This window comes from Pagrus pagrus (genome assembly GCF_965226575.1).
Source record: "Pagrus pagrus genome assembly, chromosome: 4".
Lineage (NCBI taxonomy): Eukaryota > Metazoa > Chordata > Actinopteri > Spariformes > Sparidae > Pagrus > Pagrus pagrus.
The window spans coordinates 24,363,602-24,940,317 of record NC_140188.1 but is presented as its reverse complement, the minus strand read 5'-3'; the positions used below and the strand labels follow the sequence as shown (position 1 = coordinate 24,940,317).

At 42.4% G+C, this 576,716-nt stretch overlaps 11 protein-coding genes and 3 long non-coding RNA genes across 21 annotated transcripts; 8 read left to right on the top strand and 6 right to left on the bottom strand.

Moving 5' to 3' along the window:
- Positions 1 to 26,316: 26,316 nt before the first annotated feature.
- On the bottom strand, positions 26,317 to 35,536 carry LOC311256204 (uncharacterized protein; the record flags this gene model as incomplete). Its single annotated transcript, XM_084351053.1, has 4 exons — positions 26,317 to 26,351; positions 26,602 to 27,057; positions 35,227 to 35,288; positions 35,525 to 35,536. 4 exons carry the CDS (start codon positions 35,534 to 35,536, stop codon positions 26,348 to 26,350), a joined length of 534 nt encoding a protein of 177 aa, XP_084207179.1. The 3' UTR covers positions 26,317 to 26,347.
- A 3,235-nt stretch (positions 35,537 to 38,771) lies between these two features.
- On the top strand, positions 38,772 to 56,764 carry LOC311256203 (protein NLRC3-like; the record flags this gene model as incomplete). Its single annotated transcript, XM_084351052.1, has 7 exons — positions 38,772 to 39,045; positions 47,017 to 47,142; positions 47,274 to 47,327; positions 50,963 to 52,718; positions 52,827 to 53,000; positions 53,685 to 53,776; positions 56,736 to 56,764. The coding sequence occupies 7 exons, from the start codon at positions 38,772 to 38,774 to the stop codon at positions 56,762 to 56,764; spliced, it is 2,505 nt and encodes an 834-aa protein (XP_084207178.1).
- A 133,954-nt stretch (positions 56,765 to 190,718) lies between these two features.
- LOC311256384 lies at positions 190,719 to 194,369 on the top strand. Its single transcript, XR_014622491.1, has 4 exons — positions 190,719 to 190,960; positions 192,565 to 192,661; positions 193,196 to 193,393; positions 193,813 to 194,369. It is a non-coding gene; the product is annotated as an uncharacterized lncRNA (long non-coding RNA).
- A 56,714-nt stretch (positions 194,370 to 251,083) lies between these two features.
- Positions 251,084 to 251,727, top strand: LOC311255678. The gene is made up of 3 exons (XR_014622399.1): positions 251,084 to 251,142; positions 251,322 to 251,425; positions 251,517 to 251,727. It is a non-coding gene; the product is annotated as an uncharacterized lncRNA (long non-coding RNA).
- A 465-nt stretch (positions 251,728 to 252,192) lies between these two features.
- Positions 252,193 to 253,001, top strand: LOC311256202 (uncharacterized protein; the record flags this gene model as incomplete). The annotated part of the gene is made up of 4 exons (XM_084351051.1): positions 252,193 to 252,248; positions 252,375 to 252,442; positions 252,578 to 252,799; positions 252,927 to 253,001. The coding sequence occupies exons 1-4, from the start codon at positions 252,245 to 252,247 to the stop codon at positions 252,999 to 253,001; spliced, it is 369 nt and encodes a 122-aa protein (XP_084207177.1). The 5' UTR covers positions 252,193 to 252,244.
- Positions 253,002 to 253,071: 70 nt separating this feature from the next.
- LOC311255954 (uncharacterized protein) lies at positions 253,072 to 261,866 on the top strand. 2 transcript variants are annotated; one of them, XM_084350663.1, is made up of 7 exons: positions 253,072 to 253,197; positions 253,291 to 253,368; positions 253,452 to 253,574; positions 253,666 to 253,743; positions 253,827 to 253,910; positions 254,128 to 254,208; positions 261,187 to 261,866. In XM_084350663.1, exons 1-7 carry the CDS (start codon positions 253,099 to 253,101, stop codon positions 261,217 to 261,219), a joined length of 576 nt encoding a protein of 191 aa, XP_084206789.1. In that variant the 5' UTR covers positions 253,072 to 253,098; the 3' UTR covers positions 261,220 to 261,866. The 2 variants fall into 2 exon arrangements, with proteins under 2 accessions (XP_084206789.1, XP_084206788.1); XM_084350662.1 differs by lacking the exon at positions 261,187 to 261,866 and having other exon boundaries at positions 254,128 to 254,293.
- Positions 261,867 to 289,120: 27,254 nt separating this feature from the next.
- On the top strand, positions 289,121 to 292,857 carry LOC311256045. The gene is made up of 6 exons (XR_014622435.1): positions 289,121 to 289,870; positions 290,026 to 290,219; positions 290,480 to 290,518; positions 290,686 to 290,779; positions 291,447 to 291,528; positions 292,665 to 292,857. It is a non-coding gene; the product is annotated as an uncharacterized lncRNA (long non-coding RNA).
- Positions 292,858 to 332,429: 39,572 nt separating this feature from the next.
- On the bottom strand, positions 332,430 to 439,823 carry igsf11 (immunoglobulin superfamily member 11). Of its 2 annotated transcripts, XM_084351677.1 has the most exons (8): positions 439,274 to 439,823; positions 405,899 to 405,928; positions 350,678 to 350,841; positions 341,744 to 341,951; positions 340,405 to 340,560; positions 338,595 to 338,717; positions 337,272 to 337,419; positions 332,430 to 336,221 (listed from the first exon to the last, which is right to left on the bottom strand). In XM_084351677.1, exons 1-8 carry the CDS (start codon positions 439,332 to 439,334, stop codon positions 335,666 to 335,668), a joined length of 1,446 nt encoding a protein of 481 aa, XP_084207803.1. In that variant the 5' UTR covers positions 439,335 to 439,823; the 3' UTR covers positions 332,430 to 335,665. The 2 variants fall into 2 exon arrangements, with proteins under 2 accessions (XP_084207803.1, XP_084207804.1); XM_084351678.1 differs by lacking the exons at positions 405,899 to 405,928; positions 439,274 to 439,823 and adding an exon at positions 394,941 to 395,087.
- Positions 439,824 to 445,867: 6,044 nt separating this feature from the next.
- LOC311256550 (uncharacterized protein) lies at positions 445,868 to 448,034 on the bottom strand. Its single transcript, XM_084351679.1, has 4 exons — positions 447,950 to 448,034; positions 447,547 to 447,632; positions 446,834 to 447,124; positions 445,868 to 446,063 (listed from the first exon to the last, which is right to left on the bottom strand). Exons 1-4 carry the CDS (start codon positions 447,969 to 447,971, stop codon positions 446,058 to 446,060), a joined length of 405 nt encoding a protein of 134 aa, XP_084207805.1. The 5' UTR covers positions 447,972 to 448,034; the 3' UTR covers positions 445,868 to 446,057.
- A 463-nt stretch (positions 448,035 to 448,497) lies between these two features.
- LOC311256546 (uncharacterized protein) lies at positions 448,498 to 457,875 on the bottom strand. 3 transcript variants are annotated; one of them, XM_084351672.1, is made up of 23 exons: positions 457,778 to 457,875; positions 457,046 to 457,179; positions 456,708 to 456,827; positions 456,055 to 456,159; positions 453,225 to 453,318; positions 452,860 to 452,912; positions 452,681 to 452,761; positions 452,394 to 452,489; positions 452,121 to 452,255; positions 451,623 to 451,671; positions 451,424 to 451,479; positions 451,280 to 451,334; positions 451,088 to 451,206; positions 450,878 to 450,949; positions 450,542 to 450,655; positions 450,359 to 450,451; positions 450,207 to 450,278; positions 450,061 to 450,108; positions 449,794 to 449,904; positions 449,573 to 449,662; positions 449,387 to 449,467; positions 449,251 to 449,295; positions 448,498 to 449,159 (listed from the first exon to the last, which is right to left on the bottom strand). In XM_084351672.1, the coding sequence occupies exons 1-23, from the start codon at positions 457,797 to 457,799 to the stop codon at positions 448,764 to 448,766; spliced, it is 2,241 nt and encodes a 746-aa protein (XP_084207798.1). In that variant the 5' UTR covers positions 457,800 to 457,875; the 3' UTR covers positions 448,498 to 448,763. The 3 variants fall into 3 exon arrangements, with proteins under 3 accessions (XP_084207798.1, XP_084207799.1, XP_084207800.1); XM_084351673.1 differs by having other exon boundaries at positions 450,207 to 450,275; XM_084351674.1 differs by having other exon boundaries at positions 450,207 to 450,280; positions 450,370 to 450,451.
- Positions 457,876 to 459,465: 1,590 nt separating this feature from the next.
- tp53i13 (tumor protein p53 inducible protein 13) lies at positions 459,466 to 465,965 on the top strand. The gene is made up of 9 exons (XM_084351676.1): positions 459,466 to 459,945; positions 460,053 to 460,130; positions 460,380 to 460,415; positions 460,799 to 460,857; positions 461,136 to 461,214; positions 461,933 to 462,061; positions 462,895 to 463,083; positions 463,238 to 464,204; positions 464,623 to 465,965. The coding sequence occupies exons 1-9, from the start codon at positions 459,829 to 459,831 to the stop codon at positions 464,727 to 464,729; spliced, it is 1,761 nt and encodes a 586-aa protein (XP_084207802.1). The 5' UTR covers positions 459,466 to 459,828; the 3' UTR covers positions 464,730 to 465,965.
- A 981-nt stretch (positions 465,966 to 466,946) lies between these two features.
- Positions 466,947 to 491,417, bottom strand: git1 (G protein-coupled receptor kinase interacting ArfGAP 1). Of its 3 annotated transcripts, XM_084351669.1 has the most exons (21): positions 490,992 to 491,417; positions 486,283 to 486,416; positions 485,824 to 485,936; positions 484,621 to 484,726; positions 484,171 to 484,257; positions 483,925 to 484,055; positions 483,668 to 483,762; positions 483,002 to 483,044; positions 482,245 to 482,271; positions 481,531 to 481,579; positions 480,985 to 481,057; positions 480,233 to 480,330; positions 479,220 to 479,331; positions 478,363 to 478,487; positions 476,295 to 476,447; positions 474,782 to 475,132; positions 473,409 to 473,489; positions 472,809 to 472,885; positions 471,994 to 472,170; positions 471,063 to 471,126; positions 466,947 to 470,916 (listed from the first exon to the last, which is right to left on the bottom strand). In XM_084351669.1, the coding sequence occupies exons 1-21, from the start codon at positions 491,041 to 491,043 to the stop codon at positions 470,701 to 470,703; spliced, it is 2,364 nt and encodes a 787-aa protein (XP_084207795.1). In that variant the 5' UTR covers positions 491,044 to 491,417; the 3' UTR covers positions 466,947 to 470,700. The 3 variants fall into 3 exon arrangements, with proteins under 3 accessions (XP_084207795.1, XP_084207796.1, XP_084207797.1); XM_084351670.1 differs by lacking the exon at positions 482,245 to 482,271; XM_084351671.1 differs by lacking the exon at positions 474,782 to 475,132 and having other exon boundaries at positions 490,992 to 491,413.
- Positions 491,418 to 492,748: 1,331 nt separating this feature from the next.
- ankrd13b (ankyrin repeat domain 13B) lies at positions 492,749 to 540,252 on the top strand. Its single transcript, XM_084351675.1, has 15 exons — positions 492,749 to 493,196; positions 513,183 to 513,318; positions 515,127 to 515,251; positions 517,118 to 517,163; positions 517,519 to 517,662; positions 519,151 to 519,391; positions 523,867 to 523,933; positions 525,113 to 525,194; positions 527,978 to 528,042; positions 530,117 to 530,253; positions 532,077 to 532,234; positions 532,499 to 532,687; positions 533,308 to 533,471; positions 536,388 to 536,464; positions 538,260 to 540,252. The coding sequence occupies exons 1-15, from the start codon at positions 493,089 to 493,091 to the stop codon at positions 538,459 to 538,461; spliced, it is 1,941 nt and encodes a 646-aa protein (XP_084207801.1). The 5' UTR covers positions 492,749 to 493,088; the 3' UTR covers positions 538,462 to 540,252.
- A 1,499-nt stretch (positions 540,253 to 541,751) lies between these two features.
- ssh2a (slingshot protein phosphatase 2a) lies at positions 541,752 to 572,161 on the bottom strand. 2 transcript variants are annotated; one of them, XM_084352164.1, is made up of 15 exons: positions 571,961 to 572,161; positions 569,342 to 569,385; positions 552,924 to 553,036; positions 552,233 to 552,297; positions 551,626 to 551,747; positions 551,039 to 551,104; positions 550,797 to 550,862; positions 549,910 to 550,104; positions 547,334 to 547,427; positions 546,919 to 547,047; positions 546,574 to 546,620; positions 545,984 to 546,130; positions 545,690 to 545,890; positions 544,660 to 545,593; positions 541,752 to 543,938 (listed from the first exon to the last, which is right to left on the bottom strand). In XM_084352164.1, the coding sequence occupies exons 1-15, from the start codon at positions 572,021 to 572,023 to the stop codon at positions 542,313 to 542,315; spliced, it is 3,912 nt and encodes a 1,303-aa protein (XP_084208290.1). In that variant the 5' UTR covers positions 572,024 to 572,161; the 3' UTR covers positions 541,752 to 542,312. The 2 variants fall into 2 exon arrangements, with proteins under 2 accessions (XP_084208290.1, XP_084208289.1); XM_084352163.1 differs by lacking the exons at positions 569,342 to 569,385; positions 571,961 to 572,161 and adding an exon at positions 560,040 to 560,558.
- Positions 572,162 to 576,716: the final 4,555 nt, after the last annotated feature.

The following is a 576,716-nucleotide window of genomic DNA, read 5'->3' as shown; positions in this document are numbered from 1 at the left end:
TAAATGTGATGCTGCTGGAGGAGACACAAATCTCTGGACTGTGTTTTGTGCATTATGAATATTAAAGTGCATTTTAAACGATGAGAAAACCTTCAGATTGAACTTTCAGAACCATTCAATGACCTCCGGTTGGGATCCTTTATATGATGACCAGCAGATAACGACCAACAGAGACTAATGTGACATCTAAACAGCAGAACTCAGAAACTCTGCAGAATTAACAGATCCTATTAGAAAGAGCAGGATGCTTGACATTGAGAGGACAAAGGTCTGACATTTTACCCAAAGGAATAAATAAAGCCTCACGCTACAAGAGCTTGTCATCCAGCAGTGTGTGTGTGCCTGTGGTTTATGTGCCAGAGGCCTCATCTCAGGATGTTATGACAGTCTGTCAGCCAGTTATAAGCTAATTATTGTCAGATTAAAGTGTGAATGCTCAGTGATCTTATTACAGCTGCCGGGTGAAGAAATTAAAGCTGCTTCACGTGTGGAATTAGAAAATGGATCATTGAGTTTTTTGGTAAAGAAAGAGCTGAAATCAGTAAAATACTTCAGAACAACTGCAGATTAATGACTGAACACTGAAATAAAAAGACATGAAATCACAGTGATTCACTTTGAATCAGAGAAAACCTCCTCAAAGAACCACAGTTTCCATCCTTGATATGCAGCATCAGTGTCTTCTCCTCAGTAAAAAAGAAAGTTTGTTGAAACTCGCTGACCAAAAGGCCAATGTCAGTGTCTTCTGTGGGATTGGTGTTTGCTGAGCCCTCTGGTAACAGACAGTGTGTTTCTACCATCAGCAGCATTCACAGAGGCAGAAACTACAGCACAGCAGGCTCACAGGGACAGCTGCACATGAAGCTATAATACACTCAGGCAAATCTGCTTTGTAGCAAGAGGCAGCCATTGGCCTGTATTTCTTATTTGTGTGAGATGACACAAGAACACGTACATTTTGTGGCTCAGTCCTCCCTAATCAATAGTCAGGAGGCTGATTGGACAGGGAACAAACCCACTGCCATGTCGGCAGAACTGACAGTTGAGATGAGCGGCGGCCTCAGAGGAAACATGCAGCCCTGCTTCCCAAAGACAGACAAGACATCCAGCACATGCTGCAGCACAGGGCCTCAGCTGGAGGACACCCTGAACAAGCTGCACACTACATCTGATTGGGCAGTGAACGTCTCAGAGGGTAACCAATGGAGAGGCCTGTTAGAGAGCAGAGCACGTACAAATAAAAGGAGCAATGACAGCTTTAATCATCCAGTTGGTGACGGAAATATTCTTCAGCTCACACATCACCTGATCCAGCTGAATGAGCTCCAGACTGTCCTTCATTTATCTGCTCTGACCTGCTGCACATGTTGGTAAAACTGTGTATTTGTGTTAATCCAGCGCAGATCTGTGAAGATCCAAGACACCAGCCTGTGTTCGATAACGTCAACATTTAGATTGAAGACGTCAAAAGAGAGACAGCGAGATGGAGGGTCAGCGAAGAGGACAGAATGACAAGATGTCCTGAGAGACGAAGACTCACAAGAGGACAGAGAGACACAGCATGTTGTCAAGATTCAACAACTGAGGTCACTGAATACAAACTGATCACTGATCTGATTCAGTTCACTGACAATCTGCAGATATGATCAGGCAGTGACACATGTTAAATACATGACACCAAGAACTACTGCTCTTCTTCTTCTTCTTCTTCTTCTTCTTCTTCTTCTTCTTCTTCTTCTTCTTCTTCTTCTTCTCCTTATATTAAATCTGGCAGAGCCTCCCTGAGCTCCTCTGCTGCATTTCAGGATGCTGTCTGGAGGAAATAATGTCTGCATGACAAACAGCTGACCGTGACATTTACACAGCCACAAACACCACTTTGTGTCAACATCCCCTCATCTCTCTCCCACCTGCCTCCTTCTATCCATCCTTTCCTGCTCCCTGCTTTGGGAGTTCATGTCTCTGGTTCCTGAACGCAAGCATTTGTAGTAAACAGCCAATTCAACTCTCGATCTACTCTGGCAGAGTGATGGCAGCAAAGAAGACGAGCGAGATGTCAATAAACGACCCATGAGAGAATAACTGGCAGTGTGTGGATCGCACACACACACACACACACACACACATACAGAGTGAAACAGACAGCTGCTTTGACCCTGCAGGATGCTCTCCACCAGAGTTTAGTCTGATCTGACTGTCAGGAGGCAGCAGAGGACACGAAGACAGTGAATGTCCAGCCAGGTCCGAGTACTACTGAGTACTACTGAGCACTACTGAGTACTACTGAGCACTACTGACTACTACTGAGTACTACTGAGTACTACTGAATACTACTGAGTACAGAAAAGATAAACATGAGTAAAGGTTTCTGAATGTGCCTCCATTTCTACTTATTAAACTACTGGATGAGGTTTAGAAATGAAATGAGACAACAAGCAGCTAAATGATGTAAAAATCCTTCATTTCACTGAGAACTTTGAATCCTCAAGCAAAGCACTCAACCTAATAGCTTTGGTAAACATCCAGCTGAGGAGACATTTAATTGAGATTTAACCAGAGCTGTGCAGAGCAGCCTCAGGTAAGGACGTCTGTGTGGGGAACACATGGATCATTAGAGGGAGGCTGGAAAAGGTCCGCAGCTAAATGACCAGAAAACATATAAGAACATTTTCAAGGATGAATCTGGCACGCTGATGACTGGAGACTGTGTTGGGGCCTCATGAAATATTAATGAAAATAAATAAATGAAATAAATAAAGAAGCTTTACCTTTCAGTTTGTTCTTGTCGATGTGTTTTGGAGGTAATTAAAAATCAGAGGGAAGAATAAAGAGATTATAAAATGCTTCCTGAAGACAACAAGCCTCTCGCGTGTTTGTATTTGTCTGTGTGTAGTTTGACAGTTACGATCATTTGTTTTCCCCGAGGACATTTTAAACTGCTCTCAATAAAAGAAAGTCTCCAGTGATCGATACAGTCAGCAGAGCTTTGTGTGGCTGTAATCCAACCAGGTCTATATTCAGAGTCTCACAGTGTCACTGAGCCTGAGAGCCACCGACACTGACAACTTTAAAAGTCCTCATGATCCAGGAGCACAACACTCAGGCAACATGTTTCTGTCTATGTACAGCACAAAGAGGCTAATGAGTCCAGTGATCTGATGAAATTGTGTGTTTGTGTGTTTGTGCGACAGCTAATCTGTGTGTTTCTCAGCATGAAGGCTGCTGCCAGTGAGACAAACGAGGCATCATTTAACAGCTTGGCAGCCTCCATCTGGGATGATGAAAGAGCAGGACTGAGACAGATTTAAAAATAATTCTGTTTGCTTTTTTCATCATTTATTTATTATTTTACTCTCATCAGCCTCCGCTGAGTCCTTGACCCTGCTCTCACTTTTCCCCCAGTGGCTCTGGTGACAGATAAACTGAAGGTTAGCTCTGTCCTCCAGAGAAACAGGGCTAATAGTTGGCTTTGTGTCTCTGAGGAGGCCCAATAACCCTAAAACTCACAAACCTGCTGGTCCTGGAGGAGAAAACTGAGCTCAGTGAGAACCTCTTACTGTCTGCTGGTCTCTGGTGATCACACAGAAGGAGGGTGGATGCATCAGGACCAGGTAACATGTATACAGCTTGCACAGGTGCAGAAACTGGACCATCTGCAGTATAAACACGTCTGCTGCTCTCACAGATATTAACAGAATCAGTGAAGCAGCACAAATCACCTCTGATGTTTATGTCGAGCCAGACGGGAGAGAAGAGAGCAGAGCATCAAGGCCGACTTCACTACCAACAACTCCAACCAACAAGTGACCTCTGGGTGTAGACTGCGTACATTCAGCTCCAACAAGACACTGAGCATCTGGAGCAAAACTTATGATCTGTAGACACTGATGTTCCAGGCTCGGAGACACTTTGAGTTACTGTGGGAGATCATGAAAACCACAACAGAGAAATGAAGCCACAGAGGGTTGGATGTTGAGGTTTGATGGTCCGATGGAGAGAACTGATATTTCAGACTAATGATGTTATAGAAATGTGATGTGTTGCATCTACAGCCAGTGTAATTAAAGACATCAGCATTATACTGTACAGCTCTGTCTTTTATGTATTATGTGTGAGGTTGTAGTGAGTAAATAAATAAAGTGAGATGATCAACAGGGTGTAAAATAAATACATGTCCACACTGACAGGAGGTTGTGGTAAAGCTGAGCTACACTGCAACACATAATTTCATCATAACTTACAGAACAGAGACCAACAGCAGCTCAAAGAAAGAAAAACACATTCAGTAAAAATGACTCAGTTTGTTGAACTCCTCATCCACTAAACGTGGATAAATGGAGCAGTTAGTAATTCTCTGGGCTCAAAACAAAACACAGCTTTGTGTTCAAAGCAGGAAAATATTTCTGTGGAGACGTCGAGATGAGTTTTGTGGGGAAAATAATAACAACAAAATAGCAGCACATTAAAATCAGTGTTTGGTGAACGGTGGATGGGGAATACAGAGCCTGTTAATGATACAGCCAGTCTGGCTCTCGTGGTGTGATCGAGGTCAGAACAATAAAATGATACAGCTGTCGCAGTGAGAACTCTTCCTGGATCCTTCATCCCAACGAGACGACCTCATCAGCTCTGTGAACACCTCAAAGAGCTCCGACACTAACCAGCAGGGAGGATAGTAGATTGTAGACTTTATTTCTGTGTGTGTGTGTGTGTGTGGACATCTTAATATATGAGTGTTAGATGATGGATGAGACCCTAATGTGTCTTCTATCATCTATCTGCACAAACACACTTCTTGTGTGTTCTGTTCATCCAGTCAGCTAAAAATACCCACACACAGTTTCACAGTAAACAGCCATAAACATAATGTATCATACGAGCTGCTCCACACAGACCTGCAGCCATTTGAAGCACGCACATAATTACATTCATCAAAGGCCAAATGCTCTTTCTGCTTGTCTCATTCTTCAGAGCGGCTGAGAGCTCTGCAACATCTAAACAAGAAATGTGTCCCACTTTACTCCAACGCAGCAGTCCAACCATCCCATCAGTGCTTCACCACTGCGATTTTACAGTTAAATCTAACAGGATACAGCTTTGAAGGAAGCAGAGAGCTTCCCTGAAATGATTCCTCCCTGAAACTTTTCTCTCTCTCAGTGTGGAGCAGCTCAGGAGTTCAATCTCAGGAGGTCAGACAGAGTAAGAGAGTCTGAAACAGAGAGCACATTCGTCACTCCAACAGCCAAACAAGGACATTTACAGGACTGACCCTCAAACCTGCAGCTAACAGTCATAATGGACGGGACGCCGCTTCAATTTGTTTGCACAAAAGCATGTTTCACACCTTTGTGTTCTTCCTGTCAGACGGACTGAGGCTGAATCCTCGACAGCGACAAGAATTCAGACTCACTGAAGCAAAACTTTAACATCACTGAATGTGTTTAGAGCTGCAGTCAGGGGAACAAGACAGAAACATGTCAACACTCTGTGTTATGATGAAAAACTAAACTATGTGACATCTGATATTTTCTTGCATGGATTTCCCACCAGTGAAACACATCACACACAGCACAGTTGACTGACTGAGGCTGCTGCTTGTTATTGAGCTGCAGTCAGCTGTTGTTCACAGGACGAGATGACTGTGGTGATCAGACGGGATGCTGGGAGACATTTATATGAATCATGTGATGTGACGCTTCATTAAATCCTACAATACATCAAAAACCTTTGACTGGTTTACAGTTTAATTTCTGTGCTTATATATTATAGTTAAGGAGAAAAATCTCTTGGACCTTTCCCATGGGATTTAATGTGATTTATCGTGAGGCGTACTGTGTGATATAATACCTGATAATATTTCTAAATGTGCTGTGTTGGCCAGCACGATGATTCATCCATCATATAAATCTCCAGAGACTGAGACTGACTCAGGAACACTTCCTTTGTGTCTCGTACACATAGTAGAAGAGGTCTGAGGATGATCATGTTAAAGATGAAGTACTATTGTCTGTGAGAGAAAGAGACGTTCATGAATCACTGACAACAGTATCATGAATCTGAAGTGAATGGAGGTCAGTGAACATCATCTTCTGACAAGACAAACGCAACAAAGACCAACTGAATCAATGAATCGTTTGTTCATGGAGACACCAGTTCAGACACACAGTGGTCAGAAGTTAAGTTGGAGTTTGTTGAACAGCTACAACTACATGTAGATGAGACACATGGAGCAGAGAGAAGAACAATCCTGTGTTGGGATCCAGAGATGGGGACTCGAGTTTGCAACTTGGACTGGAGTCATTCCCTCATGTGTAACCTTTCACATCTGGTGCACACTGTGCACGGCCACAGATAACAGCAACACTATGTCGACGACCACAACAACTGCTGCTGCTCTCCTGTTTGTCATAAGCTTTGCCTACAGGAACTACACACAAGGTGCAAACTAAAGAATCACCAGATGCAACGTTTGCAGAATGAATATAAAGGATGCTGGATCGACCACATCAAACTTTATTAAACAACTAATCAGTGCTGATAATCCTCTCTGCTAATAGATAAAGGAGTGATGATAACACAGTACATGCTTTGAATTCCTCAGATATAACTATGCAGTGTTCTCAGCAGACCGGATGGCATGAAGCAGATGATAGAAGGCTCATTACAGCCAGAAGACTCAAGACTGGACTTGGACTTGTGAGCATCTCTGTTGGGATCATCCATCAGAAGCTTTAAACATGGTGTTCAGTAGAAGACACGAGTGCATTTCTTAAAAATAAACAGCAGAAGTTTGATTCCTTTGGACTAAAGACTTCTCTTGTTTCTAACATCTTCAGTCTTTGGATCCAAATCCTCTATTTATATTATTTATACATGAGAGCAAGGAGGAAGAACAAGGGAAATCAATAAAGGAGAATAGTGGGTCTCAGTGTTCAGCTGTCTGGAACAAAAACAACAGATCAGCACCACAGAGGAGCTGGTTCTGAGGTGGTTCTGAATGTGAAGATGTGTCGATGTTTTCTTCTCATGACAATGTATTAATATGCTGGAGAGATCAACCGAGGAGGGTGAACAGCTGTCCAGCTTTCTACAGGAGAATCTAGAGGGGACATGGACAGATATGAGAGGACGTGAGCGAGGACTGGACACTGAGGGGACACACATCATCCCTCTGTCTGACCAAGAGAACAAACACTGACTTCACGTCACGTGAGGAGGTTTAAAGTGAAGACTGCAGGGTGCTGGCTCACATATGATACAGTTTCATGAGGCTGCTCTGCTGTAACCTACTTGAGGGAAATCCTTCCATCATTAAAGTTAATGCTGACTTCCTTCACTGACACTTGCAGTCAGGTTGAATAACGTCCTGCTGCCTGATTTCTTGCTGCTCTGTGGTTCACTTGTTTGTAATGTGGGGCATCAGGAACAGGTTCCAGTGTTTGAACAAGTGCAGCGGAGCGTTTTCAACAACTTACATGCCTGAAAGTGTTCGAGCCCAGACACACCGAAGCAACATCAAACTACTGGTGATGATGAAAGCCCACTGTTGCTTCGCCTCACATCGCCCAAGAAGCTGTACTTTAGAAACACTGCAGAGACGACAGCCGACGACCAACCAGCTGGAACAAGTCTCGCTCATATAGCCACTTGTAGTTGAGAACACATCTGATAAAAAGTTGGATAAGTAAGGAGAAACTCACTAAATGGGTGAAATCGTGGAGGCTATTGCGACAAAAAGGGTCTTTTTTTTTCTCGTGCACTGATGCACTTAGCCGAACAAGCGATCAGAGAGGTGATGGACGATAACTATGGACTCAGACGATCACCTACGGCCCGACATTGGTTGTTGGCTTCCCTACGTACATACATACACATGCAGTACATGTACATGTGTGTCTCATTCAACATTCAGATTCTTCTCCTACATCATTATTTCCTGTTCACTGGTCAGAGAGACAGCTGATGTTTTCAGTAAATTAGAGACACTGAGAGTAGAAACAACTGTCAGCCACTATCTGTGGTTTCACACTGTGATTTTCAATACAACTTCATACTGGGTACACAGTCACAAACAGTGGTATCTGGACAGAGGGTGAAATAGCTGTTGAGGAATATTATATTTCCTCACCACATCACAGCTCTCTCATGGACCATTGATCCTTTGTAATAAGCAGCACTGGAGTTCTCAGATCATCATTGTGGTCAGCCATAAAGGGCTGATGCTGACATTACACTATCTAATATATTTCTCCATGAGAGACCACAGCACTGCAGGAGGCTCAGCAATGAGTTGTGAAACCTGCAGCCTCTATTTTCAGCATGAATCAGGTCCCAAAACCAGGACAGCAACAGTCTGCGGTGGCAGCAGCAGAGCTTCATTAGTAGAAGATCAATGAATCTTAGAACAGAACAGAAAAAATAACTTTATTGTCATTGTACAGGTTTATACAACAAAATGATGTTGCACTGCCTGAGTGGACAGACAAGGTTAAAGGTCATGTGACTAAATAATGTTTAGAGAGGAGAGAAACTATAAAGTAAATCTGGGTTAAAGACAGGATTATATTGTATTTAACAGCAGATTCTTCTTTATTTGCATATATTTGCATAATCTAATCAATGATTGACATGAATATTATCTGACGGCTGCTGTCAATAACCAGCCAACTGTGTGGAGTCTAGATGAGTATTAAGATTCACTGCTGATGGCGGCTGCTCATCATCATTTATCAGATAAACAACATGCAAATAAAACAGAGACTAAATGTCAGCGTGAATAAAGTCAGAGGAAAACAAGACGGAGAAACTTTGTGAATGCTTTCATCCCTCAGTCTCCATTTACTGCTGTCACAGATTGAAATGTTCCCATTTGGTCAAAACATTAAATGTCATTTAAAAGTCAGTATTCAAAATAATACTCATTGTTGATTTGTATATTAGGACCTGAGGAACATATTAGAAAATATGACATTTTAATTTAAAATGAGGATGTAATCAACTCAAATCATCAGACAGTCTGAAGGAACGTCAGTCAATACTTGACACATGAATTAAAAACTCAAGTGAGCAAAAACTCATCATGTTTTCTGACTTCATGCTTCTGTTGTCAGATCCCAGCCAAAGAAAAGCATCAGAGCTTCTCCAGCTCTCCTTCAGCTGCATCCAGCTGCTGTCTGGGTGGAGCACAAAGTGTTGTTGGTGCGTTCAGCTGTGCAGGAGACTGGTGCTGTTGATGGAGTCACAGATGTCACGGTACCAAACCAGCTGTAAATTGGATCTCTGTGCAGATGTGTGTGTGTGTGTGTGTGTGTGTGTGTGTGTGTGTGTGTGTGTGTGTGTGTGTGTGTGTGTGTGTGTGTCAGTTTTAGTTTGTCCAGACAATGTCAAAGTTCATCTCTCCAGACAGCTCATTCAATTCCTTCAGAACAACAGAGACGGACAGAGAGAGAGCTGCTTATTATTATTTTCTATCTGTGTTCAAATCAAAAAGAGAAGTTTGACTGGAATAAATGGTAGAAAGGCACAGAGTGATGTGTTGAATCAGATATTGAGTCAGACAAAGTGAGTGTGGGTGTGTGAGGTCTGCAGGTCCTGAAGATGGTGGTTTAAAACATGACATTGACATTATATGTGATCTATGAGCCAAACTTCAGAGTGATCTTCAGTCTATTTTACAGCAAAACACATGTGAAGTGTGTTTACTGCAGGAACTTGAATGGAGGCTGAACACTCGGCCACATCTGATTTAATAGCCTGATAACTCCAGAGCCAAACATCCTCTTGACTATCGTCTCCATCAGAACTTCATTTATTTCATTATTCTGTTGGTCTCTCTCAGGAAACATCGATCCAAGATAATGGCTTTTTATTGGATGTTGTTTGTATATGTGTGTCTTGTCTGGGCTGAGATCTGATCCCCTGTCAGTATCAGTCAACACAGGACAGCTTCTCTAGTGATGACTGAGCCAATGAAAGAGTGAGATGTGTGATTGACGGGCAGAGTAACACCAGAGCTGTCAATCATTGATTTCAGGTTTTATCCGCCATTCGAGTCATCCAGCAGCACTGATCTGACTTCAGCTCATTGTGCTTTACAGATACAACTGAAGTGAGCCAGAGGACAGTGGAGCTGTGTTTCTCACACCGTCTGTACTGATGTAGTGTCTGCTGAGAAAATAAGATGAGACCATCACTGTGGCAGGATCCTGAATGTCTGAGCAGACAGCAGAGGAAAGTCAGAGCTCCATCAGCAGTGTGGCAAACCACCCACAGCCTCTATTTACTGTGTGGAGCTCTCACTGACATAATAATACTGTAACAGAGCCTTTTCAAAGCAGACATGTTGACATGTCACAGCAGGAGAAGAACAGGTGGATGTAATTACATTAATGGTGACTGTGTTCCACTTAGAGGAGATCCTGGAATCGTCTGTTCAGGTTCACTGGAAAGCTCATGGTACGTGTCCACAGGTCGTCATTTCAACGCTTCCCAGCTTTGCAACAGGCTACACCCTCCGACAACCACGCAAACACTAACTGGCTGCACCTGATTGGATGAATGCCACTATTAGACTTCCAACCAGCCCAACATGGCGGCTCGTTGGGAAACTTTCTCTCATATTACAAAAATATATCCACAAAACGTGTTTCTGAAGACGATCTGGGGGAGAAATAAGCCGTGCAGTTACAGAACCTGTTTTCATTTTAACTCAACAATAGTTTTTATAGTTTTTCAGAAGTTTCCAGAGGCAGCGCCCTGAGTAGCCACAATTTAACTGAATGCGAATGAGGAGCAGGCAACTCCACTCCCAGAATGCATTGCTCAGCTTCATACATAGACAATGAATGGGAGGCGTGAAAACGACAGATCCTGTGGACACGTCCCATTACTGGAGCACTGAGCCATCGTTAATGTAACTAAGCTCACCTGTGCTGTCTGACTGAACTGAACTGAACTGAACTGAGGGGTCATTGCCAGCATCAGTTTATTTAATAACACCACCTTCAGTTCCAGGTCCTGGTATAGATCTTTTTCACGGCAGCCATTTTGACATGAGATAGTAGGACAAATACAGGTGTTACCAATGATACTAATTAAGTTTCCATTCCATTCAGGCCAAACAGAGTCAGGGTGCTGCTATTGCGCATTGTTGGCTCATTAGAAAAGCTCTGCTACACTAAACGGAACAGAACCTTAATTAGTATCATTGATAACACCTGTAGCCTATTTGTCCTACTATCTCAAGTCAAAATGGCTGCCGTGAAAAAGGTCTGTTGTGCACGCTGGCTCACTCAGTCAAGTCATCGTTAGTGTTATTACGCTCACCTGTGCTTTTCCTGCGATGCCGTGTCCAAGTGTCTGCTGTGAGAAAGACTTTATTCTGTGTAGTGCGTCATAGTAGAAGATAAGTGACTGTCTGACTGACAGACAGCACAGCAGGAGGTTTTTTTATTTAATTCCTCCTGCGCAGATCCTCAATGTGCTCAAACAACATGGTTCCTGATAATCTGAATCCAGAAGTTTGAGGTCACAGCTAGAGCTGAAATGAGAGATCAGTTCTCCATTAGACACTAAATAGAAAATGTTACATTAACTATTTTGAAAAACACAGTCATTGTTAATGTTATCAGTAGCTCCTGTGCTTTTACTACAAGTCCTCATGTGCTGTGAGAAAGGTTTGTGCAGAGCCAGAGCATGGAGACTTGTCACAGCTGTCACTGATAACACTGACGAGGACTCTGCTCCATTGAAGTGAGCCATTACAGAGAGCCAGCAGACTCAATACCTGCAGCTGAGACACACACATGAACGTTACTGTCATAGTGCTGTTAAATACACCTCACTTTGTTTCTGTCTGCTTGTTTTTTAATGTTGTGACGTGTCAAAGTGTCTGCTGCTCTGTTGGTTAATGGCTCAACACTGTAAATGTAAACAGGTTTTAAAACGTTCAGAAAAGGTTTTTCACTTTGACTTTACTTCACCTTGTTAAAACAAAGCATGACACACATTCACCATGTTTGAATTAGAAACATGTAAACTATAATACAGAGACACTGACAGGCTCTTTCTGCAGTTAGCAGGTCGACAGTGTCAGGAGGCTCGTTAACACTTCATTAGTTTCACCTGTTGATTTAATTCAGAGTCAACACTCTCACCTTATTAATCTTCTTTCTGCTCTCTGTCTGTTGTGTTTTCACTTGTTTTGTACATTTGTTGTTTTTGAACTTCTCTTTCCTTTTCATTCTGTCACTGATCTCTCCAGAAAGCTGTGAACATTTGTAATTCCTCCAGCAAAATAAAAGTTGCCTTCATTACAGTCTGCCTTCATCTGCTGAGTGAAATGAGAGATGTGTCTCAGTGTTTAAACTCTCGGTTTGTTCGAGTGATCCAAGAGAACAAACCAAGAGTTTCAAACAGAAGGCGATCCTTTGGGTGGAGAAAAGGTCTGCAGCTGATCTGCAGTCAGCCACGGTGCTTTCTATCCCACTGTACACACACACACACACACACACACACACACACACACACACACACACACACACACACACACACACACACACACACACACACACACACACACACACACACACACACACACACACACCCACACCCACACACACACACACACCAAGAGAAAGGTTCCCCTCTGTGTAATGTTGCCACTGGCTCTGAACAAACACATGTATCTCTCTCCAAAGTCCATCCTGCTCCAGTGTTTCAGCCTGAGGGTCTCTGTATAAAATATGACCATCCAGTATCTACTGCAGTCTGACAACACAAAGCCTCACCTGTCAGCTCCGACACAAGGCAACACTCTGGTGGTAACAAGGCGAACAGGTATCTGCTGCTAACAAGCTAATCCAGACAACAAAGGATGAACAACAAGGTCATCACACTCTACACAGGCTTTCTGCACGTTCTCACTGTAGTTTCTTTTTCTGCATCTCCCACAAAAAAATCAGCAATTACGATGAAGCGGAGCTGTTTTCTTCCTCTTTGGATTCTCTTTGGGTGTTTGTGTGGAACAAACAGAGGAAAAGTATCAGTAAAGGAAGCCTGTGTCCCACCATCATCATGTGAGGATACAGAGCAGCCCTCTGGATACACTTCTCTCCTCTTTATACAAACAAAGAATAACAAAGCCACTGAGATATGGATGGTGCTGCAGATAGTAGAGGCTCTTTGTTAAATCTCTGAAGGAGGTCATTGGCAGCACTTACCTGTCAGAACAGAGGAAACCAGACAGCAGAGGTTCAGTTTATATGTGGATGATTCAAATACTTCAGCTGTCATATAATCCTCACAGAATCTAAAACATCTTAATATTTCATGAGTGAGTTATTCACCACATTAACATGAAGAGGAAGTCTTCATCTGCTGCACTTCAACATTCAGATGAAATCATTTCATTAGACCCTGAAAACTTTCCAACCCAGTTTAAAATGTTCATATGAGCCACAGAGCAGAGAAACGACCTCGACAGCAGCTTGAGCCAAAACAGTTATTAGTGAGTATTAGTGAGGCATTAATGCTGAAGTCTTTCAAAGAAAAGAAACGCGCCCCTGACAATAACTAATCACCTTGTAGTCTAACAGCCATGGAGGACGTTTGAATCAGACTGACCTTCCTTTAACATAAAGAAAGAACAAAAACGTCTCTGAGAAGAAGATCTGATCAGGTCTGGAAGACATCATTTATTTTCAATCGTGTTTCTAAAATGACCGCCACGGAAAGAAAATGGTTGACTCTCAGTGATGTGAACTCTGTGAGGCTGCTGGTTGAGTCATTACAGACAATGTTTCAGCTCAGTGCACAGAGAAAATGACACACACTGTATTCAGTTCACAGCTCACACTCCAAATATCCTTTGTTCCTCTTTGAGGCAGAGGACACAGTCAGACACACAGAGACATCAGACACACACTGAGCCATTAGACTGATAGAGGCATGCTCATCAGAAAAGTGTTAGAGCCACACAAAACCTTCCTCTGCTGTGTGTGCAGGTTGTTACAGCTATGTAGCCGTCAGACCTGAAGAGAGGCATCCCGGAGCAGCTGATGGTGCTGATGGTGCTCATCCAGACTCGTTTAACCTTCTGCTCTGTTGGACTGGAGGGTGTTACAGGTGTCGAGCTGAAGGCAACTCAATAAGGACAAATCAGCTTTAAACTCACACACACTTCAAGATACACACACAACCCAAAGCAGGAGGCTTCAAACAACAACAACTACCAATTTAAATTACAAACCTGTCCTTTCCCCATGATGACACGACCAGTCAGATGTTCTCTGTCGTGCACACGTTTTAGTATTTGTTGACTAAATGTGTCAGGCTGAGAACAAAAGGCAGCCGGACCTCCAGCGATCAATATGAGCATAAAAATATAAAAGTACAGTCGATTTGCTGAACGTGTTTAGAGGATATCTCATCGCAGAGTGAGTTGGCAGTCTTCCAAAGTGAAAGATGAAGAGTGAAGCAGAGGAGTAACAAGACCTTTAATGTGGCCGGAGGAGAGACAATAACCTGGAGCTGCATCACTCTGCACCTCTTTAATGCAGAACCTCTTTAATCTTTAATTTCAATTTAATGTCAAAGTAGACAAGCTAACAGCGGCTCAGTGGTAATGATGTACAACTGACCTGACAAAGGACACACAGCAATAACCAGCAGTAACCCCCCACTGATGAAACGTCTCAGGTAGAAGACAGAGAAACTTTTTCAATCATCCCATTTATATTTCATATAGTTTTATTTATTTTCTCTCTCAGAGTTCTCAGAGTGTAAAATTCAATCTAAACTCGACTGTGCTCAGCTACCAGGGACAGTAAGTGAGAAACTTCAGCTGGTTTTAGGTCGACCGAAGGGATTTCTCTTCATTCAGTCCACCAAGAAACAGTCACTGAGATGATCCTGTAACAATGATGATAACGAGTGGTGATCCTCGAATGCAGCAAAACAAGACGTCTAACAAAACACTGTAAACACTGGACAGTGCTGAAAATGCTAAGGACTGTCAGACAACAGTTGGATGAATGGAGGTCAATGAGGAAGTTGGCAGTGTTTCAAAATCTCAACATTAATAATCAAAACACATCAAAGACTGAACAAGATATTTTTAATTCCTTATTCAGGACTCACACAGCTAAACTGAACAAACTGACACAGAAAGAGTCTTTGTGTACATTTTCTCATGACATGGTCCAGAGTTCAGCTCAGTGGAGGATGATCAGTGGTTAATATTGATTACTTAGAAATCAGAACAGACACTTTTACACTGTGAGAAACAAAGACAGGTCCACATTTAGGATGTCGGAGGAACTGGAGGAAGAGAAATGACTGCGACAGGAAGAAAAAGTGTGGGACAATTATTCCAGCTGGAAGATTGTGTTTCTTCTTCCTGGACCCTGAGCTGCGTCTCCCTCTGGGAGACACTGAGACCTGTCACCCACAAACTACAGAGTAGACTCGTATCATGTGGCAGAGACAGCAGACTACACACCTCTCTCACATCTCCCCTCTTTCAGCTGCTCTCACCTCCCTCAGGGCCTCTTTGTCTTCATCATGTCTTCTCCCCCTGAGAGGAGAAACACTCATCTGACCACCATCACCTCATCTCATTTTCTCTGTTCTCTCCTCCTGTGGCCACTCGTTTCTAACTTTCTTCTCATTTTCTACTCTCTCTCTGTCTACGATACAACTTCCACTATGAAGAAACTGCTTTCAGTTTACAGATCTCAGTTCATCACCTCTGCTGTGACGAAGGTTTTGAAGCACCACAGTTCAGATCTGTGTTCAGGTCTCGGAGCAGATGCCACTGAGGAGATCATCGATTCCTTCGACAGCTGACTGGTTTATGTGTGTTCGACCCTGAGGCAGGACACCAGAATGATATCAGGGCGACACAGCAGAATGATGAGAGTGATGGCAGCACAGCCAGGGGTGATCTGTAAGAGCAGTGCAAAGAGCTTGATACAACACATCACCTGCACATCTGTCCCACCAGCTTCTTCTTCCTGTGTCTCTCCCTCGTCCAGCCAGCCTGTCTCCTCTGGGACTGAGTCACATCCACAGTGCCAGGTTGTCATTTTAAACCTCCATCTCTGCCTGTGTCAGTCTTGTATCTCACCTTTGGGACAGATTATGGCTCTTTGCTCCCTCACTGTTCCCACCCTGTCCTCTCCTGCTGTCACCTTGTCCTTTTTCATGGCTACAGGCTGTTAATGCAGGCGGTCGGTCCAATGGTCGGGATTTTTCTGCCAGACAGTTTACTAACCTCTGGCAACCAGCTGTGTGGGTGTGTAATGGTGTCTATCTCCTGGCCTCCTGCCTGCTGTGTCTCTCTTAACCTGTTTGTGGGTCACATGCTGCACACAGTGTCTCCACTTGCTGGACAGAAGAGAGGAAATACACTCCGGCCACATAAAACACAGTCAGTCATCAGACACACGTTTGTTCCTTCATGTCAGGGAGCGACACCATTTAAAGACGAACTGTTGAACAAGACGGATGAGAACGTGCTTCTAAATCTGACTTGACAGAGATGAAATGTGGCATTTCAAACCCACAGGTCCCTACAGAATGTGAATACAGCTGAAATAACTGAGCTTTATGACTCTTCAGTTTCCTGTAAAGTGACAGACTGAAGATCTGAGTCCTTTATTCTTCACAGTGTTCAGTTTCTGTCAGGGTTTGTTTGTATCACACTTGTTTCCATCTACTCCGTCTCTTCTCCCTCTGTTGGACTACACCTCTCTCTCCCACAGTCCTTCTCCACCCACAGTCACTCTCTTGTGGAGCTGGCAGCTCTGATCAGCTCTTGTTGTATTTTACTGGAGGCTGATGTCTTTATTGTGGTTTGGGGACGAGCTCAGAGTCTCTGCCTTTCTCTCTCCACAGTGACCTGTGTCTATGTCAGAGCAACTGAACTGGGTTTTTCTTGTCTATATTTTATTTCTCGTTGCTCTTGGTAATTTTAGAAAATCACAAATGGAAGATGTTTATATTTATGACTGGATTCTGTGTGTTATAGCTTGACCTGAGCAGCAGTGCTGTGCTGTTGCAGTATTGGGACATTATTGTGAAAATGCTGCTGGGTCATACTGTTTCTACAGTCTGGGCTTTTGTGCACGAAACAAAAGGCTGTAATTACAAATCCTGAAATGATGTTTTGGTTAATCGGAAAGAGTAAATTGGAAAAAACTCCCCAAGCATGAAAAATGATTGAGGCACATGCATTAAGTTGGTTTCTGATGATAGTGAACAGGCAGCTGAGTTTGGCCTGTGGGCCAGTTTATAAAATCTATACATCTGTGTCTGTTTATCTGTCTGTCTCTCTACCCATTTTATATTCAATAAAAAAAAAAAAAAATCCTTCCATGGCATACAGCACTAATTCCACTGAACAATTATTTGTTTACCCAAATAAGACTTCTGTATAACCCTCAATCAACCAGACATGAACATCTGTATCGGACAAGTCTGGAACAGCCAAAGTATGTTAACATTTATTTTTGTCCAGTGTATAAATTGTATAAAAAAGTATCTGTGAGGATTCGGTTTATTGTCGTCGACCTTGATGCACATTATATTCTATATAGATAAACATCTGCACGTTCTCATAATGTTATCTATTCATTTCAAAAGTCCTGTTGATGCTTTCCATCAGACAACTGGGAGGAAACAGGAAACACTGTCTGTCTGTCTGTCGAACAAGTCCAACTTTACCAGAAGCTTCACCAGAATATGAATACACAGTAAACTGATCAAACACACCTACACAGTGTGTGTGTTCTGTCTGAAGTCAGTGATGTTGTGTTTTTCTCTGTCTCTCTTAACCTCTGCGTGCATCACATCCACTCCTGAAGTCCGTCCTGACACTGAGGCCAAACCCACAACACAGCCAGCACAACAAGAGCATCACAACAGCAGAGCCTGTCCACATGTCGGCACGTCACCAGCACATGATGGTTTGGTTTTAAAAGTCCCTTTATTGAGCCACTTCAGGGAGCAAACAAAATCACTTTCACTTGCTTCAGGACACCACAAACAACAACACAAAGAGAGTTTCAGAAATGTATATCCAACTCCCCGTCCTCCCCCACAGAGCACAAAACCTCCCCAACAGCCCATACACGTGTGGAGGCCTGCAAAGTGTCCATCATTCTATAATAAGCATGCTCCACCCGCAGTCAAGCCATCAGCAGTCCATTCAGAACCGACACCGGCTCCACACTGCCCACAGTTTGAACTTGATTTCTGTGGGTCAGCCAGATGGCCAACTTTGCAGAACCAGATATAAAGTCCAACAGTGTGTGGACAGACTTCTTCTTGGCTCAGCATTTTGGGCCAAAAATAAACAAATCGAAAGAAAAAAACCTCCCCAAGACCCTGAAACCAGGTTTTTAACAACTCAAACAAAATCTCCAGACGGGGACACTGAACAAATAAATGTGCCAAGGTCTCAGTCTGAGAACAGAAGATACATTCCTCCCCCAGCTCAGCTCTCTATCTGAGACAGCTTCATCACAAGGATTCCTGCATCCACCTCCAAAAGAAGCCGTCACCCTGTCAGAGTGACACACTGACTAATTGTTTAATGCACACTGAGAGGACCAGGATACAGCACCTCCACCGGCCTCCTCCTTCCTCTACATCAGTGATGCTGAAGGCCACACTGTCAGAGCTGCTGACACAATTACAACCAAGACTTACAACATCCTGAAGAAATGTTACAGTCTGATGTGGAAAATAACGTCATGGACAGCTGCACCAACCTGCATCCAACCAATCCACTGTGAAGCTTTTTGTTCCCAGCTGACATCACCGTCAGTCACAGCCAATCACATCAGCTCCTTTCATCCCCTCCCTCCAGCAAACACCTCAGTCCTTTGACACATCATCAGTCTGGTGACAGAGCACACAAGTGTATGTCCGCTGCTATAAACTGTAGATGTACAAGAACACAAATAATCAATAACACAATGTCAATGTTAACTGTCAATGCTCAGACCACAGAGAGAACTCATTAATCTGTCTCCATGTCTCAGTTACACACCGTCCTGTCTTTGCTTTCTACAGGATCTCAGGAGGGTCATCAAATGGACCTGCCTGTATCTGAGAGGTGGGGGTGGCTCGCAGTATATAAGTCCTGCTCCTGAGGGTCCAGTCACCCCAGAAACCAGCAGAGAGGAAGTCCTTCACATGTTGAAGCAGCTAATGTTGACTGTGAGTCATGAGAGGAAGCTGGAGAGGAAAACCTGCCGTCTCCTCTCTGGCAGATAGAAAAGTAAAGAGGCTGAAATGAAAAATTCATTTGCAGCTCTTTTAGCTCACTGTTAGATTTAAAGGCCCACAGATGAACTGTATGGTTCAGTCTCACTGCTCTCATTAACCTCGTTTCCAGCAGCAGCAAGCAACTGTTTTATAGCTGTCAGTGACTTGGTGCTGAAGACGGCAGATTTCTGAGTCCAGTCATTGACTCCTGAAATCAAACAAAGGACACGTCTGTCTGTCCCTGAGTACGTCTCCTCATGGGAAACACTGGACGAGATTCAAAGAGCCAAATGTAAAACTGAGGTGAGTGTTGTCAGTGTGGCTTCTTTTAAAATGTGACAACAGTCAGGAGAAGGAGCTGGTGACTCATTATTCTGACTTACTGACCAAATGTTACTATTGAGACTCCTGCTGTTGTGCCCTCAAGCAAAGCACTCAACCTCATCTTCAGTCAACATCCAGCTGAGCAGATTAATAACTTGATTCAAATTCAAACTGTGCTGAGCAGCCTCAGGTAAGAGCACCTGTGGTGGGAACACTGGAGTCATTCAGGGCGAGCAGGAAAAAACAACAGCTTCCTGCAAATGACCATAAAACTGTCAACAATAATACAAACTGTGTCTGTTTAACTGTTCAAAGTCAAACACAAGCTCTTCTGTTAAAGGGACAGTGCAGAAAATGAAGACATTATGTAACTGAAGTCGTCTCAGTCATGTAACAACAATGTGAGGAACCTCCTCAGCACTGGTCCGTCATCATGTCCTCATCTGTCAGGAGATGTGGCAGCAAAGTGCTTTTATTCTACAGTGCTAGTAGCTCGGCATGGACGGGATTCTCAAGAGAAAGAGAGAAAACATTTTGTAGCGAACTTTGAAAGACACAAACACACACCTGGCAGAGAGCAGCCGAGCCACTCCATCATATTGATCAATACACCACTTCAGCACAGAAACACTGTGACTCCCACATACTTCACTCTGAGCACGTTATTCACATGTTACATCACTGAAAATAAAACACCGATGTCTCGTCAGATGAGAGGGAGAGAGAACTGGATCATGTTGGTACTGAAGTCGTCACATTCACATGCTCTGTAAGTGGCATCACTTCAAACAACAACAACAACAGAGGTTAAACTCTGTTTATTACTGTTTAATGTAACCAGAGTTTAAATTAGCGTCTCCTTTTGATTTCCAGTGCAGAGCTCCCACTGGGATAAAGAGTCTGTAGAGCTGCAGGGATGAACAAATAACTACAACATTTTATTTCCTCTGTTTGTTTTTTAATGACCTGAAGTGACGAGGCTTTGTTTGTTTATTTTCTGTTTGTTAACCTCTCACCTGACAGTTGGTGAAACTGTAAAATTATCTGATTAATGTGTCACAAACTTCTTTAAGCTCCTATAAACATGATAAACAACAACAACTCTTGTTAAACATGTATATAAATATACTGCGTTTGAAGTCCTGTGTTTGTTATATTTAATTATTTGACTTAGTTTACTCTCATTAAAGCTTCCCTGCCAAACAACAACAGTGAAGACAAATTAGCAAACAAACCTTTTACAGAAAGAGTCTGTGGTTAAACAGTTTGTTACCGTGGTGATAATGACACTGTGAATCACAGTGATTATCACTAATTCAGCGCAGCAGAAACACCAAATGACGTGTTGATGAATGAAATGATGAAGTTGCTGTCACATTTAAAAAAACAGCATGATTTCCCTATTTAGTCATTTTTTTGATGTTAATGAGAACATGAATTAAGCAAAAATTAAACATGGTGCAAACGTCAGTTAACTGTTTCCTTCATTGTTTTACAAGTTTACTAACAAGGGGATGAGGTGCAGGTGGAGAGAGACTGGAAACCAGGCAGTGCTGACGAGCTGATGTGAGACAGGTGTGGAGGATCAATCAGTGTGGGGAGGAGTGAAGCAGCACAGCAGAGACACATTAGTTAGTTCCTGCATTTTTGTGACAAACAAACCTTCAGCAAAACATTTAGGTACAAAGAGAAGCTTCCAGCAGGCAACAGGGCAAACTAGCTGCAGCTAACAAGAAACTACAGGAAGTGAGACAGTGCACCTTTTATTCAGAGGCCAATTATTTTGTTCCCAATCAGACAGTCAGGCTTCACCTGGGGGGTATTCCAGAAAGGAGGTTCAACAAAGTCTGAGTCTATCCCTGAACTCTGAGTTGGGCTCCTTCTCCAGAACAGCTGATCTGAATTAGTTCAATCAACTCTGAGTATGTTCACCTCGAGTTACGCGCATGCACAACCTGGAGCTGGAGGTCCTAATGCAGGCTTACGTAGAATATGAGCATAGATATTTCACAGAAAATCTAATACCGCTGCAGCGGCGAAGGAGAGACAAACAGCATGGGAGGAAACTGCTGCCCGAGTCAACGCGTAAGTTTGAACTATTCCATTGACTTAACATTTAACTGTAAGATCGTAGCATATAGGCCTAGCTATGAATGTAAATAGGAATAAAATCTGATTTCCATTTAGGTGCAATCCAACAGGAAAAAAGGACTTGGAAGCAGCTAAAACTGAAATATAAAAACATTATTCAAAAAGGTAAGCCATGTTTTGCTTGGCGATTGCACCTCACTTTGATTATATACTGAAACAATTGAACGCCCTGCAGCTGTAAGTATTCCATACTCAGATCTTGCTCAGATGGTAGTTCAAAGTAATCTGAAACAGTTTCTTTTCCTGCATCACAGGAGGAGGAGGATGGTGATGATGATGATGAAGAAACGCTGTCTGCTGCCACAGGGAGAGATCCAGAGAGGCCTACTGAAGTGTGTCTTAATATTATAGCTACTGGCAGTGGTCTACCCATTCACATTCCTTTACATTGTCGAGTGGAATATAGTTTGACATGTAGCCTACACTGAAGTGATGTGCATAGATAATGGACAAACAACTCGCACATTCTTGTCCTTCAACAGAACATGGCTGGGCATCACGAGGAGGGTCCATCAACTTCCACAGCACAGCTTGATACAGTGAGATTTTCTGTCAATACCATGTTAAATCTGTATGTAGAACTGTAGCAATTAAATGTTGTCCATATGTTTCCCAGTTACCAGTTAAGGAGTTGTACAGAGTGCACCTCTTGAGGACTATTGAAACAACAGAAAAGGAAATGGTCGACCTGGATCGCAAGATAAGAAAAACAGACCTTGAAATTCTATTACTGGAGCACCAGCTGAGGTGGGTGCATTGGTGAAATAGGTGAATAAGTTGGAACTATATTACAAATCCTAACTGTTGCTTTTGTACTTATAGGGAATCAAGAAGAACCAAATCACATGTGAATTGTCTTTATTTGACTGTTTTAATCAAAATTCCTGCTAATTAGATCCCTTACAGCCCTTCCATCCCGGACATCTGCAGGGTGGATGGGGTGGTCTTCCTCGGGGTCATTTATTTGTAGGGCAGGGTGTTGCTCTCCTCTAATAGTTGCAATATTATGGAGAACAACACAGGCCACAATGATGTCACATGCCCTCTCTGGGGTGACCCTGAGCTTACGCAGGCACTGGAACCGGGATTTGAGTATGCCAACGGTCATCTCAACCCGGGCTCTAGTCCTGCAGTGGGCCACATTAAAACGTTGTTGGGGCCCGGCTCAGGGTCAGGGTAAGGGGTCAACAGAGAGGGCTGGCATGGATAGCCTCGATCCCCCAGTAGGTAGCCATCAAACTCTCCTGAAATTATAGAGGACACATTTGAGTGCATTAAAAAGGGAGACAAAGAACATTTGTACAAAGCTTCAGCTTCCTTACCACGTGCAAATCTGTTGCTCAGACTACACTCCCGGTAGATCCGGGAATCATGCACAGAGCCGGGCCACTTGGCTTCTACACACGTAATGATGCAGGCTGCATCACATATGATCTTCACAGTGCAGAGGATGACATGAGTTAGTTGAATTGTACTGTATACATTTTCATGTACATGTTTTTTAAGATGGTAGGTCATATACCTGGACATTGATGCTGTGAAAGGATTTTCTATTCACATAGTCCCCTTCATTTTCTTTAGGCGCAGCAATAGGAATTTGTGTCCTCTATCTATGCATCCTATCACATTTGGGTAACTTTCCTCACCGCTCTACACACTGTTGCCTTTCCGAAGTGCTCTGCGTCCCCAATGTTGTAAAGAAAACTACCGTTTGCAAAAAAACGTAGCGCTATGCATAAAATTTGCAGTGATGTGAGTGCACATCCGAGGTTGTGAGGTTGGTGATGTGTGGCCGGAGAACGTTCTCAAGATAGATTATACTGTGTGATGACAAGCGGTAGCGTTCAAACAGATAGGCTATTCCTCTGGAAATGACAGGACATCTAATCTGGGTCGGAAGATTCTCTCGCGACGTAAAGCGTTAAGAATAAGTTGAGCTTCAATATCAATCGGATTGGGAATGAATGGACAATCCATGTCAAACAGCTTTCTTCATGTGGGAGGAGACGGGTAGAAACTCAGGGTTTCTTCAAGTAAACCTGCCAGCAAGCAGGCTATGTTCACAGAGTCTGTTACCATGGTGACTGACCCGACCAGAGTTTCCCTCATCTCAGGGTTAACTTACTCTGAGTTTTCACATAACCCGCTTTCTGGAACACCCCCCAGTTCATCACAGGGCTGACAGTTAGGGTGAAACAACCACACACGCTCACATTCACACCTACGGGCGATTTAGAGTGAACGATTAACCTCACAACTTAACTGCAAAACAAAAACAGAGAGCAAACCATGAATCCAAGGGGAACAAACGCAGAACACGGGGAGCACACGAGGACCGGGAAAAGACACAGGAATACAAGATGACAACAGGAGTGACGTGAGGACGAGATGTGAACAGACGAACCAACAAAGAGTGAGAGAACAACACAGACTCAAACACAAAGTAAACTAACGAGGGGATGAGGTGCAGGTGGAGAGACACTGGAAACCAGGCAGTGCTGACGAGCTGATGTGAGACAGGTGTGGAGGATCAATCAGTGTGGGGAGGAGTGAAGCAGCACAGCAGAGACACATTAGTTAGTTCCTGCATTTTTGTAACAAACAAACCTTCAGCAAAACATTTAGGTACAAAGAGAAGCTTCCAGCAGGCAACAGGGCAAACTAGCTGCAGCTAACAAGAAACTACAGGAAGTGAGACAGTGCACGTTTTATTCAGAGGCCAATTATTTTGTTCCCGATCAGACAGTCAGGCTTCACCTGCTCATATCCTGAATAACAATAGAAAAGCCTCACACAGTGGAGTCTTACAGCTCAGGAGGTGGCTGCTGTGGAGACAACACGCTGAAACTCATGACCTTTTGATGACTTCAGAATCAGAATCAGAATCAGAATCAGAATTCCTTTATTTGTCCCGCAAATGGGGAAATTTCTTTGTCACAACAGCCAAAGGACAGTATCACACTTAAACAGTAATAAAAGTAAAAAATAAACAATATAATAAGACATAAGAAATAGAATTTAACTGGTATATACATAATATCTACAATATGAAATTGGTATTTACAATATGACATAGTATTTATTATTTATAATATGGACAGTGTAAGTTTAAACAGTTGGTATTTTTATTTACAAACAATAAATAATAAATATGGATATTAAAAATTGTCCAATTTGTGCAAACCAGAAAGTGTGTGGATATGTGCAGAGTTTTTTTTATTGCACAGTGCACAGTGAGGTCTACTGGGAGCAGTGCTGGTTGTAGACTCTGACAGCAGCAGGAAGGAAGGACCTGCGATACCTCTCCTTCACACACTTGGGGTGTATCAGCCTGTCACTGAAGGAGCTGACCAGTGCTGTGATAGTGGCCTGTAGGGGGTGGGACTCCTTCACCAGCAGCGATGATAGCTTGGCCATCATCCTGCTGTCTCCCACCACCTGCACTGGGTCAAGAGGGCATCCCAGGATGGAGCTGGCCTTCTTGATAAGTTTATCAAGTCTCTTCCTATCTGCTGCCGAAATGCTGCTGCTCCAGCAGACTATACCATAGAAAATGGCTGATGCCACCACAGAGTCATAGAAAGAAGTCAGGAGTGCCCCCTGCACTCCAAAGGACCTGAGCTTCCTCAGCAGATGGAGTCTGCTCTGACCTTTCTTGTATATTGCTGCAGTGTGATGAGTCCAGTCCAGTTTGTTGTTCAGGTGAACTCCCAGGTACTTGTAAGACGTCACCATCTCAATGTCCGTTCCCAGGATGTTCACCTGAATGCAGGGTTGTTTGCGCCTGCGGAAATCCACCACCAGCTCTTTGGTCTTCCCGGCGTTGAGCTGGAGGTGGTTCCGCTGGCACCAGTCCACAAAGTCCTGAATAAGTTCTCTGTAGGCTCCGTCATCCCCGTCCCTGATGAGGCCGACGATAGCAGAGTCGTCAGAGAACTTTTGTAGATGGCTGTGGGGTGTTTGGTGGGAGAAATCAGCAGTGTACAGGGTGAACAGGAAAGGGGCCAGGACTGTTCCCTGTGGGGCCCCTGTACTGCAGACAACCGTGTCCGACACGCAGTCCCGAGTCCTCACATACTGTGGCCGGTTGGTGAGGTAATCGAGGATCCAGGACGTGAGGTGTTGGTCCACCCCCGTGAGCTCCAGCTTGTCCCCCAACAGTGCAGGCTGTATGGTGTTGAAAGCACTGGAGAAATCAAAGAACATGATCCTCACAGTGCTTCCAGGCTGCTCCAGGTGGGACAGTGATCTGTCCAGGAGGAAGATGATGGCGTCGTCCACTCCGATGCCAGGCTGGTAGGCAAACTGGAGTGGGTCCATAAAAGGACCCACCAGAGGGCGGAGATGGACAAGGACCAGCCGCTCCAGGGTCTTCATCAGGTGTGAAGTGAGAGCAACTGGTCTGTAGCTGTTGAAGTCCTTTGGGTGAGGGATCTTTGGTACTGGTACCACACAGGAGGTTTTCCACAGCAGTGGCACTTTTCCCAGCTTCAGGCTCATGTTAAAGATGTACTCCACAATCCTGCACAGCTGGTCTGCACAGGACTTGAGGAGCCTGGAGCCGTGGACTTCTTCACCTTCATCTTCCTCAGTTGATTCCTCACCTGGATAGTGGAGAGGGACAGATTGGAGCAGGGGGGCTGAGTGTCGGGTGGGGGAGGTGGGTGAATGTCAGGGGGGGCAGTGGAGGGTGTCTGCGACATGAAAGCAGTGGAGAGGGAGGTAGAGGTGAGAATGGGGCAGGAAACAGGTGGGGGGGAAGAGGTGGTGGGGGGCAGCAGAGATGAATGGGCCGGGGGAGGGGTGGGTGTCTGGTCAAACCTATTGAAAAATAGGTTCAGGTCGTTCACCCACGTCTGATCCCCGGCAGCCTGGGAGTCTGGTTTCCTCAGTCCTGAGATGGTTTTAAGGCTTTTCCAGACTCCACTGATGTTACTCTGCTGCAGCTGGGCCTCCATCTTCCTCCTGTAGCTGTTCTTCCCCTCTCGGATCTTCTTCCTCAGCTCCTTCTGCACAGCCTTCAGCTCCTCCTTGTTTCCTGACCTAAAGGCCCTCTTTTTCTCCTTAAGGAGAGCCTTAATGTCAGGATTAATCCAGGGTTTGCTGTTTGAAAAACACCGTACAGTCCTGGTGGGTACAGTGTTTTCAACACAGAAGTTGATGTAGTCCGTTATGCATCCTGTTAAGCTGTCGATGTCCTCCCCATGAGCAACACACAGTTCTTCCCACACAGTAGAGTCAAAGCAGTCCCTCAGAGCCTCTTCAGACTCCTCAGTCCATGCTTTAACTGTGCGGGTTTCCACTGGTTGCCTGTTTACAAGGGGCTTGTACACAGGCAGGCTTTCCCCTGAGTATCATTAAACTTTGGTCTGTTTGACCACACTGAGAAGACAGAGCAGGGGGTCAAAATATGAAGGCCGAAATCTGGTAAATCTCTAAACTCTGACATTTGGCAAAAATAGTGAGGACCCAAAAGCAAAACACACAGGAGGCAGGATAAGGAACAATAAACAAGCTTTCAATAACAAGACGAAATCCAAAAAAAGAAAAAGTGCAAAATAACCAAAAACACAAAGATCAAAAACAGTGACGACATGAGGAGAACAGGAAACTTACAGCCAGGAACATACAGGAGGAGACACAGGAAGACAGAGGAACATACCACGAAGAGACACAGGAAGACAGAGGAAGACACCACGAGGAGACACGGGAAGACAGAGGAAGATACAGGAGGAGACACAGGAAGACAGGGGAACATACCACGAGGAGACACAGGAAGACCGAGGAACATACCACGAGGAGACACAGGAAGACGGGGGAACATACCACGAGGAGACACAGGAAGACAGAGGAACATACCACGAGGAGACACAGGAAGACGGGGGAACATACCACGAGGAGACACAGGAAGACAGGAACATACCACGAGGAGACACAGGAAGACAGAGGAACAACACAGACAAACTGACAAAGACAGCAGGGAGCACGCAGACTATATACACAAGGGCTGATTGACAAACAAGACACAGGTGAACACAGAAAAAGGCGGGAAATCACACAAAAGGAGGAAAAGGAAAAAAACACACGAGGGCAGAACTTCAAAATAAAACAGGAATAAGAGAACAACAGAGTGAAACATGACAAACTGCTATTAGTCATTTCCTGTAGCATTCAGAGTTTATGCATCATCTCAGTATCCAGCTGACAAAGTGTAACAGTGAAGCTGCTCTGTTTGTGATTACAGGTGAAACTTCATTTAGCTTCAGTTCACAGCAGCTGAGGCTCCCAGAGGCCAGTCAGCGCCGTGTTGTTCTATCAGCTTTAATGCTGAATAAAGGTCATCTCTTAACCTTTCACACACACATGCACACACTCTCACAGAGAACAAGTCAAACTCAACCTCTGAAGTGTGAAGAGGCACCAGTAACCTAACTCCACTCTGTGACTCCTCTGAAGAGCCAGTATCACTATTCATACTCTCTAATACTCCTCTAATATCAGAGCAGACCGGCAGGGCAGAAGCTCTGGCTGCTATAAAGCACCGCTAACGTTAGCAGCCAGTAAAGTTGTGAATGAATTACAACAACACATAGTCGTCAGACCTGAGGATGACAGGAACATTTCTTCTTCTCGGTGTGTCTGTGAATGTGAACATCCAGTCTGTCTGCTGGCTCACTGGAAGTCCAACATTTCTTGTGTCAATGTTTCACTGAAGCAGAACAAAATCAACACAATGTTGCTCCAGTTTATTGAGTTTATTTCTCACCGAAGATGATTTCACAAGACACATCCATCGTTTTATTCTCCTCACTCTCTGGCAAACACACTGACTTCATTATTTGTGTTCCATTATGGACGACAGAGGAGGAAACCGAGCTTTCACTGAGAATAATCTCCACTGAAGACACGACTCCTTCATTATGATACAGGATCTGTCTTTCTGTGCCTCCCTCTCAGGGATTGTCCCCATTTTACTATCATGACGCTGACTCCTCCACTTGTCGCTTCATATTACATCTGATCTCCATCCTCTTCATTTATCCTGCTGCTGGCTGGTGTAGCACCGTTAATCTGCCTTGTAACCTCACAGATCTCCCAGCAGGAGGTTATGATGCAGCATACTGGGCTCTGATCACAGTCACACCAGCAGATCAGCCTGCTGACAGCAACCAGAGCCAGAAGCTAAAAATGATCAATGTGGAGCAAGTTACTTCTAAAATGTAATGTATTAAATATAACTAGTTACTTTAATTTGAAAGTAATAAAGTTTCTTCTACACTGGGAGCGCTTGCAGTACTCCAGGGGCTGTCCTGGGGTGAAACCTGGACAGAAACAGCTGGGGACACTTTCATGTTGTAGGCAGCAACATAAAGAAAACAAACATACCCAACAACACCGGGCAGGAGGAATAGAAAGAAGTGCAGCTGGGCAGCCCTACAAATGTGTTTGTTCATGAATGAGTGAGCGAGCTTCACTGTTGGTCTAGAGTAAAAGTAAAAGAAAACACAGGACAGTTTCAATTTTATTTTGACTGAAGTCCATTTCAGTGTGAGTTAATCCTTCTTCTTCACATACAGCAATCAACCCTTGAGCCTAAAACACAATATTATAATCTCAGGATCGTTCAATTAATCACAACTTGATAGAACAGACACAATTCTGTGTGTTAACTACAAATCTTTACTGCCGGACAATGTAACGATCACTGTCGGCCTAAAACAGTTCTTCATTTCCATGAAAGCCACAGGAGCCGATGCAGAGGGGCAGAAGAGCTGCAAGTTGCCTCTGGTCCAGACAACTGAGTCTGAGCGTTTTCTCATTGACAGCTGCCCATTCAAAATGTATCTGTGCAAATGGTTTTCACATTACCAAGGGGCAAACCCATCAACACACGGCTGCAGGCACAGCTTGATGGTTAATGTCTAAAGCAGATACCACACACAACATACTGCAGCCCTACAATGACAGCATGTCAGCAAACGTTAAGAGGTGGTGCAGACCTTTCATATGAACCACTGTTTATCAGGGCAATAACGCACACACATGATAACAGTCCTTTCTATCCTCCTCCTCTCTCTCAGCTTGGCTCTCCTTCACTGGTTCTCATCATGTGGCTCACAGCCCGGCTCGTATCAGAGGAGCTGCTGATTATAAAGGACGGTCAGACCTGAAGAGATGGAGCCGAGTGGAGCAGCATTTCACACTGCAGTGGGTCCACAAGAGGCTGATGGGCAGACCTCTCCCTCTGTTTGCTGCTGCTCCTCCTGCAGAGCGACAGGCAAACTGTGGCTGCCCTGACTGACAGCTTGAAATGGAAATGTTAAATCTGTGACATGATTGCTGCTTGAGAGCAACAGTTTAGCATTTACTGCAGCACACCTGGAGTCCTCAGAGCTTTCTTTAAAACATGTCTGAGTGAAATAACCAACCAGCTTCCCTCTGACAAGCAGAACTGCTTTTTTCCCCTCATTTTTCTCAGTTTCAATGAGTGGATGTAACAGATGACAGTGTCTGAGTGTCATCCAGTCATATAATAATAATTCAATTATTATTCAGTATCAGTACTTCTCCCATGATAACACTTTCTACCAAACTGCTCTCTTTGTTAGAGAAATGATGCGCACTGTATTTGTCTACAGAAAGTGCAGCGCTTGCAGAACAGGAACAACCGGCAGCCGGGGACCTCCAAGAAGAAAATTATTCACAATGTCCAATAAACCAAAACCCCGAGCAAACACTCTGCTCTGAATTTGAATTGGTTTCTGCCACTGTGGCACAATCAGAGTTTACTCAGACCCATAACCAAAAGTGACAAACTCAATGCACAAGACTAGTGGAAAGGTAACAGGGAAGTTTATCCAAGAGAAAGTTACAGAGATGCTCTTTCATGCTTTTATGAAGCGTGACATATATTACTGTGTTAGATAAGAACAGACTGTGTTTTTCAGTGTGGGTTATTTTATGTTCCTGGTACAAACTGTGAGATGACAGGATGAGTATCTGACATGAGGCATGTTGCTGATGTACCTGCTGATCTGCCTCATGATGGTGAACAAAATGCTTCGACACAGCAGACTGTAAATCTCTACTCACATCAGATTTAACAACATATGTCTGATGGCCTGAGCTCATAAGAGATGGAGAGTGAGCACTTATTGTTTACTGACTGAATGCTGCACTAAACTATTTATCCTGTTTATGTCTTTATATAACTGTAGTTTAACTGTACTGTTCATCCCAACAAGGACTTTATTAAGAGTGAGCCAAAACAAGAGTGTGACGTCCAAACAGTCCCAAGAAAAGTCCATCTCTTCTGCAGCTACTAACTCTCAACTGTTCTATTCTCCAAATAATATTTAGTCAAAACAAAATCTGATTATTTAAATGTCCTCATAAATATTTATTGGTGAGGTGTGAGGGAGGCCGGTGCAGTTCTACTCCTACCTTCCTGCTTGTGAAATTATACAAAACAACACCTGAATAACAAATGTTTGCAGAAATGAAGGTGACAGTGAATTCTCGTGGGACGAACCACAACATCCAGACAGGACGAGGCGCATCTGAAGCTACGTGTCAATCTTTCTACAGTTCACAGAACTAGTGCTGTGTGATGATGGAGGCAGAAAAGCAGCCAGAATGAAAACAATGTTGGGACTGAACATTTCATGAGTCCTACAGTTGGTGCTCAGCACAGAGCTTTGGCTCGCCTCTCTGTCAGATCTCATAACAACTGATACTCAAATAAAATCACAATATAAGAGTGGACACATGTTCCTGCACATGAGCTTTTGTTCTCAGGCCTCTGTTGATTAACCTTTAATGTGCTGGTTTACATGTGTCTCTCAATCTTGGTGACACAACAAATCATAAGTCAACATACTTACATGTTGATGCCAAATGTGCAAACAACAACACTTACAAGTATAGCTTCACAGAATCAACACATGGACTCCTGTTCTTCGTCTTTTTACGAAATATGTTGATTTTTCCCTAAAAAATGCAGCATGACATCATGTCTTTATTAAAGTGGAATCAGGCCGTTTGGCAGCGTTACCTCCCTGAAGGCTCAGAGAGGGACATGACTTGTGTAAATAAACAAAACCTGCTTCAGAGGAACGTGCCTCAGTAGATATGAATCTGTGTTACTGTCTGTGTGTCTCAGTTGGACAGAAGAAACTAAAAGAGAAACAACGTGCCAATGTAGCAGAAACCTGCAGGAGGTTTGGTTTGTCTTCATTCCGTTTTTGTTTGTACGTGTTTTATTTGTTTTTTCTTTCCTCTTTTTTAAAAATTGATATAGCATAAAATCTCTAAGAATTTAACTATAATTTAGCTCCAATCAGAGGAGGAGGATCCTGGTAATATACACAAGTTAGTGTGTTTCTGGAATCACACTTTTTCACACACTGCTTGACTACGGGCTCATTTTTGCTTAATTGTTTCACACATTTAACCTTGAAGATAAAAATAATAATAATAATAATACAATTAAGAGAAATTTGTGTTTGTATTCTTATACTAAAATCAGTCCAGACACTGAAAAACTACTTCTGACACAATGCACGATCACCTTAATGTGCTGTCTCAAGTTATACTTGAAATCCAGTGTACACTGATTGAGTCATTGTTGTGTGTCAGGAGCTGAACCCTGAGTAAAGATTCACACTGAAACAAATCCTGGACCTGTTGTTTATGAGCTTCATTCTAGTGTTTTTCACATGAAGAAATCAGGAGGAGATTTATTTTCATGTCTCGCCCTCCTGTGTCAGTGTCTCTGTCTCTAACTTTCACTGAGAAAAGAGCTTGAGCACTGGTGCAAGGTCTTTTCACAAGTCCAACAGCATTCATAATAGGACACAGCAAGATCCATGAAATATGACGATAAGAAGACAAAGGCCGGGGCTGCAGGCAGGGAGGCAAATCAGGAAGGACAACAAGGCCCTTCATTCAACAGTCTGAGCCTTTCATTGTTCTGGGAATTTGACATGTTTTCTCTATTAATCTGAAGTGTTGTGCAGCCTGACATATCAGTCTCTTAGTCCACCAACAACAGTTGTTTAATGTAATTATGAAAAGGTGTGACGGCTCAGAGAGAGACTGACGTGGTCTCTGTCATTCAGAGAGAATATGGAGCGTAGTTCCTCTGGAAACATGTTTCTGTTCACCTCTTTATACCATTAATGTAAAGAATACGAGTGAACTTTGATTTTCCATGACAAAAAAAAAGTTTCACACATGAAAAACTTTTTTTTTTCTCCTCAATGTTTTTACAGAAAAATTCAGGAACTTAGTAAGTTTGTGAAGACAGAACTTGTGTTTACTTTAGCAAAACGCCCTGACAGTAAACCAGCTTCTCATCTCCGTCTCTAACTTTCTGTCTCGGTGTGATTCACAAGTTCTGCCTTCAGACAAAGAGGTAAATGTGTGATATGTGTCTTTTCTCCTGTAACTCGTGACTCGTGTTATCAGACTGTTTGTGTCTTCATTAGTTAAACAAATAGCCGAGACATTTTAAATCTACAGCACTGCAGCTTCATCTCAGTCTGACCTGTTGGAGCTTCTGAGTTACACTGAAGTTAAATCAGAAGGGATTTCAGATCCTCCAGCTGTGTGTCAGCAGCTTGTTTCTGTCTCTGTTCTGTTTCTGTTTCTTTTGATTGGTAATATCTGCTTAAAGGAGCAAATAAATCCAATAAATAATTTCTTCTCAGTATTTTACAGACTGATCTCAGTACAGTTTGTTAATAACAGCTGTAGTCCAGGTAAATTTATTTGTGCAGTCAGAAGTATTTGAACAGATTTTCATCCTGAGCCGAGAGTCTGCTCAGCTTTAATGTGACAAAAAGAAATCAACTTCCAGTCCAAACACTGTGATTCTTTCTTTAATAATAAGAATATGATAAACTTTACTTATATATCACCTTTACAAAGTGCTTTGACAAACAAGCTCAGGAAGACGACATTGCAGACCACGACCACTGCAGAAATAAAACTGCCTCCTGACGTGACACCACGAAAACAACCTGGTGAAGCTCAGAGATCATTCTGGGTTTTGGGTTCACATGACTGTTAAGTTTAGAAGAGCTTTATTGTCATGGTAACAATAAGGTTAGTGAACGATGGTGGTCATGTTATATATGTATATGAGGTTGACTGTTGACAGGAAACAGGTGAACAAGTGAGCAGCTGCCTCTGGTGTTAAACTGTGGTGGCTCCACGCTGACCTCCTCCGTCACATGACTTCCTCTGCTCATGAGCAGGGGCGTGCAGAGGAAGTGTAAAGAGGCCAGAGTTTATAAAAAGGGGTTTTTGGAAATACTTCAATAAATATTTGTTAAAGGGGTATCAGGGACGCAGACAGACAGGTGCATCCTGACAGACAGACTGTTTGGTTTTATCCTTTGTCCTCAGTGATCTGATCATTAGTGAACAGCTTCAAGCCTGTCAGTTCACACCTGACCTTAAACGTGTCTTGACATTCGTCTTGTGACCACACACACACACACACACACACACACACACACACACAGCTTCACCGCTCTCTCCATCTCTAACTTAAACTTCCTGTCTCGGTGTGACGCACATAATTTCTGCCTCCAGACAAAAAAGGTAATTGTGTGTTTTTAATGTCACTTTTTCATGTGTGATTTGTGTCTTTTCTCTTGTAAAGACTTGTGTTATCAGACTGTTTGTGTCTTCATTAGTTTGACACAATCATCGCAGTAAAAACTGTTGAAATGTGTGAGAGGTGTCAAGCTTGTTGGTCGACAGGATCAACTGGTGCAAATAAGGAAGGACAACAAGGCCCTTCATTCTTTTCACATTTTAATGTGAATTGTAAAATGTTCAGTCAGACTCAAACGTACCGTGTATCTCCTCAGGAAAGAGTTAGTTGTGAGGAAACAGTGAATTCATTTAGACACAACCTCTGTAGTTGAGACGCAGGGACGAGATTCTCTGTTCCATTCAAACAAGGAATCACATGAAGAATTGAAGCTCTAATGTTTCTATTATCATCCAGACGCTCTGCTGAAAAGCACAAAGCAGCCACAGCAGTATGAGACAAACTGACAGTGTGAGTGAGCGGCCATGGGAGGTTAATACTACTCAGCAGGGTTCTGGTCCAGAAGAATTACATCAAAAACAACTGCTTATTCTTTCATTGTTCTGGGAATTTGACATGTTTTCTCCAATAATCTGAAGAGTTGTGCAGCCTGACATTCCAGTCTCTTAGTCCACCAACAAAAATTATATTATTTTTGAAGCAGGTTTTAAAAATAAAGATGTATTTTTGTAGAGAACGACCTCATTATTCTAAATGTAATATGTTTGTGGAGAGAAGTTTAGTTTCAACAAAAGAGACCAAGCCAAAATCATGTGCTTATCAAAGTTTGATCAGTTGATTTTGATTTTATTAATATTATAATGTCACAATGAAAGAAAGTCAAGTTTAGCAGAACACATTGTGACAGCCCACACCTCCTAGTTTCCTGTGTTGCTATGTAGGAGTCATGGTGGGTCGTCAGACAAACGGCTTGCACCTGAGGAAGGGAGGAGCCAAACACATAAAAGAGCAACTCACCCAGATTGTGCTCTCTTGCTGGGCAGCCTCTACCTCATACCATGGCTTACACTCACACATACACTAACCTTCAGACATGCCTACACTACTATTTGCATTCCCATCTTCACTCTTTTGCTTAAATATATTATAAGTTAAATAAATCACTTTGATTTTGAACCCAACCTTGGACCATTCTAATCCCTGCACTCTCACCCAATCTTCCATGTCCAAATCGATTTCGGATTATATGCTCCAGAATGGGTTTGTGGACCCTTGGAGATTTTATAATCCCCAAGCTAGGGTATATTCTTTTTATTCTCATGTGCACCAATCTTACTCCTGCATTGATTTTTTTGTCGATGGTTCCCTGGTCCCCAAATTGACATCCTCCGAATATCATTCAATTATTATTTGTGATCGTGTTCCTCTTAGCCTTAATATTAGACTCTCCAGCCAACCTTATTATTTCTCACCCTGGAGGTTTAATACTCTGCTACTGTCTGATGATGCATTCAATGCCTTTATTGAGTCCTCAATTGATGAGTTTATAACTACTAGCAAAAACTATTCTGTCTTACTCACTATTATGGGAATCGCTTAAAGCGTATCTGCGTAGTCAGATTATTTCTTATTCTGCTCATCGCAACAACAATGTGACTCGCACCTTACCTTCTCTTTATTCTGCCAATTTTCCTCCACTACTTGCCCAGGTTGGGGTAGATTTCAAGAGGTGGAAATCTCTCCCTCTGACATTGATTGGTAGAATTAATGTGGTGAAAACGAATGTCTTGCCTAGATTTATTTTTCTGTTTCAGTGCATTCCTTTATTTTTGCCCAAACATTTTTTTAAAATCTTTAGATCAGACTATTACCTCCTTCTTGTTGGGCGGTAAAGCCCCCAGAGTGAAGAAGTCCTTATTGCAAAAATGTACTTCTGATGGCGGTCTTGCCTTACCAAACTTTCTTCTATATTATTGGTCAGCACACGTACATCAATTGACTTACTGGCTTCAATCTCCACAGCTGTTATGGTTTAAGCTTGAGTCTCAGTCATGTGTATCCTCTTCACCTGCTGCCTTACTCACGTCTTCATTGCCTATCAATCCTTCTAGTTTCACAAAGAATCCTTTGGTACTTTCTACCCTAAAGAATTGGTTAGGCGCCACTTCAAGTTTCTGTCTGCATCTACTCTGATGCCTTTAGTGGATAATCACCTATTCACCCCATCTTTTACGAATTCCTCCTACAAGTTATGCCAAATTGAGGCATTAAGGTTTTCAGAGACCTCTTTAAAGACGGCACTTTTGCTACTTTTTCAGGCCTTTGTGAGAAATTAAATAGTTATCCATTCAGTAAGCAATGTACTGTAAAGACCATATCAGGATGTGAGACCAAAAGGGGAGAATCCCCTTTTGGTGTGGGGGTCATAAAGTCAGATGAGAGGCAATTGTCTCTGCCTGAGGTGTTACAGGAAGATAGATGGTAGATGACATTTACATTCTAATAAAGCATCAAAGGGTCTGTGTCCTGGGAAAGATACAATCAACCAAATATCAGATTTCAATTTACCTACATCCCATCTATTTCTCTACTTTCGAATTAGACATTGTGCGTCTTCTCTTTTTCCATGTTATCCTTCCCTACCTATTAATCAACCACGGGATGACCTCCTGACCTTGAAACCCCTCCAGAATTCGCTGATATCGAAAATTTATGACAAGCTCATGGCTCTTGACACTCATTCAGCTGTCAAAACTAAAAACGCTTGGGAGCGTGAGCTTAGTACTAATCTGACAGATCAATTTTGGGATAAGGCTATACATTGTATACGCTCAACTACTCCTTGTGCCAGGCTGCAGCTTATACAGTTCAAAGTATTGCACAGAGTCCATTTCAGCAAATCTAGATTATCTGAAATATCCTAATGTTCGAGACCAGTGCGATAGATGCCATGCCTCTGCCTGTAATTTAAGTCATATGTTCTTCTTTTGTCCCACACTACACAAATTTTGGACTGACTTTTTTATGATTTTGAAAAAGGCTCTAGGGGCCCAAATAATTGCATTAACTCTTTACAATCAGAAGTTTTAGCCTTTACTTCCCCTTCTGGTGAGACGTCACATTTTAATCCTCTGGAAGTCTCCTTAACCCCCATCTACATCTCTCTGGCATAAGGATGTTATGTTCTTTCTTAAATTGGAGAAGAAACATTTAGCAGTGAAAGGCTGTTCCAATAAATTTTCTCGGAAATGGAATTCTTTCATAAACTATTTCAATTCCTTACCAATTTTGCCCCTGGACTAACCCCCCCTTACCCTCGTTTATTCATCTTTATTTTATTACGCCACTAATTCATTTATCTCATTTGATTAGATTTGTATTTATTTTTGTTACTCTTGTTTATTTTATTTATCTTTTCCCTTTCTTTAGCAGAGTGTACTTTAATTCTTTAATTGCAACCACATGACATTTTTTTTGTCTTATTTTGGAAAATATTTAACATGTTTATTTGGACATGTTATTTACTTCTATTTTTTTTAATGCAGAGACAATGTTCATTGTTCCTGATATGTTAAAAGAAGGGGGAAAAAACAAAAACAATACGATAACATTTGTATTTCTTCATTGGCTGTGTACTTTTTGTCCTTAACAACATTTTTTTTTTTTTAATTTAAAAAGAGAGCGATGTTGTAAACATTAGTAGACTATACATTTGTTCAGGCTGCAAACTCACGATTATGTTCAGTCTTGGTGTCCACAGGGGCGTCATTTGACACAAGAGCACAGGGCGCTTTCCAGCTTTGCACACTTGACCAAAACAGGCTACACCTTCTGACAACTACACAAACACTCACTGGCTGCACCTGATTGGACGAATGCCACTCGTGATCCATGTATATTTAAAACCAGACCAACATGGTGTCTCGTTTGGAAACTTTCTCTTATATTAGGAAAATAGCTCAGTGAAATTTCTGAAGAATTGTCTGAAGACATTTTAGGCAAGAAGTAAGCCATGCATGTTACTGTCCTGTTGACATCTGGCACACTGATCTGTTACTAAAAGGTGGAGTTAACACTGCAGACCACTGATTGGTCAGTCCGTACAACCAGGGTCGTTTCGTTGTCTGATCTCCGATGTAGAATATTTTTTTATCAGCAGTCTTTTCTCAAACAAAGCTCGTTTCTGTGTTGTAATTATCAACATGTGCTCGCTGTGCGTAGGCAGTGTGGTCATAAAAGAGAGAGAGTGTCAGAAAAGAGACGATGACTGTGAGCAGAGCAGAGAATAAAAAGGTTAGCAGTTTGTGTATGTTGTCAGTACAGGTTGCAGTGTGTCAGATAATAAATGCAGCAGCTGCTCAAGAGTTAAGACCGGTCTTCCCTGATGTTTCCCAACTGCTGGAAGCCTGGCTGGTTTCCTTCAGGTAATAACACTGCCTGTCTTTAGCAGGGAGCCACGATGACTCCAGAGGACATTTTCAACACTCTGGAGGATCTAAAAGTTGACGAATTCAAGGATTTCAAATGGTATCTGAAGCAGCCTGACATCCTGGAAGGCTACCAACCCATCAAACAATCCAAGCTGGAGAGTGCAGAAAGACGGGACACAGTGGATCTGATGGTGAACACCTTTACACTTGATGGAGCTCTGAAGGTGACCAAGAAGATTTTAGAGAAGATAAAGAGGAATGACCTGGTGCAGAGTCTGTCAGCCAACAGCTCAGGACCAGAAGGTCAGTCACATTTTTTAATCTTAATATCATTTTCAGAAGAAGAGAGTGAGTTGACGACACAATACTTGTAAAGGGACAGGGCTCTCAGTACAGAAGCTCATTGTTTTCAGCAAAGAAAAACAAAGAGGTCTAATTTCATAATTAGGAGAAAGGGTTGAAGCTGTCAGTAATTGTTATTGGAGAGGATGGAGGTTTGATTGTTTACATAAATAAACATTGTTTAACTGAGCAGAGATTCATTTTAATAGTGCAACAGAGCTCTGCCTAATTTAAAATCTGGATTAACTCATTTTAAACCTAGTTTTACTAAACTCAGATTAGAGCTAATCTTAGATTAAATGAATCCTTGTTGGTGCAACCCAGCCATAATCTCTCTCTTCACCTCTCTCTCAGTGTCAGTGAATGTTGGTGATGTTGGAGAGACTTCAGAGGACAGAAGACCTTCCTCTCAGAGTGAAGGTAAAGCTGCTGTATTCTCTGGTATGTATGGAAGCCCTGAAAGACAAAGTTTAGTTTTTGGAACCAACCAACAGGAACCAACAGACTAACTTGTGTCTGTCCGTCTAACAAGTGTTGCTCTGATGAACCAAACGACCAACAGACTAACTTGGAACCAACCAACAGACTAACTTGTGGAACCAACCAACAGACTAACTTGGAACCAACCAACAGACTAACTTGTGGAACCAACCAACAGACTAACTTGTGGAACCAACCAACCAACAGACTAACTTGTGGAACCAACCAACAGACTAACTTGGAACCAACCAACAGACTAACTTGTGGAACCAACCAACAGACTAACTTGTGGAACCAACCAACAGACTAACTTGGAACCAACCAACAGACTAACTTGTGGAACCAACCAACAGACTAACTTGGAACCAACCAACAGACTAACTTGTGGAACCAACCAACAGACTAACCTGTGGAACCAACCAACAGACTAACTTGTGGAACCAACCAACAGACTAACTTGGAACCAACCAACAGACTAACTTGTGGAACCAACCAACAGACTAACTTGTGGAACCAACCAACAGACTAACTTGGAACCAACCAACAGACTAACTTGTGGAACCAACCAACAGACTAACTTGGAACCAACCAACAGACTAACTTGTGGAACCAACCAACAGACTAACTTGGAACCAACCAACAGACTAACTTGTGGAACCAACCAACTGACTAACTTGTGGAACCAACCAACAGACTAACTTGGAACCAACCAACAGACTAACTTGTGGAACCAACCAACAGATTAACTTGTGGAACCAACCAACAGACTAACTTGGAACCAACCAACAGACTAACTTGTGAAACCAACCAACAGACTAACTTGGAACCAACCAACAGACTAACTTGTGGAACCAACCAACAGACTAAATGGAACCAACCAACAGACTAACTTGTGGAACCAACCAACAGATTAACTTGTGGAACCAACCAACAGACTAACTTGGAACCAACCAACAGACTAACTTGTGGAACCAACCAACAGACTAACTTGGAACCAACCAACAGACTAACTTGTGGAACCAACCAACCAACAGACTAACTTGTGGAACCAACCAACAGACTAACTTGGAACCAACCAACAGACTAACTTGTGGAACCAACTAACCAACAGACTAACTTGTGGAACCAACCAACAGACTAACTTGTGGAACCAACCAACAGACTAACTTGTGGAACCAACCAACATATTAACTTGTGGAACCAACCAACAGACTAACTTGGAACCAACCAACAGACTAACTTGTGGAACCAACCAACAGACTAACTTGTGGAACCAACCAACAGACTAACTTGTGGAACCAACCAACAGACTAACTTGGAACCAACCAACAGACTAACTTGTGGAACCAACCAACAGACTAACTTGGAACCAACCAACAGACTAACTTGTGGAACCAACCAACAGACTAACTTGTGGAACCAACCAACAGACTAACTTGTGGAACCAACCAACAGACTAACTTGGAACCAACCAACAGACTAACTTGTGGAACCAACCAACAGACTAACTTGTGGAACCAACCAACAGACTAACTTGTGGAACCAACCAACAGACTAACTTGGAACCAACCAACAGACTAACTTGTGGAACCAACCAACAGACTAACTTGGAACCAACCAACAGACTAACTTGTGGAACCAACCAACTGACTAACTTGTGGAACCAACCAACAGACTAACTTGGAACCAACCAACAGACTAACTTGTGGAACCAACCAACAGATTAACTTGTGGAACCAACCAACAGACTAACTTGGAACCAACCAACAGACTAACTTGTGAAACCAACCAACAGACTAACTTGGAACCAACCAACAGACTAACTTGTGGAACCAACCAACAGACTAAATGGAACCAACCAACAGACTAACTTGTGGAACCAACCAACAGACTAACTTGGAACCAACCAACAGATTAACTTGTGGAACCAACCAACAGACTAACTTGGAACCAACCAACAGACTAACTTGTGGAACCAACCAACCAACAGACTAACTTGTGGAACCAACCAACAGACTAACTTGGAACCAACCAACAGACTAACTTGTGGAACCAACTAACCAACAGACTAACTTGTGGAACCAACCAACAGACTAACTTGTGGAACCAACCAACAGACTAACTTGTGGAACCAACCAACATATTAACTTGTGGAACCAACCAACAGACTAACTTGGAACCAACCAACAGACTAACTTGTGGAACCAACCAACAGACTAACTTGTGGAACCAACCAACCAACAGACTAACTTGTGGAACCAACCAACCAACAGACTAACTTGTGGAACCAACCAACCAACAGACTAACTTGGAACCAACCAACAGACTAACTTGGAACCAACCAACAGACTAACTTGTGGAACCAACCAACCAACAGACTAACTTGTGGAACCAACCAACCAACAGACTAACTTGTGGAACCAACCAACAGACTAACTTGGAACCAACCAACAGACTAACTTGTGGAACCAACCAACAGATTAACTTGTGGAACCAACCAACAGACTAACTTGGAACCAACCAACAGACTAACTTGTGGAACCAACCAACCAACAAACTAACTTGTGGAACCAACCAACAGACTAACTTGGAACCAACCAACAGACTAACTTGTGGAACCAACCAACAGACTAACTTGTGGAACCAACCAACAGACTAACTTGGAACCAACCAACAGACTAACTTGTGGAACCAACCAACAGACTAACTTGTGGAACCAACCAACAGACTAACTTGGAACCAACCAACAGACTAACTTGTGGAACCAACTAACCAACAGACTAACTTGTGGAACCAACCAACAGACTAACTTGTGGAACCAACCAACAGACTAACTTGTGGAACCAACCAACAGACTAACTTGTGGAACCAACCAACAGACTAACTTGGAACCAACCAACAGACTAACTTGTGGAACCAACCAACCAACAGACTAACTTGGAACCAACCAACAGACTAACTTGGAACCAACCAACAGACTAACTTGTGGAACCAACCAACCAACAGACTAACTTGTGGAACCAACCAACCAACAGACTAACTTGTGGAACCAACCAACAGACTAACTTGGAACCAACCAACAGACTAACTTGTGGAACCAACTAACCAACAGACTAACTTGGAACCAACCAACAGACTAACTTGTGGAACCAACCAACAGATTAACTTGTGGAACCAACCAACAGACTAACTTGGAACCAACCAACAGACTAACTTGGAACCAACCAACAGACTAACTTGGAACCAACCAACAGACTAACTTGTGGAACCAACCAACAGACTAACTTGTGGAACCAACCAACAGACTAACTTGGAACCAACCAACAGACTAACTTGTGGAACCAACCAACAGACTAACTTGTGGAACCAACCAACAGACTAACTTGGAACCAACCAACAGACTAACTTGTGGAACCAACTAACCAACAGACTAACTTGGAACCAACCAACAGACTAACTTGTGGAACCAACCAACAGACTAACTTGGAACCAACCAACAGACTAACTTGTGGAACCAACCAACAGACTAACTTGGAACCAACCAACAGACTAACTTGTGGAACCAACCAACAGACTAACTTGTGGAACCAACCAACAGACTAACTTGGAACCAACCAACAGACTAACTTGTGGAACCAACCAACAGACTAACTTGTGGAACCAACCAACAGACTAACTTGGAACCAACCAACAGACTAACTTGTGGAACCAACCAACAGATTAACTTGTGGAACCAACCAACAGACTAACTTGGAACCAACCAACAGACTAACTTGTGGAACCAACCGACAGACTAACTTGGAACCAACCAACAGACTAACTTGTGGAACCAACCAACAGACTAACTTGTGGAACCAACCAACAGACTAACTTGGAACCAACCAACAGACTAACTTGTGGAACCAACCAACAGACTAACTTGTGGAACCAACCAACAGACTAACTTGGAACCAACCAACAGACTAACTTGTGGAACCAACCAACAGATTAACTTGTGGAACCAACCAACAGACTAACTTGGAACCAACCAACAGACTAACTTGTGGAACCAACCAACAGACTAACTTGGAACCAACCAACAGACTAACTTGTGGAACCAACTAACCAACAGACTAACTTGGAACCAACCAACAGACTAACTTGTGGAACCAACCAACAGACTAACTTGGAACCAACCAACAGACTAACTTGTGGAACCAACCAACAGACTAACTTGGAACCAACCAACAGACTAACTTGTGGAACCAACCAACAGATTAACTTGTGGAACCAACCAACAGACTAACTTGGAACCAACCAACAGACTAACTTGTGGAACCAACCAACAGACTAACTTGGAACCAACCAACAGACTAACTTGTGGAACCAACCAACAGACTAACTTGTGGAACCAACCAACAGACTAAATGGAACCAACCAACAGACTAACTTGTGGAACCAACCAACAGATTAACTTGTGGAACCAACCAACAGACTAACTTGGAACCAACCAACAGACTAACTTGTGGAACCAACCAACAGACTAACTTGGAACCAACCAACAGACTAACTTGTGGAACCAACCAACAGACTAACTTGGAACCAACCAACAGACTAACTTGTGGAACCAACCAACAGATTAACTTGTGGAACCAACCAACAGACTAACTTGGAACCAACCAACAGACTAACTTGTGGAACCAACCAACAGACTAACTTGGAACCAACCAACAGACTAACTTGTGGAACCAACCAACAGACTAACTTGGAACCAACCAACAGACTAACTTGTGGAACCAACCAACCAGCAGACTAACTTGGAACCAACCAACAGACTAACTTGGAACCAACCAACAGACTAACTTGGAACCAACCAACAGACTAACTTGTGGAACCAACCAACAGACTAACTTGGAACCAACCAACAGACTAACTTGTGGAACCAACCAACAGACTAACTTGGAACCAACCAACAGACTAACTTGTGGAACCAACCAACCAGCAGACTAACTTGGAACCAACCAACAGACTAACTTGGAACCAACCAACAGACTAACTTGGAACCAACCAACAGACTAACTTGTGGAACCAACCAACAGACTAACTTGGAACCAACCAACAGACTAACTTGTGGAACCAACCAACCAACAGATTAACTTGTGGAACCAACCAACAGACTAACTTGGAACCAACCAACAGACTAACTTGTGGAACCAACCAACAGACTAACTTGGAACCAACCAACAGACTAACTTGTGGAACCAACCAACATACTAACTTGGAACCAACCAACAGATTAACTTGTGGAACCAACCAACAGACTAACTTGGAACCAACCAACAGACTAACTTGTGGAACCAACCAACAGACTAACTTGGAACCAACCAACAGACTAACTTGGAACCAACCAACAGACTAACTTGTGGAACCAACCAACCAACAGACTAACTTGTGGAACCAACCAACAGACTAACTTGGAACCAACCAACAGACTAACTTGTGGAACAAACCAACCAACAGACTAACTTGGAACCAACCAACAGACTAACTTGTGGAACCAACCAACCAACAGACTAACTTGGAACCAACCAACAGACTAACTTGTGGAACCAACCAACAGACTAACTTGGAACCAACCAACAGACTAACTTGGAACCAACCAACAGACTAACTTGTGGAACCAACCAACAGACTAACTTGGAACCAACCAACAGACTAACTTGGAACCAACCAACAGACTAACTTGTGGAACCAACCAACCAACAGACTAACTTGTGGAACCAACCAACAGACTAACTTGGAACCAACCAACAGACTAACTTGTGGAACCAACCAACAGACTAACTTGGAACCAACCAACAGACTAACTTGTGGAACAAACCAACCAACAGACTAACTTGGAACCAACCAACAGACTAACTTGTGGAACCAACCAACCAACAGACTAACTTGGAACCAACCAACAGACTAACTTGTGGAACCAACCAACAGACTAACTTGGAACCAACCAACAGACTAACTTGTGGAACCAACCAACCGACAGACTAACTTGTGGAACCAACCAACTATCAGACTAACTTGGAACCAACCAACAGACTACTTGTGTCTGTCCGTCTAACAAGTGTTGCTCTGATGAAAGTGTGACAAAAAAACGCTCTGAAACAAACAGTTTGTGGAAAGATGTTCAGAAATGATTCTGTGTGTGTCTGTATCCCCTAATATGAGCTTGTGAAAAAAAATGCATGAATCCAAATACATGGATAAACAAGTAAATAATGTGACATATAAAAACTCCTAGAAACTTCTCCCTTAGTTCTAAGGTTCAGGTCCTGGTAGTCATACTGCTAACTTCATGGTCAGCTCTCCTTTGAATGATAAGCTTTCATGTCAAAGGTTTAACATGTCGACATAAGATGTCTCTTTTAAAAATGGAAGATACCCCATGCACAGCAGTGCTTCCCTTCTGGGTGCAGCCAGTACAGGGCAAATCATAGCAGATCACAAAATCAATATTCCAGATCTAATCAGATTCATGGTCTGATTGGAGCAAATCTGATGAAGCTACATGCGAAACACGTAGTTTGCTTCTTCTTGTTTTTAATGTAACTGTTAATAAAATAGTGTCAAACTTATCCTGGTGTGTGCAGGAATATTGATTCTTTTGATAAGATGTCTCTTCATCTGTTCGGCCCAGTCTCTTTACTCGCCCTCTCAGGGCATGAGGGCGTGATGCATATATTTTTCAGGACTGGGTTCACTGGCCAATCACAACCAAGCGAGTCTTGTACGTTTTCAGAATTGAAAGAAGACATACTTCCTCTCTGTGGTTTGAGTTTTCCCTTTTCAACTGGACAAACATGTACCTCCTCTGCAGGTCTGAACCCAGCAGACACACTTCACAGTCCAATATACGTCACATAGTACAAACTTCCTTCTAGTGTTCAGGTTGTTTTTAATAAGGTGGAATTTCCTCACCATTTTTATGTCTTAGTATTGGATTGCATCATATTGGAAGGCATCATGTAGTTTTTCATCATCATCTTAAGATGAATTACAGTCAGTGTGAGCAACCAAGCTACTAGCATAGCTATTTATTTATGATTTTCAAAATAATGTAGGGTGTCCATTAGCCTGCTTTTTCCACGAAGTAGCCTGAAGCAGGACCGAATCTACAGTACTGTTTTATTCTCTCATGAAGGAGAAAAGCTGAAAAATTTCTGTTGCTTCAACACAAGCTCAGATTCATGTACCATATAATGTCCACTGTGACATGACCAGAATGGAATCTGCATCATTCTGCCTGAATCTGAGGTTCAACAACAGGCCTTACCCAGCGGCTTTACCAGACTTTATTTGTTCTTAATCTTTCAGGTCGATCTGCTCAAACAAAGTAGAATCTCTGGACCCCCTTAACATAGTTCAGACATCGATAAAAGGAAAGTGAGTTGAATTATTTTGTCTATTTTCTAACAGCTGAAACTCAAGTTGGCAGCACAACAGTCACAGCACAGCCTGGAAGTGTCATCAACACACCTCATTTGACTGGTGTCAACACTGGAAGAGACATTATCACCAATATCACCAATAATTCCACAGCAGGTAAATGTTCCCCCTGAATTAATAAGTCAAGTTAATGCCTTTAATACTTGTTCTTGTGCTTGAAATGTAACCACCAAAATGCCTTTAAATATTTAGCATTTTTCAAAAGATGTTGTATGTTTCTGTTTCAGTCCAACCTCCCAACAGAACAGATGAGACCACTGATGTTTCTACCAAAACCAAAGGTATTCGACTGTTTAAACACAAAAAAACATACAACATACCTGTATATTAAACAGGTTTTTCAAAGCCAAATGATAAAAAAGTTCACTATACTTCTACTATTAAAACATGACTAGATTCAGAAATAATGAACACACAGTATATTATGGAGACAACACACTTAAAGCTGCAAATGTGACTTTACCATCCTGCCGTTATTGGCCATCAGCTTTTCTTCCCTGTCATCTGCCCGTTTTGCCCTTTATGCAATTTTTTGGTTCCTGAATAGATGCTAAACTGAGTCTTGCTAGTCCGCCAGCCTTAGAGCATGATGTCCTGTAGTGTTATGTATCCATCAAGAATGTTTTGGTGTGAAATGCTGATTATTGGAGATATAGAGATGTCTGCCCTCTGGAATATAAGGGAACTAGGCTGTATTATGGCTCATGGTGCTCATCACGCAGAAGCTTGTCTCTGCTCTTGGACGATAGGCTCATGTTCGTGACAGTAAACAATAATAGCATTGACCACGCTGAGATTTAATGATAGCTAGCTAAGTTAGCTTACTTAGCTAAAACCATGAGTAGATGCACAGATGCACATAGTTCTTACATGAAACTGCTCACAACAAGGTTTGTGGATTATTTTGAGTATCTGGGTCATGATTTCTGGAAAGACAGCAGTCATATAAGGTCAATATCTCGGCAACACACACCAAAACAATCTAGACATATAACAAACATGACAGGTCAGAGGAATAAATATTATTTTTGATTTGGGGTTAACTGTCCCTTTAAGTCTTGAATCTGTTTGAGTTTGTCCGAAAGTTTAGCACACATCTGCACATATATATATACAGATGTTTCTCCTTTCATACAACCTGTTTGCTGCTGCGTATTAACCGCGGTGAAGCCGCAGCTCTTGATAACTGTAGCCACTAGATGGCAGCAGAGTGTCTGAATCCTGACGACAGTGTTGGGATCAATTGTAGGGCAGGTGTGGTTGTTAGAAATGAATAATTATTGATAGTAATTGTTGAAATTAAATTGATCAAAATTAAATAAAAAGTAATAATCAAATCGTTAAAACAGGGCACAGCCCTGGAATCAGGGACCAATAACCAGACCAAAAACAGTCTCAAAGAAGGGTTCACTTTAAATGTAAATATTTGTAAAATATTAAGAATTAAAGGGACGGTACATGTGGGTTAGTTAAGAGAGAGAGAGAGAGAAATACAAAGAGCTATCGCTCGAAGCAGCAGCTAAGCTAACACTTTAGCTCCACAGAGTGGAGAGGCTCGAATCAGCTCTTCATGAGCGCAAAGAAAACATGCAACAAACTGTGTTTTACAGCGTAAAACTAACAGCAAATAGGACTTCCGGTGACGTCATGCAGAAGGCAGCAGCCTAAAAGTTGAGCTCCGTCCGTCTGAATGTTTAATATCCTAACAAACTACTTAACACTTAGTAGTTTGTTTGAAACAACGTTAATTTACAATGGCAACTTCCTCCAGAGGCAAGGGTTCAAGTAAACAGGAGAGCTCAAAAGAGAAGAACGAAAATTTAAAACAAAACCAATCTCCGGCTGGTGACATGGCTAGTGCTGCTAGCATCCACCACGCAGAATCCAAAATACTAGCCGAGCTGGAGAAGCTAAGGGCAGAAAATCGAGAGGGACATAACCAGACCAAAGTATCGCTATTGAAGTTGGAATCATCAATGGCTGAGCTAAAATCTGAAATGACAAAACTAGAGAAAGGAACCACAGAGGCAGAGGACCGTATCAGTGCCACAGAAGACAACGGGAGGAGATGTGAAAGAGCGATATGCTATCTGTTGCACCGAAAGATGGACCTAACGGCCAGAGGTGAAGATTTGCAGAACAGGTCAAGACGTAACAATTTGAGAATATATCGTGTACCGGAAGACAGCGTGGGAAAAGACTTTAAGAGGTTCATGAAGGAGCTGATTCAATCAGCTCTTGAACCAATGCCTGAACTGAACCGAGCGCACCGAGCTCTAACAGCTAAACCAAAAAACCCAGCTGCTGCTCCAAGGTCCCTGATTGTCAGATCTGTGGATTACTCGGTCAAAGAGGCGATTCTTAGACAGGCTTCGAGTCAAAAACGAAATGTTTACAAAGAAGAACAGATATATTTCAACCATGACTACTCCCCAGAGTTACAAAAGAAAAGAAGGCAGGTGCGAGAGGTCGTCAAAAAGTTAAAGCAGAAAAACATCAGAGCCAAATGCACCTATCCGGCACAGCTAAAAATCTTAGAGGATACCCGACACTCAAGGATGCTCTCCCGACACTTCAGGAGCTTAATATCCCGCTACAAGTGGACAAGCGGGGGGAGAGACGAGGGAATAATCCAGCTGTACTTGGAAACGTGGATGTCAGAGCCTTCTTCACTGAATCTGAGTGACCCCAGCATGCGCCGAGTTTTGTTTCTATTTTTAATTGTTTAAAACCACAAGCAGGCTATACCTGCAAACTGAGCTGCAAACCTCTCCACAAGCTGGACGACAGCGGCACAGACACTGTGTGTGACTCCCACGGAGGAACAGTCACCATCCTTCTCCCCTTCGGGAACTGGTTTATTTATCTACCTAAAAAACTAAATAGCTTAATATAGCTGTAGGGAAAACCAGTTGGGTATGTGGAAGTTCACTATCTACCTGCATCTCTCTGCATTATGTTCCTTATGTAGGAATTGTTCTATTTTATGCTTGTTGTGTTCTCTTTACCTGAGACTAGTTATGGGCTGTTGTCATTTATCAACAATATATTATCACTCAGTTGTATCTATGTTGTGAAAGAAACTAAGATGGACATATATGGCTGCTATTAGGTTCAAACAATACACAGAACATGGATAGTTTAAGTTGTATTAGCTATAATGTAAAGGGTCTGGGTAGTCCGGTTAAAAGAAAAAAAGTACTTAGCCAGCTTAAAAAACTACACTGTGCTATAGCAATGATCCAAGAGACTCATCTATCAGAAAAAAATAACATTTAAAATTAAAAAGAGAATGGGTGGAGCAGGTATATAGTGATTAAATCAGTTTACTTTAATCTTAAACAGACAATTAGTGATAAGGAGGGTAGATGTCATGGTTTTGGGGAATGTTGGGGGTACTACAATAACACTCCTTAATCTATATGCCCAAAGTCAAGATTGTATAGATTTTTTTCAAAAACATAGCAACTTTACTAGTAGATAAAGCAGAGGGAATTATTTTGATAGGAGGGGACTTCAACTGTATTCTGAGACAAAGTATGGATAGGCTCCCAGCAGAAGTAGGTCCGCTGTCAAAAAATCTACTACTCTTCAGGCAATGATGTGCGAATTGGGTTTGGTAGATGTCTGGCGCCACTTACATCCCAGGGAGAAGGATTTTACTTTTATGTCACAGGTGCATGGCAGTAACTCTAGACTGGATATGTTCCTGATATCAGGAACGGATCTCTATAGACTAATGCAAAATCATCTACACAAAATAGAAGTCCCCCTCCTTTACTGCCTTGTCGTGGCACCTTGAAAGCCATGGCAATGGCATCCTCTGAAAGGAGAAACATCTGTGGTATTTGCTAACATGGAAGAGTATGAGAAAATAAATGTTATTCATCTAACTATGATCTCATTTATCTTTCAGGAAACATCCAAAAGTGCCAAGCTGATCTAAAATCTTACCTTGAATCTCAAACTGAGAATCTGTTTCAAGGAACAAAGGAAGATGGATCATCAACTCTGTTACATAAGATCTATACAGAGCTTTACATCACAGAGGGAGGCAGTGGGGAAGTTAAACACGAAGTTGTTGAATTAGAATGTAAAAGGAGTTCAAGTGAGCAGAAGAAAATTGACCTCACTGACATTTTTAAACCATTATCAAATGAAGAAAATCCTCCACAGAGAGTTCTGACCAAGGGAAACGCTGGGATTGGAAAAACTGTCGCTGTGCAGAAATTAACTCACGACTGGGCTACTGGAAAAGCCAACCAGACTACTCAGTTCATATTTCCATTCACATTCAGAGAGTTGAATTTAATAAAAGATAAGTGTTGGAGTCTTAAAGAGTTAATAGGTCACTATTTTAAAGAAGTGGAGGATTTAGAAATGTCAGACTACAACAATTCAAATATTCTGTTCATTTTTGATGGTCTGGATGAAAGCAGATTGCCTCTGGACTTTGAGAAAAATGAGACGTGCCGCAGTGTTACACACACTACAACATTAGACTGCCTACTAACCAACTTAATCCAAGGGAAACTGCTCCACAAAGCCTCAGTCTGGATCACAAGTAGACCAGCCGCAGCCACTAAGATTCCCTCCAAGTTTATCAACAGGGTGACCGAGGTTCAAGGCTTTAATGATGAGCAAAAGGAGGAGTACTTTCAGAAGAAAGTCGATGACAAGGGTATGGCTCAGAAGATCCTCAATCATCTTCAGTCAAAACCTTTAAGAAGTCTGTACATCATGTGCCACATTCCACTCTTCTGTTGGATTTCAGCCACTGTGCTCCTGAGTCTCCTCATAGAAACTCCCAAAGGTGAGTTTCCGAAGACTCTGAGTGAAATGTACACACACTTCCTGATCATCCAGACAAAATGGAAACATGAGAAGGATTATCAGAAGGATGAAACAGACAAAGATGTGATCATGAAATTGGGAAAGCTGGCGTTTGAACAGCTGCAGAAGGGCAACATAGTATTCTATGAAGACGACTTGAAAAGTCAGATTGATCTGACAGAAGCTGCTGTTTATTCAGGAGTTTGTACACAGCTCATAAGAAAAGAAGCTGGTCTTCACAAACAAGTGATGTATTCTTTCATACATTTAACTGTTCAGGAGTTTCTTGCAGCTCTATATGTATTAGAAACCTTCATAGATTGCAGAAATAATCTGCTTCACACCAAGAAAAGTTGGTGGAGATTGTTTTCAGAGAAAAGTAACCTTTCGTTCCTCCATAAAAGCGCAGTGGACATGGCTTTGGTCGACGATTATGGACAATGGGACTTGTTCCTGCGCTTCCTGCTTGGTCTTTCAGAGGAAAAGAATCAGGAGCTTCTTCAGAGAGAATTTAAATTTAAAAGAAGACGTCCAGGGAGAAACCGGAAGACAATTAGCTACATCCACCAGGAGATCAAGAATCTGTCCCACGATAACAAAGTTATCAATCTGTTCTACTGTTTAAATGAATTGGGTGATCAGTCTCTGCTAGAGCAAGTCCAACAGTACCAGAACTCAGGAGATGTTGATGAAATCTCACCTGCACATTGGTCAGCTATGGCATTTCTGCTGCTCGGTTCCAATGAAGACCTGGATGTCTTCGACCTGAAAAAATACTCCAGATCAGATGAAGTTCTGGAGAGGCTGCTGCCTGTGCTCAAAGTATCAAAGACAGCTTTGTAAGTGTTCGACCTCAAGATACCCAACTGCTCTAAAACTCCCTAGTTGTTTAGGTATAGGAGAGAATGTTTGCATAATGTTGACTGTCATTTTGTTTTTCACTTTAGGCTAAGAAACTGTAACCTCACAGACAGATGTGGGAAGCATATTTCATCAGTTCTCAGCTTGAAGTCTTCTGGTCTGGAGGAGTTAGACCTGAGCATGAATAGACTGCAGGACTCTGGAGTGAAGCTGATCTCTGATGGTCTTAGAAGTGCTAACTGCAAACTTCAGAGACTTCGGTAAGAACATTATGATGCAAGTAATAAACATAGTGGGAGTGATTCTCTTTTCTTTCATGTAGTAAATGTTACAGTGAACATTTCCCTTTCAATGTCTCATCATCATCCAGGGGCGATCATGCCCATTTCCCATCAAATTTCCAACAAACCCAACATTTGCATGAAACATACACATTTGTTTTTATGAAATTTTTCACATGCTATGCTATGGTACAGTGTGCTAAAGAACAACCTAAGCACATCCCCTTCACAAATTCAAAATAGGTATTCTAATCTCTGAACACACATCACCCCTGTCTGATCATTGTGTGTAAACTGATGTATTTCAGCCATTTTAATGAAGAAAAATCTAATGGCCACAGAGAATTCATAGAACTGTAGCTACCTATTGCAGTTAACTGTTGTTTTACATCTACACCGGCCAGTAACCTCTCACATTTGAGCAGTGTAAGCTGAAGCATCTTTTTTACCATGTGTATTTGTAAGCAAACCAAACTTTTATGGGTTAAATGTAAAGCACTACTGTAACTATTAATTAAAAAAGTGGATTCAAGGTCAAGTTAATTTTTGGGGATTATTATAGTGTTTTAAAGTTGATTTGGATAGAAAATCTGTCCTGCTCACTGACACTAAACAATTTGCTAAACTGAAACTGAAAATATTTTTGTTTTCTCTTTTCATAAGGTTAAATGACACCGGCCTCACAGAGGAATGCTGTCAGGAGTTTTCATCAGTTCTCAGCTCCCAGTCCTCTCATCTGACAGAGCTGGACCTGAGTAACAACGACCTGCAGGATTCAGGAGTGAAGGAGCTGTCTGTTGGACTGAAGAGTCCACACTGTAAACTGGAGACTCTCAGGTCAGGGTTTAGCTTCTGTTTAATAGATGAGCATTTAAATGTTGATTGACATACAAGTCAATGATTTCAAGTCACAGTCCATCAGGAATATGATTTCTGGATTTTCCAACCGAGAAAACAACCCAAGAACCCAAACTATGTTTGTCACAAAAGATGAGAGTCATGTCACATTTTTGTATATTCAGTAAACAGAACAGAGGCGAGAAGATGAGATCAATCACAGAGGTTTTACAGGAAAATACATTAGCATTTTTTAAAATATCTGAAAGTGATATTTTTTTTTACTTGTTGCACATAATAATGATCTGGGGACAATGGATTTGATTCATGCCATTTGTATTAGGATGTTTCCTGATGATTAAAGTCTGTTTTCTGTTTGTTTTTTTTCCCGGCACATTTTAATTAATTGTAAATAAACAATAATATTATTGGCCAGATGTAAATCTACCTCTGTTGTCCATCAGCCATGTGACTGTGGCTCACCTGCTCACCTTTACTCAGCTCACAGCAACAGTGAAAACTGTTCCTGATTTGAATATGCTCAGCAAGGCCAGCTGATGGTAAATAAGGTGAGCAGGTGAGCCACAGGCTGATGGAGGACATTTGGCCAAACATATTTCCAAAATGATTAAGAATTACTTTGAATGTAAAAACTGTACCAGAGTGCTTGTAAAAAAGCTTCAAAATAGAGCTTGTTTTTTATTATTATTATTATTATTTTCTGCCTGACGTGGACCAGGTCATTACATGCAATGCATTTTGTTCTTGTGTAGTAGGCTTAGAAACAGAGAGCTGTATTGAATTAGCAGTCTGATAGATCTGGGTATGTGGATCCTGTCTTTAAAGTCAGTTGTGTTAATATGTCAGTGTTGTGTTTTACATTTTGTTGTGCTGCTCCTGAGTGGTCAAGAATAGATCACTGCAGATTTAGCTCAAAGTTCACACAGACAATGACAAAAAGATCAAAACAAATCATTGTGTGTGTATGTATGTGTGTGTCCAGGCTGTCAGGCTGTCTGATCACAGAGGAAGGCTGTACTTCTCTGGCCTCAGCTCTGAGATCCAACCCCTCCCATCTGAGAGAGCTGGACCTGACCTACAATCATCCAGGAGACTTAGGGGTGAAGCTGCTGTCGGCTGGACTCGAGGATCCAGACTGGAGACTGGACACTCTGAGGTATGAACAGACAACAAGAGCTCACACGCTGTTTCTCTGTCACACTGACAAGCTAAGGACTGTTGGTTCACAGTCCGATCCGGCAGCACTGCTGATAACATTTAAGACAGGACCAGGCCGGGCACACTGGCTGTGTGAGCTGTGTGTGCAGCATAATTGCGTGAGAGTCCCTGTCCACCCTGAGACATAGACCCGGACAATAACTTCTTCAACTCCATCAGTAATAACTGGCTATGAATTTATGCATGTAGATCGAAAAAACAAAGGTGGGGGAGGAGTAGCTTTCTATGTGGACAACAATTTGAACTTCAGGGTGTTGGAATACATGTCTATGACTGTTAATAATGTACTGGAGTGCATAACTATAGAAATATATAAGGACAAAAACAATAGTGCACTTATTAGCTGTATATATAGGACACCAGGGTCCAATATTGAATTGTTCAAAGACTGGATGGAGGAAATGTTTATAAAGAAAAGTCATAAAAAGAGTTTCATCTGTGAGGAACATTGATCTCCTTAACCCTAATAATCACAAAATGACAAACAATTTTATCACTACAATATACAGCATGAAGTTATATCCAACAATCACCAGACCCACCAGAATAACTTCCCACTGTGCCACTCTTATTGCTAATATTTTTTTACAAATGATATTTCAAATAAAACAATTAGTGGAATATTACTTGTTGATTAATTGTATATAATGATGGCGATGTGAATAGGGCATATGATTCATTTTTTAAAACATTTAAAGAGAGATCATCCATGGATTACAAAGGGAATACAAAATGCCGATGATGATGATGACGACGACAATGATGATTAACATGATTGCTATTATTATAATAAAATGAAATTATTGTATTATTGCTTTGTTGTTGTTGTTGTTGTCATTATCATCATGGCCATTACATGCCATTATATGTATCATGACTACTATAATTTTCTGGTTTGTTGACTCTGTCTGCTGTATTTAAAGCAGCTGAGAGGAGCTCACCTGCTGACTCTGTTTCTCATCTCATCTCATTTCCATGTCCGCTTATTCCTTATTCGGGTCGCAGGGTGTTGCCGCTTTATCCCCCCTTTCGGGGGGGTTGCAGGGCTACTGGGGCCTAATCCAGTTATCAATGTGTTTGTCGTGTTCTTTTCTTCAGCCTCTCGTCACATCATGTTTTTTTGTTTTTTAAAGACCATTATTTTTTTTTTTATCATTTTCTGAAACTTAACCCATTAGTGCTTGCTTCTGAATTTTTTATTTCCTTTGGAAGTGTTCTCTGGACTCAAATCTGAAGAATCTTTTAAATCGGTCTCACTTCTTGGCTGAAAAGTGAGTTTTTCTGATCATAGGATAACAAGTCATTATCAGTCATACAGCAGGTGAACACATTCACTTGAGGAGACACTCTTTATCATTTATAATGACTTAACATTCAGAAATTAACATTCTCACCTACTGATCTACAATGTACATGAGGTAATGAGAAGATGTGGATTTGACTGAAACTTTCATCGAACTGCTCGACAGTGAAAAAGGAGACAGTGCAATAGTAATGATGAGAAATTCTGGAAAACTGACAATTTATGAGGGAAGACAGCTGGATAATGTTGCTGAACTGACAATAGTGAAACATGGAATCAAAGAGATAATGTCTTTAGTCGAAGAAGGTTCATTCTGACTTTGTTTCTTCCTCCAGGGTGGAACATGGTGGAGAGCAGAGGCTGAAACCTGGTCTGAGGAAGTGTAAGTTTGTGTTTACTTTGATTGACGAAAACAAGGCAGCACATGTTAAAGTAGTTTAAATCTAAAGCTTGTGTATCTGCATTCAACTGTCAGTTTGAAAGAAGATCCAAAAAGATGAGTCATTGTGAACAGTCAGTCTGTTAATAAAGCAACAAATAAACCATTAGCTGTGTTAGATGATAAACTGCTGCTGTATTGTGTCTTGTTCTCTCCATCAGATGTCTGTGAACTCACAGTGGACACAAACACAGTAAACAGACGCCTCAAACTGTCTGACAACAACAGGAAGGTGATATATGTGTCAGAGGAGCAGCCATATCCTGATCATCCAGAGAGGTTTGACTACTATCAGCTGCTGTGTAGAAATGATCTGACTGGTCGCTGTTACTGGGAGGTCGAGTGGAGAGGAAATGTTTTTATATCAGTGAGTTACAGAGGAATCGGCAGGAAAGGACACAGTGTTGACTGTTTGTTTGGATGGAATAATCAGTCCTGGAGTCTGAACTGCTCTGTTAATGGTCGTTACTGTGTCTGTCACAATAAGAGAGAAACAGACCTCTGCTCCTCCTCCTCCTCCTCCTCCGTCTCTAACAGAGTAGCAGTGTATGTGGACTGTCCTGCTGGCACTCTGTCCTTCTACAGAGTCTCCCCTGACACACTGATCCACCTCCACACCTTCAACACCACATTCACTCAACCTCTTTATCCTGGGTTTAGATTCAGGTTTCATGACTCCTCAGTGTCTCTGTAGGAGGGACACACACACACACACACACACACTTTGTAAATCACACTAACCAGAAATGGTTTAGTTGTTTTGTCTCTTCTTGGTCAATGTGCTGCACATCAGTGGTTTTAAATATCTAAATATGTTTTGAACGTTCAGATTTCAGTTTTCTGAACATTGTGATCTGATTGTTTTCTCAGAACAATCAGCCTGTATATACAATAAAATCAGGCTCCACACACAGATAATCATAATTATGATCTTTGTTCAGACAGGTTTTATTTAGTTGATTTGTCATTCATCATTGAAGTTTCTCATTTATCTTATTTGAGTTATCTGTAAATATGTGTATATGAGTGGATAGAGCTGCTGCTACGTGCAGACAGATCTCCATTTCAAAATCTCCCTGTAGAGTCGAAGAGCCAAAGACTTTCTGTCAACACTTTATTATCTCACATCATCTGTCATAATAAACATTTGACTTTCTCATTCACGTGTCTCTCCTGATTGAAATAACGTCTTTTCACATCACTTTACATTACTGTACATACATTACAGCAGACGAGCTGTATGGAGACATCTGATGTTTTAAATCAAGTCTCCAGCTACTTCAGTTGTTTAGCAGAATGCTGCAACTCTGTTTTACTGTGAAGCTCCAGAAATGTTTTGTGGACTACGACACTTCACCTGACTTTATATCGTTTCTCCTTTTAGATTAAAACACCGTTAAAAGCAAAAAGACGAGGGCAGCTGTCACCACGCAAAACTCGGCAAACATTTTGTCATTGAAAGGTGAATATTTGTGTCTATTTGCAGCTTTATATTGAATTTGTTTTTAAATCTCGATGTGTGAAAAATGTATTTTGCTCTCTGTGGAAACAAAACATGGTTACATTAAACCGTACGTTTATTTTCATGCCTCTGAGCTGGAGATAGTCGTGGCCAGAGGCATCATGTTTGAGGGTTTTCCGTCTGTCTGTTCCGTTCTTGTGAACACAATATCTCAAAAACACCTCGAGGGAATTTCTACAGATTTGGCAGAAGCGTCCACTTGGACTCAAAGATGAACTGATCAGAATATGGTCCTCAAAGGTCACTGTGAACTCACGTTTATTTATATGATAATTAGGAGAATAAAGAAAAAATGATGAAGTTATAACATTTTATATCCAAAAGGTCAAAGGTCAACTTCACTGTGACATCATAATATTCTGCAGTTCAGGACCAGCAACCTGATTGCCAGAGGTGGGAATTGCGGAGTCTTCAAGTCATCTCCATGCCATGTATTTGTTCTGTTCATGCACTAAACCAGCTGAGTCCAATCAGCACAGCTCTTCAGCCAGGAAGGTGAGCTAATTAGTTAATGCACCTGGTTCAGTGACTGAGCAGAACAAATACATGGCATGGATATGACTCCACAATTCCCACCTCTGCTGATTGGTGCTCGGAGTCAAACAACAGCGAGATGGTGTTTGTTCGTTTTGATCTTCTGTTTGCATGATTCACATATTTTGTACCATATTTGAGTTGTAAACTATAACTAACGAACTACTTTGACTTAAAGATAGAACATCGAAGAATTCTGCATTAAAATGTCTAAAACAACTCGACAACAGCACACACTGCAGGTTTGTCTGTGTGTTTGAATTCAGGTCAGCCTTTGACTGAATACATCAATATTCGTGTCTGAGTCACTTCAGATAGTTTTCATCTGCAATGGTGGTGAAGACAACAACTCCCATGATCCTATGCTACTTCCACTCCTTTCCTCTTCATTGTTTTGATCGACAGACCACTAGAGGCAGAATTTACATACTTAAATTACTTGATCTGAACACCAATAGTTTTTCTCAGATGAACAGATCATTAAGTCATGATCTCAAGATAATGGGCATTGAATAATTATGAGTAACAACAGACAGTTTCTGAGTCAAATATCCACCAAATGATCCCTGAGATGATCCTAATATTTAAAGGAAAAGTTCAACATTTTGGTGAATTCGGTATGAGAAGTATCAAACTGAAGATCTGGCTCTCAGACAGAAAGAAAATAAATGTATTTCGCAACATGTCAAACTATTCCTTCAAAGTTATAACATGTAGATTTTGTTTTTCAGAGAAAAACAATTTAATCACAGTGAGAAGTTATCGATCTGTGTGGTTGTCTACCACAGTGTCCTTCCTGAAATGACCACCAAAGTAAATTTAAAAAAAATCGAATCCACGTTTTAAAAGACAAAATCTTACAGCTGCTCTAAACCTGTCCTGTCCACCTTCACTCTGACAAACAGTGTGTCATCGTTGACATGCGCAGCATTCTGGGGAGCTTTCAGCTTGTTGAAAGGAGTGAAGCATGAAAATCCAACAGCCACGTTGCACACAGACTCGGCGGCGGGTTGTTGGAAGCTTTCGGACGTCGGGTCGGGTCTAAAGCTGAGAGTGCTGTCATTACCGGCACCGCTCTGATCCAGAACAGACAGAGACACGGTCTGTCTGAAAGGCCATGGCAACAGAGCATCAAGTCTCCTGGCATCAGGACAACATAAAGGAACAGGTGAGTCCCTCTTCCCTCCCCATCCCCATTCAGATAGACCTCGGCAGCCATTTCGTTGCCACAGAGCCCGGTGTGGAATGGCACACTGCTCAGGCAAGGCATCTGACCTCTGGCCTCAGCCTCATTCTTGTTCCTGTAGTCCTCGATCTTCCAGATCAGTCATAGGACGTGGCCTTGAACCCACATGATCAAATAAGGTGGTGAACATGAATCTTTCTACAGTTCAAAGGACTAAGTTGCTGTGTGATGATGGAGGCAGAAAAGTAGCCAGAATGAAAACATTGTTGGGACTGAACATTTCATGAGTCCTACAGTTGGTGCTCAGCACAGAGCTTTGGCTCGCCTCTCTGTCAGATCTCATAACAACTGATACTCAAATGTCACAATATAAGAGAATTCAGGGATTTCCAGCACCCGAACCCTGTACAAAAAATATTCGTAGGCTAGTAAATGTTTACCATTATCCGGCTCAGACTCAGGTGGTGCGTCTGTGTCTCCTCCGCCACTTATGCCTGAAATTGAAGCAGACCCGATCAGCGCGGCCACCCACTCCTCTGTCTGGGTCAATGCGAGGCTGGGGTCCAGCTGGCCTCCTCCAGTCAGTGTGGTACTGCGCCTGAGGGCTGCAACACGCTCTTTGGTGGCGAGTTTGAGGTCTGACCATTTTTTCTTGTCCTAAATATAAATTGCAATATAATCGATTGTATATATACATATACACATACAGTATATGACTATACATATCGTGGATGTATAAATTAAATATTCAAACCTCAGCTGGAGTTCGATTGACGACGGCAACGCTGTTGACCGCAGCAGTGATTTCTTTCCATATGGCATTCTTCCGACTTCCCTGATAATATTTCAGGGCGTCATATTTAAATGACGATTGTTTTCAGCCGCCACATTTATCAACACCCGATCATTCTTACGCTGTGATCGGCGAGATACGAACGTTTCATGAATCACAAGTGAACCCTGTCGTAAGATGATTTCTGCGCTCGGATCTGCGCTGGTTTCTACGTTAGATTGGTAAATGAGGGCCACTCAAAGACGACTCTTGTGTACATAAACAAAACCTGCTTGATGTCCTGATTCAGAGGAATCTGTGTTACTGTCTGTGTGTCTCAGTTGGACAGAAGGAACTTAAAGAGAAAACAACGTGCCAATGTAACAGAAACCTGCTGGAGGTTTGTTTGTTTGTTTTTGTTTGTATGTGTTATATTTGTTTTTTCTTTCTTCTTTGTTAAAAATGTATAAAGCTTAAAATCTCTAAGAATTTGGTTCTAATTTTGCTCCAATCAGAGGAGGAGGATCCTGGTAATATACACAAGTTATTGGTTTCTAGTTGTTGTAATGCAAAAAACACTTTTTCACACACTGCTTGACTACGGGCTCATGCTGAATTGTTTCACACATTTAACCTTGAATAAAAAATAATAATAATACAATTAAGAGAAATTATGACAGTGTTTGTATTTTTATACCAAAATCAGTCCAGACACTGAAAAACTACTTCTGACAAAATGCACGATCACCTGAATGTGCTGTCTCAAGTTATACTTGAGATCCTGTCAGTGAGCGCTCCTCAGTGTACTGAGTATCACAGTCTTATACCCAAACCCAAAGTCATAAGCAAGGTTGAACAAATCTAAAGTGCTTCAACAGTTTTAAAAACAGCAAGCTTCAGAGCTCAATCGGAGGCGACGCCACTGAGAAGATCAGTATTTCTCTCAGAGCTGTCCGTCATACTTCCAGGCAGGATGCCAGAGGGCTATCAGAGCATGTAGACAGAATGGATGACAGTGATCACAGCACAGTAAAGGCTCATCTGTAAGACCTCTGCACAGTGCTGAATAAAACACACTGTATCACCGTTTGGCTCTCTCTCTCTCTCTCTCTCTCTCTCTCTCTCTCTCTCTCTCTCTCTCTCTCTCTCCCTCGTCCAGCCAGTCTGTCTCCTCTGGGACTGAGTCAGATCCAAGTACCAGGTTGTCATATTAAACCTCCATCTCTGCCTGTGTCAGTCTTGTATCTCACCTTTGGGACAGATTATGTCTCTTTGCTCCCTCACTGTTCCCATCCTGGCCTCTCCTGCTGTGACCGGCTGCTCCTTGTCCTCTGCCATGTCTTCAGCCTGTTAATGCCAGTCGGTTGCTTCAACAGTAGAAATCTTTCTTCCGGCCAGCTGAGTAACCTGTGGCAGTGTGGCAGTGTGTGTCTCTGGCAGTGGGTTGTATGTGTTGCTCTCTCTCTCTCCTGGCCTCCTGCCTGCTGTGTCTCTCTTCACCTCTTTGTGGGTTACGTCCACTGACGATGTCAGCGTGACACATGACATTACAACTACAGAGCCTGATGCCAAACCACCTGTGGTGAGTGAAGCTTGAGTCGGTGTGTCTGCAGCCCTGTCACTGTGTCACAACATAGAAACATCTGTAATGTGATGTGTCACCATGTGAAAACAAAGTCCTGTAGAACATAAACTTCAGTCTCTGCTCTCTGTGTAGTGACATACAGTCCTTCTGTTTCACAGCCAAACGTTTCACTCATTGCTTTGACAGAAACACATCAGACACAGGCTGCAGTGATCTATAACTGACCCAGGAACAGTGTTTGGTTTGTCAGCTGTTTGTATTTCACATGAAGACGTCTCCTCTCCTCTCACCTTCAGTTCCTCTGTTGTAAATGTTGTAAACAAACTGCTACAGGTGATCAAACGGCTGGAAGCTGATGTCATTTGTGGTCTTATGGGTGGGCCACAGTGCACTGCCTTAGATAATCATCACACAGTAAAGATAAGTGAGCACGGCCGCCCCTCTGACATTATCTCTGTTGGGACGCTCCAGTTGACGGCATCCTAACAGAGATAATGTCCAACACCGTTGACAAATGTGTGTTTGGATTCACACTCATGTTACAACGCTGCCAGAACACTTAACTGGACTGAAACTGAGTTTTGAGGCCAGTTCTCCTCCACTTTTAAACTACCAGTTCATCACAGCTGTTCACTTCAGCTGTGATGACCTGAAGTCCGCATTGATTAATGCAGGAAGCCAGTGATAATCATACATGTAGATCAGCAAAGTGGAGCAGCCTGCAGCCCTTTAGCTGCTGTGGGACGTCAAAGAAGTAAGTGACTGCAGTCAATAAGGAGGTCACGGTCTGAAGTCGCCTGTTGATGGTGAATTGCTCAAATGTTGTTTTGTTATTTGGTGATGAGACTATGTGGAGGGAGGGAGTGACAGGATGTGAGGCGCTGTCAAAATAAGACAGTTGAGTGAAGCCTGAAGTGAAAACGTTCTGCAGTAAAGAGATAAAGACGATGAAAATACTGAGGTCCAGCACCACGGACAGCTCCTCACATGAGAGGGGGAACAAGAGCACACAGCTGTGAGGCCGGAGCCAGACACTGTTCGGATGTGGACGGTTCATTGATGAACACTTGTCTTGTAGGTTAATGACGTGTTGATGATTGATCGATTAAGCAAGTAATTATTTCCCCTCTACTCATACATGAGCATGTATGGGTGCTGAGACAGTGCAGAACTAAAGGCTGGAGGACAGGGGACACAAACAAACAGCAAAGTCATCCTCATTCAACTGAAGCTCAGGTAATGTGTGATGTGTTTCTTTAGTGAATTACCATATAAATAACTTCCACTGAGTATCAGACTTTGTTTAAAGAGCCTGAGGTCAGAACAGGAAACTCCCCTCAATAAACGTTTACTGTAATCAGACATCGGGTCTATAAGACACCAGGAAGCAGCCGAGACACAGAACAATACGATCAGCGCAGTAAAATTCACTGAGACGCAACAATGGTGCAGTACATGATAACACAACAGACAAGCAGTGTAACCACACAAATGTGAGCAGCCTCTCAAGTCACACAGCCACTAAAGAAATCTAGCAGCATGTTCCCTTCTTGTGTGTGTGGGTGCCCACCCACAGTCCAGAGACATGTGGGTTAGCTGCAGCCAGGAGTGATCTGGGAGGACATCTTTGTAAGTTTATTAACGGTCGTGTGTCTTATGAATGGTGACACATCATCAGGAGGGAATCAAAGGTAGCAGCTTATTATTGTGCAGCTGTTGCATTTCACTCACATGTGACGTGTCAAGTGATGCAGCTGCTCCTCCTCTGACTGTCTCCTCTGGATCATAAAAGGATTTTGCTCAATATTTTTAAGTTAAGTCTTGAGGAGTCCCTGGTTGAGCAAAAAGGTAATATGCTAATATCCTGGTAATGTGGTCCTTACCGTGTGGCAGGTGGACTGAAAGTATCTTGAGTCTTGCCCAGAAAGAGTCAGCTTTAAACTAAATGTCTAATACGCTGCTGAGAGCCAAAAACCTGACTGCTCATGAGAGATGTGCCACTTTCAGTGTGTCTGACAGCAGAGACACAAGAGCAGGAGAGAAGAGAAATGTTTCAGTTGAGCAGCTCATATCCTGCCTTAACGTTACACAAGGTCAATGTGAAACAGCCACACACAGATATACACACACAGACACACAGTATCTCATTTGTGTTCTACTAAACTGTGGCTACTCTGATGTGTGATGTGTTTCTTTGGTGAATTACCATATAAATAACTGCCACTGCTTATCAAGGTTCATTTTAAAAAGCCCGTGGTGAGAACGAGAGAGAGAGTACGTGGCTCCTGTTAGAGGGAGGCATTCAAATCCATTTCCCTCCATCACATGAGACAGTCTCTCTTTCTTTATCTGTCGTTGTGTCTCTGTCCTTCTCTCACAGGTTCCTCTCCACTCTAAAGGCAACAAATCAGTGCAGGAGTTTGTCACCTCAGTAAGTCATTAACAAACACAGACTGGATAACCTTGATGAGCCTGTGAGTACGAGACAGAGGACAACAAAGGACGGGTGGGACACGGCAGGATGACAAACAGGAATGAAGTTGACCAAAGTGTCCTCACTTTATCTGATTGGTCAGTCAAGTCATGAATCTGCTCCATCACAGTGTTTCTTTAATTCACGACACTTCCTCACACACTTTGATTATTTCTGACAGAACAAATCATCCTCAATATTCCTCTCTGGCTGTCCTCATCTGCTGTAATAAAGTTTGTCACTGGACTTAATTCATTGATTGACAAAATGACTGATGGTGAACAGAAAGTGATCGTCTCAAACTACTGAATTACCTCCATGAATCATAATGTTATTGTATAAAAGTTAGTGGACTTTTAATAAGCTGCAGATACTTTAGTATAAAATTCAAATGTGCTGCAAGAGCACATTTCAGTTTCTTCAACAGATAAGAAATAAATTATTCATGCAGTCGGAGCTGATTGGTCTCTACCGTCTTTTTGTTCTGCTCAGCTCAGCTCTCAAGCCTCATAGGTTAGAATCACAACAGGCTGGACTCACAAACACACACTGTGCTGAAGGAAACGTCTCACTGGATCGTCTCAAACACACAAACACTGTGAAGAACACAAACCCTCCTGTTGGGAACATGTTGGTCCACACTCACAGCACAGCAGTGTAACCTCATCAGAGTCCAAGCCACGTCAACTATTAGTCCTTTAGTCACTGCTGATCATGTGAGTCTGATTCACATCAACATGTAAGTTTAATTCATCTATGATTGATGAAATGTGTTGTAAACAAAGAGTTGAGGAGAGGAGAGAGGATGAAGAGAGAAGTTTCCATCATGGCAGCAGATGATGTGACTCACCTGAAGCACATTGAGTCTCATCTGTCTCAGTGATCCTTTCACATGACTGTATTCTGCAGTGTACAAACATATTGGAGAGACAACGTCACATTTTCTAAATCATTAACTGATCAAGGCAGCCATGTTTAATAGAGTCAGCAGAGTTACATGTGGGAGTTTGCTTTGACCGGACACCTTCAGGTGTGAAACTGTGCAGACAGTACAGACAGACTTCAGAGGGACAGAGTTTGAACTGTTCAAGTAAACAGAGTTTATATTTACTGAACCTTTAGATAAAAAGGAGACGGAGGTTTACTGGTGTCAGTATGGTGCATCAGAGAGGAGCTGATGGAAGATGCCCCAGCATCCACCTGCAGGGGGTTCAACATGTTTTGCTCGTTACTCCCCAACATCTCCATGAAAAACATATCTGTGGGGAGTGATGAGGTCGGAGCCAAACTAAGACCATGTTTTGCTTCTAAAACATTTCAAATGAGAGAAATCCCTGTTGTGTTAATGCTACCAGGAGTATTTTCAGCTGCTTCCCTCCGGCAGGCAGGACAATATGGAGGCACAGCACCGCTCCTTAATTACAGAGCTAAAGGGAATTTTTATTAGCGTTCACTGTCTGTCATCTTCTGAATCCTCACAACCAAAATGAAACAGATGTTACAGATGTTTGTCCCTTCCAGACCACACAGCTGACGTAGGCTTTGATTCGCCTCCTCTCTCTGCAGCTTCACTGCACATCTCTGGAGAGCCTGGTGCTTAAACACCTGCCTGCTTCCCCTGAAATGTAATCCAATCTGTAACCGTGAAGCAGCTGCCTGCACAGTAGTTTAGGGGGATTCTCCAGATTTAAACCACTCAGAGAGCTCGTTCTCAGCTCAGTCTGCTCTGTGGGTCAAATAGGAGAACAGTCTGCGGTGGACAGTTTTTTAAAATATGTAAAGTTATATCAACTCAGAACTGAAAACAGACGAATCCTTTGTGTCAAACAGGACTTAAATCTTCCAGTCAGTGAGAATCTCAGGATCAAATCTTTCTTTTTGCACCGTGGAGCTCTGATCCCACAGGAATCAAGCTTATCTCAGCTCCTGACATCTGTAAGTCCTTCTTTCCACTTCCCTTTCTCTGCTGCACCTTCCTTCTATGTGCAGGGAGCAAAGCAGCATTTTCCATCATCTATCATTTATAAAGACTTTACCAAGAAAGAAAATACTTTGTACTTTGGGATTCTGTATTGGACTTTGGATTACAGCTTTATTTTTTATAAAACTCACTTTTTGTTTCACCTGTCTGCCTTTGTGTGTCTTTCTTACGGGTCCCATTTGTGTAACCATAACAACCAGTGAAACCTCAGGACAGATAAACTGTACTGAAACGCAGCAGGAGGTTATAATGAGACTGTTCTCACAGACAACACATGCTGTAAATACAGGAAACACTCACGACGTGCACACAGCTGACCTGATTGTATCAGAGAGTAAAATGGTGGTAAGTAGCATCACATACAGCTCATACAGTGTGAGTGATGGAGCTGCTTCTATCAAAGACTCTCACTGTGACCTGTGAGCAGACCGTGATCTACGAGCTCATGTTTCAAGGTGGAACCTGAATGCAAGCTGCTTTCTTTATGGTGTAAATCCTCTCAGCAGAAAGGAGTGATAACTGTCCTCAGACCCAGTTCAAAGTGTCACATCAACAGTTTTACAGTGTTGAGGCCGAACACTTCTCACCATAATACAGAGAGGAAGACCCTCTTTACTTCCTGATGATGTTCAAGTGGTTGTGTAAATTCAAGATGCTGCAACTGAAGGAAAATGTTGCTCCTCCAGTCTGAACTTCTGACTGTCACTGAAGAGTTTCTCCTGTCATTAGTTCAGCATCTCTCTAGTGTGAATGTTCCTCTTCTGGTTTATTTTTCAGGGATTTCTCCAAATAATTGGCTCAGCTTGCAAATCTTAGTCCAAAAGAGTTTTCTTCAACTTCCTTTGTCCTTTTCTCTCAATGTCTCATTGTCTCGTCTGTTTTCCTTTCCAGTGTGACTCTCGAGTATTTTTGACTTTGCTTTGAATTTCTCTATTTTGACGGCTCTCTGTCATCTGAACATATAAATATATATACACTGCTCATCTGATGGCTGTTCCTGTATTTGACGTCTTTCACTTCGTCTGTTGAGGTAAAGTCCCTCCATTTCAATTGTTGGACTGACACATTGGGTCCCTTACTCAACAACAACATCTATAACCATCTCTTACAACAACAAACACAAAGGAGACAGTGTGTAGGTGTATTTTGGGGCCTTAAGAGAAATGTTTCTATCTTGTTTCATGGTAATAACACGACTCTGAGGCTGTGACTCATAAAACTGTACAGTCAGTGTATCTGATCAGTGTTTTGTGGTCGATTCCACATTGTGCTGCCTCTCTCCTTCAGGCAGCGACTTCACAAAGTTTAAACATTATTCACCACTTTCCATTTTGGTTTCTCCTTTGATTTCCAGGACAGAGCTCCCACTGGGATGATGGTTTGTGTTCCACTACAAGAAAGAAGAAATAAGTGACGGCAGACTGCTGCTTGATTGTTTCTCTTCAGGTCTGGCAGTGGGAAGTCTTCACTGTTCAGATGATGACGTCACATCCAGAACAAGCGTTTATAAGCACTGTTTTTCTGTCACTGCTGTTGTACACTGACCTTCTGTTGCTTTTGTGTTGCTGTCCTACACTCTACTACTGCTGTGAACTCGTATAAAGGGAAATGTAGATACCAATGTAAAACTGAGCCATTCTCAGCCTCATCATACAGCAAACTACCTGCTGCTTCATGCTGATCTCGGCCTGTGGATCTAAATGATGTTCTGCTGTTAATAACGTCATTAAAGATGATCTCAGCTGAAGCTTTTTAAGATCTCACTTTAAAGGACGGTCATTAAAGCTAGATCAGCAACAATAAAGATGGTGAGTGAGATGAGAGTATTGTTGTTGTTGTTGTTATTAAACAAAACACAGATTCATATGGACAGCAGGAAAACCTGCCTGCAGGAACTTCAACATGAGTTTTGTTGATCAGACAAAATGTAGCTGACCGAGCAGATTTGGATCTCTAATGATCAAAATCACAGCAGCAGTTTGTTTCTATTCCTTCCCTTGTTTCTGCAAACCAGCCAATTAGAAATGACATTGTGCAATTTGTCCTAATGAAGCAAATGTAGCCATCATGAGAGGGAGCTTCTGGTCCCTGAAGAACCGGCCCGTATGGATACAACCTGCTGCATTAAAGCAGCTCTTTAGAGAAAAACTCCAGTTCAGAAATCAGCCTCCCTCGCTGACGTCTTTATATTGTCAAAGGCTCTCAGAGGTTGAGGTTGAATCCCTGACAGCTGAAACATGTCAGACTCACTGAAGCACAGCCTGTACAGCACTTCACCTGTTTAAAGCTGCAGCCGGAGAAAGGAAGACGAGGACACTCTGATCCTCCACGCTGGGATGTAAAAACTACAACCAGTCATTAAATATCACTTCACTCCTCACCTCAGAGGACCTGAGAGGTTCAAATACATGTTGAATCTGATCTCTGACACACTCTGATGCTGCTTTACTGTCTCTGTACGTGGCTGGTTTGTGCAGGTTTAGGTGCAGATTTACAGTAATTAATGTGAAACAATTCAGTGTTACAAGTTAAAAAGCACATTTCTCCTCAGTCTCTGCTCTGAGAAGAAATATGTCAGCAGCACCTTAAAATTCAGGAGAGGAAATAAACTCTTCATGTGCTGAATAAAAAGAAGACGTGAGTGAGTGAAGAAGAGAGAAGAGAATAAAGAAGCGCTCAGTAACAGTGAAGAGACACAGAGGATCTTACAGAACAACAGAACAGAGCTGAGAGCTTCACTTACTGCTCATATCTGATTACAAATGTAAAACAAACTATTCACTTGATGTCTTCTTCCTCTTCTCTTTGTCCACTCTGCTCCGTCTCTCAGTCCGTCTCCCCCTCACACTGTCTCCCACACTCTGCCCCTCTCCCCCTCTCTCTCCCCCTCCCCCGCCTGGCGCTTCACACCATCCAGGCTGCCTGCCAGCATCAGAGCGGTGTTAAAGTGAATCCAATATGCTTGGTCAGGGTGCACGCTGTTCTAGGTAGTGTGTTCCTGTGGGAGGCAGGAGCAGCTAATTGATTCAACTCTCAGCTCCCTGAGACGGGCCAGATCATCTCTATTAGCGCAGCCATGGTCGGACTGTAAAGACGTCTGACGGGCCAGAACATGTAAATGAAAGCAGAAGAGATTCAGTCTAGACTCAATAAGACTGTCGGCTACAGTGTTGCAGCGTGGAGCATTTTAATGAAGGCTAACGTGTTGCTGGATGCTGTTACAGCAGTCTCAAAAGGCAATGACATTAATGAAGTTTGCATCTCCAGCTCACTGAGCGCTGGCAGTCACAATCTCACAATCAACACTGCCTCCAACAATCTCATCACACTCCCAACATGTCTCTAATAAACCACATTACTACACTTAGAAATGCTTAAAAGAGGAAAGTGACACAGAGGATCCAAACAGTTATATCCAGAAACAGTGCCCGACGGTCTTTAATCAGAAGAGGTCTCTGAACGAAGGTCACTGTCCACATGCAGTTCATCATGTTGAAGGTAAAGAGCTCTCCTCTGGAAACAACGTCAAGCTGCTGTTTGCTCACATTTATTATTTACACTCACCTCAGAACTGTGAGGAAATTAAAGCATTCATCTTGGTAACACATGTCAAGCCCAGTCAAACATTTTGAAACAGCTGACATAATCAAATATTCATTAATAAACACCAAATGATTTGTAGCCCATAAATAATTAAAGTGGGCCTGTGTTGTCGAGCGCTGTTTACCGTTGTGTGAGAGAGTTTGGGGGCTGTCGGGCTCCAGAACAGTTCCTCTGCTTCTTGTCGATGATCTCTGGATGGATGAGTTTGTGTCAGCAGATGTGAAGGTGCCAGCAGAGACACTCAGAGGTAAAAGAAAAGAAACGACAGACTCAACTGAAACTGAAACTGAAACTGAGCACAGACCTTTTTCACAGCGCGTTCTGACTCGTCACAGGTGGAACTAATAACACTAACGAGTGAGCTCATCAGTGCCAGTGAGCCAGCATGCACAGCTGCAGGGCTGTAGAGTGCACACCTCAGTGTCTGTGATTAATGTGATTAATTACACCTGTGCTGTCCAGATGAAGAGGGTCTCCATCTGATGATGGTGATGATGATGATGATGATGATGATGATGATGATGATGAGTCAAACAAAAGAAATCAAAATGACACAACTTTGTTCAAAATCAATGTGAACTTTTAATTTTCAGTTTTCAGATTAAAGAACAGTTTCACTTATTTACATCACATAAAGCTTTACAGAGCTGTTTCCCATTATAATTTGTATATTTCCATCTTTATGTCCATTGAAACAATAGTGAGGACTGCTGTGTGAGCTCACTGTGTGCAGTCTGCTGTCTGTGTGAATACAACACTGACTATGTTTCAAGCCTTCAGATATTCTTCTCCTCTGTCTTGGTTTGACTTTCCAACACTCTCCTCCTCCTCCTCCTCCTCCTCCTCCTGTCTGCCTCGTACCGCTCTGATAGATGTGTGACCATGAAAGCTTAAAGTGTAGATCTGAGGCTCCACAGCAGAAACCTTTTCACTTTATTAAACTGTCACACCACCGTTCTTCATGCAGCTCACAGACATCGAGGGTTTGAAGATGGCGGCTGGAGGACTAAATCTCTCCCTCTCTTGGTTCACCGTCCCTTTCTGCGTCATGTGATCTCTCTCACGTGGCCTGTTCAACTTTATTGCATGTATTAAACACCATGAGGACATTACATACCATCTTCAACATACTTTAAGAATCAGTGATTTAAACTAACATCCTCAGGCTCATCATCGTTGGTCAGCAGGAGTTAATGATTCAGCAAGTATGAAGTCAGTTTATTGGATAACTGCTGATGTGATTACCGTTTGTCTCACCACTAAATACTTGTGAACAGAAACATCTGATACCCTGACAGTGCTGCTCTACATCTCACTGACTTTCAACAGAGAGGAAGTTTCTTCTGAAGGCAGCATGAAAAGAGGATCCAGCATCATTTATTCACAGAAAGTCAAACGTCTGTTTCTGACACTAAATGTTTCTGACAGACTCAGGACGCTTTAGATTGTCTCCTCATGTTTAACTTGGCAGTGAAGCTGTGATGGTGTTTCCTCATGTTGTGGTGTGTCAGAAGGGAGAAAGACACAGTGAATCACTAGAAACAGAAGGAAAGAGGAGTGGTGTGAGAGGGGCTGTGTAGAGGTGTGTGTGTGTGTGTTTGCCTCCAACATGGACACAGACCTTTGATGAGGCTGTTTTTAAGGCCACAGACAGTGTAACATCTCTGGCTGCCCAACATGAAAGGCTGCTGGTTCTCTGAGGCAGAAAACACACACAGGTACCTGAGTCTCTGAATAACTTCTGACACTGGATTTAAATCAAACTGCCAACTTCTCCTGAGCAGATGTGACATCTGACACATTTGTTTTGTTAGTGACTGAATGTATCTGTCAGTGAGCTGCACAGGGTCACTGCTATGTCCTGTGTGCTGTGAATGTGGATCTCTGGTCACTGAAGCGTCGACACAAAAGAAGATGTGTAACCTTCCTGTTAGAGAGCAAACTGACAACCTGATGATCTCTCATTCTGTTCTTCAGCTGTTCCTTTCACATGTTTCTGAACACCAGTCATAGTTGGACCTTTTCTAATGTTTCCCTCCACCTACACACCGAGTCAGTCTCGTCTCTCTCTCTCCTGCGTCCAGCTGCTGGATTCAGCTGAACAGAAAGGACAGACCTCAGCTGTCCTCCTGACGATTCTCCTGCTGAGTCTCTGCAGACTTGTTAGCTCGTGCACGTCCACATTTCCTGTCAGAACAATTCCTTCCTCCAGATTAAGACCACCGACCGTGTCGGCCATGTCTAACTGTGTTTCTGATGCTTTATCTGGTTAACATACTGCATCATCTCAACTCTTATTTTTTCTAAATATTATTTTACTCCATCATTGGTAATATTCCTGGAGTCTATGTGGACAGATGGCACATGAGGGATAACAAGATCCCACTGGTGTGTCGCAGGATTTTGACACAACCACAGATTATTATTGCATCATACAACTATACAACAAGTGATGGATGAGTTTTTGATTTATTCTGTCAGTCCTTTGTTCACATTCATTTCCTAATACAGAGGCAAATTTATCATTTAAAACCTTCCAGGGAACCAAAAATAAACGTGTGCAGAGCGATTAGAAAACATGTGAAAGAGGATATTTTGCAAAACTAACAATAAGGGTGTGCTTTGAGATCTTGGCTCGCCCTTTAGTATGACTTAGGCACACACAGTTTGAAACCCCTCTGGATTAAAGGATTAAAGTCTAATCCATAAAAACACATGAGGAGTGCATGGACTTTGCCACAATACAGATGCTGAGTGTGAAAATGTTGTCAGACCACCTGCCTGTTCACTCTCTCAGCCGGCTACTGTGACCTCAGATTGGTCCACATTTCAGCCATGTCAATAAATATGATACGATAATTTCCAGTAGACCTAAAAAGCTACGCTTGTTTTACATCTGAGGATGAGATGATGCAGAAAATACACTGTCAACCCTCAGACAGAGACAAACAATGAACGTCCAGTCATCATACAGCAGAGTTTCAGAGCGAGGCACAAACACACATCAGTGTTTCTCTATGAGAAAACTCTCCCACTGCAGACTGCTCTGCATTCATACAGCAGCTTGTTATACATGAGCCACACTGTGGTGAACAATTAAAGAGGCTTCCTGACCAACATTCAAAAAGTCAGTGAGGCCAAATCTGACCTCCTCTAATGAATAAAGACAAGCTGCTGCAGAGCTGCTGCTGCATCTCCTTTGACTTCAGACCACCTGCAGCAGGAAACACAGGACCCTGCACACACACCTTCCAGCATCCTGAAGATGAGCTCTGCTCTGCAGCCGTTATTATGTATAATCTCTGGGTTTCTGCTGTGAGCGGTTCTGCCACCAAAGCAGCTGAACCTGACGAATGCAATTCTTCACACAAACACAAACTAACCATACGGCTGTCACAACATGGGGTGAAAGAACACAAACAAGCAGCAACTGGTCAAAGTCCACACAGTCCAGTGAGGAAGCTGGGAGGACTGGGAGGACTCAGCAACAGGAAACAACCTTTTTAATTCAGAACGGCACCAAGAAAAGACTCTGACACCGACTCTGCCTTCAGCAGGTAGAGGCTCTGGTCAGTTACACACAGCTCGCACACACACACAAACTAACATCAGAGCATTGAACACACATGCAGCCTCTCATGTCATTTACATAAGGACCAGCTGTGTTTTACCTGCATTTGAGATCCACAGATGGAGGTTCAGGATGGAGCAGATCAGGAGACAGCATCCCGAAAAAAAACAGAGAAAAAGACAAATAATTAGCAAACAAACACCAAACATGAACAGACTCTTCTCAGACAATCATGAGACAAAACCCTGACTGAGTCCGTCTTCCTCTCGTCTCCTCTCTTTTCTCTCTCTGTCCTCCTTTGTTCTCTGCAGCTCTACAATCAGTGGACTGAGGTCGTTACCTGGAGGAACTGTACATGTGTCAGTTCAAGAAGGGAAACACTTTCCCGCCTTCAGCTACAGAGAAGACACAATGCAAATGATGCTCTCAAACAGCTGCACCAACACAGAGCAAACAGCATCATGAGCGTAATTCATCTCATCAGTGTGTCGTCTGATGTGTTTCACTGTTTGAAGGAGGAGAGTGAAGTTTGTGGAGGATTAGAAAACAACCTCAACTCAATGGTGACAAATGAAGCTCTCAGAAAAGCCAAAGCTGATAATGAAACAAGTTTCTCATCCCGGTACTGAAGTTGTGTGGGTGTTTATTGCCTTGAGATGCTGAAAAACACTTTTTCTAAGTGATGATCTGATCATCTTTGGGCCGTTTGCTTCAGTAAATCCACATCATGCACAAAAACAATCTGAATAAAATGGATGCCATCAAGGAAAAAACAAATATATAATACTTAATATGGACGCTGTTATAAACTGAACCATACAGCAGACGTTTTCTTAATCTCTGAATAAACGCAGAAAGAATCCAGGACAAACTTTAAAGTTGCAGATTTCTCTGTTTTGTTTTGTTCATTGTGTCTTGAAAGTAGTTCTGCCAACAAACTGAGCTGCTACTTGGCTTCATGTTGAATGTAAATCTAATTCAGTTCTCAGAGCCGAACATGTTCAACAGCAGCTCAGGAGGAAATCTTTATTTGAAATGTTCACTTCAAACTTCATATCAGTTCAACTCATTTACATACACATGCAAGTGCACAACTTTTGTGATTAAATGCTGCCAACATCCATCTGAATGAGGCACTGTGTTCATGAAAGTATACAGTCTTCACAGTCTGAGATCTGCTGTCAGTGAAGCAGTGCCAGCCACTTCGTTCCAACAATGCTGTTCACTACAACAGTCGTCCTCGGCACAGACTGAGACAATCCACAAACAGTCATATTTGGAGGGAGGGTGAAAGAGCTCAGGATGAATATTGTGGAGAAAAGACAATTTCCTTTCCATTCTCTCACTACATTACAGTCTCATGGGCCATTGAGCCACAGTAACATCATAATCAAACATAATCATGGTCAGCAGCTATAAAAAGATCAGGGTGAACATAAAGCTTCTCTTTTTTCTGTCTCTGCTTCTATAATGCATCTTTTTTTCTTCCTTTCTGATCCAAGAAACTGACATTCAGACACTCTTACAGATGTGCACTAATCCTACAATCATTTGATCTAATCTGGCATCATGTCTTTATGGTGCGACAGTGTCAGAGCCTACATATGATTATCATGTGATTTAAATGTCACGTATACGCCTCCTATCTACAGTACAGGGTCTGCTGTCTTAATACATCTTGTGATCTGATTCCATTTATCTGAAGAAATAATCAAACCCATGATGTCTCACAGATAATGTGTGTGTATTAATATTAATGTACTGTAGTAGCTGTTAGAGTCGATACTAAAGCATTCAGCGCTCGCTAAGAAACTCTCATCAGTGGAAATCACACTTTTTATATCCAGCCTGATGTATTTTTAATGACATCTATAAAACTTAATTAAATGTGTGTTAACTGCATCAGTGTGTAGTTCTGTGGACACCACTTCACTACAGAGCTACTTCCTGGTTCGAGGTTTAAAGGAACCGTACGTATCATTTTCATATGCACACAGGATTATGTTCACAGTGGACTGAAGCTAAATACACGTGAGCTACTGTGTGAAGTCAAACTTTGTTTAAAGGCTAAATCTGAACCTGGTGGTTGTAAAGATGTACATGTAGCCTGTGTAGTGTGACACCACCATCATCCTGACTCACCTGCTTAACTCTGTCTGCGTGCTGTCTGTCTGTCTGAGGAGACTCAGATCAAGTTTGCAGATGATGTTTGTATAATTTCCTCTGCTCAGAGTTTTGATCTGATCTCCTGTCAGTATCCATCAACACAGAACAGGTTTTCTCTCAGTAGGACTGAACCAATGAAGGAGTGAGATGAGAGGATAAACAGTGTGTGACTGACTCTCAGTGTAATACCACTGCTGTCACTCTTATTTCAAAGCTCTTCCTCCAACATTCAAATCATCCAGCAGCACTGATCTGAGTTCAGTTGATTCAGACAATAACTGAACTCAACTCATGTCTCCTGGACCTGACACTGTCTCTGCATTTACTTGTCTGCTTCTGTCTGTATTTTCCTCACCTGTCTGTCTCTGTGTTTCTCAGTTATTTCTATGTAGCAGGTAATCCTGCTTGCTGACATGTTTCCTTCTTATTCACTCTTCTGATTTTCCTCTCACTATATTCTTACAATTAAGAGAGGAGGTATGAGTAAAAAGAAGAAACGACAGGACAGGAGGGCAGACCAGAGCCAGGAGAGGAGAGTCAGACCTCCATCAGCTGTGAAGGATAAGCAGCTCCTATGGGAGCTTTCAACAGCACCCAGCTCCCATTCACTTTAATGTTTCACTGACTCCAAGGCTACAACACAGCACACAGAGGACACTGATTGGACAGTATTGGACTGGAGCTCCAGAGAGTAAAATAGAAGATGGTCAGCTGGTTACTCAAAGATGTCAAAGCAGAGAAATCACAGAGAAATGGAGGCTGAGGCAACATTATTGTGTTACACTTCATACAGATACATCTGGCTTCTCCTCACCTTCATGTCCACACACATATTAATTCCTCTGCAGTTCTCAATGATGACGTTTGTAATGTGAACATTTAATGGCTCATAGTAATGAGTCTTTACTGAGTGGATCAAGTGAATGAAAGAAGAGTTCAGAGAGGACACAAAGGAAGTGAGAGCTCAGGGTGGACAAGGAGACATGCAGCAGGCTTTCAATGAGACACTGGAGACAAAATTACTGACTTAAAAAACACAAAATAGTTGCTGTATTTCCACTCATACACCCTGACCAGCCCCTGCAGCTCCTTCCTCCTCTTCACTCATCTTGTGTGTTAAACTAACACTGGCAACTTCCCAGAGCTCCCAGCAGGATGTCATTATGCAACATACTGGGTCCAGTTCACAGTCAGAGCTGGCAGATCTGCCCTGCTGACAACAAACCAGAGGCAAGAGCTCAAAATAATCACCACTAACAGTCGGAGGGAAACAGTTTGACTATAAAGGAAAGCTGACAGTAATCAGCACAGATATTCACCAGCATGACAACTGATTACACATGAAGGGTACTGCACCCAGAGGTGGGGAAATAAACAGCCAGTTAAACCAGTAAGTGCCTTTGACAGACAGGAAGTTAACCATCCAGCTGCTCTGTGTCAAGTAATTCATCATCAGCTGCACATAAATCTATCAGTAACAGAGACTGTATGTAGAACAAAGACAATGTTTCAACACTTACAATCTTGATGTGCACTCACATGTTGAGAAAATGGACTTATTGTATTTTAAAATATAAACTCGAATCATGGAATTCAAGAGTAAAATAAAGTTGAATGGAGTTTGGAGTCAAATCTGCAAAGTAGTTTATGAATGGATGAATGGATGAATGTGCTGTTTGAAGCCATCTGCTCTTACTTTCCTCCACATTTCATCTGAATCTGTTTGGGGATGTCATTATCCTGGGAGTTAAACCAAGAGAGGAGGAAAAAATCTCACTCAATGAGAAGAAGAAAAAGAGGAAGACACTGCGGGGAGAAAGCTCAGACGCTGGAGAGCAGAGAGAAGAAGAACAGAGCGAGTGTTTAAGACAGAAGATGAACAGGATCCTCTGAAGTGGAGAGAAGACCAGCAGCTGATCTGTGTTAGTCAGCCATGAAGCTTTATCTACCACACACACACACACACACACACACACACACACACACACACACACACACACAAACAAACACACACAGACACCATAAAACACACCTGGAGAGCACTTGTGTATTATATAGCCAGCAGCTCTCATTAAGCACATATATCTCTCTCCAAAGTCCAACCTGCTCCAGAGTTCAGTCGGAGGGTTTCTGTGTAAAATATGAACCTCCAGCATCGACTGCAGCCTGAAAACAAACGTACGAAACAAGGTTCCTCTTGACCACCTCAACAGTGAGACAATGTGCTCGTCATTTCCTGCTCTTCAATGCTCTGAAACAGTTGCATCATGCAGTGAAATGTTTTGACTTCATTTACTTGACTAAACTTCCAGCATCAGCTGTGGAGCAGATTGTCAGTTCTGCAAAGCTATTACCAGTTTGTGCCATAAACAGTTGGTGATTCAGGAGAGTTGGAGGAAGTTAAAAAGCCTCCTGGTGTGACGCCATGTGTGTGTTTATAAATGTGTTCGACAATCATCCTGCAAACAAAGAAGGAGAAAAAGAAGGAAAAAAGTGTGAATGTTCAACAGAAGCTGATCTGGACAACTATTGATGACACTCGCCAATAATTAAAGGCTGCAGTTAATTATTATTTTTTAATTTTTACTCTTTCCAACAAAGCTGTTCTTATAGCAGTGAAGTGCTTTTGAATTTTCTGTTATTTGCACAAAGCTTGTGTTGGGTTTTTGCTGATGTAGGTCCAATGACACATTGTGCAGTATGACAGTATACTGTAGCCCTGCAGCTGCAGAGGTCCAATACCAGTCACTGTATCAGCAGAAATGATCCCACACGTTTGTTGTTTATTTACTGTTGTTTACAGCTGCCAAGGACTCAGATGTTCATCTATGATCCATCGTTATTGACCGCTCGTCATAGATGACCTTCTTACTCTGAACACATTTCTCTCCAGAAGAAAACCAGATTATAATTTTATTTGTACAGAATCAAATTATTCAAATGGAAATAATTTACTGAGAATAAGAGTGGGTGTGTGTAAATGTGAGGATTTGCATTCCTCATTGTTGCATTTGCTTTTACTAACAAGCCAACATGAGTCCCTTTCTTCTCTTAAAGCCCCGTCAGAAATCAAGAAAATAAAGATTTACTCATCATATTTAACCAATAAACCACAGAAGTCTGCAACTCCATTCAGGATATGTAAACTATATGAAATATGTCATGAGGAGGTGTCAGAGGTTAGCAGACAGGAGTGTGTAGCTGCAGTCTGTTCTCCACAGTCAGGATGTCATATTAAACCTCCATCTCTGCCTGTGTCAGTCTTGTGTCTCACCTTTGGGACAGATTATGGCTCTTTGCTCCCTCACTGTTCCCATCCTGGCCTCTCCTGCTGTGACAGGCTGCTCCTCTTCCTTTGCCATGGCTACAGGCTCCTAATGCCATTCAGCTGCTTTAATGGTGGGAGTCTTTATGCCAGCCAGCTGAGTAACCTCTGGCGGTGTGTGTAGCTGTGTAGGTGTGTGAGCTTGGCAGTGGATTGTGTTGTGTTTCTCTCTCCTGGCCTCCTGCCTGCTGTGTCTCTCTTCACCTCTTTGTGGGTCACATCCACTCCTGGAGCCTCTCCTGACTCTGCCAGCATGACACACAACATTAAAACAACAGAGTCTGATGCCAAACAACCTGTGGAGAGTGAACCTTGGGTGGTGCACATAGTGTGTCCTGACCTGTCACTGTGTCTGGACACATTTTTGCTCTCAGCAACTCACTGCAGGGACAGCTACAGATTCAATTCCCCAACCCAAAAACACAGTCAGTAACATGATATACACCTTTTTTCTTTCAGGCTCAGGAGCAACATCATGTGGAGACGTGACGGTGAGATGATTATCATCTAAATCTGACGATAAAGGGAAGTTATGTGACATTTCAAACAGTAGAAGCAGAAACTACAAACTACAGCAGAAATAAATGAGGTTTATGAATGTTCAGCCCTTCATAGAGACAGCAGATATAAAATCTGAAGCCTTTATGTTTAAACATATTCCCTCCTCATCAACAATAGCAGCAACATGTGAAGCCCTCAGGCTGCTGGAAGCTGCCAATGAGTCAGGAACAATAGGCTGCTGGATGTTTTCTCACTGTGTGTGTTTGTATTTCACATTAAGCTGTTTCATCTCCTCCCGCCTCTCATCCCTCCATTGTTCATGTGAACTCCTACCTCCCACAATGCCTCTGTGCAGCCCTGCTCTCTCTCTCCATTAGGGAGCTGGCAGCTCTGATCGGGTGATGCTGAACTTGACTCATTTCCTGTGGGAATCGATGGCCACATTTAATCAAATGGCTGGAAGCTAATGGCTTTAGTGGGGCTCGGGGGCGGGGCCAGAGTGCGCTGACTCAGGTCAACACCGGCAGAAATGATAAGTGAGCGTGGACGTCCCTCCTGGTGGAAACACTCGGGGAAGGACAGAGAAACATGGACAATGTCCACGTCTGGTAACAAGACCTGTTCTGGATTCACATGATGATGTCACAATGTTCCTGGACTCAGCGGAACAAACTAGAAGCCAAAGTAGGAAGTTTGAAAATGATTATATACAGGGATGATCAGAGGGGCAGAAATGCAGGATGGGTAATCACATGGGACAGACAATCATTTGGTGAGAGTATCTAAGTTTTCTCAAAACCCCAAACACCAGTGTGTCAACATGATACAAGGTTAGTTTGTGTGACTGAGAATTACAAACTGACCAAACACAAATCTAATTTGAGGAGACGATACCATCGAACACAATCATCCTCCCCCTTCCCCGTGCCATGTCAGTGTTATACCTACACACTGTAGAGGATGATGGTGATGACACTGGTCAAATCACTGAGCCGAGTGGTTCAGGATGAGAAATCTCTGAAGGTTCCTCTTCAAAATCTTCTGTTTCATTTCCTGATTCATATCAGATTCATCACAACCACGACTGATTCAGCACTCAGAACATAACCTGCAGTTGACCCTGGATCTATATATCCTCTGTATGAACATGAATCAGTGTTGATTATTATTGAACGGAGGTCCAGTTGAGATCATTGAGTGCTTCTGAAGACTGATCTAGTTGTTATCCACTCCAATAAATGAAAGTAGAGGAGTGCTGCCCTGTCAGCATCTTCTGTTTGATAAGAAGCAGTTTGTCTTTCTTTTCCTATTTTCTCTTCACTCCCTTTATTTACTAAAGCTGTGAAGAATCTCTTACAGACAGTATAATGGGCTCGGTTGTGGTCAGAGGACTTAAGTGAGCTGTTTCAGGACATCTGTCTGGTTTAAAACGACTGTAAAAGCAGCAGAACGCTGAAGAAATGCACAAGACCAGAGACAGCACAGTATCTGACCGCAGATATAATTATTTGTCGGGATGTCAAAGTTTTGTATGAACAGCAATTACGCTGCCTTGAGGTACTCTGGGTCAAAGTGTCCATCTGTCTGCCTGATATCTCTATTAAAAACCTTCCACCATGAAGTCAGTAAATGATCTCCTGATGAATGCCTCTGAAGCTCAATGCAGAGTGTTAGTGCTGCCTGAGAAGTGGATGTGAGCAGAGTGGCAGCAATTCTTGCTCCTCGCTCAATCACTGATTCACTGCTGCCGACTGCTCTGGGTTTTCAATTTGCTGCTTGTTGAAAGTTTGAAAAAGTTTCAACTTGAGTCAAAATTTCCTACATGTCTGTCTGAGAGCTCTGAATGCCCGAGGGATTGTCACAAAAAGGGCTCCACATTCAAGATCACATTTTCAGGTTAAAGCAGCGTCTCTCAGTTCCTCTGATATATCAAACCTGTGCATCTTGGAGCCAGTAGACAGATGTGTTTACCTAAACTTCTTTAAAACGTGTATCGTGCTCGAAGACAAAACTCTCAGACTAATATTACTACTCACAGCAGCTTCATCTGCTTCTTCAGACCAGGACATGCAGAAGTGTTCAGACAGTCAACCATGAACTCTGCAGCATTTCAAGAGTCAACCAAACATTATGTAAATCCCTCAAAGATGGAGGACCTGAATGTGTGCGTGTGCGTGTGTGTTATTCCCCACCCGCTGCTTTTCATGTTGTACTACAGTAAAGGTCTCAGAGGGCACTCTGCTCTCTATTCATCTGGAAACTCCATAGAGTCTCTTCATGAATAGATTGAATAATTATCAAAGATATGTCTCATGTAGGCAGAACTGTTGACAACCATTGACTGGATTTTTATATTTTATTCTCTAATCACTATTGTTGAGTTCAAGGTCTTTACCTCTGCTCTGAACAGTCACTCATTCACTCTTTATACAGAGTACATACAGTGTGTATTTGGGACAAATTCTTTTTGATTTTCCTTTCTTACACACAAACTTCCACTCAACTGACAAGGTATGAAAACAGCTAGCTTGGAATATAACGTCACTAAACATTGAGTCGTCGTTCTTCTCTGAAGTTTTGGAATTCAAGATATAGTAAATATTAAAAAAAAAAGACTTGGAGTACGAGCCTTGAAATGTTGAGTGTGAAAATATTCTATAAAGACTGATAACAGGTAGAATTGATGGCTTCTTACTGCAGATCTCGTCTCCAGTGAAAATGGGAAAATGTCAGAGGTTGAATGAGGTTTAGCACAAAGAAACAGCTTAGTGCTGCATGGCTGAGAGCAGAAGGACCTGGCATATGGAAGACACATGATCTCACCAAGTGGAAGATTCTGCAACATTGATATTAATAATGGAGCATTTTAGGATCTGTGGGGCTGTGAGGGGCTACAAGAGACAAGAGGAGCATGCAATGCATCCATATTTCATTTGGATAATACAGGCCTGAAGATACAGCTGCTGCCCAGCCATAATATATTAAGGCTGGGTATTGGCAAGGACTTCACAATACGATACGCATCATGATACGATTACATCACGATATATTGCGATATAAGCAACAGTAATGGCAAATTTGCACAGTTGCACACTGTGTTACTGAACACATTGATATAGCTGCCATAACAATTTAAGTGCACTCTTGCATTTCAACTGACACACTGAAACAGTGGACACACTGAAACAGTGGACACACTGAAATAGAAAAAAAACTATTCAGTTTTATTCCGACTCAGAGGCAGAGCAGAAAGTGAGGGTCAGTAGCAAGGCAGGTTATCTAGCATGGCTAAATGCTCCAGAGGAAACGCAACAGACATCTCTCTGTGTAGCATGATGTTTTCACTTGTGATTACTCTGTAATGTTTGTGTACACACAGTAATGATCTGCCTCACACCCTTGTTGTTTACTGTTATTCTTAATTAATCAATCAATGAGGACACATGATCACAAGTAGGACCAGCATGCTGGAAGCATAACAACAATAGCAACTTCACCTTTCAACAAACTGATCAGCAGGGGTCCCCAACACGTACCACACACGGACCACAGGGTGACACCCACAGACATATATAACCACACCGCTGCACAAGTCTGCTGCATTTCACTGCACCACCGAATTTCATATGAATGTACCCTAGTTTGTCAGCAGTGTCGTTCATGCTGCTTCCTGCTTCTCTGACTGACTCATTCACTCTGCCAAAAATGGCACCAGGCAATTCGAGACAACTAACTTTGACACTCTACAGGAGTGGAGGTTCAGTGTTTCCCACACATTCATTTATTTGTGGCGGCCCGCCACGAAAGAATTACGTCCGCCACAAATAGATTTTTCGGCTTTTGACTCGCTCGACCGCTCATAAAAGCAATGGGACTCTGTCTGTGAATGTAACTTGTAGTTACAATTCCGGTGCAGTAGGTGGCGGTAGCCTACTATGCATTGTAACTCCGCCAATAGCACTTAATTCACCTGGTGGGCCAGAAGAAGAAGAAGAAGAAGAAGAAGGGTAAGACGTCTTGGCAAACAAGTTCAAAAGTGGTCCGAACAACTCTAACTCGTCATGTTATATTAGCATGTGTCTGTATTTATAGCTGGAAGCTCAACATGTCACAGATACATTAACTCACGCTGTAGTGTTAACGTTAGCCAACAGCCGCTAACCGTGGTCTCAACACGTTGCTCACACTGCCGCTTAAGGTTAGACGGCACTGTACATAGAGCGGTTCTGCTCGTTAGTAATAAATTCTAATGTTGGATGTTCACTCCTTCACACAGATGAGTATAGAAAAATATTTTCAACGGCCGAAAAGGGCTCGACTTGGAGAGGAGGTAGGCCTACAGTCCGGACCACAGGAGGTATTATCAAAACGGTGTAGACACTTAGAAATCTCATAAGGAAAGTGAACAGACGTCCATCAGTGTGAAAATTAATTTGCGTCCAATACTTCCAGGCTTCAACTAGTGCCGCAGCTGGGGCATTCAAGGTGGGCGAATTAAACTGATTTATAACTATGGGATTCATATAATAGGATATGATTAATAACACACTCACCGACTAACTATTGCCAAATTTGTTTTTTGAAGGACAAGAACCAGGCTGACATCCTTACTCTGCTGGCAAGTGAGTTCGACGAATGGGATAATGTCTACCCTTGCCTCAGCCTCCTCGCAGGCATTGCCTTGGTGATCCCTGTTTCAAGTGTTAATTGTGAACGGGATTTTTCTACTCTGAATAGGGTAAGAGCATCACTCTGAGGAGCAAAACAAATATTTTCTTTATTGGTGCAGTTTATGACATTAACTTTTTTTTTTTTGATGAATCCTTAGGTGAAAACAGACCTGAGGAATCAGCTGCAAGGAGAACACCTGGCTGCCTGCCTGAGAATCTCCATCAATGGGCCTGACCCCAAGGACTTTCCTTACGATAAGGCCTTGAACTATTTTTTTCGGAAGCCCCGAAAAATTCATTGCCCTAACGAAGGGTGCAAAGTCTGCAGGCAGTAGGAAAGAAAGAAGCTATCTGTATATATATATGTGTCAATTTATCTAATCTGTATATAAATATGTACATAAAGTGTTGTAATTATATTCCAACTCCGTGTTCTTCTTGGTCATCGCCGCTGCCGCCGCCACCCCCCGCCCCCCGACCACACCACCACAAATAGATGCCTGTCCTGTGGGAAACACTGAGGTTGTCAGCGATTCACAACCCGTTTAGACGTGAATGATTTTTTTCATAATATTGATTTTTTGAGCTGAAAATAGATGCAGTATGTTGCGAAAATAAATACTGCTATATACTGCCGCATTGATTTTTTAGCACAGTCCCAGATAATATGTTAAAATACTCACGTTGTTGTTGCTGCAGTTGAATTGTGAAGCTGAGAAACTCTAACTTTCAGGCTTTACTCAGTTTGTAAAAGATGATTCAAACACAGTTTATATTTAGTTTCTAGCAGAACAGATATCACCCAAAAGCAATGTTGGCTGGTCCAACACTTGATGAGGTGTCTATTTTTGGAGATGTGAGTCGTGGTTTCCATCATCATCATCATCATTCATGCTGTCTGTGTCGTCATCATGAATATTCATGTGTGTAGGACTGTTTCAGTGAAAGGCCTCTCTGTAGAGTCCCTATAATACTCTTAGTAATCAACCAACACAACAAGTGTCATGTGGGAGTCAATGGCAGAGCACATACTGTAGAGTCTGTATTATATTATTGTATTCATGGAGGCACAATGGGTTCATCCTAGATTATTTTCAATTATTATTTTCCAATTATGTTGTTTTGTTGAAAATAAATAAGGACCACACAACATCTTCACCTCCTATAATTAAAAATATATTAGTATTCATTCAGTGTCAGTGACGTTCACACATTTGTTTTCTGCTCTTTTCTTCACTTTACAGAGCCGACTTGGCAGAGGTGCACCTACTGTAAATAGACCAGAACTCACTCAAAGTCCTCTGTGTGTGTCGTCTGCTCTGCTTGGTTAAAGACACTTTGTGATGAACAGCGAAACACATTTCAATCTAAATTTTGCGATAAGCCAGAGGACAGACAAGGAGGTGATTCTAACATCTGTCTTCCACAACTGCTTGTTGTCTGTCTGTCTTCAGGACCTTTCCTTTCAGTTGACTGACTTCCTTCAGACTCCTAAAAGTGAAATTTGAGAGAGGTGCTGCATCCTGTCAAAGTGCAGCGAAACAAGTCATGAAAGATCCAATGTGTGTGCCCTGATTGCATGTTACATAAACAACACAACACCGTCACTAGATAAACCTCACACACGTCTGTAGTCTTGTGCACAGACTCTTCTACAGCTTCATGTTGTAGATTTCTCTCTTATCTTCATTTGTTCAGATCAGCTTATCAGCCATGTTTGGATAATGAGCCCCCCTGTCAGTGGCTCCAGAGGTCCCCCTCCATGAATCAGTCTGTACTGGTGGTGTGGGGAACTCTAGTGAGAGCACGGCTCTGCGTGCCAGGCCTGTACTCCCCGTGCACTCGTCCTTCTCAACAACCAACTGCCTGTCCAGCTGTCACCACTCTTTCATCGTCATCATGCAGTCTGCTCCTGCTTAATACTGAACATGTAGTTATTACAACTATCAACCAAACAGAAACTAATATTCTGAAGAGGAAAGAGAATTTTAAATTGGAGAAACAAATCATACCCCTGTGTGTGTGTGTGTGTGTGTGTGTGTGTGTGTGTGTGTGTGTGTGTGTGTGTGAGTGAGCTGATGATAACCTGGAGGAGGAGCCTTCTAATATCTCCACCACACTTCATTTGTCCTGTTAATTAACACTTAATCTGCAGACTCAGAGGACCTCAGAGCCACATGCAACATTCTGATTGGTCCATTTAAAGGCTCATGTCTTTTATTAAGACAGGGACTTTACTGCTCCTGTGAATACAACTATGTGCTCCGTCACTGATCAGTTATTACTGTGTTTTGGACGTCTTGTGCTGATGAAGTAGATATTTGGATGGTAGGAAGGACTCACTGCAGTAATGATGGGATGTGAGGGACACACTTTACTTTCCTCTGTCTTTGTCTCTGTCACTTCATTTACTTTTTGATTCTTCTAAGCACCTTTGCTGTATATTTTAAACATTATGCTCATTAAAAACTTTCCTCTCTAAATCACAGATCACTGATGCACCCTGAGTTCTGTCTGTTTCACAGAAAGCCTTCAGTGCAGCTGCTTTCCTGCATAACACACCTCACACTGTACCAACACAAACTGCCACACACATGGTCTGACTTCTCTTTCTGCTCTAAATCTCTTTCAAAACTCACATTTTAACAATAGCTACTAGGAAAAGGCTGATGAAAAGTTTCTAAACCAACTTTAAATGGTCTCATTCTCCTATAATTGCTTTTGCATTGCACTTCAGAGTAGTTTAGAATATTTCCTATCAGAAAAATGGAAATACAGTGAATCTTCAGTGTGTAATTTAATGCAATTATATTGAAAAGGCAACAAATACAGATTTATTTTTGAAATATTAAAGATAGTGACACACACAGAGCAACATTTAGCAACAAAAATCAAAATTAGAGGTGACGAGAGGACCGCCAGCTACACAATCAATCTCTGCTGGTCTGTATATTTACACTGAACGTCTTCACAAAGGTCTCTCACAGAGATCAGTACATTACATGACGTTACATCATCTGACACTGATCATCTTTTATTCCTGGTAAACAAGTCTTTGTCTTTATTTTCTTCTCTCCTCACTCGCTTTGCCTTTTTATCTATTTTCTGCTCCTCCTCCTCAAACAAATTACCAGGACTGAGTCTCATTTTTCTTTTGCTTCTAACCAAAGTTTACTTATAACAGACAATCTGACTGCAGCATAATGGTCGTGACAAATGAGACGGGACTTCAGCAAGACTGAAGAAAGTAATGAAGCATTGATGCATCCATCTATCACCGCAGGGAGGAAGAGAGAGAGCTAAATAAATGAACAAACACTGAGCACAGTTTCCTCCGTCCAAGTTTCTAAAAGAGTCGACATTCACTTTCTCTGCGATCACACATGAGACATTATACTGAATCTCCACCTCCTTCACTCTCTAAAGACGTTTTAAAGTCAGATTTCAGAGTCAGCTTCATTATCTTTGTCTTCAGAGTCAGTTCTTGCAGACTGCAGCAGTGTTCTGAGTGGCTTTGTTGGCTTCATTACACAAAGATGCTTGAGAGGGAATCAATTTCCCACATCAGACAGATACCCATCTGTGTGAGAAAGGGAGACTATCAACTCAGTCTGACACCAAGACCAGTATCACTATCACTGCATCTCAAGGCCAAATATAGTGCACTATAATTAATACCTATAATACCTGCCGCTCATTGTCTCTGTCTGTCTGCTGCTCCTTTCCCTGTCTCTAATTTCAACACAAAGTTACGTCCTCAGACTGAAAACTATCCCGGAGTCACAAACATTCTGTCCTAAACAGTTTTCACCACAGTGGGAAGTCGGGGTACACATGAGAACCAACACCACTGAGAACAACTTACAGATAGTCAGATCCATCAGAATCATTTGCCTCTGACCTTATCCTTTCCTTTTAATGATGCTGACGGGATTTTTCTGACAGTTGCACATTACAACAACAATGATATCAAACTCATGTGAAGCTTAAAACAACAAGGAGTCATGGTGAAGAGAAGGAAACAGTCCAGAGTTCTGCTTCATTTCATGAAGAAAGACAAACAGTGCTAGTTGTAATGTTTGTAAAATTATTATTTCAGGAAACACCAACAATATGTTGAAACATCATTGTACAAAACATGGGCTTAAATTCCAGGAATAGTCAGTCACCACTTCACATTCATGCTATCACAGCCTTTTAACTGGGATGTAAGTCAGGGAGAATGTTCAGCACCTTGGACAGCGACTCTGAACACATCATCCCAAAACACTGTTGGGCAAACATCCTGTGAGACTGCACACACTCTAACCTCGACCATGACACTGACCCTAAACATGAAGAACATCAAGTCTTTCATGAGCTTGTAGGTGGATACAGTCGTACAAAGACTTCCTGATTCAGTCTGTTCATTTTGGAAACCACAATGTTTCCCCACCTCACGTTCTGACTTTTCTATCCGCCACATCTGTTGTGATTCATCATATTCCCTCCTTGTTCTTCAGTCTTTATCACCAGCTGAACCTCTTGTGTGAAGAATCAGAGCAGTTCAGGCTTTACTGCATCAAATGTCAGAGTTGGTTAGTGGGACTAGTGTCAACATAAATGCAGCTGATGTGCTCATTAATCTCTGACTGCTTGGAGGGTCTCAGTCATGAGCAGGACTCAAGTGTCAGACCAACCAGGTTACATAAGACACATCATTCACTCCAGATTCTCTTCAGTACAGACACTTACGTCAATACGAGCCGCTCTCTGTTTGCATTTAAAGTGGAAAATACTTTCGAGTAGAAGAAACAAGCTCCATATAACCACGTGTTTGTTACAAACTGATAAAATAATGTAAGGCTTACTTACAAACTGCACTCCTCACCTTTATCTGTACCGCTTAAACCTTCCTGTCTGTTTACCAAGAGCATGTCAACCTACTGTGCAGCATGTCAGCTGTCAGGTGACAATACATAGATGTCATTAACTGTAAAGTAATGGATTACTGTAACTCTACCTTCTGTAAAACAGTCATCAATGTCTGACACTGATCTCAACTCTGCGGACTCCATTTTAATCTTAAACCCAACCCTGCACTGACCTCACTGACTGCTGAGATTAACCACAACTCACACTTTGACACAACAACACATCTCAGTCACTTAGATGAGTACAGTGGTTCAGTACTGGGCTCCATAACTTTGCTGTGATGACTTTTCTGACACTTTCTTGTCAGTTTGACTGTGTGAGGAAAAGACTGGTTTTATTTTATAGAAGCAGAAAGGTCATCAGAGCTGGACTGAGAGCGGAAGATCCGCAGAGACCGAGGACAGAAGTGATTCACGAGCATGTGTCTTTGTGTAACAAGTCAGTGCCTTCTGTCCACAGTTCTTCAATAAAATACAGAGAAGCACAGAGAACATGAGACCTACTGGCCCTCTCAGCTCGTCTCCATACAATCCAAGGATCAACAAAGACCGACAGTGGAGCAGTGGAGATACAGAGTACAAGGTGCAATTTTCTCTATTCTGACCCTGAAAAAAAACAAAAAACGTAGGAGCAGAAATGTGCTCTTATATCGATCGGCAACCTTTGTGAGAAACCTACAAACTAACAAAAGGCTCCTTTCACAGTGGATTTGATCTTTTGTTTGTCTGGGATCTCTGTGTGTTGAGCTCTCTGACAACACAGAGTTCAGCTACCAGCTGCATCAGAAGAGAAACTTCAGTCCCAAAGCTATTTTAACCCTCCTATTGACCTTGGGGTCAATAAGACCCCAATGCATTTTGAGGATCTCTTTGTATGTTATCTGGTTCAGGAATGACGAAAATCACTGTTTCGGTCACATTCAAGATGGCCGCCTAACAGTATTCAAACTACGATAACTCGGTGTACGATGGTTGGATTGACTCACCATTTATTTATTTGTGTTCAGGGGACTTAGGAGCACACATAAGTGCTTTCCCACTGGGGGGCTATCTGGAGGGGGGGGGGCGTAGTGTGCCAAAAAAATCAATAAAAAATGGTCAAAATTGCCGCCAAACGGTATTAAAACAACAATAATTCAGTGTATGATGGTAAGATCGACTCACAGTTGAATTCTCTGTGTTCAGAAGACTTGGGAGCACAAAAAAGTCAATTGGATCATGTGTCCTACTCCCACACACAACTACTTATAGAGCTTTACATTTCTGGGGTCAATATGACCCCCTGAGGAACGATGGTGCAGTCAAAATGTGAGGAAGATAGCAGGGTTAATCTCACAACTTTGTAGAAACAAAAGTCATCAACCTTCATGTTAATCTGCAGATCATGTATTTTATTTTATCATGTTTCCTGTTCGTTTCTGCACATATTTGGATACTTTATTACTTTATTGTTCACACTTCAACAGCAGAAACTCCTTTAAATCTTGACTCAGTTATGTGGATTCATTGACTGAACAGGAAACGGACATTTATCCAACTAGGCAGGGGTTGTAGTTCACTTTGTCAATTATAATATACATATCATCAGCAAGACAGGGAAGTTTTAATCAGACAACAAATCAGAGACTTTAAATGAGACAGATGAGGTCATACATCAGCGGTGGGTCTTTACTTTGGGAAAAAAGTAGTTTTAGTGTAAGTTTAGTTGGCTTTATGTAAATGAGGAGCTGGGCTGAACCTCCAGAGGGTTTTACATCCACCCACTGTGTGTTCACCATCTGCTACAACTGAACACCAGCAGCAGGCCAATCATGTGAGAAATGCATCAGAAGAGTCAAACACAACATGATGGAGACAATATTTCATGATACAGATTATTTTAAACAATATGACTGGAAGATTACAACTCTCAATACTACCTGCCAGTGTTTAGGGTCGCCATCTATAACTATTAATGTCGTCAGTGTTGGAAACAATACAAGATGAATCATGTTGTGCTAACAGTGGTCAGCCATGCTACTGATGCTGATAGCAGGGGGCACATTAAAGATGAAGAGCTGGTTGGAGCTGTGGAGCTGTGAGGCTGTACAGGCTGGATAAAGTGTGTGATATCAATTTATTATGTTAATTTAGCTCACACAGCTGAAGCCCAGGGTGGGGGTGTGAATGTAACGTGTATGTGAATGTATATACATGTGTGTATGCGTGTGAGCTCACTGGATGTAATGGATGTGGTGGTTTAGAGTGCAGAAGTGAACAGGTGAGTGTCTGGCTGTGGACCGACTGCTGATATTATTATTACAGTATATTTCCTAACTGTCACTCAGTTACTGTGTATCAGACAGCTGAATCCCCGCATGGATCAAAGTGGACCGACAGCATGGAGGCTGCAGAGATGGACAGATGAAAGTCAGCTTGTGGACAGACAGCTGTCTAAGAAGAGACTCCATCAATCTACTGAGCTCCACCTGAACGTGTCACTGCCCCTGGAGCAGAGCGACTAATGATCCACAGTCACAGTGAACAGCACAAACATGGCCGTCACTCAGCTGATGGTGAACAGTTGTTGTGTTTGTGATGTGACACAGTGGATCATTACTGTGAAACAACATCATCACTGGAGTTAGCTCTGATGCATCATGTTAGCAAAGAGCTGCTCTGACCCTCATTGACTTTGCTCTAATATCACACTGACGACTCTCAGAACACATCAGATAAACTGTGACCAATGTGTCACTGCTGACAATCAGCCGTCAGTGGAGCGCTTTGGTTCAGAGAGCAAACACACAATAATCTCCACTGTTTGACCCATTTACTTAAAAAAATACTGTCTATCACTCAGTGAAGGTCACATTAATTATGTTATCAGTCTAAACAATGTCTAATTAATGCATCGTCTCTGTTGGTCATTAAAGCCTTCAACATCCAGACAGAACAATTAGTTGTTCAGTGACGTGTTCAATTGTTTGTTGTAAATTAATGTCGACCTTGTGTGAAGAAAATAAATTAATCTCGGTCAGAGAAACGTGTCACAGGAGACTGGACCATTTATAGCAACACAAGGTGACACAGTTGTGTTTGACTGATGATGCTCTGCTCTCTGAGAATCTCTCTCAATGAATCCAGGCAGCATAGAAGAGATGCTGCTAACTCTCCACTACAGGTGAACAGAGCAGAGCACACACACATCACTGAGATATGACATGAACATAACGCACACAGCAAGGGACGAACGTGGTCCAGACCCTCAGACTACAGAGTGAAGCAGGAAGATGTAAAAAACATCAGTAGTGACATGAACGGACTGTGAGTGTCGACTGAAGGGAGCTGTGCATCTGTCCATAAATTACCCACACACACACACACATACAGACACACAACCGTACACAGACACATGGGCATGTCTGGCAGGACGCCATCAAAATCCTCCTGCAGGTGCTGCTGCACTTGAACTGTAGAGCAGATGTCACACACACACACACACACACACACACACACACACACACACACACACACACACACACACACACAGAAGGCAGTGCTGATGAACATCTAAACAAACTAATATCTTCATGTTGTGTTTGTGTTGATGAAATCTGCCGTTCTAACAGTGTAACACAGGACGTTGCCATTAGCTTAACTGACCTTTGATTGACTTTATTGCCTGTTTGAAAAGCCGTATAAACTCAGAGAACACTGATGTGGTCCTGGAATGACTGGGAGAGAGCGTTACTCTGCTCCTCTGCAGAAACAGTCCCTGTCTGATGTGAGCTGTGCTGCCAAAATAAAAGGGATCAAAGAATCATCTATTTTCATCTTCAGCAAGGTTTTTCTTCTGGAGACATTTTTACTGTTTGAATAAATCAGCAGTTAAAACATCAAATGTTTGATTACAAAACAGCTCACATGGCTGCAGCAGCACTGACGTCATCAAATCAGAAAAGTTTAAAGTTCTGATGGAAGTTCTGAAGTTCTTGGACTTGATGAAACCCTGCAGTGGATAAATGTGACAGAACTGACATGATGTGACTAATAATCATTATATTATAATCTCAGTCAAGTCTAATATTGGAAATGTAATCTTATTTCATATCTTTAAGTTACAGTGCTGTAAATCTCCAGAGCCTGAAATACAACTGCTCTGCGGAGAATATGTGAGTGTGTCAAACACTCGGACATTTCATCGAATATTAAAGAGTGTGAGATGTTGTTCTGTCACTGAAGACACACACAAATATCAAATACACACTGGGCCTATAGGTTACATACAGTATGACATCATCACGACGACTTCCGTCCCTCAGTGATGACATCACAGCTCCACTTGTTCTGTTCAGACTGATATGAAAACCAGTCAGTTAACCAACAGATGACAATAATATGATGGAAAGTATATTGATGATGAGGAGGAGATGATGATGGTTCTGTGACAAACAGAGCAGCATGTCAGCACTGTAGCACAGAAACAGGCTGCTCCCTCACAGACACTAACAGCATCAACATTTCTGTCCATATGTCCATCAGTCCCTGCAGTCAAAGGAAAAAAGCCACTAAACCAGGCCAGACTCGCTCATTCTCACTGCTCAGCTGAGTGTCAGTGCTTTGGAGCAGCAACAGGCAGAGAGATGGACTGCTGACGACACGTCAAGACACAACAACAATCTCATCTCAGACTAAAGACACAGCAGTTCTGCCCCCAACCAGGTTTGTTCCATCAAACTCAGAGGAAAGAGCTTCACCATCACTGCACAGCAGCCTGCCACCACTGTCTGATGAGAGAGCAATCAGTGGAGCCAGATCTAATTCTGAAGCCTCTTTCTCATCGAGCTGCATCAGGAGGTAGATGTGATAGTGGACAACCAAAGAGACAAAACACAGTGAGAGAGACTCTCTAAAGCTCAGACCTCCATCTTTGTGTCTCCATGGTGACCAGCTCAGGAAAGTCACCAGCTGTGGCTCAACACACAAAACAGTCTGAAGACAAGGCTTTGACACTGACACAGAGTCTGAATGTAGAGTCTTACTGTCTCCTCTGAGGTCCAGTGTCAAGGTCAGGAGGTGGTGTCCTCATCACACACACAGAGACACACACACACACACACACACCGCAGGGTCAAAGGACTCTTACCTGAAAGACAAAAAAAGAGGAGAGCAGACTGTGAATGGATGTTTCACTTTGAGGTTTCATGTGTTCAGATGTTTCCCACAAAGATCCATCTCATGTTATTTGTTTGTCAGCTGCACAACTTTCAATGTCAGCACTTTACATTCAGCTGAACTGTGACTTCAAGGCTCCTCCAGAAAGAACAAACAAAGCCAACAGTTTTACAATCTGTTGATCTGGATGAAAAGTCATTTAACACACGCTGCTGTGCATTTTTGACTCAGTCTGAATCGACTCAAACTGAACAACACAACAATATTTGGTGCTGCACAGACAGTGAGAGATGTTTGTCCTCTCAGAGGAGTCCTTGTGAACAGTGATGTGAACAAACACCACGAGAGATGAAAATGAGACTCAGATCTTTCTCAACAGATGAGACCATTAAGGCAAAATCAGCCAAGTGTTACTCTCCCCTGCTGGCTTCATGGCTGCATTTCTCTTGATAACAACTTCTCATTGTCGACTCGCTTAGTGTCTCCTTATCAAGTCCTTCATGTCGCAGGAGATGTGCAGAGAGGACGGGAGGAAGAGAAGAAGCAAGTGAACTGAATGAGCTGAAAATGTTTAAAGCACAACAGTGATGAGCTGCCCACACAGGATTTTCTTCCCCTCTGAGGATGGATTTACAATGTTTACAGCCAAACTCCCACTGTGACATGAAGGATATTTCAGATTCCACTTAAACGATCATGTGTAATAAAGTTATCTCTTAATTAAATATTTGTTTCAGTGCATTCATTGAAATCTTGTCCTGATCATGATGATGTTCTGTAGGTTATTTGATGATAATCTAAAGATTTACTGCTGTGATCTAAATTATTTTGGATCTACCACTGAGTGAAAACAGACACAGGCTGTTAACAGAGTTTATAACAGACAGCCCTGTCTTTAATAACACTTCTGGCACTATTAATAACAGTATTTCAGGACATCATGGTAAACTCCAGCAGTGACTCATTAGAGGACAGAGGAGGAGGTGTGAAAGGTCTTTAATGGATAAAATGATGGAACATCAGATGCAGTTTGACCAAATTCATCACAGTTCAGCTTTAGTTTAAGTGTGTGATCTGACATGATGAGGTGAAGAAATAACTCCTGATAAAGAACTGAATCAGTGACACTGTCTTTAACTGATAATGACGCTGTGCCCTCAATACAGGTGGTGATGTGACTCATCAGTTGTTGCTTCTAAAGAATAAACATCCCACTAAATCCAGAAAGTGAGGAATAATCCATAAACACATCAGAGCTCTGGCTACATCTTTCTGTAGAGGATATAAAAGACTACAAACATGGCTAACAGTGACTCCACACAGTGATCAGCTGCCTCCTGTCTGACTGGGACTTCCACCTGTCAGGAATCAGTTTCAACTTTTCACCTCTAAACGCTCCTCTACAGGGAGAGAGAGGATGAAGACAGGCCGACATGAAGCTGATTTACAACTTGACTGGAAATGTGACGGAGCTGAAGTGAGATTAAATAAACAAAATGAGATAAACGCAATCATCCCCAGCCGTGGTAATTATTATTGAAGACTGATTCATTTATAAATACTGTCAATAGCAGCTAAGCAGCTATAACGTCTGCAGACGTCATGCTAATGCACACTGATAATCATGATCAACACGTCCAAATTACAAACCATGAACCGAAGGGAGAAAGGCAGTAATTATTCATGGCAGCATGAATTAAAGAGCTGATACAAACTCTGATTAAATGGTTGGAAAATGTGTGGATTTTAAAGGAAGAAGGGAACATGGTCTAAAACTGTGACACTGCACAGCTGCACAGGTGGATGAAGAAGAGGTCAGAAAATCCTCCCTGAGGCTGTGTGGCTACACAGGCTTGGTGATGCCTTCAGGCTCCTCTGCTGCACTTACAGCTGCTAGTTTTTAGGAGGAAACTAGAGAAGATACTACAGAGCGTCCGTCTGCTGTTAAACTCTGTCCATCCCTCCTCAATCCCCTGTTATTTCATACCTCTGCTTCAACAATATGTGGGACGTTAAACCCTCCAGCCAACCAGTCCAGAAGACAAGAAGCCCTGCAGACTCTCAAACACATCGTCCCCCCTCTCTCTGTGGGTAGAGACAGCATCACATGAGGCTGTTCAACACAGCTGTGTCAATCTGATGTAAAGATGTTTAAAGTCAATGGTTTTTAAAAAGGCACAAATAATGAACTCTGAGACACAAAACACACGTGTGTGTTCCATAAGATTATAAGCTCTAAAGGAAAGTATCTACACACAAATGTTTGTGTGACGTTCAATAACAAAGTGTAAAGTGATGGTAAAAGGATCAAACACAGGCCTCCACACACACTTTGACTCCCACACACAGATTGTAACAAAGCTCTCTTTGTCCTCTGCCTTCAGTCAGAGATCCCATTGAGATCCGACTGTAAACACACTGAACGAGTAAACACAACGTTCCTCCCATCAGTCTGTATTTATGACCTTAATACTGTAGGACCATGTCCACATTACAGTGGATACAAACTACAGATCTGAAGAGACTAATGATTAAAAATGAAAATGTATTAACATGTCTGTGATTCTGTAACATATCAAACACACACACACACACACACACACACACACACGCACGGAAACAGACAAACACACACACACTCTCTCTCTCCCAACTGACAGACGGCCTGACTCAGCCATTTTTTCCTTCCTCCTCTCCATCCACAAAGTTCACTATCAGCTGTCTCTGGTACTTCTGTTGATATATATATTGGTTCATAGTCGACTGTTCTCCACAGAAACTGGTCTAATACATGTGTGTGTGTCTGTTCCAGTGGTCCACTAACTCTGGACTGACTCTGGTCCTGGAGATCCACACTGAGCTGTCTGTCCGGCCCATACAGCCGGCAGTATCCTCCAAACAAAATGAAATCTGGCAGGTTTGCAGAGGCAAAAAGGAGGAAATATGACCGATTGGTTTGATCACTGCAATGAGTGCAGGCTGTCTGACTGAACTGAATCGTGTCACTGATTTATGTTGATTCCTCCTTCATCAGCTGCTGGACATCATTAAATGAACAGACCTCCAGTTATTATAGTGCCACATATTCAATAACAGATGGACAGACTGGAAATATACTGTTGTCTTCAGTCCTCTGTCTCTTCTGTAAACATCTGAATCCACTGATCAACCAACAAAAGACAGAATCCTCATTCTGACAAATTCACTGAGATGTGCAGCATGACACAGTATCAGAGGTGTTTCTCCAACAGGATTACCTGTTTGAATGAAGGATTCATAGAAACCACATGTGTGGATGTGTTTAATGGGGTAACACTGAAGCCAAGCACAAAGCTTTAATCCTGTAATCCTATAATACTCTCACCTCTGATTGTATTGACTCTTAAATGCAGAAACAAACATCCAGTCATTTATTTGCTCAGTGTTACAGAAAGAAACACTTTCAGCACTGTGCTGTTTGCTGACAAAGACGCTCTGATGATGTGATGTCGATAAATAAAATGTGTTTTTCTGTTTATGAGCTCTTCAGCAATTAATGTGTTCGTCACAGGCAGCAGGAACTTGTTAGAAGCACCTGACAATCACAGCTGAAGGGAGGACGCCTCTCCTTCTGTTGTTGGTCTCATCGTCACGTACAGTGTCAGGATTCATTTACTGCACCACAGTCTGTAAACACCCTCAGTTATTATGGGATGCTTCACCATAATCAGTTTCTGTTTCATTAAAGTGAAACAAACACTTTACTTCTGAAGGTGTTAAAGGCCATTTTAACAAAATGTGTTGAATATCAATTTAATAAGAGAGCCAGTTGTTGGTGATTGAATGGGTTGGAAGTTGATTTATTTCTCATGCTCCTCTTTTATTTACAACATCAGAGGAGAATCAATACGAGTACAGATGAGTTCTGATGAGCAGCACCAGGATCAATACAGGTATCAGTAAAATCCTGAGTCCATCCCTCTGTAACACAATACAGCTGTTCAAGTGAACCGAGTATAAAACTACATGTCTTCATCCTCAGCTGTTCAGTACTGGTCCTCTGTTATCAACTTACAGCAACTAGTCAAGTATTAGTGGGTCGACTGTGTAGTGACATCGTTCAACCCAAGTCAGGTGACGTTACGTGTCTGGAAACATGCTGACTCAGGCTAAAACAGACTGAGAGCATCCTCCAGCTGCAGACACAGCAACATCCACATCCACAGAAGTTTTCTATCACAGTGGATGTGTGACCACACAGCCATAAAGAGCACAGCTCTGATGGTCTTTCACCTGTGGTTTGTTCACCCTGACTGAGAAATCCTGTAAACTAACAAACCTTCAACAGCACGAGCCTTTCAGCTGCCGTCTCTTCTTCTGAAAGAGCTCCAATACACAGCAGCCTGGACCGGACAGGATAAAGAGCACAGCTAAAACAGTGTGAGTCGTTCTTCTGTGTACAACGATGTGTCGCTCATTCAGCCGATCAACTAAAACATCCAGTTTCACAGAAAATGCTTCAAACTATCAGCTCCACACAGACCTGGAGGCATTCAGAGCAGACACATAATTACATCCATCAGAGAGGAAATGTACTCTCACATCCCATTAGTGCCTCAGGACAGAGTAAAATGTCATTGTAAGAAGTTCAAACAACATGAAGCAACACAAACAGAGACCTCAGCGATGAATACAACCTTGTTTCTGTAAAGAAAGAAGGAAACAAGTGACATAAAATGACAAATGTGTCCAGACGATCATTATGAATCTTCCAGAGAGTCTCATGTAGAGTCAGAGGTGAAGAACTTCACAGGAAAGATGGCCGAGAGATTAAAGGAAACATCAGACTAAATGTTTTGGCAACCAGAGAACTCACAACCGGTCTGATCAACAGGGCACAGACCAAATCACCTTATTTTATGAAGTCCTCTGCTGCCAAAGAAAAGACGTCCATGTTGTGTTGTATGTTTCTGCTGTCAGGGATTCACAACCCACCAAGACTGAATCACCAAAAGACGTCAGAATCACTGAAGCACAACTTTGACAGCACGTTATCTGTTGAAAGCTGCAGCCGAGGGAGGAAGATGAGGATGTTTTTATCCACTCTGAATGAAAATAAAACTAATGAACATGACGGAATACCACAAACTGAAACTGTTCCTAGTTTACTCAGAGAAACAACATCATGGAAGAAAGTGCAGAAATTACAACAAAGCAGCAGACGACCAGTTTATTTAAATGTCTCTTCATAGAAAGTGTTGGATACATTATCTGTTTCCAAACATCATTAAAACTCATGAAAACCTTGTGAAGATAACTTTCATCTGCAGTTGACTTCTTCATTTATCTTCTTTATCAAATAGAAATATTCACAGAACATCTGCAGCAGTCTTTTTTTAACAATTATCATAAAGGGGGTTTATTTAACATGAATGTGTTCAACTTACTGTAGAAAACTGATGAGAAACCAAACAGAGCAGTGAGAATAAATTATAATTCACACTTTGTCAGGTTTGTCTTGTTAGAGGGAGACCGAGGAGGTGAACAGTGATCTACCTGTGTGATTACAACTGACGTTCATTAGGAATAAGTGCTCGGTGTAAAACAAGCAGCTGAGCTGATTACCTACTTCAATTATTAATGAAAAAGCAAAACGTCACATCAAACACCAGCTCAGTGTTTCCTGCACAAAGACTGTACTCGCTCAGCCTGCCGACTATATTAATGTTCACTTCCTCCATCATTTTATCCTCCGTCTCTCTCCTGCTCATCGGCTGCACTTTGAAAAGCCAAACAGGGTCGACGTCCAAATCGATGAAGTCTGAGCGGACGACGAGTTTAAAGACGCTCTGCAGTGAGATGGGCATCAGCGCTCCCCTCAGAGGAAACAACGGCTCAGCCACAGATTAATGATTTCACTGTCAGTCATGAGCAGCTTTGGGAAAATGACGCCAGGAGAGATATAAACAAAGACAATAAGAATCAGGAGAGCGGTAAAGTAAGAGGTGATGGAGGACGAGGCAAAGTAAAGAGCATTTTACTGTATGTGTGAACTAATGAGAGGAAAGTTAGCGGCTGTGAAAAGACTCCAACAACTCACTGAGAAAGGATTTAGTGTGAGAGCTGCTGATAGGAATCTCAACTATTCTGTGTTCCCTCTGTCCTTAACAGCAGATGAGCATAAAAGACGGACATTTTCTACTGAGAGAGAAAAAACTGACAAAGAGAAGTGGAGTGATTCAGTCAGCAGCTGGAATTCAGCTCTGTTCTGGTCCTGTTGGAAGATTTCCTCCTTCAGATCAACCCTCTGTCCACTCTGACTGCTGTGTGTCTGTGCTGACTGTGTTTATGTGATGAGCTCCTGTGCTGCTGTGAAGCTGTGAAACCTGTCAGCTGCTGAACAACTTTAGATTCAAGAGCTTCAGTCTGTTGTTACAAGAATAATTCTGTAAAACAAACGGTGAGTAAACATGATGGACGTCATCAAAAGGATCACGTGAGAGCTTCTTCCAGTATAAAGGCTCAGCAGCCGACTCAGAACCAACAGAACCTGAACCAGAGACAGTAACACCGGGCTGTAATATGCTACCAGCTGCACCTCTGTCACAATGGGCCGACTCAACTTTGCTAACAGCCAAACATCAAACCAGTGCAGCAACACAGTGCAGATAACTTAGCACACCAGCTAATGTTACTTACTGACAGCAACAAGTCCAGCTTGGTGTCTGTCGTGCAGACTTTTATTCAGCAAAGCTGTCGCCAACGACTAAAAGCCAGTCTGAGACTTGTCTCTTGTCTTTTGCTCGGTCAGTGTCTCTTTGTCTCTTCTTTGCTTCCTCCGTCTCTCTCTCGCTCTTTGGTCTCTTGCTGCACAATCAAATGTGTTTGTTGTGTTTGTGAGGCGTTCAGGCTGAACCTTAACATGCAGGACTTGATAAATATCAACAATGTTGTCACTCAGTAGTTTTTCTGCCACTCAGTGGTTGTAACTATGGTGACTTCCAACTACAGTGACATCACATGCATCCACTCTACTGAGCGATTCAAGTTATCTGCTGAAGATTACAGTTTGGTTTTTTCATATTGCTATATATACCAATGTGGTTTAGTGTTAGAGGAGAGGAGGAGGAGGTTCTGGAGAACAAACCATCCTTTCAAAGTTTACAGTTCATCTTTGAGGTGAAAGTGTCTGAGATCATTTTGACTTCAAGCAAGTCACAGCAGAGTCCAACAATGACATGTTTTCATGGCAAAAGAGGTCAATATTATCTGAAATGTCTCAAACGTCTCCTGTAACTACTCCACTGTCCGTCTGGAAGCTGCCCGGTACGACCACAGTCTGATCACTGAGCACTGACCCTGAACGCCTCATAGTGTCGGAGGTTGGAATTTCCTGGTTGAAACTTCCGACCTCAAAGAGGCTCAGGAGCAAGATGACAAAAGTGAACCAAAGACATCATTTTGTCAGTGACTGTGAGAAAGTTATGGACACACAACTGCAGCCTCAGCAGTGCAGCCTCAGTGCATTATACATGAACCAGAGGACACATGAGGTCACAGACTCCATTATGGATTTTATTTTATGGCGTTTTAATACTTGGAAACGTATCTAAACATTTCACTCACAAGTCTTTTACAGATACTGCAGTCTACAAATACACCCTACCACCTTCCCATGGGTGCTGCCATCGCGTGACGTCAGACAACTGCTCCCTCGTGAAGTCAGGGGAGATAAATGTACCCAGAGTTCACCAGGAGCAATTCCTCCTTCCAGCAGCGTAACATTGCACTTTTCCCGGGAGGAGGTCGGACATTTCCGAGTCTCGACTCGTCCTGAACGCAGCATTACAGTGTGGAGAGCATCATCACTTACTGCTGACGTTTAATTACAAAAGTAGACGAGAGAGAAAATGTGAAAACTACATCTTTCTTATCCTCCATCATCCACCCCTCCTGCTGCATCATCTCTGCTGCTCACTATAGCTGGCTCTCACTGCTGTTTCACACCACACACTGGTTCTTCTTTCTGCCTTCATCCACGTGTATCACACACACACACACACACACACACACACACACTACACTAATAAGACTCCTTGCCAGCAGAAAAGCAGAGCCAAAGAGAATCCAATAAACCTGACTGACCCATGATGTGTGCATCGTGGATTGGATCAAAGTCAGAGATGTGTGTGAAGATATGAAGGGATTTCAAGCTTAGAGCCAAAATGGAGACATCATTTCACTTATGTGACAGTTTACACAAACTAACTGTCACATGTGCCACTGAGCTGCACACACACACACACACACAGGCCAGCATGCTGAAACAAGTGTCAGAGTGGAGCTGAGAGATGAACAGCCTCCACATGTTGGTCACTGCTCTCCTCCTCAGCTGAGAGGAGACTCTACTGAAGCTGTGAGCTGGACCATCAGCCTCTGCGGCTGCTCTCTCCTCTCCTCTCCTCTCCTCTGTGTCACACTGCTACTGTACATGAAGACTGATGTCAGATGAGCTCAGCTCCACTCGTCACTAACTTGGTTCAGCTCCACTGTAACAGTCGGCAGCTTCTCCATGAGGAGCTCTCTCCGTCATGTCAGCTGTTTTCAGGAGGGGAAGTCACTTCACATACCTTCACAACTCGAGTCAGCAGCAGACGGACAGAAGCACAACAAACATCCACGGCAGCTGTCATTTCCCTCTCAACTCCGGGCTTTCCTAGTGGAAAACGTCAGCACATGAAATGAAAAGAATGAAACGATCCCTTGCCTTGAAATCCAAAGAGGAAAGCGACGCCGGGGATCCACACGGTGTGTATCCAGAAGGAAAGCATGGTGTCCTTTAACCAGGTGCAAAAGCTCCGCGCTCTTCCCGACCAAGCTCCGTCTCCAGCGGCTAATTTCCAGAAGAGAAAGCTGCAAATGAAGCCGAGCGGAGGAAGAAATCCCGGTGTGAACGGTGCTGATGAACACAAGAGCTGGAGACTCTGTCACTGCTCCATCTGCTGCTTTCACACGGACAGTAGCGACCCCTACCGACACTCTCATCCACAGAGGAGACGGCGTGTGTGTGTGTGTGTGTGTGTGTGTGTGTGTGTGTGTGTTTCTACTGAAGCACAGTTTCATGCTCCAGCACTGACAGCAGGACTAATGAGGACAAAGCCAACACATTTCATTCAGCAGCACAACCAGGATGTTTCACATGGAGCCTCTCAGCAGCTTCACTGAAGAGGAGGAGATGCACTGTTGGAAAAAGTCCACACAAGTCACGTTAAAGTGTTAAAGTGTTACTGTGGTCACAGTGAAAGTCAGTCATACCAATAGTACTTGAGTAAAAGTCTTAAAGTATCTGATATTACATGTACTTAAGTACTGAAAGTAATTTTCTGGCATTAAATGTACTTCATTAATCAAAAGTAAAAGTAAATTATACACAGTATATTTACATGTATGTCTGTACTGTATACGAGGAGTCAACCTGTTATCAGCCTGGCCGATTATCAAATCCAATATTCAGCATTTCTCCAATTATCAGAATCATCGTTTGTTTAATCTGAGTGGTGATGAAATAAATTAATTTAAAAATGTCTCCTTTGGCTCTCATGAAGTGTAATCTGCAAAGTAACTAGTAACTAAAGTTATCAGATAAATGTAATGGAGTAAAAAGTACGATATCGGCCTACAAAATAGTAAAGTGAAAGTAGAAATAGGAAATACTCAAGTAAAGTACAATACCCCAATGTACTCTACTTGAGTAAATGTACTTAGTTACATTTCATCACTGGGGAAATGCAGGAAACAACATGAACCTGTCACAAGTATCTGCCTTTAAAATGAAAAGAAGATGAAGCGAGGACAAACTGAAGAAGTCAGCTCATCTGGAATATTTGCACATTTAGAAAAGTTGTGTTTCTGTGTGAATAATATCAGTGGCCACAGTTTCTACTTTTGACATTAATTAAACAAGAAAAAGGTCCTTCTAGTGTTTCTACAGGAGCTGATTAGTCCCGTATGTACCAATATCTGTTAGCGCTCAAAGTGAGGAGAGTCTAGTTGGTCTCTGGAGATATCCAGTGATCTGTGTGCGCACACGTGTGGTGTTTTAGCCCAAAGAAATCCTGAGAGCAGATTTATTACAGTTCTTTGCTTTAGTTTTTATATTCAACTCCAGCTGCAGTGAGAGCATCGACACAAGAACAAACTTGTTTTATAATAAACTTCTGCTGAGAGCTGATGGTGAGATCTGATCTCTAAACGTGGCCACATTAAAGCTCCAGTAAGAGGAAGTGTTATCTGTACACCGCAATATTGTGGACTGAATTACAGGCTCAGATGACTGCTGTTACACAAAGAAGATAATGCTTCATGAATCAGTGTCAATCATTTTCAACACAGCAGCAGCTCTGGTCAGTAAACAGCAGTTAGCAGCAGCAGTAATGAGACGTTCAGTGGACCAGTTTCATTGTCTGACTGTTGTGTTCAGTAAAAGCTGCACAGTTGATACTCAGAGAAAAACTGATGATTTAATACGACTGATAATAAACCTTTACTACCAGGTGTTTTCTGTGATGTCACCACATTAAATGGGTTTTAATTGTTTGTGGATCTTTGCCCTCACACAGAAGGAACGAGCTGCTCGGAGCCACATTTTCTATTATATTTGCATCTTTGTGCGTTTGTGTTCTCAGTTTTGTTTCCTTTTAGTCTCCATCTGTGTTTCGCCTCCACCCACGAGACCTTCTGGCACCGTTGACTGTGTTTGGAGGGTTTATTTACATTCCCCACCCGTTTCACACTGCTCATTTGTATTTCAGGCACAGAGGAGAAGAATACTGTTTTCATTATAACATGCCAGCAGCAAGAGAAACAAAGCAAAGGTGAGATTGACTCCCATCAAAACAATCTGATGAAAAATAGAGTTTGTTGTCACAGTCAGAGAAGAGAGACTGTTGATTCTCAGAGAGAAGTCAGGTCTGGTTTCATGTTGAAGTCGTCGGTCAGGTGGATGAAATGTAAATGATTTCTGCGTGATGTCATACATGATTCAAAGTGACAGAATGATAATGCCAGTCTTCAGTCTGAGTCACATCAGTTAACACACTGTAACCACAGAGCAGCTCACAGCCCACTGTGTGAGTTATATACACAGCATGAACACATCACAGATCATTTAGATACAGACTGAAAAGTAGGCAGAAAGAAAACACAATCAGTTTGAATGACGGCTCCATGCAACAAACTGCATGAATATTCAAAGCTTCCAGCAGGCGACTGTAACGACTCACTGTTTGTGGGCAGATGGCAGAAAATTATTCCACATTAGCTCGAGTCAGTAACTGATTTTGAAAATGCTAAAATCTTACCAATGTTAGAAGAAGACATGAACATCATGCTGCACATGTACCAGTTTGTTTCAGTCTATAACGTCAGACAGCTTCTCCAGTTTTTACTCTTCTGGGATCAGAGACAGAAGCACTGTAGGTGGAAACACGTCCTCCTCATTACATTCCCTCATCAGAGAGAAACATCCTGATTCATTTACAGAGTGCAGTCCGCTCAGGTCTTATCATACTGAACACTGAGTTCAAAGCTCCTGACCTCTGAGTGACTTGATCCATAATTCATGTCCAGCCCACAGTGTTTGTGTCCCGCAGCAAACCTGTGGATGTCAGTGTGAAAGCCTCCAGCTACTGTTGGTGAATGTGGGAGAGGATGAGACATGGAAACATGTGGGAGTGACATGAGACAAGGTCATCTGTTCTCTCAGATCATGTGATGTACTGGCTTTACTTTTCTATAGATCAGCTGTTCACCATAAACAGAGATCTAAACACAGAGAGAAAGAAAACAAGAGAGGCAGGAAGTGATGGAGGTAGACACCAACCAAACAGCAGATCATAAACCAGACAATGTGAGTAAAGTTGAAGGGGTCTGTGTTGATGAACTTCTACAAGATTTACTTTTTTCTCGAGCTTGTGGGTTTTTTAATGGTCACAATGTTATTTTAAAAAAAAAATAATGTCTTCAGGAGCTGGAGCTCAGCAAAAACAAAGTTTTCTAGGAGAGTTAAGTTTCTGTTTAAACAGCAGCATCAAACTGGAGTCCAGTGAGTTGATCCGTCCTCCCAGTCAGCACCATGGACAGAGACAGAGCAGCAGCAGAGCACAGAGCCTGGTTCACTGTGGAGACAGAGCTCTGCAGAGCACACTGCTGCTCTCACTACATTACTGAACACCTGTCACTGTCACACAGCGTCAGCAGTTATCTGTGTTACCATACAAGTCTGTTCTACTTCATTTGCGTTGCTTTGTAAACAAAGCTACATGAGTACAGTCCAGAAATATAAATGTCACATCACTTTTTATTGAGTATTGTTTCCTTCACAGCAGGTCTGACTCTCACCAGCTACTGTAAGATGTAAAAGTCTGAAAGTGAAGTTTACTGCTCGACTTTCCATCCATCAGGTCTGAGGCTGCAGCTCAGAACAGATCTGTATCGATCTGACTTGTAAATATGACACCACATTACACAGCACTCTCTCCACTCTGAGCTGTGACCTCCAGAAGTGGATCATTCACAGTAAAGTTGCAGATACTCTGTGGTACTTGTACTCTGATGCTATAATGACTCCTGGAGCTCTAGTTTCCTCTGCTGTTGGTCTCTGTCCTGAATAAAGAGCTCCTCTGTCTATTTCTAGTGACTCCATCCCAGTGGTTTCATCACAGCAGACCCCAGCTGATTACCTGTGACTCGGCTGAGAGCGATGATTTATGACTGTTTGGCTCTTATTATGCTCTATATTAAAGCTCTCTGCTGCAACACTGCAGCTCTCAGCTGGCATCCAAACGTGTGAAAGCTTCCCTGAAGACTTTGCTTTGATAACAGTTTGCCTCTGACAGAGAGCCAAATGTCTGTAGAGCAGAGCATCACTTTCTGGTTCAGATCCAATTAAAAAGTGTTGAATTATCTCACTGCTAAGAGAAAAAGTCCTAAATACTAAGACGGAGAGAAGAAGTGAGACGATATAAGATTAATGGAAAGTTAACAGCAGTAATAAAGAAGATGTGTTTCTCTTTTCACTACCTCTCCATTACTGTATTCATTTGCTGTGAACAGAGCGCCATCAGCTGCAGTGTCTATTCATATGATCGACAGCCAGTTAAAAGAGAACAATGGGATGTTGTTGGACTGCTGGTGTCAGTGTTGAACTGTCTGGATCAACAACAACACATTAAGAAAAAGAAAACAGCCCCTGAGGAGGTGGATCAAAGTTTAAATGATTCAAATGACAAAAATGAAAATATGGTTTCAATAAGATGTTCTGGGACAGATGTTCTGAGTTAAGAGGAGCTTTGTCTTCATACAGAAGAAGAAATGTCTTCATATTGGATTTAATGAAGGTAAAGGATACGTGTGATCCCTGATTAAACCTGTGTGTGATGTTTGGATCGGCCATATTTCCTGAACTGTGTGAACAGAGAAGCAGAGACGTCAGCTGTTCTCCTGATGATTCTCTTGTTGAGTCTCTGCAGACCTGTCGGCTCGTTCACTTCCACATATCAGATCAAATCCTCAACATCACCGACCATGTTGAAATGTGTTTTCTACACTTTAAATGTGACACTTTAGCTCATTCTGTCAAACGCTGACATCCTCTCAGCTGAAACATAAATATGAAGTGCAGTTTAATTTACCTTGAGTTCTGATATCTTTGATAACGATGTTTTCAGCAGCCACAAATTTACATGCTCATCACAGGCTAACTGTCCTCACACTTAACTGAACTAATTGCTTCACATCATTTTCATGAATGTCACTGACTGTCAGTCACCATCAGAGCTGACTAACAGGACAGTGATCCCCCGTGTACTGCATCACAGGCTGCTGGCCAGGTTTGATAAATCACACTTTACTGTGGCCGCTCTGTAAACATGACAGAGCAATCTGAGCTGCTGTTCACTGTGTTGTTAGCATAGCTAAGCTGACAGAGCAAACTGTGTACACTGGCAGGAATAATGTGCGTGTGTTTTTAAATTAGATGAAGGGCTGCCTCTGGTACAGCAGGTGTCCTTATCCAACATTTACTGATGATAATTACTCCAGACCTCAGAGAGGCTTCCTGTTAATGTACAAACACTCACTGCATCAGAATAAAGTTACAGTATCAGTAGAGACAGACACACACACACACACACACACAGGACGAGATACTGTGGAGTCATCTTCCCTGATCCATCCTGTCCGTCTCATTCACATCCTGTGAGACCTTGTCAATAACTGGACCATCAGGATCATCTGTCCTCTCTGAGGATGAGGAGAAGAGCTGCACACATGTGCACCCTCACATCTCATTAACATCAGAGCTGCCGGGTCTGAACTGCATTTTAAGATCCAGGTGTAGGTTCAGGATGGAGCAGATCAGAAGACAGAGAGACAAAGAAACAGACACCAGGTCTGAACTGAACCATCTGATAACCACGACAAAGAAGCTCCATTACAAATAACCAGAAGGTCAAAACTATGAGAGTTCAATCAAAAGTCTGAGAGTCGTCTTCAATATGTATGAAGGGACAAAGGTGGGAGGTTTACTTCAGTCCAGCTGCTGCAGACAGAGCAGGTCTATTCCCAGTCATGTCCATTAAGAGGAACAACAAGAGCGAATAGTGTCGGTGGAAACATGGAGAATATAACTTCTAACAGAGAAGCTGAATACTTCACACAGAATGAAAGTATGTGTCAGTGACAAAGAGACTAACGAGAGGGAGAGAAAGTGGGAGGACAGAGAGAAAAGCAGATTTCATACAAATCTCAGTGCTGACTCAGCGCTGACAAAGACAATCTGTGAAACTTGTGAGGACAGTGAGCAGAAGAGAAACTTTTAAATCCAACAGTGAGTCAACATGATCAGTTCAAACTCCCTGATACTTGTCCTGAGTGTTCAGTCAGTGAACGTGCAGATCTGGAGCACCTGTGGCCCAGAATGCATTGCTGTATGTGGGCTGAATTGGGTTGGACCAAAACTGCTGTGTGTCCTCACACATCCTTCTTCAAACACTGTGGTTGACTTTTAAGTGATTTACAACACAGCCAGTTACGTCTGAGCTGAATCCAGTTCAAACAGTCAGTAGAAGACAAAACCCTGACTGATGGAGCAGCTCCTCCTCCTCCTCCTCATCCTCCTCCTCCTCCTCCTGTCAGTGGATCAGTGGATCGTGTGTTTGTTATCTAGTGAAACTTAAATGGAAAAGAAGGTAGAAAAAAAGGGTACAAACTTGTGACTAATCTTGTCATGGGATTCAAAATAGTTCAGTGAGAGGTGAGGAAGACTGAACAGAGGAGCAGGTGGTAGAAGAAAAGAATAAATGGAGGAAACGTTGAGATAAAGATGACAAAACACTGTTTATCAATAAAAGCCTAGAAATTATCTCTCGTTTTCCAGAATTGCACCAATTAAGACTAAAATGCAAATCATCAAAAGCCCAACGGCACAAACCCCTTTTATAAAAGACTGAAATAAAAGAAAATGAAAGAAAAGATGAATTACTTTGATTCATGATGATGATCTTCACACCTGGAGGCGTTAAATAAATGTAGTCATCAGTGAGACTTCTGAACATATTCAGTCAAATATGAGCGAACAGCTGTGATGGATCCTGTTTTAAACTCTAATCTGCTGCAGCAGACAGCAGGACAGAGACAATGACACGACTGAAGGAGACGTGAAGTTTTGTCCTGTTTGAAGGACAGAAGATGGAGGTCAGTCTGTGTGTGGTTGCTCTGTCTGTGGAGTCTGGTGGAGAAGAGACAGAGAGAGCTGAGCTCCAACCACTGACAGGACACAAGAGCAGCTGCAGCCCTCTGGCTCTGACAGAAGACAGGCTGGGAGGGAGGACAGGTCTCCAGCTCTGGATCAGCTGCAGGAGAACATGGAAACATGCGAGAGGACAGGACCGAGGACTGGACGCTGAGGGGACACACATCATCCCTCTGGGTTACCAAGAGGACAAACACTGACTTCACAGAGTCACACAGTTCACATCATGTGAGGATGTGGTCTTCATGTAGACTGAGGACTGCAGGGTTCTGGTCCACATTAGACACATTTACATAGAACTGAGTTGTTATTTTAGAAGGAATTAAGTGTGAACTTCAAACACCTCAGTGTGATCACACACACACACACAACACACACTCTCTGGTTCTCCTGATAGAAGTACAAGTCAATCTGATTCCTATTATCAGCTGATTTAATGATCATTTCTCCATTATGAGCGTCATCAGCTCACCATCTGCTGGGCCACAGTGTTCATGAGCTCAGCAGACGAGTTGTGATCTGATAGGATCAGACAGGTGTGAGACACAGGATAAAACACTGCTCTGCTCCACTGAGGGTAGCTGGTCTGGAAACAGTCCATACAGATACCTGCTGTGTGGATGTCATGAGCACTAACACACACACAGACATGTGCAGTAGTTCTTCTTGTCCATCTTGTCTTCAATGTTAAAATCAAAGTTTATTCATGACCTCAGAAAACACATGAACAAGGATTCCTAAAATGCTCTGAATGAGATCATAACATGTCTCTCCCTCCCTCCTCCTGACCCCGTCTCCCTTCTCATTCCAGTTTATTCAACATTAATACACACTAATGCAAATGCAGCATGAAGCAGAGATGCTCATATTGTTCTCAGTCTGCTCACACTCCTACACACTGTCCTCACTGCTGCTCTGTCTCCATCAAATCACTCCACCTCACTTTGTTCCTCCTAAAATAACTTTGATAATTAATTTGTGTACAATGATTTGTCACCACACTAACACACTGGTTGTATGAGGAGTGGTGTGTGAGTGTTGTGTAAGGAGTGTGTGAAGTGTGGAGGCGAGCGTCACAATGACTGACGTCTCCTCTCTGCTTGGCTCCACTCAGCTGCCTGTCACTGACTCTTCATCACAAAGTGTCGGAGGTCACAGATCTATTTACTGAAGCTGGAGCTGTAACAGTCCACATCATGACAAACAGGGAGAGCTGTACAACAGATGAAGAAGAGAGTCAACAATCTGAGAAAGCAGCGAGTTATCGCTCTGATTCTTCAAACCTCCCTGAACTGAACAAGTCGAATCTGTGTCCTTGAAAAAGTTCCATTTGGAGCTTTGAGTGAATGTGAGAGGACTTATTGTGGACTGACAGGGACACAAACACACTTGACAGTCATTTCTACCTGCAGCCAGCAGACAAACACTCCTCAGAAGGCCTCTTCACCTCGCTCTGACAAAGAGATGCAGCCCAGTTCAGCCTCTGTACAACTCTGAAGAACAGATGATTTGAACACTGCTGTGATGGAGGTCCACTCAACTGATCTGTTCAAGGTCTGTATCTACTATGTGGAGTGGAGTATTTTCACGCTTGCCGTCTTACCTTTATCTACACTATAGTGTTGACACAGTTGATGGTTCCTTATCTGGTTGATAGTTGAAGTTTATGTCTTTAGATGTGTTTTAGCTTCAGCTGCTGCCGTCCTGACAGAACACAGTGTGACACATTTTATTAAATAAAGGTTGTTTCAGCTTTAGCAGTAAAAATACTGGACTGTGTCTTTGCTAGTCCGAGTGACACGACAGTCAGCCTCCAGTTATATAGTCCAGCTATAAAGTCATCTGAGCCACTGAAGGAAAGTGGTGGAGCAGTGGTGTTACTGCTGCCACTGTACAGAGGAAAGCCCTGTAAGGGTGAATGGGCTCGTCATGGCTGAGCATTAGCATGCAGATTGCAGTGAGCTGAGCTGACAGGATGAGTGGCTCAGCCAATAAAGCCATGTTTGAGAGTGAAGGCTGTTCTTAACAACTTAAAGCTCTTTGGCAGCGTCAGAACTGGGAGTCAAATAATGGAAGTTAAACAGGGGAAGACAAAATGACTCAGCTCGTGTGTTAATGTTTCTACTTATGTTCTCAAACTGAATGTGTGTGTGTGTGAGGGAGAGATGGTGTACAGGAAGATGAGTGTGTGTAAATGGAGGCTAATGCAGACCATGTCTCACACACACACCTTGTTATTGTGAGCTACTTTCAAAAAGTTTAAAGGGTCTCCATGTGCCAGTCGCAGTGTTGCCATGGTTACTGCTTGGCTGTGACGAGTTGTAAACATGAGACTCTTCCTCATCTCTACCATCACAGATCTGACTGACATGAAGCTAAAGAGAGCTGCACTGTCATTAATAACATTAACGATGGCTGCGTCTCAGTGGAGCAGGACTCTCGTTAGTGTCATTAGTGACACCTGGGTTTTTTTAAGACCGGTTCACATGTGAAACACGGCCTGTAGGAACATTCATCCACTGAAGTTACTGACAGCACAGACACCACTACTCACTTCAGTACAAACTCCTAAAATAACAATTGCAGTCGTCCACTCAGTGGTTCTTGTCCTCTCTGTGTCCCTCTGTTCACTGTTGTCTCTGCACTCCTTCACTGTGACCGCTCCCTGCAGCTCTGTCCTGCTGCATGCTGGGTCACACAGTGCTGTGGAAGTGCTGTGTGACCTCACAGAGCTCCCAGCAGTACAGGATGTCATTATGCAGCAGACAGGACCCAGTTCACACTCAGACCAGCACATCTGTCCTGCTGCCAGCAACCAGAGCTGGAAGCTACAAACTACACAACACTTTTGCTTCTGTCCCATTTTTCACACGTTGAAATTAAAGACGTTTTATACACACAACATAATTCTCTCAGATTTTGAGTAAAGATGATTTAAAAAATCCATGTTAGTGAGCACTTCTTTTAGACAGTCTAAATCACACCTGTGCACTAATCATACTGTTTAATCAGCATCTTGATATGCCTCACCTGTCAGGTGGATGGATTATCTTTGCGAAGATAATCCATCCAGAGAATTTTTGTTGAAATCCTGTTGTGTGAATACAAATTTAATTTTAAACCTTTTACCTCAACTTGTGAAAAATGGGAGCAAAAACAAGTCTTGCTTTTACATTTTTGCTGAGTATTACAGTATTCATTTTTCCCGTATCAAGGCTCTCAGGATGGAGGGTGTTGTATGTAAATCCCCTGAGGCAAATTGCAGTTGGTGATATCTGTATATAAATAAAATGACCTGACTTGGAGCCACTGGCTTCGAGTAAAAACAAGTATCTCCCTCCAGTGTTTCAGCCTGAGGGTCTCTGTATAAAACATGACCATCCAGTATCTACTGCAGTCTGAGAACACAAAGCCTCACCTGTCAGCTACAACACAAGGCAACACTCTGGTGGTAACAAGGCTAACAGGTATCTGCTGCTGGAAGAGGAACTGAGAGAGCTAACAAGCTAATCCAGACAATGAAGAACCAACATGGTCACACTCGGACACCTGAAACATACCTGATACTTGCCTCCACTTTAAACCCTGTTGTATTTTCTTCAGCTACCTCCAGCCAGTTTCAGAGAGACCTTTTCTTCCTCACCATCAGGATTCTTCTTGGTTGTTTGTACCGAACAACAGAGACAAGCCATCTCTCTCTCTGTGGAAGTTATTGGCTGAACTCATCATGAACTCCAACCCAACTCAACTCAACCCAATTCAGATCTGTGTTTTAAGAATTCATATTAACTTCCCTCCCAGTGTGAAGGTGATATTTATCAAGTAGCAACACAACATGTTATTTTAAATGTCATATAAATAGTTTAAAGTAAACTCGACTCACAAAACAGTGAAGTCTTGTTTCCACAGCAGAAACAGCACAGGTGTAATTAATAACATCACTAACGACTGCAGCCCATTCAGCTGAGTCAGGTCCTGCTGTAGTGCTGACTGACGCTCACTGGAACTGAGCCATCGCTGACTCAATGAGTCACACCTGAGCTTTTTCTGCTTTGACGTAGAAATGTGAAAACTGGAACTTATTTAGACATTTTGTTTTTAAATCATGGAGCTGTTGTTGGCAGATCTGAGATGATTCAGATTCAAACCAAACTATTAAACATCTACTGAAATCTGCTCTAACAGACGTTGAATCTACAGCCTTTATTGTACGTATAATTATTTAAAAGTCAATTTAATCAAAAAGAGCGCAGCCACACGTCGGGAATCTTATCAATATTAATTAGATACACACTGTTAATTGGAAAGCACACAAGACTGGCAGCAAATCCCACAGCAGGGAGTGAGCTGGCAGTCAGTGAAGCACACAGGTGTCCAGCAGCACTGTGGAGCTCACAGCAGGGAGGTGGAAATAATGCCTCGATGCAGGAACAAGTCCAGTGGTGGCCGACGCTTCTCTGCTGTGCAGTCGTCACTGTGAGGATTAATGCTGCTCAACAGAGCTGTCTGGACAAGAGCAGCACTTGCATGTTTTTCCAGAGAGGAAGAGGAAGAGGAGGAAAAGGAGGAGGAAGAGGAGGAGGAGGAGGAGGAGGAGGAGGAAGAGGAGGATAGGGAGGAATTTGTATCAGTTCATATCTCATTTCATATACAAACGGACTCAGTGTGGTTTACATGAAACAGCAGACCACAAAAAGGACTAAACCTAGCTGACATTAAATATTTATCAATCCCCGACTCATCCACTAAAACTCACACACAAATAATCTTTGACAAACAACACACACACAGAAGAAGCTGGTCGAAAGCCGAGGAGAGCAGCAGCAGTTTAATCTTTCTATTAAATGAGGTCCACACTGGGGCACATCTGAGGTCATCTGGCTGCTGCTCCAGAGACTGCAGCATTAAAGGTAAAAGAAGCTTCCCCAGACTTCACTTTAATCCCTGAAACAGGCCTGTGTGAGATGACCTGAGAGACTCAGAGGCTCATAAGCACTGAGCAGGTCTGAGAGGTGTTGTGGAGCGAGAGCATTTAGTGCTTTAAAAACAAGAAGCAGAGCCTTGGAGTCAGTACTGGAGTCTTATAGAGCAGATAAAGTGATCAGAGAGCTGCTGTTACACACTCTAACCCGAACACATGGGACGTCCTGCAGGAAGCGAAGCTGTGAGACACTCGCTGTCAGCACATTCACATATGGAGCAACAGGATCAAACCTGTTTCACAAACTCAACAAACCAAATGTTCATTATCACTGGAGTGGCAGGTTTGTTTAAGAGGCTCCTGACCTCAAATGGTTGCAGGTTCAATTCCTGCTCGTGTTCAGTCATTGCCAGACTCCTCTTTAGTCTCTACAGTCAGTGTTTCTCAGAGGCAGCAGAGAGCCCTCCTGCACTCAGGACAACATCGATCTCCAGAGAAACTACAACAAGTTGTCAGATGAGATATTTTTGTCTCCAATAAAACACATGCTGTAAAATAGCAGGAGAGCAGTTTTATCACAGAAGAAGAAATGATAACAGCGTTGATGTGTCCAGACTGCTGAGAGTCTCCTCTGTGCTGGTGAAGACAATAACCTGATACATAATCCACTTCTCTGAGACTCTCACCTCTTCAGAAACAATGTCACAGTCCCTCTCTCCTCCACACACTGACAGAGGATTCAGAGGGAGGACTTACTGTAGCTACAAATAGTAGAAATAGAGATGTTAATTTTTTTAAATGGCCTCAGATTGCTGGTGGCTAAACTCATTATAAAGTTAGCTAGCCAGCAGCTATGGTACTTTACAGAAGTGAACAAATGAACGAGTCATGAATTGATCCCCTTCTATCAAACAGCTGCAGAGAATCAACTTATTACTAATCAGTCTAATCACAAGGTTCATTGCTGCAGACCTGCAGCTTCATTCAGTATTTAGGTGAACTGTACTGCTACTATACTACTATATGAATATGCAGGGAGTGTTTCAGCCAGTGTGTCTACATATTGGACATGTGATGAAGTCCAGAGGTCTTGTTGTTCTCGCTGGAACTGAAGTGTAAAAGCTCATTGAGCAGCTCTAAATACATGTAATCCAACAGAGCCCCGGGTGGCAGCATTAGAGAGATGAAACAGACCCTGAATGAAGAGTTAGAACAAGACTGACTGCACTTAATGAAACACTAATGACAGCACAGACAATGAATTTATATATATATATGATGACTGTGGGCTGTTTGTACTGAGCAGAGTTAGTATTATTATAATCTCATGAAGTCATTTCTTGAACGCTGAAGAGAAAATGTGTTTTACAAAGGATCATTTGTGATGTGACTGTGACCTCATCACTTCCTGTAGGCACACACATTAAAACATATTAAAGTGACTCAAATCAAACTTTCCCTCAGAGGAAACCTGGAGTCCTCCCAGTCAATACAAACACACATTTGACTTATTATCATCTCATAAACACGTAGAGGAACCTTTTCTTTGCTACTCAGCTGTTAAGGTCCATTTGTAGGCTAACTGGTAATCACCATCAATGACCTGACAGAGAAACTGGGAGCAGGTTTTATTCTGTGTGCACATTGTTTGAGTTTATATGAGCTGAAAAAGGTTAACGACACCTGAATTTTAAACAGCTCTTGTGAATAAATTGGTTTTGCTGCAGGAGGAGACGGATGAACTGTCGTGACTGAATAAAAATGAAAATGTCTTTTAATGAAACAACAATTTAGATTCTTTCACTCTCGACACCTTTCCTCTCCTTTCCTTTCCTTTCCTTTCCTTTGCTTTCCTTTCCTTTCCTTTCCTTTGCTTTTCTTTCCTTTCCTTCTCTCTTCCCATCCTGTCTTCTCCCGATGTTTCTGTCATCAAGTTTAAACTGTTTCCACCTCAATATTTTCTGCTTTGAAGCTTTTGTTCAACAAAAATATTGTTAAAATCAATTTTAGATTTTGTTCTTTGTTTTTGTTCTTCTGTTCATTCAGCTCTTTTCTTCCTCCTACCTGTTTTCCTTCCTGCTCTGGGCCATAAAGAAGGTGGACTCAGCGTCTTTCAGAAGGTTGGAGAGAGAACAGAGTCTGTGTGACTGACACTGTGCTGAACCTGATGAGTATCTGAAAAGGGAAATGTTGCTGTTGTATCTGCTCTGGACTGAAAAATGTGACGAACAATAAAATGTTTGAGTGAGAATTGAAAAGAAAATGTTGAAGGTGAATCCAGAATAATTCAAACAGTAAAGTTTGAAGGAGTCCAGTGTGCAGATCCTAATGCGACATAAACTGTTATTTTACTGCAGTTTGTAGAAACGTTCTGTAAAATCTTCTGCTTTATTCTCTGACACTCTTTCCTTGTTGATAATGTGAGAAATCTCACACTGTGATCTGATGTAGGATTTGATAAAGATGATGTCATTATGCAAAGGAGACTGAATAATGATAAGAATCACATTAGGAGGGAAACTGTTGAACTGGATCAGATCCTCACTGATCTCCCCATGCACATTTCCCTTCACAGCGTCACCATGTTAATGAGTGGAGTGGGCTGTGTAGCTGTTATCTGGGTGGATCACACTTTCTTCATACGGCCACTTTCTAGCACCCAAACACACACAGAGTATCTGCTGCTCTTTGTCTGTTCACCCCTTTTCCCTGATGTTTGTTTGCAAACAGAAAGCAGCATGAAATTATTCAGAGTGGAGCCACTGAATCAGTCCATCTGTCAGAATTACTGCCTGAAAGGCTGAAGAGGGAACGGCTGTACGTACTCAGAGACCTACACTTATGTGTGACACCAACAGAGCTCGATGTACTGACTCAGAGATAAACGTGTTCCTGCAGACAAACATCAGTTTGACTGAATATGTTCCTGTATGTGTCTGAGTGCAGAGTTAGGAATCATCAGTGAATGAGACGAGACACAAAGTGGACAAACCTGCTGCTGCTGCTTGTGTCTCACCTTTGGGACAGATTATGTCTCTTTGCTCCCTCACTGTTCCCATCCTGTCCTCTCCTGCTGTGACAGGCTGCTCCTCGTCCTTGGCCGTGGCTACAGGCTGTTAATGCCGGTCAGCTGCTTCAGTGGTGGGAATCTTAAAGCCAGCCAGCTGAGTAACCTCTGGCGATGACTCAGTGTGTGTGTGTGTGTGTGTGTGTGTGTGATACAAGTCCTGCTGCTCAGCTGACAAAGCTCCAGCATCACGTCCAGCGCTCACCCCACCTGGTAGCTCAGGGAAGACTAAGCCCTGACATCACCTTCACTGTGAGACAGCTGTGGCTCAACATCTGTCTCAGTCTCCCAGTGGCCAACAAAAGCAACTGCAGAGCCAGAACAGAGTGAAGCACAGTGAGTCTCCACTGCACTCGCTGTCCTCATCGATTCTCTTCAACTCTTACTGAGAACTAAATGAAGCCGACAGCGAGACCATGAAACCCAACTGTCTTTACTCTTATTTTGTCATTACAATATTATAGGTCAACAACTGTGTGACAACACAAACACATTAAACCTTTTCTATGTGTACTGACAAAGTCCCCCCTTCTATCTGTAAACATGGGTGAAGGAAACAATGGAGAAAATCAATAAATGCATCATATCTGTGATTACTGGGTGTTCTGCTTTTCTCTCCTGGCCTCCTGCTGCTGTGTCTCTCTTAACCTCTCTGTGCATCACATCCACTCCTGAAGCCTCTCCTACACTGTGGCCAAAGCCACAACACAGCCAGCACGACCCTTATCATCACAACAGCAGAGCCCGTCCACATGTGTGGCACAGCACCAGCACCACCACGTGATGTAGGTGGACACTGGAAACACTGGAAACATGCAGCTTCAGAAGTGCTGCTGGAAAAAGCTTTGGCTACTTTTGTTGTTGTTGTGTATTTTTTGTGTTGTAATCTGTGCAGACGTCACAAATAACATCCAGTATCTTCATCTCTCCACTGGCTCAAAGAAGACAAAGTGGTGAAGCTCCTCTTTACTTCAACACGAGGACACTGATTCACTTCCTGTCCTCAGTGCTGCTGAACTGTACAGGCTGTTTAAATCAGCGGTCAAACAGCTTTATTTAGCCGACAAATCAGAGCCGGAGTCGAGCCGTCTGCAGCAGTTAGTGAGAAGAGTCCTACAGCAGCTCAGAGGAAATGAAGTGAGGCTGGACTGTGGAGGAGAAATAAGAGAGCCTGGAGGAGTTCAGCTGTTTGTTCAAGATGCTTCAGCTCCACTAGTTTATAATAAGGTCAAAGGTCAGTCTGGAGGGCAGCGACCCTTCAACAGGAGAGACTCATGAAGCCATTAGATAGCCATTAACACACATCCCTTCACATATTCAGACTGTGATGTGCAGTCTGAGGAGACAAAGTCTGGAAAAGGCTGCAGCTTCACTGCTGTCAGGTGTTAAAGTGCTTCAAGGTGACTCAGTGTTCCCACAAACCTGTTTTCACTTTGCAGTCTGATTCTTATTAAAGCAGCACTTTGGAAAAATCAACACAAAACACCGACACCAGCAGCTCTTTCATAAACAGCTATTATGTCTGACAGCGCCTCCGTGTTCAATCTATTCCACTCCAGAAAGAAAAGAAGCTTCATTATGTTTCAATAAACAGACGCTGAAGCTCAAATCTCTGTTTGATCTTTTTGCTCCACCAACATGCAAATCAGGTGTCATTCATTCACCACTCTGCTCTCAGTTTAACAACCACAGATGGTTTTTATAGTCACAGATGTATTTCATACAGGAAACAAACAATCAGCTGACCTTCTCTTCAGAGGTCCCCGTTGTTTTTACTCGTCCAGATACAATAACAATACATTTCATTGTCTCACTGCAGTGATGAGACCTGCTCTCACAACTGTTGCTTGTTTTTTAAGCTCTTGGAGAAGCTGCCAACTTTTCAAAGGCTGCGATTAAATTCATTTCTTCAGACATCAAGAGTGAATGATTCATCATCTAAGGTGAAATCGTGCTGGACAAGCTGCTCATTTTCTCCTCTGTGTTTCCTCACTCTGTCTCTGTCATTTACGTTCATCATTCAGCTGTGTGTTGTTGTTGTTAACAACAGGACAGCGATGGAGGACGCCCTCTGTGTTCATGTTGAACATCTTTGTCGCTGTGTGTGAGTGTGTGTGTGTGTGTGTGTGTGTGTGTGTCCTGTTGAGGTGGAGAAGCTATCTGAGCAGTTCAGACCAGAGCTGCTGCTGAAGCTGATAAACTGTCCTTCATTGTCTCTGTGTTTCCTCGTCAAGTCAAACTTTATTGATCTGATCTGCAGGAGCGACAGACGTCAGTAAAGAGTGAACAGAGGTTAAACTGGCCACAGTCTGTCCAGAGCTGAGACAATCGAGGCTTCAACACATCATCAGCCATTGTGACGAGTATTTCAACAGAAAGCTGATACAATGCAAACTGTCCATGGTGACGTCTTCATGTTATCTGCATGGAAAAATACCTTCAGGGTCAAATGAGGAAAGTAAGTAAGGAAAGTAAAATAAACAGCGACTCATCAAAGCGACACATGTTCCAGCCTGAGATGACTGACAGTCACCACTTACCACCCACTCAGTGCCACGATGTGACTGATGTGTGATGTCAGGTCGAGGAGGGTGAAGCACCGGTCTATAGACAGTATCTGTGGAAATGACTTCAGCTTTTCAGTGCAGCAGCCAAGTGCAAAATATTCCCACCAGCACCCAAAAATATCTGAAACATATACAAATACAACCCTATTGATATATCTGTAATGAAGACCAGAGCTTTGTCCACCAAGCAGAGCCACTGTTTCCATTTAAAAACTTCTTCCAAGTCGACTTCCTGTGCTGATGTGACGGTCTCGAGGATGATGGGAAAGAGATGCTTTCCATCTCTGAGTTCAATCTGAACTACAGAGCCACACAGCTGGAGCTCTGTTTCAAATCTTACATCCATGTCAGTCTGCTGACAGTCTTCTTCTTCACTGCCTTTGCAGGAGCATCGCTCCTCTTGTTTGTGTGTTGCCACCACCAGCTGTTGATCAGAAAGTGTGTGTGTCATGTTGTCCATGTGCTGCTTCTCTGTTAACTTTGCAGCTCTGATGCTTCACCTCCAAACTACAACAGCAACATCAAGTACATCCAGTTTCTTTTAGCTTCATCAGGCAGGAAACTAAACTGCTGTAACTATTAACACTCACACCACTTTGTCAGTGTGAGATTCATATGAAAGTGTACACATACATATTGCCAAGTGTGTGTGTGTGTGTGTGTGAAGTCTTACTGTTTCTTTCCAGGCTCTACAGTGCCTTTGTCAGCCCTCAGTCAGACAAGCAGACAGGTGTGTACAAACTATTCAGAAACACACAACAGGAGTTGGTTCAAATGTCCATCTTACCTGCAGAGAGAGAAGAGATGGAGAGAGAGGTTGTTAGTGGCTAAATATTGTTTTCTCTTGATTATAAAACATAAAAACATCATGTAAAGATTCTTCATTCATCCATCTGACACATGAACAAGCTGTTCCCTGGACAGACACTTGAACAGGAGGACTGAACTGTGTCACTTTAGTAAAAGAGCTTCACACGTCAGTTAAAACAGCTGCGAGATGGAAGAGATGATTTCAACATTGACTCCAATGTGCAGACGTCTTTCCTCCCTCAGCTGATCAGTCATGTAATGTAAAAAAACACCTTCCAAATGACACAGTAAGATGGATTTTCACTGCTCAGGTTTAATGATGGAAACTGAAGCCTTGAATGCAGAGAGGTCGCTGCCCTGATCCAACAGGAATCACTCTGGCTGATAATTCATTTAACCTGTTTTATGGAAAACTTGACTGATGACTGTGAAATCTGTGACTTCCATTAAATCAAGTCCATCAGATGGGTCTGGGCATCTTGATGAGAAACATTCAACACTCAGCTGTTTATCTATTTAGATAATAATACACACATAATAGTACGCAGAAGTAATCCTCAGTATTTGCTGCAGGGACAGAACTTAACGTAACCATCAGCTCCCAGAAAACTCAGAATAATAAGACAGGAGACCAGTGGACAAAAGGACTGATTGTTTTTGTGTGTGTGTGTTGTTTTGTTTCACGACTACTGCAGAAAAGAACATCTAAAAAACACTCATTAAAACACCCAGAAGAAAGCTCTGGGTCCTCTCACAGCTCTGACATGGAGGAAACAGTGTTTGATCAGCAGGATGGGACTGTTTACAGAGCACAGATTCAGACACAGTTTAACAGGAAGTTCTCAGGACTGTAGATGGAGTAATACAAAGCTCCATGCACCTCATCAAGTGTGGCATTCTTCTTTCTGCTGCTAGAAAAACTCGTCTCTCTCACTTCTTTAAACCAGGTTTCTTTTTGTTGCCTAGTTGCTCAACAAACCCACAAACATCCCCGATGCTGCACTTCTTCCTGTTGTGCTGATGTCTTGGTGTTTTTCTCCTCTAACACCGACACTAACAGCAGACGATCCCACTGCAGGAAGAAAACAAAGCTCAGTCCTGTGAATGTTTCCTTCTGTCGAGGTGAGTTTTCCTCCTCAGCATCTCTCCTTCACGTGTTTTAACTGCCTACGTGTCTTCTCATTGTAATGTGTTGCTGTTCCACCCTCCTCCTACCCAGCACCACTGGTGTCTTCACCCTGTGCATGCTGGGAGATCTCCAGACCTCTGCTGTTTGTTTTTGTGCCAACCCCTGTTTCTCTTCCATCACCGGGCTCTTCTGTGTTTTTCCTGCAGGAGGCTCAGTGACAAAGCAGCAGAATCAGTGTGCAGGACGTCTTTCCTCTCTGTAAATAGCAGGTCCGTATCAGCGAGGCTGGAGGTCAGGCCTGTTGAGCTCAGCACAGCCTGTGTTGAATGAACCGACTGTGGAGGCTTTCACACGGAGGCTGACTGGAAGAAGCAGATTAACTAAAGAGGCTGTTCATGTTCTTCATGGGCTTCAGCTACGAGCCGATCATTTCAATTTCACACAACCTCCGGCACACAACAAGTATGTGAAGCTGTTTCCTGTTTGTGTTGGTGTCTGATATTTCCATAGCAGGATTTAAGGCTTTATCTCACTTCCTGTATTTCTCCTTTGTCGTCTCTCAAATCCTTTTTATCCTCCAATTCCTGACAAACAGGAGCGATCTCTGAGAAAACAATCTGGTTTTCACTGCATCATGTTATTATATATTCTCTGTCACAGATTAAAGCTTTTCAATATTATCACTTTGCATTTTTGCTGAACTCAAATGTGCCTTCAGTAAGAGCACAGGAAGCTTCACTGGAACCTGCTGATCTGTATAAAAAAGTGGAAACAACATACAGGAACCAGCTGTGCTGTGGATTTTTAACTCCGTCTGAATTTACAGTATCTTCCACTGAGCTGAATGAGGCAGATACAGTATTGTCCTGCTCAGTTACAGAGTGGAGAGCTGTCATGTTGTTACATAAGGTATTCAACCACAGTGGATCTTTGCTCCTAGATGCTTAAAAAGAAAAAAAAAACTTTGTCTACAAGACAGTGGACAGTAACAACAACAGCAACGATGGCTTGTTATGTCAGCGTGGACGCAGATTGTAAGTGAGAGGAAAAGTTGAGCCGAGCTGTGGCTCTGCACTGAAACCTGCTGTTTAAATCTTGTTGATGTTGCATTGATCTTTACCTTTAAACACAACGTGTGCAGCCGTCAGGACAGAAACAGCTTGTGACTCTGTCATCACTGAACACAAGCAGGGCTGTTTAATAAGAGCACCATGATACCGATGGTGAAATCTTCCACCTACTGTCTTTTTCATGAACACACAAACACCTCCACACACACTGTCACACCTACAAACAGTCTGCAACAAAACAAACCCGTTAATCCACTGACTTCAGTAAGAGCTGACACAGATCCAGCTGTAAACAGACTGATGAGTAAACACACAACCATTCCTCTCCTAAAACACACGTGTTTGTTTCCTACTGTCATCCGACCCATAGAGACTTCCATCAGCAAGCAAAGGACACAGACAGACGCTCACTGCTACCAGGACCTGTGTCAGTCCTGAGTATCGATGTCCACAGTGAAATATCAAAGTCAGACTCTCCTGTGTTCTGATATCCAGCTGAACTCACAGTGGGAGGCACAAACGCAGAACAACTAAAGGACTGAACAAAATGTCAGCTTGTGTCATGTGGAGATGAGTTCATATCCAGAGAGGCTGTAGAGTTATTACAGATAGATCACATTTTTCCCTGTTCAGTTCATAAAAGTCACACAAACAGAGCCGGTGGCATCTTTAGAAGCTTTGCTGCATAATCACTCAGCAGATTTATGAAATATCTGTTGAACAGAAAGTTTTGTGTTTCAGTGAGCAGATAGAGTCGGTTATATAATCCAGGAAATAATATCCGTTTTATCTTCAGATCCAAAACTCCAACAACTGCAGACTGACTCTAGATGATTTATGTTCATTGTGTTCTGACAGTTTGTCTCTTTCCAGCAGTTTAGAGCCGTGAAACCCTCAGACTCTGTGGGACCTGGAACCTTCACCTGACGTACAAGTCATCATCATCCATCAAATGTGTAGGTCAGTGTGCATTATTGTGACAGTGTATGAGGCAGTTAAGCTGAACAGCAGGCGCCTTCACAAACGTATCAAACTGTCACACATGTAGTTGAGAAGTGAGTCAGATGAGAGCAGAGTGTGCACTCCTCTGCTGTTAAACATGAGGGGAACAGATTGTCTCGGTTCAGTCATTGTTAACATGTCACCAGCTGCTCTTCACAAAGGTGTCGGCCTCCACAGCATGAAGCTCTTCATGTGGACCTGGCAGTCAGCTCCTGGAGCGATGACTCAGCCAAACAATGTAAACTCACATGTCAATATGTGCTGACAGCAGCAGTCCATCTGTCAGTTTGTGAACTGAGCAGCAGATAAAGTCCGTGATGATTGATGGCAGATGAGGCTCGTTAACACTCATTTCACTGCTGCATGCTCCTTCTATACCCTGTTCTCCTGCCTGATCTGAGATCTGCACATTTAAGTGAGCCATGAACAACACCTGTGTTCTCACACACGGCTGTATCACACCTGAGATGGACCATATTAAGATATTATTTAGTATTTTACTTAGATTCAGTGCACAAGACCAACATCCACCCTGAGTCACCAGTTTATTAGGTAAACCTCCTGTATACACACTACTCTAACTGAAAACAAGCAGCCCTGCAATAAACCGTACCTGTATTAAGCTTTTTATATTCAGCGTTATATATTTGTGTGTGGGTGTTAATATTTGGCTGACAGCTACAGTTTGTGTCGGGCTTCACGCTGGAATAGAGTCTTTAGATAAAGTGGTCACTAGTGATTCCAGCAGATCTGATGCTGAGTTTGAACTTTCCTGATTACGTCCAGCTGAGCTGCTGATCGATCTCTGTTTGTTCGGGCACCACTCCATTACCTGCACACCTGTCAGGGTTGAGCTGCTTACAGTGTGAAGAGCTTCATGAATGCTGACATTCAGTTACAGAAGAAGACAGGAGAGAGAATCAACTGAACCAGAAGTGTTCAGCTCTCTTTATCACTTTCACTTCATCTTCTCTCTCTCTGTCTCTCTGTGGTCCTCTGCATCTGGAGTTATTCAGGAGCTACTTATTAATAATTCATCAATTATCAGGTACAAGTAGACCATCAATGTTGCACCAGATGCAATTTTTTTCCTGAGTGGACGGGAGGTGTGTGTGATCGCAGCCTCGTGCATCATCAAGCCTTCTGATGTGAACTTTATTCTCCAGTTGATTATGTAATATTGGACCTTTTTCACATTTGGTCTCAGTTAATGTCAGCTGAAGCTCCCAGAGGCCAGTCAGTCTGTGCTGTTCTATCAATATTAAAGACTGATCAAAGGTTAACTCTTAACCCTTTAAACACCACACACACTCCACACAGACATTACTTTTACTTCATTTAGGCATTTTTTGTACATCGTCCTGTCCAGATGGTGAACTTGTTCCAGGTTAGTCTAACTGTGTTAAGAGCCCTGGTCATCCTGCACATGTACATACGTAAGTGCAGACAGAGGAAATCAAACACCTTAAATCTCAACAAACTGTGATATTAAGTCTTTTCTGATGGAAATCACTTCTGTTTGCCTGTCGCAGCACAGACCACAGAGGAGCTCGTCTCTCTCTGTCCTCATCGTTCAAACTGCATTCTCCAAGCTGAGCAGTCAGCTGTCAGACCAGTTAATCGGCTGTTGTTTCCTGACTCCTCTCCTGCTCATGATGGTGGTTTTAATATTCTCTTTGGATTCTCTTTGGGTGTTTGTGTGGAACAAACAGAGGAAAAGTATCAGTAAAGGAAGCCTGTGTCCCACCATCATCATGTGAGGATACAGAGCAGCCCTCTGGATACACTTCTCTCCTCTTTATACAAACAAAGAATAACACAGCCACTGAGATATGGATGGTGCTGCAGATAGAAGAGGCTCTTTGTTAAATCTCTGAAGGAGGTCATTGGCAGCACTTACCTGTCAGAACAGAGAAAACCAGACAGCAGAGGTTCAGTTTATATGTGGATGATTCAAATACTTCAGCTGTCATATAATCCTCACAGAATCTAAAACATCTTACTATTTCATGAGTGAGTTATTCACCACATTAACATGAAGAGGAAGTCTTCATCTGCTGCACTTCAACATTCAGATGAAATCATTTCATTAGACCCTGAAAACTTTCCAACCCAGTTGAAAATGTTCATATGAGCCACAGAGCAGAGAAACGACCTCGACAGCAGCTTGAGCCAAAACAGTTATTAGTGAGTATTAGTGAGGCATCAATGCTGAAGTCTTTCAAAGAAAAGAAACACGCCCCCGACAATAACTAATCACCTTGTAGTCTAACAGCCATGGAGGACGTTTGAGTCAGACTGACCTTCCTTTAACATAAAGAAAGAACAAAAACGTGTCTGAGAAGATCTGATCAGGTCTGGAAGACATCATTTATTTTCAATCGTGCTTCTAAAATGACCGCCAGAGAAAGAAAATGGTTGACTCTCAGTGATGTGAACTCTGTGAGGCTGCTGGTTGAGTCATTACAGACAATGTTTCAGCTCAGCGCACAGAGAAAATGACACACACTGTATTCAGTTCACAGCTCACACTCCAAATATCCTTTGTTCCTCTTTGAGGCAGAGGACACAGTCAGACACACAGAGACATCAGACACACACTGAGCCATTAGGCTGATAGAGGCATGCTCATCAGAAAAGTGTTAGAGCCACACAAAACCTTCCTCTGCTGTGTGTGCAGGTTGTTACAGCTATGTAGCCGTCAGACCTGAAGAGAGGCATCCCGGAGCAGCTGATGGTGCTGATGGTGCTCATCCAGACTTGTTTAACCTTCTGCTCTGTTGGACTGGAGGGTGTTACAGGTGTCGAGCTGAAGGCAACTCAATAAGGACAAATCAGCTTTAAACTCACACACACTTCAAGATACACACACAACCCAAAGCAGGAGGCTTCAAACAACAACAACAACTAATTTAAATAACAAACCTGTCCTTTCCCCATGATGACACGACCAGTCAGATGTTCTCTGTCGTGCACACGATATAGTATTTGTCGACTAAATGTGTCAGGCTGAGAACAAAAGGCAGCCGGACCTGCAGGCGATCAATATGAGCATAAAAATGTAAAAGTACAGTCGATTTGCTGAACGTTTTAAGAGGATATCTCATCGCAGAGTGAGTTGGCAGTCTTCCAAAGTGAAAGATGAAGAGTGAAGCAGAAAGTGTTCACATGGCTCTGCAGGAGAAAGCTCCTCAGCACTGTGCAGGCTGTTGACTCTTATCTGCTTTTAGGCTTCAGCTTCCACTGTTCAGCCTCATCACAGTCCTGCTGTCTCTCCACAGAAATGTACAATCAGAGAACAACAACAACAACAACAGAGGTTAAACTCTGTTTATTACTGTTTACTGGAACCAGAGTTTAAATTAGCGTCTCCTTTTGATTTCCAGTGCAGAGCTCCCACTGGGATAAAGAGTCTGTAGAGCTGCAGGGATGAACAAATAACTACAACATTTTATTTCCTGTTTGTTTTTTAATGACCTGAAGTGACGAGGCTTTGTTTGTTTATTTTCTGTTTGTTAACCTCTCACCTGACAGCTGGTGAAACTGTAAAATTATCTGATTAATGTGTCACAAACTTCTTTAAAGCTCCTATAAACATGATAAACAACAACAACTCTTGTTAAACATTTATATCAATATACTGTATTTTAAGTCCTGTGTTTGTTACATTTAATTCAAGACACAGTTTTGAAGACACATTGTGTTGTTGGGTTCAGCAGTGTGATATCTCTTCTTCCATAAGCTGTGTGCAGATTTGTGGCTGTTGTGATTCTCTTCATCAGTTTCATATCAGAGTGGATGGAGGCAGGGGAGAGTTTGAAAGCTCCCATAAGGCCTGTTTATATCTCACACAGCTGATGGAGCTCTTACTACATTAAAGGAGGCAGCATCACTCCTCTCCTGCAGAGCAGCAGTAGTAGTTTGGTGTGAGAGCGGTGTGCATGTGTGTGATGAGCACAGCTGGGTGGAGTCTTGACACCCGGGCAGCTGTTTATTTGAGACATTAACAGGCTGTTTAATCTAGTTATCAGTTTAAGTGTGAAAGTACATGTTATCTTTCTCACTAAAGACTGTGGAGATAAGAGGTTTTCTCTTCTTTCCTTCAGGCATAATTCATTTCCAAAGCATTTTAAACGTGTTCATGTGTGCACGATGCACCTTTGCAGAAACTGAATGAGTCAAAACTAGGACAGTTTTTAAATATGAAAATCTTGAGTTTATACTTTGTTGGCTGTAAAAGCAGAGAGCGTTCAAACACCAGCGTCTGTCTGTGGATCAACAGGAAGTTACTGCAGAAGAAAAGAACAATACAGTTCATTTATTTTCTGGTGACTTAATGAGTGATGATTTCCAGCTGAGACAGCAGCTGGTTGTGATCAGCTGCAGTAGCTGACATGATATTAAACCAGCAGTATTCAGACTGAGGACAAGAACAACAAGCCAGTGTGTTACAGGTCAACACACTAACTGATGACCAATGACGTGTTTTCTCATCTGTTAATAAGCTGCAGAGCTTCCTTCAGTTCACTGGTACTGTCCATCAGCCCTGCAGTTTACCCATGGGGCTGATTTGATTTCTTCTGTTTCCATCAGAGAAGCAACAAGAGGGATGCAAGCCACCCGTCTCCTCTTTCCTCACACGATCTCTCACAGTAATTATCCCGTCTGATGCACTTCCTGCTTTATAACATCTTTCAGCTCCACATAGTTTACTTCCACTGAAAATGTCAAATATCAGGACACTGTTCTGCCTCTTATTGTAGTGAAAGTGTTGTTATCAGGTTCTCTCTGTCTCTCTTTCTTTCAAATCAAAGTTGAAATCAGAAATTTCTCGACTGTGAGTAAATTTCACAAAATGAAACATATTTGCATATTTTCTCCACACTGTTAATGTGCTGATGAATCAGTTAAGCACTCAGTGATTTCAGCTTATAAAATATTCATGCTAAAATTGCTACAACTTCCAAATGTGTCTGTGATTGGACGTCATTAAGTTGAAGTTATTTTGTGCTGCCGTCCAACACACTTCAGTCCCAGCAGTGTTGAAGTAATGTGTTCTTGTACAGAGGCTGAACTGGGCTGCATCTCTTTGTCAGAGCGAGGTGAAGAGGCCTTCTGATGAGTGTTTGTCTGCCGTCTGCTGCTTGCAATGACCATCAAGTGTCTTTGCAATCCATTCAGTCCATAATGAGCCCTCTCACATTCAATAAAAACTCCACAGGGGACTTTTTGGAGGCCGTGCAGTTAAGTGGAACAAGCTTCAATCAACAAGTGATCATACAAGATGAGGTGTTTAAAAAATACAGACATATTTCTGAACATCTCTTTAATTCATGTGCGAAAGGCTTTTCAAAACTCACCAAGTCTCAAGGCTCATGTCTCTGCAGCGTGTGGACGGATACATTCACAGATATTATGTACACAGGTGGAGTCATGGAGGAGACGAGTCTTCACACAGCTGGTTGATGACTGTCGATCCAGATGTGTCACTCATCAGTCATGTTACATTTGATCAAGTCATAATTTTCTCTGGTGCTGTTTTCTTTGTTCTGTATCTGGAAGGACTCTTTTTAGTCTTTGTAATGTTTATAAGTATGAAGCTTTTTATGGGAAACTCCTGTTTAAACTATTTGACTCGTCTTATTTCTCTTTGCTGTTTTGTTTTTGTTGTAACACATCAGATGTGAAGACAGTGTGTAAATGGAACAGATGCTCCACAAACTCTGAGTTTAACTCACGCTAATTACCAATTACCATCACAGTTTCTATGTACACAATAATTTAACACACCGTGTTGTGACAACTTTTAAAGTCCTGAATCTTTTTGTTAGCTCTCATGAATATTTGGTACAGAGCAGTAGGGTTGGTCAGTGAGGTCACCATGAGGATCCACTTACACCCTCACTGTAGTTTAATGAAGTACAAAGTCTATTTCTAATACATTATCTGCATCACTGAATCAACTTCCTGTTCCTGGAGGCATCGTAAAGTGATTTCAGATCCTGAGTATCTGAGTTTTACAATCCCATGAAAACCAAAGGGAAGACAAAGAGAAAATGTGTGAGGTGTTATTAAAGTTTGGATAGAAAGAAGGTGGACCTCTCTGTGGATACCAACGCCCGAGAGACTCTCCTTCAGATATCACCACGGCTCAGTGACCCATGGGAAGTTATAATGCAGTGAAGACATGGAGGGAAATGGGCTCTTCAGTCGGCCTTCAGTATTGCTCAGGAACATTTTAACACAAACCAATTATTGCAACAAATGGTGATCCAGTTTTTCTGTCTCTGCTGAAGATATAGCTGGGAGCACATTACACATCACCTGTGTGTCCACACAGAGCCGAGCCAGAGCAGCAACACTGCTGTGTTAATGCTTTAACAGCCACCACAGACTCAACAGGGTCAAACCAGCAGGCAGAGGGCTGCTGAGGTGGAAGCAGAGTGTAGCAGACATTTTGTCCATCAACACTTTGAGCATAACAGAAATGAATGAGGTCTTCCTTTAGTTTAGTATAAATATACAGTAATGTCTCTGAGTGTGATGTTTGTTTCAGTGAATATTAATCTGCTATGATGGAAAAGAAGAGAGACGTTTCTTTCAGCAGAACATTTGACTTGAGAGGCTTTTATCTCTTTCTGACAGTTTTTAAAGGAAACATGTTTCCTGTTCATGCTGAGCTGCCAGTGGCTGTTTGTAGTTGTGCTCTGTCTCCTCCTCTGCTCTGTCTTTGCCTCTCACAGTATTCACAACAACATTCAGAACAGTCTTTCTCTCCTCCATGAATGCAGAGTCACTCGTGGGTTGTGACACTCTCACCTTTCTGTCCTTGTCCTCCTCCCTCGTTCTCTCTTTTCCTTCTCTTCAGCTCAAAGTCGTTCAGTCTCTCATGTTTGTTTTCACCTTTTCTCTAAAAGAAGTGTAGTGCGGTGTGTGTGTGTGTGTGTGTGTGTGTGTGTTTCTCTCATCTCGTCCTGCATAACAAGTTGTTTCACTGTAGAGCTCCACTTTCATGTGTCCATCTTCACACACTGTTGACGCTTCTCTTCACTCATTCTACATAATAACAGTCAGACATGCAATACTTGTGCAACTCTGCCCGTCACACAGTTTCTACAAGGTCTCTGTGACCTCTCTGAGCAGAGACAGTATGACTGTAGATTGACTTCAAATTACACTTCACAGAGCTTCACACAGCAAATTACTGAGAGAACACAGACGGTACTTTCATAATAATGTTTCTGGTACATGACTTTGAAACGTGTTCTCCAGGTGAAACAGACCATGAACATCTGTGAGTTTCATCCTTCGTATTGTAAAGAAAGAAGATACAGTACAGGATGTGTTGTGTATTTATGGATGAACTCTCACGCTGCAGTCTGGTGAACAACATTATAAACAAACATATATTTATGATGTGATCCTTTTGTTTCCATATCAAACAGACTGAATCGTACCTCATTTCTAATGAAACCATGTGATGCAAACTGTGGAGCACATGTAAAATGTCAGATCTTATCTAACAGCTCTCATGTTAAATCATTTATTGGACTGTTTCTGTCTAATGGAAACATTGCTAAGGCCAGCACAGAGCAGCCCTGCCACTGACTGTTTCCTCCTAATTATAGTTATTTGAACACCCTCCACCTCAGCGGCTCAGTGGGGGGTCGAGGACGGACACACACAGACTGCAGCTGAGCTTTTCACTGCCTTTGGTTTTTGTTTTTTTACATGCATTTTCTTTTTTCATGCTCTTCTGTTCAGGAAGAGATTCCAGTCCAGAAAAAGCTGGAGTCAGTTACCTCGGTGAAGGCCAGGCATACAAAACAAGACAAAGCGTGACGTTCATCACATCAGCCTCCTCCTGCTGGTGCCATCTCTGTTGGTCAACACCTTCTTCACCACAGGGTTTTTAGAGTCTTGCTTGGTGTGGTGATCTTAAACACCCTGAATAACACGGCAGTGTTGTTCCTCACTGTCTCTCTCCTCCTCTGCTGCCTCGACCGGCCTGACGAGACAATGACATAAAAAGAGCCGGAGAGGTGATTACAATAAACTGGGTGAGGTATTAATATAGATTAAGATCCACAATTGTTGTGATTTCCTGACAAAGATGTGCAAGAAGTAGAATTTAAAGAATAGAAGAAGATACCGCACTGGTAATGACTAAAAAGCTGTTTATTCAGTCAATGATTGCAGGTGTTTGTCACATGTATTGAGGGAAGAACGCAGCAAACACAGTTGAATCTTTCACCAGCAGTTCTGTGACTTTTACATGACTCATATTTTGAGATGTGACAGCAGGAAAGTCTCAGGTGTCACTAACGACACTAACGCTGCTCGTTGGCTCTGTTAGTGTGTTTGCTCTCTCGCTGACTGAACCAGATACTACAGTGGGACAGAACCTCGTTAATGTGATTAATTACACCTGTGCTCTTCCTGCTGTGACGAGTAGAAACGTCTCCAGTGAAACAAACATTTTGAGAGCTGAACAAAAGTCCCAAACAAGGAGAACTTTTTCACCAAAGCTGTTATTGAGCTGAAAGTCGTGGAAAGCTTGATGTGTTCTGGTTGAAAGGAGGGTTTGCTCTGCTTTGTTACTCTGAGCCTGAGACAGTTACATCAGGCAGGTAAGAGCAGGCTGTCTGTGTGCAGGTCAGATGTTTGCAGTAGGAGGGTTCAGACATACTGGGTCGTCCAGAGTGCTGCTGGGTTCAGGTGGAGTGTGCTGCACAAGCTGTCACTGCCTGAGAGGTCCAGAGTTACAGTGGAGGGTCATCCTCAGGGTCCTGGGTCTGACCTCTGGTTGTGGATCAGTAAGTTCATAACATGTGGGAGACGAGCAGCAATGTAACGTTGGTTTTACAGTTTTTATTGTGCCCGAAAAAATCCTCATTTATCAGTTTTCCTCACGTCTTGTCTCTTTTCTTCAGTTGTCATCAGCCTGCTGTGTCTGTGAAGTTAACAGATAACACATGAAGAAGCCTTTGAGTCACACCAGCCCACATCTTAATGATGTGTTGTTTGCTGGGTGGTTTTCTTTGTCTGTGTAAAAATATAATTTCAGTCCATTTCTGACTGTAAAAACATTAATTCCCCAAGTGCAGCTTTAGATTAATGAGCCTTCACATCAGTGGCTGTTTATCTAAACCTGTTGATGTTTCAGACGACTGAACACTGAGACCACAGTCACAACAACATCCCACTATTCTCCTCTCAGTGGCATCGATCATCTTCTCTCCTCCGTCCTCTCATTTATGAAGTGACGCAGCAGCTGTTGGCTCAGTCACAGCAAAGAAACATCACGCTGTAATTTAAAGGCAGTGAGGCAGAAATTCATTATTCCACCTCTGTTAACTCACATTGTTCTCTTCTTTAGAGACACCAGCCCTCATGTCATTAAGTGTGATTTCTTCTTGTACTCAAAGTCAGATGTCAACACTCCCTGTGGACTGAAGTGTCCCACTGTGCTGTGAATCCTCTGTTAGAGTCGCCGCGAATGTGTCAAAAATGTCACGATGCCAACAGTTAACATTTAACTATGTGATGTTGGAGCTGCACATGAACACAACACAAACACCACACACAGTATTTCCACCTCTGAACACACTGAACTGGCCTCAGAATACAAATGGAGAGCTGGAGAGTATTTTTCACGTCACAGCACAGACAACAAATGTTGACTATCAGCAGTATCTCCACTTTGAATCAGTGAATGTGAACCTGCTGCCAGCTGAATCATTACAGCCTCTTCATGCTCTCTCCAAATGAAACACTGGACACACAGCACTGACTCGTCTAATCAAGCTCTTTTCCATCCATCAGCCCTAAAGCGACATGTTTCATTTGGATCCAGACAGAGAGACCTTGTGTGTGTGCTGGTGAATACAAATGTAATCAGATTACGTCAATGACCGGAAGTCAAACTCATGTGTTTTCTTGTAGGCTGCAGATAAAAAGGGCTGTTTATTTATCTGTTTTACACACATTTGGTGGGTTTCAGTAAACTTCACTGCTCCGAACTGAAACGAGCTGCAGTCTTTCATTTGTGATCACGTGGAGCAGTACAGCAGTGCAGTGCATTAATCACTGCTCTGTGGCCCTCTGAACTACACTGCAGGGTAGTCATGTCACTAAATATCCAGAGATGTCCAACTTTCATAAAATCTATCAGTAATTATATGCAGAGTGTTGAAACTGCTGAGTCAGACTGTGAGTGTCTCTGTCCACAGTGCTGAAGAGCCTGGATCAACCACCTGATTATAACTGCAGCTCGGTTCAACAAACCTTTATTCACAAGCGCGGCTCCCGGCTCTTCTTGGTGAGACTCTACCAACCAACCATGCTGTCACTCAGCAGAGAGAAAGTCCTGAGGAGGAGAAGGAGGCCTTGTTATTCTCCCCCTGTCAGTCACAGCACAGAGGACCCCTGCCTGGCCTGAACAATGCCTGTTTAAAATACTGAGTCCGACACAAAAAGACTTTTGCTTCACACCGACATCCAGCTTTACTTGTGAACACTGAAATACTGAAGGCTGGACTCATAAACTATGAATGAAAACAGCTCGAGGTCAGGAATTTAAAATGGAGGTGAAATCCACCTCTGTGCTACTGCAGTGATTTTACACTGTAAAATCAATATTAGTGAACATGTTTTCTCCCTAACCTGGAAATCAGAGCATCATCACGTTGGACTGATGATGTCATCAGGTGACACATTGAGATATGACATCCAACAGAGTTTAATCTGCAGGTCTGCAGGGCTCACAGCAGTAAACTCAGCTGCTGTCAGTGTCCTGTTGTGCATCACTCTCTGTCTACAGAGCAGATCCAGGATCTGTCTCTTGTTCACATTGTGACTACAGCCTTCCTACTGTTGTATAATAGAAACACTGTGTGTGGACTGAACAGTGTTAAACATCTCTGAAGAGGAAATATAATGAGGTGGGTTTGTTCTCACCTGCAGTGAAAGTCTCTGATTGCAGCATCGTTAAACTCAGAGTAACTGTCTGTGATGACAGACTCAGTCTGACTCGTACATTTCCTGAGTGCTCTGCATCATGTGATGTGGATTACTTTAGAGTTTTGCTTTTGATTTAAGCTTTATGTTTTGTAAAATGATTCCCACACCAGATAATGAGACATCCAACTGTGCCAGCATACAAAAGCTGCCACCTGCCTCCAACAACCACTCGTTACTGTGTGTTAGTCAAAGGCAGCATGGTCCATATAACTACATGTTACTGTCACATTGGCTTCTTTCAAAATAAAAGCACCATTTATGTGTCGTAGTGAACATCTGTGTGAACCAGTCTCTGTCTGAGAACCAGCATCTGCTTCCCTCTTTTATTCAGCTTAACTCTGGTCTTTAGCTTCTCGTTGAAGTGAACAAGCTGCTCTCATTGTTCTTTGTTCAGTGTATAAGTGCTCTTCATCTGCTGAGCATCATCACAATCACAGGTAGCTGTTCCACCTCCTCCGTCTTCCTCTAACAAGGCTGCTCATCATTCATCATCGCTGCTGTGTTTGTCAGAGAAGCTTTATGAGAGAGAAACAAGTGGAGGAAATGAATTAGAAACTGTCTCTGATGTGACAACAATCAATCTGTCACCGTAAACAAATGGAGTAAATGTAGTAACACAAATCAGGAAGATGTTTATTCCTGTATGACTTGAATCAGATTTTACTTGAATACAAAGTTAATCAGATTACATTAACAGACGGCTTCATGAAGGAGCGATGATGAGAAAAGATGAAAATTGGACACGTCATCAGTTGATAACAATATAAGACTGTTTCACAGTTTTACTGAGTGTGTGCAGAACAGGATGAAACATTCATGGAGGAACTGAACATGCAGTCAGAAGCTCCTGCTGCAGTATAGATGCAGTATTGATTATAGATGTTCAGTCCTCCTCCTGTGTGAATGTCTATGATGTAATGTAGGCAGGCAGCCAGCCAACATTTTGGCTGTTAAACTTGTCTGGCTGTTCCATATTTCTTCTGTCAGACTGTAGCTGGCTGAGCAGCATCAGTTTGTCTCAGAGGTCAGCATGTTTCCACTATAAGGACCTTTGGAGGTGACGAGCTACAGTCAGATAAAATGAGTTAAATGTTAGTTTTCACTCAAGGTTGAGGACAAACTGCACTTTTCATAGTTCTGCCAACAGCAGCTTTAAAATATAAAGTTCAGTTAGTTTAACATTTCTTAGTCGTCAGTGATTCAGCCTCAGTGAGAAGGAGAGTGCAGTCACACGTATTTTCTGTCAATATAAAAGACTCTGAGGTGAAATATCAGAGAGAAACAACCTCTGGCACATTTCTTTCCTCAAACATCTGCTGGTGTTGGCAGTGGTGAGCAGATCGTACTTCATGAGGCTCGAAGCAGAATCATTGTGAACATGTGATAATTACTCAGGATAGAGAATATCTGTGGTGAAGGCTGGTGTTTCCTGTAACATCTTTAACACCCCTCACTGTCTCCCTCATCCTGCCTCTGAGCAGATGTTCCTTTTGTTCTCGTTGTTCTCTCTTCTTTAACCACGAGCCGCCATCACAACTTCCTGATGTAGTCCAACGAGAAAGAAGCTTCAGAATCAGACTGTGGCTCCACTGATTTCTGTCTGATGTAACTCTGATGAACAGGTTGATGTAACTGCACAGAGTCCTTCTGCTCCTCCTGCTGTGGCTCTGTGTTTAACAGCAGAAACCTGTGACTGCTCCTTACAGACTGCATGACATGAACAATATCAATATACTCCACTATCAGCACAGTATGAACTCTGTTTACAGCGGGCGTGTTGACTGTCTGTTTCAGTAATTAGACTGCACTCACTAATCGTCACTAGCTTCATCTGAAGTCAACAGTAATCACTCTGTGCTTCACACAGACAGCATCCATCCTTTGTTTGACTCTTATTGTTCCAGTGAACAGGAGGATGAAAGATTATTATTCAGTCCACAGCCACACATTTCTCCTGCAGCGCTGCATTGATCCAGACTTCTGTGGTTAGAAACTGTCAGATTCCACTGAATACAGAAAACATGCAGGCCGGGAGCATCTGCTGTTTGTTATAAAGACAACACATCCATCCGTCTATCTCTCGTCCACACTCATAGCATTTAATGCAGTTTACACAGAAGGATGAACAATTTGCTCAAAAATCTTTCTCTCATAAAGCAAATGATCTGAATGTGAAACATGTTGTGATGTCATCAAATATAATTGTTGGAGCAGAAAGAAAATGGAGCATTTTGATCTTTACTTCTGTTTCTGTGTTGCAGTGGCTGATGTGGACAGTCTTTTGTCTCTGAAAGACATTTATTGACCTTTCTGTCTTTAGTTGTCATGCAGACTGGTCCTGAAGATGAGTGGTGCCGTTCATCAGTCTCAGGAGCAGCTGGATGAGGAGATGTTGTGTCTCTGAGATGTTTGAGTTGCTTACAACTGATACAAACTGGGATCTTTGCTGACATCATCGTTAAAGTTTTCTACTTTCTAAACATTGTCTGTGTGATTGGAGAGCTTGGAAATAGTCTCAGCTGTTTCTTTATGAGCCTGCAGGTTTAGTTAGCTGCATGATGATGACACCTTCTTAAAACGAAGCATATTGCACCTTTTTGTGAGCTTCTGATGGATCAGGAGAGTCAAACCAGGTGCATGTACCAAGTTTCTGTTCCAGCTACAGACCACAGCAGGTGACTTTACTCATTAGTTCATTCCTGCTGTTCAAAGGTGTGAATATCAGTGTATCACATGGTGAGAAAAACAAAATAGAAGAACAGGATCCTTTGACTGCAACAAGTTTTATTTTCTAAACCATATTTAGCCTGTTTTTCACCCAGGTGCTGCTGTGCACAGGCTAACCTAGCTGGGCTAACCAAAGCTAAATATTAAGCCTTTATTGTGGCCCAGCAGCAGCTGCAGCAGCGTGTTTGCTTTGAAATCAAAACATCTCAAACTCTGATGATTTTTACCGCCTGTTGCTTCTTCTTGCTCTCCTCTTTCCTCCACTCTCAACTTGTGTGGTCAACACACACCGTCAGCTCCAGAAGCAACATTGATCATCTGTGCACTTGAGTTCTTTGAGTAATAACGTCAGACATTCACTATATATCATCCTATAATTTCTTCTTTATTGTCTTTGCACTTTGCCTCAAGCGCTTTATCTCACTCACTGATCCTCCTCCTCAAACTAATTACCAGAATCAAGTCTCATTTTTCTATTACCTTTAACCAATGTTTGCTTATAAAAGACAGTCTGAACGCAGCATAATGGATGTGACAGATGAGATGGAACTGCAGCAGGACTGAAAGTAATGAAGCCCTGATACATCTATCTATCACTGGAGAGAGAGAGAGAGAGAGAGCGACAGATACAGAGAGGGAAAGGTGGAACAAGAGAGAAATATGAGACGGAACAAACAAAACTCTTGTTCTGTTAAAGAGCTCTGGACTTGTAGAGCTTTTGTTCAAACATTATCAGTTTTCTCAATGAGGGAAAAAAGGACAGTGTGTGAAAACAGGTGTGTTTTTGTGTGAGGCACAATGATTTTGTCAGGTACTGACAGGTCTGAGATGATCATTTAATAACAGACTGCTGCACTTTAGTTGTTGAAGGCACTTTTATTCACTGCTTGACCATAAAATCTAAAAACTTTCCTCATACATTGATGATTCCCTTTAAATCCAGCAGTGGTCAAAACTCTACAGTTATCTTGGACATTACTGTTAATTTGAAGTGAAGACACTGACATATAAACACACACTGACACAGATGTGGGCAGATGTGAGGACACACTAACACACATATAAATGCACACTTACACTGACATCAACACTTCCTCCTCACCAAGTGCTCCCTGCTGTTGGGGTGGGTGGTAGGACGGAGCTTGTAGCATCATGTGAACAGGAGCATCTGGTCCTGTGACAGGCGTCAGGAAACAGCAGAGCAGAGAAGAGCTGGCCTTAACTCCCTGCAGACTGACAGCTCCCTGAGAGTCACACACACTCTGGCTGGAGACACACGTCGGTAGGAAACATCATGTTGTGGTGCTGAGAGGAATCATGAAGCTCCATGTGTAGATAATGAAGTGTGATTACTTTGGTGAATCCTTGTTTTACTGTGTGCTGGTTAAATATGATGAGGAGCATGTGGACATTAGTTCTGTCCTTCTCTCTGTTCATTGAGAAAGTTTAGTATGTTTTACATTTCCATAGTGCAGCACATAATCTTACAGCACGTTTGAACAGTGATGTTACCTCACAGCATGGTGAGATGGTGATAACTACAGACAGACAGAGTGAACACATCAAGAGCAACTGTTTGGAAACACTGAATGTCTAAAGCTGTTATATATGTAATGTGAATGAGTTTGAGGATGGTGAGTTAAGGTTACTGTTTAACATATAATGTCTGTGATGTCGTGCACATTTGTCTTCCTAGAGAGAACTTTAAATGAGCCACACTGAATGCTTCATGTGGTTTGAGCTCCTTTTAGCCTTTCAGTGTTAATTAGACACCAAATGAAGTGAAGAGAGAGGAGAACAATCTCCTCCTCCAGGTTTCACCACCTCCACTAAACACAGGCAGTCATCTCAGCGAATGTCAGCACCTCAGTGAATATTCATTTGAATCACATGTTCACAAAAATGTTAATTTTTCCTCACGTTACTTTGATGAATCTCAGATTCAGCACAGGAAACTCCTTCAACAAGGTCTTCACATTTTCACACAAAAAATGAAAACATGAATCAAATGATTGTTCAGACATTTACAGTCCTATAAACTACATGTGAAGTGTATCAGACTCCATGTTGGTCATATGTTCAGCAGGAATGATCAGTTTGAACAGAAACACATAAGAAATGACGCAGGTCAGCATCCTGAGGACAAACGGTAGAAGGCCTGAGTAACTCCACCTGACAGAGATTTATCTGCACTTCAGAGGGTCGAATTCACAATAGATTTTTCCAGAATCGTCACACTCCATCATTTCCTAAAGTACACGACACCATCGATGATACCTCCATGGAGAACATGACAGATCCTCTGGTTAATGCACCTGGTTGGATGAACTACACACTACACACCCTCTGGTCCCTGAAGCATATTCATCATTACAGTTCTTAACCACAATAATCAAGTTCAGAGTTTTGTCCAACAGTTGTTTCGAGTCATATTTCCTACAGAATACATTTCAGTATCAGACAGACGCTCAGTGTGGTGTGTTGTTCCTGGTGTTTCTCTCTGCTGAGTGCTTCATCAAAGCTGCTCCCTGCACAGTAAACAGCTTCATTACCCTGAATGAGAATCAATTATTGATACTTCAGGGCCACAAGGACAAGAAGTGACCGTTTTCTTCCTCCGGAGTGGAGCTACTGTGCTGGAGAAATGTAAAGGTCGGTTCAGTTTCTGTCACAGTTCAGCAGGTTTAACAGCTCGCTCTCTGCTGTCACCTATCAGCTGGAATATGTCCCACATATCTGCTGCTGGACAAACGCTGTGCTGGATCAGACCGTGTGTTGGAGCAGGTTAGTGTGACGGGGCAGATTGTCCATGGGAATGATTCTCCACATCCTGCTTCACTCAGTGTACATTGAACAATGAGTCAGTTTGTCACTCTGACAGTGTAAAGACTCCTTTTGGCAGCAGATGAATTTCTTCTGACATAAAAACCAATCTGTCTCTCTCCTGCTGTCATCGTCTGCTCACAATGAGACAAAGACACAGTAATTAAACCTCCGATCTGAAAAGACACAATCAAAGCACAATTAGTTCACTATTATCTCCTTTCTATAGTTCATCCTCGCTGACCGGTTACCTTCCAGAGGAGGATGCTGTCACAATGTGAACATAAATGAATGTATTTAACAGAGAAACATATAAAAGTATCAGTCAGAATAAGATGAGACAGTAGTTTTAGTCACAGCTTGTAAAGTCAGCGAGGTGTCCTCTCTCAGTCTTTCTCTCTCTGTCTCTCTGCTCTGGCTTCTTAAACAAAGCTTGATAAGCAGTGGCAGTTATTTATATGGTAATTCACCACAGAAACACATCACACACACTCAGGATACAGTGGGATGGAAATGAGACTTGCTCTGTGGCTCCATGTGTGGGTCTGTGTGTGTGTTCAAGTGTGTGTTGTGGCTGAATCCACATTATACTAACATCATGTTGACTCTTAGGAGGATTGTCAGGAGACTTGTTGTGTATCAGATGTATGGCTGTGTGCAGGGCTGTGTATGTCAGATGTTGGGTCCGGTCCAGTGTCCACCGCCTCACACACTCTCCACTTGTTAACTGAAGTGATTCAGTTATCTGGACACTAAACAGCTGTGAGCTACAGCCAATGGGAGGTGGAGAGGAGACAGCAGAGGGAACAGGGCTGCTTTGCTCCAGAGTCAGATCTCAACAGGAGGAGTTGTTGTGCAGCAGGAACAGCACCGAGCCTCGTTACATAGACCATCAGCTGGTAGACTGGTACTGTAGTAGAGGATACTGAGAGGATCAGTCTGTGAGGTATTTCATGATCAGCCACTGGACAGAAACTACAGGACTGCAGCTACTGACTCACTGTCATGGTGATCCCGACAAAATGCCCCGTCATCATCTTTCAGTCAAGAGCAGGTACAAGAGCAATGTTTCCTTTTCCAAACACTGAACATATTCAGCAGCGTTGGTCACAGAAACTCTGTTCTCTCTCTCACTTTGTCAAAGGAGCTGAATCTATTTTCCTTATCAGTCAGACAATAAGCTGGGAGGAAGAAAAGAACTGAGCGAACGGAGGACGACATACATAAAAGATGAGGAAGGTGTTGAAATGGATTTGAACAAAAGCTTGTAATCTGGAGACGTAATGGTCCTCCTGAATAGAGATGATGGGAGAGGTGGAGAGATTGGAGAGGGAAAGAAAGATAAAGACGGATAAAAGGAAATGTGGAGGAGGAAGAAAGAAGAAAAAGAGAAACGATCAGAATGATTAGAGGAAACAAGACCGGTCTGTAGAGAGACAACAACATGTTTTAACCTCACTTCTCCAGCTACATCTTTTGCCACTCCAGGGCTCTGCTGGATTTAATGTATTCAGAGCTGCTTTCAGTGAATAATTCCAGTTCAGTTCCAGCAGAGAGGACGAGACATCCAGACTGCATCAGACATCTTACAGTTTAACAACAGACCAAAGTCCAGCTGAGAAATCTGCATTTTCATCACACCTGCTGGAATAATCACTTGGTTGTCTCAGTAATAAATGTGCCTTTTCCTCTTTATTCAAACACAGTGCTGAATGATTTCATATCACACACTGACTTCCACACTTCTGTCACTGATGACATGATGTGTGCAGGTGGATCAGGCTCAGTGCTGGTTAACAGAGGCAGCTGAAGTCCTCCTGGGTTACGAATATCACATTTTGGGTTAAAATAACGTCATGCATGTTTGTGACGTAAGTTCAGTACGTAGGTTAAAATAAGTCAACGTTGACTTTGGTTTCACACAGGACACGAGCAGCAGTCGAATGCCGACTTTGTCGCTCTTCATCCTCCATCGTCTGACGTCTTCCTTTGCTCCTGTCATAACTACTATTGGCCACTAGAGGTCACGTCTAACAATAAACATGAAAAGGGGCGTTCTGCTGCTTGCACTAAGCTTTACTTTCATACAGTCTCATTGATGAGTTGATGATCAGTGAGTCATGTTGTTAATCTGCTGTCAGAGAGGTTCAGTAAGAAGATGTAGCTCAGTTGGGCGTCTCATATCTCTTCAGGATGTGAAATAAATAAATGAACTTGACTCGACTGAATGAGAAGCTTCACTGTAGTTCACTCCATGTGTGGTCTGAGGTTTTAAGAGAATACATTTAAGACAAGATCAACTAAAACTTCTTTGGACCTCAAAGCTACAGAAATCCTCATGTTGAAATAAGAACATACATCAGAATAAGAGAGCTTCAGACCTGCTGTGCTCCCATCAGTCTACAGTCTACACTGTGTTGTATGATGCATCAGTCCTGCTCTGACATGTGACAGTTTCACCATGTGATGCAGCAGAGACTCTCTGTCTCCATGCAGTCAGGACTCTCTGTGTGCTGTGTTAGTATGGAGCCTCGGTGTCAGTCACACATGAGAGTGAATGAAGGCTGTGGAGCTGCTGTCTCACTCTGCTGCTGCTGCTGCTGCTGCTGCTGCTGGAGCTCTGACTTCTCCTCAGTCTGCTCTCATCCTGTGACTTTCAAACAAAATCACACAGAAACAAAATCACACGCGGTACAAACTCAATCTACATTTGATGCTCTCTGTGTGAAGAGTCACAAGTTTCCTGTCATGCCTGTAAAATTCATTCTCATTGTTAAATATTGTCGTCCAGAAGGATGTGAGTTGAAGCTGCAGATGTTTCCCTGTATTTTCTGCTCCACATAAATGACCTCTGACCCTCTCTGTGTGAAATAAAACACACACACACACACACACACACACACACACACACATCCAATTTATATCTGGCTTGTTGACATGTGAGCCGACCAACAACAACAGCCTCCTACACAGTCAACACTCTGATAAAATGTGTCGCTGCACTGAGACATCAGTGCAATGAAATTAGATTTCATGGTTCTCCAGATCTCGAGGTTATCAACACAGAGTGTGTGTGTGTGTGTGTGTGTGTGTGTGTGTGTGTGTGTCTGCCTGCCTCACTCTGTCTGAAAGTGTTTGTGAGTCTCTGCTGTGACACGTTTTACTGTTGGTGCTGGTGTAAAGTGGACAGAAATATAATTCAGTGATGATTTCAGCTGCTGAATATTCAACTCAGAGAGGAACAGTTTGAATTTGAGTATTAGGTGAGAAATGGTGAATAGTCATGATACTGAGAGAAGTTTAGTGAGTCTGTCTGCTGGGAGAAATGATTGTACAGATAAAGACAGATCATTTAATTATTTAAAGATAAATCAAAACCATATATACAGACACATGTTACAGAACAACATCACTGAGTACAATCTAACATGTTGAGATGCTAAACTAAAGCAGTGCAGCATTATTTTGTCCACAGTGACACATCATCACTGACAGTTCAGACATTTTGAGGACTGCATTTCAGAAATCCTGTTTCCATGAACGCCACTCCTGCATCTTTGTGTGTCTCAGGTTTTATTAATGTCGGTCCTCTGTTTGTGTTTTAAATTCACAACATTCTTATCATATTCTGACAGGTGATAATAAGCAGCCTCCATCAGCACTCATCAGTCTGTCAGTTAAGGTGTCACTTATCAATCATATTAAAGAGGAACAGAAAGAAAAGAAACACACTGAGCATGAAATGAAATGATTTTCACCAAATCTCAAATCTGTTTCTGTTTTGTTCTTGTCTGAAATAAATTATTTTCTTATGAATCAGAAAAAAGTAAATAAGCAAGTGAAGCTTTCCTCTACACTCTGTAGGGAGGAAACCAAATCCCCCAGAGAAAACACTGGATAGTACTTTCACTACACATAATGTACTTTTCTCTGTGTGAATGTTTCCAGCTTTGGTAAAATCTCCTCCTGAACTGCTTGTTCATGTTTGAGCCCATGACAGCTGAAATGAGATTTGCATTAGAGCTCAGTGTTAACTGTCTGAGCTCTGCTCACACTCTGCAGCAGAAATCAAACTTCTCACAGACAGAGAGATCTCACAGTCTGAAGACTTGACACCACAGGTACACCGTGACATGACAGGAAGAAATCACTGACAGTAAATGTGGCTGAGAACACCTTGGGATTGTTGACTCTGTCATTGTTGCATTAAAAATGCTGACTGCAGCATGTCGGAGTTTATAGTGAGAACACTGGTTTCCTTTTCAGTCTTCTCTTCATTTAGTTTTTCTTACATAAGAGAGTCAGTGGGGTCAAACAAGAGAGATCATATTGCTGATTAATGATAAGAATCACAGGTGGAAGGAGATCAGTGCACTTTTATGTACATTCATATACTGTATTTGTATGTATTGGCCTTAATGCAGGATGTCTGCAGAGCGGAGCAGAGCTGTTTTTATCCTGCACGTCTCCACACCTGTCTGATCCTGTTAGATCACAACACGTCTGCTGAGCTGATCAACACTGTAGCCCAGCAGATGGTGAGCTGATGACCGTTCATAATGGAGAAAATGAACATTAAATCACTTGATAATAGAAATCAGAGTGGCTTTTACCTCCATTAAGCCTTCAGACTCAGTGTCATGACCGGAGGTATTTACACTTTGGACATACATGGTTTCTCTTGAAAACAGCAGAAGGCTACTGTTCAAATGAACTGTGTTTTATGTGGACTGGCACCCTGCAGTCCTCAGTTTATATTAAGGTCACAGCCTCACATTAATGTCCCCTCAGTGTCCGGTCCTTGGTCCTGTCCTCTCATATCTTCTCATCATCTCCCCCGCTGTCTATCTGATCCTAAAATTGATGTTTACCCATAAAACCTTCATTTATATTCAGCTTTTATTTCTATTTCAAACTCTCATGTATTCATTTTTTCTGAACACTGTGCACACATTGGATACTATAAGAAGTGTAGTTAATTTAATGACATAGGATTCTCTTTGTGTCATTGGCAGACGTCTATTAATGGCAGTGCATCCTGACCATCCTCCTCTCTCACATGTTTATTCTCTTCTTCTGCCACCTGCTCTTTCATTTCCACTCCTCTACTCTCATTAAAGGTGACATGTGTTTAAGTGTTATTGAATGTGGTGCTGGTTTAACAAGACAGAATACAGTATTTTACATGAAAAAGACTTCATTAAAATATTCATTAAAAAAGAAATTTGAAAATTTAAAATCCAATAAAAAGTGGTGTGTTTCATTCAACCAGTATAGGAAGACATTTTGGCATTGAATTTAAGTTAATAAATGACCTGGAAGGTATTGAAAAAATCTTCTGCTTAATTCATGAAAAAATATGAAAATATTCATGAAAAAGAGAAATTCCACTAAAATCCAATAAAAACTGCTGTGTCTCGTTCTACCAGTATAACAAGACATGTCGGCATTGATTTCGACTTTAGACATTTGGATATTGATTTTGAGTCGATGGCTCCAATGACCTAGAAGCTATTGAAGAAAACGTCCCGTGTATACACTAAAAATGTCCTTTTTACTAAAACATTCATGAAAAATAGAAATTTGGCTAAAATCGAATAAAAACTGCTGTGCCCCATTCAGACATTTCAGCATTAAATTTAAGTCAATGGCTCAAATGATGTTGAAGCTATTGAAACAAACTGCCGACATATTCATGAAAAATGGTGACTTTTGAGTAAAATATTGGTGAAAAAAAGACATTTTTGAATTTGAGTCATTCGGTCAAATGACGTCCTCATTAAGGACGTATTTCACACATCTCATCCCACCGCCTGTTGATCAGGATATTTTTATGACCTGATCCACCGACTGAGATCCGAGCATCACCTTCACACACAGAGGGATGCGCAGCAGTTATTATGTCTTATTATACTGAGGGTGTAACCGTCTTTGTCTACTGTCTAATGAAGACCTTATTATCTAATATGATACAAAGTACAGTTTGTTACATCTTATTAGTGAAAAGCATCCGGATAATTATACATTTCCATGATGTAATCTTCTGCACTGCTGTGGCTTTTTAAGATAAGGCTCCACCTCTGGGCAGATGTGCTGCAGATGTGTTGTTTATTTTAGAAGTCATCTCTAAAATCTCACTGTAAGTTTTAAAGAGTCAACATGGTTCAGCTCAGAGTTAAATATCAAACCTTTATAACACGAGATCCTAATGCGGTTCTGTTTCAGCTGGTATAGATCAAGTTTTAAAACTTAAAGTGACTTTTTCACTCAGAGAGCTTTTACTTTGAAATCTCCTGCCAGAGGAAATCAGACAAATCCATTTAGTTCAATCCTTATCATAGTGTCGTATTCAATGATGGCTGTGTTAGTCACTTATCTGTCTCATCCCTTTTGTAACTTTGTAACATAAACACAAGAACACACTAACTCAACACTGACTGACACTTTTAAAGTGGACTGTTTGATTCACTCACTTGCTCTGAGGAATGGTGTTGGCTGCTCTCAGTCAGTGTTCACTGCCAGCTCTTCTTAAGTGTGAGCTGGCAGCTGGCTGTATACTTTCCAACTTATGTCTGTGTTGACACATTCACAGGCAATCATACAGTCTGTGTGACAGCTGTGATGGATGGATTTAACTCCACAGTGTGATTTGTTCTTCTGTCAAACTTCAGGCCACAAATGTTGTGACTGAAAAGTGACTGAACTTCATCCTGGAAGATGGAGAGTTTTCAATCCCTGACTCGCAGCAGAACATTTGGGTTTTCTTTCAGTGAACTGTGTTCAGTTTGACCAGTTTGTGTTCCTGCAGCTCCAGTCTCCACAAACACACTGCTGCAGCCCTTTACATCCCCACGAGGAGAAACGTGCACAAACAGAAACAAATCAATGTCAAAAACACACAAACCCAGAAAACAGATGCAACGAGTAAACACTGCATATACACAATGAAATAACATAAAATAATAATGAAATGATTCTCCCAGTAAAATTCCTAAAATATACATTGTTGTTCAAATGCACAGCTCGACCACACTGTCAATATAAATATATGTTTTTCAGATAAATATAACATCTTTCCTCTGGACATTTGTTCAGTGTTCACTCAGTTAAGGTGTGTTAGGAGAAACAAAACTCAACAGACTCATAAAACACATTTTCCTTCCACAGCGTTCCCATCTGTTGTTGTGGAAGAGAAAACTCCCTCTCAGAGCAATAACATCTTTTTTTTAATGAAATCTATTTGTGGAGAAAATGAAAGTGAAGTTCTGTGTTACACCCGCCATCCTGTCTCTTCCTTTACTGCATTTTAGCTCCATTAAGGGGAAACAACTTCAGAGTCCACCAGTCACATTTAAACAAGAGGAACGAGGCCGAGTGCAGGAAGGAGAGGAGCACCACATCCTACAAATACAGCACGAAGACAAACATGTCCAACAACTTCAGGTCCGTCCTGAGGTTCTGAAGTTCTGCTTAAAGAATCAGAGTTTTCAATCTGCTCCGCTCACAAACACACAGAAATCAAGATGCTCTCACTGTCCAACCTGAGCTGGAGGTTTTCTCACTGACAGCAGAAGCTCAGTTAGAGAGCAGAACCAGTGTGGACTGGAAATGAATTATGAATGATGACACCCAGGGGTCAGAAGCTTTGAACCGAGTGGACTAGACTGTGTAAGGTGAATATGAATGCTCTGTTTAACGAGGGAGTGTAATGAGGTGTTTTCCATCTACAGTGATAGCTTCTGCTTCAGTCTATACTTGTTTACCAGTTATAGATTGAAGTGGATGGTAGATTTGAGGGCAGATTTTCATGAATCTCATGTCAACTGTCTGATTTTGGTGAAACCCAGTTAGTTTTCTTCCTGAACGTTAAAGCTGCCATCTGCCCACAACACAATGACATGTTACACCTTTACAGAGTGTTACAGTGAGTTACACTGGATGACATATACTAACATACTGTCCATATGCATCATGAATATTGTGTTGGTCAAAGCAGTTCTTCACACAGTCACAGAAATACAAGTGAGCGCTGTGAAACATATACATGAACTTTCCCACACAGTCTACCTGCACCATAAGGCCTCATGTGTTGAAGCCCCACAGAGGGAAACTGACAGGAAAACTCATGATCACCAACACAGAACATCATGAAAAATATATCAGCAACACAAGTCTTGCTATATTTAATGAACTCCAGTTTTAGTGATTAACTTCCAGTTTCCTCTCTCCCACTCAGAAGTAAACCTTCATGTCTTCCTCTGCACACACACTGCGCTGGTGTCTTCTCACATAAACAGCTTCTGTGCTAATGAGCTGCTGCTGCAGTCGGCAGCCAAACTGGAGGAGAGTTAAGTTAGAGCTGATTGGTCAATGTCAAGTCGAGTGTCGCTCGTCGCTTTATAAATCAGAACGACATGAACAAGAGGATGTTTATAGTTGGTGACAGAGAAAATATCATGACTGATATAACTCATATTTATTCAATGTCATCACTGCACATCTCAAGATACAAACAAGAGCAGAAGTATCAGGAGTCTCAATGTCTTAAACACACACACACGCACACACACACACGCACACACACACACGGTCTGGATCTGTCTTGAATCCCAGAGAGATTTCTGTTCTCCTCCTCAAAGATGTTTCATCATTCAGCCTGAGACAGACTGGATCCTCACTTTGACTCTTTCTGCTTTTATATTGACAGGTTTGGTAAAAACAGCTCATCCTCACACTCCTCATGTCTAAACCTCTACTTACCTTCTCTTACACATGGATTATTGATCACCTGTCACCTGTCTGGTCTTTCACATCAGTTCCCAAGATGGACTCTTGTGTCCTCTAGTCTCCTGCCACAGAATGACAGTTTCTATTGAGATGAACAACTGGATCACTTTCAAATGATTCACTGTGTCTTCTCTCACTATTAATCAGTATTGTTCAGTCTGGGATTTCTTCCTCCTCTCAGCGACATTTGAAGCCAATTCATGATGGAAAGTTGTCAAAACTGATAAATGAAGCAGTTTTGGTTTGACGGCACATAATCAGCAGCGCTGTGTACTCGGTCTTCTAGCTGGCAGCTGGTAGTGGCTGCTGGTGCAGCACTCAGCAGTACGTTAACAAAGGGATGCCACAAAAGCTCTTTATTCCTCCTGTGTGTGTGTTTACATGTGTAGAGGAGGTTAACAGTAAAAGGGCAGATGCCACTTGTCAAAAAGATATTTGTGATGTTAAATCCACTGGTCTGATTTAAAGCACAGAGTTGTTTTGCGTCGTGTCTCCTGTCGTATGTTGATCTTGTCGTGGCTCCACTGATAGAGCTGATCTGGCCCCCCGTCCACTCCATGACCTCACTTCCTGTCCACCTCAAAAGATGTTGTTCAGGGCGTCGACACTTTGACACTGGCTGCCTGCCAGCATCAGTCAAGTGTGACACAAGAGGGGAGAGAGAAAAACAAGACATGCTGATGAGGAACAGGGAGAGAAGAGAGAGTCGGTCTGAGAGAGGAAGAATATTTGTCTCCACGTCTTCTCTCCTGTCTGCTTCTGTGATTAAATGTCAGCAGTAATGATGCTCTCCAGACTGTAAGTACGTCAGCTCTGAGAGGAAATGTGAATGTTTGGTAATGAAGTTGTGACAGAAGCCGCTCAGTCGGACTCGATGATGAAATCAGTTGGAGTGAGAAAACACCATCAGGTGTTCAGAGTCGATGCTGCATCAGAAGTTTCCTGTTAGTCACTTTGTGGAGTTCAGCTGTTTCTATTCTCCTTTTATGGATGAAAGACTTTTCTTTGTAATTCATTTAACAGGTTACAGTCGTTTCAGCTGCAGCGATTCATCTCATTGACTTTGAAATCAGACTGATGCTGTTGCTGAGTGTTTGGACGAGCACAGATTCTGCTTCATTCAGCCTTTTAGTTTGTTTTGTGTCTTTTTCGTTGCAGAATATTGATCTTTTATGGCTCAAGATTAAATTATTTTCGTGTGATGGGAACATGATTAGTTTCTGGTGAAACACAGCTGTCCCACTGGTAAGCAGAGACCTAAACAGAGCTCAGCAGTTATGATTCCTATCACTTCTTCTCATCCTGTGTGTTTTCTCAGTGAGATGTTCAAATGTTTTCACTCCCTGTTAACTCTCCACTCATTAGATCAGTCTGCAGCCTCTCCTGTCTCCCTCTGCTCTCTTCTGTTTTCACTGTCTTTCTTCTTTGTGTTTCAAGTCTCACTGTTTAACCTGTGTGTGTCTGGCTCTGCTAAATTTGAAGCTTTATCTGCTTGTTTATATCTGCTTGTCTTGGAATGATTCCTCTAAGACAGCAGCATAATAAAAGCTGAGCAGTGACTTCATGAGAAACAGTGAGGTCAGCTCAGGTCAGCTGAGAGCAGACGGAGGAAGAAATCTCTCTCTTTGTGTTTATTTGTGTTTTCCCAAAGCAGCAGAATTAAGAGCTGCCGTGATGATTGATGTGATAGATTTGTGGGCGTGTTCAGGAATATAAAAAAGATGCATGTGTTGATTTGACAGCACACAGTGCTCGGTGTGATTGTTCAGACCTCTGCAGTTGATACTAGATGAGGCTCCTTCATGTTGCACTGCTGCTCCTCAGGCTGACTGAAGCTTGTCGTCTGGTCGCATCGATGCCCTTTTCTGGAGGATCCATCCAATTAATTAGGACAAATTAGACTTTGTAATTTTAATGAGTGATTTGTTTGCATCTTGAGTTCACAGTGAGAGACACAGAGACAGAGAGACAGCGAGGGGAAGACTGAGTGTCAGTGAGCTCTGTTTCCTCTGGATCCTTAATCTCGTCACGTCTCCGATAATGAATCTCACAGTCCCAAAGCACTAATGAGATGTTTTCACTGCTGTGTTGGAGTGAAATAGGACGCACACTGTAGCCTCCAGCTGTTTGAAAAAATACACCCTCACCTACACTTCCACTTTAATAAATATAAAACTGCTACAAAAACATCCAGATGTGTCTCAGCTAATATTATAGCAGCTCAGTTATTTACAGGATCTTGTGATGTGGTGTGAATCCACCAGAAGCTTCAGTCTGTGGTGTTTTACTTCACTGTAGAGAACAGCTGCTGGACTCAAGTTTAACACATCAGCCTCATTCTCCTGTAAATACAAATCATGTTGAGTTAACGCTGATCAACATCACTTAACCATCATGATGTGTCATCACACACACACTCATTTATTTTAGTACATAGGTTATTAATGTGTCTGATGCCACCAGTAGATTGGGAGTAATCAGTCGATAATCAGTCATCTAATCAACAGACTTTAAAGGCCGGTCATCCAATTACCTGCTGTGGTTTGACTCCATTACCACAAATTAATTTATTGGATGTGTATTGAATAATAAATGGCTGGTGCAGAGAACAAGGAGGGATCCAGCTGAGACACAGAGGCGTTTGTTTCAATGCTGCATCATTAATGCATCAGTGGAACAGCTAACAGCAGCTCACATATTGAACTAAACCTCCTGAGTGTTTTAATTTGTAGGTATTCAATGCACAGCTGACTGGTAGGAGACACTGAGGTCGATACAAGAGACTTCATCTCCCAGTTCACCTGAGAGAGGAGGAGCTGGAAGAGGTCCAGGATCCAGATAAATGGTTAGAAATGATCAGATAGATTGTTGAAATAAATACTTGGTCCTGATAAAAACAGCTTATTATCAAGGGATTAAAGGAATAGTTCAACATTTTTGGAAATACACTTGATGAGGAGAAGTTTGCTCTCGTCAAATTGCTCAAACACCAGTCTAAGTTTTCATGTTTGATTTTACCTCGTGACAGAGAAGACACTGAATGACTGTGACAGGTGAGACAGTGACTCTGAGGAGAGCTGGAGGAAGTGATGAAGCCCTCTGCACCACAGTCTCTGGCCCTGCTGACTTCACTGTTGGCCTGAGGAGAGCTGCAGGCAGACATGTGCCACCTCTGTGACACCGGGGTCACCGGCAGCTTCTTTTTACCTGCCAGCAACGAGCCTCAGCTGGAGGCTGTGACATGCAGGAGGTTCATGCTCTCTGCCTCAGCCCACTGTACAGGCTCCAAGCAGTAACTTGACCCTCACACCATCAACGTGCTCTACTGTGGAGTTACTCTCTAACAAAAAGTTATTTCTCTGCCCACAGTAAATGATCCCTGCTGATGACAACATGTAATTTATTTACCCAACACTTTTAATAAGATCACTGAGCAGCCACACTTTAATCTGACACTAATTAACAATAAACCGGCCGGCTGACAGCCTGTTTAAAACATAATGTTGGGACTCCAGTGAGTATCTCAGACCTTCAGCACACACACACATCAGAGCAGAGTTACTCCAAAAAGAGCAAAGAGCATATTTAAATAAATAAGAAAACAGCTCCGCTTCATCATAATTGTTGTTTTTTGTGTGAGATGCAGAAAAAGAACCTGAAGTGAGAACGTGCAGAAAGCCTGTGTAGAGTGTGATGACCTTGTTGTTCATCCTTTGTTGTCTGGATTAGCTTGTTAGCTCTCTCAGTTCCTCTTACAGCAGCAGATACCTGTTAGCCTTGTTACCACCAGAGTGTTGCCTTGTGTCGGAGCTGACAGGTGAGGCTTTGTGTTGTCAGACTGCAGCAGATACTGGATGGTCATATTTTATACAGAGACCCTCAGGCTGGAACACTGGAGCAGGATGGACTTTGGAGAGAGATACATGTGTTTGTTCAGAGCCAGTGGCAACATTACACAGAGGGGAGCCTTTCTCTTGGTGTGTGTGTGTGTGTGTGTGTACACACAGAATTGCTTCTAAATACAATTTTGGAATATAAAGTTCAAAAGACGCAGGAGAGCATAGATTGGGAATCTTGCCAAAGTAAATATGTGGACATATTGACACTATTTTTGGAGCAGTATCCCGCGGAGAGCCCTAACGACTTCCCTCACGAGAGGGGCGAGCTAACGCGGAGTATCTTGACAACGAAAATGAAGGCTGTGAGGTGCAAATATCGTTTGACTGTTGTGACGATCCCTCCACCCAGACACTAGGGGTCCCTGTTTCTTTTTGGTTGTGTTTTGCAGGTGCTGAATGGAGGGTCGTCAGCTGCATGAGCAACACCTGGGCCAGTGTGCTCTGCCTATAAAGACTGTCCTCATTCTGCGAGCGCTCTCTCTGGGGGACTGATCCCTGCTCACTGGCAGGCCTGATGGCAGCACGTTTTCTTGTTTCTTTTGATCTGCACATACACTGTCACACACCCATACATGCTTTCATTACTGATACTGATCCTTACACATTTTCTTTGGTTGATTTATACTTGTGGGACCAATAAATACTGCTTGCTAGTAGCCAACTCGTGTTTGTCTCCCTACTTTGGCACAGCCTTTGAGCCAGGTTGTGACAAATGGGGGCTCGTCCAATTGTTGATTGACCCGGTTGTGAAGCACAGTTGTTCTGCTGGTTGAAAATGGGCGGAGACTGTGATTTCTTGGTGTAATGCTGGCGTGATGTCGGGGGTCAGGTGTAGTAAGTTGTGCATCTTGTTTTTGTGAATGGGTGGCAACTAATCATTTGGGAGACGAGTGACGAGTGGTGAGTAGTCTGTTGTGCTGTTTTTGGTGAAATGTAAGCAATTGTAGCCTACTGGGTAACATGTTTTGTTTTGAGGGATGTGTTGTCGTTAAGCTAACAACTTTATTGGTGAGGTTGTGGCACTGAGTTCTGGTGGTTCTGTGCAAGCCATAGTTTTGCTGCTGTTCTGTCCCTGGTTAGGCTTAAGAGCGAATTCCCTTTGGGGTTCGTCTGGGGGGAGCTTTGATAGTGTGGTGACGAAAGTGGCTAAAGCAGTTGTCTTGGGAGCACGTCCGGGGCTGCAGGTGGAGTCGCCACATTATGGTTGCTTCACCGGGTTTGCGGGTTACAGTGCATAAATACCCACCACAAGTAGCGCCTGAAGACTAGGGGGGAGAGTTAAGTAGTTTCTGGTTAGGCAGTTAGAGGGACGGGGCTGTGGCTGTTTTTTTTTGGGCTGTGTATGGGCCGGTTGAGCTCTGTTGCTTGTGTGTTATCAGTTTTTATGTGTTCGGACAGGTAAAGTTGATCCTTTTGATCCCTCAGTTATGACTACTCTGGAGGAGTTTTTGAGAGCTCCGTCGGAGGAGTTATTGGAGCGTTGTTCGCGGGAGCAATTAGTAAAAATCGCCGAACATTTTAGGATGGATGTTGGTGATAGGCGGTTAAAGGAGAATGTGAAGAACATTCTAAAGGAGAATTTGTTGGAAGCGGGTGTTCTCCAGCCTAAATTGTATGCTGGTGGTTCTGGATTAGACACAGCTGATGCGTCTGTCCCTGAAGTTGGGGTGAGTACTGGGTTGACTTTTGAGCAGCACAAAGAATTGCTATTGTTGCAAATGGAAATTAAAAAACTTGAACTTGAAGGGCGCAGATTAAGTTTGGTCAATGTTGGTAACGTAGGGCAGGTCTCTGTTTCTTCTGGGCCCTCACATGCTTTTGATGTTGCCAGTAACCTGCGTTTGGTTCCTCAATTTTGTGAGCGAGATCCAGACACATTTTTCTTACTTTTTGAGCGAGTGGCCGAGAGTAGAGATTGGTCTGATGTTGAGCGCACGTTACTGTTACAGTGCGTTTTGACAGGCAAGGCGCAGGAGGCCTATTCTGCGCTTAGTGCAGTTGAAAGCAAGGTTTATGTGTCCGTCAAAGCTGCTGTGTTAAAGGCTTATGAGTTGGTGCCTGAGGCATATCGCCAGAGATTTAGGTCTTGGGAGAAGTCAGGTAAGCAGACACATATGGAGTTTTCCAGGGAGTTAATCACTCAGTTTAATCGTTGGTGTACTTCACTGGGGGTTCATACTTATGAGGCGTTGTGTGACTTGATCATTCTGGAGCAATTTAAGAACTCTGTTCCCAGTCACATTGCTACTTATATAAATGAACGGAAAGTGAAGACGGCTATCGAGGCCGCTACTCTGGCTGATGAGTATGTGTTGACGCATCGTGGTGACCGCGAGTGCAGGACTCGGGATGATGCTCGGTACAGGGGGGATGGTAGCAACTTTCGCCCAGCAGGTAAACGGTGGGAGGGAGGAGCTAGCCCTAGCCTGGGTAGGTCAGAACGGGGTCAGATGCAGTTTGACCTGGCTGAATTATGTCACTACTGCAAGGGCAGGGGACATTGGAAAGCTGAATGCCCGGTTAAGTCCAGTGCTAAAAGTGGGTTTGGTAGTGCGCATGTCAAGCCTGTCGCACTTGCTTCTTCGGTTGGAAAGATCAGTTCTCCCGGTGTCATTTCCCCATATGAAAAGATGGAGCCTGGAGCGGATTGCAGCCTGGAGCAATCGGATTTCTCAGCTTTTGTGTCGGACGGCCATGTGTCGCTGGTAGGGAGTGGTATCAAGGTACCGGTGAAAATTTTGAGAGATACTGGGGCCTTTGATTCATTCATTGTGAGTTCTGCACTGTCTTTTTCTCAGGGAACTGATACTGGGGATTACATTCTGATGCGGGGAATGGGTTTAACTGTGTTGCCTGTTCCATTGCATAAATTGGAGCTGGACTGTGGGTTGGTTCAGGGTGAGGTGGTTATGGGTGTGCGTCCCGCTCTACCAATCCGCGGCATTCATGTCATCCTAGGGAATGATCTGGCTGGTAGCCGTGTATGGGCTGACGTTCCACCAGCTCCGATAGTAACCTCTTCTCCCTTTGTTACGGTACCTGATGAGAGTGCGCGGTGTTTTCCTAGTGTTTTCACAGCTTGCGCAGTTACACGGGCTATGTGCCGTGGGGAGGCAGAACCTGAAGTTGAGCAGAGTAGCATAGAGGACAGGGGGGCTTTCTTTTTGTCTATACCTGACTCTCTCCTGTCTATTTCCCGCAGCGACCTGTCGGCAGAGCAACGGGCTGATCCTACGCTTAGTGGGCTGTTTGACAGGGTGCTTTCGAATGTTGATGGGCAGAGTGCTGCAAAAGGTTATCTGCTGCAAGACAAGTTGCTGGTCAGAAAATGGGTGCCACACGGGGAAACTTTTGTGGGTAATCCTGTTTTTCAGGTTGTTGTCCCGTCCAAATTCCGGGAAGAGGTTCTGAGAGCGTCGCACAACCAGTCAGGACATTTGGGGGTCCGTAAGACGTACGACTATATCCTCAGGTATTTTTTTTGGCCACGTGTGAAGAGGGATGTGTCTCAGTATATTAAAACATGTCATACTTGTCAGATGACAGGAAAACCTAACCAGAACATTAAGCCGGCTCCTCTGTCTCCCATTCCAGCGATTGCGCAACCATTTGAGCATCTGATCATTGATTGTGTTGGTCCCTTGCCACGTTCAAAATCTGGAAGTAATTATTTGCTTACAGTGATGTGTCAAAGCACCAGATATCCGGCTGTTTATCCGTTGCGTACCATTACTGCTAAATCTGTGGTGAAAGCACTGACAGTTTATTTCTATCTTTGGAATTCCAAAAGTGGTTCAAAGTGATCAGGGTTCCAACTTTTCCTCTCACTTGTTTGCCCAAGTTTTGAAGCAGCTCCGAGTAAAACATAATCAAGCTTCTGCATATCACGCTCAGAGCCAAGGCGCATTGGAAAGGTTTCATCAAACCTTGAAGTCTCTGTTGCGGGGATATTGTGTTGAGTTAAATCAGGATTGGGAGGAGGGGCTACCATGGTTGTTGCTAGCTGCCAGAGAAGTTGTGCAGGAGAGCACTGGGTTTAGCCCAAATGAGCTTGTGTTTGGGCATACAGTGCGTGGGCCATTAGCTCTGCTGCATGATCCGGTCGCACAACCCGAACCACCTCAGAATCTGATTGATTATGTTAATGGTTTCCGGCATCGATTGTACATGGCTGGGGAAAGGGCTAAAGAAAGTTTAGCCTCAGCGCAGACAAAAATGAAGCATCTTTACGACCGTAAAGCTGAAATTCACCAGTTCAGCCCAGGTGACCAGGTTCTGGCTTTGTTACCACTTGTCAGTTCTCCATTTCAGGCTAAATTTCACGGTCCGTTCACAGTTTTGCGTCAGGTTTCTGAGCAGAACTATCTGTTATCAACACCAAAGCGTAGAAGAGACACTCAGCTTTGCCATGTTAACTTGTTAAAACCCTACTACACCCGAGCGTCGCAGTCTTGTGCAACGGGGGGGAGTGGGCAACAGCAGAAAGTGAAACCAGTGTTAATGGCAGAAACTGTGGACAGGCATTCAGCTGTTAACTTGTCAGTATATGAAGATGATGGGGTGGTTTCACCTGACGAGAGCTTGTTGCGGGGCCGGTTAAAGAACTCAGAAACGCTGTGTAATTTGGAGTCATTGCTTGGACATTTGTCCAAGGAGCGGCGCGTCCAACTGTCAGCTCTGATTAACAGCTATCTGTGCTTGTTTGATGATGTTCCAACTTGTACACGCTTGATAGAGCATGACATTGATGTGGGTGATGCCCAGCCAATTTGCCAGCGTTTTTACAGGGTGTCCCAGCAGAAACGCCAGGTAATGGAGAAAGAAATCAAGTATATGCTTGACAATCATATTGCTGAACCTTCATCTTCCAGCTGGGCGTCTCCCTGTTTGCTTGTGGAAAAGGCTGACAAAAGTTTTAGGTTTTGTACGGATTATCGTAAGGTAAACGGGGTAACTAAACCTGACGCTTTTCCACTTCCACGCATAGAGGATTGTGTGGATCAGGTGGGCTCAGCTCAATTTGTCAGTAAGTTTGATTTACTCAAAGGTTATTGGCAGGTTCCACTATCTCAAAGAGCTAGAGAGATTTCCGCTTTTATAACTCCTTTTGGTCTCTTCTCCTACTCTGTGATGAGCTTTGGGTTGCGGAATGCACCAGCGACCTTTCAGCGTCTCATGAATATGGTTGTGTCTGGGCTGGATGGCTGTGCGGTGTATCTTGATGATGTCGTGATCTACAGCGATACTTGGGAAGATCATGTTGACTGCGTTAGGAGGCTGTTCAGCCGACTGCGTGATGCACACCTGACAGTCAATTTGGCTAAGTGTGAGTTCGCCAAGGCTACAGTTACCTACCTCGGGAAGGTAGTGGGGCAAGGGCAGGTGCGGCCAGTGCAAGCAAAGGTGACTGCAATTGAGCAATATCCAGTGCCCACCACCAAGAAGGAGCTCATGCGTTTTTTGGGCTTGGTGGGTTACTATCGGAGTTTTTGCAGGAACTTTTCAACTGTGGTAGCTCCTTTGACTGATTTGTTGAAAGCTAAAGCAAAATACATTTGGTCAGTTTCATGTCAACAGGCTTTTGAAAATGTTAAAACTGTCTTGTGTTCACCTCCTGTCCTTGTAGCACCCTGTATGGACCGTTTGTTCGAGCTGCAGGTGGATGCAAGTGATGTAGGTGCTGGTGCGGTGTTGCTTCAGTCTGACAGAAATGGTGTTGAACGTCCTGTGTGTTTTTTCTCTCGGAAATTTAACTCGTACCAGTTAAATTATTCTGTCATAGAGAAAGAGACTCTGGCCCTCGTGTGGGCGTTGCAACATTTTGAAGTTTATGTCGAGTCCAGCGCTCCTCTGGTGGTCTATACAGATCATAACCCGATAACTTTTCTTCATTCTTTGTGCTGTCCGAACCGCAGATTGATGCGATGGTTTTTGTTTTTGCAAGCATACTGTTTGGATATCCGCCACATTAAGGGCTCAGAAAATATTGTGGCTGATGCTCTGTCAAGAGCACCTTGTTCTTGAGCTATTTACTGTTTGTGATATTCCTGGTCTCCCCTTCCTTTTTCCACGGCTACTCTTAAGATTGCTTCGCCAGGCGCTCCAGGGGTACCAGGTTGCAGGGTGGAGATTGGCTGGCTGATACCGGGGAGGGTCATTGCAGAAGTCGTGAGTATGGGTTGCAGTATATAAAAGGGTTATGAGACCAAAAGAAGAAATTGAGTAAAAAGTAAATTGTATGTTTGAACAGAGCAATTTCTGAATGATAAAGTATAATCTTGAATCACTGGTGAAGATTGATTGGTCAATTGTAATATTGTCACGGTGTCTGTCTGGGCTTCCAGATGGGAACCCCAGTTTTTTTTCAAGAGGGGGGGGTGTGACGATCCCTCCACCCAGACACTAGGGGTCCCTGTTTCTTTTTGGTTGTGTTTTGCAGGTGCTGAATGGAGGGTCGTCAGCTGCATGAGCAACACCTGGGCCAGTGTGCTCTGCCTATAAAGACTGTCCTCATTCTGCGAGCGCTCTCTCTGGGGGACTGATCCCTGCTCACTGGCAGGCCTGATGGCAGCACGTTTTCTTGTTTCTTTTGATCTGCACATACACTGTCACACACCCATACATGCTTTCATTACTGATACTGATCCTTACACATTTTCTTTGGTTGATTTATACTTGTGGGACCAATAAATACTGCTTGCTAGTAGCCAACTCGTGTTTGTCTCCCTACTTTGGCACAGCCTTTGAGCCAGGTTGTGACACTGTTGACAACGGACGCAGGAGCGGGTATGGCAGAGTCGTTCTTCTCTATTTCGAATTATGTGAACAGATATGGGGTGGTTCCCCCGCGACCACAACCATGCCGTCTGGCATAGAAACAAATGACTTGAATGACAGCCTCTCTGTTCCCTCGTCCACCGCGTCCTCCTCGTCCACCGTGGAGCCATCCGATGCTGCTTCAGATACCGAGCAGGAGAGCAGTGTGACACCCTCAGTGAAAGAAAGAAGAGACTTGTTGCAGGTAAAGTATATGCAGTTTTGCTTAACAGAGTATGTATAAGTTTACAAGGATACAAGGATGTTTATTTGTCACCTGCATATGATTACTGATGTAAAGAATGCAGTGAAATTGTTGGTTCCTTTGCCTGTTGTGCATATGGGGGGTGGCATACTGATGATTCAGGGGGGTTGGGGGTGTACTGTATGTATGTAGGGGTTGGAGGGTTAAGGGGCGTGTGTATGTGTGTGGGGGGAGTGTGTATTGTGTGTGTGTTTAAGTCATGCAGATGCCATCTGGACGCTATAGTTGCACTGAAACAACGATTCAAATATGAACTTTTCTGATTTTCTTCTTTAAAGGAAAAACTGAATGGACATCGGCACAACCGAATGAGGAGGAAGCTGCCAGTGGAGACCCAGTGGCTTAATGCAATGGAAGAGGACCAGCGTGTGAAGAAGAGATTGGTGGACTTTTTGGAAACGTCAGAGAAGCAAGCAGCTGATAACTTTGCTAAACTTTCAGATACTCTTAACATGTTGACTACAACCATGTCAGAAGGTTTTGCTGTCCTTAGACAAGTCATGCAGCCTCCAGCCCCTCAGCCATCACACTACATGCCATACGAAGCAAGAGGGCACATGTCACACACACCATATATACAATCAGCACATCCTAATCAAGCTTTTCAGTCACTCTCAAACAACTCCCCTCCTGTCAGAGGAACACAGCGGAGTGCAATTAACACACAAGATGCAGCTCATTCCAGCACAACTGCTGGCAGCACACGGCTCACAGGGTTTTCTTACACTCAAGCTCTTTTCAGTGGTGAGTACTGATCATATTTCTAAAGTTTTCTTGCGTTAAATGTTTATCGCATGTTCTTGCGATAAATGTGAAGTGTTTACAGTTGGTTGCAGGAGCTGAATTTGGGTTACTTTTTTGCATTTAAGATGCAAAGTTATTTTCTGTAGCATGTTTTTAAAATGCATTCTTTGTTAAATCCTTTTTCCAAATTCTTTCATACTTTGACTTGAGTATGACACTGTTTATTCATGCTGTTTCTAAGTATACCAAGTGTTATACCAGGCAATATTGGTTTTCAACAGTTTTATTTCTGCAGCAATACTGACGGCAGCGGCTCTGATACATACAATATGTTATAAGTAATATCAGCCACAGATAGGTACTGAATTAAACGGGTGATAAAAAGAAAAGATTGTGAGGGAAGAAGGGAAACATCCTTCAGCAGAATACAGCATTAATATAACTTGATGTTTACTTTCATTGCAGTATTTTAAGAGCTCTTATTTGCTCTATCAAAAGTGTACTTGCACATTTCCAAATGTTCAGTGACAAGTGCAATGTTTGTTTTGACAAGTGCAATATTTTTTTTTTCAAAATTATATGATTTCTATTTTCAAGAAACGTGCACAACCATGCAAAACATGTGAACATCTGACTGAGGTGATGTTATAACCAAGAACAATAATAATAATAAAAAAATTGCCACTTCTGTTAAACAGCTTTGAAGAGTTTTGTTTGCTTTTTTCTGACAACACTGGCCCCTTTATGGATCCAGGTACTGGGTAAGGACTCTCCTGACCCTTGTCCCTTCAGCTGTCAAGCTGTCTCCTCTGACAACAGCTGGTTCTGGGTCTGGCTGGTTGTCCCTGTTATACCCTGTTATTGCTGAAGGCTGCTTAATCCCCACATGTGTCCCATCCACTGCACCCATGCACTGAGGGAGGCCATGGATCTGTTCAAATTTTTCCACTAGTGAATGCACTGCACTTTCAGTTGTTGGCAGTTGTATGAACTGGGGTCCCAAGTGCACTGTTATAGCTCTACACACCTGCCTGACAATGTTTGAGACAACCTGTCTTGACAAACCAAATGCATTAGCTGTTTTCCGTAATCTGCCCTCGTCAGCTAAATAGTAAAGCGTGCACGCAACTTTTTTGATCACACTGACGGGTGATCGCATGACAGTGGACTGCCCCTCGATATGAGGACGTAATAACTCCGACAGCGACAGGAGTGAGGACCGGGACATACGGAAATTGTCACGCCATTCCTCTGGGAGTACGACTTCCATCTCAAAGTTTTCCCACCAGCTGGCAGTGCGTCCCGGTCTGATCCAAAACCGGCGTCGACGATTTCGACAGAAACATGCCTACATGGAGTGGTTATGAGGGGGTAAATCACCGACCGCAATGTTATCCGTCGCCTGTGCTCTTGGAGCAGTACTGTAGTTGGGCTTGTAAAATCAAAGAGGTAAACAGCGCCTGCACAATAATTAACACCACCACAGTTTTCAAGGCACTCGGAGCCATGCTTCTGCAGTAAACAAAGGTCGCACGTTTGATGTCAGAGCAGATTTGTTGTTGTTTTGGCGCATATTGTGACGTTCGAAAACGCAAAACTCCGGTTATCTCTGTCTACACGCAAATGCATAAACGGAGTATTTGCAAATCTTCACTTTGCCCGGAGTTGTTTTAAATATTCGTTTATGATGCGTTTTCATGTGGATGACAGGTCCAAACGTAGAAAAATATATTCGTTTTAGCAGATACCCGGCTACGTGTGTACGGGGTCTGAGCCTGCTGGCTCTCTGTAATGGCTCACTTCAATGGAGCAGAGTCCTCGTCAGTGTTATCAGTGACAGCTGTGACAAGTCTCCATGCTCTGGCTCTGCACAAACCTTTCTCACAGCACATGAGGACTTGTGGTAAAAGCACAGGAGTTACTGATAACATTAACAATGACTTTGTTCTTTTGTGTTTTTCAAAATAGTTAATATAACATTTTCTGTTTAGTGTCTAATGGAGAACTGATCTCTCATTTCAGCTCTAGCTGTGACCTCAAACTTCTGGATTCAGATTATCAGGAACCATGTTGTTTGAGCACATTGAGGATCTGCGCAGGAGGAATAAAATAAAAAAACCTCCTGCCGTGCTGTCTGTCAGTCAGACAGTCACTTATCTTCTACTACAGAATAAAGTCTTTCTCACAGCAGACATTTGGACTTGGCATCGCAGGAAAAGCACAGGTGAGCTTAATAACACTAACGGAGTGAGCCAGCGTGCACAACAGACCTTTTTCACGGCAGCCATTTTGACTTGAGATAGTAGGACAAATAGGCTACAGGTGTTATCAATGATACTAATTAAGGTTCTGTTCCATTTAGTGTAGCAGAGCTTTTCTAATGAGCCAACAATGCGCAATAGCAGCACCCTGACTCTGTTTGGCCTGAATGGAATGGAAACTTAATTAGTATCATTGGTAACACCTGTATTTGTCCTACTATCTCATGTCAAAATGGCTGCCGTGAAAAAGATCTATACCAGGACCTGGAACTGAAGGTGGTGTTATTAAATAAACTGATGCTGGCAATGACCCCTCATTTCAGTTCAGTTCAGTCAGACAGCACAGGTGAGCTTAGTTACATTAACGATGGCTCAGTGCTCCAGTAATGGGACGTGTCCACAGGATCTGTCGTTTTCACGCCTCCCATTCATTGTCTATGTATGAAGCTGAGCAATGCATTCTGGTAGTGGAGTTGCCTGCTCCTCATTCGCATTCAGTTAAATTGTGGCTACTCAGGGCGCTGCCTCTGGAAACTCCTGGAAAACTATAAAAACTAAACATTGTTGAGTTAAAATGAAAACAGGTTCTGTAACTGCACGGCTTATTTCTCCCCCAGATCGTCTTCAGAAACACGTTTCGTGGATATATTTTTGTAATATGAGAGAGTTTCCCAACGAGCCGCCATGTTGGGCTGGTTGGAAATCCTGGTGCAGGAGTCCAGGAGTGGTGTTCGTCCAATCAGGTGCAGCCAGTATGTGTTTGTGTGGTTGTCGGAGGGTGTAGCCTGTTGTAGTCAGATATGCGGAGCTGGGAAGCGTTGAAATGACGACCTGTGGACACGTACCATGAGCTTTCCAGTGAACCTGAACAGACGATTCCAGGATCTCCTCTAAGTGGAACACAGTCACCATTAATGTAATTACATCCACCTGTTCTTCTCCTGCTGTGACATGTCAACATGTCTGCTTTGAAAAGGCTCTGTTACAGTATTATTATGTCAGTGAGAGCTCCACACAGTAAATAGAGGCTGTGGGTGGTTTGCCACACTGCTGATGGAGCTCTGACTTTCCTCTGCTGTCTGCTCAGACATTCAGGATCCTGCCACAGTGATGGTCTCATCTTATTTTCTCAGCAGACACTACATCAGTACAGACGGTGTGAGAAACACAGCTCCACTGTCCTCTAGCTCACTTCAGTTGTATCTGTAAAGCACAATGAGCTGAAGTCAGATCAGTGCTGCTGGATGACTCGAATGGTGGATAAAACCTGAAATCAATGATTGACAGCACTGGTGTTACTCTGCCCGTCAATCACACATCTCACTCTTTCATTGGCTCAGTCATCACTAGAGAAGCTGTCCTGTGTTGACTGATACTGACAGGGGATCAGATCTCAGCCCAGACAAGACACAAATATACAAACAACATCCAGTAAAAAGCCATTATCTTGGATCGATGTTTCCTGAGAGAGACCAACAGAATAATGAAATAAATGAAGTTCTGATGGAGACGATAGTCAAGAGGATGTTTGGCTCTGGAGTTATCGGGCTATTAAATCAGATGTGGTCGAGTGTTCAGCCTCCATTCAAGTTCCTGCAGTAAACACACTTCACATGTGTTTTGCTGTAAAATAGACTGAAGATCACTCTGAAGTTTGGCTCATAGATCACATATAATGTCAATGTCATGTTTTTAAGCCACCATCTTCAGGACCTGCAGACCTCACACACCCACACTCACTTTGTCTGACTCAATATCTGACTCAACACATCACTCTGTGCCTTTCTACCATTTATTCCAGTCAAACTTCTCTTTTTGATTTGAACACAGAGAGAAAATAATAATAAGCAGCTCTCTCTCTGTCCGTCTCTGTTGTTCTGAAGGAATTGAATGAGCTGTCTGGAGAGATGAACTTTGACATTGTCTGGACAAACTAAAACTGACACACACACACACACACACACACACACACACACACACATCTGCACAGAGATCCAATTTACAGCTGGTTTGGTACCGTGACATCTGTGACTCCATCAACAGCACCAGTCTCCTGCACAGCTGAACGCACCAACAACACCTTGTGCTCCACCCAGACAGCAGCTGGATGCAGCTGAAGGAGAGCTGGAGACACTCTGATGCTTTTCTTTGGCTGGGATCTGACAACAGAAGCATGAAGTCAGAAAACATGATGAGTTTTTACTCACTTGAGTTTTAATTCATGTGTCAAGTATTGACTGACGTTCCTTCAGACTGTCTGATGATTTGAGTTGATTACATCCTCATTTTAAATTAAAATGTCATATTTTCTAATATGTTCCTCAGGTCCTAACATACAAATCAACAATGAGTATTATTTTGAACACTGACTTTTAAATGACAGTTAATATGTTTTGACCAAATGGGACCATTTCAATCTGTGACAGCAGTAAATGGAGACTGAGGGATGAAAGCATTCACAAAGTTTCTCCGTCTTGTTTTTCTCTGACTTTATTCACGCTGACATTTAGTCTCTGTTTTATTTGCATGTTGTTTATCTGATAAATGATGATGAGCAGCCGCCATCAGCAGTGAATCTTAATACTCATCTAGACTCCACACAGTTGGCTGGTTATTGACAGCAGCCGTCAGATAATATTCATGTCAATCATTGATTAGATTATGCAAATATATGCAAATAAAGAAGAGTCTGCTGTTAAATACAATATAATCCCGTCTTTAACCCAGATTTACTTTATAATTTCTCTCCTCTCTAAACCTTATTATTTAGTCACATGACCTTTAACCTTGTCTGTCCACTCAGGCAGTGCAACATCATTTTGTTGTATAAACCTGTACAATGACAATAAAGTTATTTTCTCTGTTCTGTTAAGATTCATTGATCTTCTACTAATGAAGCTCTGCTGCTGCCACCGCAGACTGTTGCTGTCCTGGTTTTGGGACCTGATTCATGCTGAAAATAGAGGCTGCAGGTTTCACAACTCATTGCTGAGCCTCCTGCAGTGCTGTGGTCTCTCATGGAGAAATATATTAGATAGTGTAATGTCAGCATCAGCCCTTTATGGCTGACCACAATGATGATCTGAGAACTCCAGTGCTGCTTATTACAAAGGATCAATGGTCCATGAGAGAGCTGTGATGTAGTGAGGAAATATAATATTCCTCAACAGCTATTTCACCCTCTGTCCAGATACCACTGTTTGTGACTGTGTACCCAGTATGAAAGTTGTATTGAATATCACAGTGTGAAACCACAGATAGTGGCTGACAGTTGTTTCTACTCTGTATCTCTAATTTACTGAATACATCAGCTGGCTCTCTGACCAGTGAACAGGACATAAATATGATGCAGGAGAAGAATCTGAATGTTGAATGAGACACACATGTACATGTACTGCATGTGTATTAGTGGTGTGCTATCCGATACCAAGTAAATACAGGGCCAGTATCGCCGATACTTTTTAATAATTAAGGTGGATGCATCATTAAATTGCTAAATCTGAATGAATTTTCATGACCTTTAAGTGTTTTTGTGATTTTTCCTTTTGATTATTAATTATTTAAAACCCAGGACAGAATTTGGACAAAGTTTACAGGTAAATAGAAAATACTTATTATCATAATAAAAGTTTTGTTCAGAAACAATAGAACAGTAACAAAACAATTTCTCTCCATACATTGTCATGTCTGGATTTTTTTTTTTTAAATAAACAAAGTGCACAAAAATATCATTTGAGACAAAATAAAACAAATTATTTTTTTCAGGTAGTGTTCAGAAACTACAATACAAAAATTTATTAAAATTTCTCCCTTCATTGCACTTTTTTTGAGGATTTTTTGTGTGTACAAAATTATCCCTCCACAACAAATGTTATAAAACATTTAAAACAAATTATTATTATTTTTTTCAAGTAGAATGTGTGTTCAGGAAATACAATACAAAAAAACTTTTTTTTCCATCCCTACAGTGCACTTCTTGTCTGGCTTTGAAAACAATTCAATTATTAAAAATAAAAAACAATCAGTGAAAATAAATAATTTTGCTTTTATTGCACACCGCCTCTGACTTACTAACTGTCCTGCCTTTGAAAAAATCCTCTCGGCTGGCACTGTTGCAACCACTCCCAGGTGTTTCTTGACATGTTTGCTCAGAGAGGAGAATGTCGGTGCATTGTTTTTCCACCAAAGTAGTGGATCCTGATCCCGAGGAATTGGCCTCTCTTCTGAGTACCTGCGCATTTCAATTCGGGCATCAGTGCCACTTCTCCGATGCTGCTGAGATGCAAGGACTTGATAGTCAAATTCTGTCCATATCCCACCTTTTGCTGCAGGTGGGGATGCAGCAGCCCCTGCAGACGAGCTTGAGGTAGTTGCAGGAGCTGGGGCAGAGCTGGTGGCAGAGCTTGAGCTTGATGCAGATGATGAAGGTGCCGAGATCTGACTGCATTTCAGTGACAAGTCGAGCTTTTACAGACTCAACATTTGCAGAGTCATGGAATCCCAGGTTTAAAATCTAATGTCCAGGTAGGTGCTGACAGCAAGACCATGAAATGTTTCAATAGCCCTGAAACGACGGTGACATTGCACTGACAGCTCAGCAGCCAGCTTGTTACCTTGGCGCTCAGAAGTTGCGGTGACACCAGGGGGAATCACCTCTGAAACTGAAACATGTTTTTCAGTCGATATCTCCCTGGTTGCTTCCTCAAATGGTCTCAGTGCATCGATGGAGAGACTGATGACGGACCATTCTTCCTCCCTTAAGCAAAGTGAGCTCTTTCCAAGGAGACAGAGGACTTTGCTAACTGCTTTTGCTCAGACAATCTCTCCCACATGTAGAATACAGAGTTTCACCTTGTTCCTTGAATTAGTTTTTTTTCAGGGAACTTCTGCTGCTTCTGAATTTCTTTGCGCTTGACTGCAGCTTTAGTGCTACGGTGAAAGAAAGCAACAATAGGACTGCTTTTCTGCTGAATCTCAAGCAAGTCAGGGTGAGCCTTGAAAGGGTCTTTCACCTCAAGTGTGTGCAAAACATGTGGAGTGGCCAAAAAACCTCCAAATGAGTCTGTCCTTCAACTCCTGTCCTATTTATCCTTTTTCCAATGTGGAGTGAGCAGTGTGTCTGACGCGCAGTCACAGAAGATCCAGTGAGCAGTGTTGTTTTCAGATGAAATAGAATTTATTGTCAAAAAACGAAAAACAAAAACTTAAAGCAAAATATGACTTTTCTTATGAGTCCATTGATCTGATGATGCTGCTCACCACCTGAGGCTGGAGGAGGGTGCACACTTACTGCTACAAATAAAATTAATTGTTTTTAATTAATAATTCATCCTGAATAATCAATATATCCTGCAATCGGAAATAACCTAAATAACTAATAAATAAATAAAATAATCGATATTTGGATCGATCCGCCCACCACTAATGTCTATGTATGTATGTATGTATGTATGTATGTATGTAGGGAAGCAGACAGCCAATGTCGGGCTGTAGGTGATCGTCTGAGGCCCTAGCTGTTGCGGTGTGTCCGGCACCGTTGTTGGCACATTGTCAACTCTTCCCTGTGGCTTTTTGTCTGACTGAACACGTAGAATTGTCAGTAGAGCTCGTCAGTGACCATCCATCATCTCTCTGATCGGTTGTTCGGCTAAGTGCATCACTGCATGAGAAGAGAAACAGAAACAAAGAACAGGAAAAAGACCCTTTTTGTCCATGATTTCACCCATTTAGTGAGTTTCTCCTTACTTATCTAACTTTTTATCAGATGTGTTCTCAACTACAAGTGGCTATATGAGCAAGACTTGTGTAAAAATAATAGGCGTTGGTTTGTATATCCACAGTGCCGAGTCTTCTGGTGTCCCTTTGTGAAAGACAAATCCAGACTGCCACACTTGGTGGTGTGGAGAGTTGTTACCTCTCCTGCAGGCGCAGAATGTTCCAGCTGGTTGGTCGTCAGCTGTCGTCTCTGCAGTGTTTCTAAAGTACAGCTTCTTGGGCGATGTGAGGCGATGCAACAGTGGGCTTTCATTATCACCAGTTGTTTGATGTTGCTTTTGTGTGTCTGGGCTCGAACACTTTCAGGCATGTAAGTTGTTGAAAACGCTCCGCTGCACTTGTTCAAACACTGGAACCTGTTCCTGATGATCCACATTACAAACAAGTGAACCACAGAGCAGCAAGAAATCAGGCAGCAGGACGTTATTCAACCTGACTGCAAGCGTCAGTGAAGGAAGTCAGCATTAACTTTAATGCTGGAAGGATTTCCCTCAAGTAGGTTACAGCAGAGCAGCCTCATGAAACTGTATCATATGTGAGCCAGCACCCTGCAGTCTTCACTTTAAACCTCCTCACGTGACGTGAAGTCAGTGTTTGTTCTCTTGGTCAGACAGAGGGATGATGTGTGTCCCCTCAGTGTCCAGTCCTCGCTCACGTCCCTTCATATCTGTCCATGTCCCCCTCTAGATTCTCCTGTAGAAAGCTGGACAGCTGTTCACCCTCCTCGGTTGATCTCTCCAGCATATTAATACATTGTCATGAGAAGAAAACATCGACACATCTTCACATTCAGAACCACCTCAGAACCAGCTCCTCTGTGGTGTTGATCTGTTGTTTTTGTTCCAGACAGCTGAACACTGAGACCCACTATTCTCCTTTATTGATTTCCCTTGTTCTTCCTCCTTGCTCTCATGTATAAATAATATAAATAGAGGATTTGGAGCCAAAGACTGAAGATGTTAGAAACAAGAGAAGTCTTTAGTCCAAAGGAATCGAACTTCTGCTGTTTATTTATAGGAAATGCACTCGTGTCTTCTACTGAACACCATGTTTAAAGTTTCTGATGGATGATCCCAACAGAGATGCTCACAAGTCCAAGTCCAGTCTCGAGTCTCTTCTGGCTGTAATGAGCCTTCTATCATCTGCTTCATGCCATCCGGTCTGCTGAGAACACTGCATAGTTATATCTGAGGAATTCAAAGCATGTACTGTGTTATCATCACTCCTTTATCTATTAGCAGAGAGGATTATCAGCACTGATTAGCTGTTTAATAAAGTTTGATGTGGTCGATCCAGCATCCTTTATATTCATTCTGCAAACGTTGCATCTGGTGATTCTTTAGTTTGCACCTTGTGCGTAGTTCCTGTAGGCAAAGCTTATGACAAACAGGAGAGCAGCAGCAGTTGTTGTGGTTATTGACATAGTGTCACTGTTATTTGTGGCCGTGCACAGTGTGCACCAGATGTGAAAGGTTACACATGCTCCATGTGTCTCATCTACATGTAGTTGTAGCTGTTCAACAAACTCCAACTTAACCTCTGACCACTGTGTGTCTGAACTGGTGTCTCCAGGAACAAACTATTCATTGATTTAGTTGGTCTTTGTTGTGTTTGTCTTGTCAGAAGATGATGTTCACTGACCTCCATTCACTTCAGATTCATGATACTGTTGTCAGTGATTCATGAACGTCTCTTTCTCTCACAGACAATAGTACTTCATCTTTAACATGATCATCCTCAGACCTCTTCTGCTATGTGTACGAGACACAAAGGAAGTGTTCCTGAGTCAGTCTCAGTCTCTGGAGATTTATATGATGGATGAATCATCGTGCTGGCCAACACAGCACATTTAGAAATATTATCAGGTATTATATCACACAGTACGACTCACGATAAATCACATTAAATCCCATGGGAAAGGTCCAAGAGATTTTTCTCCTTAACTATAATATATAAGCACAGAAATTAAACTGTAAACCAGTCAAAGGTTTTTGATGTATTGTAGGATTTAATGAAGCGTCACATCACATGATTCATATAAATGTCTCCCAGCATCCCGTCTGATCACCACACAGTCATCTCGTCCTGTGAACAACAGCTGACTGCAGCTCAATAACAAGCAGCAGCCTCAGTCAGTCGACTGTGCTGTGTGTGATGTGTTTCACTGGTGGGAAATCCATGCAAGAAAATATCAGATGTCACATAGTTTAGTTTTTCATCATAACACAGCGTGTTGACATGTTTCTGTCTCGTTCCCCTGACTGCAGCTCTAAACACATTCAGTGATGTTAAAGTTTTGCTTCAGTGAGTCTGAATTCTTGTCGCTGTCGAGGATTCAGCCTCAGTCCGTCTGACAGGAAGAACACAAAGGTGTGAAACATGCTTTTGTGCAAACACATAGAAGCGGCGTCCCGTCCATTATGACTGTTAGCTGCAGGTTTGAGGGTCAGTCCTGTAAATGTCCTTGTTTGGCTGTTGGAGTGAAGAATGTGCTCTCTGTTTCAGACTCTCTTACTCTGTCTGACCTCCTGAGATTGAACTCCTGAGCTGCTCCACGCTGAGAGAGAGAAAAGTTTCAGGGAGGAATCATTTCAGGGAAGCTCTCTGCTTCCTTCAAACCTGTATCCTGTTAGATTTAACTGTAATAAATCACAGTGGTGAAGCACTGATGGGATGATTGGACTGCTGCGTTGGAGTAAAGTGGGACACATTTCTTGTTTAGATGTTGCAGAGCTCTCAGCCGCTCTGAAGAATGAGACAAGCAGAAAGAGCATTTGGCCTTTGATGAATGTAATTATGTGCGTGCTTCAAATGGCTGCAGGTCTGTGTGGAGCAGCTCGTATGATACATTATGTTTATGGCTGTTTACTGTGAAACTGTGTGTGGATATTTTTAGCTGACTGGATGAACAGAACACACAAGGAGTTTGTTTGTGCAGATAGATGATAGAAGACACATTAGGGTCTCATCCATCATCTAACACTCATATATTAAGATGTCCACACACACACACACACACACACACACACACACACACACAAACACACACACACACACACACATAAAGTCTACAATCTACTATCCTCCCTGCTGGTTAGTGTCGGAGCTCTTTGATCAAATCAAATCAAATTTTATTTGTATAGCCCAAATTCACAAATCACAGTTTGCCTTTAGAGGGCTTTACAATCTCGATTCGAGTGAGGAAAAACTTGCCCCCCAAAAAACCCTTTTAACAGGGAAAAAAAATGCGGGAAGAGCCACAGAGGAGGGATCCCTCTCCCAGGACGGACAGACGTGCAATAGATGTCGCATGTACAGAGCAGATCAACGAGATCACAATGTATTCAATTATAATAGATGGTTGACAGGAATGAAAGTACATACAGAGGTATTACGGCAATAATAATGAAATGCACATAATGGAAATGTGACTACTAGTAATAACAGTAGTAGTGGTTAATGGTAAGGATAGTATGTAGTAATGCATTACAATAATAGTAGTGGAACAGTTGTGTGATGATCATCATAGTAGTGATGAGGTCGTCTCGTTGGGATGAAGGATCCAGGAAGAGTTCTCACTGCGACAGCTGTATCATTTTATTGTTCTGACCTCGATCACACCACGAGAGCCAGACTGGCTGTATCATTAACAGGCTCTGTATTCCCAATCCACCGTTCACCAAACACTGATTTTAATGTGCCGCTATTTTGTTGTTATTATTTTCCCCACAAAACTCATCTCGACGCCTCCACAGAAATATTTTCCTGCTTTGAACACAAAGCTGTGTTTTGTTTTGAGCCCAGAGAATTACTAACTGCTCCATTTATCCACATGTTTAGTGGATGAGGAGTTCAACAAACTGAGTCATTTTTACTGAATATGTTTGTCTTTCTTTGAGCTGCTGTTGGTCTCTGTTCTGTAAGTTATGATGAAATAATGTGTTGCGGTGTAGCTCAGCTTTACCACAACCTCCTGTCAGTGGACATGTATTTATTTTATACCCTGTTGATCATCTCACTTTATTTATTTACTCACTACAACCTCACACATAATACATAAAAGACGGAGCTGTACAGTATAATGTTGATGTCTTTAATTACACTGGCTGTAGATACGACACATCACATTTCTATAACATCATTATTTGTACAGACTGTGAACCATTTAACATCCTTAGTCTGAAATATCAGTTCTCTCCATCGGACCATCACACCTCAACATCCAACCCTCTGTGGCTTCATGTCTCTGTTGTGGTTTTCATGATCTCCCACAGTAACTCAAAGTGTCTCCGAGCCTGGAACATCAGTGTCTACAGATCATAAAGTTTTGCTCCAGATGCTCAGTGTCTTGTTGGAGCTGAATGTACGCAGTCTACACCCAGAGGTCACTTGTTGGTTGGAGTTGTTGGTAGTGAAGTCGGCCTTGATGCTCTGCTCTCTTCTCGCCCGTCTGGCTCGACATAAACATCAGAGGTGATTTGTGCTGCTTCACTGATTCTGTTAATATCTGTGAGAGCAGCAGACGTGTTTATACTGCAGATGGTCCAGTTTCTGCACCTGTGCAAGCTGTATACATGTTACCTGGTCCTGATGCATCCACCCTCCTTCTGTGTGATCACCAGAGACCAGCAGACAGTAAGAGGTTCTCACTGAGCTCAGTTTCCTCCTCCAGGACCAGCAGGTTTGTGAGTTTTAGGGTTATTGGGCCTCCTCAGAGACACAAAGCCAACTATTAGCCCTGTTTCTCTGGAGGACAGAGCTAACCTTCAGTTTATCTGTCACCAGAGCCACTGGGGGAAAAGTGAGAGCAGGGTCAAAGACTCAGCGGAGGCTGGTGAGAGTAAAATAATAAATAAATGATGAAAAAAGCAAACAGAATAATTTTTAAATCTGTCTCAGTCCTGCTCTTTCATCATCCCAGATGGAGGCTGCCAAGCTGTTAAATGATGCCTCGTTTGTCTCACTGGCAGCAGCCTTCATGCTGAGAAACACACAGATTAGCTGTCGCACAAACACACAAACACACACAATTTCATCAGATCACTGGACTCATTAGCCTCTTTGTGCTGTACATAGACAGAAACATGTTGCCTGAGTGTTGTGCTCCTGGTCCTCCCAAAGCAGGGAGCAGGAAAGGATGGATAGAAGGAGGCAGGTGGGAGAGAGATGAGGGGATGTTGACACAAAGTGGTGTTTGTGGCTGTGTAAATGTCACGGTCAGCTGTTTGTCATTCAGACATTATTTCATCATTTCCTCCAGAGAGCATCTTGAAATGCAGCAGAGGAGTTCAGGGGGGTTCTGTCAGATTTAATATAAGAAGAAGAAGAAGAAGAAGAAGAAGAAGAAGAAGAAGAAGAAGAAGAGCAGTAGTTCCAGGTGTCATGTTTAAAATGTGTCACTGCCTGATCATATCTGCAGATTGTCAGTGAACTGAATCAGATCAGTGATCAGTTTGTATTCAGTGACCTCAGTGCTTCTCTCCTCATTACAAAACACAGCAGCTCCTTCACATGAATCAACCTTTCTAAAGGCTGGACAGCACTTTGCTGGAAACATTTTTATTTCTTCCACATAAAGGTGAAGTTGTTTATTACCTGAAGTTAAGTAGGATTATAAGGCTTCATTTACATTTGTAATCAGATATAATACCTTCTTTCATACTTTAAATGGTTTTTGCCATAAAACAGCTTGTCCTCATAGATGAGGCTGATGACGCAGACTGTGTTTATACTTTCAAAATGTTATTGTCTCACTTCTCTGGAGTTCACAACATAGTACATGAGGACATTTGTTAAATTATTTCATGTACAGCAGTGGTTACCTCACATTTAATACCACACTCTGACAGTGAGGTGTTGAATCTTGACAACATGCTGTGTCTCTCTGTCCTCTTGTGAGTCTTCGTCTCTCAGGACATCTTGTCATTCTGTCCTCTTCGCTGACCCTCCATCTCGCTGTCTCTCTTTTGACGTCTTCAATCTAAATGTTGACGTTATCGAACACAGGCGGTTGTCTTGGATCTTCACAGATCTGCGCTGGATTAACACAAATACACAGTTTTACCAACATGTGCAGCAGGTCAGAGCAGATAAATGAAGGACAGTCTGGAGCTCATTCAGCTGGATCAGGTGATGTGTGAGCTGAAGAATATTTCCGTCACCAACTGGATGATTAAAATATTCATGTAAAAATTAAAACTCCACTAAAATTCAACAAAAGATGCTGTGTCTCATTCTACCAGTGTAACAAGACATGTCGGCATTGATTTCAAGAGGATGGCTCAAATGACCTTGGAGCTATTGAAAAAATCGGGCGGTGTATTCACCAAAAATGGTGATTTTCTATGCTCAATTATCAGTCCTGCACTCACTGTTGATTCTGTGCCTTCAGGCTTGGTGTCTGCTGCCTTGGGGCTGGACGGGGAGGTAGATGTCAGCGCACCTGATGATCCTGTGGTTTGTGGTAGGCTAAAGAACTCAGACACACTGTGTGATCTGGGGAGTCTGCTCAGTCATTTGACTGGGTCCCAGAGCGCTGAGCTTGTGGAAATAATACGGAGCTATCCAACTTTGTTCGGGGATACCCCATCTTATAGAGCATGATATTGATGTCGGGGGCTGCACCCCAATAGGGGGGGTGGCGACCCGTGTTGGTGTTTGCCAGTAGGGTCTGGAGTTGGTTGCTGGTTGGCAGTGGGCTGGGCCAACCTGGCAATCTGGTAACTGAAGGCACCTGGGCCAGGTGATCTGGTTTACTATTTGAGTGGTTTTTCATTCATTGTGTCTCTCTCTCTCCTCCCAGATGGACGCCTGTCTCCTCGGGTGATGTGGCAGCCATAGCTTGCGTTGCTCCTCTTGTTCTTTTTATGCACTTTACAACACCTACACAGCCTATACTCATCTCGCATGCTCACCCTACACTACTGACTTTACTGACCTCCATACCTCATGTTGTCACTTTGTATGAGTTATCCTTGTGGTTATGATTAATAAACACGCCTTTGTTATTCCTTTGAAGCGGTGCATCTCTCTTTTTGTCATGGCCTAAAACCAACTGTGACAACGTTCACTGCCCAATCAGATGTAGTGTGCAGCTTGTTCAGGGTGTCCTCCAGCTGAGGCCCTGTGCTGCAGCATGTGCTGGATGTCTTGTCTGTCTTTGGGAAGCAGGGCTGCATGTTTCCTCTGAGGCCGCCGCTCATCTCAACTGTCAGTTCTGCCGACATGGCAGTGGGTTTGTTCCCTGTCCAATCAGCCTCCTGACTATTGATTAGGGACGACTGAGCCACAAAATGTACGTGTTCTTGTGTCATCTCACACAAATAAGAAATACAGGCCAATGGCTGCCTCTTGCTACAAAGCAGATTTGCCTGAGTGTATTATAGCTTCATGTGCAGCTGTCCCTGTGAGCCTGCTGTGCTGTAGTTTCTGCCTCTGTGAATGCTGCTGATGGTAGAAACACACTGTCTGTTACCAGAGGGCTCAGCAAACACCAGTCCCACAGAAGACACTGACATTGGCCTTTTGGTCAGCGAGTTTCAACAAACTTTCTTTTTTACTGAGGAGAAGACACTGATGCTGCATATCAAGGATGGAAACTGTGGTTCTTTGAGGAGGTTTTCTCTGATTCAAAGTGAATCACTGTGATTTCATGTCTTTTCATTTCAGTGTTCAGTCATTAATCTGCAGTTGTTCTGAAGTATTTGACTGATTTCAGCTCTTTCTTTACCAAAAAACTCAATGATCCATTTTCTAATTCCACTCGTGAAGCAGCTTTAATTTCTTCACCCGGCAGCTGTAATAAGATCACTGAACATTCACACTTTAATCTGACAATAATTAGCTCATAACTGGCTGAAAAGACTGTCATAACATCCTGAGAAGAGAAGCTCAAAGATAATGTCAAGCATCCTGCTCTTTCTAATAAATCTGTTAATTCTGCAGAGTTTCTGAGTTCTGCTGTTTCTAGATGTCACATTAGTCTCTGTTGGTCGTTATCTGCCGGTCATCATATAAAGGATCCCAACCGGAGGTCATTGAATGGTTCTGAAAGTTCAATCTGAAGGTTTTCTCATCGTTTAAAATGCACTTTAATATTCATAATGCACAAAACACAGTCCAGAGATTTGTGTCTCCTCCAGCAGCATCACATTTAGTTTGATTGAAGTCTTTTAATTTGAAAATGTTTCCTGAACTTTTGTTTAAGTGATGTCAGTGAAGTGTTTTTGCACATTTTCCCAACTTATAATGTTTTCATTCTGAGTCAGTGTTTCTATCGTTTTCTTTTGAGAAAGTCGTGTCGTCTTATTCTCACACCAAATGTCTGAGCGTGTCGTCGGGTCCGGGGACAAAATGAGAGCTGCTAATGTGCTCATTAATCTCTGATTGCTCGGAGGGTCTCAGTTCTGAGCACAGAGCAGAAATGTCAGAGCAGCCGTGATCACTGTGAGCCAGGTTAGATAAATCACATGAATCATTCCTGCTTCTGTCACATTCTCACTTCATTCTTACACCTAAGTCGCTGTGCAGCGTTCACACACTTCCTGTTCATCTGAGCTTGAACTCTGAGCTGTCTCTCATCTACGATCAGAATCAGAAGCAGACGTGGCAGAAATTTACATCATCAGTGACGATCTGTTGATGAAACTCATGTGTCAGTTGGGTCTTTCAGCACTTTGGTTCTGGCCTCTCAGAATCCACAACAGACACAAACTCCTGCATGTTGTTGAGGCAGCGACTGCCGTCTGACAGCAGCAGAGTTCAGACACCAGGTGGAGAAAGTCAGGTGGAGGAGATGGAGGCTGTAGAGTCGGAACAGTGGAGTTTATAATGAACAGCTACTGAATAACAAGCATGTCTGAACACACCTGGAGCAGCTGTCAGTCAAACCAGCTGCAGCAGCCATCACTGTCACTTCAACACCACGAGCTCCACACTAACACACACATGTGACTTGTTAGTGAGTTGTGTGTTACACAACAGACCATTTATTAACTGAACAGTTAACAGATGATATCACTGCTCTGACAGACCAGTCATACACATTAAGTAGCCATCACTGTTATGTTTATATGACTGAAGAAACAAACAGCTGCTGCAGATTTACTGGACTTTATTGTGCTTATAGTGAGTTTCATGTCTGCTGTAAATGGTGAGCAGTGTTTCAGTGTGTATTACACAGTGTCGGGCTCAGTCGGGGTCACTGAGGCCTGTCTGTAGCTGTGATCTGGTTCACTGCAGGGAGAATCTCTGAGGGTCAAACACTTATTAGCTGTTTGCCTCTTTGTCTCAGTTCAGTAATACAGATGTGTTTCCATCTGGAAGAGTCACTTTGTTCCCTCCTACATCTGTTTTTCTCTGTCTCAGTCTCTCCTCTTCCTTTTCCTCCTCTTCTTCACTGTTTGTTGAACCACCTGCTTCGTCAGAGGTGAACTTTCTCTCCACCCGTCTGTGTTGAGTTCCCAGCCCCGCTCTGTCTGCACTACACAGGGGGAGACAGAACAAGCTGAGCCTCTTTCGACTCCGCAGGCTTCACCATTCATCTCCATCTGTCTGAACACACAAAACACACGTTCACACTCTCTTCCGAGGCCTCGGCAATGTTGGCATGAGAGCACAGCCTCTCCCTTTCTACCCGAGGAGAAGAGACTCCAGGTTCTCTGTTTCTGATACATGTTGTATCTCCATCCTCAGCTCTCTGCTCTGAGTTTAGACTCTCACATCTCAGATCAGACTCAGAGGAAGTGCTCACTGCGCTTTAGATGGACACTTACCAAACACTGAACGACATCACAATGTCTGTATACCACAGTCTGCTACCAATATGAGCACATCAGATTATATGATCTTGCTGTTATGTTTTAAGTGTTTAACGTCAGTTTTATTGTGTGATGTTAAAAATCACTGCAGCACGAGTCGCTGATGTCCAGTCCAGTGTGATATTATTGTTTATCATGTTACGACCCATCCAGGGGTGACTGGGACGCAACATGAATAAGCCCCATTCTCCCCAAAACCCAAGCAGCCACCAGGATTAAAGAAATTGAATAAAGAATTTATTATTCCAACAGAACTGTGACTTAATGAATTAGTTCAGGATGGACTCAGGCCAACATAACAAACAAAAAGAAATCTACCTCCGAAAATCAGCTGACCTGTCGGGAAACAAAACAGAACTCAAAAACAAAAGCTAACCTCCCTGACTGGCCAAACACAGGAGAAAACAAATCAACAGAAATGGCAGTCCACCCCTACAAACGCAAAAATACAAAGATGCCCTGGTGTGGCTGATTGGATCTATGAGGAGCGTGTGGACTTCGTCTCTCTCTCTGCCTCTCTCTCTGTGTCTGCCTCTCTCCGACGCCATCTCGGTCTTTTGTAGCCTCGGCCGGATCCGGCAACCAATCAGCGCGCAGAGGAGGAGGAGTCCGGTCAGCAGGCGCTGCATTCAAGGAGGACAGAAGAGCACACACACACACGCACCTGTATACGTCACAACATTACGACAGTAGTCGTAACAATAATATATAATGTTTCTGCCGGGACAGTTTTGTGAGTCCAGCTCCTTTAAATATTCATTAAATTGCAGCACAAAGAAAAAGTGAGTTCAAAGGAGGATCTTGCTAATTGGAACAAAAGTGTTTTCTCTGCCTGTGAGACAGAATAGACCTCAGTAACCAGAGCGGGGACTGAAACTCAGATGGTAACGTCTTCTAATAACTCTGATAAATAAAAGATCAGACAGATTTATGAGTGTACGAGTCAGAATAACCACCATTTAACTTGTGTTACCTCCAACAGGAATCAAGTAAAAACAAAAAGTTCAGAGAAAAAGCAAAAGCATCAAACATTAATAAATGTTTTACTTAATAATTCAGGAGGGAAGTGGCCTCATCTGTGTCCTGCAGCTCATTTCACAGCTCATTTCATGCACAAGTTCCTGTGCTGCTGAGAAACTAACAGACAAATTGTTCGATGAGGTGCTGCAGCCCTTCCTGACTGGTGGGTGAAGAGCAGCCGCCCTCGCCCAAAGCAGCATGCCTTCACTTTCACCTGGTACATTTTTTCTTCTCTCTGTGGAGGCAGAGTGATGAGGTCCTGCCATAAATGACAGCTGGGATAGTAGCCGACACCATCAAGGCAGAAAGGCAGACACCATCATTCAACCACCCTCTCCTTCCTAAAAGCCTTTGTACCTAAAAATACAGAGCTGTCATCCTGCTTCCTGCCCACTCATGTGCCCGAGGCACACTTGATGATGCCTCCACCCAAAACCCCACTTGTAGTGTCTCACTGCTCTGTCAAGTTATGTTTGCAGATGAGATCAAACCTGATAACTCTGACTGGACCTCTGAGCACAGACATGTTAAATGATGAAGTCACATGTAGCCCTCTGTGAGGAATAATACTCTGTCTCTTCATAAGAATGTGAAAAAGTCCTCTATGATTTATTTTACTGCTGTTTTAATTATTGTTCCTGGAAAGCAGCTGAATCTCCAGGACCAGGTGAAGTATGCACTGCATGCTTCACTTATCTCCTGCAGCCTCCTGCACAGACCCACAGACCCTTAAATACTCCATTATTAAGATCAATATAACACAAGGTGAAATCATGTCTCATCTATTTCCAGGACGTGCTCACACTGATGTCACTGATATGATTACAGTATCCTGATATAACTTCTTTAAATGCATTCCTGTTAAATGTCGCCTCATCCGGCCTCAGAGACAGATATCAGACTCAGCACCGAGCCTCATCACATCCCTTTCTTGAGCGTCTTTGGACGAGCAGCGGCAGGTCTGAGAGACGTGGTGTGGCTCCTGCTGCAGGGGATGAGGCTGATCACAACCTTTTTCCTGAAGGACAACAGAGATTAGAGGTTCAGGTTGTGGACAGTAACTTGTTTGTGTCTCTTGATGGAGACACGCAGGTGAATGAAGGTTTTCCTCCAGCAGGATGGATTTATTGTCGTGGACAAAGAGGAGGGTCGGCTCAGTCCTTCGTCACAGTTCACCAGGTTCACAGCTTCCTCCTCGCTGTCACCAATCAGCTGAAGAGTTTGTGTTTGTCTGCTGGACAAAGCTTTGTAGTGGATTAGGCTGTGTGCTGCAGCAGGGTGTGTTACTGTCGTCAACACTGAGTCCTTTATAACAAGGCACATACAGCTGTCCATGGATATTGTTTCTTATATCACACCGATGTGTTTCTTCAGATCAGTTACATGCAGTCACTGTGTTCATAGATGTTCATTTTGGTCAATAAACGATACTTAATTCTTCATTATGTGTCTGAGAGAGATGTGATGGGCACAGATTTATTCAGACGTTGTCAGATTTAAGCTCCGCAGCTTCGGCTTGTTTTTAAAGTGATTGAGGATTGATTTCTCTGTGGAGCAGAATACATTGAATATTTGGGCGGTGATAGATGTGATCACTGCAGTTTATGAGAGGCCTGTTTGTGCGTTTTGATATTTTAAATCTCAAGATCTGCAGGGAAACAATCAGCAGATGAAGAGCAGTGGACAGTGTAGTGTCCTTTAATAGGTGTTTGAACATACAGTGACTCTCTCTCCCTCTTCTTTATCTCATCAGGACGGCTCTTTTATGGTGCTGATCGTCTGTTAAACGAAGCTGACAGCTGAAAAAATCAAATGTGTGTGGAGAACATGTTCAGACAGTGAATGGCAGGACTTTACAGCAGAAGTTTATGATCATCTGTAGACAACTGGCTCAGCTGTAAGACTGTCTCCAAAGAGTCTTTAAAGGACAGCTGGTGGATTCAGTTATTTCTTCCGTCTCTCTGTTTGTTTCCTTTTACACAGTGAAAGTGAATCAATAACACAGTTTCTATTCTTCCTGTTCCTCAGTGTGATTTTTTCCTGTTCATGAGCCAAGCAGATCTTGTTTGTAGAGAACTGGGTGGCTGTTAGGGAGATTTAATGTCTTTAATGTAGACTTCAATGATGTGATTTGTCAGAGATATAACTGAAACACCACGAGGAGCCATTAAACTAAACTGTGGTGTAGCTTTTGTCTTTATGGGTAATGAAGGTGAACGAAGAGGATGGATCATGACAAGAGCAGTCCAGGTTCATCACTTTCACTGAACTGTTGTACGGTGACAGACGACAACACTCAGAGGAGAAACAAAACTCAGGTTGTAACCAGCTGGAATATTTCTCATGTCTCAGTGTAATGAAGCTGTCAAACAGCCTGCAGCCTGTGGAAGCTCTGCTCATTATAACAGTAACAATATCAAACACGTCGCACATTTTACTGCACATTACATCACATACATAATGAGTTTATTCTTCAGTGAACAACAGTCTGTTATTCATTGATTACATGTTTCATGTCCTTCCTGGTGGAACTGTGATTTTCTGGCATCATGTTGGTTTCAGATGAGTTCAGATTCAGTTTGTACTCTGTTGTAAACTGTCATGTCTTGATCCAAACTGCTTGTTTGGATCAATCCACCCCACAGACTGTGATTAGGTTTAACCCTTGTATGGTGTTCGGGTCTGTCGGACCCGTTTTCATTTTTTATCAAAAGAAAAATGATACGATTAAAATTGTTTTCAAACTCAGACTCATTGGCCTTGGCTCATTTTCTGTGAAGAACATGTATCAGAACACATTTTCAATGACCACACACTGATAGTGGTGTCGGTGGGTTTCTCCTCATCACTCCGCTCTCTTTGCTTCATACTTCTGACACTTTTGGTGGATCGCGTACTCTTTCCTGTTGCTCTGTTTCTGTGTGAAGTGTTTGTCTCTTTATTTAAAGGGTCATTTCACAGGCCGCTCTGGTTGTTCATTAAACAAAAGATAAATAATCTGCAGCTGATGGTGAATCCCTTCTATAAAATATTTATTTGGTCTCTTCTCTGAATCCCACTGAGCGTTACACATCGATCTCTTCAGACTCAATCTGTCAAGTCCTTTTCACCTCATGTCAGACCTGACCTCAGGCCAGCCTCTCTCATGCTGCCATGCCAGGCAGAGCTGGCACACACACTGTCTCAGCCTGGCACAGATCAGATCCTGTCAGCCTCTGTTACTACAGGAGACATCAGATCATTACTAAATCAGCTAATGACAAAAGACACAGAGAGAGATGAGTTTTCAGCAGCTGGACTGACTGAGCTGCAGCAGAAGCTCTGCTCATTTTATACATAATGTGTAAAAATACATACTAATGTGCAGCTAAATGGTGATTTTGCAGACTCTGATCACTGCTGTATGTTTTCCATGCTCATACTTGTAACATCAGGTTTTAAAGACACTGCTGCTTCATTTTCAGCCTGGATGAGCTCTGTGTCTCTCCCCTCTCTCCATGTTGTTGCTTCATTTTATAAGTTCAGAGTGTCTCTTGATACTGTTGCACCTCTGAAAGTTAAAATATGAGCTGCCAGAACACACCTTCAAATCACACCTGTGGTCTGAGAAGATGATTTAAGAAGACAGGGTGCTGATGGAGGAAGTTAAAGCTGACACTGTATCATCTGAGTCTGGGAGGAGAAGTTGTAAAATATAACCAGGCAGTGTGTGAGAAAGATGTTTTTACTGCAGTGACTTGAAGCTGATTATGTGTTTAAGTTTGTCTTTTAATTGTATTTTTCTTTTTTCTCCCTCTTCTGTTTTTTGTCTCCTGAACTCGTCATCACGATTCTTCTTCCGTGGATCCTGAAATGCAGGTAAGACACGATCAGTTCTTATACAGATGAAGTGTGACAGTTTACCTGCAGGTGTGTTTGTGTGCTGTGTGTCGCTGTGTGGTCGAGTGATGTGAAGATACCTGCATTAAGAGGATTTCCTACATCTGCTGGCTGATACAGATGGAGGCTCCCAGGCTGTTACATGGTGGGAGTGGTGTGTGTGACGTGTGTGTGAATTTAATGCAGTGTGTTTTTACTGTTATTGAAAAGCAGAAGCTTTGATGCGATACTACAACACACACACACACACACATCTCTGCCTCTTTGTGCTCTTGATCTTTCATTGCTGTGTGTTTTGTAACTTACAGCTGAGCTCAGTGATGACAGCAAACAGTGTGTTCTCCTGACAAGTCAGTGAAATACTGATGTAGACAGTGTACTGATGTAGACGGTGTACTGATGAAGACGGTGTACTGATGTAGACAGTGTACTGATGTAGACGGTGTACTCAGTGATGTGAACATGCACAGGTTAAACACAGACTGTCTCCAGCAGTGTGTTTTCTCCAGGCTGTCAGAGGATCAACAGGAAGCTCATCCACATGGAGAACGTGTTGACAGGGTCCTGTAACATGAACTCTACTTACTGTGGTGGGAAGGTTTCTATATAAACATGTTGTGTTATTATATGTCCATGATTATAATGTAGTGAGGTGATAACCCTCCCTGTGGAGTGATTTTTATTGACAGAATGGACTTTAAAGAGGATTTAAACCAGAAACCAGCTCTGTAGTTGTGTCACGTCTTCCTCCCTGTCTCAGCTTCAGCTTCATCGAGCTCTGTACTGTCAGCAAACCCTGAAGCACTTCAGAGAAGCCACATGTTGTGTTTGGATCCCAGATACACTAAAGAACTGTCTGAGCATCGTGTAGTGAACCCAAACTAATGAAGAGCCAGTCATTAGACTGAGCCTGTTGTTTTCTGTTGACCACATCCAGCCAGACATTACCTTTAGTATTTCATCTGTTGTTTTAGTTATTCAATGTCAGAAATGAAACTTTTACAGTCAAACAGTTTTCTCAGCAACGTTTTGCTGGAGGACAGAAACACTGTGAGCTGGACGTTAATTATAAATGAAGACACCTGGAGGTCAGCAGCTTTCAGCTTGGTGCTCAGTAGAAGACATGAGCACACTGCATTAATGTGAACTTTCTCTCTAATGAGGCAGTGTAATGAGGAGGACTTGTTTTCCCTCCAGTCATCAGACTGTGATCACAGAAGTGTAAAACCCTGAGGAAGTGTCTGTGATCAGAGATTTTACTGGACTGGTAGGTTTGCTGCAGAACTTGTCTCGTCATGTCGACTGTCTGCGTTTGATGTTGGGAAACTTAAATCTTTTGTAGAAAGTATTCTGACCCTGTGATCTGTTACCTGCCCACAATGAGACGAGCCATTACAAACTACCTACTGCTCAGTGTGTACCTGAATGATGAGACATCATGGGTTTAACATTACAGACTGTCCTCTGGAAATCTCGACCACATAAATATGTAAAAGTGAGCCCACACATATAAGTGACTTTCTCCAGAGAAATCAGCTGGACTCTCTCTGAACTGCAGCAGATACTCGAGGCAGAGGAACTCTATAAATCCTGTATTAGCTCTGTGGTGCTGAGGGAGATCACTCTGGAGAACAAACGTTCATTCATCATCATTTTGTGCCGTGTCATGTATTAACAATGGTCGGAGTGATATGTCACTGATAATAGTTCAGGTTGTTGCTCAAAGGTGATAGAAATGTCTGACTTTACCTGAATGTAACGTGCAGATATTCCACATGATCTGTTTCAGTAATGAAGCCTTAAAGCTCGTTTCAGTCTTCATCATGAGATCACATATTTAATATAAAAGCAGAGCGCTGGTTCTTCCATGTCCTGGTGGAAAAAGAAAGGCATGAAGAGCTGAATGTGTGGAGTATAAACCCAGAGGTCGACTGCTGGCTTTAATTGTTCAGTAGTGAAGTCGCTGCTCTGCTCTCCTCCTGTCTGACTGGTGTGGGGTGAGGATCAGAGGTGATTTGTGCTGCTTCACAGGTTCTTGTAATAATGTGTGAGCAGAGTCAGAAGCTGTGAGCTGTTCTTGGTTATCTGAACGTCCTCAGTGTAAAGTAGCTTTAGCTGGCTGACTTTCTTGTGCAGTACATGATGGAAACATGCTGCTGGTCATGATGAAGACACAGCTGCTCTGCTGGTTGTGAATGTAGATGAAGTCTGATGTCTGATTGAGAAACAGAGACATGAAGAGAAACTTGATACTGGATGGAGATGATGGAGAAGAGGGGAGGAGGGAGAAAATGGCTGCCAGTGAGCAGGAAGGCATCATTTATTAGTTGAGAGAGGAATGGAAGTGTGCTTGAGTGTGTGTGTGAAAAACAGAGAGAGAGAAAATGTCTTTCTCACAGCTTCTTCATTCATTGTCGGTGTCCCATCTTCCCAGACGGATGCTGTCAAGCAGCTTAATGATGCCTGTTTTTCCTCCACTGGTTCTGTCAGCGCTCATCATGCTGACAAACACACTTGTGGGCTCAAACACACACATAAACACAACTACACATGTACACTTCTTCATAATAAATTCAATATTACTATAAAACCATCCACACTGGCAGTTTGAGTCAATATGAATTATCATCAGAAATAACTCTTTGTTTCTAACGACGTGTGTTGTGATGACCGTGATCTGTAAACTCCACTGACCTGTCTCACTGTTTCATTCATATAGAGAACAAACATGTTTTGTGTTGTAACATCACTGCACACAAAGATTTCTCAGAGGTGAGAAACATCTACACACCACAGGGACAACAACGAGCAGCAGAACCATTTTCAGTGAGTTTCCTTCTGCAATTTCTCTCAATGTCAGTGAGACAGAAAATATAGAACAGATGGAATTTACAGCCCCACTAGAGACGTCTGCACCGGTCACAAGAAACTTTATTTCTGCTGAGAAACACTTGAAATGGCCTCAGTGGCTGTACCACTGGTTCAAGGCAACACTCTCAGCATCACATACGCACCACCCACTCTCCCAACAGAGCACCCACTCTTCTTTTACTGCACCCGGCTCTCTTTTCATTGCACTCATTCTTTAGCAGCCAGTCTTCCAGTGTCGACCAGTGGGAGTCCTCCCAGAAACACTTATTCCACAACTTCCCACAAAAATGTGCCTCGCTCTCTGCAGGAGGTTCAAATGGCCGACTTTTTCTCTGCTGATCTGACGTCACAGCCCAACTGAAATATAGGACGTTGATAAGATGAAACAAGCGTTGCTGTCACTGCATGTCTTTGAGTTTGAAGACTCATGTGGAGCATTGTCTGGCAGAAACCACTGAGAACTTTTCATTAGGTTTTAATAATGGAGCTGTCTGTTGCCACTTTAATTAAAATTAAAACTGTGGCACATTGAAAGATGCCATTCATGTTGTTATTTCTTCAGGAAATGTGCTCTATCACTTAAAGTTTTAATGATCCAGTGAGTGTTGTTCCATATTTCCGCCTGCAGTCATCAGCACAGAAATGTGTGTGTGATCACAGTACAGTGAGAGCAGAGCAGAAGTTCAACTGTATTCACTGTTTGTCTCCTTGTGATCTCCAGAGCAGAGCTCCTGCTGGGATTAACACTTCATGTTTGACTGCAGGAAAGAACAAAAACACCTTCAGCAGTCTGTTGAGTGAAGCTTTTTCCCGTTCAGACGAAGACTTGGAATCCAAAACAAAACATCACTTCTGTACAGGATCAAGGTCAGGAGCATATTCTGTCCTCATTAACTCACCAGTGCCATTTTCACTGGCAACATTCTTGCTATGACCTTCCCGAGGCTCCGCGTCATAAACACAGGAGAGAAAACAAACGTCCTCACTTGCCCCTCAAGGCTTCTGTAAACATACCACAGCAGAAGCAACGAACAAAACAACAGTGTCCATCAATTACTGTGATTCAGTGATGATTGTGATCGTCTGGTCACGTTTTATTTCTCATGATCATTTTCTGGAGATGACTGCACAGTAGCATTAGGTAGTTTAATTCCTCAGTGTCATATAATAATAAATAATACATTAATTTTAGTTCTTAGTCTGGATATTTGTAGAAGAAACGGACAAAACAAAACAAATAAATGTGTAAAAATATTCTCTTGGGTGTATTTTACATGTTGAACACCTGAACTTCACCTCTGTCACTATTCTATTTGACATGTAGCGCAGCTGGAGTCATTTCAAATGTAATTTCAGAGGTCTATTGGCGATATATGGATTATTAATCATGTCCATTATAAACAGTGTTTGAGAAGAGGATTTAAAGTCTCCCTACGGCACCACATCTGACAGCTCAAATGTCATTTTTATCAATCATACACTGTTTGAACGTCTCTTTACCCCCTGCTGTCCTCCTGTAGGTCAACATGACTATACATAATGTATCAAACCTTTAAAACAGTCTGTGAACATCTCTGCCTGATTTTAATCAGCAATGGTGACTGTTTAACAATGAAGACAACAACTCCCATAAACCCACACAACTCATGTCTTTGATGTCCACTGATGATACGAACAGTTCAGAAACCACTAAATATGTGACATGTAGCTCAGTATCTGCTGATCCTTGTCAAAGAACAACAGTGAGTTTGGGACATTACATTGAACACACACTATGACAGAAGGTCGAGGTTACCACAGTTTCATTCCCTCAATGAGCTGACGAGTGTGAAAAGATCAAACAGAATCTGACCAATCCAAAGTGATCCTTTTCTCCACTCTTCAGCCGAACGCTTCACATTTCTATTGCTGACACAGTGGCTGCCTTTCCTGAGGCCATCACACACCATGTAGACACACAGATGGAGCCCTGAGCTTTAAACATGTCTCCCTGACTGTCTCTTTCTCTAGTTTCTCTCTTTCACACTCTCTTTCTCAAGTCTACCTCTGAGTAAATGTTCCCTCCAGATGAGCTGCTCTCACCATCACACCTACTCACTAATACAGTACATTAAGAAAGATGTTTTACATGGAGATTAGGGCTCCACTGATTGTTCTCTACCTACACACTGATGAAAGGTTGATGTCACTGTACAGGCGCTCTCTCCTCCTCTTGGCTCTGCACTGTAAAAAATGTCAGTAGAAATTACGGTAAAAAACTGCCAAATAGCAACAGTGAAATACCGTAAAATCAAAAATAGTATATCACTGTAGTAAATACATTGAATTACTGTAAATCAAGACACGGTAAATAACTTTAAATTGTACGGTCTTACTAAGTAGAAAATATGGAATTTTACTGTGAATGTTATAAAAAGTTTGCAAAATTCACGGTAAAATACCATAATGTCACAAGCGTGTAATTACCTTAAAATTGACGGTATCATTCTGTCTGAATTACAGATTTTGCTGGTGTTTACATTTAAATTTACGGTACACAACCATAAAATCATACCATCATTTCTATAGAAAGTAGAATGTTAAAAAGTATGGTATATTTAAGCAATACATCAGGACAGGCAGTGGTATGTGCTTATTATATCACAGTTAAGGGGCATTGGGCCGACGCAAAGCACTTAATGCAATAGAAAACTATACATGTTTATTGTTTATTGTATATGTATTTTATTCTTGTACATGTACACTTTTTATTATATGTAAAACATGACAATGAAAACGTTGTTGTGTTTGTTGTTCCGTGTCAATAAAGCTTTATTGAATTGAGGAGAGAGAGAGAGATGACCGCGGAGTTAACAGAAGCTAGAAATTTTGAATTTCAGTTCACCATCATTTCTTCGCGCCCACAGGAGCAGTGTTTGAATTGAGGAGAGAGACAGAGAGAACGACAGAGAGACAGACAGACAGACAGACCGACAGATAGAGAGAGAGAGAGAGAGAGAGAGAGAGAGAGAGAGACGCAGAGAGAGGACCGCGGAGTTAACGGAAATTTCAGTTCACCGCCATTTCTTCGCGCCCACAGGAGCAGAGTGTCTTCTTCAGGTAAGCACATTCACAGCTCATTGAGTCTGTCCGATCAACGTTAGCTAGCCGCAGAGCCACATTAGCTCTTATTCGTTGACTTTCAAGCAGAGGAGTTCAGGTAGCTATATCTTAAAAGTTGCTGGACGTGTCGCTATCTGCTTTTTGCAGAATAGAAGAGTCACTTAAGGGCTCTGAGAAGTCGCTAGCTACAGCTAACTTTGCTAATGCTAGAAAAATGTTTAGCTGTAACTTCTGTAGCAAGTCGGTTAAGACTTTGAGGGGTTATGTGCTTCATTGCAAACTCCATAGAAATGAACCACGTTGTTTATTTAAGTGCACTGGAGCCGGTTGCAAGCAGACATTTTACAGATATGGAGCGCATTTTTACCGGAGGCATAGTGTATCTGCTCCTACTCCCATTACTGTCGGGACGGCTGTAAGTGATTTTAAGTGTGCAATGGCGATGTGTGAGCGCCAGTGTCACGATACAAAAGATCTGGTAGCTCACTTGAGGGAGCATATTGTGGAAGGACGTGCTGTGACATGTCCAGTCAAAGGATGCACAAATGTGTTCAAGGTCAAATCCTCATTTTCCGCGCACATGTCACGGAAACACAGAGATCTTACAGATATCAGTATCAGTGACTTATTCAGAGAGTCTGCTTCACAATCATCATCTGTTCAAACTGAATCAGATAACTTTGGCGCTCAAGTGAATGAGACAAGTACAGGGACAGGTAAAGATGAGGGTGATATGGATATATCAGAGGATTTCAGTGATCTTTTTCTCAGAAATGTGTCTTTATTCTACTTGAAATTGCAGGGTGAGTTTGTAGCATGGCCCAAGCCACAATTGAACCTTGGCCGCTGTGATATTAAAAATATGTGTTACATGGTCTTTGGCTGGCCCAGCTGCTCATGTTTTTGAGTCATTTGATTGTAATTTGCAACCTTATGTGTTGGAAAGAGTGAAAGAGTTGATGATTTCATATTTCACTTGAGGGGATGTATATCCTGTCTTCTCCTTACACTTTCTTTCAGGTAGTCTACTAGTGGTTGTACTTGACATGGACTCATCAACTTCTTTGCTGGCCTACTAATCTACCCTTGTGATCAGATACCAGTCTTGTCAAGAATAAATAGTGATAAGTGATTGCACAGTTGACCATGCATTAATTTAACAATAGAAGGCTTTATGTTAATCTCTTTTTATAAGCACTGGTTGCCACCCAGAAGGAGACCGGCCACACATCAAAACAATGGCTGAGGGCTGAGTCTCATGAGAAAAACAGACCACCACACTCTTCTAGTGGGTCATGAGTGATGATTGAGAGGATTTATGTTTGTACAGGTCCATATGTTGTTTTTTTGAAAATTCTGCATACTCTACATTTAAGCACAGCATAAATCTAGGCCTTTCATAATATAATTGTGATGGAAATAATGGAGAAACTGGTTTATTCTTAATAAAAGATGATACAAGGAGACTTGGATGTATTACGAAGGAAACATTTATTGACACTTGATCTAGGCGAATTCAAAGATAACATAACAAGTGAGAATGATCCCTTTAACACCTTAGCCATACAATTTTTTAACAAATAATTTCACCTTCTCCACAGCACGGTGCAGCTGGATAATGCAAGGCAGTCAACTTTGCAGGAGTGCGGTATGGCCAGTACTCTGATTCATCGTCATCGTTATCAGCACTCAGCTTCAGTGAGTACATTTAAATAGATAGGCTTCTGAACTGGTGCTGCCATTAAATGTTTTTGTTTCTTCATACCTGTCAAATACTTACATGGCCACATCAATAATTATTTCTCCCATATATGTCTACTACCCTGTTATCTGGAGTTCCTTAAGGGTAAATCCTCGGAACTATCCTTAAAAAAAATCAAAATCACTGATTCGATGTCAAATCCAAAGGATTGTGTGTTTTCAGCTGTAGCCTCCACAGTTTCTCCCTCAATCTCTCTCAATCTATTAGATCTGCTAAATCTGTTAACTGTTTTAAGTGCCTCCTGAAATCATATTTATAGGTTGGCCTTTTTATGAGATTTTTTAAACCTACTCTTCATTCACCATTTAATTTTTTTTCTGTTCCAACTTCTTTAATTAATGTTTTGTTTTTTGTTGTTGTTGTTGTTGTTGCGGGAAGCACTTTGCAACAGTGTAAGTGCTATATAATAATAATTATCATTATTATCATTAACAATTTTTTCTTTGTTGTCTTTCTTTGTCTGGTTGCAGAGAGATTCATGCCAGTCCACAGTAAACACCTGATTGAAGACTGCTGGTGAATTTTCAAGCAGGAATGATGACAACACCTGCCCAAAGTTCCAGTTTCCTTAACATTGTACCATGTCTGTATGAGACTCTGTCCCACCTGTCTTCAGTCAAGTCTGGACCCAATGACTCAAACACCAGTCTTGTCAAGGCTAATTAGAGGTAAACAATGGTTTATGTCAGTATAGCAAATGAGTAGATGCAAGCACAACTCAAACTTCACTCAATCGATCTCCCTCAAGTGCACGGTGCCAACAGCTTCATACAAACATACAGCAGAAAAAAAATCAGTATTATGGACAGGATTCAGGATTTAGGCTGCAATTCGACAAGGGTGAAACAAATACTGATGATCACTTAGTCCTGAAAAGTGACTGTTTCTACCTTTCACACTAATACAATAAAATAAATGAAATACTCCTGATGACCTGCAAAACTATATTCCAGAGTGCTGGTTTCATTCTATGTATAGCTCATTGGAGCTCAGTTTAACAACAGAAGGCTGAATTTATCTCTGTAGGCATCATGCTCAGGCACTGCATCAATCTAACCTTTGCTTTGTTTCTGTTTTCTGGCTGCAGAGAGGATCATGCCAGTCTACAGTGGACACCAGATGGAAAACATATGAGTCTTCAAGCAGAACTGGTGACTGCTGAATGCTTTAAGTTCCAGTTTCTTGAACACCATGTCCATGTTAAGAGCCCTCTTCAGCCAAGTCTGGACTCAGTGACTCATTAGTGTTGATCAACACAGGGCAAGTGGCTCCTTTTTTCATGATGTTTATTTCTTCTACCATGGACTATCCTTCATATGTATGGACACACACTGTCTTTTCAAGATGTCAACACTGCCTTGTGAGTATACTGGGCAAGTTCTGTTTTTCACAGAGAATGTGTATATGCAAAGAGAAGTTCTTAAAGTTTGTCAATTATAGTCTGTACTTTGGTTTACAATGGGCTTAATTGGTTATTTCCTTTATAATTTACCATTTGCATTTGCTGACTGTAAAATCTACGCCAACAAACTGTAATTCCATAAGTGTTGTACCGTATTTTTTACCGTAAAATTCTGGCAACCACAGCTGCCAGTATTTTACCGTAAAGTTGAACTTTGCAATAAAATACCGTACTATATCTTACAGTTTTACCGTGTTTTTTCACTGATGGACTGTAATTAGGTTTACAGTATATCTGTTATTTTTAAAATAATTTACTGTAAACAGGTTTATATAATAACTGTTATTTTTACAGCAAATTACCGTAAACAGTTTTATTCTATAACTGCTATTTTTACAACAAATTGCCGTAAACAAATAACAGTTCTCTACTGTAAAATGTACGGTTGCCAAAACAGCATACCGTAATGTCTTATACATTGTGACTGTATTTTCTACGGTAAAATTCTGGCAACCACAGCTGCCAGTATTTTACCGTAAATTCTACGGATTTTTTTTTACAGTGTGGGTTGGGGTTAGGGTCACTTGATAGGGGTCACCCCTTTAGCCAGAACTGTTGACTCTTTATTCTGAGGTGGATTTAAACTGTAACACATTTGTGGAGACTTGATGTGGTTTGACAGATGACTGACATTTTTCCTCATGAAATTGAAATTGCAGTAAAGCTGCAAAGGCTGCAGAAGTGATGCACAGCTGAATTATTGAACCAGAGTGTTCATTCTGTGGTTTGTCACTTGTCTCACCTGTTGGTAAACTGACTGATTTGCAGCCACTTCACTGGCTGTCAGTCACTGTGACATCCTAATAAGATCTAAATCCTCACAGCTCCATTTGAAGATCATCCAGCTGCTGTCAGGAAGGAGAGGACAGGAAGTGCTGCCTCTGTCCGATCCACCTGTGTGTCCAATGTGCACCACACCTGCATCCGCCTGGTTTAATGCTCCTGTCTCAGTTCAGTATCACTTACTCTCGGGGCAGTGATCTGATTCTTTTCTGATGTGCAGTGTCACTCCATAAATAGATGTTGGGATGTCTGATTGTGGAGCTCCTCTTCTGTCATGTCCTCCACTCTGTAGAGCTGGGTGGAAGAAAACAGCAAGCAGAGTGAGAAGTGATGGAGCTCCCAAACCTGAGGCTACATTCAGACCAAATCAGGTGGTGCAGCCAAACACCGCAGGGTGGTGCAGCAGTGTGGGAGTGTCCCCAAGCACCTTTGTTTTGCAAGTCATGAGTGACAAAGTGTACAAACACATTCTGTGCTCCACTTTCTGCAGAGCTACCCAGCAGGTAAATGTATAAAGTACCTGCATCAGGTGCACTGATTTACTCATATAACTGTATGTTTTACACTCATTTAAGATTAAAATCCCTAATGAATGATATTATTAGAGGTCTTAACAGCGACTTTATTAAACACATTTTATTCCACAAACAAAGAGAAGGAAGTGAGCTGTGAAAAATCCAAATAAAATAGTGAATCAGAGCAGCTCCAGTTTTGGATGCTGACACTTAAAATCATTTATATTCATTCTAATTAAAAGGTTGTGAATGAGCAAAATAGTTGTAAAGGCAGTTGCGCTTCAGAGAGCTTCATGTAGACAGAGAGGAGGTGATGAACAGAGAGAGAAGTTACACCTTTAATCATTTACCTGTCGTCTGACAGACTTCTGTCTCTCAGCTGAACGCTGAGTCATGCTCTGCTGCCAGGCACCAGTCAGCATTAATATGAGTGAATATATCCAGAGACTCACACTTCTCCCCTCTCTTATTAAACACACACCTCCCGGAGCTTCTGTACATAATGCAGAGCTCTCCAGTGGCAGTAAAGCTTTGTGGCAGAACAGCTGTATATTATTACTCTCTCACAGAGGGAAAAGACTTTCAGCAGTTTACTCAACAGGATCATGTCTACATTTACATTTGTAAGTCAGGAGGCTAATGTGAGCTAATGTTCTTTCTACTAGAAAATCTAATTAGTGCTAATTATTGTCCTCGTGAATTCACTGTCTTTACAAGAAAGAGCTTCTGTGATTGAAGTGCTGCAGGCTCAGCTGCTCCCGGACTGAGTTTGCTTTGGTTTCTAAATCCCATTACTTCATTTCTCTGTGGTCTGAGGCTCATGTTACTGTGGCTCTGTGTTCAAACTCACACCTCTCTGTAACAGTCTGCTTCTTAAAAACAGTACAATTATGTAAATAGTTTAAATAAAGAAAACACTGATTGAAATCCAGTTCTTCATTCAGACTGTTCGGTTATATTTGATTTGAAATAGTGGATTTTTTTACGTCTTGTGAGTAAACCTCCAGTTCATATACTCATATTATGATTACTGGTTGGGCCTTTAAAGGAAGTTCCCTGAACATTTGTTCATCCTATAAATAAAAGTGTTTTTGAAATTGAGCTGACTCAGGAAACAGTCTAATATTATTACCACATCAGAAAATTCATGAATTAAAGCTCAGCTAGTCTTAAATATAAATCGTCCTGTGAGGATGAGTGTTGTGTATCTTTATGGGAATTGAAGCACTGATCTCCATTTCAGACACTTGATCCTTTTTAAATCCACAGTAAGTTCAGGACTTAAATGTCTTCACTGAATTTTTTTTTTTTGCCTGAATTATGAACCAAATGGTATTTTTTCTTGTCAACATGTTTTTCGGATGTGTTGATTGTCTGAGGCATGGTGACGTGAATCAACACACACACTCTGTTTTCACTCAGATCACAGACAGTGACGTCTGTCATTTAGATTTGACAGAGAATGAAGGACATTTTATCTACTTCACCAGCATCTCTGCACAACTGTTGAGATCATTTCAAAACACACACACACACACACACACACACACACACACACACACACACACACACACACACACACTATGTTTCAGCACTGTTATTTGTCTCTCAATCAAGCACCAAATACTGAAATAATAGCAACTCTCTGCTGTTGGAAAAACAAAGTTGTCCAACATGAACACAGAGAGCGTCCTCCCTCGTTGTTGTGTTGTTTACCAGGACAACAGAATTCAGTGAGGGGTTAAAGCAGTGAAGAGCTGACCTGTACATGAGCTCCTACATGAGCAGTGACAATGTAACCTATCAGCAACAACATTAAAAAGGACTTGTTCTGTGAGACGTCCCGAACAAGTCTGATCCATGGAAGCTCCATCATGGATCGGACTTGGCTCTGACCCATTGAGACATGGACATGGATCTCCGGGGGTGTCCTGTGGTGTCTGGCACCAGGACATTGGCAGCAGATCCTTTGAGTCCCATGTTACGAGGTGGGGCCTCCATGGATCTGACTTGTTCCAGCACTTCCCATGGATAATTGATCAAACTGGGATCTGGGGATTTTTGAGGCAAGGCCTTGAGTCTCTGTCAGATCCTCAGACCATTCCTGAGCAGTTTTTACAGTGTGGCAGGGCCCGTTGGTCAGGATTGTGGAAAAGGTTACATAGAAACACTTTGAACACTTCAGTACAACCATAATATACTGTTTTTTTAACATCTTTATGATGAGGAACTATTTCTCAGCAGAGCTGTTCCTGTCTGTGGTCTTACCTGAACAGCTTCATATTAACAGGTCTAATTCAGACCTCCAACTGAACCACTTGACTGTGATGAACAGCTGAATGCATAAAAACCTGGTATTTTAAACAGCTCCACCTCTCTGCTAAAGTGAAAGAGAGAGAAATTGTTAGAGATTTGAAAGCTATGTACAGACATTACAGAACCAGCCTCGATCATCATGTAACGGGACACTTCTTTGTGTTTTAAGGAACTTGTTCCTCTTCATAGAGATGATCATGATCTGTATAACTGTCTTGTTAATGAATCTTTGAGTCTTTGAACCACTGACGGGCATCACATCAGCATCTTTCAGGCAGCAAAGAGCTTCTGTCCAAAGTCAATGAAAGGCATCTTCACAATCCTCATATCAAGTTTAATGCTGACGAATGATTTATTTTTGATGTGGACTGAAGCTGATTCTGGCTCCGCTCTCTTGGCATGAGACTGGTTTCCTCTTAGATGAGCTGGAACAAGTCATCAGGCGAGGATGAGTTCTGTCCAGCAACTTTATGTAGCTGCTCGTTGTTAATTGACGACGTGGTTGTTAATAGATGTAATATTTACTGAAGTCAGAAACACAGTCACATGCACGCAGCTCCCTGGAAGTTGCAGCTGTGCTACAATCATGTTTATTCTCACATTAACCTTTGGGAAATGTTATGATCTTTCTCATGACTGAAAATAAGAGATGTTCTTCTGGGTGCTGAAGGCTGTGCACAGTCAGAGGTGAAATAAAATACTGTCTGTCTTAGTAAAGGCCACGCTGGGAGCAGTGAGCGAGCCAAGAGCAATAATCTGTCCCAGAGGTGAGATACAAGAGCGGAGAGGGCACAAGGATGAAGGTTTGAAATGACACCCTGGCACTGTGGATGTGACTCTGTGCCATAGGAGAGAGACTGGCTGAGAGTTGTGTTACAGCTCTCTGACTGAGAGACAAAGACCGACGTTGTTGGCATCCTGCCTAGAAGAACACAAAGTTTCAGGCAATGTTACTGTGATTTTGGGCTGTATTCATAAAACTGACTCGTCTTGACTTTACAAAACTTCCTGCAGGTTTCTGCCTCTGCTGACATCAGTGTTAGTCTGTCTCCATCAGCTGTAGAGCAGCACATACTGTGTGTGTTTGGGTGATGGAAACTGTGAGTAGGAAGTGAGCGGTGATCCAGTAAGATCACAGCCACACACCCACTGCTCTTATTAACATGGTGACAGCTCAGCCTGCTAATCTGTGTGAGGAGACTCATGAGGATTAGATGCAGAAGAACATGATTATAATCATTATTCAGTCCTCTCAGATTTCTGTTAGAGATAATAAAACAAGGATTTTAATGTTTAATTCTGCTCCTTCTGTTCACACTAAGTGCTGATTCAGGTGAGCTGCTCTGTACAAACTCTTTAAACCCCAAAGGAATAAAGTGAAGATGTTTGAGCTCTCTGACTCTGATGTAGCTTCTAACACTACTGAGATGTTGCTGTGAATTCATATCAGTGGATACAGAAAGTGATCAACTGATTTGATCTGATTCATGAAGCTTTAATTTCACTGAAGATGAGGGAAGCAGCAGGCAAACAGGACACAGTGAGCTGGAAAATGTTGGTAAACAGGTAAAAAAGTGCAGAAACGACAATAAAGTGAAAGAATGTGACAAAGTGCTGAAGGAAGAGCTGAGTACTGGGAGACTGACGAGCCAATCAGGTGCAGCTGGGGAGGCAGGTACTGTAACAGGTCATCAGGAGGCTGATGAGATGGTTGGGAACAGGTGTGCAGAGCAGCAGGAGGCCTGATGGACAGGTGAGACATGACTGATGCTGTCCAACAACACAAACAGGAGACAGGAGGAGAGAGCAGCAGGAGCACGGCTTATATGATGTCCGACAAATACTAATCAGCAGTAACCGTGTCAGATAGAAGAGACGATGAATATCTGAACTGAAGTCGTGACGTGAAACAAACCAAGAGCTTGTTTTAACGCCTCCAGCTGAAACATGTTCCTGCTCTGCCGACAGGAGGTTTTCAGCAATGTGCGGAAAAACATGAGTGATATTTAAAATGGAGGGTAGATTCTGGTGGATTGTTTGGTTGATCAATGTGGGTGGACAGTTTGCCTTTCAGATAAATCATTAGTGTGAATGCTCCAAGCATTCAGGTCTGGTTTTAGAAGTACATTGAGGGCGCTTTCACACCGCTAGTTTGATTATTTGGTCCGCACCAGGCAGTAAAATTGTTACGTTGTATCATACAGACTGCGGTGTGGTCCGCGTTCACACATGCAAACAAACCAAAATTGGTCTGAATGACGTTTCGTCATCTTCTGGTAGAAATAAGCGCCAATTTGGACTTTCACAATGGAGCGACAAGTCCGTACACTGTTACTTGCACGTCCTTGCTTTTTATATTGTACAACACGTGTGTTGATCAGCTGTGCGCCGGTTAAACACAACACAGTTGATCAGCACACTCTGATAAAAACAAGCACAAGCATGTTCTTCTGATTCTGACCTTACAACCCACAAGCGGAGCACTTGTTTAACTGAGTGGCTTAGGAATCACCAAATGACTTACTTTAACAAATTGCATTAGTTTATTTCATGAGGATTTGTAAAATATCACTTTTATGAGGATCACAGTCAGAAGAAAAGTACATAGCCTAATTATGTTAGTAGCAGCTGTATCATAACGATTCGCGAGGGACCAAAGGTTGGCATTTGGTGCGGAACTGAGACCACCCCTTTTTGGAGGTCTCAGTACGCTTGATTTAGTGCGCACCCGAGTGCGATTGATGCATTCACACAGACGAAAACAGACCGAACTAAGAGCTTTTGATTCGAATGGACTGTTTAGTGCGCACCAACTGCTGTTGGTGTGAAAACGCCCTAAAAGTGGTGTTTAAAGCTCTGGTCTACGAGAAAGATTTGAAAAAAGCATCCCCTCCCCTCTGTGCTCCTTAATCCCTCCCCTCCGAGCTCGTATCGCTGAACTGCGTGTTGCTCTGTGAATGCTCCTCTTGTACAAGATTAAACCCTTGTTTGAACTTTGAGCTGCCTCCGATCTCCTTCCTCCAGTTCTAAATTAACACAGAATTATTTTAACACAAATGACATCAAACGCCAGCACAGATTGAGACTGGTACACAAATAAATAATGAATAGGGAGTCAGGAAATGAAGTAGCCTTGATGCAAATGGTGAAAACAAGTGAGGGAGAGTCAATATGAGCAGAGGAAGACCATCCAGCTCCATCCTGATCACATCAAGTTCCTGAAGATGGACTGGATCACACGGAGCTGTAGCACTCAAACGCTGTAGATTCAACTGGCGGTTTCACAGTTTGTCCATCCTTTACGGAGAATTAGGACTGTGGTCATCTTGAAGTCAAAGCATTATAGGAACAGTCAAGTTTTCATCATGCACCAAGTAAAAGAAAAAAAAAGGGTGATGTGAAGTCATTGTTGTTATTTCAGTAGTCTCGCATAGCCAGATCCAGTGGTGGCTGGCCAATAGGGGGCGCTAGGGCGCCGCCCTCCCTGATGGAAATTGTTTTTTAATTGTTTTTTTTTTGTTTTTTTTTCTAAAATAGTGTTTATAAAATAAATAATTACTGCTCATTCTACAAATAAATGTATTTTTAATTATCAAGAACGAGCTATATATATGTGTCATTTGCATCCATGGTCATTTCCACTCTCTCAAGGGGCTCTAGAAAAGTCGCCCCAGCACTGCGGCAGCTCAGCCAATGGTAGACTGTTGCTGAGACAAAAAAACACATAGCAACGGGTAATTTAGCCAATTAGCGTCGTCAAATTTGATGAGCTTGGGGCACTGAACATATCGCCCCAAGCTTATCGTTTAAGTATCCTAGCAACAATAAACAAGTGTCTGAAATCGAGATGGCGGCGACAAGAACAAGAACACACAGGGCTTCAGCTACCCATAAATTCTGTAAAATCTCTCTTGCTAAACCCTTTCGAAAGGACAACTTTAGGTGGATTAAAAAACATGAATGCTTGAAAGTACACATGAACAACGCTGTCAAGCTAGCCATGCTAGGCAGGACTAGCATAGCTGCGTAGCTGGATGAATGACACAGGATTGCGGTGAGAAAACACAATGAAGAGGTGGACATGAACAGACATATTTTATCGAAGATCATTGATTGTGTGAAATTCAGTGGAGCTTGTGAGCTGGCATTGCGAGGTCACGATGAGACAACATCCTCCGACAACCCCGGAATTTTTCGGGGATTAGTCGATCTTGCGGCGTCGCTGGACGGTGTAGAGGAGCACTCGAAGACCATCACTGTTTACCTCAAGGTACCTCAAAGACAGTTCAAAACGAACTTTTGGACTACATGCTGTCGGTTCTTCGAGACTGCATTCCCGAGGATGACACTGCCACTCATTGTCAACTGGTGCTTGTGCTACGTTACACTGACAGCCTGATTAACGAGTTCATCCAGCTTCCAAACGCGACGGCTGACAGTCGCCACTGCGGTGTTGGAAAGGCTGAAGACTTTTCTTCCTGATGGACAGCGGGGAAAACTAATCGCCCAAGTCTATGACGGAGCTGCCGTGATGAGAGGAGCCACAGGTGGCGTGCAGCGCGAGGTTCAAGACGTTTACGGGAGTGCCCACTACGTACACTGTTATGCTCATCAGCTGAACCTGACAATGCAGCAGGCAACGTCCCACACCACCGAGGTCGACTCACTCACTCACAAACACACACACACCAACACACTCGCTCACTCACTCACCAACACACTCACTCACTCACTCACTCTATCACACAAAAAAACACACACATATACAAGTCAGTATTTGCACACTACAATTGGTACATTTTATGTTCCTATACCAGTTTTTCTGTGTATAGTGAACTTTAATCATCACCCACCTGTAAATATTACAATAATATGCAATATTATTGTATTTTTTTATTAAGAGTATTCATATAATATATTTAATCCAATTGCTACATTTTATGTTCCTATGACAGTTTTTCTTAGTTATTTTTAATCATCATCCACCTGTAAATGTCTCTCAAGAACTTTAATTTTGTATTAAGAGTATTCACTAATACATTCATATCATTGTCATTATCTGTCAAACTGTTGATTTCTAGAGGGCAATTAAATAATTATTGTTTATCCCTAAAACAATGGTATCTTCTGGTTTGGGTTCTTTTATTGGGATAGTTACCGAAAGCTTCTGGCACAAACAGCCCCACCTAGAATATTTTTCACCAGCCGCCACTGGCCAGATCCACCTCCACAGCAGTGAAGACACATCCTCCTGCACCAGTTCTTATTCTGGTATAGATGAGAGCAAGCCATCTGGGTAGTTTGCTCTTGCATCATGCCCCCGCTCTTTTTTTGAGTGAAAACAGCTCCTCTTATTTGACTGGCGGTAAATGCAAATTCCAGCTTTGCCAATTTATGGCATAAATTAAGAGCACCGCATGGATTATATAAACGAGATAAAACAATATGAACACAGTATTGTGTTGTTCTTTAAGGTCAGTTTATTTATTTAGTTTATTTAGGCAGTGAAAAAAAATCAATGAATGGTGATTTTCTCTTTCATTAACATTTCTGCCCCAAAATTACAAAATACTCCCTTAATATCCGATCCAATAATCAGTCGACCCATAGTATACAGTATACAATCAATTACTAGCCCTAACCCTAACCCCAGAAAATTACTCCTGATACTTGAGTTCATTTAGTTTCAGAATCATTTCATTCATATATTGGTATCCAACAGGCCCGATGACATGTTGTCACTTCTGGTTGACTTTTAGTTGATTTGCATTGTGGAGACGTGAAATCAGCAAAACTTGTTTATTTCTGCTGTCATTTTCAGCCGGTACCTTAACATTTAAAGATTTATAGTTAAACTCGATGGTGTGAACTTTCTGACGCCTGAAGTTTATTACTTTAGGTCTCAAACCTAAAATAAGTGATATTGTTGTGATTAATGAGAAATGACAGCAGCAGACATACATTTTAGATGTTTTAAATACAGCTCTGGAAAAAACAAGAGACCACTGCAAAAGAAGGGTTCAATTCTGGCAGAGGGGTACAGTGAGCATCAGGTTGCTTACATCCTTAAAATTTCTAAGAGGGCGGTTCATAAGAACAACGTCATGCAGCAGACACTGGGTACAACAAAGCTACAGACCGGCAGAGGGCGAAAACGACTCTCCACTGACCGGGATGACCGTCAACTCATACACATGTCACTCAGCAACCGCAGGATGACATCAAGTGACCTAAAAAAAGAATGGCAAATGGCAGCTGGGGTGAAGTGCACGGTGAGAACAGTTCGAAACAGGCTCCTTGGGTCAGGGCTCAAGTCATGTAAAGCTAGAAATAAGCCCTTCTCATTCTTCAATGAGAAGCAAAGAAGAGCCAGGCTGAGGTTTGCAGAAGACCATGAGGATTGGAGCATAGAGAACTGGAGTAAGTTCATCTTCCTTGATGAGTCCAATTTTCGGCTTTGGCCAACACTTGGTTGTCTAATGGTTAGATGGAGACCTGGAGAGGCCTACAAGCCACAGTGTCTCACACCCACTGTGAAATTTGTCGGAGGATTGGTGATGATCTGGGGGTGCTTCAGCAAGGCTGGAATCGGGCAGATTCGTGTTTGCGACGGACGCATGAATCAAGCCACGTACAAGGTTATCCTGTTAGAAAACTTGCTTCCTTCTGCTCTGACAGTGTTCCCTAACGCTGAGGATTTGTTTTTCCAGCAGGACAATGCGCCATGCCACACAGCTAAGTCAATCAAGGTGTTGATGAAGGACCACCAGATCAAGACCCTGTCATGGCCTGCCCAATCTTCAGACCTAAACCCTATTGAAAACCTCTGGAATGTGATCAAGAAGAAGATGGATGGTCACAAGCCATCAAACAAAGCTGAGCTGCTTGAATTGTTGTACCAGGAGTGGCATAAAGTCACCCAACAGCAATGTGAAAGACTGGTGGAGAGCATGCCAAGACGCATGAAAGCTGTGATTGACAATCAGGGTTATTCCACCAAATATTGATTTCTGAACTCTTCCCAAGTTAAAACACTAGTATAGTGTTGTTTATAAGTGAATATGAACTTGTTTTCTTTCTTTCATTTGAGGTCTGAAAACAATAATTTTATTTGTAATGTGGGAGAAATGTTGTCAGTGGTTGATAGAATATAACAAAACTGTTCATTTTACTCAAACACATACCTTTTAAATAGTAATATCAGAGAAACTGACAATTTTGCAGTGGTCTCTTAATTTTTTTCAGAGCTGTATATACAGTTTGGAATAACATATAATTAAAAAAGGCCATTAAGTTCTTGTAAAACAAGAAACATTCTATATTGTTGCCATAGCAACAACATGGCAACAATATCCTCCTGGCCCACATGCCACACCTGCTTTGATGAGAAGATCAAAGCAGAATGGATCAAAGCCCCGGTGATGTCATAAAGCCATTTTAGAATGTTGAAATGTTATATATGGTAGACCTCAGTTTAGTTCAGACACATATCTCTGAGTCCCAACGGAGCGTACACAGAAGAAGAGAACATTTAGAAAAGGCAAGATGGAAGATATCCGACAGGACTGTTCAGGAGAAATAAGTGAGAATAGTGATAGTTCAGAGGATAGGAGAGGAGAGAGACGTGAGAGGAGCGATAGTTCAGAGGATAGGAGCGGAGAAAGAAGTGAGAGGAGCGATAGTTCAGAGGATAAGGGAGGAGAAAGAAGTGAGAATAACGATAGTTCAGAGGATAGGAGAGGAGAAAGAAGTGAGAATAACGATAGTTCAGAGGATAGGAGAGGAGAAAGAAGTGAGAGGAGCGATAGTTCAGAGGATAAGGGAGGAGAAAGAAGTGAGAATAACGATAGTTCAGAGGATAGGAGAGGAGAAAGAAGTGAGAATAGCGATAGTTCAGAGGATAGGAGAGGAGAAAGAAGTGAGAGGAGCGATAGTTCAGAGGATAGGAGAGGAGAAAGAAGTGAGAATAACGATAGTTCAGAGGATAGGGGAGGAGAAAGAAGTGAGAGGAGCGATAGTTCAGAGGATAGGAGAGGAGATAGAAGTGAGAATAACGATAGTTCAGAGGACAGGAGAGGAGAAAGAAGTGAGAATAACGATAGTTCAGAGGACAGGAGAGGAGAAAGAAGTGAGAGGAGCGATAGTTCAGAGGATAGGAGAGGAGAAAGAAGCGAGAGGAGACAAAAAACAGGGGTCCAGCAGAAGACAAAGCCCGAAGACAACTCAGAGAAGGCTGAACCCTCAGTTGCTTTGAGCAAGAGTGAGCAGAAGGAGAGGGAGATGTCCGACCTGAAAGCCCAGCTAGATAAGAGTCAGGCTGATGTCCAGTCTTCACAGACAGAGATCGAGGATCTGAAATCACAGCTCCAAACGGCCTCAGATACTCAGACTGACCTTGAGCAGCAGATTTCCAACAACAAGGACGTTCAGGTCAAATTGGAGAAAGCGAAGGCCGAACTTGAATCTGAGAGGGCTAAAGTCTGCTCTTCACTGACAGAGATCGAGGATCTGAAATCACAGCTCCAAACGGCCTCAGATACTCAGACTGACCTTGAGCAGCAGATTTCCAACAACAAGGACGTTCAGGTCAAATTGGAGAAAGCGAAGGCCGAACTTGAATCTGAGAGGGCTAAAGTCTGCTCTTCACTGACAGAGATCGAGGATCTGAAATCACAGCTCCAAACGGCCTCAGATACACAGACTGACCTTGAGCATCAGATTTCCAACAACAAGGACGTTAAGGTCAAATTGGAGAAAGCGAAGGCCGAACTTGAATCTGAGAGGGCTAAAGTCTGCTCTTCACTGACAGAGATCGAGGATCTGAAATCACAGCTCCAAACGGCCTCAGATACTCAGACTGACCTTGAGCATCAGATTTCCAACAGCAAGGACGTTGAGATCAAATTGGAGAAAGCGAGGGCCGGACTTGTATCTGAGAGGGCTAAAGTCCGCTCTTCACAGACAGAGATCGAGGATCTGAAATCACAGCTCCAAACGGCCTCAGATACTCAGACTGACCTTGAGCAGCAGATTTCCAACAACAAGGACGTTCAGGTCAAATTGGAGAAAGCGAAGGCCCAACTTGTATCTGAGAGGGCTAAAGTCCGCTCTTCACAGACAGAGATCGAGGATCTGAAATCACAGCTCCAAACGGCCTCAGATACTCAGACTGACCTTGAGCAGCAGATTTCCAACAACAAGGACGTTCAGGTCAAATTGGAGAAAGCGAAGGCCCAACTTGTATCTGAGAGGGCTAAAGTCCGCTCTTCACAGACAGAGATCGAGGATCTGAAATCACAGCTCCAAACGGCCTCAGATACTCAGACTGACCTTGAGCAGCAGATTTCCAACAACAAGGACGTTCAGGTCAAATTGGAGAAAGCGAAGGCCGAATTTGTATCTGAGAGGGCTAAAGTCCGCTCTTCACAGACAGAGATCGAGGATCTGAAATCACAGCTCCAAACGGCCTCAGATACTCAGACTGACCTTGAGCATCAGATTTCCAGCAACAAGGACGTTCAGGTCAAATTGGAGAAAGCGAAGGCCAAACTTGTATCTGAGAGGGCTAAAGTCCGCTCTTCACAGACAGAGATCGAGGATCTGAAATCACAGCTCCAAACAGTCTCCGAAACTCTGACTGACCTTGAGCAGCAGATTCCCAACAGCAAGGACGTTGAGATCAAATTGGAGAAAGCGAGGGCCGAACTTGTATCTGAGAGGGCTAAAGTTCGGAGGCTGCAGGAACAGGCCAAGTATGACGAAGAGGCTAAGAAGACTCTAGAAAGATCCCAGGATTCCCATCAACTCCAGATTAAGCAACACAAAGCAGAGAACAGGGAGATCACAGTTGCCCTTAAAGATGCAGAGGATCTGCTGGAGACTGAGCGCCTCTGCTGGCAGCAGAAACACACCTCCCTGCTGGAGGAGATGGAGAAATCCAAGGCTCTCTATGTGGCTCAGCTGGAGGACCAGAAACATAAGAACACCCAGCTAGATGAGAGTCAGGCTGATGTCCACTCTTCACAGACAGAGATCGAGGATCTGAAATCACAGCTCCAAACGGCCTCAGATACTCAGATTGACCTTGAGCAGCAGATTTCCAACAACAAGGACGTTCAGGTCAAATTGGAGAAAGCGAAGGCCGAACTTGTAGCTGAGAGGGCTAAAGTCTGCTCTTCACAGACAGAGATCGAGGATCTGAAATCACAGCTCCAAACGGTCTCCGACACTCAGACTGACCTTGGGCAGCAGATTTCCAACAGCAAGGACGTTGAGATCAAATTGGAGAAAGCGAGGGCCGGACTTGTATCTGAGAGGGCTAAAGTTCGGAGGCTGCAGGAACAGGCCAAGTATGACGAAGAGGCTAAGAAGAGTCTAGAAAGATCCCAGGATTCCGATCAACTCCAGATTAAGCAATACAAAGCAGAGAACAGGGAGATCACAGTTGCCCTTAAAGATGCAGAGGATCTGCTGGAGACTGAGCGCCTCTGCTGGCAGCAGAAACACACCTCCCTGCTGGAGGAGATGGAGAAATCCAAGGCTCTCTATGTGGCTCAGCTGGAGGACCAGAAACATAAGAACAACGCCCTCATGGCTGATCTGAATAATGTTAAGCAGGAGCTGGAGAGTCATGAGGTGAAGTGGAAAGAAGAAAATACATCCCTCATTCAGGAGGCAGAAGGCTTCAAAAAGAAGGTGCAGGATCTAAAACAGGGAGCAAATGACATTGAGGCTTCCCATCGACTCCAGATTAGGAAACTCAAAGCAGAGACCAGGAAGGTCGAATCTGCCCTTAAAGAAACAGAGGATCTGCTGGAGGATGAGCGCTTCTTCTGGCAGCAGAAGCAAACCTCCCTGCTGGAGGAGATTCAGAAATTCAGAAGTCGCTATAAGGCTAAGCTGGACGACCAGAACCATGAGAACAGCACCCTCATGGCTGATCTGAGTAAAGTTGAGCAGGAGATGAAGAGTCATCAGGTGGAGCGCCAAGAGGAAAAGACATCCCTCATTCAGGACTCAGAAGGCCTCAAAAAGACTATGCAGGATCTCCAACAGGGAGTAAATGATCCTGTGGAAAGATCCCAGGCTTCCCATCAACTCCAGATCAAGCAATACAAAGCAGAGACCAGGGAGATGGCATCTGCCCTTAAAGAGGCAGAGGATCTGCTGGAGACTGAGCGCGCCTGCTGGCATCAGAAGCAAACCTCCCTGCTGGAGGAGATGGAGAAATCCAAGGCTCTCTATGTGGCTCAGCTGGAGGACCAGAAACATGAGAACAAAATCCTCGTGGCTGCTCTGAGCGACGCTAAGCAGAAGCTGGAGAGTCATCAGGTGGAGTGGCAAGAGGAAAAGACATCCCTCATTCAGGTCGCAGAAGGCCTCAAAAAGACTGTGCAGGATCTGCAACAGGAAGTAATTGAAGCTGTGGAAAGATCCCAGGCTTCCCATCAACTCCAGATTAGGGAACACAAAGCAGAGACCAGGAAGATTGCATCTGCCCTTGAAGAGGCAGAGGGTCTGCTGGAGACTGAGCGCCTCTGCTGGCAGCAGAAGCAAACCTCCCTGCTGGAGGAGATGGAGAAATCCAGAAGTTGCTATAAGGCTAAGCTGAACATGCAGAAAAACCAGAACAACACTGTTATGGCTGCTCTGAATGAAGTCAAGCAACAGTTTGACAAACATCTTGTGCAGTGGCAGGAGTTCAAGACTATGCTGGACGAGCAGAAACACAAGAACAGCACCCTCACGGCGGCTCTGACGAAGGCTGAGCAGGAGCTGAAGAGTTGTCAGGTGGAGTGGCAGGAGGATAAGAGATCCCACAGTCAGGCCACACAGTATCTCAAGAGGACACTGCAGGAAAAGACGCTGGAGTGGGAGGAGAAAAAAATCGCCATGAAGTCCGAGCTGGAAGAGCTCATGAGTAAGAAGAAGAAAAAGAAGAAATGGCACAGAAAGTTCTTCTAGTGGCCTGATCCACGCTCAGGAACTGACAGGAGACTGACTCAAACACACTAACCCTGTGCTACCAGTAGTTTTCTCCGGGGTGCTCCGGTTAACCAACTTAAATTAAAGAAGAAATTCTTTAATTTAAAAAAAATAATAATAAAAAGGTCAGATGATACAATGAGCAGGAGCTGGGGAGTTGTCAGGTGAAGTGGCAGGAGGATAAGACATCCCTTAGTAAGGCCACAAAGAGTCTCAAGAGGACGCTGCAGGAAAAGACGCTGGAGTTGGAGGAGAAAGCAACCTCCATGAAGTCCGAGCTGGAAGAGCTCATGAGCAAGAAGAAGACAAAGAAGAAATGGTACAGAAAGTTCGGTCGCACTTTATTTTACGGTACGTTAATAAGACGTAACAGTACGTTAGTAAGACGTAACAGGCCGTACTTTGTATCAAATAAGATAAAAACAACACCTAACAAGACGTAACAAGCCGCACTTTGTATCATATTAGTCAAAAACAATACCTAACAAGATGTAACAAGCCGCGCTTTGTATCATATTAGTCACAAACAATACCTAATAATACGTAACAAGCCGCACTTTGTATCATATTAGACAAAAACAATAGGTTAATAAGACGTAACAAGCCGCACTTTGTATCATATTAGTCAAAAACAATACCTAACAAGCCGCACTTTGTATCATATTAGTCAAAAACAATACCTAATAAGACGTAACAAGCCGCACTTTGTATCATATTAGTCAAAAACAAAACCTAAGAAGACGTAACAAGCCGCACTTTGTAGCATATTAATCAAAAACAATACCTAACAAGCCGCACTTTGTATCATATTAGTCAAAAACAATACCTAATAAGACGTAACAAGCCGCACTTTGTATCATATTAGACAAAAACAATAGGTTAATAAGACTTAACAAGCCGCACTTTGTATCATATTAGACAAAAACAATATGTTAATAAGACGTAACAAGCCGCACTTTGTATCATATTAGTCAAAAACAATACCTAACAAGATGTAACAAGCCGCGCTTTGTATCATATTAGTCACAAACAATACCTAATAATACGCAACAAGCCGCACTTTGTATCATATTAGACAAAAACAATAGGTTAATAAGACGTAACAAGCCGCACTTTGTATCATATTAGTCAAAAACAAAACCTAAGAAGACGTAACAAGCCGCACTTTGTAGCATATTAATCAAAAACAATACCTAACAAGCGGCACTTTGTATCATAGTAGTCAAAAACAATACCTAATAATACGCAACAAGCCGCACTTTGTATCATATTAGTCAAAAACAATACCTAACAAGACGTAACAAGCCGCACTTTGTATCATATTTGACAAAAACAATATGTTAATAAGACGTAACAAGCCGCACTTTGTATCATATTAGACAAAAACAATAGGTTAATAAGACATAACAAGCCGCACTTTGTATCATATTAGACATAAACAATACCTAACAAGCCGCACTTTGTATCATATTAGTCAAAAACAATACCTAATAAGACAAAAACAATAGGTTAATAAGACGCAACAAGCCGCATTTTGTATCATATTAGACAAAAACAATACCTAACAAGCCGCACTTTGTATCATATTAGTCAAAAACAATACCTAACAAGACGTAACAAGCCGCACTTTGTATCATATTAGACAAAAACAATACACTAATAAGACGTAACAAGCCGCACTTTGTATCATATTAGACAAAAACAATAGGTTAATAAGACATAACAAGCCGCACTTTGTATCATATTAGACAAAAACAATACCTTACAAGCCGCATTTTGTATCATATTAGTCAAAAACAATACCTAATAAGACAAAAACAATAGGTTAATAAGACGTAACAAGCCACACTTTGTATCATATTAGACAAAAACAATACCTAACAAGCCGCACTTTGTATCATATTAGTCAAAAACAATACCTAACAAGACGTAACAAGCCGCACTTTGTATCATATTAGACAAAAACAATACGTTAATAAGACGTAACAAGCCGCACTTTGTATCATATTAGTCAAAAACAATACCTAACAAGATGTAACAAGCCGCACTTTGTATCATATTAGACAAAAACAATATGTTATTAAGACGTAACAAGCCGCACTTTGTATCATATTAGACAAAAACAATAGGTTAATAAGACGTAACAAGCCTCACTTTGTTTCATATTAGTCAAAAACAATACCTAACAAGCCGCACTTTGTATCATATTAGTCAAAAACAATACCTAACAAGACGTAACAAGCCGCACTTTGTATCATATTAGTCAAAAGCAATACCTAACAAGACGTAACAAGCCGCACTTTGTATCATATTAGTCAAAAACAATACCTAACAAGACGTAACAAGCCGCACTTTGTATCATATTAGACAAAAACAATATGTTAATAAGACGTAACAAGCCGCACTTTGTATCATATTAGTCAAAAACAATACCTAATAAGACGTAACAAGCCTCACTTTGTATCATATTAGTCAAAAACAATACCTAACAAGATGTAACAAGCCGCACTTTGTATCATATTAGACAAAAACAATACATTAATAAGACGTAACAAGCCGCACTTTGTATCATATTAGACAAAAACAATAGGTTAATAAGACGTAACAAGCCGCACTTTGTATCATATTAGTCAAAAACAATACCTAACAAGCCGCACTTTGTATCATATTAGTCAAAAACAATATGTTAATAAGACGTAACAAGCCGCACTTTGTATCATATTAGTCAAAAACAATACCTAAGAAGACGTAACAAGCCGCACTTTGTAGCATATTAATCAAAAACAATACCTAACAAGCCGCACTTTGTATCATATTAGTCAAAAACAATACCTAATAAGACGTAACAAGCGGCACTTTGTATCATAGTAGTCAAAAACAATACCTAATAATACGTAACAAGCCGCACTTTGTATCATATTAGTCAAAAACAATACCTAACAAGACGTAACAAGCCGCACTTTGTATCATATTAGACAAAAACAATATGTTAATAAGACGTAACAAGCCGCACTTTGTATCATATTAGACAAAAACAATAGGTTAATAAGACATAACAAGCCGCACTTTGTATCATATTAGACAAAAACAATACCTAACAAGCCGCACTTTGTATCATATTAGTCAAAAACAATACCTAATAAGACATAACAAGCCGCACTTTGTATATTAGTCAAAAACAATACCTAACAAGCCGCACTTTGCATCATATTAGACAAAAACAATACCTAACAAGACGTAACAAGCCGCACTTTGTATCATATTAGTCAAAAACAATACCTAACAAGATGTAACAAGCCGCACTTTGTATATTAGTCAAAAACAATATGTTAATAAGACGTAACAAGCCGCACTTTGTATCATATTAGTGAAAAACAATACCTAACAAGCCGCACTTTGTATCATACTAGACAAAAACAATAGGTAAATAAGACGTAACAAGCCGCACTTTGTATCATATTAGTCAAAAACAATACCTAATAAGACGTAAGAAGCCGTAGGCCTACTTGTTGGCCTTTATAATAGGCATGGCCTTTATAATAGGCTATTCGGACAAAACACACACAGTTCAGAGGAAAATACATTTATTTGAGATTTAGTTAACATAGTTTCACTTTCTTACAGAGTCATTTATAGATCATTAGAGGAAAACGGTACCTTAACTTAAGTCAAACCACATTGGTTAACATCTGGTCGCTACTACACACGTCCCTGGTAACCTGGATGTTTCCTGGAGTCTTGTGGAGTTTGTAGGTGGCTTCCTCGACGCTCTACTCCCATAGTTAAGACATCAGACCATTTAAAGCCATGTCACTATCCAACCCCAGTAATATTAGACCAGCTATTGAAGCTGCCAGGACATTGCATCTTTATTTCTCACTGTTAGTCACTTATTAGTCTTATTAGACCTAATAAAGGATCATTTCTGGCACGTAACAGCAAAAGAGCACTGCAAACTGAAGTGCACCCTCTCACTGTTATAGTCTTATTAGACCTAATAAAGGATCATTTCTGGCACATTACAACAAAAGAGCACTGCAAACTGAAGTGGCCCTCTCACTGTTATAGTCTTATCGATTGCTGCTCAGCGGCTTATACCGATCCCCAGACTCTTATACCGTTCCTCGGAGTGGTGTGCCGCTGATATTCCACCGACACATGACGGTGTGTTTCGCCACAGACTGTTATGATTCTGAGAGACTGTTGGATTGGTACCGCCCCCTGATGGATGTGCAAATATAATGCCACTGGGCTGGTTTTACGACAAGTCCTGCCATAAATGTATACATTGTTGTAGTCTTTTTTGACAATGCTAACTTAACACATTGCCGCAAATAAAGGAACGTAGGCTATATGTTTCTTTTGGATATTATGTTGGTGGGATGTAGGCATATAGACAGTAATTACACGTGGGATTCTTGCGATATGATAGCAAAGTAATATGTCTAAATTTGGGTCTATAAACTACTTAAAGCTAATGAAAGCGATAGCCTTAGCTAACATGGCTACTGTTAGCCCAGCCGCTGTAGCCAGTCTGACTAATCGATAGCAGAAACTTTGAGCCAACCAACTATAGTTAAAACATATCTCAATGTACAGTGAACATGATACATAATATGCCACAATGGTTAATGTTCGACGAAGTAGATTTTATACGAAGTAATGTATTCTTGTGTTCTCCAAGTAAAGGAAACCTGTCAGTAAGTATTGTTTAGTTGGCTCAAAGTTTCTGCTATCGATTAGTCAGACTGGCTATGGTGGCTGGGCTAACACAGTAGCCATTGGGCTAACACAGTAGCATTGAAGCTAAGTGCCTCCACTTTTTGAGTGCTCAGAGATAGACTAAGAACAAATGCGCATACACACCCAGCCGTCCGAGGAGAGGGGATGTCTCTCTGAATTGCCTTTCCCGAGGTTTCTTCCCGTGTCCTTAAATGGTTGTTCTGAAGTTCATGGGGAGTTGTTCCTCGTCTTCTTAGAGAGCTTTGGGCTGGGTACCTGTTCCTGATCTGGGTCCGCAAGGCCCACCGTAACCACCATCAGCAACAAAAATAATATTTCTTAATAATAACTAATAATATATCATTATATCATTAAGTCTGGGCATAACAAAAAAAACAGCATGAAATGAAATCAAATAAAAAGTTAAAGCCTCAAAATGTAAAAAAAAAGTCATGTTTGTCAGTTGTTCTTGAGGATTTAAAGTTTGTTGTAAAGCTTTAATACTTTAAGTACCTTCAGCAGATTATACCTTTACTTAAAGTTTTGAATAAAGCACTTATAAAAAAGTGTTACATAGTTGTATGTATTTGTACACATATGAAGGATCTGAGTACTTCTTTCACCACTCATCTACAGTATGCGTCAATATCACTATGAAGTGCCTTTGGTGTCCTCATCAGAATCACTCAGTCATCATGAAAATGTAGCAGAATAATGAAACTCTGAGGTCTTATTACTAATGGCCAAACATTTACACACACATCAGTACAATGATAAGTCCCTTGAAATGTGTTTCCTTCATTTTATAAGTTGTTTTTTTTTAATTGGATGTACGTGATTTTGGATGTCCCACACACTGCTCTGCTCACTACTGTGTCTGTAATACGTGGTTCAATGATACTAATCAAAAAATGTTTTACATGGTTTTATTGTCCACAATAAGTTATTTGATAAAACGAGTCATTTTGATCATGTTTATTCTATTTTCATAATCATACTGAACATTTTGACACCCTGTCATCATGGAGTAACTGCCCTTTAAGGTGTAACTCTCGCCTAAATGCAACCTAGGCTTTTTTTGTCAATGTACCCGAGTCAAGTCTTTGTGTAAAAGCATAATTACGACGAAAAAGCCACTTTTAAGATATACCGTATTTTCGTTTTCGGGTCAAAATCATTTTCAATGGTGTGCTAGGGGCAACTGTATGGTAGCATCAAAATGTATTTGTATTTTTAAAACACTAAGAAGACTCGACACAACATGAAACTTTGCTCGTAGTATCACCAGGGTCTCTACACATGGAGGAGAGTAAAGGTGGAAAGCTCCATGTTACGTCGCACTCGGGGATCGACGCATCTCTTGTGTACACAAACAATGTTCTCAATGCTCGTGTTCATGTGTAGAGACCCTGGTAATACTACGAGCAAAGTTTCATGTTGTGTCGAGTCTTCTTAGTGTTTTAAAAATAGCTATTTTGATTCTACACTAAAGTTGCCCCTAGCACACCATTGAAAATGATTTTGACCCGAAAACAAAAATACTGTATGTCTTATAAGTGGCTTTTTCGTCGTAATTACGCTTTTACACAAAGGTTTGACTCGAGTACATTCACAAAAAAAGCAGGTTGCATTTAGGCGAGAGTTACACTTTAAGAAGCCCTCTGATGGTTTCATTGACATTACTACCACCACTGTGTCTTTCTTCACCGGAGGCTGAAACAGTGGCTAGTGGCAGAGTAAATATTTACACTTATACTGGTACTGGTACTGGTTCTTGTACTTTTACTGGTACTTGTACTTTTCAGCTTTTTCAAATAAAAAAATAATATGGAAGTAAATGGGAAAATCTTCAAATCCTCTTCAAAACTCATCGACTTTCAACCTCTTCTCGTCCCTCATACTTTGAGCTACAGACACCATTCCAACTTTCTCCAAGTTACAAGACTTTGAACTATTGGGCATGTGTTCAGCTTTTTAAAATTTTTGATGGTTTTGAAATCATCACAATTTTAGTTTGAAGGATTTTTAGCTCGTCTTCTGGTTTTATAATGGGTGTGTATTGCGTGAGCTAGAGTGCGTGACATCATTGCTACAGTGGAGAGCAGCTGGTAAAACTGGAGAAAAAAATATCTTCAGCTTGATTTGGATCCCACATCTTTTACTTCACATGGACAACATATACATAAAAATGTAGGAAATCTTATTGGCTTCCAGCTGATGGTCTTATTTTAAATGTAGGACTTATACTTTTGGCTGTAGAAGCCCTAGAGCGACAAGCACTCCAGCGACTACCCCATAAGCCGCAATGTTAATTTTGAGCCTAAATTTCCAGAGGAGAGCAGACGGTACCTGTGTTGTCTCTCGCTCTGGCTCCCTCATTTTTCAGTCTACAGAAATAAAAAAGACATCACAGGGTTCAGCAATGTCTCCCGTTACTCACTGTATACATATTTTGGCCATAACCATTACACCTTTTTCTAGACCTGCAGGAGTTTGGGAGGTGTTTTCCCATTCATTCTTATGGGGAATTTTTCAAATTTCATTCTGCTACTGCTTCAGCTTCATGTTCAGCTAGAGAAACTGTTCAACCATCAAAATCTTCAGCTTTTTCAGCCCATTCAGCCTATTACTTTTCACCTTTTCTGCCTTTTCAGCTTTTGAAAAATTCAGCTTTTTCTGCAAATTCTTGACCATTCATTCTCATAGTTTTATGCATTTCAGGCAAGTGTTTTTCAGAACATTCAGCAGATTTCCGAAATCACTTCAGCCGTCAGCATTCACACTGTATTTTCGCAGGAAATGCAATTTTTCTAGTTACAAATATCTCTCACTTTCTCTCTCTGTATCTCTCACATTCAGTTGTCATTCAGTTGGATAATTACAACAAGCAGAAAGGTGGAAGCAGAAAACCTCGACCGGCCTCCCTCATACCTCATCATAAATATTTATGAAGACATTTGAATAATGTGATTTTGTAACAACAAAATATCATTTGGAGGAAGGAAGAGTAGAGAGTGGGAAGGTGAAGACTGTCAACAAGCAGCGGAGGAAGAATCTGCCAGAGTCACAGTTTGGTCTTCTGGGGCTGATGAAGGAGACACAGTCTGGAGGTGAAAATCATTTGAGTTTTCGTGGTGACACACTTTGAAACCTGTCCCCATCTGATCTGCTCCTGACAGTCTGCTGTGTGCTTACAGCAGCTCTGCACTTCCACTGATACTGTAGTTAGAAGGTTTTCTATGAGCTGATGTCCTGGTACAGAGGGTAAAAACAAATCGATTTTCAAAGCCAAGACGACTGTCCTTTTTAAACATGTATTATATCTTCCCCCTGTTGAGAAGAGATATTCCTTTGTTTGTATTTGTTGATACCAGGTAGAGCTGAACATGGCGTGAGGCTGAGAGCACCTGAGATTCACTCTTTGTGAAACATTGAGAACAGCAGGAGGGCTGGAGATAAATCTGCTGTATGTACTGTATACAGAACAGGTCAGACAGGCTTAAAGTGGAAAAGGTGCATGACACTGTGAATGTTACTGAGTTATGACCTTACAAAGAAAAGCCCATTTTCTTTATATGATAAACCAATAAACATCTAAAGCGATGATTCTCTGGTGGTTCAGGGTGTCACCACTCACATTATTCAGGATATAATGACAGATGTGAGATTCAGTGTGTTCACTGACAGAATGTAAAATAGATGGTGGAGGAAAAAAGTTCTGACGGTGTCTTTGAAACATTCATTCCCAAGAAGAGCGAGGACAACCTTCATCACCATGACTCATAAAGAGAGAGAGAGAGAGAGAGAACACTGAACCTTTGTGGAGCTCTCTCTTCCTCTCTCTCTGCAGATATTATATTTCAAAAACAGCCCAAAGTATTTTGCTTCTTGTCTATATTGTGGTTTACATTAGTTATTGAGGCATCACATAATCATGTGTGTTGATGAAGTGCAGTAAGTTTCACACAGACTTCATTCAGGGTCTGTTTCATATCTCCAGGCCTGAACTTTCACCACAAATACAATATTTAGACGCAGAATTTAAACAAAAACATAATAAGATTTACATTTGTATTCTTCTATTCTATTTATATAAGGATGATTAGATAATAATGTGCGTGAATCTCTGCTCGGGTGAGTGAATGTGCTCGTTTCTCTAGTTTACCATCAGATATACAGGATGTTTGCTCTACTGAGTCTGATGTCTGCAGCTTGTTCAACATTTACTCGTCTCTTTGTATTTTACACACATCTGCTTCACATCTGGAACTCAGGGAACTGTCAGTGAGATAAAATATTCCAGCTTTAATGGTAACAAATGATCATCAGTCTGAATGATTTCATCTGTACATTAATGTTAATTAACATGTTTGTTAATGTTAACATGTTTGATTCTGTGTGTTGTTGTGAATCCTGTATTTATTGTGTTATGATGAAGTGAAGTTGGTGAAGTGGTTTTTCTTCTTCATTGTGCTCATTTATGTCCCTCAAAGGTGTCAGGCTGCCATTTTTCCTCCTGTTCTGTGAGCTTGGCACATTTTGCAGACAAATATGTGTAATTTATGTATTAAAGAGAACCATTTGGATGATAGTGTTATCTTGGGAAAAGCACAGATACTAATTTCAGTGATTAAAATCATTTTAATTACTGGAGCTACTGGATGATACTCTGATGCAGTCATCCATTAAGCACAGTGAAATTCCCACAGAAACAAAATGTGGTTGTGGCCGTTACACAGAGCGGTTCTGCTTCTGGGACATGAAAGTGTTTGTTTCTGATCCATTGGAGCTTTTAACAACATTTAGTTTGAGTCTTGTTGTGCAGGGCAGTCTCAGTGGAGCGCTTTCATTTGATTTTCAGTGGTGGATTGATACAACAGAGAAGTTAATAATTAAATGTGTTTCTCAGTCACTAAGCTGATATTCTGTGTGCACACTCTATTGTCCATATAAGTAGGTGAGATGTAGATATGGTAGCAGTCAAAGCATGTTCTGTTTGTTCAAACACGTGTGCTGCAGATTCAGATGCAGTAATCATGACAGGAGAGACGGACAGTTTACATTTGCAGCTGTCAGTCAAAGCAGCCACATTATGTCTGCTGGTGTGAATCAGATCGAGCACACAGGATGGTGTGTAGGTGAAGAGTCATGGCAGCAGGATACAAACACTGGAGAAAGGAATACTTATTGGTATTCACACACACACACACACACACACACACACACACACACACCCTGCACCAATTCACAGCTGTTTGTTTCTGTAACATCTGTGACTCCAACAACACCAGCCTCCTGCACATGTCAACAGTCGACGCTGCACTGAGACACCAGATGGACACAGTTTGATTTGTCAGTGTTCAGAGGAGATCATTTCATGGTTTAGGTGACTGTGTGTGTGTGTGTGTGTGTGTGTGTGTGTGTGTGTGTGTGTTTGTGTGTGTGTGTGTGTGTGTGTACTATGGATCTGTTATGTTTCTGTCTCTCTTTCTCCACTACTGAACTCTGTGACTGGTTAAATTGCCTACAATGAGCGATGCTGATGTTTTCCTCTGGCAGTCATGTGACTAATAACTGTCCTGTAGAAAACATGACGTTGCTTTGCTGTGAACAGACATCCAGCAGCTGTAATCTGTATTCACAGAGGAGGAGGAGGAAGGCAGAGATGATTGATAGACAGTAAAAGGAGAATAGTTGGATTTTCTCTGGACTTTGCTTTCAGTGTTTCACTGTCTGCAACAACAACAACAACAACAACAACAACAGAACAAGAAAAACAGCCACTAATGTGACGCTTCATTCATTTAAAAGCTGCACTCAGGAACTGGATGCTGTTACATTACAAAGACCATCAGACTGTAATATGAAAATACATATCCAGGAGAAATTAAATGGCTGGAAGCCATTCATTATTTAGCAGCACGTGATTAAAATGTACAAACAGCACACGAGCCAGCCCACATGTATCAGGATTTACTGAACTGTGGTTCAGCTAACATCAGGGAAGATGTAGACGTTCCTGACAGAGAACGCTTTTAATAACCTTCTTCTAACTTACAAGTAACATCACCATTAAAATCTGAGTTTTACATGACATCATTCACGTTGAACAGTTTGGCTTCTTAACCTTAAACTCAGTGTTATTGCTGGAAAGAAAAATACAACTGTCTCATTTTCTGCAACACTGTGCCAGAAATGTTTGTGTGCCGAGTCGTCAAACCTGTAAATAAACAGATAAATAAATGAGTGCAGGTTTGTTCCAGTATTTGATGAGTCAGCTCCAGAGGTGAGATTTTCTCGGAGTGAACACTTTCTCATCATGACCTTTTGACACTGTTACTTATTTATGAGCCACTAAAAACTCTACATGTGTGTTGTTATGAACTTATACAATGAAATACTTCACGTGTTCATGCACATTTCCTGAGCTATAATATTTATGAGTTGCTGGAAATCATATTTGACACTGGCTCCTTTCAACCTCTGGATTATCACTGAATCCCATTTTCATTTTCAGGATCTCTCTCTTTTTACTGCACTTGATAAACATTAATATCTGCAGCTTCAGGCTGTAATGAGGAGTTAATAAAAGTGTTGGAGAGACAAAGACTAAACATGAAGAGGAAGATTTGAAGCACAGCTGAAGATAAATGCATAAACTCCATCCTCTGTGACAGAGACACATCTCTGCTGTTCTCCATCACTGTGTCCCAGACACAGAGGTGGGACAGCTGAAGATTAGCCCAGAGTCTTCTCCTCCAGGACCAGAGTGAGTCCAGCAGGCCTCAGTGTGTCTCCTGGTTAAATGGCCACACAGCACTGTGACACACACTCAGCCTTTAGTCCAGTGTCTGTGGAGGACAGTAAGCTATCAGCCAATATCTCCACAGAGCTAACAGAGGAAGCTGATAATAGACTTGGCTGATGGAGAGGACTGATGATGGAGGAGGAGAGATAACTGTGGAGAAAATGGTGAAATCCAGCTGTCTGCCAGTGGAGAGGAAGACGAGCCTGTGACTGTCTGAAAAATGAGTGAAAGGGTGATGTGTCACACAATAGATGTCTGTCTCAGCCTCCTTCATCCACTGGTGCTGCCTGTCATCTCAGATGGATGCTGTCGAGCACAGTGACACACACACACACACACACACACACACACACACACACACACACACACACACCTCTGTCAAACATGTGACTGTTGTATTTGTTCACTTGTTCATGTTGGTTTGGTGCAGTCCAACATAAAATGGTGGTCCCAGTGAGAGCTGCTGTTTAAACGCTGTGTTATCTCTGTCCTCTGTCACTGTTTCAGCCACTAAACTCTGATCAGATATTCTTTATGTGATGGCCACAGATGAGCGATGAGATAATTGCTTCCCTGATGGAACCAGGGGATTGTGGGTAATCAGATAAGTATTCTAATCAAAAGGTTTTAAAGGCTGACCACCTCATTACATGCTGGGTTACGACTCCATTATTGTCTATTAGCTCCTATTAGATTGTGTTCTGAATAACAAGCTGGTGGTGAACAGTGAGGATGGATACAGAGGCTTTAGTTTGAGTCGTGCACCAACACTCAACAGTGTGAGTAGAACAGAGCAGCTCTTTATTTCACTGCACAGCAGGTTGGTTGTTGTTGAGTCATACAGTGGTTGTGTTTGTGATCAGAGGCTGATTGATCGAGAGGAGATCTGCTGCTGTGTCCTCAAACGAGACGCATTAGGAGGACATTAATAACATCAGAAAGAGCGTCTGTGTTGGGAATACATTATAGATTTAACATAAAAATGCAGAATTTAACAACAGTTTCAACACAACACTAATGCTCTTAAGTACGTGCAAAAACTTTGTCATTTTGCTGATTTCACACATAAATATTAGATCAAAGCAAAGACAGAAGTTTCAACAGGAAGTTAATGTTTATCTCAGCTTGTGCAAAAATACTTTAAAAACTTGTTGGACTCATTTTACACATGTGCACACTCAGCATGAAGACTGGATCCTCCTGTCTCATCTTACACACCATCATATTTGACATGTATTACTGTGTCATGTATAATAATAATTAGGTTTATATATCCTGTCCATGAAGAAGAGTGTACAACACCACATCTGACAGCTTCAGTGTCATTTTAATGAGCCAGCCACAGTGTGAAGCTCCCCTCTTTAACCTCTCCTGCCCTCGTTTTATCTCTTATGTTTCAGTGAAGAGGAGAAATAAATGATGAAATGTTTTCTACAACATGAAATCATCTTGATGTTGTCCACCTTGTATCTTTCCATGTCTACAGTAACTGTTTCTTGACTAAGCTGCTCTCATGTGTCTTGTGTGGGCTCGGTGAGCAGTTCTCTGATCGTCACCACAGTATCTGAACACAACTGTGCTCAACATCAAGGACCAGTGAACATCTGACTCATTCTGCAGCTCATTTGGTTTGTACCAGACTGTGAAGCTGCAGCGCTCTAATTGAGACAAAAGGCCTGAAGTGAAACATCTTCACAAGAGATTCATTCAGTCTTTTTCACTTTCTTCAGACATCGTTCAACACAGTTCAGCAAAATGCAGTGTACCAATACTGAAAGGGTTGGATCTGTGAACCAGAATATACAGAGTAACATCAGTGTGAGGAGGTGGATCCTTCTGGGAAACACTTTGTTTAAAATGCATTAAGAGAAACTGCTGATCCTCTTAAACCAAGATTCATTTATAATGTGTAGGAACAGAAAAAGGAACAGAAAGTTGTCTTTGGCTGTGATTTCCCTCCAGTCACCATCACAGCTGCTTCCTAATGTAGTCCAATGATAATGAGACATAAAACTGGATTAAACAGCTCTCAGCATGTACAGTATGCATCCCACTGCTCCAGTCTCTGGAACACTAAATAGGATGTTTGTGTCTCTCGTCTGTAATTCGCTCTGTTGTGTTTTTTCTGTTATATTAATACAATGTTTTACTTTGTGCAGTCAACTGAGTGTCTTTATGAATAATATGCTTCATTACAAAACACACTGTCCTCATCAGAATGAGCTGATGTGATTATAGTGCGGGGGGCTCAGCAGGGTCCGGACCGGCTTTGGTTTGGTTTCCTAAGTCTCATGATGTCACCTCCGTCTGGTTAAAGCTCAGATGTGATTGGCTCATTTTGTCACACAGCTGCATTTCTTAAAGAAAATCTATGAATCTCTACATTATGTTTCATAGAATAAACATATATAAGGGACTTGACGCTTTGGAGCTCCTGTGTTTGTATCATAACGGCGTGTTTAAGTTTCTGCTGCTGCTCGTCCTGCTGATGATGCATCTCACCTCCCACCAACAACCAGCATCCATCTGTCAGCTGTTTGCAGCTCATCTCTCTGTGCTGGCACTTCCTTTAAATTACAGCCTGTAGTTAATGAACTAAACATGTTGATATCCAATATGTCAGCCATGCAGCTGTAATGTTGTCTATTAAAAACTAAAACTAAACTAACAACTTGAACTCATTCATATCTGATGTGAAATCACAGTGTTTCATGCAGTCACACACTCGTCACAGAGCAGTTGTACCTCTGGAGATCTGCAGTGCTGTCACTGAGTAACAAGATGTTTTTGCTCCATTGATCTCAAGCTGTGTACTTCCACTGTCAGACGTGTCTGTGTTCAGCTTTAGCTGCAGTAATCCCTGTATTTACAAAGTCATTCTCATGTTGAGAGCTTTGCTCTGTTCAAGGCCACTGAGCTGTTGACTTCAGCCTGCAGGGACTCCACAGTGTCGTGTAATGTAAAGAAAACACATTCAGCTTCATTAGAGACGGACACAACTTGTAAAACCAAACTGTGAACTTGATTCCTACAAAAGTTCATCAGTTATCAATAATCTTTTGTTGAGATGATCTTATTTGTGACTGCACTCCACCGTGTTTACCTGTTTGATGCTTATTAATAATCTACTTTATTTGTTGTTTGACACTTTTCTGTACAGCTACAAAGTTCTTCACCAAATACGATAAGTCCTATATTATTATATTATATTATATTATATTATTACTTAGAATTTGAAATATAACATTTAGTTTATAGCAACTATTATAACTAGCATTTATACAGTAGATAAAGCTTTATATTTCCTATATTTATATGTAATCTAAAGAGAGAATACATTAAGAGCAATAACTGTCCCCTCATCATAAAAGACAGGAAACTGTTCTGCCCTGTGAGCATGTTAAGATGATATTTTAAGAGCAGCCCTTTATATTCACTTAAGATTCAAATATTGAAATTTAAAGTCAAGCCTCGAGCTCTAAAGACAACTGAGAGATGAAGGTTACAGCAGCTCTACATTTCAATGAGGATTCCTCATTTCAAAGGTCAAAGTCAGACTTGAATGTAAATTGAGTTTTCCAACAGGGAGAACTCTGAAGAAGGAAACAGATTCCTCAAGTCCACAACAACATGAACAGACTGAAAGTTTCCTCCCTGGAGAAGATCGGAAGAGTCCGGTCAACACGTTCGGCTGCTGTTGATCAACTTTTCATTAAATCTCCACTCCAGATTTTTTCTCTCTTTTAAAGCAGGTGTTGATTAAAGCAGCTGGACCTCTCAGGTAGCATATTCTCATTATTCAGAGTTTTGTTCAACAGCAAAGTAAACATGCTCTTATTGTATCAGAGAAAAACATCTGTAGACCCTCTCAGCTTGTTATACCACAGCTGTCACAGTGAATCACACGTCTTAATGGGAAATTAAAGTGAGATCTCAGATTTAGCTTTAGCTGTGACTTCTGATTTGCATATAATCTGCAGAGTCACACAGACACATTTATACAGTAGATTTGTGTCAGGTGGACTTTTTGTCACTTTGGAAGATTTGTTTTCACTTTGTGGGGAAACGATGAAGGTTGTGCAGGATGTGTGTCTTTTATTAGATAGTTGACCTCTGACACAAGACTTACAAGACTTCAACAATTAAAAATGTATTCTGCTTTCCTTCATTGGTGTCATCTTACAGCTCCGTGAGCTTGTCATGCTAACATTTTGATACAAGTTTGTCAGAGACGTGTTGACTCAACTTTAAGACACAGTTTTGAAGCCACATCTGTGTTGTTGAGTTCAGCAGTGCGATATCTCTTTTTCCATAACCTCGGCTGTGTGTACTGTAGCTGGCAGATGTGTTTTCTGTAAGGCAGTGCTCGACTTAAATCTGAATGCATAGACCATATTCACAGTATGTGAAACACAACAGACAGTGAACATCCTGAAGGACATAGAGCCAGATTTCTAGCTAAAACATATTTGATTACCTGTAAAATTCTAGAATTCTATTCTAATATGGAAAGACGTAAATTAATTCGAACATAATAATCCACATCTTGGACACATTTATTTAAGCCTGTAGGTAAAACACACTGCAATTAATAAAACACTAATGTTAGCTAGGAAGTGGTTGAATGCTAACGTGAGCTAATGGGTTATTAAATATGTTGTTTTACATTGAAATATGGCCCGATGTCCCTCCAGATTTTCACTACCCAATGTCTTTTCAGTTGCTGATCGATCAGGAAGCTGTGTAATTAACAAGTTAATCTGATTCTCTGTGTTTATTTAGCTTGTAACCTGGAACACAGCAGCATAACATTATACCAGCATTCAAGCTTCCCACCCTGAGTGTGACTTTAGAGGAAAATGGCCACAGTGTGAATATTATATTATATTATATTATATTATATTATATGTATGTGGTCTATTGCATGATATCTTGTCTTCTGTTCAACCACACAGCTGAACCACAAACTGCTCACTCTCTGAAGAAGTGATAACATGTTTTTTTCTCCTCTTCTTTATTTTATCCCCTGAAACCTTTACTATCACTTTTTAAATGTGTCTCATTTCAGATTTTACAGTTAAATCTCATCCCTCCAGCTACAGAGAAGCTTATTATTCTCAGCACTGAGACACATTACATTTATTTCTTGGCTTTCTGCAGACTTGCAGCAGCAGATGTGAGAAATGTGATTGGACTCCTGCTGCAGGCAAACAGGAAGCAGTGAAAAGCTCTGGCATCTGTTGTGTAGCTGTAGACGTGTGAAGAGAGAAGAATGAGTGAGTGGAGGTCACATGTCACAGAGCAGAGGAGAGAGACAGCAGCAGGACCACCACTGTAGACCAACATGTCCTGTCTGCTCATAAACTGTCTGATGGACTACTGATGAGGACAAGAAGTAATACACATTTACACTGAGCTCAGCACAGAGCTGCAGCAAAACAAAATAGGATTTTTTTTTATGTGAAACAAAGAGGACAAGCTGTCCCCAATCACTGCTGTGTAGTCTGGAAGTTGTCCCTGAATGTGACCTAGAAAATAAACAAAAGAAAAACAGTAGAGAGGTTGATGTTATGGAGATGAGGAGAGAGGGAGACGAAGGACTGGTGGAGAAAATAAACATTGTTGAAATGCTCCTTTAAAAGTGTTTTGGCTGAGGAGGAGGAGGCTCAGGTCAGTTCTCTGTCACAGCTCAGCAGGTTTAACAGCTCTCTCCTTGTCGCCTTTCAGCTGGAACACTTCCTGTTTGCTGTGTATAAGAAGTGCAGCAGATTAGACTGTGTCGGAGCAGCTCGCTGTGACAAGGCAGATATACTGTCGCTGTCCATGGAGATGTTTCTTCTGGATGTTGTAATTCTTAGTTATAACTGGTTGGTGGGCTGCTGGAGGCTGAAGACTGGATGCTGCTTCTCTCACCCCTAGATTCCACCAGATACGTGTCTGGTCCTTCACGGTAGCGGAGCTACTAGGTTTCACTTTAGTCTATGTGGTAACTTCCACTGGCTCCACCGCGTTGCGTATCTGCTCCGTCTCAGCTCCAGCAGTCCAGAACCTTCCGTAGCAGATACGCAGAGCTTCTATTTCTGCCGGTTGTCGGAGCACGGTGCAGCAATTCAGCCGAATTCAGCACAGAGCAGACAGGAAGTCATACACCAAAACAACAACATAACATCCGGATAATTTTCTAAATAAAACACTCCATGTTGATGCCAGCACAGAAACAGCTCTCCAGCAATTGATTGGATTGGAATAGGATGCAAGGTATGTTATGGTACTGTAGTAAGATGATTTTGTCCAATTATTTCCTGAATAAAATTTAAATTCATGTTCTGTGCATTATTTCATCGACATGTGGTGATGTAATGTTCCCTCATTTTTGTGTGTGTGTTTTTCTGTCTTTTTAGCATGTCGTCACTGGACCCAAATGTTGATGTTGATGCAGATGAATTTTTTTGTTTGTGGAAAATTGTATTCATTGTGTGAATTCTTATATTATTTTCTCTGAATTTCTTCTTTTTCCTATAGCATTGACTGGGAAGATGAAGACGACACCTGGAATCCTGATATGGACTTTAGGCATTTGTGTTAAGCAGGTTCAATAACCTCTGGCTCCACTTACAGTCAAGTTATTGTTGTGTTTTTTATTTCTTATAGCTGTTCTTATTACAACAGGACTGGCGGTGCTCTGAAGACTCCAATTTGCTTGGAATCACTTCAAGAAATCAGCATGGAGGACACTGTGCATGATGCTCCAAGACAACGCCCTAGATCAAACTATGGCAGACATACCAACACTCTGAGAAGCAGTAAAAGTCATGGTTGAGGATGACATAATTGGCCATCCTGCATCCATTACATATCATGACAGCCTGAAGCAGCTTGCCGAGTATCTCCTTCTCCCTGTCAGCATGTGTTTGGCCAAGGACCCAAACAGGAAGATAGAGTGCCGGGCACCTGGACCATTCAAAATCAATATCAGGTCCAGGGGAACAGCTGCTGTCATTGAAGTGAGTCTTTATTTAGCATTAAAGATTATTACATATTTTTGGACTGTTTTTTTATTTTTACCCTGTAACACCAACCCTATTTTCTGGATCAACTCTAACATACACAAATGGAAAAGCTTATAACATAAGTGCTGTAGGGCGGAGGATGTTAAAAGTATGTGTATTAGTCATTGTAGTTACTGTAGTGTGCTGTCTTTCTCCGCCTGCTTTTTTCCAGATGTGTCCTCGTGGTCACACTGTTTGGAAGTATGTTGTAATAAAACTATAAAGGAGTTCTGGGATGAGAAGAGAGCCCCAGTCATCACCCAGCTCAAGTCAAAAGGGCCTGTTGTAGCCCTGGGTGAGTTTGAGGCACACACACACACGCGCGCACATGCATACTTCATAGTATGCACCATATAATCTAGATGTATTTATTCCCAAGAGATGGTATTGGCAAGGCAGATGCATATTGATACCAAAACCAAAAACTAAAAAGTAAAAAAAAAAAAAAGGGTTGAGTAAAAGAGTAGGATAAAGTATATAAAATTTTACCTGAGGATTTTATTTGTAAGATATGAAGTGCTGGACAGACATATTGCACAGTGTTTTTTCATGCAGTTGGATCAGCATAAAATGACAAATTTGGGACAATGTTCTTATCAAATTTTCTCTATTTTTGTTCTAATTTATTTTCAAAGGAGATGCTCGCATGGACAGTCTTGGATTCTGTGCACAGTATTGTACATATACTGCCATGGACAATGAATCCAAACAGATAATCTGCATGGTCAACATCGTCAAGCGTGAGACCATGCGGAATTCTGTCATCATGGAGAAGGAGGGCTTCAAGCGAGCATGTGAGACACTACGTGAAGGACTCAACATTGAGGAATTCTGCACAGATGCTCATTCACATATATCAGCCCTCTTCAGTAAGTTTATTATTGTATTTTGCTTTAGGAGATTGTTTCAGCAATCCAACTCTGTGCATAGAGTCCCATGCCACAATCATCACTTACATTATTATGACTGGACAATGATTTGGATTATGACTTAGCATATATCCTCTATGACTGTTTTGTCCTACAGACAACAAAGGGAAATATAAAGATTGTGGCACCCGACACACCCAGGACATGTGGCATGGATCCAAAAGTTTGAGGAAAATAATTCATGCAGTAAGTTCATGATCTCTCTGTAGATATAGCTGGATTTTTAAAAAAATCATCTACATCAATTATCTTCTCATAAACCTATTTGACATCCCAAAAATGTATTTGTGCTACAATGTCAAGGCAGGACAGCAAAGGGGGTGCACCATCCTTCAGATGTGGAGTAAGGATATCTGCAACCACTTCTGGTACTGCTGCAAGACTGCAGATACATATGAAGACTTCTTTGTAAGTAATATCGAAATTCATCTATCTAGGCCAGACTCTATTGCTGAATAGTTATTGGGTAAAATTGGCTTCTATTCTTACTGACCACATTATTCACAACACATGTAATTTTTTTGCCCATAGGACAGGTGGGCTGGACTACTTCACCATGTGACAGGAGAACATGCGTGGGCCCTTGGTGGAGGACAGAGAAAAGGAGTGGATCCAGAAGGGTTCTTAGGCACACCAGAGACTGGCAGAAGTAGTTCTTGATGCGCGCTGGCTAAAGAGCGTACACAAATATCTACATTTATATGGTATGTCAGCATAGGTCTATGTTCAACTTACTGTTTTCCCCAATGCAAATATTTTACTGTACTTCGGAATTTGTCCTGATATGTCTTCATTTGTATTAACAGAGTATAAAGCAATTGTATCTTTCCTCTGTGCTTGCAGGTCAACTGCAGAGTTGGAGTCTTTCCACAATCACATTCTAATGTATGCCAGCAAACGCTTATGCTTTTCGCCACCGGTGTACGCTGCTCAAGTCATGCTGGCTGCCCTGGACTACAACCACCACACTGACAGACCAGCCAAGAGAAGGACTGATGGCTCTATTCAGTATGTTTAATTTCATGTGGAAAAATGAAATACTGTACATTGTAAGGTAATATGAATGCATCACTAAGCTTATAATTTTTTCTCTTATGGCAGATATGGCAAGATGTACAATAAAAATTTCAGGAAGTGGAGACTTTACACACAAAAGGTGGAAAAGGACTACAGTTACATTGTGGACCTCCAAAGTGCGATTCTGCGGTGCAGGTTGTCCGCTACTGGGGGTTGACGATCCCCGTCAACATGGGCTTCTGTCAGGTGTCCCTGCCCCATCAACGCAGGAGCTTTTGCAGAGGCAACTCAGCAGAGGGCTAGGTGAGTTTTCTTACAATATTGTAGCTTGATTATGAAGTGCTAACATACTTATGTGCAAAAGGTAATTTAAAAAATCCATATCATAACTTATGATCTAAAATAGTTATCTAAACAAAGCCAAGGATACCCCACTTAGAAAACTGTCATAAATGTTTGTTACTGTGTGAAATGGAAACAAAGTTGTACGTGTTGTCATTCATTTTGTGTCTCTGAAATGCAGTAATTATTGTCAGATGTGTAATTGTGATATTCTTCCTAAAGGTAAATCACTGCCAAAGGACTAGATCGCCACAGCTGACAATGATGCCTCATGCAAAGCCTGACCTGTCAGCCATCCCTGGACACACCTTTTCTTATGTGTAAATACAGATTGTTTATGACACTCAGGGGTGGCAAAAGTACAGATACTTAGTATTTCTGTTACTGTAGGTCTATTTTGTATTTTTTTTAATAAAACAATAAAAAGCATTATACCACATTCGTTGTCATTATTCATTTAGCATGTAAGGAGATGAGAAATGTAATAGCTTGTTTATGCTGAAATAGTAAAGGAATGGCATTTATTATTTTCAAATTTTTATTCAAACATGACAAAATATAAACAACAATAAAAAAACTGAACTTTGGACTGTAAAGACTGTACATCTCAGTGCCAATTTTACTGGAACCATAGGCGCCGATTTATGTTTTTGCCCGTGGGTGCTCAATTTATTTATTTATTTATTTTATTATTTTTGGTGCTCAATTAAATGAATACCACCAAGGTAATGATTGTCACAAACTGACTTTTACTGCATAGATAGTCACTAACCACAACTAAATACGACACCATACAGTCTGAAGGCAGCAGTATTATGCACACTGCACAACACTTTTTTTCACAACATAACACCATGTTGCTTGCATGTATAATTGTACAAGTAACCTATAGCAACACATAAGCAAAAAAAAAATACACAACTTGGTATTCATCATGTAATATTTACATACAAATTGACCACATTAACAAATACTCATTACGCAGTATTAATTTACACTCGGCACATTTACAATATCACAGTGTGTATTTTTCAGTACAACCAAGGAAACAATGAAGCTTAGTTCATTACATCGATTCGCAAAACACAAGTTTGACACATGAAATCTCCAGCTTACTGTTAAGGAAAGGAAAGAAAATATTTGAGTCAGTTACTCGCCACTGTCTGCTATTGTCTATTTCCCAAGGAGGAATGTGTTCCTCCTGGCAGCTGTGCGCGTGATAAACTCATCCGCTATAGCATCCAGATTGCGGCTTCTTGTAATGTTTTTGTGACAGTTCAACAACGCAAGGTGATTGAGTCTTCCCTGTCCCATCGTGGCGCGTAGATAAGTTTTAAGTCTCCGCAGGCCTGAGAAAGACCTCTCTGATGTGCAAGAGGTCACGGGAACAGTGAGTCCAAGTCTGATCAGTTTGGTGAGTTCTGGCAGCAGGGTCCGCAGCGGCTCGCCATGCTCTCCTTTCAGGAAATCCACAGCATCTCGAAATGTTTTTATGCAAACACCCCTCTGTTTAGCTATGTCAATGAACATGTCACGGTGAAGTGTCAGCCTGCCTTTATCCAGATCATCTCCATGAAACTCTGTGATGCTCCCACAGTCACCTTTTCCCGTCACAAAATCCTCAACACTGCACATGTGTTTGAATGCAGCTTGACTGAACCTGCAATCCAAAGATGAAGTTGCAGTGTCCATTACCTGGTAAAACTGCTGTCTGTACATGGCCTCTGGTGACTGGAAACTGTGTGATGGTGCGCCTCCGTCATCCAGTCGACGTGGGGTTTTTCTTGGCCTTGGCAGGGCTGGGCTTTCAACGTTAAGGATATCAGCAGCTGCAGTTGTGTTTTGCCAAAAATCTTCATATCCGTTTTCACGAAGATGCTTGATGTCCTGTCGGAGCATTTCAATGAGTTGGAGAGCTTTCTGTGAATGCAGTTGGCTGTGTTGCAGTGCGCGATTGGCTGTCTCTGCGCGCATAAAAAACATCAACATCAGCTTCAGTGAAAAAAATGTACTGAACTTCTGAAGGTGCTGAAGTAAACCATTTGCTTTGCCGCCTGCGTCACCTTTATCTTCTGAAGACAGGTTGTCAAGAAACTCCAGTAGTGCGCTGTAATTTGAAGAAATTGACTGCAGCGAAGCAGCTTTTACTGTCCAGCGCGTCGGGCACAGAGGGCGCAGAGACGGCCCGTCTGCGCTTTGGAAATCCTGAAACCAAGCCAGTCGTTTTGGGGAGTTGCGTATCAGCGTTATGAGGTCACGAATGAGTGACATGAAGTTCCGACACTCGGGAATGTTATGGGCAACATCCTGCACCACCAAGTTCATCACATGTCCCATACAGTGGACGTAAAGTGCTCGAGGCTCCAGTTCTTTTACGCGTGCCTGCAGACCATTTCGGATCCCTGACATATTCGATGCGCCGTCGTAACACTGACCCCTACAGTTTTTGAGAGGGAGGGAGAGTCTCAGCAGTACATCCTTAAATAGGTCGAAAAGTGCATCCCCAGTTGTGCTAGCTGTCTGGTAAAATCCTATGAAAAGTTCCTCTATTTCCAGACATTCAGTAACAACACGGAAGCACACAGACACCTGTTCCTTGACTGTGATGTCTGCGGTCTCATCCATGATGATGGAGAAAAACTCCGCACGCTTTATCTCCTCTATAAGTGTTCGTAGAACATCATGTGCAAATAGTTCAGTCATTTCATTGAGAATGTCATGAGAAAGCCACTTAGACTCATTACGAGTGAGCCAGGACTGTAGTTCTGGGATGTCTTGTGCACGCAGGTTGAGCAGCTGTCTCAAGTTTGACTCTGAGTCCACATGACCCCTAAGGGCTAGTCCTTGACATGCCAAATATTGGACGGAAGAAAAAATACTTAACAACGCAGTTCGTGCTTCAGCCATTTGCTTTTGCTTGGCGGCAGAGAGAGCATTTGCAACATTAACTCCGGCATTAGCAGCACTTGTGATGCTAGCAGCAGCTCGATGGACATTTGACTTCTCATGGCAGCGAAATCTTTCTATAGCCTTGCCCCAGCTGCAAAAGCCATCTTTCACAAAAGCCTTGTAAGAATCCATCTCACGTCCTCCTGTACATGGTAACGGGGCATGCATTTTGTCGGCAGCAGAGCACACTTCACAGAGCACTTTGTTATTTAATGCATCATAGGTAATCCACGGGAATTTTGTTTTCCAGCTGGCCTGGTACTTTCGTCCCTGCTGACACTTGCTGCTGTCCCTGTCGCTGCTGCTACCGCCGCCGCCGCTGCTGCTGCTGCTGCTGGGAGCATTGGTGGTTGTAGACGTGGTTCCACTTAGTTTTCTAATTACAAACTTGTCCATTTTTAACCGCCGATAAGCAACGAACCTTCACATTTTTGCTGTGTGTGTAGCCTACGTTGTTTAGCCGCAGCCAAATCCAATCATCCGATTGGTTACCTGTTAGGTGACTACGCCATAGTGTACAAGCACAGAGCTGTAGGCCTAATGATTTTAATTGGATAATACGATTCAAGTAAAGGCAGTTCATTTTAAAGATACAGTTTCACCACAAGTTTCATTTATTCACTTTTTTGTTTTTTTTGTTCATCGGCCATCCCGATTGGCCAGTGGGTGCTCAACGTTGTCAGTGGGTGCTCGAGCACCGAAGCACCCACGGGATCGGCGCCTATGACTGGAACAATATGTAAAGCAGTACACAGTATAAACTGCAGGGCTATTTATTGCACTGTGCTTACACCCTACTAGGGACGAAACCTGTATACTGTCCACGTGGATCTGGGTAGCGGCCTCTTATTTTCCAAACACAGCAACCACAATGCTGTGTAGCAGAATTGTTTATTGCTCTCCCCTGGGTCTGGAAGATCCTCCACAGCCGCAACATCATTCCAGATCCTTCTCACAAGTCGCAAGACCCCCTCCTGCAAAATGTATACTTCCAGGTGAGGCAGCATGGAAATGCAGGAGTTGTGTTGTTGCCCACAGCACTTTCTTTCTACATCTGTGGGCATCTCATGCTAGTTTCGGCACACACTCCAAGAGGGTTTGTAGTGTCTGTGTGTTATATCTCACACAGGCTTCGCCCTCTACTGGACTCTATGGGTAATACTCTCCTCCAATCGCGTATGCGCGATGGCCCACTGAAATTTGCATGTACGTAGCCGGCCAGTATGGCGTGCCTACCTTTCCCGCCCTTTTGCGGGCTATATAAGCAGGTGCACCGCCAGCTGCCCTCATTCCTTTTACTTCAGCGTCGGCGAGTGCCCACTGTCACACCAGCTCCAAGGATGGAGTCGCCGCTTCAAGAACAATGCCCCTGCCCGGCCTGCCCTAACGGCATCATCGCCCCGGCAGACCCTCATCTTCTCTGCTTCGAGTGTCTCGGGAGGAAGCACGCCACCGCCGGGCTGGAGCAGCGCCCGGCCTGCCCGTGCTGCCAAGACATCCCCCGTGTTCGGCGCCAGCAGCGAGCCGACTACTTCACCGCCGGTGAAGCTCTTCTCACTCTGTCTCCTGATGGCAGTGAGGAGGAAGAGCGGGAGTCAGCGGACGACGCCATGGAGGAGGAGGACGCCGCTCCGGCGTACACCACCACCACGCCGCCTGATGGAGCGTCGCCGCCTAGACCCGCCTCAGCCTTGGCTGCAGACTCGCCGCCGCCACGAGACGAGGAGGAGGAACTCTCCCTCTCCGACGGCTCGACGGTGTTTGGCGCCGCTTCAATCAAGCTCGACTTCCCGAAAGTCATGACGACTGCAGCGGAGTGTGTCGGGCTTCCCCTGCCCCCCCCACTGCCCCCGAGGCCGGTGAGCCGCCTCCGCCAGGGGTTCTACGGCCCGGCTCAACCACCCCGACCTGTGGTCGTCTCCCCAGCGCTTCCCGACATCTGGCTATGCGTGAGGGCGTCTTGGCAGGAGCCCCTGAGGACCAAGGCGACAGGCGCGGGGGTGGCGTCTTTCCTGCGTGTGCAGGGCAAGACGGAGACTGTGTTTCCCGGTGTGCCCCCGCTCGAAGACGCTCTGGCTGCGCTCATTATCCCGCACTCAGCCGGCTGGTCAGGGCACAGAAAACCACTACCACCGCTGCCGCAGGATAAGGACACGCTGGAATATTTTGATAAAATATTCCAGCTGGGTGTCTGGTGGCTGGTGGCTCCCGACCGGCGGTCGGCTCCGTGGTACGCGGAGCTGACCACAATGATGGCGGCTCCACCATGGCCCATTCCCCAATTCTGGGGGGCACTGTCACAGGAGGCAGGCGCGATACAGGCGCTGCCGATCCTGGGCCAGCCGCTTCAAGCCTGGCCCCTGAAAGGGACAGGCTAATGAGGGCTGGGCTGACTGCGCAGGTGGTAAAAACCATCCAAGCGGCTAGGGCTGGATCCACCATTGCCTGTTACAGGGCTAAGTGGTTGGGTTTCCAGCATTGGTGCGAAGAGAGGGAAGTGGATCCACTGACATGTTCAGTGGGGGACACTCTTTCTTTTCTTCAGCTTTTGGTTGATAGAGGGCTGTCTCACGCGACTGTTAAGGTTTACGCTGCAGCCATCTCATCATGCCATGAGGGGTTGGGCGGAGGTCCAGTCTTCGCCCACCCTCTGGTAAAACGGTTCCTGCAGGGGGTCAGAAGGCTACGACCAGTGGCACGCACTTCTGTACCACAGTGGGAATTGCCACTGGTGCTCGAGGCCCTCACAAGGGACCCCTATGAGCCTTTGGAACGCTCCTCCTTAAAGGTGTTGTCGTTCAAGACAGCGTTGCTTCTTGCTCTGACATCAGCCAAGAGAGTGAGCGAATTGTGTGCCCTGTCAGTCCACCCGAGTTGTTTACTCTTTCGCGGGGACCGCAGTGGTGCCATCCTTCAGTCGCAGTCCGGCTTGCTCTCCGTCCTCTACCTCAACTTCCTCGGCTTCTACCCGTTGCACCCCCTCTCGCACGGCCTCCTCTTGCTTGAGCACGACCTCGGGCCTGTCCCTTTTGACCTGAAGACGTGCTCGGCTCCGGACTGTAGGTAGGATCAGAGCCAATGCTACAAACATAAAATAACATACCATAACATGCTAGCTTGAAAGCTGTGAGTACTAACAAAAGCCATGTTTTTTGAGTAGGGTATGTCTGCAGACCCGGAGGCTGTAGATTCAGACCTGCAACAAGGGGCCTAGAACTGCGGTCCCAGAACTGTGGGTCTGAATCTGCAGCCTCCGGGTCTGCAGAGAGATGCTATTGTGCTTTTTTTTTACAGTCATTACAATAATATTATAGTTTACTTACAGGTGAATGAGACATGAGGTAGTTTGGTTGATGTCCAAAATATGGGGGCGGGGCTTTGGACGGAGCACTGACGGTAGGGGGAGGAGGGGGTGGAGCTTAGAGGAGGTGCCACTTTCAAATCTTGCAAGCTCTCCAACATTACCAACTATAGCTTTAATCGTTTCTTCCTTCAACAAACGCACGCCAAACGTGACGACAATATATTGTAATTGTAAATTATTTTTCATGAGTGTGGTTTTACTTTGCCTATCAGCAAATTGAAAAACTGCTATATAGTCAGAAGTAGGCACTTTCGACATAAGTTTTGAAAGAAGACGTCTCGGCTGCGTGAGGCTGCATCTTGCTGCATCTTGCTGCTACGTCAACTTAAATCTGTGATGTGATTGTCACAGACTTCTGATTAGTTGTTTCGAAAAATTCTCCTCCCATACACTAGCAAGGTATAAAGTCAGTGGCAACTTTGCTTTGCCGGTCTTTTTCTCTCCGCAAGAACAGGCAACTATCTCATGTCTCATGCACTTGTAAGACAACGGCGAATATCATTATATTAAACGTAAACAACAAACATAACCATTGCCATCACTGATAGCTGTCAAGCTAGCTTTTTTTAGCATTCAGACATTGTGTTGAAAGTGTCTTCTGATGTTGCAAGTTATTGCTGGTTAGCTAGCTAGCTAGCTAACGTCAGCTACAACCTGGCGACGTTAGTGTTGGGCGAATACACAAATGAGAAAGTGCATGTTACAAGTAATGTAAATATTGGTGCTGTTTCTGCCGGCATTGAGTGATAATTGTGGATGGGTTGTGTGTTTCTATAGAAAATGGCTTCTCTCCCCTCCCCAACAAAATTTCCTGAGATTGACGACCCTGAGATAACCAGCCTTAAGCAGAGTCTGCAAATTTTGTCCAAGTATTTAATGCTGCATTTGGTGAGAGTGGTGTCATGTAATGTGTTTTTGTGTGCAAGTTGTTGTAGTTGTGAGTATTGTTGGGCAAATGTATGTATGTTGTGTATGTTGCAGTATTCTTGTCTAGATCCAGTAGTGAACCCCGAAGAGAGATACAGACAGTCCGTCATGGTCGGCGAGCGAAGCCTGGAGATAGCAGTCCGCCACCTGAGGATGCGGAGGGTGGCCTCCCAGCAGGCCTCCTTGCTCCGCAAAGAGTGTGACAAGAAGCAGGGAACTATCCTTCAGCTGCAGGCAGAGTTGCAGCAGCTGAAGGAAAGGCTGCAGCCTGTTACACCTGGTAAGTAGAGTTAGGGGAGAGCCGGGTCGAAAGTAACGCGGGACGAAAGTAACAGAGTGATTTTCTCCGAGCCCTTACGAGTCTGACGTGTCAAATGACATCAGCGCGTACAGCACGCACCACTCACCCGGACCGCCAAATCACATAAGGATACGTCACACTCCCGCCGAGTTATACGGAAGAAGCTGTTTTTCACCGCGGTAAGTAAATCTACTCAGGCGGTAATCTTTTTTGGTTACAGGCTGTGTTTATTGTTTTATTTGTCATAGTCATTATCATTTGACAGGTTTATTAGTGCCTTAACACATCCTTAAGTTTGACATGCCAGAGTTTCACAGTTTAGAGGCAAGACAGGCTTAACAGCTGTTACTTTCGTCCCTCCACAGTAAATGAGTTCCTTTCGCCCGCCTGCAGTCACACTGTGTGTGGTGCAGGATTTCTTAAAGCATGTGCATGTCATGTTTCACCAACAGAATATGCCAAGAGTCAGGGTGAGGACCACAGACAGGGGTCTGGTTGACCCAGAAGTTTTCGAGAGGGCTTTTATAGACATGTCACGCGGAAATGCGAGGGTCAGAGGTGCAGCAAGGGCACATGGTGTGTGCCATGTTACTCTGCATAGGTATTGCAGAAGGAGAGCAGAGGCCAGCAAGCTCGGAGTTATGCCTCCAGGTTATAGACCCCATAATAAGGTCTTTACCCAGGACCAGGAGAAGAGGCTGCAGGCATACCTAAAGAGAGCAGCTGACATTTATTTTGGCCCAAAAGTCCCAAAGAGGTCAGTGTAGTAAAAACACTAACATAGGAGGCTAAACTGCACCATGACACTGATGTATTGCCTTAATCAAAATGCATTACATTTATGAACTATAAATACATATATGAAATATATAAATACAAATACATAAATGAATATATAGTAGCCTAAATAAAAAGACACAAATACATCATTGCAAATTCATGGATCTTGTTACGGCTATTCAACCTTGCAGCTCACTCACACCATTCACTCATACTAAAAGCAATTTTTGAACAAGCTAATAAAACACAGGCTGTCTTCTAACTTTTTTCCTCTGTTTTAGGTGCGCAGATTCACCTACCAGCTTGCCCGCAGTTTTGAATGCAAGTACCCCCTTCATGGGATAAAAGCAAAATGGCCAGTAAGGACTGGCTCACATCCTTTCTGGGGAGGAACAAGACCTTATCAATTAGAAAACCACAAGCCACCAGCTTGTCAAGGTCCACCAGTTTCAATAAAGCTAATGTGGCAGCCTTTTTTAAAAATCTGAGGGTGGTCCTTGAGCGGTACAACTTCGATGCCAAAGACATCTGGAATGTGGACGAAACAGGTAAAATTTAAATTTTATTAAAACTGGAAAACTGTTAAAAACTACAAACCCTTCAATATATAACTATACACATAAATAAGCTATGAAATAAATATAATATAAAGGAATATAAAGGTGAGGCAGAAAGTGAATGGTTGGCCTCATCTTAAAATGAATAAGCCTATATTTTACTGTAGTTCACTCAGTATGCTTTTAAATGGGAATTTAAAAAAGTTGAGTGTGTTAAAGGCTGATTTACAAAAGGTCTGAAAAATCAGAAATGCGCATCGTTGATCGTTTGCTCTAAAAATGAAATATAAAGGTTTAAGGGCATAACATGTTTGCTATAACATATTAGCAGGGATATAGTCATACATTTTAAATAAAAACAAGAATAATCCGATCAATTCAATTTTATACCATTATGTTACATTTGACCCAACCCCCTGTTACTTTTGTCCCTGCCGATGGGTCAAAAGTAACAAATCGTAACTTCCGTTCAAGATCAAATTATACCGAAGTTGTTTTAGATTTGTACCAAATAGGGCCTGGTTTTGATAGAGCACACATATGAGCTGTTGATCACAACAAAAAACAGTTTCTGTCTGTAACGTTATCTTTTAAAATGACGTTAATGTGAAAAATGTTACTTTCGACCCTGCTCTCCTCTACTGTGTAAGCCAGCAGTATAAGTATATGGAAAGTAAGTGTGGGAATAACTGAAAGACTTAATGTAACAACATGGTGATGGTGGCTATTTGCAGAAATAACTGATGGTGAGATGCTGGAGGTGTGTAAGGATGGTACGTTTTAAATGTGGTAGTTTGTGACATTTAATCCCTGCCTTTATATGTGAGTGTAATTGAAATGTATTAACTTATTTGACTGTGTTGTTTATGTTGTTTGTTGTAGAAGCACAAGGTGTCGCCGGTCCTGAAACTCCTGCCACAGCATGATATTTAAATTTTGAATTAGTTTGTTAAATAAAGTTCTTATTAAGTATTTGCATGCATGTTTGTTTCCTTTTGTATACATTTTGTATGGTGTTGAGGGTGTTATCAGTTTTGCAGTTTTGTGTCAGTATGGCAAAAAAAAAAAAAAAAAGTGATGTGTTACTGTTAGCCATTAGTTATTTTTCTGTTTGTAAAAGATGGAACTCAATTTTTGTGATGTTCGACTGTGGCATGTGAGAGGTGGTTTGTTTTGTAATCAAAAACTTTCTTCTTAAAAGCTGTTTACCTTGCCTTGTTTGGTGTCATTTGTTACGGCCTCCAAACAATTAAATAAATTTATCAGTGGCTCAAATTGGAGACCTCAACATAAAAGGACACCAGAAAATAGAACGTTTTAACAGCTTTTATTAACCAACTTTTCCCGCAAGGAAATAAACATTCTTTAATGAAACCATAACTGAAATGCAATATAAATACTTTACCAAATGAAGAAATCAGCAAACCAAAAAGGACCTGGAGATGCCAGCCAAACTCAGCAAAATGGAGGGGGAACCAGGCCACCCCCTATAGGGACGTCGAAGCTGCCCCCCGCCTGACAAAACCAACTAAAAACTAAACTAAAAAGTAGGACCGCCGGCCATCTCCAGGCCAAAATAAAATAACAACTAAGTTAAAGATTACTGAAAGAAAAGGGTATTTAACAAATCATGCTGTGGGACTAAGGTGTTGCTGGGTCTGTGTCTCCAGAACAACTGAACTTGCTGGCTTATACAGCAGGCTGGTGATTGGGCTGTAACGATTTTGGATCTGCTGCAGGTGTGTCAGCTTGAGTGTGCCAGCCTGATGAGGAAGGAAAGACATGGGGGTTTAGGCACAGCACAGTGATGTCTGAGTGAGTGAGTCAGCACAACCTCACTTGTGTGACTTTCCAGTAATTTTTTCATTTTGACATACTGTATTAACATATTTAACCTAAAATCACACAAAAAAATACATTCTCAGTAGGAAAAAGTTTGATTTATTACCGTGAACACACTGTCTTTTTCCACCAATAAGAAAAGGGGGTCGCCATGTTATTTTTGCCTGCAAGCAGTGAGGCTGCATGAGGCTGTGTGTCGCTGCTACGTCACCTCAAATCAATCAGGTAAGTGTACCAAGTTTTGTGTTAATCCGACCAACTGATGTCGAGATATAAAATACTTCAATTTAAAGTGCGCCACCTAGTTGTCATTGGTCAGACCACCAACACCCTCCCACCCACACACTCTCGTACACACACATACATATATTCCCCCACTTTAACCACACATTTCAGACCGAAGAATTAGGTGTCATTTATGGGAACCTGTGTCTTTCTCATGGTTATGTGCCCACCTGGGAGCCACACTCTCCTAACAATGTATCATACCTGTTCATTATGGCAAGTACTTTCACACAAAAGACTGCGAAAAAGCAACGGAGGTTCATTTTACTTAGCTTTTGAAACTAATTTTAACGCATCAACCAATAAACGCATCAACCAATCACATGCTGAAAAGAAATGTCACGTCACAACTCCAATGTCAGACCAGGGGTCCGTTTCACAAAGCAGGTTCAACAAACTCTGAGTCTAACCTTGAACTCTGAGTTGATCTACTCTGAGATAGAAAACTCTGAGTTTTTGGTTCCAGAACAGCTGATTTGAGTTAGTTTGATCAACTCGGAGTAGTTTCACCTGGAGTTAAGCGCGTGCGCCACAAGTATAAAAAGACAGTGTCAATGGAGCCTCGATTCGACGAGTCACCATGGCAACGGGGAAGAGGAGGGCTACGTTTTTCACCCCACTGGGCGTTTCAGGGCGAGGCACACTTTTCTGACCGCTCTGCATACAGTTGCCTTGCTCAAGTGCTCTGCATCTCCGACGTTGTATAAAAAAACTCCCTATTCAAAAAAAAAAAAAGAAAACACGCAGCGCAACACACAATATCTGCTGGGATGTGAGAGCATGACTTCTGTTGGTAATGTTGGAAATGTAAGGGCGGATTAGGTTGTGTATGTAAATGATGGACTGTGACGTGAAACGGTACCGCTCAAAAAGATAATTGTCTGGAAATGCAAGAACATCTATGATTATCTCCCGACGAATATTTAATTCTTGTGCAGTAATGCTGCACCTTCATCCACGGGATCATTATCAAAAGGACATGCCATGGTAGTGAAAATAGTCGCCACCTAATATAACTTCTAATGTAGGCCTACTGACTGATTTTTGCAATGGTTTTCTCAAAAAACAGACGGCAGAACTACACTACGCCAACACTCGCCTGCTGACTGAATGAATGAGGAAATCAAATACCGTGTGTGGCTGAAAGAGGGCGGAGACAGAGAGAAACTCGAGGTTTGTTGAGAAAAACCTGGTCCCGACCAGGTTAGGTTCATAGAGCATGTTACCATGGTAACTGACCGAGAGCTTAAGTAACCTCTCTCTGTGAAACAGGCTAGAGTTACCCCTCCTTCTCTGGTTTGAGTTACCTCCCTTTGTGAAACGGAAAACTCAGAGTTTCCCTCATTTCAGGGTTAACAGACTCAGAGTTTTCACTAAACCTGCTTTGTGAAACGGACCCCTGTTGTCTGTGTTATTCATCACGCTGATTACACACAGATACTGGCAGACATTTACACACATTTCGGATTAAGACAGCAGCATTGTTTTCTTCATAAGGAATTTGACCCTGCTCAACACGGTGAGTTAATTTTGAATTTATAAAGCGTTAGCAAAAGACTTAACTTACTTTACTAAAGTTAGCAGTTATGTGTGTATGGTTTGTAAATGAGTCTTATCAACGCTGGTATTAACACTGTTGGCTACTCTGCTGTCACGAGACAGCTAGTTAGCAAACATTATTAGCATTGCTCGGCAGCAGAAACCTTTGGGGTTTTTTTCTAAACGAGCTAAAAGTTACTGGGTCCTCTCCTGCTGTAGCTACTGTAACTAGCTAGCATAGGCAGCATATGCCTTTGGTTTGTTTGCTAAATCAGCTACAGGCTACTGGCAACGCGAGTCTTTAGACAATATTCATTTAATTTAATATCAAAATTAATTTCAACTGTCAGTTCGCCGCAGTGGTAAACAACTCCGTTTTTGGCGCGTGTTTATTTCAAATGTCACTGGTCTTGTTGCGCTGTGGTTGTTGGGAGCAAATTTTCAACTTTGGGGTGTTTAGCACCATGATTGGCTGGAGTACAGTTTTTAACTTCGCGGGCATTGTAGCGCTTCACTGCAGACAGACAGAGAAATAGAGAAATGTATAGAGAAAAAGAAACAAGCAACTTACTGAGTGCACCCTTTGCTATACTCCAAATTTAGCAATATAATCAAACTGTAGAACCACAATCCACCAGCTGTAAAGAGCTCTTCAGTCATATTTGTGTTCATTCATATAGCTATGTATTGGGGAGAATTTTATTGTAACATGGCTACATGGAAATAAATTGTGTTTTTAAAGTAAACTGTCACCATTTTAGTGTAGTATTTTTCAGTGTTATATGAATACTTTGACTCAAGTAACAATTTTAATTCTTCTTCTTCCATGACTGGTTGCTTGTTAAACGTGTGTATAAGATGTATTTGTCAAATTATTGCAGGCTAAAGTTTAGTTGTAATGTCAATATTAATCAATTGTCTACATGTTATTAGATGCTACGGGGCAAGTTTTTTCGTCGTTTGGAGGCAGCCAAAAGACGTATGGCAGAACGGCGAACGGTTGACGTGGAACTGCAGCAGCCTGCCAATGCTTCTGTTGCACGTATGTGAATCTTTTCCTTGTATGTGTACGGTGTACATATTTTCCTAGTGGCAAGGTGTGTTGTGTTTACATGATTTGTGATGACGATTTGTAAGGTTTCATTAACTGTGTATCTTGGTGTCTTTTTTTTCTGTGTATTAATAGACTATGGCACCGGTCACCGCCATGCTGTGCGACAATGGCCAAAGTCATCGCTGACGGGACGACAGCACAAGTTGGTCATTCCTTGCAAAGTCCCTGACGAGAAGGTAAAATAATAATAATAATACTTATATTAATAATAATAATAATAAGACTTATAATAATTAGTGATTTTCATTCTACAACAATCCAATCATTTTTCCAGTTTGTTCTTCGTGTAGGACATTCCCATCTGCGCACTATCGTAGATGGCTTTGTCCCGATGCCAGAGGGCTCCCTCTCATTTGGCATCATGTCCACGCCCAGGGCCTGTGCAATGGAGCTGAGGACCGAGTTGCTGCATGTTGCTCTTCCTCAGCCTTCTGACGCAGTCCTGGTCATGGCACCGAGCAACAACCTGACATCCAGCAGGACCATCGACGAGGCAGGGGCCGACTTCACTAAGCTCCTGTACAGTGCCTGCGAGCGACGGTCTAACGTAGGTTTATTTCATATTGTATTTATTGATATATTAGCATAGTTAATTTAGTTGTATGAACTGTTGCAGAACAATGTATACTTATATTATTAGTTATGGCATTTTCAGAAAAAAACTTATTTTGTTATTAACAACCACTTTACAGGTGTGTGTCACAGACTTTGTACCCCTTTTGAACGTTGAAGTCCTTCAGCAAGACTTCATGCGTCAAGAGTTCTGCCGTGTGGCAGCATGTATGGGTAAGCTTTAAAAAGACTATAGTTTAACCACATTTCCATGTATAATGGATCATATGTTGTTAGGCAGACTGTTTGAATGAATATTATCATTTCCATAATCATTACGGTGTTGTTATTATTATTATTATTATTTTGTTATTACAATAATGTATGTTATTTTTCTTTTTTGGATGTCAGGTACTTCCCTTTGGCTGAGCATTTCCCTATGAACCGCCGTGAGCTGTGGAGCAGAGATGGTGTAAGTAGAATACATAGTCTGATCTACACTTTGTCTGTAGTTGAATGACAAGTTTATTGCAGATACATATCATTTAATCTGTTTCATTTTCATTATTTTCGCAGGTTCACCTCAGCGATGGTGACGGCATGCCCATTCTCGCCGGGCTGCTGTGGACTGCTGCATACAAACAACTGCAGCCTCCGACACCAAAGCTACAGGCTGCTTCCAGAACGTTGCCACCTCGAAGGCAGGTTATCCCAGAGGTGGTTGTCAGGGGACAGGTCACCGTACCTCGTCCATCAAACCCCTTTGAGTGGACAGTCGTTGGCAAGGGGCAGGAAGGTAATTGTTTACACATTGTTATCGTGTGGTGATGTATTTTTGATCAGGTGACCTCTGAAATGGTTCACGGGTTGTTTAATACAAAGTATCTTATTTTGACATAGAGGAGAGCACCTGAGGAGCTTGAGCAGTCCCCTGGTGCAGAGAGGGTGGTTCAGCAGATTTAACCTAGACTGTTTTGGATATGATTGTTGATTTGATGATGGCATTTTGACAGAGTAGTCGTTCTGTATATGTACTTCACAGGTTGACGCAAGTGCACTCCGGGAGTGTTTCATCCAGCTCAACCCTGTTTGGTTCAGCAGTTCGGTGTTGGCTGCGATGGATGCTGCTACTCCATCCCATTCCATTCCTACCCCTGATTCTACTGCTGTTCCACGAAGTTCAAAGGTAAACTGCAAGTTGTATCTGTTGGTTGGTTGAAGTCTTTTTAGTATCTCCTTTCTCCTGATACACTCACAACAACATGCAAAACTGCACAATCTGGTCCACAAGGGCTTTTGCCCAAATATGGCTTCATAAAGCTTATTTTGTTTTTCTTCCATTAGCGTTCAAAAGTGGAACATCTTTGGACTTCTGCAAGCCAGAAGGTTTGTCTTGATTTTATTCAATATTAACAATATGAAACATTAACCAATGTACCAAAAACCTTAAGCACAACTTAGGGCCAAACCGCATAATTATTTTTTAATTTACGTATAGTCCATCACAACAGTTAACCAATTCAACTATTGACTAAATTAGCTTTCTTGATCCAGGCTAAGGCCTAGCTTCACGTTTGCACAACTCGCATTACAGAGCCTCAACGAAATCGTTGCAAAATACAAATACTGAATTTATTTTAAGTGTCTCACAAGATTAAACCTTGAAATTACATTTTGTTGTCCTGATTAGGTTGTTTATTTTATTTCTCAATGTTTTTACCTTCAGGTGTGTCCTTTGTAATCACTGCTTCTCTGCCAAGAATATACAATGACTTTGTAGACAATTTCTTTGACTGTGTACAACTCAGATACTCCTATATACTATCAGAAATACAAAAGCCTCCCTCAAAAACATCTTACTTAACATCTCATAATGTCTTCAACATTAACATTATTTTTGAAATGCAATATATTACATATTACTAGTTACCTTAATTTTAAAGTAATATGTTACATAACAATAGTACTGCAAGCATAGAGTAGTAAATTACTTACTACTAATTACTTTTTAGTTACTGTGAACAAAATGCCCAAATAACCCATATAGAACAATTAAATAGCCTTGATGGATCTAGCAAGTCTGGGCTCTGTATTAACAAGTTTCTAGAGTGTAATATATTTACCAAAAGCTCAAGGAATCGGTCCAGTACACCACCAGTAGTCCTTTGGGGCACTACAGCTTGCTACGTTACTTCCACTAAAATTGCTGGTTTTTGCCACTGACAGGCTGAGGTTGTTATTCCAAGTGTCTCACAACAATATGGAAACTATTCCTACTGATAAAGATCTTTTGTTATATATTAAGTCACTTTCCATAACCAATAACACAAGCGTCATTCAAGGACTTGTCTCGCTCTGAAATATCACAAAGTAGGTTAAACGTATAGATATTGATCCCTAAAGGTTCTCTAGAGGTAGTTTTTTTTAGTTTTTAATCCCATAAACACCTTCAGTGATCCATTATCAATTGGCAGGGAAGCTTGCTATGTAGCTACTGTATATATGGACAGACAGACAGACAGACCCACAAGGCGTTCCATTTTCAGTTGGGCTTTTGACATTTAAAAACCACTTATGTCTGTGTGTGTTTTTGTTTTTTGTCATTTCAGAATGGCACTCAAATTCCTCCTGGGGACTAAATCGCCCAATCAGTACTTCAGGCCACCACCCCTAAAGGTTTCCATTCTAAAAATAATTGATTCCCCAAAAGTGATTTCATGAGATTTTTCCCAAACCGCTGTCAGACCGGCAGCTACAAAAGTAAATAAGGTGGCGGTCTTTACAGATGGCCAAACCTGCACCAAGGTAACAATTGTCCATCAATTTGGTGACAAAATAAAAGAGGGTAACACCTACATAATTAGAGGCCACACAATCAGGGGCAGTGACCCACCCTACTAATTAAATATCACGGAAAGAACAATGTTCTTTCCCACTACCAACATGAGTGTGACAGAAGAACTCCGCCAACAGGCAGAGGCCCTACTTCACCCCAAATCACCTCTCACTCCACTCAGCGAGTGCCAAACCTCCCAGGGCCTCATGAGTGTCGAGGGCCAGGTGGTATTTTTTTAATGGCTTCTAGTATTAAGATGGTAAAGTGGCAGTGAGGGTCCATAGTACTGTGGCAGGCCCTTTTCATTTACTCCTGTAACACATGGGTTTTTTGATACTAAGAAACTTTATGTCTGTGTTCAGAGGTCGATTTTCTGTTAGTTAATAACACCAAGACTTCTGTTTAATTAGAAGTATTATCATAATGATATAAACTTGAGTTTGGAATATCATGATAAAACATGTGAAATTAAAATAATCCATCTTGTCATTCAGGCATTACCAGTAAAAAAAAAAATACCATTGGTAGTGACTTCGTCCCTTTGAGGAAGGTGACGATGCAGCAGGTAAGCTTTAAAGCAATAGCCATATCCGAACTGTTGGTAGTTCTGCATGCTGTTTCCGCAGACAAATTGAGAGGAACTGATGTTGGATCAGTTCAGACATAATTAGGGGTTCATGGACAGGTAGATATAGGGAGGAGAAGGAAGGGGACAGAAGGGGAAGAAGAGGATGAGGAGGTGATAGATGAGATAGAGGAAGAGGATGGGCAGAAGGATGAGAGAAGATGAAGATGAGGTACAGGAGGAAGAGAAGGGGGAAGAATACAGAACAGGAAGAGGAAGAGATAGATGGGAGATAGAGAAAGGAGGAAAGAAAGTGGGAGGATGAAACGGAAGAGGTAGAATCAAATGTTATTGTTGAAAAATTGTTTTAAAAAAATGTATTCCCCTATCTTTGACAGGGTAGTGACAGGGTGGATGTGTGCCTCTGGCAGGAGGCAGCAATGGAACCACTGCAGGTTGGGGAGAGGGTAACGCTGACACACCTCAAGGCTGCAAAAAATGACAACCTGCAGTCCACCTGTCACACCACCTTTAAGGTACTGTCTTGTTTCTGTTTATTTTTTTTAAACTCAGTTTTAAAACACACAACCTTTTTTCCTAATTTGATGAAGCAAATGAAGCGAAAGCACACAAAAACGTAGCAACACTAGAAATACACGGATTGGCAAAAACTCGAGGGTACAACACAGATATAATCACCATATGGAATGGAACAATCTGGCACAGAAGTATCGAAGAGACCAGGTTGATCTAGCAGGAGTTGATGAGAGACAGACACACACTAGGAAGAAGCAGGTGAGGGAGAAAGGAGGGGGAAACAGACGGGGAGAAAACAGTAACAACCGACCTGACTAACACGGCAAATCATTTCATCCAGGCAAAGAAATCTGTTCAATTTGTTATTCTGTTTTGGAAAAGGAGAATTCTGATCACATGCCATATGTTTATTTCATTTCTCAACAGAAGCCAGAGACTGTGTCAGGAAGAGTTCCTCCAGGTGCTCCTCGCAGATGATTCCATCCTGCGAGATCCGGAGGGAGCTGTGGAATCCAATTTCCCACCTCCTGGAAAAGGGGGCAATAAAATCAATGCTCACAATGGAGGGAACAGTGATTGTTAAAATAGATGTACAAAAAGAGGAAGAGAGAGGGGGAATTAAAGGAGGGTTCTAATCAGTTTTAAAATGTTCTGTTTGATTTTGTTATATTTAATCTTTGTTCTTTTTTTAATATTGTTCACGTTCAGTTTTGTTAATAAATGTTTTCTAAAACATTCTAACCATTCTACGTTTTTATGAAGTCACTGGTACTCAGCTGCGGTTTAACACGTCTATTATCAGTGCTTAATTGTCTTTATTGTTTATGTAGGCTGTTGCAGCTCCCATACTTACCAGGCAAAAACGCAGCAGTCGGTCAATGTCCTCTGTCTAAGAAAGGAAACAATATATTAGTTTAACTAAAAGTCATGACTAAATACTTCTCCATCTCAAATCTGTGTATACTTGAATATATAATTTTGTTGGTATTAAGGTCACGCAGCTTCTCCCTTCTGTTTGTTTGAGTTGGAGTCACACACACACACACACAGGACATTTTCATGGTGTAAGTGGCAAAACTGGACGTGCTTGGTGTCATAATAAATTGAGAGTTTCTGAAGTTAACTCTCTCTGAAACTCTCAATTTATTATGACACCATAATTATGTAATGTTTGTTTGAGCCAGTGGTAAAAGTGGGGGTAACTAATATAAGTAACCCTTACCAACGTTAGGACTGAAATTTGTAAGGTAGATAACAGTGCATACAATGTCCGACATTAAACGCGCCGCGCCTAACCCTAACCCCTGCCACCCAGAGAGTGTGGTGGGAATTTGGGGTTTCAACTGGTACGTGGAAGTGCATTGGAAAGTGTGTGTTGCATTGAGAACACATACTTTGATGTATTTTTGCTACAGTAAATGTTGGCAGCTGTATACAGCTGCAGCAGGAATTTTTCCAAGTGTCTGTTATGCTATTAGCTTGTTGCTAACACTGACTGGTAACATTTGAGAGACACTTATCTTTTTATTGCAAATTGTCTTTGATAAGATTAAAGGGTTCCTGTGCTGTAGCTGAGAGTGACCATCCACTGGAATTCATCGCCCTCAACCTTCAGAGCAGAGCTTCAACCTTCAGTATCACCACATCACCCACACACACACAAAATCACCACATTCATTTTATATATAAGATATTATATAAGGTTGTCTTGAATTACATTTACTAACATTTGAGAAGCATTTCTAGTTTTTTCTTTGTCTTTAACTGTCAGCAGGATGCCCAGGAAGTCGAGGCGGTCTGTGGCGTTGGAGGAAGCTCGACCTGGAGGAGCCGAGTTCTCCCCCCCCCCCCCCAAGGTACTTACGGAGTAGATAAGCTTCTGTGTCGCAGTGACAACTGTCTGCATCAAAATGGCTGTAGAAATGTTACACCTATTGCTTTCTCCTTTAATGCTGAGTTCTGTATGTCTGCCATGTCTTTGATGTTAATGTTTCTTCAGACGGTTTCCCCCCCCTGCTGGAGAGGAGCCTTCCAGAGGGTCAAGGACCAAGAGGACCAGGGAGACCCACCCCCTCTGCTCCCGAGCTCCAGTTGGCAACGTATGCTCCCACCCCTCTCGCTCTCACACACACACACTAAGACATTGTCTGAGGTTTAATGTTTGTAATGTTTGTATTGCTTTAAAATGTTTTATTATATTTTGTTTTAGCTTGTTTGTCTATCTTATGCTTGTTGTTGTTATTATGATTTATTTCAATTTTTTTTATCTGTCATCAGGTGGTTGGCTCTTCACCCCCTGCCAAACCTTTCTGGAGCCCCGGTGATGCCGAAGTTCGTGCACGTAAGCATCCACCTGTTTTATCCCTAAATGAACAATACATTAATTCATCATCAATATTAAACTTTTTAAACTGGTTTTCCTGTACTTTTTTACTGGTGTAAACAAGTGCTTGTTAATTTCCTAGTAGGCTTTCCTTCATTAGTTTTACCTTTTTATCCGTTTTGTACTTTACTAAACAGGCCGCGGTACTGGTTACCGCCATCTGGTGCTGAGGTGGCCAACTTCCGAGCTCACTGGACGGAGCCACAAGTTGGTCATCCCACCGGAGTCCCCTGACAAGAAGGTGCTATTATTGTCCAGTTTATGAAGGAAGTAATTGATCTTGAGAGGGATTAATGATTTTCATGCTACAGAAATTTTCTTTGTTGTTGCAGTTTGTTCTGATTGTCGGGGACTCCCATCTCCGGTCCATCGTGGACAGCTTCGTCGTGATGCCAGAAGGGAAGTATTCTTTTGGTATCATGTCGACCCCTGGGGCCCTTGCCGCTCAGCTGCGGACTGAGGTCCTTCATGCTATTGTTCCTCAGACCCCTAATGCTGTTTGTGTTCTTGCCCCTAGCAACAACCTGACGGCGAGCAGGACCGTGGACGAGGCAGCCGCGGACTACGCCCAACTCCTCGCTGCTGTGAGGAACCGCTGGCCGAAGGTAAGCATTTATGTATTTTTTTTAGGCATAGACACCTTTTTTTTATTTAGACAAACTGCATTTTGGAAATGGGAAAGAGAAGGGGGTGTGACATGCAGCAAAGGGATTCGAACCAGGGTCCGCTGTGTATGTGGCATGAGCTCTAACCACTCGACTACCTTCGCGCCCATGGTAAGCTCTTATTTCATGTCTCCCTTGTCCTGTATTCTTAGTAGTTTAACAACAATAGAAGTACATTGACTACTCTAATAAGACTAATTGTATGAGCTTTTAAAAAATAATGTGTACTTGATGTGTGTGTGATTTTTGAATGAAACTGTCAATTGGTGTTTTCTAAAATTTTGTTCTCTACAGGTCTTTGTGCTTGACTCCCCCCACCCCCCCCCCCCCGCCTGACCGAGGATGAGGAGCACCAGCGGGCCCTCCGCCAAGAGTACCACCGCGTGGCAGCTCGTATGGGTATGTAAAACAATATCTTGTCAAGAAAAAGAAATATACTTAAAAATGTCTGTGATGAACATAAAGTCATGATACTACATGTGTGGATGTTGTAATGACTCACTTTTTTTCTTTTTTGCATTTTAGGTGTGAGGTACTTCTCTGCGGAGGAGTACTTCCCCTGTACGCGCTTGGAGCTGTGGAGCAGAGACGGCGTAAGTAGAATATCTATGTGTGATAAAAAAAAGTCTAATTGTCTATAATTTCTTGTGTGTTAATATGAAACAGTCAACACGAGCTACGTTTTTTAGAGTTGAACTTTGTCTGTAAATGGATTATCTTGTCTGCAGGTTCACCTAAGCGACCGTGAGGGGATGGGGATCCTCGCCGAGCTGCTGTGGACCTCCACGGAGCAGTTCCTGGAGACACCACCACCTCCTCATCCCCCGGTGTCTCCTACCCCTTCACAGCCGCTTAGGAAGGTTTCTCCTAAGCTGGTTGTGAAGGGAGAGGTACGTGCTCCTCTGTCTCCTGACCCCTTCCAGTGGAAGGTCGTTGGTCAGAGCCCCAAGGTTAGTACACTTTTTTTTAAAATTATATTATCATTTGTGTTTACATGTGTTTATATACATTATGGTGAATGGGTTCAAAGTCGTAACTAAAAACCTATTTAATCAAATATGTGTTGTGCTTTCCCAGTCGCAGGTTCCCGGTCAGGCCAGCGTGGCTCAGCAGCAGGTGACTAATTTTTCTCTTTTTTTCGCAACAAGTTAACTGGTTAGTATTTAAACAGACAAATATTCATGTGTCGTTGTGTTTTGTTTTTTTTCGTCTTTCACAGGAAAGGGAGTCCTTCCTCCCACTGAACCCAATGTGGTTCAGTAGCACGTCCCTTCGTGCTATGGAGCAAGTGTCTCCTTCTCGGCTGTCTGACGTGGTGGACGTCCCGTCTCCTCCAGCGCGCAATAAGGTAAATGGTCTGACATATTCTTCTCAGCTGTATTATAAAGTTTCTCCTTGTTCCCTACAGTTACTGGTGCTATGTTTTTATTTGACGGTGCAGGTGGCCTCCCCAGCGGCAGCCAGGCGTCGTAGGACCACGGAGAGACGCCCCCCTCGCAGCCAGTCTCCTGTGAACAACGTATGTTACACAACTGACACACAGTCAGTGTTTACTGTTGAAACGGTCTGAATTTTAATATATTTGTTCTCATCTGTCAACAGCTGGTTGGATCCCCTCCAGCCAGGCTGTCACAGAGACTGGAAGACGATGACCCCTCAAGTCCGTTTCCTTGGTCCAGGACCATGGACGGACCACCCCCCAGCACCCAAACTTCAGTGACCAACGTATGTTACTCTCTGACACAACAGACACAATCTCACATAGAACATACACTGAGACGTGTGAAGTTTAACATGTTTGTTCTCGTGTCAATAGCTGGTTGGAACCCCTCCAGTCAGGTTGTCCTGTAGTTTGGGTGATCCGGCGACCCCCTGCTGTTCACCGGTTGCAAAGGTAAATATTATTCCTATTGAATAAAGTTCATAATGTCATTAAAGTCTTCATTTTACTGAATTTTTGTTATAATTTGTTCTCAGGTGGCCAGGATGAAGACCCCTTCACCGGCTGGACCGTCCCAGACCCTTAAAGCTGCGGCCTGTCACTCTCCTCACCCAGCTAAGGTATTTACTCCACAACTGACACACACACACACACACACACAACGTTTACTGTAAAATCAGCTGTAACTACATTACACTGGTTCATTTAACATCTCTGATACCATTATCTTTCTCTGCAGTTCACAAATGTCAGTGAGTAATTGAAATACATTTGGAAAACTTGCTGCGTTGTGTTGCCTCGTGTCTAAATATTAACTGGTGTTATGACTTTTCACAGACCGTCTGGTCACCCTCATCGACCTGCTGGCCCTGGATCATCGACGACGGACTCTCCACCTCTCAGTCCCCTTCCAAAAAGGTAAGGACATTTACATTTGGGTTTATCGTGGGCTTAATAAAGTGTTTGTTTGAGGGGAAAGTATGGTTTACTTTCAACTGAAATGCCAAAACTATAAAGGAAATGAAGGAGAAAATTAAGTAATATATTTATACAATTATTGTTAATAATAATAAAAGTAATAATGGTAGTAATAAAATTATGAACAAAATAACTGAACAACTAGTTTGACACGATTTCATCAATTGCTTAAAGATAAACACAAGTAACGGAACAGAGGTTTTCTGAAAATTATTATTATCTTGGTCAGTTAAAGGAATAGTTCACTCTAAAACAAAATTCAGTCATTATCGACTCACCCACATGCTGGTGATAAGTACGGTGTAGTTTCTTATTCCTCAAAGTGCAGCTGGAGACTCGCGGGGGTACTCTCCGGCAACGATAATCCATATAACGAGCTTAAGTGGCGACAGGGAGAAAAAGTCCATAAAACTACACAAAAACATACAGTTTTTTTCGGAAATCTTACTTTACATGGTGCTGTGAGTTTCAAAGTTTCAAATCACCAGTGCAGCAGATCCCCCTTGTGTTTGTTTGTCACTCGGTGGCTCACAGCAGGAAGTAAATACCGGTGTGACTATCGCGAGTCTCATTCATTTTGTCCGGCGCCGCTTCCGTAGTGCAATCGGCTGCGAGGGAGACTCACGTGAACGCGGAGCGTGCCTCCGTGTAAACATAGCATAGTGACTGTTAAGGCTGTAAAAATGTACTAAATGACGTCGTTTCGAGTAAACTCTGGATGTCGCCACTTCAGGACACTTGGATTGCAGCGGACGAGCAGTATGGAGGAATATTACGGAGTTTTTGTGTAGTTTTATGGACTTTTTCTCCCGGTCGCCACTTAAGCTCGTTATATGGATTATCGTTGCCGGAGAGTACCAGCCGTCTCCAGCTGCACTTTGAGGAATAAGAAACTACACCGGACTTATCACCAGCATGTGGGTGAGTCGATAATGACTGAATTTTGTTTTAGAGTGAACTATTCCTTTAACATCTTGAAGTGTCAATCTGGTGAGTTTAAATTTCAGTCATGTCAAAAAACAAACAAAAAAAACAAAAACAAAACCCAAAACCAACCTTTTTGTGCCAATGACTCCCATGTAAGCGATATGTTTTAATACACTGCCATTGTAGTATAAATTTAAATATTTATCAATGTTTTCATGTGTAATAGGCGTGACACAAGTACTAGGGATGTATGAGAGTTAAAGGTTCTTTAAAGCCTCCTTCAAACTTTGGTCAAGATGACGAGGGGTGACAAAGGTTTATGATGTTCTCAAAACATTTACATTTGAAATATGGAATAATCTGTTGGTAATGTGGTCAAGTATGATTAGCATAATAATCATTTGTGTATGTGCAAGATTGTCAGCTTTTTTATATATACGTTCAATTGATCAGGAAAAATTGGTGGAAATGATTTTGTATAATTGGATAGTTGATATTAATTTAATTAAAGCTGCAGTAGGAAAAATGTTTTTAGTCACATTTCCTTAAACTGTCACTATGCTATGACTGCAGTATACGAAACGGTTAATTACTACAACTAATATTAATATTAACTAGGCTTATGATTATGCTAATAAGTAATCCTTTATGATAATGATTATAATTTATCTTATATTTCAGGTTCCAGTTAGTTCTACTGTTAGGGCCAGTCATAGTCAGAGTGACATGAGGTACAGGAAGTTCTCCAGGAACCACCAGTGTACCTGCATGTCCCTGACTTTTCTGGCGTATCAAAACGGGGGCTGTTAGTTCAACACTGCTGCCCTCGATAGAGTGCTGGCAAAGGGAGATTCACTTTATGTAGGTGCAAAATGACAGCTGATCCGGAAAAAAACATTCCGCAGTGACCATCTCACTGTGGAAGAACTGCCCAAACAAGTCCTGACTGACACAGAGGTGTGTAACGTCCACATGCCTGAAATCAGGTGTGGACTTGTGAAAGCCAGTGAAGGCCAGAATTGGTATCTGCCCCTAGCCACACAGTTAGAGTGTCTGTCAGGTGAAGTTAATCTGGCTTTAATCATAGTTAGTCCAGAGTGCATTGCAGTTTTCCGTGACCAATCAGGCAGGTACGGTGTGTTTGATTCACACTCAAGAAACGCGGTGGGCTTACCTTACCCCCACGGAACTGCAATTATGAAGACCTTCTCGGAAATCAGTGACTTGGCTGACCACCTGCACAAACTCTTTGCAAATCGAGGACCTTCTGCCGGTTACGAGTTTGTACCGGTGTCATTCGAAGCCATTGGTTCCAGAGAACGCCCTCAGGCATCGCCTGCACCCAATGTATCCAGGACAGCTCTCCCACCAGCAACAGAGCATGTCCTTAAGACAGCTCCTGCACTACCAGGAAAAGAACATTTCACAAAGTTGTCAAAGCAACGGCGAAGAAAAGTGATGTGGAAAGCCAGCAAAAAACAACACACATTACTGTCTGGTGAAGAAAAAAGGAAAAAGTACAACAGCAAACTCCAAGCACAAAGGAGAGGATATGCCCAAGACAGTCTCAATCGGAAACGGCGATCCTTAAAATCTTACCATGAAAACCCAAAAGTTAAAGACAAGAAGAAGGAAGAAGTTGTCAGAAGATACAGGGAAGATCCTACTTTCAGGAGACGACAGAAGACTTGCGTCACGAAGAAATACAAAGAAGATGCCACATTCCGCACCAGACAAAAGAAGTACATTAGAGATCGATACAAGTCGGATACAACGTTTCGGAGCAGACACAAATTTGGCATGTCTCAGAGATACAACACAGATAAAAGTTATAGCCAAAAGCAAAAGCAAAGGCAAAATCAAAATTTCAATATTAGATATCACAATGATCCGGAATTTAGACGTCGTTTTAATCAACGTAGCAACCAGCAGAGAGAAACCAAATTGGCCACAAATGCTGCCTTTAGTGCATTTTACAAGATGCAGAAAGCGCTTAGAATCAAGAGAAAATACAGACAAATTGTGCACCACCACCCCCAGCCCCTGATTGATCCGGTGATGGCAGTAGCCATAGCTGTCTTTCGCGAGTCCATTAGCCATGGACCTACATACATTGGTACTGTGTGTCACAGAGCCATGTTTCCTAATCAGGTCAAACAATGCAAAAGACAAAAATATAGTGAGCGCGCAAAAGTGGCGGCAGCATGTTTCACGAGAAAATATGTTCACTTTTGTGACCGCGAGTGCTCTACCCCTTGCTCTGTGCCACAAGAGAGACTGCATGAGTGGATATGCGACACCTGTGACGGCTACCTTTGCAGAGGATGCATACCACCCATGGCAGTCGTAAACAATTTGGAGTTAGCGCCCATCCCCGCAGAATTGGCTGCACTTAATATGCTCGAGAGGCAGCTGATTGCAAAAATCCTTCCGTTTGCCAAAATTGTTGCTCTGCCAAAAGGCCAACAGAGAGCAGTCCATGGAGCTGTTGTGTGCGTTCCATCAGAGGTGCAAGCGATCGTCAACAGTCTCCCAAGGCCCAGAGCAGAAGCACAGCTGCTTCAAGTTAAATTGAAAAGACACGTTAAATACAAAGGTTACCAGCACTTCTACACCGTTAGTATGAAGAATGTGCTAGCTGGCCTCGCGAAACTGAGAGAGAAGCATTCGGAATATAAAGACGTGTTTATCGATGAGACTGCCACTTTTGACGGTCTGCTCGAAGATTTGGAGGCCATCCCAGAAGAGGAGCTCATACCAGAGGAAGGTTTGGATGTAGATTTGGAGTACTTTTTTAAAAGCCAAAATGAATCAGGACAATTGGAGGCAGCTGAGGAAGAACAGGAGGAACTGAGACCGGAGCCCATCATCCCAGAAGAGGATAGGGATGTAGACTTGGAAGATATTTTTGCCAGCCAAAATGAACTGGGACATTTAGAGGCCGCTGAGGAAGAAGAGGAGGAGCTGAGACCAGGCCTCTCCCTGGACACTTGCATGTAGCCCCCGGACATTGCACAGGAAATCCTTTCGTATGGCGACGGAGTATTTAGTGTTGCACCCGCTCAAGGCAACAAACCGGTTGGTTTTTTCACCACACCTAAGTTAGAGGCCATGGCTTTTCCTGTACAAAGAGAACACATTAGATGAAGATAGAACCGTCTCCCTGTTCCCTAGTCTTTACTTTAATTGTAGGCTTTTTACTGCAGATACGCGTTTTGCAAGTGACCAGAGTTACCTTTTCTTTGCGCAGTTTGTTACAGAGACTCACCTCGCGACGAACAGTATGTCTATACAAATGCGCAAAGGAAAGTCGAAAACCAGAGACGGCCGTAGAATTACCAATCGCATGCTCCAGGATAAGGACGAGGTAGAACGGCTCATTATGAGCCAAGATGCGACCGGGTTCATGCAACCTCTTAGAGGCACTCCAGCCTATTGGAATAAAACCCTCAAAGATGTGCACGCGATGGTTCATCAAATTGGAAAACCAACATTTTTTTGCCACGTTCTCTGCTGCCGAGATGAGATGGCCTGAGTTCATAGAGGCCATCAAAGCTCAGCAGGGTGAACAACAACAACCGTTTTCAGATTTAGATTGGAAAACAAAATGCGACATTCTGAGAAGTAACCCCGTTACAGTAATGCGCATGTTTGAAAACAGAGTCGAAGCTCTCATGACAAACCTCATCCTCTCTCTCGCACAACCGCTCGGTGAAGTAGACGATTATTTTTATCGTGTTGAGTTCCAAGCCAGGGGAAGCCCACACATCCACATGCTGATTTGGATAAAAGATTTGCCTAAATTCAAAGACGCCTCCGATAGAGAAATCATGGAATTCATAGATCGATACATTAGTTGCAAAATGCCCGACCCTGACACAGATCTGGAACTCCACAAAATAGTGTCAGAGGTTCAGGTGCACAGCAGGAAACATTCAAAGTCCTGTAAGAAGGGAAATGTAGCCTGCAGGTTCGGCTTTCCAAAACTACCGATGGATAAAACATTCATCACCAGGCCCCCCACTATTAACTACCACCAAAAAGAAGATCAAGATGATGCAGACTTCGAAGCGCAAATAGCGGAGCAGAAAAAGGCCCTCGCAGACGAGCAAAAATTGGCTAAGCAAACGCTCCAACCACTTAGAGATCTGCTTATGGATCCAGGCGCTTCCTTCAGCAGTTTGACAGACTGGCTTTGCCGGTGCAACTTAACTCACGACGAATACGTCACCGCCGCGGAGTGCCTGGCAAACAGCCATGTCGTGATGCTGAGGCGCCATCCAAATGATTGTTGGGTTAATGCCTACAATCCTGATTTGCTTAGGGCGTGGAAGGCAAACATGGACATCCAGTATGTCATAGACGACTACAGCTGCATCATGTATATGATGTCGTATGTAACCAAACCGGAGCACGAGATGATGGAATTCCTTAAGAACGTCATCAAAGATGTAAAGCAATCTGATGTTAACAAGCGCGACGAAATGAAACAAATTATGCAGGCCTACTCTAAACACAGAGAGGTCAGCACTCAAGAGGCTGTAGCCCGTACCTGCAGCTTACGACTCAAGAAGTGCTCCTGATCCGTGGCGTTTATTCAGACCGACGAGGATGGTCTGAGAATGAGTCACCCCATGGGTAGACTGGAACAAATGGAAACCGCAATCAGAGGACGTATGGATGTCGGGGTTGCCTGAAAAATACATTAGCAGACCTCACAATCAAGAGTTTGAAGGTATATGTCTGGCCGAGTTCGTGTCGGAGTACAGGGTACTCTACAGCCGTCAAACGGAAAGCCCAAATGCCATTTTACTATTAAACGATAAAGGATATATTCAAAAGAGAACTGTAGGAAAACCAGCAATCATTAGATTTACTCGCTTCTCTGAGGAAAAAACTCCAGCGTCCAGTTGAAGTTTTATAGAAGATTGCTGAAACTTTATCTGCCACATCGATCCGGCGCTGATCTGACAGATAACGCGTACCCCACTTACGAACAGTTTTAGAAGTGTGGCGAGAAGTGGAGTATGACCGTAGAGCAAATTGTGGGGCGCAACAAAAAATGTTATGAGGGCCAAGGAAAAAAAATGGATGCTGCGTTTGAACGGCTTGAGGTGTGCGGTCCTCTCGTGAATGCGTGGAACTCTTTTGCGCCCAAAATTGAAGTGGACCGACTGGAGTGCCTGGCTGAATGTGAACCTCGTGATCAGGAACAAAACGGTGAAGATGTCCCAGAATTCGGCACTAGGAAGGATAAGGGGAGCTCTATGCCTAGAATAGATGCTCCAGAGTTGAGTCCAGATTTTGTTAGGAAAATGTACCAAAGTCTTGAAACTCAGGCTTACGTTTTCTATAGTGTTTGACAGTGGTGCTTTGAACTAGTCTGGGCCACAATCCAGAACCATTTTATTACTTCCTATCGGGAGGGGCTGGATGTGGCAAATCACATATAATTAAGTGCATTCACCATGAGGCAACAAGAATTCTGCGTGAGCTCCCGAGATTTCGGGACTACGCAGACATGTTCCAACCCGCAGTGCTGCTGACCGCATTCACAAGTACAGCAGCATTTAACATATCAGGCAACACGTTGCACTCCATTCTCAAATTACCAAGGTCCTTGAAGCCACCTTATCAAGGTCTTGGAAATGCACTCGACAAAGTCAGAGCAACGCTGGTGAACGCTGAGATTCTCATCATCGATGAGATATCCATGGTCTCTAAAGAGCTATTTGCCTACGTGCATTGGCGATTTCAGCAGATCAGGGGTAATCGGAAGCCATTTGGAGGCATGTCTGTCCTTGCTGTAGGTGACTTTTATCATCTGCCGCCCCTTGGTAAAGCCAAGCCACTGTGTGTGTACGAGGAGACCGAGTTTGATCTCTGGAAGGATAACTTCAAAATGGTCACCCTGACAGAGATCATGCGACAGCATTTATTTTATTTATGCAGTCTTTTTTAAACCTAACAAAATATTACCTTTTATTGCAGAGTATCCAGAGGACCAGAGTAGAGAGCTTATGAGACCCTTGGAGAGGCAGATGTCTGAAAACTGCCACCATAATCCCTGTACCCAAAACCTCAGCCATCACAAGCCTGAATGATTACCCTCACATCCGTGATTATGAAAATGCTTCGAGAGACTACTGAACCACCAATCACAGCCCTTGCTGTCTCCGTTTCCCCTCAACGGAGTGACGGACATTTAAAAATTATTTTATGCGCCCGGAGAGTACGGAGAGGGTCTCCGACAGGCTCTCTGGCGACGGAGAGGGCTCTCCGTGTCCGTGTACAGCACTTTCCGCAGTAGTATAAATTGAGCTTTAGTCCAGCAGGACACCTCGCACCCCGGACACTCCCTGTTCCCCATCCTCCCCTCAGGCAATAACTATGTGCAATAACTGCTGTGTTTTTATCTGTTTTTAATCATTTATTACTGAGTAATCTATCTATCTATCTATCTATCTATCTATCTATGTGTAAGGAGTGTCGCTCACCTCAGGAGGAGTGAACTGATTCAGTTTTGTATTTAAACACTGTCTTTTAATTAGAAGAGATGGTTAATCTTTGTACAGTACCCACATGAAACATGTAGTAGCTCATACTGGTCCCAGAAAATGAAGTCATTATAAATCACTGTGGTATTGTATTTGTTGTTTGTATTCATCAACGAAGGTACACACATTTTGTCAGTAAAAAATGCAACAATTCATGAAATGAAGTTATTTTTACTGGTGTATTTGTATCCTCTCTTGCCATATAAGCTTATTAAAATGCAAAGTGTCTTAAAGAAGTGGAGGGAGTTATAAAATACCCACTAAAGAAAATGGTGTGTTGTAGGATGTGTAGATTGAGAAAATGTCACAACAATGCAGTTAACAAACACATCAGAGTCAGGTTCTGAGTTCCAACTTCACATTTAATTACTGAACACAATGTGTCACAACAATATAACTTAATACATTTATAAGAACAACAACATTTTTATAAAGTGCCTCTAATTACTAGCCACAGCCACTGTACTCTCCTGAGATATTGGTGCCCTGCACTTAGGGCAGACATCATCCCTGGCCATGAGCAGTGCCTCTCCAAGGGTCTCATAAGCTCTCTACTCTGGTCCTCTGCAATAAAAGGTAATATTTTGTTAGGTTTAAAAACAGATGTCTTACATAAAGACTGCATAAATAAAATATATGGCCAAGGTTCATCTTTCCTCTTTATTTTGATGGTGGCAACTGTACATCCAGAGATGAACAGTGTATTAATTGTAGCTTTAGTTTTTACTCACTAATTATAGGGATACATGACATTAATTATATTATTTAGAATATTTCTTTACTTTGCAGTCTGTCTGCATGCACAAACACTGCTGGTAACATACATTTGTGAACAAAACGCTTCAAAACGGCCAACTTTTACTTTGAAGGCTGTTTCCGACACTCGACTTCCTTTTTCAATGTTTATTGTACAAGTTGGAAAAAGGAACAAGCTGCATTACACGTCTTACGACAATGGAATAGGAAATACCTCCAAAATGGGATGTTTCATTATACAACGGTTACTTCCGTTGTGGGTCACTTCTGTTGTAGTTCACTTCCATTGTGGCTTTTGTGTTTGTGTTGTGGCTTTTGTGTTTGTGTTGTGGCTTTTCTATTTGGCCTGACACCTCTGGGCCACCGTAGTATTCTAACCTCCATGATTTTATAAAATTGACTTTCTGAGGCTGACACCCTCATCTGTAATATGTAATTAACATCTCCTAATACTATAGAGTGCAGTGTTCACAGTCACTGAAGTTACTTTATAATAAAACACTTTGCATTTATGATCTCTGTAATACATAAATCTCAATGCTCAAGTGACTGATGTTGTGCAGAATGACCTCTGACCTTATTGGAGCGTCTGCAGCAGAAAGCTGAACTCCACCAGCAGCTCAGCATCACTTTATCTCCTCTGCACTACTGAGGCTGCTGATTCATCAGTATTAATATGTTGGAGCACTGACCAATATTATGGAGAGGAACCTTTTATGGCTAGATTCCACCAAATGCGTGTCCAGTCCGGCTCCGCTCTGTCATGGCAGCAGAGCTGATAGGTTTCACTCTAGTCTATGTGTTAACTTCCACCAGGTCCGCTGTGTTGCGTATCTGCTCCGTCCCAGCTCCGGGAGTCCGGAGCCCTCCGGAGCAGATACGTAGGACTTCTATTTCTTGGGAACACTTTGTGTTGTTGTGTTTATAACACATAACTATGACTGTGGTCACGCGCGATATGTACGGACCGGGGGGGGCGCGCACACACACACACACACACAGGAGGCAGGATTGGGGGAAACAAAAGGCGAGCTTTTAATAAACAAAGCCGAACTACAAAAAAATGGGGAATACAGATTAAGAACAATGCGTCACAAGGACAAAAACAAAGTAGCAACTAAAGGCTAAAACAAAGTGCAAACAAAAGCAAAGTACAAATCAAAAGAAAAACCAGACATAAAAACTACAAACATACCAAAACGGGAGACATGAGGAGTCACTGGAGAAAACACTGAGGACGAAGCTGGTGGAGAACACAGGGTGACATCACGGGGAAACACGGACGAACATAGAGGAAGACAGACCAAGATGGACACAGGCTAACACACGCTAAGACGGAGAACGTCGGGAACGGGAAATCATGGAACATCACGGAGGGGAAACGAAACAAACTGACCAAGACATGATGGAGGACAAAGATTAAATACCGACAACACTAATGAGAGGATCATGAGCGAAGCTTTTTTTCAAAAAAATATACTGATGACCACTGTGCTCTTGTTGACCAAAGTCCCACTGGGACAAGCTTCCTCCAGGCAGTACTGTCCGTCTCGGCACTGTTAACGCCTGTGGGGCCAGTGTCCCTCATCCAACCCCGGACATGAGGCGTTGTAGCCCTGTGCTGACAGTAGGGCTGGAACAGCTGCTGTTTCTGCTTTTTCTTCTGTTCCTGGTCATCTGCCTCGATCATCTTGGCTAGTTTCCAGGACAGCAGTGCACTAGCAATGAAGAGGGGTGTGAGGGCCAGTATGACAGTGGTGAGGAAACCGTAGCGGTCTTTGGCAGCCCACACCACCACATACTCCGCCCATGCCCGAACGTCAATCATCCTGTTCAGCGACGATGAGGCTTAGTCAAACCTGAGAAAGGATACCAGGAGAGGGATCAGTGAATATCCAGCGCAGTGGGATATGAAGAAGAAAAGAACAACTATAACAACAGTCAAATAGACAGAAGTCCCCTCTAACAATAATGATATTAGGAGTGGGTGCGTAGGTGTCAAAGATACACATTTCTACTTCCGCAGTGTATGCAGTTTCATAACCAACCTGTCAATAATAAAGTCATATAATACAATTTCATAACCAACCTGTCAATAATAAAGTCATATAATACATTTATGGTACACCTGTTGTTCCTGAGAAGCTGTTCATGCAGATGTGAGGTTGCTCTTTTATACTGTATATAATACATGTGTGTTTTGGACTGCTGGTTGGAGAAGCAAGTTGACAGAAGGTACATGAGGTTCTTCCACATATTTATTATTCTGAACTTGAACCATTACACAATCTTTCTGGATATGAGAAAATACCAGTGTTTTCACAAGGTTTGTAGAAGGCTTAGGTGCCCGTATCTGTCAGCAATTTTGATGTCCTCATCTGAGAAAATGTCAAGTTTTTAAATAAAATGTGATTTCAAATCATTTAACACCATTACTATTACCATATCTATGTACAAAAACTATAATTTAATAAATAATAAACAATATTCATTAACACTCACATTGATGCATATTGATATTGATGCACGAAGAAGCAAGTTGATAAAGGTACGTGAGGTTCTTCCACATATTCATTAGTCCTAGCCTTGAAACATTTACATAACCTTTCTGGATAATTAGCAAATAACCGTGTTTTCCCTTTGTTTGTGGAAGGTTTAGGTGCCAGTATTTGGCTGGGATTTTAGCCTCCTTGCCAGCGAAATTTTTTGCCACTTTAAAGTAAAATGTGTTTGAGTTCAAATCTTTTTAGACCATTATTATTAATATAGTATTATGTGTACAGAAGTTGGAATAGCTGGAGCAGATAATAGATAATCAACACTCAAAAAGCTTAATGATATAACTTGCCAAAGAAGTCCATTGGTGAGTGACTAAAACCATTAGATCTGTCTTTTAGATGGTTTTGAGTCTGTCCATGTTCGTTTTACATTCACTTCAGGCGGTGACCAAATTGGTTTGGGTGTTGCACATGAGTCTTGTAATAGTAGGAAAATCCCTGAGTACTCAATGAGGTACTTTCTCATATTGATGCACATTGTTGCCTTTCATAACACTCTCTCGATAATGGCCTACGGAGAGTTGGACCACGAAGGTCCCGAAGGCGTGTAAGTGCAAAAATGTTTATTCAAACGAAAAACCTCCACAAGCAAAAACAACAAGCGTCCGGCACGGCAGGTGGGGAAACTCAAGCGGCAAGGAAACACTCAGGCACGGGGCAAAAACATGTCAACACTTACTGGCCCAACACAAGGCAGCATACGTAAAATTATCAAAGCGAACACGGTCAGCTCTACCGACAAGACAGAATTATCTGGCAGGGGAGTAGGGTGAAGACCAGAGGCTTTACGGAGGGAGTGATGAGTAAATGGCTGCAAGTGTGCCTCGTCAGCCCCGCCTGCCAAGCCCTGCTGAGGGGGAAGAACAAAGATGCGGGGGAAACAGAGACAGGGCAAAAACACACAAGACACAGAACCCTCACAGTCTCTTTCACTTCCCTCGATTCCTACGGAGGTGAAAATGACACAAAAATAAATCTTAAAAGAAATAATCAAATAATATATAATTGCAACATCGCCCTGAATGGCCTAATTTACTCCTAGAGATACTAATTATAATAATAGATTATCTTTTCAGGGAGAAACTATTAAACATGAGCCTTTTAGTTTTGTAGGTGAAACTCTGAAGGAACAAGTGAGGCAGAAGCTGCCTCCCTCACTCTAGGGTATCGCCCTACACAAACTGGCAGCGGAGGACGACCCCTAGAGCTTCCTGGAGATGTCCGAATCAGCGGCAGTGGTGTGCGGCTGAATGAAGACATGAAGAGACTGCTATCCAGATGGCATGCCATTGTGATTGGGGTTCTGATGATGCTTCTCTGTGTTGTGACCAGCTACCTCTTCATTCAAGAGCTTCAAATAAACAACAGCCACCTGAAGCCACTCCTGAACAGCATGGCAGCATTTAGCTACGTGTGGGACGTGTTAGATTTTAGAGAATTTGATGTCGAGTAAATTTACAATCTTTTTCCCCTCTCATAGGTCGCAACGTCACAATGGACAACTTCTTCAAACAGTGTCCCTCTGGCTGAGAAACTCCTCAAGAAGAACCTGACCGTTGTTGTATATGTAATCAAATTACAAAAAATGTGTAAAAGTACAGAGCCAATATTAATTTAATAGTACTATTAACAGTATTTTTGGCATTTCTATCTGTTATTCTTTTGGAAATATTCAACTTCTTCTGCAAAATTGTTTCCATTCATTCTTATGGGGAATTTTTCAAATTTCGTCCTGCTGCTACTTCATCATACGTTCAGCTAGAGAAACCATTCGGTTAGCAAATGGTTCAGCTCTTTAAGCTCTTTCAGCAGCCTTGTACTTTTCAACTTTCTCGTTGCTTTTTATTCGTTGTGTATATTTTGAGGACAGCAAAATAATCACAGAACACAAAATAAGGTAAGCTGCGTTGCGTATCTGCTCCGTTGCAGCTCCGGCAGTCCAGAGCCTTCCGGAGCACAGCACAACAATTCAGCTGAATTCAGCACAAAGCAGACAGGAAGCCAGACACCGAAACAACAACATGACATCAACTGATTTTCATAATAAAACACTCCATGTTGACAGCAGCACAACAATTAAAAATAAGAGACAAATCCAAGCCACTTCATCTAATCCTTGGGTTGGGAACACTTGTTGTTGTGTTAATCACACGTACTGCAGTTGCACGCGTTTTCGTTATTAGTGCAGGAAGTCCTCGGTCTCTTAACTCCAGCTGTCTGGCAGTGCTGCGACGTGCTGCACTCAAAACGCAGCCGGTGGGGGTTGACAGACGAGGGAGCACGGAGCAAAACTGTAGTGAAGCTGTTCCGCATGTACGTGACGGATGATGTCTGTAGGTCAAACTGTGAAGGAGGAGAAGAGGCTGAAAGTCAGCTGGGTTTGAAGAGGATTTGAAGCTATCAGCTCCGCTGCTGTGACGGAGCCGGACCGGACACATATCTGTAAGTCATTACGTAATGGGACTTCCGTAAGACACGGACGTCCCATTAAACTGAGAGGAAATATCTGCATGCAGGCAAACGCATCCATTTTTCTTAACTGCTCCACAAGACGCATTTTTGACCACACACACACAAAAATTTGTGCTCACAAGACTCTCATAGTTTGTACCATATCATTATTTGAGTGATAGCAGTTACTGTTTTGGAGGGAGAAGCGTGATAATGTGAGGTGAGCCTCAGCTAAAATCACTATTAAATAAACTCTGACAGTCCGTTACCACGACCACCCTGGTTATTACCATCACAGACAGAGAGACAGATTTATCAATGAGTCAGTTCAATAAACACAGTGATACACACACACACACACACAAATTCAGTCAAATATGTGTGTGTAAGTGTACACACATGACCACACACATAGATTTCCATGCTCTCTGAGGTGTATGGTTTTCTCATGCATTAATCAACAGCAGTTTTGACACTTGGCTCCTGAATGAGGAGAGAGAGCTGTTTTAACTGAGCCACGCTGTTGGTGCTCTCCTTCCACAACCACTGCCAGCGCTGCCCGGGGTGACTTTATCAATTAGGCCTCTCTGGAAGAAAGCAGCATCCTCCCTCCTCCCTTCTATCCTCAATTTCACTCCTCCCCCTTTTCGTCTCTTTCTTCTGATTTATTCTCTCTCTGGGCGCCTCCCTATCTGACTTCTGTCCCTCCCTTTTTCTTGCACTTTTCTCTTCCTTGTCCTTGACCGTTACCGCCCAAACTTTTTTCTGCACACCACTCCCTCCCCCCTCCCCCCTCCATCATCCTCTTTCCATTACTTTGCTCTTTTTTCTCTATAAACACTGAGATCACAAATGCTGAGCATCTCCTGTCTATGATTAATCGTCAGGGCTCCAAAGTCTTTTTTAATGAACATGGCATCTTAAACAAACAGCAACAGGAAAAATGTTAAAAACTAAAAGTCAGATTAACAATGTAAAACTTGTTTTCTTTCAAGTAAAACAATGTTTGGTGAAATGAATTTATTTTTCACACATATTATCTGTATTTTTATTATTTGCTTTGTTATTGGCAAAAACATGCAATATAAAAAAAAACAACAACAGGATATAAGTTGATGTTTATAAGAGGGATAAACTTTCTAGAAGTTTTACATTTACCTGTAAAGATGATCAAATGGCTTTCTTTAAGGGTTTTTCCTTTTTTTAAATGTTATCACAGACACAATCTCATCTTGACAGTGTTCCTGAGCTCCTGCATGTAAATGTTTGCAGCAGATAACTTACTAAACGTCTACATTTTGCACATTGAGACAATAATAAAGTGTTATTTTTTTCGAATCTTTATTTAAACAGCTACTGCAGTCGACATTTTTCTTGTAATTTAAATGTTATTGTGGGCTAATAAAAGTGATAGTGCAGCACTCATCTATTACAGGTTACATAACTGTGGGCAGTGTGAGCGTGTTTAGTTTAGTTTAGTTTCCTGTCGGTCAGGCTGGTGTTGGTCCGGTTGAGCTGTGCGTCAGGGCAGCTCGGGGCTAGAGAAATGAGCAGGAGGGAACAAGATGTTGGATGGTAAATCCAGTGAAATGGTCAGCTCATTTACATTACAGCTTTACATTTAGCCAGGAGACATGAAAAAGAGTGCAGGACTGTGTGCTACACTCGGCAAGATTGCCGGAGCACGACGCAGCAATTCAACCGAATTCGGCACAGAGCAGACAGTGAGTCAGACACGAAACAACAACATGACATCCGGTTAATTTTCAAAATGAAACACTGTGTTGATGCCAGCACAAAAACCTCAAAAATGATACAAATACACGCTCTTCTTCTTATCCTTTGGTTTATTATTTAATTATCGCAGGAGCTCTCAGTCTCGTAACTCCTGCTGTCCGGCGGTACTGCGCCGTGACTTAAAATGTAGCTGGTGGGGTTTCTGGATGATGGACGACGGAGCAAAACCGTACCGGAGACGGAACGCAGTGGACATGCATCCAGTGGAGTCTTTGGAGTTTTCTTTTCATTCATTCAAGCCAGAAACTCCATCTAAATATTTAAATGTTCTCAATCATTGTTCCATTGAACTTGTCAGTCCCATTCAGAGTATTTGACTCATTATCACTGTAACATCTCTTCATACTCCATCAGCTGCTTTTCAACACAAATTCAAGCCAACATTGCAGTTTGGCTCACAGCTCTATTTGTAATGCTTCATTCTCACCTAACTATTAGGAAGCTTCACTCTCTTCAGACGAGACTTCTAATAAATTAAAGCCACCAATTCAGTTTGGCCTTAGCTTTTCAACAAACCCTACATTATTTCACAGTTTTTCAATATTCTGGACATTAATTCAAAGTTTTCACAGCCAGCAATGTGCATTTGGCGTCAGCTTCTCAACAAGGAGCATTCACAATCGCAAGTTCTTCAAAACTTGCCTTCTCTGGTTAGTGTGAATGCTGCAAGCAAATTTTGAGCTGAAATGTTTTTTAAGCTTTTTAAGGACATGATGGGTTTTTATTTTGGGCTTTTCTATCTTTTATACTCTTGGAAACATTTAGCTTTTTCTGGAAAAAAAAGATTTTCCCTTTTATCCTTATGGGGAATTTTTCAAATTTTATTCTGCTACTACTTCATCGTAGTATACATTCAGCTAGAGAAACCATTCAACTATCAAAATGTTGAGCTTTTTAGAGAGAGGTCTGTCTGCGGTCTGCAAGAGAGGGGCTTAACCTGTAGAGTGGGCCGAACGTGTAGGGGGCGTGGCGTGTAGTAAAACTGGAGAGTATGCAAATATTGCGGCACATGTGCAAACACATGAAAAGGCAGCCGTTTGACATGGAGGTATGTTTTAATTTCAAATCTAGAGAAGTCCATGCAGGTGTTGTGAAATGTTGTACATTTGTTCTGTATTTAAGGTAAGGAGTTTCTACTAATGTGTGCACCAATGTTGTAATAGTGAACATCATATAAGACATCATATAAGGAGCCTTCGATTGGGACAGCCTTTGCACAGCGTACAAGCCTTGTACTTTAAGCTTTTTTTCAGCCTTCTGAGCTTTCAGCTTTAAAAATAAATAAATAAAAATTACAATGGAATTGAATGGGAAAATCTTCAAATCCTCTTCAAAACTCATCGACTTTCAACCTCTTCTCGTCCCTCATACTTTGAGCTACAGACACCATTCCAACTTTCTCCAAGTTACAAGACTTTGAACTATTGGGCATGTATTCAGCTTTTTAAATTCTTTTACGGTTTTGAAATCATCACAATTTTAGTTTGAAGGATTTTTAGCTCGTCTTCTGGGTTTATAATGGGTGTGTATTGCGTGAGCTAGAGTGCGTGACATCATCGCTAGAGTGGAGAGCAGCTGGTAAAACTGGAGAAAAAATTATCTTCAGCTCGATTTGGATCCCACGTCTTTTACTTCACATGGACAACATATACATAGAAATGTAGAAAATCTTGTTGGCTTCCAGCTGATGGTCGTATTTTAAATGTAGGACTTAAACTTTTGGCTGTAGAAGCCCTAGAGCGACAAGCACTCCAGCAACTACCCCATAAGCCGCAATGTTAATTTTGAGCCTAAATTTCTGGAGGAGAGCAGACGGTACCTGTTTTGTCTCTCGCTCTAGCTCCCTCATTTTTCAATCTACAGAAATAAAAAACACATCACAGCGTTCAGCAATATCTCCCGTTACTCACTGTATACATATTTTGGCAATAACCATTACACTTATTTCTAGACTTGCAGGGGTTTTGGAGGTGTTTTCCCATTCATTCTTATGGGGACATTTTCAACTTTGGTTCTGCTACTGCTCCAGCATATGTTCAGCTATAGAAACTGTTCAGCCATCAAACTGTTCAGCTTTTTAAGCCCATTCAGCCTTGTGCTTTTCAGCTTGTCTGCCTTTTCAGCTTTTGAAATATTCAGCTTTTTCTGCTAAGTTCATTCTCATGGGAACATTTTCAACTTTGGTTCTGCTACTGCTTCAGCATCCTTCAGCTAGTAGTTCTACTACTAAGGTTGCGTCCGAAAATCCATGCTATACACTACATACGCAATATTTGTACTACCGTTCAACATACTTTTGAGCGAATAACAGTAGTATGCATCTTTTCCGACGCACTGCTTAGCACGGAAGTGATGCACTTCCTGAGAGCCTCTTGCCGGTTGGATTGGAGAAGTGTAACTGTGGTAACCCGTGCCAACCTCACCTCTACCGGCAATCTGCAATAATACTCTTTTAATACATCTAATAATACATCCTTGATATGCATCCAATAAGAAGCCACACAATAATAAATGCGAACTGCAGGCGAACTCGTTCTGTAACTCGCAGGCATCTTCATTGCCAGATAATCATCAAATTTCTGGAAAAGGTAAGCAACTAACGTTAACATTACTCCAACGGATTTTAACCTTAACTGTTAGCAGCAAGTTTATGTGTAATTTAATGGTCAAGTTTATTAAATATATACAGTATAAATACACACACATAATATGTACTGTAACTTAACGTTATATATATACTGTGGCTGCGTCCGAAATTTAAGTTATGCAAGTTATATACTTTATACTATACTATATTTATATTATTTCTATATGTATACATATATTTATATTATACTATATTTATTTTAAGTTTGTACTTTATACTTTTTACACTTTATGCTTTAAGTTAAAGGATAACTACCGTTTTTTACAACCTGGACCTTATTTCTAGCAAAATATATGATCATTTACTCACCCAGATAACTTTGGTGTCATTTGAAGTCGTTCGGACGAAATTAGATCCGGTGTAGCGCCGATATATCCATATAATGCGAGTAACGGGGCATCGACACACAGCCTCTATATAACGCATTATCTGCCACAAAACTAGTTCATTTCACTAATATTTTGTCATGATACACTAGTGCTATTCCCCTCTGAGTCCGGGCTCGTCCGTTATCAACATCCGGGGTCAAACTAGCAGTAGCAGCTACAGGTAAACAAGCCGGGCTGTTGCGGGTGCGCGCGCAGCTCAGAGACGACATCTTCCAGGTCAGAGGTAGTAGATCAACCTACAGACCCCGGATGTTGACAATAGACGAGCCCGGGCTCAGAGGGGAATAGCACTAGCGTATCATAACAAAATATTGGTGAAATGAACTAGTTTCATGGCAGATAATGCGTTATATAGAGGCTGTGTGTCGATGCCCCGTTACTCGTATTATATGGATATATCAGCGCTACACTGGATCTAATTTCGTCCGAACGACGCCAAATGACACCAAAGTTATCTGGGTGAGTAAATGACCATATATTTTGCTAGAAATAAGGTCCAGGTTGTAAAAAACAGTAGTTATCCTTTAAGTAAGTTATATACAGTCAGTGGCCACTTTATTAGGTAACGTTAACTGTTGCACGTTACAATCTAATTCAATTCAATACAACAGCTCTGCCATAAACTCTACGAGGTTTATAATGTTCAGGTTTTGGTGACATTGTCAGAAATGTATAAATACAACTAACAGTTATATGTTTATTACTGAGGTCACAGTTGAAGGCGCTGTTGTACTGGACCTCTATAATAATATAACGTTAATATAATGCAGTCCAGTACAACAACATCACTAACTATGACCTTAATGATAAAACATATTATTTAACACCTCTGACAATTAACAGACAATTAATGTTAAGTCCTCATAAAAGTAGACTTTACAGCAGAGCAGCTATATTAGATTGCATTAGATTGTTCAGGTGTACCTCATAAAGTGGCCACTATACAAAAAAAAACTTTGTATTGAACATCTTGTATATGTAACTGACATGACATTACACTGGCATTAGGCTATTTAAATGTATAACTGAGTAACTGATGTAGGCTAATGTAATTAATCCTGAAACCTCCTACTTTTTGAGCCAGCTTGTGTTTAAGTGAAAAGATTGTTAACAAAATGATATATTAAGAAACATGTTTTATTTGGCTTTTATGCAAAATGACAAACATACACAATTTCGTTTAATCCTTTAATTTGTTTATGTTTTAGAATGTGAGCACTATGTCGTACTGCCAGTTGAACACAGCAGTACCTATCATACTGCAGTATTTTGATGAAAAAGTTGACCTGTGCCCCAACCTGCGTCTGTCTCATTTGTCGATTGGATGGATCTATTATATAACCGGATACCAGACCGGAAAATGGCAGCCGTTGATTTCAACGGAGTTGCTCGCCTGGCGCATACATCGAAAAAGTTTCTGACTTCCGGGTTTACTTCCGCGTTATGGGGCCCGTACATGGATGTATTTTTAGTGGATACCGGACGGAAAATGGCGGCCATTGATTTCAACGGAGTTGCTCGCCTGGCGCATACGGCGAAAAAGTTTCTGACTTCCGGGTTTACTTCCGCGTTATGGGGCCCATACATGGATGTATTATTAGTGGATACCGGACGGAAAATGGCGGCCGTTGATTTCAACGGAGTTGCTCGCCTGGCGCATACGCCGAAAAAGTTTCTGACTTCCGGGTTTACTTCCGCGTTACGGGGCCCATAGAGCATGCGCAGTTGAATCATCCCCCCATGATGCTCTGGGGCCTCCCATCATGCCCTGGGGCAATGAGAACGAGCAAATCGCGTTCTGGACAAGCGCTGCGCGCTCATGAGTGCTTGTGGATGAGTTTGACCGGTAATGACAGATCTACACAATCAAATGATGGATTTATAGGGCACATCAACCGAGGATGTTCTCAAAGTCATGGTTATAGACTATACGTGGTTAATTTGTGTTGTTGTTTTTTTTTTTTTAAGTAAGGATAAAACGAGTCATTTTTTTTAAGGTTAATCTAAAAAAATAAAAAAATATGGGATTACCCACAATAATACAAGCTGTCATATTTATCAACCAAATGCCGGTAGGTAAATCTGTTTTGTCTATTAATGGTCCCGTATGTGATATAGCCTACTTCTTGTCAGATTAAGTTTAAAGTTATTATCGTTTTATAGGCTATATCGGCACATTCAAACAGGCAAGTCTTTCGTTATTAAGCGTTTTGCAGTCCCAATTTTAGGCCTAATTAACTTTGCATTTTCTCTGTTTCTTTTACAGCTACGTGATATAGTTTAGATATTACCTGAGTCATGGAAGGAGCTCCTGGACATTAAGTGTTATTCCTAGCCTGATATCTTTTTATAGTCCACCCTAAAACACTGTTTGCTCCTGTAGTGAGATGTCAGAAACTACAATACTTCGCCACATACTGATTTTTTTTTTTTAAACGTTTTTTTCATTTCATTTTTTCACAAACCATTATCATTCTTATAATTACACATTTCCATTGTGTGGTGTATTTAACATAATTTGATGTTCCTATGCAAGGCTTTATAATGAAACAGTTCAACACTTTTCAAAGTAATTTTTTACTGAACATGAACTATTTACAATATAACGAACATAAGATAACAAAATGAAAACAACAGACAGGATAGAGTGGGTGAACAGTGTGATGAAAAAAGGCAAACAAAAGCAACAAGTTGAAAAAAAAAGAAAAGAAAAAAGGCCACCCTCACTTTCCCTGGTCTATTCGTGGGCTTAAATATATTTAGGAAAAAAAACAATAAAACCCACTATCAGGTTAGGAAAACTGCTTGAACAAAAACAAAACAAAACAAAACAGAAACAAACCAAAAAAAAGAAACCCTGACCCATTTTAAATGTTTTGCCGTACCTGATAATGGGTTTTAAGGGCTTCGGAAATGTTTTTTAAAAAAATATCATTTCCCAAAGTGGAAAAATGAACTCCATCGCGCAAAAACAGACCAGGGCTGTTAAATTTGATGTGAGGGTGGCACACAGAAAACTCACTCAACTCACAAACAAAGGACTTAACGACACTGTTCACCCACTTCCTCGCCTTGTTAAGTCTGGCCGGTTTGGCGCATCTCCACTGGCGCCTCTCCACAATCTCGGACCAGACCACGGTCATATTGGGGAACTTGTGGTGGAGGTCCTGCAGGTCCCTCTTAATGTCCCCCACTAGCTGGACTCCCTTGGCCTTTCCCAGGTCGTTGCTGCCACACACCACGACCAGGACATCGGGGGCCGCCCTGCCCCTCAAGCATGCCAGGAACATTGGGCGAAGGCTGTTCCACCTCAGGCCACCCGACCCAAACCACTGGACACGGGCATCCAGGCCGAGGTTGGAGCCTCTCTCTCTGGCTCTTCCCTCTCCTCTCCGGACATAGCTGTCCCCAAAAATCCACACGTTTTTATCTGTGGAACAAAGGATCGTTTTCTTGTGTTAGACCGATATGGAGGATTTATAAACAAATTGACCAAATAATAAAGTTTAATGCTTTAATCACAGATTGTTGCTCTCTTACTGGACTGTTGTGGCTCCATTTCAAAACTGTTATTCGTTCAAAGACACTGAAAGATCAAAATGACATGAAATGCATTTTATTTTTCCCTTTGATGACCATATTTTATCCATTGCATAGTTTGTGCTGATACAGATGTTTATATAAATGATAATGATATTGAAAAGCATAATCTACCTCTCAAAAAATCCCGCACTTCTGTCACTGTACAGTACTGTGTAGTGACAGTTTTGGACAGTGTGGGGGAGGGGCGCTTGATTGACAGCCGAATCAAATTTTAAAAGATGCATAAACCTGACATATTCCTTTTTCCCCATACATCTGGACCGGTGAACGTGTGATCGACCTGAACAACGACAAAATGCCGTCCTGTGCTGCCATCAACTGCATCAATCGATCAGATTGCAAAGGACAACAGTTGTTTAGGTATGATATTTTCAAATTAACAGATTTTTCAGTCTGTATAATTAAATATCTGTCCATATAACATATCCCTGGTAGCCATCAGACGAACGCTAGCTAGCACATACGGGATGTTCTACAATAGGCCTATGGCCTATGGAGTCAGTAATTTTGATTCATTTATACATTTGATTGATGGAGTGGTGGACAAGCAGGGTGAAGTGGTGGTTTAACCGTGAAATGGGGGCTCGTTCCCCGGGCCTGCGACCTTCCTGGGTGGAGCTTGCATGCTCTCCCCCTGTCTGCGTGTGAGTCAGCCCCGCTGCGGCTCTGTGGGCAAAGCAATGCCCAGCCAGGCTGGGTCCACTTAGGTCACCAGGTTATCACAGGGCTGACAAAAGGAATCACACACAAAGCCTATCTATAACAGCTCTAAAGTAATAGACTATCTTATTTTATAAAAGAAACCTAGATACAGATACAGTAAATAAAGTTCAATAGAACACATGATGAGTGCCATTTAATTAGTTATCCTTTTATTACTGGTAACATGAGAATATCACTTTTATGCTTATACACAGAATTCCTTTTAAATACAACTTGAAAACAAAAATATTAACTGTATAACTACAGCATATCATAACACACACACACACACACACATATAGCTATACACACATTGTCTGTTTTTTGTTTGTCTGTTAGTACCTGTTGTCGTTTTTTTTTTAGCATTGAACCTGGAGTCTGTAAATAAAGCTATATACATACATGCATGAAATCAGTCAACAAATCAATCAACAACACAAGCATGGGAACACGGGATAAATGCTGACAAACCAACAAAGGGCTTGGGGAAAACAATGAAGACAAAAGTGAGACACATGAGGTAATCACAGGAGGGAATGCATAGGAAGACAAGACACAGGAACTTCAAAGTAAAAAAAGTATCTCGAGACAAACCATGACATTTACACACACTTAATAGCATTTTCTGGTTTTACAGATTTCCTTTGGGTGATGTTAGGAGGCTGCGACACTGGGTGGACAACGTGAGGCGGAAGTCTTGGACACCCAATGAAAACTCCAGGCTGTGTGCTCTGCACTTTGAAGAGGAGTGCTTCATTTTGAGCGCTGGAGGAAAGTGCCTCACTTCAACAGCTGTCCCCACAATCTTTGACTACTCCCAGGAAGGTAAGAGATTGTCAGCCCCCCACAAGGTAAGTGTTTATCACACAGACACTTTAACACAGACACACATCACTGATCACTGTTACACAAAAAAACACACACAAAATGTGGCAGAGGTCTTGGATAAAGACAGTGTCATTGTGATACAGGATTCATCTGAAAGCCATATTGTGTCTGATGTTCTGCATCACAATTACACTGCAAAACCAGTAGAAAGTATCACAGAGGAAATAGAAGAACACATTCAAGACACAAGTGTGTCAGTGGAAACAACAACCACAGAGCACAACTATAGTGTGAGGGAATCCCCAAAATCCCTAAAACGTCAATTAGAGACTAAATTGTTTTCGATGGAGGAGAAATGAGTAGATTCCCTGGCAGAGGTCATCAGCATCCTGAAGCAGAAAAGCCTGATATCTTCTGGATGTGCAGAGATGTTAGAGAATTCCTTTTGTGGAGTTCCTAAGGAAATCCTCACCAGAGTGGAGCATGGAAAGAGGTCCAAAGTGTCAGAAGAATTGCGATCATTTGCAATGACTCTGCACTTCTATTCTGCAAAAGCTTATGCTTATGTGCGTGAATGCTTTGACCTCGCTTTGCCCCATCCAGATACCATACGGACCTGGTACAGCAACATCTCTGCAGACCCAGGATTTACCAAAGCATCGTTTTGTGCATTACAGGCTCATGTACAGGACAGGAAAAAAGAGGGCAAAGAAACAATTTGTGCCTTGATGATGGATGAAATGGCCATCAGAAAGCATGTGGAATATTCTGCAGGGAAATTTCACGGATATGTTGATCTTGGCTGTGGCACAGTTGATGACAGCTTGCCACCAGCAAGAGATGCATTGGTTATCATGGCTGTTGCTGTTGATCAATCCTGGAAAATCCCTGTGGCATATTTCCTTGTCAATGCACTGACTGGGGAGGAGCGCGCAAACATCATCAGCGAACGCCTCCAACAACTTCACATTCCTGGGGTTCGTACAGTGTCTTTGACATGCGACGGACCATCTTGCCATTTGGCCATGTTGAGAGCACTAGGCGCTAATTTAGATGTTAATTCAATGAGGCCCTCCTTTCCTAATCCTGCTGATACCTTGCAAGTTGTCCATGTGGTTTTGGATGTGTGTCGCAGGATGAAGCTGCTCAGGAACACACTGGCTGATGCAGCTACACTACAAACGCCATCAGGTAAAATCAAGTGGCAGTACATCGAGGAGCTAAACAAACTTCAAGAGGCAGAAGGACTGAGATTAGGTAACAAGCTGAAGATGGCACATATACGGTGGGAGAGACAGAAGATGAAGGTAAAACTTGCAACTCAAGTTTTCAGCAGCAGTGTAGCTGATGCTCTGGAGTACTGCAACAAACACCTGCATTTGCCACAGTTCAGAGGATGTGAAGAAACAGTGGACTTCTTGAGAACCATTGATGCTGCTTTTGATGTTCTCAACAGCAGGAACCCTCTGGGTAAGGGATACAAAGCCCCAATGAGGACAACAAACAAAAAGCGCACAGAAAAAATTGTGCTGAAAGCAGAAAAACTGCTTCTGGATCTCAAAGATGCCAAAGGAGTGCCTTTACATGCTAGGAAGCGACGGACATGCATCATTGGCTTTATCGCCAGTTCAAGAAGTGTGCGAAACATTTTCCAAGACCTGGTGGAAAAGCCAGGTGCCCCATGTCGATATCTCCTTACATACATGTTCAGCCAAGATCACCTCGAGCTTTTCTTTTCCGCTGTCAGAGCACGTGGTGGATTCAACAACAATCCCACTTCCACACAATTCACTTCTGCTTACAAGCGTCTTCTGGTTAAGCATCAAGTCAAAACTGGAACAGGAAACTGTCTCCTTATGGATGACGCTAACAACTTGGGGGCAATCCCTGCAGCCTTAGATGTTTTGAAATGTGTCTTGTCATAAAAAAATGTAATAAAATTGTAAAAAATAATAATAATAATAACAACAAATAAATAAATAAAATGTTTATACAAATGGTTGAGTTTTTGATTGTTAATTAAAAATGTACTGTAAGATGTTGTTAGAGCTATGAAAATATTAGTGTAATAAACTATTTTTCAAATTGTTATTTTCACATAAAACTGCCAATAGTTTAGGCAGAACAAAAAAAAAGTGGTTCTTTATTTGATAAATTATCGAAGTTCATGTTGTTTACCTTTATGACATAATAATAATAATAATAAAAAAAGTCTAATCAAACTGAGAGTCGGTGTATTTATTCTTTGATGATGTTTCCATAACACCATAAATGTCTACAATATACACAATGCCAAAAACTATAACCAAAATGCTTAGCTACCTTAAATATTTTCTTTAACTATTTTGAACTGATTCAACTATCTTATCTATTTTCTAATCAAAAGTTCCATTAATTTGAGGAAACGCTCCTCCTCTTTAGTCTCCCTCTCTCTTCTTTCTTCTCTCTCAATTTTCTCCATCTCTCGTCTTTCTTCTCTTTCTTCCACCTCTCCTCAGCTGTCTCACTTCTCTCTCTTGTGCCTCTCTTTCTCGCTCTTCCTGTCTCTCCTCAACCTCCCTCAAGTACTGGAGGACATCTGTCCTACTTCTTTTCCTCACTGGAGTGTCTTCCTCCTGCCTGCTCTCGGTGTTAGAGGGTGGTGAGGATACAGCAGCATCTGGGCTGGCTGAGACAATAAGGACAGGAGGTGTAATGGACAGCCTGCCGCCTATTACCTCATCCATGGCATCATACCACTTCCATGATGCTGCTGTAGCCTCACCACTCTCAGTACTAACCCCTGACTGGGGACATTTCAAGTCCTACAAAACATAATAGCAAAAATATCAACCATTAATATAAGCTTTTCTAGAACTTACTGTTGTGACAACTGTTTGACCAACTTACTTTATATTTTTGCTTTAAGTTTTCCCACTTCTTCTTTACCCAGGCAGGGCTCAGCACTCCCTGTAGGCCAGTTTCTTTTACAAATGTTCTAAAGCAAACACAATTATGTTCACAATTAATACAGTAGAGTTTTTCAGATGCAAACGTTTTATGGTGTTTAATCAAGAATACACATTAAAGAGCAGGGTGCCTGTAGGGTCCACCAAGTCAAATTTAAGACCTATTATGACCATTTACACTGCAATTTATGTCCTACTTAATGCATATAAGGGTCAGCTTACTCAAAACCTTTCATAGCAGCATTTCGTTTGCCTGTAAACAGGCTGTCGTTGGCTGCTCGCCAGCGGATTAGCTTGTCAGCTCATCTGTCCCTGGGGAATCAATCAAATAAATTTAGCAATAAGCAAAGGAAGGGAGCAGTAACCTACTTACGTTAAATCATTTGGGTAAGTTAGCAACGTCCCCTATCCCCTCTCATTTCATTTAACGTTAACACATAACGTTAACGTTACTAACGTTTCTAACAGTAGCCGTCTAAGTAACGTTAGCTCCTTAGTTATTTCAGTTAACATTCAGGGATGCAAACAGTACCGTCCATTCGGTGCGACGGCGACGCCGTTTTTTCCCCCCGTGCATGTCCGCGGAGCTGTGCGCCGCGGACGTGCACGGTTCCCTACGTTGCTGTGTCAGGCAGGTGTTTCCCACGGAGCTCTGCCATGTTTCAAAGCTGAAGGAAGCCCTAAGTGGAAAGACGTTGCCTCCGCGATGTAGAATGTGTTTTATAGAAGAGAAACACACATTTCAGGACCGCTGACTTGTATCATCCGAACAGACACATGTAAACACAGAAAGCTGAAAATCACTGGACATGTCTGTTGGGATTATACAAATCAACAGTGTAAAGTAGAGCTGTCAAGATGTATGCAGTAGTTAATTATTGCATATTCTACACAAACTAACCAATCCAGAGAGACATGCCAGACTGATGAGGATGTGGAAAAACTAATTAAAATGTGCATGAATCACAACGAGCTGTTCTCAGGCCAACGAAACGCAGCTCTGCATGGATGGGAGTAAGCAAACAAATTTGAGTGATAGCATAATTTTGTTCCTTACTGAATTTTACAATTTTGTGAACTTATTATAGTCCTAAACTCTGATTACCTGTATAAATCTGTGCTATATAATCTGTAAATCTGACAAGCCTGGGCAAATTAACAATTACAAGGCTAGACGTATTGTATAATGTAATGATAAATAATAACACATTGCACAATATTATTGTACATATTTAACAGTGTATTTGATTAGTACTGATGTAAGTCATACTTTGCTTTTATTCTGCAGGGTTGTCTTGAAGGAAATGGGCCTGGAGGAGGTCTTATCCCCAGCTAGGGTGGGGAAGAAATGGGAGAATTTGAAAAAAACCTACAAGGTATGATTTGTCTTGGCTCTTTGTGAGAAACATCCTGTAGTGACAATATATTTGCCTAACTAAATGAACGCCTATAATTCAAAGGAACTCAAGAAGCCACCAACTGGCCAGGGGACTGAGTCAGGGGAGGACACTGCATCCGGCCTCCTGTCCTTGTTGCCTCAGCCTGGGGGGAAAGTTCCAGGGCTGCTGCAGTGTCCTCCCCTGACACCCAAAGAGCACCCCCATCCCCAGTTGACAGCAGCCCAGAAGAGGCGGGCCAGCAGAGGCAGGGCCAGCACAGGCAGGGCCAGCACAGGCAGCAGGGCCAGCACAGCCTTAAAAGAGGCAGAGGGCAGACCGTGTCCTTGAATTCCTTGAGGCAGAGAGTGCTAGGGCGGAGGAGAGGGCCAGGAAAGAAGAAGAGAGGGAGGAGAGGATGCTGTCTCTGCTTGAAAGAATAGCTGACAGAATGTAAATGGTTAAATACATTTGTTTCTAGAGTAGGTAAGGTGTTTCTTTGTATATTTCAAGGAAAAAAAGTGTCAAGGTGACTTACAAAAAACAACAATTTGATGTTATAATACATTAGATTAAAAAACAAGTGGATAAATATACAAATCAGTATAACAACAACAATAATATGATTAATTAAATGACTTTACAAACTCCCCCAACAGCAATTATGTCAACTCTTTATATTGCTATGAATGAATGAATGAACGAATAAATAAATAACAAATATACAAACTTAATCATTATAATAACATGATTAATTAAAAGACTTTACATACTCCCCAACAATTATGTCAACTACATATATTACTATAAATAAATAAATAAATAAATAAATAACAATAATAGCTCCTTTGCTCCTTTGTTAATTGTTTGTTAATTGTTTGTTAATTGTTAATTAGTTAATTGTTCACCGCAATCATTGTTTGTTATTTATTTCATTAATTAAATATTGTCACCCACGTTGTCTATTCCATTTAGTATTCACAAGGTTTTTCAAACATCAAACCTTTCTTATTTCACTTTCTGTTCCATATTGCACCTTCAACATGCTAAATATAGTTGTTATTCACTAATGGGTCAATGTTTACACAAATGAATGTACACATTTGATAGATTTGAAACAAAATAGACTTTTATGCAACATAAAAGCATTAAACATTAACACATATATAACACAACATTTATAACATATTTATAACATATTTATTGTTGTTTTTCCACCCGACTGAGAAATAGAAAAAAAGGATCAAACGAAAAAAAGTTAAATTGTTCCAAAAAAATCTCCCCACTGAGCAGGAGTCCCTGGCAGTGCTGATGGGATGCCACAATAAAGACCTGGTGTCAGTGGGACATCATCTGGGGTGGTATTCAGGGTGTTTGGGGGGTGTAGTCTCCACTGTCCACCACATCGTCCATCAACAGGGTTTGCAGGGCTGACTTGATCGACGGCTGCCATGCCACTGAGAATTTTTTAAGAAAGAGGCAAGAATTATGATTTCATAATGTGATCATAATATAATAATGATGACTGATTGCGACGAACACAACTATCTACCAAACACTTTAAATTGGAATAATGCCTTTAAGATTATTTTACTTACCAACTAAAGATAGTCGTGGTCGGGGATCACCTCCTCCAGGGCAGACACCTCCGCAGACAGCTGGTCCCGCCATGGAGCACCACTGGCTGCCTCCAACATCCCCTCCCCCTCATCCTCCGGCATGTCGTCCTGCTGCTCATCCTCTGGGGGCATGATGTCACCTGCCCCCAGGCAGATGTTGTGCAGGACGGCACAAGCTGTAATGACCTGAAATGAAAAAAAGTGTTCATTAATTTTGATTTACTCTTCTTCAGTACTCAAAAACAAAAAAAAAAAGAATCCTGCTGAGTTATGACGTACCTGGGGCACAAAGGTGTGGTGCACCTCCAGCGCTTGCAGGAAAATGGACCTGAACCTGGTCTTCATCATTCCAAAGGCACGCTCAATGATAGAGCGTGCCCTGGAATGATGGAGATTAAAGCGCTGGGGGCCCACACCTTGTACGGGTCGCTTGTAGGGAGTGATGAGGGGGAGGGGATGTTGGAGGCACGGGTACCCGCCATCTGCGAGGATGAAGTGCCCTGGAGGAGGGTAGATAGCCCGCCTGTACAGTGGGCTGTGCCGGAGTATTCGGGAGTCGTGCACCGACCCCGGCCAGCCCACGTACGTGTCTACGAAGCGGCCCTGATGGTCACAAACTGCCTGCAGGATGATGGAGGCGAACAGTTTCCTGTTCTTGTAGCAGTGACCATCAGGGCCGCTTGGTGGCTTGATCCTCACATGGCAGCCGTCGATCGCTCCAGCAGCTTTTAAAAAAGCTCTGTGTCTTGCCAGCCCTGCAAACCCCCGAGTTACTGCCGCCAGGTCTTCAGCGGTCTTTGGGAGGTGGATGACCTTGTGGCGAATGGCCACCACCTCCCCAGTAACTCGGTGGACGATCCAGTGGACGGTGGAGCGAGGCATCCCAAACACCCTTGAGACCACCCTGTATGATGCCCCACTTGCCAGCCAGAAGAGGAACACCAAGGTCTCTATTGTGGCACCCCATCCATGTCTTCGATCCTGTTTGAGAAGATTCAGCAGCACTGCCAGGGACTCTCTGCTCAGCCGGAAATCCTGCCTGGTGTCCCCATCCTCGAAAAACCTGTCGAGGACGGGAACAGCCAGGTTGATCTTGCAGTATAGGGGTCTGGTCTGGATTGGGAAAGGAAGGGCAGAACAGGAGAAGAAAAATGGTTAATTAGACAATAGCTACATAATTTTAGTTAATAAGATAATTCTAGTTCATTTTAGAGCTTTGGTAGATAATGCTGAATCTGATTATCAATCCACTTATCAGTCTATCTAGGCTTCTCAATCTGGTTTTGATGATTCATGACAAAATATTTTAATATTAAATTAAGGTCAGGGTTCTTTAACTATTAATCAATTGTCAATGTTATAAGGCATTAACCATATGTGCCGTTCTACAGTTATACATGTCTAGTATTAACGTGGTTGTATTGGTATGTTAATGACCCCTGACTGTTAGCTAGCTAATAATGATTATAATGATAACATTACTGTGGGTTCAAATAACAGGTTTACCTCTCCACGTTCCCCTCTCAATCGGAGATACACCAGCCGCCGACGGAGCCGCATCTCCTCTTCCTCCAACATGAGGAAGATAAGGAATAAAACTAAAACTTCAATTTCAAGCATCTTTTCTTCTTTCTTCTTTCTCTTCCAACTTTCTTGTCTGTCTTTCGCGGTCCTGGGCGGCAGAAATCGTGACGTAAGGGTAAGGGGCGGGAAAATCTGGTGACGCAACCAGGAGGCTAGACCGTCCAATTTAACAACGGTTGACGCGGCCGTCGAAGGACTCCCCGAAGGATCCAGCCTTCGGAGTCCACAAAGGCTGGGTCCTTCGAAGGATGCAGCCCCTGAATTTGGACACAGCTAGACAGTCTGTCAGCAGGGCAGAGGAGAGCCGTTAGCATTGGGCTAATACAAGCTACAAAAGTAGCTAAGTTGGCTAACGTTACATATTTCATGAAAATAACAAATCCCCCTGAAGCAAAACAAATAATTACCTGTCCAACAGAAAGACAGCAACCTCTGCATCACTTCTGGAAGTGCTACTTTTGGCTGCATTTCCTCTGACAGTGGTCTCTCCTGCTAACGGTGTTAACTCTTCTCTAGGAGGGGCGCCGCGTGAGTGGCAGCCTGTTACAGCAGCTCTCGCTCACCTTTGAGCTTTTTCTTCTTTTTTTATAACTTTTAGTACTTTTTAACTTTTTTTATTTTACTTGACTTTGGAGCTCTTTCTCCGGGCAGTATGGAGACCAGAGTTGTTTTTATCGCTCTGGTCTTAATTCTGCTTCTTTCGCTGTTTTCCGCCGTGTCCGGGGAGCCTGTACGCGGCCCTATTGTTTACAGTAGGGATCAGCTGTTGGCCCTCAGTAGCGCTGCGGTGCCGCCGCTCAAGCGGCCCGATGTCCCGCGGGAGTTGAAGAGGAGGAGACGCGGGTGCCGTGCCGGAGCTGCTCGCCGTAGCAGGAGGAGACGCTACCGACCCATCCTCCCGTCCATCATCATGGGGAATGTAAGATCTCTCCCCAACAAGATGGACGAGCTAACGGCGCTGACCCGGCATCAGAGGGACTACCGTGAGAGCAGCATCATGGTGTTTACTGAGACGTGGCTAACGGCGCAGACCCCGGACACGGACACTAACCTGGACGGATTTCAAATGCGGCGGGCGGACAGGACGGCAGAGAGCGGTAAGAGGAAAGGAGGAGGGCTGGCTGTGTTTGTTAATGACAGATGGTGTAACTCTGGGCACATCACTGTTAAAGAGCAGGTCTGCGGTAAAGACATTGAACTTTTAGCGGTTAGCATGAGGCCGTACTACCTCCCGAGGGAGTTCACACAGGTGATCGTACTCGCTGTGTATATCCCCCCCTCTGCTAACGCTGATGCAGCTTGTGACGCTCTCCACTCAGTCACAAGCTCACTGCAGACACAGCACCCACAGGCCCTCTTCCTCATCTCTGGGGATTTCAATCATGCCTCTCTGTCCTCCACCCTGCCCACATTCACTCAGTATGTCACCTGCCACACCAGAGACAATAAAACACTGGACTTATTCTATGCCAACAGCAAGGAGGCATACAACTCATCCCCCCTCCCTCCCCTGGGAAGATCTGACCACAACCTGGTTCATCTCCTGCCTGTGTACAAGCCCCTTGTAAACAGGCAACCAGTGGAAACCCGCACAGTTAAAGCATGGACTGAGGAGTCTGAAGAGGCTCTGAGGGACTGCTTTGACTCAACTGTGTGGGAAGAACTGTGTGTTTCTCATGGGGAGGACATCGACAGCTTAACAGGATGCATAACGGACTACATCAACTTCTGTGTTGAAAACACTGTACCCACCAGGACTGTACGGTGTTTTTCAAACAGCAAACCCTGGATTAATCCTGACATTAAGGCTCTCCTTAAGGAGAAAAAGAGGGCCTTTAGGTCAGGAAACAAGGAGGAGCTGAAGGCTGTGCAGAAGGAGCTGAGGAAGAATATCCGAGAGGGGAAGAACAGCTACAGGAGGAAGATGGAGGTCCAGCTGCAGCAGAGTAACATCAGTGGAGTCTGGAAAAGCCTTAAAACCATCTCAGGACTGAGGAAACCAGACTCCCAGGCTGCCGGGGATCAGACGTGGGTGAACGACCTGAACCTATTTTTCAATAGGTTTGACCAGACACCCACCCCTCCCCCGGCCCATTCATCTCTGCTGCCCCCCACCACCTCTTCCACCCCCCCTGTTTCCTGCCCCATTCTCACCTCTACCTCCCTCTCCACTGCTTTCATGTCGCAGACACCCTCCACTGCCCCCCCTGACATTCACCCACCTCCCCCACCCGACACTCAGCCCCCCTGCTCCAATCTGTCCCTCTCTACTATCCAGGTGAGGAATCAACTGAGGAAGATGAAGGTGAAGAAGTCCACGGGTCCAGACGGGATCAGCTCCAGGCTCCTCAAGTCCTGTGCAGACCAGCTGTGCAGGATTGTGGAGTACATCTTTAACATGAGCCTGAAGCTGGGAAAAGTGCCACTGCTGTGGAAAACCTCCTGCGTGGTACCAGTACCAAAGATCCCTCACCCAAAGGACTTCAACAGCTACAGACCAGTTGCTCTCACTTCACACCTGATGAAGACCCTGGAGCGGCTGGTCCTTGTCCATCTCCGCCCTCTGGTGGGTCCTTTTATGGACCCACTCCAGTTTGCCTACCAGCCTGGCATCGGAGTGGACGACGCCATCATCTTCCTCCTGGACAGATCACTGTCCCACCTGGAGCAGCCTGGAAGCACTGTGAGGATCATGTTCTTTGATTTCTCCAGTGCTTTCAACACCATACAGCCTGCACTGTTGGGGGACAAGCTGGAGCTCACGGGGGTGGACCAACACCTCACGTCCTGGATCCTCGATTACCTCACCAACCGGCCACAGTATGTGAGGACTCGGGACTGCGTGTTGGACACGGTTGTCTGCAGTACAGGGTACCCACAGGGAACAGTCCTGGCCCCTTTCCTGTTCACCCTGTACACTGCTGATTTCTCCCACCAAACACCCCACAGCCATCTACAAAAGTTCTCTGACGACTCTGCTATCGTCGGCCTCATCAGGGACGGGGATGACGGAGCCTACAGAGAACTTATTCAGGACTTTGTGGACTGGTGCCAGCGGAACCACCTCCAGCTCAACGCCGGGAAGACCAAAGAGCTGGTGGTGGATTTCCGCAGGCGCAAACAACCCTGCATTCAGGTGAACATCCTGGGAACGGACATTGAGATGGTGACGTCTTACAAGTACCTGGGAGTTCACCTGAACAACAAACTGGACTGGACTCATCACACTGCAGCAATATACAAGAAAGGTCAGAGCAGACTCCATCTGCTGAGGAAGCTCAGGTCCTTTGGAGTGCAGGGGGCACTCCTGACTTCTTTCTATGACTCTGTGGTGGCATCAGCCATTTTCTATGGTATAGTCTGCTGGAGCAGCAGCATTTCGGCAGCAGATAGGAAGAGACTTGATAAACTTATCAAGAAGGCCAGCTCCATCCTGGGATGCCCTCTTGACCCAGTGCAGGTGGTGGGAGACAGCAGGATGATGGCCAAGCTATCATCGCTGCTGGTGAAGGAGTCCCACCCCCTACAGGCCACTATCACAGCACTGGTCAGCTCCTTCAGTGACAGGCTGATACACCCCAAGTGTGTGAAGGAGAGGTATCGCAGGTCCTTCCTTCCTGCTGCTGTCAGAGTCTACAACCAGCACTGCTCCCAGTAGACCTCACTGTGCACTGTGCAATAAAAAAACTCTGCACATATCCACACTCTTTCTGGTTTGCACAAATTGGACAATTTTTAATATCCATATTTATTATTTATTGTTTGTAAATAAAAATACCAACTGTTTAAACTTACACTGTCCATATTATAAATAATAAATACTATGTCATATTGTAAATACCAATTTCATATTGTAGATATTATGTATATACCAGTTAAATTCTATTTCTTATGTCTTATTATATTGTTTATTTTTTACTTTTATTACTGTTTAAGTGTGATACTGTCCTTTGGCTGTTGTGACAAAGAAATTTCCCCATTTGCGGGACAAATAAAGGAATTCTGATTCTGATTCTGATTCTGCTGTTTTATGGCTGTTGGCAAACAACTGTTAGGTGTGCATTACCGCCACCTTCTGACCTGGAGTGTGGCTCTCCTGCTAACTCCATATGGAGTGTGCTGAATATATCCGGCAACGGTGACACGAGGAGGGGGGGACAGAGGGGGGTGCAGGCAGGACAAGACATGAAGGCATCTGATTGGTTCCTTCAACTCGTACCGAGAGGGCGGGATTGGTCAGAGTTTTTACAGGCCTGCAGCTGCCACAGAGGTCTGATTTATTTTGTTCCTTTTTCTGAACACATTATGTATGGACTACTCTCAGAGTGGGAAGACCATTTCACCCAGTATAACAAATAGTGTTTCTGAACAGGATTATACCTTTAAGTAGATTTTTTGGGTACTTTTATGAGTATTTTTTTCAAGTGTGTAATTTTACTCCTACTTGAGTACAATTTACACCATGTAATCTACTTCGCTACTTTTAAAATCAAAAGTCGCTACTGAGTACGCCCACAATTTGAATTAATATTCAAACCTTTCATCTGCATCTTTGTAGCCAATAAGGCCGTCTGATCGCGACAGCGCTAATTAATCTATGACATAAGGAAAGGACAACTCCGCTGCAGCAGCAGGCACAGGTTTCTGGAGGTAAAAATGGAGACAGAAGACAACACTGTCAACAGTGTAAATGATGACGAAGAGACGGAGGATGAGTGCCCGTGGCCATACCTGGAGGATTTTTTCATGTACAGAGGGAGAAAAGGAGACAGCCTCCAGATGCAGTGCAAACTTTGTTTGACCTCTACGGTGATATCAGCTTACAAGACTTCAACGTCTAATCTCAAAAAACACATTGCGGTAAGAGGTTTTACAACTATACTTGTATGATATTGCTTTCTTATTTTTCATGTGTGTTAAGGTTATTAGTTTGGCTAAGATAAGTCTGAAAAGATATTGGGCCTTTCTCAATATACGTTCTTGTCCGTTCTTGTGTTCTACTGAAACGTCATCAGTCGCAGCCCAAGTACTGTCCCAATACACAAGTTGGCATTTCGCCGAGAACGGTCAAAGTTCCCGGAAGTGTTCTCGCCACGCCCATTTTACCGAGGATGCATCGGTAGCTGACTTGTGCTAACTTGTCAGCGCAGATATCCCAGCATGCCTTTCGGCAGTCAAGCCAGCAGCGGGAAGACGCAACAGTGAAGTGGTAAGCGGTCTTTCTTTTACAATTTTCGTATGCTATTTAATCAGTAAAGTTCATTTTGATGCGATAAATCAACTGTTTAGATTTTAGATATCAGCATTAGCATGAAAATTTATGGCAAATCGAACTTTTGCTCGAATATTTTCGGAGTTGAGAAGCTCCATGAACTGGGGCGGCAGGCAGGCAGCGTATGCGGGTGTAGCTTGCTATCTAAGCTGCTAATCTACTTCTCACAGACCCATATTGTTTTCCCTGTGTTACAGAAAACGAACACGCAAAGGAGGAGACGGCAACCCACAACTGTAAGAGTATTTTAAATTAATATTCGTACAGCTGCCATTCTGTCAAATTAATATCCGAGTAATTATAGTGTAAACTAACGTCAGTTCAAGAGATTATACTTAGCCTAGCCAAATGTTTAACGACCTGTATTTTGGTTGATTTTTGTATTGTTATAACTTCAATCAAGGGACAACTGACGAAACCGCGGCTCTCATAACATGGAGAGCCGCTCACGAAGCCCTCTTCACTGGACGGAGGAATTAATCTAAAACCGGATGGGAGTGAGTAAGCTTTCTATGTGTTTTTATACGAGGAGCAGTGGTCTGGTGGTGTGTTTGTTTGTGCCTGACTTCACAGCCTCTTAAAATGGTTTGATGCAACCAAAATAAATAAAAAGAAAAATATAGTATAAAGCTAAACTAAATGTTTATAATACTACACATCAAATAAGTTGTGTGAATTGTAACCTGGTGAACAAAAATGACTTAAAGTGCAACAAAGTACAAGTGAAGGGCAACAGCAATGGTACAGGTGTAGTTATCAACCTAAGTGATATACTAGTTTGTATTAACAATATTAACTATGTTATCAATATAACTATTGATGAAGCCACTTGGATTAAGGGTCAAAACGTCTTCAAAGACCAAACTAAGTCCAGTTGACTTGATTCAATTGCCTAGAGATGACTTTGACCTGGACTAATGAGAATTTACACAGACATTCACTATATAATATGATTGCACTTACATGCATGCAAGGAAGAGAATAGTGATTCACTGTTCTCTTCCTTGCATGCATGTAAGTGCAATCATCCTAACTACATCACATTCAGTAGTCTCTGTCAGCTTGTGTGTTAGTCACTGTAATATCTTTGTTAACATGTGTTCTCAATGTGTAATAATATGTCTAAGTTGTCCTTTTTTGTGTGAATGTGTGTGCTTTATCCAGAGTCTTTGTGAGAGACAGCAGTGTGCCTGTCACCCCCAAACAGGCACAAAAGAAATGGAACAACTTAAAGGAAAAGTACAAGGTACCACTATTCTATCTACTTTTCAGCAAATAAGTTGGACATGGCAACATTCATTCAGTGAATTGTTATTTTTTTAGGAGCTTAGGGACCCACCAACGGGGAAAGGGGTGGAGGCGGGATGGGTGACAGCTGCCACCTGGCCATGGTATGGTCAGATGGATGCCGCACTCCAGGGGCAGCACTCCATTAGTCCGCCCCTGGTAGTTGCGGCCAATCTGACCCCAAGTACAGGTGGTGTTGTCACCCTCCCGTCCACTGCCCCTCCCAGAGAAGGGGAAAAGCCACCAGCTCCCAAGAGGGCCAGGGCCAGTGGGCAGCTGATGGAGTTTCTGAGAGAGCAGTCAGAAAAAGAGGAAGAGAGGGAGAAGAGGGCAGAGGCAAGGGAAGAGGAGAGGGAGAGGGCAGCAAGTCAGAGAGCTGACAAGTTTTTGTCTCTCTTTGAGAGGCTAGTAGAGAAAATGTAAATAGTGTATATATGTAGTAGTTCTAGGTAATGTAGTTCTTTGTTGTTGTTTTATTGTTGTTCTGTCAATTAAATAGTTTGAGAATGGAGTGTCAGCCTGTACAGTATTTTAACAGTTGTGAATGAAGTGGTCTCAAAGAAATTCAAAACCCAACTGGACTTGGTTATTTGTCAGTTATTTGCCAGTTCATGTTCGCATCTGACCAGGCTGAGACTGGTCCTCGGACCTCGGACCAGTCTCAGCCTGGTCAGATGCGAACATGAACTGATGAAGCCTCTTGGATGAGAGGTGAAACGTCTTCCTAGACAAATCGAGGCACCAAGGCTTGTAATGGTGGTCAGAACAAAGAATGCTTCTGAAACTGAAATCTGATTGGGAGGTTGACTTTACTTACAGGTGTTTTTTCTAACCATTGTTATATGTTTAACTATACACATAATAGAATCATTTATAATTGAGATAAACTATACAATCATTTTTAATTAATCAACAAAACAATATTTACAATTAACCATTGTTATATGTTTAACTATACACATAATATAATCATTTTTAATTGAGATAAACTATACAATCATTTTTAATTAATCAACAAAACAATATTTACAATTAACATTAATTAACATTACAACTAATTATTGAACTGATTATGAATTTGGGGTTTTTCCTTAGTAATCATGCTCCCTCAGAAATGCCGGGAGCTCTTGAGGGGCAGACAATTCGGCAGCAAGTCTGCCTCTGAAATTGACTCCCGACAGCTCCTGACCTTGGGCAGCATACCCCCCAGCTTCCTCATCCTCCCCGTCATCCTCCTCTGCCGCCTCCTCTTCCTGGATGTCACCAGCTAACAGGCAAAGGTTGTGGAGGATGCAGCATGCTCCAACAAGCCCGGAGGAAGATGGCTCTCCAGCGGGTTTTGAGCAACCCGAAGGTGCGCTCAATAATGTTGCGGGCCTTGGCATGATGCCTGTTGAAACGGGCCTCAACTTGGCCTGTTGATTAAAATACAGGTAATGTAGAATACATCCAGGAATTCAAATTCAAAGTAACAACTGTAATGAATAATTTATTCTCTTACCTGCTATAGGTTGACGATAGGGAGTCATGAGGGCCACCGGATGCTGCAGGCAAGGGTACCCCCCGTCTCCCAGGAGGAAGAAGCCAGCTGGTGGGTAGAGGGACTCCTTGTACATAGGAGACCTCCGGAGGACAAGGGCATCGTGGACTGACCCTGTGTTGCCGATGTAGACATCCAAAAATGCACCTCTGCTGTCACACACACCTTGGAGAACCACAGAGGGGAAGAGCTTGCGGTTTATATGACTCTTCTTCTGCTCCGCAGGTGGGACAAGCCAGATGTGGCATCCATCTATGGCTCCAACTGCACGCCGGAAAGCCTCAAGCCCAGCCAGCCGAGCAAAACCTGCTCCCACCTCCTCCATCTCCTCAGGCTTGGGGAAATGGATAGCCTTGTGGAGGATGCCCATCATGGCCTCCACTGAAGTGTGGACGACCCTGGCAACTGTGGCTCTCGGTATGGCAAATATGTCTGCTGTGACCCTGTAGGAAGTGCCACATGCCAGCCAGTACAGACAGACAGCCACCACAATTTCATGGCTCCAGCCATGTGGCTTTAGCCGGGGCAACATCTGGACCAACAGATTGATGGTCTCCCTTGACAGCCTGAAGGCTGGTTTGAGGTCAGCCTCCTCAGAGAAGAAGGCGCAGAGGATGGGCACAGTGTTGTTTACTTGTGCATACATTCGAGGAGAATGATCCTGTAGTAAAATAAAAAATAATTTTTATTTAGTAAAACTATGAAATAATATTTGTATGTATTTATTTATTTATTTATGAAATAATATTTAAATGTATTTATGTATTTATTTATTTATGTATTTATTACTTGCTTTTAACTATCAACTATAAATATTTGACTAGACTGATGGATTTAAACACATGCTGTGAAAATGTATTTATAGTTCTTTTCTCAGCTCTCATGAAACTTAATTTGTTTTGTGTTCTATACAAATGAGCTTCACTTGATTCATTACACAAGACTTATCAGACTTGTATCAGATATCATATCATAAGATATCATAAATAAATTATACAACTTAATATGCTCCTCTATTTCACCTGTAATTGTTGGGTCCCCCCACGATTTCACCAGTAGGTGGTGCTAGGTATCATATATCAAATGTCAGATGTCAAATTGTATGAATGAGTAGTTATGAATGAAAGGGGTGGGTCTATAGCGTTACTATTACTACAGGTTGGGGCAGACCCGTTAATCCTGTTTCATACATTAATATTTATAATATTAATATTTCTAAACCGTACCATATTTATTTTGTTAACTTTAATATGAATGGAAATCCAAGTGCTTCCTAAGAAAAGATAACTTACAAATCCAGCAAAGGCTAGGATAGCGCGACGTCTCTCCAGACTCCTCCTCCTCATCCTGGCTCTCCTCCGCTGAAGACGTCCCCTCAGCTCGGCAGCTTCCTCCTCTGCCTCCCGGTAAAGAATACCGACCGCGACAGCTTGCAACACTTGCCGGTTCATATTTAATGGTGGTAATACTATACCACACAATCTTGAACAATAGTGATCCACAAATCCATAATGGCGATCCTCTACAAACAACAGCCTTTTTGCGGGGTTTTTTTCCCGCTGTTGTCTGATGATGTAGGAAGATTCATGGCTTGTGAGATTTAGAAGCACTTAAAAATAAAATAAATAACATGTACAACGAATGAGGGTTGTTGCTGCTTTATTTACGTGTATATTTATTTATTTATTTATTTATTTACATGTCACATACACAGGAGAGAGAGGGAGAGAGCGCGCACTTGTTTTGGATGATAACGCCCAGCTGTTTAATCAGCTGTTTGAACAGTGCAGGCTGCATTTGGCACCACAAGAACGCATCGTCTCAAAACTGAAAACGGAGCATTCTGTATTCTTGTGATCTCCGGAGATCATTCTTCGGAGAGAGACTAGCAAGAACATTCTCCTCAAGAACACAAGTCCGTTCTTTGCATTCTTGGTATTGAGAAACGCCCATTGTCACCGCCATTGGTTAGCCTGTTATTAAAATAAGACGGAGCTAGCTAACGTCACGTATGCCCGTTAGCTAGCCATGCCGTGTTAGCTTCTCGGTAAGGGGGGTAACTAGTGCTCTAAATTTAGGCTAACGTTTAGCATGGAAAACAGGGCATGAGCAAGGGGTCCCTTGTTCTCTTACTTCAAGATACCTGAATGAAAATGTTTTGGTATGATAAACGTTACCCCTTTACAGACACATCCACTTCACTCTAATCCCTTGCAGTTTTGTGCAAAACCCACGCGGTTATTTTGCGTGCAGTATTTATGTGATTTTGCCTATTATATATATATATTATTCCTGGATATTGGGTGCTTAAACAGTATTACAGTTGGATAAATTGGGGCTGACTGGAATGCTGTGGTTCTTGTGGAGTCAGTGAACCCAATGTATTCATGTGTGTGCCATCTGTTTACACTCTTGCCTCATATCATTGCAATAATTTCACTGTATCAGGTGAGCTGTTTTTGATTTAAAAACCTGGCACACAGTGCTGAGCTGCATCTCAAATTAATCTTCAGGTTCCCAGCTCTCAGTTGACATATAGCACTAGACTGATGTATCAGTTGATCATTGTCATTGACCTGATATTGTTCTATCACAGTGACATGGACCTTAATCAGTATTGGCTTATATGTTGCCTGATATGAATTTTTTTAACAGAACATAATGTGGATTGTTTTTATTTGTTAGCTCTATGGGCAGCGTTTTTTGTGTATTTGATCCATTTTCTTAATTTAGTTTTTGGTATTTTGCTCTCTTTGTTTTTTTTAGGACCTGACTGATACTGGATTTTTTTAGGCTGATACTGATAAAAGGGAGTTAAAATATTTAGATACTGATATATTGGTTGATACTGTTTTTACAGATAGTATACAGATTACAGAATTTAGAATGTATACAGAAATAGATTTCTTGCAATGATCCTTCAAAATTGGTTTATACTTGTGAATAAATACAGCAATATATCTGCAAAGTTTAACCAAATGTACCACTCTTTTATAATATGCTAAACAATCAAAGATTAGCTCAAATTGTTACTCTGGTTGAATGATTTTTTTTAAATGTGTTTTCCTTTGGTGTTAATCACAGTGATGTGATGAAGTAATGTTTGAACCTGATGTGTGTTAATATTTATCTGTACAGAGGAAACATCCATCGAAGATTGAGCAGTACCGTGACATCACTATGGCAGCAACATCTCGTCAACGAAAGACCACAGCCACACCAAACAAGCTCTCAGCAAATAAACAAGCCAAGTTACCGACGTGATGTTGAGAGCTGCAAACAAACGTGTTCCACAAACAACTGTTGACAAGCTTGTCATCAATTTCATATGTGAGGGTCTACAGCCATTTGCAGTGGTAGAACAGCCCGCTTTCAAAGAATTGGTTACCACATTACAACCTCAAGCCAAAGTCATCTCCAGACCCACTGTCCATGCCAGAATCTGTGAAGCTGCTGATCACATGAAGAAGACTTTGGTTGCAGCATTGGATAAAGTCAAATTTGTTGCTACCACTACTGATTGTTGGTCAGCTCATCAGAAAAGTTACCTTGGGGTCACATGCCATTGGATAGAGGAAGAGTCCCTGGAAAGAAGATCTGCAGCACAAGCGTGCAAAAGATTGAGAGGGTCTGACACATTTGACATGCTTGTACCATTGCCAATACAAGATTAGAGGCAAAGTTGTAAGAACCACAACTGATAGTGGATCCAACTTCGTCAAGGCCTTCCACATGTTTGGGGCACAAAATGATGCAGAAGAAGATGAAGAAGAACCAGACCTAGATGCTCTTGACCTGACTGACCATAATGACTACCATGATGCAAGTGCGATGTGCCTTGATAAAGACTCTGGTTTGGAATATCAACTCCCCCCTCATCAGCGATGTGCATGTCACTTGCTAAACCTTGTGGCAACAACCGATGCTGCCCCGTGCAACCTTTGCAAAATGCCAGGCCATTTGGAACAAAACTGGCCGGTCTCATTTGGCAAATGAAGTGGTAGAAGATAAGTGTGAGCTACAGATCATTCGTCCCAATGCAACACAGTGGAATTCAACCTACCTTGCCATTGAAAGGATATTACGCATCATTGATGAGAAGGGGAAGATGCCATCAGGAGCATTTGTGAGGAGTTCAAAGTGAAAATGTGAGTAAAATTGAACACCTACCAATATTTTGTGCAACAGTCTCTTAACCTTCTGGAGTCCCTGGACGCGCCCGCGCGTCTTAATCACGTGACAGCTTAATGACGACGTAGCAGCAAGACGCAGCTTTGTCCCAGCTCTGTTTCAACTTGTGTCGAAAGTGCTGACCACAAACTATATATTCGTTTTTAAATTGTGTTGATAGGCCAAATAAAACCAGATTTATGATACATTATTTACGCCATACTTTTTCCTGAATATTTTCGTCACCTTCGACACACATTCGGTGCATTTAGAGACCGGAAAAGCGAGTAAGTGAGTGTAACGAAAGTGCTGGCAGCAAAAAAAACAAAAGCAAAAACCATGGCAACCCCTCATTTATTGGTGGAAAAATGCACCAAATCGATCAATCAAAAAATAGTATTTAGTTGCTGGGGAAAAAAGGGAAAGTTGTGGGAGTTACGGCGGCGATAGATAGAGACAGAGATAGTGATAGTGAGTTTTGAGATTGGAGTTATTTGTGACATTTAGCGTATTTTGAGTGCATAGTTAGTGTGTAGTGGTTTAGTGTAGTGTGTAGTGTCGTGTGTAGTGCAGTCGTTTTTTTGTTTTGTGTGACAAAACGATGAGACGGCTGATGAATGTGGAGCGGGCGGCGGAGCTCTTCTTCGAGCTGGACGAAGCGGAGGGAGACGCGGCGGAGCCCGAGTCTGACTCTGAGCCGGAGAGTGAGGACTTTGACGACGAAGTGGATGATCCCTCGTTTGTTTTGGAGGAGGAGAGAGAGGAAGAGGAGCCTCCGTGTGTACGGAGTCGGAGATCCGCCCAGAGGACGGGACGGCGCGGCACGTCCACCCAGAGGACGGGACGGCGCGGCACGCCCACCAGGTCCCGGTCCCCGCTGGCTCAGGCAGCAGAGCCATGCAGCAGCTCTGAGCCCTGGAAGACAGAGGAGGATGCTGACACTGCCCCAGCAGTAAGCAGGTTCCAGCCTCACAGACCACCAGGAGTCCAGGTAGAGACACTTTCCCCCCACAGTCCAAAAGACCTTTTTCTTTTGTTTTTTGCCACTGACACAGTCACTACCATCTGCAGCAACACCAACAAAAATGCTGCAAAAAACAAAGAGTCAGGGAAAAAATACAAGTGGACTGACATAGAGAAGGAGGACCTGTATGAGTTTTTTGGTCTCCTGATCTACATGTCACACCATCAAGTTCAGCATTTACACAGGGAAGGCTGTAACTGCAAGTGAGCATGGGCTGTCTTATGATGTCCTGGACCTCATTCAGCCATCCTGTCTTGGCACTGGGTACCATATCTACATGGACAATTTCTACACCAGCCCCAAACTGTTCATGGACCTGGCCAGCATGAAGTTCACATCCTGTAATGTGCCCCTCTGTCTTGTGGTGGACAGGAACTGTTTTTTTGAGTGGCACAAATAATTTGTGTGCCATTTGTGAGTTTTGTGAGTGCCATTTGTGTTTTGTAAATAGTTGTACAAAAAACGCCTGAGGCATTGCCTGCATTTTAATGTAAAAAGTGGTAAATTAGTCTGTTGTGTGCTAAAATTGTACAAAGGTTTTGAATTTAACAATTTATATTTGCATTATAAGTTATGAAAATGGTTGGTTAAACATATTTGTGGTTTTCACAATAAAAAATATAACTTTTTTCTACTCGGATTTTATGTTTTCTGTGTGATTTTAGGTCCATTGTGTTAGTATAGTATGTCAAAATTGAAAAATAACTAAATCCACACAGGTGAGGTTGTGCTGAAAAAAATGACACCAAACAAGGCAAGGTAAACAGTTTTTAAGGTGAAATATAAAGGTAAAATCAAAAGTAGTCAAAAACGGCCAATTATACCCTTGACTCCAGAGGGTTAATAACTAATAAGAACACACAACATATTATTCTCAGTTTAAAATGTTTTTAAACAATTTTAGAAGCACATTAGTAATGTGAAACATTAATTCATGAGCACAAACAACTTAAACAAACAATAATAAAAAAATAAGGCTCTCACTTGAAACAGCTGCTCCAGTCCACCTGTCCTTATTCAGCAAATAGGGCTGCCAAACAAAATAATGTCAAATGTGGCGCCGTTTCTGCCATTTTTATAGTCATGGTGGGCTTTGTTGTTGTATCTTACAGGTTGAGTCCTGCAAAAGTTGCATTCCTAAGGGAGTACTGTGCCACCATGAAGCCACTGGTGAAAGCTTCAAACATCCTCCAGTCTGAGTTCACTTCCTTCATGGGATGGCTGCTGACAGTAATCCAAAAACTACTGTCCAAACTTAGCAGGCTGGAGACATCAAGCAAGACATGCGTGCCACTCATCAGAGCCCTGCAAAATGGCCTTCAAAAGCATTTCGGACCGATGATGGAGGATCCAGAGTTGGCTGCAGCTGCAGTCCTCTTACCCAAGTTCAAGACTTCCTGGACTGACAGAGCAGATGTAATAGAGGCTGGTAAGGCCAGATTCAAGATTCATATGATCCCATTTTTGTGTATTGTTATGTTTGAACACATGTATAAGTGAGTATACTTAATAACATCTCAGTCATGGCTCACCTAATAGGTTGTCAGTTATTGATGGTCTGTCCTTAATACCAAAGAATCCTTTTTGAGAATTAGCTGATTTAAGTTTGTGTGTTCAGGAATATTCACTGAAATTTAAATAACAAGATTGTATCATCACTTGCAATTACTGCCTTGACATACATCAAACAACATCTTGAAACGACGGAGCATGAGAGTGAGGATCAGCAAAGAGAGTCATCTGATGAAGATTATTTCTTCTCCAGACCAATCTCCAGAAAGCTGCAAAGTCCAGTTGAGCTTGATGGTTACCTTGCTTGTGCCACAGACACCATGGAGCTGCTGCACTCCTTCTCAGCCATTAAGAAGCTCTCTCTCAAGCTGAACACAGCTCTGCCCGCCTCTGCTGCATGTGAAAGATTTCTCCATTTTCTATCCCGGCTCGGGACCCCATGGTCCTTCTGCCAACCCTCCCACAGACCCCTTCAACAAAGGACAACTTAGTTGTTGGTATAGAAAGCAGGAAAATAATAATACAATAAATAAATAAATGCATAAATAAAGATGAACTTAAATAAATAGGTAAATAAATGACAGGATGTAACTTAATAAGTAAGAGAACATGCATTCACATAAATAAACATAAAATATATGTACAATATAACAAGTAGAATAGTCTTAGAATTAAAAAAAAAAATGGATGAATGAGCATAAATTACTATAAAGGGCAGGACTACTGGTACACCACCTTTTATGGCACCCACCTCCATACATGTGCATGGGATGAAGGCGGGGGACAGGACGGGCGACAGACAGGCAGCAACACAACAAGTAGTCAGCAAGACAGCAGACAGGGTCAAAACATAGCACTACTGGGAAAGTTCCCCTGCAGGAATCCGATCTAAATAACTAATTAATGGTTGCCAATGAGAGTAAAATTTATCAGATGACCCTCTCAAAGAAAATTTTATTTTTTTCCAGTTTTAGAAAGGACATAACATCACCTATCCAGGATGTAAAAGATGGGGGTAGGGATGATTTCCACTATAACAAAATTCTCCTGCATGCAATTAGTGAGATGAAAGCAGTAACATTAATTTGAATTTTTGTCATAGTGTTACTGTCCTCCGGTCTCCCAAAGGTAGCTATGTGGGGGGATGGTTAAACCTGAGTCTATAATATGTCAGAGACCGTCTTAATGAATGCTTCCCAGAACCCAACTAGTTTGGGGCACAGCCAAAACATGTGGGGAGAGTGAGCATCTATTACATTTATCCTCTACCATATCTGGGTAAATTTTTGCTAGTTTGGTTTTGCTATAGTGAGCCCTGTGCAGCACTTTAAACTGAATAAGGCTAAGCCGGGCGCAAGAGGAGGATGAGTTCACAGCTTATAAAGCCTTCCCCCAGAAGTGATCAGAAAGGTTAATCTGTAATTCGCTTTCCCAGTTTGCTTTAATTTTCTCAACCATGATTTCACTAGTTGGCAAGACAAGTTCGTATAAGTAAGACATGTCCCTTAGATAAAGCGTCAGCAGGTAGCATAAGGTCTAAGCTACTGGAAGGCACGATTTGAGGAAATGTTGGAGAGTGTGTCCTCGCAAAGTCCCGTCATTGAAAATACCTGAAAAAATCTGACTGGTTTAGCCCAAATGTGGCACGAAACTGGCAAAAGACCCACCCACATACATGTTCTCCAAATATCGTAGGCCCCTTTTAGCAAGAGTCATGAACCTTGGATTAATACTAGCTGGCAAGAAGAGGTGGTTATTACAGATAGGGGTGGTCCGTGGAAGAGTGGACCACTTGCAATGTTGCCTAATTTGTGCCCATATCTTTAAAGTAGCGGTAACAATGGGGTTATCCATGTACTGTGAGAGAGGAGTGGGTAGTGTGCTACATGCCAGAGCCTGTGGTGAAGAGGAGATACAAGAGGCAGTCTCAAGTTGGCACCAGCTGCTGTGTGGAGAAGTGAACCATAGCAGCAGCCTGTGCATGTTTGCAGCCCAATAATAACATTGGAAATTGGGTAAGCTCAGACCGCCAAACGATCTACTCCGCTGTAGGAGGGTTCTACAGGTTCTAGGGTTCTTGCCTGTCCATAAGAATGTGGAGATGATGGAGTCAACAGTTTTGAAAAAAGATCTGGGCAGAAAGATGGGAATACATTGGAAAACATAAATATCTTGGTAATATATTCATCTTAATTGTCTGTACCCTCCCCGCTAGAGAGAGGCAAATGGCCCCACTTTTGTAGGTCTGTCTGTAAAATTCGGTCAGAGCTGTAAAACTTTGTTCTTTTAAGGTACGAATGGACTGTGTAATAAAAACACGTAAGTATTTGAACCCCAATTTAGAGAACTGAAATGGAATAGACACCGTTGACATTGTTAAGGCTGCCTGGTTAATGGGGAAGCATTCACTTTTTATAATGTTCAACTTATACCCAGAGAATGTCCCGAAGGAGTTCAGAATTGACATTATATGTGGTATACTAGACTCCAGGTTACGCACATACAGGAGTAGATCGTCTGCATATAACGAAACTTTGTGCTCCATTCCCCACCTCTGGATACCAAGGAATCTTGTTTCGGATTTCACTGTATTGAAAGTGGCTCAATGGCAATTGCAAATAAAAGTAGGGAGAGCGGACACCCCTGACGTGTACCACGAGAGAGAGGGAATAATTTAGAGCGATGAGTGTTTCTACATACTGATGCTTGAGGAGAAGTATAGAGCAAGCAAATCCAGGAAACAAAGCTGTCACCGAAGCCAAGCCCTCTCAGTGTGGAGAACGGGTAAGCCCACTCCACCCTGTCAAAGGCCTTCTCGGCGTCAAGAGTTATGACTACCTCCACATCCGAGGGAGAAGGTTGAGTGTGAATGATGTCGAGTAGCCTTCGAATATTCGTGAACAAGTGACGCTGCCTAATAAATATGGAGCTAAGGGTCAAAAGTTTTGTACTTGAAAAGGTAAAATTTGAAACTGAAATTTCAAGTTTTGATCTTGAATTTTGTACTGTCTAAAACAGCTTCCACATCTCACATCTAAACAGCCTTGGAAATTAAAACAGTTTTAGCCGTCCAGGATATTCGTGCATGGTGTGCGAATGGAAGTTTGTCACTGACAGCAGTTTTTTCACTGCCAATCATGTGGCGTAGCCGAATCGTTTTAGATCCTATGTTCCCTGAAGGCAACGTGATAGGGGAAGGTCTGTAGCCTTTTGGTTAAGCTGTCTGTCATGATTCCACACCCCTCTCAGTTGATGCCACGCCCCCCACGCTAGATCAGGGTCAAAAGTCTGAAACTGAAAAAGCAAGATCTGAAACTGAAAAAAAGATTTGAAACTGTAAAAAGACTAAGATCTGAATCTGAAAAGATAAAACATGCAACTGAAAGAAATAAGGATCCCAAATATCAAAACATATGAAAGTGAAAAATGAAAATAAATGATTTATTCAAAAGAATTACCAGAGTTGATCATAATTATTTTTAACCTGAAAAAACTTTGTGTACATTTATTTTTATTTTGAATACGTTCAAGATCAAAACTTGAAATTTCAGTTTAAAATTTTACTTTTTAAAGTACAAAACATTTGACCCTGATTTAGCTCCATAAATAAACCCCGTCTGGCCTTCAGATATGATTGAGGGTACAATAAATTCTCAACGATGGGCAAAAACTTTGGCAAGAATTTTAACATTAACTGATAGAAGTGGTATTGGACGGAACGATGAGCAATTAAGAGGATCTTTGTCTTTCTTAAGGATTAAAGAAACAGAAGCCTGTGCAAGAGTGGGTGGCAAAATGCCCTGTTGGTGCGATTGTTGAAACATCTCTAGCAATAGTGGGGACAATTTTGTTGAATTTTTTTTATAGAATTCCACTGGAAACCCCTCAGGCCCAGGGGATTTTCCATTGTGCATCGATGTAATTGCTTCTGTAATCTCTGAAAGTTTTAAGGGGCTGTCAAGTAATTGTTGATCCTCTAAAGATATTTTGGGCATGTCTAGCTGCGCAAAGAATTGTGACAGTTCAATCCCACTGTCTGGGGACTCCGAAGTCTAAAGCTGGGGGTAAAATTCCCTGAAAGTGTCGTTAATCTCACCAGGGTCAGAGGTAATTGTACCTGTATTATAATGAATTAGACGGCCAGCCTTGTCTCCCGACTCATAAAACGTGCCTCGGGAATGTAGCAGTAATTGTTCGGCCCCTCTTGTTGACAAAAGGTCAAGTTCAGTTTGAAGTTTCAATCTCTCCCTGTAAAGATCAGGTGACTGATTATCTGAATGTTGGGCATCTATATTGGCGATAGAGTCTTCTAATTCCTTCTGCCGTGCTCTGCGACATCTGTTAGTATGAGCTCAGCAAGAAATAATCTTGCCTCTAATAAATGCCTTCAAAGTTTCCCACAGCAACGCAGGAGGTGTGTTTTCTGATCTATCAGTCTCCAGAAAAAACTCAATGGCTTCAGAGACCTGTTTGCAGAAGACAGAGTTGGATAATAAAAGAGGGTCTAGGCACCAATACCTAAAACTATTATGTTTCAGTTCAAATCGGAGATTAAGAGATACAGAAGAATGATCTGACAAAGCTATTGACGAATATTGAGTGGAAACTATGGAAGAGATAAAAGTCTTGTCAATGAGGAAATAATCGATGTGCGAGTAGGTCCAGTGTACATGCGAAATAAAAGAGTATTGCTTTGCCTAGGGGTTCAGAAACCACCATGGGTCAATGTACCCGTATTGTTCCATGAAGGCAGAGAGTCCGAGCCTTTCTGGAAGGCACTGTACTTTTGGGGCTAGACCTATCGAGCCGGGGGTCTATGGCACAATTCATATCTCCTCCCATTATTAATGCGTGAGAGTTTAAATTTGGGAGAGAAGATAAAAAAGTTTTCATAAAGGCGTGGTCATTCCAATTAGGGGAGTATACAGAGACAAGAATAACAGGTTTCTGGTATAGTGTGCCAGACACAATAGTATAGCGGCCATTCGTGTCTGCAAAGACATCTCCAGGGGTAAAAAGAACATTTTTCCTAATTAATATGGCTGCACCCCTAGTTTTCTGATTGAATCTTGAATGAAATATCGGTCCTATCCAAGGTCTACGAAGCCTCTGATGATCGGTGTTAAGTAAATGTGTCTCTTGAAGAAGCATTATGTCTGCTTTTAGGCTTTGAATGTGTGAGTAGATTTTTGTGTGCTTTATTGCTGCGTTCATGCCACCAACATTTAATGAGACAATCCTTACCACCTGTCCGCCACCCGCCCCTGTGTTAGTCGTGCTAGTCATATCTGGTGTGTGTTGCCTCGAATCAGTAGTACGGTAAGAGCAGCCTGGCAAGACAGATAAGGAAAATTATAACAGGTAAATAAAACAAACATAAAAAAAGTTAAACAAAAGTGACGAAAAAGACAAGAGTCCAAGTTAGAGCAGTAAATGGATGAGGTTGTCCTTGCTAACCACTTCGTCCTTCCCATTCCGTCCCACCCCACCTCCCATCCTCCCTCCCTTTTAATCCCATGGTACCTATGTAGCACCTTTTCGCCAAGCACGTTGGCACTCTCTAACTGACCTTAGTCTAGTCTCCCACCTTTTCACAAAGTCTCGGTCCCCATGTATGACAACTGTAACCCCATTATTAGCATGAACTAGAAACAGTATCTTATTGTTATTTTAACAACAATATATAACAGTGAAGCAAGGGCGATCTCAATGTGACGGCATAGTAAAAGAGCTTTTGAGGAACAAATGGGGGGGAATAAAAAAATAAAATAATAATAATAATAAAAATAATAATAATAATAATAATTAAAAAAATAATAAAAATAAGTGAATAATAGTACAAAAAAATACAAATAAATACGTAAAAAATAAATACAAATAAAATAAATAAAATAAAAAGATACGTAAAGGTTAATCATTAGTGCAGTAAAAAAAAAAAATTTGAAGAAATTATTAAGTAATTACATGTAGGATGCCTTAAAAGTACCGTTTTAAACTCGGCTGAAATGATTGTATCATCCAATCTCGTTTTTTTTTTTTTAATAATTGAAGAATTTCTTCTTTAATTAACTTGGTTAACCGGAGCACCCCGGCGAAAACCACTGGTAGCACAGGGTTAGTGTGTTTGAGTCAGTCTCCTGTCAGTTCCTGAGCATGGATCAGGCCACAAGAAGAACTTTCTGTACCATTTCTTCTTTGTCTTCTTCTTGCTCATGAGCTCTTCCAGCTGGGACTTCATGGAGATTTCTTTCTCCTCCCACTCCAGCTTCTTTTCCTGCAGCGTCCTCTTGAGACTCTTTGTGGCCTGACTGAGGGATGTCTTATCCTCCTGCCACTTCAACTGACAACTCCCCAGCTCCTGCTCATTGTATCATCTGACCTTATTATTTTTTTTTCTAATTAAAGAATTTCTTCTTTAATTTAAGTTGGTTAACCAGAGCACCCCGGCGAAAACCACTTGTAGCGCAGGGTTAGTGTGTTTGAGTCAGTCTCCTGTCAGTTCCTGAGCGTGGATCAGGCCACTAGAAGAACTTTCTGTGCCATTTCTTCTTTTTCTTCTTCTTACTTATGACCTCTTCCAGCTCGGACTTCATGTTGATTTCTTTCTCCTCCCACTCCAGCGTCTTTTCCTGCAGCGTACTCTTGAGATACTGTGTGGCCTGACTGTGGGATCTCTTATCCTCCTGCCACTTCACCCGACAAATCTCCAGCTCCTGCTCAGCCTTCATCAGAGCCGCCGTGAGGGTGCTGTTATTGTGTTTCTGCTCTTCCAGCATAGTCTTGAACTCCTGCCACTGCAGGAGATGTTTGTCCAACTGTTGCTTGACTTCATTCAGAGCAGCCATAACTGTGTTGTTCTCGTTTTTCTGCATGTTCAGCTTATCCTTACAGAGATTTTTGTGTTTCTCCATCTCCTCCAGCAGGGAGGTTTGCTTCTGCTGCCAGTAGAGGCGCTCAGTCTCCAGCAGACCCTCTGCCTCTTTAAGGGCAGATGCAATCTTCCTGGTCTCTGCTTTGTGTTCCCTAATCTGGAGTTGATGGGAAGCCTGGGATTTTTCCAGAGGGTCGTTTACTCCCTGTTGCAGATCCTGCAAAGCCTTCTCGAAGCCTTCTGTGACCTGAATGAGGGATCTCTTTTCCTCTTGCAGGATCGCCAGCTTCTGCTTCACATTGCTCAGATCAGCCATGAGGGTTTTGTTCTCGTGTTTCTGCTCATCCAGCTGAGCCACATAGAGAGCCCTGGATTCCTCCATCTCCTCCAGCAGGGAGGTTTGCTTCTGCTGCCAGCAGAGGCTCTTAGTCTCCAGCAGATCCTCTGCTTCTTCAAGGGCAGATGCGATCTTCCTGGTTTCTGCTTTGTGTTCCCTAATCTGGACTTGATGGGAAGCCTCAGCGTCATTTACTTCCTGTTGCAGATCCTGTGCAGTCTTCTTGAAGCCTTCTTCGCGCTGAATGAGGGATGTCTTTTCCTCTTGCAGGATCTCCAGCTTCTGCTTAACATTGCTCAGATCAGCCACAAGGGTTTTGTTGTCGTGTTTCTGCTCATCCAGCCGAGCCACATAGAGAGCCCTGGATTCCTCCATCTCCTCCAGCAGGGTTTTCTTCTGCTGCAAGCGGAGGCGTACAGTATCCAGCTGATCTTCTGATTGTCTAAGGGCAAATTTGATCTCCCTGTTCTCTGCTTTGTATTGTGTAATCTGGAGTTGATGTGAAGCCCAGGATCTTTCTAGAGTCTTCTTAGCCTCTTCCTCATAATTGACCTGTTCCTGCAGCCTCTGAACTTTAGCCCTCTCGGATACAAGTTCAGCTTCCAGCTGTTCGACCCTCGCTTTCTCCAATTTGATTTGAACGTCCTTGCTGTTGGAAGTCTCGGAGACCGTTTGGAGCTGTGATTTCAGATCCTCAATCTCTGTCTGTGAAGAGTGGACATCAGCCTGACTCTTATCTAGCTGGGCGTTCAGATCAGACATCTCCCTCTCCTTCAGTTCACTCTCACTCAAAGCAACTGAGGGTTCAGCCTTCTCGGAGTTGTCTTCAGGCTTTGTCCTCTGCTGAACCCCTGTTTTTTGTCTCCTCTCACTTCTTTCTCCTCTCCTATCCTCTGAACTATCGCTATTCTCACGTATTTCTCCTAACAAGTCTTCTTGGATATCTTCCATCATGCCTTTTCTTCCTTTTCTAAATGTTCTCTTCTTCTGTGTACGCTCCATTGCGACTTAGAGATATGTGTCTGAACTAAACTGAGGTCTACCATATATAACATTTCAACATTCTAAAATGGCTTTATGACATCACCGGGGCTTTGATCCATTCTGCTTTGATCTTCTCATCAAAGCAGGTGTGGCATGTGGGCCAGGAGGATATTGTTGCCATGTTGTTGCTATGGCAACAATATAGAATGTTTCTTGTTTTACAAGAACTTAATGGCCTTTTTTAATTATATGTTATTCCAAACTGTATATATTTAAATAATCTAAAATGCATGTCTGCTGCTGTCATTTCTCATTAATCACAACAGTATCACTAATTTTATTTTTAATCTTGTAAATAAAATAAACAAAATCAAAATCAGACAGATCAGGGAGAGTCGAAAGGGACCAGCAGCCAGCCTTGCATGAAGTTCTTCTGGATTGTTTGTTGCTTTGAGGGGTGAGTTAGGGCAATAACATACATAAATGATTACTGCAACCGCGTGTGAATCAGTCTTTAAATAAGTAATTAATAAAAGGGATTTACAATTTTTCTTCATCAGACTTCATGTTCAGCTTTGTTCCCTTTCTTTCTTTTCGCAGGAACAGCTAAAGCCACCAACCAGGACTGACGGACACAGGAATTTTCAGGTCAAGTGTTTTATTAATTCTACTGCATCACAGTTAGCAGTGTCAGCATACAGTACACAGCAGTATTTAAAAGTTAACGATGACCAACTGGGCACTTAACAATCACGAACATGTCCACAAGTCTCGCAGTCACACAAATTGTGCACAATGCACCACCCCATGTCAACCATATTACACGCAATATGAGGGACGTGGGATGGTGCCTTGTGCATATGTTGTGTGACTTTTCATTACGGCATTATTAATGCATTTAATTATTTAAACAACAATCATACCTCACATGAACGTTTACACACCAAAAATGTAACAGTGTAGCTTTTTAAGTGAGTGTTAATTACATTTTATCACAAGTTTATGTTTTCTATATTCTTCTCTCCTCAGCACCATCATACCCTGTTCCTGTGTGCACTGCTTGCAAATCAGCACCTTGGATTTGTATACCATTTCAAATAAATTCAGTTGACTGTAGTTATGACCTTAAGCTGTGTTTCTTTGAGTCAAAAACAATGTTTGTGTTTAAAAACAGAATACAAGCTTACTTTATTCCCAATGTGAAAGATGACAGTCATTTCCTGCATTAGTATTTATAATTTAGATTTTATTAAAATCTTCAAGTTCAGTATTCAGTTCAGATAAATTGTATGGGCTGTGATTTAATATTTTATCACCATACACACTCAATTGTAAAAATCTTACTGATGTTTCAATGGCTAAACTATGATATTAAGCCTAATTGCTTTAGATTGAATTACAGTGTAGGTCAAATGACTGGCAAAACAAAGTGTCTTGTGCATGTCACATGATATGGCCATCTTATGAGATGTTTGCTGACATTGCTGATGTCTAAAGAAGAGTGAGAAAAACGATACTCCTCAGAGCCATCTTCAGGCACACCATTTGAAGGGACCATGCTCACGGTGAGGGTCATGTCTTCACTGTCCTGGCACGAGTCTAAAGGGAAAAGGAAAACAAAACACACATCCGCAAGAGTATACAATAGGACTAACACCACTCACTAGCAATGATAACACACTTAATGAACAGCTGCCTATGGCATCCTTTAAGAAACATTAATAAAAGTCTCTGATTTAACGCTGTGCTGTCCTGTTTATGGCAACTAAAAGCACTGAATAGGATACTCCACAGAGTAGCCATCTTCAGGAACACAACTTGAAGGGACCATGTTGAAGCTCACAGTGAGGGTCATGTCTTCACTGTCCTGGCACAAGTCTAAAAGGAAAAGGAGAACAAAGCACACATAAGCAAGAGTATACAATAGGACTAACACCACTCACTAGCAATGATAACACACTGACAATGATGGGGACGTTTTCCCTTGGTTATCATCTTTGTGTTGAAGGTCAGTGAGGATCATGGATCGTGTCTTCACTGATCTGCCTAAATCAAAAGAGAAAAAAACAGTAAACCACACACACGAGTATACCATAGCACTGCTAACACTCACTGGTAACAATTATTAGTGTTTTTTCCATTTTGTTTTGCAGACGAGCAGACAGGGAACCAAATAAAAAAATGAGGGTGTGTGGCTGCCATTTCCCAAATGGCAAGGAAAAGGGCCCATGTCTTTTCCGGTGGTTCAAGACTACCCCCAGCCATCCAACCCAACCATCCAACCAGTCCCCTGACCACATCGACCACACATACTGCAAGGTGGCAGGATACAAGACTGCAGCGGAGCCCAACCCAGGACCCAATGGAGGTGAAATGGAGGAGCCAGAAGATGTCGTCTGCCAAGAATCTAGGCCTGTCAGTGGAAACTCTACTGTCTACTCTGCAGGTCTGACAGACGAGGTCATAAGGATGGAGACTGGCCTACCAGATAAGCCCATGTTCAGAAGGGTGGTGGGGCTAGTGCAGCGCTTTGAGGGCTCCATCGTCTATGCAGCTGGCTGGAGGATTGAAGGAATGGCGATGGGGTGCCAGGTGTTCATGACGCTCATGAAGAATCACCAGAACTACACCCACCTGCACCTGGCCCAGCTGTTCTCCTGCAGCACTGCAACAGTAGGAAATGTGGTGAATACTTTCATCCATTTGCTAAAGGACCATGATGGCAGCTGTGCCAGGTCGTCAGAAAAAAAGGGAGAGCATGCCTGCATCCTTTCTGCCCTCTGCCAGCAACTGCAGGATCATAATTGACTGCACAGACATCCAAGTTGCTGCTCCAAAGGAAATGGACAAGGCCAAAATGGTCTATTCGGCCTACAGAGGGATGCACTCCTTTAAAGTGCTGATTGGTGTTGCCCCTAACAGGGTGATCACATCCTGCAGCTCCCTATTTCCGGGCTCTGTCTCTGACAAGGTCATTACAAGGCAGTCAGGCCTACTACCTAGGCTGGTGATATGGTCCTGGCAGACAAAGGGTTCCTGATATCTGACATTGTGCCAGAGGGTGTCTCCATGAATATCCCTCCTTTCCTAAACAAAGAAAAGTTCACAGAGAGTGAGGTGAGGGCAACCAAAGAAGTGGCATGCAATTGAATTCATGTTGAGAGAAATTGAGTCTGACTGAATCACTGAATCACTAACTGACCACACCGTTGTATAATAATGTTACATTTAGTTGGTATAATGTAATGTAAATGTAATGTAAAGGTTAATAACTTTTTCCAATGTTTTCTGTTTTTCACATATTCCAACAGATTATAGTTTACGAGACCTATAGTTTGTATCTGGATCATTAGCTTCCCTGCTTATTAAACAGGTACTGACAGGAAACGCGATGGGAATGCTGATCCACTGTCTCTCAGAATGATTGGAACATGAACAAAAGAACTGTTTGAATATAAAAAACTATGTAAATATTATTTACAGATTTAGTCCTCTCTACTGACCAACACTGGGAGAATGTCTTTGGAGATGGGGATGACCACTGCCTCCTTCGTGGTCCACACCACAAAGTAGCACAGGTCCCGGTCAGTTATGTGGAGCTGACCTTGGACCTGGTGCCAGTATGCATTGGTCCTCTTGAGTGCGAAACCCTGCCCCTCCACACAGAGACAAAAAAGCAGAGACTCGACAGCCACACAGTGGTGGAGTTGTGCTGGCTGTACGGGCACTTCACCTCGAGCAGGGCAGATGGTCCAACAAGACCATCAGGTGACGCTCCCAGGATGCCTGATTTGCTCAAAAAGAGTCCACAATCAAGCACCTCCACCTGACAAGCCTGTTGAAAGGCTTTCACCCCCTCTTGCTCATTCATAACCCCCCAGTTCACAGCAAGCACGCCATCCAAATTCTGTCCCCCAAGCAGCCTCTTCATGAGGGATCGACAGGGAGAAGCAGACCGCCGTGAAAGAACAGCTCCAAAATTGCTCACTGCCAACCGTCCCTGTCTGTGCCGCTGCCATTGGGGATTTGCCCATTGCCCCACGGTGGCTGTCTGGATGGCCAGACATTGCTCCTCAGTGAGCTCCAACGAAGCAAAGACTCCCTCTAGCCCCTGATCATTCAACTCCCTCACCAGCTCAGGCACAGTGGGTAGAACCTGATGCTGGGCCTGGGGCTCTGGTGACAACAGCCATGCCATCCCGTACTGTGTCCCCTGGAGCTCTGACCTGAACCAGGCCACATCCTCCATATTGATGTCTCTGGCTAGAGGGTTGAAGGTCTCCTCCACCTGGGGATACAGCTCAGACACCGGCAGTGTCACTTTGGCGGTGGCAGTCTCTTTCCACCGACACTCCACGTCCGTCACGCTGAGCTCCCACATTGCAAAAATTGCAATTGCCACTGCATGGCTGCATTTAAAATCCTCCACTGAGCACTCACAGGAGGACCTCAAAATGCTGCCATCATCACGCAGGGAGATCTGTTAAAACAAGACAGATGTTAGGTGGATCGCAACATGCAACTCATGTTTAAAAACCCATTGAAAACATCTTAGATGATGGACAATACCAGCGGGATTAGATGGTTCATAGCCTGTTGAAGTGTGCACTTTTCTATGTGGATAATGCAGTGTGGTTTTGGATATACTGTGACTTGCGTTTTTCTGCTGGGAACAACACATAGACTCAAGGGAAGGTTTAACGTTGCGTTTGATGCATACTCATATCGAGAGCTTCATTTAGCTTCTAGAGCAACAGCAGTTAGCTAAATATGTGAGATGATGCAGAGTGGGTTTGGATATATTTGGACTTGTGTGTTCTGCTGGGTATAACAGTAAACAGACTCTAAAAGAATGGCTAACTTTGCGTTTGGTGCATACAATCTTATCGACAGCTTAAGTTAGCTACTACACTACAGCACTTGCAATTAGCTAGCTAGTTAGCTAGTGGAGTCCTAACACTCACCGAAACCTTGTAATGCTGCTCCCTGCGACTCACATGGATAAGATCCAGGAGCGGGCTGGCCATAGGGAGGTTCGGGAGTATTCCCGAACGGCCGGTCTGTTCCAGGCCGAACCGGCCGGTGGTCGGAACATTTTTTTACCCCATAAAACGCCCGCAGGTGACACTGAGTGGATATCAGACTGGGTCAATCTAATATTTTGCATATTAAGGGGGGATATGAGCTGCCCCTCCCAACTTGAGCTGATCCTTGTCTCTATTGAAATGTGATCGGCTCAGCCGCTCAGTCAGTCATTAAACCGTTATCTTCCTGTTGAAAAATAAGAAAGAGGAGCGGGATAAATTCAAATTAGCAAACATGCTAAAAATAAAGAAGCCAGAGAAAGAGATGGTGGAGCAGAAAAATTAAGGGCAAACAAGAAAAAAAGGTTAATACAGGATGCAGCCAAAGGCGCCAAGTTAACAGAGCCTTTCCTGGTGGAGGGGCGAAGGTCAGCCAGGCTCGTGTCAGCCGGGCCAGCGACAACAAGGGACCCGGCAGCTTCGGCCAGACCATTAATGCAGGTATGTCGGGCTGGGTCGGGTCGGGTTGTAATTTTCAGGCCCATTGAGAACTCTAGTTTGTGTTTTAAAAATACATTAAAGTGAGTAATTCATTTAATGTATGTGTGTGTGTGTGTGTGCGTGTGTGTGGCGCTTTTGTTATGTTGATTTTTATATTGTATTTATGTTCCAACACTGTGAATTCTTTGCAAAAGTGCTATAACGTTTATTATTGTTGCTGTTATAGTTATTATTAGCTGACAAGGCCAGTGATAGCCGTGGAGTTGATGCAGAGGGACAGGATACTGCCAGTCATAGGAGTGAGGAGGAGGAAGAGACAGATGAGGAGGGACAGGAGGAGGAGGAGGAGGAAAGTGGAGCAGGAACCACCAAAAAAACAGTGCCAGGTACAGGTGCTGTGTGCAGGACTGGGTTGGCAATAGGTCTTTGCATAGAATTATATTAAGATGTCATATGTTGATGTTTCAACTCCAGTCACACAGAAACAATAAGCCCATCCACTCCTGCAGTTATGTCAGCGGATGGGCTTATTGTTAGGAATTCTATGGTCCAGTCACCTTCATCTTCCACCACATGCAACCTTGAAATCATACAGCTCTTTTACACTTATCATTAAACACACACACACACACACACACACACACACAGAGTAGTTTTGATTGTTGAAAAAACATAGTGTGTGGTATGAGTATGCATAGTATGTGTGAGCAAATGTACTTCAATACACTCTACTGACTGACTAATATGTGTGTGTTGTGTTTAATATCATTAGATTGTTTTTTATACTGCAAATAAAGTATTTGTGTGAAAATTACGGTTCCACTTGCGTTCGTCGTGCGATCGGATAAAAGGCCTCTCCAAACCAAGCTCCCGGGCTGAATTTCAACCCCAGCCCGCCCCTGATGAGATCGACCGTCTCCCCATCGGCATAGCTGAAGCTCTCTACATGCCCCGACTTATAATGATTTTTGCTTCTTTCTAGGCTCTTATCCTTCCCTTGGAACCACCATATTTTGTCAACGTCAACAAGAGGACAATGTTTTTCAGGACGACTGATGTGACCGTGACAGATGACCTCGGCAGAGAGGCAGAGGCAATCCTCAACCCTGCATCAGCACTCACTCCCCTGAGTGAGTGGCACAGCCATAAGGGCCTCATGACTGTTGAGGGCCAGGTGGTGGAGGCAAGTTTTTTTTTTTTGCTTCTAGTATTAAGATGGTAAAGTGGCAGTGAGCGTTCATAGTACTGTGGCAGGCACTTTCCATTTATTCCTGTAACACATGGGTTGTTTGATACTAATAAACTTTGTGTCTGTGTTCAGAGGTTAATTGTCTGTAGGGTTGATAAGACCAAGACTTCTCTTTATAATCGAAAGTATTATCATAATGATATAAACTTGAGCTTGGAATATCATTATAAAACATGTGAAATTGAATGTATCCATCTTGTGATTCAGGCATCACTGGTGAACAAGGTCAACGTGGGGAAGGAGTTTATTCCCATGAAGAAAATAACACTGCAGCAGGTAAGCTGTGAAGACATTTTTATAGTTCATGGACAGGTAGAGATGGGGAAGAAGAAGAAGAGGTGATGAGATAGGGGAAGGGGAAATAGAGAGAGCCAGAATGAAAGAGGGTGGAGGTCAGGCAGTAGAAGGGAGGCAGATGAGATGAGGAAAAGGAAGGTAGAGGAAGATTTTTGTGTGCATGTATGTGTGTGTGCATATCTGACCCATATCTGAACTGTAGGTAGGATGTTCTGCATGCTGTTTCCGCGGACAAATTGAGAGGAACTGATGCTGGATCAGTTCAGACATATTAAGGGGTTCATGGACAGGTAGATATAGGGAGGAGGAGAAGGGGGACAGAAGACGGAGAAGAGGGGGATGAGGTGATAGATGAGATAGAGAAAGAGGAGGGAAGAAAAGAGGAAGACTAGCCAAGAGAATGAAGAAGAAGAGAAGGAGCAGAAGGACAAGAGAAGATGAAGATGAGGTACAGGAGGAAGAGGAGGATGAAGAATGCAGAACAGGAAGAGGAACAAGTAGAAGGGGAGATATAGAAAGGAGGAAAGAAAGCGGGAGGAGGAAAAGGAAGAGGTAGTATTTAAGTGTTATTGTGAAAAAAAAAAATGTATTTCCCTATGTTTAACAGGGTACTGACAGGCTGGAGGTGTGCCTGTGGAGGGAGGCTGCGGTCCAACAGACTGTAATTGGTGACACAGTGGTCATAACTCATGTGATGGCAGGGAAACATGGTGGTGTGCAGTCAACCACCAACACCACTTTTGCGGTACTGTCTTAGTTTTTTTTACTCAGTTTTAAAACACACATTTTTTCCCCCCTTGTTCTTATTTTATTTAATTTGAAAAATACAAGAAAAAGTAACATTTTTTAGGTTTTGAAAATAAAATAAGCAATTTGTCTATGAATGGAGTGTTAAAATATGAGTTAATGTTGATCAGAGTGAGTTATTGAGTGTTGAGAAGAAGGGTAGTCTCAAAACCCTGCCGTGACGGTGGCAGCTGCTGTCGGCGGGACGGAGAGGGTCAGTGGCGGCCACATAATGCCGGTGGCCGTGATGGTGGCACTTGCTCTCGGCGGGACGGGAGGGTGCAAGCCGGGGATGGAGAGAGTCGGTTCGGCCCCACTGACCAGCGTCAACGGACTCTTCAGAAATCCAGACTTTACCTGGTGTTGGTGGTGATTTTGAACTCTCCACAGTAGCTCCTCTTGAAAAAATCGATCCACCGTTTCCTTACGTTGTCGTCGGTAGAAAACTCAAATAAGCTAACTGAGCCGTTACCCTGCACACTGTGGCATCCAGGAAAGATGCGCGAGCGACGTGGAGGAGACATGACTGGTTAGCTGATTGGTTGACTGGTTAGCTAGCTGCAAACTATCATAAGCGATGCTAATGCGATGAACGTATTTATACCGCTTCCACAGCAGGGCGGGGTTTATGCTAATCATAGCCGCGTTACGTAACTGAAAGCACATTTTGGAGCATTTAGAAGGAGACTTCTATTGAGACTTATTTACCTTCTGCAGGTCCTCAACCAGGTGGTGCTTTTCTTTATTAACTGAAGTTGCGGATACCGTTAGCTAACGTAACATTACTTCTCCGCCATCATCAACTGTGTGAACATAGCTGTCTCTGTCTGCTTTCTGTGTGGCTACCGTGAAGCAGACCCAGTATGGTGTTCTCTCCACCTCTTGGGTTACGAAACAGCAAAACAGTTACTACTTACCTACTGAGTGTAATTCCTGGAGGCAAAACTGAATGCCACAATGAAAAGCTGAGCTGCTTAAAAAAAAGAAGAATAAAGAGTGGAGAGTCTCATGGTGCCTTCAGATCAAACGTAAAGAGAATGTTTGCCTTCCCATTCAAAAGGACCCTGAAAAACATCATACTCATGTGAGTTTGACCACTCCGAACAACCCCAAACTTAACTGTACATTAGCTGCAAGACAGCAAGCATAAACTGGCACTGAGGGTGTTTGTGTTAGCAGCAGTCATTAAAGTTAACCAGAGATTCTGTTCTTTCCGTTCACCTGTTACATCTCTTTTCTTTCCCCTTCTCTGTACAATCATTGAGTAGCTAAGGTAGCTACATCCCCCCTCCGTTCAGCAGTCAGTTTAGAGAGTTATTGTACATTAAAAATTGGATTTGCCTTCACTCTCGCCTACCACAATGAGCCACGGAGGTGCCAAAATCCACTACTGTAATCTCAAAGGTCTAAAAAACAAACTGTCCAGGCTCCAGCTGTCTCCTCCAGAGCTCATTGGTTCCAGCAGCTGTCTGCCTGTTAACACTAACAGAGTCACTAGTTAATCCTAAACATGGGCATCTGTCCCTCAGCTCTGTTTTTTAGTGAAATTAAGTGCACAGAAAGCTATATTATTTGTCTGATACAAGCATTTAAAGGTATCAGGTAAAACGTACCTGTCTCTCAAAGTAGCTACACTCCTAATTCAAGCAAGTAAGTTGTCTAAATGGTAAATGGATTTGCCATTATCTAGAGTGCTTTTTCCAAGCTACTGACCACTCAAACTTGTCACATTCACCCATTAACCCATTTCATACAGACAGAGGCTGCCATGCGAGGTGCCAACCTGTTCATCAGGAGCAATTTGGGGTTTAGTATCTCGCTCAAGGCTACTTCAACGTGCAGCCGGGGAATCAAACCAGCAACCATCAGATTACTGGACAACCCGCTCTACCTCCTGAGCTCTTGTTGGTCTTCTCCTGACAGATTGTGCCAGGCATGAGGAGGCCTACTTCAGTCAGGTCACTGTACTCAGTCATCTTGAAATGAACGTGGCCAAAACTAGAGTTAGTAGGGTTAGTAGCATATACAGCTGTTAAAAGAAGAGAAATCTTTCTTAAATCTTTCTTTTTAACACGCACTGGTAACAGATCGGTACTTGGTATTGGCTGATACCCAAAGCCGAGGCATCAGAATAGGTATCGGGAAGGAAAAAGTGGTATTAGAACATCTGTAACCAAAACAGAAGAACTTTATTAAAAGCAAAATCAATGTCACCAGTAACACCCGCCCTGTCAAAGTCAATAACTAGCCTGTAGAAAAAATGGAACTTTAATTACCTAGGCACTATCATCAACCCTAGCTTTTATTGTGAACACTGAGAGCATTTTAAAGAGAGCCAGCCAGTGACTGTTTTTAATAAGGAAGCCGGGGAGCTTTGATGTTCACCAATATGTACTTCAAATGGCATATAGGAAACTGGTTGAAAGTATTGTATCATTCAACATCACAGCTTTGCATGGCAACTTGAGTGCAAAGAGCAAAAACAAGCTCTCCAAAATTGTCAATATTGCAGAGAAGGTGATTGACAAGTCACAAAAACAACTTTGCAATATATTTGACAGTGCTACATAGGAAGCAAAACAGATAAGTGCAGCTATCTCACACCCACTGCACTCAGAGTTTGTGTTTCTCCCAAACACCAGCCGGAACATAAGAAGTATTTTATTCCTCATGCTATACGGGCACTGAACACAGATTGATTTCATCAGGCAACACTTGCTGCTACCTCTAATACAATAATATAACCCTGATGAGGGTCGGTATCCATGGGGAAATATCTTGACCTCCAAGTACAGCAATCTTGAGGAAATGATGCGAAAATGCTCAGCAGCAGCCAACAGAAACTGCACAAGCGCTGGACTCTCTGGAGCTGCTGTTTGGTGTCCGTCTATAGCTTGGCCTGCCCTGCCATCTAGTGGTTGTAGAGAAAAAAAAATTTGTACCAAGGCAGAACTCAAGCTGCGTTTCTAATTAGCTGAGCTCAATGAGCCTCACACAGAGCAGGTTGGTGTCTCAGGAGGGTTTGAAGAGCACGTCTGGATTAAATCAAGGTTAATTGAAGTGCATGTAGGTGTCTTCCAAGGAGCCTGTATTTGTTAATCAGTTACAAAAAGTTGATATCAAAAGTCTTCCTGTAAGTCTAATATATGACCATCAGTTAAAAAAGTATGTTAATTATCTTATTTATTTTGATAATGCATAACCAGACTATTCCACTGTTAGTTAATTGGTTTAGAATTAGGCCTGTAATATGCTGCTCATATCATGACTGCATATCATGACATATGGATGACATAATTCATACCATTAATCATTTACGTTGCCATTTATTATTTATACTTGTTTCAAAACTATTTGTAAATCAGTTGCTTCAGTTTATTCTGAATATCTTGGTAAAAGGCCCTTTAACTCAGATATCTGACATAATCAAATATTCATTAATGACTACCAAATGATTTGTAAGCCATAAATAATTCAAGTGGGCCCATGTGGAACAGCTTTTCCTCTGCTTCTCGTCGATGATTACAGACAGCATCGTGGTTACACTCGGCAGCAACAAGGGAAGTGTTTGTAGCAGATCTGCCATTGTTAGAGCATCCGTGCGGGAAATACTTCATCACCTTCATCACCCATCGTTGCTGGGTTCATTTGACACCCAGCAGCGAGAACACACTTGACCTGGATCAGAAAGCGTCCTGTCCGATAGGGAGGAGTACATTGACCCAAAGCCATATACCAAACATTCAGATTAATGAAGCTCAGCTTTGGCTCATGCAGGACACGGTAATACGCCTCGGCTGTAATCAGCTGACAGCCTGCCGATTGAATCATTGCTGCCAATCAGTCACACACCAATCACAGCCATTCTCACCTCAAGGCGGTCCACTTGATTGTCAGTCCTATCAGTCCTCAAGGTTGAGATAAAACTGCATTCATTGCCTTGCTCAGGGCTCACTCTTCTTCCTGCATTGCTATCTCTGTTTTGTCTTAGCATAGTGCTTGGTCAATTCAGGGAGCATCACACTTAAGCACCACACATAACTGTTTTCCATCTATTGCAATAAATGGTTTAACCTATGACGAGAATGTTCCAGACTGAGTTATTATTATTGTCAGATACCAGGCTGAAAATGTTGTACAATCAGTCTGGAGCATATAGCAGTCATAAGTCTGTGTAAGACAGTTTTTTTAATGACATACTGTAAGTTAGTACAGAGTCTGCACAGTGTGTATGCTGCCAAAATGTTAATTAAAAATTCCAATTATTTTATGCTGCAAGCTAGTCAGCCAGATGGAACCGTCCTCGCCTAGTACAGGTGGTGAAAAGTTGTTACAAGGATTAAAGATGGACATATTTTTTGACATTGTTGACACACTTTGTGCTTGAATCTCCGCTTTTTTCTCAAGAACATCACGAACTTAAGCTCACCTTTGGAACCTCGGCCTGTTTAATCACCTCCTCACTGGTAACAACTCAACTCCGCCATGAGGGACAGACAGTTCTTTAAATGCTGTAACAGCAGACAACCAAGAAAACATAGAAACAAAAGGCTTAATCGAACAGTACAAAGCTCAGCATGGTCATGAGGCAGGGTTTACACATGTAAAGCCTCCAAAATATCTGCAAATCTCTACTTAAACCAAGACATTTTCAGTGATCTTCATCCATGCCCCTGAGGGCATGTGGAGCAATTTCTGATATTTCTTGTCTTTTTTGCCTGTTTGGTATCGTTACAAATTCAAATGAATGAATTTCACAGAAAAAGAGTTGCCCTACGAGGAAAATAAAGTAACCCAACCTCATGTCACTATCCTTCTATTGTCTCAGAAGGGGCTTTAATCTGAAAATTTCTGCAGGCATCTGGATCATTCTTCCTCCTGGATACAGAGATGGACACTTACTGATATGTCACATATCTGCATTAAACGTCTAAAAACAACTAGCTCGTTGTTGTATATTTTGTTGAGTTGTGTACATACATTATCCCAAACTTCTCCAATCTACAATTTCTTTTTAGGTAATGGTGCGTTTCATTTGGTGGCCTGTTGCTTCTATTTCAGAGAGTCGCAGAGTGAGGAGGGAAGTGGATAGACTAGATCATAGATGTTGCAGGGGCACATCATATAGTTCAGGGACACCTGCCAAAGTTTCTTGGTTTAGTCCAAAATGCTGATCATCTGTAAGTTTGTCAACTGGAAACATACAGCAGAGAACAGGCTGTTCAGGCTTGGAAAGGAGAAAAACAAGTAATCCAATGCACAGAAGCCCTGACGCATTGTATGACTTCCAAGGCCTGAGTTCTCCTGACCTCTTCTCTCTCGGTCTCTGCTGAGAGACAGTTCTGGACTCACTGACCCACTTGGGCTGCATGTGGACTCTGTTTGAATGTGATGTTGGAATTCCCTGCAGGATAACTGTCCTCACTCAGTGACAAGGAGAGGACATGAAGATGGATGGATACGGTGCTGTACAAATTTGGCAGTGTTTTGCTGAGCTTGCTCTGCATTTACATTTGAATTTAGGTCTCCACAATATGTTTAAGCTGGAGAAGCACAACACACATTTGCATGTAACAACCTTTCCAATTTTGTCTAAATTATGCAACAGTCCACACACAGTATAACACTGGATATTTGTTGTAAAGGGATGTCTTTTTCTTGAGGCGTGTTGGGTTTCCTTAAGGAGAAGGCATTTCGGTTTAGAGGCACAGCAATGTATTTTTGAAACACTTGAAAACTCAGATAGCATAAAATAATGGTACATCACTCCTCCAAGAACACAGTGTACAGTAGCAACAAACATTTACAATCTATCAGTTTGTAAATGTTTGACAACTGTGGGGTGATTCATGAATTATTCAAAATACATAAAGACTGCTGAGAAAAAGTACATATAACCAGATTTAATAACAGCACAGAGGAGTTGTTCAGCTCTACAGATGGATTTATGAATGTTTATGCTTTTTTGTTAAGTTGCCGTCTTCATTAAAGAAGAATCATAAAGATAAATTATCACATTATCTCATGAAAACAACATTTGTTTTTCTGTGCTAATGAAATAAATAGTTGTGATCTCGGGAAAACGGATAAAATTGAACTTATCACGGGAAAACTGAGGAAATAATATGTTTGACCTATGACCATTTAGGGCTTCGGTAGTATACTTTTGTTCAATTGTGTACTCACAGTATCCAAATTGTTTCCAACAATGTTCAAACCCTCAGGAAACTAATTTTGATCAAGCTAATAGCACCTTTTAATGTAGCCTTGTCGGCCTAAGGAAAACATCGGATGATACAACAGAGAACGAGGAAGGGAGCCAGCGAAGATGGTACCTCATTCTTAAACATATCAGATAGATTTTCATCGGCAACGGTGGTGGTTTTACAACAAAGACACAAATTCCCATGCTACCATGCTTCTTTTACGATGTCATCAAACCACATCTTGTTGTCATTGATATGAATGAGACTCTTAGCAGCAGACATTCCATACTGTGTGTTTAAACATTATGCTGCAACAGCGTGTAGAATCTTTTCATCTGACGTCTATGTACCAACTCTCAGTACGATAAGAGGCCATCATTTACAAAGGATACAGTCCATGCTTTTTGTGTTCCCTTGAGAGAATAAAAACAAAGCACATTTTGAAATAGATTTGATGAATAGATATGTAAAAGTCCCTGGTGCCAACGATGTGAGACTGAACGGCCAATGACGGGTTAAGTCTAGTTTCGATGTTGCAGTCAAAACTCCAATGACACCAGATCCCATAGATGACATCTAAAGAGCTTCTTTAACATACGAACTGCACATTTTTATACATTATTCATGACTCTACTGCTATTCTCTCTTTCTTAGCGTGTCTGTATGCACATGTGCATGTTATCTTCACAAATGCAGAGTGCCTTAAAGCGATACAATGGAGGAGAAGTATCTAACTACATTACCATTTCACCAACTGGATCCTAACTCTCACGTCTAAAACGCCTTATTTATCCACTGTTCACCATGAATATAAATCTGACTGCGTGGTAACCTCAAGAAATAGAACTAATTTCCTGGTGTGAAATTGTTTTTTTGTTTTGTTTTACAAACTAACAAATGATTAAGAAGAAATGGTTATTATGCAGATAACATGCTAAATTTACCAGCCCACTCAACTTCACACTTCAAATCAAAGCATGAGAAATGTAGTTAGTGTAGGTGAAATTACCTTATTTCATTCTGTCAGCAGGGTATTAAGGGTGTAACGTTCAATGTTATGAGTAAGAATTTAATCTCAGACCAAATAAAGCAGATGTTCCACTGAGGTGAACTCCTTTTAGATGTGTGGGTTTTTTTTCTGTATGTTCAAGGTGATTAAGCTGGTGTGTGAAGGAGTTATCAAGGAGCACATTAAATACTGAGATAATGAACTGAGCTGATCTAACAAAAATGGATAAATGTTGCATTCAGCACCAAAGTCCTTGGATAGTGAGTAGAAAGCAACTACTGTCTATTGCTGTGTGTACTACATGCCCTGGACTGTGATATGTTTTAAAAACATGCCAGGGAGAGACTCTCTCCTGCCTCCAGTTCAGCACCTTGGACAGCAGAAGTGCAGCGGCAGAGCACAGAGCTCAGCTCACAGCTGCACTCAGCATTAGCAATTAAACTATGTTTTTTTTCATTCACACTGTAGTCCTCACATCTAATATAAAAATAATTTACAAGAGCTACAGGGTTTGGGCGACACATTATACAGTCATTTTACCGAAAATGGTCCCCCTGAATTTCATGTACAATTGCATTATCTTAATAGTGTTAACCCTGCAGAAAGGGAAATCTGAAGTAAAATCAGGCAGGTCATAGAGAGTAGGGGTGTCACGATTGTCCAAATATATAAATATTTTTTGCCATTATTCATTTGCAATGTACCACACTAGGGCCTTATTGTCAGATTTAAATCATTTATTAACACTTAATGCAGTGTGTTGTGATGGTCATGTAGCTCTGTGTTGCTCTGGAGGTCCAGCAATCTGTCGTTAAGGCCACTTCGTCTGCACTGCTCAGACCTCCGATATCTTTTTCCTTCACATTGTCACACATGAAGGGCAACACATTTGTGGTAAGATGCGACCTGCTTGGCATTTCGTAGTGTGGTTCCAGTACGCTCATTAAATGCTTAAATCCATAGACTATCTATCCATGGATAGACATAGTGTGTGATTCCAGTCATTCCCTATGTGTTCATGAGCTCTCTTGAGAACCCTTGAAGGGACAAGAGGTTAGATTAATGAACAATAACCCAAGTTTAGAAGTTCTGTAAATCCAAGAGGACTGGATAATTGTAGAAAGTTGTGTCCACTCCTCTCCTTTTCAATATGAAAAAATAGGATGACAGTATTCTTCTGGTCACAGTCCATTAACATCCAGGTGGAGCCAGTGATCTGCATCATTTCAAATTCTTGCCAAATTCTGGCGGTTGATAACCAAAACGTCTTTGCATATTTATTACAGTCTGGCTTTCTACCACTGCCTCTCCTTTCCATGAACAACAGCCAATTTATTATCCAGTTTGCTGAGCATGTGATTGGCTGTCAACCACTCTTCAAAAAAAAGCTTCACAGCGTCAAAAGGAAGGAAAGCCCAGGTAGAACTGCCATCGACCCCGCTCCTCCAGGCAACCAAAACCTCCCTCTGGCAGATGCAATTCCTGCATTAATGTCATGGTGATGCCGGCACCATCTGCCTTCTCACTTCACTTCTGCCTCTGGCTCTATGTGTTCCTTGTCTTTGTGTGTTCAGTGTTTATTCAACAGGCTCGCTGGATCCAGAGAGCCTCTCGCCTTGCCTCGTTATGTGATTGACTGTGTCACCTGCCACCTGCCAGCACGGCTGTTCTGAATTTGTTTATTAATGCTCTCTGTCCATGGAGAGGTTTTTGTGGCACTTTGATCGTCTGAGATGCCGGAGTTGTCCGTGTTGTCAAGTCTGTTGTTCACTGCCCAGTTGTTTTTTTTTTTTTTTTTGGTTATGCCGGGCACTATATTTACAATGTATCTCAGATTCACTCCTAGAATCACACTCAAAGTATGTTTGGGACTGTCAAAAGGAGTTTTTATGAACCTTTCATTAACTGAGGATGGCAACATGAGAAATAAGCACCAAAAAAATGAATCAAAAAACGTTTCTAATTCCGAATATAAATGTTGCAAGACCCTCAGCCTTGTATTCCTCATTCACCTCACTTTCTACTTACTGTAATGTACCAGACAATGTACCAGAACAGCTGGCACTTGTGGAAAGTGATACATTGTTTGACGCATCCAACACACCTCTTTCTTTCCAGACAAATACAATATGGCTGCCGGTAAAATGATAAGGTAAAACAAAGGGAGGAGAAAGAGGAAATAAACCGAGACAGGAAAAGGTAGAAATAGATTGAGAATGGACAGAGGGGGAAACCGAACAATCCTCGCCAGCAGCTAGGAAACTGATTATGTGGCAGGTGGTGAGGCCTTGACATAAGGCTTAGATTTGATTCCATCATGCCTCTGTACTATTCTCTCTTCCCTACAATCCAATCATTCCTTTCTCTTTCTTCTCAGGGTGACTGGAGGCAAAATGTGGTGAAAGAAAAGGCCGAGACCCCACCGCTTCATTATTTACAAGCAAAGGGAATGTGGTGGAGGCAGTACTGATCTGCACATCACTTTAACTGTCTCACCATTTCATTAAAAGGGTGTGACTGTTCCGGGAGGGGATTTAACCTGTTCTGCAGTGGGAAAATATAACCTGACAGGCTTTTACATTGTTTATGTGGGGCCAGTTTGAGGTTCCTGAGTGTATTTTTCTTAACACCATGTCCCTCAAACAGTCATGCCAACAGATCATATTAAGATATTCTTCATCATTAATCAATTTTAATGCTGAGCTCTAGAGATGCAGCAACACTGATCACCTCACATGTATAATCAAGGATCAGACAGTGAGAGAGAGGTTTCAAACAAGCAGCAAGTTTAACCCAAAAGCTAAATCATTTATTTGAAATTGAATCTGAACAGACTTAATATTACACTTACAACCATTGTATTGTAGCATTGCATGCACATACAGCTATGGTAAAAAGGTCAGAGCTGAACCACAAAGAAGCACTGCAAACAAATGCACTGTATCTCATCATCTTAGAAAAAATGACTTGGCACAGAATTTGAGGTTAATTATCTCTTGTATGCAGGGTTTCATTTCTTTCATATCAATTATCTGATTATTCTGAAAGCTCTGCAGTTTCCATCAGTTCAACAAGCCAACCTGAATTTCATTCCCAGTCTGTGAGTTATGGTCCCATGTTTCTTTTCCTGTTGACGGAACAATTTTCTTGACCGTCATGCCATTTCATCCAATCTGTCCCACCTTTACTATCTAATTAGCAGGTGAACAGTTACAGGCACATCAAACAGGTTTCTCAGCACATTGTACAGCAGTATGCAGCTGAATCAAATGCTACTTAAACGTTCTCGGCAGAAAACTGCAGAAAAAAGATCATGTTTTGGCTTACCTGGTTCTGTTGACACAAATATGGCTTGAAATTCCGCCGACATCTTTTTAAAAATATCAGTTGGTTTCACGCTTACACATAGTGAAATGCAATCTCAAACAGTGGTCTGTCGATTGGCAGTGCCACCGTCTCCTCCACCTCGCAACATGAGGGTCAGTGCATGTACATTTAATGGGAATATGATATAACATGTATTGTAGAAATGTCAACATGATGTGTATGAAACAAACACATTTGAACATGTCCGTTGCCCCAGTCCCTTTTTTCTCTTCGAAAGTTATATACATATATTTTGGCTTTCACAAGTTCACGAAGAGTTCATTTTCTAAACTGGACAGCTCCATCTGTTCTCCATCTCCAGGTTCATAATTCATTCATATACCGTAGATACAAAACAAGTGAAGTGGAGTGAAGCTGGTATTTTGTTTTCAATGATACTTATTACTTTCACTCTCTCAACACATGCAATACCTTCAGCCTTAACGCTGTGAATTTTTGATGTGGTGCCTCAAGCTGAATGAGGTGGAAGCAAAGCGTAGCACATCTTGAGAATCAGTGTGTTCGAATTTCTCCCCACCCAAGGTACACATATTCGCTTCATTTCCTGTATACGGTACATTTTGGTGTTTCAAAGGCATGACAGGTGAACTGGTCCTCCGGGCTGTTTCTTACTGTTGGTCCCTCAGTGAACATCAGAGAAACTGTATATGAGTTTGTTAAGAGTTTCTCTATATGTCCCTTTCTTTCCTCTCCAAAGATAGGTGAAGCAATATTACTCATGGCATACTTTAACATAAATTAAATCTCTGCACTCCACCCATCCATGTCTTTTTATAAATGTAATATCATGGACTGTTGATTCACTACTTATTTGGAAATTAATGGTGCAGTTTGTAAGATATGGCCAGGATTTTAGTTTAAAACATTCAAAAAGTGAACTAACATTATCAGCAGAAATTGGGTAAACAACAGTGTTGCAGGGATGTCTCCTAAAGTTGCTTGTTAACCCCAGCCCGTTCCGTCTTGTATACCACTATGTACTGCAAGAGGCAATAGCCTCATAGTATCACATAGTATCAGTTGGGAGATGTAAAAAGTTTGCTACTTAGTCTAATGAGTAAACAAAATAAACTCACAAAATGTTTAAAAATGAAATACTTTACACCCTTTTCCTTACTAAACAGATTAATTGTTAATTCACCAAGTAAGATGTGAAAATATTGCAGCAGTGTTCGTCCACTGCTCATGCCGAACTCTCTCTGTCCCCTCATTCCGTTTGATATTGTGCTGTATATATTTTCAAGTTATAAAGAAATAAAATTCAGAGGCACTTTTTGAAGCCATTCCCGCTAAACTAAGTTCACTAACTTCATCTGATGCTTGATCAAACTTTCAATTGTTTTCCTGAGCCACTCTCATTCTCTGAACCTCTCTGTCACTGTGCTGAATCTTTTTTCATCACCTTGTTTTTTCTCTTCTTTCTGTTTCCCATGCTCCATTGATTCTCTCCCAGATGGATACTTTGACCTCTGACTCAGGGGGTTAACAACATCTACAGAACTTTGGCAACCCTATCAGACCGGAAAACAACAGTGCCATCAAACGGCTGATCTTTTCTCCTTTCTTTTGTTCCCTAACTCTGTCACTGTATTTGATTTGCTGATAATTGTATACCTAACAAGCATACAAGTATAGCATGTGGAAAATTTCATCCAATAATCGGCCAGCCTGATGATTGATCAACCCAGTTTATAGACATACATTTAGAATTAGATTTCACTTTTACTTGTATTTATGATGCTTGAGTACATTTATTATCAAAAACTTTAGACTATTTGTATGGGTGACATTCACCTTTACCAAAGTCATATTTTAACATATTATTTTTACTTTTACCCAAGTATGACCTTAGGGTAATTTTTACAACCTTGCCCTGGCTGAACAGTTATCAATTCAGGTCGCTCAATCACTCATTCACCAACTGTCTTGGTACCAGAAACATTATAAGAAAGGAGACAAACTGCTTCCAGCATTCTGAGTAGAAGGGTCCATAATGTTATGGCCAAAAGCCAAACGTCTGCTTTATCACAGCCAAACAGGGAAACATATCAGCCAATTTTGCTGTTGTACTGACGCAAGCACGCAGTTGAGATTCAATTTCAACCAATTTGGCGCAGCTGCAGACGGCAAACATTGGGGAAGAGGATATCATGCTCAATCACAGGATTACCAAGAAAGATGAGGTTGTTCAAACATTAAACTCGCATTTGTTCAAATGCTCTGGAGGGATGAGCTGACGGCATCACATTACGGCACTTTGGATTGAGCTCTAAAAGAAGTTGGCGTGAAACCATGCACCAAATAAGATCTATCTCCATTAATTTATTTCGATAAGGGCCTGGACTTGTTAGCTGGAAATATCTCCCTGAGGTTGCCAAGATGGCTGACGAGTGGCAAGACTTGGTACCCCATTGAAAATTTTTTATTGAGGTTGAATACGGTGAATTGACTCACCCCCATCCTGATGAAGTGCTTTGAGAGACTGGTTCTAAAGCACATCAAAGATAACATCCCTGCCAGCCTGCACCCTCACCAGTACGCTTTCAGAACCAACAGATCCACAGAGGATGCCATATACACTGCCCTCCACTCAGTCTTCACACACCTTGAAAATACCAAAAGAGAACTCAGTTTCCTTCTACAGCCCTGTGGTTATAAAAAAATAATAAATTGACCATTACTGTTATCAAACATTTTCTGTACAGTTGTTCATTGATTTATTTACGCTTCTCGATAGAAGTTGGGACTGTCCGGTACACATTTAGTGTGATCATGGCATTGCAAATTCAACTGGAAACCCACTGTGGACTGTCCAGCAGCGTTTCCCCTTTTTGTGTGGTTTCAGCAAACAGTGAGCCAGCGCCACAGCTCAGGGCTATTATGGGATGGCTGCTGTATAGACGACACAAGTAAGCAGGGAACATTTTGGATTGGGCCATGTAATGGCCGTCCAAAGTGATTTCTCAGAAACAGCATTGTGCATTCAGCCTGCAAACCAGGAAGCTTGATTGGCCCTATTCAGCTCCATAGTTGGCTACCTGTCTGCCCTGCTGGGAAATGGGTTTCTGTCTTCTTTCGCTCTCTCTCCCCATCTCTCTTTCATTTGTTCCTCATCTATGTCGTCAGTGTATTACCTTTTGGCTTCAGCTAGTGAATCGTAGGGTAGAGAATGAGAGGGCTATCAGTAAAAAGATGAATATGCACTCAGGTATGTTTCCTGTGCTTACAAAAAAAGCATGATCCGGACTGTTCCCATCAAGAGTTCACTGCTGCTGCTTTAGATTGACTTTGAATGACTATCATGACAATTTAAAATAGTGTATAAATCGGACTGATTTTCAAAACCATGCACCTTTTATTTTATAGAAAATGTATTTTCGATTTCAGAGCATTCCAGTATAGTAGTATTGGTATTATGTTTATTATTAATGCTGACAGTAGTTGCATCCGGCTTTGGGTATCATAATTAGTATCCTGTTTTACAGATACATGGATTATATGGATGGTAACATGGTAGCATTCTAACAGTTCAATAAAGTGAAAAGCTTTCTGCTACATTCAGCCTTGGCAGGAGATAGAAATAACATCTAGGCTGGCACAGGCGTTTGTAAAGACATCTATCAAAGCTACAGAAGACAAGCAATGATAATAAAAACAATAACAGCATTTAGGTAGCGCTTTTCAAAACAATAAGTGCAAGGTGCCAAGTTATACAGCGTCTGCAAAACACTGGACACGCAAGTCATCTGTTGTGCCCAACCCACCACTGTCAGACAGCCACTTGACAGGAAGTGTCCACCTGCATGACATGTAATGTGGAAAAGTGTATGTATGAAATAAGACGGCTAAGGAGTGTATTTGTATTAAATGACACATGGTACTAAGAAGAAGAAAAAAGGATTATAAGAAGAAAGATTCCTTTGATTGGTCACAAATCAAATCTCTGAAAAAATATAATTAACCTCAATGCTCTCATTAGCAGTGTGAACACACACATAGTATGCTTGCTTCCACAGAGACACTCACACACACACCCGCTCTGGTCCATTGCCCTTCTCGCTGCTGCCTTTCCAAAGGTCACTCCTGTTGATTCTGAAAGCTGAAATGGTTAGAGGGAGAATAAAGGAATACTGATGAAACCTCAGAGTAGAAATGAAACCATCACCATTAAGACAAGTGTTATTCAAATGAATTTAAATAAGTCCATTAACACTCAATCCATTACCAGTGGATACACTTGCCTTTTACAATGGATGGTTCAGAATTTACCGTCTTGAACTCTCATGATGGGGTTTGAGACTGAATTATTCATGCAAGTCCTGGCTGCAGTGAGTGTGTACACATTGCCCCCTAGTGGTTAATTCAACAACTGCAGTTCCTCATGATTCAAATACAGATACTGCACATTACTAATCTACATTGCACAAAGTGCTGAGCCAGTTAAAATGATCTTGGCCATGCATAAATGAGCCTGATACCAATAAAGCAATGTCATGCTCTCTCTCTCTCTCTCACACACATACACACACCTAAATGCAACCTAAATAATTAGGAGGTGTTCTTGGTCAATGTGCAGTAGGTATCTGTTCATGTATCTGGTCTGTATCTATAACTTTTCTTGAAGACGGTTCATTTTTGCTGTATCACATAATTGGTCATGGGAATAGAAATCCCAAGCACATGAAGAAAGTAGCCTGCTTGCATATTCTTAATATTGTTATTCTGCGCAGCTCCCCTCTTTATGGTTGTCTTAACAGCCTGCAGCAGTGCCGAAAGGCTCGATGAATGAGTTTCATAGAAAGCTTGCTGAGCGAAGCCTGAAATGTGTTATTCATATTACAGCAGCAGCTTCCTCTGAAGTCGGTACCCACTCTGCATAAGACATTTCATGCAGAATCTTTGTAGCTATCTACATGTAGCTAAAATACAGTACAAGTGTTTCAGTTTCTTGAGGTTGATGTTCTACTTAATGTCATCTTGTTTTCTCTCCTCTTGTACTTAATATTCAATATTGAATCAATTGCAAGGACCATGCCTGAACAGGTTTAATAAAATAAGAAGGTGTAGGATGTTGAGGGCGGGTGAATGGAAATCAGGAAGGGGATGCATGTGGGGGAGTGAGTTGTCCTTTAAGGACAGTCTTGGATGCGTGTATTGGAGGCTGGGGAGGAGGAGACTCAGTTAACCGTTATCGACCAAGGTGGTTCAGGTGCTGATTTGGAGGCAGTGCCTACTCTGGTTGCATTTTGATAGTCGAAAAACACTTTGCTGGTCTAGAGCAAAGAACCGCTTATGTCAGGGGCTGGAGGGGGGCTATCGTGACCAAGGACCAACACAAAAACACATATGACTGCCATTTTTAAAAACCAGAGCTAGTGGAGCATGTTCTGACTTATCCATGTGAGGAGATTTTCAGTAATTGAAGCAACATTTGTTGGAGGACCAATCATGTTTGAATGCCAATGTAGGCATGCAAGTAACAACACTTTTAGAGTTGGTCCACCATGGTTGGTCCTAACAGTGCTGGGAAACTGGAGACATAAACAGTGACTGAATGACATGGCAATAAGGTGGCTCTCATTAGCTGTGGAAAAGCAAACCAGTTCTTAAATGTTTGCAGGTTGAACCAATTTTGAAACCAACACCGGCCCTAGCCCAGAAACTGCACTCAGTTTGCTTTGGTCAAAAAAGTGTTAAGTGTGGGAGATCTGTCTCTGGAGATTACTGGTCCCTCACACTACCTGCAAAAGGAGGGATGGGAGAGGGACTGGGTCAAGTAAGAGGGAGTAAAAGGAGGTAAGGGAAGGTCGATGGAAGAGAGGGAGGCGAACAGGACAGGATGGGTAGAACAGGTAGAAGTATGTTTGACAGGTGTAATGTTTCTTCCACCTTAAAACATGAAGCAGTCAGGAAATTTGCATTATACCAAGAAAAACACACAAACAAACAAGCAGGATGCCGACTAGAATGTATTAACAATATTTATTCACTACAAGTTCCAGTGTTATTTTTCCTATTTCATTTCAACCCAACAGTAAGAACAAGATGTATTTTTTATACATATTTACAGGTTGGTTTTACTATTGGCAATATATCACATGTCATTATTTATCTATATACACAACCCATGTACCACCTTGTGTACCACGCGGCAACCTTTGGCCAGGGTAGAAGATGAGATGTCGATTTGATCTGGGTTAAAACCTCAGTAGTTTAATACCGATTGTGCTCTCTTTCCTCCATTGTTCCTGCAAACGGAGGGCAGAGTTAGAGTAAGATAATCTCAGTTTAGCTTCTCCAGCCTGAATTGTTTTTTTTCTTCTGGGAAGAATAAAGAGAGCTCTTAGGAGGAAGAAGTTCTCCTTTGATGTTGTCAGCCAGTGCTTAGGGCAGGGACGTTGGGAGGAGTGGTGAGTGAAATCTACACACACAGAAGACTTTACTCTGGAAACACTGTCAGACAAAAAGGAGACAAGGTGATGGCTGACCTTTGATCATTTCACCTTTTTTCAGCCTTATTGTATTTATAAACCCGTGTGTGTGTGTACGTGTGTTTCTCTGCCAAAAATGCATTTTGGATAAATGTGTCTGTAACAGGGTCAAATATAATACTGTATGAACAAACAAATTTGAGATTGCTCTGGTACATATTGTGACTGAACAGTATCATGTAATAGAGGGGTTAAGATGCAGATTTAAACTAAAAGCCATTTCCATCATGATTTCCAGGCAAAAACCAGACAGTGTTTACTGGTACTGAGAAGGTCTATTTGTGAGACTCTATAACTGTGTGAATTAAAGAACCGGTGTGTAGGATTTAGTACAGTAACATCTAGTGGTACAACAATACGCCTCGTCTCACCCTCCCCTATAATGGTCATTACATGTGAAAGACATGAAAGGCCCTCTCTGAGGACAGTGTTTGGTTTGTCTATTCTGGGCTACTGTAAAAACATGGAGGACCGGCTCCCTCTGTAGATATAAAAGGCTTGTTCTAAGGTAATGAAAACACAAGGATTCTCTGTTTCAGGTGAAAACACAATGATGAATATAACGTTTCTATTTCCTCCACTAAATCCTACACAGTGGACCTTTAAGGGATGACATCGATAACACAAGTACATGACCTTGGCTTGTATTTATTGCTCATATTATCCAAATGTTTTTTGGGGGGTTAAAAAGCATTGTCAATTTATGTTTTCAGTTTAAAATGATCAGATAATACTCCAGACATGCTTGCCAACCCTCCCAGTTTTCTTTATTTTCTAATTCAATTGAGTGTTTGTGAATGCTTTTAACACCTACTAAGAAATGGCATAAAGACATAAATCTGAGTCTCACACGTAAAAAAAAAGTGTTTCTAAAGTCAGCAGTCATCTGGACCAACCCACCATGAATCACGGGATTGTGTTTGTTAAAGCCGGAGCACTTTCTGTAATGCTAAGTTAGACTTGAAATGCCAAAACAGCATGTAGAATTAAAACTCATCAATCCCACGCAAAGAGAACATTGCTTTGAAGAATAAAACTCACTTTCCAATACTGCATGTAACACACATATAATTGCTGTATCAAATATTGCATCGTAGCTACAAGATATTATTAGCATTGCGCATTAAGGGTAACGCACAATAAGAAATGAGGATTGCTAAATTATGGAACAGTTCTGTAACAGGCTGTTTCTTCCACTGGTGAGATTTGGTTAAACTATAAACACAGTAGGTCAGAAACACAGTGATACTTTCTATCATATACAGCACAGGTGTCTATTATTTATAGCAATGTTAAACCATACTGTATTTAACTCAGACCTTTGTGATGAAATGGCAAAACTCCTTTAAAAAAAAATGAAAGCATAAAAAAACCCATCCCTCCAGTGAAACCAACACCACCGTCTATCAAACCCAGCTTGTCATCTGATGTAACAAAATAAAAGAACAGTTTTAAAATTAAGACACATGAGTTGTAAAATATGTTTGAGTCAGACATGTAATGTATTTTTCTTTGATTCACAATCTAGCCTACTGCTGTAGTTACAATATGTACAGTAGAAAACAGTAGGTGTTAGCCTTTGTCAAGGGGAAAAAGTCACCTTTAAATATATATTTGTCTCTTTATAAAGCATTTATGAAATACGACATCCTCTTATCTTTTCTCAAAGCAGCACTGATGTGACACGAACCAGATTAGGACAACAGCAAGGATGAACACAGCGAAGACAATATCCAACTGCAGGTTCAAGTTTCAGTAGGGGGGGGGGACTAGTCGTCTGTTGTGAAAAGTGTTGTGCGTTTTTTCTCTGAAAATGCATCACTTGTGCTATCTTCAAACATCACCGGTAATTTGTGTGTGATTTATGTGCTATGGGTAAAGCATATCATTAGTAAGAGTTATTGTTCATAATAAGACAGCAGTTTTGATATAAAGTTGCTCTGAAAGGTGCAAAAACATAATTAAAAGGTTTGCATTCAATGACGTAAAGTATATTATGTGATGTATTGCACCCAATAAAACCCCTCTCTCCAAGCTTCTAAGGCCTTTTCACCCAACATCATTCCATTCTTATGCTTTCATCCTTTAGATTACTCTAACAGACGTTTAAACATTCACTTTTTCAATGCATAATCCTCATCATCACCATCATCAAAGTCAAAATCACAACTGAAATTATTGGAAATAATATGGACTTAATAATTTGTTATCCTAAACCAAGGGGCACATGCATTTATGTGGAACTCCGAGCTCGCTTCTGTCTGACCATGCAGTATGGACACACTGAGATGAAAATGCCTCGTGTTGCTTTGAGTCCGAAAAAACAAAACACAATCATCACAATGATCCAGCCCTGAAAAAACACCTGGGAATCGAGGTTCTGCGGGAAGTTTCACTCCAGCGTTGTGTAATCACCCAAATGGTTGAAAAATAGTTCCCACCACACCCGCCCGGAAAATCCATCCAGTAAGGGGGATGACCAGCTTCCATGTAGTGCTTGTCTATTCCTGTGCATCAGGGAATTGGCATCAAATGAACTCTGCACTGTGAAATCCCAGTTTGTTTTGAGATAAAGAGGTCGAGACATACAGAAAGACACAGTTGTAAAGGGCAGCGGGCTGCTTCAGCCCATATTCCTTCTGTTTTTCATCAGTGGATTTCAGACATCACAACCAAACACTCATTTAGTCTCAAAGTCTTACCAATCTTCAGACCAGCGAGCCTGCTCTGCTCTGGGCGGGCACCATGACAGGCACAGCCCCCATCCGCTCCAGCGTGGCCTGGCTCACGGCGTAGGAGTGCGTGTGCTGCCCGTGTGTGGACGTCACCACTGGTTTGAGGCTCACAGAGCCGTTGCTGCGCACCATGGTGGGAGGGGACGGGGCAGAGTTTGTGGTGACCACCAGAGTCTTAGGTGGCGGGAGCGTGTGGCTGCCGTTGGCGAACGATGTCGTCGTTGCCGTCGTGGGCGGTGCGTGGCGGGACAGCGGGGCTGTGCCTGGCGCTGTAACCACTGCATTGTGGCCATGTCCTGTGTTCTGGGGCTGTCCGTGTCCGTGTGTGCCATGGGCAGCGGTGGAGAAGGTCTGGCGTGTGTCTCCATTGTAGCGTGTGTAGGAGTTGGTGTCATAGTTGGGTTTGGGGTTGTGCCAGTAGCGGCTGTTGTAGGTGTTGGTGGACGTCAGCGTGTCGTTCTCTGAAGATGAGGCATCCGCATGGAAAGCCTTCACTGATGATGACCTCTTGGGAGGAAGGTCATCCTCTCTGTTAGGAAGATACGAGTTGATGTTGTGAAGATGTCAGTCATATTAGCAATGATAGCAAGTAAGACAGCCGGTCTTAAAATATTTAGCACAAATCCTCAGTGACACATTAAAAATGTAAAGCTCTTCTCTAATGCAGACATGTTGCAAGAATCTACAACCAGTTATAATATAATATAATATAACATTAAAATAATTATAATAATAATAATAATTTATAATAACTAGAAAACCTGTACCCAAAACTACAATTTTACAAAAAAAAGGTGACTTTTTATATTTATTTAATCATGAAAAAGATTCTGTAAATACACAGAGAGTGTTGAACTACACTACATTAAAGTTGCACTTTATTCAGTCCATGCTCATCTATATGGTGTTTTGTATGAAGTGTAATTCTGGGTAGTTCATTTGCCTGAGATTAAATATATTCATTGTAATATTTGCTGTAAGTGGGAAAAAAGCAGAGCCGGAGGGATGGAAACTGAATTAGGTTTTGTAGTCGAGCCCAAAATGAGGCAGATGTTATCCTAATCAGCCAAAGCCTCAGATATCTCAACAATGATTCATCTTCCAAATGATTCGTGGAGTGATTTAGGGTAGCAGCCCATTTAAACAACTGACAGAGCCTCACAGACTGTTTGAAAGGCAAATTAGCCTGTGGTGATGTAAAAAAAAAAAAAACAGAGAAAAATCCACTGCTAGGAGATAAAATTAAGCTGAATTCTCCAAACTTTAAATCCAATTTACTGGCAGGGTTTTTGAGCAGAATCTATGTGATTGCAGGGCTGACACACTTCTCATTCTACAACAGGAAATACAAAGTCGCTGCTATCTTATCATCATAGGCAGCATGCATGTAGTCTCCACCCTGACACAGCCTAAAATACATGCATGCAAGTAAACAATCCCTGTTTGTCTTCAACAGAGACACTACATCCAGTACATCCATGAAAATGATGTCGTCTGTTCGACATGCACTGGAGACTACAACAGCTTTTGGTTGCAATTACATCCCCCAAAGAAGAACGGCCACAAACTGAAGCCAAACCTGATCTCGTTGGGAATCTCCTCCTCGTCGTATTTGTTCTTGTTCTTCCAGTAGAAGAGTGTGACCACCACTAACAGGCAACAGATGATGACAGCCAGGATTCCCGTGGCGATGGTCCCTGCTATCAGACCCACACTCTGAGGCTGGGCTGCAGGGCAGAAAGACAGGAGGAGGAAGCGTTACAAATGTTTGTTCCACATCAAGAGACGGTACGTTCGGTCCAAGACATCCAGAATCAGCATCATTTGAGGAGAGAGCTGGATGTTGCAGAAAACTAAATAACAGAAAAATGTATTACAGTTGTTCTACATGACTCAGGCAGAAATTATTCATGTTACATTAAGTCACGGTCGCCGTCTTCCTTCCTGCCATGGAGGAGGACCTGCTCTCGCTGTAGAAATAAAAGGCTCATTCTAATGCTTAGTTTCAGGTGATCATACACTAATGAAAACGTAATTTTCAATATTATATTTGGTTATACAGCGCTCCCTTTAGTTAGAAAGTGCTGTATTGCTCCTGATGAGCAGGTATGGCAGCCCCTGCAAAGTATGCATGTGTATGTGACAAGTGTTGTAATGCGCTTTGTGCAGTTGGTAGACTAGAAAAGCGCTATATAAATGCAAGTCTGTTTAATATTTGCCATATGCTCAATTTCTGCTCCTAAATCCTACACACTACACCTTTAAAGAATGAGCTCCAGGCGCAGTGAACTGTGTGGCAGATGACTGACGAAACATACACTTATGTCTAAGTGGAACACATTCGTCTGACTGACTCTGACAGATCTGAGCTTTTAAACCTGTTGAACAACAGATGAAAGACATTCAAGTCTTTTCCAAAAAAAAAAACCCAAGTAAAACAGAAACAGGAACAGAACAGAATGGTTTTGAGTAACGCCTCCTCGTATTTACATCTCCAGACTCAGCACTCTGCTGTCTGTCAGCATGTATATCTGAGTGTCAGACTGCCACACACTGTCAAATAAAAAAAAAGAGACTCAAAACCATGTTATAGTCCTTCCTGTCAAACTGTCTGACCCTGTGTGACCCAAACAAACTCTCTGTCTGTTTCTGAGTGGGGACTGCTGCTTTCTTCAGAATGTTCTGGTCTTGTTCTTTGTTTGCTCGATATCCTGTTTATCCGTCTCAGTGACACGTGTCACTCAAGCAGAAGACTTTCTAACTTTATTCCCATCCATCAGTGTTTGAGTCAGACGAGGAGGCGGCTTTTCCATCTAAAAATGTAACCGTGTGTTCGGCTGGTCTATGTATGACAATAACAGCGTCACGTGGATCCAGCAGTAAAGAAGCAGTGTGTACTTACGTGCTACAACCTGCAGGTTGAGCAGACAGGTGCTCTTGCCAATTGCATTGCTGGAGGTACACTGGTAGAGTCCTGAGGTGCTGGTGCTGATGTTTCTCAGAGTTACAGTGCCCTGCATCTGGTCTGAAGGACACACACACACAGCCACATAGTGATTAATGTAAAGACTAAAACATATTTACATGGATGCACACAGCACAATGTGGAAGCACACACACATATGACAAAATGCAGAGCAAAGTATAAAATCAGAGTTAATCTGAGTAAGTTTAACTGAGTAACACATTCATAATTTGAGCAAAACATGAAATTTGGCTATCTTTTAAATACTAATCTTCAAAAAATGGGAATACATTCAACTAAACAACTTCCTACCAGCAGAGGGTGCTATATAGCTTTTTATACAAGACTTGCAAGTGAAGTATTCTGTACGGCAACAAATATAGCTGCAGATTCCTTTCTTTCACAAATGATGAATGGGTTGAGCTTAGAACCATAGAGCTGTACACTACTGGGTTCATTTAAAAGGAAGTGAGCCCAATTTCCACCTGTTCTCGCGACAGTGTTGTGACAGATGTTACAGTACATCTGTCTGTGTCAGACCAACGTAAATAAGACTGATGCTGACGGATCCAGGTGCTCGTTTCAATTTGAATAAAATGCAAACAGCAGAAGAAGACGGGCACAAAACTCATTACAAAACACTTTAAAAGGTTAAATATGCCAAACGAGGTGGGCTTTCTGACTTCCATCAAGAAGTGGAGATCAGTGTAACTATACAATGTCAATAAGTTGGTCTTGATATTTTGTATACAGTATGCAGCAGGATTCCCTGAAATAGCTTGAATGAAATATCTCAATGATCCATCTCTCTAATGGTTGATCTTTAATATATACATCATCAACAAGACCAGGGTTTAGAGAAAATAATGTCAACAGCTTACAATAAGTGAAATCTAATGATTAGGAACTGAAGTTAGATTCATTTTGTGCAACTGCGATGTCAGGCGAGATACAATTCGCCCTCTTTGAAGCGCTGTTTGATGTTAACATATCAAAAGGCTGATTCCCAGAAATTCCTATTAGCGTCTCACAAATGCAGAGAGCTGAAGTGTGTTCAACCAGCTTTGTTGCTCAATTTGCAATTATGATTCAGGTCCTTCAAATATACAGTCCCTCGCTCGTGTCTATCTACATCATTTGTCTCTATGGCTGTATAAGAGAAACAATCAGCTTTATCGTTGTCGGAATCTGCTATCTGCAAGTTCGCTAACATGCTAACATTTTAGCCTTCTACTGACCAGTAGTGTACAGACAGAGATGAAGATTATTTGGCTGTGCAGTGAGCACAGCTGGGAAAGAAAGGAGAGTCCACAGTGTTCTCTGATGCTGAAAACCAAACTCCAATACACCCGCTCCAGTTATTCTAAGGGGAGCTGGATGTGTGTTAGGCCGCCGCTTAGTTGAACCTGAAGCAGCATGTGGTCAGAATTAGTGGGGTCAGATTTGGTATTCAGCATAAGAGATGAGGAAAATCATAAAAACACCACATATCATCTCATTCCTGACACTCATTCACAAATTCACAGTCTGAATCACTCCCATCCATCCATCATCACCCCTCAGCAGGATCAGTGGGGGTTGGGTCGGGTTTGGGGGGGCCTTCAGGTGGGCAGTAGTTCGGGCCTGGCACATGACAGGTGGCTGAGATGGTGGGATTGTTGCTGAGTCTGAGCTACGCTATGTGTGTGAGATTTACCAGCGAAGGTGGGGCAAAAGGGAACTCCGATGGCCAGCTTGTTTGTAATACCTTGCATGGCGTTGTGCGGCAGCTTGGGCAGCGCGTCCAGCTTCTCCCAGGAGTAGGACGGTGTGGGAATACCTTCTTCTGAGCTGCAGAACAGCATGATGTCACTGCCTACATCCAGCGTACCCTGGATTCGACATGCTGGCACCGAGGGGGGCACTGGCAGATGGAGAGAGTGGGCGGTGTCGTGTTAACCAATTTACGAAGCAAATCTAATGTTATCTTAATTGCAGGGGAACATTTCATAACCAAAGAAAGATGAAGAATCTCGTCAGTACAAGCCTGCTTACATGCTGCTTCACTGGAAACTGTTTTAAACGTTAACCTAAAAAGAATCTTCTCCTTGGTTAAGAACTGAAAAGTAGAAAATAAAAAGTTTCACCAGCTACAATTTTTCATAATGATAGTCAGTGATTTAATGTAACTAAGTACATTTACTTAAATACTTGACTACGACAAAAATTCAAGGTACTTGTACCTTCATTTATTTGAAGTTTATGCAACTGCATACTTCTACTCCACCAGATCTCAGTGGAAAAAGATTCTACTTATTACTCCACTACATTTGTCTGACAGCTTTAGTAACTAGTTTCTTTTCAGATTTTTGATATGAGCAAAAAACACATACGTATGTGGATTTGATTTTAAATGTTTGTGAATGAGTAGCTCTACTTTACATTTTTTTTCTTTTCTGCTTTTTTTTTTGTTTTTTTGCTCTTTTCATTTTAAATGTTGCTTGCTGTTACTTTCACTCAAGCGAGATTTTGAATGAAGGATGTTAACTTGTACTGGAGCGTTGTCACAGTGTGGTGTTGGTATTTAAACTTAAGTAAAGGATCATTACTTTTTACACCACTGATGATGACTGCGTTTACAGTGTCATTGTTTGCCATTCTATAGTGCAATTAGCAGGGACAAAGCAAGTAAGTTTCATTTTCTTCCTTTGACCTTAAAGGGGCACTATGCATTTTTTTAGAAAAAAATCAAACTCAGAAAAAAAGTTGTTAGTCAGAAATGTAATTTCTGACTAACAAGCTGTTCTCAGAGGAAAATCAGGTCCCCACAACACTGTTGAAGCTAGAAGGTGGCAGCGGCTGCCACATACAAAGAAAGAGAGAGTTTGTTTAGGCATAAAAATGTATTCAATGATGAACTTTCTCTTCTGATTAAAATCTTCCCTAAAACTACATAGTGCACCTTTAAGACGTACAGAATTATGGGCAAGACAGTGAATTGACTGACCAAAGTAAATCTAAATTTTGTTGCAGTACAGCTCCTCATATAATAAACTGTCCTTGTTTTTGTTTAAATTATTTTAAAAAATAAACATCTTGCTAGTTACCCAACACGGTGAGCCCAATGACGCCGATGTTGCGCCCCCCTCTGTCTGGGAGGTTGTTGACCAGGCACTGGTAGGTCCCAGTGTCGGACAGCTGGGTGTTGTTGATGAAGATGGAGGCACTTGTACTTGGCATGGTGGCCACAAAGCCCACACGACCATTGAGGTGATTGGCGAGGCTGAACACCTGGCCGCCCTGGTAAATGATCACCTGGATCGGGATGTCAGAAGGTAGCGGATGTAGAAAAAGGAGAAAGAGTTCAAGGGAATGAAATGGTAACAATAGAAATGAGTAAGTGGGGGAGGTGGAAGGCAGAAAGAGACATTGGTGGCAAAGAGGTCAAAGAAGAAAATGTGGAGGGGGGAGAAAAGAGAAATAGATGAGAATCAGCAACTCAGAGATGTATAATCCTACGAACAAAAAGCTGAATCTGCTCCTGTTTTCCAAGGAAACGCAGCAGATGGTGACCAAGTTTTTATCGTCCTAAACACTAGAGGCTTTTTGTCATTCTGAGGGTCTTTTGTCTGAATGTGATTCTTAGATATATCCTCTAGAGGCCTGTTACAAATAAGTCTCACTAGAGGGAGACCTAGTTCTACTACAAGGCTGAAAAATAGCTCGACAGTGGAGCCAGAAAGTAAAAAAGAACTAAAGAGACTTTTATGTCCTTGGAAACAAACAAACGGACAGACGGACCAAAAACCTTTTTATTTGTAAGTGGTCTTTTCTAGCTCACTGGGTAGATGCCAGGATAAGGAACACATACTAAAAGTATGCATGGTACTATAAGCCTCTTCGGATAAAAGCATCCACTAAATGGCATGCATAATTGACAGCATTTTAACTTAGAAACAAATAAACTGCAATCTGATGAATCCAACAGTGAGTCCTCTGCACAAGGAGTCAAATCCAGCGAGGAATTAAATCAAAACCTCCATCGTTACATCAGTGACCTCTGAGAATCACCACAGCGGGAGCGCACTTGTACGGACGAATCCCACGAACTGAGGTACGCTTGTCTCCAGCCCGTATTAAAGAGCAATGAAGGATCAATTTGTTCAAAAGCTTCCCTCAGGCCTCAAACTCGGGCTGAACAGCTCGTTTGTGAGGCCGAGCCACATGCAAAACAGCCTCTCACCCCTCAGCTGGGCCCACACAAAAGATGAAGAGGACACACGCAAACACATGGTATGTGCACGCAAGTCTGGCGCTCGTACACACACCCGCGCACCGGCTCACACACTGACACGCACGCACACGTACACACAAAGCGCGGAGGGGAATCAGAGGGGCTATTCACTTTGGTGAAAAGAGCCCTCATTGAACTGTTCAAAGACCCAGGCAGGGAAACAACCAGCACCAGTGTGTGTGTGTGTGTGTGTGTGTGTGAGAGAGAGAGAGTGATAGTGCTGATGAAAGTGCACAAGTGTGTATGTGACTGTCTTCTCCACCGCTGCTTAACGGTTGTAAATTGCGCGGCTGCAATTTCCTGAGTGCAGTACGCTCGCTTTGTCCTCTTATGTGCAGATGAATAGGCAGCTCCTCAGCTGTGATGAGAGCCTGCAACTGCATCTTCTCCCTGTGTGTGTGTGTGTGTGTGTGTGTGTGTGTGTGTGTGTGTGTGTGTGTGTGTGTGTGTGTGTGTGTGTGTGATTCAGTGTATCGGTGTATACTCACTTACTCATGGGGAGTGTATCAGTTGTGTGATTGTTCTGCCACAGACTGTTTCTCAGTCTAATAACTGTGTGGTCTCACTGTCCCAAACCCATTTTCCTGTCTGTGCCTACCTCTCTCTTCCCCCTCCTGAACAGACTGCACCGACATGACCCGACTCTACACTCCTGATGACCTGAACAATATAATCTGCATGCTCGGTGAAAGTGATCCAATCAATCGGCCTCGCACGCAGCACGCACTCCTCCTGCGTGTTTGTGTGTGTGTGCGTGAGGGAACAGAGGATTAAAGCAGGCCCTGAACCGTGCTGCATCTTACACCTGTCACTGCTTTTTGTATTTTTCGGGTTCCTTCGTGTTTTTGTGTTCTGACAATTAAAAAAAATGAGGATCAACACCGTATTGTTTGTCAAGATATTTGCCCATTTTCTCGACCTTGTGTCTCGGCCCACTGTGTAGATCCATCCATGTCTACGTCTGTGTGTGTATAAATCACCTCATCCTCTCGCCTGACCTGGTTGGCTTTGTAGCTGTGCGCAGCGAGAAAAGAGGTCATGGCTGGCACTCAGATGGCGGACGGCCCTAAGAACTCTAGCTGGACTAGCTGGACGTCCCACTGCTGGCCCAGCGGTAAACCTCTGCTTTATCCTTACACTCCTAAAACCCTCCACACACACACGCACTTACAGTACAAGCATTCGCTCACACCCTAACCATGTCCTATTCTCTTGCTTCACAGTCCACCCTGTGTGACACGACTGGATCCACGCAGTAAACCTTCTGATATTGTCCGGCGCTGCACCAGTCTCATGACATTAGCCTACTTCTGACTGACCCGAAGGGCCCTGTTGGCCCCAGACACGAGGGACACTGCCATCGTCTCAATAAAGCCTGATAAATCTCTAAACCCCCACAGCCTCCCCTCAAATTACAGACAGTAAGCTGCCTCTGTTATCTCTTTCTGTCCTCTGAGACACATTCTGAACAATATGGGCTATTTCACTAGTATATCTCTCCAAACTGCCGGTTTTGCACGATCTAGCCCATGATCTACGTTACTTTTGGCTCGATCCCAAAACACCACTTGCCCTTTTCACATGCAAAGGATATCCGAAGATAATTTACATGCCTTTACAAACAGTGAGTATTAGAAAATTACATCAAAATTCATCAAATTAAAGGTGACAAATTGATCACTCTGATGGATAAACTTTATTGAGCAAGTCCCTGAAAGTTAATTTTCACAGCATGACTTTGACCTTCACTAGATCAATTCAGCTGTAGCGAGTGATCTTGATTTGGTAGTGATCAGGGTGTGTTAGCATCCTTTAACTACAGGAAGTCTAGGGTTGTAAAAAAAAAAATTGGCTCTGATGGCGCAAGTTATCTGAAAAGTAACTAGAAACTAACGTTATCAAATAAATGTAGTGATTAAAAAGCACAATATATGCCTCTAAAATGTATTGGAATAAAAATATGAAGTAGCAGAAAAATGGAAATACTCAAGTAAAGTACAAGTACCTCAAAATTGTACTGAAGTACAGTACTTGAGAAAATGTACTTAGTTACTTTACATCACTGACTAAGTCAAAGAAGTCCAAACAATTCACAGCCTGAAGAGTTCTTACACTTCTGCTGAGACAGACTTTGCTATCGCTGATGCTGCATACTGATGTCCCTGGAGAGAGGAGAGCAAATAAAGAAAGAATTTCCTCTGTGCTGATCAATAAAATGTATCACATTATTGTTTATGAGAGAAGCTGAGTATATGAATCATAGCGTAACTTCTCCCCAGCCTCTCCACACGGAGGAGTTACAGCCTCAGACAAACAACACGCTGCGTTTGAAATGGCCTCTTGTTAGTTTTTCTTTAATGTGTCCAGCGAACATTGTTTCGGCAGGGTTAGGGGGAGGCAGCGCGATGAGAAAAAGGACATATCTGAGGGTATGTGAATGCAGCGTCTGTTCGATCTATCCTTTGGCAGATCGCTAGGTTCAGATAAGGACCAGAATCTGATCATCTAAAATACTATGACAGATGTTCTCAATTACAGATTAACTTCATTTCTGCACCACAGATTCTCTGTGACCTTAATATTGCCAGAGTCTCATTTCACTCAAAATGCACAATTTCTACTCTCTGAGTTGTAAAAATCAACACGGCTCCCTTTCCAGGAATTTATGAAAACATATTTACTGCGTTTTTCAGACTGAAAATCATTTAGAAAAAGATGCAAAAAGTTTTCATCAGTTCCAGAGTGACGAAACTTCCTCTACTTCTCTCCCTTCAACTAGAGAAAGTAAGGAGACAATATGTGTCAAAAATTGGATTTTAAAGGATTTCAGGCAACTCTGATAATAGTGAACTGCATGGCACGCCACATTGGAGGGATGTCTCCAACAAGCTGTAGTTAAATGTTCGATATATCAACCGTTTTAATTAAAGCAACCACAAAATCAGTTCCAGGAATAGTTTCACAGGTGGTGCGGCAAGAGAGAGTTTTTTTTATTAGAGCATAAACAACACGAATATCCGGCAAACAGTTTAGAGAGGATAAACAACAGCTCGTAAACATAAAACCATTGTCTCGTTGTGTGTGTGTGTGTGTTTATCTGGATTATCACACACTGACTGTAGCCGGCCAGAGGAGAGGTCGGAGCATTTGATCACGACAACAGAATGATGGACAGATTACATACACAAAAACAACGCCTGAACATGCACACACACCCAAACACACAGGTACACTCCACTGAGCTACATGCCTACATGCTGTAATCCGGAGATCAGCTCAGTCAGGTAATCAGAGTAAACAAACAGGACTACGACCACAGTAAGCCTCAAGTTTAGACAGAGAATCCACGCTGAGCTTGACGGTCATTTCATTGAGCATTGCAAAGTCAATAAATGCATTTTATAGTAATGTAATACTTTACAGTTACAATAGTGGCATATTTTTTATATAAAAAAGAACTATGTGGAATTTAAAATATATATAAAACTACTATAAAATGTTTCTGATGTCAACATTTTTTACTAATTTAAAAATTGCCATGTAATTTATATTCAGTAACTAACTGCTGTACTATGCTCACCAGCTAACTGTGTCTGGTACCGTGCATGTAGTCCACAGTGGGTTTTTAGAGCTTTTATTTCTGAAAACAGCAAAAACAACATTATGAGAGTGGTGTGAGTGAACCAGAATGGTTAGTTGGTGACTGCAAAAAACCAAAACCACAAAACTCATGAGGTCTGAGGGGAACTGCAGAATCCTGCGACCCCTTCCACATTGTAAATCACTATACCCACTGTATAAAATATTTCATTAAAAAAATCTAAGTATCACCAGTCCTTTGTACTAACTACTGCAGAGCTCAAGCATCCAAACAGGCTCTATGTAAACCAGGTTGACACACTTTCTCATACACTCTCCTCATTAAGTAATAATACAGCCTATAATGTGAAGTCAACCATGTCGGCTTTGGGCTGTAAACCACAGGGTGACGTCTTTAAACAACATGGCAAGCACCGAGCAAACATCCGACAGGATTAATCTGAGCTATGACAAACAGCCGAATTTGCAGCGTGCAGAGAAGCCATAGCGCGCTCCGTGCCGTTGTCCTGTAACGGTGCTACAGAAGTTGCGATGTCTCCTGTTATTCGAACACGGTATTCAAATTTGAGCAGAGAGGGATCTGAGTGGTCCGAGTGCACCCGCTAAAGTGCTAACACAGGTCGTGAGAGTTCTGTTCAGTAATTCTTAATGGCTTTTAGCATCAACCGTAATCATTTATGACATTCTCTTCCTCTAAAATGACCTTGTACTTGCGCTGTCACCCCACACAGCACTTTATTTCATCACTCACTTTACAGACAGCTCACCAAATTCACACACAGAACAGTAGCTCACGCAGTGTTTGTTACCTTCCTATGTGCGCAGCGGCTGCATCGATCGTGTGTGCGTCACTGTGCTTGCGCCCAATGTTCCACATACCACATCTATGTGGACTTTACTTTGTGTATGTCATATATGATATAACACAGTGTGAAGGCATAGCATGACTGTTACGCTGCCTTTTACATGTATCAGCTCCAATCATTGCTCACCTGGCATCTAAAAGTGCATTCATCCGTGAGTAAGTGCCTATACGCGTTTGTGTTCACTGCTCTCTGTAGGTATCTGTGTGCGAAGACAACAGCAAAAGCCTTTATCCACAGGTGTGCACATGGGAGCTTTACTCTGTGATGGGTGCATTTGCGGCTGTATGTAAAAATGCACGTCAGATTTGACACTACTGTGATGCACTCTGCATCCATGTTTGTGTGAAGCCAGTAAATATATATAAGCCCTGCGAGTATGCATGTGGATCTGCACTGCATTTGGACCAGCAGTCTGTCTAATGCCAGTTTGTGTGTGTGTGTGTTTGTGTGTGTGTGTGTGTGTGTGGTGAGAACAGCTGCGATATAGAGCCTGTCGTGGGCGTGAGGTAATTAGTGCAGAAGATGATTGTATTATTTGGACGGCCGACCAGCGCCGGGGTTCAAAGTGAAGGGAGGCAGGTGAGCTTGTACGGCCTGCAGCTGCATGTTAAACAACTCAAATGGAATCACAGAAGTCCCGCAAGGGGGGAGGAAGAGTGAGAGAGAGAGGGAGGTGGGGAGGGAAGGTGAGAAGAAAAAAAAACAGGAAGAAAACAAGAGGAGCAAGCCAGGGAGGGATGATGGTGGGAAGCCAGCGAGACAAATTAACGGCAGTAAGAAGAAACTGAAGTCTAAATCATGCAGTGCTTTTGTGTGGAAATTACACTGTCGCCAATGTTCCCAGACAAACTCACAACAGGAAAATGAGCTTCAGGACGCTCTTTGCTGCACAGCTGATACATTGTTTTAAAGGTAGAGATGTGCCACATGGCGATGCTGTCCTGCAAGCCGCAGGGCAACTTGGAAAGTGAGAGAGTTATCTAGACTATGGACACACCTTAAAGGGACAGTACATTCCAAAATCAAAAATACCCATTTGTACTCTTACCTGTAGTGCTATGTATACATCTAGATTGTTTTGGTGTTTGTTGGATTTTGGAGATATCGGCCATAGAGATGTCTGCCCTCTCTCGAATGAAACGGAGCTAAATGACAAATGCAATTAAAACTAGGATGTCACTCAGTAGAGTGGATACCTCCTCCGAGGCCCAATAGTTTTCTTTCACTCCCTGTCTACTCACCAGTCACATAGATACACTAGATTTTTTTTTCAATCAAGATCCATGCATCATCCCTTTCAAAAACAACCAAAATGTTGAAAAAGGCCCTATCTTACAGTGTTAAAAAAGCAAGACAAAAATGAATGGTTCACGGCAAAAGTTAACGGGGTCTATTCTGGTCCGAGACCCATCTTCTATCCAAGTTTCGTGGAAATCCGTTCAATAATTTTTTTGTAATCCTGCTGACAAACCAACCCACCAACATACAAATGGACAAACTTCCTTGACAGAGATAAAACTCATCAGCAGTGTCTCCTTTCAAAAATCTCCATGCTGTCACAACCTTGAAGCCTTGTTAAGATGCTTCCTTCTGCGCAGTGATACAGTTGCTTTGTGTAATTCGATAGAAATGTAGTTCCTACATGACAAGGTCTACGGATAATGTTGAGTAACCGGGTCATGATTTCTGAAAAGAGGCATCGCTGTTGAGTTTTTCACATGTATTTTTATGACGGCAGACATCTCTTCAGCCGATATCTCCAAAACTCACATCAAAACACGGATAAAACATACAGATATTTTGATTTTGGGGTGAACTGTCCCTTTAAGCTTACTACTACATCCATATTACTCTAATATAGTCTTCTAATATCTAATATCTATATATTCTTCTCCATCTATAACCTAACTAATGTCAGAAAGGTGCGTTCAGATGCACCGGAAAGAGAAGTTTTGTGTCTCATGTATTTTTCCACAAGCGGCCACTACACATGTGGCATAAATGTGCAAATATACTGCATATAGCACGTTAGCTTGGGTTTTCTTTAGTGATAATCACCATGAGCGAGAGCCATTGCTGTCATGTTACTGCTCTGGATGTCCCTCAAGCCCAAAATATGTCTTAAATGTGTTCTCATCTTAATTCCGGCCACTAATCTCATCTGCGTCTGACTTCCTGTGTCTTTCTGCAACCTCTGGAATTCTCTTTTCGCTGTATCTGAGCACACCTTAGTACAGATCGAGTCTTGTGTACCTGCTTTGACTGTGAGGTTGGTGTTGGAAAGCAGCATGGACATCCATACAGTAATGTTGCATTAGAACATAAGTTACAATGCATCTCAGTCGTACAGTATACACCTCTGTAAGCATTTAGCCCTTTAAACTCTAGCCTACATTGATATTTTTGCTTATTGTGATGTCACTTCTTGAGTATCTTTAAATACTTCATATCCCTAAAAATCTGTACAAACTAAGCTCAAAGGTCATGTAAGTCAATGAACCAAAATAAATGATAAAAGTGATGAAATGATGTCACAGTTTCTAAAAAAATAAATAAAATGTGACTCTTTTTTCATTAAAAACACAAAACATATTAATCCCACAGAGTTTTAAATGCAGAGACATGAACAAAGTATTTTTTTTAACACTCAATAACTTATTTGAGCTAATTTCAAATGTTAGGTTTGGGTTAAGCAGAGAGTACTAAGGCATTAGGATAGTTTAATCTACAATAGAAATATTTCCCCCAGTGCCTGCAGTGATATTTTTGCTTATTATGACGTTAATTCTTGGAGTATTTCAAATGCACAGTATGCTCACAACAACTAAATACACTAATTCACTAACACTGACTTTTTTCAATATTCGTGACAGCATGTTGTTGCGTCGTTTTGCACCTCTCATAATATAACATAATGATGTCATCACGAGAAGCGTTAGCTTTCTGCTGCACAAAGAACAAATGCTCTTGCTAGATCGATTTAAACAGGACAGAACGATCTCCTGCAGCCAGGTTTGGGCCGGCTCGGGTAGGTTCGTGTTCATAGGGCTGAACAGCGTGCTGCAGCTCTGCCCGTTAACTGTCTCCTGCTGATTACCACTTACATAAATCAGAATTATTACAGCAAGTCTCCCAACAGGAACTAAATTGGGTTGCAGAACCCTGTCTGCTGGATTAAAATCTTAATATTTGTCCACACTCCACTTTAACGCACTGCTTCTTTGTTAAAGAAGCCAAAGGGATGCTCCGTCACTACAGTGCACAAGTGATGGACCCTGTACCTGTTCTGGCTGGTTGGCATTGGACAGTGGTATCACCATCCAGATGATGTTGAGGTTGTTGAGGGCAGCGCTGGTGGTGAAGGAGCAGGGCAGGACGGCTGCTTGGCCACGGGCCACCTGGATGCTGCTCTGGGACACCGTCACATCCAGCGCCCGCACACACACTGCAAGAGGAAGGAGGCAGTGATCAGCGTCTTGACACACAATAGATAGGCACATACAAGGTGTAAAGAAGTCAAACAAGAGAAAAGAGTGAGCGGAGAAGACATCTAAATGACTATCTCCAAACAGAGCCTTGTTCCAATTCTCAGATAAATCTTTGGACTTTGCTTCCTGGATGCTGTTTGACTCAAAGCCCATAACAGCAACAGACTTGCCTTAGTGAGTTACAGATAAAGACAGACACATGGAGAGAGGGAGGCGAGGTCTATAAACCTCCGCCATGTGCACATAAATGTATTTTAAAAAGGGGGAAAAAGTCCTGTTTCATCTCCCTGCCTCCTTTTCATCTTTACAGCAAAGCAAACATGATTTCCGAACCGAGCTCCTGTTTTGAAATGCTCTCAGCAGCTAAACAAACATCCAGACCACACTGTGAAGGATCACATGAAATATGTAATAGTTAAATGGGGAAACACGATAGGCTGTCTCTTGAGTTATTCATTTCCTAAAACAACTTGCTTCTTGCTTCTTTCACGAGAACACGGTCTGTATCAATACATGCTGAATGAACATGACAAGAGGGGATAGCGATGGTTATTTCAGATACTATTCGCTGCTTCCTGTGCACGTGCAGCACACTTAGCAACCAGCGTAGCTTGTTGTGTTGTGCAACAAAAGGTCTATCTTCTTAAACTAAGGAAATGAGGAGCCGCTTTCCTCATCTGGGCTCAGCTGTCAGCCCTAACAGACCCACAGAGACAAATATGTACGTGCAGCATCCTATTTCTAGACCGGCTAAAGACATTACAGCCTAAATTAAGTTAGATCTCCCCCGCAAGCATGTATCCATGTCCAAAAACCCCAATGGGAAGTAATCTTATCTAAACATGGTGAGGAGGATGATGGCACTGATATGATTACAGATAATTGATCATGTCCTGTGAATCGTCCTTGTTAGTGATAATGTAAGATGATGATCTTGCGATAAGCCAATGGTAGAAACCACCAGCATGTCGTGTGTGTGTGGTATGTCGGGACTCAGTGCAAGCAGTGACCACCTCACACAACAAAATATAAGTCTCGCAACCTGGTTATTTGCATTATTTCTTCGAGGTATTTTCCATCTTCTGAGAATTTCAGGCTTTGACTGTCATTCCTGCAGAATCTGGGTTTTGCATGTCGCCGTCTTGTTCTAGCCGACAGACTGACTGTTGCTCCCGCTCTTTCTGTCCGAGAACCTGCCGACTTCCTACGCTTTCCTTCTGCTGGCAGACACCGCACGCCCTGCAGGCTCACTGCTGGCACAGGGGAGATAGGCAAGGCTCGCACTGCTCTGCTCGGTTATGGTTTGTAAGACACACACGACTGTGAAAAGGCTCCCCATAGATTATGCAAGCAATTTCACTTCAAGCCATTATATTCCACTGGAATGTCAATATGGCTCATTTACAGAAGTGTCATCCCTCACTGTAACTCAATTTCTACAATAAGACTGTACGTAAAGCAGCACGACAGTCTACCCGGGCGCGTACGTCACAGCGCAGCTAATGAGCTCCCATTACCCCCTCGTGACATTTACAATCTCAGGCCATCATTACAAATATAATAAATAACAAACTCTTAGCTCACTACTATAATCCGATCTCCTTCTATCCTCGGTGGGCACAATGTTCATTTCATGTGCAGAATCAATCTTTGTTCCTATTGGAGGATTAACGGCAAAGAGGTGGTAGTTCATATGAAAGGTTGACGACCTTCACAGGATGCGCGATGGTATCGGCAGCATGAGATCCGTTTTAGAGTTTATTTGCATGGGCCCCATTGAAATTAAATGTGTTAGATTTGGGGAGGAAGAAAAGTGGAACAAAAAGAAGGAATTAAGGAAAGAAAGAAAGAAAGAAAGAAAGAAAGACATCCTAGAGGAATGAAGATAGAAGGAGCATCTTATCGTCCTTAAGCCTCCTGCAAGGCAGCAGTCTCTCAAGCCCACAACAGCTGGAGGGCTCATTTCAAAACACTGGATTAGGGAACCTCTGCGCACAGAGCCTGTAAGCTCCCACGACCCAAGACGAAACACACACACACACATACACACTCAAAATCACAACCAAGCACAACACACACACACACGCTGGCAACAATTGCACACATACAACATGCACATGCCCTCCACATGACCACCCACTTCCATGCGCGCATATTCAAACCCATCAGCGCATGTCGTCGTCGGTGACATGTATGGCAGCCCGTTAGGGACAGATCTAAGACACAGAGAGGGGAATGGCTCGACAGCTCACAAACTAAACATTGCTCGGCATTGCCTCATTATTGCACACACTTCTGCCAAAGCTTTATGGCAGTTCTGCTCCTGGAGCGTGTCCGGTAGACGACCGCTCTTCCAGAATGAATACTGTACAGAGCGAGCGAGTCATTGTCTAATATGGCCACATGGATAAAAAAAAAAAAAAAAAATGTATTAGCTACTGTATAATATGCAGTGTGTGATTGTGCATCTGCAAAAAATAAAGCTGGCAAATGACTATGAAAAGCTTTCAAAGACGGGTTTTGGTTCAGTTGCTGTTACCTTGCTCTCACCCTGTTTTCTTCTTTTTTAACACGTGTCTTTGCTTTCTTGCTGAGGGCCGAGTGCAGCGAACTGCCCTTCATTCTTTTTCATGTCTCCTGGCTAAATGTAAAGCTGTAATGTAAATGAGCTGACCATTTCACTGGATTTACCATCCAACATCTTGTTCCCTCCTGCTCATTTCTCTAGCCCCGAGCTTCCCCGAGGCACAGCTCAGCCAGACCAACACCAGCCTGACTGACAGGAAACAGCAAAAACTTAACACTCTCACACTGCCCACAGTTATGTAACCTGTAATAGATGAGTGCTGCATTATCACTTTTATTAGACCACAATAACATTTCAATTACAAGAAATATGTCGACTGCAGTAGCTGTTTAAATATAGATTTGAAAAATTAAGACTTCATTATTGCCTCAATGTGCAAAATGTAGACGTGTAGTGAGTTATCTGCTGCAAACAATTACATGCAGGAGCTCAGGAACACTGTCAAGATGAGATTGTGTGTCTGTGATAAGATTGAAAAAAAGACAAAACCCTTAAAGAAAGCCATTTGATCATCTTTACAGGTAAATGTAAAACTTCTAGAAAGTTTATCCCTCTTATAAACATCAACTTATAAATAAGAAAAAAATACATTATTTTACTCGTAAGAAAAAACTTTTACATTTTTAATCTGACTTTTAGTTTTTAACATTTTTCCTGTTGCTGTAAGTTTACGATGCCATGTTCATTAAAAAAGACTTTGGAGCCCTGACGATTAATCATAGACGATGCTCAGCATTTGTGATCTCAGTGTTTATAGAGAAAAAAGAGCAAAGTAATGGAAAGAGGATGATGGAGGGGGGACAAAGTGGTGTGCGAAAAAAAGTTTGGGCGGTAACGGTCAAGGACAGGGAAGAGAAAAGTGCAAGAAAAAGGGAGGGACAGAAGTCAGCTAGGGAGGCGCCCAGAGAGAGAATAAATCAGAAGAAAGAGAGGAAAAGGGGGAGGAGTGAAATTGAGGATAGAAGGGAGGAGGGAGGATGCTGCTTTCTTCCAGAGAGGCCTAATTGATAAAGTCACCCCGGGCAGCGCTGGCAGTGGTTGTGGAAGGAGAGAACCAACAGCGTGGCTCAGTTAAAACAGCTCTCTCTCCTCATTCAGGAGCCAAGTGTCAAAACTGCTGTTGATTAATGCATGAGAAAACCATACACCTCAGAGAGCATGGAAATCTGTGTGTGTGTGTGTGTGTGTGTGTGTGTGTGTGTGTGTGTGCTCACTCACTCAGTCAAACTAAGGCGCAGCCATGATGGGATGGAGAACAAATGCAGGTTGAATACAACACTTCCACTCTCTCACTCGTTCAAACACTCTCTCTCTCTCTCGCACACACACACATGCATGCAGACATTCCCCGCTTGGCGAGTCATTTGCATCCTGTGTTTTTATTCATGTGGCTCTTTTATTCATAGGCTTTACTTTTATTTCAGTTTCAAACAGATGCTGTGATGTGATGAGCCTCTGGCACAGCTTCACTGGGTGGGCTGGGACACACACACAGGCACGGAGACACACCTACTGTTCACATACACACACCTGTTTAAGTGACATGATTGATGATGGTGCTAAAAGCCTGACTTAAGAAAGGCAACAGAACACGCATTGATACATATGTAAAAGTGAGATATATCTTCGTTTTCTGACCAAGTGTCTTCTTCTTTGCAGGCAACTTTGGCCTGAAATTTACACCCAATTACCACTTATCTGTCCTCGACATACTGCAGTGATAATATATACGTTTTAAAAACAGGAGGCAACTTTAAAAACAGATCACTCGAATGGTTTCATGCGTGATAGCCACCTTTCGTCAGCTGTGCTTTCTCCGAGCGTGAGGCCTCTTTAAAAGAGAGGCGAGTAAGAAGGAGCGATGAGAGATCGAGCATAAAATCATCTATCTCCTGCTTCAGGCGGGACAGTTGGCAGCTCTGATCACATTTCATGTTTAATCTGCATCCTTTAAGAATCCTTCTTCGGACTCGAGCGCTAATTGCGACCGCTCTCGTGCTTTAACCTCCATACCAGAAGTCAATCTGCTGCGAGGACGAAAAATAGCAAAAGCATGAAATCAAACACAAGCATGAACTTATCTACACATGGATTCATGTGCAACCGGGCACCTGTGCCCACACACAACCGGAGCTCTGTGTCCCACTCTCTTGCAGGAGACCCGGGGGCTTCACGATGAGCTGTGTTTGTGTACGGCTGACCCTGCGATGCTACCGCTGCCCGTGAGGCACCAGGGCGAACCAACAAGCGAGCAAAGACATCCGTGTGAAACTCAGGTGGTATAGTTGTGTACCCAGCTGCTCGATGGCAACTCATCAAGCGCCATGCTCAAAGCACTGCTGAGGTAAAAAATAAAGTCACACACCAACTCAGTTTCTATCCTGAAAGGGTATTTAATTACTGTATACTGCTGTAGCAACTTTCTCATCACTCTGTTAGTCTGTGCCCACTAAGAAATTCTATTAATCTTTTCCAATGGTTCTTTATTGGCTTCGCTGTTAAGAGGGTTTACTCGTAACAGGTTTGAGAAACTTTGCAACGCCACTGAATTTCTATCTTTTGTTGTTTAAACCAGAGTCATGGAAATTGACTCGATTCGTAGAGTTAGAGAATCACGACACCTCTATCCAAAAGTGAAATAACATGCCCACATGTCACATCTCGTTTAGTCGATCCGTTGTTTTACGTGGGTTAATGTTCTGGACTATTTCTTGGAAGCGGCACAGTGATTTTCTGCAGTCTAAACGGGAAGTCACTGCGCCCCGGCCAAGAACACAATTTGTTGTTTGCACACTCTAGTTTTTGTTGAAACTAAACAAATAAGCTACATCGTGTTAATTAGTGAGTTTCAGAGGTGGTGGTACTTGGACTTTGTTGGCTTTGGACAGCTGTTTTCCCCTGTTTCCATTCTTTATGCTGAGCTAAGATAACCAATGGTTGGCTGCTCTAATTAATGCACACACACACGCTGCCAATCTCCTCAAGTCATTCTCAGCAAGAAAACGAGTAAGAATGTTTGTGAAAAATCTCAATTCATATCTTTATGCTGACCATCTACCTGCCAAACACAGAAACATATAGTCTAATATAACCTTTTGAATAACCACCATCTGCTCGTAATAAACCTATCACTCCCCTTCTCTAAATAAGGCTGTGAGAGGATGCTACATGCACGGTCGCAACGCAACTTCTCTTCAAACCGCCAAATGATGGCAGCAGGCTGGTCCATGAATCAATATGACTAAACTCTCTCCATTGTTCAGTCTTATTTGGCTGGGGGGATTTTGGTGGGTCAAAGGGAACTCAGACGATGATGTCAGCTTAACGTCTGCCAGAGGTTTTTGCTCACATGACTCTGCCCATTTTAATCCCTCCTTTTTCCTTTTCCCTCCTCTCTTCTCTTTTCCTACATTTTTCCCTCCTCGGTCCATCCGACAAACCTCACCCGATGAAAAAGCCTTAAAAAAAAATCTCTTGCTCATCCTCCCTCTCATCCCCTGCCCCGCCCCTCCTAGTTGACCTATTAGCCACAACAGCCAACTCCCTAGCAGGGCCCTCTGACTAGCCTACATAGCTTAATACTCTCCTCTAAACTGTACTGAGTGTGACTCGCCCAGCTTACTGCACTCCTAATGCACTACTACTACAAATACAAGGCCTCATAGCCCACATACGAGCTATAGCATGGGTCGGTCACACTATCTGCTTACGGCCTCAATTTTACAGTTTTACAATCATGCACGGATAGCCCATAACTAATTCATTAATAATGCAGTGTAAAGATATTAAATTTAACCAAACAGGCACAAAACAGATGTGTCTAATAAGTATGAAGAAGTAATAAACAAGATTAATGCTCATTTCAACGTGATAACTGGTGATGATAACTCACCAGAAAGTTTTTCACCCTTTTTTTTCATACATTAAATATATTCTATATACGCCTCTAGGTCTGGTCTCATGTTAGACACAGCATGCATCACATGAGTAGCAGAAAGTCCCTCATGAGACAGCCGTGCAGCTGATTACTGTAGATTTATTAGTTTTTCTCTTCATTGAATATACATGATCAGTCTACGGCGCTTAAACTCAAAGTTGCACAATAAGTGGTTGTCTGTCAGAGCGGTTTACTAGATGCCGAAACACACTAGTTTTGTGCAGGCAAAAATGTACATAGGAAATAAGACAAATCAAGCGGTGATTAAGAGGTATAATACACTGACTCCTCAGTGTGTTAATTATTCTGTAGTTTTGTTTTTTCTTTTTTAAAAAGAAGGTAAATTTCAGTATTTCTAAACGACAATCGCTTGTGCGAATGAAATGAACGGGTGATCAACCAAACTAGTGTGCTCGGCTGTGTGCAGTGAGCGAGCAGAAGGTTAAAGTAGGCCACTGCCCTCGTGCACAGATAAGCCCGGGCACTGGAAGACTGCTGCTAAAGCAGCAAACAGATGGCTCTGCACATGCAGCCCTGGACACACATATACACACACACAATGTCCAAAAAACATCAAGTACCAACTTCAGTGGAGTACACTAATCACAAATATACAGCTCTAATCAAAAACATCACTCCCATGCTTGCTCATACAGCCACAAAACATGCTGTTTTGCAAATTGCCAACACATGTTACTCAGTATGTTGTTTCACATGACAGCTGAGGAACCAGACCTGGATCCCCTCTGTCAGCCTCCAGCCACCTTGCAGCCTTCATACCGTCTCCATGTGTAGTAGCTCCATTCCCTGTCAGACTTGCATGTTTGGCAAACCTGCCACTGTGTCTGTATGTAAATCTAACATCCTGGCAGGCATACTGATCTGCCAGTAAGATGACATGATTGGCAGGGGGCTCTATTTTGCTATTTGGCAGCTGCCATCCTCAAGTCCCTGTTGAGTGGGTGACAACGGCCTGGTTCCGCCAAAGATGCCCAAGCAAAGCAGTACAGTCGGTCTCCATGTCTGGTACGTAGGTATGGCTACAGGTTCGAGTTAGCCCCTTTCGTTGATTTGGATAGGATTGTTTTAATTGTTGCATAAATTGCATTAGGTATTTCACCCTTAAATAAACCAAAGCAACCAGCATGCAGCCTGGTTTGTAAAGGAACATTTCCCATTAAACTATAGCAAAGGTATTATCTTGTTGTCCTTTGAAACACCCTCAGTTTGACCTGAAAGTGTTGTGTTGTGGAAATACAGTGTAACCCTGCCTCCCTCTCTGTACTACATGTCAGCAGGTAAGGCCAGACTCCTGGCACTCTCTCTACCGTCTGCACGGCACAGGTTAACGCAAATAAGGTCTAAGCTTCTCAGTCGGCCAGCCAGAGCCCCACAGCGCCAGCCAGCAGATAATACTAGAAGACTATTCCTGGAACCAGCGTTTAGCCTAAGGCAACCTTGTCTGATGCCCCTTAGTCAGTAATTGGCTTGCAGGGAGACACTGCTCTCTCTTTCCCTCTCTTTTAATTGTCTTTTTCTTTGTTCTTTTCTTTGTTTCTTTTCCCACACTCGTTCTGCCCAGTTTGATCTCCCCCTCGTTGCGTCTCTCGCTTCCTCACTACAGTTAACTCTCCGAATTAGAGACAGTGATTTTAAGCCCACCAACACTGGCCGGGCCACCTGGGAGCAGCAGCGCTTCTGCAGGTGATTTGGTCAGCACAGTTCTCCGGCAATAAGAGCCCATGATGATTTATCGTCTGTTTGAGTCCCTGTGTGGCTCACCTTCGAGATGAACCCTCGCTCAACTCAGTGCCATTGATGTGCATTATCAGAGGAAAGCAGAGCTGCTGGGGGGTAATTCTTGTATCTGATTTCAGATATGTTAAAGTGGTTGAATTTAGAATTTTTAACTACTTAACATATGACCTATCTTTATTTTTTAATTACTAAAAAGTCAGTTCTTTTTAGCCAGGTAAGAGTTGCTGAGAGTGTTGCATCCTGCTCCACACTCACATGGTGCAGTTCCCTGCATTCATGCCGTGACTGAGCTGACTGAATCCTGTGGACCACATTATACAGTATCTGCAATACATGCAGTAAATGTGCTTTATTTGTCAGGCAACTATGAAACACAGAACAGTGTAATGGGAGAACTTGAGGGTAAGTGGTGGCTGTCTGGGAAAATACAGGTGAAGGTGCATTCACAGTCACCAGGATAAAATGTTGGCGGTTAACTTAATGCAAACCACCGATATGTTCACATTTGTACGGCTACGTACCATATTGACGCTTCTCCAATAGGCATCGCATCAAATGCACATTACATGCTTATGACCAGACTGTCACATCTGGAGGTGGAGGCGATGGTGGCAGAAGTGTACTTTGTAAATTTTCATTCTGGCGCTTGGGTTGGGATTCATGTGACACTGGGGTTAAGATAATGATGGAGTGATGGGTGTACGCAGAGTGGAGAGAGGAAAAACAGAACCAAGCACCAAAATACACCTTTTAAACAGCCTGTGCCAATTCTCAACTCACATTCAGCTTATGCAGTTTTTTTTTTTTTTGTTTAGTTTTTTTTAATGTAGCTTCAGATTAGTAGAATTGGTCAAATTCTCTGGTACCGATGTTGCATTTTAGCCTGTTAGCCGACATCTGTCAGCAGCAACCAATGAAAAAATGCCTCTTTAAAAGCCATAGAGGTAGTGGAGGCGGTGTGTCTGACCAGTCCCGAATTAGAGTGTGTGTTCTGAGGACAGCAGGATGTCAGTCAGTCAGACAAGGATGGAGTCAATCAGGGAGCTGTAGTCCAGACCAGACCCCACCAGAGCTGCAGCTACTTCAACATCTCTCACAGGAAAATGGATCGACTTTTTCTTTTTTTAATTTTGTCAAAATGGCATCTGTCGTGACCTGTCTTTCTGTCTTTTATTTCTTCCTTCCTTCCTGTCACCTGACCTTCCTCCATTCCTCCTGATTAGTAAAAACAACACACCCTATGTTTAAGGTTAGTCTCGTCAAACCTGTGCTATATTTGAAAGCACTGAGGACCCTTGGACTGCACTTCACCAGCTGTCGCACACACACACACACACACACACACACACACACACACACACACACACACACACACACACACACACACACACACAGGCACAAACTCGCCCTGAACTTTATTTTCCTCAGTGTCAAACAGGTTTGCGATCACCCTGTGGACAGCTGCTCTCAGCTGACTCCACCATGACACACGACCAGCCGAGTGATACATGCTGTTATTTGGAGACGAAATAACAACAACTATTGATTCCTCTCAAAAAGCCATTTTGATCTCATTTAAAAATCTTTTGGCTTCCTCCACTGTCTCATTTTTCAGACACCATTTACACACCAGCGCAGTCATCTGTTGATTAATTGTTTTAGTGGATCCGGGAACAGAGGGGGGGACGGGCTGACACAGATTCTTTCAAAATAGACATTTCCTATTTCCATTTCTGTGTAAACAAGAACTCTCAATGAGTAGTGCACTGATGAAAGTTTGCAGTGGCAATAAAAGCTCATAAGGGAAGTCGTGAGAAGCATATTTTATGTGATGCTATAACTGGAAATACATAATCATTTCCAATAATAGCAGAACTCAGCTGCGTATTCACTGTATTGCATTATATGAATAAGTTAAGATGTAACTTAAATACATTTAATCAAGTACTGTACAGTACATTTTTATGATATATGTACCTTACTTGAGTATTTTTTACTTTCTGCTACTTTATACTTCTACTCCATTACATTTATAGCAAATATTGTACTTTTTTACTCCACTTCACTAATTTGATTGGCTACTAATTACTTTGCAGATTGATTGAACTCAATTTCAGAGGGAAATATTGTCCTTTTTTTCTTCCTCTTGATTAATTTCACAGCATAAGTTACTCTCCAGATTATGATTTTCTAAACAAAATATATTAATACATTTACTCAAGCACTGTAAGATTTTCACTCAAGTGCTAATTATATGGGTGACGTTCACCAAAGTAATATTTTAACATGATATCTTTGCTTTCACTCAAGTATGACTATTAACACTGTTAAATACCCTTTGCTACAAGAAAAAACTATTACGGTCCAAGGCTCGGATGTATGTCGGAGCTGACTGCCCCAAACTGAAATGTTCATCTCAATCATTTTTGTAGCTTAATCTTAAGACCATTAGATTTATTCAAATATAAATAAAATAAAACCACACAACCAAAACAATAAATAAAATGTGAAAACAAAAACCACTGTGGTGCTGTGCCCAAGTCTTATAATGGTAGGAAAACCCTGCTAGTTATTCTGGCATCATGTTGACTAAAATGTATGTACTGTAAACAAAAACGCATGTAAATAAAATGGGTCAACGAAGATGATGAAGGTGAGTCTGATAAGAGAAGATATACACGATAGGATGCGCATGATGAGTCGATCATTTTCATGACAGGCCTGAACTGTGTCACTACTTTGCTCTCTCTCTCTCTTTGATTTCTCCACCAGCTCTGATCTACTACTGATCAGAAGTTAATAAAAAAAACAAAGGTACATACTGTATGAAATAGTTATTCAGAAAAAAAAATATTCTGCTCCGACCCTTTGAAGTGTGCTTGTGCTGAGGTGTTGACCGGCATGGTGATGCTTTTCCTACTTATTCTGCTGTTTGATGTTTGATGTAGGTCAAATGCTGGCTCAGCAAAACACTGGGAACCATCCTCATTCTGCACACTGGTCAAATTTACATCCCATTTCATTCAGAGGAAACTTTTACTGTACAGTAACACACACACACGCGCACACACACACACCTCTGTCGTTCTTCTACTATTCAGCAAAAAAACAGCTCTTAAAAAATACACAAACACGCTGAGTCGGCTCTCTTAAGTCAACGAGGGCTCTTTCCCAGACAGCAAAAGAACCAGGAAGTCAAAGTCACCACCGCCAAAGCCTGATCACTGAAGGGAACTTTCCTCACACTCTGATCTGATCTGTCAAAGCCAACTCTTTACGTCGCTGACCAGCTTTCAGTTCACTCATACAGAAAAGTAGAAAAGACACATCTGACCTTCTCTATCTCTGATCTAAAAAACTGTGATATCCTGTTGGCCTGTATCAGCGTCATAAATGAACAGTGATCGCATCACATCGTACAAGGGTTTCTATTTTTCTGGCAGTGAAGTGTGTTTAAATACTCCAATATGTGCATTATCACAGGAGTCACAGCTTTAAAGAAGTATTTCACCACTGGAAACATGGTCTTTTCATAAAACCTGTCTGTTTCTGCAGTAGATACATTTTTATTTAAATGTTATTGAAATTGATGCCACCAGAGAAAACAGAAAAAAATGCTGCGGCATTCTCTTTTTTTCTCAAAAGGCAGAAAACCAACAACAACCAGAATGCAACTGTGCAGCACCGGACCAATTAACAATCCCTCTGGTGGGTGATGTACTGCGAGTTGGGCGGTGCTCGGCGCTTTGGTTCGTCGACATGATGGCCGACTAGCAACAAACAATCTTGCGTAACGGTTAAACGGTACACTAAAATATGTTTCTGCGAGAAATAGGCAGTGCGGTAACAGTATCATGACTGAACAGCACTTCCTCTTCTTACATTTTGACCTGAGTTTGGTGAAATAGCCCTTTCTCAATCTCGATCTGACTTCTATACTCTCTGTGTCAGTGGAGGTATACGCTTAAAAACAAGTGTGGAAGTACAATCTTTAGTTCATAAAGAAACAGCAAAAGTCTGCCAAATGACGCAAAACACGTCACTTGGCAGAGTTTTACCTGCAAATGAGCAGAGAGCTCTGGGTGCTGGCAACATATAGGGACGTCTACCATCATTAATTTGCACATAAAACCCACATTGTGCTGCTACAAATCTACCTACTAACGATAAACTGCTTAAATAACACTTTGAGGGAGGCACTCATTGACTTTAAGCCCCATTGAGAACTCCGAGCTTCCTCGCTGTAGGTTTCGTCGCTCCTACAGCCAGCGTGGCTGCACTCTGGGAGTTAGATAATGCTGTTGTCAGTCGGTGACCTCTTCCTCGGTAACAGGTGCCGCGTAAGCCTGTGTGTATATGTGTGTGTATGCATGTGCTCGATGGAGCAGAGCCCCAATGCCGAGCACATCTGCTCCGGACGCCCCTGGCACTGCCATATGGCTGGCAAATACGCCTCCTACTCCTCCTCCACAAAAGGGAGAGTTCGCAATGAAAAGAGAAAATGAGCGAAAATGAGCGTGTGCGTGCGTGACGAGAAAGCGTGTGTGAGACGGCGCGAGGGAAGGAAGGCAGAAGAGAGTAACAGCTGATGAGTGAGGAGCGGCACGTGCTGCCCATTAGGCTCGGCGGACAGATCCACTCCACCTCCAAACACACTAATGTTTTAAACGACCCGACACGAATGCATTCTTCCATCCACACCAGGCCGGGGTCAATTACCGATTACATAACGGCTTACATCTCGGCCAAGTCTTTACCTTATTGGAGTAAATGAGAAGACAAATGACACGGTGTTACAGCATTACTTGAGTTTCATCTTTAAACTTATCAGACACTTCATGAAGCCCTTCTAAAACCTGAATACTAAAACAAACCATTAACCCAACGTTATTGACTTCTAACAGCTGAAGGAGTGTGGACTGTATGAATGAAGGAACATTTATTCTTTTTAAAGTGACGCTCCACCTGTCACCTCTTATTCATATGCCCGCAAAACACCTGTTTTACACCGACACCCCTCCAACGCCAAGGGATCGTGAAACCTCAGCCAGGAGAGACATGGAGGAAATGTAAGTGGGTTAAATGGAAGAAAAACATGAATTACTCATCAAGGTGGTGTGCATCTAACTACCACCCCCCATCTCCTTCATCAGAGCGTGTGGATCATGCATACATCGCACCATATCACATACAGCTTCAACAAGTGCACTTCAAGCTATTCAGTTTTAACATTTCAAAGGCCTGGGCATGTACCAAAGTTCAGGCCTTGCTTATATCTGACATGTGACTCCTTTTGAGCGTGGTGTGCTGTATCAGAGGCATCAGGCGTTGCTTTACACTCCTTCCTCCTGCTCTCCTCGTCCTCCTCCCCATCTCCTCTTATCTTCTCCAGCTCGTTCTCTTCATCACTCCCTCCTCTGCCCTCTCCTCCTCTGCTGCCTGGGGCTTTTTCGCGAAGGCTGCGTTAATATGAGGAAATCAATACCTTCACTACGTCGGCTGTCGAGGGGCAGATCAGAGACTTGGTGGTGGTGGTGGTGGTGGTGGTGGTGGGAGATGTTGTGGTGGAGCTGCGTGCTTGAGTGTGGGAGGGATATGTTGCTCGATAAACGCAAGCCCATTGATCTTTCCTGCACGTCTTTGTGTGTGCGAGGGTCCACAGAGACTCCTCAGGGCCTGACTGACAGCCAGTGAGCTGGTTCTGGGCCTCAGAGGCGGACTGAGTGTTTGTGTGTCTCCATGTGAGTGTTGTGTACAAACTTTATCAGAGCCTAGTTATATTACTACTGGTAGAAGAAGTGTTCAGATCTTTTACTTTAGTAAGAGTATAATGCAACTGTGTAAAAACTGCTCCTGTGTGTTATAGTCTCATATCTCATATACTTTTATTGCTGATGCAATAACATTGATGCATTGGAAAGCTGCGGCTTGGTCAAACACTTAGATTAGACACTTAGAGTTTTACTATCTGTATATACTGTTTACAAGAGTTACCAACTTACCAGCAAAGCAGGCAGCTGCCCCCAAACGGTCATTTGCTGTTTGATTAATTGTTTGGTGATATAAACCCAAATGACAAGGGCCTTGCTGTGGCTGTATCACTATGTCAAATCAATTGTATTTATATAGCCCAAAATCAAAATCGCATTACCTCAGTGGGCTTTACAATCTGTACAGTGAACGACATCCTCTGTCCTTAGAGCCTCGATTGGAGTGAGGAAAAACTTGCAATGTTGAGAAAAAAAAACCTTTTAACAGGGAAAAAAAAGATGGAAGAAATCTCAGGAAGAGCCACAGAGGAGGGATCCCTCTCCCAGGACGGACAGACATGCAATAGATATTGCATGTACAGAAGAGAACAACAAAATCACAGTTTACAAGTTGCACTGACAGAATATCTGATGTAATACTGAGGCCCTGTCTTTCAGAGGGGCCTGTGTCACACGTGAATTCAGTCCTGGTGGTTTGAAATACTTGTATTATGTTACGTTACAGGTCAGTAATAACATGGTAGTAGTGGTGTAATAGTGGGATATTAAATAGAAATAGAGGGATAGAAGAATTAGCACTACGTAAATACTAAAGTAATGACCAGGTAATAGCAACAATGTTTATATCTGTGTATATTTGCTAACAGTACGGTAATCTGCTGACAACAAAAAAATTTTTATCAGTGCAATATTTGGATAAAAAAATGGCAATATGGAAGAAAAAATTGGTAACCTAATTTTCCTTTATGTTCCAGACTTTCCCTTTTGGTTTCAGTGTATTACTGTATAAATTATATGTTGGATGCCGTGTCTAACCCTAAACTGGAAACACTTTCTGCGTAATAACCATGCAAAATGATAAACTGTCTCTTTCTATTTAATTTCATAGTAAAATTAAATTAAGACAAACGTCAAGGGGCTTAATGAAACCTGGAAACACTTTCAGTAGTCTTACATTTATTTAAGCAGAAATGTAAAATGACAATTTTAAAATTTAAAGGTACGCACTTCAACAGTTCAACATTTGTATACTTGCTGGTAGACCCTGAGCAATATATTAGTTGGGGCCCATATTATCAGCTGATATTGGCCAATCACAGATATACCAGTACTGGCGTATAAGTTGTCCGATAAGCGCCAGTATAAAACTTATAATTATTAAATTCCCTGTGAATTTTGCTGTTTTAGTGCACAGATCTAATGTTAGCCGACAGTTTTGGTTGCCACAATCACTAAATGTCTGCAGTCTCCTTAAAGAACAACCAATTTTGACACGACAAAAATTGATGGCAATAGCCCCAAATGTCATTAAAAACACTGAGGTGGGCCATTTGCCAGCCTTGTTGTCTGTAATAAAGCCACCCCCTGATGTGAAAATCAGCTAATAAGCATTTTATCTGCATGAGATATGCCATTTTTGCTACACATATCAACCTTTGATGTATCTGTGGTTTGCAGAAATGTTAACTGCTAATATTATATCCTGGCACCTGGGCTGATGTTTCAGTATTTGTTACTCCCTAATCTGAAAATCTGGTGCCAGTCTCCTCTCTACACTCTACTTGCTTAGATCACTTGAACACCTCACCTCACATATATTACAGGCATGTACTGTAGGTATACTCAGGTTTTTTTTCATACTGTAGGTATGGGGGGGGGGGCCATTGAACAATATCCTTCTGTGATCTCACACTCTCTCCAGCTCTGTCTCTCTCTGCCTCTCGCACTATATTCTGTCTGCGAAGGAAAATCCATATGAGCTGGGCAGCAGGACCGTGGTATTATTAATAGGGCTTAACATCCATCTGAGCGGGTTTAAAATGTTGAAGGCTTGATGTGTTCGCCTTAATGTTTCACTCAAAGCAGAGAGGAATGGCGTTGTCACAGAAATAGCAAACTGGCAGCTGGCTCGATATTTCTGAATTTGTGGTCAAGAATGACGCAGAGGGTGGGGATGGCGGTAAGTGGCCTGTCTGCCGGCTAACAAGACCTCCGCAAGGAGGAGTGCAAGGTTACTTACAATATTTGCATGTGGGAACTCGCCGCGATTCATTCACTGAGACGTCAGATCTGGTTGCAAGTTCAGCGGCGTTGCGAAGAGCCAACAGCGCGCACACACCGTCCTCTTTCTTTGAGATTCTTTGTTTTAGTCTATTCTCATGTCTTCGCACAAGTTCACACACACACATACACACACAAACAACACACCCCTCAATAATCAGTTGAGCTATTCACCGCTCCGGGCTACACACAGAATGAACGCATTCATCACATAATTACTGTGGAGGCAGTCACACACTTCATCAGTCTATTCCTGGTCTCGAAAGAGCCCCGGAGAGAACAGTGAACGCATATACGATTTTCCAAAAGATATTATGAGATTCTTATATCTCCATCTAAGGAAAGTCAAAGGAGAGGAGCAGGATTTACAAAGCATCAAAGTGACATCTTGACTGATTCACACGTCTACGCCCAGGCCACATAGTTGAAAGAGAAGGATTCAAGGGAGGCGAACGCTCACATGATCGAAAAGACTGATAAATCTTTAAAAACCTCTCCCATACTAAGAAATCTTCAAAAATATAACTGTCTTTCTCACAAGGGAAGATAAGTGGCAATATAGAGAGGCATCAGTTTGAACTCGGAGGGGCTGAGAGAGCCGTAAAGTCAGGGGTGTATGTAAGGGATATGATGATATAAGGGGAGAGATATAAAAGGTGAAGCCTTAATGTCGGGTGATGTATTACGCTCGGGTGAGCGGGCCAGAGGCTCACACTGGGAGGATACTGGAAATCAATGGCGGTGTAAAAGACGTGGAAAGGTGGACGCCATGTTAGAACTACGGAGGAAGCTGGAGCTGCCTAATAAAGCACAGTGATTGGTGGGAGAGGGGTGAAGGGCAGATGTTGGCAAACATAAATTGTGTATATATATTATCTTAAATGGGTCTAACATAGACTAGGAAGTGGGTAAATGCATGGATCTACGACCATCTCTTTATTTCTCAACTTATCTCTTTTAGCTTCTGGTTTTTACACTGCTGTTCAAGCTAATCTATTTCTTTCTCATGTATTTTTGTATTTTTCATCATAACTGGATTGACGTCGTCAATGATTTTTATAAAAACCCAATATTTTATTTACCTAAAGAGGTGAGAGAAATTCCCTGTCCCATGAAGGAAAGGTTAATCCTTGAGTTTATCACCACACTTGAAGATACAGTGGCTTTCACCAGACACTGTCACCTTGTTGATGTTATTACGTAAATGTAAGATGTAAAAAGGTAGGAAAATAGGAAAAGTTTCACACGAGAAAGGGCTTTTTTTAACAACGACGGGGGAAGAAAGAAAAAAAGAAAGAGCTAAGAGGAACACAGATGACACATGAATGGGTGGGAAGTGAAGGCCAGGCACAGAAAGAGCTAATTAAGCAGGAAGAGGATCAAGATGGAACAATGACATGACGCGGAGATGACTGTAAGAAGAGGAGAGGAGAGGAGAGGAGAGGAGGGACACAAATCCAGGTGTGATAGAAGATATTTGAGTCTTCTTTTTTTTTACCTTCAAAAATGAGCCCTACATGGTTACCCACTTACACTACATTAATAAAAGCAGAAGAAATCCATAATGCAGGGGGAAAAAAATCAAAATTAAAATCTCAGTGCATGCAATGACCTCTAACATCTATCTTGAGACTATTTCATATGCTCTCTTTGTAAAGTAGTAAAAAAAAAAAACATATTTTCCTGCACTTCTGCATTTTGGAGCTGAGAACATACTTGTGCATTGTGGGCAAGTAACCCATTAATTTATTTCATTCATTTCACCGACATTTTGATCAGATCCGCCAACCAGAGCACCTCAATAAATGTTCGCTAAACATGTTTCTGGAAAACCACAGATAAGTTTAAACTGAATGTTTCATGATGCTGCAGCGCTGTGCTTATGCTCTGCTTAGGTTTAGGTACAAAAACCACTCGGCCCGTGTTAAGGACAACACCACGGTTTGGCTTAAAACATCTGTTTTGGATCAAACAACCAGAGGCAATTCATAGAGTAAGATGTTGCTCTGAAGGGATATGTAGAACTGTCATGTCGCTTTTCATACCAAAAAAACGGCTCGAGATATCCCCAGGTGTCCTTAAAAAACATCCAGCGGCGTGACTCGAGCTGCGGTCGGCAGTTTCCCAGCCTTGATGGCTGTAATAACACCACCTCCTGATGTGAACGTCAGCTGAGGCTCCAAAAACCTCCACTTTTAAGAACAATTCCTTCAGTATAACAAAATCTTCTTATTCTAATTTAAATTTTGCCTCCTTTCACTCTCTTTGCTCTTTCGATCTTATCCCTCCTCTTGTTTGTGTTGAATTCTACACATCCCTTCAGAGAAACATCTTACTCTTTGAATTCCCCCGGTTGTTTGAGCCCGACGCCCTTCCTTATAGAGCCATAACTCTTGACACAAACGGCCCCATTGGCGCAGACTTAAAATTAAGACATTTATTGATCAAATCATTGACTAAATCCACTGAGTGACGGTGTAATTTCATTATGTTCCGCAGCTGTTAATGGCAGCAGAGAAAGTAATAGCTCCATATTGTTGCAGCGACTTTGTTGTTTTTCTCCCCCTCTCTGCGGACCGGCTCATACATCGGGGGGTACCGCGGGTGGTATCGCTGTGTGAATTTTTTTTTGCGCTGGGGCCAAATGAAAGCTCTTCCATCACAGCGTCATTTACATTCAAATTAATTCCATCAAAAGCAAAGCTGAATGTTCAATGAGAGGAGAGTGGGGCTAGCTGTCATCTCTCTCTTCTCTGGAGAGCCGGGGGGAGAGGAAGAGGGGGATACAGTGAGAGGAAAGTGAGGTGATGCGAGAGTTGGGAGTGTGAGAGCAGCATCTGATTTCAGCATTCGACCAAGTAACTGGAACAAAGACGCGCGCAAACCAGCGACGACTGATTCCTTTGGAGACGTCTGGTGCTAAAAATGAACAACGGCGCGAGGAATTTGCACACGGATGAAAGCGGGGCATCATTTATCCATCATCCATTGATCACCGTTATTATGCCTGCACCAGAACAATCATCACTATTGATCCTTTTAAATCAATATTAGGGCTTTAAACTCAACCACCACACACACACACAGACACACACACACACACACACACAAACACACAGCTTCAGGGCAGGGAGCAGCCCAACAGCTTGCCTGCAGTGGCATAATTGCGTAGCATGTCAAAAGCACAAATAAATAAATCAGTGATTACTTCCCTTTGTGAAGTGCTGCAGCCCCTTTATTGAATATTCATGTAGGTAAATACATTCATGCAAGCTTCTCTCCTGGGTTTTACAGTTTGCTTTTTTTTTTGTGTAGTTTTAAAGCCGTCTCCTCGCTCACTGCGCGGGGAGGAACACAACAGAAATGCTTTGAAAAGACATGAGTGCTCTTTACGCGTTTATGCATCATACATATGCATATTTGAAAAGGCTCTTACTGTATTATCACGTTTGCATTCAGACCTCCTCTTTACGCATGTAAACCAGTGGATATTACTTAGCTTTTCTGACCCCTCAGTGATCAATGCTATACAGAAATTCAAAGCAGATTGCTATCGACAGAGGCCTATTGATTCCTGATCCCCAGAGGCTGATATCCGTGTAGCGTGACATAGACACAGTTATTTCCCACTCCATTGTTCCTGCGATATCTCATTGGCACGAGGGCGACATAATACCACCTTTCTGACCCGCTCGTCTCCATTATCTCTTCCCACGCCGCGAAACACCCTCTCCCTGCACTCGCGGCTCCCTCCCACTCCCTCCCTGTCTCCTCTAATATCTTGATTGCATGAGAATGTTTCGCTCCATCTCTTATTCACTCTCTTTCTCGCATTCTCTGACGTCAGCTTTTGTTCAACGCCGCCCAAGTTTAATGTATGAGACGCCACACATGCACGCACACACACACACACAAACATGCACATACACCATTGATGGCAACTTAGCCTGCGTGATTACTGTGACTCTAAGCTGCTTAGGGGTTCTGTCCCATCTGGCTCTGGTGTTTGCGGCATCATCCAACCCCCCCACCCCACCCTACCCCACACACATCGCCCCTTTCCCCCGTCCTCCTCCTCCTGTTTCATCCCCCCCCCCGTCATCCACTCTTCCCATACACCGACACACACAAACAAACACACACACAGAGGGAGAACAGAGGCGGAGCAAAAGGGATGATAATCCTGCGTAATCTGGGTTTACCAACTATTAGGGCTCTGCAGTGTTTTCTTACGTAATCTAATCATCCGTAGAAACGTGCAGTCATCCACCGGAGCGAGCTTGTGTGTGTGTGTGTGTGTGTGTGTTTAAAGTGGAAGCCGGAAGGGATGCCTCCTCGTGCCACCTGGACCATGTGGGAGGAAACACACACACACACACACACACACACACACACACACACACACACACAAACACGCATGCACAGGCCAAAGTTTCACAAACACAGATATAGATTATAGTGTAATGGCACACGTATGCAGGTTAGCGCTCACATGTGCTTCATCCACATGCCTAATGTGCACACCCACGCCGAAACACACACACACACACACATGCACATGCCAGGAAAGTCTGTAATTTAAAGTTTAGTGCCACATCAGAGGGCGTTCAGATTCCAGCTGCTCTAATAAACCTCCTGCCTCCTGGTGATGGAGGCAGCACACACACAAATCAACACAACAAACACAACAAACAAACAAAAGTTTCCAGCCCTGGCGCGAAAGTATCCGCTGACTTTGTCGCGTCAACGTACACGGATGTTGAAAACTATCTATGTGAGCATTAACATTAACAGATTTACAGTTTGAATTAACGTGCACATAACAGAGCTTGCTCTTGTTTTTATGCGTTTGATTATTAATGAGATGTAAATTGTAAGGCCACTAACAAGGTTCAGGCAAGTGTTGCACTTTAAGTTGAGTAGAGGAAATGAACTGCGCTATACAGTACAGCGGTACGCCAGGATAAGCTTTGAGAGATACAGTAAATATTGCATGTGTAATCTCATTTATATCAGTGTAAGTCAATGTTATTTTCCACTGTGCTCTGAACTCGTCACCCAGAAGATACGGGATGAAACAGATTGTGACGACAATATACATTTTCATGCTGTAGCCTTACAGCATATGGATAGAAGGGATTAGGTCTGCCCGTACACTGAATCATGCAACACCGATCTAGCGCAGTGCACACGCCTTTCGTAAGATCTGGGGATGAGAGAGCAGAAAGCGGTGGACAAATCCTGAGAATATTTTTTTGTCTTGACTCATTGCACTCTGCACAGATGATCCCCGGAGGATTTTTACACATCATGACTTCTTAAGAGAATAAAAAATAAATACAAGGGTCACCATTAGCTCCTCTCAAAGGGGAAGTAAGAGGGACTTTGGCAGATTTTTTGCAGCAATATTTCTCCTGCTCACATAACCAGAACGCAGCAGTCCATTTCAGAGCTCTCTGCGCTTTTACACCGAGAACCTCCAGAGGATTTCCCAACATGACTATTACAGATTCTATTTCAGCGAGAGATGTCATCGGGTTTTCTCATTTTTGTCGTTCTCTGTCTGCCTCACTGGCTGTGCTGACATGTCTTTCTCGCAAATCTCTCCCCACCGTCCTCTCTGTCTCACACACACGGTACATGCACTTTCTCAAACAGACAAGAATCAACTTCCATCCACACTGACACTATTTGTGCTCTCCTTTTGAAAAGACCTGCATGGTCCAATCCAATCACTTATAAATTATCAGTGGGCCGGGAGTGAGGGGCAAAATCTTAAATCAAACCAAACTTTGTTTAAAAAGTATGTTTTGTTTTGTTTTTCTGTGAACCAAATATCAAATTTTATATTTAATTGTCATCAATTCACACTTAGATAATTTTTGCGTTTCATTAAGCTGGTTCAGCTCACTTTACGTGTTGCAGGCTTGTTGTAATTTCATAATGAGCTTATATTGACAAAAATGATGAAGAACATTAAATATTGAGATTAATATATTTTGAAAAGGATTTGCAAATCATTGCAATCTGGTTTAATGTACATTTTACACTGCATCCCAATGCTTTTAGCATCAGGTTACACGTGGCGAGTGATTTTGACTCGGAGCCTGTGCTGCTGCTTTGCTTCTCGGGAATCAGTTTCATTGAAATCAAATTTCTGTGCCCGGAAATTAATTCTTGACCGTTGGGAAAACTGTATCAGACAAAACAATCAACATTTAAGCTATGATTATTACGTAAGGATATCAAGAGTTTGCCCAGAATTATGTGATTTGAGCTGTTTCCAATCACTGGAGCATTTCTTTAGTTTTGCGTTTGTAAGACATCTGAAAAAGTATATTGGATAAATACTGTGAAGTGACTGCAGCCATCTGTTTGTAAATGTAAAGCAAGAAGAAGGAAGACAATGAATTTAATTCTCCACTATCACAATGCTGTTTTTAATTGTTTAACGGGCTCTCTGAGAGTAAGATCTCGTTATCAAGAGACAACCGACAATTAGAAGTAAACAGAAATCATGAAAACAAATACATGAGTCATAAAACAAATCAGATAGGAAAGCTTAAATTTTGTTCAATGGGAATGAAATAACACAGCTTATACTTGCAATTCATTCCAGCTCCGATGAGTAAGCAAATTTGAGTGACCTGTGAATATTGTGGAAAGCCTGAGGCTCACACACAGGGATGTCCCATGAGGTATCACCTTAAAGCTGTTAGATTATGTAACCAGCACCGTGGACAACATGACACACTCCAGAAATAGGACAACGTGAGTTAAACACCAAACAGAAAAAGGCCAAGCGGGGCAAAATTTGTCTGGGTCACAACTTTGATCCTAGTCAGGGTTTTTTCTCCTACCTGAGTCGGCCCTTTCACAAACACATTCAGCAGTGTAAAAACTTTATGAGCTGCAGTGCAGCGAATGTGAGTCAGATAGAGCGAAAGGAGAGCTGGCCTCGCATCAGCCATGTGGAATTTACCGTCCCTCATCCGTCTTCAGTGCCAGCATTTATAATAGTCATAGCAAAAATAATTACAAAAACAAATAAAACGACAGAGAAAAATAAGAGGAAAAATGAAATGGCCTTCTGCTAGTGTGCAGAGAGGGAGGCAGAGAAAATGTGGGGGCAAAAGAGGAGTGAATTAGTGTCAGAGGGAGAGTGAGAGATAGAGGGAGAGATGAGGCACCCATCATGCTCAGAGAGGCTCACATTATGAATGATTCATGCATTCATCTTTAACGATATTTGAAGAACTTTCGATTTCTCAAATGGATCGCTTCACACACACACACACACACACACACACACACCCTCCACCTCCCCGGCTGTGAAAATGTCTCGGGTTGATATTTCTTATGAGGAGAGAGAGAAATGTGTATCTGTCTTGTCACATCCATATTTTAATATATGTTTAATTCAAACCCTGACACATATTGCACAGGGCATCGGCAGCCCTATGAGCTAATTTAATAGCCAACCTCGGAATGAACGCTATGGAGAAAATGTCATATGGGGACTCTTGATGGAAATATTTGCATAGACTCATCTGGCTATGATCACGTTAGATTAAGAAAGAGCTGAGGAAGAATGGCAGTGGGGGATTTCTGTATGAGTTACAATGGCAGCGATAATATAGTGTTATTAAACAAAGGAGCGGATTCATTGTTGAGCGAAGTCACAGGCTGGCATAGGCACAGTCCCTGCTGGCTGTACTGTACTGTATACTCATTATAAGTGAGACAATGTGAATGAAACCAGGACAGTATGTGTTTTGAGGGCCAGCATTATCACCATTCACCACTCTCCACAGAGAAGGAAAAAAAGAAATCTTGGCTGAGGTGCTCGACTCTGCATGAGTCTGTCCTGTGGGAACCCTCTGTACAATATGAAGACAGTAAAAGTGTATACAGTATTTCGCAAGGGCTGTAAATGGTACCAAAGCGCACCTCGTCCTTGCTGTTCCCTCATTTCTATTCACATCGGTCCCATGTGGGGACGACGCTTAATGAACTAATGATTACTTAGCTGTCTGCGTGCTGAATGATTAACAAATAATGAGAAAACCAATCAGACCAGGTACTGCGCCGCATCCTTCACCTGTAAAATACGGACTCGTGAGAGGCGACAGTGACACACAAGAAATCTACTAGCGCGAGGCGTGCTGTTGCTCCTGTTGCTGCCACCGCGATCAATTTAATGGGCCTCCATATGGCGCTGCAGAATCAATGAAAGATCATTGCAGATTCCTCTCAGCACTTAATGCTGCCGGGGGAGGAGGAGAGTCTAAATTTATACTGGAATTCCACTGAGACGTCTCGAAAGAAATGGTGACTATATATGTACAATAACTTTACCTCCCACCTCCTCCTCCTCCTACTCCGAAGGCCCTTTAGCGGAGGGTCAGGGAGAAAATAGGGGGAGTACTGCTACACTCTGAGAGCTTTGACCCATATCTGTACCACAGAACTGTCACAGGCTGGAAAATGAATGGGTGACCTTGGTTGAAACTCGTACCCACATCTTGTCTTGGGGATAGTCCTAGAAAGATGGAGTAAGCTTTGGGCCCGGCCAAGGAGATGGGAGGGAGGGATGGAGGTGCCGAGGAGGAGGACTCGGGGCAGGCGCAATGCCGAGAGACAAAGTATTTTTAGTCCCCCTCGCAGCGTGTTATGTGTTTATCCAATGGCAATTACAGTTTCTATGGCTGGCAGTTCCTGGCAAGAAGCAAAGCTGGTTAATCATACACTCAGGTAATCAGCATGCTAAGCTGAGGCAGGTATAGCTATGTTAATGCAAGTGTCGAATGAGAGAGCTGGCTCAGGAGCAGTCCGTACAGATCAGGGTTGGGTATTGTCCACCTGATTGGCATACGACAATGTCCACGTTGAAACACCACCATGGACGATGACATTGTTGTTCTGAATTTGAGGCGGTTTGTCCCGTCAGAGTTGCTGTGAGCCAGATTTTTCTAATCAGCACACCACTGTTTCCCACTTTCGTGCTTACCCACTGATCTCTTAAAGGGTCTTTGTCTCCGCACCACATGTCCGTACCTCAGATGCCAGCCTCGGAAGTTTGAAACAAAGCTAGCCAGCTAACTACACTGAGGAAGCTAAGCAAAAAAAAATAACAAAGGCGTGATTGAGAGAAACACACCGGCACTCAGAAAAGAAACACTTCCAATAATGTAACCAAGCACCTTGGATTTGCCTCAAGCAACAAGCGTCTTTTTATTTTCTCTCTATCATGTCACAACCATCAACAACTCCTGCCGTATACACCAACTCCTTTCAAATCAGGACGTGACTGACGATGGCATTGTCTATCAGCCCAACCCTGATGCAGATGTCGCAAAGTGCCTTTTTGTTGTCGCTCCACTTCGTCAGCAGTTATTATTTTATCTACAATGACTAGATCACGGCAAACTTTTGTAGGCCTGGGCACCTGTGCAGCGCTTCAGTTCTTCATTAAAATGCTGTTTTGTCACATTTGACTTTCATCAAAACATCTCCACTTCTGCGATTTTGGATATCGCACTCGTTCATATTGTGATTTTGATAACATTTCAATTAATTTTGCATTGTGCCTAGACCAAGGTATAATGCTGTTACAATATTACCACAGCAGGGAGGCGTCATATAACAATGCCAAGCGTATGAGCCTGCAGCAGTGGTGGATATCATATCCCTAATATCCTGCTTCTGACAGAAAACAGAACAAAAGAGAGAAGAAGAATCTAAATCTTCTCTCCTCTGCTACTCGTTTTCTAGGAACTCCTCAATCTTCATGGTGGTGCGCTCAGAATTTTTGCTTAGATCAACGAAAAAATAAGTTTTGTTGGTTATCCTGTATCGTTTAATAGAGACGGGTCTGCCTCGGGGGTGGAAAGGCAAGTTTAGAATATCAATTAGTATCAACCAATTCTCTGAAATTCTGCTTGGGGTGATGCAGTTTTTTTTTTCATACAAAGAACAAGCTGCGCTGAAGATAAAAGGCAGGGATGGGGGGCTGGGAAGCACGAGGATCTACAGTATCTCTGTGGGATGTCTGAGTTCAATGAGGTCTTTAGTTTTAAAGTGCAAATAATGGCCAGATAGGCAACTTTTTGGGGATGGATTACAGCTGTTGCTTATTAGTATTATGCAAAGGCCAAAAGGTCATGGACCTGGAAGTTATAAAGTTAGTCAAATAGGAAATAAATATTGGTTGTAATTAATACATATTTGACTTTAATTTAATATTCACAAATAATAATAATAATAATAATAATAATAGTAATAATAATAAAATAATTAACAATAAGACAACTACACAACACGCTTTGCCCTCCTGTCTGGGGAAGCAAAAACATAAATGTGCGAGAAGAGCGGTGAAATTTGAAGTCAAATAATATGACTCGCTTATTAACGTCCACGAGTTTTCCCATGATCACAATGTTACTTAAATTGTTTGATGTCTGTTGTCGGCATGCGACAACAGATTAGAGCACTTAATCACCTCGCTGATGCTCTGCATTAAAGCAGCTATCTGATTTCAAACATACAAAGATCCAAAGAGCTCCCCAAACCCAATTAATAGTGAAGATAGAGAGGCCTTACAAAGTTCCAAAGAGAAAGACATTTTTGTCCTGGGGACAGACAGGGGGGATGATCAGCACATGATGCAGCCCAATTGGACAAGGTTACGCCTTGTAAACTCAGAGATACACACACACACGCAGACGGAAAAGAGTGCGCACGAACCTCGAAAGACACACACATTTCTGGGCTGTCGGACGCAGCTGGGTGAAATTTCATGTCTAGACAACAACTCTGCAGCCAAGTGAATGTACAGCTTCCAGACGAGTGGAAATATTTAAAACAGCGACACTTATTTCTGCTACTTACGCCACAAATCAAAAAGCAGAACAATATGACAGGTACATTTTCACCATGTTATGTAAAGACAAAGCGAATTCTAATTCAAGCTGCTTGGAAATTTCCCAGTTCTTGTTTTGAGTTATTGTGACAAAAGATAGAAATAAAGAAGCAGGGTGGATCGTTTGGGACGGAAATACAAGCGGATCAGATAAACAGCATCAAGTCCATTTATCTATTCGCCATCTAATGTCTCTGGTGCGACATTAAGGTCGCAAAATAAAGTAACCAGATAGCGGAGAGTGAGAGACACGGAGGGGAGATTGTTAACCAACTTGCCATCTAAAAATAAAAACTGACAGTCAGTTCCACTTTGCAGTTCTCTCCCCATCACACACACACGGACCCCAGAGAGGCTGCGATTCAGCCACAAGCCTATCCGAGGATCGTTTTCAACCCAGTGGAGGTTTAAATCATAAACAGCTTCAAAGACATCCCATGATAGCTCCCAGCAACAATCATAAACACCTGGCTATGACAGCACAGGGTCAGACTCCAGGCCGAGTATGGAGAGACAGGAGGTCTGCCCAGAAACAAGCACTTAGACACTATATACTGTAAGTATGTACAGGGTGGGAGGGCCAGGGTCTCCAAGCAATTATACATTAGAGAAGGGGACGTGTGGTGGTTATAATTGATTATTTTTGTTCATTTAATAAGGGAAGTGGTGACTGTAGTCTAAAATGGGCTGCGTGTATTCATAGATTCTGGTTTAATTTTGCTTTACACCCATTAACGGGTAACTAACTGGTTAAATTTAATAGAAAAAATGCAAGATTATATGAAATATATGAGTCGCTTTCCTTTTATTTAAGCTCTCCATTCACTTTATAATGTATTTTACAAACACTACATTGAAATGGTTAAAGGAACAATATGTAAGAATTGGCCATCCGGCAATTCATACTAATAGGGATGCAGCATATGACCAGGGTAACCACTAACTGTAGCTGCCGTTAGCTAGTTAGCTCAGTTAGCTGTGCAGCTATGGGTTTGGACTGAGAGCTTCGAGCACCGAGGGAGTGTTGGTCTTGTTTACACCGCTAGCTGGTTAGCATGTTAACTTCAGTATATATCTCTGCAACACAAAACAAAGATGTCTTTTACACATTATCAAAACTGATTTTGTTATTCTGTTGATAATTGTAGTTATTTGATTTTTTTTAATCAATATCCTCACACATTTGCCCTTTGAGATCAAAAGCTCAGCTACTCAATTGAATTAACTACGGCTACAGAAACATTCAAAACATCCCAACTTGAACGCAGCAAAAGTGAGAAAATTCAACCTCCAAGTCGCTTTAAAAGAGTGTCGAACGGCGGAAAAGAGAACGACAGCTCAGCTCATAAACCATGTTCATCATCAGAGCCTACACTGAGCATGATTGGCTGGAAAGATGTCACGAGAGTCACGTACATTAGGATCCTTATTTTTCCACCCTGATCAAGTCATAAAAAATGAACTGAAATAACACCAACTACTAATATAGGCATCACAAATTGTGAAATTATCGTGAATAATGGCAAATTTTGGCATTAGTGATTGTACACTGTACAGAGAGCCAAATGATCACACAAATACAATCATTTTCCTGCATCTGGCAATGCTGGATGTGATCTGGACTGTGATTCAATGATGGGAACCACACAGATGTTTTCAGCTTCCATCGCCTGAATGTAACTGTTCAAACAATTCAAAATTGCAGGTCTGGCCAAAACTGCCAGACTTTAAAGCACATCAATTAGGCGGGTAACCTGGAGAGGCTGGTGTAGATGAGAGGAGTTAGGAGCCTGGTTCAGACTCTGAATATAGAGTTGCTGTAATTTCCATCGAATCCTTGAGATTTCACACTCGCTCCTGTGAAAAATCACACTTAAAGGGGCTCCAGTAAGCAGGGGCTTAATTGGCTGTGACGTGACGTGCATAATATCAGCTAACTCTCTATTTAAAACATGCGGTGCCAGAGCACACAGAAGCGCACGCACAATACATTCACAAACCAACACACGTGCAACCGCACAGCGATTATACACAATTGCTATACACACACACACACACAGCCACATGTGGATGTATGGAAGAACACATCTGATCGAGGCGTACCATATGCAGTGAGAAAAGCAGTCATCATGCAAATAACTCACACCTCACAGCATGAAATGAGGGAGAGAGAGAGAGAGAGAGAGAGAGGCAGCCTGTGAACTCAGTTGGAACGGAGCAGTAATGAGCAGGTCAACTTCTGTCATAAATCACACCGAACACGGAGCACAAGGAAAACATGTTTGGCCCACAACAAGAATACATTATCAAGGCCATTATCCTCTTGCCATCGTGAGCAGCACTGAAGTCGTTTACATATATGCACAAACGCTTAAGAGATTCACACACGCGCGGTAAAGTCCTCATCACTTGTCCATAACCCTGACTGCTCGTTAAACCGTCTGAAGCTTGATTACGGCTGATTTATTGCGTTCCCCTTTGATTGGTTGCGTTCAAGTGCACTCGTGCTTTGGTAGAAGCTCTAAATGATTGCATTGGAAATAGATTGTGAATTACAGTGTGGTTAGCAATGACTAAAGACTCATATATTCTGTGTAATCCGGCTGGTAATTACACACTCATAATGTTCTGTGGATTTAGGACTAGTATGAAAGCTATTTATGTATTCACGGTTCACTCTAAGCTGATTAACGAGCGTGGTGATCGCTGGTGAAGACTAATTATTTTGGCCCGTTAGTTCCTTCAGCTCGTTAGGCATGCTCACAAGGAATGTATCCTCTGGTGCTGGTGTTTTGCATATTAAAGGACATTTATAAAAACAGGTTTACTTCATTACTGAAAGGCCCTTAAATTGTATTTGATTTTATTTGATTATCTACAGTATGTGTTATGAAAACTGCTTTCGCAGAAAATATGGCTGATGAAATGAGCCTTGAGGACGCAATTAGTAAATCATGCGGGATGTCTCAAAGTAATGGTTCGCCATTGGAAATGCTATTCGAGGGAGAGATAAGCTGAGAGTGATAAGAGATGCATTCTTTGGCCCTGTGGTGCAGTGAGAGATATCAGGTAATGGACGTGGCTTATGCCATCGGAGGCTAATTACCGCTGGACCACCGGAGCAGCTAGATATAACATATAGGTGCAGTGATCATAGCACCGAAATGAAGAGGAGCGATCACCTTGACACATAATGGCTGACACAAGTGCAATTTCCCGGTAGGGGATATCTGTGTGTCACTCAATCTCACAACACGCACACACTTACTGTCCCTCCACGGCTAACGCTGAGACGCAGAATGAGACTTCTCGACACATGAATCCAGCGGTATGTCGAGACGTCTGGGAGACGGTTCCGAATTAGCGCAGCGTCTTTGACAGACGGACAGACCCGGCCCAAGCTCGGTATTTCAACATGACAAAGATGAAACTGTACACCGCTTCTTAGAATAGTCATCTCACTTAGCGGCACCGGCAACTTGATCCCCTCCTCACTTTCACTGGGGTCAAAGAAGCCTCTCTGTCACCTTCTCTTTTTCTTTCTCACCAATCTCTCTCACACACACACACATTCACTACACAGATCGTAGATTATATGGCCCGGCCCGGTGCGTAAAACCCTCAAAATAACCGTTGACACAATTTCCTCCACCATTTCAAATGTCACAGCTGCTGTTGTGTAAAAATAGGGCCTTCGTCTTGAGGTGTCTCTAAAGAAATCATTAAGTCAGATGCGAGGTGCTGATAGGTGCTAAGACTAAGAGCCATTGGAAACTGCATGGCGCATAACAGGCCGCTGACTGGCACAGACATGCAAAGTATAGGATGAAATCCTGATAAAGCTGCTGAGATGTGGAACCTTGAAGCTAAATGTCAAGTAGAGCTTATTTATGACATATGTTCGTCTTTCATAATCTCCTTTCACACAGCAACATTTTGTTTGAGTGTGTTTGCGTCACACGCTGCACTGGACCAACCAAAACACTCCTCTAAATCACTAAGACACAACTAAACAAAGTAGTCACTGTTATGGATCAAGACACTGCGTGCATGACCTGAGGGGATGCAAGTCGTGGACACGTGACCACAAGTTTGTGTGCGTCAAAGTGGAGATAAATCATATATTTGCCCAACGACCCACAATCACACAGATGAACCCTTGTCTAGCAGAAGAGCTCGGCCTGCATCGAACTAACTGCTTTTTAAAATCAGTTAATCCATTAGGAGTAATAAAACAGTGTGTGGCACTGTAGTAATAAATAATAGTAATAAAGTAGTGAAGCAAAGGCTGCATGTGGTTTTGACTAAAATGTGTCCACAGCACAGACAACTGTCAAATTCACTAAAGGTGGGTTCAATATCCGGTCAGAATCTTCATCTTTTGTATTTATACTCTCTGATCAGACATTTCCTTTAATTTGAGCCATTATCGTGCCAATTTAAGGGGATGTTAATCTATTTTATTTATCTTTTTTTATTTTGAGAGACGTGTGCTGTTTGAGGGGCATTCCAGCACTTCCATATAGTTGGGAGCCTCCCGGGCAACAGATGACAAAAAGAAAAATGGTGAAAGAATGAAGCAGTAAAGGTCAAGACACCCTCAAGGTCATTTTTCACGAGCCACTGAAGAAATTCTGCTGTTACTGTTTTCACAGGCAGAATGGGACTCTTCATGGCGACTACAGTGACTTTCGCGTGTATATTCAGTGGAGTGCCCCTTTAAATGAAGAAATGGTTGTATAGAAAATCGGATTTTTCAAAGTAGGGAATTATAAAGTATCAAAAAAACTCTCAAAAGAAACAAAGAAGAATTTTCACGCAGAAAATGGGATATAAAGTTAGATTTATGGATTATTAATTAAGGATGCACCTTATTGAACGTTTGCCAAAATCAGATAGTTTCAGACTAATTTTGGTGGATTGCTGAAGCTGATATCTACACATATTTTTCCTACTTTATTACAGAGACCATCAGACCAAGTCCTTATTTTATTTACACATTCTGTGACCAGCTGTGCCACTAGTGTTGGCAAAAATATTATATATATATTGATACATAAATATAACATAAAATAGTTAAAATACAAATTTTCTGCAGTACCCATAGACCTGTAGCAGCTGCAATTTCTAACTCTCTCCCCTCTCCGACATAGCCCTGCATCCTCCCACTCTTCTGACTACGGTCAGAAGCAAATTAACTTAGGTGCTTTTGTGCTTAACACACACAACACAAGCCTTGTTATATTTAACAAATAAAAATCGAAAAATTCATGCCTTCATTGTTGTGTTAGATTTTCTATCCGACACGGTATTGAATAGCAATATTTTTCAAGGTATTGAGGTTGGAAAAAACAGTACTGTGGCAGCACTAGTGGACACTGAAGTGAGAATGGAAAGAGAGTGGACACATGCTTCATTGTGATGAGGACTCAGTGGGTGGTAGGTGAGGCAGGAGATGGCTGCAGAGAGGTGGTCAGGTGTGATGCGGGCAGATCGATGGGCTGAATGACCCACTACAGGCTCAGCATCACACTGTGCACGGCAGAAGGCAGAGCAGGAGGCCGCTCAGTCAGGTCTACACACACACACACACACACACACACACACACACACACACTGAGCACGGCAGAGCCAGTAAACAGCTGGGTTAGGTCACAACCTGTAAAGCCACACTGCCAGAACATCCAACAGGACAGGATAAAACACGGTGGAGCAGAGTACCACCCTCACACCAGAGGACAGTCCGAGCACAGGGTGGCTGGGAGGCCAGGCCTCTGTCAGCTGGACAGACATGGGACAGGCTTGAATTTCTCATCATCAGGACATAATCTTATATAATGACTAGGGACAAATATAAAGGTTGGCAAACTCTGATCTCCTTCTGATGAGGAAAACAACCACCAAAGTAAATAAAAAGCAGGAATATTTTCATTAAAGCATCATTTTAAGGCCCTTGTTGCTTGATATACTGTACCACAATAATCATCTTAATGCTTTAAAGTTGTAGATTTTGTGTGAATTTGAATGTCAGTTTTTCAAATATGTTGTAAATATTTAACATTGACAAGGTGGTTTAGCTGGCTTGAACCTTCCCCTTTGCCATCTCACAAACTGAAATAAAATGTATTGATGAAAATTATAAAGATTATGAAACTGACCAACCAAAATCTAAATGTAAATTGGAAAAAATGCTTCATAGCATAGCATTCAGTCCAAACTTCACACTCAACAGGCAGATATCCATACGCAGGAACAAACTCAAGCCCCTTTTACTCCCAGTTTTATTGCCAAAGTGCAATTATGCAAAGCGGATCCAAAATATTCAGAAAACTGCCTCTTTCACATTTAAAATTCTTTTCCAGCCATGCCTGATTATTTAGCCAATTACTCATGACAGGCAGCTGAGAGTCGACTCCGCTTCCACCAACACATGAAATAGTGCGTGCGGTTGGTTTGAACCTCCTGCCTCTTGCTCCGAGCGTCAGTCAAAAACCCAAATAACAACACCAACATCCGTGAAATAATTCTCTCAACCCATTTCGCTTCATTGTTTATCTAACACCCTTTGAAGTCGGTGCTTTATAATAATTTACGCCACACCTCGGCTTTCTATTAGCGTAATGCACGGTGTTACACCCCGCAAGAAGCGCTTTCCGCTGACGACTAGTTGAAAGCAGAATTCACACATCCTGGGAGACCAGCAAGGGACGGGCTACAAATAGGCCCCGGCATCTGCTAGCAGTGGGACTAAGCGCATACAAAGTGATGACAACTCGCAGCTTAAGGTGCAAACTTCTAATTCTGCCACTGGTTATTGCAGAGCGTGTGAGACTGCGCTCAGGATATATGGATTCAATATAAACCCAGGAATATTCAACGCAGCCCTGAGATGCAGACTCTGCCGCTGAGGAAATTATTAAGCTTTATCATCAGGACTATTAAATATTGTAAAATATCCTGGTTATTAGCTCGAGCTGGAATACATTTCAGCTCAGTGGGTGTGATCAAGAGGGGGGCGAGTGTGACGATGAACTCCCTTGAAACTCGAAAAGCTACACGAGATGTGAGAACAATCATCTGGTGTGTGTGCATACAGGATGCGTGTGTGTGTGTGTGTGTGTGTGTGTGTGTGCGTTTGTATCTGTGGCAACATTTCCACATCTGGAAAAGCTTCATCTGCAAAGCAAACAGCATGACAATTAGGCTTTAACGGCGCCTGTTGTCTTTGAATGAATCAAAAAAGAGTCTCACAGCTGAACAATAGACGATGCCAGTCTAACTAGAGGGACAGTTAAGTGTTGCTATTGTAGTGTGAACCAGAGAGGCTACCCAGAGCCATTTAGCCAACAAGAGGACAAGCTCTGCAAGCCAAGCAGAAGAACCGCCCGGAGCAAGAGAGACGACTATGTGTGTGTTCATGTCTGCGTGTGTGTACATGTGGGTACAGTGTGTGTTGGCTAGCCCAGTGACACTGCAGCGTCGCTCTCTTCATGAGAGCTCTGTGAAACGTGCTACGAAAGGCCTGCAATGTCACAGACATTAACCTCACGCAGCACTCTACCACCATCGTTTATCATTAACACAAGTGATTCGGTTAAAGTCGGAGAGGCAAACGAGGACTTGGTCTTAATTTCTCTCCCCTTGTCAAGTGAGGTGTGAGGAGAAACTGGTGCATGAGCTGATGCTGAGCTGGCACTCACAAAAACAAAAGGTTCCATCCATTCATCCATCTATCTATCTCTCTGTCCTCAGCTGTCTCTCTCTTGTTATCTTCAGACACTTTCATCAGAACACAGACAGCCAACTGGAAAACAAGAACACAGACACACACACACACACACACACACACACACACACACACACACACACACACATACACACACACACACACAGACACAATTCTGCAGAAAAGCAGTCTCGCCGCAGACATGAATAAACCTGAACCCAACACTTTAAACAGTGCAGGTGACGGCAATTGCTTTAATGAAGCTTAAAAACCTTAAAAACATAGTTCGGTTTCATGGTGAAAGTGAGGATTTTGCCTCAGACTCTGCACGTCGTTTTTTTTTTTTTCCCTTCTTCCCAGTATCGCCATTAATCTGGCATGGCACAGGCCATCTGTAGCTGACATCAGGAAATCACTGCTCACATGCCGTCTGTGTGTCTGCGTTAGTCTGTGTCACAGAAATGCTGCAGGGGGGGAGGCAAAAGCACTGGCTCTCTTTTCTTTCCTCCCTTGATGGAAAAAAAAAAAGAAACAATCAGCATAGAGTCATTTGCATTTGAACCGGAGAAGTGTTGTGGTCGAACTCTCTCTGAGGAGGTACTTTAATTCCCTCCTCGGGGAGCCAATCATTGCACCGGCTTCAGCCATGAATATGTCCAAGTTTAAAAGCTGGCCAGCTAATATTATACAGTAGGAATTACTGCATAGTTAAAATTAAAAATGAGTACTCTTCGACTGAGTCATCAGCTCTGTAAGAGTGTTGCGTATTATTTACCAAAGGAATTCTCATCTCTCTGTTTAATGTGTACTTAATGACAACAAGAATTAACAGTGATACCATCTGTAAAACAGCATGTGGTTGTTTAATGTGTTCCAGAAGAAAACCAATGCTGTTAAAGATCTTCTGGCTTTATTATCTTTATGCTATAAAGTTTATAAAATGTGGCAACAAGTAATTAATACCTGCAACGACCTAGGCCTGGGCAATATGTCGATATCATATTGTTATCGTGATGAGACTTAGATCATTTTATCTCTCATTGTGTTAATATTTTGTCAAAGTACCAACAATGTTGTCACAATTTCAATATCTAGGTATTTGGTCAAAATACTGTGATATTTGATTTTGTCACCCAGTTCTAGCATTTCTGAAGTTACATATCGCATAAATAGTTAGGACCCAAACATAAGACACCCAGGAGGCAGTCAGGGTGAAGAACAAAAAGCGAGCTGTAATAAAGAGGCTGAGGTCTAAATATGAAATCCAAAAATACTAAATGCCAATAAAAAAGGCAACAAAACAGACAGTTGCAAATCCAAGAATCAAAGACATACGGAAATACAAAAGAACAAAATAAAGTACAAACCAAAGAAGCACGAGGAACACAGGACACAAGGGATTGACGTGAGGAAACAGAAGAGACGAACTGACAAGATGTTAGAAAAAAAAACACAAACTTAAATAGACAGGGACTAATTAACAAATGAAACAAGAAACAAGGACAAAGGGAGGAAGTGAAGCACAATACAGGACACACAAGGAGAGAACTTACAAAATAAAACAGGAAACAACAACCGACCCTAAAGCTAAAACCAGAGATATATATTATGTTTGGCGATATAGCCGAAACTATTGCAACATCTGTCTTGTTTCTTATTTACAGACACGTGAGATTACACTGCTCTCCTTCAGTCTGGCTATCAAGTGTATACAGACTTGTCACAACATAGTTGAGACCCCACCGCCGTGCAGCATCCCACATGCCATTACTGCCATATGTGAAGCAAGTGATGGCAGTGGACGAATAGCCTGCGTTGCCTTTCTTTTCTCCCTCCCGCTGTGCTCCTCTCATCACACTGCACAAGGGCAGCCTCGTTACCATTGTAGACTGATAAATGGCCGACTTCACCCTCCTCTGCTTTCCCTTCGTAGGGAAATGAAACTATGGTGGTTTGATCCTGCTGGGTCAATCTCTTACCTTTAGACCCAGCCTGACTGCCTCATTGCGGCCGAGAAGCGATAAATATGTGATTGTAAATGGCTTCATCTGTGTCTGAATGAGACAATGTGACGAAGGCAATAATGTGTAACAACGGGAGTTACACTGGTTTCTCCACTCCAATACGCAAGGGTCATTAAACATCAGCTGCTGATTAATTCGATTAAATTTGATTTTCTGTCCATACCATCTTGCATGAAATAAGACGCAGTGCAGTCCAGGTTAAGTGAGCCAACTCCCCGTTTAGCTGCTATCATAACCTTCTGCTCCCACTTGGATGAGCTCATTACATTTGAGAGCTGATTAATGAAGGCAGTGTAAATCATTGGTATTGCTTCAGGCAAATAAAAAGCTGCTCCTCACAAGTGAACATCTTGCTGATCAAAACAAGATGTCCCTCGTGAAACCAAGCCTAATTACAAACCAACAGGGAGTTTTATTTGTGTAATAGAACAAAGTCTACAGTAAAAAGGACAGACCTGCTTTATAGTACTGTACAGACACAAAAACACACACACAGTACACGCCTCGCGCTCGAGTGAGGACTGCCGGCATCACTCCTTTTCTCTCTGCCATCCTTGTTTATGCCCTGCGCCACTTTTAAAAGATTTAATAGAGGAGTTCCTGAGCTTGTTTAGCTGCTGTAACACGTAGTTGAGGTAAGGATATTCCTGTGAGCAAAGCTTGACTTCATGTTACAAAATCTCACTTCCTGAGGTAGAATCATAGCAAGAGATGTGACGGAGAAAATGCTGAATAAAAATGCTTATCCACCTTCTTGCTGGGAGTACAATGAGAAGATTGTCCAGTATTTAAGTAGTAATTAAAGTACTAGTTTAACTACATTTTGCAGTGCCCTGCTGGTAGTTCAACTACATTTATACCTGCATGGTGTTTCAATGACATTTTTTGCCCGGTTTTGTGTAATTAACTTAGAGAACTACAAACAATTCTGGCCCATAAAATGAAAAGAAAAGTTGAATATATTAGGTGTCATGAGTATTGATTACTGCTATTAATTCACAAATATTCAGAGAAGTTGTTGCATGCTAATTCAGATGTTACAGGATGACTGGACTTTAGGACTGAGCTAGTTTCTGGAAGGCGTGGTGTCTGACTGATGGACTTGTATACAAAACCAAGGCTTACATTCATTGCACTTCCCCAATAATATTGAGGAATTGAATCTTTTTGGTTTATGTGGAAAAAGTAGGCACTTTTGCAATAAACTCAATTCAGTGGCATGAGAGTGTTATAAATCATATATTGTTATATTTTTGTATCACAATTGGACAGTTTTTTAGAAAGTACTTTGAGCTACTTTTTCTCGGTAGCTTTAGTGAAAGATGCAAAATGTAAGAATTTTTGTTTAAAACATTCAAAAATTAATGAAGCTCATGAACAGAATGTCAAGAAATAACATCTTTGACGGTATGTCAAAGACATCTATGTGTTGTCTTGCAGGTTAGCATGCTAACCAGCAAACGCAGAGCCAGTTTCTGCCTCAAGAGCTGAAAGTCCAATAGTAAATGACACCAGCACTTCCCCTGTGCTCAGAGCTCCCAGTCCGGCAGAGACAGCTAATACGATTGATAGCTGCACGGCTAACTGAACCTACAAGCGGCTACAGTTAGCAGCAGTTAGCGGTTACTCTGGAGGTATGCTGCCCCCTATTTGTTTGGAGTGTGGCCAATTTTTACATAATGCACCTTTAACTTTTTTTTTTGTTGCATTTCTTCTATTGGTTTTGGACAGAATCAGGCTACCTCCTTCCAGTCCAGGCTGTAGCTACATATTTACTGAACAGACATGATGGTATCATTCTTAAATTTAATTCTCAGCAAGTAAGCAAGTAATAATATTTCTGGTGCTGTTCCTTCAAATAAAGACGTTTGTAGATTAGTCCAACTCCAATATTTCAAATACCTAATCTAATACAATGTGTCTTTTAATTGCAGCTTTATCAATTAGACCACATATTCATAGTGTAATCTAAACCATCTGTCATTCACTCTATATGGAGATGAGCTGCAAGTTAATTATTATAGGTATTCATTATCTGAGCCAAGACCGACTATTCACTGTTTAACATAAGATCAAACTGCACTCGGACATAAAAAATCTCTTTTTCTGACTTTGGTTAGGTTGGAAAAAATCCTGCAAACCAAACTATTCCTTCCAGGAAGCAGACAGACCGTATAAATCATATCCCCAGCAGGTTAAGGAAATATATTTTACATTGTTACACCTATTCTCACTCATGTACGCAGCCTAGCAACTGCATATTTCTGAGAGGGGTACGGTCTGTGTGTGGATGAATTCGCAGCCACGATCGACTCTTTCTGAGGTGCTGTGAAACCACCCTGGGTCTCACTCAAGTCCGGGCTGTGTCTCTACACGGCAAATACTAATAGAGTTTACATCAAAGATTTCCCTCCCACTGTGACAGCCGAGCAGATAGATACACTCACACTCTCTCCCTCTCTCTCGCCTCCCTGTTCTCGACCTATCACCCTTTCCTTCCTCTTCTTTACTTCCCTCCATCCTCTCTCCCCCTCTCTTTCTCCCTCTCCCACCTGGTGTTGCTAGCAGGGTGGAGTGTCACCTTGCTCTGCGCCCACTGGCCTGTGGCTAGATGATGATTTATAGCTGAGGAAAGCGGGGGTTTGGGAGATGAAGTTGTTGGATGGCTAGGTTTAAAATCACTTGTGGCGGTGTGTGAAAGCGTAGCATGATAAATGAATGTAGTCTCTGCCCGCCAATCAAAATGATCTTCCTCCAGCGTACAGTAGGTTTTCAGATCCGTCCAGAGACTCTAGGCAGCTTTGTCTTCTTCTAATGATCTTTTTTTCCCCTCCGTTCTACACTCCTGTGTATTAGAGCTAAGAAGCATGGAAGAAGGTCGGCAGATAACTCTCTTTAAGGCTGAAAAAGAGCCCGAAGATGTCCTCAAGAATCTCCGATACAAACAAAAAAAAGCAGTTTGTTCACGGTTTAAAGAACCATAAGTCCCGTCTTGTGTGTGGGCGAACTCAAATGCATTTATATATGCTGACAATTGCGGCCCATTGTGTAGAAATAAGTAAGAATAAAGCATCTGTGCGAAAAAACAAGTCAGTCGGATGTTGTAAAAAGAAAAAAAAAAGGGGTTGGTCTGAACAAAAAAGCCCCATTCTTTATTGTTCTGCTTTAGACATTTGTCAGCGAGGATCAGTGCACAAAGAGACGAGTGTGTTAAAATCACGATAACTGATACAAATAGAAAGTAATAGAGCTCCAGGACAGTAATGGCCTGTCTTTTACCTGCTCTGGATTAATGATAATATAATTACTCATTTAAATGCACGTTTCTGCTGATATCACAGGGAGTGCCGGGAGCAGGTTCTTGCTTAGTATGTTAATATAATTCAAAATATTTTCTACGAATAAAATCATACATATCAATGATACCTCTGTGGTGTGTGGCTCTCAGTGAGCAGTCCCTCCCTACGGCTCACTGAATAACCAGAGTTTCAGGCAGCATACGAAACAGCATGTGTCTCCTGGACATTTACAGGAGTGACAGCAGGAAGATCTTCAATTTTCTGTTACACTGTGAGAAAATACCCGTCTGAACACGCCTTATGGTCTCATATTAAATCTTAGAGTGTTGCTTTAAAACTTAACCAGGAGAAATTTTGCAAATTGCATCTTTTTCCAATAGTTATTATTCAGATTGTTATTGTTTGGTTTAACATTCATCTCTCCGTATGTATTTGAACCACAACATTATGACTGAGAGACTCGTGGTGGCCAAGACCGCCCAGCGACCAGTTGTCCGTACTGTATGCATACTGTATGAGTCACACAACAGCAAGTCACACAGACAGATTGTGCTTTGCTCTCCATCTGAGTCCATTCATATGTCAGTGGTATCACAGTCACATATTGTTGCTCTGCTCCGTCATCTCAGACCGAACATATTGTCTGTGGTGCTCTCGATCGAGGTTCCAAAAGGACATTTATTTAGTGTTTTTCAGTCTTTGCAGAGCTCTCAGTGAGGAAAATGGATCCGGTATTGTTCTTCAAAGAGTCTGGCGATAAACAAATCCCAAGAAAAAGACATTAAAAAACCAACAACAATGATTTGATCCTTCCAACAAGTATCGTCTGTGAAGCCAAAGCCTGATATAGCTTATTCCTCTGTGCCATGGGCCTCAATTGTTGTCCAAAAACCATTAAAAACACATTACTGAGCCACTCCGTTGCACCGGGTAACATGCTCCTTCATTACCATGACACACACGCTGTAGTTTATTTTGAATGAATCCCACATACACGTCCCGCTGCCACAAATACTCACCAGAGCATAAAATGTGTATTAATCAGCTGCTGAAAATAGTCCCCAACAAAAGCACTACTTAGTCCTGTTGGGATAACGTTTGCCAACAGTAACAAGCTGTTTCAGTGCAATAATTATTATTATTTCCTTTATGAAGCTATATATTTATGAGCCTTGTCCTTTAAAGGAAGGTGCATATAATAATCCCCCAGGGTCCATGCTGTTTCGTATAGGCACCTTATGAAGTTTGATCAGAGAGCCCACCGTTGTTTGCCTATAAAGAGCTCCTCTAACCCATAATGTACTGCACAGCATCATGCCACACTACTGGCTGAGTTCAACCTTTATAAACCCCACAGGCTTTGTTCTGGTTGGACTGAAATTTGTTTTCACAATTTGCTCCCACAATTGGTTCACAAATGCGGTGAGAAATTGTGTTAAATTTTCAATTTGCAGTCCAGATGGGGGCTGGGAAAAAAGCTCCACCAGTTGGGCATTTTTTCCCCCCACACTGTGTTGGCTATCCTGTCCCATCAGGATATTTCAAAGCTCTACGACTGGCCCAGTTCGCTGCATGAGGCGACAATAGCGTCACCACGCAGTAATGAATCAAATTAAGTGGAATGTCAGCTAGGCTAACAGAGCTCTCCTTCTCCTCTCAGCATGAAAAGGAATAGTTTCATGGCTCCAATTTGTCTCCCCCCTGCCCTTGCTGGCACATATTTTTGCGTTTCATCTAAAAAATATAAAATAGAGGGGGGAATTATTCTGCTGGCAAAGACACGAGGGGTGAAGTGGGGGAAATCAAATTGGAACTGTAAAATCTTTATCCATGTCTGAAGTCAGAGGTAGCGGAGTCGACTGGTGAAGCCTTACCTTTGGGTTTCATGTAAATATATGCGATAACATCATTTATATCTCGGGTGGGGGTTGCACCTCCACCTCTCTCTTTCTTCCCCTCCCTCCCTCCTGTGAAGATTAAAGTACGCAAAGGTGATCTGAACGGAGAGTGATACTTTACAGTGACAGAAGAAAGAGAACGACACAGCAATATGCTGATGATATGGTGATGAGCACGGCAGAAGATGAAAGTGTAAGAGGAGAAAGACAGATAGCAATGTCTTTGAATTAATAAATATGCACTGAAGCCTGGGTACAACTGCGTAAGTGACAGCTCTTGTATACGTTTGGTATTTGGACAAACAAATGTTTTACATTAACAGCAGCCTACTGAGGCCTCTGGGTGCAGAAAAACAAACCCCGTGTCTGTGCTTAACCTCAAGCCAACTTCCTGTAGTTTAATGCAGTTGAGAGGTCAGTGTGGGAATTCCTACAGACTAAAATGCTTGACAGTTTCACATAATGATGGACAGAAAGTGATCCAAACAACAGGAAATGAATAAAGTCCTCCTTTATATGTGAACTAATCCTTGTCCACTGCCATAAGTCTGTTTTTTGTAAACATTTACCATGGGAAATGTTCTTTTGAAGCATAGCGACTATAGAAATAATCACGATTCGATCTGAGACAATCTAAATCACATGACAATATTTTGAAATATTGCCATGTTTGGTTCTCAGCGGAGTGTCATTAACACATTGTTTTAAAATATCTTTCAGTCACAGTTAGTGAGGGTTTTGATGTCTACTGTTCCTCTTTGCTAATACAGTTTTCATGTCATGTCTGCTGTTTGTGCATCATTTGCAAACAGTGTACTGCGCCGTGGTAACGTGTAAAAGTGTGTGTATCACAGGTACTGTAGCCCCACTCCATAACTAATTGCCATGACTGGAATCAAACGACAGCCTCAAAAACTGACCAGCCAGCTTAGATCAAGACCACACATCACAATACTTCACCTTCACTTTTATCCCGCTGTGAGGTGTTTTTCTGTTTTGTTCAGGGTTTTTTTTTTTTGGTTCTAAAATTTCATTTCTGGAACCGAAACGTCCCCCATTTACTGAAAGGTAAAAATAAAGAGCGTCTGGGCGCTGGAGCTTTCCCACATCACACATCGTGCACACTGGACCATAATTGGATTCCCAGTTGTGATGTCAAAACATCATGTCCCTACTTACTGTACACATCAAACTGAGAGTTAAGGTAGGCACAGAGAAACTTTCCTCCTTCAGCAGATGGACGTGAAAACAGTCTCCTAGTGTCAAAGTCGGCACATATCATTCTGAACAGCGAATGAAGTGAGTTAACAATAAGCCAAACATGTTTTTGAGTGAGGGAGTAAATATAAATGATTATATTAAAAACGTACTGTATTTCTGTACTTCTGTCACAACCAGTTAGAAGTAGTGTAAAGCAGCCTATGTCAAGCTCGCCTACAGTATGAGGCACACACAGAGGTAAGAAGAAACAGGCCAGCTGTATTGGTTTTGTAATATAAATGGTCAGTCCTTGAAGCAGTGGTTAAAAAACCTCATGATTTACAGAGAATAAAGGAGGCAGAGTGAGATGGCAGAGAGGGAGAGTGACAGAAAAAAGTCAGAGAGTGAGATTATCCGTGGCCTTTCACTCTGGTTCTAATCCATACTTTACAATATTGTCGCCCAGAGCCAAGAGAGCATAAATCTGCTGTATGACACAGTCTATAGGAACACTTAACAGACAAATGAACAGGAGGAAGCCGAGGATATTACACTGTGGACTGTAGTAATCTGTCTCTCTCCGGATAGATAAGTACGTTACAGCGGGTCCATGGGCACTACAGTAAGTGTAACAAACATGCATGAGCACACTTACCACTTTTCTATTATGGGGGGAATTTGACTGTTCTTCAGTTGATTTAGACAAGGAACTTTACCACTACAGCAACCACTGCCTCCCATTGAAAGGCCATCTGTAAATCACCCTCACACACTGAATCTGAAAATGTATTCGCCCTCCCGCTATCACGTCCTCACACCGCGAGGCTCGGCACCATTTACGAAAACAAGCGGCTCGAGCCATTGAATTTTCAAGAGCGCTGTGATGAAGGAGAGGGTCTATTTGCATCGCCAGTCGCAAACCAAAAGGTGTATCCAATGTCTTGGGGGCACGGGGAGAAGATGAATAAGGAGAGCGGCGTAAGACTGGCTCTATATATAGCAAGTAATCTGTCATCTCATTTTTGTCATCTCCCTTTCCCTCGTTTTTGCTTTGAGGAATGAGGGATTGATGTTCAGAAGATCAGAAGAAGTAAGGAGGGAATCTTGGAGAGAGGAGAATAAGGAGGGAGTGTGTGTGCCTGTGTGTGTGTTGGGAGGAGGAGGAAGGAGGGAGCCTGTGCTGAGCGACTGATGACTGCTGTTTTTAGAGACCCAGATGCAGCTGGCCACAGTCCAAGCAGAATAGTTCAACTCTCAGAGCTGCAAGAAGAAAGTAAAAACTATACATCTAACACTTTAGTTTCAAAAGATTTCCGCTGAATCCCATCCTACACTGCAAGAAATGCATTTCCTCTCAAGCTGCTACCCCTGTGCTGCCCGGAGTCAGATATTTCTGAGTGGATATTGTTTGAACGTCCTGTCAGCGTCGACAGGTCGGATTCCCTGTCAGAGAGATCAGTTAGAGAGAGAGAGAGACAAATATGCCTCGTTCACACGCACACACACGGAAGAAGAACCTCCTGGGAGAAATTCTGAGGGGCATTATTAAGATCCGTTTGATAAGGTTTGCCTTGTGGTCACTTCAAAGCAGAGATGAAGGAGCGGATAAGAGAAGGAGCGAAGAGATGGAGGGAGAAACGAGAGAAGGGGAGGACAGAGTGTGGAGTGAGACATGAGGTGGGATATAAAGATGGGAGCAAACGGCGGTGGGGTGAAACATGGGTGAGATGAAAAAGAAAAAGGGAGGGTTCGCTGGGAAAAGACAAAAAGGAGGAGACGGATCTGCGTGGAAAAGGTAGCAGGACACGCGAGGATAGAGGCGCGAGTACAACTTGTACACACGCTGGCGCATGCATCACACTCGCACACCTGGGGAGACGAATCTGGAACACTAGCGGACGGTTTGGGAGGCCGCACCTCGCCTCCCCCTCCGCGCGAGTCCCGACTAAAGCGGCAACTTTTTGCTGAGAGAGGATCCTCCTGCTCTCAATCCGGAGACTCTCTGATGAGCAGCCACGGTGAGGCCTGCAGGCACGCACGGATACATATGGGAGAGAGGGGGGATCATTAGAATAGCTCAGCCCTTCATGGACGGCAGACAGTTAGCTAGCTAGCTCCATCTAGAAACACTTCCCCTGAATAATTCACAGAGGTGTAAATAAAATATATCCAGTGGCCTTCACCTAAAATGAAAAAAAAAAAAATTAGAAACAAGATAGCTGCCATGCTGAGTAATGAATTCTTCCCTTGCATATGAGTTCAGATGTGACGAGCAAGCGGATGCATAACATAAAAAAAAAAAGAGCTTACCTCAAAATTCAGTTATTCACATTGATATTCAAGCGGGGGCTGCGTCGCTTGATTTTAAACAGAATTTTTCATCGATATATCTGACTTTGATAATGACACTAAAACACGCCATCTCTCCAAAACTGCAAGAAAATCACAGCGGCGGTGATTGCAACGGTGTCTAAAAGCGCTATCATCAAAAAAAAAAACAATAACCCTGAAACATCGTTACGTCGCCTGGTGCTCGGCAGGCGCATTACTATCCTTTAATTTTCCCCGAATAACAGATGATAGCGGGACGTTTATTGCTTTTCTCCTGCAGCGAAGAGTGCCATACATTCTGCATAATGCATGAGCGTCAGGACATGGCCCAAATCATCCCCAAAACAAATAGCCTCATAATCAATGGGGCAGAGAGCTGTGTTTGCGTATTAGATATCAGTCGTCCTCACGTGTATGACAGACTGTCACACGGGGAGACGGGAGGCGAGGACAAGAAAGCAAAGCCAGTCAGGAGAAGAGGAATAGGCCGCAGAGCCTTTTTCTCCACGTGTCCCACCGGTGCTGCAGTGTTAACACCGGTGCGGTGATGTAGTCGTCAGCCTGTGTGCCGAAACTACAATACAGTCTGAGCAGAAATCAATACGCGCTCCAGACCATCCCTCACCGCCGCTCCCGTGATTATGACAATCACTCCAGGTGGTCGGAGCACGGATCACGCTGCTCTGCTGCCTCAAGGGCGCTGCTTTTGGCACACAAAAACCTTTTCATTTCCAAAAGGTCAATCAATAAGAAAACTGGCTCATTTCCCCTGCTCACTCTTGTATTCCTGAAATTATGCAATAATCGGTTTTGAATGGGTCTCATGGGACTGTGGAAGCCCCTCAGCGCATACAGTGGCAGACCATGTAATTCTGCAATTCAAATTTAAAAAGCAAGGAGAAAAAGGTTACAACGCTCTCAGAGCTACATGTGCAGGTACACCCATTCCAGTTCTGATGCTGGAGCTCTTTCTTCTCATTTCTCGCTTATTAAAAGAGTAATAAAAATGCATAACGTTTAAATACAGTCCAAAGCAATTTATTTGAACTTTAGGATAGGCTTCACATATAAACCGGCGATGTGCAAATTGCTTTTACTCTTTTAATGTTTAGAAAAGCATAACTTTAAGCTGCTTTGCTTTAAAATTATAATGAAATTGATTACCTCAAGTAAAGTGTTGTCATATTTAAGTTGCACAAGCTAAAAAGATTAACAGTTTAAAATTACTAGTCTACATTATTTGGTCATTTTGAGGTCTTTGGCTTCCTCAATTGTTTTAAGTAAAGTCACTCAGTTTTTATACATGAGTGCAAGGGTTATGAGAGAATTTGAAAGAGTTTGTTGGAAAATTGGCAGTCAATCAATCAGACTATGGAATCTAACGTCAGTCCGATATCCGATAAGTGAATTACATCAGTATCCCAATACCAATACTGGACCAGAGAGAGTACTGTAAAGTGACTTTGTCTGAGTTTTTCAGTGCAACTTTATTCAAAACTTTGAAAACAACACTTCATTCCATTTATGGAACATAAATCCACTTTCCAAAGATACGTAGAGTACGTCTTAGTCAGAATGAGACAGATGTCAGAAAAAATTCATACAACTGTCACTACATTTTATTTCAGGACACTGTTTTCATATCTTTGCACTCCTCTTGGAGGCCAAATGCCAAGGTTGAGAATCTTAAAAGATGTCTCCTGGTTGAGCCCGTAGAGACAGACATCTAAGGACAGCTGCTCTTCCTCTTCCTTCCCTCCCCCGACTCTTTTCAGTCCTCGCCTTCCCCTCTCTGTCGATCACAGACAAACTTTTAACTCCCCTCTTCCAGCCCCACCTCTCTGAACTCACCATATTTCCTCTCCATCTGTTGTCTGTCCTTACAAAGCACTCTTGCTCCCCTCTCCTTCCACGCACATCTTTTCTTTAATTTACTTACAATGAATAGTTGTTCCATGAAGGCAAATGGGTCAAGTGTGTAGTGTCAGTGGTTAGTCAGCCTAGTGTGTGTGTGTGTGTATGCTTGTGTGTGTGTGTGTCGGTGCAATATGCATCAGGAGTTTCCTCTCAGATCCTATTACTCTGACACAACACTTTCTAAATTAGCTGCCTGACGCTAACCATTGCCTGAGCCTCAGGGCCTGACCTCAACCTTACCACACCACAATGTCTTCCTCAATTTACACACACCTCTGGTTGGAAAAGATATCTCACCAGAAAACGGTACAGCAAAAACATCCTCAAGAAAAAAATATTCTGCCGCCGCACAGAAAAACCTCAATGAGACGGGAGCTTACTTTTGCGAAATTGAACAATATGGGCGAGCAGATTCTCAGGCGTCAACAAACAGTAAGAAACCACCTCAGTCACTGACCTCGTTAAAAGCAAACACACGGCTGTCGTCACTTTGTCTTGGCCTACATATAACGGCGAGGCCATACCAAATTGCTGCCACCCTTTGAGCCTTACTCGTAGTTTATATCCTGCAGGTCTCAGATACTTGAAGTTGCGATGATTAATGATAGTGACGTCGACGGTAATGAGCAGCGGGACTTTAGCTGTGCCCTTTTTCTTCCGTCCCTGTGGCTGGCATCTGCCCACCTTACACATGTAGAGAGGAAGTAGTCCTATCCCTGGCTGGAGGGCAGAGCAGACAGAGTCTAATATATATTACATTCTTGGCACTTCATGAGAGAAAAAAAGAGATTACAATAGGATAGAATCAAGCTAAAATGCAGCAGTCAGTTGTCTTAACTTAGAATAAAGGCTGAAAACATGGAGGAACAACTTGCCTGAATTGGTGTAATGGTGCGTTACACCTGAACTGGGAGGTCAGAATTTCTATTTTCTGAGTTACAAGTCAGCAATTTCAACTGGACCGCTCCCTGAAGTCATTAAAAATCCAAGACGGCTGCACCGTGCATCAACCACTGTGAGGCCTGTACACTATATTGTTTTTTAGCTCTTCTGTCTCATTTGTATCTCACTAAATGTGTCTTCCACACAGTACTGTCCGACTTTTTATCTGTGGACATGTTGCTTGGATGTTTGTATGTGCAAATTACCACGCCTCGTCATCAATTTTGAATTGCTAACATGGCTAACAATGGCTATGCTGACTTAAACTTGTTTTCCTAAATTACTTGAACGCGATCAACTCGACTGTGACGTCATTTCGAGCTCTGACTTTGGAGGAAAATGGAACAAAATCAGACTAAAAGCTGGTTGTTTAAACCAAAAAGTTGTGTAACCAATGGCAACAGTGCAGCACATGTTCCTCTGTAAAACCACAACTTGCTGTTTTGCTCAAACGAGGTATAACGTGTTAGTTTGAGAGCTTGCAGGGGAATCTTTTTCTTTGATTATTTCTCTACGTTGACAAAATATTGTCTCACACTTAAGAATACTAAAGAAAGACAAGGTATCAAGTAAACTAAGTGTGTGGAAATGTTATTAGGAGCTCATGTATTGTGCCAACTATGAGGGCAGTCGGTGCAAGGACAGGCTTATTTGAATTGGACATCTGATCACACTGAGACCCTTCCATAACTAATTGGCACACACGTCTAACACCATTTGGTGTTTGCTTAACTTTGATAGGATTAGGATATTATAAAGTGCAATCTCCAGAATTTCCAAGTGAACTTTACCAAAGGGTAAGAAGAGCGGGGGGTTACTTGTTTACTCTCAGGCCAGATTTCATGTCACACTGTGGTCACCTTCTTTTAGTACAGCTGCTTGGAAAGGTGCTAGTGTTCATTGTGTCATTCCACTCATACTGCACACACTGACCTCTGTCTGTGTTTATGTGTGTGTGTGTGTGGAGAGACGAGGTTGGAGGGTCAGAGAGGGTGCGAGAGGGAGTGAAAGTGCGAGAGAGATGAGTGACAGACAGTTCGGAGTGTCGCCCTGTGGCATTTTATGCTTCCACTGGAGCCATCAGCGCACTTTGACGCTGCGATGTTACCTGTACTCACTGCAGCGTTATTCCCCAAGACACATCATGTCAGAACCGTAACCGTAGCACTGAATCTTAGTAGATTTTACATTTGAATTTAAGGATTTACTGCCATGATTTGGCTCCAGTATACATTGAATTTGTGAGCATTACACTCTCATGCACCAACACTCTCAGTTCACCTCATTACCTCACTCATGACCTTTAAATCTCAGGTTAAAACTCGTTTTAACAAACTTGCTTTGATGCATTAGGTGTTCCTTCCCTTTAATGTGATTCTTCTCTTTTTTAAACCCTCTGTTGAACATTAGGAGCCCTCGCCCCAGCCTCCCGCAACCTTTTACTCATCCATTCTTGCCGCCCTCTGCTCTCCCCCCTGACTTCCCTATCCCTCCATTGTCCTCAGGTAATATTATGTGAACTCTCATTACATGGGTGGTACAGTAATAGACTCTTCAGCACTAAGATCCTCTTTATTATCCGTCAACTGTGGACTACATCTCTAAGCTGATTAGCTCGAGCTGTCTTTTCAGCGTTTCAATTAGGAGCGTTTTTGAATAGTCAAGCAGATTGCATGCCTTATACTCATTACTGACATTCTCAGAGCACTACGCAATGTTCAAATACAGTAATCCGAGGAATACATTGGAGCGACGAGGATGAAAGAGCCGCAGAAGAATGACATCATGGCAGATTTTAATATCGGACTCGCAGGGAAATGGCAAAAGTAGCTATTAACAGCAATCCAAAGCAATTTACAGCAGCAGAGAGGCAGTTTTAGCATAAATGGCCCAGCTGGCAATCATACTACTGTCATACACACACATATGCTGACACACACACACATATACATAGTGGTACAAAGCTCATGGTTTGAGTCGTATCATGGTTTTGAGTCGCGGATTGGATCATTTTTCGGATCAGCAAAAGAAACATAGGGTTAGGGTAAATTAATTTTATCTACTTTGCCCTTCCCTCTCTCTCTGCCTGCCGTCACCACCATTCACTGAATGCATCATAAATAGGGTTGCAACAGTGTGAGATGTTCACATTACAATGAACCAACACAGACGGCATCACAGTAAACATTACTACACAATCATAATAATAATAATTATTATTATTATTATTGTTGTTATTATTGTTATTATTATTATTATTATTATTTCTATCTGTTACAATTGACTCTTAAAGGAATGAACTAATGCTTTATTTAACATAATATGTCCTAATGAGCATCAAACTTGATGTAAACTTGAAATATAATATACATTATACACAAATAAATAAGCATTATACATTATTGCATTTATTAATAATAATTGTGTTTTTGTATTTATTTATTTTATAACATAACTCTTGTATTATGAGCTCTTGTAATAAATCCTCGGTCAACACTCTGTAGTCTCGCTCAGTGTCAGCACTACAGCGCCTCAGCACTATCTATACTAAGCACTGAGATGTTAAAATGTAAGAGCAGTAGTAAAACTGTATTTCACACTATGACGGTTCAATTTAGCTATTAATACAGGGTTCAAATGCATTCCAGACTGTGGGGGGTGATCCATGCAGATTTTAATATTATTAACATTAAATTTAACACACACACAAAAAAAAGATCTTCAAGGACAACTGTGGCCTTAAACCTCAAGATGCAGGCGTTTTCTGGATTAGCTTCAGCTGTAGTCATCTCCATCTGCTTTTGCTGCTCTCAGAGGACTGTAAAATGATGAGCACTGATACATTTGTCATTCTGAGTGGCGTACAGAGAGGCTGGCTGTTTGGGTGCCACTTAAAAAGCTGAACCGCGAGCGCCCACGGGGGCTGCGAACACCTACATGCTTAATCTCACTGTTTTACTGTCTACGTTCGTGTCATTTCAGACGCACTCACAGAGGACGTGGGGACCTGATGTCTGGGAAAGAATGAGAGGGGAGGAAGCGGAAGAGGAGGAAATTGAGGGAGAGGAGTGGATGGATGAGGTTGTGACTCCCAGCGTTAATGGATTTGGGGCAGATGACGAGGATATGGTCTGCTCAGTGGCGTCGGTGTACGGGTGTGTGTGCGTGTGTGAGCTCGCATGTATGTGAGGAGTGCATGGTTTTGTGATGTCACTGGCGGCAGCGCCAAAATATGATGATCTCGGGGTATTATCAGTATCTGTTTAAGGTATCCGGCTTTATCAAATACCCACTTGACACAGGAGTCACCACCGTGTTTTATCATTCTGCCTCTGTCTGACTCTCTCGCTTTCGCACACACACACACTCACTAATCCATTCAGTCATTGTTAATCCAGCTGTGTGCCGGGACAAAAATGTGCTGTACATGGCTGACAACCATGTCACCGGAGTGCTGATGTCATACCTGTCTGTATTTTGGTTGCTAATGTTGTCACTGCTGTTGTTTGGAGCCACTTAGGGGCACGCACAGCACACACTGAACATATCAAGGAGAAAAACCTTGTACCCTCGTACCTGAAGCACGCTGAACTCCTCTCCGCGGAGATCGTCGATGTCATAAATGCATGTGTCTCTGCGCTGAGTCAAGTGTTGGTGTCATGTTCTCAGTTGTATTAATTTGACAAAGAGCTCAGCCTCGCTGAGAGCATCAGTCTGAGGGAGGAGGGCAGAGGAAAAGGAGGGATACAGTCGTGCACACTTTGAGGATCTCTGCAGTAGTCATGTACCATTTGCCAGGGAACAACTGCAGCGGAGCAGCAGAGAGTCAAGTGCTTTCTCCCTGGGCACCTTTGTGGTACTTGTAGAGGAAGATGAGAGCCTTCTGTATTTCAAATGAGATTTTTCCCAAGCAAGCGACCATAACTACTGCTGCTCTGTTGAGCTGGTACATTTTTCATATTTTATCAGATCCCAAAATCGCCGTACAATTTTTAGATTGAAATAAGTATTTGAAAATAAAACGCTGCAATCAACTTTTCATCCTTTGTGAAATTGCCTGTTTGATTTCTCAGGTATAGTGATGCTTAAAGACACTTGGGGGTGTCTGTTAAGTTCCTTTGTAATTGTAATGCTCTGTGATAAACTACGGCCTTTACAAGGTATCATCAAGCAGTGTGAATGAGCTGGCAGCCTGTAAGATCTTCTGCTTTTGTCAGCAGCGTTGCCAGCAAAGATTTGCAGGTAGTTGTCGCTGGCTCTCCTCGATCAGGTTGCAACAGCTTACATTATCCTAAACATTTCCAATAAAAAAACAGAGAAATCAGTCATTTTGTTCAAAGTACCCGTGCATTTCATTTGGTTTCCTGGAGAGATTCAGAGATTGAGGAAGGAAGTCGTGCAGGTAGAAATATTTTTTTATTGGCAAAAGTGGCTGCTTAACAATAAAGTAAACAACTCCCGTGATACCAAACTACTTATGTCTTTTGTTTTGGTTTGAGTGAGGGACCCTCAGCGGCCTTTACACATAGCTCAATTAAAACGGGTCACACTGCACAAAAGAGCTCTCACACAGAGATGTGTTACTCAGTATTTAAACCACTGTCGAGTGTATGTGTTGTCGCTAGCATGCTAATGTATGACAATAAATGATCCTCTACAGAGTGACTGTGACAGGATGAATGGAATAGGATTTTCACACGTGATCTGACGGAAATTACATTTCACCAAACATCTGTATCAATAACATTAAAATCCACCTTCACTCAAAAAAGTCTTTTTTTTCTTGTTCCTTCAGGTGAATGTTTGAGCTTCACTGTGTCGAATGATGTATGTGCAGAGTCTGACACTAGAAAGCTGTGTTCACATTCATTGCTCAAAGTGTGAATTTTCTATGAGCTCATTGAAAATCTGATTTTAAGAGGCAGGAATACGAGCATGATTGAAGGAACGGGTGCCCTCTTTTGCTGCAAAAGTCAGACGCAAGTCGGACACACTTTTTATGTGTGCCTTAAAACATTAATGGAGAGGATCTTAAACTAAATGACCCAATATGGCTGCTTATGTAGAAAAAAAAAATCAGGTAGGTCTGAGGGAACATTTGGCTTTGTAAAACTGTTATATTAGGATGTTGTGTTACAGCTCATTGACTTTCTCTCATTGCCACGGAGTTACGGAGCGCTGGTGCAACCAAATCCTGCTTAGTAGTTTTGCTGAAGTAAAGCACATACTGTACAACATGTAGCTCCATGCATTCCCATTGGGGTGGATTTTTAGGACTTTCACATTAGAAACCAGGGGGTGTAGTCTGTGTTCATGAAGCCCAGATTAGGATTTGACAGCATGTGGAGAGTGGTTGGCGTGGGCGTGTATGTGTCGACAGACAGCGAGAGGGATAAAGAGAGAAACACCGAGGAGCAGAGCATGTACAGACATCCAGAGATTTACAACAGGAAAAAAGGCGTATATTAAAAGGAAGTCATGAGGAAGAGATTATGGGAAAGTGGACGGCAGGAAAGGGGGAGAAAATTAAAACCCATGAGAGAGAAGGAGCAGTTGGATTGGCATTGAAGACGGTGATGGAGACTGAGTTTAGAGCCTGAATGGGAGAGGAGGAGAGGCATCACAATTTAAAAAAAAAAAAAAAAAAAACGCAGCTGGGAGGGATTGACAGTAAAATACAGGGAAAACAAGAAGAGGAAATGCAGCAGGAAATAAACCAGAGAGACAGATAGAGGGAGAGATACTGAGCACTAAAACGTAGTAGAGGAGACAGCAGATGGTGGGGATTATTCTGGACTAAAATACTCTGGGATCTACAGAGGGGAGGCCGCAGACATAAACCGTTACAGACTCCATCTGCCAGAAATAGACCAAAAAGAGCTGTAGGTGCACCATCACCGTAATGATCAAATCCTGCCTAGATGGCAAAACCCAAAACAGCTATAATTGTCATCCTAAAAACAAATTAAGTACTTATACAGGAGAGATGAAATGGAGAATTATTAGTCTATTGTTCTTGTGTGATTTAGTAAAATCAGTTGGGAGAAACATCCTGCCAGTCGTTAAAGGCGTAATATTTTCTGCAGCAGGTGCCTGTGTGCCGGAGTATTTCAGGAGGCGTTTACTTGTGATTATGGCTGATACCATAAGACACCCCTAATCCATGTTTTATGTTCACTACGATTAGCATAACAGGCTCCGCTAACTGCATGTGTGAGCATGCGGTGAGAACAGCGACAAAGTGGCCCACAAATCTCCCCAATAATGCCTCGATATCCATCCACACACAGCGCGAACACACACAGCATAACTCCATACTAATGCCTGCTAATCATCCTGTATCCCTCTGCATGCAGAGAAAAAGACAGTGGAGTAAGAACAAAGCAATCCGGAAGTAAGTTAAATATATATATATATTTTTACCTTTCCCTGTGTGTAGATCAAACCTCGAACCTGCAAAAAAAGAAGAGGAAAATATAATTACTGCTGCGTTCAGAGTTAACACGAGCGAGGCTGAGGAAAATCATATAGCGCGCTGCCACACTGATGAAGCCATTTAAAGCAAAATCAACAACATTAGCCCGTCTCTGTGGGCAGACAGAACCCACACCATGCTCTGCTCCTGTCTGCAGCTTTTCTCAATGCTCCTCTGTAATTGCCTATTGAGCCGTGTCACTCAAGACTTGTACTTTATGTTCCTGCAACAGCAAGTAATTGTTAGTGCGGTCTAGTCTCAGCTTTACTGTTAGGATGGACAACATATTGACTTATTCTCTGTGTGTGTATGAAAGAGAGTGTGTGTGTGTTTGTGTGTGTGTGTGTGTGTGTGTGTTATTGACTAATTATCTACCCTGACAGGGGACAGTTAATTAAATCCTTCTCTAGCACTGAGCATAAAGTAATTATTGTGCATGGATGCATAACCACTAAAAAAAAAAGTCAACAACCACATGTGCTAAGGACACGCCACGTGCACACACAAACTGGGTGCACTTCTGCAATGCAGACACAGAGAAAGTATTCTTTTACATGTTTGCGCACACGCTCAGATACACCCGTACTTGCAAAAAACATATCGGACATGTCACTATAACACATGAACCCAAGCTAACTTTATTTTATATCTCTGCCTGGCAAAATTAAATCAGACAGCAGCAAGATGTGCCTCCATTGACTTGCATCTGACAGGCTGCAAATACTATAAAACTAGAGTTAAGGATGTCACCTTTGGTTATTTTTGTTTTCAATAGCCCAACATATGTACATTATAACTAATTAACTAACTAGTCCAGAACTCCCTCGACTCAGTGAGCTCTGGCACATCGCCTCTGCTTCGACGAGGTTGTCTGACATGTAGTGGACGGAGCGGCTCTAACTAAGGAGCACACTAGTCTCATGTGGCTGGAAGTATTTCCACATTTCATTCTGTTGCTGTACCAGCAAGAAAGTTACAATTTATACTAATAACTTAGCTTTGGTTTGTGTTTGCTGTCCAGCTGTCGCTTGTCAGAGTTAATGGTAGCTTGTCGGGCTTGAGAGGGCGTGGTGTGAATCCCTCGCCCTCTACCCCACTGACTGACAGCGTATCTCCTCAGACCAGTGCATCACATAGATCAGTGGTTACCTTGACATCCTTAAAGGGTAATGCCACCAATTTTACAAGTGTGTCTACAGGTTGAGGGGTACTACTGCATATGTGGAAAAAGTAGCATAAAGCCTTTTGTGGCACCAGAGGAAGCTGCATGTAATCTGATAAAGCGACTCCAGTGATGTCACTCAGTAGTAAGTTGCATTGTGGGTCATGTAGGCGCCAGGTTTTGAAAAGGAAGAAGAATGTGTGGAATAAAAAAGGGATCTCTCTCATTCTGCTGCATTGATTATGATCATTTGTTTTTTAACTTTTTGAGTTCAACAGTGTTCCCACAATGCAACTGCCAACTGTGACATCACTAGAGGCACTATATCAGATTACTTGCAGCTTTCTCTGGAGCCACAAAAGACTTTACACTACTTTTTTAACATGCAGAAGTACTCAAATCCCCAAGAGCTCTAAACATACTTAATTTGTAAAATACACTTTAACAAAAGAAAACATCATTCAAATGGGCAGCAATCAACCCACCACCCTGCTTCCAAAGAAGTTGAGACACTATGTAAAACATAAACAAAAGCAGAATGCACCAAGTTCAGAGTTTTTTGCAAACATTTCTATTCTCTTCTTATTTACATTTTATACAACCAGTCCCAATTTTTTTTTTAATATTTTTTTTGTATTTGACCTCTGTATGGTAGCAGCCTACATGTTACTGGTGCAGTATTAAAGTATAAAGTCTATAACAGAGGTCACTGAGAGGGCACTTTAAATATATTGTTAAATTGCAAGATTGCTTCATTATTTCAGCTCCATGCCAAGAAGTCCTGGTACTGCTCACTGCCCTCACAGAGGACATAACAGAAAATACTTTGTAGATATGTTTACATCATCATTTTGATACATAATAAATAATAGATTGACTGGGAATATGAATGAATGTTTTATACGCCTCCCAGTGCCAAATTGCGCCCACCGACACTGCCAGTAGTAAATTCTCCAAAACAACATTTTCTCCCCAATTCCCCCAACCACTCTGCCCTCAATTACTGGTTTCCAGTCTGACGTGGGTGCACTTGGACAACCCAGCTCATGTCTGCAGGATGACAGACCATGTTCTCTATTGGTCTGTACATGTACTAACAGATGCCCGCTACATCTGCTGTCTGATAGCAGGCACTCTGTGGGATGGTCCAGTGCTGGCTGCGGGTTGATCAGTGACATTTCGCTGAGCTACAGTGAGTGTTTGAGATTCACATTCACTGAAAGTGCTTTGAGTGTTATCATCAGTGATAAAAGCATTCTGCCAGGACGAAACCACTTGACATGGCTTCTCCTGGGAGAAACATACATTTAGGTGTGTGTTTTTATCTCTTTACTTTGCTAAATAACAGTTCTTTCTCAAGACTTACTTTCTTCAGATCTGACGATATACAAGCGGAGTAAATAAACTAGCCTTTAATATACTTTTACAGTTTCAAACAATCAGTCTGTTTTCTTTTCATGCAGAACACTGCTTCATTGTCGTGCACTGTTGTTCCATTCACAAGACCGTGAAAAGAGGAGACATTGGCAGTTACGATCTGTCCTCTGCAGCGAACCTTTGATTCTCTCATGCTGGACTGAGACTGACCACCCAGGCCACAGGAGCCGGGGAAACAACAGGAGCTGCTGTGGCATACAAATAAGCCCTTACAATCAGCTACTTGCACATGCACAATGCCAGTGCTGTTCATGCAAGATTTCATGTCAGGGTTTACAAAAAATGTGTGCAAAATATTTTGAGTCTCGGGATCAAAACTCATTTGGCCCCATCATAAACAGCCCTGGGTTTTGTATCCATTTGGCATGAGTAGGGGAGAGCGGGGTTGATTGTCACATTCATCTCTTAAAAAATGTTTCCACTTAAATGTTCTGATCAATGGTCACCTACAGGGTCATTTCAGGAGTAAGACACTGAGGTGAGAGGACTTGTGAGTGTTTTTCATGTCACAGTGTAAATACTCAACTCATCTGTGTTTCTCTTCGAGGCTTATTAATTAAAAGTATGAAAGGAGAGCTACAGTTTAGGTTTCTCTTTAGCTAGGTAACAACATGTGGTTGTTAGCTTAGCTCCCAGCACAAGATCCCAGTTAGGGTCGCTTGTCTCACTCTCCTCAGGCTTGACAGTCACATGTGACGTTGAGTGACTGACATAAGGATGAGTTTAAGTATCATTGCTCTTTGTATTGTCTTTAGAAAATAATATAAGGATAGAAATGCACCTAGAGGGATGATTATTCCTGTTTATGTTCTCTCGATGCAGGAGGTGTGTTGCATGTTGGGTTGTTGCATGTCAATTAAATGAAACTGTTTTAATTCTTTGTTAGCATTCAACCACTTCCTAGCTAACATCACCATTTGATAGTGTTACACAATACGATAAGAAAGGCCTAAATTAATTCTGAAATATCAACGTACATCTTGAATGCATTTATTTAAACCTGAAAGTGAAGCGATGCACTGAATGTAATCAAACAGCAATGTTAACTAGGAAGTGGTTGAATGTTGTCAAATATGATGTTTTACCCTGAAAGATGGCCTCATGCCCCTACAGATTTTCACTGTCCTTCATCTTTTCAGTTGCTGATCAGTCGTGAAATGGTGAAAAGATAACACTTTTGCTATCTGTGATCTGGAAAACAGCAGCATGACCACCCTGAACATGACGTCAGAGGACAATGGCCGCCTCGTGAATAAGGTCTATAAAAGAAACATATGGACAACCAACCCCATAGTTCTTGACTACAAATCCCACAATGGGGATGATTGTCACAAGTGTAAGAGATGTTCTGGTGGTTTTGAACAGAATAAGGAGCGTTCAAGTAGCATTTTTCATGAGCATGTTGAGCGGAGTGATTCTTTCAGTCGGTTACAGGAGCTTTGTACAATTTGGCATCTTAACAACACATTTCAACAGGTGCTTGCCTTTGTCCCATGATCCACCATCAAGCTTCAGTTTGGACACCCCTGCTTTTGGCTTCCATTACACATTGAATCTTTCTGCTTATAACATTGGAAGCAAAGACTCATGCACTTGCTCAATAAGGAATCCCATTACATCCTCTTTATGTGGGACTAGAACAAATTCAACAGCAGCAGCTCCAAACTAGAAAAAAGGCCTTTTTCTTATTCAGGTAGACCCATGTCTGCAAATTTGATTCCGATTCTCAACGATGCACAAAGTAATAATTGTTCATATTTTCTGCATGAGCTGTCAGACGTGAGGTTGACGCTTTGCCCGGCCGATCCTCTTCAGCTGCTGACGTTCACGGGCCCATCAGCAGCAGGCCTTCACACTACCTGCCGCATCCGGCTTAAGTGCTCGGCACTTGGAGACGGAGGGGAACAATCATTTCATCAGTTGTTAAGCAGCGGTGCCTGACCGCGCTCGTTCAGATAGGTCTGCCAGCTGGAGCAAAGGCTCATGGGAAAAGGGAAGGGGGGGTGCAGAAATAAAAGAGAAAAACAAGCCGTTAACAGATCTGACAGACAGAAGTCCCTGCCTCCGAGAACAAATGATGCAAATGTAGAACAGTATGGTCGGAGCAGCATTGTCGGACTGTATCAAAGGGACCACTGTAATGATGGTCGGATACCCTCCTCGTTCTGTCTGGAATATAAGGGCAATCAGTGACTATCGACGCAAGAAGTGCTTTATAATGAATGAGAAGTGATATTTTACAGGGCGTCTAGCAGCCAAGAACAATAGAGCTAAAATAAACATCCGACACATGATCACAGGCTGTCTGAATGCCACTAAGCTCTTTCTTTCCTTCACTCTAAAAACGGTGTGATTAGTCACCGCGTGAGTCTACCCCGAGCAGGTTGAATTTAATCTCAACCTCTGAGGCACTTTACGGAGAAAATTCAAACCATTACCCAAGCTCAACAATTGGCGGTGGCTGCCAAGCACCTACAAGGGAATGTCAGTTTCCATGGAGACCAAGCCATCCCAGCTGCCCCCCTCTTTCTCACCACAAGTAAAAAAAAAAATTGTAAAAGAAAACATTGACAGGCACATATCACAAACCTCTCTGTTACTCTGTCTCTGTCTGTCTGACATCGCCGTTTGTGTTCATCTATGCAGCTTTGTTCTCGGTTCAAACATCTGCCTCTGTGTTTACCCATGTTGGTAATTGCTCATTTGCAGTTCCCTGGCAGTTTCGCTCGGACTTTGAAATGCATCGGTAGGAATAAATGCAAAGACGCACGCGGCATTTGGGAAGTGAGAAACTAAATTGGGAGGATAAAGGCTCAGAGCTGAAAGCAGATGGAATCTAAATCGCAAAATAAAATAACAGTGGCTGTGCTGCAAACAATATTTATATATTAACAATGGATAACGTGTGTGTGCGACAGGTGTAACTCCTCAGTTGTTTCTGTTCTTGGCCCAAAACTTTATTGGATTGATTCAGTCCCCCCACTCTCATCAGCGCAGCAGACAGCTGTCAACAAAAACCTACTCGACACTAGCTGCCCAAAAGCAAACAGCAAACAGCTAGCAACCAGCTGGTGATTAGTAGCATTTAGCTGCTTGAGAGAAAGATGTTTTTAGAGTGAATACAGACCAAAAGGGACTAATGTTGCTCCCGGTTTGCAAATAAGCAACTAAGTTTGCAGAGTGTCCACCGCTTGTTTCTGCTGCCCAAGAGTTCAGCTGGGCCTGAGCTCCATCCAAAATCGAACTTGTCCACACATCCACTTTCAGACACTGTCTCACGCTACGCTGACCAAACAAATAACAGTATAAGTAGGCCCCCTTTTCTCTGACTTTGCTGTGGCCACCACACAGCAGCAGGATCAATACTGTGTCTCCAAACTGAGAGAGGGGCGGCACGCAATTTACGCACGCATGAATTATTTAAATCTTCGGATATGGCGTTGTGATCTCACGGTAGCCTTATTAACTAAAATGCTTCTCTGCACAAGCAAACACACAAGTTATTGCTCACAGATTGAAAGTTTATATAGTGAAATCATTGGGGGAGAAAGCAGCCATGCTCGGGATGAGTCCAGCACAATCAAAGCTGTTGGTACATTAACTTTTTTAAGCAAAAATTGTCAATTTTGCTTCCTCAGAAGAGTTACAATAATCGATACTAAATAACACTCCTTATGAAACTGTCAACAGTGTGTTCAATAGAAATCGCCCACGCATTACCAACTCCTCCTTGGACAAGGTCTTCTCCTCCTCACAAATCCCAATTTAACCCCCGCTGCTGCTGCTGCTGCATGGGCGTGGCCCACACATCTGTTAAAACAGGTTTAAATGAGGCTGACAGTCACAAATGGATGCTCCCTTCTAAACAAATCACTCCTGGAATCCAGGAACCAATCTGCTGCAACACTGCACATCGTGTCCGTTCAGTTACCAAAGAAAAGAAATAAAAACAGAGTGGAACGCGACAAAAGAGATCACATCTAGGTTAGCTGGACGCTGAGAAGGTTTCTGACAGTCGGTCTCTAAGCTGTGCCTGACTTAAATCCACTAACTTTCTCGAAATCTCCTCGTCTTTGTCCTTATTACTTTAAATTACCTTCTAGCTTTGCACCTTCTCTATAATGAATCACCCAGCTCTTTATTCTTCCTCCAAAAACACAGTGACACCAATAGGACAAATCACTCTGGGGCGCCTTTTAGTTTGGCCTGCATTCCTGAGAACACCATTTGAGCCGTGACAACAAGAGTCTGAAGATTTTATTGCAAAACACTCGAGCGCTGTGAGAAGTGAAATATCTTTAATTGTCACTTTCTTTTCATTCTCATATGCTGCTATTATGAAAATCACTCACACAGAGTCAGACATGCCTCTTTTGTCTTTCTAGTCCGCCTCACTCACAGCTTTCTGCCAGTCTGAGAGGAGAGAGCAGGTAAAGGAAGAGAAGTCCTCAGTGGACACCGAAGAAACGCAGCTTCAAGGAGACAAAAATGTGTCTCCCAGAGGCAAACCTCCGCTCGGCTCTACTGCCGGTGTGTTCAGCCAGAAGATGCTCACCAGGTAGCGAGCAGCGGTGTTGGAGATAACGTGCCCAAACACACTCCCTCTGGAGATGGAGCGTACCTTAAAAACGCACAAACTGCATCTTTTAAAAACACATCCTTGGCATACGTTCACACATGATTTCATGACCCACGGTGTTCACACCTGATTCTCTCCCCTCCTGAGTCTTAATCAAGTTGTTTGTTTCAGAAAGGCTTCATTAGTTTTCTCACTTTGATTGTGTAGGTGTGTATGCCTCTGAGTGAGCGCACGTGCTCGCTCGCGCGCGCGTGTGTGTTTAACATCGGAGAACACACGCTGTCCTTGAGATTGCTGCAAACAAATGTATACACAAGTAACTAAAACCCCCTCATGACTTCATCGCATTGATCATTTTTCATCGTCAGCTCTCTTTGTTATTGGGAATACAGGTCATTACAATGCAGGCTGCAGCAGAGAGGGTGTTAAAAGATGTTTTCCTTTATGGAGAATGATTTGTTTGTTTTACGTTCCAGCTTGCTTGCCTCCTGGGCCCTAACCTACATTACAGCACAAAGACTATTAATCATTGATGATCAGACCTTTTAATATTGCTCATATAATATTCATCTGCACGTGAACAAAACAAATGACGAGTTCTGCTACAAAACACTGGAAATGTATTTTGAGGGAAACTTATTACCTGAAAATAATTGCGTTAGTGGGCCGTCTAAGTGTATACATGTCAACTTGATTTATTAACAGGACTGCAGTTGGTTTAAACAGGCTGCAATTTGGCCACTTTGGTAGGAAAAGAATACCTTAAATACCCAACACCCATCTTTAAATAGAGCGATTAATCGATTGGTGATGGAAAGAAAACTGATTGCCAGCTATACTGATAATCAATTTATTATTTAAGTCATTTTTCAAGCAGAAAATGTCAATTTTTTGCTGGTTCTAGCTGCTTGAATGTAAAGATTGGTTTATTTAAATAAAAGAAAACATTTTAAGCCACTTTTGGTTCTTGGAAATTGTGATAATCTCCAAATAACTGGCAGATTAATCGACAATGAAAATAATTGTTAGTCTTAAAATGATACAAATTTAAAAAGCAAACCCTCCAACACCAGCAATATCCTGGCAATATTTCTGTCACAAGGCTTCAAAGAAAGATTTGAAATATGAGAGACGAAGCGTTCAAATGTGTCATTTAAAAAATGACTCAAAGCTTCCGACAAATCTCGAGAGCAAATGCAGAATAATCATATCATCCTCACATTCATTATCACTGCGGAGAGAGTCGTCTCCAGAGGTCAATTAACCCCAAGTGTGAACTGAGAACTGCTGGCGCAGACGTCCAATAAGCCAAGATAATAAAAGCACATGCACACACTCACACACGTGCATATACAAACGCACAGTTAAGCAAAGATAACGACAAAGACATGACACCAGACTCACACACGTTGTCTGTATCCGTCTCTCTCGGTTAAAGGCACTTCCACACGCCGTACATATTACCAGGCAGACTGCTGTCCTTTAATCACAAGTTACGTTTTAATTGGAATAAGTGTGAAAGAAATAGGAGCCGTAAAAGTGGCTCAGTCTGGCACAAGATATGTTGCAGCATGAGACGGCTGGAGCCAACTTAGTGGATTCACATATGCTTTTATCAGAAGGTCATTTAACAGTCAATCTGCAAGTGGAGGTAGCCAGATTATTTTCATATTCTCTCTCAACCGGGCCTCCATCGCACGTCGGAAACTAAAAGAAGGTATTTAGTTTCTTTCCGGAGTGTCATAAATGATCCAGTGTTTCCCAAAGTAGGCGTAATTTCCCTTAATTTGACTCATGGGCTGAAATAACTTACAGAGAAAACACATCAACTGCTAAATTCTTCTTTTGGAAATCACCCCCAAACTGGTCTGAAAATGCTTTCTGTGTTTATTGGAGCATGTGGACAAGGCTGACCCAAACCGTGTGTCCGTAAAGTCCATAAAATACAGGAATAGTTCAACATTTTGGGAATAACACTGATTTGCTCACTAAGATTTACAAGAGAAGATTGATACAATAAATAATTATATAAAGCTACCAGCAGTTGGTTAGCTTCACTTTGTGTTAGCCTACAGTAGATGTGTCTCCAAATGCTTCATATCCCTGAAATCTGTACAACCTAAGCTAAAAGGTTATGTGAGTCAATAAACGATAATAATTGATAAAACTATAGAAATTGTCATAAATTCAAAAATATAAATAAGTAAATATAATAAATAGATATAATATACAAAATATGAACAAATATATATAATCTGAAAAAAAAATGTAATTAAAAACATAAAGCTAATTGAAGAAAAGTCCGAAAGACTTTTAAATGTAGAAATACAAATATTTCTTAACACTCCCCAACATATTTGAACTAGGTAATCATTTTAGTTTTTGAGATATGCCCATTTATATGAGCAGAATACAAAGGTGTTTTCATATCTCTGTCTACAATAGAAATGCAGTGCCTACATTGGTATTTTTGCTTATTGTGATCTTATTTCATAAAGGATGAAAGAATAAAAAATGCTCAATATGCTCACAATTACAAAACTGTCTTGTCCTCACTGTGAGGCTGCTGAGAAATCACCAGATACACCAGTGTTTTTGGTAATCTCCACCTAATTTGGTGAGATTTATGCGTCATCAGAAGCATTTCAGAAAACAAAAGACAAACTAGTCGGTTTAGCCACTTTCGTAAGCTTTTCTTCAGGAACCAACCCTGTCTTTGCAAGAAAACCAATAAACGTGTTTCCTAAATCGTCATGTTCAGGAAGCAGTAAGACTCTCTTTTCTTCTGCTGAATCTCAACTGAGCTATCCTGGATAGGATCAAACAAATCAAAGCTGATCCGAACACTTGACTCCGAGTTATTCTGTGTTTTATTCCTCATTAATTATTCCTAGAGGGCTCCAGCCTTTAAAAACCCACTTCAGACACTCAGTTCACCTCCACCTGAGTTCAGACTGGAGACAGAAACTGGTGGTCTTCATAATACATGAGACTTTCGCCCACAGTGGAGCCACTTTCTGACTAACTGCATCTGTCTAGAATATGCTCATTCACACAGGCTTCATGGGTGTTATTCAAACGCCCATTTATGCATAATAAGTGTGTGCAAGCTGCATGCAATCACTCACAGATGCAGGCTGAAGCATCTCAATACTGCTTGCACAAGCGCTTTGGAGCCCGGTGCACACACGCATGGACACTCATGCATACAAAGCCCTCCTCCCACACACACACATATACACGCATACCTGCCCTAACACACAGGGGAATCCTGCACATACAGCTTCATAACGCCTCAGGTTTGCATGAGTGCTGTTAGGACCTTCGGCTATTCAGGCCTTTAAATTGGTCCCAGTGAGATGTGAGAGCTCGGACCACAGGGCTGACCTCTAACTCTACGCCTGTGTATCAAAGAATTAGTCTCTGTCAGCCAGGTCAATATCCCCAACAGCAGCTGGAGACCCAGCTCGGATGTAGGTAGACTGTTGTAGAGCATTAGTCAGCTGATGATGGTAATGGCAAAGGCCATCTTCTCCTCAGAGCAAAGGTTTGATTTCAGGGAAGGTCTTCCCTCATTTGGTTGTAAGAATCATCTTGGGAATTGATTAAGGAAAGCAGAATCAGCTCATCAGGATTATTGTGGATAGGCATTTGGACAAGATGGACATCATTTTACCTTTCTGTGGACAATTCAAAAATATCAATAAAAAATATCTTTGTTTACCCATTTGATTTGATTTGAGTCATTTCTGGTCATATCTCCCTTGAAGATATCACAAAGACAGATATTAACACTCAGATTTTACACTCTAAATTCTTCTTTCACGGGAGCTATAATGTTAACTGTTCTAGAGAGGTGTTAATTCAACTGTCCTCCCATTTTAAAGGCTTTTGTTTGTTTCTTATAGTTACTCTGCCAACATTTACGACTAAGCATGCCAAACGACCTCCAAGGGCACCCGAGTACAGTGACCAGACTCCGCTCCTGTGTGCCGGGCAGACAGAAAGACAGATGGACAGACATGACAGACATGATGGCGGTCATGTTTGGCTGGTCTGCCTGCCAGAGAAGGTGAGCTTGGTCACCTGCCAAGGCAAGAGCTGAACCAAGCTGGGTTAGAGTACAAATAACTGAACTGCTTTTACATGCAGAGCTGTTTAATTCACTTTAAGATGTTTCTGTCAGTTTATACATGTTGAAATTGATCTTTATTTCAGTGATCAGATATGGATTCATCAAATCCTGACGTGGATCTTTTAATATGCCTTTTCCCGTGGATGCGGGTCTGAAATTAGCATCCGCTAAGTGCTAAATGCAGGTAGTCGTAATTGAAAACCATGCTGAGAGTTTCAGATGCACAGCCCGGGGACAGGAACTTCATGGTGCATTCAGATGCCCCTTGTAAACTCAGAAATCTGTATTCGATCAGTCACTAGGTTGGGCAATACCCAAAAAGGTTTTTCTTACAATGTATGATTATAGTATTTTATTTTATTTGTATTTAATGTTGATTAGTGGTATGAATAATATGAATAAATAAAGGACAGGTTGATTTGCTGTTCACTTTTCCATTTGCAGCAACACATACAAACACTTTTCAATATCTAAATAATATTAAACAGGAATAATATAATCGTAATAGCATATAAGAAGACATAAGACATACATAGTAATAGTATAATATATTAAGTGCAGCTAGTCTGTCACTGATTCCCTTCCCTCTAAACTCTAGAGGGCCAGTCAAGTGAGAAATAACACTATAATAAATTAAAAAATACACTCAGAGCAGTTCCTCTCAGGTGAAGACTCACACAGCTGTTGAATATTTATAAAATAGCACTTATGACCATGACTATTTAATATATTGGCCACAAATATAATATATTCTTATTTTACTGTCTTAAAAGACATAAGCATCTGCCATGACCTGCTTATTCTCCGACTACAGCATTCTTAACAATTAGATGTGACAATCATAACAATATCTCATTCATTGCTCCCTAGTCAGATTTTAACCATGTATCTCTGAAACCATTTAATTCAATTCTTAATGTAAACATTAATATTGTGTAGAGTGCAGGTCAGAGGGGCCCTTGTACAATTTACAGCAGTAGTTCTTACACAATCTCGTTCAGGCGAAATTGGTTTTATAATTGAAATATCCCTAATCGAAGCGATATTGAATCAAATTGAACCGAGTCGGGACCTTGTTAGTCGGAATCAAATCAAATCGGAAAAGCATCGAAGATAACCAGCTCTACTATTTTCAATTCAGGATTATATCATAATTATCTGACTCCAATCCATGACAAGCCCTCCATCAGTCATTAAATGTTTCTGAATGGAGTCTTCCCATCTCATTCCCACAGACTGATTCCTCGGCGGCTGAGATGCCAGTACAGATGGACTGAATCGCGATGAGGCCAGCAGCAGTGCCTGTGGAGCTAAACTCCTGGTGAATTGTGCCAGCGCACAACCGCACCACGTTGGGGCCTGGCCGCTGTGGCGCTTGAGCCCTGGCAGAGAGAACAGAGGCCCCCTTGTTTTGGCAGAGGCATGTTGACAGGAAACATAATGCATTCACATGATAATGAGCCAGTGAATACATGTCCCGCGTACCGCCCTGCTTTCTTTCTTTCCCTTACATACAGTACACGTCTTTACACAGATAAGGGGTGAAACGCACACAAATCTGGTGTGCGCCGATCACAAACGCACACACACATAGTCATACAAACACGCACACTCAATCACAAGCCACTCAGTGTCTGGTGCAGAACGGCCTGATCGCTGGTCTCATCACCAAGGAGACCAGGCACTAAGCGGGCGCCTGGCAGAGACAGACTGGCATTTAGCATTTAGGACCCCACAAAGCTTTCAGGCAGAGTATACAGGCCTTTTTTAATGAAGAGAGAGAGCCAGAGACAGAGAGAGAGAGAGAGAGAGAGAGAGAGAGAGAGGGAGATTAGTCACATGGACACATGCAGATAAATAGATAAAAGAGGGGAAATGAAATACTGTTTGACACTCACATTAAAGAGAAGAATGATGAAGAGGGAGATGGAGGGAGAGATTTAGGAGCAGAGAGCAGGTTAGCAACAGTTAGACGAGGTACAAGCACAACTGAACAACAACACAGAAATGCATGAACATGAAAACGTCGTAGCTAGGGGGCAGAAAGGCAGCAAGAGGAGAGAAAAACAAGATTCTCTCCTTTATTTTACAAGTGCTTTTACAGCACTGACTAAATAACTGCTGAGAGTGACGTGTCTAACTAACATAAAACACCTCTGAGTGTTAAGAGGCGCATGTGTGATCTCAGCTGACGTCACCAACGGGAAAAGCTATTAATACACATGCCCACCTGAGTCTCCACCAGGCTAGGGAGAGAAAATGCAGTGCAAATGAACTGTAAAAATAACGATTTCTTTTTTTTTTTTTCCCTTCATATTCATTCACAACTCCCCAAGCGGGGAGGAAAGAAAGGAAATGAAAAGAGGCGAAATCAAACATTTGGGTTGTCGAGAGCCCTCTGCCCTCTGAACAGAGCGGGAGATCATGGGACTGCACGAAGCAAACAAGTGTTAAATGCTTTAAGAGAGAGGGATTTAGGCTGTGGTGAGCTCCAGATGTTTTTGGGTTGAGGGGAGGAGAGGAGAGGAGAGGAGAGGAGGATAAAAGCTACCCTGGTATAACAGCCAGCGCAAATTGAACGGATAAGGTGCATGAAGTTGTCGTGTCAGCCGACTTCCTACCGAACATAACTTTAGGCCTTCTTCATTCTTGTTTGTTCCTCTTACGTCTTTAGACTCTGCTTTTCGTCTATCGTTTCTCTAACTTTCAAACCTCTTCTAGATGTTCCTTCTGTTGTGCCCTCACTCCAGTTTGGTCCCACTTCTTACTCATACATACTTAAATACGTGCGTACTTATTGTGCAGAGACGGCATGTAATTGTACATGCAAAGGTCAGTGAGAAAAGCATGTCAGGTGATGTAGGAGAACAAGCGACAAAGTTTTGACTGCTGTTCGTGTAAAAGCAAAAGCAATAGTCAGCACTGACTGCATTTAGGTCACATACGTATGTATGTAACGTACATATTTAACATGACTATCATGATGACGAAGGCTGCCTGATGAAGATCATCTTACTTTGTCCTCCCCTGCCCATTCAAAGCTCAAAATGCACCACCTCTTCACAGTGCAATACTACTCATACACCAAAATCAGTGTGTGTACGCAGATTTTTTAAACACGGGGAAACTCGCTAATAATCTGCAATAACCTCTTTTCATATCTCCAGTGGACAAGTTTGCCTTTCTGTTTTTATCCCCTTGTGTTCATCACAAACTCTCCGGGAAAACAGGGAGTGGTAGAAAGCGGCAGATCATATACTTCCTCAGAATAAACCCAGAAGATGTTAAACTTGTTTTAAAAATAAAAAAATCAATAATACCATGAATAAGACATCGTTTGTTCCATTGCACATGCACAGTAGCGATCAGGCAACGGACTCGGCTCAAACCACATGGCAGCCACAAACAACAGTTACTTTTTTAATATATTTAACTTCAGTCTCTCTTTCAAACTCAGAGCCGACTGAACGAGGTTCAAGCTCTGCCTGACAGAGACGGATGGAAAGACATTAACAAGCCTGCGGCCTTAACTTCAACACACTTCATAGCATCTCGCCTGAAAAGGAGAGAAGATTAGCATGTTCACCCAGGTGTTGTGTTCACATCACATCACAGCCGAGCCGAGCCAGAGGCGATAAACACACTGTCAGCTGTCTATTACACTGTCAGCTCTTGCAATACAATATCTGCTTGTGGCAAGTTCAGCTCACTCATGGTGCTTCCTTCAATATTGAAAAAGTCGCAAGTGTCATGAAGCACGAGATAAGACGTGTTCATTGATTAGTACTTAAAACCACAATCTTTCCCTAACCTTAACACAGGTGTTTTTACAGCCACCATCCACCCTCTCCACCTGTCTCAGTATATGAAGCACTTCATTCAATGGAGAAAAAATTAACCCTGCTAGCAATTATGCCTCCATCGAAACATAACTGGCAAAAACAATTATTGTAAATGAACGTAATTTCTACTAGGTTGCAGCCTGTAGATCAGTCCTCCGCACCCTGCACCATCCTGCCCTCTTCATCCATCCTCGAGTCCTAAATCTCCTCCCTCACTCAGATGCAGCCTCAGACTAACTGTTAAACCAGGTGTGAAATCTGCCTGTGTGGCTGATCTGCTCTCTCAGCTTCACTATAACCTCTCCATCTTAAGTCAACTGGGCTCCAGTTATTCTCCCACACACGTTCCTTAAGAGTTTAGCTCTTATTCCACCACCCCCAGCCGCTCAGTGTCTGTGATGTTTTGATTACCAGCTATGAAACACTGTATCATATTCGCCTCATCTCATCTGCACGGCCAATTCGCAGCATTAATTTTTCATCCTAATTTAAACAAGGATTAATTAAAATTGGAGTCATTTTTTTCTCCCCGCTGTGCATGGCGGCGGTGTAATCTGTTACAGAGTGGCTGCTTCAGCTCTTCTGTGCAACCTGTATTCATGAGCCTTTATCTGAGCAGTGTTTTATTATAACAATGGTGAATAGCGTCTCATGTGGCTGTGCAGGCACACCGATGGCAGTCTCAATGGGCCCTTCTATTCGAGACCATTCTCATTTTAACAAAGAGTATTTTTTTTCCATTGTGCTCCAATATGCAACACACATCTCCACATCTCTCTCATCGCCAAGTGGTACAGTAATAAAGACAGGCTACATCGCCCTCTGTTTCTATCTCTCTCCGTCTCACACCCACTCTCAGAGTGTGAGCAGCAGTGAGTGTGACGTAGCCCTATTCTGCTTAATTACAATGCACAAAAGACGAAGAGCCACACATTCAACTTTGGCCATAGGAGACCCAAATACCAATGAGGAAATCATCCTCTAAATACGGAGAAATTGTTGTGGAACGGGACAATGTCCCGTGTTAATAAAGCACCCTCCAGCCGAGTACAATGGAGTCATTGATCATCTCATGTCATCGTTAAAACCCTGCGTTTCATCTCACAGCTTTAATAAAGGGAAAATGTCAAGCGTTTACAGGCCAGAGAAGATGGATCACTTGATATTCTGCCATTGATTATGAGATATGTTTATGAAGGTTTCAGACTTCGACTCACAGGTCCCCGCGAGGATACACTCTGTCCTGCTCTCCCTGACTGAGCTCGCCCCTTTTCAACACCCTGCTGTTTCTATCTTTGTCAATATTATAGAGTGCAATTCTCCATCATTTCAGCACCAGTCTGCCGTCTTTACTGACATCACATCACTACAGAGCAGTGACAGTGAGCCGTAATTGCACATCATTGTTGCTTTGCCGTAATTACAGTTGTGATAGTGCACAGGGAGAAAACGCGGTAATAGTCTCTGGGTAATTACCCCAATTGACTTGATGGTGGCTAATTGGATTGTTTGACATTGTGTGGATGTGTACATCTTTGCATGTGTGTGTGCATGTGTGTGTGTTTGTACATTGGAGCAACTGACAATAAACAAATAACCCCAGGAGAGTCTATTTGTAGGAACAGTGGGACAAAAGCATACCATCATACTTTATTGTACTTTAGGAATCTATTTAAAGGTGCAATATGTAAGAATTGGACAACTGTCAAATTCATAATCAGAACAAATGGTGGGCAGCAGATCACTGGAGTAATAGGTAACTTTAGTGGCCCTCAGCTAGTTAGCTCAATTAGCCGTGCAGCTAAACTGGGAGCTCGGGGACCAGGGGAGTGTTAGTGTTTATACACAGCACCTTTGGAATGGGACAAGTGCTAGCTGGTTAGCATGCTAACTTCAGTAGATATCCCTGCAACACAATACATACACACCATAATGAAAATAAAAACTGCTATTTACTCACATTCTGTTGATAATTTTAGTTAATTTTTGAACGTTTTTAAGAAAACTTGGTGTGTCACAAGGTTCATTCCTTGGCCCATTGCTTTTTTGCTATTTATGTTGGTGAAATTATGAAATTGTATCCAGTATTATGACTTCAATTTTGACAGCTAAGCTAGTGAACAGCTTCTTTTGGTAAATCTTACAGCATCCTGATGAATAACAATAAACATTACAATATTTTCTGATGTTGCATTATAGATGAAGCTGTTTCATCAACGTTTATGTACTACCACGCCGTGTATTAAAAACCTTCAACTTGTTCAAAGAGCTGCTCCAAGAATAGTAAACCAAATCAGAAGATCAAATTTGATCAAATTACACACATTCTGACCAAGCTCCACCGGCTCCCAATTTGAGCCTGATCTGATTTAAAATACTGTAACTTCGGCTAGCATATAAATAGTAAACAAGCTCCCACAATCATATTTGTCTGATCTCACCATCCCTCATGTAGCCTGTCACGCCTTCCGATCACAGGGTGCTGGCTGGCGGACTGTCACCAACAATCAGGAGGAAATTAGCAGGCAGCAGAGCATTTCCTACCAAGCTACATATCTTTAGAACCGCCATTCCCTCAGGACGATAAACCTGCGGAAATCTTCAAACTCCGATCCAGTCTTTATCTTGGGAGGACACACTCTTCTTTTACTTAAATGTCAAGAGTATTACCATAGAAATCAGCCTTCCAAAAGCAGGTCCAGAGCTGCCTTTCTGTTGCCGCATCATTACACTCACTTCCTCTCTGCTGTGTGTATGAATAAACGTCTCTGCTTCAAGTGGATATTTTTCACTCTGCGTCTCCAGATACTATCACATACAGTGGTTTGACCTGGTGGTGAATGCAGAGTCCTTTGAGATTTTCTTAAGGTGAGGGGCTGCGTAAACAAACTTGACGTGACTTGACCTTCACCCAACTATCACTCAACAGAGCGTGACCTTTCTCTGCAACGCTGAAGAGACATACGATCAAGACTTTTAAAGAAACACAGCTGTCAACTCCTTCTTGGCAAACATCTCCAAGTGGGTCTTAACAACATTTTCCTGACAAATCATTGTGAACGGAGGAACAGAAAAAGAAAGACGGGTCAAAGGATATAGACAGCATTTCACATAATAAATCATGACTTGGCTATATCACTGTTGAACCGTTGTATGTGTATATAGATGGAATCTCACGCGAGGTCTTTCTCGTGTGTCAGTGAACTGATCAAATAAAGCCAAAGCTATCTATAATCTATAAGCCAGGGTCACAGACCAAATGACAGACATAATCTGTGGCAAAGCCCGTCTTAGCAGATGATTTGGGCCTTGGCTCAATAGTTTACACATTGTTCCATATTCACAAATCACCTCTTAGCAGACAAGCTGGGCGCGGATCAGCAGCCGCAGCTCATCAGAGGAGGCAAGCCACGGCCACTTCGGTCATGTAGAGGCAACAAGGAGGGTTTAGCTTGGTGATAATACAACTGAGTTTGAGTCTGAGTGCAACAAATTTAGAGGTTTATTTGGGAACTAATTAATTTCAGATTCCCAAATTACAGAAGTTTGGGGATACAGTATATATCCATATACTTTACTGGATGTAGTTCCATTTCCACAAGCAATCTGCAATTGTGAACGCAATCTGTGTTCCCCCAACAGCACCTCAATTCACTTTCTCTTTTATGTGAAGTCAGGAAGTTAAACCCATGAAGCCGATATCGCTTCACTTTCTGAGAGACATTACTTAATTTGAAGGTGAATCATTTAAATGTCCATGGTCCATACAACTACTGTATCTCAATAGTATTTCCCCTAAGAAGGTAAAACAGCATTTGATCCACATATTACACCAAAGCATTCACTGAGATGATGCTGACTTTGCCTATCATGCCAGCATGATGATAGAGATAAGATGAGTAAGTAACTGTAAAACAGCTGTATTTGCTGCACACCAACCACTCTGACCAGGTACTTGTATGTATGCGGTGATGGAATGTAACTAAGTAAATTTACTCAAGGTTTGAAGTACTTGTACATTACTTGAGTAGTTCCATTTTCCGCTACTTTGTACTCAACTGCACTATATTTTGGAGGCTGTGTTTATTTGATAACTATAGTTACTACTGTAGTTACTTCACAGATTACATTCTGCATCAGAGCCGGAGTACGACATTTTTAAATTAATTCATTTAATCAACAATCAGATAAAAAAAGAAATAATTCTGACAATCAGTAGACTCATAGTATACCGTTTATTAATACATGTTAATAAATGTATCATGTACTTTTACTTGTACTTTTGATGCTTAAGTACATTTAACATCAGATGCTTTAAGACATTTACTTGAGTCTGACTTTTGGGTGCTTTTTACAACATTGTCAGTTTATCACAAATATGGTGATTCACTGGTTTTCACTGGGCAGGAAGGTAGTCTGGAAAGTAACTAGAAACTAAAGCTGTCAGATGTAGTGAAGTAAAGAAGTATATTTACTTCTGAGATGTAGTGGAGTAGAAGTATAAAGTTCTATTAAATGGAAATACTCAAGTAAAGCACTTTGAATTTGTACCTGTACAATACTCGAGTAAATGTATGTAGTTACTTTTCAGGTTATAAATACTGATAAATGATGATAATGTAGTGAAGGAAGATTCTGGGGGATTTTTTGTTGAGTTTTCTGTTTGCCGTTTCCACTGATGGTATGTCACTGAGTACATTTACATTTGAGTACATTTACTTAAGTACTGTGCTTGAGGTGGTTTTACTTCCCATCTCCTGCTGCTTTATACTTCCACTCCACTACAGTTTGGAAGCAAATATTGACTTTTGACTCCATTAAATGTATTGGATTACTTTAGTGTCTAGTTACTTTGCAGATGACACACTGCATCAGAGACAAATATGTGTATAATGTTCTTTTACTTTTGATACTTAAGTACATTTAAAATCAGATACTTTAAGACTTAAGACTCAAGTACTATTCATATGGGTGAAAAAGTCATATTTTAGCATGAGATCTTTACTTTTACTCAAGTATGACTTTTCTACAGCACTATATGTGTGTGCTCATTAGCACTGGGTCAGGCTGCTTTAAGTGCTGCGTTTATCTTGACACCTTTAATCACAGAACAGTTTATCTTATTTCTAAGAATATCATAACGAAGTCAGTGTCAGCGTTTTTCTCCACGTTTGGTTTCCTGAATAGAGTGTTTCTGTGCATCTGTCCTCACCCCTCGCTATCGTGTGCATGGACTAACATCCATTATTGTGTTACACTTATTTAAAGCTCCCCTGATAGCCGGGATCTACTTAAAAGGTTTTTTGTAGGATAGTGGACAAATAGGACACACACACATAGTGTGTCAGTGGGGTCTGTGACAATACTACTATCTGGCATTATCAGTTAAATCCATGCAATATCCTCGTGATATTAATGCGTGTGGGAGGGTGGGGTGAGGGATCTTTGTGTGTTTGTGTCGTTATGTGTGGGTGTGGGTAGGTACATCCGTGCCTTCAACTGTGTGTGTTTGTGTGTGATGGCGAATTTGGCCTTTTCATATTCTGGCAGAACTATCTGGGGCCGAGTGGATTTGCATATTGAGCACTTTACAAACACAAAGCAGTGTGCAGCGTACTGGACAGTGTTTCCCTGCCCCCACCACCGGTCTCCAGGCTGTCAGAGAGGGCAACCAGATAAGACGGTAGAGACACGGATTAAGGGTTGAAGGGGCACAGCAGCATATGGTGCCCCCTGATATCCATGCCCCTTATATTGTTGTAAGACTAACACTGCCTATGTGGTCGCCACGAGGAGCAGGTCTCACAGGATGTAACAGAGCTCATCTAATTCTTTTTTTTTTTTAATCAACCATTAAAGTTAAGACGATGCCCTCAACAAGTTTTTAGTGGCCAAAGGGTCATCAAGCTATAACACTTGAAATCTAATTCAAACACTCTGGCTTTAAATCCTAACGCATCCAAAGGTTTTGTCGCTAGCTGCAAGAGGTCACAGTTAATTAGGCCCACTTGAGATTTTAACAGCTCAGAAAATGCAGGAAAAAGTGACAGTAAAGAGAAAAATGGGGAGAAAGGTGAAATGAGCTGCTGATAATGCTCCAGAGTCCGTCACATTAAATAATAATGAGGAGTATGTAACTAAAATCACATTCAGTCATTGTTCTTTGTTGTCTAGAATAATGTGAAAATGTGTTATGTTTTTCCAATTATTGTTATTATGTTGTTTTTTTAAATGATTAAAATTTAGCAGGGATGTATGCGGTTAATAAACTACTCGATCAATGGTGCTACCCAAACTTGTCGAAACCAGAAACACTAGTCGGTTAAATTTATTATTAATATTTTATTAATGTACAAGTTTAAATTACATACTGACGTGATAAAATGTGCCGGTTCACTATTACGTCTGAAATGCAATTTACACAATATTTGTTTTTTCTGACAATGTTGAAGCTTTTTAGAATAATTGAACTCAATTAAGATTGTTTTCTGAGGCTTTTCTTACTTTTAGTTTTTTAACATCAAACATCATTTGGATCATCCCTGAAAGGGTCTTTGCTCCATCTTCACCTCAGTGGCTGGAGGGGCGTGTTTGTGTCTCTGTTTGATTGACAGCAGCTGGCAGGCTGAGCCCCAGCATGGGAACGAGAGACAAAGTTAACAAACTTGCGGTGCAGTTGACAGGCCATGGGAAGACGTATATCGAAGGGTAAGGACCAGACCAGCATCTAGACTTCTTTATATATATTTTTCAATTAAATTATTAAAATAATGAGTTCTAGGCTACAACCAAACGTTCACAGGTTCAATCCAGCCCAGTCGCAGGAATAAATGTTCGCAAAGTACTTATAATAAAACTGCGAATACACTAGGTTTTTACGTTTTGTACATACATATCAAATCAATATTTCTAAAATACTTTTCATATTACGATCAGACTGTATCCCTATGAGCTGCCATCCTTCTCAGGATGAGGACTGAATGGTGGTGACGCGTCACCTGGCTTAGTCGGCTGACAAACAACTGTTTGACCACTTCAGCCAAAAGATACACTGCCAACATTTATTTTGGCAGCTGGGTTAGTTCGATCCTATTGACAACCATGCTTCCTGTTCAATAGTCCCTAACAAACCTACCTGTTTTCACACTGTATCTCCACAGGAGAGCATTAGCTTAACTGCCTCAAATGTAATATGACAAGTGGCAACCAGCTGTAACCCATCCTACAACTCCCACACCAAATTGACCTCAGTCTAAACCACTGAACACTCCTAAAGGGCCTGTGGAGTTCAAATAAAGCAAAGACTAACACTTTGTTATATACACACTTATGTGAGACATTACTATAAAGGTGTTTGAGGTCTCAGGTGTCTGTGTGTGCACATGAGCCACTCTGGTATGCACACAAATGAGCAACTCAGACTGTTTTTAAATATGTTTGTGTATGCATGTGCATGTATTGCCAACGTATGTCTATGAAATTCACTTGCAAGTGCCTCTGAATGTGTGTGTGCATGCGTCTGTGTGTGTGTAACTGTGTAAGTGTATGTTCCCCAGTTTGTCAAAGTCCCACCTGTGCCCCCTCCTGTTCTATTGGATACAACAGCGACAATGCTAAGGTGAAGTCTGCTGTAACAATGCACAGATGGGATCTCTCCTGCTTGCCTCTCTCTCTCTCTCTCTCTCTCTCTCTCTTTCTGTGTGTGTGTGTGTGTGTGTGTGTGTGTGTGTTGGTGTGTGTGTGCCTCTGCAAGCCATTCTCCCTGGCTGTTCACATGGATCAGATTTGACATGCTCATTCGTTGTCTGCAAGGACAGAACAAGCGGGGACCACTTTTCAGTCTCACCCTCATCCCTGGAAAGTCGATTTGTGTGTCGACAGTGTGTGTGGGAGGACGCGTCGAGGGAGAGAGAGAAAAATTTGGAGTGTGCGAAAGAGCGGCACAGAGGGAAATAGAGGCTGAAAAAGGGAGACAGTGAAAGAGCATGAAATTGGAAAACAGTGATGTAAAGGGAAGCAATGCAGCACAAATAGGAGGGTATCACGGGGATGGAGAGGGGAAACGTAGAGAGATATAGGTCTAGATGGAGAGAACGTAAAGTTGGACCTGTGTTTTGAGAGAATGACACTTATGAGAGAGAGAGAGAGCAGAGGAAGAACACTAGTGAGAGTGTGTGGCTCTGGGGCGCTGTACAAAAGAGGGACTAATAATGAAACTACGGAGATCTGCCGCACAACCTTCCCTACAGGGAGCAACCGAGGCAGTTAACACACATTTACTGAGAGCCAAAGTGTGTCACACCAAGAGCTCGTCTTCCTCTCCTGCAGGGACGCCGCATTTCGGTGTCATTACTAACCAGATAGTGACACTGTAGTGCTTTATACAAGCTGACCCAGCATTTATATATTACAGTATACTACGGTTGGCTTTATTTGAACTTTCGGTGTTTTTATTGTCCAGAAATGTGGTTTTTAAAGTAAAATTTCAGTTCAGCAAAGCTTTGAGTTCTGACCATCCCTCCTGTCAGTTATGATAACACTGTACTTAAAGTATTTGGTGCGATCTGGAAACACAGAGACACGTTATATAAAAGTAGGACAGGGAACAAAGACAAACAGCCCAATCAGTCACAATCAGGCACTGATGTGTGAGATAAAAAGTTCACATTGAACAGTCGGTCTTATCGTCAGTAGCAGTTATCACCTCCACTGATGAATCAATCAGTGGAGGAAACCCTGAAAGTTAAGGCCTCATTCAGACTAAATCAGGCATTGTGGCAAAAACACCAATCCTCCCATTCATTTGTGGGTAGCAACTTTTGGAGAAACATAACCTCACGTTACACTATGGTGGCCAATCGGATAAGCTGGCAATCAGACTGACTGGTCAACTGTATTGTTGTTCAAGCTGTTTACATTAAACCATTAAAAGGGCACTTATACTTACTATAAAAGTTGGAAGAAAAAGCCAAAAAGGACACATGCACAAACATTCAGAGGTCTTTCAAATTGCTCCGAGTTTCTATTATGTTGCCTGGTGGCTCACACATCATCGTCCTGCCAGGAGACTGCACCGGCAGGGGAGCAGAAATACTCTGCAAACTTGTTCTGGATGGAGAAAGCCTCTCTGAAAAAGCTGTTGCCTCCAAGCTGTGAGTCAGAGACCAGCCACTTTGAAGGACAAAACAGTGACACTCTCCCAGTTGTGTCCTCCCACACCGCTGCACAACCCTGCTCGCATCACCACGCAGCCTTAAACCAAGTCGGTTTTGAATTTTTATAATGGACGTCTTGAATAATAATCTAATCTTTTGCTATCTTTGGCTAACCAGTGGTTTTGTTTGCTTTTTCTCATCATATAGAGCTTCAGTTATGCCGTCTTGTCCCCAGGTGTGAGCAGTTAACTCGGCGAGTGCATTGGCAAAAATTACCTGATAAATAAAACAAAAAATTACCATGAGCCCTTCTTCGCCACCCTGCTGCCTTCTGAAATGTGTTTCTTGTTAATACACTTTGAGAGCAGAGACACTGAACTGGATTAAGGCACAAATAAAACAGCAGTGTTTTACCCCAACAGCCAGTTTATAAATTACCTATGGCTGTGAAAAGCCCTGGGCATATTTAATGCAGGAGAATCTGTCCCCCTTTTCACTTTGTTCCCCTCTATTCTCTTCTCTTTGCAGTATTCTGCATTTCCACTCCATTAGCAGATGTGAGTGTCAGGACAACAAGCAGAGGGTTTCAAGTTCAGCTGCTGCTCGCCCTGTGCACATTGCTTCTGAAAGATAAACGAAACCGCCAAACTAACACGCTGCTGTCAGGAGGATAAAAACACGATTACGGAAATTTCCACTCAAAGGAAAGGCTGTATACAGCAGTGAGCAAGACAATTGCTGACTATTGCTGACTGTTCTCTGTCTTACGTCATGTGTGAGACCCCTGCCCCTCAGAAGAAGGAGCAGAGAAGTCGTTTCCGTCAATGCTTTCGGCCATGCAGCTAACAATGGGGGTAGCCATCACAGAAGAGCACAGACAGCCTATCGTGTGCAACAGCGAGCAATTAACAAAATTACATTCCTCTATAATATGAAATTATCCAGAGCGTATTTATAGAGTCGGTGCAATTATCTGGTCGAGACAACTCAACGGACCACCATGCACTCAAAGCAGGTCACGGGGTCTTCATTATCTCACAGTGTGACACCAGCGCGTTCAGCCGCTGGGTTCATCAAGTGCTGTAAGGTCACCTAGCTGTTGTGCTGATCAATCAACAATCAATTTCAAATTAGTGATGCAAGGCCACATTACTCCAGGGAGTACAGTTGAAAATAGTCCTTGCTTCAGGACTGCTGTCAGGAAACTCTGACCTAAAACCACCCACAGCTGAATCTGCATCCTTCCTCTAGGCCCGCTGCAAAATGCAGCTCCCACTACAGCATTTCATGTAGCTGTCTGTCATCGTATCCTGGGAATAGACCGCCTGCCTCCTCTGCAGTAGCACTGTGATATTTGTTTTGGTATTGTGCTGTGAAATCTGTTCAAAACGAGCGTTTCAGATGAATGGCCACATCATCATCATCACATCCAACTGTAACGGGCCTGTTGAGTGACAAGGGGTGAAAAGATATTGTGCACATTTATCGGTGCTTTTAAAAGTCAAGTCACACTCAGTATTCACTGATTTAATTCTATCAATTTAGCAGTTTGCACCCTAGATTTTTTTTTTTTTTGCTCGATCGAATTACTTAATTTGTTCACAGAAATGGCTCCACCGGGGAACTTAAACGACTTAATCAATCCCTGTGTACTTCACTTAATTCACCACAGTTTCATTTTTATGAGGCTATGAAACACAATGTTGTGGTATATTTGTCATTACTTATAAATGCTTTGAAAGATATCGTTTGATTCAGAAAGGCTCTTATTGGCTGCAGCAGGGTGCAAAGTAAGAGCAAGGACCATAAGTAACCCTGAGAACCGCTTTCATAATTTCAGGGATCCGTTTATCAGTTCTGGAGAACAGATTAAGTAATCAAGCATATGAATTTGGGGTAAAACAATTATCCAAACCACTTAGCCATAGGTAGTCTGCCTGGAAAATGTAGCTGTGCACAATTTTTGAGATATGCAAACTTTTTAATTTGTTTTCAAAAGGTTTGAATGACCCAAGTCAAACAGCTTATCGCACCCTATGCATTAAGATAAACAGCTGGACAGACTCAAGTGAGTTCCTTTCATCTCGACGTTGAGCTCACTGGAGAACGCCAATTTGCCTAATGATCCCAAAAGACAAACTGTCTGAAACCTTGATCCTTTGGGATCCACTGTAATTTATTTGCCTGGGGAATATGAAGGCCCAGGCCCACAAACACAAAACACACACACACACATTCACACCCCGCCTGTTAACACACACTTGTGGGAATAATGTGCGCACAGGAGCATTTCCTTCGCCATTGATCTGAGCTCATAAAGGCTTACAATGATAAACACGGCAACTATTCTTGGTAATACCAGAGATCAACTTAACAACCCTCTGGCAGACACTGATTGAGCGCCGCAATATATCACGAGGAAGTGAACGGTGTGGGAGGGGCTTTGTGAAATATAAATCGATTAGCAGTGATTGTTGCAAACGTGAAAGTTTGAGCGCGTGCCCTAAAAGACAGAGAGAACACTATGTTTCATTTTATATGGGGATGAATAAAAGTGAAGCCTAAAATCTGTTAGTTATATGGATTTAGAGACAGTGACTGTAAATAGTCATTTCTGTCCAATGGGCACAAAGAAACAATAATTATTCTGTTAGAGCAGTCTGTGGAAATCCCCAATTTGTGACTGAAGATCAGGGTGCTGACTAAGACTCATGACTTTGATTGTATTTATTGAATCAGTGGGACTTTTTCACTTTCTTTTACAACTGTAAACTAAACCATGGTAGTGGGGAGTAGAGGTGCTGAGGGGGCTGCAGCACCCCCGCAAAGGAGGCATTATAAAGACCATCAATTGATAAATCATGTGCGATGCAGAATCTCTACAGAGCACTTTCTATCTTATACTACCAGATAACATTTGCCGACTTTACAAGAAGGCCCAACTAATTAAGAAAATGGCACAGACATGATTTCATAAAGTGGATTACTTTTATTTTAACTCAACAACTCACTAAATTGAGCGTTTTTATGAGGGAGTCTGGGGAACGTCCTGTTTGACTTTGTAGGTGCTGTGGCTGCTTTGATCTGTAGTATGTTGCTGTTCACGTGTGCTGCGTGCCGAAGTGCAAAACAGTTTAAAATTGTTGTTGATAACTATTTGATAAAAGTTATCCTGGCTTTTCAAATTCATAAAAAAACAAAATCATGAATGCCACGCACCGTTTACTGTACCGTCACTATATAGACCGACCTCTCAGCACCCCCAGCTGTGACTGACTTCCAGCGTCCCTGAACTTAACTGATTGTAACTAAAGATTATTGATAGTTGCAAAGGGTCGAACATTTGTAAGATCTTGTATTTAGTTCCATATATAAGGCCACCTTAACGTTACAACTGCATGTACCAAATCTCCCCTGAGTTACTGACGGGACAGGGGTCCTGTCAGCAAAGGTCCCGTCAAACCTCGAGAGCCAGCAAAGCAAAACTGCACATTTCAAGGAGAGGATCTTCAGGGTGCCACGACATGAGGAAGACATCCGCTTTAAATATGTATAAGCCCAGGGCTCTTCACACAGACACACGCACACACACGCACACTCAAAAGGAAAAATCAAGTTAGAAGATGCTCTCATCCGAATGGTACAATCTGTCACAGTGTGTTAGAGACCAAGATACTTTTGTATACACTTCCATCATGGAGATTCACTTATGTTTGGGTTTTTTGTTTTTGAATTACACCTTCCCCCTCCACACCGAACTGTTGCAGGACTGGAGTGATTCCTTTTCCATGCTTGAGTTATAAAGCGAAGGTGTCGCCTTTTGCAGGCTCATAAATACATCAGCATTGTATCGTTATCATGATGTGAGACCATATATCGTCCTAGAATTGGGATATTGGAAGAGATCTGTTAACACTATAATTCCCATCATAAATAAATGGTAAATGTGTGTAAATTTAACTTCAGTTAATATTATTTCACTGTTAACAAACAATTAAAAAAAACTTTATTAACAATTTATTAAGCAATGGCAAAGATTTATTAACCATTATTAAGTTGCAACTCTATAATACCAGCCAAGCAATGTTTATAGATGAACTACACAGTATTTATTAACTGTTTAAAGTATAATACACGTCAATAAACAACTTCTTAATGAATGTTTTATGAAGAATTTAATAGTTTTTGTTTAATAGAACTATTCACTAAAGTTGAATTAACTATAAATTCTTCACATATTAATGATGGTTATTATAAAGTGTTTACCAGAGATTTCAAACATGGAGATAAACACTGTGTAACGCAATATAATTTTACCACCGTATCACCCAGCACTATTCCTAAATAACATCAGCTTCCACAATAGCGCAGTTATCTCCCGCTCCATCCACAGAGAAGTTATCTTGCTGCTCGGGGAAATGATCTTGTGGCACATTTTCACTGCAACTTTGATGCAATGATGAAACTATCTTGTATGTCTTCCGTGTCATGAAATTGAAGTTGAAATGCTTCATTCAGGCAATTCCTGCCGCACAGTGTGATGCCGCAGTGACAGGCGATCATCTAAAATGAATGAACTTCTCCTGGAAAGCAAAGCGATTGCCACTTTAAGTGTTATAGATGGCAAACCTGAGTCTAAAACAAGTTTGACAAGTGTACCGCCTGCCTCCAGATGAGCTTCCGTTTTGGATAAGCAACACCCGGCTCATCCGAAGCTCAACATAACCGATCACATTTCGGCATCAACAACATCACCCTGCTCCCTAAACGCCCATGATCCACTCATGATTCCCTCGTTTGCCTCTCTGATTAAAGGTACAACCTACCCCAAAACCTCAAAGCCCCAAACCCCCAAAACTCTGTGAACTGACCACATCAGATGTTTGCCCCAGATGCTTGGCCAACTGCCGTGCAGCAGAGCAGCCTGTGGACTCTTCGGGGCCTACTTTAATGTGTGCTTAAGAGACCGTGGGACCGGGCGAATGCTGCGCTCGCTCTCCTCCAAATATCTGCCCATCATTTATTCATTCACACTCCCAGGATGGCCTCTGCCGCCATCATCTGAGGACCCCGTCGTCTGAAGTTCTCTGCGTCTCTGTCGCTCAAACATGCGCACGTATACGCACACACGCACATGCACTTTGCAAGCGGTCCCAGAGGTCTTTTAATTTTTTGAGAGGCTATTTTTAGTGAGAAAAATAATCGAGGTGGAAAGTTCCATCTGTCCAACACTCTTGTTCCAGCTGCTCCTTTTTAGCAGCAGGCGGAAAGAGGATGGGGGGGAAAAAACGCTACTTATCAGATAAAACCGACACAGACGGGATCTTTTTTATCATATGCATCCTGCATTAGCAGGGTTTCTAGGTTGCGAGGCACGTTTTCAGCAAGATGCTAGGTGCACTACATTAAAATAGAACTGTAAGATCACCTGCAGTTACAAAAACTGTAGTACGTTTGAAGGTCTGGTGAGCCGTGCAGCTCTCTCCACCGCTTCAACACTTTATCATCTTTTCAAAGCTCTTGTCATTTTGCTCCCTCTCATCACTCATTATCTTTGGCTACCTGCAAAATAAGTAAATGGACTGAACCAAACAAAGCATAGATACACACATAAACATGTTTGGGTTTTTTTGTATTATTGAACCTGCTATACATTGTAATATTAGTTTTGAAACGACTTTCCGGACAAATTTAGCCCAGTTTTAACTTGACAGCTGTGCAGCACTGTATTTTGGCCTACAAATATCCAAAAATTCATCCTTACTGCTACTGTGACCTATAGGCCTGTAACAAATAGCGATTAATTGACTGATTGACAAGTAGATAAAATGTCAAAAATATTCATCATAATTTCCAAGAACCAAACGTGACATCTTCAAAATGCTTCTTCCGTCCAACCAACAGCCCAAAACCCAAACTCTCATCATTTTCTTTCATAAACAGCGAAGAAAAGCAGCAAATCCTCACATTTAAGACGATGGAACCAGCAAAAGTTTGACGTCGTTGCTTGAGAAACGACTCAAACAATCGATTGAATATCAAAACAGCTGACGATTAACTTTCTGTCGACCCACCAATCGATTTATACACTGAATGTTGCAGCTCTACTACGTAATAATCAAACTGAGCTGAGGACACCATGTAATCAGCCAACAACAGACACACCAGACTTGCTGTGTAATTTCATTACTTTGAGCAGAGCCTCAAAGGTTAACAAGCTCACAGTGAATGTGGAGAAAAGAACCCGTCCAAGTTCAGCTTTGATGCAGACATGAATGCTCTGAATGTCAATGAGCTTAACAAACACTCCACGTCGTCTTTTTGTGTTTGTTTTTATGCTCGAGCGCTCCGCGTCCTCACTGGACTCATCATTTCAAACATACGGGACAGCGGGACGGACGCCTGGGGGCTAATCCGAACATTTCGCTGAATGCAAATTTGAAATGTTCCGTAGCGTCTATTATGCAGACTTCCCAAACAAGCAGCCATAGTTGAAGAGTTCAGAGTCACCACCTCCGCTTGAATTTAATCTGTTGAATTGATTGGACCTCCAGATCGGTCCCTGCAACACCCTTGAGGGTTTGTTCCGGGTGAATCGTTGAATCGGGGCATCGCGGACAGAGCAGCTCTGTGTTGGTATCGCCAGGGGGGTTCGTTGTGACATCAGCTGAACCAATCGGTTTATTAGCATAGAGCCTCCACTGTTTATTCTTCTAATACAAACTTTCTTCAAAGGTTTTAAGCATTGCAGTTTGCCTCCACTGTGTAGCTCTAAGATGCCTGTTTCTAACTGAGAAGAGAGGATACAATATTTATGTGTAACTGGGGAGGGTTGATGGCTGAAGAAGGATGTGACATGTCCTCTAACTGATGCTGGAGGTACGAAGGGCCCTGCCACGAACTGTCTAATCACTTTACCTCCTCCTGTCACCGCTGGTCAGTTTTCTGATTTCCGAAACTTTCCTCTTTGCACTTCTTTATTCACCGTTTACAGCTACAAGCTCATCATGAGCGGCATTGACTGTGAGAACTGCACATTTGAAGTACAAGTGAAGCTGCCCAGGCCTCATTGTGCAATAACCCCAAACAATCGGGTGTCCGCTAACAAAATGAACACATCAGATCAATCCAGTGACAGTGTCTGACATGCAAAAAGTGGAGGTCAGTACACACAGCCAAAACAAGCATCCACAATCAATAGTGACTTTGCTGCATCAGAATTTATTTATAGAAACACCGGCAGCTCCCCGCCAAGACGCAAGAGAAGAAAAACTGTCCAGCGAATGCAGCTCGTGTCTGAACAAGCTCTCACACGCTCAGCAGTTTGTTCTTTCTGTAAACTCATCTGTAGGCTCGAACCCGCGCTCCTTACTCGGAGGATTTTCCGAATTGGATGGACATGTGAGTCACAAGAGCAGCCATGATTTTATTTCAAATCATTTTGTCAGACAAAGGGTCAGACAGACCGAATCATGTGTGTATTTGTGTGTGCACGCGCGTGTGTGTGTGTGTGTGTGTAACCCCGAGCTCGACTGACAAGACACCGTAGATCTACTCAGAGTTGTACAGCTAAATAAGTGAGCAGCGGAGTGAAACACCTGGGCAATCAGGACTAAATTCAATCTCACACAATTGCTCTGTCCAAATTGACATGTCAGGCCGCTGTGTGTGTGTGTGTGTGTGTGTGTGTGTGTGTGTGTGTGTGTGTGTGTGTGTGTGCCCGCAGGGTTCAGTTGAAATGCTTTTTGTGTCCTGACATTAGCCTCTAAGAAGCGTCGGCTGGCATTTTCTACCATTTTTCTGCCCGGCTTGGATCTTTCCGATAAAGGTTTGGACTTTTTTTTTTTTAAAGAAAGTTGAATCTCATCTCAAGGAACTCATTAATTTTTAACTCACAACTATTTAATGGCTTTATAATGCTTTTTTAAACATCTTTATTCATTAGTGTACACTGTATTTGCATGAATTTATAAAAGATGCTCATTTATTGATGGCTCCCATTAATCTTTTCTGTAATGGTGTTGCTATTTTTGTAAATTCTGACTCTTAAGCCCGCAATGCTCTCTCTAAACTACAGAGAAGACTTTCATAGCATTTATAAAGACTTACTTTACAAATATCGAAGACAAATTTTAATTCTTTAAATGTATCTATTACATTATACTACAAAACGCCAACATAAAGTATGACAAACTCACTAAACCTGAAGCTGGTACATTTCTAATAACACAACTGGACTAAGAAGTAAAATAAGGTCAACAAGCTTGCTATTTAGTGCCACACACACACACACAGTACAATTCCCCATAGCACAATTACAGGAATATATAGTGGGTGTCCTTTGGGGTTGCCCACTCTCCCGTGCTGTCTGGTCACCCTGCTCCTCGTTAATCGGGCGGGTACCAGCGCAGCTTTCCACCGTCTGCTGCGTTTCTAATTCAACACACAGACTCTTACTGTACTGTGCCTCGGTGGTTTAAAAAAAAAAAAGAAAAAAAAAAAAGGCAGGAAATTGAGACCTTAAGTGTTGTGTAGGACGCGCAAAAGCGGTATCAGGCACGGCTGAGCGCATTATGGATAAGATGTGCACAATCAAAAGTGCTTTTGGGAGCGATGACATGGCGACTGCTGGGGAAAAGTCCTCCTAAATCTGTGCTTTAGTTTTTGTGGAAATGCCGGGGATTTGTCAGCCTGATCCAAACATACCGTATTAAGGAGGGGAGCGGGGGGGTGGGTGGGGGGGATCAAATGGCTGTGGCACGCGCTCTTGGAGAGGAGAGGTTGAGCCCGTGGCACAATTTAATTCCAGATACATCTGTTTTTGCAGCGCTGATGCATTGTACTTATACACGTGATGGCAAATCTGTAAGCCTTTTGAAATATGTTCCCTTTAACCTATATTTGTTATCATTATCATTATTATTATTATTATTATGAGATTGTCTGTGCGCAAGGTCCGTTGTGCTTGTAGTTGGGGATGGGTGCACAAGTTTCCAAGTGTCACATAACTTACCCTCCATGCAGAAAATGACCATCCAGGCTATCCAGAGGTCCGAGTTATGGAACTTCACCATGGTTCGTAACTGTTCGGTGACTGGCTCTCAGTTCAGCCCAGTGCCTCCTTCTTTAGAAAATCTCAACTCCGCTAACAGTCCCCTTGGAGAAAAGTAACGGCATGAGACATGCAAGCAGTCCGTGTGTTTTTTACGCAGCGCGCACCAGCGACATTTCCCCCCAAAAAACGCAACGTGAGATGTTCAAATGTGCGGAAACGATATCATTAAGATCAAGTCCATCCAGCGGGGACTCGTCTGTCCTTCGGGCGCTCCTCACTCCTCCTCTCCTCCCGTTCTTTGGTAGCTGCAGCTCACTCCAAGACTCTTCTCTCTCCTCGACTTCTCCCGTCAATTTACGCACGCTCACAGCAACTCAGTGTCCACCCGCTGGTGAACTCAGATCTGCCCACTGTCGCTGAAAGTGACTTACAAAGTGATCAGAAACTGGCACTGTCCCCGTCCGCTCGGTGAGTCTCTCCAACGCGTCTTGTTGCGCTCCATGGTTTCTCGTCTGCTCTGCTGCGTCTGAGCGGACCAGGGAGCGAGCCGAGGAGCGGTGGACACAACACGACTTCCACTTAGCGGTTTTCAAAATAAGATAGCAGCCTGGAGGAGCTGTCATGTAGCGTGGATGTGGAAATTGCGTTTAAGGTGGGGCAGGAAGGTTACAGTTTACTTTGTCATCATGTGGTAAAAGGAGACAGGATCACTACTCTGTGCATGTTTTCTCCCCACAGTTTTAACCATTAAAGTAAAGGAAAATGTGTCAGAAAAAACTGAGAATCAAAACAGTGAGATCAATTTGTTAGTATATAATGCATTAATGGTAAAATCAGTACATAGTAGACTAAAATAAAGTAATATTTAAAAAAAAAGAAATCAATGAAATATCCCAGTGTGCAACAACCTCAATTTCAATGTTGATTTCTAGTTGAGTTTATGGATGATATCGTGTCTGCAGACCTCTTTTCAACCAGAAAAAATGTTTTTGTTTTTTTAACATCAGTGCGTCACAAAACACAAATCTGTGCGAGCTACTCATTTTGATATTTCCTCAGATGGTTGAAAGACACTACTGATCAATGTGAAGATATTTACAACTCACCTGTACTCGACGTGCTTTTATTTTCTAGGTCAAATCCGCCTGGCTTCCGGTCGTAGTGTGACTGCGTGTGTGCGGCTTGATGACGCTCGGCAGCGGATGATTGAGATGAGCTCGAGCCCGGCTGTTGCTGGGAGACCGGTGACGCCAGTCGAGACGGAGAGAGACGCTCGTGCCCTCCTGCGGTGCGACCACAGCACGGCCGACAGAACAAATATACATATACATACACAACAGTATGTATCTTATGTTGTCTGTGTGTTTGTTCCTCATTGTTTCTGAAGTCTTTGTGCCAGTGAAGCTTTTTAAATTGAAATTGAATGGAAGTTCTGTGGTACTCAGTCACACTACATAGGCTATTCTTAGCTCAGGGCTATATTTAGTCCGGCTAAGAGTTGACAGTGAGATAAATTAGTCCCTTTTCACACACAAATTGTTAAACCGGGATTCGCCTCAGCCCAGTGATATACCATTCACACTGCACTTCAACTATACATGGGTTATTAATATCAGTTGGGAAACGTAGCTAATATTAACATTATAGATTAACAGCAGCTGTAGAATGACAGATACAGTTACCCTGTTTCACACTGGCAACTTTGAGCCCAGCTTTTAGTCCATTATCACGGGACAACCACACCAACTAAGGGCTAAACCTGCTCCGGAGCAGGGCCAGCAAGCCCCGGGCTAAAGTCAGGGTTCACCATCTATGAAATGTGTCAGGATTGTGCCAGTGGGAATGTTTCCTTAGCCCGGGGCTAAACTGGCTCTATGAATGGCGTTAGCCCTGGGTTAAGTGCAGAGTGGAAAGCCCTGGAGACACTGGGGACATGTCTCCACTACTTTTTGAAATCACCAATTTTGTTCCCATCACTTCTCATAAAGCATCATTAGTTTAAAATGTGCCAAAAGATAGACTGCACCAGGAAATGTGAAAGCAACATTATGCAACTTTTTTACCTTAAATCAAAATCATGTTGATGGTACAGTGTCTTGTAACAGGGTGAAAGGTGTCTCTGTCTCAGCCACTCCGCCCCCCATCACTTGTTTCTGCTCTATGTAACTTCATTGAGAGGGTAGGATCACAGCGTCAGTCATAATGATCTACTCTGACCTCACAAGATCCCCTCATTTCATTACAAAGAATCCAATATGGTAGTTAGTCCTGTGTATGGGTTCGGTCAGCACCATCAACCCACCAACCCCATCAACACTTTGTGTGGTTTCTGGGTTTTGGGTGCATCATGAAGGAAAGGATGATGGACTCTTAACATATTTTTGCATGTGTCAGTAATATATTTAAGACAATCCACAACAGTCAATTCAAGGAAAGAGAAAAAAATGGAAAAGTGGTACCCAAAGTACAGTCTGTGTTTTACAGTGTCTGTACACCTTCAAAGGCAGGTGCACAGGTAGACCCTACAGGGGGCTTGAGCACCTGTCCTTTGCCCTCTTGGTTGGTGTTCATGTATTAGGCTGTTATCATCATGTTTACTTTATACAATGAGGGAAAGGTGCACTAGTATCACAACCAAACTCTGCTGCTCCGCCTCAGTCCACGAGCTTTGGAGTAATTTCACAAGTTTGGTCATTGTTGGGTTTGTTTTTTGTTTTTTTGTCATGCATATTATAAGATATATAATAATTGGCACACTTAATAATCAATCATATACAATCATGGAAAATCACAAGGCTGCATAGTTCTGCTGTGTGAGAAACATTTTCCATGTTCTGCCACAATGATGCTGGAATTCATTAGCCTCTTTGATCGCTGTTGCTATATCAGGCCCCTCATTCTGAGTCATTTTCATAATTTGTAATGTAAATATCACAGTGCACAGTGAGTTCTTCACTCAGCCTGTCACACATCAGAGGCAACAAGAGGAACAGGCCCAGCACGCACAAACCAGACCGCAGACACACATGAAGAAAGAAATACATTCGAATGCATAATCACTTCTTCTGGCAATGTTGATCTCAATGAATCAAAGGTTTTGCATGTAAAACGGTAATGTGGGGTGTTTTGCGGCTAAATAATTAATCCAGAGACGGGGGATTTTAATGCAGAGCAGAATTAGGGGGGGGAACTTGTAAAGTGACTGTAGGCTAAAGGAGCTACTGAGTGATTAAAAGAATCAGCAAGGAGACTGCATCAAACAACCTGTGTTCACCTCTGATCACACTGAGCTCACCTCAGCACTAAACAGATGCTTATATCTGGTCTACCTGACAGGATATCTGGTCACAACAGTTGGTTAGCTAAAAAAAAAAAACATCCAATCATCAGAAGAGCATCATTCCGACTGGAGACTTTTTGAACTTTCTTCCTTAATTTGATTTTCTTTGAGAAAATCACAGCAGAAGACATCTGTCCATCCCTCCATTCTTCTTCTTCTTCTTCTACCCTGAAGCAGTTGGCAGAAATTCACAGACCTTTAGTTGTAACTAAAGACAAATAAGGTACAAGTTGGAAGATCTTAAGGATGCCTCGAGGCCCTCACATCTCTCTCTCCCTCTCTCTCTCCCTCTCTCTGTCTGCCCGATCTATAAACTTTCCTCACATGCACCCTCAGCTCCCTTTCTGCGAGGGTCAGACAACTTTGGTGATACTGCATTCAAGCATCAGAGGGAAAACAACCTCCAGTGCACCAGATCTTAAAAGCTTGCAGCGGTACACAGTGTTTGGTGTTATCCCTGAGGGAGTTCTCCGGTGTCACCCAGGGGTAGACCGACTTTATGCAGCACAAATATTTCCAGCTTTTGTCATTTCGGAATCAAAGACACTAAAATAATGAACAGATTTTGGTTTGGATGTATCAATGCATAGCAGGAAGAGAAACAGTCTATAGAGTGTCAAAATACTGGTGTTTTACACTATAAAGATTTCATTGATTTGTTTGATAGCTGAAGGTGCACCAGTCCGATGTCCTTACCTGCTCTTTAATGTGGACGGAGGACTGAAGTGACAAAGTTACAGCGATGTAGAACAGTAAAAGGTAAAACTGTATGAAAGGATGGAAGACGTGCTTTCATGAAAGACATACAGCTTTGGCACGAATGATACCTCATACACGTACATTTTGACCAGATCAATTCATCAAGAAAATGTTCTTGTAAATCATCCACTGATTTCTCCCTTCATATTCCCTCACAGGTTAGAATACAGTAATGGTTTGGACATGATGGATGGATTAAATTGCCTTTCCCTCAGCAGCCTCCCAAAGATGCATGCTTGATTTATTATTGATTCCTTTCTGAAACTGCTCCATTTTTCTCTTTTTTTTTCCCTGCACCCCCATAAAAGATTCAAAAGACCTGAAGCAGATCCTCAATGCTAAATGTTGCAATTCTCCTCTCCTGACAGTCCTGGCTGGAGTTCACCATAACTTCAATATTGATGTCAAGTAAACGGGGGAGCCTTCCCCCACTGTTTTCTATTCATGTATTCTTTGAGTTGTTGGACTTTTTTTACCTTCAAAAGACATTATTGTCTTATCAAATAATACTGAATATATATATGATATAGGAATATTCAAATGCCAGAGGTGCCAAAAGTACTAAGATCATGTACTAAAGAGAAAATAGCAATACAGTGTAGAGATATGTGTAATGTAGAACTGTAAAAATCATGCAATTAAAATTTTTACATAGTAAAAGTACAAAATAATTGGCATCAAAATATTCTTAAAGGTGCAAAATGTAAGAATAGGCTGTCAAATAAAAAATCAAAACAAATAGGGGACAGCTTATCACCTGAGTAACTGCTAACTGTTGCTAACAGTAGCTACCGTTGGCTAGTTAGCTCAGTTGGCTGTGCAGCTATCAGTCCAGACTGGGAACTCGGGCACCAGCTTAGTACACCACCAGTAGGATTTTTTTGACCAGGAAGGGCCGGGGCTAGCTCGTTAGCATGCTAACTTCTGTAGATATCTTTGCAACACAATATATAATCATCATAATGTCAAAACTGCTTTTTCTTTAAAATATATATATATATATATATATATATATATATAATATTATATTTGTCAGATATAATGTAGGTGCCAACTACAAACAAAACTTATTACATCATAACAATGTTAAGTCTTGAAAACTAGTATGTTGAAGTAAACATGTATGTAACGCTGTGATCCTCCCCTCTCACTGAAGTTACATACTGTAGAGCAGGAACAAGTGATGGGGGGCGGAGTGACTGAGACAGAGACACCATTCAGCCTGTTACAAGACACTGTACCATCAACATGATTTTGCAGCTGTTATTGGAAGGTAAAAAAGTTACATAATGTTTCATTTACATTTCTAATAACACAACTATTCAACTGTGTATTGTTACATTTTAGTGCATTATCATGTGCAGTATTCCTCTGTTGTTTGGAGCATTTATGTTACATTTATTTATTTATATTGTAAACTTCTGTCAATCATTACATGCTGCAACATCAGTAATATTAATATTATCAACGCTGTAGTTATAGTGTGGTACTAGGCACATATCTTACATCTGTATTTCTAGTTGCAATTCTATTTATAAATGTAAATACAAACAAAGTTGTCACATATAGCTTAATGCAATTTCTTAGTCATTTATTATATTTTACCACTTTTTATTATTTTTTGTTTTTACTTACTCGTGTTTCTTATTGTCTTTTCTATTTATATGTTAGTCAATGTCCCTATAGTGTGATATATCTGTTTTAGGAGGAGCTACTACCAATTTCCCCTCAGTGGGAAGTATTTCTGATTCTGAATTTTCCTAGTTTATCTTCACTTAATCACTTTAGTTCATTTTCGACCGTTTTCAACTAAAGGTTTGATTGCAATTAATTTGTTGATTACATTCCGTATTAATCAACTAAATCTGCAAGGTTTATAGTCACTTAAGTTGTCAAATAAGTGTAGTGGAATAAAAAAGTTCCATATTTGCTGCTGAATTTTAGTGGAGTAGAAGTATAAAGTAGCAGAAAATGGAAATACTAAAGTAAAGTACGAGTACCTCAAAATTGCTCTTAAGTACAGTACTTGAGTAAATGTACTCAGTTACTTTCAACCACTGTTAAATACAGAGCTCTTGTATGTAAGTGGTGTATTTTTACACTGTTACTTTTTCCACAGTCACCTTTGGTCCAATGATACTCAGACAGTGTCACTCTGGTCAAATGAGGCACCGACACCTACCACCTTATCAACTGACTAAATTAAACACAATTCAATCAATTAATCTTTTTTCAGTGAATATAAATCAATTTCTGTCATTTCCACACAATTTATGAAAGTCACTGACAAACAAAAATAACACTGTCTATGTTATTTTGTATCCTTTAAACAAGAATATTGACCTTCTCTACTTGGACCTCAACTTGACTGAACTTAAACACAGATAACACTGCCATCTTGTGGCAAAGAAGAAAAAACACTCCATAAAAAAACAATCCTGCAGTCATTTTGTTTGTAGTCAGAACATTTACTTCTAGCAAATCAGCAGATTTGTTTACACATAGTAGTATAACATACCAGTATGTCAGGGACAGGAAGAGAAGTTTGTACAACTGCTATATCAACCACACACACACACATTGGCTTTGTCAATAGACCAGATCACAAGAATCTAACAGTGCAGGTCGGTCCCGCAGGAAGCCTCAGTCCTGAAATGACAAAAAGGACAATACTGTAAGTGCAGAAAGGAGACATGATTTATTAAAGCACATCTTGAGCGCCGAAGCTCCCTCTTATCTTTAATGTATGAATCTTTGTGACAGCAGCATGAGCTGTAACAAGCACCTTAATCATTTTAGGAGCAGGAATGTCAGAGTCTAGTCAGGCCATGACAGGCCTGAGAACAACATGTTGGCTTCCATCAGACAACAGCTCTTTATGACTCCCCTATCTGACCCCGGTCCCTTCACTGCCACCCTGGGCTTAGTGCTTCCTCTCGTGCTTTACTCATTTGCATGGAAAAACCTGTTATTCATACAAATGTGACCGACATGTTTCCTCTGAATACACCTGCAACAAAGTGAAAGGAATTCAGTCTAAGTGTGATAAGACATTAAAAGTTTATCCGAGCTTAGCTGCGGGTTAAAAAGCTATAAAAGGGCCGAGCAGATCAGAAGATGAGTCACTTGACAACAGTGCGAACACACACACAGGAGGGCGTGGTGTGTCAGATGTGATTAAACCCCGTGCTGCTGGTCAGACCTGTTGTCGACGTGCTATGCACACACCAACCTTTGAGATGAGGTGTGACAGGTATGTTACCTGTTGGCCTGCATTTTGCTATTAATAACTCTTGAGAACTAAGAGCTGGGAGCATCGGAGGGTGTTCGATGTGCCAAATATCCAACACAGCGTGGCCTAGTTGACAGTAGTAATGATATTTTAAATGACAAAATTAAATTACATAAGAGATCTCTACCTCATCGCTGCTGGAGGAGGAAGATGAAGATGAGGATGAGGAAGATGAGGTTTTATCTCCTTCTTTGTGTTCTGATTTCTTCTTTTCCTTCTTGCCATCTCCGTCCTTCGACTTGGACTTCTTGTCAGACTTGTCCTTACTGTCAGACTTCTTCTTACTGTCGGACTTGTCCTTACTGCCGGACTTGTCCTTACTGCCAGACTTGTCCTTACTGCCGGACTTGTCCTTACTGCCAGACTTGTCCTTACTGCCAGACTTGTCCTTACTGTCGGACTTGCTTTTGGGGTCTCCCTAAAAGACAATGACAAAAAGTTGACTTTGAGTGAATCACTGATTGAAGTCTTAAGGATCGATTTTGACTCCAGAAATCACAATTAATCGAGGCAGAGTAAGAACTGTGTTGTGCCCAAGAGGTGGCAGTGGAAGGGCACAGATGAAGCAGGTTTACCAGAGAAGAAACAACAACAAGCAAGCAAGTCTTCTATACTTCTGTATAGCACTTAGATGTACCATGACATGGATGGCTGTGAATATTCACCGGCACAGAGGAGAACATTTTTGATATCAGATTTGGAATCTGCCCTTGGCAAGAGCCACTTGGCCTGTCCGTCAGAAAAAACAGTAGCTTCATACCACAAAAGATTCAGTTGCAAAATTCTCAACACCTGGAGAAGCTTTGATCAACCACATGAGCACATGTTAGACGATCCTACCTTGTCCTTGTCCTTGTTCTTGCTCCAGGGCAAATTAAACTCATCCTTCTGAGCCTCCTCCTTCTTCACCGGTTCATCACCCATAGCTGCACAAATGCAAAAGAGACAAACAGTCAGCAGGTTGGAGGTTTACCTGTGAGGTCAGAATGAAGGTGATATAACAGTCTGAGTTATTGTCTGCGAGAATCTGAGTTACTACCGAGCCCCCTTCACACAACAGCAGTGCAGAGACATGTAAACACATCTTTGTTGGCACATCAAGCATACATTGGATGTTAAAACGCTGCCAGGTGCAAAAGCTGTCCCAAAATGCAGCTACGCAGTCCTCAAAAGACTTCGCTGACACATCAGGCATTAATATTCACGATAATCCCACCAAACACAGTCACTGTAAACAGCCTACCATCGGACAGATTGAAAGACATCTCGGCCGTGCGCTTTCCCAAACAAGTGTGTCCGAGCGCACTCACCGGCAGAGGAAACCTGGACCGCACCTGTAACACGTGACCTAACCACCTAACCACGCCCCCTCAGGGTTAAACGTTCATTCAGCTGTGATGCATTCAAGTGCAGGAAATGCAACGAGTTTGCCCTGAGTAGTCTGAGTGAGAAGAGCTAGATCCATTTTAATGTAAGCTGATCAAAGTGAGATGATTTTAATGATTCTAACGTGATGATCAGGTTGTGTTTTGCATCTCAAAACATTACTATCAGAAGTAAGTCGAATAAGTCTATAGTTGGATTATTTCAACCTGTTGCCAACAGGAAACAACTTGTTTCAAGACTGTTTTAGAAGTGATTGTGATATTCCTGAAAGGCAAGCAAAGGGTAGACAAAGGTCTACTGATCATATATCTGACTGTACTGAGAAAGTCTGCTTTCATCAATATAATTTTACACTAAATGATCAATGTAGGAACAACAATAACAATAAGAGGAACAAAAAACAAATCAAATCATATTGTTTTATTTTTTCAAAGCAAGCGTCTTGTATCATTTCATGTAAAGCATGTAAAATCATCATTATTCACTGTAGAATAATCTTTCTCAACTTGAATTTTCATCATGTCACAACACATCTTTACCCAGCAACCTTTGCATTCCACCAGAAACATCTGCAGCACTGAGAGCAGAATCACAGCATCTCTTCTCATCACATTTACTTTTCCCGTGTCATATAAAAAAATATCAGTAACATCTTTTTTGATCATGACATCTCATTGTGTGTAAGGCTTAGGGCCTTTCAGTAGGTCACTACTGGTCAGGTAGGAACTAGGTCGGGTCCCTCCGTCTCCCTGCTTCCTTGGGCTCCCCATGAGGGCCTCCATGGGGCTGGCAGGTCTGCGGATGGCCCTGTCTCCATAACTCAGTGAGGTGCTGGGGAGAGAGGGATTGGACGACTGAGCTGGAGCTGGAGCTGGAGTGCTCTGAGGATCCAGCTTCACGATGGGTTTGGAGGGGAGCGGAGTGAAGGAGACAGAAGGAGCACCGCCCGGCTTAGAGCTGCTGCCACTGGAAGCTGAAAGCCCGCCGCCACCTGAGCCTGACATCTCCGTTTTTGGCTTGCTGCTTTGCTCACCATCAGGACTTTCCTTGAATGAAATCAATGTCACCTCCCCACATGGAGGACAAATGAAAACCTTAGACAGTTTGTGAGGAAAAATCACAATGGCCATTATCTTTTTCACATAAGAGCAAACTTACGGTCTTTTTCTTCTTGTCAGCTTCACTAACTGATGAGCCTGAATCCTGAAGAGCCACAAAAGAACCAATAAGATTCATTAATTTCCCCTTCACATGAGCCATAATCTGATGATATTCACATTTTTCGAGTGTTTACCTTTTCCTTCTCCTTCTTGTCCTTCTTGTCCTTTTTATTTTCCTTGTCACTAGATGAACCCGATGAACTAGAGCCTGAGTCCTGCTCAAATAGAAAGCATGCAACACCCCAGTTATCTACTGTATGTTTTTGTGGAACAAAAAAGAAGCACAGATGTATTTTCTATTCATCGCACCCCCACATCACCTTCTTTTTGTCCTTCTTCTTTTTCTTCTTCTTGTCTTTCTTCTTCTTCTTCTTCTTCTTGTCGTCATCACTGCTAGAAGAATCTGAGTCCTTGATGGATGTAGATGTTAATTGTGTTAGCAAACATCCCATCATAATGCACCCAGGAAATAGCACTTACAAATACAGTTAGCAGGAGACTGCATTGGACTAAGTTGGACAACACATCCACATTTCTTTACCTTTTTCTTGTCTTTCTTTTTCTTCTTCTTCTTGTCCTTCTTCTTCTTCTTTTTCTTCTTATCATCATCACTAGAAGAGTCAGAAGAAGAAGAAGACGAGGAAGAGGAATCCTGGACAGAAAGAGAAATAAAGATAATATGCATTCATTCTTAAAGTAATTTCACCTCTTCTAGATGTTTTTTGGTTTTCTAGAAACTGTTTTGTAGCTTCCCGTTGATTTGTGTAACTTATATAATCAACCAAACAAAAGGATGAGACGTTCTCACCTTCTTTTTCTTCTTCTTCTTATCTTTCTTCTTCTTCTTTTTCTTTTTCTAAAGTACAAAAAAAAAACGTACTTGTGATGAATTTTGCAGATGAATAATTTATTAAGTAGAGGACATGATATCTGTGTGTGTGTGTGTCATCGCACCTTGTCATCATCACTATCAGAAGAAGAGGAGGATGAGGAAGAAGAGGAGCTATCATCAGAAGAGCTGGCCTTCTAGAAAAGACATCAGTTCAATTAATCTCTAATTTCCATTTTTAATCCATCCATTTTAAGAGTTCTTGCATCTGCTTTACCTTCTTCTTCTTCTTCTTCTTCTTCTTCTTCTTCTTTTTCTTCTTCTTCTTCTTGTCATCGTCGCTGTCAGAGGAGGAGGAAGAGCTGGAATCCTGTAAAGAGAGAGAGAGAGCCGAGGGCGACATAAGAACATTGTCGAGCACAAGCACAACAAATGTCAGGAGTGTTGTCAAGACACAAACCTTAGCCTTCTTCTTCTTCTTCTTCTTCTTCTTTTTCTTCTTCTTCTTCTTCTTGTCATCCTCGCTGTCTGAGGAGGAGCTATCAGATGATGAAGATGAGGAGCTGCAGGAGTCCTGTGGATAAAATCAGATATAAGTATTCACAGTGATATCATCAAACTTTATGACTCACGCACATATTCACACCCATGAACAAATAAGAAGTTTCAATTCACCCGCTTGGAAACAGACTAAAACTACATTTTCTGTCCACCACTCCACTTAATAAATATACAATACTATTCATTTGCATGATGCAAAGTTAACACAAATATGGATATAAAACTCTTTGTTGACCTTTTCCTTCTTCTTCTTCTTTTTCTTCTTCTTGTCTTTTTTGTCATCATCGCTGTCTGAAGAGCCAGAATCCTGTTGCAAAACACAAAAAAGGTTGTTTCATAAAATCAATGTGAATCTTGATACATGACACAGGAAAATACTGCACCAGTGCATGGTGACACAGACTCAGGCCTCCTCTCGTTAGCATGATGCACACAGTCTGATTACCTTCTCCTTCTTCTTCTTTTTCTTCATCTTCTTCTCCTTGTCCTCCTTCCCTCCTTCTCCCTCATCATCGCTCAGGTTGCCATCTTCGATGCCATCAGGGGATGCCTTTGCCCCTCCTGCTGGACAGAAAGCGTCATTACACCCGAAACAACAGCCTCTAACTTGACTTGAGAGCAAGAGTAGAGCACGTACCAGCCAACGCAGGGGACAGTTTGCCATCTTCTGTCGCTTTAAGCTCTTTCTTTGCCTGTCACGATAACAGAACTCAGTGATTTAATGTGCGTTCGTGCAAATACAGACATGGTGGCACGCATGCAATATGTGTGAGGACCTCACCTTGTCAACATCTTCCTTTTTGTCTCCATCAGCACCCGGTCCTGCTTTCTCACCACCTGCAGAGAAGGAGGAAGTCCAGCAACGCTGCGTCAAACTCTTGAACAGCTTTGGCTGCAATGACGGTTGTTGTTGTTGTTGTGATTTCCACTGGTTATTCTGGTTAGTCTTTCTTTTCCAACCACTAATCAGTCACACTCACCCACTGCTGAAAGAGCAGTAGAACTGCTGACCTCACTCTGCTCTTCATCCTGTGAAAAAGCACAAATACAATCAAACCCAGGCTTACTGTTCATACTGCACGCTGCACAACGCAGAGATGTGAGGAAGCAGGCACAAAGAAACACTCACTTGTTGACAGACGGTAAACAGGTCTGAGTGTACGGACCCATTTATTGTCTGTGCAGTGGAAAATGATTTGAATACAGCTGATAAACTATGAGGTGAGGTGTTAAGCCAGTGCGGTAACTATGTGTGTTTTCAAAGCATTCCCGCAAAACAGGCCCCGACAGGTACAGAGCCTACAGTAAATAACTCAGAAGGTGTGTACTGTTGGGGAATCTGGTGACACGCTGCTTGTGCATGAAGTTCAAATACTCCTCTTACTTGCATAATGTAGCAAAAGATTGGCCGGACTCAGCGTCACATTTTCTTCACAAGAAAAAACTTTCAAGGAGCAAGAGGCTCCACATTGCTTCACCTTTTTCTTGTCCTTCTTCTTCTTCTTCTTCTTGTCCTTTTTCTTCTTTTTCTTGTCATCCTCGCTGTCAGAAGAGGATGATGAAGAGGAGGAGCTATCTGAGGAAGAGGAGCTGGAGGAAGAGGAGCTGGAGTCCTGTGAAGGACAGAAAACGGTTAACGTATCAAACTTTGGCCGTTTGTGTTCGTACAGAGGTAGAACAGACGGATCAGAGAGTATTCACTATATTGTAACTTCATCATATCAAAGCGATTGCTTTTATTAAAGTTGTACCTTCTTCTTCTTCTTCTTCTTCTTCTTTTTCTTTTTCTTCTTCTTTTTCTTTTCATCCTCACTGTCGGAGGATGAACTGTCAGATGAGGATGAATCCTGTGACAGAGGAAGTACAGCAGATACTCGACATGAATAATACATCTATGATATTCAGCGACATAAAGGATAAAAGAGTGATTCAGATATTAATGTTTCATCTTGTTCTTTACATGTATGATTTAATGACAAGTGCTGGTCCAATAAAACAGTTATTGTTGTGTTAGGTATTATGGGAAATTTCCACATACCTTCTTCTTCTTCTTCTTCTTCTTGTCCTTCTTCTTCTTCTTCTTTTTCTCTTTTTTCTTGTCATCCTCGTCACCTGATGACTGAATTTGAAAAAAGAAGAGGAGAAAAAAATCCTGTAATGACAAGTTTAACATCTTCATCGTTGTTCAAATGGGAGTTTGTTTGCTTCCTCTCTCACCTGACTCATCTTCAGACCTTCGTCAAGCTGCTGTTCCATTTGGCCGTCGGGACCTGGAAACATTACATTACAATGTAAAGAACTTGTTAGTTACACGCATTAAGCCGAGAAATAGCTCTGTGAGCAAGTAGTTTGTGTGATTCTGTCAACTCTATTCACAAAAACAGCCACCTCAGCTCAAGTCAAGTCAAAGAAACCAAAATCTGAGCGATGAGGCTTTCATGAGTTGCAGGCAAGATGAAAAGAACCCGTTAGAAAGCTTGCAAAATATATTCTCTTGCAAGGGAAGCTTAATATCAACATCCGTCCAAAAACATCTAAAACAGTTTCACAGCTTATATGAAAAAATGCTGCATTTCACTTACCAGCCTGAGAGACGACAAAACTGTCGTGGACGTATTCTTTCTGCTCACCCTTTTTCTCCTTTTTCTCCTTCTTCTTCTTCTTCTTCTTGTCATCCTGCAAGGCATTTTAACAGATTTTAACACACATATTCTTCAGCATGAAGCTTGTTTGCAAAGTGAGCGTTACGCTGGGATAATACAAATAAAGATCAAATGTTCAGGATCAGGGTTGGGTGTCACCTACTGGTCACACATTAAGAATTTTCTGTTTTCACTGGAGTAAGATAAGACACACCCACACCTACTGTGGACATGCAGCCAAAACCAACAGATCAGCCAGTATATGCACAGTACATATGGCTGATATTACACACAAACTGAATGTTGGAGCCATTTTTGCTTTTACAGTATTATTAGTTTAATTTTCTGATGTGTGTAACATAAATCTACCTATTTACCTGGGTCTAATGAGCTTATAATTAAAGTCTCCCCCTGCTGCCCTTTAATATGCACTGTGGCCACCTACGTATGTCTATAGAGACACACATTTATAGTGTGTGGTTGTGGTCCCAGTCCAAACAAAACTCCACAGGTCAAACATGACTTTATTGCAGTGACCTGTTGTGTTGGATACAGCAGGTGTTACACACACTGTAACTAGGTGTGTCCCTGCCCTGTCAGATACCTGCCAGCTCTTAGATCCAGAACATCAGGGACTCCGCCTAGAGCGCAGGGTCAAATGAAGGGTGGTGTTCACTAATACTTTTTCCTCATTTTGCTCTTGTGATCTGTTTAGCTGATCGACAGTGGGTTGTCAAACATTTGTGGAATGCAAAAATTCAGCTTTGTTTCTGTGGTTACACTTTAGATCAAGTTACACATAATGGCCATTAACTAGTTGACTATGATCATGCATATTAGTTCACATATTGGCTCTTTATTAGTTATTATAAAGAACGTATTAATGCCTTATTCTGCATGACCATAGCTACTAGTGCACAGTAACAGAATGTAACTAAGTATATCTTTTGTGAGTAAGTTTTGAGGTACTGCTACTTTACTTGAGTATTTCCATTTTCTAATACTTTATACTTCCACTCTACTACTTTTGGATGTTTTCACTCGTGTTGGTGGGTTGGTTGGTTGGTTTGTCAGCAGGATTACACAAAAACTACTGTAGGGATTTTATTTATTTATTTATTTATTTATTTTTACAAAACTTGGATGGCGGGTGGGTCTCAGCCCAAAGTAGACGCCATTAACTTTTGGTGTGGATCTGGATAAAGAAGACGGATCCAGGAAGGTGTTTTTAGACATTTTCGTTATATTGCTCTGCAATCAGAGAAAGAAAAAACTGATTCTGATAATCCACTGACCTACAGTATACAGTACACACACGTACTTTAAATACAAGCATCATTTACTTTTACTTGGACTTTTGATACTTTTAATATCAGATACTTTTTCTCAAGTACTATTCATATGGGTGTCTTTTACTTTTACCAAAGAAACATTTTGGCACAATATCTTTTACACAAGTATGACTGTTGAGTACTTTTTGCAGCACTGCTAGTCCATAAGTTTTCCCTCAACAACCTCCCAATTACTGCTTACTAGGGCTTTTCACACTGCACATTCTTAACCCAGGGCTAACCTTAACCTCCGGCTTAGAAGGCAAATGCTTCTCAGCTTTTAGTCCTGGCTTACGATCAATGTGAAAAGCCTAAGGATAGCTCTGGGCTAAGCTAAGAATAGACCTGGTCTAGGAATATGCAGTGTAAAAAGCCCTGTTGGTTGTAAGGAAGTTGCTGTACATGAATTACTTGCTTTGCTTCACTAAGTATGATCCTCCATTCTTCCTCAGAAATACTTCATAAATATGGTCTATTCTTATGTAACAACACACAAAACTAAAAGTGTTCATATTGTGCCCCATTCTTAAGTGAGGTTTTGCTGCAAAGTAATTCACCAGTAGAGCCTGTGTGGTTTAATAAATGCCAAACTACTCAAGGCCTACCTGTTAATGGCCTTGTGGTTGTAGAAAATGGCAGATTAAGACAATAATAAGTGCGTTATAGTCACTAATAAAGTGCCACAATGCTACTAATGTGCATTCTAATAAGCAACTAGTTAATATGAAGTGTTGCAGTCTGTGTCTTTTGTCCTGAAACATTGCAAGAGTGAGATGTCACTTTTCCTGCGTCTCCTGATTTACTACCCACACACCCAGGAAATGAGCAAGACATCAGGCCACCATGTGACCGACTGTTGCTCGAAGCTAAAGGTGACTAAACTAAACAGAAGGGTTACATATCTGTGTACTCTTTGGTTTGGAGTCATTTTAAAAGCTCAAACTGTTGACAAAGCCTGCCTGCTGTGCTTCTCCCCCTGCTTGCCAAAAGACTGAGCTGAGTTTTTAGACTTCTAAATCGAGTCAATTTGACAGCAATACCACCCAAAATAGTCTCTTAACAGACTGTATTGTTGGCTTTGACAATATCCTCACCTGAGGCTGGCACATAGTCAGAAGGGACTGTCAGTCCCCTGTGAGCTGATATGGGATTGTTTTGCGCTTGTGGCCAAGGACTTAATTCAGCAATGCTGCAGGAAAGATTTCTGACGGATTTACATAAACAACCAGAGCTGTGCATCAAGTCCTTGCAAAATTTTCGATGCAAAGAACACATTTTCCTTCTGATGAGTCAGTCTCAGGCAGGTTTCTGTGGTATTGGAAGGTGTGTGATGACAACAGCAGGTGTGTGACATGTTAGAGCAAGACAGGAGTTGCGTGGAAGCAATATTCTTCCATACAGCCCTGGGATCCCTGAGCAGAGCCTATGACACGACTTACCTCGCTGTCGCTGTCTGAAGAGCTGCTGGAGGAGGAAGAAGAGGAGGAGGAAGAGGAGGAGGAGGACGACGACGACGACGATGAGGAGGAAGATGAACTGGAATCCTGTTGAGAAAGAAGCAGGGAAGTTATGGCTCAACTCTGTGTACACAGTGAGCAGGTTTATTTATACCCTCCTTTGCTGGTGAAAGTGATAAATGAGAGGCCCGTTGGAATGAGTCACTACGAGCACACTGGAGCGAGGCTTTGTTTTGAGCTGCTTAGAGAAAGCAGTGATGAAGGGAGGGGCTCCTCAAGCAACTTAGCGACACACAAAGGCAAGCAACAAGCAACCACGTTACCAAAAAACCCACACACGCCCATTCCAGCTATGCCTTGAGCAAGAGTGACAGTTGATGTGGATTATAAACAAATTGATACCGTTCCTAGCTCTCTCCTGTCTGACTGGCTGTTGCTAAGTGCAGCCCTCACTGCACTTCCCTCCCATGAATTTCTGCAAAGTAGCCTCACATGTGTATGTGTGTCAAGTGTCTTCGACAACACCCTCAACAAGCCACAGTATCACCTGACAGCTGTGTCAGTGATGTGATTTCATCTTATGAGACATGAGGAGACTTGATAAGTGGTGAAGATAAGCTTTTTGAGACACATACTTTCTTCTTCTTCTTTTTCGTCAGCTTCTTCTTCTTCTTCTTCTTCTTCTTGTCTTTCTTGCCGATACCCTCATCCTCGCTGTCCGAGGAGGACAGAGAGCTGTCACAAGAGTACGGCTCCTGGTGGCGGACAAAAAGAGAAGGCAGAGATTACCTACTGTGTCCTTTACAATCTTCTGAATCCAGTCCGGTGGGAATAATTACACATTCTGTAACACTTAAAGCTCGTATGTGGTGTGTCATGAAATTATAAGTCATGAGTAACAGAGACATCAAGTTTCTTAAATATGGTGCCATGCACCTTTTATTCAAATGATTGCTACAGCTCTCCTGCTCACCTGTTTGGGTTTACTCTTGTCTCCCTCCACCTTGCCCAGTCCTACAGGCTCTGCCACCTCTTCAAGGGGCTGCAGGCCACCAGTGCGAGCCACCGCTGGCTGCTGGACAGCTACAGTGGCTGCTCCACCTGGAGCTACACAGTGCGGGGTGACAGGATTAGAGATGTCTGGCATACATAATTATACAATTGCTCTGATCTGTTCTTTTACCATTATTTAGAATCCAAAAACATCAGCTGATGAGCTGCCAGTATATACAAACATTACAGAGGATCAGCTGTTGTAGCAGCTGATTTTTACTCTGAATTGTGTGGCCTCACTTCCTTACTGCGCCACTTCCTCAAATGGATAGCCAGGTTAAAATGAGTGGAAATCAAACATAAAGTGCCATATCAATACACTGGGGCTTGCAAATTGATAACCTTTTGTTGCCCTTTGCCATAAAATCCAGCAAACTGCCTAACTATTACAACAATTCATAAAAGTGCCACACCCTTAGCAGTGTCAGGAAGAAAGACAAGACTTTGTTTTGTGTAAATAAGCTATATAAGTCATGGAAACACGCCTATTAAACTGTAATTAATGGATCATCTGCTCCTTGCTGAAAGGACTGCTGTCTGCTGATTAAAGAAAGAGCCCAGCCATCTTTTTTTAAAATCACGCCCTCACTAATCAAACTATGACTTAAGCAGACTAAGCAGAGAACAAATCACAGTGAAAAAGACAGCAAACCTTTGAGGAGGGTGGACTCCATCTGTCCAGACTTCTCCTCTGTCCAGTGACCCGAGTCTCCTCTGACAGACACACCTGTGCACCTTTCTGACAAAGTGTGTGTGTGTGTGTGTGAGAGAGAGAGAGAGAGAGAGAGAGTTTTATGGGTGGGGAAACTGGGAAAGTGGGAAGTTCGCGACATTCACAGAGACTTCCCTTTACACTTTCAAAATTAAATCTACTTTGCAAGATTATATTTGCTCTTACTGATCGTGCGCCCATCATGTGTTTAATGTGTCGACTTCACACTTCATTTAGTTCTTTATTACACAATAAATTAAAGGTTGATCAAGTTTATTTCACTATTCTTATACAAGTTGTTTTATTTTGTAAGCAACAACCTCTACACACAGTCTGGCTCTCATCTGACTTGTGGGCGCAACCCAGCATGAATGCCTGTTGTACCTGTGCCAACAGGTAATGCCTGTTTTGCTGCCTGCAGTGACAGGATATAGTAGACAATTTGCGAGGTCTGTGTGAGCTGGTCTACTATACAGAACAAGTTGATAGCAATGCCAGAAATTCTCCTTTTCTTTCAGGCAATGCAATGAGGAGGTCATATGAGGACAGAGTAGATGTGACGACTGTCAGGACTGGAAGAAATAAAATGCGTAACACACCAAAATTTATGAAATCTAATTTGGTAGTTAACATTTCCGGGTGCAAGCTATTTTGGCACATTTTTAACAAATGATGCTTTGTAAAAAGTGATGGGGACAAATTGGTAATTTCAAAAAGTGGTGAGGGCATGTCCCCAGCCTCCCCACTGCAAATGACACTTACACTGCACAACCCCAGGGGGATAAACTTGTCTGCTCTTAAAGGGGCATTATGTAGTTTTGGAGAAGAAATTGACAATATTTATGGGGTAATAATACAAAGCATGAAATATTAATTTTTTTTCCTCATAACTGAATAAACAGCTGTTCTCAGAAGGAACTAAGGTCCCCAGAACACTGTTAGACACTAGAAAGGTGGCGGGGTCCACCAAATATAAACAAAGTAAAACAGCATTATATTGTGTTGTCCTTTAAAGTCAGTTAGTTTAGTTTATTCAGTCATGAATACGAGAAACAAGATAAATGACAAATACCACGCACAGAGCATATACAATTCAAGAAATAGTAAAAACTGCATACAGTGACAGCAAAATGCATCCACAGGCCACAGAAGCATAAAGAAACCCATGGCAACACAGAGCAAGCCTCGAAATCATAAAAAAGCCGGCCTTAAAAAAAGTGTTTATCAAGAGATACAAGGATTAACCAGCTGATTTAAATCATATAATGCTATTGTGTCGCCTCCCAGAGGAGATTCAGAGTTATAACCACAGAGTAGTGACTACAAGTCAAACTTTTTATGTTCTGTTCTTTTGCAGCTTCCGTAGTTTAACAGTGAAGTTAGAGCGTCATTGCCATCGTACTTCCGGAAATGGAATTTTATTCTCAATATAAAAGTAAGGATATTGTCATTTGAATGTAAAAGAAAAAACAAACAACAATAAAATATAGTATAGACTACTTAATGACTCATTCGACGCAGAAAGGAGAAATGTAAGATTTAAAAAAGCCAATAAAGTCGATACAAGATGATACGATGCTTTTATTTTGAAATTCACAAGGGAAACCTAATCTTTCAACAGTGTCGTTGGCTGCTAACTTGACAGCTGTGTATCATACTCCAGTGAAGTTGTTCTGGAGGGACACAATACTTTTCTTTACATGTGTCTGTGCTTAATGACCGAGCCTCGCTCTTCAGTTTGACTTAACATGTACAACAACTAGCTAACTTTAGCTAGCATTAGCACCGCGGGACGACTACTACCCTTTTAACCGCCTCTCATAGGTGTCACCGCTCCTCCGTTATGGATCTTTGCCGAACGATATTTCTGTTTTGGGATTGTGAAAGGTCATTTCTCTGTCAGTCGCTAGCTATGGGAGCGAAGGGAAGTTATGACAACTAGCTAAATGTGGGTCAGGTCACACTTGAACGACTGAAGACTGGTTGTCACCATGCCGAGCCAAGCCAGGTCCCAGCCGCTGACAGTGACTGTCCTGGCGGCGCTGTGGGTCAGTCTGGGTCGGTGCGATGTGTCCAAGTCTCTGGGGCCAGTATGTGACAATGGAAAGGTAACTATAAAAGCCATTATTCGTTGTGGTATGCGTGTCACATATATTCAGTTATTTTAGACGTGAAAATGTGTGTGTGTGTGTGTGTGTGTGTGTGTGTGTGACAGCTCTACTTAGGTAGAGACCTGCCAAAGGATGCTGTTTATTTGAGCTGTCCAGTGTCTCCCTGGCCAGAGTCCACTCAGGTAACTATGGATACGACAGACATCATCATCATCACCATCACATTAATCTCCCAGGCCTCACTGGCTCAGGTGGGTGGGGTGTGCTACAACACACTGGGTGGCAGGAAGTTCATGAAACAATCATGGGAAAGTCATTGTGGTGGAGAAGCCAGTACATCTGGCACTGCCCTCTGTGTAAATCAGCTCTTGGCTTGTTCAGGTTGCTCCATCAGCTGTTTAACCAGTGCTCACTGTCTCCCTTATCCACAGATATTCCCTAGTATCGACACAGTGTATGATCCTGAGGTGAGTAAACGCTCGGCCAATAACTTTATGTCACAGTTCTCCCCAACCTTGACCTTCAAACACTGACGCAGCAAATTTCCTAAAATCAAAGCACAGTGGGATAAGACGCAGAGGCGCATACAAAGTTAGCACGTTCAACATTAATGCATGAAATGAACCGCAAAGCTTTGCCCTTTTTTCGACAATGTTTGCTGGTGTATTGAAACGTGTCAGTTGCAGCCTCAGATTGAGTTAACTAAAACTTCTTCCTAACAAATCTGTGAAAACACAGCAGCAGCTCACTTAGTGTTTGTCTTTGGTGATACAGACTGGGCGTTTACGCAGTACTTAATCCAGGTATGGGTGATTAAAATCTAATTCTACCTTATTTCTGTTCACTGCAGCCAGCCAGGCAGATCTGCATGGATAGATCTATTTCCTACAACCATACCATTCCCAACAGGTAAGGCTGTTACGACAGGAATATAATAATTATGCTCTAAAGAGGTGGCTAGATGGTCCCTAAGCATAAGTTAGGGGACATTGACCCATGCCCATACATTACCATGGACACCTCAAGTCACTAAAACAAACAGCAGTGTCTTTATTGTCATATATTCTGGGTTTCTCTTCTTTATAACTGCAATACTGCAATAAAGCAATCAAGAAATGTAATTTTGTCATGTTTAAAAGGGATGTTCAGGACATTTAAATGTGGGTCTTTGCTTGTGTGTGTTGCAGTGGAGCGTACAGACCAGTAAGGGCAGAGAGCGGAGAGTACTTGTACTGTCCTCCTCAACGGTGGCTCAATAACTTGCACGTAAGTCGTAGCATTATGAACGGTGCTGCCTCTGTCTTCACTGTCACAACAACTTAATCACTTTATCTGCCTAGTGCAGGAAATGAAAAGACATTTGCATTCAGGGCAACAAATTCATTTTCAGTGGTGACGTCATGACACACCAATAGGAAACCAAAAAATGAACTAATAATAACATCTTCTATCCTCAGCCATAAGCCTTAAGATGCCATAGTTCTGAGGAATGGGCTTAACAGAAGCAAAGAGTAGTTTGGTGGTTATAGACAGCAGAACAGAGACTGGTGAATAAATTAATACCTACGTTGTCCACAGTCCCTTCTGTTGCATTGCCCAGCTGTACAATCTGTTTTATCCAGGCATGCATCAGACTGTGGAGTTAAAACACAATCAATGTTTTGTTTGTAATACAGGAAGTCTGCCAATACTCACACTCTACTTGCTTAGACTTATTTTCTTGATTATCAGGGATTTAATGAACAGGAATTGCACGTCAGAATGGACTTTAGATCACTCCTGGTTCAACACATTACTTCTCTGCTGTTTTTCTCCACCAGACATTTCCCTTTGGGGATCTTTGTCAGTTGGAAAACACAACAGATAACAAGGGAATACATTGTTATAAGCTCTTAGTTACTGGGTGTCATACATGTTTGGAGAGAAATCAAACGGTGTGATTGATAGTCACATGTGTATCTCTGTCTGTGTGTATATATCCCAGCATGCAGCCACTGTCCTGCTCTACCATCCCTGTGCTCCTCTCCACGAGCGTCTGCTTCTGTCTGTCCTGGCACGCTCCTGTCTGCTAGACTACATCGTTACGCCACATCCACAGCTCAATAACCACACGGTGAGACGGACCCTTTATCTTTGTTCTCTGACCCGTAAAAGGCAGCAAGCCGTAGTAGAGTCTGAATTATTCTGTTAGCTTTTAAGGCTTTGTTCTGTTCACTTTGTTGAAACTATTTTGAACTTTGCACACTTTGGTGACATGTCTTTGTAAGCTTGAACACCTGAGTACAACTGAAGATGTAAGTCTGTCACAAATAGACTTATTTGGTATTGACTAGGCCAGACCAGGCTTATCAGGTATCTGTTTACTGTTTCTGTGATGGTGTCTTGTCAAAATTAAAGAATAGGACAAGAGGATAATCCTGTTTTTCTCGTTTTGACTACATAAACCCTCTGAGAGTGTGTTCATCTCCTGGTTTAATCTAAGTGAAGATCATGTGTATGGAGTTTTGAATCAAACTGTACGATTTAAAATACTCATAAGCTGCTTTGAACTCTCTCTCTGCAGCTATTATCCTCTCAGTTCTTGTTCTGTTGTGTAAGTTTCTTTAATCTTGACGACCCCTCGTTGTGAGTGCTTATCAATGATTAAAACACTTGACACTCATTTTCATGTTTGCCCATCTCCCCCTGTGGTTCTGTTTTATTTTAAGTTTGACTGTGCTGAACTGATTCTGTCTGAAACACAAGCCGGTCCTAGTGTTTCAACCAAGCTTGTTAAATAGCCCCGGCATTAGCTCTACTTATCCTTTTTCTAACAGCAGCATCGCAGTTTTTTAGCCATTATAAATACTTAGGTGGGATTTAAAGAGTCTTGTGATTTATTAAATTAAAATGTGATTATCAGCTGGGTGAATGCAGGGAGTGAGTGTATGTTTGCTCTCTGTTCAGCCAATAGCCTTGGTGTCCTGGGGTCGCACCTTGGAGCTGTCCACCGTGGCCTCCTCAGACGTCTGTGATTGGCTGGAGACCACATCATCCTCGAGAAATAAGTTTGATGCTGTGAGCCAGAGCAGGAAGTACAACCTGCTGTTAACCTGGTCAGCTGAGCAGCCAGGGGAACGCCCAGCAAAAATGAAGGTCTGGAGACTTGAATGACAATTTTGCTCATTTTGTTCATTTACATGGTGTTAATTATTACTCTTTTTACATGCCCTGCAATAAAAATCAGCAAAGAAGAGTCATTTAGTAGTCTTGTAGATGTCTCTGAGTAACTGTTATTGTAAATCCCCAGGGGTCTCTGAGGCGATGCTGTGAGCAGACCATCTCTTCTCTGCTGAGTGGAGAGAGGGAGTCCAACATGAAGAAGGAAAGCTTGGAACCGATGAAAGGCAAAAGCAGGCATATAAGAGCTGCGATAAGAGACAAACGGGAGAATGTTAAGGATGTGAACGAGACAGAAGGCACGTTAACAAATGTTTCCACCATAACCACTGCCAGCAGGACAGAGGACGTCCAGAGCAACAACAGCATATCTGGACCAGGGGATAGGACTCTCTCAGATCCTCCTGGTCCAAGGGAAAATCCTTCTCAGTCTCACATCCAGAATGTAAATCAGCACCCCACAACTCCCTTGGGGTTAAGTATGTCTGAGACAAACCCAAACCCCTCCCCTGGGTTAGATGTTGCAGTTAGTGTGAACAGTGAACATGACCTCACTGCCATGCGAGCAGTCCTCAGCCCCCAAGATGAAGGTACAGACTCTGTTCAACCCCCCAAGGAAGAGAGCGGCTCCAAAGATAAACACTATGATAAAGACCACACAGCAGGTGGCATGATGAAGGATAACGAAGTAGTAGATGTTAAAGAGAGAGAGCTGGAACACAAGCAAACGCACAGTGATGCACACTCTCACCACAAAGATGAAAAGGCCGCCTTTGATTCTGTTTCCAAATCCCAATCAGAGTCTCCGCCTCAGCCAGCCAGTTACCTGCCGAGCAGCCGCGACTGTGACGGCTGCAAAGAAGGCGAACGCTGTGAATGCAACAAGGACTCAGGAGCCCAAGCCCAAGCCTCTCTTGTGAATAGTGGGTTGCCAAGGACCCCCAGGACAGATGAGGCGGTGTGGGCAGCAGCTGCACTGGGCTTCCTGCTGGTTCTCCTGACCCTGTCGGTGCTTCACACACGCCTGTACCGCCACTGGAGGACCACGCCCAGTCTTTACTGGCATGACCCGCAGCTGGACTACGACAGCGTGGCAGGTAGAGGGACCACACAGCGTTCAATTAGCAAGAGGGCGGCAGCTAACGATTACATTATTGATTAATCTGTCGACTATTATCTCAGTTAGCTGATTATTTATTTAGTTTTTGGTCTTGTGAAAAATACTTTCCCAGAGCCAAAGTGATGTCTTCAAATTGCTTCTTTGGTCAACAACAACAGTCCAGAGCCCAAAGAAAACAGAATATCCTTACATTTAAGAAGGTGGAACCAGCAAATGTTGATAGCTGGCAACAAAATTTAATTTGATCGACTAATCAATAAATCAACTAATCGTTGGAGCCCTAATCACCACAGAGCTGTTTTTATCTTCTGTCTTCTCAGGTGGAAGTTACAAGTTGCCGTTGTTTATATTCTTAAACAGTTAAATTAATATTTGTGTGTGTGCGTGTCTTCTAGATGTGATCCGCAGGAGGCTACGAATTGTGAAGAAGAGGCGGAAAAGGGGCCGAAGGCAGGAGTGCGTTCTTCTGCCAAGCTCCTCCAGCTCAGACGAACATCCGTAGAAAAACAAGGAAAACGTCTCCAAGAATGCGCCCGAGTCTCACTGCATGTCGAGGACGTGGAGAGTGGACTAAGAGAAACAAATTAGATGTTGGTTGTTCAAAATGGGTACAACTCATTATTAGGGCAGCGTTCTTACATAATCATACTATCTACAATCCTTGTATAGCACGTTGGACATGTCTTATCAATATGTGTCTTGTAGATACAGAGCTCCATCATATGAAGAGATGTTGCAGCATAACCTGAAAAATGAAGCAGATATACCACATTGCTGCTAAAAGGTCTGTTACATTCCTGTGTACCCAAATGAATTGGACACACAGGAATTTCAGGGAGGTCTTTTCACATCCGTTGCATATGGACTGTTTGGATTGGGACCACCTCGTCAAGAAAAGCCATTCAGAGGAGAGCAGAAATACATTTTTTGACTATCCATAGTGACTTTTAATACCAACAGCCAGAACACAAAGACAAATGATTCCTTAATAAGAGATGTACGAACACTGCCGCAGACATTCAGTCGTCCCAAAAAAAGTTACAAAAGAAGCCAGTGTGTTTTGATGCAACCCTCATTAGTCATGTGGTTCTGGATCAGGGCTTTGACCCCTCACAACATCCCTGCAAACAGAACATGAAAGAGTCCAAAGAGAAGCCATCAGGTTGGATTTTATGACCTGCAGATTTCACATATTTGTACGACTCCTTCCAGTGTGTCATCATACTTTCCCACACATCGCACGGTGTATACACCTCATTTTTTTCCACTCCATGTCTTAGAATCGGTATGAAGTCTCCAGTTCTGGTCTACGTTTCTACCCCAGGATTGTTTTTATTGCGTTTCACTTTGTTTTTCTATGTAGTTTTATAGTAGAACTGTGTTGCCTCCACCTGTGAAGGTTTAGCATGTGAATATGTAAGTTGCTGTTCTAAGCAACGCTGTGTGCGGTATGTGTCGTCATTCGATGGTACGAACGTGAATAGTTTTTGACAGACTTTAGAGAAGTCTGTCTGAAAGAGGCGTTGATGGTGTCGACTGCTGTTTGAAACAGTTGTTTTCACGTCCCATCTGTGAAGCCGATATTAATACTTGAGTGGATAACATAGCAGCCTTTTCTTTTTTTAAACATAAGTACTTTTGATAAGAATCCCTTATATTTGTTGTTTTAAAGGATTGTGACAATGATAAGAACTGTGCAGGACATTTTGCTGCAGAGAAATAAACTGATCAGTGCTCAGTGTAACCTCAACTTTATCAGGCTACCTCTGACTCAGGCTTGAGAAGGAAGCATGAAACTATGTTTTACAACCACAAGTACAGTAACAATAAGGCTTTATTTCTTTGAAGACATATTCGATATGTATCCATCATATTGCAATTATATACATATTTGTAAATGGATGTAAAACCAGCTCAACAAAGCAAAAGAATGATTTATCTTAAAGGGTAGGAGTTAAAAATGATATTGCCACACTAAGAAGGACTCTGAAAAATCAGCAAAATTCAAATTTAGGGCAAGGCAACAACATAAGCAAATGGCATCAAATAATTCAAACCTTTAATTCAGGTATCTGAAGTCGTCAGTGTTTATAATAGTGTTGCTTTTGTTTTTCACTCATGTGATTAGACTGTAATACCTCCAGCTGTTACTCACTTTTAACCAGGTAGTATTTATTACCTCACTGTGATGCTTCTTCCCCCCCCTTTCTTTTTGCTTAAACAATGGAAACAGCACCATGCACGTAGACACACTACAAGGAACTTTTAACTGGTTATAAAACGTAATCAGTTTCATGCTGATGCCTCTATATGACTTATATAAGCAAACGGGCCCATCAGAGAGAAAATTGACTACTTCTCCATGATCAAAATAGTTATTCTTAATGCCTGTCACCAGGTCAATTTCAACGTAATCTGGTCAGATAGGTCATACAGTGAGAACGACTTTATTATGGTGGAGTCCTGAGGATGAATTGAGGGATCTCAGCCTGAAAAAATAAGCTGCTCTGCGGTCTGGTGGTTTCACTACAAAAACAAAGTTTATTTATTTCACCATCATCATCTTTGGTCCACAGAGGCTGCCAGAATCAACAAAATATCAGATATTCTTGTAGTAGCTTTTGGCCCTTGGTAGTGAAAAAGGTTTGGCACTCAGTCTTACCCGTTAAAGAGATTCATCCATACAGTAAGGAGACATTAAATGCAGACACAGCCACAGTTTGTTTTAACATTTTATTACAAATGTACAGCTTATGAGTTTCCATTACCATTGACCTTTTTTAAGTCATTGTTTTTCTCTACTTTATACAGTTTTTAACGTCTTCTGTTAAAAGATAACTCTCCCGTCACCCATCTCCCAAAGTGTAGAGCTGTGAAGAAACACAGGGACAGCAACAGTTCAGGCCACAGTGCACTGCCAATGGCTGACTATCAGAAGTGTGTGTGTGTATTTCACTGGCTGCAAATTTAACGTTTGTACTTGTAGAAGGCTTGGTCCGACTGATAAGTTGAGGGCGTGTGTTGGATGTTGGAGAGTATGTGCTGAATGATGAAGGTGTAGAAAGTGTGTTGGACATGAATCGACGGGAAGCATTTAACATTCATACTAGAGGCACCCTACGTAGTGTCTACTAACTCGGGGAAGGACCGGTCCATGTGCACTTTAGACCCTCCTCCGCCCATTTTGAGATGACTGTAGTGCTATGCCGAAGTGCGCTTCAGAGCTTTCCCATCACCCGATCCTGCATCAACCGCTGCATCTTGCACCTTATGTACTTGAACTAAGACCTTTGGGAGAGTGCAGCACATAATGTAGATCCTACTCCACCCAGCTGGTGTTTGAAAATAGTGCAACTTAGACCACACTGTTGAGTAATCGCCTACATCAAACCGTTCGCCTCCTGTGGATTCCAGTAGGATCGTAAATATGTACAATATAACTACATTAAGGGGTAATACCATAGCGTTACCGTACTCACAAGACTTAAAACATCTACAAGTACATTGGTGTCAAGACTGAAGAGCTGGATGAAGATTGGGTGAACAGATCCCGTAGCCTGAAGCCCACTTGGGCCAACAAATAGACATAAATATCTCGCAGACATAACCCTAACATTTAGCTTAATATAAAATATAGCATGAAAATATATGTTCATATATATGGCTCTAGTCTAAAACTTGGGCAATCATGATTGAAGGGACAAGACCCCGTGCGTGCGTGAGTGTGTGCGTGTGTGTGGAAGTATTGCTGTTGTTCCAGTACATCACTGTAACTCAGCCAATCAAGCACGAGATGATGATGAAGCTGTCCGAAGGCATTCGATAGCAAACAATGATACATTTCATGAGTCTCCCGGACACGATCTGTTTTGACAGGGAACAGAGCAAACAGTCCGACCTCCCCGACAGAGAGACTGACGAACACTGACAGTCCGAGACCCCGAGTGATGATTAAGGGGGCGACAGTGAAAAACAAAACATGAATAAAGTGGACAGAGAAGTGCTGAAGGTGGTCGAGCGTCAATCTCTCAAAGTGTTTGGGGCTAATTAAGGTCTAATTGTTTCTTGCTAAAAGGCAGCAATTCAAGACAAACAAAAAAAAAAGACGACTGAGATGCAACTGCCGTGTGAAGGATGAGGTCAACGTTTCAGGCAATTAATTTAATGTGCAGAGGCTTTCTGATTATAGAATAGACCCAATGAAAGTTCAAGCCACAAACACTGTGAGAAACCAGCCACAGAGTCATTGGAGGAGGGTTAGAGGTGAACCTAAACTAGAAGAGGACGGTCCTCATGGCAGCTAGGAAAGACTTCTTAGGTCCTATCTGCATCCTTTTCTTACAGATACGACCACATTTGTTCGGCACAGTACAACAAGCTTTATACCTACAGTAGGCTAAGTGCGCTATCTTTTTTGAGGAAAAAACAAAACAAAAAAAACACCAAATATCTTTGTTCCCAATGCTGTCTCCCCATTGGCAGAGTGCAGAGACAGTGAGCTAGAAGTGACAACTTCTGTGGCCCAGATCAGCAGGCCGTGACAGAGAATCAAACAGAGCGTGGGCCTGATTGTGCTTGCCAGACAGTCCAAAAAGTGAAAATAATACATGGCAAACTACATCAAGCACACTTGAGGTGTGTAACTGCATTTCAAATGAGACGATTTTCCCCAACTGAAATGATGCGATGAGCATCTCTCACGATATTTACTGTCCAGGTTGATCTGGCGCTTTCCACAGGACTACTTAAAGCTTAACTGCAACACATCAGTATGTGTGTCAACTTAAATGCGACCATTTTGTTAACATGCATGCAAATAATGCGCCCAGGGGAGCAAACGGCCACCAAGTAAGTAACATACTGCTTTAAAGCAAAACTGGGTGGGGGGGCGGTTTAATCCTTATAGACAAACCAGACTGGATGATTTTAATATTCTGCTTGGCACAGCAAACATGAATATGGGATCGATTCTGAGATGATTTCACTGGCTCTGTCAAATGAGGCAATTTGTACGATAAAAATCAAGCCCATAAAGACAGCTGAGGATACACAAAAAGAGCATTTTGATCCAGGTCCTGTCATAATGCACAAAGGGGCTTCCGTTCTGACAGAAAGCTCTAACCAAAAACATCATCTCCCCCTAAATCCGCTCCCCTTTGGCAACTGTTCAACCCCTTGGCCGCAGGACATATTACAACATGAAAAAAGAAGAAGAAAAACAGAACTCAAGTGTCACCCAAAAAAAAAGGGAGTGCTTGAGAAATGCTCAGGACCATTTCACAGGTTATTTCTTTTACGTGTGCATGTTGACTTAAATCCCAGTAAGAGTTCGAGCACATACTCACCACCTGTCTCCCTATCCCACTAAATGAGAATCATATTTCAGACAATAAAATAAACATACATAAACAGTTAAATCAAGATGACAGTCAGTAAAAATATCAATACAAAAAAAAACAATAGGCATGATAAACAACAACAATAAATCACAATTATTCCAGTGTAAGTGTTTGTTTTGTCAGTAATTTTTGTCCTCAGAGGTGCAGACCACACCGATCTGCGTATTCAAAGAAAAAAAAAAAAAGGAAAAGAAGAGAGAGGAAAGAACTGAAAACATGCCAGATCATGCTGTGTACCGCCAACAACAGGGGGGGGGTGACGGGTTGGAGAAAAGCTGGAGCCCCCTGCGAATGCTAACCCAGGAGGAGGCAGCTGAGAGCCTGGGTGAGGCTGGGTGTGGAGTGGTGGTGGAGCTGGATGGGTCCCCAGGGGGCGTCCCTCTCTGCACTGCCAGCTCATCCTGTCTGGGATGGGAGTAGGGGGGCAGAGGAGCGGGGCCGGAGAGGAAAGGAGAGGGGAAACGTCCTGACTCCTCACAGGACGGAGGGACGGAGACGGTGTGGAGTACGTTGTGGTAGCGTTTAACTACTCCCCTCTCTCGCAGCTTACACTTCCTCCCTCCCTGGTTCAGGTTAACGTGGGAGAGGGAGGGATGACGAGTGACAGGTGAGAATAAATAAAGCCAGTAACATCTCAGGATCCAGTTCACTGTACATCGCCACCATTTGTATTTCACGTATGCTTATCACAGTTTAAGCGGTTTATTATACACATCTGATTCCAACAGTTTATTTAGGTTGCAGCAGGCTGTAGTTTCCATCCACTCGTCCTTCCACACTTTCACTTCCACCCTTGTGGAGTTTCTTCTTTTTTCGGTCCTCTGTAGTGTTTCTACTTAACAATCGATTTGCTTTGCTTCCTTTTCCATGCATTATCCAAACTTTGCCTTTCCTCATTGCAGCCATCATTCTCTCGATCACTCCCCATCCCTCTTCCTCCCATCTGTAGTGTTATCATATTTTTCCTCTCTTTCTTCCTCTCCCAGAAGCCCCATCCCATCCCTGTTAGCCTTCCCATGCATTAATCCGTTCTCTCTCCCTCTTCCTTCTCCATCCATCCATGCATTTGTTGGGTCACTGTTTCTTCTCACGAGTGGTGATGGTGACCAGCTGCTTAGCAGCCTTGGCGATGTCGTAGGCGCATTGGATGACCTGCTGAGTGAGGAGCTGGTAGTCCACTGCAGGGGCTCCAGGCTCCGAGGGTGCCGCCTTACGGCACTCCACCTGCAACCGCGAGGCACTGGAAGCCAACAGGCGGAGGGAGCAGTGGACTGCATCCAATGCTGGCCGCTATGGAGAAATGAAGGGAATCAAAGCTGAACGCACATGGTGGAGGTTGTAAACAGATCAAAGAAGATAAAGAGAGCAACACCCAGAGAAAGAAAGAGAAACGGAGACACACAACAGGAGAAATTAAACTTGTGCGGGGAACTTACTTTGGGGAAGAGTGAGGCCATCTCAGTGACAGCAGAGTGGATCTTCTCAGAACATGGAACAAAGCTGAAGAGGAGACAAATGAGATGATGATTGAGCAAACAATTTTAAAGAGCATTTTTCACGTTTTTTTTTTATTTTTTTATTTTATAAATTAAATGATTAAACAATTAACTATGAAAATAATTGGTAGATTAAACAATGAAAACAATCATTGGCTGCCGCCCTTTTTAATATACATACAATCTGTAAAAACACACCATATGTGCACAATTTTTAACCTCTTGTCGCTACTTGTTCTGAGGTATGGCAACAGCACTTGGACAAAATACACAGAGAACTACAGTAAAGCCAGCAACTTTTCAACTTAGATTATGATTATGATTACATTTGCTGTTTCACTTTAGGACTGCGGTGCGTGGGTTTTTCTTGTAGAATAGCATGGAATGGAAGTTTCAAGGACTAGATTTGCCGAAGCATGAAAGTACTATTCGGACAGTGCACAGTTACAGCAGTATGGACATTGAAAAAAATGCCATGTTATGACAGGCAACCACACACCCCCATCCAAATGATCACAAGCAAATGTAATCATAATCATAAAACAGATTAACAAATTGCTGGTTTGACTGTAATACTGCATGTGATTTGTCCAAGAGGTGTTTCCATATCTAGCTGTCCAAGATGACGGACTCTGAGCAGTCCACTGCAACATTAACAGCTGCATTCACTTGGTGCAGTTGTTCATAAGGCTGTATAAATGTAACAACATTTTTGATTGGTTGGCACTAGATGTTCCTGTGACTTCTCAGTGTTTCATCCAATTAAGGAGAATCACTTGTCACCAAGAATATAATTAGTAGTATTCAGATGAAGGTGGACAAAAGGGTTTTAGTGTCACTTTTATCCATCTCTGGGTCATCTCACACCTACCTGTCGTGTTTAAACTCCTGAGCGGCCCTGAGCAGCTCCTGGATGTTCTTGGTCACCTGCTCAGTTTTCAGTATGACATCCTCTGTGCAGGGCAGGGTGGGGTCGGGCTCCCCCGCCTCGCCACCTCCTCCCTCCTCAGACTCCCCGCGGCCTTCCTCCTCGCTGCTGCGGCCCATGCTGACAAGAGGAACACATAAATACACTTCAATTAACACCTTGGACTAAAGCAGAGAGACAGTCACACAGGGCATTTATTAGTCTGGGGCTTTAGTCTCAACACTGTTAAGTGTTCAAAATCTTAAGGGACTGCCTGTTTGCCCTGGATTTCTCATTAACAACTGTTAGTAAAGAGCATTAACCCCCATTTCAGTGTTTGGCCAAGTTTACATAACTGCATGGTACGAAAACACAAAAAACACAGAAAATGGACCTGCTGAGTGTTTGAAAGATATATATTTTAAATACACATTGTAATCTAAATTAATGATATCATACTTACATAACAGATTAATTGATTTGCAAATAGTTTAAGGGCTTTAAATGACTAATAATCTCAATTATGAAGTATCTCATGACAAGTTTGACAGAACACATTTGTCTTGTGAGTGCATACCTGATTTCACAATAAAATTGGCCACTGGTTTCAGAATAAAATGTTTAAATTGGAGATATCACACAGGGAATACTTTTATTATGATTATTATACTTGCAATCAAAGTAAAACTATATCCCAAAAACTACAGGCAGATATTAACACATACATTAACATAATAACACACTCATTCAACTGTACAGTGATTTGCAGTGGGTCTCACCTTAGCGAGAGGTCGTATGTTTGTGTGTTGTCGTAGTCACTGTCAGTGCCACTGCCGTGCTTCTCTGGTTTAGGGACCTGGGGAGGGAAACAAAGCAAAAACGTGGTCTATCAGTGCAATTATCACCCACTTTACCAAAGCTCCAAAGCTGCAGTGCGCAATGGATACATCCTCACACAAAGTTCAAGCGTTTGTTCCCAGTGAATGTGAGGATTTTCACAAAAAAGCTCCACAAAGTTTTTAAAAAAGTGGTTTCGAATCAGCAGTTTTGAATCTTTTGAAGGAATATTAATGTGGTTGCTTCACTGAAAAATGCAAATCATTTGGGGATGTTTGCATTTGCAGCCACATTTGAGTAAAGGAAAAACTTCTTTCTGTTTTGAACATTTGTACTGTGGACCTTTCTAACAGGATCTTGAGAGGTTTACTGTAATAAAAACTAAGGATTAGGGTCAATATTCTAAGCCACTGTAGTATTGAGAGTGATTTTGACAAAACATTGTAAGCCTATAATCTCAACTTCCTAAATGGACTGAGTGCAGGAACATGAAGGTCAGAATATCAGTCAAGAATCCCAAACTGTTAGATGTAAGAACTTACCATGTATCTGCCCATCTCTGTCGATCCAGACAGATACTGGCTTCCATATGGCGTTGGACCCGCTGTACTACCTTTCCTTACCTGTGAGAAGAGGGGAACACAAGGATGGAGAAAGGGAGAGAGAGAAATGGAGATACAGAGATAAAGGGAGAAAGAGAGGTATGCGGACCAAAGAGATGGAGAAGGGAGTGAAAGATTAGCAGAAAGAGGTGGATGATGAAATAGAAGAAAAAAAGAGTGTGGGGACAGAGGGAAGAGATGATTTTTTTTTACATAAACAGCAGAAAAACAAGATGAATGAGCCAGTGAGAGCAGCATCAGATCAACTCGGCAGCTCACCCATCATCCCATCAAGACTACATGCCTCTATAAATATCTAAAGAACACTGTCAACTTAACTAAGTGGTGATGAACAGCTCTACGTCACACAGGGGATCTTGAACAACTACACACATATTTTACACTAATGTTGATCTCCATTATTAGAATGCATAATAAGCAGCGGTGGTGCACAGCAGCATGTGAGCGAATCCTACATTTGATGAAATGGCAAACAATGCAATGACAGACAGAATGCTTACATCCAGAGGATGCACGGCTGCACTGCAGTGAGCAAGGGACAGACAGGTGAAGAGACTGACAGACAGACAGACAGACAGAAAGAAAGAAAGAAACAAAAACAGACATACAGGTAAATCTTTGTGTACGGAGATGGTGAGTTGGACACGACTCCATGGAGGTCTCCACAGACAGTAGTGGTGATGGAGAGTGACTGTGTTTGCATTCTGTAGCTTCATAGATGGTGCTGTAGGCTAAATGCTGCTCAATGCTGTAACTGGTCACCTACTTTTCTGCTGTGTCAGGAACTTTACAGGAAAGAAAATCACTGTTCAGACACCAGAAATGCGTGTGCACTCGCATGTGTGTGGTCATAAATTAAACAGCGGAGAGCTATCTGGGAGGTCAAAAAGGGTTGAAGATGTAAAGGTCACAAGGTGCAGAGCAGGCTAAAGAGTGGAGAAATCAGAGGCGTCGCAAGGCAACCACACAGACAACACAATCCCTATTTTCCATCTTTCTCCTTTGTGTCACACTTATGCAGTTCCCCTTCATGCTGCTGAATAAAATCATCGACTAAGGTCTCATTGTTCAGAGACAAAGCAGTGCCGTACTTTCACATTTTAAAGGGGATCATGCACAACTGGACCTTTCAAAGAGAAAGATCGGGAACTAAGATGCAGGGTGAGAGGAAGTCTAAGGGAAATAGAGAGATCAGGATTGGACTACCACCCATCAGTCGGGCTAAAGAGAGCCAATCAGGGCCACCAAAAGGAAGGTGGGAAATAGAAGGGGCCGGGGGAGTTCTAACTTACGCTGGGTGTGTTGAGGGGCTGCAGGCGGGCTGCCAGGGAGTCCAGGGCTGGGGGACCATGGGCCGTGGGGCCGGGGGCCGCCCCTGGCTCGTACATTGAGAAGGCCTGGCGGTCCCTCCGGTGGGGATGGGAGTGGGGGGCAACCGAGGAGGGCACCGAGAGCCCCGGGGGGTCCGCTCCTGGCCCAAACCCACCCAGACCCCCTCCGCCTATTCCCCCTCTTATCCCACCCCCTTGCCAGTGGGCTCCTCCCCCTCCTCCTCCGCCAGGCCCCCCTACCCCATGGCCAGCTGCCCCCCCAGCCTGCTGGCTCCCCCGCAGCGCGCTGTTCTCTGTCTGCATCCGCGTGATCTACAGGAGAGGAGGAAGGAAGCAGGGAGGGATAAGAGGACGGAGGTAGGGATGGAGGGAGGCACATGGGGAAGTTAAAGGGAAGGGAGGGGGTGTCAACTGAATGGTCAAAGACAAGCATCCACAATCTCAGATACAGTAATAAAAACGCTCATACATATTAGCTCATGTCAGTCCTGGGGAGGGAGGGAGGCAGGGATTAGGTCCTGGGAATGGGATGGAAGGCTACATACCTGCGCATATATATACATAGTTTGTTTTAAAGGGTAAATGAGGGTAAATGAGGGCTCACGTGCACTGAAGTACAGTGGACTACAATCTAATTTGACCAGAGTATTTCTTGTGTGTGCACATACGAATGTTAATGTTTGTCTCAACTCTTCACTAAATCCTTAGTCGAGGGAGAAAATAAACACATGAATGAATCACGGGTCACATAATCTGACACTGGCAGCCGCTAATGATCACAATGAGCTAGTGATGATGACTCACAGGAAACCGAATGAAGAGACAATGAACAACAAATGAGTGTTATTAAGTGAAAACTGTCTGAACTAAAAATGAAAGCTAAAATGAGAACGGGTATTTGTAGCTCCGTCCCTGCACATGAGAATGGCAGCTGCTTTAGTTACTAAGGAACAGTGAGAAGCTGTCACCAAATACATCTTCCTGAGACAACAGTGTAGGAACATGACACCCTGTCAGGAAAAATACGTCAGCTGGCAAAAATATTCAAGTATTCACTTGTCTCTCCATCATCCTGCCCTCCTTCTGTCTGAATCAATTCTCCCTTCTCATTTTGCCAACCTGTCTTTGTCACTTTGTCTTGTGTGTTCTTTAATCTAGGCATCACCCTCTATCTGATTATATATTCAAACTTCTCCACTTATGGCTTTTATGTTCAGCTTTCTAACAGACAATTCATGCTGACCTTTCTTGCATCATCCTGTCTGTCTATCCTGCTCCCTGTTGCTCTCTACTATTAATAAATCAGATCATAGGCCTACATATATGAAATATAAGCTCCCACTTTCTGCTTTCTCTTCTGCTCTGTATGTCTCAACATTCTCCTGTCGTTGAGGTTTTGAACATGTCGACCCTCTGACATTATTTGCCTGATTCGTCTCTGGCCGTCCTTTCATCCCCCCTCCATACTCCCTACCTCCTTCTGCAGCCGCCGCAGCTCCTCGCTCAAGTTGTTGTTGACCTTCATCAGCTGCTGCACCTTGGCTTCCGAGGAGGCCAGGGCCTTCTTCACCTCCAGGTACTCCTGCAGGGTGATGGGACCGTCTGACAAGTCTGACGAGTCCATACTCTGGATTGATAAGACATGCAGACAGGCGGGTAGAAAGACAGACAGGAACACAGACAGGAGGGCAGAAAGGCACAGACAAGGTGAGGAAACGAACATCATGAGACTCGGGACGCTAAATGTGTCACAAAGACCTCATGAAGGAATAACTGATTTATAGCACTGTTTATATTATTACAAGACAAATAGAGGGAAGGTTATGAAAAACGCGTAGACAACAGGCTGCATTGTGAGCGTAGTTGTTCACATACCTGCCTATATACTACACTTTTTACTTGAGGATACCACTAGATGGCACACGTTAGTTTGTTGTCCCTACTGCTGCTGACGTGCTTACCGACTCCTGACCCTGTCACATCCCCATACTGACACTACATCGCTCCTAATGTTCATGCACATACTACATCCTGCGTACATGTAGTGTTCATTTCAACTGACGCTCAAACTGGACGAAGGCGCCAGCCATCATGTGTACGCGCTCGCTTCGTTAAAAGCAATTATATCTTCGGCCTTACAAGGAGAGACAAGGACGCTTCTTGCACAGTAATGATTCGTGGCTTATCACTTTGGGATTGCTATCACACACTTTTTAATGGACTTAATGAACTGACAAACTAGGCCTGCATGGAGTTCCGTACGAACACAGCGGTTTAAAAAGCTTTGGACCTTATCGGGGAAAATTCCCACGTGGACATGCATTATGTGTTACGAAATGATTATACATAAAAACACGGCTTACAGGCTACAGATCAATTATAAGATTGAACAGTTCACAATCAGCAGATTATTAGTTATTCAGCTTCTAAAATAATGATAAAATCAGTCTTTTGGTCCACTCCAGGTTTTGATTGACAGCTTTCACACCAGCCCAAACAAACCAATCTAAACAGGAAAACTAACCGGGGTCCGTTCTGTATCGGCCAACACCATTTTATGGTATTAACAGTGTGTCATTTTGGCAGTTTTTATGCAGTAGTAGTCAGGGGACATGTCGATCAGTAACTTTTGAGCTGGGTAAAACAGGGCTTGCAACTGTGTGAGAGGAACAGCGCTAGCCTGCAGCCTCTAGGCCAGTACTACAGCTGATCACACATATGTAGACAGTGGAGCCTTAGTTCTTGTTCTCAATGCACCATCTGCCCCCACTTCCTGTGGCCCTGGAGCCAGCTCATACTCAGTCCTGTACCACTCCCTAAAACTGAACCATTTAAAACATATTTTTACACCATTCTCTAACGCTTCGTTTATTATTCATCTGACCCCTGCCCGATCCATTTCTGTTTTACGTTCTATGCCTCCACTTTGCAGTACTGAGAATACCATACTGTATAACTGATTGTAATGCCATATGCTACCATACAATTCAGTCTTATGTGCACAACCACATAATGAATGCACATATTTCTAGAATGGAGATGGGAGTGAAACTTGTGGCGTTTCAATACTTTTTCCCACTGAGCTAAACAAGACAACAGAAAAAGGATAGTCACTGGTTTAGCTGTTGTTTACTTTGTCATTTCTACACTCCCACTCTGCACCATTTTCCTCTCTTCCTCTCCCACTCAGTCTCTTCTCTTCCCTCTCACTGCACACACTCTCTTTCTCTCTCTCTCTGTATGAACAATGCCTCTCTGACAGGGACCCAGAATAGCTGATGATGTCACTCAGGAGCTATGTGGCAGCCCGGACTGTAGCCACTCCCGCAAAGCATGCTGGGACAAGCAGTCATTAAGAGGAAAAAAAATGGCAAAGCTTTGCTAGCTGATGCAACTGTTTCTCTATTATTTTGAGAAGCTGTTGTGAATGAGAGGCACGGGACTGAATTGTTGAGTAACATGTCAGAATGTGCAGAGATGTGTATCAGTAGATTTTTACAGTGCATATGGCAAGATAAAGAGTGGGTGTTCAAGTACTATACCTTTGCGCGGTTGCTGCGTTGTGTGTTGTTGTTGTTCTGGGTGGTCAGCTCGCTGTCTGTGTCTTCATCAGAGGCTACACTGTCATAGTCATGCTGGTCATCATCAATGCCCAGGTCCAATGGGTCTGACAAAGGAAAAATGTGCTTATTTATTACACTTTTTAAAAACACAGAATGCTCAGACCGGTGGGACTGCTGACTCATTTCAGACAGCTTTCTTTCCAATTTATTTCAGTGGCGCTCTCCGTACAGAAGGTTGTTACAGGTTGTTAGTGAGTCAAATTTCTATACAGATAAAAATACATGGCCTGGCCCAGCACAAAAATATTAAATCACTCTTATCCTCCATCCCTAAATTGTTGAACTGAAGCTGTTCATCATGTAGCTGCTTGCAACAATTACTGTATCACACACATTTGATCAAATGTTTGAGGCTTTGAAGTTCACATAGTGTGCTCATGATCAGTTTCATATTTTCAGTATCTACTAGCGACAAATTTAAAATGTTTAATGTTCAAAACTCATTCTTTTTCCAATACTCTCCATTGCTGCAGCACCTCGATTCACCCTGTCTGAATGCTCAGTTTTAGTGCCTGTCTCTATAAAACCCATGAAGTTTTCATACTTTTTGAGTATTCATTAAGAACTTAACCCTGATTTGTAATAAAAAAAGACGTGAAAATCTCACTTTCTACATATTGGGACCTTTAAAGTGCCACCTTGTTGTACAGATAGGTGTTAAAAGGTCAATAAACTGACCTGTATCTATATCTGTAACAAGTTATTTGCTATTCTTTATAAAGCTTTAAAACTGCCCTCAGCTCTAATGTGTTTGTCCCTTCCTCCCGGTGTCTCACCAGTTGGGCTGCTGAGACCTTTCCCCTGCTGTCTCCTTTTGGCATCACTCAGGATATCTATGATGAGCGTGGCAAACTCCCGAGCGTTGAAACGTGCCAGCTTCTGACGGCCCTGAGAGAAGAACGAGTCAGGAGTTACTTGGATCGTCATATACAGTATGCACACATGTGCACACAAAGTCCTATCATGAGTTGTGTGGAATACAGAAACAATCCAGCCCACAGTCAGCAGTTCACTGCCTGTGTGACTACTGTGGTCAATGACCATGTGCTGTGGAAAAACACAGTCATTCTTAACACACACTCAAGTGTGCTCACACATCCACAAACACAAGAGAAGAAACATAAACCGTGCAATTACAGAAGCACGTAGGCATCCATATAAGAGAATAAAAAGGTGAAGTGCTGAACTATTTATAAGACATCACTTAAGAAGACAAAAGAAGGGAAAAAGTTCAACTCTAAATGTGTGAGAGTGTGTTTTTCTCTCGTCTCCCACCATAAATAGACAGCGGTCCCTGACCACAGTGAATTGCCCAATCAGGGCAGAGCAAACGTGGTGATGCGGGTGTTATTTCTGTGCGTGTGCTGGTGTTAAAAGTCAATGTTTACACTAATGAGCCACACAGATGAGGAGAAACTATGTGAGAGGACATATAGGATTTTTCTTTCTCACACAGAGAACGAGGGAGAGAGGGGGGAGAGAGAGAAACACAGATGGATTACATCTCTCCTCCTCTTTCACAGCTGAAGAACATCCCTTGTCAATTTCACACTCATTCTCGGCTTCTCCCCAAAACACATACACTGTCTGACTGTCTAAGATATCACCAAGCTCTATTTCTTTCCTTATTGCTTGCAAGTACTTTCACCTTAGTTTCTTCTTTTCTCAGTTTTGTCATTGCCTACAGGTACAAAAATATCTACAACCCAAATGCATACAAGTATATGCATGCCACCTGTGATTATCTACGCCGTATGTTGGTGTATGAATCAGTGTGTGTATGTTTTACCTGGTTGCGTGTGGCAGAGTATTCAGGATTGACTGGGAGGAAGGGCACTGCGCTGCGTTCTGTTACCAGAGTGCTGTGGTTCTGGGTCGTAAGCCATACTGGAGATACAAACATGAAGCAAAAAATAAGTCACTGTGTGTGTGTGGGGGTGTGGGTGTGGGTGTGTGCGTAGTAGAACATGGACAGCCACTCCATCTACCCACGCATGCACACAGACATAAACAAAGCACAGCAAAAACCATACAGTAGATCTTTAAACTGAATCCTGGCCCCTATAATCCACCCTTGTGCTTTGAGCCCTCCCCTTGTGTGTGGCTAAGTGTTTGTGTGTGTGTGTGTGTGTGCGTGTGTGTGTCTTTATATCCTCGCCACTTACCTGCGGTGCTTCTGTCAGTAAGCACAATCTGACTGCTACCGCTACTGAAGGAAAGGGAGAGAAGGGCAAGAAAGAGCCGAGGAGGAGGAGGAGGAGGAGAGAAGCTCAAGAATTTCTGAGGCACTTCCTCACTCCGTCTCTCCTCCTCCCTCACTCCATTTGGCCTTCCTCTTCAACACTCATTTTCCTTCTCTCCTGGCTCTGTCCCTCAAATTCACTCTCTATCCTCTCAAGGTCTATTTTCTTTCTGTGCCTCCTCAAAATCCAGGTCAATGATGTCGTGTGGAGGTGTTTTCTATTGTTTTTAACATCTAGTCTCCTCATATGAGAAAAGCCGAAAAATGGACAGGAAGTGTGGGGGGGGGGCGAGACTCACCTGCATCATTTTCTCTGCGATCTACCTCGTCGTAGACATCCATCGCTAGCTCCTCAAACAGCCGATTGTTGAGCTGTCACACATACAAACAAATTGATCCCAGATATATTAACAGATGTATTCGTACCTGCCTACACATCAAACACAGGTGTGAAAAACAAGAGAGAGCAAAAGAAGAAAGAAATTAAAACAACCCGATATTGTACAGTCGTCTGGGCTGCCATTTCTTGCATGGCATGTGACTTATGTCCTTCAAATGTTGAGAAGTGACCATAAAGTCAAAATTTTGGATAACCAGCATTCTGTGAGGCTAAACAGATGGCCCTGGACTGAACAAACATTATTCTGGCAAGTATCAGAAAATCTGGCTGTCATGCCAATCAACTTTTTTGCCCATTTTCTTTCACCAAAGAAAGGACACAAGAAAACTGCCTCAATCTGTTGTCTAAAGTTTCTGACTTAGACATTTCTCACCGCTGTCTGCAGAATTGTAATGCAAATGCACAATAAGCCACGAGCTATGTCTCACAATCCAATCCAACTCACCGCTTGGAGCTTCTTCTTGGCAGCCTTAGCCAATTCTGAAAGGTCCAGACTAGAAAACACAGAGGACAAGAGTCAGAAAGGCACCACTGAGAGACAGTGGAATAAAGAGATGGAGAGAGAGAGGGAGGGGGCAAGATGAGGATATGGCAAGAGGAGCAAGAGTGGAAGGGTGGGAAGGGTGTCTGGCTAGGGGGGGGGGGGGTCAGGCGTTGGGAGGGCACATTTAGCTGGGGTGGGATGCGTTGGGTGTAATGGTGACTGCCATTTGGAACCTGAAAGCAACACTCTGAGCAGTCCCAGGGGCAGGGTGCATCTCTGATTTTGTAAGGTATCAGCACACACTGTAGATATGTTAGTGAAAGTGTAGTGTAAGTGCATTATGTGAAATTTTATCTCATGTAGACTTAACATTTGAATACATCAAAGTGTGTGGTGTGATTCTCCTGAGAACAGGAACATCGTACTTACTGCAGGAGGCCCTCTGAAACTCTATTTCATCACAGCCTCTAGTCATTTTTTCCCCTTCATAACTGTACAGCTCTATTTTCTAGTGGTAACAAATTAAGGCCTAATAATTGTCCCAGTGTGAAACCACTGAAGCTCATTCTGGTATACAACAGGGAAATCTAGAAAAGATGGGCTAGCAGAGAGAGGGGGCTGAAATGAAGGAAGAGATTATGGGGGGAAAAAAAGGAACAAGGAAAGTGAAGATACCTCTGTGTCGGGCACTTAGGACGAGCTCTGGCTCCACCAAGCGCAGCGAAATGGAGAGAACAGAAGACGAGTGAGAAAAAGGAAGAAAGAGACAGAAAGAGGGATAGAGAAGCCACATCAAAACAGCTTTAATTGTTATTATCAAGAGGAACCATTCACCAGAACAGAACAGATGCAAGTGGAGTTAGATGGCAGCTCAGAAGTAAGACCCGCTTAAGTAACAGATAGAATTTGACGTGCACTTAGTTTTACTGCCTAATATGTACATTTGTGAGTGTACTTTTTAAGCTACCTCTTTGGCTCAGCAGTAAAATCACACCACCCATCAAATAGCTGAAAGAAGCTGAGCCAAGTACTACTGAAGTTGATTTATCATAACCTGACTGTGCACTTCTGCACCTCTCAAATCAAACCTGCGGATTGGGATTAATAAACCAAACACACCTCATGAATCTAAATCATTGCAGGTACCTGTTATGGCTTAGATCACCATTTACAGCAAACAGCCAGCTTTGATAGAGATGCCAAAGACCTCCTTTATCTAATTTTTTGGGTGGGGTTACACATGCTGTGGTGCCACCCTCTGGACAGAACTCTAAACTGCATCAGTATAAATGAATCCATGGCAGGCAGACCCCGTGGAAAGAAGTTTAAGTATATTAACAAAGACACTTCATGCAATCAAAGCACATCATGCATGCAAAAACAAGACACTTAAAACCACTTTACCAAAAATCGACAATGTCACGATGCATACCTGTCTGCCATTTGAGGAATGATATAATGGCCATTCTTGTGATCTGAGAAGAGGAGGAGAGGAGAGTTATAGTGCGGCTGGTACAGAGTAAATAAGTGCACTGTTTCCACTATCATTATTAATGTTACATTGTGAATTCTTCTTGTTGAGAGACATTTATGTTCAGAGGCCTTTATTTTTAAATTTTATTTAGAAAACATGGGTTTGTTTCTGCTTAATTTTGTTTCCCCTCAGCAGTGTTTCTGCTATGGTTAAAGTGGTTAAAGATGCAGATGTCATTGATGTTGTTAAATGTAATATTACTGCTATAAAGTTAATTTGGTACAATGAATCAATTCTTTCTCACTTAATCGCCTCACTAAGTGTTCAATGCCCTGCATGACTGTGATGACACAATCAACGTGTTTTTAAGAGGAATAGTATTTACTGCAACAGTTGATGTTTAGTACTCACAGTTACACACAGTATGGCGATCTCATTTTACAGCCCTTAAACACCTGACAGATATGCATGCATTTCCACTATGTTATTCATTTGTAGTACTTGCACATTTTCCTTTCTGCAATTAAGGACCTTAAATCTAAAAAGCTACCATAGTATGTCACTGAGGCTAACTGCTATGCTTAAGGCCAAGTGAGGCGCACACACACTGGTGCTATGGGTTACCTGGGCGCCGTCCGCAAAGGTAGAAGGCTAGTCTGTCTGTCAGTTCATACTGACACTCTACCAGCCGCTCTGCCAGCTCTATGTGGCCCGCCTGCCTGGAACACAGACACAAACACAAAATAAATTATACTCACTTGCAGTTTTCAACTTTTTTAACTGTCTTGCTTTTGACCTCACCATTCTCCCACAGCGGATTGAATTTGCAGTTTTGGAATCAAACAGTTTTATTAATCAAGTGTGTTTCCACTGTCTTGTACCTTGCGTAGTCCATAGGCGTGCGTCCGTTGATGTCAGGTGCTCCGGGGTCTGCACCGTACACCACTAGCAGCTCAGCCTGCAGGATCTGGCCTGCTTTTGCCGCCACATGGAGTGGGGTAGTGCCTTTCTCCTGGAGGGTCAAGGCAGACACACAAACACAGTCAGAGGCATACAGAGAGTAACTGAACAGCATGGCTAATTGCTAAATGGAGTGAGTCAGCGAGTAGATTTTTTTTCCTCCTGACCGGGTGGAAGAAGTTGGCCTGAGCGCCAAGGGACAGGAGCCGAAGACACGTCTCTAAACTCCCCGTCCGCACACTTGAGTGAAGTTGCTAATAGAGAGAGGGGGAGAGGAGAGAGACAGAGAGACAGTGTCGGGGGTGGAGAGATTAAACATCAGTTAGAAACTGAAACAAGCAGCATCCCCTTATTAGCACAGTGGAGCTCCGCAGCATTAGAGATCATTATTATATCCTGCTGTGTCGTTGAGATCACTTCCTGCCAGGGGGTTTCATCAGCGAGTGTGTGTATGCACATAGCTTGTGTTTATATGGGAGTCCTCCCACCGACTTCTATAAATGGAATGTCCTTGGTGCTTACACATGCAGTTCAACAATGTGGCAATGTCCGCATAGGCCAATCAACCTGAACTCATAAATTGTCAACTCCTCAGCTGTTAAATATTGAGCCCTCACCTTACTGAGGTCCTTGGTAGTGACGCCATCATCGTCGCGGCAGGGCAGCTTGTGCACAAAGGCCAGCATCTGGTATTTGGCTCTGATGAAATCTGACTTAGTGGGACTGCACAGGAGGAGAAGATTGGATAGTTAACTAAATTCAAATGTCAGAAAAAAACATGTTAATGTGTGTGGAAATAAAAAACATATTTGACACCACAATACAGGTCGCTGTGTCATTTAAATTATGCTCTGCAAAACAAATTTTACATTTTTTCCTGAAGACCGCATTTGATTCCAACCGCTGATTTGTATTTTAATTGAAAAGCACTTCATGTTATTCTTCTTTTGATTCTTTGTTTGGTGAAAATCCTACTCTCTTATCAAAAAATAAAAGTCTTGACTTATCAACTACACTCCTTATAAAGCCTGCTCATCAAGGTCTGAGTGAAGTTCCTTTCTACTTTACTTGAATAAGCCAGAACTGGTTACTACTGCTTTCCAGCTTGCTTTACAAAGACATTAACACTAGCGATTATGAATAATTAAGCAGACTGATAACCAATATTCGGAACCGATATACATTTGCTGTAATAATGAAAATCAAAATTTAGAATAACCTGTGATGATGTGATTCAATTTTCTGTTACTTTATACTTCCACTCTACTAGTTTCTTTGCAGATTCAGATTATTAAGTTATTTAATAGGCAGTAAGAAAAGGAAAAAAAATGATTCTGATGATCTGAAAAATGCTGAAAATGCTTCTGCTAATCGGACAGGCCAGTAATCGGTCAATCTAAAATTAACATCATACTATACAGTATATCTGGGGTTTTGCACAATGTGCTTACACACATTTGTGTACCTTCAGTGAAATGGTTTTTCCTGCAGTTCCAATTCCTGATCTCAGGACCCTCTAATAGCAATACAAACCTCCACTGACAAAAACTATCCTGTACTTAGATACACAAACCCTGTGAGAACAAACCACGATTCATTCGGAAGATGATCCATGACTAAGAGACCGAAACTGTTTAGAGGACATTAAGGAACAACTGGGTGCAATTCTTCTTCACAACTGCAAACACCAATTATGCTCAGAAAGGTTTTATAACATTCCTGCACCGCAGGGACAATCATTTCCTCCAGCAAAGATGAGTGTGGGTAGGTGTGCGATAGTTCTGTCCTGCGTATTTTGAGTGTGTAGGGAGAGTACTTACTGGACTTTGTCCTGGGGGTTGGGTTTCCTGCGTCCGCTCTGCACCTGAGCAGGGTCCAGGAGACTGTGTTCCCATATGGAGTTGGCCCCGTTACTGGCCAAGGTCTGAACCATCTGAAACATACACACAGCAGTGACTCAGTGATGGCTCATCACGACTCAAGAGAATTACCACCGTCACAAGAATATGTTGCTTTACAGTCCTAATGCAATACTCTACTCCTGGGATTTATTGCATTCAGAATGACCAAAAACAAAAAAAAATACAAACTAGCAAACATGTACCAAATACAAATGAAAAACCTGTGGGAATAAATGTACATCCTAAGTGCTGAGTCAGATTTCTGTACTCACCCTCTGTGATATTATTCTGGGCCACAGGTACTGCATTTGTTTTAAGTTTACCAGCCTGTACCTGCTCTTTTTTCGCCTTCCCTCATTTTACACTTCTCAGCCTTACCTGCAGTAGTGCGGGAGGCCATCCGCTGTGCCTCAGGTGTTTGACTATGGAGATATGGCGGCCTAAGCTGCGGTGGACTGAACAGCATTCATCACAGATCAGGACCCCTCGGTTGATGCTGGTCCAGCCCGGGTCTGTCAGACAAACAATAAGCGGATGATATTACCAACCCTGTAAACATGCTGTGTGTGATGGTAAGGCTTTTCAGTATTGTTCTGAATCCTAAGTGCTTCACCACAACAGTCACTTTAGTTGAGGCTGCATGACCACTCCAACTGTGTGTTCTCCATCTGACAATGAACCTCTCAATATAATGAGGAGGGTGGGCACTCAATGTGCTCTACAGACTGTACGCTGCTACTACATATTGCACACCGATACCCTGCCCAGGCTTCATTCAAGGTCAAGTCAAACATATGCTCCTTAGTCCACTACTTTACCCACAAGTGGTATTAGCCTATTGTTGGTGCCCCTGCCACAAAGAAAACTAGACTGCGTTTTGTCTTCCTCAGAGTAGCAACTGCCAACAACACAGGACAAAATGGGAGTTTATTCATTCATTTAGTCTATAATGGAGATGTGAATGCAGTTAGAAATGGTGCCAGGCACCCAGCATGACCAGATCTCCAGTCAGCCTCCTTTTTCCCAGGAGATATGTGGCTGGTACAAGAAAAAATTGCATAGTGAAAGCGAGGCTTATAGATAACCAATAAAACGCGAATGGTGTCATTATAAATTGGTAAAATGGTGTCATCACCTCTAAACTATCGATATTTGATATAATGTAAAATACCACAGGGATGAAATGACACATCATTGATGGAAAAATGTTTTCAGCACAACAGCATCTGAGTTAATTTACTTATGACTATAGTCAGAAGACTGAGAAGAGGCAGGGCTATGTGGGCACTGCAGCGGGGTGTGTATGTATGTGTGTGTCAACTTGTTGTTGAGGAGAGGAGAGAACGAGCAAGCGCAGCAGGTATGGCTGTATCAATAATGCAGAAAATAAGTATTGAAACCATTTTAAATACTCAGAATCAATATGTATCAATATATCGATGTTTTTGACAGCAGTAATGCAAAGTACCAAATAGCCGGATGGAGTTGGATCATAGACACATGACATGTTTAGGCCAAATGCCGAGTTGTACTATAACTCCCCTTAGCCCAGCATTCTCCATGAATTGTGACTCACTAATGAACTGTACGGATGCAAGCTTTGATAGAAGTGCTTACCAATCGAGGACTCTACTGAACCTAACTCTTAGTTAAAACCAGTCACCGAAGTGATATGAAGAAATGTGGAAAATAACATGTTAGGTAAGTAATAATGCTATGTAGGTCTGAAGGTCAAAGTCAAGTCAGAGTCCAATACCTCAAGACCAGACCATATTTGACTGGTTATACTAAAGATAACAGCAACACTGTGTGTGAAAACAAGAAGAGTTGAATATTTGGAGATTCAAGATATTTCAGTTTGAAAAAGGAAAAATCACTAAAATGCGCATTCTCCTACACACACAGACGGACCAAGTAAACTCTGATCTTTCAGACATAAGCAGCTTGGTGTAAGACCAGTGGTGCCTCACTGGCTGAGCCAAGTCCCAGATCTACTTTCCAGTAGCAGTCTGAGATTTTCATAACATTTGGTATTTTTTTTAGTCTGTTGGGTGTGATATTGAAGTGATGTATATAATTCTGGGGGAAGCATCACTTTTTCTATCGAAAGAACAAGCACTTGACACTTATTTTCTAAGTAACTGTGAATAAGGTGAGGATGGGAAGAGAAGCAGCTAGGGCCAATGACAGCTGACACTGGCAGACTATTCACAGCCTGTGTCTAGGTCATGTTTATGCCCTCAGGACACTGATGTGACGAGCCGCTTACAACTAATACAGTCTGCAATATCATAACAAATATATGCACAATTACATGTGCATGATGCATGCGCACACATCTACTATCTGCTTCAGTCACTCTCAGGCTGGGATAAAACTGTCTGGGTTTAGGGTATTAATGGAGCTAAAATAGTCCATCATCAGATGAACTGACACGCTGTAAGTCTTTTGCCCACAGAAAAAGTCGCAGCAAATGCAAAACGGCTTTGATAAGAGCTATAGCCTAGTTTAGAACAGTAGCCCGTAGGCTTTAGAGGCCGGACTGCAGCAATTTAATTCCTTAATCTGTGTAATAAATATAAAAACTCCCACAGGCTATGCTATCTGCTGGGCTCGCTGGATCAATATGAGGCTACACCATTAAGCTATTAGACCTGAATAGACTATTGGCAGCGGCATATTGGCCAAATCTGCAGCATGACATAATTTAGCCTAAAGTTGGCCTAATTCATCAGTACAACATTGGCATTTGTTTTTATAACTGTCAAGTAAGCCTGCATAAAACATGCATGATAATGAGTATTAATGGTGACGGATAACATTTATAGCTGGGAAAACTAGTCCTGAAATAAACACTGCAAATGGTGTTTGCATTTACATCGTTTGACTTGTAACTGGTAAGTTTCAAGTCAACACAAGTTAATTCATATTTCACACTGAGGAAATCGCACACCCCAAAATAACCATTATAACGTTCAGAAGCCACATGTAGGTCCACTGGCCAGAGTCATGACTAGCTTGACTGCAATTCACACAAACAGTTATTATTCCCCCTAAAGCTTGTCAAACTCGACTGAACACCACTGTCAACATGTTGAGAATATAACGCAGTGAAGGAATCGGACGTTACCGTCAAACTGCTCCTAATGCTTGCACAAGGGTCTCAATTTCTTATACAATTGCATCTGTGCTCAATAAAGACTTTACTATCATGACAACATGATTCATTGTTACTCTGAACCGTGCAGATTGCCACAGCGTGACATTAAAGCCTCCTGAGGCTTGGCCAGGACAAGGAGTATCAGTCGTCCTTTGTAGCCATGCCATCGAGTTATCCCCTAGTATGACACAAAGCTGGGTAGCAGGGAGGTGGCCTGTCACCAGTGGCTAGGTCAGCATTTTGCACAACGCACTGCGTGTGTGTGCATGTCGTCGTAAGGAGGGGCTTCACGCAGAAAGCTGCTAGTAGAAGAAATATATGGCTAGTAACAGGTACGCCAACACAAAGAAGCCCACTACTGAAAAATCAGTAATTGCATCTAAGGAACACCATGTGAATAGACTATTGCCTTAAACCATTTTTTCCTTTATCGGAAAACAATTAATTTGTCAGGGTTACTTTATTTTGCTACGGCATTCAAGGACAGGGTTTCAACTGGGTTTAGTTAGTTAGATTATGAAGTGGGAAGAGCATCGGAGGTGACAGCAGAACAGAGAGCCAGTCGGTGAAGCAGGAGGGTAAGTGTACGGGAGCAGCAGGGAGGGGGTTCGGGTCATAAAGCAGGAGCAAGGTGCAGCAGGCAAGATTCTGAACACTGAGCGGTGGGGCCCTAAAGCTTGTAGACAGTCTTGCACACACATAGACACTGCCATGATGGGGAGCAGCTGTGAAGAGAGCAGCTGCTGTGATACATGTACACATGAATGAATGAATGAATGAATGAATGAATGCAGGCAACACACACAGGAGCACCAATAATCAGGTGCTTCAAACTAAACATGAGGTCATGTGAGGCTACATGTGAAAGGCAGTGGGTAGAGAGGGGACACCAAGGTTGTGTAGGCATCACCTCTACCTCACTTTGCGACAAATACACATGGAGGCAAAGAGGTAAAACTAACCTACAAATATCAATGTTCATTGCAGTGACCATACCTATGTTATACACACTACTGAGGATAATATATTACTCTTATCTCTCAGGTGTAGTTTGAACATATTTCTCTTTTTCAACTTAATGTTGAAGCAAGGTAAATATTCCACTTAAGAATGGCTTTCACCTAAATGTATTTACTGCTCCATTTACAAACTGTGGAGCAAACTGGAAATACTGTGAAATGAGTGAGCTAAATGCATAGTAGGTGAGCTCTTTCAGGGTTTTCAAGCAGTAAATATGTGACAGAAATATAACAACAGATACCGTTAAAACGACTGGCTGGTAGCTGGCGCGTTAGCCGCATTGATTTAGCAATAACTTGCCGTTTAGCAAAAGTTAGCCGGACTGGCTAACGTTGCTGCTAAGCTAGCAGCGTTAGCCAGGTACACAATCTCCAAACGCCGCCGCCAAGTGTAACAATAACACAACGGGTTTGAAACATACCCACGATACTGTATGTTGCTGCGTTAAGTGCAGCATAAATGTTTAATAATGGCCCGTAACGCAGTGAGTCAAAATCATCTGCTCGTTAGCCAGGCTAGGCTAACAGAAGCAGTCAGTCAAAAAATCAAAACAAACGTCTCTCCGAGCAGGAAGGCGACATAAATCTGACACTCACATCTTCCACTGCAGCAAACAAACTGCCCCCACATATGTTCTTGGTCAAATAAATATACATGTCAAGCTGCTCAATGGGGCATATTAACGTTGAGCAGCTATTAGCCGGGGATATTTCCCGTTGTGATAACACGCCTATTTTTCACTGTTTATTTTGGGCCTAAGCGACGCTTGGAAGCCCCGGCCGTTTTCCTGCTCTGCGGACCCGCTGACAGTGACAGCAGCTTCGGCCCTCTCGTCCCACCATGTCGCCCTCCCGACGTATTGTTCCAGTATAGTGCTCTATTTTTGATTTATTTTCATCCTCCCTACCTGGCGCACTGCAGTCGGCGCAGACTTCTGTCCTCTGTAGCTTTCTTGACATCTCGAAAGTCGCTGAAATCGAGAGGTGGATGTCGGCGATGATGTGGTTCGCCCTTTTTCCCCCGAGTTACCGACCGACGTCTGCCGTCAACCGATGCGGCCCCTGAATCCCCGGAAGCCGGGTGGTGTGATCGGCTTTCCCGGCCAGCTGACAGTTGAATTTCCCGTTTGTTCCTGCGGTCCTTTCGCCCACGTTCGCCACTGAACTCAAGCCAAGAGCCAAGTTATGTGAACATAGTTGATCCGGCTCGTTTGGATGAACCTCATATGATAATATTTACTAAATCTGTTCGCTGCATTGCCCGCAACTCACCGAGAGACGGCAGCTCTCTACCTGTCAGTTTCCGCACACACACCCAACATCCCTGCAGCCTACCTATGGAGGGGCAGGGAGGGGTGACGGGGCAGAAATAACCCTGTCAGTATGTAAAGGTTAGCTGGATATTACAGACTGAATGGACGAAATAGAGTCAATCAACTAAATAATATATGTTTTTTTTTTTTTTTACATCTTCTAGCCAAAACGCAGCTATATGTAAGAGATCCTATTGAACTTGACCTACTTTATGTCCTTTGAACATCAATATAAGGATTTCTTCAATATTATTTACAGCAGATATTAGCTTTTGTGCCATTTTAAAATTATATTAATTTGACAAAACTTTTGTTTATTTTTGTTATTTATTTATTTATTTATTTATCACAATAAGTTAAAATGTACATTTGTAGCTTTAGTAGCAATTAAACCAGAAATATCTATAGTTATTATTATTAATATTATTATTATTAATATTATTGTTGTTATTATTATTATTATTATTTGGTGACAAAGAGTCATACCTGAGTAAAAGTAAAGATATCGTGTTAAAATTATACAAAGGTAACAGTCACTCATATGAATAGTACTTGAGAAAAAGTCTTACAGTATTTCATATTAAATTTACTTAAGTATCAAGTAAATGTGAATTAAACACATATTCACATGTATTTATAGCATGTGTCCACCGATTATGGGCATCGACGATTATTCGATCCGATATCCGGTATTTTTCTGATTGCCATTATCAGTGTTTTTCAAATTTTAATTGCTGATTTGACAAATTTGTTTGAAATCGCAGTACAGTAGCCTACTTGTGTAAATGTACTTAGGTACATTCCCTCACTATTATTATTTTAATATTATTATTATTAGGCCCTATTATTATCATCACCATCATTGTTATTATTATTATTGTTATTAGTAGTATTATTATTATTATCATTATTATTATTAGGCCCTATTATTATCATCATCACCATCATTGTTATTATTATTATTGTTATTATTATTATTATTATTATTATTAGGCCCTATTATTATTAGAGACAAAAACACGAGTATCAAAGGTTTAGCTCTGAATTAAAGTTTACATTGATGTATTTTATTTATTAAATTATTCACATTATCTTTTGCAGTTAGTGTGTATACTTTTATTTATTTCTATTTGTTCTACTTCCACAGTACATCACTACTATAAGATACCTGTAGGGGGCTATGCTATGATACTTTCCCTTTCAGCATTTGTGCGTGATTTGTGCGGGTCTCTTTTTCCACGAAGCATATGTTTTATCTCCTGACAGCGGATTGGCTGAGTGTGCGCACATTTCATTGCAGCTTGTCAACGCATCTCTCCCAGTCACCACCGGATGGGAGGAGAGGAGGAGGATAGATGTGTTAGAGTAGGCAGGAGAGGAAGAGAGAGGGAGGCAAGAGGTGGAGGAGCGGGTGGTTATAAGAAACAAAGGTGTAGCCTAATCTACCGAGACAATCCAAACGAGGGGGGGTTTCTTTCTATTAATGATTTTCACCGGGTTTTGCTGTTTAGTCTGAGCGGGGCGAGCAGGGGATCATTCACTGTTTCTTGACGCGTAAGGCTGCCCCTGTACGCCTTTGGGCATCACCGCCGATAAAAGGATGATAGGCTTGATTATATAGCGTAAATTAACAGCAAACTATCCTTGCAATCCACAGTGTAGAGAGAGGAGGAGGCAAACTATGATCCGAGGATGATTTCTGCAAAGAAAACTCCGGAGAAGAGTCGTTATCCTATCCACTATTTGGTGTGGCACAACAAGCACCGACAGCTGGAGAAAGAGCTGGCAACGAACGAGCAGGTGAGCCAGAGGAGAGCGATCAAACACATCTCTCCTCACAGACACAGGCCCGCGTCTTTATTATTAGCGTTTATATGGGCGTGCAGGTGCCTAGATTTAATAGGTGGTGATATAGATGTCATCCATGGAGCACCTCATTCAGGAACCATAATTGGCAATAGCGCAGTTAATTGTCATCTACAGGGTGGAGGGGGACACTTGTGGACCACATCCTCAGACTTGAATTTGCACTATTTTCTTATTGTCATTCATTCCTGAAAGCACAGAACAGACTTTGTATGTCAAGAATCTGCTGCATTGGGGCTTAAAATATTCATCCTCCCTGTCATTTTATTATGTATGGGAAGTTGTAACTGGAGTTTATTCCTGGAAAAATTCCAAGTGCAAATGACTGTAATCGCTGACCCTGATGGTGTTGCAGTGTTTATGTATGTGTGGTGCTTTATGGATGTGTGTGAGCAGCGATATTGCGTGATCAACTCCAAAACTGTAGGCTCTCTACCTTCCCACCAGCACCTAAATCATTTGTGAGTGGGTGAGACAATGCAGATGAGCATGTGGGCGAACACTTGCCAACCACCACAGTAAATACAGCGATGGAATCATTAAGGTTTTGTGTGTGTGTGTGTGTGTGTGTGTGTGTGTGTGTGTGTGTGTGTGGTTTCCAGAGAAAATGTTCTTCCTAATCAAAAGCATGGAAATTATTTTCACCCACTGGTAAAATTGGAGTACTTCAGCGTATGAGGGACTCGATAATCTGATAAGAACCAACACTATTGTGTGAGGGTGACTGTGCAGGAGCGTGCATGTGTGTGATTTCAGTCTCTTTTTTTGTGCAGATGCACTGAAGGCTTTGCCATTATATAAGAGATGCTCTGCAGGTTAGCAGCTAAACAGATTTTTGAGTGCATGCATCATGCAGCGGTCTCAAGACATCATACTTCCACACACACACGTACGCACACTTGCCCACACACATTTACGCACACTTGCCTACACATGGACGCTCTTACCTTCTTGCGGTTATAAAATCATAACCCTGGAAGCCTTTATTTTACACCAAAATGGTCAGCAAGTGCCCTAAAGGCAGCCATCAGTTGGTTAACCACAATCCATACAGGTACACTAAGAGAGTGAGGTAGTGACATTTACCATTTAACAGACAACCATAATTATTACTTTTGGGAAATAAATGGCATAACTGATCACACCTTACAGGGTGAAGGCTCTGTGAACGGACTAAGATCACTGGTATTTAAGTTAATGTCAGAGGCAACATATTGTATTTCATAGAAAGGATGTACCACGTATGCTCTTAAGACAGAGGAGACAGTGAAAGCTTTTCAAAGTGATGTAGCTTTGCAGGTGTTGAATATTCATTTTTATACCCTGCTGGCTCAACATTAAATTAGAGCAAACAGATGATCACTGGATTTCATTGGTTGTTTGGTTTAGATTTCATTATTATTTTTATAGGTTTAATGCACAAGGATCCATCTTAAGCCAGAAGTTACACTATTAATGTGGCTCGTCTAGTACCACCAACACGTCACAACCTAAAACTGTTCGAATGGTGTGTTTGGACTACCAGTGACAAAGCAACAGGCACTTAGCCGTTTTCATGGGAATTCAGCCACCGCACCTGTCGCTGTGTGATGGGCTACATGGGATTTGTAGCCCAAAGAATATACAATTTTTCGGGCAGATGCCAGTACCGATATCACAAGGTAAAAAGTCCTGATGTCGATATATCGGCCGTTATGCACTCTTTTTTTTTGCAGTGATCCCTTAAATGTGGTTTTCAAACACTTACCACACAATATTTAGTAATAACTGTATAAATGACTCCAAGCACCCAGTCTTTTTCTGCATTGTGTTTTTTAAACCCAAAAGTTTTCATATCAGCCAATACTGACAACATATACTCTGATACTGATATCTGTGATAGGCCAATTTCGCACAATAATATCAGCCAACTGATTTACCGCTCAGAGTTTAGTGTGAACATAACACTTTTGTTGATGCATGATGCCTCTACAACTAGTGACCAAATGGCCAAAAGCCTCAACTGTATTTGAGATTTCCGCAGTGTGGACATCTTTTGTTTTACCAGACACACAGCACATTTTCTGAAACATATCATTCATCTCTTGGCAAACAGTTCTAACGACCACAATTTTTAGGATGCGTAAGGATGTAGCCTAGTATTTCAACTGGATGTTTAGTTCAAATATGGCGCCTGTTTATGAAAGTAGCTCACCCAGCACCTACATTTACTTGGATGGTTTTTGCGTGATGTTGCCCAAGTATAAGTATCCCTTTTTGTGGCACCACCAAGTTCTCTAAGAATGAACCTCCACGGTGAAAAATATTATTAATGTGAAAAGACGCTTTCATAATCAGAGTCCAAGTTTTCTTCACTGTTTAGCTTTATGTGCTTTATGGCAAACTTGTATTTGATAAACTTTTATTAAAAAAAAAATTGGCATAAGAACTTCAACACTGTAGTAGCATTTGTGAACATGTGAACTTTGGAAACATACACATCTTGTTTGACGATTGGTAAAAAATTCACATCAAGTTCTTTAAACTGAAACTCTTTATGTGTTTCATTTACATAGATAGACTCAGCAAATCAGTCCTCAAAACCCCACAAGCATTCATTTTTCAGGAACCTGTGTCACTATAAATATTTTACGATGCAAATGTTATTGCTCCTCTGCTGTGTATTTGAACCCAGGACCTACATATCCTATCTTTGATCTTTTTATAAACTAAGCCAAACAGACTGCCTTGTACTTCTATTTCCTGTATGAGAACAAACACAAATCTGTTGAACATCTCCGGCACCAAAGTGTTCAGAATCAAAAAAGATTTGACGCTGATCCACAGTAAATCTGCATGATTAGTCACCCTCCTGTTGTGCTCGTGTGAGATAAGGACTTATTTTTATTGTAATTCTCAATGTAGTTCTGTAGGGACGTCGATTATCACAAACAGATGTCGATATATTCTGTGCTGTTGTTCACTACATTAGAAAACTCTATAAAACATGAACTCTGTGTGACATGAAATCTATGCAAAATTTAGAAACTACAGTATGCCACACCCAATTCATCTATTTTAATGAATCACCTGGCTTCTCGAATTTATCGAATTTCATAGGTACCATCTTTTCATGGCTTTAAAGCGCCAACAAAATGTAAAAGAGGCAGAAAATACGACACTTTCCATTTTTCACAACAACCATTATTCCTCGCTCTTTTCATGCCAGCTTCAGAGGCACTCTCCCAGACCCTAAACCTCACTTATCAGCTATCTGTGTTGGATGGCACATCAGAGAGGAGACAGGTAGTAAACAACTGCTGAAAAGGAGAGTTTCACTTCTTTCTTCTCTTGTTCCCTCTCATTGTTGACCAACTTCTGTTTAGCCTCATCCATAACGGTTAAACTACCTCTATACCTATTGCTCTTTTGCTTATTGTGTGTGCATTTGTTTGTGTGGGTGTATGCACATGGAGTAATACATCTTGATTTGTATGTGTTTTATAACCCAGAGCTTTTTTGCATAGTCAACCATTTTAATGCCCTACATGAATTTATATCAGCAGCTAAACTAAAACCTTATTCCAAAAAAGATAGGACGCTGTGCGAAACATAAATAAAACAGGATGTGATAATTTGATATTCTTTTCTCGCATATACTGAGTTGTAAACAGTACAAAGATAATATATATGCAATTTAAAAACTTGTTAAACTTGCTTATTCTGAATTTGTTGGCAGCAACATGTTTTAAAGGTGAAATTTTTAAGAGCTGGCCACCTGTCAAATTCATTCTCCAAAAACATAGTGGGCAGCATATCACCAGAGTAACTGCTAACTGCTGCTAACTGTAACTGCCATTAGCGAGTAAGTTCAATTAACCATGCAGCTAGCAGTCATATTAGCTGACTCATTTCACGGACTGGGAGCTTGGCACCCTGGGGGAGATTTGGTGTTGTTTATTGTCAGCCTATCACCTTTTGAGGTACAAAATGGTAAGAGACTAGCTGATTAGCATGCTAACTTCAATAGATATCTCTGTAACACAAAACAAGTCTTTGACATAATGTCAAAACTGTCATTTCTTCACATTCTGTCGATAATTTTAGGTAATTTTAAAATGTTTCTTAAACTAAACTAAAATTCTTACATATTGCACTTTTAAACAAGTTGGGACAGGTGCAACAAAAGACTGTGAAACACCTGTTTGGAACATCCCACAGGTAAACAGGTTCATTGGTAACAGGTGATAGTATCATGCTTGGTTATGAAAGTAGCATCCACAAAAGGCTCTGTTATCGATGGCAAGGATGGGGCAAGGTTCACCACTTTGTGAAACGCATGATTGTATTAATGATATTACAACCAGAGCTAAGGACCACTTCACCAAACCATTGACGGTTCATTCCATTTTTATTTAAGTTTCATGCAGCGTGCCAACATTATTGAAATTGGGGTTGTAATGAAATTAGGTCACATTTGACATCCTTTTTATGACATGCTTTAAATGTTAAACTGAGCTCCTTAACTAGGACAACACACACACACGCCATCATGCTCATGAAACACACATGCATACACATGTGTGATGATGATGACAAGTGTCAAGAAGTATTCAGAGTAACTGTGGGACTCCCATGGCTCTGGTCTGTTTAACACATTTTGACAGCAAAGGGATTTTCGTATAGCTGCAGGCAAGTGATGGAAGGTAAATGCTGCAGGAATAATGAACAATGTTAGCTTTGATTAAAATGTAAAATGTTAATTTCACTGCAGCCTCTAAAATGTCCACGCTAGTAAATCAGGACTCCAATATTACTTTGCCAAGTATGTCCAAGCTCTAGTTGGCCTGCTTGCTGTGAATAACCAGGACAGAATTAAAACATAAAAATCAAGGCCACCAACCTACATTTCCCACTGACCTACTGTCACAATACACAGCTAGGTCAACAAAATCAGAGAAAAACATGGAGGAGCAGGCCAGAGACGACTGAAAACAGTTTTGGAGTGAGGCAAACCAAAGTTTTATTGACCATATTCTGTTTGCATCGCGTGTGTACATTTGACTTGGAGCCATCAAGCTGCAAATGTTTGAAACAGGGATTATGTCCTGTTTGTTATCAACAGTGTAAGTGGGAGTTTTGTAGTAGCAGTTGAAACATTACGTTTTTTTAACAATGGATATTATTCAGTTATTTTCTGCTCATACTGTTCATACAGTCCTTGATTGTCTTGTGCTGTTTATTATAACTATGCGGGTGTTGATAGATATGATAGCTTATAGACAGATCCTACATGTACTTGACATAAGCACATATACACTTACAGATAATGAGGTGATCCACTTTTAGAGAGAGGTTTACATTGTGAGCATTAGTTATGACAGAAAAAGACGAAAAGGCATAGAAGCACAGAAGAAGAATATTAGAAAGGCATATGCATGATCCCTGTTGCAACAATTTATTATTACAATACCGTGCATTGTGATAGTTCCTGTGATATCACAAGATAGGCATTAAGATATCACATTATGGCCGAATTACAAAGGCAGCACTGTGTAGATATTGCATGATAATGGCTGGTCTCTGATGAATTCAGTTCCAGCTCAGTTGTGGAAGAACAGTATAATATCATTGACCTCTGCGTAACGCCACAGTAGAATAAAGGTAATCTACAGCCGTCTCCATATCGGGGCTTTTTAAAGCCTGCCCAGCCTCTGGTGAAATGATGAGACTCATTTCATTTCACCATGAGCATGCATCAAATATCCGGCACTGTGTCTGATCACACTCTTATTTCCTCTCCAGCACAACAACTTAATGAATGGCTGGTTGATGCATGGCTGTGTTGAAAGTTTTGGAAAAAAAATGGCAGTTTTCCAACACTTGTGGTATGAGACTGTAAAGGTATACGTAGAGACTTCAATGTTTGCCCAGCAGCATATAGCAGACAGTATGTGTGAGTGAGTGAGTAAGTGAGTGAGTGAGGGGAGTAGAAATGCTGCCACAGCAGGCTACAGTGGAATAATTGGTACATCGGATATCAATGTTACGACGCAAAGCCAGAGAGAGGAAACTGAACATAGTAACAGCAGGAGTGGTTGCATAAAAGCCAGAGACACGGCTGACCACATAGATAAGTACACAGGGAAAGAAAGAGATCGGAGGAGTAAAATCTGAAGAATATCAAGTAGTAGTGGATAAAAGGGGGGATGAGAGATACGTTTTTACATGTTTTCACCAGATTCATAAAACGAGGCTTGTGATAAAGTAAAGACCTGGCAGCCTGGAAGGTAAAGAGAGGGAAAATAGTGAAGAAAAAGGTGGCAACCCTGATAGACTGAACCAAGGAGAAGAGGCACAAACAAGGGAGTGAAGACAGAGAGTGGAGACGAGGAGGTGGAGAGGAAATAATGACAGACTTGGACCATGAACAGAGTCTGTCTGGTTGCACACAGACGTAAAAGCACAGTGTGATTGAAGAAGAACAGGGCCATGAAGAGGGTGATGGTCATTCTCAAGGCAAATGCAGGAAATGACATGAAGATCTCTGCTCTTTTTCACCGCTGCTGTTTCCTGTCGTCCGTGTGTCTCTGTGTCTGACCCCAGCTCTCTCTTTCTCAGAGTGTAGTTTGATAATGATGCCCTCGGCAAGGTGCTAATGTTAAATCAGCATTATAAAGTCTGATGCTCGGCTGCTGGCATGAGGGAACAGAGGCATAAATTAAGGCTCATGGGTTCAGTGCGTTCACTCTAGGCCGGAATCTTTTCGCTAGCCATCTGGTATCTGCTTCCACCTGTCTACTACAAGCGTTACCACTTCTCTTCTCAGCCGGCCTCTCCCGGTTTCCTTAAATCACATCCACCCACTGTATAAAGTTTTCCTTATCCTCTTCCCCTGGTGACTTCCGTCCCTCTTTACCTCCAACCAGCCATCTATCAACCCTGCCCTCACCCCTCTTAATTTCCTCAGTGTAATAAAACCCAAGTCCTAATTGCAGCACAGCAAAGCCACAAAGAGATGCTGTGAGGGCTGGGTTGGGATTGGATTAAGTTAAGTTGCTGAAAGCTTTTAACATAGAGAAAGAGAGAAAGGCACACACATTGGCAGGAACATGTAAAAGGAACGGGAGATTGGTGATGAAATATAGGAAAGATGGGGAGAAGGACACACATTGCTCTTCCTTGGACATTAGGTATGCCTATTGATGTCCTAGGAAGGAATAGCCATGGTTTTGATTTAATGTTTGGGGTCACTGAGTCCTTTCCACCAGATCTTGTTTCAAGTAGGGATGATATACCTCTGGTATTTCTCTTTGATCCCTGTGTTACTGATCCTGTGAAAACCACCACCTCCAGAATAGGCAAAACATACCCACATCTAAATATTTCAACCACCATGATTGTCTAAAGGTTCGATCCATTATATTAATCTTTCATGTGGTTTTGTTGGCCAGCCAGAATCTAGTAAGAGGTCATCATCCTCTTGGCTGTGCTCAGCATCGGCGCAAATATCCTGACCTCAACTGGGAACATTGTCAAAAGCAGCTCCTGAAGCCCAAAGGCAATGTTCAGGGTAATGTAATGCAAAAGTAAAGTGTTACAGTAATAATTTACTTTAAGCAGTAACAGAGTAGAATGTGTTTCTAATAACAGTAATATATGCAATTATATGTGCATTAATGTGTGACCATCCAAAATTAAGTGTTAATTGATGTTTTTTTAAAAGGTATTCATCCACACGGTGCTACTTCTGCCCGTGCACCAAAAGAGAAAATATCCCACAAAGAAGAATTGTGCAGAGGCTGCAGAGTCAGATTGTACGTTTTCGAAATGGGAATATTCCCATTACTTTGAATTTATCAGAGAATAGGATTGAAAGTGAGAAATAGCACTGTTCCCATACCTGTTTCCAAGGCTATTAATATATTTAAAAAGGTCTAGACTATATCAGTGTTCTCTATCATCATCACACTATTGTTATATAAGTGGCCGATTTTAAAACATAGCTGTATGAATGCATGAATGGGCCAGATCTGCACTTTGAAGGAAAGCCTTCACCAGACTATATAATATAAGCCACCATGGAATTGGTAATAATCCCGTGGTGGCTTCTATGCTTTGATTATCCACTATATGAAACAATATCGCTCTCTTCCATTTCATAACGCCTAGTCGTGAGAGTAATGCAAAAGAAGTGTAACCAGTAACACATTACTCTACACAGACAGTAGCCTAATATTGTAATAACTAACTTCTTACTTTTAACATTTTGGAAGTGACTTGCCCGCCCGACATTGTGCTGAGGGCAGTCCTGGGAGAGTCTGGAAGGTCTGATCTCATTGCTCTGATACAAGTTAATGTGAAAGTAAGATCCCAGTCACGTTCAATAGTTACATGATAGCACGGCACCAATGATGAACTATCCTAAAATATCCACTGGATGTTTTACAGCTGTTGTATATTATTTATGAACACAGGGGAACTCCAACGGTTGTCTGATAGGGTTGATTGTCCAGACTTTCAGAAAAGGATGCCTGTTGTTGAGTCAGATTTAATTATCAGGAAATGAGACTGCTATAAGCCACTCTGTAAACAGTGTATGCAGGACACTGAAAATGATACTGGAGGGTTGGAAAGCCTGAAGCAGAAATTATACTTTGAGTCCAGCTGGGCCCCTGTGAGTAAAATTTCGTCATCAGAGAGTGTACTTGTATAGGCTCTGTGCAGACACAATTCGTTGTGACTGCTCAGACACTACAAGAGAATCAACTGCGCATGTGCTGCAAAAACCAAAAGAGATGCTGAATTTGAAGGAAGGCTGTGTGAAGACGTCTGTTGCTACCAGCATTTCTACAGTTCGGCTCTTTTTCTTCTTGCAAGGATTTCGCCATTTTTGATTTGACTCGTAGAGGGCGCATGTGAGGAATACGTCTTCCTGTAGATGCTGACCTACTGTGCACGGGTGTGACATGTCCTCCAACCGTACTCCAGAAAGAAGTATGAACAGAACCATTTCGTGTCAGTGGTGTCTTCAGCTGACCATGTACAGTACGTGTCCGTTTGGAAGTCCAGGCCAGGATTCCCAAGACACAATGCAGTATTTTAGCCCAGAGACTGTGGGTCAAGTTTACATCTTCATAGATTGTCAAAAAGCATGAATGCAAAAAAGCATGTCGCTGTGTCTAAGGGGTTGTTCTTCCAAATCTGAGGCCATGCTTCTCTCTTGGAGAGAAGGTTTGCTTGTCCTGTTAAGGTGGGAGGGTCACCAGCTGTCCTGGGTGGAAGAGTTCAAGTAACATCTTAGAGCAGCTGTTTGCATCAGCAAGTATGCTATTCTGCACCATGGTGAGGGAGTTGAGCCTGAAGGTGAGGCTTGTGATTAACCAGTCAGTTCTCATTGCAGTCCACACCTGTGATCATTGGCCCACCTACTCTCTTAGAACAGATATGTAGCTGTGTAATTTTGGAAGACCTCTGAACCTCAAATGTGAGGACACTGAGGTAAGGTGGTTTGGGTATTTGGTGTGAATACCTGTCATGTGCACTGCAATGGAGACAATCTGGGCAAGACCCTCAGGAAAACATCTTGGGATCTCATAGTCAGTTGCCTGGAGAAAAATGCAAACGTCTGCCGCGTTCGCGCCATCACAACCCTGAACAGCACCAGTGGCTAGCAAATGGATGAATGGACGGATGCATGTCTTATTTTAAAGATCTTAAAGGACTAAAAAGGGGTAAAGAAGGGATTTTGAAGCTGTTTGTTTTCCAATACAGCTACAGTTTCCTTCAGTTTCCTTTTACTTATGTAATGACAGGATGTAGACTATTTGTAAGTCTGTCATGGGCACCCATTTCCCCCTATTACACTTTCTGCTTGTACTGTTTTCAAAATCCCCATCACTATGTGAAACAACAACAACAACCTCCAAACTAGCAAGGCAAGTTACACTGATATAACCTGGTCACCACCGACATGAACGTCTTTTGCAGGGATTTAGTAATTTTAAGGCCAGGACTCGCTTCACCACACACAAATCAAGTTTTCCCTCACACTATTTTGAAGAGCCACCATTGCTGCATCCTGGGTTTAGCACTGCCTAAGACGACTGTGATCGGTTTGAAGACATACGAGCAAGCCAGAGCGATATCCCCATATACCAGAATGAGGATTGGTGCTGCCAGACCTTTCTACAGCACTGACAGAGTGCTGTGGAGATAGGTCTGGCTATGTGAGACCACCTTTCAATAACTTGAATTGGCATTCTGTGGTTTAAATGACCTCCTGTCTCATATTAGATATTGTTATATCCGTTATGTCCATACAATTGTGCAAAAGTGATTTGTTTGACAACTTATAACACATTCTGGCAATAGACTCCAGTGTACAAGTTTAAGCAAGTCTGTGTATTTTCAAATGTGATGTAGAAAATCAACCTGAAAACAATACACTGACTTTCTGAATGTATTGGTTGGGTCTGCTGCCTTACGCCTTGGTTCAAGGAGAAATACTAACTATATTGTTACAACCCATTTTAGCAGTTTGAGGCACTTGAACTTGTCCAGTTGACGAGAACCGTTGAATAAATAAATGTAGACAAACACATTTCAAGCCTAAAATATATTCCTTTCATTTGACCAGCACCTTTTCTGCCAGTGAAAAGCTAAATGTCCCGGAGAAAATGACACTCTGATTTCATTATCAGCCCAGGCTAAGTGCAAACATCTCTTGCCAGACCACTGGGTTTACCTGAAATTGCTACATAATTCACGTACACACACACAAACACAAGAAAGAAAGTGACAGCTGTGGTGTTTCACTCCAACAGGCCACAGCGGCTACATTATGTGATTATGCTCTTTTATAGCGTATGCACTGTCTGCCTCATTCCAACAAAAGATTTGCTCGCTCCATCTGTGAGTGTGCCTGCATCTTCGTGAGTGCGAGGAATGAGAATAAGTCCTCTCTCTTTCTGTCGGCCCTCATGTGTGTCTTTGCCCGCGTTTTGGCGAGCTCTGTTAGCTCACCGCAACAAACAGGTGTCAGCACCTAGATAAACATCTGAGAAACTCTCTCTTTACTCCGGTCGTCGTTCTGACAGGTCCATCAGCATCCCACCCGTTTGTGCTTTCTCTGTCTCTGTCTGCTTATCTGTCTGTCGATATTGGGGATGACAGTAAACAGAACGAAGTGCAGTGAAACAGAAACATTACGTATGCTAGAATGTAGGTCAGCATTTTCTCTTGGTGTTTTGGTACATTTTGTCTTATTTCGACGGCTCGATCTCACAGCGCTTTTATGCACCTGCGGAAGTGCCTCGGCTTTGTTAAGATGAGTGTGAGATGTCGGTGTTGTTGTTCTTCCGTGGGATTATCGTCACCGATTGTTCTGCTCACTCTATCATCCGTGACGCAGGTTTTGTGCTTGCCTTTTATTTCTGAAGCAGTGTCACATTGAAAATGGATCAGGGTTTCATGGTGGTGTAGCGTTTGTCAAAGTCTCGCCTGCATGTAGAATCACAGAAGCGAGAAGGGAGGCAGGGGGGAGAAAAAGTTATTTTTACTCTCCTCCCTCCCATTGCCACCCTCCGCTCCTGTGCGCCCCATGCACAAACATTTTGGGAAAGCTGCTCTCTGTGTGTGTGTGTGTGTGTGTGTGTGTGTGTGTGTGTGTGTGTGTGTGTGTGTGTATGCACAATTTTGTGTGTGTGTGTGTGTGTGTGTGTGGTGTTTGTATGAAAGATTGATGTTGGCCTAAGTACCTGCCAAGCTGCATCAGGCCAGGCACACACTGAGGGAGGGAGAGAGGGGGAGAGAAAGAGGGAGGGAGGGGGAGTGAGAGAAGGAGCAGATGCCACAGATAGAGATGCCTATCAATAATGCAACCTCCACTGAGCTCACTATGGAGGGAGGGCAAGATGGGAAGGAACGAAAGAAACCGAGGGAGGGAGAGGATAACTCGAAAACAGTTTGATTGTAAGACATAGATGTGGGTTCAGAGGAGCCAGAGAAGGGAAAGGGGAAGGAGACAAAGAGACATAATAAAGAGTGAATTGTGCAGAGGAATAGATTGTGACGCCACAACGAAAAGCTAAAAACAGCAAAGGCAGAGATATGGATATGTGAGAGAAAGTTTTTTAAAAAGTTTTAGAGAAAAAGAGGAAGAAATAATGGAGAAACAAGGATGGAAATAGATGAATGGAGGCAAGAAAGCCATCAAGTCAAAGTTAAATGCAACACATGCAGAGTTGAAAAGAAATTCTGCCATCTCATTTTAAATGCAAAGTTTTCTTCTTATAACGTCATGATGAGAGCGATTTATCCTTATAATGAAACAGTTTGACATGATGATGATGGGGAGACTTTATCCATTTTTATAAGGCGAACAGAACCTCAGAAACTACGCTGAAGGAAAATGCAACATTATGACACATTCCTCGAAAAGCAAAAGGTAAGAATAGCTCTAAAGAGAAGCTGATTCATTCATTCAGATGTTCACCTTGAGACATTTTCTGCAGTAGCAGCAGTAACACAGCTTTTCTCTTTATAATTGATTACTCTTTCTGATATGGATTATGGATATTCATTTTTGGAAATACACTATACAGTCTTTTGAAGAGAAAAGTATGAAGATGGATAACGACTCTGGCAGGCTCATGCTGATGAAAAGACTCCAATAAGTCACTGCACTCTGCCAAGAAATAAACTGGCTCTTAACTACCTGTAAAACCACAAAATGCCTGATTGATTTTTTGTATGGATAAACAAACAAGATATAACATATTAATAAGTGAGATTTAGAGGTGCTGGTAGGCATATTTTGTTGTTGTTGTTGTGGCAGATTCCGCGTTTCCAGTATTTCTGCTAGCTAAACTAACTGTCTGCAGGTCCATACTTGTTGTACAGACAACTGAGTGATATCAATCTTCTTATCTATCTCTCAACAAGAACTTGTCAGGGAATAAGTGAATTCTTTTGTACTTGACAAGGCAGTTCGAAATGGATTTTTCAAGCTAAGCGTCGAAAAACTGTCCAAGATCGGACATGCAGTGTAGTTGTATCTGCTTAGGAGAAATATTAGATTGATTTGTTGTTATTGCTTTCTTGTTTTAATGAGAAAACATATAATGTAATGCGTTTTTCATTTGAACAAAAAAGAGTTTTCTTATGATGGGGAAAAGAGTTTTTGTTTTTCCCATAATATGCCTCACTGACGATATTTTAACCTGCCACAAAAGGAAAAAGCTTAAATAACGAGACTGATGAAGGCTGAATTCCATTTAGCTGATTCAGTCCTGGTGCATGCCGGCCAACTGCTCTCTGATGGCTTATTGGGAAACTTCAACAGAACGGCGTCATCATTAATGTTGAAAGTAACAACTGTGCTTTACCTACTATTTTAAAATGGCTGCAATGAAAAAGGCCCGTGAGATACACTGATGTGACTTGATTTACTCTCTGTGTAGTTAACTTTAGCAGCACTATCTATTATCTATCTGTTATCAGTCTTTGGCACATGCAGGCGAGGGCTGGGAAATATATTGATATTGTAAAGTTACCATGATACGAGCCCAAATATACAATTCCTCTCAGATTTTAGATATCTTTATGTCCTGAGTGTTGTCTAGCCTCAGAATTTGTGATATTATTTTAAGGCCATATCTCGCTTAAGTCAATTAACCTGTCTTCGACTTAACTCATGAAACCACAGACCAGGCAATTACTGTAGAAATAAACCAACAAAACAAAACTTCATCTCGCCAGAAATACTCTCTCTATGTGTTTCGTATGCCCCGCCCTTCATCACAGGCTTAACGTGCCGCTATAGTGATCTCATTGTCAAGTGAAGAGTGGGTGCTAAGAGACAAGCAGGGATGACATAATGTCCCCACTGTAACTACCACAGCACACAGGTCAAACAAGGCCGTGTGTGTGTGTGTGTGTGTGTGTGTGTGTGTGTGTGTGTGTGTGTGTGAGAGAGAGATAGAGAGAGAGAGAGGGAGCATACATGGTCCGTTAGTTGTAAACAAATATTTCCTCCAGAGAGTTCCTATGTTGTTAATGGGGGAGGGGAATTATTTAGTTTTGAGTGTGTGTGTGTGTGTGTGTGTGTGTGTGTGTGTGTGTGTGTGTGTGTGTGTGTGTGTGTGTGTGTGTGTGTGTGTGTGGTTTTTCCATCTGATCATTGTTCACATGTGAATAAGTAAGTATGTCAGTATGTCTGCAGGTCAGTGTGTAGTGTTGGGAGGACATTATCTCTGAGTGCTGCTCCTGTTTATGTGCCTAATGAAGAATTTAACATGTTTGTCACCACTGCTCCTCTTCTTTTTCCCATCAATACTACTGTCTGCCTTGAATTACATAAAAAATACGGCCGTGTGTGTGTGTGCTTCAAACTCCGACCACCATCTGTCACCATATTCAGTTTTTGTCTGTAACAGCTCCTTTTGATGCAAATTGAACCAAATGAGCTGCAGCGCATCACTTCAGTCTGACTGTTTTCTGATTGGGCTCCAAGGTGTCATCACAACAAATTTCTCACACACTGACTCGTGCTGATTAGGAAATTTGACAAGGGGTAGGTGTTGCACTGCAGTGTTGGTAGCGATAATCAAGAAGAGGATGAAAAGGATGGCGAGGTTGCCAGGTCAGTGGAGACCATGATCCAGATTGCAGGTGCTCGGTCCATCTCAAACTCCAGGGACTGTCTGTGAAAGTGTTGAGAATATGAATGATGCTCTCAGTCAAGACCTTCTAACTTTATATAAGGTCAAAAAAATAGGGATGAGGCCTCGTCAAACTGACGTGTACTCGATAACATTACAGACTTTAATTTAATGCTAGAGTGGCTTGCAATGACCACCATAAATAAATAATATGCGTGCCTAGTAATGCATCACAAAGAGGCGCTGGAGAAAAAAACATAAGCCAAGATGACAGGTGAAATATACTTTTCTCGCTTTTTTTTAAATATTTCACCATGACAGGAGCTACATCAGGTGTAGTTGAGAAGGAGAAGCAGCTACAGACTCCACACGTCAGTGGGTTCTTCTGTTGTTTCCCTGTCGTCCTGTGTTATACACGTACAGACTGTTTTCTGGCAGCATCCTGCACTCTCCGCGACCTGTCTCCTTCTACATCCTCCCTTGCTTCTGTAATCACCCCGCTGCTATCCTCTCTTGACTTCCCCTCCCTCTCTCTCTGTCTCCGTCCACCTGGCCACATGTTTCTGTTTATCCTCGCCCCTCGTTAGCATCCCTCTGCGCCTCCTCTCCAGCTCCCCGTTGTGTGTCTTTTTCTTTTTTTTGTCGCTGCATTTAAGCCGCTCACCCTCAGCCGTTGTATCTGTTGTAATTGAAATCGAGCACAGCTGTAAAATAAGCTTAAACTGATAATCACCAACATTACACGCAGCCACTTAAAGGGGGGAGCAGTGGATGAAAGGACAGCTGCGAGACAGTACAAGTGCCATAAAAAGACAGAAATAAAAGTAGAGCCAAGTTTCTGTTTTCTTTTTATCTCCCATTCTCTTTCTCTCATCTTTTTTTTTCTCTTTGTTCCAGACTCTCGTTTCTCTCCCTTTCATGTGCTTACAACAATATGTGAAGGGTTTCATTCCAAAATACCATTTCCATTTGGAGGGAAAATGTATTCCAAGACTGTTTATAACCACTCCGTCGCTGGTTCTGCTGGCACAGTCTTTTTCTCTCATGTTGTTTCAGTGATGGACACCCTGCAGTGGACTTCTCTTCCTGTGACACTGACAGCACTTCATATTTGTGCTGCCTAAGCGCGTGTTGTCCGTCCACACTGTTAGTGTTAAACGTGCACACACCGGTCACACACGGCAGTGGCCATATTTGCATGTTACACTCTGACTCGTAATCCAGCGCACATAAACAGAGCTGACTGCTCTCTTTCTTCTCCTGTGTTGCTATGACGCTCCCCCTCTCTGTTCCCTGGGCTCCGCGGCTCCTGAGGGACTCCCACATGTTGTTGTCCCCTCCAGCTCCTAACTCTCTTTCTCCTTCTGTTCCCTTTCCTCACTCCTCCCCGTTTCTTTGTTTGCCACTTGCAACAGCAGTATGTCGTTCTTTTCTCTTTCTCCATCTTCGCCCGTCTTACATGTTACAGTTGCTGACAGGCAGTTTCTTTCAATAGAAATCTCTCAAGCCACATTATTTATGTCTCTCTCTTTGTGTCTCAGTCTGTCTCCTCAGGGTTGCTTTTGAAAGAACTGTGGAAAACAGTGAGCCTTTTAACCAAAGAGTGGATAGTTGGAGATTGTACAGAGAGAAGGCACCCATTAACACGCTGAAACATGATATCATGTTCTTATTATTGAGTTACGCTTCACTAAACTCAATCCAGTATTCCTTTTCAGTGTATGTGTGTGAGGATCTGTACTGTACGTGTCTGTATGTGCATTCAGAGGCCTATCCATGTTAGTGTGTATCTCATGGGTTTTTTTTTTTTCTCATTTCACTTGCAAATAGCAGAAGCAGAGGGCTGCAGTAACTGATTGATAACGTAGCTGCTGAGTCCTCCTGGTGCCGCTGACACGGTGTGTTTCTCCGAGCGTAACAGTTAACCTGCGTTGGACGGTCGCCGCCACTCATTTTTATTAGGATACGAGTGCTGTAAACAGAGCAGCGTCCTCATATTGAGTTTTTTTGTTTGGTCTATTCTCAGTTGCTTCAAATTCAGCTTTAATTCATTGCACCCTCCGCTGCTTTGATTTAGAAATGTATGTGGATCGATAAGGACTTGAGAGTCTTCTGTAAATTCACCTGCTCAGCCATAATTCTGATATACTGGAGGTATTAATATTATAAAAAAGCACTACAAAAATTACCTAACAAAGTTCTCCAGACGGGTTCATTTTTATTCCTAGAAATAATTCCCCACCGCTGCCTTGAGGCCTTTCTAAAGTGCTGATTCTGAGTCACACTTATCTCCAAGAGTAATCCTTAATTAGAATTCAGGCCGACTGACAGAACTGACCTTGGATCAGCCTGCGCCTTGGATGATGGCGGCCGTCAGCGGCTCTCTTTAATTGGCTGGCAGGTCTGAGATCAGTTTTGTAAACGTTGCTGATTTCGAGGGAGCACGCTGCAGAGAGAGGCAACATGAACACTGTGGTGCACTGGGACGGACAGAGAGAGGGGCGGGCAGTTCATGCAGCGGTTGATTAAATCAAATGATTTGTGATGAGACATGATATCTCATCAGATGTACAAGCACCGCAGCTCGTGTAGTAATAACCTACTATGTTACTGTTGCTGTTTTACACAGCAGCTCTTGGAGGATTCTCAGTCTTCCTGATCCATATCGACATGTCAGTCTTGTCTATGTGACACTGTATAAGCTGTGGCAGAGGGTGCCAACAACAATTGACTCATCCAGTTATCTCCTCAACATGCCTGGACTGACACCTGTAAATACATGTGAAGCACAACAAGACCTGCAGTAGACCAACACTCGCTCAGCGTTTATTCACATTTCGGAATTGTATCAAATATAAGATTATACTCTATGATATGGAATAATTTTTTTCACTTAACATATTGCCTACAGGCCAGTAGTGCTTTCTAATTTTAAAGAAGTATAAGAAGTAAATTTAATTCAGTGTTTTTTTGCTCAGAGTTAGAAGAGACCATTAATGCCACAGCCCCCTTTAATTCACTTAAGTCTAATCCATAACCCTGTATCACTAAATTTTAAACTCCCCTTAACTGCTTAATCATAATTGAAACTCACCAGCTCTAGGATCAAATTGACCTCACTCATATAACCGACCAGCCGAAATACACCTGGCTTTTTTTCATCGAGATCCATGCATCATTCCCTGAGATATTAACAAAAGTATAAAAAATATATACACCTCCGCCCCTATCTCTATCTAATGTTAAAGAAAGTGAGAAAGAAAATCCTGGATCCGTTCCTTTACCTGGATCTATTCTGGGACCCACACTCCATCCAAGTTTTGTGGGAATCCATTCAGTACTTTTTGTGTACGTAATCCTGCTGACAAACCGACCAACACACAAATGTATAAAGTTGGAAACTTGACCTCCTTGGTGGAGGTAATAAATCTAAGCTTTAGTGAGCCAGTCTAGCTGTTTCTGCTTCCAGTCGTTATGTTAAGCTAAGCTAATGGCCTAATGTCTGTTGCTGCTAACACTGAAGGAAAGAATCAAATAAGGGATTTTTTCCAAAATGTCAAACTAATGAAGCTCGAGCGAAGGTTCAGAGAGGGAGACTACTGTTTCTCACGCTCAGTCCTCACTTGATTTGTCATACCATTCTTTCATTCACTCCTCTCACTCATGCTCACTCATAATTGCCTGTCATTATCCGGAGCCGTCAACTGATATCAGCTGCTCACATCAGCCGGGCACATCTGTCCAATAGCACAGCGACACGCCTTCACTGTTAGCCTATCATCTCGCTGCTGTCTTTTTAAATACGATTGTCTCCTGCCTTGTTCATGCTGCTGTTTTGCACACGCCCTCCACCTCCCCATTGCCGCCCAGTCTTCAGATTTACCAGCTTCATCAGCTTCATCAGCTTCATCGTTTCATCAGCCTATCTGTCTCAGAAGTGACATCAAACACCAGCACCACCACCACCACCAGTGTCTAGACTCCATGGCGGCATTCTTCTTGCTGCTGCTGCTCAGGGCAGACGCCCTTCAATCACAAAATCTCCCTGTAGAGTCTGAGTGCGAAAGACTTTCTGACAAGACTTGTTATCACATATCATCTGCTGTGATAAACATTTTCTCTTTACTTCATTCACTAGTCTCTCCTGATTTAATTACTCAAAACAAGCATGAAGTAGGGCTGAAAATTAGACATTAAGTATTTTTTAAAGGTGTATTTTGTGGTTGATTTGCAGGGAGGGGCTGAACAACATCCACAATATTGAATTTTTTTTACTTATCCTGGTTTGGCCCTATAGCCCCTTTTGATTTATTTGTTTGGTTTAAAGATGCACCAAAAATCAGAGACATCAATAAGTTGAGATCCTGGGCATCTAAAATTATCCTTAGCTGTCTGCCAAATGTCTTTTGATATGTGTGAGACAGTTTTTAAAATCCTCCTTCATTAATTTCTTTTTAATTTTAGCATATCAGAGCTCTGGTCTGATTGATTTGACAGATTAACACTAATGTAATATGGCTGACAAATGAGGTCTTGTTGACGTGCTTCTAAATACAGCGCGGTGGAGCTGAGAGCTGAAGTGAAGCCTCGAGCATTAATTACGCTTTTTGTTCATCAAAGTTGTTGTCACACTTACACAGCTACACGTGTTCAGAAGAAGAAGAAATAGGTGTTTTTGTCACAAAGACGATGAAGGTTATAAGCTTTGCTCGATGGCACAGCAGGTTGAGAACTGTGCTCCTCGTTTACATAACCTGCTCACATTTTCCTTTCAGGACTCGAACTGGAAACTGTCTGTGAACGTTAATGTTCCATGTCTTAATGTTTTGAAGAAAAGCAGACAGGAGGCTGCTTTAACAGCTCTGGTGTGTGAAAGGCCCTGTTTAAAAGAAGTGTCTGTGTTTAGATAAACCCAATCCATCCAGCCCCGAAAATAAGAGAGACACAGGAGTGCAGTGCTCAACCGTGTTGGGGTGGTGACAGATCAATTAGCACCTGTCACTGTCTCTCTTTCCATCTCTCAGTCGTCATTTCCACACTTGTTTCTCTATTATATTTTTCTGTTTCTCCCTCCCTCTCTGTCTGTGCTCCAAGAGCACTACAATGATACGCAATTAACCCCAATTTCCTCTGCTGCTACTTCATTTCTCTCTGTCTGCTCTTCTTCCCGTTTTGCTCATGCTGCTCCCTTACACTCTATATGACTGCTTGTTTAACAATTATTTCCTTCTTCTTTTTCCTTTTTGTTTTCCATTCTTTCTTCTCTTCCTCCTCCCAGGTTGATCTAGAGTCTCTGGACCCTCGTGGGCGGACTCCTCTCCACCTGGCCGTCACGCTGGGCCACCTGGACTGTGCCAGGGTCCTGCTGCAGCAAGGAGCTGACGTTAGCAAGGAGAACCGCAACGGATGGACCGGTGCGTGAGCGTGTGTTTGTGCATGTGTGTGTGTTTGTGGAGGAAACCGAGTCTAGTTGTCTGGTAGCCTGTGCAATATTGCAGTATACATAATGCATTATCAGATGGTGTGTTGGGGGCTGGGGTGTTTCAAAGTAAAAATGCTACATGCAGCATTTTATACAATAATGTGTCAAAGTAATTATGACTTTGCAGTGTAATTAAAGGAAACAGTGAGACCACGGTGGAGACAATTGGCAGTCGGTCTCTCACCAGTGGTTTCCCATGAACACTTTTGCCTCCTTTGGAGGATACAAATATTATGTATCTATACTCCAAACAGTATCATTGTAAATAAACATGGAAGCTCAGCTCTAATTAGTAGTAAAACTGTGCCACCCTCCCTTAATGTGCCAAACAGAAATACAAGAGATTTCACACAGTCTGCTAACTGTTATTTTTTTCATATAAAGTGAATCCCATTATGTCTTAAAATACATGTGGGATTTATTTATGGGCAACACTAATTAATTTGTATGAATAATACAATCATAAAAATATAGTTACCAAAGAATAAATCAAAAACTAACTGCTAATTGATAAATAAGTAGTAACAAGTGGCTGGTAACTTCAGGCATTTGGGTTATGTCCATCTTTATTATAGAGGGGTGCCATTTATTGAACTACAATTCTGGCCATATCTTACATATTGCCATTTTAAGCTGCTACTTTTAGCTCCTTTGATATCAAGTTCGCCCAGTGGTTTCAGTCTGATCATGAAGACGGTGAAAAATAATCTTCTTGTCTCATTCTGCGATGTTCTTTATTCTATTATTTAAAAAATGTCCTGAAAATGCTCTGACCCCATGAAATACCCAGTCACAAATGGTCTGACTGTGTTTTTGGTTGTGGCCCCCTTGGTCACAATTAGAGGACTATAATAATATTTAATGTATGATATATCATACACTGTATTTGCAAAATGGCCCACCACAACATGTCCCTCTGGCTCTATTTTACATTGGTTCCGATGAGTTTGGCACAGTTCTGTCCTCTTGATTATACTCTTGATGCTTTTTTTCGCCACCTCTCTCGCAGAAAAACTGTGGCTTCTGTCAGACGTCTCTTGGCTGCTGCCACTGTGCAGATACTCTGTGGAGATCGGCCTGGCAATTGGAGACTAATGGAGCATGAAATGAATTCATTTTTTAACCTTGAAATTAGACGACACCCTTTGTCGGGGTCCTGTATCCCACCCCCCTCCTCAGGTTTTGGTTTTTGCTGTCAACCCCTCTTAACTTGTGTAACCCTGCATGTTATTTAGTGGTGAGGGATTAAGAGCTGCAAAGTTGAACCTTTGTTATCGTCAGGAATATTTCTGAGACTCTGTGGTTGCAGAGCATCATGAAGTAATCTTGTTCTGTTTCTCCTAATCTGATTACTGTCAGTAGGTGCAGTAGATTACACGCATTATTTGTATCCACCCACATCTAGATTGTTTCGACCGTGTGTGTGTGTGTGTGTGTGTGTGTGTGTGTGTGTATAAACCTTCGCTCACATGTGTGCTGATAAAGGAAAGGAAATGAAATTGTTATGTAATTGTTCAAGCGTAGAACAGCCTGTAAGATTAACAGCAAAGTGGCGTCCTGATGAATGACGGGCGAGCTGCAGTAATTGGTCGTACCAGCTTTTCCTTTGGCCTACTTCAGTTTCGGCAATTCTCGCTGCCCCCCTTAAATTGCTCATGTACATAAATTTTAGATGAGGCCTGAGTGATTGGCTCTGTTTTACTCTCCATCTCTCTCTCTCTCTCTCTCTCTCTCCTGCAGTTCTTCAGGAGGCGGTGAGCACCAGAGATCCGGAGCTGGTGCGTCTCGTGCTTCGTTACCGTGACTACCAGAGGACTGCCAAGAGACTGGCGGGCATCCCCGTCCTTCTGGAGCGACTGCGCCAAGTGGGATTTCGCACAAGAACTCACACACAAACAGTTTGATGTACACATGGAAAAAGATAGTCCCATGATCACGCACACACATGCATAGACACAAACAAGCGCATATCAAGGGCGTTCTGATCAGAGATGACTCCATTTGAGATGTCAATTTTAGTTTTTTACATTTACATAATTTTTTACAATCAAACATTTTTGATGTTGTTTAAAGGTATTAATAACTTGGTTTAATATTCGACAAGGGAAGTACCTTCAAAGGATACAACTCCATGTTGCGAAGCCCTCTATCTCTGGGTAATCTGAGTCATCGCTCTCCCCCCAAAGGAGCACTGAGTGCAGCACGATCTGATAGCGTCGTGTTGGTGTTGGTGTTCCTATAACATCATAATTAATGTTGCTCCAGGAGCATCATTTACCTTGTGAGGCAGCTATGCTCTTGTGGCCAAACACACAGGTGTGGAACCAATCAGCTAGCTTGGTGTGATCACCAGCGAGAGAAGCGACTGTTTGTGGCTATGTAAATGGCTATAGCATAAGTTATATCAGAACTGGAGAGTATGTTTCACTGAAAGAAGAGCAAAGATGGGATCTGAAGGCTTTTCTCAGTGGAAAAGATGTTTTGGCTCCTCTCTCGGATTGGCTCCGCTAACCATTTGATTTACCAACTGGCTTCGCTGATGGTCGCGCCCTCCTACTGTTGATCTGATTGGTTGAAGTTAGCCCACGATAGACGGTGATAGACAGATGGTCCGTCCAATCACCTGCCAAGCGCTTTTTGAAAGTTCTTGCCCTTTTCCAGACAGTTTCCAACAGCGACTTTCCAGATGGTTCTATGGAACAAACCATCTGGTTAGACCATCACTGCAACTGACCAATAACTTGTTTTAATGTCGTAGCTTTGCAACTTAGGAAAAATAGCAGAAAAATCTGTACATGGGAGAAGTTAACCTCTCTAACACGTGGTTAACGTTGTCGAAAAAAGGTCTTCCCAACCCATGATCCATCCCTGAACATAACCAAGTAGTTTTGTTGCCTAAACTTAACCAAAAATACTGTAAATAAATAAATTCTACATGGAACACAAACCTGTCCCATCGACTTGCTCTCTATGCCGACTCTCTTTCACCAGTCCCAATGATGGTCCTGGAGCAGCATTAGTTTTCATGTTGTAGGAACAACACCAACACTGTGATGTCAGACAAACCAGAGTGCCATGCTCCAAGGCACAATAGCAGTGATGGACAAGCTGAGGCCAGAGAGCCTGAAGGTCGATGGTTTTAATCCTGACAGAAAAAGTGTTGATCGTGTTGAAGCTGCTGCGGCGGTAGAGCTGCAGAGAACAGTGGCAGAGATGCAGGGAACTGCCTTCACACAGTCTGTCTTCCTATGTATCTGCTCCAGCTGGCTCCCTGATATAATCACACACACACTGAAGCAAACCCACATGGTAGACACAACACCCTCACAGTTTGAAAACGACAATGAGTACTCACACACATGCACACACAAACATCGCACGCAACGCTCTGTTGTTCGTCTGCTGCTGCTCCCATCCACATCATCCTCCTCTTCATCCATCAGTTCTATTATTAACCCTCACACACACAACCACTTCTCCGTGCCTGTACCCCATCTCTGGAACAGACAATGAAGCAGCACTGCTGTTGTTCAGTCTTCCCTTTTTTCTTTTCCTCCACTTTGCTGTTCTCCTCTCCTCTCTCTGTCGATCCATCTTTAAATTCATCGCTCTCTCTCTCTCTCTCTCTCTCTCTCTCTCTCGCTCCATCCCCATCATTAATGCCCCTTGCTTTCTCATATATCTTCCTTTACCCTGCTGTCTTTCTCCTCTCTCTGCCTCTTTCTGTACAGGCCCAGGACTTCTATGTGGAGATGAAATGGGAGTTCACCAGCTGGGGTGAGTCCAGTCATTGTATCACTCCAGTCAGTAAAGCAGTCCAGTACCGACCAGTCAGAACTAATCATGTTATCGTCTCCCTCTGGGGCTGAAGAAGCCTGTTTTTTTCCTGTTCTACTGGACACTGATGCTCATACACTTCCCACCCTGCAGTCTGGCTTTGGTTTTAGATTTAATCAGCTTGTGCTTTTTATCTGAAGTGCTTTACAAAACCACAAGTGGATGTATTTTCAGTGTTAGTCTCTGAAAAAATGAATATAACAAACAGAAAACTGAGAACTGCTGCACTACATTCTGTACATGTCCTTTAGAAATGGCACATTTTCATTGAAAGCGTGTCTGTGTTTGTCCTCAGTGCCCCTGGTGTCTCGTATCTGCCCCAGCGACACCTACAGAGTTTGGAAGAGTGGTCAGTGTCTCCGTGTTGACACCACCCTGACTGGCTTTGAACAGATGACCTGGCAGAGAGGAAACCGGAGCTTCATTTTCAGGGGACAAGGTCAGAGGTCAAATTCAAATGTCAAGCACTTTTACCAGTGTATTTTAGTGTATTTAATACAGTGGAACAGAGACAATAATACTAAACTGTAAGAACAAATGCTAATTATTTATTTTTAAGGAATTGTGAGACATTTTGGGAATATATTTTCATTTTCTTGCCAAAATGTAGTCACTGAGCCTGCCCCATAGATAAAATATTTTATACAGACTAAACAAATGAGATACATGTTTATAGGAGAGATGTTATGAACGCTCGTAGGTTGATTTTACTGCTTTGGGCAGAGCCAGGCTAGCTGTGTCCCCCTGTTTCCAGTCTTTGTGCTGTGCTAAGCTAAGTGGCTGCTGGCAGAAGCTTGGCCTACAGACAGTGGGATTAATATTCTCATAACTCTCGCCAAGAAGGTGAAAATGCCTTTTTATTAAAAAACACTCCTTTGTTATATGTTTGAGGCCAAAGTGTGCATTGGCTTGAAAATGTACCATAGTAAGCATGTTGTAGCCACTGTGTCTCTTTACCACTCCCCTGCCCTTTGTCTTTTGGTTTTCAGTTCACATTCGCATTAAGTTCTGTGAAATCACCTCGCTTTTACTGAACAATAACATTTGTCAGTGGTTCCAAAATGGTGTGCCGTAACTATACAACATGAAACACATTTTTTTTGAGTTTTTAATTTAGTATATCAGTACTTTGTATGCTTTAATTTCCCAGTAGAGTTAAATTTGGCATTAGTAGATAAGAAGACGTGTACAGAGTAGATAACATGTTATAGAGGCTATTTTACACAGATATGAATACAGGTGTGCCTTGAGATTTTGGGTTGCCCTTTGGTGAAAGTTTGAAAACCACTGACTTGTGTGATTTATTTAGACTGATATAGCTATTGAAGAAATACTGAGCAAAAAGATTAAGATCAAATATTATTATGGTAGTGGGTACTTGGGTGGGTGTTTGTGCGAAATGCATCAAGATACCACCAAGTTGGACGAAGCTGAATTTTAATGTTCTTGCTTTCATCAGTCACGCGGGTTTCATTAAAATGTGAGACGGAGCAAATATTCACAGAGACTGGTGCAGGTGTGACCGCACCTCCCCAGGATGATCCTCCCTCTCCTCCTGCCTCTTTGTAGCTCACTCAGTCAATTCTCAACAGGCTCCTCTTTGTATTATTTCACCCAGTTCTTCTTTTATTTTTATCTTTCTTCCTCTCGCCACTTTAAATTATTCCTCTTCTTCTGACCTTTCTCTGCATAATGTTCTCCCTCTCTGTGCTACTTTCCTCTGGACCTGCTGGCTCTCTCCCCTTCTCCGTCCATCTGCAGCATCTGCAGTTTCAAGACATCAATCATCATCTTTTCTTGACTTTTCCTTACATGCCTTTTTGTGTTCTGCAGCCTCACTGGCATTTTGGTGTTTTAGTGCCTCTCTCGTGCTCACTGTCATTGGCCTTGTTTTTCTCCCCCCCTCTGTCTCCCTCTTGCCTCTCAGACTCCAGCGCAGAGGTGATGGAGGTCGACCATGACAGGCAGCTGGTGTTCTGCGAGACCTTGTGCGTCTCAGCTCTCACAGCGCTCTCACCTGGCCGGGTGAACGGCGGCGCATGCAGCAGCACCGCCGCCGGTTTGGGCCTTCTGGGGGCAGTGCAGCCCAGCGACGAGCAGGTAGCAGCCAGGCTGTCGGCCGCCGTGGTAACCACTCAGCTGGACACGCGCAACATCGCCTTCGAGAGGTCAGACACATTACTGATACATGCAGAATATTAATGTAGGAATGTCAAGTTGTTGTCTCTTATTCAAACAATCAGAAAGTCATACCATGTTGTCAACCCAAATATACTTAAAATTCAAAGAAACGTCCCAGCTATAAAGAACTGACATACAGTTGTGTTAATGTACTCTGCATTCACTCCGCACCGCACACTGCATTCATTTTTTTAATATTGATTTTTCTCATTTTTGTCAATAGCTAAGCAAAACAGACTCGATTTCTGGTGCAGCGGTGACAGACAATGTCAGGAGTAAACATCAGGATTTTTTATAAAAACCCTCAGCTTCTTTCTAGTCTCACAGTTTTGCAGCCATGTTTAGCAATCGCACAGAAAGAAGAAATCTTCCATAGAACAAGCGTGATAATCACTTTCTGCTCCAACAGTAATCTCGGTACAGGACGATGCAGTTCAGCCACAGGACATGTTCTGCTCTGAGTGCCGGCTTTCTTTTCTTTTTTTTTTTTTCTTCCCTGAGTGGAGAAAATCACTCTTTTGTTGCTACTGGTGAATTTCTGTCACTCTTTCACTGTTGCTGTCTCCTACACTACAGCCCACAGCTGAGTGGAACAAGTTCAGGCATGTTCTCTGGTGGCTGTCAAAATGCATTTCACACAGTGTAGGAAAACACTGACAGACGCAGCAGCAGAGGGGGAAGACAACAAAACTCATGTAGCTTGTATTGTACTGTACTGTAAATGCACTGAGCAACATATATTAGTGATGTATCTACAGCAGAGCCTTAAGGTAAATAATCCTGTAATGAAAGTGTTTTGAACTATTAAGTTAATTCTTAAATCTATAAAATATGAAGAGCTGCCAGGTCTGAAAAGTGAAGCAAAGTATTGAACCTGCATTCTTCCCTCCTTCGGCTCCACTGGTTTCAAAAAGAAGATTGAATATAAGCGTACGAGAGAATAGCACTACTTCTCAGTTTATTTATTATCTCACTAAACTGTTTTTTAATGAGTTTATGGTTTCAGATGCAAGTTTCAAGGCTTCTTCAATACAGCATGATGTTTTATAGCCCCATTTAGAGTAAAATCGACAATAAAGCAGGGTTTGCTTTCGAGTGTTTCCTTGTGATTGACAAGTTGCTACCATGGGGATGATCAATCAGCACAGAGGTGTACTACTATGTATGCTCCCCAGCTCTACTATCTCATCCAAATATGTTTACTTCTGGCTAAAAAAGACCCAACTATGATGGTTACGGCCAATCTCAAGGCTTAAAACTGTAGTACACAAGCCAATTCACAATATTCAGATGACGGCCATTTTCCTCTGACATCACTTTCAGGGTCGGGAGCTCAGCTGCGATTGATCAGCAACATGAAAAGACAATGATTAGTGAAAATTCGGGGGGACATCAGGCTATTTTTCAAGGCAACAGCATAAATGCCCCATTATCATCTGATCGACAACAGCTAACGATAGCATTCAACCACTTCCTGGCTAGCATTATTGTTTGATAGTGTCACATGATATGACAGGAAAGAGGTAAATGAGTTTTAAAACATCAACACTTATCTTGGCCACATTTCTTTATTCCTGGAATTGAAACACACTGGATGTAATCAGACAGCAATGTTAGCTAGGAAGTGGTTGAATGCTAACATTAGCTAATGGGCTATCAAATATAATGCGGACAATGAGGATGCACAGCCCACTTCCCTCCAGATTTTCATCGTTCAATAACTCTTCAGTTGCTACTCGACCGGTAAGTGATGAAATATCAGTTTGTCAGATTCCCGACATTTATACGACCTGCAACACAGCAGCATAGCATTAACACGGCGTGTGAATATGGTCAATGGGTGACCTCATGGTAGGTTTACAATGGTTCTAGTTTAAATTGAGATTATGTAATTACTGAAAGAAAAAGTCTCTCTCTTTTTCTCTTCCATAAGAGAAGTTGAGTTCTTAATAAGTCCTCCAGGATTTTGCAGACTTTTTGGGGGGTTGCTGTGGCCAAAAATGCCTGATCTTTATGGCAGCTTTTCAAAAAAAATGTGATGGCTATTGCCTTTAGGCATTATTTTGCAATGAATTTGTGGGAGCAAGTGAATATTGCTAAAGTAGTGTACCTGCTCTCCATCCCTGATTTAGTTATGCATCCAACTTGATATTTTGAATACAGCTCACAACCCTCTTTTTAACATTTTATTTGAGAGGTTTTATTCCAAACCTATTTTCCTCATCCCACATAGCCTACAGTTTTTCAGGCAAGCATCTATCTATCACTTTGTGATCAGTTTCCTGCCTGTATGACTCTTCCCTACTTGTGCCAGTGTTACCCTATACAATCTGATTTAGTATTCATTATGTTTATTCTGTCTTGGGAGTGTCACCACATGGCCAGGACTGCTGATAAAAATGACCCTTCTAAGCTGACTCTTGCTCATTTACAGTTTTTCTGCTGTCTGCTGAGAACAGCACACTCCCTGTCAAATAAACAGATCGAACCCAAGCAAAATCATTATCTTATTATTCTCGTGGCCACATTAGCCACAATTCTTGATCTTTTTTGCCTTTATTTTGCACAAAAATGGCTGAAATGCCAAAGGACGTGTCAGGAGGAAGCTTGAGGTGGATGTAGTGAGGCACAAATTAGCTTCAGGCTGAATCAGGCTCAGGCCACTTCAAAAAAAGCCCAACACTCCAATGAACATGGAGATGGAGGGGTGGATAGCAGAACGGAAAGACTTGGAAGAGGTACAGAAAACATAAGCAGACTGGAGGAAGATTGAGAAGAACACTGGACGAGCACATGGCCTGTGTGCAGTCAATTTAGGAGCTTTTTATTATGCTGTATTATGAATGGCACAGTTTTATGGCTCAGTTGCACATAAAGTGACATAGACTTACAGATGGAGAGCAGCGGAAAGGGGGTGGAGAAGGAGGAAGAGACGTGGCATAGAGGACAAAACTCATCTTATTCTAGTCAGGCGGTGAGATAAGACTGATGTGACAGAGAGAAAGAGAGGGATGACGGAACGAGGAAAGTTTTGGACAGAGAGGGATGAGCGGAGACAATGGAAAGAAAGGGAGAGATTTAGAGGGAGGTAGAGAGGAGGGATGGGACAGGGAGAGGTGAGGGGGGAAATTGAAGACATGTAGAGAGAAACAGGGAGAGAGAGATGAATGGGGTACAAGAATACAGGGGACAAAGCACAATATGTGAGCCAAAACAGGGGGAGTCGGCGGTTTCAGAGGCAGAAAAGGGAGGAAAATAGACTGCGGAGAGTCCCAGTGATGGATAGGTAAATTATGAAGAGAGATCTGGAGACAGGAAGTGAATGTTAACAAATAAAAAAAGCAAGGTGAATGGCAGAGAGAAGTGAGCAGGCAGGCAGAGGTGGGTGGTTGGGGGGGGTAATCATCTCGCTGTCAGACTTGTACCTCAGTGTCACCTCTGTGCATTTTCCGTGGTCAGCACTCCTGTCTACATGCCAATAATCTATTTATGATGCTTTCGGGCAAACCACTTTGTCAAGCACCACCGACAGGACATCCACCTCCGGAGTTAATACGTCTTTACGCAGCCATGCAAAAAAACTACAGCGCTGCAGTTTTGCTGTTTTTGGGGCAGAGATACCGAGCATGGAAACGTTTAATTTTCAATTGAGCTGAGTAATTGAGCTATGATATTACTTCAAAAGTCACACAGTGGTATGATTTTGTCTGACATTAGATGAGTTACACCTTAGGTTCCAGATGAAAGTTAGGACGCTGTTGTAAAACTGTAAAACTTACATAAAAACATCAAACATATCAACATGTCATCATAAAAACATCCCAATCATTTGCAAACGAACTGTTTTTACCTCCAACAATTTAACAAAGTGTTCCTGAGCCTATGTGGTAAAATCTTTTATACAATCAAAGTGGTTTTAGCTATTTTTGTTATCTATAATTCAAGCAATTGTATAAAAAGTATAAAAAAACAAATGTGCTATGGACTCTGAAGTAGATAACTGTATGGAAGATGATGAAGGAAACATCGTATCGTAGAAACATGTTGCTGGCATCATTTTCAGAATAAGCATAAACTGTGTTTAGAAAAATCAATGACAGTGATGAGGTAAAACATTGAATACACTGTTCTGTCTCAATTGAGTATACAGTATGCTATAATTTGCTAATTAGCACAAAATACAGGTACAGCTTAGCACCTACTTTTTTTTTGTTTTGTTACTTTTCATTTTCTTTGTTTTCAGCCAGCGTTTTACAGAGAAAAAACAGGGCCTGTGACTTGCAATCTAAAGGGAGACGGTTGATTTAACTCTCCTGTCCTGTCTCCTGTACTATATATCTCAGATGTATATCTGGGGATTGCCTGGGACGGGACAAGTAATCTGTGATGCTACTGTATGTTGACTGGTTGAGAGATGAGACCACTGAGAGCTCATGTGGGATGTGTTGAATCTTTATTGCAGGAATAAGACGGGCATACTGGGCTGGAGGAGCGAGAAGACTGAGACGGTGAATGGATATGAAGCCAAGGTAGAGTACCAGCTGCTCAGACAGCTCACTGATCTCTCACAGTGTGCAGATAAACCACTGGTCTCGGAGCTCGGGTTGATATTTCCTGAAAGTCCACTTCACTCAGAGAGTTTAATTTCCAGAATGAATCACTCCTAAAGTTATTTTAAAACCTCCGCTTTGGACATTTGAGGACATAACCCTCTACCTTTTTAGATAAAGAGACGTGCTATTTTAAGATGCTATTTATTTAAGTACAGCAATTGCTCGCTTGAATTAGCCCCCAGGTGAGGAAAATTCATCAGCACATAAAAAGACCAGATGGTCTATTAAAATTAAGTAAAAAAAAAAAAGCAGTATATGCGTCGCGCAGACACGTGCATTACCTTGACCCTATTTGTTTTCTTGACCTCTTGGAGGGATCAATGGGAGAAGAGTGTCAGACACCCAGGACCATCTGTCACTAGTGGTTTAAAAGCACTTCAGACAGGCCCTACAGTAAGATACTGCTGCCTGAAAAGCATCTATTTTCTGCATCATTGATTTAGAGTTACAAACATACACAGACAACTCCTGTTGGGCTGCTCTCCTCCCAGACGCTTTTTAGCTCTGCCTTTCACTCGTCCACCGTCTAGCCTAAACATAGAATCAGCAGCCTGCTCAATTTTTTATCATCGTTTCCTTTTCTGTGGTCACCAGTGAGGAATTCCAGCATTCGGCTACGAACAGTAGCCTGAAGATCTCGGCCTGTGTGCTGCAGAGTGGGAACGAGGGTTGCAATGATACACACAACTCTTGGTTTGATAGGGTCACAGCTTTCTACGTTTCGACCGCTGTTGGCCCCATATTCAACTAAAAAAAATTGTAGGGAGACATCAGGACATTTTCCAACTGGTAACCAGGTATTTTAAGCTAAAACATTGTTTTCCCGACACCTAAACCTAACCAGCCTGTAAGCACAGTGTTGAAGGGAAACGTGAAGAAACGCAAAGTTTAAAACGTAAAGTTTCAACATATCCTTCAATTGTGCAATAACAACACTTAATGCTCATTTTCTTCCCGGCTCATGGCAGAGAGAACAGTTACTACTTTAATACTTTCCTACATACCAGGTAGGAAACTAATTAGGTGATTTTCGGTTCATTGGTCCCTGATGCCAGAGCAAACACAACACAAGAGATGTGTCTCCTCCTTTTTCAGGTGTACGCAGCATCCAACGTAGAGCTGATCACCAGGACCAGAACTGACCATCTGTCAGACCAGAACAAGAACAAGACAAAAGGTACGTCGGTGTATACTGTCAAATGCACCTCACTGTTAAATGTGCACCCGATATCATCAGGGTGTTCATTACGTGCAGGTGCAGCACAGCTTCAGCAGCTGATTTCCTCCGTTATCCCCTCTGTACCGCTGGAAACCCCAGCCTGAGTGCTACGACATGTCTGATTAAAAGAGAGTCGCTGATGAGTAATCCCCCTCACCTGAGCTCGATGAGATCACCCCGAGGCTCCGGCTAACAGCCCGGAACGTTCACTCGGTGGCTCTGTCTCGTTTTCTGGTTCAGATCATAAATCAAACAGGATTAGCAGGCTTCCCTCCCTGGACTGTCGCTGTCAGCCAGGATCAACCATCACACGCTTCTCTGAGGGCTCCTCTCTCCCAGGTCACAATCCCCACCTGCACTCTGCTAATATGCAGCAGGGAAGTGTTCTTAGTAGCGCAACACTGACTCATGAATGAGTGACTCACTCCGTTTGCCCTTCCCTTGCGCTACTTTTCATCATTTTGTTAACACGGTAAAAAAAAACTTTGAGTGCTATATATATCCTCAGAGAGACACATACACGCCGCATCTTGCAGACGGACCAGCTGGCTGAAGGTCAAAATGTGCACACTTGTCTCATAAGCTGCACTGTCATTAACCCTACTTGATGAACCTTTGCATTGCTTTTAGCACTAATTCAGTTTCTGGTTAGTGAGGACAGCCACAGCACCAGTCACGTCTGAAGCGAAGCCACACACTGAGAAGCTGCCCGTGGTTTTTCTTCACTGCTCATCTCTCTCTCATGTCTAAATAGGCTGCAGTTGTTAGTATTCCTATGCACTCTGAATATAAAGGGTGTCTGCACTGTGGGGTTTTTCCACTGTGTGATGGGCTCCTGCATGAACACATGTTCTGCTTTAGTGACAGAAAACAGTTCAGATTTATGTATTTGTGATGTTCTCGCTGGTTTGAAGTGGGCAGGGCTCAGGTGGAAAAAGGTGAGGACTAAATCAAAACGTTAAATGTGATGATGATTGGTGGGTTTGTTTGGTCACCGTCAATCGAATCATATCACACCCACACAGTCCCAATTAAGTCGTTAGCCACTTCAGATCTGACACAACTTCTTAGGGACTTTAAAGTCCTCCTCCATTTCAAAACACGTTTCATCTATTGCTGAAGGGGAGGAAGGCTCAGATGTAGTGAGCAAAAATGGATGATTTAATATTGTTTGGCTCTCTAGTCTACATTGTGTTTACGCAGGTGCAGCAGTTTGAGCGTGACGACACTGTGCTGCCGTTCTTTTTCTTCTTCTCTGTGTTTATCGACAAAATGCAAACCAACGTTAGATGAGCATGCTGCCACCTACTGTATTGGAGTTCCTGGACGCTGCACTTTTTAAGTCGTTGAGGCCAATAATTTATCGGGCAGATATTTATTGTGACTATTGTTCGCTCAATTGGATGTCGGACCTTTACTCTGCAGAATAATTTATGTCAAGAAGACTGTTTTCAAAGTTATCTGTTATCTGTACAGACTCTGAAAACCGACTTTTTAGTGAAGATGTGCCGAATACTTAAGCTTTTGAAATGAACAATATTTGCATATTCATAGACTCTGGGTGTTCAGTGAAGGAGCGAGGGGGCAGATGTGTTTAAAGACAACTGTATTGTACAAAAAACATTTCAGATACAAGTTATTATTCCAAACGATGCATCTTTAAAGGGTAACTGCACCAAAGTTTACACATTAAAGTGTGTTTACAGGTCTTGGAGGGTACTACATGCATTTGTGGGAAAAAAAATAGTGATAAGTAATGATAGTGATGAACAGTGATGTCACTCAATGATGTCACTCAATGACTAATTTGCCTTTTGGGTAATGTAGGCACCAGAGTTTGAAGAGGAATAAGAAATAAAATCAAAACTGTACAGTTTAAACAGTGTTATAGGTGTGCAAGATGAAACCGGTGGACTGCTTTTCAAAACCTGGCACCTACATTACCCACAATGCAACTTAGACACTGAGTGACATCACTGGAGGCAGTTTATCAGATTACATGAAGCTTTCTTTGAAGCTACAAAACACTTTACGCTACTTTTTTCACATACGCAGTTGTACTCCCCAAGACCTGTACACACTTGTACGTGTAAAATTGATGGAGGTACCCTTTAAGATCCAAAGAAGGCAGCTTGACACTGTCGAGAGGTATTTTTCTTCTCTTGCTGCTGTAGTCAGAGGAGCCCTGTGGCTTTTCATCACATAGCTGTTTAACAAAACTTTAGATTCAAGTTTTGAATGCAATGCACACATGCATATAAATATCTTTGGATCTGCCCTTCAAGCGTTGCTATTTTCAATTTCTTTTTAAATTCATATTGCTTCTAGTTTCACTCTAGTTTCACACTACTCATCTGATATTTAGAAGGTATTCAAGCATCATTTTTCTTCAGTTTAACTCATTTCAGTGCAGTATGGTTCTGTTCATTTCCTGCTGGCTCTTAGAGGATGATAAGACCACAAACACAAAATACTGATATAATGCAATAAGTTATCCTGAGGAAAACACTGTAGAGAGAAATGACACCGCAGACAGTTGCCGTGGAGATGAATGAGCCCATCCGTCATCATCTCTTGATAAACAAGCACCAACTCAAGCCAGCTCTGGGTCCTCTGCCAGGTACTTAAACTGAAGAGAGTTTCCAAAACTCAGACTAACAGCACAGTTTGAGTTCGTACATTGTGATTGTGTAATTTTATACTTCCGGTGTAACTCACCACCGTTGTGTGTCTCTGAGCAGGTGGGAAGACTCCACTGCAGAACTTCCTTGGGATTGCGGAGCAACACATGGGGCCTAACAACGGGGTGAGTACACTTGGTTTAAAGGATTACATATAAATGGAGGATTACATTGTCTTTTTTCGATCGATTGAGAAAATGACATCAAGTCCTAAAAACCTCAATCTAATAAATGAAAAGAACATGGTGGTCGAGCTGGTAACAGCCATGATTAATGGGTTCTGGTGCTGATGTTGTGATTGGACTGGATGAGATCAGAGTCTGAATGAGCTTTTAACTCAAGCTTTATATTGCTCTCAGTGTACTTACACAGAAAGACATACAGCTAAAAGCAAGGACTAGAAAAACTGAACATATTAGGAATGATAAGATAATAAATAATGTCAAATGGTACAAAAATATGTAAAAAATAAAGTGTGCGTAAAGTGTATATACAGTTTATTAAAGGAAAGGTTCACCCAAAAATAAAGATATTGTCATTGTCTATTCACCCCCATGCCGTTGGAAAGTCCAAAAAAACCAACTGGGGAAAAAAACCCTAAAAAAAAACATCAAAAGCCTCCAGACGGCTCGTCCAGCGTAATCCAAGCCTCCAGAAGCCCTGAGATCCCAAATTGATTTGAAAATACTTTATTGACACCTTTGTTAAAAGCCTAATCTTCACTGTAGCCGCTAAGCTAAAGGTGATAGCGCATACCCCGTCTAAAGTGGGTGCAGAAGCTCGACCTAGTTTTGAGGGTGTAAATGATGTCTTTCAAATCAATTTGGGATCTCAGGGCTTCTGGAGGCTCGTATTACGCCAGTGGAGCTGTACAGAGTCATTTCTTTTTCTTTCTTTTTTTGGGGGGATGTCTTTTTTTTATGTTTTAAAATAAGTCCCCATCTACTTCAGTTGTTTAGGAGAATGCTGCAACGCTATTTAGCTGTTAAGCTCCAGAAATGTTTCGTGGACTATGAAACTTCACCTGACTTTCCATCGGCATGGGGGTGAGGAGATAATGACTGAATTACCATTTTTAGGTGAACTTTACTTTAAGAGCACCATGGCCAACACCATTAAATATTTATGCAAGTCAGCTTTTCTGTAGTGTAAACAAGCGATAGTGTGGCATAGAAATAAAGAAATGAATAAACATAGATGGGGTAGATTGATTTTATACATTATATGCATGTATACATGTACGTATATCTACATTATATGCAGCATGCAGGATTTATGTTAACAGATTATGTACAGCGAGCAGACTATTTATTGACAGCGACAGTGCTAGACTGTAAAACAAAGTGTTGTATAATAGTTTCCCTTGTCAGTGAATTATCATCTTCAGTATTAGCATCACCACCATGGCCTCACCTCTTTGTGTGTGAGTGTGAGAGTCTGCTGTGTCAACAGCAGAGCAAGCCTGCAGAGTTAAACAGTAACTCAGAGGCTCCAACCTGCTTTCAAATATTGATTATGTTTTTTAATTTGTTTCTGCTGGAGAGCTTCTATGAGTCATACCTCCCCCCTTCTCCTCATTCTGTATTCTGTCTTTTCACTTATTCCCCCTCACTGTCGTCTCTGCTCTTCTCAACTTTAGACACACACCCCACATGTTATCCCATGCAGCTGTAAAAACCTACATACATTGGTTGTGATGAATTGACTGCATCTGGAGGGAAATGCAACAACGTAGCAATAATTTATCTCCTGTTTCACAAGTCTTTGGCAGCTTCCACTCTCCTCCAGTAATGGCGGCTTGCCTTTGACAGGTTTAATAAAAGTCATACTTAACAGTTGACAGTGAGCTACTAATTAGAGCAGTGAACTAACAGGCGCATCAGCTGTAATGATGCAAAATGCCTGAAAAAGAAAACTGCTTTGTCATTTGTTCTCACATTTTTCTTTCACCGAGCTGTTGGAAATGTCAGTAGGTAAGAGGAAAGCCTTGAAATCCCAGTAGGTGGTTTTTTACTTAACATCACTAACAGCAAAGAGTTTTAAAAGCCAGAAATCTTCGCACTTGGTGAAGTACTGGTTGAGTCACCGCTAATGATGAACAATCCCTTCGACCCTCAAAGTCGTTTTTTAACATGGATCTTTAAAATGGCGACGTACGCTCACATTGAGTTTTTATAATTCATTATTCGCTCTCCGCAGGCCCTGGTGACCCAGATGTCGTGTCCCGCGGTGACCAACCCCTCTGCGCTGACCGCCGAGGAATATTTCAACCCCGGCTCGTCACCAACTCAGAGGGACATCGGCCACCCGTGCCAGCTCACCACCAAGACCCAGAGGTGAAACAGACTGACAGGAGAACAGACAGGCAGCCATGCATCCAGTGAAGTCGCCCTCCAAACTCACCGCCAAGTGCCAGAGCTGACAAACTGATGGACAGAGAATAGACAGGCACACACACACGGGCACACACACACACACACACACACACACATACACACACTCTTACCCACATGCTGGCAGAGTCAAAATCAGCCATCCATGACAGCTGACCACCAAGATCCTGAGGTGGAACATGGACAAGTAATAGTGGGGGAAACACATACACATGCATACACACACACACGCACGCACACACACACACACACACACACACACACACACACACACACACACACACACACACACACACACACACATATATTCACACACTTGAGATTCCTGCAAAGCTGGCGGAGAGTTATTATACAGACTGCTGACAGATCATCTGTACTTGACTATTATACCGCATGAAACGTAAGAAAAAATGAAGTGTAGGAGCCCCGTAGTGTCTCTCAAGATCAACCGAAGCTTTTGCTGATACTGGTTTCTAGAAGGGTGCTGCAGGGATGACTTTTATAGGCTACCCTGGAAGTTAGCATCGCCACTGGTTCCCTTAACAAAAAGCCTATTTGATTTTTAAATGGATTTGAATTTGAATTGAATTGTAGAATATGTAAGAATTGGCCACCAGGCTGGGCGCTCGAAGTACTGGGGGAGCGTTAGTGTTGTTTAATATGGGGAAATCATCTCTTGAGCTACCAAACCTGGTAGGGGGTAGCTGGTTAGCATGCTAACCTCATGAGGTATCATTTTCATCACAATACATAGACATCTTCAATAAAACATCCAAACTGCTATTTCTTCACATTCTGTTGATAATAACGTTTTGACCAAAATTCTTACATACTGCAGCTTTAAGCATTTTGTTCAGCAAGATAATCTTCACAGATAAACACAGCTTGACATGACGTAAAAAGCTAACATTAGGTTATAAACAAACTACATCGCAGTCACATGACTTCATTGTCACCACCACTAAGTGTCCTACTACACCGTACGACACACACTTTACCATACATTGATCAACCTACCAGTAAAGCTCGAGTTAGAATAGCTTACAAGCAACGCCAGCCTGTAAAGACGGAGTAGATGAGCAGATGAGTCTCAGTGTTCGGCCTGATGGCTTTTAATGTCCCCGACATCCTCTGTAGTCTCATTAGCCACTTGTTTGCAACCACCTTTTTTTTTTTTTTAAGACACGCAAACGCTTTATAATTCAGGTGTGGGCTGTTTACTGCCGTATTTTATGTTGGAGAAGAAATCATGAAAATCTCTCAAGCTTGTGTTAACCACAGACCTCATTTCAGGCATCTAACCAAAAAGCCATTCAAAAAAAACCCCTTAATTAATATCAAGATGAGGGAATCGGATGTGCAATAACTAACTGCCTCTGTCAACCACCTGCCAACCGGCCGTCCATCTTCTGTCCTGTATTCCTCTAACAGGCTCTTCGCTGAGTTTTATTGTCTTGTGGCACTTAATAAAAACTGACAGGACGTCATGAGGACGAAGCATTTCAGTGAAGTTTCAGAGCTGCCTCTCGATGCTGTGTTCATTATCGGACAATTTAAATTTTCAGCATTGATTGGCCTCAATTTGAACACGACTCAGCAGCTTGTGGTCAGACAGTGTTAGCTGATGTAATCGATGTCTTTGTGTACCGCTGGCAACACGACAAATTAATTCAACAAAGACCTAAATGGCTTCAATTATACTTTAGTAAGACTTCTATTTGGTAATATTCATTAAACAACTTCTGTGTGTGCGTTTCTGTTTCCAGGTTTAAAGCTAAGCTGTGGTTGTGTGAGTCCCACCCCCTGTCCCTGGCAGAACAAGTGGTGCCTATCATCGATCTCATGGCGATCTCGAACGCCCTGTTCGCTAAACTGCGTGACTTCATCACTCTGCGCTTGCCGCCTGGCTTCCCCATCAAGATCGGTGAGAGCTGGGAGAGTGAGATTGATGGAGGGAGGGAGGTTAAAGTGACGGCTGGTTAAATAAAGGGGATGATTGGAGAATGAAAAGTGAGTAAACAGATGCAGAGACGGGTGGAGAGAAGCGAAGACACAGGGATGAAGAAGAAAAAGGGATTGATATGAGGACACACATGGTTAACTGGATGATGAGACTGATGCAGAGCCACGAGAAGTTAACTGATAGCTTAATAATCACAATACAAAATGGCATCTTCCCTCCCTGCAGAGATCCCTCTCTACCACATCCTGAACGCCAGGATCACCTTCAGCAACCTGAACGGCTGCGAGGAGGGGACGGGCGTCCGTACCGACAACGAAGTGGCGGTGGAGGGGGAGGGACAGAGGGACGCCCCGAGGACTGACACCCCGTCTCCGGGCAGTGACTCCTCCAGTGTCTCCAGCTCCAGCTCCACCAGTGAGAACACACTCCCATACATTGTTTTCTACTTTATTACAGCGGCGGCTTTTCTTACATCTCCCTCTTCAGCCGAGAAGGGCTTTGTGAACATTTACTGCAGAACCAGGCCCATAGTTCACTCCACAGACAGAGTTTAGAGTTGCTTGATAGAGTTATGCGCAGTATTTATCACCGATGTCGGATGGAAGGTTGTGTTCTTTGTGTTGAGTGTGAGATTATGGCCCACTTTCATCATCCTAACACTTGATCAGGATCCCAACAGGCACGCTTAAATCTGCAGCCATGCGGAAGGGAGATATAATTTATCGTGTGACCGCTCAGAAGGAACCACTCTGGAAAGCCTTGATTCTATCTCGCAGAAATCCGTTGAGTTATAGTCCTGTGAAAACACGCACAGTTGAGTAGTTTAGAATATTTGGCAACAATAATATGCCGGGGAAATTGCCTGATACAGCTTGTTTTTATCTGGATTTCACTTCTTTTCACTCAGCAGTCACTCTTCTTCTGTTTTTTCCTCACCTGTTCTTCTCCTTTAGTCCGGTACGATCTCCTACTCTGTTAGGTAACACTCCTTCCCGTCTCTTGCCCTTTACCTTTCCCCCCCCCGTGTGCTGCAGTGTCGTGCCGAGTCGGAGACATTCCCCCGTGTGTGTTTGAGGCCCCGCCTGGATACACCATGCTAGGAGGCAAGCAGAGAGACAGCATGAGGGAGGAGGAGGAGGACCTGCTGCAGTTCGCCATACAGCAGAGTCTGCTGGAGGCCGGCTCCGAATATGATCAGGTGGGCGGACTGTGACGCTCCTGACTGATGATCTTCTGTTCTGACATGAAGGAAACACCAGTCAGACATCTTTAAACTAGGACTTGTTGAAGTGACTGTTATGTCCCGTCCCCGAGGTTATTGCCACATCTGTCGGGCCCTCAATCCTCACATGGCACATACGCAGTTCACAGTGATAATAATAACTTTTGCAATAATGATTTCAGACAGAGGTTTGGAGCTGCTGTTCATTAATGTTTCCAGCTGAAATGACAACTTTTGCTGGAAGCTCAGTCAGATATAGCCAGCAGGCTAATCAGCCTGACGATCACTGCTCAGGGGAGGAGCTTAAGTAATGGCCATCTCATCTCACTTTTGATTGTGTAGATAATTTGGCTCTCACACTTGTGCACACAGTAAATATGAACATCCAGTAGCCCACGACAGGGACACGGATTGCAAAAGCTTTGCCTGAAGTTTTTTAAGAGTCACACGTTGCCGTATAAACCGAGATGCACCGTACTCCCTCTATGAAATACCCAGAGCAAATTACAGCAGTAAATTCACCAATAAGTCAAGCAGGACCAGACAAATAGACATACTGAAGTAGGAAAAAAGCAACCAGTTTCGAAATAAAAAACAATCAATACTGAAGTAAAATCAATAAGTAGAATAAATTGCCTGTAAAGTGTGCCGCCCAGGCCCATTACATTCAACACTGCCTCAGGATAGGTGCTGTTTTGAAATCCTACAGATCCAGGTCCTGATAGTCCTTGGCCTTCTTCCAGAGCTACAGAGAGAGAGGTATAAATAGGCTCGGTCAGAAAGGTCAGAGAACATCCTCAGAGTTTTCTCAGCTTGGATACAGGAAGGTAGTGTAGAGGAGACGGAGGCAAGGCTGCAGCTGAGGATTTGTGCTGTAGTCTGTACAACCATCCTCAGCAGCCTGCTGTCTTCAGCTGGTGTACCGCTGCTTCAAACAGCGATGAAAGAGGTGATGACACTTTTAATTACAGCTCTAACTCGGACGCAGGGGCAGGTGTTGAAGGGCCGTAGTGCTGACACTACATGTTGTACAGCGTTTACTACTGTACAACTCGAGCTTACATTGCAGCCTGCCATCTTCTGAAACACCGTATGGTTGTAATGTCCAGCTGTTCATTCACAGTTTCCTTTATTTTTACTTTACTTTACAATGTGAAACTTGCAGTGTCATGAAACTTTTATTGAAGTTGAATCCTGGGAGGATCACGTTTCGTTTTCTGTCCTTACTGTGAGGTAACGTGGGCAGGGACTGTCACACCGAATTACTCGCATAAGCTACGTACGTTGTCACGAAATCAGACCTGCTGGCTTATAATGAGGAGAGACTCTTGATGGTGTGAACATCCAACCTCAGTCTGGTGCAGTACAAAATTAGCATACAAAGGAAACAGCGAGGTAGTCAGCGCAGTGAGTATTTCAAGCTCCCCAAAAATGTAATGACGCCACATTTTGTCCTAGAAGGTCTGTTTTATAATAGATGTAAGATTCAGAAATATTCACTTTCATGTGACTGATCTCAACTAAACTTCAAGTCTCTCTCACTTGATTTTATAGTATACTGAAATGAAACGAGGGACCGGATAGAAGCCAGGAACAGAGCAGGATTACCCTGCAATGGTGAAAGAATATTTAATATTGACGTAGTTTACTGAGCGCTAATTTGTAGCGAAAGGATTTGTGTGTATTTTTGCTGGTCTTTTATTGCCTTTTTTTAATATAAAGTTGACTTAAAGCACACATGAATACCAATGACCTTTACTGTCCTGTGCCTGTGCAAATGGCAATAAATCAATAGTTCTAAATTTAAATGTGTTAATACTAGATTATAAAGCAGCGCCTCTGGAGCAAATAAAAAAATGCAGGAACCACCGAAAGACCGTTTTTAATTGTTTAACAAACAAATGTATAATTAATTAAATTACAACAAAGTAATAGCCACACAACAACCTGCTTGCAATCCAGCCTTGGGTCGAAAATACATCTAGAAACATGGAAAGAACAGCGTACATAATTTGTTGTGAAATCATTCAAAACCATGGACCCTACGATGACTTTAAATGTTCTGTATGAAAGTCATTTTTCAGTACAAATCACTGACTGTATTAAATATGGACGGAGCTCCCAAGTCTGCAAAGTGAAGCCAATTCAGAAGTGCCATGAATCTACATCTTTCTAAGGGCTTGCAGGGGGCAACTCTACTCTCTATGTAAGCTTATGAGACAGTGATCCTACTTCTCACTTGATTTATTACCTCAGTAAACAGTTTCCAAATAAGTTTACAGTCTTGATCTCTAGTTCCAAGTCTTCTTTAACACAACATGATGTTCATTTTGTAAAATATGGCCCCATTGAGAGTAAAAATAGACAATAAAGCATGGTATGCTTTTGGGCGGGGCTACCTTCTCAGTCAGATCCAATCAGGATTTCCTCCCCAGCTTTCAAAAAACCAAGATGGTAGCTGCCGTTATGCTAACTCAAGGCTTCAAAAGTCCACAGACCAGTGGGAGACGTCACGGTGGCTTTACACTTGGGACAGAAGTTATGATGGGCTTTAATCGTGCTGCGACAGAGTGCGATTGTTAATTTGTACCACAAGCTTATCAATATTAATGGCAGTTTCAGTAGTGGTATTAATATTGGGTGTGTGTAGTAAAGAAGCAGGGCCAGGAACAATCTGGTTTACATTCAGTCAGTTCATAATTCACAATCAAGCCAGCTGGCTGTCTCTGTGCTGCCTGAGAGGTACTTAAACATACATTAACAGGAAAAGGCCTGCAGGGAGGATGGTGTTGTTTTACATGCTCCACCATCTGTTTATCTGTGATGTTTCTGTCTACTCACTTCCTGCGCTGGCTCTCTGACTTCCCGTGCGGCCCTCCTCTTTGTGTCTAGGTGACCATCTGGGAGGCGCTGACCAATAGCAAGCCAGGAACACACCCCCTGCCCAGTGACCCCAGTCGTCTGGAGAGGTCAGTCTCTTTTTCTTTCATCCCATTCAGCCAGGAGCTGCAGATAAAGTCGGATAAAGGCTCCAGTTGTTAAAAAATGAATGGGACTTTTATCTTCAAAAGTGCTGAAATCCTGAAGAAAACATAAATCTCCATGACTGTCAAGACAGAGGCGATATTTCCGGCCGGTCCTTCACCCTTATTGTCCCAGACTTCCTCCCTCTTCTGTTATGTATTGTTATTCTTCAGTGTCTTCCACTTTTCCATTGTGTATTTTCCATCCTGCAGATCTTTCCCTCCATCCCTGACTCACATCCTGTATTCCTGTCCTCCCCTACTTATCCATCCTGCTATTCTCTTCTCATCGCTTGTCTGCTGTGCGTGTGTGTCTATAGAGAGCGTGCAGGGACTGAAGGATAAGAGAGTTTCCTGCTTTCACAGTCGACGGTACCGCTGTTGACTTTAGCCTGTTATCTTTAGACAATATTTTCTCTTTGAGTCTTTGAGTCTTCCACTATTTGTAGATGAGTGGATGGATACAGAGACAGACAGACCTGTCTGACACAATCTTTCTGTTGCAGTATTTACTTACAGTCATGTCATAAAGTTAGAGGAAGCTGGGTGTTGACAACATTGTTGTAGTCCATGAAAAACAGAACCCGAAAGTTTTTGTGGTGTCCTGTTTTGTAGAAACTTTTCAAAATATATTTTTTAAAAGGTTTTGAAAGTTTGTTGAGGTTAAGGTTGAGTTATTTTAAACTTTCCGCTGTGTGACAAGAATTAAATAAAAACCCAGGAGGACTAAGATGAACTTGAGAAGAAAACACAAATGAAACCATAATGGAAAAGATGGTAACACGTCTAACAAGGCTCTCTTTATTGTGGGTGTGTACGTTGTTTGTACATTTATGTCAGTTTTTCCCATAATGAAACAGTTAAGTGTTCTCATTTTCATATAAATGATCAACTTTTACCAATTTTCCTTCTGAAATATTTCCCTTCACTCTCTAAACCGACAATGGAACAGTGTTTTGATTTCACCGATCATTTTCAACTAAATGTTGATTGCACAATGTAATGGCTATGAAATAATGAGACCATCTGCTTTTAGATTGGTTCCCTACAAACTTCGCTTCCACTATGCAATTTTGTCTGCACGAAATCTCTCCGGAAAATGAAAATTGAATGATGGTCCAGTCCAGCTGGTAGCCTGAATGTATAATCTCACATTTTGCTCTGGGTTGCTGGTAGCTGCTACTCTAAAGGAAAATGGAAAGTGTTCCAGTTGTCTTTGCGACAGCGGAGTCAACAATAATACCACACGGAAACAATGTCACATATCTGTTTCTCTCTCATATAGTTACCGTAATGTATTTTATGATTGCATTTGGGTCTAATGTAAGAATTTTGGTTGAAAACATTCAAAACCGAATGTGAAGGAATAATGTCTAGCTTGCTAACAAGCCAACCCTGGTCTGTACCGGTCTGAAGCTCCTGTGCTAGCAGTACAAGCACCAACATTTCCCCGGTGTTCATAGCTCCCAGTCCTGACCGTTAGCTGCACTGCTAACTGAGCTAACTAGCTAACAGCAGCTGCATTTGGCAGAAGTGGGCAGTTACTCTGGTCATATGCCGCCAACTGTTTGTTTTTGAGTATGAATTCAACAGGTGGCCAATTCTTAGGTATCAGTTTGGAGGATTAACCATTATTTCAAAGTAAAAGGAACATAAATATAATAGGAACTTAATTAGAAAATTGTCTAATGGAAATTGCCAAACCCCTGTAACCTTACACCCTTACTCTTCCTCACCCCAGGACCCCCCAGCACAAGCCCCGCCCGCCCTCCAGCCTCTGCTCCACCCCCTCCAAGAAGAAGCCCACCAACTGCAGCTACAACGAGCAGCTGCGCATCGCCATGGAGATCTCAGCCCGGGAGCAGGAAGAGGCGGAGCTGCGGCGGCGGCAGGAGGAGGAGGAGCTACAGCGCATCATCCAGCTGTCACTCATGGAGAAATGAGAGCTGAGTGGCCCAGCAGGGCGTCTGAAGGGAGGGGTCTGGACCGAGGACACGTGGGAGAAAAGGGACAGCACAGGGCGACTCTATAACTACAAGCACACTCTGCAGGTGGCTGGAAATCATAAATGTATCCTAGTGGTGTCATACGATCAAATCGCCTTCCTCCTTTCTCTCCCATCGCCTCAGTCAGACCTTTCCCATGAAGCCATACGGTGATGCGGCTGAAGAGGGTCGTCAGATTCCTCTTTCTAGTGCCACACGGTACTTTTCTTGACCAGTGCCAGTTTACAACCAACAATACATCCAATACAACAAGTTCAGAGAAATGCCTCCTTGGATGAAAGATTTTCGAATGTGTGTAGGTGTGTGCGACGTGTGTGTGTGTGTGTGTGTGTGTGTGTGTGTGTGCGTGTGTGTGTGTGTGTGTGTGTGTGTGTGTGTGTGTGTGTGTGTGCGCGTGCGTGTGTCTGTTTCAAAACCAGCTCTCCACACAGGGGTCAACAGATCAGCTTCTGTCCTGAAAACGTAGTGTGTTAGGCCATCTCTCTGCTCCAGCACTAACACACACGCTCACTGAGTCCTTTTGCCTCTGAGTCGTGTGGCTTTCAGTCTTAACTGTGATTTCAAAAAAAAAAAAAAACATCTTGTGGCGAAAGGAGCAGTGACAAACCAGGACCAGCAGCGCAGAGAATACCCTCTTGGTCAAGTTGAGTTGAATGTCGACAAACCATCTGACTTCCTCGGTTTTTAATGAAAACAAATTAAAAAATAACAACAAAAAAAAAGCGGACTGGTACTTATGATTTGATTTGCACAAAATCCAGACGTACTGTACTTAGCTTGTGGGTGGATCACATATATGACTGTTAATGGATGTAGGTGACGCGTTTGAGCACAAACTACACTCAGGCTGCTTTTAGCCTGATGTTAGACTGCAGGAGCACAGATGTGATGAAGACGTGATGAAGATGTAGTGTACTTACTAACCTGTATGTGACTGTGAACGAATTTGAGCGCGACACAAAGAATAAAGGGACATGATAGTGGTTTTGTGAGTGGATTGTGGAATAGAAACGTTACTAAAAAGAGATTTCTTGTATATTTGCATCCCCTCACCTTACATGAGCGGATGATTTCTGTATTTCTATGTAGTCACGGTACAGTATGTGTACAATATTTCAGCATGGCCTGCACCCGTGTGAGGTTCATTTTGTCCGACTTGAGTCCAGCCCGGAGACCTGCAATATCAGAGCGCGCTCTCTGAGGGATGATGTACCCTGGAAGAAACACCGCAGAGGCTATTGACAGCAATTTTAGGCTTTATCGCACCCCGAATAGCAACTTGGTTGTACAACGCAACATGCTGAACACAAAAGCTAATCTAAAAATGGGGGAGCATTCAGTTATTGGATTGGAAAGATGGTTCAATAGCTGACCCTCATAATTGTATGTAACTTCATATTGCAGGGCTCAAGGCAAGCCAAACACTGAGAAACATGTTTTGTTGCAAGAAGCAAAGACGGTTTCGGGACAGCTTGTTTTATTTCCCTTTTCTTTCTTTTTAGTATTTCTTTGAAAGAAATGTAAAACTTTCACACTCTGATATTAGCACAAACCGAGGAGAGCCACCTCTGTCTCCTCTCCAGTTCATAGTTTCAAGCTTGCCTGGTTGATAAGAAAAAAAATATTCATTTTTTTACTTTTTAAAAAATGTTGCAGAAAAGAGATGCAGCAAGATGTTTTCATGGTGTACGCTGGGATGACGATTCAAATAAAGAAACATCTTTTGGAGCAGCAATGCATGAGTGGGTTTTATTTCTCAATCTGTTTTTTCAAATTACAGCTTTCACATGCGTTAATAAATCCCTTGACCCCTCACTGAGTTACACCTGCAGCTTTTCCGCTGTAAGTTAAGTTCTCCGGCCGTCTCCAGGGAACGACGGTGACAAAAGCAATTAATTTCTCACGAGATAGGCAGAGCTGCAGCAGCGTCACTCGGCGCCGAGCGAGAGCTGATCTGTTTTTAGCAGCTTCCACCTCCATCATCCTCCCTGTGACACGGATTCCCAGCGCCTCAGCCGGATCCAAGGGGCTTTTTGCCTGTAGTTATTTTAGGCTTGACAGGGAGGAAAGGGACAGCTTAAAGACTCTAAACCCTTCAAGAAATACCACCCAGGCTGCTCTCTGCGCTTTGGTGATGGGTTGGAGGGAAAGGGAACGTTTGAAAATGAAAACATTTTCCAAGTGAATCAGCAGCCACAACTTCTCCACTGCCCTGACTCAGCCTGACATCAGGACTACGGGCTGCAGGCGGGTGTGAAGTGAATTTGTAAAGAGCCTACAGACACAAAAGAAGGTGTGTGCGTGTCTGTCAGAGACGCTGAGCATCAGTATGCAAAGAGGAAAGATGCCAATCACAGCCGAGGAGACGAACACTCGCTGTAACCCTCCCTCTTCTGCTCCACTGGTTTTATTCCTCACTATTTCACTGTTCATGACAGTTCAATTTGGAACACACACTGTATAATAAAAAAAAAAAGCCTTTCTTTAACCCATCTGCTCTGTCTACTGAAGTGGATTTAATTGGTGAAATCATCAAGGGATCTTGGCTTTCCTCTTGATTCACTCAGACCAGCATAGCCTTTACACTCAAACACAGGAAAGAGAAAATTGAAAATGCTCGTGTGTTTGATGTCTTTTTATTGCCTGATTTTTTTATTTTTTTTTTTCCCCGTCTGGTGAAGTCCTTTAATGTCATTCTTTGCCGGTCAGAGCTGCTATCTAATCTGTGCATGTGTGTGTGTGCGTCTCAGCAGGGGCCCCGGTGGCCTACATCTCAGTATTTAATTACCCACATGAAACAGTAGGTAAAATGTCAGCCTGAAATAAGCTGCACACAGCACTGATGGAGATCGTTTCCCCCGAGGAGACAGGGTTGACTTGATCAAGGGAACAGAGACTTGCGGTTAAAAATGACAGAAAGTATTTCCATCAATAATAATAACACTGAGCTTGACTTTTACCCATTAAAATGTCAGATTTGGAGGTGTGGTTGGTTATCTTTCGCCACATTTTACATTCTGTCCCACCTTCACTAGTGCCTGTCATGTTTGAACTGTTGCTCTCTGACTGACCAGCAGATGGCAGTAAACTCAATGATTAATTTGGTAAGATTTTGGCATCTGCGTTCATAATCACCTTGTTTCTTCCCAAGTGGGTGTGTGTGTGTGTGTGTGTGTGTGTCAGAGATGATGAATAACCGAACCCAAAAAAATAATTAACATAGTAACTGCAGTCAAAACAAACTCACCATATTTATTTACTGCTAAAGCACTGAATAAAAAAAATACAAGGTATCAGCTTTGCCCTGGTTTAATTAAAAATCCGAATAAAGACATGTCTGTCCACTTTGAACACAAAAACACGCATACAGAGACCGGTCGACTGAGATCAGTGCAAAAGAATCCTCCCCGGGGTAAGAAACAAATAAAAGAAAATAAATCTAAATAGTAAAGTGCATGTTTGGAGAAAATAGCCCCTCTCGTAGTTTTAGAAACTCTAAACAGGCAACGAGGGTCAAACACTGAAAACAAACGCCTCTTAAAAAAAGTCTGACTTTGGACATTCATATTTCATTAGTGTACATACAAACCTGAACTCCAGTTGAAACAACACATCCAGTGGTTTACATGCTAACATATGATCACCATTCAATTCTTACACACTATGCATACATCGGATGTTACACAAGGTCTACGGTTTACTTGCTACACATTCACACACATCATGCAGCCTCTCACACACATCTGCGCAGCTCCAGTCATGTTCATTTCCAGTCCGTTGCACTGAGGTTACATGGTATTGTATAGCACAGTGACAGCTCGCTGCTTCTTCTCGGCTTTGCGAGAACGCCTCGATGAGTGTCCCCTCCCCTGCTGACGTGCTGCGGTGGCCGCGCCACTCCCGCCGCCGTCCGGCTCCTCCCTCTCGCCCGCGTCATCTCTTGGACGACAGTGAGGGATGGAGGAGAGGCAGAGGGACGGAGACGAGGACGACTCGTTCACACGGCCGCCCAAACCTGTCTTTCTGACGCGAGTGTTTTGAGACAAAACTTTCTGCTTCTTCCAGGTGTCATCGTGGTGAGACAGGGATGTGGGGAAAGAGTCCTGGGAGTGTGATGATATCGTCCTGGTGTGCGGCCTCAGGTCCAAGTCGCTGAGGTCGTTGGCTGACAGCTCCAGGCAGTCCAGCTTAGCCAAAGAGGCCGACCTCTTCATGAGAGAAGGGGGGGTGAGGCCCGCCTGGCGGATTCGAGCCTCCAGCTCCATGGCTCTGTGCCATCCTGCAGACTCCGCAAAACTCTTCCCCTCTTGTCTCTCTCTGAGCCTCTGCCCTACTTCCATGCCTGAAGGGGTCTGTTCAGAACTGGCCCCTTTACAAGGCCCCGGCTCTGTGTCCATAACGTCTTTCAGCCCCTGAGGCTGCCCTAGTTCCTGGTCTTGGCTGTCTGTCGTCTCCAGGCTGACGCCCTCATGGAGGAAAGCCTGCAGTTCTCTTAATGTCTGCTGAATCCTCTCCAGCTCCTGGCTGCCGCGAGCCAGCCTGCTCTGGGCCTCACAGTCAGGGCCACAGCCCCCGTGCCCTCCTGGGGAACTGGACTCCAGCATCTCATCAGTGTCTGACTCCTGCACTGTCACCCCATCCACAGTCACTTGGTTTGAGCAGGCCTGAGGCAGGGTCTGACACTGCTGGTTTTGGCTATGGAGCTGAATCTGTCTTTGGGACTGGGCTGAGGTATCTAGAGATGATTCTTCTAACTGACTAGTAGAGGCCAGTGATGATGTCAGCATATGGCTATCAATGGTAGGTATAGCACCAGAGACTGGGCTGATATCTGAGTCAGGGGAGCATGAAGGGTCTGGGAGGTTGTCTGTGCCTGAGGAGGTGAGTCTGTGAAGCTCTGTTTGTGACCCTGTATGCTTCTCCCCATCTTTGGACTCAGCACATACAGCCGCGGTCTCTCCCTGAGTGATACTTTGTTCTGTGGAGTTCTGAGGGAAGGGAGTGGGAGGATGTTCGGGGGTCAGGGGACACGGGGACAGTCTGACAGGAGGGTGTTCAGCGCTGGGGGAATGCAGCGGAGATCGCTGACACACAGCCAACTCCATCTCCTGCCGCAGCTTCTGCTCTAGCTGCTTGGTGGCTCGGCGCACCGAGCCCGCCGGCAAATCGCACGGCAGCATGGAGGGCGACTGCGGGTGTGAAGGTGGGGTTAAAGACCCGTGAGAAGCTTCGGAAGTCTCTGCCTCCATCGGATGTTCTGGTCGGGTGAGCTGAGGGCTGTGGGAAGATGGAGGGAGCGACGCAGAGGAGGGAGTGGAAAGGCAGGAGGCAGGGTGGCATATGGCTTCAATCTCTGTGACAATATGGCGGACTGAAACTCCGTTGTCATGGTGAGGGTGATTACTGTCTTCAGGCTGCGGAGATGAAAAGAGAGACATAATATTAGTTATAGTCTTGTGTCATTTCTGTATTGTGAGCATATGTATGAGACAGAGAAAGTCTTCCCTTTACTGTGAGTAATGATTTGAATGGATACCTTTTTTTTTTACTCAACATAAAAAACACTGCTTTAATCAACAAACACAAAAGTGAAAAATGTGCCAATATTATCTCGACTATTCTCTCATCATCCAGCAGGTGTCACTATGATTAATACAGATTCAGTGTGGAGGCTTACTGGCTCAGTTTATTTACTACCTTGTAGTCCTTACAGAAAATATACTGGTAAACTCAATGTGCTGTACAGTAAAACACATAAATACTCAACAAAATAAATGTACATGTCAGCCACCCATAAGATGCACACACACATGCCTATCACGCCTAAGTGCAATATCCAAATCGCAAAAATGTGGGAAACAAAACAGCGTTTGAATGAAACACTGTGGTGCTGCAGATTGGCCTTGGCCTACAGATCTTGTTCTCCAGGTGTAAGAAAAACGTCTTTCTTTTGTACAGACCTCAACACAAGTCACATCATGATGATTTCACTATTTTTTTTTCAGTGAAAATGAAAACTGTGATGCAAAAATGGTCATTCTCACTAATCGTGAATCAAGTCACCATCGAGGTATCTGTCAAAATAACCGCATTATGATTTTTTTACTGTATTGTGCAGGCTGAATGATCCCGTACCTGACTCGTCCCGTACCCCTGCTCCTCATCTTCCGTAGCCTCCCCGTCTTCCTCGAGTGACAGAGGCGTCCTTAGTTGTGCCTGCTCAGAAAGCGTCCTGGATCTGCCATCTTGGGCCAGGCCCAGAAACTTCTCCCTGGCGCTGAAGAAGTCTATGCTGTCCGCGCTGTGGTTGGACGAGCCGTCGGCGTCGCCACGGCTGTCCAAGGCACTGCCTATCTGTAACTCGCTGGGGTTATTATTGTCATCGCTCGGGGCAAGGGGAAGAACCAGGGGAAGGGGAGTGTTAACAGGGCTGAGGGGGCTGTGTTTGTCGCTTGTTGAATCTGATGACGATTGGTCGATTATGTCCGAGTCGGTTGATCCCAGAGTGAGAGGAGAGACTTCTTCTGAGCTGCTTCGCTCAGGCAAATTGAGGGACAGTTCCAGTGGTTTGCGTTTGGGCACTGAAATGGACAGATGTGTGGGAGGACCCCGGTGAGCCCGCTGGAGTTCAGGAGTAGGAGGTAATATGTGGAGTGAAGGTGGAGGGTGGGGCAGAGCGACAGGCACAGTGACAGCCACACTCGCTGAATTGTCCAGTCTCTCCTCTGGGACTACAGTGGCTGCACGGGGTCTGGGAAGGGGCAGCAGGAGGGGATCTCCACAATCTGATCCGACCTCCTCCTGACTTGGTGAGTCACAAACACCATTGGAGTCCGCGTGTGAGTCAGATGCGTGCGGGGTGTTTGTTTTGGCAGAGTCTTCAGGATCAGCCGCGAGCGCTTGCAGCACAGCCACGCCCAGGAAGTGATGTAAGGAAGGGGAGGAAGTGTTGTTGTTGTGAGAGTCGGAGCGGCCCAGAGAGTGGGAGGAGGACTTACACATCGACTCGGGGCGATCTGATAGGTCGCTCTCAGAGTGGGAGCGCCATAGCTTATTATGCCTTTGTTTGCTGTGGAAGCAAAAAACAATGAGAGTTTGTTAGAGCCAAAAGGCTCCGTAAAGGACACACAGATTGTACAGAGGTTTTTTCTACAGGAAGGCACACCTGGCAAGCAGAATTCCCTGATACTCCTCCAGCTGTTTCATGAAGGAAGGGTTTGGTTTGGTGACGGCCCGTTTCTCTTTAACGTAGTCGAAGGCTGTGTCCAGGTCCCAGCCGTACTCCTTCATAGCGTAGGCGATCACTGTGGAGGCGGAGCGGCTCACACCCATCTTACAGTGAACCAGACACTTAGCACCGGCTTTCCTGAGTCAGACAGATGAAACGGATTTGTGTTAGATTACGAGAGCGAGAACCCAAAGAGAATTTAACAAGTGCTTAAGTGTGTTTGTGGCTTACTTGGCTTTGGTGATGAACTTGTAGGTTTCGTTCCAGTACTCCAGCAGGTTGGTGGCCTCCTCATCGTACACTCTGATGTTGTGGTACTCAAACGTCCCCGGGAAGAAGTTGTCTATCTCCCTGGTCACGTTCAGGATGTAGCGCACTCTACATGAGAGACAGGAAAAGGCGGAATGTCCATAAACTGTCATCAATCCAAATTTTGCTTAGCTTATAGCCAACAGTTCTGACATCGCTGCAAACTATTGTTACTTGTTACTTATGGTGCCTTAAAATGTGGATTTGAGCTGTTGAATTGATTAAATGGTGAAACAGAAATTGAAATATGCACTCAAAAATTATGCTGACAAAGGCTGCGAGGTCTTGCTAAAAGCTCCCAAAAAAGCCAGTAATCAGACCGTGCGTTTAAATTAGCAGACTACAGGTAGATTAAATTCAGTGCATGAACCTTTTCAGTAGTAATTAATTCTTTCACGTCAATTAACCTCAGTTAGAAGACAGATTTAATACATGCAGCGTAGTCTCTCCATGTATTAGAATTCAGACAGTGATATTGGTGAGCGTGTCTTTGTGACTGACTGATCTCTTACCCGCTGTTCTGCAGCTCGTCCAGGTTAGAGGCATTCCACTCAGAGCCCTGAAGACATCACAGGTCCAGTTAATATCAAAGTGTATAAAAATACATGATAACAATTAAGAGTGAGTCAGAATTTACAACTTACAGCAAAACAAATGAGGAGTGTTATTAGGAGCATGGTTCCTGTAAACTGTCTCGTACTTATACTCAACTAAACTGATCTGAGTGTTCATAAACATCTCAAATGGGAATAGATCTGCTAATTTTTTGTATTTCTGACCTTAGTGGTGAAACAGCGGGTTTGACTAACCAAAGCACTGCCCTCGCTAAACCAAACTCAAGACGACAGGTTTCTTACCAGATAGACGTGTTCAAAGATCTCCGTGGGGCTGTCCATCTGTCCCAGGATGACAATCATCTCATTGTCTATGAACTCCTTAAACTCCCTCAGGTTACACACCATCTGCATCTCCAGCTCTGTTCGGATCTGGGAAAAAGAAACAGCAATTCATGGAAGAACCACGACTGTTGATGATGCTGCTCACTCGTGAAGTCTAAGGTGGTACAATCATGAACACCAGGGTTTCTGTTACCTAGTAATTGCCCTTTTACTACTGAGAGAATCTGTTGAAGTCCAACATATTTCAATCTCTCTGTTCATAATGTCCGGTGAAAATAATCCCCTCTAAGCACAATTTGAATCAAAAGATGCTGTAAGACATTCTTGAGAAAGCTCATTTGTCCCCCCCTTCATTCATCTACGAGCTTCTCACCTCTTTACAGGTGACGTTCTCCAGGTCTTTCTGCATCATGATCTCTCTGAGGCGCATCTTGATCAGCCTCTCCGTGCGCTCCCTCTCCGTGGGCCTGTACACAGACACAAACACCTTCAACACATTTTCTCTTAGCTACAAAGAAACAAACAAAAAAGAAACAGTTTTGGACATAAGAACCACTGCCAAAGTCACAGTAACGACACTTCCCTTCTGTTCATTGATTCATTTTCACGTTAGTCTCAATGAGATTACTTGTTCCTAGAGAGAATTGCCACTTTGTGCGATTCTCAGAAACTGGAGGGGGAACAGAAAATCTGAGAACGTGGCCTAACGGCACTCAATAACAAAGTCCCCTTGTAGAGTACGCCTGTTGTTGTGCCTCGCTCTGTTTTCTGACCACTCTGCTGTGGGACGCATTTAGCCTTTAGACGTCACACTGATGATACCAACAAGTGGCCTAATTACCTCTCCGGAGAGAGGAGCTCAGTTCGTCTCGGAGTTTCTCTCCTTCTTACGCCGTCTAATTTTCTCCAGTTTTGCTTCTAACTGGATTCTCAGTTAATAGCACACAGGGGTGTTGGTCAGCGGTCACACGGAGGGGCAGTGTGATGGCCTCAGGTGTGTAACTGTGGACTTAAAAGCATTTATCCGCGTTGGAGAATTGCTTGTTTATCTCAATGCAGAGCGTCTTACTGACCCCATGAGAATGAGTCCACAGGGTTAAGAGAACCTTTTCGCTCCTGCCGACAAACACGGGTTACCGACATCCAGTAACAGTTTTAACCTCACAACAAGCCTCGACCTGCCCACAGACAGCCTGAGGGAAGGACGGCTGGTCAGAAAAATAAAGAATAAAGGAGTACACACGTGTGTCAGATTTATGACGACATCATAAATGTAATTAATGAGTAACTGCAGAATGGAAATTCAATGTCACTTCCCTGAATCGCTGACAGACTAGCCTACGGGAATTCAGTTATCCCTATTCATCAAACAAGCACTAAAAACATCAAACCACTTCCTGCTATCTCAGCTGTTCATTCATTGGTTACACAGGGAAATAAGCTGCCATGTAAACAAACACTGGCAGGTCACGTAGCGTTGGCAGTCACCTGTGCAGGAGGACAACAAGGAACTGTATGTGTTAGGTTGTGTGTTTTGGAGCTCGTAAAAAATCTTGATAACTGCACTCGAGGGCAAACACACCTCCTCTAAAGAGAGTGCGTGAGGTTTCCAGGCAGATAGTAAACATAGGCGTTTCTTGATTGTCAAGTTTCCACTGGACCTTGATTTCTCTTCTCTGCTCCTACTTCTCTTTTCTTTCCATCCAGGGGCATCAGGTACACTCAGCGGCAGAATATCTTACTTAATCCCCTCCGAAACAGCCACATCCTCAACCCCCTTCTCTCTGCCTGCCACCTGCTTCTGTCCGTTCCTGCTGGTCTACCTATTTGTCTGTCTGGATTCAATTTTTCCACACGTAAATTGAGCTGGCTAAAGCCTCAGCTATTTTGGACACTGGAGAATTTCTGAAGTGTGTGTGTCTAGAGAGAGAGAGAGAGAGAGAGAGAGACAGTCCAAATAGGTAGCGAGTCACGTGACCAAGCAGCAGAGAGGGGAATTTCCCTGGTATTAGTAAAGACATAAATCCAGCAGCCCGTGTTGTTCCCTGTACTTTCTTTGCTCCCTTGTGGATCCGCTGACAGCTCTGCGTTACAAAGATTAAGATTCAATGTGTGTGTGTGTCTATTTGCCCAAAGTTAAGCATTTGCTCCTGAGCCTACGTGTTGTGTTTTTGTCTGTGTTTGTGCCTCTCTGTGCTGCTTCTGTTACCCTGAGAGGTCACAGACGGCGTGTGACCCCGGCTCCAGAGTTCAAGAGACAGCCTGCGATATCCTGCGGTCGAAATGTAGCAATAGTGTCGGCACGTGAGGAGAGGGTTAGGCAATGATGTTGTGAAGATGTCACTGAACACATCAAATACTGTGAAAACATATTTGGCTTTCTCTGAATCTGTGATAGAAGTATGTATTTGTGCGAAAGAAGTCTTTACTGTGTGGACTTCCGGGTACGTCTGTCCACATGTCGGCATGCACATTTTTCCTGTATCCTTCACCTTTCACACGTTGCTGGAGCACACATGCACGTGCCACCATAGCTGTGTAAAACTTTATGACTTTCAATGGCTCTGTGTTAATTACAGCCACAGCTCTTCTTGGTTTTTCATGTCAGACCTGTTGCCAACTCAGAACACTTCTTATTTCTGTTTGATTGACAGAGTTTTCAATTCTGTGAATTGAATGAATTATATCCTTTGGTTGATTTATTATAACCAGTGGAATTGAAAATATTATTTCTTGTGGGTGCCGTGATTTGCCAATTTTCAAGACAGTGATTTCTTTTTCCCACAGGAATATTGCACCACATATCAATGGGACTTGTGAAGATGACTCCATGCCTGGTGTGCACCAAATATCACACAACATTTCAGATCTTCCGTCATCAGTGCGAACTGTGAATTTGCGTAATGTGCGTATGTGTTCATCAGGTCATCCATCTCCTCCTCTACTCACAGGTCTGTGAAGAGAACGGGCGAGTTGGCACGGTGCGACTCCACATCCTGCATGGCGTTCCACTCGTTGATACAGAACTGGTTGGATGAGACCCTGCTCTGGTAGTAGCTGACCCAGGTCAGAAACAGGCTGCCTGGGTAGTGGTTATGGCAGCGAGCCACCTCGCACGCTTTGTGGAGCGACTGGAGGGCTGACCTGAGGCAGACAGCGAGAGAGAAGAGGAGTCACAGTTGAGAGGTTGTATCGAGGCCAGAAAGACAAAAATACACTTAGAAAAACTGAAGTGAAATTTGGCCTGAACATGACTGGCTGAGAGCAAAATCATTTAAAATCGGGGGAGGCTATAACAATCGGCAAAGAACAATAAAGAGGTAAGGGAAAAGGGAGTTATGTCAGATGGAGGTAGAAAAGATAAAAAGATAAGTGAGAAATGAACAACACCACATTTGAGAAATACAACAGGGGAGGTGGGTTGAATAATTAGCGACAGAAACAAGGGAACAACAGATGTGAGAAAAGAAGAGCGGAAAGATTACAGTGACAAAGAGACAAAATACAGAGATATAACTGCTGATCAATGAAAGTAGACATTCATGGGAGAGGGAGGTCAGGCGAAGAACAAAGTAACAAAGGGACAAGAAATTGAGGAAATGAAGACAACGAGTACGGAAATGAAGAGGCAGCAATGGCATGTGAGACAGGGAAAGATAAAGAAGAGACTGGAAGGCTGAGTGATAATGAGTAAAAGAAAAGGAAGAGGAGAGGGAAGATAAGGAACAACGACAAAGATGAAAGGCTGGAGGTCAAAGTCAAAGTACAATGGACCCTTAACCCTAATGCAACTTCACATGGCTGCCATTTATAGAAAAAATGTAAAGGTTTCTCACCACATGGCCTGGACAGAAACCGGCTTGAAAACATGAACCCTGTTCACCGACGACACACTAAAACCACTGTAAAGACAGAGTGACAGAGATTAGAAACAGGATGCCCTGGAATAGTTTATAGTCGTCTTACAACTCAACTTTCAATGAAATGGCTAAATAAAACAAAATCAAGTCATCAGAGCAGTCAGTCAGTGTCCTCAGGGAGCAGTAAGAGGAAGCAGGGGGTAGGTGTGGTGTCTTACCCGTCTCCATCCAAGTGGATCAAAGTGTCACTCCACAGAGGTAGAACCAGACCCACGGTACAGCAGCTGGGAGGAAGATCGACATGTTTAACAAAAGCACAACAAAAACAAGACACTCAAGGTATGAAACAATTTAGAGATGTGTGCAGGATGGCAATCAGAAGTAAAACAGAAAAGGAAGTCAGACATACGCATGCTTATTTTATTCTTTACTTAAACTATGCAAGTATTGTACAGTCAGGATGAGTTAATGCTTCAAAGCTTGGGCTGTTGCCATGGTAATAACCGTCCAAATCAGTATTTGAATGCTTAATTTTTCTTTTCTCTGGATTTGGTTTGTTGAAGAGAAAGGACTGTCATATTTTCTGAGATGGCAATCATACTATATCATAAAATTTGATTCTGTTGCATCCCTTGACAATACAAAAGCAAGACTAAAACAGTGATAAAAACCTCTGTTCAAGTAAAATGTACACATTTAGAAAGAGAAATCCAGTCCGAAGCCAAAAGGAAGTAACATGCCATATCCTCTTAGTTGTCGTCACAAGTGTGGGATTTAGTGATGGACTGTTGTTGGTGGCACTGACCTATCAGAGGAGACAAAGTCCATGCCGAGCACGATGCTCTCCTCCGTGTCCTGTCTACCATTGGTGGAGACCACCACCATGTAGCGGGTTACCTGAGGGTAGGCGCTTTCCAGACGCACGGCCTGAAAGACAAGGTAGAGAGAAGACATGAAGAAAGGAGGGAAATGAGGAACTAGGAGAAGAGGGGCAGAGCCAGTTCTCTGAACGTGCATCAAAACATAGAAATATATCACCAACTTATTCACACTAAAGTGGAGCTTGCTAAATACTAGGGACTCATTTTGATTAAGTGTAATACTAAATGGCTAGAATGCCCTCTTTATCAAAGATGTTGCAAGAATGCCTATTACCCCAAATACTTTGAGTACTCCATGTTTTACGTAAGAGGATCATTGTTGGTGCAGACAGGCGAGTTAAGACCAACAAGTTTCAGTTCTTTATGTTTGCTAACAAAGAACTGAAAGAACTGAAACCGGACCCTTTTTTGGAGCATAATCTCCCTGATCACGATGACACATTGCTCCTGACCTTTGCTATTTTGTGTGTGTGTGTGTGTGTGTGTGTGTGTGTGTGTGTGTGTGTGTGTGTGTGTGTGTGTGTTACTGACCAGTCGGATGGTGTCCTCTGGCCGCAGCACAGTGAACATGGTCTGAAGATGTTTCTGGAGGTCACCTGGATAGAAAGGATTTAAATGTCCTCATTTAGTTTCAGTTCCTTTTGGACAACAATCGTGTTTGCAGCATTTAAAGGTCGACATAACACCCGGGATAATGTTTCATTCACCCCGAGGCGAGTTTCCAGTGCATTCACACTGGAGTCTCTTTCACGATCCTTGAATTTAACCTAATAATCTGAATACACTGAGGCAAAAAAAAAAAAAAAAAAGCCTGTCATTTGTGAAACGGTTTCTGATGTTTTTTTATAGTAATCGGCCCAGTTCACATCACAAAAGGTAGATCACACCTCCAACTACATAGGATGTCTGACAGTAGCAGATTGTACTTGTCTCCAATTCTCAGACTTTAGCTGGAGATATTTTAAGAGCCGTTTCTTTGACGGATTATTCCTCAAACAAGCTTGAAGCAGTGAACTGACCACACTGAACCTTGTTGTGAAATAGCGTCAGTGAAGTTAGCACCAGCTGTTTCTGATGATACTGTAGAGGAATTCGAAAACACAGTGTGCTATTTTATCTCAAATTCTTCGTCTACTGAGTTCATTTCTAAGGGTGAGAGTGGAACCGAATGGAAGAAAGCTTGGAGAAGCTGCAGCTGTCATCTGTTTGTACTAGTCTTTACCTGTGTGCTTGTTCCTGCGCTGGCTGATACGAGGTGCAGAGTTAGGCGTGGGGCTATTTCCCCTGGGCAGGAACAGGGCTGCTCCTTTTACTGTGAGGAAGCTCTCACTGATACTGGAAGGGGAGAGAAAAGAAACACATGAATACAAGCCTCAAATTCTACAAGGTTATCTAATTGTATCTGGCCTTTTGTGCAACTTGTGCAACTTAGAAAAAATGTACTTCATTTGTTATCACTATCTTGCACATGCTGACCCCGGCTTCTCATAATAAGCACAAGATGGGGACAAGGAACAGACAGAGTGTTGTCATGGGCTTATGTCAGCCTCACAATGCTCCATTCAGCTGACCTCTGGCCTGCTGGGCTCCCCAAATCAGAGCTGACAGACCGATGCGAGTAAAACAAGACCCGAGCCCCGATGTGAACTCAGAACACAATGTTCTCTGCTCCTCCACACAGCTGGATTACACACACACAGACTTACTCAGACTAACAGCTGCCAGAAGGGAGGGATGGAGGGGATTGGGAGGAGACTGGGGTTCCGAGAGGGAAGACGGAGCGAGTCTCCTCCTCCGCAATGTTTGAACGCAGATAAGAGCCGGCCAGCACCAAAGCAGGTCGTATCAAACCGGGTTCTGTTCCTCTCTGGAACACTTAATCTTATTAACTGTGACTGAGGTCACTGCATTGAGGAGGAGGACACATAATAAACTGAGGTCAGTGTTTCAACTGGATACCAAACAGTGAGTGTTTGTGTGAGCACCTCTGGCTCGTGCATGTGTGAATAACTAGGTTTTTGTTTAGATACTCATGGTGGCACACTGACCTGAGTCACACAACAGGACACCAACAAAACAGGTTGGAAGACCTACTTTCTCCAGGCCACTTAAAACCATGTCAAATGGCAGCCATGGGACCAGTTGACTGAACCATTATGATGGTGAGCAAGAGGTTTGCCGCTTAGATGGCAGTCACTTGGGCGATGGTGATCCTGCATTTATTCTGCAGATGCACTACTGTAAGCAGGGGTGGGCGATCAATGATTTTAGATCAACCCTTTTCTAATTTTCAAATGGCAAAGTGAGCTATAACTAGCAGCATGGCGGAGGATGAGGAGCTTGCCCCAAAAAAGACCCATCTATAAAATATTGTGTTTTAATGATGCATTTTCTTTGTCACATAAGATGAAATAAATGAAGAGTATTTGGGGTTTGGACTGGGAAATTGTGTAATAATCAGTAGAGTCATCGATAAGGAAGAGTTGTACTTGCAGCCTTGTTTCAAGTCTGGCTAAAGTTCAGAGCTATTCAAAAATGCATTCCAAAATAGAGAAAACTGCTGAGGAAAACTATGCATTTTAAATATTTAATTGGAATTTGATGTAGCAGTTTGCAGTCCCAGACAAAAAAATCCAGCGTAGTAACACAAACACATTTGGTGTATTGGTTGTGCTGGTTTAGCCATTTTCAAACCACAAGTCAAGCTGACAAGAACATGTGCAGCCACATTCTTGACAGCCAGCCAAACATGGGCCTGAAAGTTAAGCAGATTTCTAAAGGAACCCCTTTTGTTACTTTTATTGCCTTTCAATACACATTTTAATTATCTGCTGGCTTGAATATGTGCAACCGTAGTTCTTTATCTTTTTCTGGTCAATATTTTACACAGAACATTAGCCAGATGAAGTTAATGTGATTTTTTAAGGAGGTCAAATGGAGTAAATGTCAGTGGAAGTTTAAGCTCACTGCTGTTTTTTGGTAATGAAATGAAACAGTGCAGATGTAAGTGTTACTAGTGGAAACACTGATCCGGGGAGTTGGATGACCTGTTCTGCTAAACTTGAACAAGGCTGGTTTTGTGGCCTCCGGGGCCAGAAACTAAGACCAGGAACTGACGACTACACATGCACACAGTGAAGACCAGTGGGATCACTCAAAGAAATTGTGCAAACAAAAGGTTGATATGCTTATTTCGACGGTTAAACACCATGCTGGATTATCTGCCTGACCTTACAGCAGGCTGCAAGTCTACACTCGATGAACTCGACTTCCAAAGTTCATCAGGTTCTACAGTTCTTCAGTTTCACAGAGATCAAAACAAGGCCAATGCCGTCTGCCATTTAAGCTTCCTGTCGTCCCCTTTTCCTCTGTAACTTCATCTCTCCATCCTCCCAGCCATCCAACTGTCCTTCCTGAGTTTTGCTGAGACCATGGATGTACAGGATCAGGAGACACAGACAGCAGGGACAGACAGAAAAAAAACATAACCACAGAGAAGTTGTGCTGAGCTTATTTCCCATAACCCACACACCCTTGACCCAGCTGTTTCCTCTCACTCTCTCCTCTGTCGCTTCCTCTTTTCTGCATTCCAGGCAACTTCGTCCTACTTTTCATTTCCGTCACTCTCCTCGATTCCTGCTGCATCATGTCCCACTGTGCTCACACACAGACTCACTGTACTTGGCAATGACCATGTATAGCAGTGCTACTGTACAATGTCATCTGAAATATAACGCTCACACTCTCTCGGAGAATCACGCATGGAAGGCCATGCACGTGCATGCACTCAAACACGCACAGTTACGCCTGCACATTGAGAAAGTGGAATCTAAGCCTGATGGATGGAGAGGTGAGGGGCTGTGAATGACTCTCAACCAAACCTTCTAAAAATACAGTAGTCCTTTAAAAGTCTCAGCTATTGATAGATTGCGTTCAGAAGAGCGCGCTCAACTTACTGTACAGAGAAGTTTCTTTTTGACAGGGCAGTGATAGCATACTGAGGAGGTTTAAAACTGCATGTGCACCGATTATAGAGACTGGTTTAAGGCTACTTGAACAGACATATATAGAGGTATGGCTAAGTAGGGATAAAACAAACCCTGACACACAGATACACACAACAACCCACTGAATCCACACTAGAGCTACAGCGATAAGTCGATTAAATGGTTAGCTGATCAAAGGCACGTCACAATTCTCCAAATGCATGACTTGATTTGACTTTTAAATTTAAGGTCACGAGATTTAGTTTGATTTTGGATCTGAACATTTCTTTTTCAGCATTATGCCATTGTTAGACTTTATTCAACTGTCATTTACATTTTCAAATTCTTCTTTGAAAAGAATCCTGCTTTTGATTCCAATAACTGAGATCCAATGCTTATTTCGATTGACTTTCAATTTAGAGACTGATGATAACACTTGCCGTCCTGTTGAATGTAACCAAGATGAACTGCGTTATGTGTATGCTGAGATCAATGTTCTATCAAGAATGATCTGAAGAAATTGTCATTTGGATCAGAGTGGCTGAATAAACACAGAGAAGGATAGAGCAAGTGAAATGGAAACAGGTCTATGAGTTCAACTTAATCTGACTTCACACAGTATTTGAATGAGGAGTGGGCAGTGAAGGGTGATAAAGAGATGAAGAAAGACGATCCAGTCAGAGTGTGGCAGAAAGCGGGCTTGGTCGTCTTTTGGCATCCAGCCATCCCAGGCTTTGGATTGGAGTGAGGCGGTAGGTACTTGTTAGGGCAACGGTCACAGACACAATCATCACTATGTAAGGACCACTCCACATAGTGGGCAGATAACTGGGTGACCCCCCCTCCCACTGTGCCCATATTAGTCACTCTCAGGAGGAGAGTGGGATAAATATAGGGCCTGGTTCTATGCAGGGCAGGCCCCTCTAAAGGCCTTATGAGTTTGCACCCGAGACAGACACAGCCCATTGGAAAGACAGGGAGTTAGCTCGTGTGTGTCTCCATGTCGGCAGGAGGACTAAATAGTCTATTAAAGGCACATTTACCCCAGAAATAAGTTCAAGACTTATCATCACAACTGCACAGCAGATTAATGGGCAAAGCACTAGACACAGGAAGGCAGCAGATGGGGACACCAGAGCAGAAGAGGGTCAGGAAAGGGATACCAGGTCATATAAACATAGACTTTCATCAACTGGCGCGGACGGCAGTCGACATGTTGCCCAGTCTTCTTGTCTGCTTAATGTGTGTGAGTGACGCCCACAGTTTCACTAAAGATTTGGTACAGTTTCTTTGGTAATACAGTGTGTGCAGGACATGGTTCAAGCTCCAGTCACCTTAGTGACCCAACATACCTGACCCAGGCATGCAGAGCTATTCTGAGAAGGATTCAGATTACATTTTAACTTACAGTTCAGACAAACTGTCAAGAAGGGAAACAGAACTGACAAAGCTCAATAATATAAGATTTAGTGCTGGTCAAATGAGACATCTAACGTAGACAGTGGACGCCTTCAAGATCGATCACAAAGTTTATATTTGGTCAGATCACACACCCCTACTTGGTAGTAACAATGGCTGAATGAGGGGTTCAGCTTAGCTTGTGATAAATAGAAAGAAAAACTGTACTTTATAATGTTGTGGAACTTCCAGGACACGTATCCATTGGCAAACATTATCAGACGCCTGGCTGGCAGTGAATAGGACTAGCTGTGATACACTAGATGGCTACACAGCTGGTCTGAACTCATGCCATTTACTGAAGCTAATTATATAAACTTAAACTAAGTTATGTAGGTTATTTGATTTTCGATGCATTGCACACACAGATGCACATACACACACAAGTATTTGTGACCTATATACAGCTGCCCATTTCTCTGTTCAGCTGCTGAATGCCCCCCTCACACAAACGCACACTTCAGTTGTCACGTTTCATGTTTCTTATCTGCACTCTCTGGAGAACACGGATGCAAGACAAACGCACAAGCTCCGCGGAAGAGAGGGGTTTACCGGTATTTATAAAATTGGCGGGATAACAATGGTGTTTTAGATGCCATTTATCCACAGGTAACACTTAACTCCATGGGCTGCCTCCAGGCTTATAATTACTCATTCAAACCCTGGTTAAACATTAGAGTCCTGCTGACATTCTGCCGCATACGGGCGTTCAGACTATAAACAAACAGACATGTGTAGACAAACATTAAACATACAGACACACATGTACGCAATATTGGTGCTACAAATCAAAGGAAGCTAAAGTTCCCTGTATTGTGATGGGAGGGCCCTTGTACACCCTGAGCAAAACAAAGGAGCGGTGGGGAAAACAATCAACAAGCTGCACTCATGCAATGTGGCCAACAAAACCAGGAAGTCAGAAGATTCCCACATCTGCTGCTGTTTACTAGACACACGCGCCTGCTAGTACGCACAGTGTGTCTTGCAGTAACGTTTTGCCATAAACCTTCCCTTATGCAAACTCACATAAAAAAAAACAAAAAACTGTGGCCTTAAAGACTGGGTGCTGCCCTAATTAAGACTAAATGTTCAGATTACTCTATAACCTCACAGCACAATCATGCATAAACAACAGCTGAAAAACAATGCAATCAAGGAGACGCAGGTTGTCCTCAACTTTCATAAAAATCACGACAGAGGGCCAATTCTCACGCAGGGCACAACCAATTACTGACTGCACGAAAATCTTACGAAACGACAACAAACACAGACACTGGAACCAAATAAACGGATTTCCTGGAAAATTGGGTAATTGTGATTTCGTCATCTTTTAATCCAGTTGCAGTAATTTGTACATTGATTTTTCTTCACCCTTCCTAAATTTGCTAAGCTTATCTGAGGCGGCACCACATGAGAGTTAGGAAACACTGGAACAGACTAGTCTTTGATCCGTACTGAAGGGCAAACTTGTCTTCACCACATGTACCACTCAACTAAATCCTTTAACATCTCACAAGCAAAAAGAAGCCTTTACCTCATTTTACCTAGATGTCTGCAGACACTGTAGGTCTCAGATAAGACCACTGCAAGACACATTAACTGCAACTCCCTAGAAAGTGTATATATATATATATATATATATATATATAGTTCAGTCTATTGACCTGTGGGAAAGAGCAAGGCTAAAATAAACTGCCAAGGTTTTGTGTTTGAGGTCAGAAAATGCTATCTGATCAGTGGTCAGTCATGCAGCATTTCGAGTGTAGCTTATTACTGGGTTACAAGGGGTCTATTGTCATAGTTGCAAGGGATTTTAAGGTGACATTAAGGTGCTTGTTTCCTGGTTTCCTAATCGAAGTATCAGATGCCAAGTGGCTGCAGGCCAGTTTTTTAGGGATGGGGTTGGCATCTGTCTCTAAGAAAAATTATCTTATGATGAGTCAGAGACCTCAAATATTAGCTTGAGTTGTTCGTATATGGTAAAGCCTTTTCAAAAACACTGCTGCTTTTCTTCTTGTTATTCTTCTTCTTATTATTTGGTTTATGTAGGTTTTACTTATTCAGATTATTGTCCTGAAGGTCCATTTAAAATTGCATTCAGAAAAGGTCTTAAAAAACTTAAAAAACAACAACAACTTAAAAAGGGCACTGTGTAGTTTGGGAGAAGAAATCCAAACTCTGAGTATTTAAGGTTTACAATATTGAGATAATGATACAAACTCAGAAATAATTATTTTGTCCATAACTTAATAAACAAGCTGTTCACAGAGGAAAATCAGGTCCCCAGGACACTGCCTGAAGCTAGGATGGTGGCAGGGTCAGATCTATCTCTTCTGATTAAAATTACTTCCCCAAAACTACACAGTGCACCTTTAAAAACAGCTATCCTCTCACACCAAACACTCACATGTTCAGACAAACAACATCCCAGCCTTGGGCAATTAAAAAGGCAGCGACAAAACATCCCATAAAAACTCTTAATAAAGTTATCAGGTGATGTGTCCTTGTCTCAATAAATCAGTAGCAGTGTGGCTTCCGCTCCGAGGTCTTAACCTGTGAAACAGGTAGGGTGATTCACTCTTCATTCAGAGCCTTTATGTCTTATTAAGGTCAAAGAGGCGCACTGAGATGAGTAAGATCCTGCTACAGTACGTCAGCAGGAAACGCATTGATGTTGCAAAACTGTTACACATGTTCATCTTACTCACAGTACAAAAATGTTCACATTTCGTCACATTGCTTCACAATCAGGTGCTGTAATCCTCTTCAGTTTGAATGGAGACCCTGCTACTGTCACATACATTTAAATTAGTATGCGTTTTAATGAATAAACAAACTAGAGCCAGTTCCACGGTGTAACAACCCCTCACAACTAGCCACTGTTTTGAACTTACAGCTGGTTGATCTGATTTTTGGACACCACCGCTTCGTCGCTGAAGTAGGGTACCATCTTGGCCCCGCAGCAGGAGCAGAAGCTGACCGCCGACGAGCTGTCGGTTTCGGACACCGCGCCGAGGGTCATGCCGGCGGTGGGAGCGGAGGAGGACTGTGTCAGGTGTTCTCGGTCCGAGGGAAAACTTTTACTCCTCTCCCACAGTCATGTGCTCTGTCATGTCAACGCGGCAAACAGCTGTCTTCCTTTGGGTGTCAACAGTCTTAATACGGTAAAAAAAAAAAAATTACGAAATATTCCAAGAAGCGGGCACCGAAAAAAATCAGATGTTTCCACACAGTTAGTCTCTTGCAATAAATTAAGCAGGGCAACTAAATGTGGCACATGGTGTTCTTGTCGCTTGAAGCTGTCCAAGATATCCCAATGAAGCGATAGAGAGTCCCATGTTGAATGAGTTTCCGTACCGATTTCAAAATGTTTATCTCCGTTGCAAAAAAGAAACAGTACCCTTCAGCATGTACAGTACTGAGACATATGACTTGGGTCAAACTCTCACCGGGGAAGTCATAGCAGGGAGGAGCTGCAGACATGTGGGTTTGGGAAACGCGGGGAGCCAATGAGGAGGACAGGGGGAGGTACGACCGCCCACACTGCCGGCCCTTCTGCATCGACACAAGCAGGACAGCTTGTATACAAAGCGCTGGGAAAACCTGTGCACCAACAAGGTATTTACTCCAGCAGGTGATTAGTTCCTCCTCTCTGGCTGAGGTTGTGCTTATCAGTGAGAAAGTGTTTGGTTAAAAACTGCACTCTCTTGGTACCACACTGCACAGCCATGATAAATTATATAACACTGTAGATCAGACTGAAGAGTATCACATTTTAATAATCTGATAATATTGTTAGAATCAGCTGCTGTCCAGCAGCAGATTGAATGTCCTGGTACAATGGGGTCAATAGAGGATGTGCTTGTTATGCTAATATAATAGAGTCAATTAAACCCACATGGGCTTTTCTGTTTGGCAGTCAGCTCACAGAGGAGACCTCACTTGTCTCCTCTCCACCCTTTTTCTCCCAACACACAAACCTTGTGGTTGGGTTACATAAGAAACAAGAATAAATGAGAAACATGCTGAAGTTATCCAGAGCCTGTTGTAGCTAGGTAAATTGGAGATGTACCGGAGCCTGCCTTGTCATCGAAGTCTGAGGGAGAAAACGACCACTCGCATTAACGCACTCTGAGGAGATCAAGTATCGGCTGACATACTGCATGCTGCGAGAGTGAAACAATGTTTTGCTTCATTTTATAGCCTCATAAACATGTTGTGTTTTACTGGCATGGCAACATGTGGGGCCCTATGTAAGCTGACAACAATCTGAAAAACACTGTAAAACTACAGCCCTACTTCATATTTACACCAGCTTGTGCCAAGTGGCCTAAAAACCAAAACGAGGAACATCTGTGGCCATTGACCTCTGCACAGTGGAGCTATGCTTTACTGTAATGTTTATGGACGGCCTGCTTTATGTTTTTCCAGAGTAAAGCAGTTATCAAAAGGGAGTTTGACTGAGAAACAAAACTGCTGTTATACAACACACCTTTGGCTCGATGTTCACAAACTTTCCAGCCCATTGTTACTCACTGTAATCTGCACGGTATGTTTGTGTTCTAAGTCCATGAACACTCCTGAGCCGTAGCTGCACTTGCTACTGATCCTCGACTAATCGGTCGGCGTAGACGTAGGATGGATCAGATTCATAATTTCTAACCAATGAGCCGTTGCATGCAAGCGTCATATTTCCACAAGTAAACAGCTACATTTCTGGCAAACAGACAAATTTTTGGATGTTGTGTCCTCTTCCGAACCAACTATGACACATTATGGTACTGCTAGTGGGCGTGGCCTGTCTAACAAATGTCCTCTTCTCCAGAGGTTATGTACTTCTCATACTTATTTCAAAACATTTTAAAATCAGTAATACTGCAATATTTAATACTAGTGTATTTTTTTTACATTACACCTCAACGTATGAGGTGAATATTTGGTTCAGCTTTTCATGACAGCCAAATGTGGACAGTAGATTTGCAATGATTAGTAGATTGATCGATTACTCAAGTGAAGAATAATTAATTGCCAACTTTTTGATAATTAATCATTTCAGCATTCTTGGAAGGAGAATGTCAAACATCTGGTGCCATCGTCTTAAATGTAAGGATTTGCTGCTTTCCTTTGTCATTTGTGATAGAAAATGAAGAGTCTTTGGGTTTTGGACTGTTGGTTGGAGTAAAGAAGCATCTGAAGGAGTCACTTTGGGCTCTGTTTTGTGTAGTGAAAAACTAATTTGAACTTTAGCCTCTTACCACTGAATTCAAGGATGTCACAAATTGATCATTGAATTTTAAAACAAATGCTAAAGATTGAAAAAAGGTTTATCTATTTTCATAAACTGGAAGACAGGAACATAGTCACCTTTCTTGAGTTTTCTTCTGTTAACACGTTTTAACTGAACAAAAACAACCCATTCATAAAATCAGCTTTCAGGGGTGTTATAAAAACATGTCAGTAAATCAAGTTAACAATGTTTTGCAATCCCAGGAGGAGATAACAAATACATGGCAGGTAACAGCATATGTGTAATACACTAGAACCCACATGTGTTCTGTGCGGGGCCAAACTGATTACATCACATCGCAAAGAAACGTACCAACACCTGCGCTCCTGCCATCACATTACGCTCTACTGCGTCTCGCTCTCCCATGGACGACTCTTGCATCACAAGGCGGGCTGACTGTCCAGTGAGCTCAGCCAACAACTGTGACCACAACATCCACATGCACACACAGCAGCTTCAGTGCTCTTGTCATGTGGTTCCGTTTAGTGTCGTCAAATTTACCAGCACTCAGAGGGAACTCATTTGTCTGTGGGCTGGGAACATGAGAGTCTGTTGTGGTGTGGTGCGGTTGCACAATCATTTTCCGCAACATGTCTTTCTCTCTCACTTGATGGGAATGGGCAGAAACATGCTGGTCAATGGTGCTGTAGTTAGGGAGTTGTGTATATTTTTAAGTGTGTGTGTGTGTGTGTGTGTGTGTGTGTGTGTGTGTGTGTGTGTGTGTGGAAGTCCCCCTAAAGTGAGCCATACCACAAAACCTCCTTGGTCAGAGAATGAACCCAGCTGTTTACCATATACTAAGCTGGGGAAGGGCTACTGTGAGCAACTGTCCTACAATAAAAAAGGACACACCAGTTGAGTCTATGCTTTTTGATATTTAGATTAAGTAAGTAAACTTGGGTAAAAAGACTCAATTTTTAAGGGGAGACGGGTGCTTGCTACGGGTTGGCCGCAGTTGTCATATGTCACTGTGGCCCGCTTGGAGACGGGGCGGGCATGGCTTGGCACAACTCTGGAGCAGATCCATCGCAGGAGTAGCTCAACTCAGCACAGCAAAAGCAATGAGAGAAAAGCAAATCAGCACAGCTTGGTTTGACTTGCCGCAGACAAAAGTGTTAGTGGAAAAACACCAATAGTTACTCAACTGTTACTCTTAGCAAGGCAGTTTCGGTATTGTGTTTTAGGCAAATTTATCAAAAGTATTGTTCCCTTGAACAACTTTAAGGAGTTGGTCATGAACAAAGTGTATTTCAGTACTTTAGAGATGAAAAGTAATTATCAAATGGTTTTCAGACAGTTTAACCTGCAGTATGATTTACTGTACCTTGAGGAATATACAAAAAAAAAATCTTACCTCCATCTCAAAATGGCAATCGCAGTGAAGGTAGTGTGATTGCGTAATAACAGTGGCTAAAAATACATGGCCTAAAAAATAATAAAAATACTTTTGAAGATTGAAAACAAAGCAAAGCAAAGAACAGCTGGACTAAGACGCCTTAAGTTCAAATGTTTGCCAACCTCTCAGCCCACTCTGTTGCAATAGGAGCACTTAACCTTGGAGAAACAGGGAGCCCTCTTAACAGACAGATAAGACAGACAAAGACGGACCTGTTAACAGAAGCAGCCTGTGTACGCTACAGTAACCAAACATGTACTGTACTGTAGCTAAGAAGCACAAGCTGAAAATGTGTTCCCGTAGAAGTGATCCTGCAAAGTACTTTTTTGCAACACATTTTGGTGTTGGGTTTTGTTTTTGTAATCCTATCCTATGGATTAGTGTATTTTGAAATTAAAATTCTGTGGCATATAATGTTTGGCACCTTTTGGCAACTTGTCCAATTTCACGTTATACCACAAAATAAGGAAATTAATTTGGATTGATAATAACACGATTACCATTTTAATTTGTAACATGAGATACATCATTTCACAAATCTTCATGAATCATGCAGGAAAACTGACCGAGTCACATTTTGCTGCACACATTGCTTTTTGTGCCACATAACCTACTTTCTGAGCATTAAATATATGGCACGTTTAACTTTTTGCCCTATATACAATCGCTCTTTTTCAGAGGTGGGACACTGACATATATGACCACGTAGTCACTAATCCAGGGCAGGGTGTACTTTGTGTTTGAGCAGCAAGTTTACCGTGGGAAGACAGGAGGCAGGTGTGATATCCACTGGTGAGTGTAAATGAGAGAGGAGCAGCGGCTTACAAACTTAAAGAGGCATGCCTCCACATGTGGAGATGGTGGAGACAGTTTGTCTTTGGATTGGTGTTCATTACTGCACCTTGCCTTTCCTGTCCTCCTACTTGCAGACTCATTAAATTCTTGGCCTGGTGAACCTGCTCAGCATGTGTGCATCTGGGTCAGAGCTGATGCATGAGTCTATAACGTGGACATTTAACAGTGCAAGAAGAGACTTGCACCACAAACCAGTCAGGTGACAGACTGTATAACTAGGTTAGTCTGCTGTCGTTAAAAAATGGTTCATTTTATTTCCCACAGAGCGGTTCTCTTGTCACCCACATAGATTCTGCCGGTTATTCAAAACATTTAAAAATTCAAAAGCAATACATTATTTTTTTTATTATTACCCCAAACAAACAAGCTGCAGCATAACAGAAGCCTCAGCTCAAATCAAACACTACCATGTTGTGTTAGGAAAAGCTCTACAGCAGGGGGACAATGGACAGACAAGAAAGAGAACAGCTAAACACGCCCCTCTTTATTCTCACAGGCCTTTCTCATCCAGAGCCGACTTTTGACTACAGTCGATACAATACACTGACACAGCTTTGAGTGTTGGTGCGTCATACATGCACTTCAAATCAAACAGAGAAGAACAGAAAGCAAGGACTGTCACTGACATTTCAAATGGGTCATTACAGGTGTGCTTTAACAAATCTGATCTTTAACAGCATGAATTCACCTTTTAAAAACAGTACTGTACTGAACTTTGGGTGACAGGGGCAAAGACTACGTAGTCTTGCAAATAAATCAGACTAGTGATCCCAGAAACTTGCAAGATGAACATCACTGCAAAAACTGGACAGTCCGATTTGTTTCTTTGTTTGTTAATTTGTTCTCTATTAAGTTCTGTTTTATGTTTCTGTTGTATAGCAAGTTTTGTGTCCTACTGTATTTCTGTGATGTCATTTAATCCACCATACTGAACATTCTAAGTTGATACCTTACAGGACCTTACTGTGCTCACGGGTTAATAAATACTTAGAGGTCAAATGGGTGAAAGCTGTATGACTGGAAATTAAAAACAAACTTGACCACACAAACAGTGTGCATCAATCTTGTGATGCTGCAATCTTTGACAACCATGCTACACCACATGATATCCCTGCAGATGGTCACAAGAAAGGTAGAAAGCACCTCTTTTGATCAGAGGCCATGGCCGATCAAAATTTATCGGCTGTTTTCACCATTTTTCCAACCATTTAAAGATTTTGCATAGAAAAAAACCCTTCAAATGTTGGTTTCGTAACATTCGGCATAGAAAAAAAAATCTCTCAGACACTCTCCTTGACAGCGAGTGTCAGTTCAGAGGCAGCAATGTGTGGCAGAGATTCATTATTGCACTGCAGTAACATTATACATCACTGGTGTGGTGCAGGGAGCACAGACAGCTGTTTGTGTGCGTCTGTGTGAAAGAGACATTGGCAGAGGCAGAGAGAATAAGAGCGTTACGGGCTGTGAGTCGGTGAGTAGTCAACTGAATAACTGAAAAAGAAAAAGAGACAAAAACTCTGGAGAAGAGCGAGAAGTCAAGCCTGAGTGATAATATTACTGCTGCCAAAGCCAAAGCTCTCCCTCAGTCTCAGTGGCCCCCACACGATATATTGGCTCGTACTGCTACTTGAATCCATATGTAGGGTGGGGGAGTTAATTGGACCTCAGCTCTTATGTAATACACATTAGGGGTCACTCAGCAAGGCCCTTGGCTGCACCCTGCATGTCTGTGCGAGTGTGTTTGTGTGGATCTGTGCTAACGCTGAACAAATGGGGAGCGAGGTAATGGAGCCAAATGGTAGAGCAAGACTATGATGATGTTAGGCATATGGGGAATAAGCGCTACGTGTGCGTGTGTGTGTGTGTGTGTGTGTGTGTGTGAGTGAGTGTGAGAGAGAGAGAGAGAGAGTTTGTACATGCACTTGTGGGTATGACTTCACCAGCTGCTGCTTTTTTGTATTACCTAACAAATAATTGGGACCACATGTCCTTCTTGGCACTATTGGGGTGTGTTAAAGACTTGCAGGAGTGATGTCACCAAGTTTCAATTTTCACATGTGACATAGCATCAAATCTTTTCTGTTCCAGGTTTCATGCACTAGAGGCATTTGGCTTATCTTGGGCCAGTCACGATCATAAACTGAATTACTATCATAATGTTTGTTTGGGTCTTTGGTATGATCACAGCTGCCAATGAGGTAATGCTTTTTAGACCTGTATGTCCATATTTTGCTGAGCAGGATATCTCATAAACTTGTACTAGAGCTGCAATTAACAATTCTTTTCATTATTGATTTATCTACCGATTCTATTCAGGCTCACTGATCACTGAAATGATTAATTAAGTATCAAAATAATTAGCGATTAATTTACTTTCGATCAGCCAATAATTGCAGTACTTCTACAAAAATAAAATTTAGCAGGTTAGGACACTGGCAGAGGAAGAAGTGATAAGGTTTTGGTACAAATATGTATCAACGTGTGATTTTTCAAGTTTAAAAAAAACATGTTCACATTAACCAAGAAAATTTAAATCCTCTATGATTTCCACTACTTTGAGACAAAGCAAAAAATATTTCACTCTCGTTTCATATCCACTACTGTAGAGTCAGTATAAGCACATTGCTTCCATATACCACTACAAATCTCCACCAGAGGGTCCAAAAATGGAGACTTTGCTAACATACAGACTGTACTGTAAGTACAAAGACACCCAAATAGACATTCTTTACTATGACTTTTGGCAGATATAATTGGCTTAAGATGCTGCTAAGAATCCCCTTACTAGTATTATGGCTTTGTTAACGACTGCATGTATACAAGAATAAAAATGACTTTAGCCTGACAGTTGGTGCACTTCATCCTGCTGTGTGGATGAGCTCAGGCCTGGAGACTTTGACCCTCCTAACGACTCCAGACCAGTGGGAGCCTGACCAGCTTTTTTCAGATGCGTTTCATTTTGCCAAGCGAGGTCTCGCTGGGCTCATGTAGTGTGGACGAGTTCAAGACACACATGAATGAAATCTGAGAGTGATCCTGGGCAACAGCCAAAGCCCACGGGTAAAGAAAAAGAAAATGACGCAACAGAGGAGTTCAATCTCCTTCTGACACGAGAGAAGTCTGCCCTGCTTCTTAGCATCAACGTTCAAAGCTGAGACAATACTGGTACAGCTTGGCAGAGAGATTGTTTAAAGTCTGGTTGAAATCTGTCATCATCTGTTGTTATGTGTAGGGTTTCTGACAAAGCTCTTGTAGTTTGTCTCACAAATTCAGTTTTACCCTTTGTACGATGTCTACAGCCACCTGATAAGACGGCAACGTTTCACTCAGACCAAGCCAAGACAGGTATGAAATGAATAGTCTGTCTTCGGCACATTGTAGTTGTACATGTGTCAAGTCTTACCACAAGGTCCAATTACCTGCCGTTTTAAACAGTATAGACAGTAATTACAAGTGGTAACTTAAAGATATGAATTATTACCGACAACATGCATTAAAAGCTAGATACAAAAAAAAATCTAATGACAAAGCTCGATTGTTTAGATTGCACTTCAAAGCTTAGATTAGTGCACAAAAGTCCCTTACAAAGTCCATTTAAGATGGAAAGGCTGCATAGGCTTTGATGTTCCACTCCCTGTCTAATGATTGTGTGCTAGCGTCTCCACCGACAGACTGCAACGTGGGGATTGCATTAAAACTGATAAGGTAAAAGTAAGTCAAACCCACATAAATATAAAGCCTATGTGTTCAGCCTGTCCTCTGTAAAGTCTATGAATTTTAATTCATGTTCTGTAGAGGGCCTTGAACCAGGATACAGCACAACACTGAAGCCACCTGAGTCATGTAAACAAAAGTACAATAACAGTGGTGACGCCCTCGTCTTTTATGAAGAAACAGATACAAACGTCATAAGCAAATCATTGACTCCACCACAACCACCAGATGGAATCATGCAAATCAACCCCGGGCTACGACATCAATGGACTGACAGTTTATTGACGAAAGCACTGACGAATACATTATCTGTTTACAGCATGACAAAACTATGAGAGAAAACAAATTCAAAACTGTTGTTACTAAGCTGCAGCGATTAGTCGATTAGTAGAAAAAACAACCGTAAACCTATTTTGATAACTGATTAATTGTTTCAGTCACTTTTCAAGCAAGCTGGTTCCCTGATGGTAAATGAGATGTCCTTGGGTTTTAGACTGTTGGTTGAACAAAAAAGAAGCAACCTGAAAATGATACTCAGTTAGCAGCAGAGCAAATTTAACTCTACTGATGGAAAATATAGTTTTAGTGGACTCATACTGTCGTTTTTCTTGTTAAATTCTTGGTTGAAGTAACGATACAGGGAGAATTAATTTCCATGGCTATGACACACTGGTTTTATTTTGAAAAATGAGTTGGCCTTTTGCAGATCAAATTAAGTTTTGTGTTGCACCGTGTAAAATAAATGCAACAATGTCATTAATGTTTAAAGAACTGTAACAGTAAGTGTGGTTCAGTAATTGAAGAAACACTGTAAATCTGATGTACCGCCTCCCCCTAGTGGCCTGAGTCTCAATTTACAGTTTCTAGTGAAGCTACTGAATGGCAGTATGTGACAGAACAGAAGTTATTCCAGGAAACTGGAATAAAACAGGAAGTGGTCTCACCTCCTTGGCTGGGAGCGACGGTCATCCTCACCACTGCCTGACTCCTGAAGAGAGCAACAGAAAGAAAAATCATCATTAATAGAAAAAAGAAATATTTATCAAATACCTTTACATCAGACCTATACCATCAGCAGGAAAAGACACACTGAATTACATTGACAGAAGAGACTTTGAAGGCTATTTGAATTACACGCTGAGTCAGACTCAATTAACCTTGCGTTAAATGAGTGCTAAATTGGCTGGCGGCTACGTCAAGTCTTTCATCATGGTATTTTAACTGACTGAGGCTGAGAGTAGGGACCAGGGATAAGGCTCAACCAGACTGACTGTCCATGCCCTCCCCTCTCCGTCTCCCTTTTTTCCAAAATGCAATCATCCTCCCCCACCACTGCAACCAGCAGTTTGCCACACACACACACCCACACTGACAATTTTAATCCCGGCCTGTTTCGGTAATCCCTCGCAAAACTCAGGGAACTTTCTCTTTGGCATCAATCCGTCAATCCTGGCTACTACACAGGCCAAAACATGCACGCACACACGCACACACACACACACAGTATGGATGGACAAACAGGAACAGGCACAGACAGTGAGCAATAAAGAGGATGCTGGTGCTGGTGCTGATGAGTGATGATGACAGGACGATGGATGAGGAAGATTAGGGTGAGAGCTGGACGCAGTAGGCCAGGAGTTGGAGAAGCTTGAGGAGAATGGATGGAGTTTTCATCCATTCCTGTGTTGCTTCCACAGATGTGATTAGGCCTGGAGAGGCAGGCAGCTGGCTGAATGATGCTCCCTGCATCAGCAGCCTCACACTGCCTGCCTTCAACACAAAATATGGTGACACAGGAGAAATAGGAGTCCATGCATGGACTAAAATGCTTCCTGCACGCACGCACGCACGCACGCACGCACACACACACACCTGACAAAATGCTTAGCTCAGCAGATTTCAAAGGCAAATATGATACCAGTATACCATTACACCACTGCGAAGCACTCTCACACACATAACTGATATGTGTAGGGCCCTATACTTTCAATATGTGATTAAAACAACATACCATAATAAGCCTGGCCATGGCTGGGATATAATGTACAGGCTGATCGCCATGGTAACCATGCCACTGCATGGATGTGTAGGGAGTGGTCTTATAGCCAATGAGAACAAGGGATTTGCTGCTAGGCAGATTACTGTATACCACCGCTGTAGGGAGGCTATTCCCTGCTGTGCTGAAGGCAAACGCCAGCTGTTTTTATTGATGGTCAATCATCTGAAATCTGTGTTTTATTTGCCTCCAAAAATGGAAAAAAAGCCTATCACAGATATCCCAAAATGGTAACTGCATTCCAGATGTCCCTCTCATGAGTGTTTATCTTTCTTTTTGGAGCTCACTTCCAGCTCTTTCCTCCTCATTGATGTCCCTTTCCCAGGTTTCTGCCCCCTGATCCAGCCTCTCAGCACCAGACATCTCACAAGAGAGCTCACATGGCTGCTTCCCATCAGGAACAGGTCTCATGACAAGCAGCTGGTAACCTCCGCCTGGGACCCTTTTACTGCCTCGAAGCTACAAACCCTCACTGCAGGGTCTCAGAATTATAAATTCAGCTTCATAATTCATGTCTTCAAAAGCCATAATCAATTAAAATATCTGATCTGGAACTGTTATGCCATTAAGTTGCATGAGCGGCATCCATAGTAATAATGGCCGTAATTATGCTTTTAGGTTAAGTTTGGATGTTTGTCGTCCATGTCTCTGCTGGGGATTTTCCTAATCCATTCTCCGTAATTTGCATGGCTGTCCCATGTGATTCTCCATCACACTGGCCTTGTTACCTGGTGCAAAGTCAACCACAGATCAGGATCTTCAGCCCAAAGCTGTGGCATTTATCATCCTCTCTTTTAAGAAGGCAGACTGACAGAAGAACTGACATCACTGTGGTTAATGTATCATATTCTTGGATGAAGGAGAGGGCTTATCTATGCCAGCCTCACCCTCACCCCTGCCTGGGTCAAGAGCTTGAAGCCAGACATGTGGGGCCTCGAAGTGTCAGAGGGAATAAGAGGACTGTCCCACTGGGTCCAACAGGGTCTGACAAGCCTGTCACACTAACCTGCTTTCCAGGCAGATCCTCTCCCTTCACTGTCACTCCACTAACCAGTTGTAATGGTATTCAATTTGTTGATGTAGTGCTGACATGACTGGCAAATTGGGCACGGGCATATTCCGTATTAATAACCAGAAAATAAACATAACGAATAAAGACTTGTATTGCGAACTCAAGCTGCGATTGACAAAGTTTGTCTGGCGGCTCTTCTGAAATGACTTTAGGAGGGGAAGTGAGTTAGCAAACCAGCTCTAGCTGCGAACAATATCTTGCCAAATTGAACTTAGTAAGCGACACCTTTATGAGAGTTAACTTCACGCAAAGCTAAACAACTGTGAAGACAACCCTGCATCCCTCTGCAGGACTGTGAGAGCTTACTTTTAGAGTTACAGTATGATGCTAACAGCTAAGTTAGCCACCCATGTAGACATACCCCGAGCAGTAACCACTGGGCTAACAGACCAACGAAAGTGAGCCAAAATGTCAAACCAGTTCACGGACACTTACAGACACGCAGGGGCTGGAGGTAGTGCTCGGCGTCGGCGACCGCTGGACGGTGACCAGCGCCATCCTGGCTGCTGTTGCTCAGACCTCGGTCACCTCGGAGAATGAAGAACCGGGATAGAAGACATTATTTTGGGCAGGAACTACGATACGCCGAGCCCCTGAGGTTATTTCTCTGGTCGGTTGCTTAGTTCCCTCTCTAGCATCAAGCTAGAATCGGTCCACTGCGAATATCCGGTCTCTACTTTTTTCAAAATAAAGGGTTCGTATTCAAGAAGCGCGTATTGACATTATCTAACAGTCTTTATGAGCGTTATTATTTATTCTGTTTAAGTATGTATGTGTAATTATGAGTAACATATTTTAATTACTCCATCTACTTGTTGTTTTAAAGGCTTCTGTACTAAAACTTCACGTTGTCTTTCAAAGCGGACAATTCTACGCTTTTATTTTGAAAGGTAAATGTCATAACTTTCCATATTGTTTTGCCAGCCGGCTTATCCCAAGACTTGTCTTGCCGGTGGCTGCGCATGCGCCGTAGAGACCAGCTGTCAAACTGGTTTGCTGGTCCCTTCATTGGACTCCCATTCATCCAAAGGTCACTACCAATCGATCAATTACACTGAAAATAATACGGATAAGTAAAATATGTGACGAATGTATCTGTGTGTGTGTGTGTGTGTGTGTGTGTGTGATTGTTAGGTGACATATAGCATAATAAATAATGCATCGCTGTGTTTCTTCCTATGTCTACAGGATCTGCTGCAGGAGAAGACCTGACCTTACATCCCTGTGCTTCCATGTTTTTCAGTTACCCACCTCTCCTGGGAGATGATATGTGGGGGTGGGGGTGTGAGAGCAGGGGGAGGTGTGTGTGTATGTGTGTGTGTGGAGGATGATCATGAAAGGAAAGTCAGGAGAGGTTCACGAGGGGGAAAGGAGGTGAACGATGAGAGGCGATAACCCAACCCATATCTCAAGTAGCCTTGAAAATGGTGATGTTAAGTGTCAAATCAGAAGGACAGCAAGGACGTTTCCCGCTTCTCATGGTCACTGCATTTCAATTCATGTCTCTAGATTGTATTAAGGTATGGAGAGATTGGTGGAGACAGAAAGGAAGGTGTGGATGGGTGTGACGCTGGGGTCTCTTCGTGGATGGGAGGCTCATTTTGATTCACTTCATTGCATTATCTGGGTCACTGCCTCCACCTCCTCCTCCTCTCCCTGTCCTCTCACTGTTCCTTCCCCTCCTCCATCTTCTTCTCGTTCTTTCCTTTTTTATTGATCATCCAATAAGCCTAGTGTTAAAAACAGGAGAAGCAAAAGAGAGACGGACACAACAGAATAAAACTAAAACTGATTAGGAGGTACTTAGGTAGCGTAGAGAGGGAACGAGCAGTGATTGCTTTGCACTTGAAGAGCATGAAAATGGAAAAGGGTTGAAGATGGATTGAGAAGAGACTGATAAATAAAAAGGAGAACTAAAAATAGAGAAAGCACATAAAACAAATAATTGCAAATAAAGCAGAGACAGGATGATTGATGACTTGTCCTTCCCACACCCACACCCCTCCGTAGCCATCCCTGCAGCTTGGGTGTAGCCCATTAGGCCTTATATACCGTGTGTACGTGTGTGAGCGAGCAGCTGTGCATATGAATCAACCTCTATTTGTTTTCGCTTATTTCCCGGCTCTGCTAAAAGTGGAGGTAAACTGTGTATTTGTGTGTCTGCCTTCTTGGCTGATAACACAATATTCAAACCAGATTTAGTAGAAAAAAGATGGATGAGAGAGTCATAGAGAGGGAATAAGAGGAAAAAACAGATCTCCTGCAGGCAGGTGGGGAACCACAACAGGCAGAAGGAGACTGAGAAAAGCGAGTGTGTAGGGAAAACAAGATTAGGATTAGAGGTGAGGATGATTCTACTTAAGGGATTTACTGTCAAGACAGAGACAGTGGGACTAGACACAAGCCTCCTTGTAATTAAAGCTCTGCTATCTACAAGAGGAGACCAGTGTGTGTGCGAGTGAGAGGAATAGTGTGAGGTAAGATTGTGTGTATAATAAAAGATCAAAAGCAATAGATGAGTCACATTTTGAACCCATTGTGCCATTTGCCCACTAATGCGAGCAATTATAAATAAAAAGCACAATAAAAAAAAAAAAAGCATAATGTTCTGTATGTTTATAACTGGTTTACTGACATGCTCCACTATTCAGTTACACAATACTGGTTTTGCCAAATCATATAAATGTACATAAATGATGATGTCATTGTCAATTACTTTTTTTTTTCTCCCTTGCCACACCCTGATCCCTTCACTCGCCTCCTCTCTACGGAGCTCCAGTCCCCCCAGTGGTCAGCTTCAGTCAACACGCACTGCTCTAACTCTAAGGACATGATACGCCTTAAAACCAACAGGGGGGGATATGACCCCATTAAAAATCAGCTTACAGCTGAGACTTGAAATTCTCTGGATGACAGATGGAAGTATCAAAAGCTGGTCATTATAACCCATTAGATGTTAAAATGTTACCTGTTTTATTCGTCTTCACCTAAAGATTTGAGGGTTTTTCTTACAAAATAAGAAGAAAAGAAGAAGACAGCTGTGCTTTATAAATCACAGTTGAGGTGAGGCGTTCAGATGAGAATGTAAAAATAAATGGAGTGACATTAGTGCCAAAAAATGAAAATCAACACATACCACCTTGAAATCTTTTTTATTCTACAGTATTTTACTAGATAAGTTATATCATCATTTTGTGATAATGCAGTTACAAGCAGGGATTTTGCTTAAATTACACTAATCTGTACTGCCATGCCATGTTCCTTTATAGATTAGTGCAATTTTTAGCCTTTAAATGAATGCTAACATGGCTCCTTATCTGCTTGTTGTGTAATTAGACATTTTTAACACATTCACCACGACAGCACACGAGTGGCTAAATAATCAATGGACACTGTTTTAATTAAACTGTGCCATTTAATTAAACTCTGATATTTGGCTGCAGGAACATCAGTATCTCCTTGGTGTGCCTGATGAGCTAACTAGCCTCACTTGCTAATTGGAATAACTAAATCATCCAATACTGCTTTTATCAGCTGCAGCCATGTTCATCACTGCCAGTGATGAAGAGAGCTAAGGACAAGTTAGGTCTGTATGAAAAGCTAGAAGATGATACCAGGGTCTTTGTCTGAGTCAAGCTAAAATATTAAGAGGTCAGGTGTTCTTACATGTAAGTACAATTCAGCACATTGTCACGTAAACAAATGGGAAATAACATTTACTAGTTTACATTTTGACTTGTCATATCAAGAAAAACACAGATGTTCCCAACACTGTTAACAATGTCCCTGTTAGGCAGTGATGTTGCTACGTCTCTGACGCATTAAAATCTCAAAGGATGCAGTGAACTCAGTATCCATGCACCCAGGGGACGCACCATATTTTATCCCTGTTAATGCTACTTTGTGAGCAACTGATCCGTACGCAAATAATGATAAAAGGAAACTTGCCGGCTGCAGACAGCACACTAAGAGCAGGGCCGCTGCTACACATTTTGGGGCCCGAGGCCAGATAGGATTTGGTGCCCCTAAACTGCAGCTTCTGTCATCAGCTAACCACCATCACATGTTGATTTATATATATATATATAGATATATAGATATATATATATATACAATGCGGGTGCTAATATAAAAGTATATTTGTGGTTCCCTTTATATATAATTCCTCATTGAGATGTTATCCCTGTGCATTTTTGTCAGCTTCTATGTTTTATGCTGTTGTTGTAATGAACTCTGACTGACAAAAACAGTCCCAGACTGACTGGCTCTTCAACTCTCTGGAGGCGGCCGTAGATGTGCCAGTGTTTTGTTTTCAGAATTGGGATTTAATTTGTTTTTTATTTGTTTAATTTTCAGATAACCTATCAACACCACTGGTTAATCAAACAAGTGTGTCTGGCTTTGTAGCTCATGCAATGAATCATTTCATTTTAACAATGCCATCTGTATTTGACTAAGATAGCTCTATACAGCAACTTTTGTGAAAATATCTTTCACACACACACACACACACACACACACACACACACACACACACACACACACACACACACACACACAGCGGGGAAATCATAATGACTTGTCAGATTTCATATGTTTATAAGATTTTCAACCTGGAACACAGCAGCAGCCTACAACATTTGAACTTCCCAGTGTGATGTCAGAGCAAAATGGCCGCGGTGTGAATATGGTCTATGTCTGCTTTGATGTAAGACATGTAGAAATCGACATGCTTTTGTAAGTTAGCAGTGTAAATTATATGTGATTTGTGGCTCAGTCAGTGCTCCTCATGTCCACCCCTCCATGCCATACACAGTACGGAGCCACGAGGTCATATCTACTACAGTCGCATGGGCTTACACATGCAATAGCATTATCTAACAAGTTTATCATTTAGTGCTTTGCATCATTGATCTTCATCAAGTCTGCATCCATGAGTCTTAGTAACAGTCTGCACTTGGACGTCTACGTGATCACTGACACAGTAATCACCTCTTCCCTCCTTACTGCATGTATCTGACTCACTGTATCAGTCTACCCTCTGCTCTAGCCCTGTACTCTTTGCAGATACTTTTCGAGCCACAGCAGGCACTTTAGCCAAGGAAGATGAATAGATTTAGCCAAACATCTGTGGGAAGCAACTAGAGGCCGATAGAAAACTGTCAAGTCTGCAGACCTGCACGGTGGATTT

Coding starts and splice junctions, on each gene's coding strand:
- ssh2a (XM_084352163.1), bottom strand. CDS start 560,167: ATGACCCTCGGCGCGGTGTCCGAAACCGACAGCTCGTCGGCGGTCAGC. Junction 551,748..552,232: donor CAGAGGACACCATCCGACTG/GTCAGTAACACA, acceptor CTTGTCTTTCAG/GCCGTGCGTCTGGAAAGCGC. Junction 547,048..547,333: donor AGAACGTCACCTGTAAAGAG/GTGAGAAGCTCG, acceptor TCTTTTTCCCAG/ATCCGAACAGAGCTGGAGAT.
- LOC311256550 (XM_084351679.1), bottom strand. CDS start 447,971: ATGTCTTTCAATCTGTCCGATG. Junction 447,633..447,949: donor GTCTTTCAATCTGTCCGATG/GTAGGCTGTTTA, acceptor GCATTTGTGCAG/CTATGGGTGATGAACCGGTG. Junction 447,125..447,546: donor AGAACAAGGACAAGGACAAG/GTAGGATCGTCT, acceptor ATTGTCTTTTAG/GGAGACCCCAAAAGCAAGTC.
- tp53i13 (XM_084351676.1), top strand. CDS start 459,829: ATGCCGAGCCAAGCCAGGTCCCAGCCGCTGACAGTGACTGTCCTGGCG. Junction 460,131..460,379: donor CCTGGCCAGAGTCCACTCAG/GTAACTATGGAT, acceptor CCTTATCCACAG/ATATTCCCTAGTATCGACAC. Junction 463,084..463,237: donor AACGCCCAGCAAAAATGAAG/GTCTGGAGACTT, acceptor GTAAATCCCCAG/GGGTCTCTGAGGCGATGCTG.
- git1 (XM_084351669.1), bottom strand. CDS start 491,043: ATGTCAAGAAAGCTACAGAGGACAGAAGTCTGCGCCGACTGCAGTGCG. Junction 486,417..490,991: donor CGCCGACTGCAGTGCGCCAG/GTAGGGAGGATG, acceptor TTTGTCTGACAG/ACCCGGGCTGGACCAGCATC. Junction 472,171..472,808: donor ACATACGACCTCTCGCTAAG/GTGAGACCCACT, acceptor TCCTCTTGTCAG/CATGGGCCGCAGCAGCGAGG.
- igsf11 (XM_084351677.1), bottom strand. CDS start 439,334: ATGGTGAAGTTCCATAACTCGGACCTCTGGATAGCCTGGATGGTCATT. Junction 405,929..439,273: donor GGTCATTTTCTGCATGGAGG/GTAAGTTATGTG, acceptor CTTTTTTTGCAG/GTTCGAGGTTTGATCTACAC. Junction 341,952..350,677: donor ATGCCAACCAGCCAGAACAG/GTACAGGGTCCA, acceptor ATCCCGATCCAG/GTGATCATTTACCAGGGCGG.
- ankrd13b (XM_084351675.1), top strand. CDS start 493,089: ATGATTTCTGCAAAGAAAACTCCGGAGAAGAGTCGTTATCCTATCCAC. Junction 528,043..530,116: donor ACATGGGGCCTAACAACGGG/GTGAGTACACTT, acceptor CGCTCTCCGCAG/GCCCTGGTGACCCAGATGTC. Junction 530,254..532,076: donor CTCACCACCAAGACCCAGAG/GTGAAACAGACT, acceptor TTCTGTTTCCAG/GTTTAAAGCTAAGCTGTGGT.
- LOC311256546 (XM_084351672.1), bottom strand. CDS start 457,799: ATGGAGTCCACCCTCCTCAAAG. Junction 456,828..457,045: donor ACAAGAGTAAACCCAAACAG/GTGAGCAGGAGA, acceptor GTCCGCCACCAG/GAGCCGTACTCTTGTGACAG. Junction 449,160..449,250: donor CTGACAAGAAGAAAAAGACC/GTAAGTTTGCTC, acceptor CCATGTGGGGAG/GTGACATTGATTTCATTCAA.
- LOC311255954 (XM_084350662.1), top strand. CDS start 253,099: ATGTGGTTCAGTAGCACGTCCCTTCGTGCTATGGAGCAAGTGTCTCCT. Junction 253,575..253,665: donor CCCAAACTTCAGTGACCAAC/GTATGTTACTCT, acceptor TCGTGTCAATAG/CTGGTTGGAACCCCTCCAGT. Junction 253,911..254,127: donor ACTCTCCTCACCCAGCTAAG/GTATTTACTCCA, acceptor GACTTTTCACAG/ACCGTCTGGTCACCCTCATC.